General features: G+C 46.8%; 2 protein-coding genes across 2 annotated transcripts; both read left to right on the plus strand.

Annotated features, from left to right (window-relative positions):
• The first annotated feature begins 5,214 nt into the window (after window positions 1–5,214).
• On the plus strand, window positions 5,215–28,079 carry LOC126523646 (uncharacterized). Its single transcript, XM_050172248.2, has 5 exons — window positions 5,215–5,376; window positions 8,515–8,602; window positions 14,148–14,279; window positions 24,108–24,218; window positions 27,780–28,079. The coding sequence occupies exons 2-5, from the start codon at window positions 8,600–8,602 to the stop codon at window positions 27,903–27,905; spliced, it is 372 nt and encodes a 123-aa protein (XP_050028205.2). The 5' UTR covers window positions 5,215–5,376; window positions 8,515–8,599; the 3' UTR covers window positions 27,906–28,079.
• A 19,592-nt stretch (window positions 28,080–47,671) lies between these two features.
• On the plus strand, window positions 47,672–313,667 carry LOC126523642 (uncharacterized). The gene is made up of 45 exons (XM_050172240.3): window positions 47,672–48,072; window positions 150,029–150,175; window positions 167,136–167,266; window positions 174,824–174,950; window positions 176,794–176,925; window positions 178,354–178,449; window positions 179,733–179,869; window positions 184,163–184,367; window positions 197,539–197,650; window positions 198,753–198,907; window positions 200,732–200,854; window positions 205,102–205,277; window positions 218,508–218,658; window positions 221,244–221,378; window positions 222,396–222,556; window positions 224,588–224,680; window positions 227,424–227,595; window positions 230,265–230,402; window positions 231,139–231,299; window positions 232,903–233,023; window positions 234,538–234,738; window positions 235,547–235,663; window positions 238,582–238,683; window positions 239,246–239,344; window positions 240,723–240,903; window positions 245,686–245,819; window positions 247,636–247,710; window positions 249,605–249,814; window positions 251,652–251,776; window positions 253,261–253,402; window positions 253,895–254,080; window positions 256,077–256,192; window positions 259,823–260,000; window positions 261,156–261,346; window positions 274,171–274,293; window positions 275,742–275,832; window positions 277,807–277,893; window positions 285,571–285,756; window positions 288,793–288,882; window positions 290,725–290,884; window positions 291,674–291,843; window positions 293,466–293,633; window positions 297,410–297,532; window positions 298,815–298,962; window positions 303,980–313,667. Exons 2-45 carry the CDS (start codon window positions 150,047–150,049, stop codon window positions 304,129–304,131), a joined length of 6,210 nt encoding a protein of 2,069 aa, XP_050028197.1. The 5' UTR covers window positions 47,672–48,072; window positions 150,029–150,046; the 3' UTR covers window positions 304,132–313,667.
• Window positions 313,668–576,716: the final 263,049 nt, after the last annotated feature.

Genomic DNA, 576,716 nt, shown 5'->3' on the forward strand with positions numbered 1-576,716 from the left:
GTTAGCAACAATCCTTACGGGAGCGACCACTTCCTAATACTGCAAAGAACACCTAAAGAAAACGAATATCCACCACAGGCTCCTAAGTGGAAGATTGATACAGCCAACTGGGAGAGATTCCGAACTCTCACTAGTATCTCATGGGATGACATGTCTTCTTTAGGAATTAATGCTGCTGTGCAGTATTTTACAGCCTTCATTATAGATGCCACATCTAAATGCATATCTGAAGTAAGTGGCTTGGCATGCAGACGGCGTGTCCCGTGGTGGAACGACAAATGTAGGATCGCTCGTAAGAAACAGAACAAAGCGTGGCGGTCGCTACGCACTTCTCCCACTGCAGAGAATCTTATTAACTTTAAAAAAGCAAAATCCCAAGGGAGGAGAACCCGCCAACAGGCCAGAAGAGAAAGTTGGCTGAAGTTTTTATCGAGTATCAACTCGTATACAGATGAGGCCAAAGTCTGGAACAGAGTTAATAACATAAGAGGGCGACAAACATATTCACTCCCTCTGGTAAATACACAGGGCGTTACTCTGCAAGATCAAGCAGACTCACTTGGGGAGCAATTTGAGAGCGTGTCAAGTTCAAACCATTATTCGCAATCCTTTCTCAAATATAAACAAATAAAAGAATGTAAGCCACTCATAAGAAAATGTCGACAGAATGAACCGTACAACTGTCATTTTAGTATTGCCGAGTTGAGAGCTGCCTTGAGCGCATGCAAGAGCTCTGCACCAGGATCTGACAGAATCATGTATGAAATGATCAAAAACTTAAACAATCGCACCCAAGTTACACTACTCACAATTTTCAACACCATTTGGGCTGCAGGATACCTTCCAACTGCATGGAAAGAAGCTATTGTGGTCCCTGTTTTGAAGCAAGGCAAAGACCCTTCCTCAGTGGCAAGTTACCGCCCGATAGGCCTCACAAGTTGCCTTTGTAAGGTATTTGAAAAAAAAATAATTAATCGGTGGCTCATTCATTTCCTTGAACTGAGCAAAATAATTGATTCCTATCAGTGTGGCTTCAGAGAAGGGTGCTCCACAACTGATCATCTTGTACGTATTGAAGGAAATATCTGTGACGCATTTGTACACAAACAGTTTTTCTTATCCATATTCCTCGATATGGATAATGCGTATGACACAACGTGGCGTTACGGAATCCTAAGAGACTTGTCAGAAATGTGCCTTTATGGCAATATGCTAAACCAAATAGAAAGCTATTTGTCCAATCGTACCTTGAGGGTAAAAGTCGGCAATGTACTGTCACGTCCTTTTACGCAAGAAACTGGTGTACCTCAAGGAGGCGTGCTCAGCTGCACGCTCTTTATCGTGAAGATGAACACGCTTCGTGCTTCATTACCACCGGCCATCTTTTATTCTGTCTACGTGGACCACATTCAAATAGCTTTCAAATCCTGTAACCTCGCAGTGTGCGAGAGACAGGTACAGCATGGCTTGAACGAAGTGGCAATGTGGGCAAAGAAAAGTGGATTTAAAATCAATCCTAACAAAAGCTCTTGTGTTATTTTTACAAGAGAGGCCTGGTCCCGGATCCTTGTTTCGAACCGTGTGGACAACAAATAGGTATCAACAAAGAACACAAATTCCTAGGTAATATACTTCACTACAGACTCACTTTCATTCCACACATCAAATATCTGAAATAAAAATATCTTAAAACAATAAACATAATGAAACTTTCATCCCATATTACATGGGGTAGCGACTGGAAGTGTCTAATGAATCTCTACAAGAGCCTAATTTGGTCACGATTGGATTATGGTGCCGTAGTATATAACTCTGCCGCCCCGAGCGCACTAAGGATGCTGGATCCTGTTCACCATCTAGGTATCCGCTTAACCACTGGCGCTTTCGGAACAAGCCCTATCGAATGAGTCGTCGCTCCACCTACAGAAATCAAACATCAGCTTTACATATTTCTTTATAGTGCACTCTAATGTTGAACATCCGTGTTTTAATACCCTTACCTATATGACGTGTGCTACACTTTTCCGCAATCGTCCCTCTATAAGACAGCCTTTCTCGCTGCGTGTGAAAGAGCTTAGCGTCAAAATGCATGTCCCACTCCTCGAGCATCGCTTAATGCGCCTAACCAAGCTATTACCTCCTTGGGACTGGCAGGTGACAGAATGTGACGTATCCTTTCTAAAAGTTTCGAAGCATGCTCTAGAGGTCGAAATCCGAATGCATTTCCTAGAACTTCAGTACAAGCACTCGTGCACAGAGTTCTACACAGACGCTTCCAAGTCACATGCCGGGATGTCCTATGCAGCCATCGGTCCATCCTTCTCGGAATCCGATGTAGAAACAAGTATCTTTACGGCAGATGCCTACGCATTATTGTCGGCTGTAAAGCATATAAGGAAATCAAAACTCCAAAAAGCCCTTATATATACGGAAGTGTGGTGAAGGCCTTAATGTCACTCTGCAAGCATAAAAATCCCGTACTTGCTGAGATCTATTCCGACCTGTGCAAAGCTTATCTAACCAGCATATCACTATATGCTGGGTACCTGGCCATAGAGGAATCGAAGGTAACGTTCTGGCAGACCAGATGGCCACGTCAATTGCATCCCCTGCTGTTAATACTACTGCTTCGGTGCCTCTCGCAGATCTGAAACCTTACATACGAAAGAAACTGCGAAACCACTGGCAACGCATGTGGGACGCAGAAATAAATAACAAACTGCACGTGATAAAGCCCCAGTTAGGTTCTTGGCCCTCCGCAACAAAATCGCGGCGAACAGATGTCCTATTCTGTTGTCTCAGAATAGGACACACATTTGCGACCCATCATTTTCTACTTACTGGAAGTGAACCTCCAACCTGTGGCAGATGTGGTGAGAGGCTGACCGTCCTCCACATGCTGCTGGAGTGTCGGGAAGCCGAAACGGAGAGAAATAAAAATTTTCCGCTTGCATACCGCTATTACATCCCTCTACATCCGGCTATGTTCCTTGGTAAGGAACCGCTTTTTAACACCGAGGCAGTCCTCCACTTCTTAAATGATGTCGTTCTGCATGTTATAAGCCCATTAACTTCGTAGAGCATTCTCGTTCCAGAGGATGCCACTGCGATAATTGTTTTGCGTCGCACATGCCTCCAGGCCCTTGTGTTTCAAGGGCTCTAAGGAGGCAGTAGTGCTCTAGCCAATCTTATAACCTGATATACACATCGTATCATGCTTTTGAAATGCATCTCACGTCACGTCATACACGTCACGTCATACGTCATCACCATAATCTTACTATACAGATTTCACGCACTTTAGAGCGACTATTTTTAAGGTCCCTTTACAGCCACGACACACCCAACTTCATAAAACTCATAATTACGCTGCGAACTCATTACCACGGACATGGCGCTCTTTGGCCATACTTGGCCCTTGCGCCATTAAACATCACACATTCATTCATTCATTCATTCATTCATTCATTCATTCATTCATTCATTCATTCATTCATTCATTCATTCATTCCATGCGCGTGGCTAGCCTGCCCGAGCGCCACCATCCGACTGGAACGGGAAGTCGTCTTCTGGATCTGCACATTTCCGATGTGTGTAGCCATCGTGGTCGAAGCTCGTTACGTTAGGAATCCTTTCAACGCGAGTCCGCAGTGCGGCATTCATTGATTACCCGCTGTGCACACTGCCGACGTTTCGTTCGACCCTCGGATGTTGTGTGATTCCCGTACAGATAAGTGCAAAAGGAAATGTGTTGCTCATGCCACTCAGTTCGAGAGAATACAGCCGCGCCCAGCTATCTAGTAGATTGTAGCACAGCAAAGGGATGAGACAGCGTGAACTAAAGCGTAAGTTGAGCGGTCGCATCGGAGCCTGGCGCATCGTAGGCGCCAAAATTGGAAGCAGTGGCGTCTACGTGAACATAAGAAACGTTTGAACGGCGAGCCACGGTGACGTTCATCAGGCGGAGTGCTGTGGGCACGCTATGCTCCTCCGTAGCTTTCTCAGTGCAAGGCATTCAAGAAGGAGCGGAAGCACCGCGTAGGGAATCACGGGCAATCTTTGATTGCCTATAACACCGCTTCTGCTGAGCACTTTGCAGTACTTTTCGCTGCAAAACACTTCTGAAATAGTCTATTTCAACTTGAAATGCATTTCTCGACATCGATAAAAAGTGTTTGGGGACCCCATAAAGAGCCATAGTATTGAACTTTTGCCCACGACCAAAATTGCTTTTAATAAATCATTTTTATCTGCTGCTGTTGGACTTTGCAACCGATTCCAGAGCTATGTCTATTAGAGTGATCTTGTTAAATTTAAGCACTTGCTGTCATGTTATTTCAACGTTTATTCCACCATCGCTGTGGTGTCACTTTGTTTAAAGTAACCTTATTGTAATGTTCCCTTCGCGCACTTAAGGAATTCTGCATTCGTTTTCACGTAAATGATTGTTGACAGATTGCCATATATAACTGCATTGGGATAACTCGATGTATAGTTTCCATTGTGTAAATTTGAGTTTTCGCTTCTCGTTTTGTTCGCACATTTAGAACATGTGTACCAAATTATTTTTCTGCTACTTATATCTTTGTACAGTTGTCGGCATAGTAATTACTGATCTCCTAGATCCTTCCTTGTGTAATACACCAAAAGCAGTCATTAAGGGTCAAGTTTTAATAATTGACAATAAACGGTGATTACATTTTCAGAATACATCGCGTTGTATTTTCACTGTAGCTTCCTGCTGTGGTGTAGGGATGACCTACCTTCGTGATCTTTTGCGGGATTATGAACGGCATGCAAGTGAAATTTACTGTTAGGATTATAATTATTTATTTTAATTCGTCTGTGCAATACTGTCGACCTAATTTGTATGCCCTTGCAGTAGTTGTGCATCAAAGAGTTCATACAACAGGCACCGGCGTAATACAGCAAAACAGTAACTGTGGATTACAAACAACGAACAATAATAAAAAATTACGCCTTGACACAACAATGAGCCCGTCGCTGACTTTGGAAACAAATTCTCCAAACAAATATTACAGCTCTTCCAAATTTGCAGTAGTACAACAACAAGGCAGGAAGAGGTAACGATGAACACCTTGCTAACCGCAGCAATGAATGCCGCAAACTAATTATAAAAGCTCTTACGGTATTGTGTGAAATGAATAACTGCTGCGAAGAACAACGTTGTCGTAGTCGACGTCGTCTTTTGCTGAACGCTGCCAACTGTCGAGCACTCCCGAGCCACTGCGCATTCTGTCTCCCACAGGCGGTGAAGACTGCCGTCAGCAAGGTGCAGCGGGTGATCGCCACGGTCGCCATACCTCTTTCCTGGAAGGCCCCCGGTGGGACGCTCGCCAAGTCCGCTAGCCTCACGTAAGGTCCTGTTTTCTCGCGTGAAGTTCGCAGAGACGTTGACAGAGACGAGAAAGGGAGAGAAAAAAGAAGTGCATACACTGGCGCTTCAGTGTGAGAGGGTATGCGGTACATATTAGACGGAAACGTATTGAATGCTAAGGCAACAACTAGGCTAATAGAAGTGTAAATTCTAACCTTACCGCCATATGTTTTAAATCGCGCTAGTCCATAACTATGCTTCGTGATGCACTCACTGGCGTTTCCGGTGAGGTAGTAGGAGGCTCTTTCGTTTTCTTTCTTTTCTTTCGAGATACGGCTTGTCATTTTACATGCGGAGATAAATAGGAGTGTTATATTTTAGCCACACTATAGATAGCATGCAAAGAACACGCCGCTTGGGGAGAACGAAGATGCTGGTGAGGAGTCAGCATCTTAGATTGCCTCCAGCATGAACTCAATTCGCGTGTTCAAGTAAGTATGCGTTGTTAACTATCTTGCAGGCCCTTTGTTTTGTTTGTTTGTTTTTTACTTCACTAATGGTCCCTTCGTGAGTTTTCGCCTTTTTCCAATGAAAATAAAGCGTCTGTCTCGCTGCTCTCCGGCATACAGCGCCTCCCCATTTTGATACAAGTGCATCACGACCAATTTATTTATTTTTTTCACTTGCTTACTTTGCTTTGATTTGCTTTGCTTGCTTGTTTTGCTTTGCTTTTGCAGCGTCAGAAGTTTGTGCACACTTTCTCGCACCCGTTCTCTGTCTTGAAGGAAAATTAGCCGGAAAATATTGGTTTAATTATTCAAAGAGTGTCAAGTGAACGTTATAAGCACTAGGGGGAGCAGAGGAGGCAGCGGGCAGGCTCCCTGTGTACATAAAATGAAGTCTTTCAAGATAACGCTAATATTTTATAGCCCGTAATCGGCAAAACCGTAAGATGCCTTGGATTGCATATGGATTCCATTAGGATTGCTGTGGGTCGTTTGATGGTCTTCTGTCGTATGACGTGTTCTTGATAAAGGTTTTCATACCGACGCTAATCTTTTTTTTTTTTTTTTGCCTACGTAGTTAGCCTGCAACGATCGTAGTATACAGGTTGTCCCACGTAACTAATGCCAAAATATCAAAATATGCGAGTGCCACGTAGCTGAACACAGCCCAAGTAATGTTGTTTGCCGTCGCTTCGAGCAAGTCAAACTATTGTTGTATTTCATCTGATTACAGAATTAACTATATTTATCAGAGCAAAAACGGCAGTCAGAGAATTGTAGGCGATCATGAAAAATTCCTGATCCACCTTTCTGTTGCTCAATACGTGCTACATAAAAGCTTTTTCTAGGCCTGAAAGAAACCCACCAATGCATTCAAAAAAGTGCCGCGACAAGTCGTGCGGTTTGGGTGGGAATCGAACGCGGGACTCCGGGACGCGAGACGAGCCCGTTTCTGGCTAACTAAAGGTGTGACTATACTCGCGGGCAACTTTGTGTGGAAGTGAAGGGGAAAGCTAAGGAGTGTTGGAATCTCAGCGCTGACACCCGTTGTTGCAACTGGGTCGCAAGCCCCAAGGGTAGCGTTGGCCTGGCGGCCTGGGGCACAACTGGAAGCATCCGAAGGTCCCGGCAAAGCATGAGTCGACTGCTAACAGAACAACTTGTTTATTCTAGCATCGCAAACGAGCGGCCGGTCATGTCGACCGAAGTGGAGAGACGGGAGAGCACGTTACTCGACGGAAGAAATCGGAGCCTCTCTCGGCGTCCGGGAGCAGCTGCTCTTATACTCTCGGAGTCGAGGGGAAGAAGGAACGTCTCTGGATGAGACCACGTGACGGCGGCGCTCGGGCACGTCGAGACTAGAAGGTGACGCATCCGCCGGGCCGGCGCCGGTCAGACCTCCTCGCTTCACACTTGGGGAGCTCCTCTCCCCGGCTGCCGCGCCTTGACAAGCGTGGGCACCAACATGCACACATACACACACGCACACACGAAGACACGTGGCATTGAAACACGCCTGGACGCGCTTGGCGGGGAGGCGTTGCGGCGGCGTCGAACGGGCCAAAATGTCCGCCGCTTTGAACGAAGCCCCGGCGTCCGTTGCATCCGCGCCGGCTATAGCGCGCGTCGTAGGCGAAACGTAACAGGAGGCAAAGTGCGCACAAGTGAGAGCGCTTCTGAAAAGTCCCGTGTTTTCATCGACGTTAGTTGAAGCCGGGTAAGATGAAACACCCTCTCATTAGCAACAGTTAAATAAGATATAACACACAACTGAATGTACAAGTTCACTTATTTAGCGGCTTTTCCCTTCCGCGTCTGGCCAAACGTGAAACTGTCGCACGTGGACGCTGCGTCGATTCGGCGTCTGTGCTGAGCAACGGAAAGCACTGTCAAGCGCTGGCGGGCTACTGCCGTAGCACACGTGCAGCAGCCACGTGACCGTGGCTTTCCCTTCATTGCCACAGAAAGTTGTCCGCGTGTGTAGTGCGTGCGTCATTGCACACGTCACGTGACAGCCATCTGGCTGACTAAAGGTGTGGCCTAGTTCGCGAGTCATTGGGCACGTGACGCTGCAGCCACTGGGGAGAAGGTGACTCCACGTCGTCAGTGTATAGACTGAGCGCGTTCGTGAGGTTCCGATGCCTACAAATGGTATTATACTTTCGCATTCCCACATGTAAGCAGTCTCGGCCGAATTTTGTCGGCCTGGGCATCCTTGACGCGCACCCAATGCACGGTACACGGACGGTGTTACATTTCACCCCCATCGTTATGCGAACACCGCGACGAGGATTTGACCCGGCGTCCTCTGGTTTAGGCGGCTCGTACCGGCAGATCTTGTAGGAAACTGAAATAGCTGCAACGCCGTCTGGCCGGTACCGGGTGCGTTTAGAAGCGCCACTTTGATAAACAAGTGCGCAAGGTCACCCGTGACGCACGCGCGTGCAGCTTTCCTGACATCACAATTTAGGTATGCGGCCGTACACTTAGCATGTTAAGGGTGCTAACTTCAGGCGTGTAATCTTCTTTTTCTTTTTTTTTCCTCAGGAACATTTGTGCAGTCGTTTTGGTCTTTGTTCCCGTTCCGGCTGTGTTTTATAGATGAGCCTGTGTAACCTCATCCCGTCCAACCCGATTTGGCCTGCAACCGCTTCCTTCTCTGTCTTTCAGGAACGCGGATACAACGGTCGCCCAGATCCACTACCTTCCGGGCTCTGGCAGTTGCAACGCCCTCCCCTCCAACAGCATCAGCCGCATGGTGTGTTCACTCGCTTCGCCGCATCCCTTCGCTCAACTTTCTGTGTGGTTGGCGTCTTGCTTTGAGCCTCTTTAGTCTCTGTGATGGCAGGTTCCTCGGGTGCGAGTTGTTAAACTGAGGCTCTGACGAAGCCATTTTCCCCCAGAACAAACTTAATATTAATTGCAAGAAAGAAAAATAACAAGAGAACACTAAACAGCAAACAGAAAGTACATAAAGAAGTACCACTAGCCACGGTAGTCCATGCGAGAAATTCAAACGACTCTCGATCTAGAACAAATAAAGAAAGAACTCGGTCGCCGAAAGTCTCATTTTCTCGGGCGGTACGTTGCCAGCACGCACTGGTACTTGCGTTGACGGCGGTAGGGGTGTAGCGGGCAGTGGCACACGATAGACGCGGGCGCACGGTAGAGCCAGCCCCGGGCGTCGGAGTCCAAGGCTGTCGGAGTCGAAAGTCGTCCAAGTGCGACCGCTACAGCTGAGCGGCGCACGTGCTGGTTCCTTGGCTCGCGGTTCCCCCGTGGCGCCTCTCACCAGCGTCGCTCCGGGCCTTCGGTCACCCCCAGGTGACCTCCGCTCTCCTCGCGGCGGCTGAAGATCAGCACCAGGAGCTCAGGATTAGTACCAGGAGCAGGAACGCCGACACCAGGAGGTGCAGCAGAAATAGCCGAGCCCTGTGCTCGACGGATCTCTCGGGTTCGGATCTGGACCCCGACGACCCCGACCTCGACACTAGCGATCTCCGAACCCCCGTACCCGAGCGATCTCTTCCCCGAGCGTTCCAGCCTGTCTCTCTCTCTGCTCCTTCCTCGTACCCGTGGTTTCGTGCCCATCACTGATTGGTTGATCATCTTTCTCCCTCGTCCGGCCGCTCGTGCTAGCGCCCGCCAACGTAGTCTTCCTTGTCGGCCACTCGATGGTGTTTGGAGCTGCCGCTCCTCCGCAGTTCTTTGTCCCTCTCCACTCACTCACTGTGTTGAACTAGCCCAAGTGTTGAACATTGGGCTAGTTGGTAACGGCGCATCTTGAATATGTTCACAGCGCACGCATACTAACGCAAAAGAGACAGGCAGAATGAAAGATCGCTCTTTCACTCTGCCTGTTCATTTTCCTTAGTATGTGGGGCGCTGAAAAAGATGCTCTTTACTCTGGCCGTCTAACAAATTCCTCGACAATCGTGCCTGCTCTTCGGTATCGAACATGAGACCTCGAGTACAAGAGCCCGACGCTGTAGCCGCACGGCCGGAATCACGGTCTGGGCAACGCGGGATCAATTCGCAGTGTTAGTTCGCACCGGCGCGCCACCGCTGCAGTCTCGGAGGCCACACGAAAGGAGAGAACGTCGCGCGCGCGCGCTGCTAGATCACGCAACATATCGACAAGGAGCACAAGACAGGAGCCCACCTGCAGTACATAGCTCCTGCATGGCGCGTTTCGGCGGTGGTTTCTTCTAGTGACGTATAAACCAGATCACGCGATAAGAAAGCAATGGCGCACTTTGTCAAGTCGAATTTCTGAACACCCTCCCGCACGCGAGTACTTCGTGATGCACATGCCGTATATATCTATCGTCAGATTTGTCAACTAATATGTAGCCCACGAATCTTACCCAATATGTTACCAATCTGAACAAATGTACAGGCGCCGACAAAAGTGGTATACCCCACGCAGCGGGAGCCGGAGCAACGGAAAACTGCATCTCGACGCCATCTACAGGCAGCATCTGGGATCGGGACAGCCAATGGGTGCCCTTTGTTATCTGCAGGCATGTCGCTTGACTCGTGTCAATGTAGATGGCGTCGCGATGCAGTGTGCCGCTGCCCCAGCTCCCGCTGCGTGGAATATATCACTTTTGTCGGCGCCTGTACATGAGGTACATAATTTACGAACACTACCAATATTACGAATTTTCTTCTTCCGTCGCAAAAACGTGTGTCCTCATCACTTGTATACATAGGTCGGCAAATTCACTCATGAGTTGACTAGACTCAGACTGACCCGTAAGTCTGAGTGAGCGCGGCTGAGTGGAATTTTGGTGTTTGAGCCCGAGTAAGCCCGGCTCAGTAGAATTTTAGTGTGACTAGGTCCGAGTGAGCCCTAGCCAAAAAAATACATTTGTGAGAGAGTCTGAGTGAGTTCTTCTTAATTTCCTACCTGTGCTTGCATACATATATAACAAATATTTACGCCTCTCACCAATCTTACAATGTACACATATTTCACAATAACAAAACCTTAAACGAATATTTACCAATCCTCTCAAAAAATGAATCTCCCACCACCAAATTACATATGCACCACCATTTAAATGCTATAATTGCGTTGCTGACGATAAACGTACCCGAAGGATGCGTTCTGCCTGAGTTTTCTTATAATGCGCTTAGCTGCCATCTTTTTGTTTGTGTACGAAGTGGTCAGCGTACCTCAAACTCTGTCAACGGCTTTCCTTTTCTTAGCTCATTCCGCAGCGAAGTTTGAAATAAGTTCTTGTTCAACTGATTGCAGTGCGATAACGTGGAGAGCTTGAACAAAGGGTGTTCACATCACACTGATTTATAGCGTTTATATCAACCTGCGAGACGACTTTTCCTTGATGGTGAAATGGACGTAGGCAGCTTGTTTTTGTTTCTTGTTTCTCGCGCGACGCTGTTTCGGAGTTGAGCGAGTTGTAGCGCGTCGTCACTCTTCGCTCATAGTCGCGTAAAAACCAATGAAGTCAAGTCGCCAGCGCCGCCGTATGGTCCCTTCATATCTTGTCCATAGTTTGCTGTTTTTCCTGCTGAAGTCCCAAGTCATTCACACTTTTCCAGAGATGGGCGCTCCAAAGATTGTTATCTTTCTCGACTTTTGTTTTTGATGCGAAAGCGTCAAGTGGTCCATTGAGCGAAAAATTCTCGCGTCTGTCGTCTGTAGCAAGGAAACGACACCTAAGCTCCCATTTCCATTGTCTGTGACGCCATATGGCATGAGCGAGCCTCCACGGAGCGGAGCCGTCGAAAGGCAACACGCGCTACTGCGGTTTAAGGGGCTTTAGGTATACCAACACCCGCTAGAGAGAGAGAGAGAGAGAGAGAGAGAGAGAAGGAGATTCTAGATGATGGGGAGGAAAGGTTGGGGTAAAGTGCAGCGCAGTAACTGTCTCTCAGCAGAGGACACCTCAACCGCGCTGCACAGGGGGTAGGGAATGAAAGTAGGGGGAGAGACACCCGCTAGAGAGGTGTTGGGTATACTGCGTGAAGGGGAGAGGGCATCGCCGTGATGGCACGTCACTCTCGCTAGCAAGCGCTCGCCTGCGTTTTCTCAGGCGAGAGTTTCGATCGCATGCTCTCGCCTGTGATCGAAATGCGTTCGCTTTCCCGCGAGGCGTTGAGTCCACAAGAAGCGCCAGGAACAGAACATCGAAAAAATTGTAACTCCATTCCAGCCTGTGAAAGTGTTTGACCAGCGGAGCTGTGTTGGGCGGCACGGCGGTACGACTGCACGTACAACACAGAGTTACACAGAAATGTTTTGGACCAGGAGACGCACATGTGCTACGAGAATAGTCGGGCCGCGCGTCGTTCCTCGGATCGTATTCCGTTGATTTGGGAGATATCGTTGTCAAGCCATAGTATGTCGCACACCTGGCAGTTCGATCCAAAGTGACGGTCCAGAAAGTCTCTCCGAAACCTCGCTCATCGGTTCGTGAAAGAAGCTTCAACATATCTTAGCGACTTGCAAGCACGCATTAACAGAGACCTGTATCTCCTCATTGCACAAACTGACGGCTACAGATTACAGCTTTTCACTCTGCGTCCTTTATATGTTGCATGCCGTCTGCCACAAGTACCAGACGACATGCGCCGCTGAGAACTGTAGTGGTGAGCGCAGCGCCACTTTCGCGTCATGATGCGGAGAAGGGGCGACCTACGTTCCAGAGGGGCCGGTCGGCACGCCTACTGCTCTAGCCACCACAATCATGTTGTAGTCATGCGGACGCGTCTCGTTAGGCGTATACGGGCGGCGGAATCGCAGATCGAGCTCAGAAATCGGACGCGCTATGCTCTCATAACTACCGTTTGAGGTGAGTTTAGAAAAAGCCAAAGCTCATTTCAATAGTTCTTGGCATGGAGGAAGGAAAAATATAGGTGGGAGCATTACGTCACGCAGCCAGCCTTGGCAAGCGAGCGTTCTCTGAAGCCACAGTGGTGGCCCAACACGTGACCTCTTGCGTCGAGATCACGGAGCAAGAATCGAGATTTACTGAGACGTTTGGTTCTCAGTAGCTATGCCATTAGTTTTTATTCGGTGCACGCTTGTTCAGCTGCCTTGCCGTGGCTCTGCCTGCAGAGCGGGCACACTAAAACCAATCGCGCACTTTGACGTGAGATCACGTGTTGGGCCACCAGATGTTGCTTCAATCGCGTTGCGGTATGCTCTCTCCTATCTTTTGCCTTCCTTCAGGTTTCCTGGCGATCAATGCGAGTGAGAACGTAGTACCCACGAGAATTCGCGCTGAAGCGGGAGCCATGGGTGCCGCCATGTTGGAAAACGCTCGCACATGTTGGAAAACGCTCGCACGATTTGTCCTGCACCATCTCTGCATGCGTGATGCGCGTGGTCGCGAGCTTTCGCGTTCAGGCACGCGTACGTGTAGTTCGGCCTTTAATAATGACAGACGCCACCTAGCTACTTTCGAACCTCCGTCTCCATGGTACTGATCTTGGCCAATGTCTGAATACATGTCCCCCATATATAGGTGTCAGATGTGCGAGCCACCGCTAGCGAACAATTTTCATTTCATCGCTTAGTGGCTGAAGTGGTAAGGGGACGGTCAGCTTTTTCGCATAATTTAGGCTTCGCCATTTCTAGCGTCCCACCACCTATGTTTCATAGCTGTAAAGCAAGCTACTTTCATCAGTGGTGCTACTTAGCGCATATAAAAGCAGCGGAAAGCACCGTAGCGCGGAAAGAAAAAGTTAAAGGTAAAAAAGAGCTATTGACGCCACAGTCTCACACGGGGCTCGACGCGCATTTACACCGACGCATAACTACCGTAAGGTGACACCTGACAAAGTGAGCACCAGTTCCCGGTATTGATCAAGCATTCGCCTCCACAGCGCAGGTGAAACTCTTGAGACCTCATCATCACAATCAGCGTAACTAGCTACACTAGAAATCAAGGCATCTACCAGAGGTGATTCAGGTTCACTTTGCCGCGTTATCCGAGCCCCGATACTGTACGCATGCAAATTTCTGGGTCATTGGTTCATCCATTCATTCCTGTCTATCGGGATAAGAAAGATTATCATTACGAGAAGCGGGAATTAGCGATGTTATGGCTCTGGGCATGATTAGCGGCTCGATATTAAGTCTAGCACGCATTCGGCACTGTGAACAGATTAGTGGCTATTTGAACATTGAACAAGAGAGTGAACTTGTAGGCCGAAGGCAGTTGTGAAACATTGCGTAGGGCCTTTGTTCCGCAGTGGTCGTAATTAGTGCTGGTGACGACGGCGGTGAATTTCGCAGTCTCGCGTGACCTTGCAGAGCTGGTTTTATGCAGGACGAGATCAAGTCTGTCATCAGCTCCTGGGACCAGCCGTGCATATCCATCATGCTGGGCGCCATCCTCTACACTGGCGCCAGCGGCAAGGGCGCGTCGGCGCAAAGTTGCGCCCTCTACCGATACTGCAAGGTAGCCCTGTGCAAACGCCTAATTACTGGTACTCCTAATTTCACCTAAGACCTAATTACCAGTATTCAAACTAACGTGACTCGGAACGTATATTCGTCGAAAACACTGTTTCGCATATGGTACGTTAGGCGGGCCTGTCCCGTTAAAGAAGTATCCCCGAATCTTTCTGTCAAAACCCCTCTGTAATTGTCTCCGTAATACTAATTTGACTAAACAATTTTTTCTTTTGGCTGCTACATGCGACATAGCGAAGGTAAGCACGCACACACACAAAGCGTCAATGTGTGTCCTTCAGTGTGTTCTTCGTTCTTCTCGTCTAGCTAGCGGCCGAAAACAAAAGTTAAGTACACACCATCAAATTGACCAAGAAGTTCTAGTAATGTAATTTCACATTTCCTATAAGAGGAAGCTTGTCTTCGCGAGCTACTCGTTAAATACCTAGAAACCGGGAAATCATCTTTATTGGCAACAGCTTCACCAATTTTGGCGAAGTGCCTTGGAGTTATGGGTAAGCGTCAAAGTATACCAATTGCCTGGAGCAAATCTTTAGAGCGCAGCTCTTGGGCGCCAGTTCCTGTGGCAAGCGTCAGCCTCGTCCCTCGGCGTCCTCGTAACCGAGCGAACGAGCACAGCAAAGGGATGAAGGAGCGATCGCGGGCCGAGGATGAAAGACGGCGATAGCGAAGAGAACGCGAGGAGGAAAGCGGGAGAGGAGGGTGCCGCGCAACCATGAGGCGGAAAGCGGAGGAGGGGTACGGCGAAAGCGTGAGAAGGAAAGCACAATGCCGCGAAATACGGGGTTTGCGGCGACGATGGCTAGGAGATGGCGCGAGAGTACCGCGCGTCGTCTGTATGGAAACGAAGCACTGCATGAGCGAACGTCTGTCTGCGGCTGCTACTGTGATTCGAGCCCACGCGTCACCCACGCGCTGCCCTCTCGCGATCTCCTGATTAGCGAGGCAGCCGAGCCACACTTCGCTCCGTTTGCAACGTGATTCACGAGACAGATTTTCCGCGCCAGCCAATTTATATCGCGAAATGAAAACACGTATACAACCGCGCTGAAATTTCGCATTAGGGAGTGTCGCAATCGTCGGTGAAATTTTTATTTCGTCACTGACCTTTCTTAGAAAAATTCTTGAAAGCATCTACATATCGATGAACTCACGTTTATATCGCAGAATTTACAACTATAACTCAATATTATATTATTATCAGTATTATTATCAGAATTCTGTAAACAGCAACACCTATTAGGAGGTGTATACCCGACGAAATTGATGTATTATGTACCATTCTGTAGTGCACCACTAATTTGTGAGTAAAGATATTACAAAACCCTAGCTTACATCGCAGCAATTTTACGTTAGAGGTTAACTCGGACGTCATATTTGTCCGCCTGAGATGATCTAACAGATGTAGTGAAGAGAAATTCAATGTGTCGTTTTGGTGATGCGTTGCATATTTGTAAACTTGGTGATTCAGTTTTATTTTTTACCTTACGAACCTTTTTCTAGATAATAAATCAAAATTTTAGGGCCTACGGTCAGCAGAATTCAATTTCCTACACTGAATCCAACAAATTTGTTCACCTCGTTGTAGCGGTTGTACATAAAGAGAAATAATGCATTTCATGTGTCTTAGAATTTGTATTTGTAGTGCATTTCACAAATGTTTAAAGTTGGCGCCCGAGCTAAAGCTTCCTGTTAACGGTTGGCCGCAGTGCCCATCAGCGTTAGTTGAAACTGTAAAGAGAGAACTCCTGTTCCGCGCCTGTTATTGAGCACTTGCTACATCACTCTTAAAACAGTTCCGCCCTTTGGGATCTATATTTGTTCTACACTCTTAAACAAAACTACACCCTGTGGGTCGTATCTTGCCACACAGCAACAATCGTCATCTGCCTTGCTTTTATTTCCTTTCATGAAACCTCTGCGCTCGATACTTTCCTGTCGAGAATGATGTGTCACGCTGATAACGCGCAAGCCGTTGGTGACTTGGAAATACCGGGCTCGCAGCGTTGAAGAAACGAAATGCGGGCATGAAAGATGACGAATATTGTTGTGGGGCAAGATAAGATCTATCTATCTATCTATCTATCTATCTATCTATCTATCTATCTATCTATCTATCTATCTATCTATCTATCTATCTATCTATCTATCTATCTATCTATCTATCTATCTATCTATCTATCTATCTATCTATCTATCTATCTGGAGCCCCGTACTAGCGCGTCCATCATAACCTGCTGTGGTTATGTGGTCATAACCCGTGGTTTCAATTTTGGTCTTAACCCACAGATGGACGGACGCACAGATAGATAGATCTGATACAGCCGTAGCTGTTATGTACGTGCCCTTACTTCGAATTTATGTCAATATCGTCCGCTGTGCGTCCGACGCTCCCTGTGCACCGTGAAAAGCTATGTCGCGCAGGTTGGTACGCAAATTCGGTGTTGCGACAATGTTCACCCAGATTAATCGCAACGTCGTAATGACGTTGTCACATGTACTCGTAGGAGAAATACGTTACATACATAACGGCCCAGTAAGGTGCTCCTGCTATCGCTGTGAGTGCGCGCTGGGAATTCCCGTAATACTGTCGGATTTTTTTTATGTTTAGGGGGGGGGGGGGGGGGGGGGGTCGTCCACATTGCGAAATCGCATTTCTCGTCGAGAACATGCTCTCCAGTGAAGTTGACAAAATATTTTCAAAATTCTGGTCCGGCAACCAGTCTGGTAGCTACGTGACCCAAAGACTGACTTATACTGTTCGTTTCCGCAACAAATGCCTTTGAATAATAAAAATAAAGGACTCGAGATCAAATGACAATGTATTCCAATCAGTTTTCAATGAGTTTCACGGCAGTGAGAACGTTAAATTTTGCACGAAAATTGGCTATATAGTATTACAAAACGTCTCTTATAAGCTTTTATTATCGTAGTTCCCGTGCAATTGCAGAATGAAAGTTAACCAGTGACGAAAATTGATCTACCTTATGCATAAGGCCAGTTTTGAGAAACGTGTATCTGAATTGTCTTTAAAGGCACCGCTGTTTCAGTTATCAATGTATGCAACTTCATTTTATGCTGATTAGCATTCTTTTTATATTTCGGGCACTTTTCGGGCTGCTGGCTGACAAACTCTTCGACGGCGCTCTGCAATCGTTGGGCGCGCACTGCAATAGTGCATGTCCGACTGATAAAAAGAAGAATGCCCGCTCTTGTAGCCGACAGAGAATAAAAGCTTTATGCCTGAAATAGACGCCGCGGCAATCGGCGGTAGTTCATTCGAAGACACATATGCTGAACTAAAATTCTACGGTTACAGCGGTACAAAACTTTCTTTGGTCGGGAGGCCGCGTTTAATGAAGATCTCTTTGTAATCTCCGAAGTGGCAGTGGCGTCGCTGTAGGACATACGTGTATTAATGCCATTGAACGTCGCTCTATTACAGATTGTAGATGAAGGTGTACGGTCTGTGGCTATATTTCTTGAATGCTAATCGCATTAATGTCAACAGTCATATTGAGATGGATTTCGCCTGAATTAGTTTCCACAGCGCGGAAACATACCACCTGTAGAAGCAATGCATTTCGCTGGGCATGTAGTAGTAGTGTCCGATAGTGGTGCAAGGCAAAGAGTTTCAAACAGGATGTTACCTTTTGAGTAACTACTGACTTCAGTTATGCAGTTATTAGATGCCCCCTGAAGTCACTAAATCAGAACGTGTGAGGAGGCTAGCTTTTCTAGTGACGTTAATCACTCCTGAAGAACAGGTGGCATCTTTCAGGGAACGACAAATGTGTCGCCAAATGTTTGCCGCTAATATTTCTTATGTTCCTTCAAACCAATCTTCGGAGAGCGCTAAAGTTAGGGCGACACACGCGAGCGCTCCTCCTTCGCAATAAAGACGATGAGCAAAGCGAGAACAAGGTGAAAGCAGGAGCCAACGTTTCGACAAGTGGACTTGTCTTCTTCAAGGCTTGACCAGGACTTGCCTTGAAGAAGACTAGTCCACTTGTCGAAACGTTGGCTCCTGCTTCCACCTTGTTCTCGTTTTGCTCATCGTCTTGAATTTCCATCTCCCGCCTTCCCCGTGTTTTCTCTCCTTCGTAATAATAAAGTGGCACAGTTGCCACAAGTAGCTTTCTCCGCACTGCACACAAATACTAAGGCGAAGTGTACTATGTGGGAATATTTAGGGCGATAGCATTATAGGCTAACTTCAGGCAGTTTTGGAGCTCATCTTCATCAGCCTTTTTTTAATGTACACTGCAGGACAAAGCCTTCGCCTAACGATTGCCCATTGCCCCTGTCTTGCTATAGCTGATTCCAACTTGCGCCTGCAAAGTTGCCAATTTCATCACCCCACCTAATTTTCTGCCCTTATCGATTGCGCTTGCCTTCCCTTGGCACCCGTTCTGTACCTCTAATGGGGCGCTGGTTATCTGCCCAACGCAATACATGGCCTGCGCATCTCCATTCCTTTCTCTTAATGTGAGCTAGAGTATCCGCTATCCCTGTTTGTTCTCTGATCCACACCGCTTTCTTCATGTCTATTAACGTTACACCTAGCATTCTTTTGTTTCTTTCCATCGTTCTTTGCGTGGTACTTAATTTAACCTACAAGTTTCAGCCCCTTACGGCAGCACCTGTAGAATGCAGTGACTTTGCTTTTAGTTTCAACGACAGTGGTAAGCCCCCATTTAGGATTTGGCATAATGCCTGCCGTATGCCGTATCTTTGGAGGCGTCCAACAGAAGATATCTTGAATGCAGTGCCGTTTGTTCTCTCAGAAAATGTGGTTCGATACCGAAGGTAGTGCAGTATAGCACGACGTCTCAAACCGTTCGCTGTCACGAGAGAAGAATGGGAGATAACTGGCAGGTGACGAAGGCGCAAGACATTTCAAGGAGCGACTGTCGCTCAAGAGACGCGCGCGCGCCATCGTGTTAATGGTTAAGAGCATTGGTCCGCTGTGCTGCAAGACGCGGGTTCGATCCCAACACCGGCCACGCTTTCTTTATAGCAATACAGGCGGGCTTCGTCCAGTTTTGAGCTATCTATCGGAAAGCTCAAGGAGTGTTGAGCGTACGGGAGCATGCCACAGTGTGCATGAAATCACAAGCTTCTAGGAGATGCCTCGAGACGTCACTTTGATAAATGAGAGGGTGCAAGAGCACTCGCGCTCTAAGCTGCTGTCAACTCACAAGCTGAATACGTCATCGCATGCTGAGAGAGTTAGCAGTTGAAAGTTCTGACTTATTTTTTTTTATTTTTTTACTGGCGCGCTGCATTTCTCTACCGCGCACTTAGTATGTGTTCTCGTCTACCGTAATCTGCCGTTCGATCTCTAATCGCAATTCTTTCTGCGTCAGCAGCTTTTGTTGGTATCGCACTATACTTGTCGCGTCCTTATCTATCCTGCGCGTGGCCATCACAATTTGCCCGAATGATTTGCAGTGATTGTTACGGGCTGAGGAAGCAAGCTAACTAGCTGAAATGCGCAGCCAGAGTCTAGTGTGTGGGTAAACGGAAGCTGTGAGTCTAGAAAGTTAGAAATAATTTGGGCTGATTATAACAATTGTGCAAAGGCTGACATCATGACATAACTGGCAGCCTCTCGCAGCACTGTAAACTACTGTGAACATCTGTAAACTATTGCTATTTGCAAACAATCGTCACATACAGAGAACTAAAGGCAATTAAATCAAATTGAGACAAAAAATTGTTCCAAGGGACGCACTGGTAGATCTGCGCGAAATTCCGTGCGTCTTTTCTTAAAAGTTGCCCACAAGTTTAAGCAAAGTATTACTCTCAAATTTCTCGGAATAGTTTACCCAACGGCACCAATTACTGAACGACTGTTCTAGTAGGCTGTTGGTGCGAATGAACACTAAAATCAGAGTCGAGTAATAAACGGGAATTCATTCATAATTCATTGTGCATAAAGGGCGACCAGTGTAGTTAAACGTTAGCAGCATAGTAGTCGCTATATCAAAACTAATTACGTATAATATTGTAAAATAGGCAAAGACATTGAACCGCAGTAATGCCCTTATAGGATACCCACTTCACCTATTTAATGAAATGTGTTGTCCAGAAAGAAAGTTAGATTCTTGAAACTACTTCAAGCAGAGTTCTGATTTAAGGCCTCACACTTATACAAGAGCTGACGAAGATTGGAATGGTTAAACAAAATGAAGCACTAAGTTTACGAATCTAGAACGCAGAACCAAAAGTTGATATCGCAGTTCTGTAAACTACGCCTGGTTACAGCGTCAAAAGTGGACAAATTTGATGTAAAAGTTCACAGTATGCCGTGAAATTTTTACAGCGCTCAGGAAGGTTCTGGAGAAGTGCTACTCACAAATTAGTGGTATACCTGAGAGCGGTGTGTAACGGATCAGTGTTAACCGCGTCAGATGTCTCAGCACGCGCAGCTTACGTAATTCTGATGTTGTTGTTTATTTATTTATTTAAGAATCCCTTTCTATATTCTCCCTATAAAGTGAAATGCATGCGTCTAGCCGTTTCTACCAAGCTTAGATGACACCCATTTCTACCAAGCCATCTTCTGACACCCATTTCAAAATCGCCCCTAATATCTTCACCGGTCTTTACTATACCTTGCTTCACGTCAAAGCAACGTTACTTTTTATTGTGAGGTACATAAAGATTTCCAAGAGGGCCGAATCCGGACTGTAAAACGTGTAAGTGGATTGTTGCGATTCTTCGAGAACGGAAAAAACTCGCACTGTTTTGACTACGAACAGTAAGACATGGAACCAGGTGTACAAACGCACTGTAGACAATCTTTAAGCAGATGGCTTGACTCATGTTCTAACTAGGCGTGGTAGAAGCGGTGGGACGCATGCATTTCGCTTACTGGGGAGAACACAGAAAGGAATCAGAGAGCAGAATGATAATGCTCAGAAATAAAGATTTCAGAGCACCAGTCTCAGCATATATATATATATATATATATATATATATATATATATATATATATCTGTGTGTGTGTGTGTGTGTGTGTGTGTGTGTGTGTGTGTGTGTGTGTGTGTGTGTGTGTGTGTGTGTGTGGCGCTCTGATGAAGACCAGGCCACCGGCAGAAACGTTACAATGGTATTTTTGTTGTTAAGCGCGTGAATATTGCTTTATTTATTTCATGTTCAAGAGGGGGGAACCTTGGGCCAGTTGGTCCGACATGTTTAAAGAGGAAAAGAACCGCGACGTAAGACGAAGCAATGGACAGGACGAACGGTACCGCTCGTCCTGTCCACTCCTTCGTCTGCAGTCGCGTCTGCAGTCGCGGTTCTTTTTCTTTCATGATGCATATATAATATAGTGAGTTTGCCGGGATCCGGTAGTTGACAGGCACTTGTAGATTGAGGACGCACGTACGAAAAGAAAAAAAGACCATGCTTTATTTTCTACGATTCGGCCGGGGTACGGCACCTGCCTGACGAAGGGCAGAAGGCCGGGCGCCGGCCGAAACGTAGCAAATGAATCGTCGTTTTTTCGTACGTGCGTCCTCAACCTACAAGTGTATTTATTCATTTATTTATTTATTTATTTATTTATTTATTTATTTATTTATTTACTACCCTCAGGACTCACAAGAAGCATTATAGATGGCAGGGGCTTTAGTATATCAGTACATATAAAATAAATACAAGGAGAAGTGAAGAACATAGCTATATCGCAAAAAAAAATACAGCAACTATAGGTAAATGAGTACAAAAGTAACACAGCAGGAAGAAACACTTAAAAATCAAGTAACAAGAATAGAAAAGGAAAACATGGAACAAAAGCAATGAAAGAAACTATAGCAATAGGTGACAACGCGGTAGTGACGCAGTTTTGAAGTAGGTTTATAATTCGTTTGTAAGTGCTCTGCGAAAACGGTCTGTATCTGTGATAGCGACTAGTGACGCAGGCAGGCGGTTCCACTCAAGACATGTTCTCGGCAAGAATGAGTATGAGTAGGTAACTGTGCGCTGCGCAGGTACATGAACTTTGAAGCGATGATCGACACGTGCAGAGATATAAGATGCTGGTGTAATGTACCGGGACTTGAGCTCGTGGTTATGATAGTCGACATTGTGAAAGAGGGAGAGACGAGATAATTTTCTTCGGGAAGAGAGAAGGGGAATGCCAAGAGCAAGTTTCATGTTAGTAACGCTAGTAGTACGATAATAATTGTTAAGAATGAATGGGACCGACCGATTTTGCACACTTTCAAGGATACTTATTGTAGTAGCATGCCCACGGTCCCATATTGAGCATGCGTATTCGAGGTTAGGTCGGACATAAGTGAGGTAGAGTTGTTGTTTTAGTTTCGGTAGAGCTAAATAAAAGTTACGGGGGGGGGGGGGGGGGGGGGGTCTGAGATAGCCAAGCATGTGGTTAGCGTTCGACGTAAAGTATTCAATGCGTCTATTCCATGAAAGATTGCTAGTAATATGCAGACCGGGATATTTGTAGAAACCTACTGGGTCAAGGAGAGTATTAAGCACGTAGTACATATATATATATATATATATATATATATATATATATATATATATATATATATATATATATATATATATATATATATTCCAAGGGAAGGGAAGCGTAGCAGGGGGCGGCAGAAAGTTAGGTGGGCGGATGAGATTAAGGAGTTTCATGGCCACAATTTGTACATGACCGGGGTAGTTGGAGAAGTATGGGAGAGGCCTTTGCCCTTCAGTGGGCTTAACCAGGCTGATGATGATGATGATGATGGCGATGATGATGATGATGATGTATACGCGCTGAACACGGCGACAGCTCGATACACTCCATTTTTTGGTTCCCTGCCCATGTCGGGGCGATTGAGGCGGTTGCTCTGAACTTCAGGGAGTCTGCCCACGAGGCTGCGCGTGGCTTTGCGACTCTCTCCCCGGACACAGAGATGCTCCTATCACGCACAATGAAATTACTAAATTCTTTTATTTAGAGAGAAGGGTTTTCCCACCGCCTCACCCCAAGCTAAGCAGGCCGCAGGCGGTAAAGCTCAGACTCTGTCAGGCTAACTCCTACCCGAATCCGGCGTCCCTTAACAGCGTATATCCCGAGATTTATCCGACTTGTTCATGCGTGGACTGTGGTGAGGCTGCTATTTTGTCTCACATGCTCTGAGAGAGCGGGTTGTTGGGCCCGGAGTTCACCAAGGAAGAGGGGGATGCGCTCCTGCGAAGTCCCGTCCTTGAGGACCAAATCCTTGCCGTCCAGCGCGCCCGCGATCGGGCCGGCAGGCTAGATCTGTCAGTCCCGTCTTGGGATTAGCCGGGTGCGCGTTTTATCGCGTTTTGCTGGACCCAATAAAAGCTTATTGACTCACTCATTCACTCTTGTGACAGCCTGAGACTTCCGTTCTGGGGGGTGGGAGGGGGGGGTCACATGCCAATATCGGAAACTCAGTGTTCAGTTTGCCCGTTCATGTTGAAGCTGCCCAAATTGTGTACCATGCTTGGACAGCAACCGGGGGCATGGGGTCTATCCAGTTCACATAACCTGTGGTCCATGCTGTCTTAGCAAGAGATTAGCTTAGTGCTTTAGTGCTTAGCAAGAAATATGCCTACCGGTCCAAGCTAGCAAACAACCTGGGTCACTGTGTATGTGCTAAATTGCCCAACAATCCAAAACGGGCGAAGTACAGATAATGAAAACTGTCGCTTTAAAAAAAAATATGCGGTCCCATCGGTGTTCTTCTCGCTCCCGCTTATTTATAGTCAGCTAATGCGTGATCGGCCTCGCGCTCATTATCCTGACCACTCCCGAACCCTTCTGTCGCAGGCCGAAACCCAGAAGGCGTCCTCGGAGGTCATCGCGGACGCCAAGTCGCGAGGCAAAAAGAAGGGGGGCGACTACATCATATACGACACCCCGGACCAAATACAGGAGAAGGTACGCCGCGGCGCGCAAAGGGAAACTTCTCCCGTCGATGAAAGGGGCTCCGAAGTGGACGAGTTTCTGACCGTTCCATTCATTCATTCATTCATTCATTCATTCATTCATTCATTCATTCATTCATTCATTCATTCATTCAGCTCAATGGCACAAGTGTACGGACCAAACGGCGTCTGCGCGACGCTGCCTGTACGACACCTGCCATTGAAATCGGCGCTAGGCCGGACATGTGCGCGTCCGTTGGTTGTTGTCCGGCGCATCGAGTTTCTTGAATGGCACGAGGCTTTCCTGTCTCCTTTCTCACGCAACGAGCTTTTCGGCAGCCGTGGTGACGCGCTTCTGTCTTGACAGCCGTGTAACTTGAAGTAACGTCTGCCGCGTGCCGTCCTGCTTACATGAGAGTGCGCTGTTGAGCTTAGTGCTTTGACGAAGAAGGGAGGAATCGCTGCGCGGCGCAAGAAAATTGACAGGACGGCGATTAACGAGAGGACACACTGCTCCATTAGGCGGCGCGGAGAGGTAGTTGGGCAAGCGCTCGCATGGTTCGTAAACTTTTGAAGCGGCCTGAATCGCAGTTGTCTCGAGTGGTGCACGTGGCCGGCTGCGAACTGTATACCTGCGTCCGCAGCTGCTACCTCGCGTTGGTTGCTAGGTTCCACTTAAGGGTGTGTGCTATCACGCACCCACCCTCGTATGCGTCCTGAGTCCCCACCATGCGTGGTCTTATTGCGGCGTCGGCCTGTGCTTTCTTTTTTCTGCTGCGATAGACTGCGGCCAGATCGGCCGATTCACCACTCTAGCCAAGCACTAAGACTGTACAAACTAGCTTTTTCTTGGCGGTTTTCGTAGCATGTTTGCTTGTTTATATTTGTATAACTATTTAATTTTGATGGTCTGTCTATATTCTTATTGATACTTCTACTTGATGTCCCTCCTGCAAGGGCCGTTTTCAGGCCTGCAGTGCTCTTGCAAATAAATAACTACAAAGTAAACGTAACCTGTGTAGTACACCTCCCGTGCATATTTATCTAGAAATATATTTTTTATAGTCTTAACCAAAGAAATAGTCTCGTCATTAGTTGTGCTCGAGCCAGATCTATAGCGACAACTGCGATACGGGCGTTCTTAACCCGTCGCTGCAAGCCTATTTCATTTCACCCCCCCCCCCAAAAAAAAAAAAAAGAAATATTTGTGCTGCTGGCTTATCTTCCTGGTGCAAGATGCGAAATCCTTTCTCTCGCATTGTAGGTTAAACTTCCTACACTTTAATACCCACTGCAATTATTCGGGGCGCAATCGACCACGTCTTCACGAGAGTTTTAAATACGTAAAAAGAATTTGCCGTGAATGGCCGTAAATAATTTATGCGGCACTAAAACCGTTTTAAACGCTGCATTTCTTATATTTAAGAGTATTTCCCACTCCAATTAAACCCGAATGCACGAAAACCTGTTTCGATAATATTGTATACGTAGCCTTTTACGTTTTGTACTTTTAGTATTATACGCTGTGTGTTTATGTAGTGCTTCTTTTTCTTACACTCGAAGAAACGAAATGAGCGCTACAAAGACGCGGACTGAAATAATAACATGTACGACGGACAGGCGCCTGTCCGTCGTAAATGTTCTTCTTTTAGTCCGCGTCTTTGTAGCGCACATTTCTTTTCTTCGAGTATGTTAAACCAACTCGCCCACATCAAGCTTCTGCTGCTTCAGATTTCTTTTTATTAATTCACCGCTCCTCTTTATGGTTTCGTAGCCCCTGAGGATGAAAAAATAATTTATGTAATTTTAGGGGGGGAAAAGCGAGCGCGCACGCCTCTAAAATGTGAAAACAGAATATAAGATTAATCTCATTTCCGAACGCCAAGTAATGTACATTTTCAAAGAGGTCACTGTGTTGATAGCGTAGCCTCAGACTTGTACACGTTACAGGATTACAGCTCAATTTACAGCGAAGTCGTTTGTTTCAAGAAGTCACATTAAGAATTCAGCTAGCCGTAAATTTAAAACCACTCAAGACCAGTTGAATTTTAAACCACTTTAAAAAGCTGCTCGCGTACAAGGCTTTCGAGCACTTGCGTAATACATATTTTTTTTTTTTGCGAAGGCCCTGCTCCATCCACTAATTTGACCTTTGCGTGTGCATCAGCCATAATGTTCTCCCCGTATTCATCAAATTTGATCTCGGGGGCTTTTACAGTTTTCCAGTACAGTAAACTAAATTCTAAGCCGTTTGATAAAAAGGCGCTTAAAACGTTCGAAAGCTCTTTAGGTTTTTTATTACAAAGGCCGTAAATAAGCCGTGATTTTCTAAAATTTTGCATTCGTACGACCCATAACCTTCCCCCTATTTTTTGTAAAGTGTAAACAAGGTGACTCGCTCAATTAGTTCATTGCGGACTCCCCGGACGCCCCGCGTAACGCATGTAAACGGGGAAAAAAGAAGCGCTCTGTTTATTCGTAGAGCTCATAATTAAGCCAGAAATGTCAGTTTTGCCTTAAATGCCCTCCATATTTTACCAAACGTAAACTCAGTAGGAAGTATAGAGCTCTCTTAGAACACTGGTAAACATATCAGATAGCCGGTTGTACATGACACTTTCCACCAACTGCTCAATTAGTCTTTTCTTTTTTTTTTAAAGGCTGCAACTTATTCACACACCAGTGAACTTGCTATGTCCGTCAGGCACACTACCCCTTTTATTCTGAATTTTATCTCAGTGACCTTTATACTTTGAGACAGAGGGTTATGTTCTGGGTCATTCCTAAGATGCACTTACAACGACCCGCAGTGCTCGGATCCCTAATTTACTGCAAACGCTGTAATAAACCCCCGCACACACCAGGAACGTTGCAGGCACACATCGCCTATATAACTTTACTATAACTCTACTTCCAGTTTCAAATAAATATGTACTTTACCAAGGATATCGCGGATGATTGGCATACGGGATGAAAATGGACAAAAAACGAGGGCTCAAGAAATAATTACTCAGTTGATAACTTAAGGGACACTAAAGAGAAAATAGCTTCGCGCTGTGTTAGTGAATTACCCTTCCAGACGCTTGGTACTCCTGGAAAAATGCAAGAGAAAAAGACGGATGACGACGGCACCGCCTTGAAATTCCCCCGCCAGCTCGACAATTTACCCGGTGGTGCGAGCTGCGTTTGGAATCGGTAGCTGACGCCCATCAATAACAGTTGAATAGCTGCTCGTTTAGTCGGTAGTGTCACTAATTGTACCGCTACCAACTGCGCACTTATATCAAGTTAGCGAATGAGGTGACGTAGGTACGAACTACAGAACGACTTTTTTTTATTTTTTTATTTTTTTTGAAAGCTGAATAGAGTGTTCCGGGTTCGATCCACATCCACAGCAGCCGCATGTCGACACGGACGGAAAGCGAAAAACGGTTGTCTGCTTATACAAACACACATGGGATCAAAATGCGCCCGGAGCCCTTCTGTTGTGTGCGACAGCGCAAACGACAGTTCATGCAGCTTCGCTATGTCGAACGCCGATTTAAAAATTATCAAATTATTCGTGTTAACGCAGGCGGGAAGAGCGAGGGACAGGGGCTGCCTCTACGTAGACCACATTGAGCTGGACGACGCCGAGTGCAAGTGCCAGCATAAGGAGCAGTTCCCACTGCTCAGCCGCGTCCGAAAGGGCCTCCAGTGATGACGAGGCGTGCCAGTGCCTTCCGCTGGCCAGGTCACGTGAACCGATAGACGTGACGTCACGAGATGCCTGCTGTGGCTTGAAGGCCGGCGGATCTTGCGCAGGCGAGGCGCGTTGCCTGTTATAGTAATTTTGTGTGCCATTACAACGTACAGTAAAGACAATTCGAATCGATGTGTTGATCTTTTTCTTTTTTTTTCTTCGCACGAGCGCGAGATCGCAGGTTCGATACCTGCCATGTGGAAACCGTTTTACTGCTACGTGAATTCTACATACCTGTACATTGAAAATTGTGTGCACGTTTAATAAACTGATTTTGTCGAAATTCTTTAGGAGCCCTCATCTACGGTGTCTCTCGTGTGCCAACTGCAGCTGTGTGAGGTAATTCCGCAATGCAGTTGTTGTTCTTTAAGACGCACAGCACGTACTTGAATATGCATTCGTTGATAAATTTGTGGAGGTGCGACCAAGTTCTTTAGGTATGTCCAATATCGTTTGGGGACCGAACCCAGAATCTCAGCATAAAGCACGGTGCCGGCTGCTCCCACGTCGACTTTATTGGGCATTTATGTTTGCAGGTTATACTGCGATCCCTGTGAATGTTAGTCAGCGCCACTCAGGGCCCACGGTGGTGAATGTGGAACATTCTTCCGACGGGTGACGTAACGTAGCACGTGAACATTTTCAGCACATGCAGCTGACCAATAAACCTCATGTGCTACCTGAAAGCATTAAATCTGCCGGAGTTGAGAGCCACGCTATGTAATGAAAGAGAGTAACTTAGTTCGATTTCTGTTGACCCCTGCCGTATAAAGCCAACGGATAATGAAGCCAAGGAGAACATAAAGGAAATTATTTGTAATTTTAGTTGCAACGTGAATTTTCGCGTACTACCTGACGCCATCCTGTATAAAGAATGTTCCACATTCGCCGCCGCGGCTTTCGGCGGCGCTGGCTAACATTCCCAGGTTCATATCTAGTAGGTAGTGCAACGCGCTCGTAATGCGGAGGTGTGGGTTCGGTCACCACCGGCGGCAAGTAGTTCTTTTCATCCACTTTCGTTTCCCTTTATCTCATCATTTTTGAGCTTCCATTAAAGGGTACAAATAATATTCCCTATGCATGGTTTCCTTGACTTCATCATATGTTGGCTTGATATGGTTGTGACTAACCAAAATCTGGGCCCCTCGATTCCTATTTTCATGTATTGCAACATGGGGCCTAAGAAAGTGTGTACAAACGTAATTGAACTCCGTTTATTTTCAAAACACAATTTTTAGTTTTAAAACACTACAATGCGGGAACATTTTACGACTTCTTGATGAAAATATGCATAAGAAAACTGCTGTTCTTCATTGATAACGGCATTAGCTAGATGCAAATGAAGATTAAAAGGGTTTACCGTTGCCATAATAAGTAAATTAAACCCATTTATTTCCGTTAAGCAAACTCGGAAGATCTCTCCAATCATTAAAAAAATGCAAGAGCAAACAAATTTATCTTGCGAGCGTTGTAGTGGGAGTGTTACGAATGTTAATTACCTCCGGGCATCCACGTATCTTAGAACAGCCTCACGCTTCATTTACGCGTTACGTTACGCTTACACAAACACAATTTGCTTCACACCTTAGAAAGCATACAAAGCATATAAACTTATGCTCCATTCTGGCAATACATCAGTCGCCGAGAGAATTCGAATGGTCACGACGACAGTACCGCGCTGCGTCGTGAGGTGCACAGAAAGACTGCAGGAAACACGCCATCACGTTGGGCATCGAGACAATGGTTCCGCAAAGTGGGTGAAGAAATGCATTGATGTCTCAGTTTGAGCTTCGATGCAGGAAAAGGCATTATCGTAAATAAAATATATAGGTGGAACAAAAGTGAATTTTTTACCGCAAGGACGGCTCTTATCAATTGAACGTATCGCTAATCGCTGCAAGCTTAGTATGCAAGCTTCAAAATGTTTTTTTTTTAAGTGCATGTGACCTGTGAAATCGCTAGCTTCAATTAATAAATTGCAATATTTGTTCTAAATTTAATTGTAAAAAAGTTGATTATAGTAAAATTTTGTGCATTAGATGTGTGCTTTAATTTTTTTCACAAGTAATATCGAGTATTCTAGATCATTTAGTTGATTTCTGCTACAAGAGGTGGCATCAAAAAGTTTAGTAATAGCTTCTCTTTTGAAGAAAGTAATTTGCTTATGTGCGTTCAGACACTCACCTTTCAAATAGTTCCTCCGCGCAGCAGTACAGCACTTCCAGCGTTCTTTCCACTTTGCGAATATGTCCTTGAAGTCTCTCTTCCAGAACGAGTTGAGCGCCATTCTGCCATTCGAGCTTCACTTAAGCGATTGCGTCAAAAGGACGACCTCTCGTTTTTAATTTTGGGAAGAAAGCAACAGAAGTGACGGAGAAACCGGACGAATGACCCATCTGTCAGTAGGAACGAATATATATATATATATATATATATATATATGCACACACGCCTTCGACGCTGAGGCGAAGCAACAGATGGAGAAGCTCAGTGTCTCCACGACCGTGAAAAGGCTACGCATGTTCGTAGCTCAACAAAGTGCATATTGATCTTTTTTTTTTTGTATTCGCGGTATTGTACATCGCCAATTCATGCCAAATGCTCAGACTATATCAACAGCGAGCTTTATTGCCAACTTTTAGGGCGTCTGAGGGAAGGCCGTTTGGAGAAAACGCTCCAACCTGGGTGCTGCGCTACGGCAATGCGCCGTGTCACAGATCACTACGCCCACGCGAGTGTCTAGCCGGAAACAAACTGGTTTCTATCCCTACTCGCTGGCTCCCGCTTATTTCACTTTCTTCCCAAAACTAAAGACCCAGCTGAAAGGTCGCAATTTTGACACGATTTCTTAAATCAAGCTCGAATCGCTAAAGGCTGCTCGACTCCTTCCGGAGAAGTGACTTCAAGGACATATTCGCAAAGCGGCAGCAACGCCGGAAGCTCCGTTCTGCCACTCAAGGGAACCATTTCAAAGGTGACAGTGGTTGAATGCACATAAGATTTACTTTCTTCGAAACAGAGCCAGTATCAACACTCTTGGACCCTACCTGTTATGTCACAGGATATTTCATCATTTCATAGCCCGCTGATCAGTTCCGTGCATTTGGCGCCGTCCACAACGAGGGACGTGAGCGAGAGGCGATAGAGGCGCCGGAAGGTGCTTCCATTGTGGAAGGAGTGTCCAGTGACATGACGCAAATCAGTCGAAGACGGCATGCCATGGTAGTTATATAGTAGTCGTCGTACAAAGCTACCGCCGTCGTACACACATCATAGCATTGTCCTTATACTGTCATCGTATATAACATTTTCATCATTTCAGGAGCGTCATTGCACCGTTGTCGTACAGTCGTCGTTATGCATTCGCCGTCATACGGTCGTCATGACGCCGTCTTTGTCGTTCCGAGTTCGTCATTCCGCCATTCCGTTCTCGTCACGTCATCGTGGTCATACAGTCGTCGTCATCCCTGTCCTGATGTTGTCGTCACGCTGTCGTCGTTATAACATCGTTCTTATTTTATAATCTTTTTTTTTCATTGCGTCATGCCGCCTTTGGCTGCGCCAGTGTATGCTTAGAAAGCCGACGATCAGACTGTCATCAGAGAGGAGCGTGCTATAGAGCGAAGCAGAAAGTCTCTGTCCCTATCTTTTATTAGCCGAAATAAGGTACATACAGGTAATTACAAACATAACTTACTATGCTAGGTACCTTACACTATTTTTCCACATAGTCCCCTCACCGGTTCAGACGTTTGTCCCATCGCAGCGCTAAATTTCAGATCCCTCTATCGTCTGTCATCAACCCACGCGGCCTCCCCGAACGCTCATTGTCATTCAAGTCTTCACGGCCAAGCCGCACTCAAGCCGCACTCACACCACCACCACCTCACACTTCTCAAAGCGAGACACCTTTCCCCATACGTGGGCTGCATTTCCCTGTGGATTTCGATGGGCGTTCGTCCCTTGCTCACTAGAAAACTAATCACACTTTGTTGCTCGTACGTCGTGGACGTGTGAAGCACAGCCGCCATCTTCAAGAACTGACAGCAGCGCCGTGCCGCGGAGCTACTATCAGATAAGGCCAGGCCAGTTCAAGAAAAATCCACCGCTGTGAACGGATATGTTGTCTTCTCATTTACAGCCTTAATTTCGCTTAAAACAAACAACAATCATTAGCGGAGCAGTGGGACGTACAGCTCGCCAGCTCGGACATGTGGTTGCCGAGGACATTCCTCCAGCAAGTCGAGCGGGAGGCCAAGGCCAGTGGAGCCCTGGACTAAGGGAGCCACCCATCGCTCTTGGACCCCTTTTCGCCCATTCCCTTTCTTAAAAGTTTTACTAGTACTTGGCTTAAAAAATAGGGGAAATACTTTGATTCGCCTTTAGTTTAAAGGAGAACGGTAGAACACGTCCTTCAATATATGACAGGCTGCGGCCCCCCGCCTCTCTCCATACGCGGGTAAGCCCTTTGCGGTTCAGGTTTCAGTCCACGTGTGTAAAAACAAACAGAAAAGCACCGTCCAAGCACTGCGTACAGATGGTTAACCAACGAAGCTGAGACGTGCAGCCCCGCTGTTTATCACTCGGTTAATCCCGACGGTTCATGAAACGACGGCTTGGTAGGCTGCCGTGTCCTCGATACGCAGTTGCTGCTTGCGCTCGGCTGCACGAGCCTGTTCTTGTGCCCGGGATACAGCGTCGGCACGGCGTAGGCGAGCTCGTTCCCGGTTCTTCTCGCGGTGTTGCTGATCGAATGCTGCCTGCTCCTCAGGAGTACGTATGACGCATGACTTTCCCATTTCGGAGCCGGAGAGAAACTGCTGCGCGCGCGCGCTCTGCTGTGACGGAGAGCAACGACGTCACTATTGGCGCAGCCAATCACGCTCCTCCCTTTCTTTTTTTTCGTGCATGCGCATAGGGTTGCGCCTGATGAGTTTTAGTCGTACAGGCGACAGACGGACGGACAGACGAATCGGCTAGCCATATAGAGCTTCGCTGTAAAAATCTTTATCTCTGTCATCATAACGGCATGCTGTCTGGCGTTTGTTAGCAGTTCTATTGCTGCCGGCTACCCGTTTCCTTGGCTCTTCGGCGTATGCAACATCTCCAGTTTAAACGGAGCATAGTTGCGTAATTAGGCGCTTTCTTTATATCGCAGGCAGTCGTGCTATTTATCGCAAATACAGCGCAACACGACGTAGATAGCTAAAAAAATGTGCGCAGCTATTAAAACCTAGCAGCTACACCGATTCCGAAGGTAACGGCGCCGTGTCCGAAACACCACCATTAATTTGCTAAACTTTTTTTAGTTTTGCCAAATTTGGGCTCCCAAGTCGGGGGGTGTGGCCCTTACACGAGTGCAGCCTTTACTCGAGCAAATACGGTATCTCAGCTTTGTAAACAGAATGTGCACGTTAGATCGTCTAGATCTAAATATTATGAGCACGTAGCTTACATGAAATTGGTGTTCTTTAGGCCAGTTCTGTGAAGTTCTAATCACAAATTATTGATTTAACTCGGAGTAATCCATCATACTATCTCGAAAACGTTGCATTGCATACCACAAGGACTAAAAGAAAAACACGAAAGGCATCAGTGTTTCGTGACATGTGCTTGTCTTAGACACTGGAGTGTTTTCAAAACACAAATATCAATACACCCAACACTCCTATGTTTTATCACATGTTCATTTTGTGAAATTTAGAGGTATACCAATAGATTGTTTGAGACCTTCTGATGTCGTTTATTAATTGCTGCCTTACACAGCTGTAAGGTGGGTGCTTGCATCCGCAAATAATAAAATTTGTGGCTTTCGGCAATTCTTTTCGTGATAAACAAATTTATGTGGCCTAACTAAAGACTCTCCCAGCAAGTCGATCTTAATTTCTTGCCCCTCCTGACAAATAAAGTTTCGAACACGGCGGCCGCATTTCGATGGGGGCGAAATGCGAAAACACCCGTGTGCTTAGATATAGGTGCACGTTAAAGAACCCCAGGTGGTCGAAATTTCCGGAGTCCTCCACTACGGCGTGCCTCATAAAGTGGTTTTGGCACGTAAAACCCCATAATTTAATTTTTTAAATATCTCGAAACTGGTGTCATCCTGAGAATTCGTTCCAAGTGAACTAGCCTTGCGAACTCCACGGCTAGAATTTGTAAATTGCAATATGGGCCATAAGGCAATTAGCAAAAAAAGAATTAATGATGTTTTGCTAATTCGTTGACTATGCATTTCCCGTTTTTGTGCAAGTAATGTCCGCCTCTTCTAGTAGACCAGCTCATGAACTAGAATTGTAGTTGTGCTATCCGCCACACGCAACCTTCACAAATTTTTGAAAGTGTTCGCTGAAACACTTGGTATATACAGGAAAACAACTGCAAGATACCTCAGAACACATTCGTACCGATTGTAGGGAGGTGCGGGCCAAAGTCATTCAATTTATACGCCTGCCGACAAGGTACTCCTACCCATTGTCCTTCACGGCTATGGACGGCGCAACACCTACACGGAATTGTGCATGACCGTGCCCGCTAATTAAGAGCGCCATGTCGATCAAAGGTATATGTCGATATATTATTCCGCATAAAGCCTATTTGTTTTTACAGCCAAGCTTATTGCGAACCCTCCCGGACTTTCTTCTTGACCGTGGCTGCTGGGTAATGATGCTGTCCTGTCGAATAGCTGGCAGTTGAAAAAAAAAAAAAAAAAAGGTTCGATAAGTTGCGGAGAAGTTTACGGTGAATGTTTAAGTTCTTCAGCGTTTATTGCAATACGAGAGTGGTGAGTTGATGTTACTCTTTGCCTTGCGTGGACCACTTGTGTTCGTCTGTGCTGTACACATGACGTGCAAAAATACGTGTTTAGCTGAGGCGTCGTTGTGCGTCATTTTTCGTGACCTGAGAGATAAGCACTGTCGTTGCCGCGCCCGACGCATCGCTTTGTGGCTCCAGAAGTGTCGAACTTTAATTGAGTTATGGGGCTTTATACGCCAAACCCACGATGTCATTATGAGGCACGTGGTAGTGTGAGGCCCCGGATTAATTTTAACCACCAGGGATTCTTTCACGTGTGCCTAAATTTAAGTAGTCGAGCGTTTTTGCATTTCACCCCCCGTCGAAATGCGGCTGCCGGGGTCGGGATCCTATTCGCGACCTCGAGCAACGCCATAGCCGCAGGACATATACTGCGGTGGGTGCAGAAGCGTTGACTTGAGGGGCGGCCTCTTCCGTAGTGTCGTCTAGACGCTGCGGTGCTTTAACGCGGCTTTGCGTCTGCGCGACGTACGTCAGTGACATGACGAATTTGAGCGGTGTTTAATTTTCAGAAATAAAAGAAACGCCACGGTGCTGTACCGTTATTTTAAATTTATCCACTTTGCCTGCAACTGCGGCCGCGGTGAGTAGCAGCGTTTTCTTGCCTTCTTATGTAACATTCTTCCCCTCTCCCGCCCGCATCCCGTGCGTGCGAGCTTCCACGTGCGAGGACTGCCCAGGCTGTAATGCGTACGAAACTTCACTCAGTAACCGTATTAGCGACAGCCATTCCTACATGACGTCACTGGCGAGCCTTGGGGGGTGCTGCGCGCTTTTCTCCGTGTTTCGCTCTTTGTTGGCGCATAAACGCGTTGCAAAATGTTTTTCTTTTTGTTCTTGCCAACGAGGTAATAATTCACGAGAGTATCTTTCCCTTTTTAAAGATGCTACACCGACACCAACATTGTGCAGACGGCCCGCCGACGGCCGTATCGGCGGGAGCTGTGTGTCACCGGCACGCAGGCACTCGGACGACTTTGTTGTAGCGCTGAAACGACACAGCGGCAGCATGTGGGAATTTTCGCTGCTGAATTCTACGCGTGTTGCTCGTCTATACATATATGCATAATCGAACCCGCGCCACGCGCGAACTTCGCGATGGCGCAGTGGAAAGTGCGCGAGAGAACCCCCAATATATATATATATATATATATATATATATATATATATATATATATATATATACATGACCAAGGATATTGACGTCAATGCGATTAGCACTGCAGCATTATAGTTTCGTTTAGCTCGTTTCGTCACTGCGTCGGTTCTACCAATTCTCTGCCACATTTCACTACCTCCTCTCTACCATTCAATCTGCCTCCCCTCTGGACTGTTGCGCTTTAGTACAAAGGTAAGCGCTTCAGTTTCTGTAATGCTTCTGCCGTGGTTATGGATAATCACAACGGTTGATATTGTGGCGAGCTTCTCGCGTCGCCTTTCCTCTCTGCCACGCTCCTCCCATGTATGCACGCGCTCTGAACAACCTGCCGGCGCGGTATGCCAGACAGTAACAGCAGCAGCGGAAAAGTCGAAGGCATAAGAAAAAAAAAGTTTCGGTTTGGAAATTCACCTAGTTGCCAGCCCTATGGTAGCTTCAAATCTCGATCCTCCAACGCGGCAGCGCGAAGACCGAATCATTAGGCCACAGTCACACGTATACGGTCATTAAGGGTTACGGACTGGATTCCGAGGGAAGGGAAGCGTAGCAGGGGGCGACAGAAAGTTAGGTGGGCAGATGAGATTAGGAAGTTTGGAGGGTCAACATGGCCACAATTAGTACATGACTGGGGTAGTTGGAGAAGTATGGGAGAGGCCTTTGCCCTGCAGTGGGCGTAACCAGGCTGATGATGATGATGACACGTATACTTCCATCGCGCCAACACCAATTAGCTCTTTGAGATGATATCCAGCGTGTGTGTCACATTTCTTAGCACGGGCGCGCAGCATCACATGTATGTGTGCCTGTTTATGTCATTGACGCAGGAATGTAACGGGCAAATTTATGGTAATTGGTTAACCGCTTCGCGAAAGCTGCACTTAAGTAGATTCCGAAAATGTCGTTTGAATCTGCAAATTTCTTCCTTCCTTCACTTCTTTCTTTGTCTTTCTTTCTTTTTTTTGGGGGGGGGGAAGGGGGGAGGCACTGCCCAGCGTTTATCTTTTCTGTGTGCTCAATGCGGTGAACTCTCGCCAATACACGTCGGCACCTATATATACCATCGCTTCGTCGCCCACGCACATGGAAATTATGTGGAGGTCAGTTTGCGCCAAGTGGCAGCTGCACGATAGTTTCACGTTGTCATTTTCTTTTCTTTTCTATTACTCTTGGCCTTTCGGAATAAATTTAGGACAATGTCATGCTTATCGGTCGAGCAAGACGAGAAAATGTATCACCTGTTTCAGGTTAATCCTAACGTGCATCTCCTGCGCCTATTTCACATTGGTTCCACATCGACACGTTCAGGTCGAGCGGTGGAAAGCACCGAAGGGGATGAACCAATGCGAGGTGCCTGAAACAGGCTAACTAACGTTTTTTTTTTTTTTTTTTGCAAGTGTAATGTCGATATCTCTATAGCTGACCACAAAGCGATTGTACAACGATATCATAAACATTGCGAGCAGTGGCGCGTGTCATTTGTTTTTGGGCATGTGAAAACTGCTACGGTACTTCAACTTGAAGCGTAATTTTGGTTGCTGTTATTGTTATTTCGCTGTTTCGTAAGCGTTTTTGTTCTCAGTTGCTGTATTGTCTTTCTTTTCAATCCGTTTATATTTTTTTCATACACGCTGGTGATTGTGTATATTGCATACTTGTTTTTGTACGAATGCTTTGTTTGACTTTGTATTTGCTGTCGTGACAGAAGTGCCGTTGCATGCCACTGCTCAGCTGCTGTACGGCGGGTGGGAACTTAGTCAAGCGTCAATCCAATTCCAATCCTTTTATTCCAATCCCCTCCAACAATGTAATGGTGATGGAAATAAATCGTTATTATTACAAGATATTAAGAATGCATCTTGAAGCAGCGCGAAGGGACGCGGCCATGGACAAGGAAACAACCACGACAGAACGAGCGCTGTTCTCTCGTGGATGTTTCAGTTTTCGTGTCCTCGTCCCTTCGCGCTGCTTCAAGTTACATTCAAGATGAACCAACTCTGTCAAGTGAAGTCGTTGCTACTACAGGTGACGTTCTAAGCCATTTTGGCAGTTATGATCTGCATCTTGCTTGATGCGCACGAAACTTCACTCGGTAACGCTATGAGCGACAGCCACTCCGACATGACGAGACTCGCGAGCCTTGGGGGGCTGTGCGTTTTCTGCGTGTTTCACTCTTTGTTAGCGCATAAACGTGTTGCAAAATATTGTTATCTTTTATTTTTGTTCTCGCCAACGATGTAATGATTCACGAGAGTATCAAGGTAAATGTGCCTGGTAGCGAAGCTTCCATAAAAGCCCGTACATTCAAATCATGGCGGTTCGTGGGGCTTAGCGCCATCTGTGTGAGAAAGGAACACTTCCGGCGGAAAAAAAAAAAACTATGTGGCGTTATGTCCGTTCAAAACAGAAGTGACGTCATTTTGTTCTCAAAGGCGCGAAATTTGTTTTGGTGGTCTGCCATTAGAGCTGTATATTCAAATGCTCCGCCATTCGACTTGATCGGTGTTTCGAGCTTTCAGCGTGGAAAGCGATGCAAGAAAACGTCAGCCGTACGGATGTCGAAATCGCACCCCTGAACAGAACATACTCTCTTTGGAGGCCGACGAAAGCTTTAGGCGTAGAGTGCGGGTTCTATCGTCGGACGCCAAGCCCGTTGGCCTGCGCAGTCGCACGAGAACAACTGAAGTAAACAATTATCTGGCAGTCGTAACTAAATACTTTTGACTGAACAGGTTGAGAAACGATGAAACTACTGGCGTCAAAAGCTCAGACAAACGTCGACAAGCAAAACAGCACAACGTTAGGGGGCGTATTGTAACAGGTGATCTTTACGAGTGCGCCTTTCTGAACACTTCAAGAGCTACATTGCTTTGCAAGCAACGTAGCGCTCTATATTCAGCGCCCTCTTGCGATGGGCGCTGAAAAAAGGTATTTATTGATAATGATAAAATAAAATTCAGCTTCTTTCGTTTACTCGTCACGCGTATATAACATTGATAAGGGATCTTACTTTCGTGAGATGAATCTAACTGTCTCGCTTTAATTAAAAACGCTTTTTCTTTCTTTCCCAACGTTTGTTCCCTCCAAACAAAGTTGCTCTTAATTCGCTGCTCCCATAACCACCCATGCGGATGTCGGTGATAATTTCTTCTGAAGCGCTTTTCGCCCGAAGCTTCGCGACCTATTTTGATCGACCTTGAGAGCGTCGTTCCCTTTTTAAAAATGCTGCACCGACACCAACAGTGCGCAGAAGGTCCGCTGATCGGCCGTATCGGCGACAGCTGTGTGTCGTCGGCACGCAGACACTCGGGCGACTTCTTTGTCGCACTGAAACGACACAGCGGCGGCATCCGGGAATTTTCGCTGCTGATTTCTACACGTGTTGCTCTTTTTTTTTATATGTATACATATACCTAACATTATGGGGTTTTTACGTGCCGAAACCACTTTCTGATTATGAGGCACGCCGTAGTGGAGGACTCCGGAAATTTAGACCACCTGGGGTTCTTTAACGTGCACCTAAATCTAACTACACGAGTGTTTTCGCATTTCGCCCCCATCGAAATGCGGCCGCCGTGGCCGGGATTCGATCCCGCGACCTCGTGCTCAACAGCCCAACACCATAGCCACTGAGCAACCACGGCGGGTATACATATATCTGTTCTACCCATTCTCAGAAAATTCTGCCAGAACCCATCTCACCAAGATTATCGGCGTTAATGCGATTACTGCGATAAACAATATAGTGACACACCATATTAACAATGCCGAAACGTGTACGCAACTGCGGGTCCTCTCTCGCACTTCCCACTGCACGCGCTACGCCATCTGGCGGTGCCGTCGCGAAGTTCGCGCGTGGCGCGGCTTCGATTCAGCCGAGCGCAGGAGACATTTCAAAGGATATTCTTTTTTGGCACGGAAGTACGCCACCTACGCAATGGCATATGCTCAGTTACCCTGGTCTCAAAAGGATTCACTGAAGAACGGCGCACACCTAGTGGCAAATAACCAGTGGCCAAAGCTGGCGTCAGGTTCACTGAAGAGCGGCGCAAGACCAAGTGCCACGTACCCAGGGCCTTAAGTTGGCATCAAAGAAGTTCGTGGAACAGCGGCACTTACCCAGTTCCACATACCCAGTGACCCGAGTTGGTCCAACGGTTGGTTTTCTAGCCCTGTTCCATCAACGCAGCAGCCCCATTAGAGCATGAACTAGAGCACCGCACGAACTAGGGCCGACTTGCACGAACATTTAATAACGAAAATAATAACGAATTTAAGAACGCGTTCTTGTTCGGAGTAGGCATTGTCTATGGACCATTTAAGAACGCGTTCGTAAATTCGTTATTATTTTCGCTATTAAATGTTCGTGCAAGCCGCCCCAGGACTGGACCGTAAGCCTGGGCCACGTGCTCGGTAAAGCGATATTTGACGGGCTCCGCGTCTGGTGCCGTCGCGAATGGGTCGGGTTCGGGCTTGAAGCCGCGGGCCTAGGCCGAGCGCGAGCCCGATCACTGGCGAGCATAGGTGAGGATCTTCGAGCACACGTGGGCGCTCTGCAAAGCATTTAATGTTGGGAAAGGTGGCTCTTAATTACCACAGCAAAGAAAATTAAGAAGGAGTTCTAATTGTTCGTTGTCTGACTTTCTTGTTTTGTAAAAAGTGTCTTTTCTGTTTGAAGAACAAGCTTTGTTCTCTCGAAAGAAAAGAAAATATACTCCAAACCACTCTTGATTCGATGTAACTATTACCGTTTTTATCATTGTACTGTTTCATCGCTCTCGACGCGATTATTTTATTGAAATTGCGTCACTTGACTACTTTATTTATTGTTCCACTTCGATCGTTGCTTTATGGGCACTGCAGTCAGCATAGATGACATACACGGTAACAGCATTCTCAATGTTATTCGCGGGACTGAAATTTATACATGAGAATTGCTTTCTTGTGGGCTCAGCAGGGTATTAGTACGTAGGGGCAACGCATATATCCCACCTTTGTCGTTTTCGTGCTCAAGTTAGAATGTGCACGTTTGAGAGAGAGAGAGAGAGAGAATAAACATTTATTTCGTAAAGCAAGTAGAAAATTTCCTCGATGAGTGGGGCCCTCATTCCAGGGCTCCATTGCCATGCGCGACTTCGCGAGCCCGCTGGATCAGCCCTTGCTGTTCCTGCTGGCTTGTGCTGAGCAGCGCAGACTCCTAAGAGGAAAGGGTAGGGTTGGGTATAGGAGGAACACCTGAATGGTTAGCGCATTCCCATATGGAGTGGGTTTGGCCCCACAGTGGGGACAATAGGAAGGGTACAGGGTGGGATGAAAGATATGTAGCATGTGGAGACAAGGAAATGAATTGGTCTGCAGTTGCCGCCAGACAGCGGCATCTGCCCTATTAAGCGACGGATGAGGAGGGGGATAGTTATGGCGACTTTGTCGGTAGTACTCGAGCGTCTCGGTGTACTGTAGGGGCTGCGGCGGTGCGTCGTTTAAGCCTATTTTTGCAGCAAGGACGCTTTACAAGAGCCAATTTTATTGCGATAGCAGTTAGGACACCGAAGGAGCGCTCGCGCCCCCTCCTTAATTCGCGCTGCCACGGTATCGATCCGCACATGCGTGGCTCCCGAGTGGATTGTTAGAAGGGGTACGTACAGACACGCGTAGTGCCTTCAGCACCTTTAGCTGCAAAAGCGTCGAAGCCAAGTCACCCTCACGCAGGGTATGAGCCATACCTGGTGTTATATTTCTTGTTGCGCGCTGTGCGTAGCAAGATGAGTCACCCTCGTGCTCCACTCGATGTCGGCTCTGCCGGAGCCAGGGCACCGTTCTGGCTCCCACTGTATGCCGACATGAGTATCGTGCGCGCATGCGTTAGCGCTCAGGGTTAGCAGCCGCGTGCTCACCACACCGTGGGGCATGCAGTCGTCTGGTCTGCAAGACCGGCACGGTCTCTGCTCGCGCACCGCGGTCTCTGCTCGTGCCCCGTCGAGGCGCGGTGCCGGTGTGGCACCGTTGCCGACAGTGACGTGTGACGTGTGAGTTGCGACGTGCGAGTTTTTCTATGTACACGGCTGTTTGAATGCAATAATCTTTTAGTCGCCAGTGAGCGCTCGTGTTTCGTCTCTCTTCTTTGTCCGTGTTTTCAGTGCGCGCTGTAAGTAACAGCAATGAAGACCTTCCCCACGCGCCAGCAAAGCCACACGACCGGTGTCTGCCCGGGCGCTGTTCCTATACTGTGCGTCAGCACTTGTCTCGATGCCCGTTTTCATCGCGCTCTGTGGCCTCGGTGTATTGCTGGAACGCCGGGTGAGGGCACAGAGCGCAACGCTGTAAACCTCGTTATCGATGATGACGATCGTTTACTGGCATCCCTTCCGAAACGGGTCGGAGACAAACAGTCAGTCACCTAGCCTGCGGTTACTGCTCGTCCCTACCACCATCTTGCGACATCTTGCGCCAGTCGAGAGATAAACCCAATGCCGGGCGAGTGCGCTTTCAGTGAAGCCGGCCTCACTCTCAATGAGCGAACGTATACGATGTACTGCTACAGAATGTTATCACTTAGCTCATTTGCCTCCGCGACTGCACCTGCGATTGCGTCAGAATGAGCTTCGCACGGTTGATATGTCCAGCTGCGCGAAGTGTCGCTGGCAGGAAATGGTTGATTGCAGTAGCATAGCTTGGTTGTTCTGCAAAGTTCATGCATAAATGCCCAGTTTTGTCTATTTGAGATGAAATGAAATTTCTTTCAGCCCACTTACGTCAATGCAGAAATGAGGAAAGTCGATCTTTCAGGTTACACTTTCTTGTCGATTCTTAGCCCTAGTTGGCACAGTTTCTTGAAGGAAGGCGTAACAGTGGGGAAATCTGCTGTCTATCAATAATATTACTGCTGGACGACTTCGTGAATCGGGCCGGCTGAAGACACCCATGCAGGCGCTGCCGTGCGACGCAAAAGCCCGCAGAGCTGAAACTTACGTCATACCCATAGATCACCGGGAACATTTTCTTTATAAGGTACAATGTACGCCCGCTGAGGGGAGTGGAATTTGAGGTTACTTCGTTCAACTGAATTTTTCGTTCTAGTGAAGTTGGTAAGTGAAATCTTACTCACGGATTTTCTCATATGCATGGATGGTTCTCTTCCCTCTTTCGTTTGCTTTCTTCCACATCATACTTTTGTCTTTCCTAATTTCACCTTTCGTGTCTCTTCGGCGCTGCTTAATGCGCTGAGGAAAAGTGCAAAAAACAAGATGCAATACCTTGGGTACTTGGGGATACCCTGTAGGGTGGTAAAGCGGGAGTGAAAAATTCGGCAGCGTCTCCGAAGAGAGGAGCCCGTCTCGATAAGTTATCGTTGTCAACGCTGTGGTTCTGTCAATCCGGACGGGTTAGTTTTGTGAGTTTATCCTATTGATTGTATTTCTCGCCGAAGCGCCAACGCGTGCAGGGGATATCTGTTTTCTCCTTACCGCTTGCCGTCACCGGGAGCAACACTACTGGTGTCACCAGACTAACGACACAAAATTATCGCGTCCACGATGACACGTTTGCTTTCATTGCGATAACGCATGGAAACGTTGGCTCAGCATGCGGGGACAGTTGGTTCAGTATGCGTGCGATGCATAGAGGGACGGACAACCGCACAGAACGTGTTGGTAGAGCTCGGTGGAAATAAAAAAAAAGGAAAAATAAAAATAAACTCATAACTTATACTGATAGAATCAGACCATGGTGTTCACTATTTAAGTAGGAATCCCAAGTTTAAATCCGCACCGAAAGTCTCGAAAAACGGCGCGTGGCGCGAAGTGCCGGTAGGACCTTGGTACTTGAGAGGTATTCAGTCAGATTGTTGTACGTAAGTCGGCTGTTGTTAAGTGCACCACACTCTGTGTTTTAAATCGCAGTCTTTATATTACTTGAAGGTTCGCGCTTTATTCTATGCGTGTTAGGATCTAAAAGTTTCTTTCTTTCTTTTTTTTTTCCGCGTGGACGAGCAATGCCGGCGTGCACTAGCTATCACGCTTACCTATTTCCAGCGTACGACTTCGATCACGATCGCGATTTTATGTAGAAAATGGTAATTGAAAAACGTTCCATGGTGCTTTCAGCGATACCATGCACTACAGGAATAGACACTCTGACCGGCAAGCTTTCCATTGCACTTAAAGAAATAAAGGGGCTGCCACAGAAAGTGGCTGTCGGTGCCTTCAATTTGTTGACGGTACATACGTCATGTTTGCAACCAAGAGATATAATGGAATATCCATGATTTCATGTCACACCTTAATATTGCCTCAGTGAAGCTAAACATCCCATGTAATTTTCATGTCGCTCGAACAACATTTTTTAAAATATTGCATGGAGCTAGCCAAATTTGACATGTTGACGTGGATGACACAAAGAAGCGGACGTTACTCGCACGACAAAGTGCAACGTCTAGGTAGGTTATTAAAAAAAAAAAGTTGCCCTGATTGAATTTCTGGCGAGACTGAAGCCGAGCAATAGAGACTTCTGAGACAAACAGCACTCTCGACCTATCCGTCCTTAAAATTCGTTACTAAATACATTGACGTTCCAGGCAACGCTTTCCGAAAAGCCTTCCTCCAGCCCTTCGGCAAGGCGGTAACTGAAATGTCAATAATGCCAATGCATATTTTAACATATTGTCGCAGCACTGCGCGACTGAGGCAGAGAAAGAAGAGTGTGCGCGCGTGATCTCGGGGTACTCTGCGCCGGCTGGGCCTGGCCTGTAGCTTCCCTCTCGGACCTCGTTTCACCCTGTAAATAAACATCATTCGTAACACCTTTGGCAATACTCTGGTAACATCATTCGTAACAATATTTCAGGGACGGATGTCTCGAAAGAGCTATTAGTGGGATTTTAACCATGTTTAACCATTTGTTTTGCGTGCACTATTGAGAGCTTGGCGAACGTAGACACTACGTGTACTTCCGCCATATTTTCCAAAGAAGCATTATTTTAGGGTTAGCACTTGGCGCGTATCCTTTCTCGTGCCCAGTTTTCAGACATCCTGGGCGACGTGCACTTCGACGCCTACCAGTGCGTGCGCCTTCGTTTCCTGAACGAGGTCAGACAATGCGCCAAATTTCTATGCAAACGCTGCGACACCGGTCTTTGCGCGTGATCCCAGCGTTATGAAAACATCGGGCACATGTGCAACGAGTAAATTTTGGCATCCGCAGTAGCCGATCAGCCGTGGTGCACCTTGACATAGACCTCAGACTCTGCCCAGGCGGCGCTGCGGAAAAACCCGTCACCAGCGCCCCCATCGGAGCCTTGGCGCGAACTGAGTAGTGCAAGGAGAGCTGTCCGCAAGCGAAGGTGCATAGGCCACAATGGACCCTTCTCTTTCGTTTGTGTTGAGGCACGGTTTCCTAAAAATCAAGGACCTGGAAAGTTTCTTCCGCCCATCCACGCTTCGGAAAGGAAGCTCAGCAGGGCGAAGTACGTGTACAATATAAAATAAAGTCTCAAGTGTTATTTCGGCGTGCTGCAACTCGCAAGTACAGAGAGCATCAGGTTTGTCTATAGGCATATCAGCATAAAAATCTAAGCATTTCAAATTGGTTCATATTGAATATGTCCTGAACACAAGACTTAACTATCTCCTATATCTTTATTATTTTATCGTAATGTTTTGTCTCGCAATTATTTACAGAGGGTAAATCCTTTCATAGCCTTTTCCAGGGCAGCAAACAGAAAACGTTTTCAAAGGCAGAAAACAGCGTGCGATCATAACGAAAGTAAGCTTCCTACAGTGCCTACGCGCTGCATCTTTCTTTCTCGCAGGAGCTACAGCATCGCTCAGCATCGCGCAGACGCTTCGAGCAACAAGCGGGCACAAATAAATGTAAATAAACGCGACAATTTTTTCTTTACACACGTGCGTTACTTCGTAATTACTCATCCAGTGCTCCTACAGCAACTTTCTTGCTCACATTTGAAAAACGAAGTCAAGCAGGCTCAGCACATTGCGAAGCGTGCTTGTTGTATCGGCGCAGGACATACAAAATACCGAAAGTAGAAATGAGCTCGCGATACAACGATGCTCTAGAACAGGATTTTGAATTCATAAACGAACCAAAATGTTTGGTTAAGCTGACCTGCCAAATCTCTCCGTTCCACTTGTTGAGTCAAGCGGAGGCGGACATCTGTTAAAAGGTGGAGATATCAATGGCACATAAGCAGGGTGGTTCGCAAGGTTGTTTTTTCTGTTACCAACGAAGTGGCGGCTGCAGATTCTTGAGTTCTCGCTTGGTCACCACGGTCCTCCATCAGGGCTACGCAACACAATTACAGAAGAACAATATTGTCGGACTTTCTCATGCGAGCCGCTGTGTTGTGGGGAATGCAAGTAATCCGATTACCCAACAGGTTGAACGGCCCGTATCCAGCGCTCTCGCCTTTTTCCTTCATACGATCGCGATGGAAATCGGCAAAGCTGAACGTTGTTATTCCGTCCTTCACGTTCATGGAAATTTACAACACAACAGTAGCGTCGATTGCGGCGTTTCTTCGTAGCGCGCGGAGCTATCGCAGTTGCCGTCGCTTCTACCATCAGTCTGACGAGTGAGCCAGCAAGCGCTTTATGGCAGTTCGGCGGCGCGTCCGACTAGCGTAGAAATTCATAGCTCTATGTCTGGGTGTTAAATGCGCAAAACACTCGCAATATGGACCAAAATCTAGTTAAATCGTTGTTTCGCAGTACATAGGCAACTTAGCAAGGGAGTCGGGCTTCGCACTACTCAATTACTGCCTCTTCGCACCGGCAGGTGGCGCTACGCGTCTTGCAACACTCCAGAGTGTGACGTCCATACTGCACTGAGCACGTTATGACGCGTTCGATTCTTCGGCCGCAAAGCCCAATTGGGTCAGGGTGAAAAGACGCTCGCGCATACACGCTCAAGAGCTCCGGCTCGTGACCATAACTCCGCAGCCCTCTACCTAGCAGTGTCTCACAGCCCATTTCCACGAAAAAGAAAGAAAGAAGCGGAGGCAAGGTTGCCCGCTCTTTTACTTTTATTTCATTTTTCCCGCACAGAAAAAATCGCAAAACGCTTTATTCTCTGTGGCTGTCTCTTTTGCAGTGCATATCAACGTGGCTGCCAAGCGACAAGTTCTCTTTTCAGCACATATATAGCCTCGGGCAAGCGGGTTTCAACACTCAAGACCGTCTTTAGAAGCGATGATCCTCGGAACAAGGCCGTGCGCGTCGTTGGCTCAGAAAACAAGGCGAACGTTAGTACTGTACCCCAAGTCGACAGGTCTCTGCGACCATTTATAGACTTGCTGCGTCCTCTCACTTGTGCGTATAGTGCTCTATTTCTTCCTTTCCTTTTCTCTGTATTCGCCACTTTATCCTCTTCCCCAAGCGCACGGTGGCAAACCAGTGTGTGGTTCACCTCCTCGCCTTTCATTTCTTCTCTCTCATTTGAACATTTCTCAGCCGAACATTACCTTTTGAACTTTATCTTTGAAGGGGACATTTCCTGCAGTCCTCCTCACCACCTATCTTATTTTGATCAGGAACTTGTGGCTTGTCTGTGAACCGCTGACACGCCGCCCGCGCGGCAGCTCCGATGACTTGGCGGTACGCAGGAGAGAAGCGTCGCCGATCTCTGAACCCGTCTTCGTGGTTTTTTTGCCGCGTGCGAACTTCGAGCCGACACCGCGGCTCGAAGCGGCGGCGCCGCGGTCGCTTACGATGCCGCCTGCAGCGTCGCGCCCTCTCCCTCCTTCCTTTGCGCGGCGGCGGGCTCTGAGCAGCGGAGCACGCGCCTCTGCGCTGGCGACCAATAATTCGAGCGGCGTGTCTAGTACGCGCCGTGTTGTGCGTGCGTGCGTGTGGGTCTGCTCCGCTGCTGCTTCTGTGCGGTCTCTCCCTGCCCGCATTTCGTGCGCGTCGGAGCAGTGCCAGCCTGCGACACAGACACACACCCTTCAACACCGGCGTAATCGGCCCCGTCGCCGTGCGAACCCCAACACCAACCAGTTCAGGCGAACAAGAACACCGCCGGATACGCAGTTTCCAACCAAGCGAGCACCGAGCGAGCCGGGGCTGTAGCCGCGGCCATCGCTGCCGCTGTACGCAGCAGCTGCGGAGCACCGGAGAACCGCCGCTGCGGCTAACCGTAAGCCAGGTGAGGCGAAGCGTCAAGCTTGTTTTGTTGACCGGCACTCACGTTGACGAACTCCTGGTTCGTTCGCTGCGATGCGCTCACGCTGTTCCGCTTTCGACGCATGCGTCGCTGCGAAGCATACAACGCGGTCGCTCTTCGACCGACGGGGCCTTCCATATCCGCTGCGGCGTTTGGGGCGAGGCTAAGTGGAGGCATTCACCGGTGTCATTCATTCAGTACGAGGCTCGACGGTGCGTGTCCTCACTTCCAGCGACTAGTACGAGCCACAGTCGGCGCTTACCGAGGTAACTGAAATGACCGGGCACGCGGATACCCGGCTAACGATTAGCGTCGAACGAGAATTTTTCTGCAGGGGACTGAGTCCTTTCTGTTAGCGTAGAAAAGCGTTACCTCAAACTTGCACAAAACGTTCAAGCGCTCGTCAAGAAACCGCGCAGAGATGCGAACGTACGTGGCTCTCCGTTTGGGCGACCTGTGCTGTGACGTCAGGCGAAGCCTTTGCGACCCTGGAATAGTACAGGCGGCACAGGAAGCTAAAACGGAACGCGGTGTCGCGGTCCACGCGAGCCTTACTGGACATTCGGGGGGAAAAGCTTTGCGCGTATGTTGCGAGTTGCGCAGCCCTACCAGTGGTAATCAGTCCAGTACGAATGCATCGCGATTTCGAGTGCCCTTACAGGCGATACGTAATGACGCCGAGAAAGCATTCTTCTGCACTGTTTTAGATTTTTCGTTGCCGTGCGGCTATTTCGCGCTGACCTTTCCATCCCGTGGATCTTGCTCGCATGGCGATAAGACGTAATGCGCGTAATAATGCACTTAAACTAATCGATGTCTCTCATTTCCGCGTGCCATTTGCTCAAACGGTGTTGTGTCTAAATACCGATCTAGCGGCGCGACCAAAATAGTTCCTTTTTTTCTGCCGCCGGCATCGCGAGCTAGCATGCAGGGTACGGTATTTTTAGGGACCACGTGTGCTCCCTTCGTGAAGCTCCACCCAGCTTCCTCTTGGCGTAGTTATATCGTCCTCGCCGTCACCAGCTATGTGCAGGTGGACCGCTGATCTCCGCCGTATACTGCACCCTTTTCGCAAAGGCGTCACCCATGCTCGGAAAGGTCACGGCACATCATCGATATACGAGACCCCACTCTATAGAGCACCCCACTCGGGAATCGATCGCTGCGGTGTTATCAATATTTTTTTTCCGCTTTGCTGGAAGAAGCTCATTCATCTTCCAAGCCGTGACGCAGACTGTGCAGTGTGCTGTCGACCATATACTCGCGTTACTTGAGTCGACGCTTATTAGCATAAAACGTCGTTATTGCGCGCATATTTCCCACCCGGCCTCTTCCGCTGTCGTCTTTAGGTTATTCGTCAAAGATGGGTCGTGCGCTCTTTGATTCTACCCGATCACACCAACACAGGGACGTGACGGCCTAGAGAAAAATTGGGAAAGGTGCCGCAATAGAGACAAGTAAGTACGAATAGTTAATTACGGCAAGTAGCTGCCGCAGGCAGCTTATGCAGACTGTACGAAGAAGAGCTGCGCGAATTCATTCTCAAAAAATAAAATAAGAGAACGCAGGGAGCCAGGAGAGACGACACAAAGGCATGAACTTGTAGAGAGGAACACATTATATATATATATGTATAGTGTACATCCCAACTGTACCGCAGAAGCCACCGGAACGGACCGTGCCTGCATATGTGTGCGCTGTGACCCAATGTATTCCTCTCTACAAGGTCATACCTTTGTGTCGTGTCTCCTGGCTCCCTGCGTTCTTTTATTTTATGCAGGCGAAGATGTATGCTATAAAGAACGGGCAAGCAGCCGTTTTAGAATGTTTACTGGGCATTTGACACTGCGTCAGCGCGCGTGGATTCCTGACCGGGCGCAATAAGTCGCTTAAAATGTATATATATATATATATATATATATATATATATATAATATATTATACTGACGTGTTAGCAACATTTAGTCAAGACATTTAAATATTATTCGGCGGGGGAACCATTTGTCACCCGCCGCGAGGGGTGTACTCTGAGGGAGAACTTGAGGGACTTCCGCGCTAGACCCAAAACAACTGCGACAGACAAAACGCATTCGAGACACCGGTAAACGGCCTTGAACGGTGTGCAAAAGCACGTCAACGTGAGACACTAAGACAACCTCTACTCATGATTTCGCCTTCGAAATCGGAGATATGCTCCTATCGGTGACGGTAGCAACGTTGTTTACGCGTTGCACTGCAGCATGCAACGACATTGTCCCTCGTGTTCTCTGGCGCCGTTTTGCCGCAGTATACCATTGGCCAGACGGAGACTTAAATTGGGCTGCGTCCTTGCTTCGCTACATCCCTCGTTCTCGAAACGTCCTCAGCAAGTTGTCATTTGACCGAACACGAGTCGTACACTGCTCCAGTCTGGCTTCCATTCACGCCGTGATCGAGAACAAAGGGAGTCGTACTAAACTTGCTGAATTTGGCACGTACGTCCGTGGAATCAATGCGACAGCGCGCACAGCTAATTCACGTGTTGGATCGGTTCGGCTAAAAAAGAAAAATATTTTAAATGACAGCCTATGCTCAGATTTCGTGATCAGTCATCGAGACAACTTTCACTGGCTCTAGAAATGGGCAGCGCGGGCCATACCGTGGGATGAAGGTGCACAGAGACCAAGCGCGAGCGGAACATCGTGTGCCGGAACCGTCACCTTTTCAAAAATAGTTTTTCCCTCCTACTCCTCCTCACCTGTTGAACAGGAAGCGCCGAGCAGACGACGCGTCCCATGAGCCTTTACGAGTTTGCGCCTCACCTGTTTCGTTAGGGTGTACGCAAAATATATATAGCTTACTCGTTTAATACGCCATATAAAGTATTGCAAAGCTAATTCAAGAATAACGAAATAACTAGCATTTTAGTTCATCAAAGGCAGCGCAAATATAATTGTAAATTTCCTTAGTGTGTATACAGGGTGTTTCAGCTAAGTCGGGCCATACCTTTTAAAAAAAAAAAAAGTACGTGTGAGCTCCTCAAGACCTCACGGAAGACTCCATCTGCCCCAACGTAACTCAGAATATCTTCATCATCTGCACCCCCAGCGAACGTAATGCAAGAGCATACGCCACGGTGCAACAGATTCGCATGAAAGATACCACGTATCGGGTCGCAGTATACCCGGCCCCACCCGATAACACCTGCAAAGGCGTAGTCCGAGGCATTGACCTCGAGCTCACCGACTCCCAACTCCGAGAACTGATCGTCACGAAACGCAACCCCAATGCCTTGGAGGTGAAGAGAATAAAGAACACCACAGCCGTGACAATCCTTTTCCAAGGAATGCAAGTACCCAGCTACATCTACTGCGGAGCAAGCATTGTTCGATGCACGCTCTTTCGCAGACACACGGAAGTTTGCTACAACTGTGGCAACATCGGTCACCGCGCGGATGTATGCCCTAACCCCAACACCACGTGGTGCCGGAAGTGTGGTCTCAAAACGCCACCAGAAGATCACCAGTGTACTCCTCACTGCACCCTGTGCGGTGGACCACACCCAACCGCGGACAAGGACTGTAAACGCAAGTTTCAAGTCCCTTACATCGTGCGACAGAGACGCCGCCGCAGACGCAACCAACGCGGCCGCAGCCACTCCCGAGGACCGAGCGGCGCCGGTCACAGCGAGTCGAGCACCACCTCGCGAATTTCCGTAGCGACCACAAGGAGTCGCTCGGTCACGCCGACACCCGAGCGCCGCAGCGCCCTCCGCAGCAGCCGCTCCCGCTCCAGTGGACGACGCAGCAGCCGCTCCCGCTCCAGGGGGCGCCCTACATCCGGCCACACAGAACTGACGTGGGCCGACCGAGTACGAGGAAACCAGCACCGGCAGCAGCAACGGGACGCTTCATCTACCAGACAGGTAACGCGGTCTTCATTGCCCGAGCATGAGAGCGAGATAGTAACAGCCCTACGACAGGAACTAGCTGGTCTCCGAGCCACCATACAAGTGCTTACAGAGCAGCTTAATGACGCGAAACAGCAGATTCAGAGCCTTAAAGCTCCCAAACAAGCACCACCCCAAGAGACAAACGTAAAAGTAAGCACAGCCAAACGCAAACCCCCTCCGCTCCCAGAGACGGAAGAAGAGAGTCACGCACCGCAAGACACCTTGGGCGAAATTCTGCGCCTCTCGCGAGAGAACCTAGAAAGTATTCGTACCCTAGCAAACCGTGTAGAGGTGGTCGAAAACAAAGTCGCCATAAAAATTAAAAACAAAGCTAGTCCGCCACAACAGATGGACACGACGACGCACTCTTCACCACCAATAAATCCAACGCAAGACCATCATGGCTAACACGACACGGGATACGTTAGAAATTTGGCAGTGGAATTGCGCTAGCTACGCGAAACGCAAATCCTCGCTGCAACAGTACCTCAAAATTCAACCCAGAAAGCCGCACGTAATACTATTACAAGAAACTCTATGCGAAACCCTCACGCTCGCAGGTTACAGCCCCGTCTCCCAAAGAGGAGGGGACGCCAGGAGAGGCATCGCCACGCTCGTTAATAGAAAATTCGCGCACATTGTTCATGACGTCCTACCGAAAAACAGTCGCATCGAGGCGATCCTAATCGAGCTTGTGCCTAACCGACTCTTAAAACAAAGCATTTTTGTACTAAACGTCTACAGCTCCCCCACACACTACAAACAATCCTTCCACGCGATCCTTACTAAAGTCACATCATTGGCACGAAACTCACCACTCATTATCGCAGGTGACTTCAACGCTCCCCACCCGTCGTGGGGCTACCCCACAATCAAGCCGAGCGGCAACAACCTCTCGCGCGCAATAGACGACCTGTCCCTCACCCTGGTGACGGACCACAGGTTTCCCACCAGATTGGGTACGTCGACGCGACGCGATACTACGCCGGACCTCACGTTACTCCGCAATGTAGAAAACTACACATGGACAAATACGCAAGAGAACCTGGGCAGCGATCACTTCGTCATACGCACAGTAATACCAAACACAACCGCCCCACCCCGATCTTTCACCCTCACAGACTGGGATACCTTCCGTAAGTTACGGAAGGAAGACACGAACACGTACGACTCCTTCGCGGAACTCCTCTCTGCGATAAAAGGAGACGTAACTAGAGCCACGAAAACCATACAAACGGAACTGGAGGTTCCAAGGGTTGACCCTCACCTCGCACACTTACTCGAGGCCAAAGCCTCGATACTTACGCGATGGAGAAAGCAACGTCTAAACAGACGACTGCGCAAACGCATCGCGATCCTCAACCAAGACATCGACCAATACTGTACGGAACTCACACGACTCCAATGGCACGAACTCTGTTCGGCGGTCGACGGCCGCATGCGGACCGGAGGTAAGTGGAACCTCCTGAAACGCATGTTACACGACAGCCAAACGAAGGAAAATCAAAGCCACGCGCTAGACCGACTTCTACACTCGCATAAAGAGAAAGGGGGAACGGAGGAGTCTTTCGTGGAAGAAATTGCCAAACGATACCTTCCATTAGGCGACGCTCACCCCAACGATTACCCGAGCATAAAGTGCGAATCCACTCCCGAGCTAGACGCTGCCTTCACGGAAGCAGAAGTCCGAGAGGCGCTACACAACCTAAACAGCAGGTCGGCCTCAGGACCCGACGGGGTAACCAACCGAATGTTACGTAACTTAGACGACCAATCCATTACATTGCTCACGAAAGACATCAACCACGTGTGGGAAACAGGAGAGGTACCAACGCAATGGCGCACTGCCACGGTTGTCCTCATTCCCAAACCCGGCAAACCCCTTAACCTGGACAACTTACGACCCATCTCTCTTACTTCATGCGTGGGTAAAGTAGCGGAGCACGTCATTCACAACCGAGTGTCACGCTACATTGAGGAACACGAACTCCTCCCATACAACATGGTAGGGTTTCGACCGCACCTATCCACTCAGGATGTTATGTTACTCCTAAAGAGACAGATCTTCGACGTTAAAACAAGAGACGTTCGAGGCATCCTCGCCCTCGATCTCACAAAAGCATTCGATACCGTCTCGCACCGCTTCGTACTGGAGTCTGTTGCAGGCCTCGGCCTCGGCCAGAGATTCCAGGAGTACGTACGCTCCTTCCTGAAAGACAGAGAAGCCCAACTGCGAGTCTTAGAACTTAAGTCGGACCCTTACACGCTGGGCTCCGTCGGAACACCTCAAGGCTCAGTCATCTCTCCATTACTATTTAATATAGTGATGAAGGGACTCGCAGACAGACTACGAGACATCCCGAACGTAAACTGCGCTTTATACGCAGATGACATCACCATTTGGAGCCCGGGAGGCTCCTTGGCAGACATGGAGCAGGCATTACAGTCTGCCCTAGATGCCACGGAAGACTACCTACTAGACACAGGCATGAAACTATCCTCCAAGAAATCGGAACTCTTACTATTTCGGAAGTCTTGCCAAGGAGTCCGCTACCTAACACCTCTAGACGAACTTCCGATCGCACTCCACACAAGAGACGGACAACAGATTCCGCGAGTCGACCACATACGCATTCTTGGGCTCCTAATCGAAGCCACCGGATGCCACGGACACACTATCAAACATTTAACCGCCAAAACTGAAAACATGATCAGACTCATCCACAGAGTCTCGGGGCGCAGAAAGGGTCTCTGCGAAGACAACCTTTTGCGTGTATACCACGCATTCCTTATGAGCCACATTAATTACGTCGCCTCTGCCCACAACTGGACGAAAACAGAAAAGACGAAACTAAACACACTCATTCGCAAGAGCATCAAACAGGTCTTGGGCATTCCACAAAGAGCAAGTACATCAAAGGTTGACCAGCTAGGCATGCACAACAACATCGACGAAGTGATCGAGGCTCAGACTATGGCGCAAATACTACGCCTATCCTCGTCCAAAGCCGGTAGACTAATCCTAAACGAAGCTAATATCTCCCCATCTCCCTATTTCGAGCATGCGATTACCCTACCGAGCGAAATTAGAGGCAACTACAAGGTCTCACCATTTCCTAGAAACGTCCACCCACAACACAACGTGGGCAGGCGCCGGGCCCGCGCCCGCGCGATTCTCGATCGCACCGACGCGGATCGCGAAGCCACCGCATTTGTGGACGCTGCCCAGTACGGCAACACATCCACTTTCGCAATAGCAGTCGTGGACGGTAACGGAACCTTACGATCATCCGCATCGGTTAAAACGACCACCAGCGCTAAAGCAGAACAGATAGCCGTAGCCATCGCCATGGCAGACCCCACATTTACTCATGTCCTCACGGACTCGCGTGCCGCAATTCGGGCCTACGAAAGCGGCAACGTATGTAAAGAAGTGGCGCACATACTACTAGCGAGCTCAAAGGAGAGCAAACGACGCTTCTCCTGGTTCCCCGCTCACATGGGGAAAGACATCCACCCGCGGAAACCAAACCTCAATGAGACGGCCCACGACCGTGCGCGAGAACTTGCCCGCCGCGACGGTCCCATGGCCTCCGAGGGGCTGGACCTTCAGTTTAATGACCCGCTACTCACTTATCACGAAATCACTTCATACTATCGAAAAGGCAGAATGAAATATCCGCTCCCGCACTCCAAACTCGAACGCGCGCAGGCGGCCGCGTTTCGAATGCTACAAACGGACTCGTATCCGTCACGAGGCCTACTAAGCCACTACAACTCAGAAATCCCGGCAAATTGCCCAGACTGCCCAGAACTCTATTGCTCACTTTCGCACATGCTTTGGCAATGTACCGCGTTACCAGAGGGCCCTCTCTCCAGTGAGCCCGAATGGGAAGAAGCCCTCAAAAGCCCGGACCTCACACTCCAGCTCAAGGCCGTCCAGAGGGCCCAAGAACTGGCGGAGCGTCACCACGTTCCCGTCCCGACTTGGGCGTCGCCTACGGTTTCGGCCCGAGGAGCTCCCCGTATGGGATCTCTAACGGCTTGAAACTCCTCAGGACCTCACTGAAGTTCTTGACTGACTGACTGACGTGTGAGTTACGATAATGCAAGCAACTTTCTTCGCTCTCCTCTTGAGCAAGCGAAAGTTTCTTTTTGTACTGCGATCTTAAGTAATTAAGAAAATTAGTTAACCTACTTTTAAAATATTCATTTGAGTGTAATATCTTCAATGCACAAGTTATAGAGTCTATTGAGAAATGTTTTTTGTTGTTTTTGTGATAGCTGCTGTGGTTTTAATTTTTCCGCGGCTGTAAAGAAAGCGTGAGAGAAAAAAAAAAATCCTGTAATACGCGCTGTGACGAGTTTTAGTCGGCAAAACAGCAACTAGACATCCACTCCCTCTGTTCACGCGGATGGCGTTGGCTGGTGTCTTCATTCTACGCTGATTCCCGGAAAACCGAGAGGCAAATGTTTTACCGTCGCAACGAGCACCAACCGCGTACGAAGCAATCGGTCGCGCAGAGATGGGATCGCACGGTTACCGACGAGCTATATAAAAATATTGGGTGTGGGTGGAGTGGTCTTCGTTTTGCTGCGCGCAGAATTGGTGCGGTAACGCCCGCCGTTCGATTGACATGACGGCCAGCCTCGGCGCGCACCGTTCGTAGAGTCGACTCACCGTGATGCTGTGCTTGGCGCAGTACTGACAGCGTGAACAAAAAAGAAAAACAGAGAGAAGTCAGCAGAGACATTTAAGACTGCTGACGTGCGACAATGCGAATGCATTATAATCGCTTAGGGGAAATGTTTTCGATTCATGTTTTCTACGTGCTATAAAGTTCTTTCTGCTGAATCGGTGTGTGTGTGTGTGTGTGTGTGTGTGAGAGAGAGAGAGAGAGAGTACGTTGGCCACAGGCTGGAAGCATTCGAACTGTTTCGCTGCAGAACGATGAATTTTGTTTTTATGCGTAATGGTAGGTCTGTCGTGAGTACGTCGTCTTGTTTCATGTTCCCTCGCTTCGTCGTCTGAAGCGTGCTTCCTTCGGCGACCGCGTTTCACAGCTGCCGCCGAGGTAGACTCTTCGGAGCGCATCGCAGCAGACACAGCACCGATGAAGAGCAAGTGAGGCGCGGGGAGCCGCGACGGAGGCAGTGACGTGACGCGTCCCATGAAGCGCGCACAAGGCACAACTTTAGTCAACCGTAACCATGAAGCCACCGCGGCGTCGGGAAAGGGTGCTATAGTTTCACACCGTGAAGGCCCGGACTCGATTCCCACCCAGGCCGAAATTTATCTGATTTTCTTTTCGAAGGCATTAATTCAGTCTGTTTGCAGGAACCTACGCGACAGATTTGACGTCATTCCGAGCATATTTCATGTGTTCTTCGCGCCGTCGGCCATTTTTGGTACCATCTTTTGGTAACGCCGCCGCCGACAACGCTGCATTTTTCGCGTAATGGGGCAGGTAATGATGTCACATCTAAAAGCACGGAAATGGACGCCGCGCCTAGTATTACGACGCCCCGTCATATTACATGTGGGCTGGGTATAGAGTTTCCTGCAAAAATTACCAGCGGGAACTCTGGCGTTAGTGCCAACGTGAGCCGTGGCCACGGCGTTGCGCCGCGGTGCTCGATATCGCGGCTTCGATCCCGGCCGCGGCGGCCACATATAGACGGCGGCGAAATGTGGAAACGCTCGTACATTTAGATTCAGACTCAAGTTAAAGAAGAACCCCAGTTGCTGAAAATCAATCCGGAGTCCCACACTATATAGCGTGCCTCTTAATCATACCGTGGTTTTGACGCGTAAAAGCGGCCATGTATACGGGAGCTGCAATCGTGGCGGTTCAACCAGCGCGGTTATCATGGTGAATTTATAGATTTTTCTTAATCTTCGTCCTTGCGGTTTCATACGTGGTTTGCGACTTTGCGAAGTTATCATTTTCAACAAAGCAGTGTATACGTTATAAATGCAGCAGTTCGCCATGGTTCTGCATATATGCAGAGTCTTGATGTCTCCTACGTTCAGCAAAGTAGGATTGCTTCGAGATTCAGTACAATAAAGGCAGATACGGTATAATAAACTTAGCCACGAGAAAATCTGATGCCACAAGCACGAAGAGTACAGACAAATTCATATAGTAACCTTCATTGCCGTGGTGGCAGAACGATCGCAGCGCCAAAGTTCCCCCTAGCGTTGCGCCCCTTGCGGCAACCTGCAGAAACGGAATGGGACGCTTGCCTCCTTTTGACGTCCGCGGACGGAGCTTCGCGATGACTCAGAAACGAACACGCCGCGGTTACGCAGGGGCTCTCGAAGAGCGCCTTCCGCTCGAAGTGCTTTTTCCGAGCTTACGTAACGGCCCGGTACACTTGAAGACGAGACAGTGAGTTATGGGAACTGCCTGTCTTCGGTGAGGTCGTCCATGCTCAAGCGCCGACGTGAAATCGCAGTCTCGTCGCTACCGGTGCGCAGCCCCGGGGAAGTCGGCGGCTCTGCTCCTTTCCCTTCGCTCGATCTCCTTGTAGGCGTGCGCGAGAGTGCGCAGATAAGTGCGAGCCCCCCCCCCCCCCCCCCCCCATATAAGGTCGCGACGGAGCCGTGCAAAGGCCACGCGTCGAAGGTGAAGGCCCGTTTTGCTACGACGACGGATCCTTTTATTTGCCAGCTGTACGAGAACAAACAGGGCGAAAAAAACGGGACTGAACAAGAAGAGACAGGCTGGCATCGTGCCTTCTTGTTTAGTCATTTTTTTTAAGCCCTCTTTTTTTTTTTCACTCATTTATGTCAACTATATCGTTAAAAGCTTGACATTGCGTCTACAGAATGTTTGCCTATACACTTCGTCTCCCTCGTTGATGTTACCTTTTTTTGTCGCTACATAAGCCGTAGGTATTCTGTAGGAAAGGGTCGTTAGTATGCTGTTGCAAGTCCGTGGACTGTGTGCGAGAACCGCCGGACGCATGGACTTATACGTAGAACTGGTTTAAGAACATCGTTCTGTTATGAAGCACGGCCTGCTCTTCGGGCATCAGCGCTACCTAGGACGCATGCGAATCGTTGCGGAGTGCTGTGCGAGCTTGTCGTCAAACCAAAAATAATTGTTGAGGTCCTTTCTGCACGTGGATGCCTTGCGGATTAATTTTACTGCTTTCTGATTTTTTGTGTGCTCTGCGTAGATATCTCCAGGCATTCTTACGGACAATAGTTAAGTGTGTGTCCGCTTTTTTATAGGCATATAGTGCTCTGGTTTATGTTCTCCTACGACAAGTGACTTTCTATGCGAGTCTATATGCGTTGCAGACAATTCTAAAAAAAAAAAAAATCATTGTGCACGTTTTGCATTTAAAAAAAGAAACGTATGTGATTTCGATATAAACTGCCAAAAAATGTTTAAAGAGCCAGACAACACCTAAAACTCACGGGTTAAGTTTGCTAACGCAAAGTTTAGCTCGGTTTTCAAGATATCACATAAACCCAGCAGAAGCCTAGTCGTTCGTGGCGTGCAAGATCGCGTTGGTGGCACGTATGACGAAGAGACGTTCCATATCCGCGATTTCCGGGAAGATGTGACGTATTAGTAACGAGGGGAAACGGAAGAGGAAACGCCTCTCCCGCCTGTTTTTACGAATGTTTCTTCCTCCCGTTGTTAGACCGCGAGAATGGTGTATCTTTCGACTAACGTTCCATATCTGATATTACAAAAGTTGTTCCTCATGCAGCAAACCTCGCCAGTATAAAAAAAAAAAATACTACAGGAGCAACTGCCATCCAATCGTGAATTCGGACATATTGTAGCTTCGTGAAGCATATTTACGTGGCGCTTTGTGACAGACCAACCACCTTGGGGCGTCGTCGTCGCAGGCGACATTTGTCATCTGCGCTGCAAATTTAGTGCGTGGTGTTGAATCGAAAGTCGAGCACATTAGGAGGAGCTCCTATAGAATTGGGAAGATCAGATTCGAGATGTTTTTCTGAATGCTGCGCGAGGAGAAGATACCATGTTACCGACCAAGTTAGGAAACAAGGGGCGGTGTTAGGACCGGCGACGTTGTATGTATATATAGTGGAAGCGATCACTGCGAAAGGTATGAAGTTGAGAGGGTGCAAAATGTCTTGGTTGGAGTACGCGAAGGTGCGTGTCCAGTGACAGGGTGTGTACAGAGCTTGAAACAGCAACGACCTAGGAGCGGGGAAGTCACGGATATTGTTGGACAGACATTTTAGACAGAAAAACTCGCGAAAAGAAAAAAAAAAGACATATATTAAACGTTGAGGAGGTTAGATCTCGCTACGAGATGTACCAGCTAGTTAAAAAAACGATGCACCATTTTTTTAACGCAACTAACATGAGTGAACCTCGGGTGACTTCGTGTATGATTGATTCTTCCTTTCTCTCTTTCTTCCGCTCCTCCTTTCCTTCTTTTTTTTTTTTCTTTGCGTGCTTATCATGACTGCATCGAGGCGGATTACAGCGTATACTGCTAAACTGCGCGCAACATTGCTGCTGACGGGGGCGTTTCCCGCTACTCCTCGCACGAGGCGGCGCGTCCGTGAGGTCACAATATGCTGTAAGGAACACTGGTCACAACGATAGTCACGCACACGTCGCCTTATTTACACGTCGTTCTTATGGGTAGTCCGCTTGAGATTTGCCCGGCAGCGAACGTGGCAGGAAACCGTTGTACTGAGCTTCTTCGTAGATACCTTCACCATGCATACGCGAAGCGTTGTCGCTGCGCTGGGCTGCTTCTACCTATAAGTAAGGAATTTTGATGCAACATTGCCCAGTGTCTAGGTATTTATTATTAAATATTTATTTATTCTTTCTTTTTTTGAAGCAGCCCAGAAATCCTCTTATGCAGAGGAATTTCGCGCTGTTATAATGCGCGCTTTTTTATTAGCCCTCGCTGCGCGATGGACTGTGCAAAAAGAGCGAAAGCAGAAAAAGTCGATTCAATGGAATATATGCATCTAAATGAGACGAAGCTCGTTTGAGATAGCGAGGTAGCAGCATTAGTGGACTACGCGAGCACATCCTTGTCGCGTGCAGCTATTTGCTGTCCTCGTCAGAAGCACGAATGCGATGTTAGATGCCTTGTCGAGAGAAGGTACGTGTAGATGGGACGTGTATGCACGGAGGAGTACGACACACATCTAAATGCAGTTCAGGCTTCACGTACACTCTTGTGTCACAGTGGCCCATTTATTCTTGGGCAGTGGGCCAAGAATGGGTAAATACCGATTGGTACCTACCCAGTTACACGTACCCAGCGCCGAGGTTGCCTATTCGCGCACATACGGAATGACCCAAGTTGTCTACATATATTCACGAATATATCCAGCGAGAAAATGACGACGAATGTTAAACCTATGGTGAAAGGCAAATAAGGCTTCGCTTTAAAAGAACATTAATGGCGCAGCATCTTCGGCATTTGAAAGCAAACCGCCCAAGTCAGCTTGACCTCCATTTTTGTGCTTCTTTGGGCGTTCCCATATGTGTTTTTGTTTTCTTACTCTGGGAGAGTGACTTTCGTTCATCGGGTGGCACGCCCACCCCTGCCTTCCCTGCAGTTTACCTTCGCAGAGCAGTTTGAATCCAACAGAGAGAAACGAAAGCTGCGGCACAGGCCCAGAAATGGCCTGCCCGAATGACGTCATGGGGCGTCAGCTACATCCTTCCCGACGCGGGGGAGCGGGGGGGGGGGAGGGACGCGCCTACGCGGAGTCAATCGATGGAACGGAGGGATACGTTGCGCGCCCGTGAAAAGGGTGGCCGAGAGGGGGAACGTAGTCAGCGCCCGCTGCGTGACAGTTTTCTTCTTTGTTTTGTTTCTCGCTCTTTTCTCGGTCGCCCGATCTACGTCGCCACCGGTGTTGACCTACATTGTCCGGACCGTATAGGTCCGCGGGCGAAAGCTTTTTTAACCCATTACGTGCTTCTGTCCCGTAATCGATTATTAGATGAACGTTGTCCGCGGGGTGCCTATATTAAGACGCACCGATTGCGCGAGAAAAACGGGTGAGTGATGCCAAGTTGAATGACGCGGCTTTTGCAGCCTCAGCAGTTGAAGAGGTCGAATCTGGGTTTCCTCGTAGCCCTGCATCGTGTCGTCGTTGACGTCAGATGAATTCCTCATGGTCAGCTTCACTCTTACGAGAGTAGACAAAACAACCCCTCCCCCCCCCACCTTCTATACCATTGCGTGTCCCTTTACAACCGCGAAAAAGCAATAGAAATCTCTCGCTGACATTGAAGGATCTCTGATCGCAGTAGCCATGCCGCTAAAGGTAATCGTGCGACACATATGATTTGCGTTGTTCTTTTCCTGTTTTGTTTTGTTTTGTGTACTTTGGTACGCACTGCGCGACGCCAACGGGATTCAGTTGGAGCGTCATGCGGGCTCCCCGAGCGTCAAGGAACGTAATGCTGTTTAGAGTTATAATTACCTTGCGCCTTCCACGGTTACCTTTATTCAATTCTTTGGTACACACGCAATGTGAAATGTATCATGCACTCTGACGAATAAAAAAAGAATGGAGACGGGGGCTCAGCGTCACGTCTTCGTTTTGCCCGAGCAGATAGCCACGCGTAACGGGATCACGATAAAGCGAACTAGCCGGCCAATTTTCCTTTCCACGTTAGCCGCTGCATACGACGGACACCGTGGTGATTAATTTACGGAGGCTCGGTTTTGCGGCTCATCATGAACAGCAGGTTGCCATTATCCCTCAAGAGAAAAGTGTATAACAGCTGTGTCCTACCAGGACTCACGTACGGGGCAGAAACCTGGTGGCTTACGAAAAGGGTTCTACTTAAATTGAGGACGACGCAACGAGCTATGGAAAGAAGAATGATAGGTGTAACGTTAAGGGATCAGAAAAGAGCAGATTGGGTGAGAGAACAAACGCGAGTTAATGACATCTTAGTTGGAATCAAGAAAAGGAAATGTAATGAGGAGGGAAGATAACCGATGGTCATTAAGGGTTGCGGACTGGATTCCAAGGGAAGGGAAGCGTAGCAGGGGGCGGCAGAAAGTTAGGTGGGCGGATGAGATTAAGAAGTTTGCAGGGACAACATGGCCACAATTAGTACATGACCGGGGTAGTTGGAGAAATATGGGAGAGGCCTTTGCCCTGCAGTGGGCGTAACTAGGATGATGATGATGATGGTGGTTTTGCGGCCAGAACCGCCGCGGGAGCTCAAGTGGCTATGGCGTTTCACTGTGGAGCTCGAGGTCACGGGATCCGCGGCGGCCGCTTTTCGAAAGGGGGGCGAAATGCAATTGAAAGCTTGTGCACTTAAGGGCACGACCAAGAACTCCAGGTGGTGAAATTTAAGCCAGACTCCCCCCTCCTCCCTCCCCCCCCCCCCCATTGCAGGGTGTCTTATAATAACAGCGTGGTGTTGGCACCTAACAGCCCATTTATTTCTTTTTTCAAATATATTCTAAAGGTGGAGGAGGATGCGCGAGGCTGAGTGCACTTAGCGTCTGGCTGCGGCCCGATAACGTATTTCGCTCGGAAGTAATGAAGCGTATTGCGTGTCCTCCTTTAATGCGTTCGTGTTTGGAGTGTCAAAGTGAAAAAAGAAGTGTATTTAGTGCAAAGTGCCATTAAAAAGTGTGTTTATGTACACACTATATATATATATATATATATATATATATATATATATATATATATATATATATATATATATATATATATATATATATATATATATATATATATATATATATATATATATAGTAGTGCAACTGAAGGTGGTCCGAAGCGGGAAGAGATGAAGAGGCAGGCGGCGTGTCGACTGAGCTCCTGAAAAACACTTGGCAGTGCGGTAAACGCGGTTTAAATCATGGATCCGGGACCTAGGTTCGGCGTAATGCTCACGCATTTCTGGCGCATTTACCGCCTAGATCGCCGCTTTCAATTCTTGCCGTTCACGTTTTGTTCCGGCGAGATGGTGCAACGAAGTTACGTTTAACGTTTACGCGTCCGAGGCTGAAACCTGTTATGCGGCTTGCTCACAGACATTCTCTTTTCATTTCCAAGCGCGGCCAGCTAGTGTACTGCGGTGAAAATGACATTAGCGTGCGCGCACTAGGCCGACGACAGCGTTTGACCTTGAAGACGCGCAGACGGGCGCAGATGTGGTTATCGTTCGAGCCTTCGCTTGAGCCTCTATCGTTCGAGCCTCTGTTGTTATTGTCTTCCTCGCTGTCCTGTACATCGTGGTCTTTATTTTCTTCATCTGTTGTCTTCGATCGTTTGGTTCGGGAGTTGTGCTTTTTCTTTTTTTACGTTGACAGCGCGTTCGAAATAACAGTCGAACCGCATTGTGTTATGTTTCTTGGCTCGATGGAAGCACGAAGCTAGTTATTCGCGTAGAAAAGAATATTCCACGCGACACATTCGCTGCTGACGTAAGTTGTCATTATTGTCTTTCGTCTCGCTGATAACGCAATCGCGAATCGATTATGCCGAAGTGCCGATGCTGCGTGAAGTGTGCTCGCGCGCAACTTGTTCCTAACGGTCACGGGTCACGCAACATGGCGTGCCGACTGAAGGTCATCCAGCGTGGCTCTCACGTGGTGGTTTCTCTTCTCTGCCCTACACCGCCGCATTCCGACGAGAATCTGGATGGAAACGCTATCACGTGTTCGGAAATCACGGTACGTTAAATAATTGTGGGTATAACGAAAAATTCGGAGCCCCTTACACTACGGCGTGCGCATGCGTATAGCCCCCCCCCCCCCCCCCCCTATTTAGGACTTACTTCAGCCCTAGCAATCGTGACGAAGCAGAGCTAGAGACGAACACGAACAAAAGGAACAACGAGACGGTGGACGCGCCCTGTTGTTGTTGTTGTTTCTTCGTGCTTCTCGTTGGCGCGGTTTCATCATGATACCAAGCCAACTCGCCCAGCGGGCCCTATTACTTTTGCCCAGCGATCGGTAACCGTCGTACTAGCGCTACATTATGCTACAACTATAACGCTGTCGAGGGTCTCCCGAGTCATGCCAAGCGAGAGAACCGGATAACTCCGGGGAGGTTTAGGTTTTGTGCACCCAAAGTTAGGGGACGAACGCAAGCTGAGCTCGGGGATTTGGGTACGCGAAAACGCTTGGCTCCGCTATTTCTAAAGCTGTCTCTTTCCCTTAACGTCGGTCTTGATTTCAGAAGTTTGCCGCGAGTCATTTGCCGTTACAAAATGTATATCGCGTAAGTACGCGGTGCCACGTGAAACATAAACATATTTTATTAGGGAAGACGAGTGTGCTCTTAAGCAGTGAAGAATTAATTTGTTCTCCCCCGTGGGGCGATCAAGGATGCGTCCAGGTGGGAGGCTGCACTTCGCAGCCCGGACCTGGATGAACAATTCTGGGCTGTCCAGCAGGCTCACGACGTGGCCGTGAGGCTTGGCCTTCCGGTCCCGACGTGGGAGCGGCCCGCTTAGTGGTTAATTATCACTACTTGCAGGACCAAATAAAGTTTTCCATCCATCCATCCATCCCTCGGGGCGAAGCATACGTTTTTGCATCCAATCTGTGGAGCGCAGTAAACAGCAGAAGTCAAAGCGGCCTCGCTTCGTAATGAAAACTGATCATATTTCATGAACTTATTCTGAATTTACCGCTAGAGCATGTACTATACGAACTGAGGATATCTTGACAAAATTTATCTGCGACCGTACAACCATCAACTTGCACACGCGGTTTGTTTCTGTGCGGGGCTCTCTCTCTCTCTCTCTCTCTCTGCGTGCGTGTTCATCTGCCGACGCGAGCGTATTTTAATTTTTTGAGCTAACAGATATAACAAGAAAATCAGGGCACATATTGACAAAACGCTTTGTCCTAGGATTGGCCGTAAGAGCAAATTCTAGCCAATGCTGGCGATAGACATCCTTAGCGAAGGCGGCCAGCCGATGACAAGTATTACATACGATCGAGAAGCTTTGAGGATTCCGCCCACGTCCTTATGGCGGCAGTGATTCGATTCACGCTGATGAAGACTGTGTGTGACGCGTGGCGTAGCTGCTTGAGGGGGGGTGTACGTATGCATTTTCTCGGAAGTCTCTAGTTTCGTTTCGACAGCGACCGCAGAGCTAATCGAGTTACTTAGCAAGAAAGGCGGTCTGTCGCGACTACGTTCTTTTCCAAAAATACGCGAAGCCCTCTCACATGCAGTCTTGTCCTCCTTTGTGGGGAAAAAAAAAGAAAGGAAAGCATACTGGCTTCTGGAAAAAGAGATAGGGGCAGAAGGGCGACTGTAAAACGTACTGTTTGCGAAAATACGAACGAAGCGAAAACAGCACCGACTGGCGATACGCCCATTACAAAGATTGCGCGTCTTAAATTTATTGAAAAGCTTTATAATAAATTAGAACATTTTCTTAAAACCTTCGTGCCGTTGTTGCGGCAAATAATTTATTCGTAAGACAGAATAATGGCCTAGGAACAGAAGACCGATACGGGGATGTCTATATATCATCAAAAGACGCGTACGCGTGGCACTTTAAGGAATTAAGGAACGTTTCAGGAATGATAGGAATCAAGTTGTCGAGAATTTCGCGACACTTTATTTGTCTGCTATGTATGAACGCCCAGAAGAGCCCTTGCGACGCAGCTCATAATGTGGCAATTTAGGGAGAACTGAAAAACCGCCAAGTGGCGAAGCGGCATCCCGCACCGCCAAGCAAAAGTCGGTTGTGCCGGTACAAAACGAGCCAGGTGTCAACCCTATTTGAATCATATGCGACTAGCTCAAATTGCGTAGGACAGTGCAAGGTGGACTATAGGGAATTTTCTGTGCTTACGAATTCCCGTGGCAGCGGCGGACAACAGCAAGTGTGCAGTTTAATCATTCACCAGAAGAAAAAAAATATATTTGGTGTTTAAATTAGAAGATAAACCACGTGGAACGATAACAAAACGCAAGTCGGTCGCCGGCCTCACAGTATATATAGTCACATGCCTGCTCGGTACACCCAGCACAGTCATAGCGTAAGCTGGAGGAGCGGCTTCGTAGGAGCTCCGTTTTTCGACACCCCCGCACTACAGGGTCTTCTCGTGGTTTTCTCGAGACGGATCTGAGCCGTCCGCCCGGCGTCGACGGCGAGCTGCGGCTTGTCCTGCTCTATGCGCACAGCAGTCTGCTGAGCCCGCTGTTACCTGGTCGCCGCCGCGCGCGTAGATCAACGATTCACGTATTCCGACTGTCGTCATGCCATCTTCATCACGCCGCCGTTGTCCCACAGTTGTCGCGATGTCGTCGTCATGATGCTGTCCTTTTATGATATCACCTCGCTAACGTCATACGGTGGTCATTATGCAACCGTCGTCATACCGCCTGCGTTGTTCCTACGTCAATTTGTTTCCTCATTGTATTGTAAGCATACTGTCCTCTGTCGCTAAATTACTCTAATTGCTATTCGCGTCACCGCCGACAGTCATCGTGAGATGAGTTCTGCCGTAATTTTTGTTCTTGCACTGAGCGATGATAGCATCGTTTCTTCTCCTTCTCGCGCCGATTAGTCCAGTTACCGATTGAAGGAGGTATACGCTACGGAGCGCTTGATAACAGCACGGGTGCGAAGCGGCACGAAACGTACGCGGCGGCGCTGGTTACAAAAATAGGTTACACGTGATTGCCTCTTCATCGCCGCAGCAGCAAATACTTAGCTGCAGTGCACGTAACCGAACCCCATGCCTTGCTGTAAGGGGGAAGCGCACTCGCTATCGAGGGAGAGTGTGTGTTTCGGAATGTGTCCGCTTGGGCTAGTTGCTTACGTTCTGTGTCGACAACAGCGCACAAGACATGGACGAATTAGAGGATACCAAAGTAGTCGTCAGTGTCGCTGGTTATTTGGTATGTTTGTTTTGCTGCTTTATGTTGTTTTTATGTGTGTATGTGATTATATATACATATATATATATATATATATATATATATATATATATATATATATATATATATATATATATATATATATATATATATATATATATATATATATATATATATATATAGGGAGCGCTGGGGCACGCTAGCGCAGAGGAGTCGTCTCTCCACTACCGTGATGACATGCATGCTTTGTGCAGACACGCGTGCGGGCCGGCGCTGCTGCGGCAGGCCGGTCGAGGTCGCGCCAAGGACGGCCACGTGACCGCCGACGTAGCGGGCACGTGCTAGCGCGTGCTCCACTTCTTTATTGTCTTGGCATCACCTCTCCGACGACGCTGCTCGCTTATTTTTTTCGTTCTTTTCTGGCGTTGGCTCGCTGAACGAAACCGGTGGCCAACGAACGACTATAGCAGTTAACGACGCGACCTTACGAGTTAGCAAAGAAATGCTACTAAAAAAAAGTTTAATAATAGAACAAAGAAGGGGGAAGCTGCACTATTTCCGTTGAGGAAGCTTGGAAACGTGGAGCGCCGTGAGGCGCCAGACATGTACAACGTGGCTAGGGAGAGAGGGCTACACCTAACCACGTGTAATTGCAGCTGCGCAGCTCTCTGGACTTGGGTAAACGCCTTGGGACGCCTTCAATGTTCCGATCCCCCCGAGGAATGATTAGCCGCACGCTGCAGCGCCTCCTTGATGATGGGAAGCACAATTTCCTCGCGGTGCGCGACCTAGAGCGGAAGGCTGACCTCGGCCCCGCTTATCGTATTTATGAGACCTCTGGCAGCTGTTATTGCGTTCCTTGCCTTCCTCTGCGGCGTAGTTTATCAGGCAGACCTGCGTCGTGATGGTTACAGCGTGCTTGATTTGGAGCGGCCGCAAGGCGCGCCCTGGTCACATTGCGTGTCATTCACCTAATATGCTGTCGTAAGGAGGATAACTTAAATGCTATCGTTGTCTGTTTGCTTGACAAGTTTGCACGTTGTATTAAACGCGTAGGAAGGCTCTGCGCGGATGCCGTGACCTCATCGGCCAATTAATTAATGCGTAGGCATTCTTTGGCGTGCTCCCCAGCCCTGTCACGCGGAAAAGTGTAATGCCTTGTATTTGCCCAAAGATGTCTAATTTGCAAAGTTAAAACATTTAATCGTTATGATAGCGTGAAAAAACGGAAGACACTTGGGCGAGACTAAAGTGTGAAACGGCGGAAGCCTGACACCATTGCCAATGGTGATTTGTTGCGTCGGAAACACCATGGAGGCACACAACTCGTACGATGTTATTTGACTGTTTGTTTGTTTATGAAATGCCTGCAACGTCGTTTACGCCTATGGCTATCGTTTCGATGTCTTCTGAGTCCATCGTTTCAAAGCTGTCATCTGGGAGGATGTCGGCTTGCAACTCATGGCCCGTGAACTCCTTGTGCTTTAGTGGGTTCACATCCAGGATGGCTGCTTTGCAGCGCCGAACTGTTGCAGCGCCGTTTCTGGATGAGGACGAGACGCGTCTTCCATGGCGGTGTCGGGGTGTAGTTGGCCATCCTCATCATCCACTTCGCTCGATTGACTTGTACTTGCTCGGCTTGCCGCGGCAAGATCGCCGTCACGGCGCTTCCGAGCTTCATTTGCCTTCGTACCCGGAGATGCGGCGAGTCGTTTCGAACGCATTGCCTCTATTGCGTTGGCCCGTCGCGTCCCTGGACTCTGTGGTGTCGGACGCGCCTAGCCGCTCTGATGCATGCGACGTATACGCTCAGCCTCTCTTGAGCGCCGCTTGCGTTCAGCGGCTACCGCAGTGTTGGGAGACACTGGTTTGGCGAGACGAGGCATCCTTCCTACGCGATACCGCAAAGTAAACTGCCGCCACCGCCACACCACATCCAAGCACACGGTTTCCACGCGCACCTCGCGACAGTGACTTCAGGCCATACAGCGCCCAATCGGGAGGCCACCTCAAGCGCTCGACGATAGTGACGTCAGGGCGCACCGTCGAACACACGGCCGCCACGCGTGCCTATGTGATGAGTCATCCCGCGTGGCACCGAACCACCCCGACACCCGCACTTGACGACAGTGACGTCACGCACGCGAGCCAATCAGGAGACGCACACATGTGCCTAGCGACATTGACGTCACGACACAGAGGAGACCAATCAGGAGGCCGGAAGGCTGTGACAGTTTCTGCTAACGGCAGGTGACCTTGACAATGAGCCATTAAAGGCTTCCGCTTAAGAAATAAACAGCATTGTGAGCTTCGGGTGGTCAAAACCACGCGGTCACAGTGAATCGAGAGACCCCCACTAAAGCTTGCCTCATAGTCATATCATGGTAAAGGCCCAGAATGATATTTTTTATCATTTTGCAAAACTTCAGCGGACATCTAGAGTACGGCACGCATCTCGTCTACGTTACAGTTCGGATGAAGTTAATGGTTTCGGAAGCCCCAGGACAGCGATCGTTCGAGCCCGTCTCCGGCGGTTCTCTTCACTCTTTTCTTATATCATTTTGCCTTGTTTACGCTGCAGCGTGGTCTATATACAGTAAGACCAGTTGGCCAACGGCGAGCATCAGACAGTCAGAAACTAAGCGAGCACGAGCTCTAGCCTCGCGGCTAGCACCAACACAACCTCACGCGACTTTCTCTGCCCTGCCAACTTGCACATACCGCAGCGCCATGGACAAGGGTTGGCTGGTTGTAGGAGATGGAATGCACCACAGAAAGGAGAAAGAAAAAAATGAACAGAAGACAAATTACTTGCAGATCGGGCATCAACAAAGTAATACATGAAATGTAACGAGAAAAAAGAAAACGCTGATCAACATTCCTGGCTCGCAGATGCAGTTAAAAACACTTTTTAAAGAAAGTCAGACAATGTGCTCGGCAGTCGAGTTTCTACTGTACGGTCCATCTAACGATGGACGTGGACGCAGTTAGCGTGCTCCGAGGACGTTATAGAAACAGTATAGAGGAAATGTAAAAAGTGTCTGTATTGAAGACTGTACGTATGTAATCGGTGACAACTTACGAGATTTCCGCATAAGCTTCGCCCGCAAGAAGGACGGCGCCAGGAGCCGCCAGTCCACGTGCAACCTATTTGCATATTCAGTCACATCACGTCGCGATTTAGAACAAAACAGGTGGAGTGTATAGTTTCCTCGCTAACATGTCTTTCAAACCCGCCTTGGTTGTTTAGTGGTCATGGTGTTGGGCTGCTAAGCACGTGGTCGCGGGATCTAATCCCGGCCACGGCGGCCGCATTTCGAGTGGGGCATAATGAGAAAACACCCGTGTACTTAGATTTCGGTGCACTTTGAAGAACCCCAGGTGGTCCAAATTTCCGAAATCCTCCATGCACTACGGCGTGCCTCATAATCCGATGACGCTTTTGGCACGTATAAAACCCATAATTTAACTTTTTAGAATGTCTATCAATACAAATGGAGATATTGTGAATGATTAGTGCCTACAACGGAACTAGAATCACGACAATGTTGAAACCGCCTTTATGTTTAGAGAATGCACCAGAAGCGAAAAGAGAAGGATCTGCAACCGAGCTAGCTGTCAGGCATTATAAAGAGGAAAATCTAGTTCATTGATTATTCAGCAGGGAAAAAGAAGATGCTGGCTCCCCCATAATCGAGAGCAGATGTAAGCATGAAATGGCTGCCGGCAAGGGAGATTGGTTAGAGATGGTACTAGCCACGACATTAAAGTGGGTGTAGTGCATGTTCGCAACGACACACCGCACCACAACACAGCGCACCACGCCATACTGTGGAGTGGTTCATAATGACGCAGTAGTTTCCTGTCACAGAGAGAATCTCATTGCAAGACTCGTCTTGGGGAAACATCCATACGCGGCGCGCCGGATGCGCCGCGGGACTCGCGGACCGCTGGCGTTGAGAAGAGCACAGACAACCCTGTTTCAGTGCCGAAAGATCACAATCAAGTGTATACTGCCCCGTATCAGCCTTTTGAACGTTGCTGTCGGAAATGGCAAATAAATCTTCAGCTTAACAGAAGTTACAGCTTGAGTGATATTGTGAACGAACATTAGGAAGAACTCGGAAGCAGTATTTTTGTAACTTGTATGCGCAGTAACTAGCGTATGTACTGCGGTCCTGTACAAATTGTTAGGGGCCAAAGGCTGTATTTTCTTACGTTTTGACTGGTCCTTGGATGATCTCGTTTTGTTCTCGCAACGGTGCCCAGGTGTTCTTTCCATTCTCGGCTGGGGTTCTCGGATAACGGCTCAGGATTTTGGCTCAAGGTTTCTTGAAGGTCGCCGACAACGGGAGCTAAAGGCATTTCATGCTTAAAACGCAAAATTGGGGCGTTTGGCCGTCCCGCTGGGTCAAGTTAGAACATGTGGACTTTTCCTTGGAAGTCGGGATCGTCGGCGACCCTAATCGTATGTGAACGTTAGGAAAATTGGTGGTCACACAGGGGAAGTCAACTTTCCATTCCGAATTAATAGCCTACCTTAGATTAAGATTTCAAAAAGATTATTTCGAAATAATCGGCAAATTGAAATAGTACAAATGTTTTCGTACACTGTATGGCCCAATTGCCAGATGTTATGGGCTTGATACAGCAGCAAGATATAAAGAGCTCGGAGAAATGTTGCCGCTACTCCGTTTCAAATGAGACGCTCGTATCGTCATCGCCATGGTGGAGAGAGATGGGGATCAACGTTACTAGATTATTTTCAGTTGTCAAACTCCGCCGCGGCACCTGGCCCCTTTCTGTCGCGCCCGCGGGGCGTCGCGCGCGACACTGTCGGCCCGAAGGCGGGCGGTGCGAGCAACGTTTGTGCGGGCGGACAGAGACGCTGATGCGTGCAGCAGCATGGCACGTTTTGCTCGTGTTTCTTATTTGTGTGTCAGGAAAATGCTGCTTGTCTTGTGAGCAAACATACCTGCAATGAAACAATGAAACCAGAAAAACCACGAGAAACAAAGTGATAGCAAAAAAATGGAAGGACTCTGGTGATAGCTAGGGAGGGTGCAGCGCCCTTCCTAACTATCACTTTGTCAGTTTTTACTCCTGTTTTTTTGTTTGTGTTAATAAAACCTTGCAAGCATTCTACGACGAGATAGTGTACCAGACCACCGCCTTTCAACTTCGTGCGCATTTCCTGAGGGCTATAAACTTGTTAAACTAATCATTTCAGGTCATCAAAGATTTTTTGGAACTGCTAAACTTGACAGAACAGAACGCAGTTCAAAAGAACCTGAAGCTTTTTGCATCATAAGAAACGACAGAGTCGCTGCGAGTAACTCTGATGTCGAGTTTAAACATTGTCGATAATCTGCTGCGTCAAGGTTCGCTCTATGTTTTGACAGCCAAGTTAAATCAAGATCCATTGGAGGTACACTGTTCACATTTGTTGTGACTGCATTCACATTACACTGTTTGCTAGGAAATTCACCCACTCATGTTTTTTCAGTGACACTTTGGACTAGTGCGTTCCTTCGGTGGAGGTGAGTCCCATCCAACTATAAACAACTTCACGCAGATATTCCGCCTTCTAAGCCTGTATACACCTGTTAAAAGCTTGTATACACCTGGCGCTACGTGGGAGTGTGGAAGGTGTGCCAGGCTCTGTGCTCGTCGGCGTCAACGACACAATCAAGCAGACCAGAGAAGTCTGCAAGTCAGTCTTCGCAATGCCATTGAGGCGACGTTGATAAGTTGCGTGGAGCCAAGCAGCTCACCAGAACGTGATCGCAATGAGCACATTTATGCTCGAGGAAACAGAGGACAATGCTGGTTATTATCTGTGTGGATATGTCATTCATAAAGTCAGAAAGGGCACACCATGTGATCTATGCATAGCGGACATAAGCTCTGAAATCCCAGCAGTTGGGCTGCGACAGTTACTTAATTGAGTACAGAAGTCCCAAGCAAGGTTCCTTAAAGTACCCGACGCCGAAGATGCTGGGCTTTATGATGACAGCTAACAGAAGTGTGTCAGCTTCCCTGGATGAGGCAGGCCTTTACGGAGATATATTTTGGAAGGTTTTAGATGATCTAGAGGGGGATGCTACCTCCCTCTTCTTGGTTGTGCAGAGCATATGTCCGCGTTCACGTGCGAAGTACTGAATTTCTTCATTGTTATGCGGATCCATTTTTACTCCAGGGATACAAACTGTCAACTAGAAAGCAGTAGCTGTAGCAACCAAGAAAGCGCATCTTTTGTGAATATCGATGCAGCATGCTTAGATTCATCAATCCGGCGTTGTACCGGTCCTATTCTTTTTTTCATGCGTACATAAAACATCATGCCACAAACGAAAGGCTTCGCTCTCCTCTTCATTCACCTATTAGCTGCTTTTTATAGAGTGCACAATGTAAAAAGGCTATTCTTTGAATATTTAGCGCCACGAAAAGCAGCAAAAGAAAAAAAAAAAAACTGGCATTGAGTCGGCGGCGCGCTGCTGCCTTGGGAAGCTTCCGTAGCCAACCGGGCCAACCTTAGGCCAACCGTGGCGGCAGCGCCACCTCGCGAGAGGAGACGGCAGAGGGTCACGTTCTCGCGCCGCTCCCAGGCGGAGTTTTATAACTGAAAAGTATCTAGTAGCGGTGATGGGGATAGGAGAGGAGCGGCTTCGATCGAGGTGCGCATGCGCCATACGCATGTGAATACTGTAAATAAGTCAAAATACCGCGTATCAAATGCGCGGTGGCTGTTTTTTCTCGACCGTCAGCTAAAACGACGAAGCAGCAAAGAGAAGCGTGGCGCCCCGGAACTGTTGGCTCCGGGCCATATAAATGTCCTCTCCCCTCATCAACCGCGCGCGCATAGAGAGAGAGAGAGAGAGAGAGCGAGAGTAGAGATCTATGCCAAGCGGGGCAGAATAGAACGCCGGTGCAGCGGCCGTCGTCAATACGGCGATGAGAAATGACTCGTTGTTCCTTTCCCACTCTATTGACGTGGCTGTCGTCCTTTGTCCGCTGTCGCATTTGCTTTCGTCGACGACATTATGAAGACAATATTTGCGCTCTCTCCGCATGCTACGTGGCTCTGCGAACAAGGTCACTGGGGCGGCACTTCCTGCCGGTACGCCGAGCAGTCCTTTTTATTACTGCAGTCACTGCTTATACGCGCGGATTGCGCTATAAATTAGTCCTCTGGGGGAAGAGGAAAGAAAAAATAAAGACGAAAGCAATAGCAGTGTCATCAACAGCACTGACCGGAATAGGAACGTCTACGGGGATTAAAGCATGACGGAGGTAGCAAAAATTCTTCGGGCGTCTCATTACGAACTCGGTGCGTTGTTTCTGTTTCAACGTTGAAATTGGTCGTCATTCTAGACACACGATCCTTTCGTTTTTCTTTTTTTTCCTTAGAACTTTTGCGACGAGTGCGCGCTTAGAGAAAGCTCATATCGCGGGCCTCGGCTCGCTTCATTACGCAGTAAATTGGGGTTACGGGACTAAAGGCACGTCCCGCCTACTCATTTTGATCGACGCACCAGTGAGTCTGGGGGCCGGCAGAGGGAGCTTGCATCGGGCCCACTCGATCGCGATGCAACGTCGGTCTCCGACGGCCATGTGCATAGTTTCCTACGAAATTACGTTCCTTCAGCTACCATAGGACTCGTGCATGGTTAGTAAATAAAGTTGCCTAATCTGCATTCTCGTGTGTTCATACATGTTCTTGCGACGTTATTTTATTACGGTTCGTCTTCCTAAACTTTATGAGCGCGTGGAGGTAACACCTGTAGCAATACATTTTCGAGCACAAGCGTAATCATAGCGAATTGACCCAATTAAAACGCAATATTTTCTCGTAAATGATCAACTCGCCAAATCACAATGAAGCCGTTCGCAGCCAGAAGGCGGAAGTTCGCGCAAATCCACGTTAAAAGCGTGAATATTTTCTAATAATTACTTTCTTGTCCTATTTTACCTTTTGATAAGTCTTTGTATGCGTCACCTTGCTCTCACTGTCTTTGTATTGTATAACTTGCCATATTTTGCCATTGTTTTTCAATAAGCTGTAATCCATTCCCGTCTACAGTGCTTCTGCGTTTGAGAATGTACGGATTAAATAAATTGAAGAAATCAGACCGAGATGAACAGGACAAGTGAAGCCCGCGTTTTGATGTCTGATTTTTGCACATCCTTGTTAAGGCTACATAAATATTCCTAAATTAGTTTGACTTGGGATACCGGTCGTGCTGAAACGTGTAATAGAAATAGAGCTCCAAAAGATCGCATGGAGCAATGTTTATGTATTTTTTTTCTGCTACTGATTATGTGTTTGTGCAGGTAGTGTCTACAATACTGTCTGCCTGGTAAAGAAATACAGTTGAACATTTGCCAACAACTGGCAGATGGCCAAATCGGCAAATTTCCACTCCAGGTTGCGACTGCCGCTGAAAGAAACGTTACGGATTACAACGAGAGATGAGGTTAAACGCTACGCTTACACCACTCGCTAATGGGCTCTTTTATTGCTCTAATGTTAGTCAAGGTGGGTATTTGATGTCTTGTAAGCAATAGAGTAAAATTTAACCTCATTCAGCTCTTGTGCTGTCTTGAAATCATCAGAGTTGGGGTCACTGCTGATTGAGCAAATGCTTCAAATCTTAATTATACGCTATTCTTATTTGTGGTTTTCTAATGTGTGTTCCTTTTTCTTTTGTAGAATGCGCAGCGGAGGGCGACAGCGCTCTTTAGTAAGCGCGCTGAAACATCCGTATGCAATAATACAAGACAGAATAAAGTGTAATTCGAAGCTGGACATGACTGCAGCAAATACACCGATTTAATATTTAAAAAAAACACTAAAAATTTCATGAGCGCTTCCTGGCCGCTGCTGGTTCCCGGTATAGACCCTTCTATTCGCCCTGTGGCAGCAGTAGGTATCCTGACTCGAAAAACTTCCCATATCGTGTTTGGTGACACTTAAGCTTGACAGGAAAAAATAAAAAAAAATTGTGACCTGGAGGCAAATGTATGTACACAGCTTCAATGTAATTTTTGATATACGAAACACGCCTCGCCAGTGCGTTCTTCTGCATTTCTGAGTAAAATGCATTTATCAAGTTATCTTTTAACTGTGTAGCGAAAGTGATGCCACTAAGAGGATGCTGGGCATTTGCGGGTCATTGAAGGTTGACATTAATTCGGAACTACATTACCCGGGGCGAAATTCAGCGGGCTGTTGCACGGGGCAAAACTGGAATTGTTTTGGGCAAGGATGTCTAAAAGCTCCTTGGTTTTGGGGCGCCACTGTGTAAACATTAGAACGGCCTACAGAAATGGAAAGGACGCGCTCTGTTCGCGCACTCGGTTTTCTGGCCTCCATGCTACAGTTGATGTTCGGCGCGGCAGAAACGAGTTCATGCAGGCTCCGTCGGTATCTGGCACGCACACGTGCGTCAAAGAATGCGCAGCACAGTTCGAGGCACGCGCATGCGTCACCACAAAGCCGTCAGCCGCGGCGCATCTGCATTCGGCGTCGAGGTCGGACGATGACGGAAGGCAGCGCGCACCGTCCTGGCCGGGAAGGGCAACGCAGATACGCGCTACTGCATGCGCGAAATGAAAAAAAAAAAAGGTCATCCACCCGCGGCTGCGCCACGAAGCGCTACCAGGGAAACCCATGCATGTGTACTGGTTTCTCAGAAAAGGCAAGCTTCGCAGAGGAAGAAAACAATTGGTCGTGGTCCGGTGATCGAACCCGTGACCAACGCCGTAGCACGGGGCGGCCGCTCTACCGTCCGAGCTAACCAGGAGACTCGCATAGAGTCGAATAGCGAGGGTGAATGAATTCGACAGCTCGAAGGCACAAGGACGCTGAGCATTTGAAATCGGTTCTTCTCAAGCCGGCAAGGTTGGAGCAAGGTTCCCGAAACGGATACATTGTCGTGCTTCCGCCTTGTTGCGCGAAGCTACGAGCTGCGGTGATTTGCCGCCCTACTATGCGTCACGTGATCACTTTGCGGTCAACGCGTTGCTCTTCTATTCGTTGCTCCTCTCCATTGCGACCTGGCGCTGTTTTTCCTGTTCAAATCCACCGTGTAGACGTGACTCGCTTCACTCCAGGTGCGGCAAGAGAGAGAGGGAGAGAGGGCCTCTGCCGCTCCGTGCGCCGATGTACGTCGCCGCCTGCGCAGGCTCGCAGCGTCGCATACGCCGTGCCCTTCTACCTGCTGGCCAGTTTCAACCTGTCAACATTCCGCCAAAGCTATGCTTTCCGGTCGGTCTTGGTCTGCTGGAGCAGCCTTTCCCTTCATCCGCCTCCGGCGTTAGGTGGACTGCAGTGGCAACCGACAACGCCACCAGGTGGGCCTTCGCACGCGCCCCACCGAGCAGCCGCGCTACAGACGTTGCCGACTTTCTGCCGAACGATGTCGTTCATTCCAACCGCGCTCCGCGTCAGTTGCATACAGATCCGGCCTGTGGAAACGCCCGTGATTGGAACGCCTTCCCTGTTCCCTGTTACCTGTTCCTGTTTTCTCTCTCTCTCTTTTGCCCTCTTTCCAACCTCTGTATCCCTCACCGCAGTGCAGGGTAGCAAACAGGAAACTCGCCTCTGGTTAACCTCCACTGCCTTTCCTCTCTCCGTCTGCTTATAGATCGTACGTGGCCGTTCTGTTCTGGTGCGGCAAAGTCCACGTGTATCCTACAGTGTGAATCCCGCTCTGCATATATAGAGTGGTCAAGCGGTCGATGGGGTTGCCATCGCTCGACAGAGAAACAATGCAAGCCGAAGCCGCAATGAGGCCACGCATGGCATGCCGCACGCCTTCTCTATGAACTCGTAACCAATATACATATCTTTGAATGAATGAATGAATGCAACCAAAAGAGCAACGACACATGTAGGTCGGTCAGTATACCTTTCTAAAAATGGTAGCTATACTTATGCTCAATAGTACACATCTACTCATACAAGGCTGAGGGTAATTTCTATTGTAGCCGTTGTACGTGACTGCAATGCGTAATAATCTGTTGCTGTTCTTTTTGTCCCTTTTACGTCTACCTCTTTTTGAATTGCGTATATACTTACGCTCAAAGTATCATATCACATTGCGCGCGCGTTGCTCTTGAACCTGGACTCGGCGCTTAAATAAAAGCAATAGCATCAAATTACGTAGCCTCAAACTAGAGGTACAAAACTTGCGGCTCGTTTTTCTCGTTCCTCTGTGTTTTTTTCTTCTTTTTAACTGCACCTAGTCAGGTATTGGGCTTGCTTGCACTGTGATCTCATTTTACTTGACCGTCTGACTTGAATATTTAATTTTCTTCTTGATCGAAGCCAATTGCGTTGTCAATTTAGTTTTGTCTTGAGCAAACTAAATCAGTTCTACGTCGGTGCTCCCTCGAAAGACAATCTAATCTTCGCGTTTTCTGCCTTTGAGGAGCATGTTTGTTCGTTCTTTCTTTCACTCGAATTCGAGTCGAACAAAAAATACCATCGAGAGTTACAAGAATGGGGCGAAAGAAATTGGAAAAGAAAGTCTGTACGATAACATAAAGGGCAGTGCGTCGCTATTTGAGGCTCGAGTCGGTTGGTTAAGGACAAGAACATTTCCGGGAGCAAGTACTTGCAACAAGACGAGGCACGTGTCTGCTGCAACGAAAATCGGAAGAAACCCGTAGGTAGTGTGCACCTTGCAAAAGCGCTTTAATTTAAAGTGGACGGAAGCATCAACCGGTAAGCAGTCGAGATAAGCAAGTGGCGTTTAGACTATTAGTGAGAGAGAGAGAGAGAGAGAGAGAGAGAGAGAACAACTTTAGTGAAAATGCCTGCAGAGTCGGTTAGGCTCCCTCCACGTATTAGTGATAAAGAAAAAAAGCGGGAGAGAGATTGATACGACCGGATCCGTTACAGGCTTAGGTAGTGGTACAAGGTAGATTAGCTAGAGCTCTAAGTTCCGAGGAAGAGAAAGAGGATTAAGGAGATGTATAAGAAAACACTAGAATGAAAAGTATGTGTAGGGTTTGTCCGCAAAGTAGTAGGACTGAATTAAAAGAGATTATTCATAATTCCGACACATCGACCTAATAGTTTACAATATATGCCCCTTCTGCATCAACACAACGTTTTCAGCGACTCTTCCAGTCACTGAAGGCTCCCTGGAGCGCGGAAAACTGGAACGCCCTTCCGCTCCCTCGTCTTTACGGTCTCTTGAATGGCCTGCACCGAGCCGTGATGCCCTCCTTTCATGACCCTTTCCGGTCGGAGGAAGAGGAAGAAGTCTGAAGGAGCGACGTCACGGCTGTAGGGTGGGTGGGGAAGCTGTGTGATGCCGTGTTTGGCCAGGAAGTCCATGACAGTGAAGCCGGTGTGGGTCGGCGCATTGTCGTGATGGAGCCTCCATAATCCAGCGATTGCTGGACGGACTCGGGCGACTCGTTTTCTGAGCCTTTCAAGCACCTCCACGTAGAATGCAGTGTTCAGTCTGGCCAGGCGGTAGAAACTCTGAGAACCACGCCTTTGAAGTAAAAAAAAAAAAGAGAGGATTAACATGAATTTCATTTTCGACTTGCTCATGCGGGCTTTTTTTTTTCGGGCGAGGTGAGGCGGGGGTTTGCTATTCAGAGCTTAGGCGCTTTGTCGCGGGCTTGTACTAAAAAATCTACGACTCTTCTCTGGTTATAACATTGTCGAGAAAATATCGATCGTCACGAACACAATCAAGAAGTTCTTGACAAATCACAAAAGGTCTTTGTTTTTGTTCATCGGTTAACACCTTCGGCACCAATTCTGCACAAACTTTTCTCAATCTGAAGTTTTCGGCCACAATTTCGTGCAGGACAGTTTAATTGTTCTGATATCATCCGCACATTCAATCTGCGTTCAGAGCTCAAAAGATTTCGCACTTTCACAGAGTTTTCGTCACTTTTTGCCGCCGAAGGGCGTCCTCACCGTTGCTCGTCGTCAACTTGCTTTCTTCTCTCGCGAAACAATTTGTGCCACTCAAAAACACTTGATCGACCCATGATGCCATCCACTCCCATAAGCAGTCCTGATAATGTCATAGGTCTCACTCGCAGTATTACCCTGTTTGACGCAAAACTTCGCCGCGTAACGCTGTTCTAACAAACGATTCATTGTGCAGATGACAAGGCACTTCGAAAGGGGTTCACCTTAAACTCGATCTACACTCCGGGAAGGCTCGCAGACGACTGGCGACTAGTGCATGCTCGTAGCTAAGCCCCCCACCCAGCCAGCGCATTAGCATCCCCCTCCTTACGACATATTGGGAGGAAAAATTTACTCCTACAACTTCCCGGACAGACCCTGTATAGCATATCTGGTTTACTCAAGCAGGCTATATGTCCATTTGTCACCGCCTCATCTCAAAGGGGATATCAATAAATCATCAGACATCATCACCGCCGCGGTAGCTCAGTAATGGCCATGGCATTGCGCTGTTGAGTTCGAGGTCGTGGCTTCGATTCGGGCCGCATTTCGATAGGGACTACATGCGAAGTCGTTCGTGTGCTTAGTTGTAGGTTCAACTTAAAGAAACCCAGGTGTTCAAGCTTAATCTGGAGCCCTCCACTACGTATTCTCTCGTAGTCAAACCGTGGTTCTGGCACGTGAGCCACAGAATGTGACTAATTCAATTTAATTTCTTTTGCATCTGGTCTTGGCGCACATAAATGAGTCGGCCATTGCAATGCAACAACAGAACGCATTACCAAGATATCTGCTACAATTGGCCCACTTGTTCTAAAAGCCACATAATTAATGCAACTCAGACTCGGCGCACCGTACTGAAAAAATTCACGAACAAGTTAAAGGAGCACAACTTAGGGAAAATCATTAATAAGAACATTTCAAGAAATCTTGGCCGGTTAAAGAACAACGCACTCGTCTGTCATTGAGCGAACGGTGACCTTTCTTTCTATCGAGCGCATTCTCTTGCAACGGCTCCTTGTGTCTTGTCTGTCCTACAATAGACGTGCGCAGGGCGTTATTCCCGACGGAGCGAAGACGGGTTCGTTAACCCTTCTTCTCAGACGGCAACCTTTGCCTGTGTGCCCAGGTCTGAGAGCGAGTAAGCGCTCACGTAGGCGTATGCGCATCATGCAGTTGACAGGAGCTGAAGCGAGAGAGAGAAGGGGGAGAGCGTCGGCAGTGATCGCGCTTTTTCTCTTTTTTTTTTTTTTTTTTTTGGTGTGCGGTAAGCGAGGAGGAGTGGCAACGAATTTGAACGGCGGGCGCTTGGACGGGACCACCGTGGTCGGGACTGAGGCAGGAGTCGAGTGAAGCAACTTGCTGTAGGAGAGCGTAGGGGGTCTTCTAGGCCATTGCCTCGTGTCTGATTGCGAGCCTATGACTGAAGGGTCAGATAGTGAGACCACTACCAATGCGAACAGTCAGGACGATGGATTTCCGAGGCGTGTCTGACGCTCAAGAAAAGCGGTGTGTATGCGTGGTCAACGCTACCTGTCCGCGAGAGAAGCGTGCCAGTTGCTATGCAGATGTCATTTTCTCGCATCACCGAAGTGAGCGCTGATGTCGATAGTGACATGACTCACGCCATAGTGGGAAGTATAATGTCATAAAACTGTGGAATGGCTTACCCGTTAGCATTCAATCTTTATCCTTTCATACATTTAGTCATGCCCTTAAGCTGTTCTATATGTGTAACTAAGTTTACGTCATTCATTATACTACATTTGTCATTTGTAGGTATTGAGTTTTTTTTATGCACTGTAGGCGTATATACATAATACAATTTGTTTTCATTTATATTATTTTTCTATGTTGTATTTTCGCGATTGTGTTCGTTTGTTTTAGTTAGCTTGCTCTTCTTTAATAAATATCTGCATTGTTATTATTAACCGAGGGTCCCGTTGCAGTCTTTGACTTTGGGACCCTCGTCTGTTTATTGTATCTTACCAATGCATTGTATTTAAAGAATAATAAACTGAAACTGAATTTCATTATAGCGAGCACACACGCACACACACACAAAAAAAATCTATTGTTTTTGATGCCCTTTGGCGCTACCACGACGAAGATATGCCAACTTGTACACTCTTTTTCTGAAGGATTAGTTACGTAGCTTCGCGTGTGGTGTACTGCAATCTGCTACAGACGGCGCGATTGATTTTAGACCGTCACTTTGGCACTCGTACCTGCCGTCCTTCGTAGCGTGTAGTCTACTGTAGCCTTTTGTATCCTTTAATCCTTCGCCCCTCCACCTAACTGCGGTTCAGTACCTGCCTTATAGTGTGTTTCGTAACCAACGTACCGCTTATACGGCAAATTGCTCTCTGACGAACAGATCACTGACACAAGTATACTCTTGTATGCACAAGGCCGCCATAGTGGTATTCCGCTTCTCGAAGGCGACGGGGCTTACATTACCGCGGTTGTGTTCACACCGCCTCCCTTCGTATCTTTCTCCGTTCCCATCTTACAAAGGTAGCCAACCGGGCGCGACCACAGTTAAAACTTTTCTTGGCTCTTCTCTTCTTTCTCTCTCTCTCTCTCTCTCTCTTTCTAACCGTACCACGTGACTCGGCCGCTCCGTGCCCCCCACCCGCCCCGCTCTGGCGCAGTGCTCGATCACCATCGCCTCGGGCGTGTGGGCGCCGCGAACCCCGCATTTGTTGCTCGGCGAAAGTTCCGCAGAAGCGGCGAACACTTGGAAGCCGCCGTCGCAGCGGGGCGCACGGAAAAGGTGTGACCCGCTGTGAGGAGGAGGCGACGCGGTCGTTAATCTCCGCAGCCACGCCGGTCGTCGTCGTCGTCGCGCCTTCTTTCTAAAGCGCGCCGGTGTCGGGGCGCAGTGCGGGCAACCGTCTCGAGGACGTGCGGGCGGGCATGCACGCACACGTGTCCTTTCGCGCCCGTATGGTGCCGCATGTGCCCGTGCGTGCACCCATCTTTAGTACGCGGCTGCCGGCAACTGCTGCTGCAGTGGCTGCGCGCGCGTTACCGTGTAGTGCCACTGCTACGTGAGCAGTGCGGCGTACGCGTTGCGGTATCGTGTTCACCTCTCGCGTATAGGGATGAGGCCGCCCTGTGCGCCGCGTTCATGTGCGACGTATGCGTCTTGAAATGCACGTGAGAGAGAGCACGTACGCGGCTGCCTAGACTTCTGCTGCCGCTGCTGCTGCTGCTGCTACTGCTGCTACTGCTACTACTACTACTCACACTTAATGTGCTATTGATACTACTAATCATAATAACAATAAAACGCTTGGCCACGCAGCGCCGCGTATTAGAAAGTCCTAATATAGAGTATAAATGAAAACGAGTTCCGGTAGTACTGGGGCATTTCAGAAAGACACGTGCCAGTCAACCTTTGAAATTTACCGCAGCGTCTTCACTTGGGAGACGTAGCTCCGGTGAAACCTAGTTCACGTGATACTTGGCTTTTTCACCGCGCTTCCATTCATCCTTCTTAAGAGATGCAAAATAAAGTTGAAGCTCGTCGGCGAAACACACAACACCGCGCGGCAGGGGACTCCGTTACCTTTCTGTGATGGTGGCGCTTCTACTACTATCTGCTATTTTTAGCTCTCTTTGTTCTTTATTTCTTCTCTCGGCTTTCCTTTTTGGTCTGTACTAGCGAGGTGGTCGTCTGCAGTGACAATGCTGCTCGTTGGTTCTTGAAATGGAAGTGTATAGCATCGGTTTGGTAGGACAGTTACATCTTTGGAGACTGTCGCTAGACGACTAAATTCACATCCGTGGGGATCAGTTCGAGTGGGCAGTATGGGCTTACGACTTCGCATCAGGTCGCGGCAGAGTGACCGCGTGATCCTACGGGATGACGTTTGAAAGTCTTCCTGGCCGCTGACTTTTGCCGGATGACGAGGCCGCGCTACCATTCCGCTTAAATCATGATTCACATTGTCGCAACGCTAGCGGCGACCATCCGCTCGCGCCTTGGCTGGCGTGCGGCCTTCGAGATCGGGCAACGCTCAGTGGTGCGCGCAGTCTCGGAGGCCACGCTGGGCGGCAACTCCTGAAACCCTCTCGCACACACGTGAACATCTTGGCCTGCTCCGCAGCGATACTGTGGAGTCAGCTGAGACACGATAAAGTGAACTTGATTGAGATCTCTTGGAGTACCCGTTCCCGGAATGCACTTTTTTTTTCTACAAAAATTACTCGAGGGCACTCGGGGACTGCGATCGACTGACGGCAAGTATACACAAAGATTTGTTTAATGTTCGTGTGCTTCGGTTCAGACGATATTACGGCGGTAAATATTCCGGTGAAGTTTTGAAGCAGTTTTATATTTTTCTAAGCAGGTGGAGGCAATAAGGTTTTGCACAAGTGCACAGTGATGGCGAATCGTTGGACCCAAAAGCAATATTTTGTGGAACGTGATAAGTTCGTAAACTCACAAAACCGTGCGAAGCCACAAGGACAAAGTTTAAGCAAACAACGCACGTCCTATCCGTCCTTATAGTGGTGTAGTGGATTATACTGTAGCAGTGCGCAGTGTGCAATTTCACTATGCCATCGTTCGTACGCTGACTGAACCGCCACATTGCAGCTTCCGCATACGCGCGCTATAGCATCACATGCAGTTACCTCTGGTCATTCTTTTATGCGAAGCATACTAGCCGCACAACCACGCTCTTCCTTGCTGCGCCGCGCGCGGCCGCGTAGCTACCATATGACGTCACAACAGCTGCAAAAGCGGAGGCTCAACTCGTGCGCTCGCTTGCGGCCGCGTAGCTACATAGCCGGGTCTCAGCTCGTGCGCTCGCCTGCATGAGTTGTTTCTTCGTCTAGCCGAACCAAATATAGCCAAGCAACAGCAGTTCACCAGGCTAAACAGTGGTTCAACAACTAAAATAAATGCTAGTATGCTTCGCATCCTGGGCTTAACCTTAGCTAAGCCACAGCCATTTTTTTTTTTCTGGCAAGCTTCATGCTGCAGTGCATGTAAATTACGCTAATTACGATGCTACTTTGGAGCACGCGTAAGAGAAGGTGACGCGTCAACCACGTGCTTCGTATTCACGTGGCGTACATACGATCTTTCGACGCGTTTTCTTTTCTTCCGACTCGCGCTTCCGTCTCTTACAGCCACGGTCAGAACGCAGTGCTCGCGTTGCGGCGCTGCCGTGGTTTGGCCGGGGTTCTGAGCTTGCGTCCGAAACCGTCTCGCGCGATGAATCGTGCGCCCGCGATCTCGCATTCACAGCGGCGACGGCGTCTCCGGTTTCCATTTCGGCTCGCGCGTGCTCATTTCCTCTCTGATGCTGCCGTCTGCCGCGAGAACGAGAACGTACGTGGGTGGCTCCACCGCGCGTGTGTTGCCGTGCAAACCCTCCTCGTCTTCATTTTCCTCGCCATGCAGGCAGACAGTGACTTCTGCTTTTACGGTCTCGCGGAAATGAGATTACGCCGGAAATGCGGCGCGCTTTACGCGTGTAGTCTGGCACCGGAAGATTAAAGAAGGCTTGTCTGCGCGCCACTTCTGCGGTGTCGCCTTTACACGGTTCGATTCTGGTCGGCTCGCTGACGTGAGACTGCTGCGTGCGTCGACGAGAGATTTCCTTGCACCCAGAAAGGATCGAATGACGGCGTCTGAATGCGAGGCTGAAGGGAGAGACAAACGGGAGCGACCGACCAGAAGCACTTTATGGCGGCGTCGCGAACAGTAGAGAATTAACGCAAGACTTTCGCGTTGTGAGCCGTCTATTCGGGCCCGGCGGCAAGGACTTGGTGGCTATTGCGTTCTACCACTGAGATATTGAGTTCGATTCCTGGCCATCTTAGCCCTATTCGCGAGGTGGCTAAAACGCTCGTGTGACGTGGTCTATAGGTGTCCGTTAGAGGGACACTATAGGGGGGAGAAATGTGCAGGTTCAACTGGCATTTTGAAATGTGGAGCCAAGCGGTCGTGAAGCGGATACGTAAATGGTATTTTACTTAATTTGATGCGTACAATTGTACTTATCTTAGCCCAGTGCAACTCGTATTCTAAAGCATGATTTGTATTTACGCACCGAAGCAGATATTATTGATGTTTATGCAACGTAAACAGGCTTTGCCTAAAGGAAAAAAAGAAATTCATGCGGATGCACAATGTGAAGCCTAGACCGAGAAGTGTCTCGACAACGTAGGCGATCTTTGATACTTGTCGAGGGAAGATTGGCGAAGAGAGGTGTAAGCATAGAGAAACGAGACATGTGTGAATGCTTTTAACAAAAATTTTATAAACCGGCGCCGCTGTTTGCATCAAACGTCAAAGGGTAGTCCGCAACTGAGCTGGCGCACAGCCGACAGAGTGGTTAGTTTGCGTTAAAGCTTTGCTAAGTTGCGTTGACAAGACCAACGCAAAGAGTGCGCCTGTCGTAAACACGACCGATAGTTTTTGCGGATTTGTCGCCACAGGCACTGTTGATATGTGTGTCCGACAGGGATATAACTTTGGCTCGTGATGCTTGGCCACATTTCAGCTGTTCAAGCTCACGGCATCACAGGGCAGCGGCATTTTCTCTTGCTCGCAGCAGAAATGCGACGAAACTAGCTTTTGAATCCTGAACCAGTTTCTTACGTTCATAGTGATGCAGAGCCGGCCACAGAAAGGGCTCGTTCATGGGGTGCATTCCCTTACTGCGAAAAGCTACACGTTCGAAGGTGAGGCACTCTATAGCGTGTCGGCCGACGTAGAAGCCCGAAGCTGTGGTTTCAGTTCTTCGTTGATTGGTGGTGTCATCATTTGAACCCAGTGCATGATCACTGTTTCAGTACAATGTAGTCTTGAAAAAGAAACTACCAGTTGTGTCGCTTGCCTTTCTACATTCGGTTTCATCGTCCAAGTTTTATGCTAGAGCAGCTTACAACGAGAAAAATGTTCAGCAAATAAGTTACGCGTGGTACCGTTTGGTACTTATTTGGTATCACATGTGCCACGCACGCGCAGTGATTGTCATTTGGTCTTCCCACCGGTAATTGCGCTAATAGAATTCTATGCCACGCATGGATCGTCTGGCAAAAGCATCGCTATTGCGTAATTGAATATTATAGAACCGCACGTCTAGTGCGTGTATCCCCTCTGCAATGTACAACTATGTATCTTGAGGGTCTCACAAATAAATAAATAAATAAATAAATAAATAGTTCAATAATCATCGGACATTATCGCCAGCAAAAACAAAAACTGGAAATCGCTGATGGTCGTGATGGGGGCGAACCTTCTTTTTTGTTTCTGTCTGCAGGAACGCAAGTAAACAGCCGACGATCAAAACGCGTGCGAGTGGTGCACTGCGCTTGTAATAAAAATTCCAGACTCCGATGACGAGCCGTGAATACATTTTAAGCCTGCGATATCCAAGACTCGGGCTGCCGACGGTGGCTCCTCGGCCACGTACAGCTGAAGGTGCAAACGAGAAAGTGCTTCGCCACCATGTTGTGCACTTGCGCATCTGGGATGCCATGATAGCTGAGCGTAATTCCAGCATTGCGCTCGTCTTCAGCATTACTCTTTCACGAAGCGGCGCTCGTATGCGCCGTCAGCAGCCGGCGTTGCAAAATGCGCCTCCGTCTCCGCTCATATATATTCGACTATGTGGAGGACGGCGCGCGAGAGTGCGGCGGTGGTGATGGCACGCGGACTCGAAGTGCAGTGGCGGCGTTCCTGCATTACAGTCGCCACTGGCCGGCTGGCTAGTATATGCAGCCGTCTGGGATAAATCGCATAGAGGAAAGTAGCTTTCGCCGTTCCCAACTGCATGGACCGCATTGTCAGCGGTTCATTGTTCATTTCGGGCTCAGCACTGAGATGTTGTGCCCGCAATGCGCGCAGGGGTAATTTGGGAGATACTAAATGCTGTAGTACACATCGATCGGCGTGGCGGATCAGCCACTGCCGATTCGCGGACGGCGGCGGCAGGTATATGGATTGCTGACCGGTGATACGCCTGCAACTCTTTCTTTCATTGCGCGATTGTCGAGACGTATCGGAAACTACAAGAGGCGTCGTAAAATGACTACAAAACGAAGTGTGCACGTGCATAGCCCACATTTCGGAGTTCACTCACATATGCGCACAAAGCTGGTCTGGTGCCACCACAGCGCGGCTCACAACAAGTTTAATAAGGGCCGCGTGAATAGCATCGTAAAAAGAATTGTGAACAGACGTAAACTCGGATCACGTAGACACATATACATTCGCCAAGGAATGTGTGTGCCTGTGTTAGAGAGAGAGAGAGAGAGAGAGAGAGAGAGAGAGAGAGAGAGAGAGAGACGCGCTCATACGCTTTGCGCGGTGCGGCGAACGATTAGATGGAAAGAAACGTCATTTCGCTGAAGATGTTGAGTGCACCTGTTTCTCGAAACGGATGCACCACATAGTTCTAAGAAAATGTCATTTAACTGTCCTGAGCGACGTCAATTCTGCATCAGTGCTGCATCCCAACAAAATAAGTCAGTTATTATGTCTTGTACTTAATGACGACATTGGTGGTGTTCGTTGTGCAATTTCCGTTGTCCACCGCTGCCACGAAGCTTGTTGAGTAAGAGCTCGTTTCCTTTGGGATCTTATTTTTTTAGCATAGTCCGGGACACTCAGCGGGGCGTCCACATGGCTCGCTCGCGGCGTACCTTTGCGTCGGCGGCGTGTGATTGAGCGCTGGCGCGAGGACACCTCGTTCCGGGGCTTCCGGCATTTTCGTGGCTCTTCACGTGCACGCCTCGCTAGTTTTCGACAGTCATAAAAGAGAACTGAAAAACCAGAGAGAGAGAGAGAGAGAGTGTGTGTGTTAAACAGCACGACTGACTTGCCTCGTTTCCACATAGGATAACGGGATCTGTGCTGCGCAGAGATCCCGGACGGGCTGCGCGTTCGGAGCACCGAAAAAGCCGACGTGCTGTTCGCAGCGCGCACAGGTCGGCGGTCGCAGTCAATTCCGCCAGCCCTGCAACGGCTCGGCGCATACGCTCTGTCCCGAGGTCGTCTGAAACACGGAAGCTTCAAAAAAAAAAAAAAAGAAAGAAAGAAACAGCTCACCTTTTACGTGCCATAAAACCACAATCTGATTAGGAGCACGCTGTTGTGGGAGACTCCGGACTATTTTTGACCACCTGAGGTTCTTCGATGTGCACCTAAAATCCAAGTAGACCAGTGTTTTTTGCACTTCGCTGCCACCGAAGTAGGACCCGGATCGAACACGGCAAGCTCGGCAACGCAACGCCATATTGTCACTGCGCTACCGCAGCTGCTAAACTCGGACTCAATACTATAAGGGAGTTCATTTGTAAACAAAAATGTAAATCTTTGTAAATATAATGCGTAGGACAGTGTGGTCTGTTAGAGACAGACAAAGAGAGAGAGAGAGAGAGATAAAAGGAAGGCAGCGACCAGTCAATAGTCCCGTTGGCTGTTAGAAGTTACAGAAGGGGTGCCAACAAGAGAAGGGAATCGCGGTCGGGAACGGTAGACAACAAGCTGGTGCGACGAAGTTAGGAAATTCGCAAACGTAAAACTGCTTATTTAGCTTGCGCAAGACGAATGTAATTGGAGATCGCCGGGAGAGGCTTTCGTCCCGGAGTTGAGACAAAAAATGTGGTAACGGGGCGGGGGAGTTTTCGAACGGTCCTGTTCCCGCGGTCGATTTTATACCGCCAGACTATGCGAACAACAAACATAGCTGCGTAGGCGGATTTATCTTTCGACGCGCCCCCATTTAACGCGCCGCTAGGCGCGACAGTGGCGCAACGTGCGCGCGCGTTCGAACGCTTCCGGCGTTTCCCTCACGGCCGCACACCGAATCGATGCGCGTTAGCGCCGAATTGAGGGGGACACTGTACGCTGTCGTACAGCGTTTGGGGTGCCTCTCCGGCGGCTTCGCTCGCGGTGCATACGCGCAGTCAAGGCGAAGGCCGCTCCTTCGCTTTCCTACCGTCCACGCTATCGGCGCAACACGTTGCACAACCGCCGTTACTGCATCCAGCCGCGGCAACGAAAGCGCAGCAACGGCCCCCCACCGCACTGCAGTGCGCTCTCCACTACACTGCAGGCGCCCGACTGCGTGGACGCGGCGGTTGCGCAAGGGGACGGCGCATTGTTCGGCTGGCGCAGCGCCGCGCCCGTTCCACGCAGAGCGTCGTCGGCCCAGCCCTCCCCCATGGCTTTCTTGCGTGTGTGTGTGTGTGTAGCCACACGTCAGGCAGCGTAGCGTGCTCCAGTTTTGTTCGTTGCTGTTGCACCTTGCTCTCTTTAGGCTCCAGATAAGGGGGCGGGCCCCGCGTCGTTCGTGCGTGGACATAATGTAATGACATAATGGGATAAATGTTTAATGCTACGAATTGCGGAGAAGGTCGGCGCTGGGGAAAAGGGACGAGGAGTGTGATAAGTGGCGGTGACGACCGAGGGAAGATGCTAAGCATGTTACGAGCAATTAGGCCTAGTAGAAGCATTTCCTACACAAATTGCCAGAGGAAGCGCTGACGCTGTAGTGTCTATACGGGAGCTTCAAGTGTTTGGGGGTAGGCCAGCGTGAGAGTGACGACTAGTACACGGGTTTGCCCTAAGTTTGTCCTTGTGGCTTCAAACGCGGCTTCCTTGCGATTTTCCAAAGTTATTATTTCCAACAAAACGTTGCGTTGTGTATACGTGCGTGTAAGTGCAACAATTCGTAGTGATTACTCGTGTCCGCAGAATGTAATTGCATTCTCGGTTTACAACAATACGACTGCTTCGAAATGTGGGCCAATAAAGGGAGATAAAGTGCAGTAAATGAAGCCGCATGAATGTGTGAAGCTAAATGTATAGAAAGGTCAGACAAATTCATGCATGTACTAATACTTGCGTGCTTACTCGCACGAACGGTCGCACCAGCGGAGTATACCTGCAGTAACTTTTGTAGGAAACTCTATGGTCACACGTTCTTGTGGCCTTACTTACTCCACTTTATCTGCCTTTATTGGCCTACATTACGAAGTAGTGCTATTGTTCTAAACGCCATACCGCGTTTAGAAAAATAACTTGGCGCACATTCATATATAATAACTGTCACTTGTTGCATTTGTGACGTAAGGTCGTCGGAAATGATGGTTTGGAAGGTTACAAAGGTCTTTGAAGCATAAGAGCGAAATTTAGGCAAATCTATTTACCATATCGATCATTCCGGCATCGTAACTAGATTTTTTATGCATGTTCAACCGGTTCGAGAAGCCACGGGGAAAAAAAAATCGGGCATGAAAGAATCAAAACTAGTGGCAAGCGCGAATATTGGAATTTTCCAGTATACGAATCGAATAGTCTTTGCTATTTGATTCGTATTCGATTCAATGATTCGCGATCGGAAATTACTTAATATTCGTTTTAATCGAATAAGCGATACAAGCCTTATTGCAGGTTAAAGGAAAATATATTGGTGCAGGTGAGGACTGCTCCGAACGGTTCCGCTGTAGGAGAACCGCGGTTGTTGCGCTGAGGCGCCCAATTTCTGATCGAGCGCTGCCCAATAATGGCGGTCATTGGAAGATTGGACAGTTTCGCACGGAAGCGATAGCAATTAAGGTTTAGCGTCGCGCTTTAACTCCACATACGATGTTAATATATATATATCTATATATATATATAGGCGGGTGAGACATGTTGGCGCCACCCGGCACGCAGCGCGCAGCAGAAACAGCGCCCTGGAAGCTACCAGGCGTCTCACGACGCTTTCGCGATGAGCAGCGCCGCCAGCGGCGTTGCATGCGTGGTCTCGTCTCGTGCACTTCAATGGTGCACGAGATGAGACCGAAGGCACAGCAGTTCAGGAACAATGTAGAACGAAGGGACAGCACGTTGAATCGTTCAAGGATTCGTAACCAGATAGTAGAACTGTAATATAGGGTAGGTTGGAAAGTGATTCGTGAAAACGTATATCGACGAAACGGTGAAAATATCATCCCAAGCAGGAAGGAAGGAAGGAAAAAGTGGAGAAGGAAGGCAGGGAGGTTAACCAGTTTTGCCTAACCGGTTTGCTACCCTACACATGGGAGCGGGATGGGGGGGATGAAAGATGGGGAGAAGAGATAGAGGGCACATAACACGGCACACACATCGTTGGTTACAGTCTGTCCCTCTTGTGTGGTACGTGACATCACTGTCACAGTCGCTTGTCCAAGCCCGTATCCTTCATAAACCGAAGTAGTCCCTTCGTCGCCTTCAGCTGCGATGTCTTCAGTCGGCGATATGTGAAAATGGTTGCAACTGACAATGGTCTACTGTCAAGGTGCGCTAGAACGGACGCCATGGACTGTCTCTGAACATTATATTCAGGACAGTCGCACAGAATGTGTTCCAGCGTCTCCTCGCAAAGACAGGCATTGCAGAGAGCGTTGTCGGCCATTCCAATGCGAAACGAGTAAGATTTCGTGAAGGCCACCCCTAGCCATAAGCGATAAAGCAGGGTGGCCTCACTTCGGCGGAGTCCGGTTGGCATACAGAGATGCATCAAGGAGGGCAGGTCGTGTTGATGATCGCTGCGGTTGGTCTGGCTGCTTCGTGTGCACCATAGAGAGAGCGTGATCTCCTGTGCAAGCACTTGAAGTCTGCTGGCTGCGTCGGAACGTGAAAGTGGTATGGCCTCTTCCTGTGTGTCTTCAAGAGCTGTCCGAGCGGCTTTATCGGCGTCTTCATTTCCGATGACGCCGCAGTGACTTGGCAGCCACTGAAACGTCACGTGATGTCCTTTCTCATGTGATGTATGAAGTAGGCATCTAATATCGAATACGAGCTGTTCAGATGGCCCGCGACGCAGAGCTGATAGTACAGATTGTAGGGCTGCCTTTGAGTCGCTGAAAATTGACCATTGTCGAGGTGGTTCCCGATTGACAAAACAAAGTGCAGCTCGAAGAGCAGCTAGTTCCGCAGATGTAGATGTCGTTGGGTGGTCAGTCCTAAAGCTGATGGTAATACCTCTTTCTGGGACGACTGCAGCACCGGACGAACACTGGATGTTTGTGGAACCGTCAGTATAAATATGTGCACTGTCTGCGTACCTCTCGTGCAGAAGAAGCAGAGACAGTTGTTTCAGCACAGGCGACGACAGCTCAGACTTTTTCCCGATTCCTGGCACGTTGAGATGGACTGTGGGGCTGACAAGGCACCAAGGGGGCATCGATGGTTTAGATGCAGCGGTGAAGCCCGAGGGAAGTTTGTCGTTGTACTTGACAATAGTTTTTGAGAATGATGCTTGGTGCCTGTCTGAAGGTAGTGTTGCAAGGTGGTGATATGGGGCCCGTGCCAAATGTCTGATATGCGTTCTCAGGGTTTCCACCGTGATGTGAGTCTGCATTGGATGGTCCCGAGCAATCGCAATAGTTGCCTCAGTTGACGTGCATCTCGGCAAACCAAGACAAACTCTGAGGGCTTGAGCTTGCGCTGCTTGCAGAACACGAATATTTGTCTTGCAGGTGTTGTTCAGTACAGGTAGACTGTATCTTAAAAAACCGAGAAAGAGAGCTCTGTAGAGTCTCAGCATTGCGTCTACTGACATCCCCCACGTCTTTCCTGTCAGGTATTTAAACAACTGGGAGGTTGCTGTTAGGCGTCGTTTCATGTAAGCCACGTGCGGGCTCCAACAGAGGTCTCGGTCGATAATTACGCCTAGAAATCTGTAGGTTCTGACATAGGAAATGGTCCGCCCGTTGATTGAGATGACATAAGGCGTCATTGGTTTGCGAGTAAACGCCACTAGGGCGCATTTTTCTGGCGATATGCTGAGACCTTGTTCACACAAGTAGCTCGCTGTCAAAGTAGCCGCTCTCTGAAGACGTGCACGTATCTGAGGACGTGTGACTGCCGAAGTCCAGAGACAGATGTCGTCTGCGTATACTGAAATTTTGGTGGTAGTTGGCAAGTGTTCAGCAAGCCCAATAAGAGCGAGGTTGAATAGCGTCGGGCTGAGAGCACCGCCTTGAGGAACGCCCTTGCTGGTATAGCGTCGCGTAGTTGGGCCATCGTCAGTTAATACATAGAATGATCTTGCAGATAGGTAACTTGCAATCCATAAAAATACTCGGCCACCTAGGCCAACCGTCACAAGAGCGTCGAGAATAGCCTCATGCAATACGTTATCGTATGCCCCTTTCACATCTAAGAATAAAGCTGCAGATAAACGTTTACGGGACCTTTCGTGCTGGACATATGAAACGAGATCAACTACATTGTCGATGGAAGAGCGGTCACGTCGGAAACCAGCCATGGAACTCGGATAAATCTTGTAGTGTTCAAGGTACCATTCCAGGCGGCCAAGGATCATCCGTTCCATTATCTTTCCTACACAGCTGGCCAACGCTATCGGGCGGTAAGAGCTGAGCTCTAGTGGGGATTTGCCCTGCTTCAATATTGGCACCAGGCGGCTCACTTTCCATTCGTCAGGAACATTTCCCTCCTGCCATGAGGTGTTGTAGAGACTCAATAGTGCTGTCCGTGCGGATTCTCCGAGATAGCACAAGGCTCGGTATGATATACCATCTGGACCCGGAGATGATGAGCGCCTGCAGAGAGCTAGTGCCGCCTCGAGCTCCTCCATTGTAAAAGGAAGGTCCATGCGGCAATCTCGGGAATGGGGGACATCATCTCGGGCTGGAGGATCTGGGCGTGTCGCTTGGTCTGCCATTCGCACACAAAAGTCTTCTGCGACATCGATGTCTTGCCGCCCTTGGAAAAGCGCGAGTGCCTTGAATGGAAAACGCTGTTCCGGAAGGCAACGCAGACCTTGCACCGTTTTCCAAATGTGAGACAGCGGCTTGCGGGGGTCGAGTGTTTGGCAAAACGTTGCCCAACGTTCCGACGCTAATCTATTCATTCGACGCTGAATCTTCTTTTGTATCCTCCTGGCTGCCCTAAGGTCATGGATTGATCTTGTACGCCGATATCGACGTTCCGCCCGGCGACGAAGTGCGCGAAGTCGCTCTAATTCTATGTCGAAGTCGTTTCTCGTGTGAGAGATCGTCAGTATGCGAGTGGCGTTCCGCATCGTATTTTTAATTGTTTGTTCTAACCCAGAGGGCAGGCCCTCGCTGCAGGCATCTTCCATATCAGATTTGAAGTTGGCCCATTGAATCGTCCGAATGGAATTCCGTGGGTCAGATCTAGACATCAAGCCTTTGATGTTCAGATAGGTGGGAATGTGATCACTCCCATGGGTCTCAATATCTGGAAACCACTTCACATATCTGGCGAGAGAGTTGGAGACAAAAGCAAGGTCGAGGCAGCTGCCGTATGTCACGCTTCGAAGAAAGGTGGGGCTACCATCGTTCAAGAGAGTAAGGCCATAGTTGTATGCGATGCTTGATAATCTTCGTCCTCTTGCATTTGTCTTTGTACTTCCCCATGCTGGATGGTGTGCATTGAAATCTCCTATGATGACCCATGGAGCGGGGCAAACACTCAAGATATCCGCTAATCTTTTAGTGTCGAAATTGTTGGAAGGCGATATATACACGCCTATGAGAGTAAACAAGAGTTTGTTCTTTTTAACTGTGACGCATATATACTGATTGTCGTCGTGGGGCGCAATCGGTTGCAAAACATAGGTGAGTTCCCGACGAACAAAAATGATGATTTTGCTGCATGCACTATTTGTTGATGACATGAAACATTCGTACCCTGACAGTCTGATTGGTTTCGACAAGTTGGGCTCACAAATGACGATGAGTGGAAACACATTGGTGTACACATACTGACGGAAATCTGAAATTCGTGATTTTAGCCCTCTGGCGTTCCACTGCATGACGGACGCTGCCTTGACTTCTTTTCGGAAGGATGGGGTATGGGTAGCCATCTTTCTAGTTGAGGGATTCAAGCACTGGGCTTAAGGCGTCCAGCACTTTAAGTGCGCTTCGAGCAGACGGTGTCCCCATCTCAACTAAAATCGTTCGGATGGCCTCCATGAGGGAACGTAGCACCGAGATGACTTGATCTGTTTTAGGTGAATCATCAATGGCCGGAGAAGGCTCCGGTGGCGCCGTGACCTTCTGAGGTTCCTTAGCAAGGGAGCGGCTCGGTAGCGTAGGCCATTCCTCTAAAGAAAGAGTCTTATCTGATGCCCTCGTGGAAGTGGTGGGCCCTATCGCGTCGCGACTAAGTGGTACCGTAGTGGAGCGGGTACTATCGCTTCGCTCATGCGCCTTCTTTGAAGACTTACGACGGTGCCGACGTCGACGCCGACGCCGGACTACTTCGGCTGCCTCCCTGTGGGCCGAATTGTCTCTGGCCATTTGCTTCAGAACCGCGCGCTCCCTCTTGATGTGGGGGCAGTCTTTCGACGAGGCTGCGTGAGGGCCGCTACAGTTGGCGCACTTCAGAACTGTGGCACCGCAGGTCACTTCTGCATGAGGTTCAGCGCAACGGGGACACAGAAGCGAGTTCGGACACACGCCCTTTACGTGTCCTAGCCTGAAGCACTGATGGCATTGAAGCGGCTTCTGGATGAATGGTCGAACTGGATGTCGAAAATGTCCGACTTTAACGTGGGAGGGTATGCAATCCCCCTTGAAGATTACTTTTACGCAGCGCGTATTCCCAAGACGGCGCACTTGCGTAATGATCGTGCCCTCGTTTGCCGGCTTGATGAGGCTAGGTAAATCTTCATTGGGAATGGCAATGTCAATGTCGTAAATTACACCGGCTATCGATGTGTCGTCGATCGGGATGAAGGGGCGCATTTTGATTCCGCCAAGCTCCGTGATTTCTTGAAGTCTTCCAAGCGCACTCGCGTTGTACACGTCTATGGCGAGTATATTCTTGCGTGGGTTTATTCTGATGTCTTTAATTTGATCCGGCACCGCACGTTCCAGAAAAATGGATAGGGCTTGCCTGTTCAGCAACCGTAGGTTGCTTGACGGTTCTTCCGGCATAAAGATGATGACGTGTGGCCAGCGCGCAGGCCTTGACTTCATAGTCGTAGTGCTCGCAGGAGGTGACGGCGCTGTGTTGGCGATCTTTCTCTTCGCCCTCTTACTCCGGACGGGTATGAAGCCGTCGTCGGATGAGTCGTCTTCCGACATAGAGTACAGCTCGGTGTCCTCGGTGTCGCTGGGGGAGCCAACTCGCTTCCTTGCGGTTGACAGCCGTGATGACTTCTGGCCAGGAGGGCCTGTGGCATGCTCCGCGTCCATGGTCGCAAGACGGGGAGGTAAGGCACCCCGAAAGGCAAAGAGTTCACCAAAAATGCAGAGAGCACAGAAACCAAGCAGGGAACATAATAATTCTGTGCAAGTCTTTCTCTCGATGGGCCACAGGTCCTTCGCTACAGAGGGAACTTGACCGCGGGACCGCGGCTGTAGAACCAACCTTGGCACCGCGGAATCGCTATTTGTAATCTCGAATGGAGTTAATCGGTGTAACGCGCTTAAAGCGAATGTGTACTGGAGGCAATTTTGCTTTGTGCTGCGATTTAACGTAATTTCGTTCTCGCTCTTGCAAAGGAACGCCAGTTTTAAAGGTTCAGTAACACGCGCTCTCAAGAACAGCGTTGGTGCGAGTCTACCTCGTCCTGCCAATGTGGTGTCGGTTTATTTCATGCGCAGATGTTGGGTTTTGCAAGAAAACGATGTTGTTGGCGAAAGCGCATGGCCGGGGGTGGTCGACAGGGAACGAAAGAAGCACTCCTGATCAAAGAGCACTCGCGTGTGTTAGGAATGCGACGTATAAAGGTAGGCGCCATTCTTGGGTGGCATATCGCACGTCTCGTGGAAATTGCGCACTTTGTCTAATTTCCGCTGAGAAACAACAGAACAGATTTAACTATCAATCCGCGCTGTGCTTTGTGGCACTCTTTTGTGGGTTGTCGTTCTTTTCACCGCTTTTATGCACTCACACGTGCTCGCGTTTTCGTCGGCTGCCGCTGTCGAGGAACAAAAACAAAATTCGCGATTGCGCTATGCTGCGCGGTTTGGGCCGTCAGGTTAGACGAGAAACATACCTGAAGAAAGGCTCACATTGATTAAATAATAAGCTTTGCTGTTTAACATATCTAAACTGCAGATGGCTCCGGTATAACTTTAACTACCTGTTATTTCCTTAACTTGCAACCAAAAGCACGGTATGCGCGAACATCCCCCTTTCTTTTTTCATTCCGCTCCCATCGGAATACGACCGTTACGGCATGGAATATAACTCTCGGCGTTCACATTGATCACACAGAATGCTCACTGCCGTGAGGCACAAGGACAATGTTGCGACGGGGCGTTCAGCCATCCAGTTTAATTCGATTTGAGTTCCCGAGTTCAGTCTGCGGGGTGGGTTAACGAGACAGGAGCGCCCCCAGTCAGCAGCCGCGTAACTACGCATAACCGTAACGATAACCGCCGTCACCCTATATCCCCGATTAAACTAAGCGGGCCGTCTAACAAGGTCCCGGCTCGCAGCGCAACGTCGTTGCTTGATAAATTAAACCGTTGGCTGCCGCGAAGACCGCGAACTCTGCGCGCTCTGTTTCCAGGTTGCCTGCCAACCCGCAGCAACAACAGCGTTTACACGGAACGAAATAGCTGAGGAGAAGCGAGCTCATTACGTAACGTCGTAATATGGCCTCGCACGAACGCGTGCAATTTGCCGCAGCGTCACTTATGATGCGGGTGTTTGTGTGTGTGAAGAGGGGAAGGCAGTGTGTGGTTATTAAGCGAGCAACTACGCAGCGCGAACACGATACGTCGCCCAGTCGGGACGGAGAGAGAAGTCACCCGAGATGAGCTTGCGCAAGTCCGTCTCTCGAACGTACAGGTAGCCGAGTCTCCGTAATTTGGGTAGACGTTCACGGAAATGAAGGCCGCTCGTTCCGTATTCGTGCAGTCATCGCTTGCACCAGCGGTAATATCGTATGACATGTAAGAAGCTTCTCGCATCTCTGGAAATCTATGACAATCTATGGCATGGAAGGTGCGTTTTTGGGGAAGTAGAGCCAGGTGCTTGGAAATGGAACCATCATATTCCTCCTCGCTTTTCTAAAGGAAAACTGACTTGGCTTCCCGTTGGCAGTGTACTTTTTCTTTCTTGCTATGACGGGACCTAGGACCTTTTTTTTCTTTTAGTGATGTATATATAAACGGAGTGATAAAATGTCAAATTTTATGGACTCCGAGATAGCGTGTCGCTCCGGATCTCGGAAACAATGCGAATTCCGACACGCATAGTGCATTAGTTCACGTCGCGAGCTGCCTTCGGCGACGGTTGACGTCGTGACGCGAGAAAACGTTGAGCAAGCGCGTTCCTTCGGCGTTGGCGTGTGGCGGGGCCATCTGTCGCGCCCAAATTGACGGGCGTCACGCGCCCGCGTCGCCCGAAGCAAATGCGGCGGGTATGATCGATTCTCGTTCTCCCATGATGTCCGTCATACCGGGCTGCAGGCGTTGCAGACTCGCTAGCCCTCGCCTCGCATCGAACCCGCATCGAACTCATTTATTCCCCTCTCTCTCTTTCTCTCTCTCGGGTTTGTGGAGCTTTTTTTGCAGACGAGCTCCTTTTTCCCCCAGGACCGCATCGATGTCATTTATTTCCCCCCCTCTCTCTTTCTCTCTCTCAAGCTTGTGGAGCTTTTTCTTTTTCTTTCCTTTCTTTTTTTTTTCTCGGACGAGCTTTGTTCCCACAGGAAGTCGTGTCTTCTTAACCGGCCTCGCTGTATGCCGCGAACCTTTGGCATTCTGCAGCGTCCAACGTTGACAGCACAGTCGCGCGTTCTTCCTTCGGGATGCTCGTTACAGGCTGTCTTCGTCAAAGACCTGTCCGGTGTCTGCACGCTTTCGAAGCGTCGGTCAGGACGGGCTCGCCTGTCTGGGTGGACGACGATGCGTAACAGAGCGAGTGCCTCGGCGCGTGGCTAAGTGAATAAAAGGCGCCGAGGAGTGTATCACCCTCCCTCTCCCCTCTCTCTTTCCACATGCACACAGTTCCCGTTCGCACTAAAGCGTCTGGCTTTTTTTTATGTAAATGTTCTCCTTCCCATTACTGCTTCGGCTAATCGAATTAGGTGGCGAAATACGGTGGTGTCTTGGCACGTTTAATGTTATTCGTGTTGAAACCCGCATGCTTTCAGTAAATAACCGAGTAGGTGCGGGTTTATCAGCGCGTTCGACTTTCGCTCCGACGTTCCGCCATAAACAAATAGTGGCGCTCTAACGTCGTCGTGTGGCAGGGGAAACCCAGGAAGAACAAAATGACGTTTATGACTTTGCTGAACAGTCGACGCAAGGCTACACAGGTGCATTTTAATAAATTAATGGAGATGCTGGAGCCGTGGGCGCGAGAAAACTTCCGATAGGCGCTTTTTCTATGCGCTTAGCGCTTAGGTAAATAGAAAACAGGACTGGGCGCAACTTTGAAAGTGTTCATAGCGGACTTGCTTCTTTTTAGAGTTGCGATGTGACTGGTACTCATAGCGCGATGTACTTATGAACTTTATTGGCTGATGTATACTCGCAGTTAATACTCAACAGATGTGCCTGAATATGTTTTTGCATGCCTGTGTAGTGTACGATCCTGGAACTCTGTCCGCATTATCTTCGAAGAAAAAAGAAAGTTGATGTGAGCCTAAAAAATAAAGACCCAACTTCTTTACAGAATTTTGCCCGGAAACAGCGAAGCCGATAGGACCTTGGTATGACGGTTCATATTTCACTGTTCTTTTTTTTCGCGTAGCTTGGGCATTTTTTTGAGCGCAGCTCTTAAGGGCCAAATGTAGTTCGACGTAGCGTGAGCGCGCGCACACGTTCCGTCGCGTTGGCGAGAACAACGTCTGTAGTTCGACCGACGTTTAGACGCACTGGCGCAGCCAACGTAACTGGACGCGGCCAACGCCGTCCGACACGACTGGCGTCGAGCGACGCTCGGCGCGCGCCGATCACGTCGCACTATAAAATTAATGCGCTTTAAGCCGAGACCACACGTACGCTCGCGTCCGCGCGCCTAGCGCCTGCCGCGCCTCGCGAGTAATGACGGTTTGCATCCACAAATACGCGCGACAGCGCGCGCTCACTGGGCCACTCACAGACGCCTTGACTGGTGCCGCTTCGTACTTTGTTATGGACAGTGTTTCAAAATGCTTCGATATCTATAAACGTAATTGTTATATTTTTATAGTTGTTAGATCAGCGCAAAAAGGAAAGAAGAACCACTTTCTTGCATGATATAAATCTGGTTTAATGAGAGTTGAACGTTCCGCGCCGCAGCTGCGTAGCCAGGTGCGCCGACGCGAGGCAACCCAAGCGCGCGATAACAGCGAGCAGCTGTTCCCCGAGGTCACACCGCGTTTCAACGCGTACGAGCCATGACGCGCCGGGGGCGCGTGACCGCGAGCTTGCGCGCGTCCGCAAGCGTACGTGTGGTCTGGGCTTTAGGCGCCCGTTCCTGCGGCGAGCGTCGGCGTAACCGAGCGAACGAGCACATTGAATGGCGAGAGCCAACGCGGAGCGCAGCGGGGGATGAAAGACGCAAGGAGGAAAGCGCCGGAGGAGGCTGCAGCGAAACCATGAAGCGGGAAGCGGAGGAGGAGGGCATGGCGAAAGCGCAAAGAGAAAAGCGTAGTGCGGTGAAGGTGGCTACGAGATGGCGCCAAAGTGGCGCGCGCCGTCTGGGAGGTCTGTCTGCGGCGGCTGCTGTGAATCGCGCGGACGCGTCACCCACGCGCTGCCTCTCGCGATTTACAGATTAGCGAAGCAGTTGCGCCGCACTTCGCTTCGTTTGCAACGTGTCGCACGAGGCAGATTGTCCGCGCCATGTAATATATCGCGAAATGAATTAGCACATGACCGGGATAGTTGGAGAAGTATGGCAGAGGCATTTGCCCTGCAGTGGGCGTAGCCATGCTCATGATGATGATGATGAAATGAAAACGTATAGAGTTGCGCTCGAATTTCGCATTAGGGAGCATCGTATATAATCGTCGGTAAATTCAAGAAATGCTTTCGATGAGTTGACAGGTTGAATTTTTGCTGGGTTTCGAAAGTTGTGTAAGCTATCCAAACTCGACAACTGAGCTCCAAACAGCTTGTGTCAATATTCTTGACGTTATGAGGAGCTGTCGCGAAAATTTCAGAGGTGGCGTCGGCCACCTATCGTTCACGTTTATGCCCGGTCTCGGTGAAGAAGCCTCGTTCACGGTGAAGCCCGCTTTTTGGGATTGCGGAATTGCAAGCTACCGAGCTAGTCTTACCTATACCGCTTTCTCTGTAGCCACTTTACGCAAATAGGAATTCCTACAGCACATAATAAGGCGATTTTTGCTTCTTCTGGTCGATGCCGTCGATTGAACTACTAGGTGAACTGTTGTTTAGTGTTCGCAAGTTCCGATTGGAGCGGAATGAAAAAAAAGAAAGAAATAACGCGATAGTGTACCGTGCTTTGGGTGCATTTCAACGCACCCGACGTGCGCTGTGGGGTTTCTAAACTTTAATCCCCATAATGTAATTAATTTTATTTCTTCAGTGCTTTTCAGGCCCCATTTTGTGAAGTCCTCTCAATGCGCCCTTTATGTATTTTTGTTCGTTATGTCTTCGCTTTTCATTTTTTTTTCTTTAGTACTCGAAAGAACAGCCAAGGATGCGTGACAATCGCCAGAGGAACCGAGAAGGATAACAGGAACTTGAGGACCTCATTTTTCGTTAGTTACTGAAAATGCATCGGCTAAATCATTTACGTTTAATTCAAACGTTCGAAGTGTGGAAAACTGACACAGGGTTGCTTCCGAAACCTTCGTATTCTTCAGTCGCGCTCTCATCAGAGTCGTGCCCAAAGTGGCGAGGAACGCCGCAGGCTGACAGACGTTATCGTCCTCGTGTAAGGTACTCCTCGGCAGGATCTCCCCGGGAGACGACGTAGCCGTGTACGCGTGATTGCGTCACTCGTCTGTCTTGCGCCGCGCTCCAGGCTTTATCAGCCAGCGAGGCTCGCCGCGCTTTTATCTTCGCGAACTGCGGCGTCGTGCACACTCGTGTGCGCATACACTGAGAACGCAATTCGTGACGTAATACGCGTTACTGGCGGTCAACGTCGCGGGCTGGCACGCTTCCGCGCGTGCTCGTCTTCGTAAATCGGTCATCAACGATAAGCTATCTCGTCCCTGAGCGGCGTGACTCGGCGAGTTGCTCCGCAGACGGCGGGTCGTGATAACCGCGCCTTACGTCGCCTCGCTCCTCTTGAGACAACCGGTTGTCTGTCTCGCATGTAGGGGAGACACTTGGAGAGGCTTGTCCGCGGCATGTTCGCGGAAGCCCTCGGTGCCTGCGCCTGGGTCACTCTCGGTGCTGCTTTTCGAACACGACTTGAAAGGGCTCCGCTTTTGCACTAAACGGGGTAAAGCCCGCGCTTTGTGACGAGGATATTTTGTGACGATTCCCTTCGATTCCGTTCTTATCCGCCTCGCTGGTGTGGCTCGCCCGTGCCTTATGACGCACGAGGGACCGTCACGAGGGACGAATACGAGGGTCGAATTACCGTGTTACGAAATTTAGGTTCCGAGGAAGCACATGCCTAGAAGAACCTTATTTGCGCAGTATAGTCGTGTGCTTGTGCCGCTGTTATTGGTAAGCTGCTGGTGAGCTGCATTCCCAGCGTTGGCGTTGGGAAACCGTGTTCCCGAAACTTTTGTCACGTCCTTCCATAGTTTCAGCACGAGAAAAAAAATTGCATAAATGCATGTTGCAGCGTTTCTTGTGCTATATATCTGGCTAAAGGACACATACTAAAGAGTGACTATTTTATGCGCATGGTTCGCTGCCTACCACGGAATTGGAGAAGGAATTCCATTCGGCTCCATTTCTTTTTTCACTTAATGTCAACTAAAATATTGGCTAGCCTAGCCCCGTTTAATCTCTAATCCACACCGCTTTCTTCCAGTCTCTTACCGTTGCGCGTAACATTTTAGTGCGATGGCGTTAAGGGTCACGTGTCGCAGAAAGTCCGGCGTCGGCGTCCGGCGTCGGACATCGTCTCGGCAAGAATTTCGAACCACGCATACCCAACCACGCAGGCCCTCAACATGGCGCAAGGAAGTTACTGAACTAATTGAATTTCTCAAGGTAAAATACGTAGAAAAATTCTAAAGTACGACTTACACACAACCTACAGACATGATAGCGTCGGATTGTAATCTCAATATACGAGAAAACATAATACTGTTACGCGAAAACTAAAAAAAAAGACACCCCTTTTCCAGCGTTTCTACCATTCATAGAGCGGCCATGGCCTCGCAAATTTGCGCGCGCAAATCTCAAAGGCCATAAAACGCGCGCCCGGTTCCTTGCAACACCTCCAGATGGCGCTCGCCTTCGCTGCATCGTATGCTGCGGTAAAGCTAGGGAAACGACGGAGCATATTTTATTAGAATGTGAAGACGTCTACCCAGCGGTCGATTTAGGCACCACTGGCCACCTTGAAGCCCTTAGGTTCAGCGGGAGCAGTGGTAAAGCAAACAGGTCCGCAATAGACATTAGTAAGAGGCGATTGGAGGATTGGTGGAAGAAAAGTAGGGAAACGACAAAAGACGGAGACGTACAAAAACACAGCTCGCAATAGGGGATCAGAAAATTTGGACGTGTTAGTTCATAGTGTTTTTTTCTTTTCTTTTTTCATTGGTTAACCTAGGTAGGATATCAGGCAGCATAGTAGCAAGAGCTTGGTGGCGCAACCCACCGCCCCGTTCCAAAGGGGATGCTCATAACATCCATCCATCCATCGTAAGGTCATTTTATCTGGGGGCCTTGCCGCATCGCGGCCCACACAAGAGGCCGCGTTTCTACGAGAAATCTCGCCTTCGTGCACAGCATTCGCCGCTATCGTTTTCCGGTAAACATAACGGTTGCATGAGCTACAGTTGCCAGGAAGCGTGAGGAGCAGTCAGGGACCTTTGAATGCCATCGCGCGTTCCACTCTTAAAGGCGAAGCTGAACCGTCCTGCAATTTTTTTCTTTTGTTCCATCGCTCCTTGCGCGGCCCTTAACTGGATCTTGAGCTGCATTGTTAACCGCAAGTTTCTGCCCCATATGTTAGCACCGGCAGAATGCAGTGATCGTGCTCTTTTCAACCACAGTGGTAGGCTTCCAGTCAGGATTTGGCAGCGCCTGCCGTGTGCAAAAGACAACACTCTCTTATCGTAACCTTCTACATTCATCGTGATTACGACAACGGGCTGGCAAACAGTGGGCGTATGGAAAGGCACACAACCATGAAAGGACACGCATGCGCAATGCTATGTCTCGACAGAGGGCGCTCGCACAGAGTGCATTTTGGCAAGCGCTCGCCGATACCGTATTTTGTCCCCGCGTGTACGTCGTATTGCACGTTATATTTTGTACGCGTGATTTCGTTGGCCTGTTTAGTGCACCATTAGCTCAAGAGGAGTGAACGGTCTCTCACCGAAATTCTAGCACGGGCACGACTTCGCAGGTTTTTTGCAAACAAGGTCAGGAAAGCGACGAAAAAAAAAAAAAACTCACGGTGAGCTATGGCCAAGGTGACCTGCATTTGAAGAATTTTTCTTTTTCAATTGCGCGCTGAGCTCGCGCTTCATCTCCTTACCATCGTTGCAAAGTTGTTCTTGTGCCGAAGAAATTTTTTTTTTGAAATCCAAGTAAGCGCTGAAGAACACGCGTAACCGGTGCGGACGGGCGCTAACTACCAATGATTATTGTGGCGAAGGAAGGGAAGGAAAAACAAAGAACTTGTTGGAATGTACAGTCGCGGACAGAATAAAATGGACCACGGGATCTCCAAAAACGTTGAATTCCCGAGCAGCCTGTAGCAGTAACCAGTAAAACTGCCCACGACAACGTTGTTAGCATATTCTAGTCGAGGTCCAAAATGCAAATACCAGATTGCATTGTGAGGTTGCGGAGATATTCAGCTTTTTCTTAGATTTCATGGTCCGTAATATTCTGTCCGCGACTGTACGTTGAGCGAAGTCTGGTTCCTGAATCTTTTCAATTAAATGCAATGCAAAGAGGTGCATGATGCGAGAAATTTGTGCGTGCCATTGTATTTTACTCCTAACAGCGCGCAAGAAATTTTCTCTGATCGCCGACGTTTTGCTTTGCTTGGCTTCGGGATGACCGAGCTCTGCTGTAGAGCGTTAATACGCTCCCACCTGGCAAGCCGCTTCTTAGCTTCTGATTCATCCGCTATAATAATGCACTTCGGTCCCATGACGCACGTGCAAATCTCACGCGTTGCTAGGTCGGCTTTCTTCTCCATGCTCGACCTTCCTTATAACTGCTATTCGAAGTAAAAAAAAAAAGCAGTATTTATGCAATTGAAGAAGGAAGGAAGGAAAACAAGAGGTGAAAGGCAGAGGGTTTAACCAGGTTAAGTGTCCAGTTGGCTACTGGGCACAGGGGGATGGGATGAGGTATTTGTGCAAAAATGTAATAAAGATATGCATACTATACTGAAGCACCATGCTTTTAATGAAAGAGGTTGGTCGAAAGAGCAGACGTTGCGATGGTCTTTCAGCTCCAAGTAATTTGTCTTACAGTTGCGCAGCCTCGACGCCCTGTGTCTGCATGCGTGTAGCATTTCATTGTCCAAGAAAAGTGCCTCCGAAAGCGTGCCATTGTGCATGCGATCATGTATGCAAGAGAAGTTGGGAACAGTGAGTGTCGACAGTTAAAATTTGTCTACGTCAGAAAAGAAATCCAAAGCTAGCTTCATGTTAATTTTAGTTAAAGAAAATCAACTCATTGCTTTTAAGTGCTCTTATATAATTATGTTTATTTTGCAAAGCGCTTCAGTACATTTACAGGAGCGTTTCACAGTTCGTAGCTCACGCATGGAAAGGCTAAGACAACCTGATCATATGCGTTATGAACGGCCGCAGAATGAAATTGAGGTATTTCGCTCCCGTTCCTGGCAAGGACGTTTCGGCATGCTTCCGTTACTTTCATACATTTTAAGCAGATATTTGTGGTACACTTCGGGTTCTTCGGAGCTGTTGGGGCCGTTGATTCAGACTGGCACGCATAGAGAAGAGGCTCTACAGCATTTGACATCATAACGTCGTTCTCTACAACGCAGCGAGGTAGTTTCGCTCATGAAAAGGCATTACTCGGCATTCCATCTTGGATGTTTGAAGCAGTCTGGCGTTGCGCTGATGATGGCTGATGTTCTGAAACTACTCTGCGAGTTACGGATGTGGAGACAGTTTTGCAGTATAGGCGCCTCGTCTCTAAGCATCCACGTCTGTGCAGCCATATTTTTTACGCGGCCAACTGGTAAAAAGTGTCAGCATATACAAACAAGGTCATTCATTAGTTAGATTATCAACATGTTTTCTTTTTCTGCATATTTTATGCGCCTCATACGTTCATAATTCCATCGTCAGTATACGGTGTGCTCAATCACCTATTGTGAACCACACAAAGCAGGAAGAATCTGCCCTGCAATCGGTAGCGTTTTCTTTTGTTCAACACCTGCTGCAGCATTGTAATTCAACTTGGCTTCCGTTCCTGAAACTGTCATTGCGCGATAGTGTGACGTCACGTATTGTCTGGAGAATGTCTGCACGAACGATATAGCTGTGCCCTTATGACGTCTTCGCATCTGTCTCTGCTTCTTAAGCACTAACACGTCATACAGTTGCTACTTTGAGGGAGCCATATGGAAAGCGTTAATATTGACTTGTATGGTTTAACGCGTTCACGTTGTACAGTGGGCTCTGAGGGACCGGCGTAGTGCCGCCATTAATTTCACCACGCGGGCTTCTGTCATGTGTGCACAAGGCACTGTACGTGAGCCTTCTTGTGTAGACAGAAAGTGACGCGCCGAAAAATCGTTTGTTGAAAGAAAATTTGTCTCGAATTGCCAAATTAAAACACGTAATGCTTTATTACAAGAAATTCAGTCCGGCTATGTATTCGAAGCTGGAAAACAGACCATCGTGCTGATTCTTGCCTGGATGTCTGTGGCACTTCCATTAATCGTTTGCAAGTGCAGACGTAGGTTAGCCTAAAGCTTTTGCGTGACCGCTGTTCTAGCCTTTGTTCAGTGAACTCAGGGGTGCGATCGGAGATCGTTCGGCTCGTTCGTTCGGTTACCGGCGCGTACGATTGGCCGACTCCGCGCCGACGTAACCAGCCACAGGGCGCGGCCACGTCATTGGTGACGTCTAAATGACGACACGCTCCTGTCAATCGTCTTGCAGTCGAGCACGTCGTCTGCTAGGCGTCGAACGCGGCGGGAGTTGGGAAGTTTCGCGCGATCATACGCTCGTTACGAGAGCGGCTTCGCATGGCGCGTCTGGTGGATTGGATTGGATCTAAACGGCGGCGTCGGCTTCGGAATGGCTTTTCCCGGATCCAATCCATAGTTTAATTCGAGAAAATGGTGCTTGCAATGGGAACTTCGGTTGTTGCATAGGCGTTGCTTGAGGGAAAACGAGAGCAGTGGCGATGCGAAACGCGTTTGAAGAAAGAGCAGAACGCGAATTCCGGCATCGCTATCGTTTGTCGAAACAAATGGTGCGTTGGTCGTGCGGCGAACTCGAGCCCATCGCCAGGTGCCAGCAAGCCACTGGAATGTTGTTGTCGCCTCTTGAAAAGTGCGCCACTGTTCCCGTTGTTTCTTCTTTCTTTTTTTTCGTCTCTGTGCGCGACACCACCTAGGGACGACGCAGAGAAACTAATAGCTATAAATTGTAGTAGTCACACGTATTACTATTTGAAAATGTGTTTAAGCTTGAGAATAAAAAAAATACATTTTTTACATAAAGACTTCATTTATTGGAAGACGAGAAAAATGTCATCTTTAGTTTACTGTCTGCAAGCAGACGACAAACGAGGGAAGTAAACTTCGGGAGAGTTCATCGCTTGCCGATTGGCTGCTCTCTGCGCCCTGTCCTCACAAATGTTGCATTCTGCCACTTGGTGACGTTGCAGCAACCGAACAGAACGCGTATCGAACAAAGATCTCCGATCGCCCCCCAGGACTGTATTCAGGGAACGTTTTAACTGCAGGCACTCGGCGTCCTTTTACGTTCTTCTGTTTGCTAATTCACGAATGAATTCAACGCAGTTGAGTCCCTCGAAATACTCTCCTTTGTTTTTCTTGTAACGCGCACTGTAGGCGATGAGACGAGGGATGAGCAAGGCGTCACGTTCCTTGCCCGTGGAATAAGAAAAAAGAAAGCGATAAGTGCGGTACAATCGCTTACCAGCAAAATCGATTTGTATAACTTTCTCCTTTCCTTTCTTTTAATCACGGTACCAGATCTTTGCTGATGCCGCACCTCTTTCACCCCGTGTCAATGAAAAAAAAAAAAAAAAAAACCTGCAATATCTCGTAGAACGGAGACGACAGGGCATATCCAGCGAAGAGCGTCGTGACGCCTTTTCTGTGGAGGCGCGTCAAGTGGCTCTCTTCTCGTATCTCCAGATAACGGCATATCGCACGGCCTCGTTGATAGCGTTGATATCGCACGGCCTCGGTGACTGCGCGGTCACGTGTTGGCTCGAGATGTGCGCAAAATTGTCAGTCTGTTCCATTTAGCGGACGACGCCGTGAAAGGCTGCCGGTGTATACAGGTTGCTACAGGCCAGGACTGAAAAGGCAAAAAAAAAAAAAAAATGCGCTAGACTTCACAAAGTCAAACGTGTAAATTTATAGACCGAGTTTAATACCTCAAAATTTATATTTAAGAGGAAGCTTTAGCTCGGGCCCAACTCCGGAGCGGCCTATTCAAATACATGTAAAACGCAAAAACGTTTTTTTTTTAGATAACCCCTGAACCAATTTTAATGCAAATTGTTGCATTTGAGAGAGAAAGTTAAATTCTAGTGACTGTTGGAAGCAAAATTTAGATTTAGGGGCTGAAACTGTCTTTAAAAAAAATTCAAAAATTCGAAAGTTCGAAAAAAAGAAATAGAATCACGAAGTTTACAACTTAATAGGTCTGCATCAAAGACAGTAATCGCGGTTCTATAAACGGCATTCACTAAATCATTCAAAGCGGACAAATTCGATGTGTCAATTTATATCTTACGTGAATTTGTTACGTTGTTTACAAGGGTTCTGCAAAAGCTGTATTTCCACATTACTCTATTTTTGTTAGACTCATGTGTAACGTATCAATTTTGTCCACTTTAGATGTACTATCATATACGATTCACAGAATTGTGATATCGTTATTTCTTGCTGAGTTACAGCGTTGTAAACTTGATAGTTTCGTTTTTTGAAAATTTTCCTATTTTGCCACTTTTGAATAAATACATTGACGTCTAAATCAAAAATTCGAAACCAACAGTCACTAGATCTTAAGCTTTTGTTTCAAATGCAACAAGTCTCGCCACATTTGGTACAGTGGTTGCCGAGAAAAACGAATTCTCCTTTTACATGTATTTAGATAGGAGCACCCGAGCTAAAGCTTCCTCTTAAGCTGGATAAGCTTAATGCAAAGCATGCAGTAGCGTTTTTATTGCGCTAGGGCGAGATTCCGTTTGCGGATACGTCAGTAAACTAATTGCGATATAATTATCGTAGTAATAATGCGTTTACCCGAAAAGACTTATTTCCTTTTTCGTACAAATGTAGTCTTCGGTGCCAGAAATAGCTATTAACAAACTTAGGTTGATTCAACACACATTGAGTGACGGTATCAGTAGGCCGTGATTAGTTGCAGTTTTACATAAACTCGATTTTATAAAACTTTCGGCACGTATCCATAGAGCCTGATGCGTTCAAAGTCTCCGAGCAAAGAAGTTTAATCAATGTCTCGCCTGGTTTAGCGAAAATAGAGTTAAACTTCTAGTTAAGCATAGAGGTAAACAAAAACACAGCTAAACTTTGAGTGCGTTCGTATTTACCGTTGTGACTTTATTTTGTTTATTTCTACTGCATGTTTTCCGGAAAGCTAAGATTATGCGTACGATTCTGTCCATTTTGCTCAAACTGATTTTGTGACATCCTGTGTATTCTTCACTGGGAGCACGGAATTATACGGTAAAGTAGAGATTATTATTATTATTATTATCATTATTATTATTATTATTATTATTATTATTATTATTATTATTATTATTATTATTATTATTATTATTATTATTATTAACGAAATTATTCTCGGGTCCCACCGATTTCTTGTAATCGAGGTTTAGCCTTTATCGAGATTCGACGTATGAAGAGAATGTAGAGTGCCTGGATGAGAGGACCGGGGAAAGGAGGGTCATTGTAATTCGATGATGATGATTATAATTTACTGGCATCCCCTCCGAACGGAGCCGGGACAAATGGTCACCTATAGCCTGCTTGATTTAGTCAGGTATGCTGTACATGTTTTTCATTCTAGCGTTTTCGTATACATCTCCATAATCTTTTTCTCTTTTCTTCAAAACTGCTCTATCTACCTTGTATCGCTACATATGGCTGTGACGGGTACGGTCGTATCAATCTCTTCCCTGCTTTTTTTTCCACCAATACTTTAAACCTCTCTTACTTCCCTCGACTGCTGACCGCGGATGATGCTTCCGCCCACTTTAAATCCAAGGACTTCTGGAACGACTATTTTACTTACAGTTATAACTGGGTGAATCCCTCCGCATCCCATTTGGATGTGATGAGTGTTCTCCGGATTTTTGCTGCATGTCTTTGTCATTAAGCAACCAGCTCGAGCATGAAACAGCAAAGCAATGCCCTTTGTGTTATCGTACAGATTCTCGCTTCTAATTTCTTTCTTCTCATTCTTGTAAATCCCCATGGTCTCTTTTTTTTTGTTTCCATTCTTTACATCCTACTCGCTCTCTCTGTTTCTCTTACTTTCTTTCTGACGACTCCTGGTCGTCTGTTTACACTTCAAATCAGACTGTACTTGGTTGCCAACTTTCTTGACCTCTTCCTCTATTGTGTGTACGCTTTTTAAGTGCAGATGCTTGTGCACTTTAGCCGCCAATTAATTTTGATCCGTGTTCCTGAGTATTTCTTAAAACCTTAAATGTTGCCCTCTGCTTCTCTGACTTCAAACGAGGCCCAATCCATGTCTCCTTACACTGCCTCATTCGTGGTTTTGCTGTGAGCTCCCAAATCCAACTGGCCACTGATCTTGGCGCAAGTTCCAACCCCGACAGTATATCTGATTTTAGGCAGCAAATGATATTTCCGAACGTCAGCGCTGGCACCATGACTCCTTCGCAGATTCCACGCTCTACCGCATATTTATTGCTGCCCCAAAGTTCTGTGTTTCATTCTTGCTGTATTGCGCTTGCCCTTTAATTTAAGCTTATCTTCGTGGGTCTTTCCTTCGTTTAATATATACGCCGAGGTATTTATATTGCTTGACTATGGGGATGTTGAATCGACACCACGTAGTTACTCGTCTCTTCATTAAATATAATTCCCGATTTCTATGTGCTAAATTTAAGGCTGTTGGAATCGCACCGCTGGCCCGAGTTGTTGGGGTCTCGGTGCTGACGCCCGTTATTGCCAATGGGTCGCAAGCCCCAAGGGTAGCGTTGGCCTGGCGGCCTGGGGCACTGGAAGCATCCGAAGGTCCCGGCAAAGCATGAGAAGACTGGTAACAGAACAACTTGTTTATTCTAACATAGCAAAAGAGCGGCCGGTCAGGTCGACCGGAGTGGAGAGACGGGAGAGCACGTAACTCAACAGTACAAATCGGAGCCTCTCTCTTGGCGTCCGGGGGCAGCTGCTCTTATACTCTCGGCGTCGCGGTCCAAAAGGGAAGGAGGGAAGGTCACGGGATGAAGGTCACGGGACGGCGCAGCAGGGGCCCACGACGGCGCGAGCGGTTGAGCCGAGAGACCTCCAGGCCCCTCATTCGGGGAACTCCGCTCCCCGGCTGCCGCGCTTTGACAAGCGAGGGCACACACACACACACGCACACACGAAGACACGTGGCACTGAAACACGCCTGGACACGCTTGGCGGGTAGGCGTTGCGGCGTCGTTGAACGGGCCAAAATGTCCGCCGCTTTGAACAAAGCCCCGGCGTCCGTTGCATCCGCGCCGGCATTACCGCGCGTTGTAGGCGAAACGTAACAGACCGCCCCGCCGGGGGAAGGAGATCCCGATGGTCAGGGGACTGCATCCGCTGTCCGGAGGGATGTCGCTCGATGATGCTCATAACCGAAGTTGGGCGTCCTTGGCGTTTCTTGAGCGCAGCGCACAGAGAAGGCCTCGTTCTCACGTTCAGGTGCACACAGGACACTGCAAAGTGACTTCGGGAGAGTTGACATTTTTGTTCTCGTTTCCGGCAAGCGTTAGAACCACGCCTGAAAGTCAACCGCTCAGTCAGCAAGCACGGCACAACCCTCACTAAGCCCTGCCAGGCTCTTTCCCCTTTTATACTGCTGCCTAGTTCCTTACAGTAGTTTAGCAGCACTCAGAACGCGTCCACAAATCGGAAAAATTGCACTAAAAAGCACATCATCACTTTGAAACACTACACAAAAGCAATAGGTTAAAAATCCTGCCTCAGGAAGAAAAACATCAGTAACAAGCAATTTTGAGGCTGATTCCCACGTTAGGGGCTTCGACTTAAGCCATCGGCGTTACCGTTGAGACTCCCCTTTTTGTAACGCACCTCAAAGGAATATTGTTGCAAAGCGAGGCTCCAGCGCAGGAGGCGGCCATTTTTGGGAGAGATGGTCTGCAGCCATTGGAGAGGGCAGTGATCCGTTTCAATGATAAACCTCGAGCCAGCTAGGTAACATGACAATTTCTGAACGGCCCACACGATACACGCACACTCTTTCTCGGTGGCGCTATACGCCTGCTCACGACTCGTCAGCTTACGACTAGCATACAGGACGGGGTGTTCTACTTCTCCATTTTCCCGTTGGCACAGTACAACGCCCATGCCTCGCTCACTAGCATCACACTGAACAACGAACCCTTTTGTGTAGTCGGGCGATCGTAGCACCGGCTGGCTTGTTAGGGCGCTCTTTAGGGCGCTAAAAGCCCTTTCCTTCGTCTCCTCCCAGACGACTGTTTGCGGCTCTGTCTTTCTTAGAGCATCCGTCAAGGGAGCCGCGATATCAGAGTACCTGGGGATGTACCTCTGATAGTAGCCGGCGACACCTAAGAACGACCGAATATCGGTCTTCGTGCGCGGTTGCGGGAAGTCTCGCACAGCGGCCACCTTTATTTCAGAGGGGCGGCGTCGACCCCGACCAATCACGTGTCCGAGGTAGACAACCTCGGCCTGTGCTAACTGGCACTTGGGAGCCTTGACTGTCAAGCCCGCATCGCGCAGGCGGGTTAGCACTGCCCGCAAGTGCGCCATATGTTCCGGCCAGGATGCGGAGAATATCGCTACGTCGTCTAGATACGGTAAAGCGAATTCTTGCTGTCCCCGCAACACTTTATCCATGAGGCTTGAAAAGCAGTATGGCGCGTTCTTCAAACCAAAACTCAAAACTTTAGGACGGAATGTCCCCATTGGTGAAATGAACGCCGCATACCTACCAGCCTCTTCTGTAAGTGGAACCTGCCAATAACCCCTGACAAGATCTAGGGTGGAAATAAACTGAGCGCTACTCACTCTCTCAAGGCGCTCCTCGATGTTAGGGATCGGATAAATTTGATCCTTAGTGATGGAATTAAGCCTGCGGTAGTCGACGCAAGGACGAGGTTCCTTGCCCGGTACCTCAACTAAAATCAAAGGGGAAGTATAATCACTCTCACCCGCTTCAATAACACCGAGCTGTAGCATTTTCTTTACCTCAGCCTCCATAATATCGCTCTGGCGGGGTGACACCCGGTACGCCTTGGATCGTACTGGCTCTGGGGAGGTAAGTTCTATGTCATGAGTAAGGACAGAAGTCCTACCAGGCCTCTCAGAGAACAGACCTTGAAACTCTTGTAAGAGCTGGTGTAGTTCTGTTTTCTGCTCAGGCGACAGCGATGCTTTACTTATTAAGTCACTAATGACTTGATCGGCGTCTTTCCTGTTTGTCACTGAGCCTAGTCCCGGAAGCTCGACCGGAAGCTCTTCTAACTTTCCCGCATCGGGAATTTCCTCTCCAGTATCTGGTGCCTTTAACGCTACAGGCTCAATTTTATCCCGTTCGGGCGTGCTCTGAATACTAGCTTGCTGCGCCTCTGACCCTTTCTCATCGTTCATCAACGTTGGCCCCGCAACTACCGCCTTTGCAGCGAGCTCCCGAACCTTCGATCTGGTTAAGGCCTGAACGCTAGCCTCACCAAACAAAAGCCCCTTCTCGCGCAGGAGGTGATCGGACCTGTTCGAAAATAGGTACGGGTACTGGGGGGGCAGCATAGATGACACTGCGGCCTCCGTCTCAAGTGCTCCGAAAGGTCCTTCAATAAGCACTTTTGCTACCGGCAGACACACGCTATGAGCTTCCACTGCTTGCTTGATCCATGCGCACTCGCCCGTGAACATATCGGGTTCTACGTAAGAGGGGTGAACTACATCCATTGTAGCTGCGGAATCGCGAAGCACTCGGCACTCTTTCCCGTTCACGAGGAGGTCTCGCATGTAAGGCTCGAGAAGCTTCATGTTCTCGTCAGTGCTGCCTAATGAAAAAAACACGACTTTTGGTTTTGTTTCTGGGCACTGCGCCGAAAAGTGACCCGGCTTCTGGCACGTATAACACAGGCGCGCTTGCCTCGCCTCGAACCGCTTTCTGCGTTCGGCTTCGGCTGCCGCCGTCTCCTTACGTTCGGTCGGACACTGCGCCGAAAAGTGACCCGGCTTCTGGCACGTATAACAAACGCGCGCTTGCCTCATCTCGAACCGCTTTCTGCGTTCGGCTTCGGTTGCCGCCGTCTCCTTACGTTCGGTCGGACTGCTTTCACTCGCATCCGAACTACGTGTGTCCCCCTTTGCTCTCATGGGCGTGAACTTTGGCCTCTCAAACTTGGAGCCAAATTCACCCTTTTGACCGTCCTTAGCTCCACGAGCCCGACGCGTCACAAACTCCTCGGCTAACTCAGCGGCTCTAGCCACCGTACTAACGTCTGGCCTATCCAAGACCCAGTACCGCACGTTCTCAGGTAACCGACTATAAAACTGTTCTAGCCCGAAACACTGCAGAACTTTCTCGTGGTCACCAAACGCTTTCTCTTCTTTGAGCCACTCCTGCATGTTTGACATAAGCCTGTACGCAAACTCTGTATATGACTCACTTCTGCCTTTCTCATTTTCCCGAAACTTCCGACGGAACGCCTCCGCTGACAGCCGGTACTTTTTTAGCAGACTCGATTTCACTTTGTCGAAATCCTCTGCCTCCTCTCTCTCCAAGCGAGCGACTACGTCGGCCGCCTCGCCGGGTAGCAAAGTGAGCAAGCGCTGTGGCCACGTTTCCCGAGAGAACCCCTGCTTCTCGCACGTTCGCTCAAAGTTAACCAGGAACAAACCAATGTCCTCTCCAAGCTTAAACGGCCGCATCAGGTCAGTCATTTTGAACAATACTCGTTCTCCTGCACCGTGTGCCTGACTTCCATTACGAGCGCGTTCCATCTCTAACTCGAGACGCTTCATTTCCAAAGCGTGTTGACGGTCGCGCTCTCTTTCTTTCTCTTGTTGCTCTCGTTCTATCTGTTCTTTACGTTCCAGCTCCTGTCTTTTTGCCGTCTCCCTCTCCTCAATGGTCTCAAGGCATTCCGACAGCTCGTCATCCTCAGCTTCTAACTCAAGAATAGCCCTTAGCAGTTCTGGTTTTCTGAGTTTGTCTGAGACATCCAGACCCAACTCTCTCGCAAGCTCCAGCAATTTCGGTTTGCGCAACGACTTCAAATCCATGGCTGCTCTGAATGCTGCTTTCTCTACTGCCTACTATTGTCTTGCCGCAAACTAACCCGGTAGCAACGACAACCACAATTACCAGCTCTGTTTCTAACACTAACAAAAGCCTGGCAAAACTCAGAAGAAGAAAGTCCCGCACTCACCAAACCTCGCAGCCAAGACTTCAGCGCAGTCGTTCCGCTGCAGGCAACCAGTCGTCACACAGGGCTCGTTGCGCTGCTCCCGGATGGTCGTTGAGCTGCTCAGCATACAGTCAACCGCATCTCTTCGCTGCTGGCCTCCGTTGTCGCGATCTCACCGCTGGCAACCAGATGTTGTAATCGCACCGCTGGCCCGAGTTGTTGGGGTCTCGGTGCTGACGCCCGTTATTGCCAATGGGTCGCAAGCCCCAAGGGTAGCGTTGGCCTGGCGGCCTGGGGCACTGGAAGCATCCGAAGGTCCCGGCAAAGCATGAGAAGACTGGTAACAGAACAACTTGTTTATTCTAACATAGCAAAAGAGCGGCCGGTCAGGTCGACCGGAGTGGAGAGACGGGAGAGCACGTAACTCAACAGTACAAATCGGAGCCTCTCTCTTGGCGTCCGGGGGCAGCTGCTCTTATACTCTCGGCGTCGCGGTCCAAAAGGGAAGGAGGGAAGGTCACGGGATGAAGGTCACGGGACGGCGCAGCAGGGGCCCACGACGGCGCGAGCGGTTGAGCCGAGAGACCTCCAGGCCCCTCATTCGGGGAACTCCGCTCCCCGGCTGCCGCGCTTTGACAAGCGAGGGCACACACACACACACGCACACACGAAGACACGTGGCACTGAAACACGCCTGGACACGCTTGGCGGGTAGGCGTTGCGGCGTCGTTGAACGGGCCAAAATGTCCGCCGCTTTGAACAAAGCCCCGGCGTCCGTTGCATCCGCGCCGGCATTACCGCGCGTTGTAGGCGAAACGTAACAAGGCCTATAGATTTATCGTTGCGTTGCCAGTCATATCGTCCAGTGTCTGTAAATCTCTTGCACTGTCCGCTAGTCGCGCCGTGTCGTCCGCAAACATCGGTACGGGGGCCCTCTGTCGCACCATTTGTCCAATACGCGTGTAGGATAAATCAAACCCTAGTTCGCTGCTTTGCAGTTGTCTTTCTATGCCCTTAACATAAAGCGTGAACAACAATGGGGGCAGAGGACATCGTCGCTTCAGTCCTTGGTGAACTTACACCGCTTCTTTACATTTTCGGCCTTCCCATACAATTCTTACTCGGTTCTCTCTCTGTCTCTCTCTCTATATATATATAATCACTCAGCAGCTCCACGAAATCGTCATCGATGCCTTTGTTCTTGAGAATATCCTAGAACAATTCCCAGCCTACGTTGTCGCAGGCGCCCTTAATATCTAGAAATGCTGCTCATAAAGGTCTATTCCGAGGCATACTGATATATCCATGCACCGACTACAAACATATCCTCTAAGCGTCTTATGCCTAGCTCTGTCACACTGGAAATTTTTATGTCATTAGGTTCGAATGAGATTCGATGCAACGAATGCCGTTCCACACGTGGTGTTGCTACACACGAACACCTTGTCATTCGGACACGATATAAATGGCGATTATTGTGCGAAAGGTTGGTGAGAAACGTAGAACAAAGTGTGTGTGGAGAGTCTCAAAAGTCAATCTCTTTATTTTAATGTAAGTATGGGGCGTCGCTTCGCTGAAATAACACGCGTGTAAAGCTATTTCCAGAATGTGTGGCCACCATAAGGCAAAACAACGCTTAGCCAGCTTAGTAGCTGTAGTCGATAAATCGAAGACAAACAAGATTACTGACGTGGCACCGCTGAACGGCGACGCTCATTTGCAGCGGGTGAAGCGGTTACTTAATGTGTGCTTTGCATTGCGAACGAAGCATCCTAATCAGCGGAAGAGCCTCAACTGCCAAATAGACGCAGGCGCCATTCGAGACGCCGAAAACACACGTGCACACAGGCGCCCGCTTGCTTACAGTATGGCCGAGTAAAGCCATGGTGGCCAGACGCGACTGTGTTGGAGAGTAAAAAAACATTTTGTGACAGCCGGCCGTAGAGCTTTTCTCTAGCTTTAAATGGCATATGGCTTAAACCACTGAAAATTAATTACCTTTTTTACGTGAATGTTCCTCAAGTTAAGTGCGCTCAATGTCACATTTTTTTTTTCCTTGTTTCTGGAGTAGAGAGTATACATTCGGCTTCGAGTGCGGAGCTGAATGAGTTTCTTGAACTCATTCGATTGCGGGAGTCATTGGATTCTAATGGCGTTAAATATCGCTGTGTAGGAGCCGAATATTGTCATTCGATTCGAATGACATTGAAACGTCCAGTCTGACAGCGGTATTACTGATCTAAAACCATGCTGTAGGTTCCCCCTGTACATTTTTCTTTTCCACCCACTTCGACACTTCTAATTTTGACTTGCGTTGCCATTTTATATATCACCGACGTTACCGTAACTGGCCTGTACGAGCTCGAATGATCCTTACCAGCTCTGCCTTTGTATTTTATGTTCATCTTGCTTTCATGTCATGCAAACGGAATTTTCCTCGCTCTGTATATCACTAGCTTTGTGGCATTAGTCAGCAGTGCCTCGCTCTTTGGACCGAGATTTTTGATTAACTGTATGGGGATTTCATCGGCTCCTGCGGCCGTTCTTCTGCTCTTCTCTAGCAAAAGCTTTGTATGCTCCATTTTGATCTCTCAGGTTTCTCAGGTCTGTTCGAGTGTGAACTACGCTTTCTTTTTTTTCCGAAGTTATGCCTACTAACGTCTCTGATGCACCGCAGCGCATCGTCTCCTTCGAAAATGTTACGATCTTCATAGGCGTTTGCGAATTTTCGGTTGGAGCTCCGAGCGCTCTCACATGGTTAGGAAACTCAGGCTTGCTTACCTAGCGGAAACGGGCATCGTCGTGCGCAGCAACAATATTTCTCTCCGGAGCCTCGTGCTATCCGTGAACATAGTTTATCGCGAGCCACGTCGCTCCTGTAAGAGGGAACGCGCTTGCAAGCGCTGCGAGACAAGAACGCGTTTCGCTGCTGTAGAAAACAATTTATTTATTCATTTCTTCCTTTCTTTCTCTTCTTTTAGATCTTTTCTTTTTTCTTTCTTCTCAAAAGAAGGCCGAGAGTGCAAGTGCAGTCGTACCATGCGAGGAGATGCAAAAACGTGAAGAAGTGCCCGGAGTGCGCCTTGTTTTCTTTGGCACGGGCCGTCGCCGGGGCGGCTTGCTCTCTGTGGGCACCCCTCCACCCTCCGATTTATTTATCACGACCTCTGCGTAATAGCGACGTTTTGGTGGGGCGCCCTACCCGGAAGACCCCGGCACGCAACCCGTGCCAGGCAGCGTTGCAGAACTAAGGAGCCAGAACCGAGCCGCGGGCCCGGGGGCCGCGGTTTTTCTTTCGTTATTATTATTTTTCTCTTTTTTTTTTTTGTAGGGAGCGGGCTCGCGCGAACTCTCGCTTTCCTCGTATCCGGCTCGGTCTCGTGCCTGGTTGATGCCCGAGAGCACGATCTGCTCCCCTGCCTTGCTTTAAAGCGCGGTGTTCTATTTCCCCGTCATTCCCGGCCGACTTCGTTTGAAGAAAGCGTCACTCGGAGCAGCGCTAAAACAGTTTGTCCTGGGAACGTACCAATTTGAAGAAATTATTTGTATTCGATTCGGGAGGGAAGGTTGATTCCTAGTGCAGAAAATCAATGTCGAACTACGGACGTGGGCAAAGACTACATACGCAGCAGGGCAGCACCCGTCATATTACATCTATATATATATATATATATATATATATATATATATATATATATATCGTAGCAAAGAACACGTAACGTTTCTTCGCCGTAGCAAAAGGAACCAGCTGAATACATCTGTTTAAACTAGTACAGTTCATGATACAGCACGTCGCGAAAAGTGCGCGAAATTCAAAATTAGGAAGGCATATGTATCGTTCTTTAGTAGACACAGTTCCATACTCGCTTTCATGTTTAGTAAACCATCTATGCAGCTGTAGCGCATCAAAAAAAATTTTTTTTTCGTGTTGTTTCTGATGGAGCGATGACACGCTAATCGCTACGCCTATGGCTGTGGGAGCGCGATCACGCCGGCGTACAACGTATACACACAAGTAGTGGCCTAGCCACAAGTGGTGATTCTCGGCGCATCTGCTCTCCCCCGCTTTTGCTGATAAGCAGAAAGTACTCGGTCGTCAACACGAGCAGGCATGTGATATCCTTCGCCGGATTACGTTCAGGGTCGTGCAACCCTCGTGGCTTGTGTACGCCATACGCAATCTGTACGAAAACGAGGGCCGGGGCGTAAACTGGCGTTGGCTATAGTTTGGCATCGAGGTGCTGCTGATGCAAGCGGTAATGACAGCGCTAACGTTTCGAAGTTGGTAACCGGTGATTTGGCAGTAGCGAATTGGCCACTCTTGACTCGAGAGATAGCTTAGTCATCCAGAAAAAGAGGCCACAACGAAAGGGGCTGGGGACGCTACCGTTAAGTTCTCGAGTTAACTGGCCTTGACGTCACGCAGCTTGAGATCGCGCCCATATATAGTTGGCTGTTTCCCATTAAAGAAGGCTATACACTTCATTCTAAAGCAATCAGACGCTTATGATGGCAAATTGTGTGAGCTTTATCTGCGCCAAAATGGTCCAAACACAAGAAACAAACATTGACATTAATGACGTCACCGTGACGTAGTGGCGCTGTCGTTCAGTGACGCGAAATTAAAAAATAAAGAACGAACAGAAGGAAATGTAAACAAGTCAGTGAAAGTACACTTTTGAAAGAACACCAATAGGAGCTTATTTAGCGTGGCTTTTTAGTATCCTTGTGATCAAGAGAAAAATTGTGGATTTTGGGAAAGGAAGTTTAACACGGTGTGTATCAAAGTAATGTGTATAACGCCTTCGCGTTATAGGCAATATATATAACGCCTTCGCGTTTTTTTTTATCGCGATAGCAATTATATGGACACCCCACGCGCATTTTTGCCGTCGGCGTCGATGTCACCGTCGCCGTGAGGTTCCGTATAAAGTCCAAGGGCGATAAAATCGTCGCCGCGCGCCGAATGCTCTACGTGCGAGTGAAAGCTTGCGAGGGTGAGCCAGCGATCGCGGCTCACATCTCGCGCACACAACGGCGGAAAACGGGGAGGAAGCGCGCCGCCTTCCGTCGCGCCCAAGGCATCGGGGGGAGGGGAGGGAGAGAGGGCGCGTTCTACTGCGGGCGACCTGGGAGGGCGCGCGCGCCCGGCTGGGCCGCGCTCTATCTTGAAAGTCATCTGCGACGAGTACAGCTGCGTTGTTTTTCAAGGCGTGTAGTTTGCGTTGAGGCGAGCGGCTGCACGAACTCGTCAGTTCGCTCCCTGCTGCTGCCGCGCGTTTCTTCAATGCAGTGTTTGAAAGCGAGTTCACGCGGTCATCGAGTGAGATCTTTATATGTTCGCTCGTGCGCGCGTGACCCCTTGTTTGACAGTTTGGTTAGTATGCGTACGTTTACAAGTTTATACGGGCGATAAGACTACTATCCTTACTTTGGATAGCTGTACACTAATTTGCTATCGTAATCGATGCTTCGCCTTTCGGGCGAAGCCGTGACTCGTTTTTTGTTTTTTTGTACACCCGGCCTTTAGTCTCCTAACTTTGGCTCTATTCTAAAACTCCTTGAACTAGACTATCCATAGTTCACTGAGGGACCTCTCTCTGCTAGGTCTCGGATACCTGCTTTCCTGTGCCCAAACCTGGCCGTCTCCCCTCCATTTTTGCACTAAATAATGAAGCTTGCAGAAACAGCGGTCTCTTTTCCTGGCCTTTCAATCAGCCGGAAAAGAGCGTTAAACGACAGCTAATTGCGCAAGCGTTACAAGTGCACAAGCTGGCTGTTCCAAGCCCTCCCGTCGCACAGCTACCTCGCGTCGTCGCCCCGAATCGCGCGTTTGCTGTTGCGTGTGTAGCTGCGTGTGTAAAGGTACACGAAAATAAACGGTTCGCCACGGCGTCAAATAAATGCCTTCCGTCTGTCTGTCTCTCCCGGTCACGAGTGCTTTGCGTCGTCAGTTGCCGCCGGCGCACTTGGCGGCGGCCTTCCCGCGGCTGTGTCGGCCTTGGCCATGAGAGATCCGCGCGTGCTGTCGCGGCCGGTCTATTTTCGGAGCCGCATTTTCGACGTCCCACGGGGGCTCTCTCTCCTTCTCCCTCTCTCCATCGCCCCCCCTTCGCTCTTGCGCCGCTTGATTTTTGCGTTGCACTGCTGAGCACGTGCTTGAGGAAGGAGACGCGCTTTGCTGTCACGTGCTTCCCACCATTCGTCTGCGTGGTGCTGCTGGGGGGAGTGCCAGATAGGTGTAGAGTAGTGGTAGGAAAAAGAAAGAAAGCAGGGAAGAGATTGATAGGACTGGATCCGTTCGAGGCATAGGTAACTGTATAAGGTAGATATAGAAGTTTTAACGGAAGCGAAAAAAGATTAAGGCGCTGTAGGCGAAATGGCGACGGAAAATCAGGTATAGCATACCTACTTAGCTTAAGCAGGCTAGGTGAGTATTGGTCACCGCCCGGTTCAAAGGGGATATAAATGAATACTCATCATCATGCCGTGAAGGCCCTTATACCAGCGGAATATAAACAGGACACCCAGACAATATGCGGACGATATAAACGAGTCACAAATAGAAGCTGGGGACAGCACAAACGTCGCATTAACCGTCCAGCGCTTGTGCTGTCCGCATAATCTCTTTGATGGCGTTTCTAATGTGCTGGTATAATATGAATGAATAGACTTCACTCCACCAATACCCAGAAACATGCACCCGACCTTCCACATCGGACGGCGACATGCCCGAGCGCAGGCGCTCGCGAGGAAGTATGAGAATCACCGTGACGTCTTATACGTAGACGCGGCCAGCACCACAAGAAGCACTGCATTTGTCTTCGGCGTAGTCGACAATCACGGGACCGAAATAAATGCGTCGTTGGTTTTCAGAACGAGCGCTGCAGAGGCAGAGGAACTAGCTATAGCGTTAGCCATCACGACGAGACCGCACTGGGTGTGCGTCATAATTCTGACGTACTCTCAGATGGCATGCAGAAATTTTTCCAGGGACAGGATTTCCAGGGCCGCACATCGCATTCTGATTGGGGCGTGCCATCTCCCGCCATGCATACAAGTCGTGTAGATTCCGGGGCATGAGAGTCCTTACGCGGCAATAAGCAGGCACAACGCCTATACGCCCGAGCGCACGCACACCGGGAGCTGCGAGAGGGTCACGCCGAGCAGTTCCACCCCGAGCCCATACCATTAACCTACGCGCACATCCTACAACACTGTCGCCTTTCACGAAGGACACTACCGCCGCCACATAATGCTTTGACGCGAGAGGAAGCCGTAATATGGCGAAAACTCCGAACAAACACACATCCTCACTTGAGTCTCTACCACGTCATACACGCTGCGCTGTATTCCTATAAATACCCGCACTACAGTCAATGCACAATGCTTTACCAATGGCATGGGCTTGCGCAACCGCGTCACAGCTCGCACCCATAACGCACCCCACCAAACGGCAATGAGAGGCAGCGCTGTCCAGCTCAAACTCGACGGACCAGCTCAACCTGGTCAACCGAGCGAGAAGGGCTGCTAAGGCCGCTGGACTCCTGGATTGAGGGGACCCCCCACTGCTGAGCGGAGGACGTATAAGCTACGCTCGTGTGCTTTCTATACACTTTACTCTCTCTCTCTCTCTCTCCTTCAATCACGGATTGGGATGCACTGTCAATGATGATGATGATGATGATATGTGTTAAGGGATGGCTCGAAGCCCTGTTACGTCGAAGGCGCATTCACTGCCGTCCTATAGGAACTGCGCGTCCTTGGCGAAACCCAAGAGCGAGTCCAGATTGACCCCGTCGGAATCTGCTCATCCGAGTGACCGGCTTGATGCACTCCTCGTGGGACGACACTCGCACCACCCTCGGGGGGCTGTGCTGAGCGTGGCGCTGGCACTCGCTAAACAGATAGATGGGCTGCGGATGGTCGCGTGGCTACGCCTATACAGCGAACTGGAATGCACTGTAGACACGCCGCAGTCGGGGCACGTGTGCGACTCCTGGGGTGCTTCTCGGTCCGCAGAGGCTGTCGAAGGGCACGTTCCCGCGGCGAGCGGAGTCAGGCCTGAGATGGGAAAGGATCGGGCGTCCCTCTCGGCGGGGCCGGTACCTCCGCCTGCGCTACGTACAGCACGTACGGTGTGAGGGCGAAGCCTGTGCAGCGGCACTTCCTGCCCCGACCTGTCGATAGAATGTGTCAGAGTTGCATATATGCCAAAGCTCCGCAGATTCCACAGGAAAAGCAGAAAGCAAACTCAAGGTGATAGCTTTATGGTTTCATTATCCTAATAATTACTAAGCAATTAATTATTGGTGTGTTGCACAGGTAGCCACGTAGCGTTGTTTTTCGTAAGAAGCATTAAATCATCCGCTCACTGGACGTGTGCACAAGTTAATTATTGGCCCCAGGCATAGCGAGAAAGAGAGAGAAACACTTCTTTTGCCATTACTGGCAAAACGCTGAACGTTGACCACCGCGTCAAAGATGCCTTCAGCAAGCTTGCTGTGCAGCAATATTCAGCACGTTGAAGGGAAATTCAGCCGTGCTGACTACGCAGATAGTTCACTTATAAGTTAAGCTTTGTGCGAGTGGATTGAGCATCTGTGATACGCATACACCATTCTTATCTCGAGAAGAGACTCGGTGGACCAGAAAATAGACAGCTATAAAAGGCGGGTGGCGGCGCCGTGTTGAAGCTCCAACACCAGCTATCCGTGACGTCATGAACTTCAACAGCGTCTACTTGAGCCCTGTTGCTTACCGGCAGAGATCGACGTGCATTTGCAGTCTTCCGAATTAGCCAAGTATCGACGTGGCTAGTTTCGAGAAGTTTTCCTGTGCTACGACAGTGCAAATACGGACAAAAATAAATTGAAAGCAAGTATGTCGAACTTACGTACCGGCGCTATAGGATTACAACGTGACACTATAATATATGGAAGTTTGACTTTTGTATTGTAATCTTGCACTCAACTTCTTACCGTGATAATACCGAAAGTAGAGTTTCGACAGAATGCTTTATCGACCTAAACTGATGTGGAGACGTAATGAACGAGACGGACACACGTCTTGTCTTTAACAAGATTTCGTTTCTTTTCTGTAAAAAAAAAAAAAAAAATGGAGAACCGTACAAGCGCACTCGATCAGCAGGATGTGGCGGCAGTTTTAAGCGGAGTGGGAAAAGGAGAGAAGTGTGGTGGCGAAAAGGAAAGCTCAAGAAAAAGTCGTGAAGAAAAGGGAGCTAAACGACATTCGGCACCGCGGGTGTGATCACGTGTCTGTGTTGCCTGGTCGGTGGTCCTTCGCGGCTGGCTCGCCTGCGGGACGCCCCGCAGAGTTGTTTATGATTTTGGGGGGCCTGCAGTACTCGGTCGCCGCGCCGCTACTCTGATGTCGCGCTTCTCTTTTGTGGTCCTTCGATGCCGGTGGATTTTTTATTTTTTCTTGTCACCATTCGGCACAGCTGACGAAAAGTCGAGCACACGAATGCGTACGTGGCAACGCAGTGACCACGACCGCCCGCAATCACATTCTCAGTGAAATGCTCGGCATGCTTGTGGCATGTAACTCCAAATGTTCACGACCTCGTGCGGTAAATCCAAGGACTTGAAGCATTCCGCAAAATGTATACAGACCTAGGGAAGTGACGCCGTTTGAGCACTGTGCCCGCTCACAGACTGAAGGCCCTCGTCGTCCCTCCCACGTCGCTGTATGTGTTAATTCGCGCCTCTTTTCTGATAGCTATGCATCAGCAACTAGCCCAGCAAGAAGTACTCGGAGAGACACTCAAGTCACGCTGTGGAGCTTCGCGTGCGAAGCCAATCCAGTGAGCCACATTTGATTCCGCGCTGCCCTTTGCGCACTTCCCCAAGTAGCCCTATAGAGCCGTCGTTTAAATATTATGCTCTCTATCTCTCTCTTTCTACTTCGTCACTGAAGGGCTCGGCACCGGGCCCACGACGCAATCCCCGATGCGGTGGCGAGCGTGAAAAACGAGGAGGGTGCAAACGAAATACGAGGTCAGCATTGCGTAACGTCCCACTTCAATTTTCAATTCTCATTTTCTTATGCGTCGCTCTGAATGACCGGCCCCAATGTCGGAACCACGTCCGGGCCATTGAGGAAGGGCGGGAACAGTAAAAAAAAAAGATCGATAGAAAAATACGGCGCCTGAAATCCGCATTTTAGTACGTTTTCTTGCGGTCCACGTTTCCCTTTTTTTATGCGACAGCAGTCACTGCGATCCGAGAGGGAATACGTGGGCGCCATGTGCAGACACCGGAGCGTTTCCGTTCTCGGTCTACTCCAAGGTATATGCGACGGCGGATCATTGTGTGGCGCTTCCGCTAGATGAGAAAGGAGCGTCGTGGAAGGAAAAGTTGAGACGACGACGCGTGTTGCGTTCTGTGTAGTAAAGGCGCAGGAATTCCGGACAGCCTTTGTCGATGGGTGGCATCGCTGGCACGGAGCAGCAGCGCTAATGTGTTTTTCCTGTTTTCACGCACCGATCATTGGCGGCGTTGAAATATAATACCGTTCTACTCCAGCATCCACGGGTGACCCGCGGTGGTCGTACAGCCATTGCGATCGCTCTAGCGCTATTCTGCTCCGTGGAAGCTGACGTCAGCGAAAGGGAAGTATCGAATTCACGAGGCCTTTGGAACTAAAACAAAATGTTCATGATGCATGGTCGGCGCCACGTTCACTGACCGATCACTAGCTATGTGTATACCGACGGCGCCGTATGAAATCGCCAAGCGATCGTACACCGGCAGTTGCTGTTCAAACACTGGTTGGCCGATGAGTTATGGCGCTCTCAACGCAGCACGAGTGCAGTGGCACGGACTGCTGCGTAATCCACGATATTCACGGTTATCCGAACGACTCGTTTCTTTGAAAAAAAAAAAAAGGATGACGATATGTGCCTTCAAAGTGATGTGCGCACGCTCCGCGCGTAACAGCCACCATTTAGACTGCAGCCATGCTGAAATCTTATACACGCAGTGCCGGCACGGGTTTTTCTACACCGTTCTCTTCAGGAATTGCAACTTGTCTGTATATGTGCACGTGATGCACTTCCTTACGACGTCGCTCGTTATGTCGGAGCACCACTACGACATATATGTTCTATATATGTTATGGCGATGGCGCAAAAAAAAAAAAAAAAAAGCGTGGGGGCTCGAATTCGCTGAAGTTTTCGTTCATTGGCGGCCATCTTTGTAGTATTAATGCGTTCGCTGACACCTTTTCTTACGAACTACACTGGCGTAAAAGCTGCTTCCTGGATACGGGCCCATAATTTGCAATGTGTATATACCACGCTGGTAAAGTGTGGTGTTAGCAGAGGCCCTTGAATAGTCCTTCTGCTGTTTCGCTGGCTTATATGCATGAAGCTCGGCTTTAAAGCTCTACGCGCTCGATGTTGGCATCATTATGCGGAACGGCACAGCCTTCGCAGATCCACCCGGTCTCGTTTATTTCCGGGATATGTTCGCAACATGCATGTGATCCGAGGCACTATGCGCACCGGGTAATTTACACTGGCGGCGTTTGTTCAGCGGTGACCGGCCAACGAAGAACAGTTGCGTTCAGTCTCGTGCGCTTACTTTGTCGAACCTTTGTCGGGCCCGTCTGGAGCGCGAGTCTGGCGTCGTTTTCACACCGGCCGCGGTCTAACACGCAGCGCGGGCGTATGCCCAAGTCGCGCCATGCGAGTCGTTTCGCTGTTGTTGCCGCCACAGTATAAGATTTGGTTTACACTTTGCGAGATGCGGAACCGCGTTACCTTACACCCAGTGTAGGTTGCGTGATCCGAGCGCGCACCTCTCCGCAGACATGCCTGCATCGAATGACTAGTCTGGTCGCGTGATTGAACGCGGCTTCATCCCTGCGCCGTGGGTTGTCGAGACATTGTTCGCATGTCTGGCAGCTTAGTAATATATCCTAATACACTGCCCGCACTACGAAAGTAAAAAGAAAACAAATTCTGTTTTACAGATGCCGAACGTTCGTACATTCGGCCGTCTAACTTGAAGATGAGCCCCTTTGTTTCCCTGCGGCACGAGTCCACGCACTGTCAGCACGAACTGAAACGACAACAGGGGATTGTGAAACGCTGATCAGGGGACCTTTTACGTGTAAGTTACACGGAAGCGTGACTTACGTTGGCTCTGTAGCCAGTTTCTAGGCACGGCGTATTTCCAAATTTAGCACGTTTTGGAACGTGAATTAAGTCACCGTGAGGGGGTAATGCAAGCGAGCATGCAAAAGCAACAGCGCGTTCTAGCCGTTCTTGACTTGTTTGGGTTTGAATTGAGGCTGGTAGCGCACGCAAGCATCGTTTACGTTTCGCACCAACTTTAGGGAAATGCAACATTACAATGTGGCCTGTGTTCTCTCAGTTTACGGAACTTCTGTTTCGTGCTCGCTTTGAGTGTACGTAAGCCAGCACTGGGTGCATTATATTATACGGTATGTACATTGACGGCTGCTGAGCCAGCGAAAACCGAGATTACTTAGTTCTCAGAATGCGGGGTGGGAAACCACAGCACCCCGCAGCAAGTTTCCTTTTTTATGTACATTTTGTTGTCACACGTACTGCAACCTACATATGAGGAGTGGGTGCAAGAGGGAACTTACAAAGAATGGTACATACCGGGAACAACCATCGCCATGAACGTAAACATGAGAAAATCAACGCCGGTTATTATTACCAAGTGTATACAAAGAAAGAAAGCCACGGGAGGCAGCGCTTTAGTAAAGGGCGTTCGGAGGTGCCTTCTCTCGCAGTGCGCGTCGAGCGGAGTACAGTTAATCGCCAGGTACCATTTGGTCGAAGCCGTCGTATGTTGTGGCGCACTCGTCAGGAAGGCCGTCCGCACGCAATATACTGCGCATATCAGAACATGACGCCCTGCTCCTATAGCTGGGCTCTTCCTAAAACGGATGGCGGTAAAAAAATTGAAGTTGAAATTACCTAACGGAGAAGAATTCAGACCTGGGCGAGTTGTTAAATTTCGGTAAAACAGTAAGAAGTGCGTAAGGGACGGTTTAAGTGAACACGGAGGCTAAACTGATATTAAATTAAGCTTTGAGGTTTTTGAGACCTGGGTGAGTTGTTAAATTTCGGTAAAACAGTAAGAAGTGCGTAAGGGACGGTTTAAGTGAACACGGAGGCTAAACTGATATTAAATTAAGCTTTGAGGTTTTTGAGACCTGGGCGAGTTGTTAAATTTCGGTAAAACAGTAAGAAGTGCGTAAAGGACGGTTTAAGTGAACACGGAGGCTAAACTGATATTAAATTAAGCTTTGAGGTTTTTGAGACCTGGGCGAGTTGTTAAATTTCGGTAAAACAGTAAGAAGTGCGTAAGGGACGGTTTAAGTGAACACGGAGGCTAAACTGATATTAAATTAAGCTTTGAGGTTTTTGAGACCTGGGCGAGTTGTTAAATTTCGGTAAAACAGTAAGAAGTGCGTAAGGGACGGTTTAAGTGAACACGGAGGCTAAACTGATATTAAATTAAGCTTTGAGGTTTTTGAGACCTGGGTGAGTTGTTAAATTTCGGTAAAACAGTAAGAAGTGCGTAAGGGACGGTTTAAGTGAACAGGAAGGCTAAACTGATATTAAATTAAGCTTTGAGGTTTTTGAGACCTGGGCGAGTTGTTAAATTTCGGTAAAACAGTAAGAAGTGCGTAAAGGACGGTTTAAGTGAACACGGAGGCTAAACTGATATTAAATTAAGCTTTGAGGTTTTTGAGACCTGGGCGAGTTGTTAAATTTCGGTAAAACAGTAAGAAGTGCGTAAGGGACGGTTTAAGTGAACACGGAGGCTAAACTGATATTAAATTAAGCTTTGAGGTTTTTGAGACCTGGGCGAGTTGTTAAATTTCGGTAAAACAGTAAGAAGTGCGTAAGGGACGGTTTAAGTGAACACGGAGGCTAAACTGATATTAAATTAAGCTTTGAGGTTTTTGAGACCTGGGCGAGTTGTTAAATTTCGGTAAAACAGTAAGAAGTGCGTAAGGGACGGTTTAAGTGAACACGGAGGCTAAACTGATATTAAATTAAGCTTTGAGGTTTTTGAGAGCTGGGCGAGTTGTTAAATTTCGGTAAAACAGTAAGAAGTGCGTAAGGGACGGTTTAAGTGAACACGGAGGCTAAACTGATATTAAATTAAGCTTTGAGGTTTTTGAGACCTGGGCGAGTTGTTAAATTTCGGTAAAACAGTGAGAAGTGCGTAAAGGACGGTTTAAGTGAACACGGAGGCTAAACTGATATTAAATTAAGCTTTGAGGTTTTTGAGACCTGGGCGAGTTGTTAAATTTCGGTAAAACAGTAAGAAGTGCGTAAGGGACGGTTTAAGTGAACACGGAGGCTAAACTGATATTAAATTAAGCTTTGAGGTTTTTGAGACCTGGGCGAGTTGTTAAATTTCGGTAAAACAGTAAGAAGTGCGTAAGGGACGGTTTAAGTGAACACGGAGGCTAAACTGATATTAAATTAAGCTTTGAGGTTTTTGAGACATGGGCGAGTTGTTAAATTTCGGTAAAACAGTAAGAAGTGCGTAAGGGACGGTTTAAGTGAACACGGAGGCTAAACTGATATTAGATTAAGCTTTGAGGTTTTTGAGACCTGGGCGAGTTGTTAAATTTCGGTAAAACAGTAAGAAGTGCGTAAGGGACGGTTTAAGTGAACACGGAGGCTAAACTGATATTAAATTAAGCTTTGAGGTTTTTGAGACCTGGGCGAGTTGTTAAATTTCGGTAAAACAGTAAGAAGTGCGTAAGGGACGGTTTAAGTGAACACGGAGGCTAAACTGATATTAAATTAAGCTTTGAGGTTTTTGAGACCTGGGTGAGTTGTTAAATTTCGGTAAAACAGTGAGAAGTGCGTAAAGGACGGTTTAAGTGAACACGGAGGCTAAACTGATATTAAATTAAACTTTTAGGTTTTTGAGACCTGGGCGACTTGTTAAATTTCGATAAAACAGTAAGATGTGCGTAAAAATTAAATTATGTGGTTTTACGTGCCAAAACCACTTTCTGGTTATGAGGCACGCCGTAGTGGCGGACTCCGGAAATTTTGACCACCTGGGGTTCTTTAACGTGCAGATGTGCGTAAGGGACGGTTTAAGTGAACACGGAGGCTAAACTGATTTTAAATTAAACTTTGAGGTTTTCGTGACCTGGGCGAGTCGTTAAATTTCGGTAAAACAGTAAAAAGTGCGTAAGGGACGGTTTAAGTGAACACGGAGGCTAAACTGATTTTAAATTAAGCTTTTAGGTTTTTGAGACCTGGGCGAGTTGTTAAATTTCGGTCAAACAGTAAGAAGTGCGTAAAGGACGGTTTAAGTGAACACGGAGGCTAAACTGATTTTAAATTAAACTTTGAGGTTTTTGTGACCTGGGCGAGTTGTTAAATTTCGGTAAAACAGAAGTGAGTAAAGGACGGTTTAAGTGAACACAGAGGCTAAACTGATGTTAAACTAAACTTTGAGGGGTTTTACGTGCCCGAACCATGCGACCTTACTGTGAGGCACGCCGAAGTTATTGGGATTAATTTTGCCCACCTGGGGCTCTTTAACGGTCACCGAAACCTAAGCGTATGAGCCTTTTTTTTTTGCGTTTTGGCCCCATCGAAATGCGGCCGGCATCGAACCCGTGACCTCGAGCTAAGCTGCGCAACGCCATGGCCACTAGGTTTCTGCGGCGGGTGTGAGCATGGCAGTTCGTTGAGCGAAAAACCCGCCTTGGCGCTTCCTCGCTGAGTACACTGTAGCCAGTGTGGGTGCGTGTCTGTGTTCTGGGGGAATAAAGAAAAGAAAACGAAAACGAAAATTCGTACTGCAGCGGGAACAGACATGCGCGTCAAGCCATCGAGGTACATAAAATGGTAATAAAAAATGTATGCGCCAGTATATGAGCAGAACGGCAATCATTTCCCGTGATTGCTACTTTTTATGGGAGATTGACAAGCTGTGTGTATGCCTTTGCTCGTTCTCGCGCGCGCGTTTCGTTACCCGATGTGTACTGGAGGCTCTCCCGATAAAGAATTCACTCGGAGGCAGAGCCCGCGTTGTCTTTCACCGTCCTTCGAATCTTTTGTCACGCTGATGCTACATATACCTATGAATTACCTATTATACCTATTAATATACCCATTAAATACTACATATACATATAGGTTTCTAAAAAAAAAATCTAATGCGTCCACTCCGTTGCACATATCTGGAATACGCTTCGTATCCTCTAACCTTTCGTGTAACAGCTAGCCCCTCCCCTCCCCCCTTACTCACATAGATGGAAGGCCCAAACGCACAATCTCACTTCGAGCATCAGTTCACAGTACACAACGTGACATGCTTCGATCGTCTTGTTTGCACGTTGATTTGTCTGCACGCAAGGCGCGCACACAAATCAACGCGCATGTCGTGTGCGGTGCCACGGCGCAGCGTGCTCTGCGTGAACCAGCCGAGCCACGCCTTGAGATTGAATTCGGTGTCGAGCTACCGTTCGCTTAAAATGCTTAGGGACTGCATCCGCTGTCCGGAGGGATGTCGCTCGATGATGCTCATAACCGAAGTCGGGCGTCCTTCGGCGTTTCTTGAGCGCAGCGCACAGAGAAGGCCTCGTTCTCTCGTTCAAGTTCACACAGGACACTGCAAAGTGACTTCGGGAGAGTTGCCATTTTTCTCTCGTTCCCAGCAAGCGTTAGAACTACGCCGAAACTCAACCGCTCAGTCAGCAAGCACGACACAACCCTCACCAAGTCCTGCCAGGCTCTTTCCCCTTTTATACCACTGCCTAGTTCCTTACAGTAGTCTAGCAGCACTCAGAACGCGTCCACAAATTGGAAAATTGCACTAGAAAGCACGTCATCACTTTGAAACACTACACAAAAGCAATATGTTAAAAATCCTGCCTCAGGAAGAAAAACATCAGTAACGAATAACTTTGAGGCTGATTCTTACGTTAGGGGCTTCGACTTAAGCCATCGGCGTTACCGTTGAGACTCCCCTTTTTGTAACGCACCTTAAAGGAATATTGTTGCAAAGCGAGGCTCCAGCGCAGGAGGCGGCCATTTGTGGAAGAGATGGTCTGCAGCCATTGGAGAGGGCAGTGATCCGTCTCGAAGCATGCGAAGCGGAGATCGCAGCGAGCGACCGTACACTAGCTCAGCTGGCGAAAACCCCGTAGCCGCATGCGGCGCGGTCCTCAATGCAAACATCACCCCAGGCAGACACAGCTCCCAGTCAGTTTGTTGTGCAAAACACAATGCTCTCAACACGCGCTTCATGACGGAGTGGAGCTTCTCAACGGAATTCGACTGTGGGTGGTACACTGAGCTGTGTAACAGCTTTACCCCGCACCTTTCGAGAAAGGCTGTCGTCAAAGCGCTCGTAAACACCGTGCCCTGATCTGACTGGATTTCCGCAGGAAAACCAACTCGCGCAAATATGGACAGTAGTGCATTGACTATCTCAACTGAGCTGAGTTCCTTAAGCGGTACTGCTTCAGGGAACTTTGTCGCTGGGCAGATCACAGTCAAAATGTGTCTGTACCCCGTGGTTGTTACCGGCAGAGGTCCCACTGTATCAATAACGAGCCGTCTAAAAGGTTCCGTAATGATAGGTACCAACTTCAACGGCGCCCTCGATTTGTCCCCTGGTTTGCCCACCCGCTGACAGGTGTCACATGTCCTCACAAAGTGGTCTGCGTCCCGAAAACACCCTGGCCAATAGTACTCTTGCAAGAGACGGTCCTTAGTTTTCTTAACTCCTAGGTGTCCGGACCACGAACCCCCATGCGACAAGCGCAACAGATCCTGACGGTAGCACTGAGGCACGATCAGCTGATCGAACTCCACTCCCCTGCGGTCTAGATACTTCCGGTACAGGACTTTCCACAAAACGAGCATTTTTCTTGTCGATACCTTCCTTGACATTGTAGCGGATGTTTTCTAGGCTGGCATCCTTTTTTTGCTCGGCTATCAAAGCCGACCGGCTGACTTTTAGCAACCTATTGAGTCCATCTGACGTAGGCGCGATGAGCAAATCTGCAGATAGCTCTTCTAACTTTCCCGTGTCGGGCATTTCCTCTCCAGTATCTGGTGCCTTTAACGCTACAGGCTCAATTTTATTCAGTTCGGGCGTGCTCTGAATATCAGCTTGCTGCGCCTCTGACCCTTTCTCATCGTTCGACAACGTCGGCCCCGCAACTACCGCCTTTGCAGCGAGCTCCCGAACCTTCGATCTGGTTAAGGCCTGAACGCTAGCCTCACCAAACAAAAGCCCCTTCTCGCGCAGGAGGTGATCGGACCTGTTCGAAAATAGGTACGGGTACTGGGGGGGCAGCATAGATGACACTGCGGCCTCCGTCTCAAGCGCTCCGAAAGGTCCTTCAATAAGCACTTTTGCTACGGGCAGACACACGCTATGAGCTTCCACGGCTTGCTTGATCCATGCACACTCGCCCGTGAACATATCGGGTTCTACGTAAGAGGGGTGAACTACATCCATTGTATAGCTGCGGAATCGCGAAGCACTCGGCACTCTTTCCCGTTCACGAGGAGGTCTCGCATGTAAGGCTCGAGAAGCTTCATGTTCTCGTCAGTGCTGCATAATGACAAAAACACGACTTTTGTTTTTGTTTCCTGACACTGCGCCGAAAAGTGACCCGGCTTCTGACACATATAACACACGCGCGCTTGCCTCATCTCGAACCGTTTTCTGCGTTCGGCTGCCGCCGTCTCCTTAGGTTCGGTCGGACACTGCGCCGAAAAGTGACCCGGCTTCTGGCACGTATAACACACGCGCGCTTGCCTCGTCTCGAACCGCTTTCTCATGGGCGTGAACTTCGGCCTCTCAAACTTGGAGCCAAATTCACCCTTTTGACCGTCCTTAGCTCCGCGAGCACGACGCGTCACAAGCTCCTCGGCTAGCTCAGCGGCTTTAGCCACTGTACTAACGTCTGGCCTATCCAAGACCCAGTACCGCACGTTCTCAGGTAACCGACTATAAAACTGTTCCAGCCCGAAACACTGCAGAACTTTCTCGTGGTCACCAAACGCTTTCTCTTCTTTGAGCCACTTCTGCATGTTTGACATTAGCCTGTAGGCAAACTCTGTATATGACTCACTTTTGCCTTTCTCATTTTCCCGAAGCTTCCGACGGAACGCCTCCGCTGACAGCCTGTACTTTTTTAGCAGACTCGATTTCACTTTGTCGAAATCCTCTGCCTCCTCTCTCTTCAAGCGAGCGACTACGTCGGCCGCCTCGCCGGGTAACAAAGTGAGCAAGCGCTGTGGCCACGTTTCCCGAGAGAACCCCTGCTTCTCGCATGTTCGCTCAAAGTTAACCACGAACAAACCAATGTCCTCTCCAAGCTTAAACGGCCGCATCAGGTCAGTCATTTTGAACGATACTCGTTCTCCTGCACCGTGTGCCTGACTTCCATTACGAGCGCGTTCCATCTCTACCTCGAGACGCTTCATTTCCAAAGCGTGGTCGCGCTCTTCTTTTTCTTTCTCTTTCTGTTCTTTACGTTCGCGCTCCTGTCTTTTTGCCGTCTCTCTCTCCTCAATGGTCTCAAGGCATTCCGACAGCTCGTCATCCTCAGCTTCTAACTCAAGAATAGCCCTCAGCAGTTGTGGTTTTCTGAGTTTGTCTGAGACATCCAGACCCAACTCTCTTGCAAGCTCCAGCAATTTCGGTTTGCGCGACGACTTCAAATCCATGGCTGCTTTGAATGCTGCTTTCTCTACTGCCTACTATTGTCTTGCCGCAAACTAACCCGGCAGCAACGACAACCACAATTACCAGCTCTGTTTCTGACACTAACAAAAGCCTGGCAAAACTCAGTAGAAGAAAGTCCCGCACTCACCAAACCTCGCAGCCAAGAATTCAGCGCAGTCGTTCCGCTGCAGGCAACCAGTCATCACACAGGGCTCGTTGCACTGCTCCCGGATGGTCGTTGTGCTGCTCAGCATACAGTCAACCGCATATCTTCGCTGCTGGCCTCCGTTGTCGCGATCTGACCGCTGACAACCAGCTGTTGGAACCTCAGCGCTGACGCCCGTTGTTGCAATCGGACCGCTGGCACGAGTTGTTGCAACTGGGTCGCAAGCCCCAAGGGTAGCGTTGGCCTGGCGGCCTGGGGCACAACTGGAAGCATCCGAAGGTCCTGGCAAAGCATGAGTCGACTGCTAACAGAACAACTTGTTTATTCTAGCATCGCAAAAGAGCGGCCGGTGAGGTCGACTGAAGTGGACAGATGGGAGAGCACGTTACTCAACAGAAGAAATCGGAGCCTCTCTCTTGGCGTCCGGGGGCAGCTGCTTTTATACTCTCGCAGTTGAGGGGAAGGAGGAACGTCTCGGGATGAGGCCACGTGACTGCGGGGCACGGACACGCTGAGAGACACGTTGGGACGAGTGTAGTGACGCATCCGCCGGGCCGGCGCCGGTCAGACCTCCTCGCTTCACACTTGGGGAGCTCTCCTCCCCGGCTGCCGCGCTTTGACAAGCGTGGGCACCAACATGCACACACACACACACGCACACACGAAGACACGTGGCATTGAAACACACCTGGACGCGCTTGGCGGGGAGGCGTTGCGGCGGCATCGAACGGGCCAAAATGTCCGCCGCTTTGAACGAAGCCCCGGCGTCCGTTGCATCCGCGCCAGCTATACCGCGCGTCGTAGGCGAAACGTAACAGTGTGTGGGTGTGTGGGTGGGTGTCTCGTTCAAGAACCGGCATATGCTGTCGTTTCTTTACAGTGTTCGTTATAATTCATGTATGCTGACAATGAATTGTACATTCAGATTTTAACAAATATCTGCCGTATTTGATGAAATCAAATGTTTAAAACACCTTGCGACTTACCATTTCACTAATTTGCGTCCAATATGGCTGTACATTTACTCCTCGGTCAAGCGTCACACTAGCGGCTTGTTAATTACATGCCATTGAGTAAGAGCTGGTGAAAGTCTCCGTGCCCGGGTGGTATTATTTGCGGAAAAAAAGCTTTGTTCTGCCGCGTCTAAAATTGGGACTGTGTACAGTATTTTACAGCATTACGTGCAGTGTAATGGCCTGTAGACCGTTGGCGCCATCTTTGTTTTGTCAATCAAGGCTCTCTCTCTCTCTACCACACACGTCTTTTAATTCTGACGGTCGAGGAAAATATTATTCCGTCTATAGCCATTTAGGCATTCTCTGTGATCTCGGGCCGAGTTAAAAAAAGGGCTTGGATCATTAGCGCCATGCCGCCGACCTAATCGAGAAATCGAAACGCCCAGTTACTAAGCCGTCTGCCGCGATGGAAAAGGCGCACTGTGCGTCTGCTTATTTCGGCTTCTCGTATGGAGTTCAATCGCTGACATTCGCCGTTGTTTCTTTCTTTTTTTTTCTGTAAGAAAATTGCGCGTCTATGTATGTGCTCGAAAAGAGATTAGGGCAACAAGTTATACGTCGCAGCTCTCCCGTGCCGTTCCTCAACGAATTACGGGCATTTTCGGTCAACGCGGACGGCCTTAATTGCTCTCAATGCTGGGCTATCTATAGCACGGACTCTCATTCGCAAGCGGTGCAGAGTGAAGCTAGCGTGCTCTTTCGAATTATCCGTGCATGCAACCTCTAGAGGACCTATCTTCGGCCTGAAATTGCGCATTTGAATCTTGTCGTCCATTACTTACGAAGACTTCTGTATTAAAAGGTATCCGCGAACATTTGACATTCTCGAATATCGTCAAACCGAAGTGTTTAGAATCAAACTTGATAACTTGATATTAGATTAGTTTGGATATCGGGTTACAGCCTAAGGTATTCTTCTTCCGTTATTTTTTCATTAGTTCATTTAGACATGCACTTTCTCGGGATGACGGGGCTGAAGAAAGATCTGCCTGATAACCCGATGTATTCCAGAACGTTCCTCCACTCTGCCGTGGACCTCGGCTCGGGGAAACGGATAGCAGCGCCGGTCGTGGTCAGAAGTGGTAACTGCTCTCTCTTCGTTGACACTCAACGGCAATTCTTGAAGAATGGTAGCGTCTTTCTCAGTCGAGGGGCGGCGGTTTGCTGAACTTGGCCAAGTTGAGGAAATGCTTCGAGTGGGAGGATTCAGTCAGCGAATCGATCTGTATTATTAGTGACAGAACAGAAGTCATTCATAACGGAAATATACACAAGTAGATCATAAGGTTAGAAACCACAGCTTGGGCCTCCTGTCTTAATTATATATATATATATATATATATATATATATATATATATATATATATATATATATATATATATAATCATGTAAAGCAACCGAGGGACCCGATTTTTTTTAATCATATCCTAAGAAGCCCACAAACGAAGACACCAAGGACAACATATGGGAAATTATTTGTACTTGCTATCTGAATTAAAGAAATGATGAATTAATGGAAATGAAAGTGCGTGAAAACAACTGGCTGCAGGTGGGAAACGAACCCACGTCTTCGCATTACGTGTGCGATGCTCTTACCAAATGAGCTGCCCCGACGCCGTTTTCTCATTCACTTTCTGGGGTATTTATTTATGGATCACGTACTCGTGACGCCTGCGGCAGAAAGGATTGTCAGTGGTGGCCCTGGGTAACACTCCCAGGGTTAGCACCCCAGAAAGTGCATGCGAGAACGTCGCCGCCGTAGCTGAAACGGAAAAAGCATCGCACGTGTAATGGGAAGACGTGGGTTTGTAGACATACATACATACATACATACATACATACATACATACATACATACATACATACATACATACATACATACATACATACATACATACATACATACATACATACATACTGTATATGCAGGGTGTCCCAACTATAATGCACCAATATTTTAAAATATGCAAATGCGACGTAGCTGGGCAGAGGCATGGTAATTTTGTTCGCCGTCTATTGGAGATACGAAATTTTTGTATTCCGCCTAATTACATAATTAGCATTATGTACAACATACAGGGTGCTAATGCTAATTTTCTTGACCTCATCTCGGAATATATTTTTGCTTCTCTCTCTCTCTCCCTCTGTGTGTGTGTGTGAGAGAGAGAGAGAGAGAGCAATAGAGAGAGAGAGCAATAGAGAGAGAGAGCAATAGAGAGAGAGAGACAGACTAATCTTTTATGCTGCGAGGTGAGCATGACCAGCTCTTTTGCCGATCGTGACGGCAGCATCGCTCCTTGTTGGTGACGTCACGTATAGAAGTTGCACCGACGCATTGTCGCAGACAATCCTATAGATGCGCTCCGTCCTTGCAGGTCTCGCGACGCGCGACGGCGCGTTGAGACTCGTGACGCACTTGCGCGACACTGCACCGCGTCGCAACATTGCGTTCCAAGTGGCGCAGCGCCTGCGTGTGGTTTCGTGTGTCTCATCGAGGCAGCGCGTGGTTGCAGGCTGAGTCGAATGAACCTATATAACCCCCGGATATTCAGAAACGCGCCTTAACTTGGACGAGCCCAAGCCCGACTTGGTCGGCATAACGCTTGACGTGAACGCGCCGAACGAAACACAACGCGCGTCTTGGGCATGCTCACGCCACGCGTCATCTAAATCCAAGTCAAGCGCGGGCTTTATTTAGGCTAAGGTGCGTTTCCGAATATCCGGGGGTTAGTTTCACTTCCTTGTGAAATGTAAAGCGCACGCAAACGACAGGAGCGCATGAGGAAAAAAACGCGGACAGACAGGGGACAGAGTTTGCTCGCAAAAAAATTACTAAAGGCAATTGCTTCTGGCGATGGTGTTTAAGGCAGTTGCAGGCACGTCGGTTTGCTCCAGCATGGGAACGGTGCTTAGTAAGTACATGAATTTGCCGTAAAAGCTGCCCATCTGGCTTCAAACGACTTTTTCCTTCTTTTTGTTACTTTGCAAGTATATCATTTTCGACGATATATTGCATGAGAAATGCCACAATTCGCAATGATTCGGCATATGCGCAGAGACTACTTGCCTTGCGGTGTTTAGAAAACCGTTAGTGCCGGGAAATTTACCAAGATAAAAGGTAATAAATAACGTCGCAGGAACGTGTGAAGCCATATGCACGAAGATATTAGAGACATCCATGTATTCATCATGACTCCTGTGGTAGCTGAACGATCGCAGTGCATGAGATCTATCCAGTGTTCCTATAGCAACAAACTGTCATTGAGATTCTTCGTGCCTTGATACTGTGATAAACTTATTGTACTCTCCTAAATCAGGATGTAACAGTTAAGCGAGAGGAACTCCTTTAGCGCGTTGGTCGTATAGAAAAGAAAAAAAAAAAACCGTATCACTGCGTTGCCTGATTTCGTGCGAGAAACGAAGCCCATGCGGCAAGCACTACGATGAGCATAAAGGCTTCGAGAAACCCCGCGGCCTCATTTGTATTCTGATCCTGTGGAATAACATAAAACTCTACGCCTACGTCTGTATATTCAGATGAGCACTCTCGAACATATGTGGTCGAATTACATATGAAGCAGAGGCAACAAGAAACCTTCTTTTTGTCGCCCCCTCCCCCCCCCACACACACTTTAGCAGCTGAGGCCCTTCGATTTTCGCAACAATCCCAACACTTTCTCTCCGGTGCAGCAAATGGTCCCTCGAAGACGTTTATAGGCTTTCGGGTTACGCAAGCACTGAAGGTATTTTTCTTAAAATGAACAAACGAACAAGTAAACAACATTAAAAGAAACCAGTCATAGGAAATTTAAGTGCTTTTGGACTGGTACAAGGCGCGTGTCTTCTTTCACGCTTGTATAGATCGCTATAACATTGTCTGCGTTTACTCCTCTAGCGCGGCTTAGAGTGGGCGGTTTCTTAATTGCGCGCTCGCGCGATTGCTGGGCAACACGACACGCACACTTGATTACGCGTTTAAAAAATGCAACGTTTCTTTCGTTTTGAGCCGCGCCTCGTCTTCCGCCGCATGCAAACCCGCGCTACATGAGGGGGAGAGAGAGAGGAAAAACGTGGCGTGAGTTGAAGCAAGGGAGGGCCAGTTCGCTTCGCGTTAATCGATTAATTAATGGTGACTGCGCGCTTCGATCGGTTCATTCCGAAAGCAACGGCTGGGGCCGGGTTTCTCTATGCGTTATGTCTTCTCAGCGATACAGTATGCGTGATAACGCGCCTGTAAAGCTGCTTTTGAGGATAGCGTTTCCTGTGCTTTGCGCGCTTACGACGAAGGGACGAAAGAGTCGTATACCGCATAGAAGTACCGTGAAAGCGGGCCGCTCCTTCGACTGCTTGTGGGGAGATAAGAGACGCTGTAGTGTCTTGGCTGTATTCTAACGACATCTGTGCTGCTGTGAAGCGTCTGCTGGCCGAGGCATTTCCGCCGTCGTTTAAACAGCTGTGTTGAACACACATTACCTTTCGTTACGGAAACGGCAAGAGCGAGCGTTGCGGGGTAACGAACGTGATCGTCAGCGACATGCTGTCGCAGTCGCTTCCAATGGAGCCACGCCGTGTGCCCCGGATCTCGACCGATTATGGCCGCGCTGCAGGGACCGGCTGCACTTTTTTTTCTCTTTGAGTAAGTTTGAGTAATAGAAAGTACGAGCTGTTTGCGCATCTGTACGCGCTGCCGTGCGGTGTATGAACGGAGTGCCGTGGTATAACGTGCTTTTCTGTCTACGCTGAAGGCCTTAGTCGCATTATTAAGGGCCCTGCGGTCTACGGGGCTAAACGATAGACTTTTAATGACGCCGCCCGTTCTGTAGTATACGTGGTTTGTTCATGCTCGTCTCTCTTTCTTTCTCTCTCTCTCCCCTTCCACTCTCTTTTTATCACCCTTAACCCTTTCTCCTTTCTGCCTTTCTATGCATCCTTTTCTCTCTCTTTCGTCTGCGCGACAAAACCACGAGGAGGATGGGGGCCTGCTTGTTTCTGGATATTCTGGTATATAGCCTCTCTGCCCAGGCATGGTCGTGTTCTCGACACTAAACATGCATAGCATATTTTAACGAACTTTTAGATTTATTCGTAAGTCTTCCACGCATCGCATTCTAGCACTGCATTACAGAGGATTCTTTTCGTTGAGTTTCAACGGTGTCAACAAGGCAATTTCTTTTAACTGCGTACCGCGTTTACACCCAATATTTTTAGTGTAATCAGTCTTTCCTTTAACATGCGCTCGCTTTTTTGGACCTCGCGATTCGGATCATCATAGCGATGCAGGTCATTGACCGTAATGGATGGCCCTGCGCCACTAAAACCCAGCAATCAAATATCGCTCGAGATTTCAAATTTGTTCTCAGCGAGTCCATAGCATGACAGGCAAGGTCTCGACAGCGGTGCTGCCCTGGCGATCCAACGTGGTATGAGGCGCGCTACAAATTCAACGTCTGTCGAGGGAATACCGCGGCCAACCGCAATGAGGCTCTTCCCTGCAACGTATTCATTTCGTCGCTACTGCAGGGAGGTCGTTTGCCGCACAGCCGCGCGCTATACGACCACGATCCCTTAACAACCAGCTACAGTTGCAGGCGCTCAGCCTGTACTGTCATGTCGTGAATGCGAACGTTCCACGCTGCCCCGTCGGAATGAGTCGAGTCGCTGCACATGCACTGACCTTACCTCCCCGCTCTATAAATTTTATGTCACCGTCGTACCGTAGTAGTGTCGCTATCAAATGGTCATGGTTCTCTAACCTCTTATCTCGCGCATCTTTGTGTGTCTGGCACGTACGTTTAGCTCACTGGTTAGCCTCATTCCCTTTTCCAGCGGCGATCGTTCTATTTTTCGCGCTTGTATCTCTACGTGCTGCTGCGAAGCTCTCCTCGCTTACTTTTCTCTGTACTTATTTCTTTTCCCTAGCTCGTACGGCACATATGTAACTTGATACGTGTTAGGTCATAAATTTGTCTGCTTGAAGCCTACACCGAGGAGTTCAGCGGGGTCAAGCCAGCTGTGCCGCATTTCATAATGCAGTGTAACGCAGCGCTGTGAATTTTGATTCGCGACTCGTTTTCTCGAGCAGATATCGAGCTTAAAAAAATCAACAACAACATTCTGAAATGAGTGTGCCTGTCTGCGGCCGCGGACGGTTGCCGGCGCATGTCGTCATTTGCTTCGCCTATAGGGGGTGGAGCGCAATGTAATGGTTCATTTACGGCATTGTTGCTACGTCATCGTTTCCAGTGCTTAGCGCAGAAAGTTGGGACGGAAGTCGAGATGCACACAGAGGCGTCAATTTCAACAATGGTTACGGAAACGAGGAGGAGGAGGAATAAACTTTATTTGTGTACAGCAGATTTGAGACCTAGGCCTCTACCTAAATGACGGCCTCGAGCCCTTGGGCCCCGGCGGCATCTTCGGCCTGCTGGATTGCCTTGAGTTGGTCTTCCGGTGCACAGCTGAGCAACGCGGTCTCCCACTGCTCTCTGGTCTTAATTATTTTATTCTGTATGGGTGTACGAGGACAAGCCCAAACCATATGTTGTAGGTCCGCCCTTTCTTCACAGAATCTACATCTATCCGTGTAAAGGTCCGGATAGTAGCGGTGGTAGGCCACCGGGTTCGGATATGTACCTGTTTGTAAGAGGCGCCATGCCGTCGCTTGCCGTCTATTTAACGAGGAGTGTGCCGGGGGCAAATAGGCCTTCCCAATTTATAGTGTTTGGTGATCTCGTTAAAGCTGGTCATCCGGTCTCTCTCCGTTCCCAGTATTTGTTGCGTGTCACCTGCTCGGCCTGTCAGTTCTCGAGCCAGGTTGTGCGCTATTTCGTTCCCGGGAAGGGAGGAATGTGCGGGTGCCCATATAATGTGAATGTCGCGATCTTCACGAAAGTTGTTTAAAATTCTCAGTGCTTCCGGCGAGATTCTTTCTTTTGCATAGTTCTTGACGGCTGTCTTGCAGTCGCTTACTACGATGTTAGCTTCCGTGGAGGCTATTGCCAGTGCTAAGGCAGCTTCCTCCGCCACCTCTGCCTTCCATGTTTTTACCGTCCCACTAACTCTGCAGTCACCCTCTAGACTCGTAGCAACTATCGACATACTCTGTCCATTTGCGTACTCCGCCGCGTCCACATAGACCACGTCCCTGACACTACGGAATCTTTTGTGGAGAGCTCTCGCTCGTGCGTTTCTTCGATCTTGGTGAAACTCCGGGTGCATATTTCTGGGGATTGGGGGTATTGATAGATATTCCCTTATTGTCCTTGGGATGTCTCTCCGCACTCCGTGCTGTGCTTCGTAGGTTATTCCGATGTCATCTAAGATGTGTCTCCCCGTCAAACTCTGCGTAAGCCTTTCATACTGCGCTACTCTCTGGGCCTCAATAAGTTCGTCTAATGTGTTGTGCACGCCGAGCGCCAAGAATTTCTTTTTTGACGTATTTGCCGGAAGTCCCAAGGCTTGCTTATACGCCCTTCTAATAATGCAGTCTATCTTGGCTTTCTCCGCAGCGTAGAGCTTGAGGTAAGGAACCACATATACAATACGACTGATTACGAATGTTTCTATTAATCGGATGAGATTGTGCTCTTTCATGCCATAGTGCCTGTTGGATATCCGCTTTATTAGTCTGATTGTTTGTTGAACACTATTGTCAAGTAGTCTAATGGTTTCTCCGTTGTGGCCGTTTTCGGATATGCGGAGTCCCAGTATTCTCAGGCTCTCCACTATCGGTATCGTGGTGCCTTCTACTGTGACCACAATGCCCGGCCTTTCCCTAATGCTTTTTCGACCCCGGCATGTGGGCTTATAGAACAGAAGTTCGGATTTTTGGGAGGAGCATCTCAGTCCCTTGTCTTTGATGTAGTCTTCCACCGTGTTTACTGCCGTTTGAAGGATCTCTTCCACATGCCCATCGCTTCCATCCACCACCCAAAGGGTGATGTCGTCCGCGTAGAGGCTGTGTCCGAGTCCTTCTATCTTTTCGACTCTCGCAGGAAGACCGATCATTGCCACGTTGAATAGAAAGGGAGATAGGACTGAACCCTGCGGGGTACCCCTATTACCTAGCTTGAGCGCGTCCGATTTGGATTCTCGAATTGAAATCTTTGCGGTATGATCTGTCAAGAAGTCTTTGATGTACGCGTATGTTTTACGTCCTACATCCAGCTTTTGGAGATTTTGTAGTATGGCCTTGTGCGTGACGGTGTCAAAGGCCTTAGTTAGATCGAGACCTAGTATTGCCTTAGTGTCTAGACTTTTCTCTCCCGCATCTATGATCTGATGTTTTAGTTTGAGCATAATATCCTGCGTCGATAACTTTGGTCGAAATCCAACCATGGTATGTGGGTAAAGTCCTCCATCATCCATGTATCTCGTGAGACGTGTGAGAACCACATGTTCCATGAGTTTACCGACGCAGGATGTCAGTGATATGGGCCTTAAGTTCGTCAGTTGAAACGAGGGTCATATTTATATATTCTAGAAAAAATACCAAGCGTGCGCAAAGCAACAACCGGCGAGAAAATCAGTTCTTTGCTCGATAAGGAAACCCTTAAGGAGGGCTATAACAGACCCTTGGCCAAGCTTATCTATTGCTGCGCTTTCGATTAGCGATCTGTTGATTTTGCATTTATGCCTGTACGCAACGAAGCGATCTTGAAACAGGGGCGAACAACTTCTGTCCGTTTTGTCCACAACTTTGTGCGCTATGTACTAGAAAAGAATAACGCATCTTAGCTATCGTTTAGGGCTGCAGTCGGCCATAGTGTTTTTCTCTCGCGAAGTTCTGATGCAGTAAACAAGTGCTTAACAAGGTATTTTAGGGTCGAATGACGCTTAAGCTGACGCACTTTATTTCTACCATCCGCATCACAGCGCCTTCTCAAGCCAAACTGTCGTACACTCGCGCACACTGGATATATTTCTGTGCAGGGACCTGTTTACGCCTGACATGAATACATGACCTTTAATGGTAGCGATCGGTAGTCGTTTATTGCCAGCAATGCAATGTCGTTCTTGGTCTGTTTTCTTTTCTTTTTTGTCCAGAGGCTGTTTTCCAGATCGACCTGCCGTCCCATCGTTTGTGTGTCGCCTCGTCCATTAAAATATTATTTTTTGCCTTCTGGAAGGATCACCTAAGAGATTTTGCCTGACGGAACAGCGTGTTTACTGTCCGTACAACTCGCCATCGCGAGCAAATGTTCGGATGTATACGAAGTCGTAACAAACAGGCGCGCAGTATCGCGTGTGTATATAGAGTCGTTCGTCTTCCAAACACTGCGACGTGATGGCGTTTAGCCGCGGAACTACGCTCAGAGGCGGGACACTAATCGATACGCGTTAGGCGATTCGTCGGGACTCTTGTTGCCTTCTCTTCCCCTCTCCAGACGTCTTTTGCCGTCTGCGACATGTTGCGCACGCTTTGCAGAAGGCTGTTTGTGTGCGGGCCAATTCCGTTTGCGGGCGCTGCAGTTTCACTGAATGTCGGGGGCCGTATTAAATAGTCAGGCAGACGTCTGCCTTTAGCCGTGTCCTCCTATAAGACAATTTGAGTTTTGTCTTAAATAAATCAACGAAGAAAGAAAGAAGCGCTGTGCTCAGTTCGCCAGCGAGCGAAATGCCGTTTTACTATCCCGTCTATATAGACGACGCTGTTATCGTTGCCGAAAGCACCCTAAACTGCCAGTCAACATACGAAGCGTGTCTCGCCTTACGTATTCGCTGCACGCTTGCCACGTTCGCGACTGAAAGAGGCCTTCGTCTTCCGCACGTTCGACTGACTTCCATTTAAATGCGTTCCGACTTCGGACTTCCCTGCGCTCGTTGCATGATGATAGCATTTTGGTGTATATATACAAGAATATCACTAGAGGTATGCTGGTTGTTTGAAATACTCTGTTATTCGATTCGCACTCGGTTCGAGAATGCGCTATTTAAGATTGTTGAAGAACTCGTTTCTTGCCAATGTCTAAGGTATCAAAAGTGTCTCGAGAGAGAGTTGGAGAGGGCGACGGGTGTGAGGAGTTTCGATCGATTCTGCTGCATGATGTAGCTGCGGTTGTTACGCAGATCGAGGAACCAGTTCCTGAGCAAACTCGTTCCGGAACGTTGTCAGTAAACCGCGGATGGAGTAAATAAGAACTTTCGTGCAGTGTGTCGAAATGATTTTTTCTTTTTTTTTCTGTGGGAAGAAGGAAATTATTGAGCATGTGTTCTCCCTTGATCGCTGGGATGCTGTATTTCTCTGAGACGTGCTGCAAGGTACAATCGAGAAACATCTTACCCTTGATGCTCATGGTATCCGCTGCCTAGTGCCAATAGAAATCGAGTATTGTACTCTTTTTGACTTGATCACGCTTATCAGCCTGCACGTGGAAGGGAGGTTTGACATGTTGCAGTAGATGTACGGATATTAGGCCAGTATTTCAGAACAAACCATGCTTACGTAGAATAAATGTGGCAGAAACGTATTCCAGCGTGGCGTTTTATGAAAATGACGGGGTTCTAGCAGATGCATGTATGACATGTGTGGATTGCACTTAATAGTGCGAATGCTATGATTTGTGAAGTTTATTTATTTGCCATGCTATGTATATCAGATATGCACTGTCAACTGTAAAACAAATATTAAAAAAAAGTACTTCTGCAACATGCGTGTCTGTTCTTCGCACGGCTTCAGCCGGAGCTGGAAACATGAGACCCAGTTCGTTTTCGACACCCCGTGTCAATAACTTATTCGCTCCCCTCGGAATTGGTTAACAAAAGATGTTCTTTTGCAGCGTTTCGTTCTGTCCTCTTGTTCTCTTTAATCAACAGTGCACCCTCCGAGGTTGCTTAGCGGCAATGGTGTTGCGCTATTAAGCAAGAGGTCGCGGGATCAACTCTCGGCCGCGGCGGCCGCACTTCGGTGGGGGTCGAAATGCAAACTCGCCCGTATCCCGTGCATTGGGGGCACGTTAAAGATTCCACATTAATCCGGAGTCCCCCACTATGAGTCCCCCTCATAGTCAAATCGTCGTTTCGGCACGTAAAACCGCAGAACTTAATTCGATTCAATTTAAGCAACACTGCGAGAAAAGCTCTACACAGAAGACTTTATAGAGCATGTGTGCCCACTGCTAGTTCTGCGTGGAGAGCGCTATGCGGTGAATATCACTGCACATTTTTATGTGGAGAGTTTGGGGCAATAAAAACATTGTCCGACATGGTCATCTTGGGGCTTTCGCCAGCCGCTTGACGCGTTTGTCGGTTTATATAATACCAGCTGTCGCGAGATACCTGTACGAAGGTACACTTCACTGTCATGCATGCGACTTCGAAGACCCTTCGCACACTTCCGCGCGTGAAAGTGAGAGCGAGCACAAGAGACACGAATTGACGTCCGCGTTTTCTTCTCACGCAGGAGTAATCGGAGCAGGCCATGACGTCGTCGTCGGCGGCGGGCGGAGGAGGCCTGCCCCCGGCGCGGGGCCTGTACGACCCCCAGCTGGAGCGCGAGTCGTGCGGCGTCGGTTTCATCGTCAGCATCGAGGGCGTACCCTCGCACAAGGTGAGGAGCGCAGGCGGTGTGCACTCGTAGCCAGGCTACACGGTGTCCCTGTTAATTCTCAGCGTACTCCTCTTGTTGCGGGGAAAACGAAAAAAAAAAAGTTTTTACCTCGTGGCGCAAATGTCGGCCCTGTTAATATATCCGGCCTCGTATAATCAGGGAAAAACTATCAAAGAACTATGGTATTGTACCGTGTGTCCCAGCTAACGTAGAACCAAGTTGTTGCATGAAGAAAAAGAAATAGAGGTTATGGCACTATTCCCCGTCGTTTGTTTGTTTGCGTTGTACCCAAAGTTTGAAGTTAGGCCTAAGTAATACTTGAACTTTTCTCACGGGCTTTAGTATAATGTGTAAGTTCGTGGTTGTAGCCCGTGATGCTGGACCCGTGCTCACCGTCTGAACGCCTAGCGTGCGCCATCGGAGGCAGCCGTGGCTTCGCCGAGCACGAGTCGGCGGCAACGAAGATCCTTGCTCCGAGGGCGAAATCCCGTAGCGATTCCAGGTGCATACTAACTGCTTTGGTTTAGGACTTTCATATGGAGGGTGTCCTCAAGGCTTGCACGGTCAAGTCGGGGCGGTAACGCGCAATTGAAGCACTTGGATACCGTACAGTACAAAATGCCGGACTTACAGCACAGGCGCCTACTCTGTACCGCGAAACATACTACGCAGAACGACCACAGGTTTCGTTGTCTACCTCCTCTTCCTCCGCACCCCCTCACTCACTCACTCACTCACACGCTCACACACTCACTCACTCACTCACTCACGCACTCACACGCACTCACTCACTCACTCACTCACTCACTCACTCACACTCACTCACTCACACTCACTCACTCACTCACTCACTCACTCACTCACTCACTCACTCACTCGCACGCTCGGTCACGCTCACTCGGTCACGCTCACTCGGTCACACACGCACACGCTCACACACGCACACGCTCACACACGCACACGCAGACGCGCGCGCCGTTTTTCATGAACTTTCTCGGGTATTTAATTTCCTCTGTGTTGTCCTTCGTGATACAGCTTGTTGGCATCTCTTGATTTGGCTCGTATATGAGTCAAATCATGAGATAGAGGAAATTATTGTCATTGAGGAATTATTATTGAGGAAGTGAATGAGAAAACGGCGCCGCGGTATCAGTTGGTTAGAGCATCGCACGTGGTATTACGCGCGAAGCGTTTACTTAAAAAAAAGTACAAGGCTGATCAATCGGGACGTTTGGCGTTTTCCGGGGTTACTACAGAAGCAGCCTGCCGAACGTCGTCTTCCCTCTCTACTCTGTCTCAATGGTCATTCGCGCTATTTCTGCCCACTGTTGCGAGAGCTCGTGACATTTCTCCGTTGGCAGACGAAGCCCGCTGGGAAAGTCAGTCAGTTATTCCTGGATTGTAAGGCTTCAGGCAGGAAGCGTGCGTCACTTCAGTTCTTTGGCCGAGTGTCGTTCACTGCTTGTGAGGCGTGCAATCTGATACCTTACCTCGCTCAGGCAATCGAGTATAACGTAAGGTTCAACATAGTGGACCAAAAGCTTCCGACGCAAGCCGCGCTTCCGTAAAGGCGTCCAGAGCCACGCAAGGTCACCAGGATCGAAGTAAACATGAAGGCGACGGCCAACGTATATAGCGAGTATTAGAGCGGCCCTGCGAAGCCAAGATGCATAACCGAGCAAGGCGTCGCGCTTCTTCTGCTCGACAGGGGGTCATGGTAACAGAGTCATTGTCATGAGCGAAGTAAGGAAACATGGTGTGGAGCTTGGCGGTCGAGCGTAAAGAAGCAAGAACGGTGAGTTAATTGGTGGTCTCGCGTCTCGCGGTGCTGAATGCGTAGGTGACAAAAGGCAGGAGACTGTCCGAGTTCTTATGTGCGGCATCGACATGCATGGACAGCATCCCGCGACATCAACGTGGGTCACATTCTCTGCTACTTGCAGTTTGTGTGGGTTTCGCGGGCCAACAAAACCAGGTCGGCACTACGCGATAATCAAGCTACTGAAACAAGAGGCTGCAGGCGGCGCAGAGTCGAGCTACGACGTAACCTTTCGACCACCCGCGTCGTTGTAAAGGGTGACTTCAATCAAATATCTTTTTTCTTCAAAAGATCGAGTAGAACGTGACAAATAGGATTTTCTTCTTCCATGTTTTAATGCAATGAATCTTTATTTAGGAGTGATTGAGTGCTAATGACGGTATTATAATAAGGAGTACCTTCGTCATCGGTCTAGTAGAATGTCTCGTGTCCTACATTTTACCTCAATTTCTCGATGACTGGAGCTAGGATCTAGATAATGTTGACGCTTTAGACGTTGTCGAGCATTATTCTGTCACTTTATCTCTGCTGCGTAGATGTTGAAGAGCACGGCGAGTTTGATACCACACGCGGTTTAATTAACGCGAGGCGTTTTCTGTCTATGCTATGCGCAAAGCGATGTTTCATTTTCAAGCTCGGCAAGTTTTGTCCGAACGACGGAAAGAATATGCCTAACACGCGACAGTCGATCGCCGGCAAGCGAGAACGGGTCTACGCTCAGCCTATTATGTTGTTTCTCTCTCATCCTAAACGCCCTAGTCTACTTTAGTGGCGCTCCGGCACATGTATAGTAGAATCTGCTGACGCACTGTACCGAAAGAGTGCTTCTCTTAGAAAGGCAGGTTGCGCCAGAAATAATGCCGTCTGCGCTTTTTCGAGCCATTCAAACATGTGTTGTTGTGCAGCAGTTGTGCATTGCACAACATTTCCTCTTCTCCTTTTTTTTGTTGTTTTTGCTCTTGTGTCTCATTTATTGTCGAATTATATGAGTGTTCTTCAATAAATATTTCCCTCGACCCACTTCACTTTGGTGTGCATTAAAGAATTTTCACACTGTGCTATTGGCCTACATCTCTTTAGACCAGATAAAAAATATTCGGCTCTTTCCTAATCGCTATTCTTGTTTCGCCCGTCTGAAGACTGAGGAAGGCGGTAGCGGGAAGCTAGTGGTGTACAGGACAGCTAATAACATTCTTAATTTCACAGGCAATACACCCCGACAAATTTTCCAAGAAATAAAGAGTGTGTGCGAGACGGATGTTTCATCGTGTGACGTCGTTAAGCGATGCGCATCGGCAGTTCAGATGCGGGCAGAACTTGGTCTAAACGACACTCACTCCTAGTCGGCCTCATTCAGCCATTGATGGGGATACTCTTACAAAAGTGCAGACAGCCATTTGCAAGATCACCGCATAACGATTCAAGAGGGTACACAAAAAAAAAGTACTATTCAGGAACGTGTCAGCGCGTTGGGTTGCTCGCTTGCTTTCTGCTTTTCACGAGGACGACCCAGTGACCCAAAACCTGCACTTTTGGCTATGCGCCTTAGAAACCAAGGTGACAATCGGGGAACTTGGCGCTAAACAAACGGAGACAAAGAGCGATACGCAAGGACGAGCGCTTGTCCTTGTGTATCGTTCTTGGTCCTCGTTTCTTTAGCACAATTATTTCCAACGCGACCGACTTGCGGTGATTGATTTAGACTGGATGAAACATGGTATGAACTAGAAAATAAGTTCCACTCTGAAGAATGAAAGCACTATACGACTCACCACTCCCAAAACGGCACGCACGCAACCTCTAGCTAGCAAGGTGATGCTGACAGTTTTTTTTTTTTTAGTTAGCAGGAAGTTGTGCATACAGATTGCCAGCTGAAAGATGCCAAATGTAACGGAGACCTACGATGCTAACCTGCTGACAAGAATTAGGAGAATTCAACAAATTCATCAGGCGTACGTTGTCAAAAGGCGTCCTGCTCTTGCAAGATAACGCTCCTGCACACAACTCCCCATGTTGCGCAAATGTAAACACGTTCCTGTGGATATGCAATTCTCCGCCATCCCTCGTACTCTCCGACCTTGCGCCCTTGAATTTCCACTTCTTTCCCATAATGAAGTTAATTTTCCAAAAGCAGGCAGTTTCTCGATCATGACGCGCATATCGCCGAAGTCATGACTGACCACTTCTACAACAATAGTATCCGCAGCCGCGTAAAACGGTGGCAGAAGTGCGTGGCTCTCGGCGACAGCTCCGTGGAAGATAAATAAATATGCCAACTTTCGTGCTTTTCAGCCAAAAAGAAGTGGGTTGGAGGAAATCTTTATTGAACGCCCCTCGTATTTTGCCTTGTGAGGCGAAACGCCCCAAAAGTAACTTGGAAACACTACTGTGGGGCCTCTCTCGGGGGGATCTGTATAATGCTCGAAGGGATATTGTTCTTCAGTCAGCTACTGCGTGGTATCGCTGTTATTTCGCGAAATAAACGAAAAGTGTGTGTGTGTATATATATATATATATATATATATATATATATATATATATATATGGGTCATTCCATCTCAAGTGTACTCGGTGTTTTATCGACCATCTGCGATTCTGCTGAAAAAAATCATACTGTTTTACCTCAATGTGGGAAGTAATTATTTAAGCGATTTTTTTGAAAAAAAAATTTTGTAATGCCGTGAGGACGCTTTGAAGGTTGCGCACACAGGTGAAACTATGCCAGGCAGAAAAATTTCTACAAAGTTATTGCTTTGACCTATTACTGCGAATATTTTTTTAAATTGTCGCCAGACGATACTCTTTCGTGACTATTGTCGTTTATTACTTTTCATATTAATTCACATAATTTTTAGCCGTAAGAAAAAGTCGACAATTGCCCCTTTTTTAATATTTTTTATAAAAAAAAGTAACATTTACATGAGGAATATATTCACAATAGGTGCTTTTTATGTGTGTATACTAGATGATAAAAATATTCTGATAAGAAATAAAACCTCAACTTTCGCTTAATGTCATGCTAAAAATGAAAAAAATTACGTTCTGACTCAATTTCTGGCTTCATTTTCGCAATGTAGCGTTCCAAGTAAAAATATGGCATAGTCGGCATTGCATAGTATGCTTTGCTGTCTATCTATGTACAAAGATTTAAAAGATTAAATTTTGTTTTAAGCGAGAAAAAAATTTTTGAACTGCACAATCACAACGTTGCGCGGAGCATCTCTTTGCTTCGCCTTCACTGCATAGCACGTCGGTCGGCGTTTCAGTCTGGCTCATTTTACGTGTTTCTTCTTTTCCTATTTGAAGACGAGGTCTTCTTTGCGACTTCAGGTTGATTTGCGGTTCGTGGGGACTGAGTTTGTGGCCATTGTCATCTTGTAAAATTAGATAATTGCAGGCCTTCTAGTGCACGTAGGACAAAAAATAGGCGTCTGAGTTAAGCTTGGGACGAAAAAGATGCACAAAGTTAGCGTACTACTATATACGGAGAAGCTATAAGGCGTAATTCTTAAAAAATACGGTGAAATAAATTCGATCCACATGTCACCATTCACCAAAAACGCGCCAGAACAGGAACCAGAACTGTGGCTTTATTCAACGAACAGGCGATTTGTGGCGTTCTGCTAAACCTAAAACAACGAAAAAGGCCACTGGCCCGCTTGATACCCAGAATGTCTGCGAAGCGGCTTTAAATGTGTGGTTGAAACACGTATTCGTATCGTAAACGCGTCCCGCGACGCCACCCACCGAGGTTGGGAAAGCGACGTCAAGACGACGGCATTACGAGCAGACGATAGGTGTGTCGTCTGCTACTGCTCCTCTTTATCCCAGGCAAAGCTACAGCTGTCACAGAAGCAAACCGGCGTTCATGTTTACAGTTTCTTTCCGATGGTCCATGTGTGAATAAAATGTATCAAGTCGACGGTCTGGACGACAGTTTCGGTGCGTCTTCAGTTTCTGAGAATTCAGGTACATGGATTTGCGTAATAATTCGTGGCACGTTTAAACTACACGATGTCTCTAGTTCACGTATTTGCTCTCCAGGACAAGGGGTGGTTTTAGCACCACTGTATTGCCGGACGCACATAAAAATTCTAGCCTTACATTCGTAGGATGACGAAAAAACGTGGCCGTAAAGTTGAATTACGTTTCTTGCCTTTTTGCGTGGCACAGGTGGCTAATGTCAGTTAGACTTTCTGGCACATATGCGCCAACATATAATTCAATGGCACGTGTTCCTGGCAATAGAATTCTTACGATTTATTTTCAGGTGCTGAATTACCGCACTGTTCACTTGGACCGAATGGGTGCCACGGGACAATCTACGTGAAAAATCAGTACATCAGTAGTGTGAAAGAACTGAGCGAATTTGATCGCCGGCTCTTGATTCTGCGTTCAAAATGCACACTGGATGATACAGTATGTGCCCATCATCACCACCTCTACGTAAAGAAGTACACATCGCACATAGCATCCAAATGGTGCTCGAATCCTATTTCTTGTCGCCTATTTCTTGTCCTACGTGCACTAGAAGGCCTGCAATTATCTAATTTTACAAGATGACAATGGCCACAAACTCAGTCCCCACGAACCGCAAATCAACCTGAAGTCGCAAAGAAGACCTCGTCTTCAAATAGGAAAAGAAGAAACACGTAAAATGAGCCAGACTGAAACGCCGACCGACGTGCTATGCAGTGAAGGCGAAGCAAAGAGATGCTCCGCACAACGTTGTGATTGTGCAGTTCAAAAATTTTTTTCTCGCTTAAAACAAAATTTAATCTTTTAAATCTTTGTACATAGATAGACAGCAAAGCATACTATGCAATGCCGACTATGCCATATTTTTACTTGGAACGCTACATTGCGAAAATGAAGCCACAAATTGAGTCAGAACGTAATTTTTTTCATTTTTAGCATGACATTAAGCGAAAGTTGAGGTTTTATTTCTTATCAGAATATTTTTATCATCTAGTATACACACATAAAAAGCACCTATTGTGAATATATTCCTCATGTAAATGTTACTTTTTTTTATAAAAAACATTAAAAAAGGGGCAATTGTCGACTTTTCCTTACGGCAAAAAATTATGTGAATTAAAATGAAAAGTAATAAACGACTATAGTCACGAAAGAGTATCGTCTGGCGACAATTTAAAAAAAATATTCGCAGTAATAGGTCAAAGCAATAACTTTGTAGAAATTTTTCTGCCTGGCATAGTTTCACTTGTGCGCGCAACCTTCAAAGCGTCCTCACGGCATTACAAATTTTTTTTTTCAAAAAAATCGCTTGAATAATTACTTCCCACATTGAGGTAAAACAGTATGATTTTTTTCAGCAGAATCGCAGATGGTCGATAAAACACCGAGTACACTTGAGATGGAATGACCCATATATATATATATATATATATATATATATATATATATATATATATATATATATATGATGAATGAATGTTGATGAAATTCCCCACATTTGGTTATTCCTCAACCACACATTCCGCAGGTATTTATTTATTTACTTTGTTAAAGCCGTTGTGTATGCCGTTTTAGAGGCTTTTCTAAAAGCTGACCTTGTTTCGGTCTGCCACTGTCGTCAATCGTCATTGTCTTCTCGCCGATATAAATATAGAGGGTGTGTCGCGTAACTTGAACCAAGGATTAAAAAAAAAAGTGGTTAGCCGCAGCTGAATGAAACCAGCGGCATATGGTTTGCCGTCATGTGGTGCTACTTATATCATATCCCGCTTTATTAGGTAATTAACTACGATGAATTCTGCGAAAATTTTCATGTTTACTTCAGGGCCAAGTGCGTTTCGTTACGTTCTAGAGGAGGTTAAGAAACGACCGATCCATTTTTTTTTATGGCGACGTACATGCTGCGTGGTGATTTCTTTCGGCGTTTAAAGACAGCACGCGAAATATGAAATAAAACCACGTGACTGCGCTCGTGCCCTAGCGTATTGCAGCGCGCTCAACCGTGCTTCATTTGAAATAACCGTGTGCGCGGACCGTGGCGAAGTAAGCGGCCGCGGCTCTAGACATCGGCTTCGCAGTGCGTCAGCATCGTTGACGGTGGCACGCGGAAAGGAAGCGCCGTCGTCCCTGATAAGCGATAGCATCCACACACGGTTGAGAGCCCTGCAATGGGATATCGCACGATCGCAGTCAAGTGACGTCATTTATTATTTCATATTTGGCGGACTTTCTTTAAGCGCCGAAATAAAATAACCACGCAGCATGTACGCTGCAAAAAAAAAAAAAAAAAAATTAAAAAATGGGTATGTAGTTTCTGAACCCCCTCTAGACGTAACGAAACGCACCTGTCCCTAAAATGAATATTGATATTTTTGCACAATTCATCTTAGTTAACAAATTAACCGGAATATGAAAAGTGCTGTATGGAGCGCCTCATGAGGGCAAACCATGTGACATTGGTTTCATTCAGCTGCGATTAACTACTTAAAAAAAAAAAAAAAAAAAAAATAGACTTGGTTCAAGTTGCGTGAAACACCCTATATGATCGGAGAGAGACGACACTCAACGCACACTGGCAATAACAATTCCCTTTCACGTATGTGAACGCCTCTCAATTTTCACCTCTTTCATCCCCCCCCCCCCCCCCCTTTATTTCACTACACTTTATTTCCTCACAAGCTTACCGTAGTGAAGCGAAGCGCGCGAAGAACTGCAATGCGACGAGCATTCAGTGCTGTTTCGACACGAACGCAGAATTCTTATTGGCAGCATGCGGTTCTTCTCACTCGCTCGAAGTACGGACGCAGAGGCTCTTTTGACCGCGCGCTCCCGTAATAGACCGCCGGGAGACAAATAGCGCTAGAAATCACCGTCTCTTTTACGCCCCGCGTACCCGCATTGTTGGCTCTGTTCCTTTACGGTTTCTCACTCTTTGCGCCATTCCGACTCGACGCGCTCGATAACTGCGGCACAGCCGTCGGGGTCGATGGAGTTTTTCTTTCTCTTTTTTTTCTTCGGGTCTATCTGCGCGCGTGGGGCTTCTCCGCACAATGGGTCACAATGCGGAAAAGCAAGCTCTGCAGGCGGCTGCGCCAACAAAGAGCGGAGTAGGTGGGAAAGAGGAGAGGCCGTGGGCGGGGGGGGGGGAGGGGGGGGGGGAACTAGGCGCTACGTTCGGAAAGTAACAGTGTGGTTTCGACGACGCGTGAGGCCGTTGACCCTCTGGCACGATGCGCACTCTTTCGCGAATAGTTTAAAGTTTTGCGCGGATGCTCGTCAAGCGATCGAGCTGAATGGATCGCGCGTCCACCGATGGTGGACAGGACTAGTAACGAGTGGCCATTTTTTTGTTAATTCTAAACAAGGAGGCCCACTGAGCTTCTCTCTGGTTTTCGAACGTCCGTTCGCGAAGAAGAAAAACCTGAGAAGAAAAACCTTACGAATATAAGTGAGGCTTGTTTTCTTTGTCTCTTTTGTCTTTTGCTAGCGTGGAAACTCAAGAGAAGCTTTGGTGCTCCTACCGAAATATATGTAAAAGGACAATTCGTTTTTGCCGGCAACCACTGCACCAAACGTGACGAGGTTTGTTGCATTTAAAAGAAAAACTAAATCTAGCGAATGTTGGTTTGGAATTTGATTTAGGTCGTCAATTTTTTTACTCAAAATTGTCAAAAGTCGCACATTTTCAGAAAACGGAGCTATCAAATTTACAACTCCGTTACTCAGCAATGAAAAATGACACCACAATTCTGTGAATTGCATCTCATAGTACATCTAAAGCGGACAAAATTAATATGCCACACATGATTCTGAAAAAAATTTAATAATGTGTAAATGGAGTTCTTGCAGAACCCTTGCATCCAGCGTAACAAATTGACGTGATACATAAATTGACATATTGAATTTGTCCGATTTGAATTATCTAATGGATGCCGTTGACAGAACCGCGATATCTATTCTTGATGGAGAGCTATTAATTTGTAAACTTCGTGCTTCTATATGTTTAGAACTTTCAAACTTTTCAAAATTCGTTGAATAAAATTCACGTCCTAAGTAGAAATTCAGCTTCCAATAGTCGATAGAATTTAACTTTCTCTCTCAGATGCAGCAAATTTCATTAAGATTGGTGCAGCGGTTATCCCAGAAAAGCGTTTTTGCGTTTTACATGTATTTGAATAGGCCGCGCCGGAGTTGGGCCAGAGCTAAATCTTCCTCTTAAGTTTGGCTTGTTTTTTGTTGATTGTTGCTTGCTCGTGACCGTAGCTACAGCGCGAAGAAGACAAGACAGACAGGAGCGTGCTGTGTGCGTCTACTCCTATCCGTCTTGTCTTCCTCATGCTGCACCTTATCCTTCCTCCTCATGTAAATGAAGGTGAATGTCGCGAGATTCTACCTCTCACAAAGCTGACCGTGTCATGTTAGAGGCATACTATTTGCTAATTACATCTAATGACTCGTAAAAGGTTGTCAGATCTTCCAAGTGCTAGGTTGTAGAAAAATTCGATAAAGGTGGGATATTTGAAGTTGACGCGCTTTCTTTTGGTTGTAAGCTCGCTTACTTGGGGGACTGTGCTGCTCCTCTCACATCAGCTCGCGTTGGCTGTAGCATTTTTTTTTCCTGTAACAAAGAAGGCCCACATCTGCTAATTTACAACTTAGGAATCAGATGTCAAAGTCAGCGAGTGGTAAAGTGAAATGGACAGAATAGATGATGCTCATTTCAATTTTTTTTTTAATATGCACCTACCTTCGGTCGTTTCAGAGAAGTGCATCTTGTAGATGATGCAATTGTTCACGAGTGATGCGGGGTTCAGCTAAGAAACGAATGAAATTAGGACTTGTAAAGATTCTGCCTTGTGCGCTGCCTTTTGTACCTTAAGGCCAAACCACACGTGCACTGACCGTAGCGCTTAAGCTCGCGCCTGCGCGCCTACACGTGCGTGGGATAGACCGTGCGCGTCGAAGCTCGGAGCTCTATTCCAGACAGCTATGGCCGCTCGGGCTGGCAAGTCGCCACACGCCTGGTGGAGCCACGCATTGTGTATAGCGCTCCATTTTCTTTTCTTTTTGTTTTTTGTATGTGTGTGTCTGTGTGCGCGCGCGACTGGGCTAGAATACGCGCTCGTGCTCGTCTACTTGTTTGGCCTTTATGCGTGGTGCGGAGTGGCTTTGTCCTGCGGCAGCTTGACCGACGCGCGTGTCAGTAAATAATAGTGAATGAAAGGATATAAACCAAAAGCACCCATAGGCACCAGTAATAAAGGCAATCTTCAATATACACGCATATTCAGCGAAACTAATCGAAATACTCGCCTCCCTGCGGTTTGGCACTGAGATTAACCGCGATGGCGCGGTCAGAACACGTAGGCGTAATAAAGATATCAGTAATGTGCGGTGCGTTCACCAAAAAAACCGCGGCGGTTGCACTTGTTAAAGCGAAAATTTCGAACTCGGCTGTATCAAAGCAGTTATAAAAATTAATCGTTTATATATATATATATATATATATATATATATATATATATTAGAAAACAGCGCGTGTGGCTTAGAGCATATGTCTGTTATGTGTTTAAACGTCAGTGGACGCTATAGAAACCGCTGTACATTTATTGACGAAAATTCTATCCTGCATTCTCTACCGAGTGACGCCTGCAACTTGATGTTAAATGTCATTAGCTGTTAAGTTTGCGATAACACTCTGATGCATCATCAAAAGCGTATCAAGATTTAATCGGAAATTCACGAACCATCTTTTTCTAAGGCACGGTTAGTAGCCAAATCCACATTGCACATTTTCAAGCGCAATCAATAGCTCCATACGAAATTATGTCTACCAAGGTGTCTCGCCACCACACCAGGAGTGGGCGCATGTCTTCTGTATAGACCTGCGCGCGTCGGCAAGTGTGCATGTGGTCTGGGCTTTACGTAAGCTACTGGCGCGCATGTAGAAGCTTGCGTGCATGGCGAGTATTAAAGGACATGTTCGAAGCGTTCTGTGCTGTTCGCATAAAATATTTTAATGCGTAAGCATTCTTTGGCGAGTTCCCCGGCCCTGTCACGCGGAAATTGTAATACCTTGCATCTGCACAAAAATGTGTAGTTTGCAAAGTTAGGACACTTAATCGTTATGATAGTGTAAATAAACATGATTTTTTGGTAGCTATGCGATAAGGAGCTATTTAAACAAAAAAAAAAATGAAAGGAGCATACCCATAGAAATACGTATGGCTCCTTGGAGAATGCATTCGGAAGCTTGTAGTAGGGGTGGGGCAACTGAAATTTACAGGTGGGCCAGCTTGAAACATGAACGTGGGCCATCTGAAATTTGGGGGTGGGCCAAGTTGAAATCTGGGGATGGGCTAAGTTGAAACCTGGTGGTGGGCCAACTTAAATTAGGGGATGGACCAACGTGAAATTTGCACGTGGGCCAACTTTGCATTTCGGCACGGGCGAACTGCAGATTTTGGCGAGGCGCAATGTCTAATTGAACGCTGCTGAGCGTCCTTCGAGTTACGAACACCTCGCGGGCAAGCGAGCGCGTTGAGAAGCTTGGCTCGTTTTCATGGGGCCTTACCCGAGGCGCAGTCAGAACGAAGGCGAGAGTTTGCGTGGACAAGGAATGTGCGCATAACAGGCTTGCGAGAGTGATAGCGAGGATGTCGGGGCATTGCAGCGATGCATTCTCCCCTCACGCGCTAGGGCGCTACCTGGCGCTACCCTTTTCCCGCTCTGCTCCGTCGAGGGGCGCTCGTGCCCGGCGTTTCGGCCCACCGCCCCATTCCAAAGGGGACGCTCATAACATACATACATACATACATACATACATACATACATACATACATACATACATACATACATACATACATACATACATACATACATACATACATACATACATCAATGAATGAATGAATGAAGGAATGAATGAATGAATGAATGAATTCATTCATTCATTCATTCATTCATTCATTCATTCATGCATTCATTCATTAATTCATTCGGCTCAATTGGTACGGATTGGACGCGGCGAGAAAAATCTTGCAATTGTCTACTATAGCGTAAGCATTCTTTGCCACCGGAAACACCATGGGTAGACGCACATACGCTAGGAAAAGCAAGTGAGCAATACTAAGCAAAAACGAAGTCACAGGCGAGCCAAACTAGGCTTACGCATCAGTAGGACAATGCTCAGAATTTCTGTAGCCTTTATTAGCTTTAAATCGGTAAAGTTCCAACTTCCACAGCTTCCCAGAGCAGTCCTCCCTTCTGCTATAATTAACAGCGCTAAAAGGCAGAGGCAAGAAAAAGCTACAGAAATCTGGCCTCGGACTGCCAGATCTTCTACCCTCATAATCAAGCGCCGAGTTATGCACCTACTACATTTCGACGGAATACTGGGAATTCCGTATACTATTCGGCTCATATTCGATTCAGGAATTTCATATTATGATTTTTCTGTTGCCATAGTGAGTTCTGAAAAAAATCCACAATGTAGTTTCATGCTACGGTCGGGTGAATAACAATTTTTCCTTGTCTAAATTATCTAATCTTGGTTTTACTGGCCGAATAAGCAGAATAAATAGGGTCATTATCAAAGCTTACATCAAGGAAGACATCTGCAAAATCACTGAAAATGTCAGCTGTTACACTAATTCTGTCAGAAATACGTGGACTCTGGCAACCAATGTTTTCAAAGGACTGATACGCATCAGGATCTATTATTGTCTTGTGTAGATGCTGGTTTCTAAGCTGACGTGTGAAAGTTTGCGCACCTTGCAATCATATGCTCTAGGCTGTTTACTCCCTGCTTTCCGGTTTGTTCTTTCTGTTTATTTGTGTGCGTGTGTGTTTGCGTTGTTACGTTTCGCCTACGACGCGCGGTATAGCCGGCGCGGATGCAACGGACGCCGGGGCTTCGTTCAAAGCGGCGGACATTTTGGCCCGTTCGGAGCTCCCGCAAAGCCTCCCCGCCAAGCGCGTCCAGGCGTGTTTCAGTGCCACGTGTCTTCGTGTGTGTGTGTGTGTGTGTGTGTGTGCCCACGCTTGTCAAAGCGTGGCAGCCGGGGAGAGGAGCTCCCCAAGTGTGAAGCGAGGAGGTCTGACAGGCGCCAGCTCGGCGATGCGTCACTACACTCGTCTCAACATGTCTCTCAGCTCGTCCGTGCTCCGCCGTCACGTGGTCTCACCCGTGACCTTCCTTCTTGCCCGCGACGCCGAGAGTATAAGAGCAGCTGCCCTTGGACGCCAGGGGAGAGGCTCCGATTTCTTCTGTTGAGTAACGTGCTCTCCCGTCTCTCCACTTCGGTCGACCTGACCGCCCGCTCTTTTGCGATGCTAGAATAAAGAAGTTGTTCTGTTACCAGTCGACTCATGCTTTGCCGGGACCTTCGGATGCTTCCAGTTGTGCCCCAGGCCGCCAGGCCAACGCTACCCTTGGGGCTTGCGACCCATTTGCAACAACGGGTGTCAGCACTGAGGTTCCAACAACTCGTGCCAGCGGTGCGATTACAACAGCTGGTGGCAGCGGTGGGATTGTAACAGCTGGTTGCCAGCGTTGCGATCCCAACAACTGGCTGGTAGCGGTGAGATCGCGACAACGGAGGCCAGCAGCGAAGAGATGCGGTTGACTGTATGCTGAGCAGCACAACGACCATCCGGGAGCAGTGCAACGAGCCCTGTGTGATGACTGGTTGCCTGCAGCGGAACGACTGCGCTGAATTCTTGGCTGCGAGGTTTGGTGAGTGCGGGACTTTCTTCTTCTGAGTTTTGCCAGGCTTTTGTTAGTGTCAGAAACAGAGCTGGTAATTGTGGTTGTCGTTGCTGCCGGGTTAGTTTGCGGCAAGACAATAGTAGGCAGTAGAGAAAGCAGCATTCAGAGCAGCCATGGATTTGAAGTCGTTGCGCAAACCGAAATTGCTGGAGCTTGCAAGAGAGTTGGGTCTGGATGTCTCAGACAAACTCAGAAAACCGGAACTGCTAAGGGCTATTCTTGAGTTAGAAGCTGAGGATGACGAGCTGTCGGAATGCCTTGAGACCATTGAGGAGCGGGCAAAAAGACAGGAGCGCGAACTTAAAGAGCAAAAAGAAAGACATGAGCGCGAACTTCAAGAGCAAAAAGAGAAACAGGAGCGCGAACTTAAAGAACTCAGCTCTGTTGAGATAGTCAATGCACTACTGTCCATATTTGCGCGAGTTGGTTTTCCTGCGGAAATCCAATCAGATCAGGGCACAGTGTTTACTAGCGCTTTGACGACAGCCTTTCTCGAAAGGTGCGGGGTAAAGCTGTTACACAGCTCAGTGCACCACCCCCAGTCGAATTCCGTTGAGAAGCTCCACTCCGTCATGAAGCGCGTGTTGAGAGCATTGTGGTTTGAACAACAAACTGACTGGGAGCTGTGTCTGCCTGGGGTGATGTTTGCATTACGGACCGCGCCGCATGCGGCTACGGGGTTTTCGCCAGCTGAGCTGGTGTACGGTCGCTCGCTGCGATCTCCGCTTCGCATGCTTCGAGACGGATCACTGCCCTCTCCAATGGCTGCAGACTATCTCTTCCACAAATGGCCGCCTCCTGCGCTGGAGCCTCGCTTTGCAACAATATTCCTTTGAGGTGCGTTACAAAAAGGGGAGTCTCACCGGTAACGCCGATGGCTTAAGTCGAAGCCCCTAACGTGGGAATCAGCCTCAAAATTGCTTGTTACTGATGTTTTTCTTCCTGAGGCAGGATTTTTAACCTATTGCTTTTGTGTAGTGTTTCAAAGTGATGATGTGCTTTCTAGTGCAATTTTCCGATTTGTGGACGCGTTCTGAGTGCTGCTAAACTACTGTAAGGAACTAGGCAGTAGTATAAAAGGGGAAAGAGCCTGGCAGGGCTTAGTGAGGGTTGTGCCGTGCTTGCTGACTGAGCGGTTGACTTTCGGCGTAGTTCTAACGCTTGCCGGGAACGAGAACAAAAATGTCAACTCTCCCGAAGTCACATTGCAGTGTCCTGTGTGAACCTGAACGAGAGAACGAGGCCTTCTCTGCGCTGCGCTCAAGAAACGCCGAGGGACGACCGACTTCGGTTATGAGCATCATCAAGCGACATGCCTCCGGACAGCGGATGCAGTCCCCTGACCATCGGGATCTCCTTCCCCCGGCGGGGCGGTCTGTTACGTTTCGCCTACGACGCGCGGTATAGCCGGCGCGGATGCAACGGACGCCGGGGCTTCGTTCAAAGCGGCGGTCATTTTGGCCCGTTCGGAGCTCCCGCAAAGCCTCCCCGCCAAGTGCGTCCAGGCGTGTTTCAGTGCCACGTGTCTTCGTGTGTGTGTGTGTGTGTGTGTGTGTGTGTGCCCACGCTTGTCAAAGCGTGGCAGCCGGGGAGAGGAGCTCCCCAAGTGTGAAGCGAGGAGGTCTGACAGGCGCCAGCTCGGCGATGCGTCACTACACTCGTCTCAACATGTCTCTCAGCTCGTCCGTGCTCCGCCGTCACGTGGTCTCACCCGTGACCTTCCTTCTTGCCCGCGACGCCGAGAGTATAAGAGCAGCTGCCCCCGGACGCCAGGAGAGAGGCTCCGATTTCTTCTGTTGAGTAACGTGCTCTCCCGTCTCTCCACTTCGGTCGACCTGACCGCCCGCTCTTTTGCGATGCTAGAATAAACAAGTTGTTCTGTTACCAGTCGACTCATGCTTTGCCGGGACCTTCGGATGCTTCCAGTTGTGCCCCAGGCCGCCAGGCCAACGCTACCCTTGGGGCTTGCGACCCATTTGCAACAACGGGTGTCAGCACTGAGGTTCCAACAACTCGTGCCAGCGGTGCGATTACAACAGCGTGCGGTAACGAAATCTTTGTTTTCTTGGTGGATTTCACCTTGGTCGTCTTTCTCGCCTTTTCCTACATTTTTTTTTCTACAAACCGGGGGAACACTTCATGTTCAATCCGATATCCGAAATTATTTTTTGTTCTGATATTTATACTTGATTCGAAAACTTCAGTATTTGCACGCCCCATTGTGTGTACATATCGAGCACCTTGAAAAGCTTCTTTAGGGGCACAACAGTATCTAGAAAAAACGGCTGCTAACGATTAGTAATTGTAAGAGTTCCAACGGTTAGTATTTGTAATCAAAGCTCAAAAGCGATGACGAGTTAACTGACTTGTGTGCGCCACCCTCACTCTCGCAGATCATCCAAGATGCGGAGACTATGTCTCGGCGCATGGAGCATCGTGGAGCCTGTGCCTGCGACAACAACACGGGTGACGGAGCCGGCGTCATGATGGCCGTCCCCGACAAGTTCTACCGCAAGAGGCTCAGGTGAGGTGCAGGAAGGCTGCTCGCCATCCCGTCCCCGTTCGGTTACTCGCTGGCATTGATCTGGACCTGTTACGCTTCCGCATGGTGTCGCACATACTGCCACGCATACTGTCGCGTATACTGTCACGCATACTGTCACGCATACTGTCACGCATACTGTCACACATACTGTCACACATACTGTCACACATACTGTCACACATAACGTCACACATAATGGCACACATAACAGAGAGATATAGAATAGGGGCCCCAATAATTTGGGGCCCCAAAGAGCTTTGCGGGTGTTAGCGTTGGGGCGCGCAGGAGGGAAGAGCTTTAGAATAGGGTTTTGCGTTTGCGGATAGCGTCTTCCGCTGACAGCGCCACTACGACGTCAAAGAAACGCTATTAGAAATAATAAAATAAGATATACCATTTTATGATAAGAATAGTAATCTTTACTTTCGTGTTTTCGCGCTTAATTACAATTTAGAGGGTGTTCTGTAAGCAGCGAACAATTAGTTGCGCTTAGTTTTGAGTAACCAAATTTACGTGCCTTCACCAGCCAAGCTAAGCTGTGTTAGGCCTACGAGCCATAAAATCCACAATCTAATTCGGAATCAGCGGCGTCTAATGAATCAATCTTCATAACACATGCTAGTTGAGAGAAAGCGATAACCGCCTTCTCCTAGCTTGCGAACTTCACGTGTTACGAATCGAACCCAGTTTGTTGCTAGGTTAGAGCCGTCGCTTCGATGGGTGCCGCCATGTTTGTTTACGCGTACCAAACGCAAAGCCGAAACGCAGTTTGCGTCTCGCGTATGCACAGTGGCTTCGACGCTATTTCTTTGGGGCCCCTATATTCTAAAACTCTCTATTGTTACATAGACTGTCACCCATTCTGTCACACATACTGTCAGGCACGCTGTGACGCGTACGTGCGTAGCAGATGTCACACTGTAGTTAAGGGGAAAAACAAAACGCTGCCAAACGTGTGGGGCAAGAAACTGGCCATTTATCAGGGGAACTTGTGCGATCGAAAGACAAGCAACACTCGAATCGCGATGATAGCGGCGAGCACAGATTTGGGTAGTCTAATGGAAACTCGCAGGTCAAGTCTGCCCCTGCGTTTGTAGTGACTGCGTCCAAGGACATAGGACACAAGAGAGAGTTTCGAGGTGCTGGAATGCGGACAGAACAGTAGACAGACTATGAGAGAGAGAGAGGTCTTCAGTTTCAGCCGAGTGGTTAGCCTGCGTATGCTCCCGTGCATGCTACTTTGCGTGTAATCGGATGGAGTGAAAGAAAGGCGCTACAAGAAGCTGGACTACGAATTGTTAATTATGGTTGATAAATTCCACAGGAAACTCATGCAGCTTCTTCACGAAGAAGGCCTGCACGCATTTGTTTAGCCATAATAATCCGTATGGCAAACCGTGCCGTAATACAAAAAGTTTGCTGTTTTTATGTGTATCATTGTACATTCTAAAGTAATATGGCTAGCGCTCACGTACATTCTAGAGTGAAGAATGCCATTCGCGTATAGCTCCCGCAATCTGATTCGACAAAACTTTCACGCTATACAAAATTAACCACATTCAAGAAATTTCTTATGCAGCAGGTGCGCGCCTTGGGACGAGCGAAACTTAATTGATAACGGTGACAATCCCGTGGAAAACAGTCACCGGCGAAAAGAAAGCTGTATTAGTGTTAATACTCCGCACTAAGAGCTCATCAGCTCCAGCGTCGCTGATTGTGGAAGTTGGAAAGCCCGAGTGTTCCGCCTGGTCTCTACAAGCGCGTGCGTTGTTCTGTGTCGAACACTCATTAATTCGGAAGCATCCGACGGCGTGCCAGTAAATTGGAAGTTAAGGAGCAGCGCAGAACGCCCGCAGATGTGACGATTAATTGGGATGAGGCGCGAGTATCCAATCGGAGCGCAGCGAAGCTGAGGAGCTCCGTTATTTGCACTGCTTGTGTGCCGCATTGGACGAGATGCGGGATCGCGTATACATGCGTGTGTACATGCGTGCGTGCGCGTTTTCCTTTAGTGTGGGATGCAGTCTGAGACAGAAAGCGGCGAATATCCGCTTCGATTGCAGTCTGCTTACTGCTCGCTTAATATATTGGCGTTAGCTTTTCCAAACCACTGACGATAAAATAACAGGATGATATTTTCGGCTGCGAAAAGTAATGACCACCTTCAGCTGCATGTTGCGACGGCACCACTGTCGCGCCGTATCAGTACGAATTGATGTCGAGATAGCACTATCGAGCGATTAAAAAAGGAATTGTCCTGGGCTAACTCGAGTGATTTAAAAGCGAATTGTCCTGATAGTTTAGGAGCGCAATATAATATAATACTCACACCTGTTCAGGTCGTAGTTTCTGAGCACGTTTCTCGGAAAATACAATAAGAAAGATATGTGGTCCTCTGCTAAACAACATGGCTGGAACCAGATCGAGAGGTATAAATTCTGAGTTCCTTCGCTGTCGCGTGGACTTTGAGACTTCAAAACTCTGTGTTACTGAGGCGATATAGTAGGGCCACTCTAAAGGGGAGCGAGGCGGAGCGGCCGACCCCATAATAATTCCTCCTGTTCCCCGATCACCCTTGCTTCTAGCAACGAGAAGTGCGAATTGGAACGCCTTCCTGTGCACTTTACTAAAATCTAGAATCACTTCTTTTTGTATTTCGTGTTCCAGAATCTAAGAATTAAATCGCAAGGTATTTTGTACTGAGGGCATATCATACTCTTCGAAGCGCCGGTGTACTACGAAATGCTACGAAGTGATGCAAAATGTGGTCGTGGTTGGGAGGTTTCGAGCGCTCGCAGTGATTGTGCGACGCCGTTGCGTTGCGTTTCCGAGAACTCCACGTCCCTCGCCTCCCTGCATGGACGGGAAGGCAGCGGGTCATAAAATCTCGCCACCGGGTGGTCAACGGGCTTCCTCCCCCATTCCTTGGCCAAGTTCTGGCAAGAGATGGACAGTTGCTGACGCGCAAGACGAGGCCCGGGGAGAGAACATCTGAACGTCGGAAAATGTATGATACGTCTTGGTTGGATGGATGCTATGAACGAGCCCGCTGGAACGGAGCGCTGGGTTGCACCACCAAGCTCTTGTTACTAATTGCCTAAAGTCCTACCTATGTTAAGAAAAAAAAAAAAACACGAAGAATTCTGATCACCAAACATTTTGAACCCCTATAGGGTACTTTGCTTTTGTACGCCTCCGTTGTTTGCCGTTTCCCTACAGCTACCACCAATCTTCCAATCGCCTCTCACTACTATTGCGGATATGTTTACTTTTTCTCTGCTTTCGCCGAACTCAAAGGTTTCAAGGAGGCCAGAGGTGCTGTTGGATCTCGAGGACAATCTAACCGCTGCCCCCCAGATATTGGACCTTGCCGTTGAGTGCGGGAGTTGACCGACGTTGAGGAGGACTTTGAGATGAAAACTGGAGGTTTATTTACATTATTTACAGTGAGAATACATAGAAATTAACAGTAATAAAGTCATTGCTGGCCGGCAGCAACTCAGACGCTGCGGCCCATGGCAAGAAGCCCGAAGGAGATGAGTGAAGGAATGCTTGCTTGCTCTCTGCTCCCGGTCTCTGGCTTTTAACCCCTTCGGTGTCTCGAGGTCACGTCCTGTTCGGCCAATCGTCGAGCCCGCTCAGGTGTCGTCATTTTCGGCCAATGGTAGGTGCCCGTGCGAGTGCAGTCACATTCGGATCATGGAGTCGCTGCATGTGCTTCACTGTCCGAGGAATGGCTTGCCTCCAGTATTGCCCTTCTGGTCTGCAACTGCCGTCACAATAGGCGGATGGGGGGAGGGGTTGCTCCCAGGGCTTCACGGTGAATTACAGCCGTAGTTCCTCCGGGTTTGCAAGAGCTCAGCGGGGGGAGGCGGGTTGTTCTCGAGCGGCCTTTCAGAGCCGCAAAGCAGCTTTGCTCGGCACCCAGGTTACCTGGAATCGTGCCAGGCTCTCGCTACACTTTCGGGAAGAGTCAAGCGGTGAGACAATAGCTCCGCATGCGGCGCACTAGGTGGGTGTCTGGACGTGCTGCGCCTCGGGAACGTTGTAGATGCCCTTCTGCGCACCTTAATTAGGTGCGACGGCGAATCGATGAGGTCTGGTGAACTCGAAGGATGCCAGGAAAAGAGCCCGTATCTAGCAGTGCCTAAATCGACCGCTGGGCAGATATCTTCACATTCTTATAAAACGTGTTGCATCGTTTCCCTTGTAGCTTTAGCGCATCAAAAACCCTCTCTGGCGGCAGCGCCCCCTTTGCCCGCCGCCGGCATCTGGTTATTTCGGCTCGTTGGGGTCCCGGCGTCCGCGGGCTCGCGCACTCTTCCGTCGACTCAATGTCCTGAGTCGGCGCCTTCCGATCGTGCCCTCCTCTGTTCCTCTGTTTGCTACTCTTTCTATTTTCTCTGCTGCGGTGCGCGCAATGGCAGGAGCTGGCCGAAGGATAGGCGGCCTCTCCAGACTGGTTTTTTTGTTCTTAGTTTTTCTCCGTCGCGGTGCTTAGTTAGCGGGCACCGGCGACCATTCGGCCGTCTTGTTAACCTTTTGTTGTATTGAATTACAGCATAATAAATGACCCGTTTTCTGACCGGAGAGCTTCGCCTAGGTCCTCACTTACTGCGCGCGCGATCTCGCCTTCCCCCAGCTGGGACCGGCTGGTCGCGCGCGCGCAGCGGCGCTTCGGCACACGGAGCGGCCGGAGCAGGCGCTCACGTGGCCCCTGCCATCGGGGACCCCTTGTTCGGAGCGCCCGTTCGGGGGATTGGCCTCGGCCGCGCTGACTGCGTCAGCCGCGCGAAGTAGTCGCGGCCTTGGCCAATCGCGAGCGGCACAACTGAACACGCGCTCCAAACATGGGGTGCGATCGGAGATGGTTGTTCGGCGCGTTCGTTCGGTTACCGGCGCGCGCGATTGGCCTACTCCGCGCCGGCGTCGCCAGCCGCGGGGCGCGGCCACGTTTTTGGTGACGTCAAAATGACGACACGCTCCTGTCAATCATCCTCCCACCGAGCATGTCGTCTGCTAGGCGCCGAACCCGACGGGAGCTGGGAAGGAGCGATCATACGCCTTCGCATGGCGAGTCTGGTGGATTGGATTGGATCCAACCGGCGGCTGCGGCATGGCACATTTGGATCCAATCCATAGTTTAATTCAAGAAAATGGCGCTTCTGTTGGGAACTTAGGTTGTTGCGCTGGCGTTTCTAGAGGAAGGAGGAGAGCGGGTGGCGGTGCGAAACGCGTTTGAAGAAATGGCAGAAAGTGAATTCCGGTGTCGTTTTTGTTTCTCGAAACAAATGATTCATTGGTTCTACAGCGAAATCGACCCCATCAGCGGTGCCAGCGAGCCACTGGAATGTTGTCGCTGCCTCTTGAAAAGTGCGCCACTCTTCCCGTCGTTTCTTTTTTCTTCTCGCTGTGCACAACACCACCTAGGGACGACGCAAAGAAACTAATAGTTATAAATTGCAGTAGTCACACGTACGTACTACTATTCGAAAACGTGTTTGGGCTTGAGAGGAAAAAATACATTTTTTTAGATAAAGATTTCATTCATTTGGAAGACGAGAAACATTTCGTTTTGTAGTATACTGTCTGCAAGCAGACGACAAACGACGGAAGTAAACTTCCGGGGAGGTCACCGCTTCCTGATTGGCTGCTCTCTTCGCCCCGTTGTCACAAATTTTGCATACTGCCACTTTGTGAGGTTGCATCAACCGAACAGAACGCGTATCGAACAAAATATCTCCGATCGTGCCCATGATCCCCGATCGCCGCAATGCCATGCCATAGCCGCAATGCCATGTCATCCTTGCTGTTGCTCTCGCAAGCTTTTGCGCGCATTGCTTGTCCACGCAAGCTCTCACCTGCCTTCTGTTAGTGCCTCGGCAAGGCTCAATGAATATGCGCTCACTTGCCTGCGAGGCATCCATAACTCGAAGGAGTTCTTATATATCGCATTATGTGTTGTCATTACAAACATTTTGTCTTGCTCATTATAAATATAAACACAACTGGCCTGTAATCTCTTAACCGTTCGTCACACAACAGTTACATTGTTCATATATAACTGTAACCATTCTCTACAATTGAGTCATGAATGCTTCGCATTATGTAATAGGAGATATGGTGCTGCAGCATGCCACCCTCCCACCTCCCCCCTCGTGCCCCTTCACTACTCATAACCTTGTGGTTACACGGGATTGGCACTAACATTTCTTAATAGGGATCTGTAAACGTTGACATAGCCTTCATCATTACCGAGTTGGATGCTGCCTTCGCAAAGCAGTATTCTTGGACGTCTTTGTCAGAATTAAAACTCCACTTCACCATCTGCTTTGCTTCTATGGAACACAGCCAAAGTCTAACTGAGAGGAAAATGAGTGGCCCACACGCTGTATGTTGGTGGTCATATGTGATGTTATCTGCAGGCGCGAGGGCAAGCATGCAAGGGCGAGCCAAGAAGGTTGTTAGTGTTGGCTCGTATGTTCGATGTCATGCTCGTATGTTAGATGTCATGTGATTGAGCCCGTGCTGCCCCAAGACCATGTTAGAGGACGAGAGCATGCATCCCTTCCTCAGGCCTTGTGGTTGCATATAGCTGCCCATACAGACAAGGTACACCACATACGCGACCCGTGCATAGTGTTTGGGAAGGCTGCGTAATCCGTGTTTTGGAGAAACGGCACAGTTGAAATGAAGCAGCACAAAATATGCTTGGGGACAAGCATGCATGCTGCCAGCACTTCTTAACATGTGACTAGCTGTCATTCAATGAGATCTGTTGATATTTGTCTGTGTGCATGAGAACCCTATAGCCATGTCTTTTAGCCTGTAAGCCAAGGCTTACTTCAATTTATACGACCTAAGGACTGAGAACCTTACTGTCGTGTAATTTTCTAATACTTTGCTATTGCTATCAATATACTTATTTGTTGAATGAAACTGCAATTTCTTTGCCACCGGAATACCTAATTATTGGAGTTGCGAGCAAATTCAATATTGACGAATGCCCAGTAACCGATATTGTTTTGAATCTTGCACTTGATCAGTGCGGCCACGGCGGCCACATTTCGATGGGGGCGAAATGCGAAAACACCCGTGTACTTAGATTTAGGTGCACATTAAAGAACCCCAGGTGGTCTAAATTTCCGGAGTCCCCCACTACGGCGTGCCTCATAATCAGAAAGTGGTTTTGGCACGTAAAACACCATAATTCTTTTTTGCACTTGATCAGTTTCATTATCAGTAGAATACTCACTGAAGTAAAGCATGGCCAATAACTTTTTTATTTCATTATATCCGAGAATACATGATATCCGTGTTGGTTACAGCTCGGTTTTCCTTATGGTATGTATGTATGTGTGTGTGCGTGTGCGTGTTTTCATGTGTATGTGTGTGTGATATGGCACATATGCATCAACACCGAATAAAACTTATTGAGTATTGTAATCTCACAAACTCAGTTTAACATGTTCAATTACACTGTGTAAGTGTAACGCTTCCAAGGAGACTCACCATTGTTGCCATCTTGTCTTGCAGGGAGGAGCTGAACATAGTGCTGCCCCCGGCAGGGCACTATGCCACGGGCGTCTGCTTCCTGGAACAAATGACAGCTCCTGAAGCAGAGAGGAGGTTCGAGGAAGAGGCCCTGGCCAACAACCTTAAGGTGCTCTTCATTATGCAGGCAGCTCCTGCTTTTTGTTTCAAAGCTGATTCGAAGAATGGTGCTTATTGTACCCCTGCTTGACTATAGATGCAGGTTTTATGCTCTGTAGATCCACTGTGAAAGAAATACAGAATGGGAAGGTTCAGATCAAAGCCTAAATATTGATATAATCTTCGATGGGTTTGTGATGAAATGCTAGTGTAATCAATTTAAGCTCTGTCTTATGCATTCCGTGGAACTTGGTCAGGAAAAACTAAATGGTAACAGATGTTAACCTGCAGTACTCTTGCATGTTTTGTACTCATGAATGACTTTGTTAATGACAGTACAGTGCATATTTGTCAAAGGAGATGCAGCACTGTCAGAGACAGCTGTCGCTATAACAGTTTCTATAATAGTTATACTATTTTCAGTGCAAGGACCCTGCCTTCATAAATCATTTTGATAATGTTACACATAAAAAGAAATATATTGTTTAGTCAGGGCTTATTTACTTATAAGTGCTGTAGGCTTATGCAAGGTCATGTGTAGGTAAAGGATATGTGGTCTCCATAATATATGTTTATGTGATGTCTCTAATATATATTTAGCATACATCAGGAGAATCAGTGCAATTAAGTGATGCCAGGAAAGAACATAAGATAAACTGCTTTTCAGATAATGTCAGCGAATCTTTTGTGACAGCGTTGCCATTTGAAGGGTTATTCTGAATTGTGTTGCTCTACAAGAAACAAAAAAGAAATAATCAATTTAAACAAGTGTGCTATGTCTTGCTACTTCAATCTTGAGTGACATAACATGAGAAACTGTTGGGACAGTGTGTTAATTTTCGACATTGTGTTGTCTTGAAGGGCCCCTCACGAGGCCACAACAGATATTGGTTATATGCTGGAAGTTGTTACATGCCCTCTAAGCAGTGTTCTACCGCAATAATTTTTCAAGTTAGTCCATTAATAGCAGTGATAGAAATACTTCAAGTGCTGCGAACCCATGATTTCAGGAGGTGTGCGTCACCGTCAACATAGACACCCTCTCCAGTTGCCCCGTCTAGTTTTTGCAAGTGAAATTCCTTCCCTGCGTTTTCCCATACCGAAGCCGGAGGATCGCGTGACAAAAGCGTCACGGGCCCCGCCTTCATTTTTCTCTCCTCTCTCTCACATTTTTGCTGAGGGACGCAGTGCCACTGACGGTGTCGCACAGGAGCTGTTGCGTTTGTGTTTTGCACAGTGCACGATTTTGCGCGCTGTGCACAAGAACACCTGACTAGAGGTATAATTCAGGCTTCTGCTGGCTCCAGCTTTAACTGGTGGTGAAAAATAATTAGCTGATAATCAAGCTAAACTTTTGGGTTTTGTATCTTGCTTTTCATTTGTGTTTTCTGGAAAAAAACATGTATTTAGATTGTAAAGGAAGGCGGGAAAGTCAGGAGGAGGCTGTCAGATCCCAGTTGGTACCATAAATTTGCTCCTATACAATTGGTCAAGGTTCCAGTTGGAATCGAACTTTGATTTCAGTTGGTTTCACTTGAGTTTGGTTCAACTTGGAACCAAAGTGGAACCAATTTTTTTTTCAGTACAGCCGGTTAAGGTTCCACTTGGGTCCCAACTAGATCCAGTTGCTTCCAGTACAAGTGGTAAATGTACCAAACTGAAACCAGTTGCTACCCAGTCAATTTATAACTGGGGCCAGTTGATCCCAGTTAATACCAGTTAAATGCAGTTGGATTCCGAACTAAAAATGCAGACGGCTATGCTAATTAAAGCAAATAAAAGTTTTTTTTTGTGGATTGCCAAGATAGAACTTCTGTCAAGCGCTCTCTCTTGCTCGTACGTTGGACGTGCAGGTTCTCTGCTGGAGGACCCTGCCCACAGATGACGGAACCCTGGGCTCGGTGGCCCGTTCCACAGAGCCCTACATGCGCCAGGTATTTGTGGTGCCCACCGGTGGACAGGCAGGCAACGATTTCAAGCGAGACGTGAGTTTCATCCTTTTGTGTGACTCTCGTCTCGCGAGGGCACTTTGTATTCATCAGGGCAGTAGCTGTCGTATTTGCAAAAACCACTGCGCTTATCGAAATGTTAAGCAGTGGCACAGGCTTTCCTTATTCACTCACTAATAATCAATTCATCTCTACATTCCTTTGACCTATATTTGCCTTACACAGGGTGTTTCAGAGAACACTCAAAATTTTTTTAACGCTGCCTGTGGCCGACAGCACAATTCTAGTCCATGAGCTGGTCTACTCTAAGTGGCGTACATTACTTCCACAAAAACTTAGAATGTGTAATGAACAAATTAACAAAAATGCATTAATTATGCTTTAACTTATCATCTTATGGCACATATTGGAATTTACAAATTCTAGCAGGTGAGACTGGAAAGTATATTCACTTGAAAAGAATTGTGTGGATGACATCATATACGAGATACGTGCCATCAAAGTAAGAATGCACTGTCGTTTCACTTATTTTTTAAAATAAAACTGTTTTATGCATTTAAGCACAAAAGTATCTGGAATGCCATTGCATTTCCCCGCAAAGTTCAGGAATTAATATCTCGAAACTGTTGTCATCGTCAAAATTTTTTCCAAGTGGATCTGCCTTGCGAACAGCTAGAATTTGTAAATTAACTAATTACCTCATGGCACATATTGCAAACACTTAATTAGTGATTTATTGTTAATTAGTCAATTATGGATTCCAATTCTTTTTGCGTAAGTAATGTCTACCTCTTCGAATAGACCAGCCCATGAACTAGAATTGTGGTACCTGCCACAGCCAATTAAAAAAAATTAAGTGTACGCTGAAACACCCAGTACGGGGAACAGTATCACATAGGACAATCATTATATGAGCCACAAAATGTGCGTTGCATCAGCAGCTTCAGCTCAATGTGCTTATGCATCCTGGCTGCTTTTTTCTCTATGCACCAGCGATGTAGCATGCAAGTTTCGTGTGTTCTTAGCACAATGTGAACACATCCATTGCATACTGTATAATGCCCAAACTGTAATCATTGCTCAAGTGTAGGCTGACTTTTTGCTATGTAAATTGCTTCTTGTGTGAAAACTGCCTGAGTTTGTCATTAATGCAGGTCATTAAGGATCACTACAGAGGACTTGAGCTCCTGTGCTGATGACTGCATCGTCTTGGTGTAAAAAGCATGAGTTGTACATAAGGGCATTCCCAGCTTTTACAAAAAACCTGTTCATGCATTTTTGTAATGCATCTTTATATGTAATTTCTAGCAGATTTTGCTACGGATATATACTGTATTCATGCTCGTATAGTAGCTCTGCATAAAATTAGCAGTAATATTGTGGTGCTGTCATAATATAATTATGCACATAAGCGGTACAGATAACCATAAGGGATTGATTGATTGAGTGATGCTGTCTCTGCAGGTGTTTGTCCTCCGGAAAGTCACCTCCCACAAGATCCCCAGTGATAAGCTGCGCTACTATATCTGCAGCCTGTCACCGGACACTATCGTATACAAGGTGAGACAGTCAGCGGACAGGTCCATTTGAATACATTTTATTGCACCCTCATCTAGTCTGTCTGCTGTAATTTCAGTTTCTCCTGAAACTCTGTGACTTTGGCACAGTGTATGTCATTGCGAGGAAATCACAGAGAATTAACAGAGGCCATAATGATGCTCCAGTGTGGCTGTTGTTCATTTGAGTCTCTGGGTCTCCACCTTGTACAAGCAAGCCAGACACTGCAAATTCTGCCTGCTGGCACAACATGCAGACGTCAGACAAAAGGCACGTGCGAACCCAAAGAACACCCAGCAAGTCCGTACATAAGTATGGTTCTCACTGAGTGGCTAGTTAAAAATGTTAAGCACATACAGTGCTACGAAGTGTAGCCATTTCACCACTATCTTTTGCCTGAAGCTTGAGTTCGTATTTGATGGCACAAATCAAAGAAAGAGGCAAGTGATCTGGACACAGTTTCACACATTCAAAACTGTCCTGGTTGTTTATTGCGATGGCAATTATGCGGACACTGGTTCATCTAAAGTCGAGGGTGCATTCGTGGCTCACATGTGGAGGGTTAGCATGTCTTCAGAGATGCACAACACATTTTGCTGTTATAGCAAATGTGGCTGTGAAAATTGAGGGCAGCATTCTACCTTCCGTTGCTAGCATGATCATTGCAAACACAAACACTTGCTTTCCTGCTTTATAGTTGTATCCATGATATACTGTAGTGCATGGTAAATTTGAAGCTATGACTACAGACAATTTTTCATTGAATGCATCTCGTGCACCATCGACATGTGTTGCCTCCAACACTGCTGGCAGCACTCCTCATCAGGCCAGCGTTATAAAATGCCTGGTAGCTGTCAGGGTGCTGTTTCTGCTACACAGCAGCACTTACCAGGGGTGCTGCATCTGGCGAACATTCTGCACCATGTATCTTTAGAACATGGGCCAACGAGATCAAGTCCACCACTACACATTGCTATCACTCTCGATGCTTTGTGGAACTGTTAATTTTCAAATCTCGCATGTCTTTAGGCATTGCGTAGCAGCTAATCAAGACTTTGTGGACATGTTTGCCTGCTGTGGTCGCCCCATTCTAGTCGGATCAGAATGCAAAACCCTCTCATGTACTTAAATTTAGTTATCTTGTCAAGAACCTCCAGAGGGTCAGAATTAGTCTGCAGCCCTCCACACAGCTTTACCTCGCAACCCACTAAGCACCATCAGGGTGGCAAATAAATCTCTTCAGTTATTACGATCAAGACCCCGCCTTGGCCTTTCTTCTCTCGCAGGGTCAGCTGACAACCACCCAGTTGTGGCGTTACTTCTTGGACCTCCAGGACCCCCAGTGCGAGACGTACTTGGCCCTCGTCCACGCCCGCTTCTCGACAAACACCTTTCCCAGCTGGGAGAGGGCCCACCCTCTGCGGTAAGCCCGTGCTGTTGTATGACACTGCCACGAGTAGCATGATCATTGCTGTGGTACGCTCCATACGTACATCCCATCCAAATTGAGAATGCTCTTGCATAGATGGCAGCTATTTTGTAGCTTGGATACCTTCTTGCAGCTTGACTACCTTTCATTATGCAACCAGAGCAGTCTTCTTTTCCCGCTAAAAACGAACATATTACAACAATAAATACAGCCGAAACCCGCAATAACGAAATCCCGCAACAATGAAGTTCTCGTGACAACAAAACATTTTCGTATCCCCGGCGAACGCCCATAGGATTCAATGCATCTCACACCTCTTGGCAATGATATGTCGATGTGCTGCAATCCCGCATCAACGAAATTTGCCAGAACACAACTCCGCATATTACCTACTCGCGTAAGGCTAGCAGGCTCCAAAATTTGCTCAAATGCGTTTGTTTTGCGCTGAAATTGCGTAAAATACCACCTCATTACACTTGTGTAGGCATCGCCGCTTTTTTTCACAAAAAACAACCAAGCGTCGGAAGCGATCAGTCCACTGGAAACACGTCATGGCCGCCATCTTGTTTGTTGATCACCCGTTTGAAGCGGCACGCATGTTGCTACTGACATGTAACGACGGTTTTTGCATGCCTACTAGGCGAGATCATAGATCGTTGTCCGAAACATACATTCAATTTGTGTTCCCCGTGGCTGACGACTCATTGGGGCTTATAGGCCAATCGCATGAGGCGAAACTGAACGCAAACTGAACGCGCATTTTGAACAGCAATTGCCGATTGCGGCAGTGTACTGCGTAATGTGCACCTTGGTAGGAAAAATGTAGCAAAAACAAGAAAATCCATGTCTCACCGACATGGAATTGTTTATGGCGTTTGAGATGGCGGTCGCAGCATATGGAGTGTCGCGCATCGGGCCATGATTGAGCAATCGTCTGGGAATACCCATCCCTTGCTTCAAGAACGCTGGTTTTGGTACCACCTGACAGGCATTGCATGCAGATTCGGCGCCGGACGTAGATTTGCGCGAAAGGACCGTTATCACGATCGTTTGCCTTTGTGCACACGAGATACAATCACGTTTGCGCTCGGCACTGGATGGGTTGGCGCCTACAGACAACAGCGTGCGCTAGAGAAATGGTGCTGCATGCGCTGTTGCTCTGCGTCCAGTGCCGAGTTACAAAAGATCTCGCAAAAGTGATTGTACCTCTGAAAGCAATTAACTGAGAATACTGTGCTATGCCAGTACTGCCACTGCTGGTCGACGCAGGCGACACACTCAGTACTTTTGGCAATGCGGCTCTATACCCTCGAGCAAAACTTGCAAAGTAAGATAAGGGAATTTTGACAGTAAATTTTTGTTCTGCAATGCATTACCTATCTGTGCTGTCTCTTTTCAAATTCTCGCGAAAGCGAATCTTTTCGCATTCCCCACCGAATTCGTTATTACGAGGTTCAACTGTAGTATATCGTTAGATGGAACTGCTGCGGAAGCCATACCAAGCTATAAAACATTAGGATTAGTTTCAATGCGATTAGCATTGCTGGGGAACTTCACCCAGTTTGTGGTGTGTTTGTCGGTATCAGACCTTGTTCACATACCCAGTGGCCCAAGTTGTCTGCTAGCTTTGGCCACTAGGTATGGGCTGGCTGCTATGTTGCTGAGCAGGCATAGACCACTGGATATGGGCCCGAATAGATGATAGAAATGCCCTTTGGCATTGTCACCACCTTCCACACATTGGGGGCACGATAAAGATCCCCATGGTGGCCAAAATTAATTCGAAGTCCCTTGCTACTGCGTGCCTCATAATGAAAATATGGTTAAGGCACATAAAATCTCAGAATTCATTAATTCACCACCTTCCGCCGCTTGAAGTAGAACTTTGTTAGAACACACCAGCCCAAAATAGAAATTCATAACTTGAAGTATGCTAGAGTTGCATGAATTAAAGGAACAGCCAACAACCGGTGTCCAGTAATGTTTACAGGCTGTGCCTCCACATACTGAAATATTTATTCTTTTTAATGTGAATAGCATTCTTTGCCTACTTCAGCCATTTCGAGCCTGCCTATATATCTTTCTGTCTATCTATCCTCTTACACTGCCCCGAGTGGTCTAAGTTGTCTACCTGCTTGGGCCACTAGCTTTGTGCTCCTGGTCACGATGCCATCATACTCATTCCATTGTCGTCATTCTAGCTTCTTGATCTCACTCTCGTCACCCCATCGTGGTCACACTTCCTACACCGACTGAGTGTTTCAAGTTGTCTAAGCCACTAGCTATGGATTCATGGTTGTGATGCCATTGTGGTCATTGCATCGGCGTCATTGTAGTTTTGTCATCCTTCACTTGTCGTGTCGTCATCGTCATGCCTTTATCATCATACAGCCGCCATACATTCATTGTCACACCACCATAGTGATGCCACCATGGTCGTTCAGTCATCGCCATTCCAACCTGCCGTGGTTGCTTAGTCGCGCTATGGTGTTGGGCTGCTAAGCACGAGGTCGTGGGATAGAATCCTGGCCATGACGGCCGCATTTTGATGGGGGCGAAATGCGAAAACACCCACATACTTATATTTAGGTGCACCCCAGGTGGTCCAAATTTCCGGAGTCCCCCACTACGGCGTGCCTCAGAATCAGATCGTGGTTTTGGCACGTAAAACACCATAATTTAATTTTTAATCGCCCTTCCACCTTTGTGATCTGACTCTCGTCATGGTGTTTCATCACACCTTCTACTGCGACCCAGTGGTCCAAGTTGTCTGATAGCTTGGGCCACTAGGTATCTCTTCGGCGTCATGATGCCGTTGTCGCCATTGTTGTCACACAGTCGTTGTTACACCGTCATCATCATGCTGTTGTTTTATCATTGTCATCAATTTAGTAACGTCATCCCATCAACGTCATACCGCCTTCATCACTCCATCGATGTCACTCCTTCTTCGTCATTATATTGTAATCACACTGGTGTCATTCAATTGTGATTATGCCCCCCTTGTCATGCCGTCATCGTCAGACAGTCGCTATCGTGCCTACATTGTCAGACCGTCATCATAATGCCATCGTGGTCATGGCATAACCGACAGTCCAGCTTCATCATCCAACTCGTCATGCTGTCATCGTGCTATCGTCATCATACAGGTTTTATGATACAGTCATCATCATGCCATTGTCATCATACACTCGTGGTCATACCATTGTTCTCATGCCGTTGTCATGCCATAATAATAACTGCATCGTCATCATTGTAACTTTCGACACTCGGCTCTCATCATTCCATCATTGTCATGCTGTCATTTCACCATCGTCATCACTTCAGTATTGTCATCCCATTGTTGTGATGCCATCACTGTCAAACCACCTTCATCGAACCATCCACATCATTCCTTGTTCGTCATTCAATCATAATCATGCTGTCGTCATTTAATTGTGATTATGGTGCCATTTTTATGCTGTCGTCATTGTGTCGTCACTCAGGCACTATCATATATTTGTTGTCATACCGTCGTCGTCATGCCGTATTGATCATGCCATCGTTGTCATTCTTGCTTCTTAATCCAGTTATCGTCATACTGTCGTCATCATGCTGTTGTCGTCTCATGGTGATCCTGTTGTCATCACATTGTCATCGTTATATCACCATAATTTTAAAAATCTACATCTTATTGTCATTATGCCATCGCCGTTATACACTTTTGTTGTTTCATCAATATCATTCCTTCATCGATTTATCGCCATGCCTCTATGCTCATGGATGGCCTTGGCAAGCTCGTACCACAGCAAAATTGGATGATATTGGGGTATGTGGCATATAGCCAAGCAACAAAAGTCTCAATTACCAGTAAACACGTAAAATAAATGTGACTCCAGGAATATGGTCTGTTGCTACATTGCTTGATTGCTATTCAAATTACCGTTGATAGTCATTGTGAGATTAGATCTGCCGTAATTTTTCATACTTATGGCAATGCACTTGGTGACCTATATGTTAAACTGCTTCAGCCCTGTAATGGTAGTGTAAGAAAGGAAACGTTGTTGCATATATGTTGATATCTAAAAGGATATTGGTACACTTCTCGCAATTTGAGAAATATTAAGACTGGTGGCAGGGTGTCACACCAAGTTGAAAAAGAACTGCACTGTTAGCTTTGCCCAAAATATTATGTCAGTTTTCGTTGGCATAATTTTTAGCTGAAGAGTTAGCAATAGCTTCTTCATCTCTTTGAGGAACCACACAACAAAGCACTCGGCTGACACTGTTGTGTCTGGTTGTCCGCAGGCTTTTGGCTCACAATGGAGAGATCAACACGCTCCAGGGCAACGTGAACCTGATGCACGCCCGTGAGGGTGTTATGCACACGTCCATTTTTGGGGACCGGCTCCGAGAGCTGTACCCTGTGGTCGAGCCCAACCTGTCCGACTCTGGCAGTGTGGACACAGTGCTCGAGTTCCTTGTCATGGCTGGCCAACGCACTCTTCCTGAGGTCAGTGGCTTCTTTTTGCAGCAAGCGCTGTTAAGGGTACTTCAACCTACTTTCATGGCATAAATCACAGGTATAGTCTACTTGTAGATGCTTTGTCGACTGCCAAAGTGTGGGTGAAATGTGTTGCATTTGTGCAGTTTTCGTGGTAACCTACGACATCCAAACACTGCCAGGCAAACTGAATGTTTGTTGCAAAAGAGTTGTTGATTATACTGGCAGAACTGCAAAGCAGATCTTGCCAGGACACCTTTGTGTTGGTTGACCCACAAACTTTAATGCATCGAAAACTCTTATCAAGAATTCGTAGAATTATGCACTAATGAATGAGCTAACACATATCGAAATGAAGGATGGCTCACATGTCCTCCTGGGGGTCGGGATTCTTTAAAGCGATAGCTTTCTTTGGCTCTTCCCTTCGCTTTGTGGTTTTTATGTTTCTAGCCGTTCATGGGAGAAGAATCCGCTCAGGCCACTAGGTGTGGGGCCAGAGTTGCTGTCTTGCCGAGCAGACTACACGTGCGACTAGGCATAATCCTGGATATATATAGCACATCTTTCTGTTGGCTACTGTCTGGCCTAGCAGACAACTTGGGTTGCTGGGATGTGTGCTTCTGGGTATGTGCCTAAACAGGCAACTTTTGCACTGTATTTGGTATATTGGTGTGCGCCCATTCTTGGCCAATCCCCCCAGGATGAGTATGCCAAGATGACACAAGGGGCATGTAGCCTTAAATATATCAGAGTGATAGCACCCCATTCGCAACAGGCACATATGCATCGAGTACGGCCACTTGATAGGTAGCCATTTAAACAAAGTTGCAGCCAGGACACTAGGGACAGTGGGGGTTGCTAGGGAGTTTCAACTTGGGTGCTGTGACTGCAACAAGATATATTATCTCATGGTATCATTTGGCACCGTGGTTGGCAGTGAGATTGCCACTTAGTGTGTCTGTTTCGTGATGCACATTGTTTTGCATTCACATTGATTCACTTCATGCATGTTTCGTAATTCACGGATAGTGCGAGGATGCGTAGCAGGTCACACAAGAAAGCTGTTGCTGATGTTGACGTTTCTGCCGTGATTTGTTCTTTATTTTTTATTGTGAGGAAGAGGAGGAGGAGGAGGAGTGTTAGAAGAATGGGACAATACAGTTAAAACTCGATCTAACGAAACCCGATTTCAGGAACTTCCCAATCTAACAAAGAAATTTCCATTCCCCGGCAAGTCCCCATAAGGTTCAGTGTTGTCATCAACCTGTATTAACAAAACCAGCTTGCATTAAACTCGATTTAGTGAAGCTTTTCCAGAAATAAATGAACAAGAAAAGCTGTGATTTCTTTCTCATTTTGATGCAGATGGGTTTTTCTTCGAACTTGCCCTCTAACGTACGCTATCGCGGTAAAACATCTAGGCACCCTAGTCATGACCCTAGCTTTATTTTGATGAGGATGCGTGCTGCGCTCATGTACGAAACAATGGACTCGGCAGTAGCTAGCATTCTGACTTACCAGATGGCGCTAGGAGCTGTGGTAGCTGGGCCGCCCTCGTGGACTTTTTACACATGCAGGCATGGGTTCGCAGCAAATACAATGCCGCAGTACCTTTCGGGTCTCACTATGTCACAATTTTAGATTTCGCAGAACCGAAAAACCCTTGCTCGACTTATCGAATTTTCTGATTTAATGAAATCATTCAAACGTGGTCATCACTTTGTTAAATTGAGTTTCAACTGCATTTGCCCCATTAGCATAAACCAATAGAGCAGTGAAGTCTTCCTTGATGGGAATGTATGTCCTGGAAAACAGTGTATTGGGCTATATCTTATATTCTTCTCTGACTGTGATTAGAGCTGCACAAAACTAGTGCACTCATAGAAAGGAATACTAATTAACTAATCATAGTTGGCAATGCTAATGAGAGCCTGATACGCCGTCGCAGAGCAGCCTTAGCTCTGTTGATGATAATAACAAGGGCAACAATGGCAGCACAGTGAGGACGTGAATATGAAGATAACAGTGATGGTGACATGACAGTGAAGATATGACAATGCTAAGGAAACAACTTTGACAATGTGACGATAATTCCAAAGTTAGCATGGCAGTTTCCAAATGCAAGGACGGGAATCAAAATCTGGGTCGATACAAGTAGACCTTTGTTTTAATTCTCATGACTTCTGCTTAGGAAGCATGATAGTACCTGCAGCAGATGCCACAAAAAAGTGGATATCCTCACATTGCAGAAAAGTAGCCTGGAATTGAAGGGCTGCAGTTTGCTCGGTGCTGGATATTTCATAGTTTTCATATACCTAGCCTGTAAGGAAACTTATTTTCAGTGATCCAAAATGTCCTCCTTTTTCTTGATAACGCAAGTAATCATTCATTACATCAAATTAGACAGGCAAAACAATTCCTTACACTCCTGCGAAGCAATGGCTGCTGTATAGTCTTGTTTGATTTTTAGATACTATCCTGCGACAGAAGAAACAGCTTCACATTGCTCCAGATTTTGTCACGATGAAGCCAACTGTTGGGATAAAGCGAGTGAATCGTTGTACATGTGCAGCTGCTTTGCTTAAATACCTTTCATTGATTAAAGAATTGTGGCAAAGCTTTCCAAGGGATTTACATGTGGATGTAAATATGTGACATTGATTATGTTGATTATGTTGATTATGCATTGCCTAACGTTGAAACAGGAAGACAGCGGTGTACGTAGATCAGACATCAAACGAAGGTAACCAGCATTTGAGATGAAGAGGAACAAATGGAGCTACGATGGGTAACCCATGACAGATAACCACTGGTGTAATAGTGTTTTATAAAGGCTGCCATAGGAAGGGAGGCACAATAGAGGACATAGATAACTAGGTGATGTGATGAAGTTAGGAGATGGCAGGTATAAATAAGATTGTGTCGACGTGCGCAAGGCAGGGGTAATTGGAGATCACCGAGATAGGCCTTTGTCCTGCAGTGGACATGAAAATAGGCGATGATAATTATGCAGGGATTTATATCGGTGCAAGTTGATAACAGTAAAAACTCATTTGTGTTTTGAAACTGAAGAGAGAAGGAAGTGGGAAAGAAATGCTGCAATGCAGTACTGAACTCTCAGTACAGTCACCCAGATATCCAATGAAGTGCCACTGTAGACAGCGCCAGAGGCATTGTCCAGGAACGTTTGTTTCAAGTTGGAGTTGGCATGGGAAATGGTCAGGGCTAGAAACAGCAGCATGGACATTTGGCCTCAATGTTGTGTTCGTGCATTGCGCAGTCTGACAGTGGTATCGTCGTGCATCATTCAATGATCTAAATGTGAAAGGAAGTTTGTTTGGAGTTTTAATGACACTGAAAAAATTATTGTTAAATCTTCTTTGATTCATTGGCTGGTTCACGTAAGGTCAGTGCATTTTGTTGAGAACATTTTCCACTAGAAAGTTTTATGAACCTAGAACCTTTACTGGTTTGAAATGCAGAAGCCAGTGTAAATTTTTGTGATTCAGCGACCATTTCATTTAGGATCAGCGCCTTTTTAGAATGCAGCTCATGGGCGCCCTTTCCTTCGTCGATGGCGGAGTGTGGTGTTGACCGAAGGTGGAAGTCAGACTCCAGCCGTCCCGAAGTAAAAGCCCTTTATTTAACATATACAACCAATATATATAATGAAGAACAGAAGCGCCCCCTGGGGAATAAAGAACCGAAATGAATAACGAAACTGAATATAACATACTCCCTCCCTTATTTTTAATAGTTAGTTGTTAGTAAGTATTAGTAACGAAAACCCCAAAGCATGCACACTGTACTTATTTACACATATTTACAACCTATGTACACAATGACAGACCACGAACTAATTGGTCTGATAGTCTTTGAGCCAGGCCGGTGGCCGGCGCTCTCGGGTCGGCCGTGTTGGACGTCGCACTGGCGACGGGCTCGTTGACTGCTGCTGCGGTATGCCAGGACACAGTGCCTGCGTCCTGGGAGAAGGAGGCTGTAGCACGGCAGGCTGCTGCACATCGGGAGACAGCGGCTGCGGCGTGGCAGGTTGCAGCGCCTCAGGAGACCGCGGCTGCGGCGTGGCAGGTTGCAGTGCCTCAGGAGACCGCGGCTGCGGCGTGGCAGGTTGCAGCGCCTCAGGAGACCGCGGCTGCGGCGTGGCAGGTGGGCCTGGTCCCCAGGTGCCCCTCTCCGGAACCCTGGAAAGCTTGGAGGCATTCCACGTACGGCCGTCTCCAAGTCGGAAAGAGGCTGGTCCCCTCCTCTTGATCACCTCAGTGGGTGAAGAAAAGGCGCAGTCTCCCTTGAACCGAACGGACGGTTTTTTGACACGGACAAAATCGCCTACGGCTATCTTCGTCTTCTTGGCGGCTCTTCTTTTGTCCGTGTAGTGCTTGCTGCTTTGCTGCTGACGCCGAACCCTTTGACGAAGTCGCGCCAACTCCTTGGCTGGATCTTCCGCAAATGCTGGTGCCGAGAAACCCACGATATCCAGCCTGGTTCGGGGCATTCTACCATGCAGCAGAACTGCTGGGGCGACTCCGGTGGTGGCGTGCGGAGTACAGCGGTAAATGGCAAGGTATTCTGTGACAGCTTGCCGGAGTGGTCGTCTTTCGAGGAGTGAGACTTGAATGAAGTTTTTCAATGTGCGATTGAAACGTTCTATTTGCCCATTGGCTTGGGGGTAGTATACTGAAGAATGTGAAAGACTGATGCCTCTGTGTTGCAGGAAAGTTATGAACTCACGCGAAGTGAACTGAGGTCCATTGTCACAAACGATCTCTTCCGGGTAGCCTTCCCGGGCAAAAACACTTCTTAAAAAGTCTTTCACGGTGCTCGTGGACACTTCGCTGCAAAAATACACCTCTGGCCATTTCGAATGGTAGTCAACAAGCGTTACAGCAAATCTGCTGTTGTAGGCTGCATGCTCCAAGGGACCAACAATGTCTAGGCCAAGCTTTTGCCACGGTCGCTCAGGCCATGCAACAGGTTGCAACGGTGCTGGTGATGTTTTGGCGGACTTATCTGCCTCCAGGCAGATATGGCAGTTATTTACTGCCGTTTCCACTTGCTTATCCATTCGTGGCCACCAGAACCGCTCACGCAGTCGCGCCTTCGTGCGCGTGATACCCGGATGTGTCTCGTGCGCGATGCCGATGATCTGAGCCGTGAGGGAGGATGGAACAACGAGGCGCTCTCCACGCAGAAGCAGGTCATCGACAACAGAAAGTTCTTCCCGAATGGCGTAGAATGGTTTCGCCTCTTGTGGTATGGACTTCTTTGGCGGCCAGGAACTCAGCACGAATGACTTGACGGTATCCAGGCAACTGTCGTCGAGGGCGGCCTGCCTGAACTTCTCCTTAGTCACGCAGGCTGGCTCAATGAACGAGACAATTTCTTCCTCCTTAGCAATCTCTGCCTCCGAGGTAGGTGCTGGTAGCCGAGAAAGTGCATCTGCTACAGTGTTTGTGGACCCCTTGCGGTATTCAACAGTGAAATTGTAGCAAAGCAGTCGTGCACTCCAGCGTGCGATTCGAAGTGGGCGTCTTCCATGTCCTTGTGACGACAGCAAGGACACCAGTGCCTGGTGGTCTGTTCGAATTGTGAAATGGCGACCCCACAGGTACGTGTGCCATCGCTCACACGCCCAAATGCACACAAGTGCTTCTCGTTCACCGACTGAATATTTTCTCTCTGCAGGCGACAGTGTACGGGATGCGAAAGCGACTGTGCGGAGCTCGTGGCCACTTTGTTGCTGCAGGACTGCTCCCAGCCCACAGTCGGACGCGTCGGTCGACACAATTATTGGCAATGACGGATCGAACATCTGGAGGACTGTACTTGACGAAAGCATTTCCTTGACCCTCCGGAAACTGCTGTCTGCTTCGGCAGACCAGATGAATGGCTCATTTTTGCGAAGTAAGACTCTCATAGGCTCAACCACTTGTGCCAAGTGTGGAACAAACTTGGAGTAGTATTCTACGAGGCCCAGGAACGAACGAAGAGTGGCCACATCAGTTGGCACTGGTGTGTTAACTATGGAGTCTACTTTCTCTGGAAGTGGCGAGATACCACGTGCAGTGACCTTGTGCCCTAGAAAGGCAAGTTCTGGAACGTCGAAAAGGCATTTGTCGTTCAGTTTCAGACCTGCGTTCTGGATCTTTTGCAGCACGGTCTTCAAGTTTGAAAGGTGTTGTTCTGCGGTCTTGCCAAAAATGATGACAACATCAATGTAGAACAACACGCCAGGGCAGCGGTCAAGGATTTTCGCCATCATCTTCTGAAATGCCGCTGGGGCAGAAACCAACCCAAAGCAAACTCTTTTAAAACGGAAAAGGCCATCATGGGTGATGAAAGCTGTCAGATCCCTGCTGTCAGGGTGCAAGAGAACCTGATGGTAAGCAGAAGCCAAGTCAAGTTTGGAGAAGTGTGTAGCGCCTACCAAAGCGTGAAGCAGCTCCTCTGTATGGGGCAATGGGAAACTGTCTGGAACAATAGCTTTGTTCGGCTCTCGAAGATCTACACAGATCCTGATGCTGCCATCTTTCCTGTTAACAACAACAATGGGGGACACCCATTCAGAAGCATCGATCCGCTCGATGATGTCAAGGCTCAGCAACCTATGAAGCTCATTTGATACTGGTGAACGGAGTGAATACGGCAGACGGCGAAGCTTCGAAGTTACAGGCTGCACGCCTTGCCGTGTCTTGATGCGATGTGTGAACCCCTTAGCAAGACCCAACTCGGGACTGAAAAGTGAACTGAACTCATGTGCTAAGGCTGGCGGAAGAGCTTTGTTATGGGGCTGCGTGCTTGACGGTGTGGAAATAGAACAGGATAGCGGGTCAACAACAGTCGGCTGCGGAGTAACGGACGTGTATAGGCACTTGAGAGCAGAACCCTCAATGCGAAGATCCAAGGCTTTAATGCCGTCTAGACCGATCAGAGAAGTGCCTCGGTGAACAACATAAAAACGTAGCGACGCTGTGCGGCCTTTAAATCGAACGTCTGCCTGGAAACAACCTAGCACTGGAATCAGCCGTTGAGAGTAGTCAAACAGACTAACATGCGGAGCAGGCAGGAGCGGAACGCTCTGAAAATATCGACTGAATTCTTGTTCCGACAGGATTGAAACAGACGACCCTGAATCAACAAGGAATGTCAAAGTGACAGTCGCGACTTGCAATTGAATATGAATTCCGCTACGCGCGGAACGTTGCACAGTCAAAACTTCCTCAGCACTGCTGGATGATGAAACATCTTCATGAAATTCAACTTCACGGACTCGGCATTGCATTTGGGTTAGCTTGCGGTTGCATACCCTTTGAGAGTGGCCCTTGTGACCGCAAAACGAACAAGTCTTGCCATGCGCTGGGCACTGTGGCGCTGACGCGATGTGGTCCCGCGAACCGCATCGGAAACAATGTGGCGAGCCGGAGCGGCTACTCTGTTCTCGGTACCGCTGAGGGGGCGGTTCCGCTGCGGCGCACGTGAGCCGCTCGCGCTCCTCGTTAAATTCTGCTCTACGGTGGCTGCCGGTCGTGAATTCCTTTTTTTCGAAGAATGCGACGATGGTTTTCGACGCTGCCGCAATGAAATTGCTTCGACCGAAGCAGAAAGCTCTTTTAGCTCTTCAGCCGCCTGCTCAAACTGAAGTGCAATTCGAACAGAATTCTCGAATGAAAGTGTGGAACCCTCGAGCAGTAACCGCTCACGTACGCGAGGGGAAGCTACACCGGCAACGAATTGGTCCCGCAAAGCATCATCTTGCGAGGCAAACGAGCAATGTGACGCTAGCTCCCGTAGAGCGGCAACAAAGTCATGAACGGACTCGCCTGTGTGTTGGCTGCGGCGGTGAAAGCGATGACGCTCGATGATAACGTTGCGCGACGTCGAAAACTGTAGCCGTAATGCGGCGAGTGCAGAGTCGTATTCGTCAGGAGGGGCCACGGCAGACTTGTCATCGGCGCGTGCTGCGGCGCTCGTCCCTGCATGTAGCGTCTGATAAATACGCTGGCCCTCCGCCCCCAAACAATGCAAAAGAATAGCCTTGCGTTGCTCCGGCTTGAATGCGGCGGCTCCGGATGCCAGCAAGTACACGTTGAACATCTGCTCCCACTGCTCCCATGGCAATAAGGGACGGCCGGGCGTCGGAAGGAAAAACGGCGGCGGAGCAAGCCCGGTGAAGCTCATGGTGGCGGATATGGACGGCGCAGCGGGGCTGGGGGTACGTTCACGACATCCTCGTCGCCAATGTGGTGTTGACCGAAGGTGGAAGTCAGACTCCAGCCGTCCCGAAGTAAAAGCCCTTTATTTAACATATACAACCAATATATATAATGAAGAACAGAAGCGCCCCCTGGGGAATAAAGAACCGAAATGAATAACGAAACTGAATATAACACGGAGTCATCGGCGTAACCGAACAAACGAGCACAGCGAAAGATGAAAGTGAACTCGGAGAGCAGTGGAGCTTAAAAGACGTGACGAGGAAAGTGGAGAGGAGAATGCAGTGGAACCATCAGGAAGAAAATGGAGGAGGGTATGGCGAAAGCGTGAGAAGAAAAGCGTAACGTGGTGACAAAGGCTATGAGATGGCACCAGAGGTGCGTGCGTCGTCTGGGAGGTCATTCGGTAGCGGCTGCTGTGAATCGCTCCCACGCGTCACCCACGCACCAATTCTCGCAATCTCCAGGTTAGCGAGGTGGTTGTACCACACTTCGCTCCATCTGCAACGTGCCGCACGAGACATATAGTCTGTGCCAGCGAATAGTATATAGCGAAATGAAAACACGTGGAGAGCTGTGCTCAAATTTCGCATTAGAGAGTATCATAATCATTGGTGAATATTATTGCTCAGAATGTTTTCCACCAGTACGTTGTGTGAACTTGGAACACATTGCAAAGGTTTATTTAATTATGCATTTAATACGTAATGCAGCAAATATGTGCTCATTGACTGTTTTAGCAAGAGTCACTGTCAGAACCTTCGTCATTCAGTGGCTCTTTCATGCAAGAGCAACTGCCTTTTGCTCAGAGCACCTTCCACTGATTAATCCTATGAATTTCATCATCATCATCATCAGCCTAGTTACGCCCACTGCAGGGCAAAGGCCTCTCCCATACTTCTCCAACTACCCCGGTCATGTACTAATTGTGGCCATGTTGTCCCTGCAAACGTGTTAATGTCATCTGCCCACCTAACTTTCTGCCGCCCCCTGCTACGCTTCCCTTCTCTTGGAATCCAGTCCGTAGCTCTTAGTGACCATCGGTTATCTTCCCTCCTCATTACATGTCCGGCCCATGCCCATTTCTTTTTCTTGATTTCAACTAAGATGTCGTTTACCCGCGTTTGTTGCCTCACCCAATCTGCTCTTTTCTTATCCCTTAACGTTACACCCATCATTCTTCTTTCCATAGCTCGTTGCGTCGTTCTCAATTTCAGCAGAACCCTTTTCGTAAGCCTCCAGGTTTCTGCCCCATATGTGAGTACTGGTAACACACAGCTGTTGTACACTTTCCTTTTGAGGGATAGTGGCAACCTACTGTTCATGATTTGAGAATGCCTGCCAAACGCACCCCAACCCATTCTTATTCTTCTGGTTATTTCAGTCTCATGATCCGGATCCGTGGTCACTACCTGCCCTAAGTAGATGTATTCCCTTACCACTTCCAGTGTTTCGCTACCTATCGTAAACTGCTGTTCTCTTCCGAGACTGTTAAACAGTACTTTAGTTTTCTGCAGATTAATTTTCAGACCCACCCTTCTGCTTTGCCTCTCCAGGTCAGTGAGCATGCATTGCAATTGGTCTCCTGAGTTACTAAGCAAGGCAATATCATCAGCGAATCGCAAGTTGCTAAGGTATTCTCCATCAACTTTTATCCCCAATTCTTCCCACTCCAGGCCTCTGAATACCTCCTGTAAACATGCTGTGAATAGCATTGGAGATATCGTATCTCCCTGTCTGACGCCTTTCTTTATAGGTATTTTGTTGCTTTCTTTGTGGAGGACTACGGTGGCTGTGCAGCCGCTATAGATATCTTCCAGTATTTTTACATATGGCTCATCTACACCCTGATTCCGTAATGCCTCCATGACTGCTGAGGTTTCGACTGAATCAAACGCTTTCTCGTAATCAATGAAAGCTATATATAAGGGTTGGTTATATTCTGCACATTTCTCTATCACTTGATTGATAGTGTGAATATGGTCTATTGTTGAGTAGCCTTTACGGAATCCTGCCTGGTCCTTTGGTTGACAGAAGTCTAAGGTGTTCCTGATTCTATTTGCGATTACCTTAGTAAATACTTTGTAGGCAACGGACAGTAAGCTGATTGGTCTATAATTTTTCAAGTCTTTGGCGTCCCCTTTCTTATGGATTAGGATTATGTTAGCGTTCTTCCAAGATTCCGGTACGCTCGAGGTTATGAGGCATTGCGTATACAGGGTGGCCAGTTTCTCTAGAACAATCTGACCACCATCCTTCAACAAATCTGCTGTTACCTGATCCTCCCCAGCTGCCTTCCCCCTTTGCATAGCTCCTAAGGCTTTCTTTACTTCTTCTGGCGTTACCTGTGGGATTTCGAATTCCTCTAGGCTATTCTCTCTTCCACTATCGTCGTGGGTGCCACTGGTACTGTATAAATCTCTATAGAACTCCTCAGCCACTTGAACTATCTCGTCCATATTAGTAACGATATTGCCGGCTTTGTCTCTTAACGCACACATCTGATTCTTGCCTATTCCTAGTTTCTTCTTCACTGTTTTTAGGCTTCCTCCGTTCCTGAGAGCCTGTTCAATTCTATCCATATTATAGTTCCTGATGTCCGCTGTCTTACGCTTGTTGATTAACTTAGAAAGTTCTGCCAGTTCTATTCTAGTTGTAGGATTAGAGGCTTTCATACATTGGCGTTTCTTGATCAGATCTTTCGTCTCCTGCGATAGCTTACTGGTTTCCTGTCTAACGGCGTTACCACCGACTTCTATTGCGCACTCCTTAATGATGCCCATGAGATTGTCGTTCATTGCTTCAACACTAAGGTCCTCTTCCTGAGTTAAAGCCGAATACCTGTTCTGTAGTTTGATCCGGAATTCCTCTAGTTTCCCTCTTACCGCTAACTCATTGATTGGCTTCTTGTGTACCAGTTTCTTTCGTTCCCTCCTCAAGTCTAGGCTAATTCGAGTTCTTACCATCCTGTGGTCACTGCAGCGTACCTTGCCGAGCACGTCTACATCTTGAATGATGCCAGGGTTCGCGCAGAGTATGAAGTCGATTTCATTTCTAGTCTCACCATTCGGGCTCCTCCACGTCCACTTTCGGCTAACCCGCTTGCGGAAAAAGGTATTCATTATACGCATATTATTCTGTTCTGCAAACTCTACTAATAATTCTCCTCTGCTATTCCTAGAGCCTATGCCATATTCCCCCACTGACTTGTCTCCAGCCTGCATCTTGCCTACCCTGGCATTGAAGTCGCCCATCAGTATAGAGTATTTTGTTTTGACTTTACCCATCGCCGATTCTACGTCTTCATAAAAGCTTTCGACTTCCTGGTCATCATGACTAGATGTAGGAGCGTAGACCTGTACAACCTTCATTTTGTACCTCTTATTAAGTTTCACAACAAGACCTGCCACCCTCTCGTTAATGCTATAGAATTCCTGTATGTTACCAGCTATTTCCTTATTAATCAGGAATCCGACTCCTAGTTCTCGTCTCTCCGCTAAGCCCCGGTAACACAGTACATGCCCGCTTTTTAGCACTGTATATGCTTCTTTTGTCCTCCTACCCTCACTGAGCCCTATTATATCCCATTTACTACCCTCTAATTCCTCCAATAACACTGCTAGACTCGCCTCACTAGATAGCGTTCTAACGTTAAACGTTGCCAGGTTCAGATTCCTATGAATTTAGAACTTATCAAAGAGTTTTTTTTTGTAATTATAACAACAAAGCAAAGATGAGTAAAAATGAATGAGAAGCTCCTTGACTGTTCCACGATAAACACGGGGAAGGTGGAAGATGGAAATTCAAGACGATGAGCAAACGAGAACAAGGTCAAAGCAGGAGCCAACGTTTCGACAAGTGGACTTGTCTTCTTCAAGGGGACGTATGCTTTCCTCACCACAGCATATATAGATGGGGCTCTTCTGAAGGGGAGAGGTTGTAAGGCGGGCAGGTGCGGCAAGGAGGGAAAGTGTGTTAGCGTGTTGAATTGAGATAAAGGAATGCTGTGCACAAGGCCAGGGGCCCGGCCTTCTGTCAACCACATGTCAACATCTTAGTCAAATTTCCATTCTGAACGAGAAAGGAAATACAGAGAATCACACCTTATCCATAAGTTCAAGACATTGAAACCAATAGGCATAAACGTTTCAAAGGGAGCTTTAGAATCTATTCACGATGCTAAATTTCAAGCTATAGGCAACAACACTTAGTTTGGTTTCTTAGTGTATTTCTTTTTCCTTTTCTTTCTTTCTTTTTTTTCCCAGCCGGCGTGTCAGATGACATTGACACGCCGGCTAACACGCGTGCATTGACACGTGGTTGACAGACGGCCGGGCCCCTGTCCTTGTGCACAGCATTCCTTTATTCTCAATTCGACACGCTAACACACTTTCCCTCGTTGCCGCACCCACCTGCCTTAAATCCTCTACCCTTTAGAAGAACCACACCTATATATACTGTGGCGAGGAAAGCATATGTCGCCTTGAAGAAGACAAGTCCACTTGTCGAAACGTTGGCTCCTGCTTTCACCTTGTTCTCGTTTTGCTCATCGTCTTGACTGTTCCACGTATGATAAGGCATGGTTGAATCCTTTGAGATTCTGTGACTTTTTCATGTAAGATCAGTGCTGTTATGGCGCAGTATTTTCCGGTGAATGCTTTTGGAAATGCTTTCACTTTCGTGATATTTATTGTGACTAGTGCCTCACGTAGCGTCTATAAGCTACAGGGTTCCTGACATAATGCCAAGCACGCCAGTTTAAGTGCAGTTAGCACAGCCAGGAGTGCTGTTGCCAGTAGATGCCAATGCGTCTGGCGCAACTCGCACGAAATCATGCAGAAGTAAAAGTACATATGCTAAAGTGATCGCCCGACACCACCACCCCCGCTCAGAGTGCTTCGATAGTGGTTGCCGCCTCTCTATGGTTTCTGTTGTTGCGCTGTATGCAGGCGGTCATGACTATGGTGCCCGAGGCGTGGCAAAACAATGAGCAGATGAACGTTGAGAAGCGGCAGTTCTACCAATGGAGTGGCTGCGCTATGGAACCCTGGGATGGTCCAGGTGAGTTGAATCCTAAACGTTATCTCAACTGCACAACCATAACTTTTGAAGAGATGAAAACCACCGTCTTTTCTTGAAGCAAGCTATGAGCTGAGCGTATAGCCATGTTGAGTCTTAGCCATACATTCATACATTGGTGCGTTTCATGCTTGTTGGTATCATGTAGCTGTATAATATACAATACAACACCATTCCTTTGTTGAGTTGAATAAGTTAACCAGGCTTGGACAAAGGGAGAATCAATTACAACAGGCATTTTATTTTGCATAGATGAGCGGAAGTTTGAATGCAGATTGAAATATGGCATGGACTTTTGTGATGACCGTACCATTTTCTTTCAAGATTTTGCCCTAGAAGTTGGGACGCAGCTGTGTGCAGTGGAAGATGCAAAACTATATTTTTCTTATTGAGCCTAAGATTTCTTTGCTAGTGCTAGCCAGTGTGCCTCCACAAGGTGAAGCTGTCTTATATGTATGATATGTATCACCATAGCTACGAATTCACGCAGGTGTGAACTTGGCTTATAGCTTAGTTAAAAAAAAAAGTGCTTTTCATCTCCAAAAGTTACGAATTATGCTTGTGGATTTTCTGTTACGCAAGTCAGTGCTATATATAACAACAGTCTATGAAACTTGTTCTTTTGAAAGTGAAATCTGTAATGTGGTAATGTTGTGCTGAATAACTGTTTGTGCTTCACAGGTAATTATATATACACATAATTTGCATACTGTTTCTTTTTGTCTTTGTATTAGTATATTATTATTTATTAGGCAAAGGGAGTGGACAAAAATTGGCTGCACTTTGTCTTCTGAAGTGAGACTGTACAAATTATTTTTACATTCAGCTGCCATGTGCACTTAGAATATTTTCTTGTTTGCAGCTTTTTTAAAAATTTTTTAACATAAATAATGCCTAGAGCTTAAGGCATTACACTTGTGCATCTGAAGTGGGATGTCCTCAGCGCATAGTGTTCTTTTTATGACCACACATTGTATGGGCTACATTTAGCACCTGGCTCATACTAGTTTTTTGCAATTTATTGTCTACTGAGGCAGTTCTTTAGGGTTTTGTTTTCCTGCAAATTCATCTGTTTCCATTGCAGCATTGCTGACCTTCTCGGATGGCCGTTACATTGGGGCCATCCTTGACCGAAACGGACTGCGGCCATCGCGCTACTACATCACCAAGGACAACTACATGGTGATGGCAAGTGAAGTAGGTGTGCTCGACATTCCGTCTGAGATGATTGTGCAGAAGGTATGCATTCCACCCTTTTCCTTCTCTTTGCTGCTACAGTGTCTAGGTTGCATGCATTCTGGCGCTGACATTTGTGTTTCGTGATGCAAGAACCATCCGTAATATTGTCAGCAGCTGTTTGACATAACGACACTGTCAACTATGTAAGCGACTCAGGTGTACGAAGTATCTCTTGGGAGGCTTCAGGCTAGAGTAGCCTTTACACCATCCGTTACCTGGGCAGGGGCCGGTTAAGGGCCACCACATGTTAGCACTACACGAGTGTGCCTGGCCGTACGTCCACGCACCATACCCTATGCCGACAGTCGCCAGCAGTGAGATTATGCGCCACAGTTCTGGGCATGTTCCATCTGGGGTAAGATGGAACACGATGCAGTAGGGTGGCAGCAATAACAACATGGTGATTCTCGAGCATGTGCCATGCTGACAGTCGCACACGAACCATGCAGCGATGTCTTTTCAGAGCGTAAATAACGCATCTCAAGCTGCCGCACCCACTACACATAAGCTCGCTGACAATGCTGGCTGCAGTGGAGTGTGCAGTGAGCACTTATATAATTTGCATATCTGAGATCTGCATATGATGTGCCACTGCGCATTGTCACAAAACGTTGCAAAAACCTGAAGCATCCATGAATTTTATTACTTTCCTTGTGTTGTTCACTGACTTGCTGATCGATCTGGTGTTCCGGTATAGTTTTTTAAGCCAACCTGCCTTTCACTGGCAATATCACTTTTCAGTCCCTTAATTAAGATTGTTGCAATTAGGAAATATGCAGTGGGTGTAATTGTGATCTCTCGGTTCGTAGTCCCATGCAGATGGTGCTGGTTTGTGTAGTTTCTATTTATGCAGGCCGCTAGTCCTGTAGGCATTGGTGATAGGACTGGCACAGATTTGTAATCACAGCTGTTCAAGTGCCGTCGGTGACAAGCCTAATTTTTCACAGCTTCATGAATCACAAATGTTCACAATATTTTTGGCTTACAAATTCATTATCTTTAGGTGCTAGTGAAAAAAAGAAATCATAGAGGTTTGGTCACTATCCTGAAATCAATAATCGGTCGTTTGAAGTTCATGGTAATGGGATATTTCTACATTACATGATCACATTTTACACAACATGAAATATCTTACATTTTACATTACAGTCCATACCTTTTAGCTGGGGATTTTTCAAATTTTTGTTGATCTGAAATATTCGTTAATATGAAGTTCTTAGTAATGAAATTTCACTGTGTAGTGAAATGAGTGATGTTCTTGGTATGCTCGGTATGCATAAACATAGTCTCGAAGTCTAATTCAGTAAATGCATCTGCGTATGGTAATATCACTTACCCGATAGGAGGGGAATGTTACAAAGAAGCCTGTTTTAGTGTCTTTGAAGAGCAAACTTAGCAGATGAAGGAAAATAGTCATCGGTCAGGGTTCAAATCTCGAATCAAACCTGAGAGTTGCTCTATGGATTTAGGTAAAGGAGGCCTACAGATAGCTACTTGAGAAACAACTCAAGGCACTGGAAGCTTAAAACAAATGAAGTATGAGAACTTATGAGCCTAGTCTAGCTCCATTCAATGTGTAAAAGCTTTTTTTTTTTCTGTTTTGTCAGTTCTGCACAGGAAAATTTCTGCTTAACACTGTTTTTGTTGCTAGTGGACCACATAAGTTCTCTTATTCATGAAATTTACAGTCGGTACTTGAGCTGTCGGCAAACACTCATTTATGCGGGCTTGACACCAGCTGTGTACACAATATGAGCTTGCCTGAAAGCCTATATCTGTAGTTTGTAGAATAATTCTATGTTGACTTTTGTCTGCTGCATCCAGGGTCGTCTGCGGCCTGGACGCATGCTGCTCGTAGACACCCTGGAGAAGAATGTCACCAAGGATGAGGAACTGAAGTTGCAGATTGCCCGCCAGAGGCCTCTGGGTGATTGGCTTAAAGAAATGGTAAGCACATTTCTTGTGACAGCTGCACTCTTAAAACGGTTGCACCCTTTTGGGGTGTATATTTGTCCCATAACAGTAATCGTTATCTGCCTTGCTTGTGTTTCCTTTCTTCAAAACTCAATGTTGCTACTTTCCTGTCGAGAATGCTGCGTCACGCTGATAACGCACAAGCCGTTCATGACTTGGGAGTCCCGGGCTTCCAACGTTAAAGGAAATGCGGGCAAGACAGATAATTATTATATTTGTTGAACAAGATAAGCCCCGAAGGGTGTAAAATTTTTTAGTGTACCTTGGACTACCAGGGCTGCAGTGGTGCAACAACTGTGGCAATATAATGTAGTTGGTGCAGTAATGTACCATATATTGTTATGTATTAGTTGACTACAAATATAAGTCGAACCAACCAACTTTTGACCACCCAATCAGAAAAAAAGAGAAATTCATGGGGCACAACATTCATATGGGGATAGATTACCGGCAAAGCTGTGTAGGTTACATACATGGGCTGCGTACATTATGAAGTCGTAAATTTTTTTTTCATACGACACCACACTACATCGGCACAAGCGCCACTGTGGTCACCACACCTCCCACACATCTGCTGCAACCACTGCTGCAGCCGCGCTGGCACTTCCGATGCACGTGACGTTATAACCGCAGAAGCACAGGCCACATGCACACGCGCTGTCGTCACACTCTTTCCCCCTTTCCCCCAAATGGTCGGCTGCGCGTGCATTCCTGCCCACGATACGAATGCAAGCCACCCAGGGTACCCCCTCTGGGAATGCATGCGGGCGATGCAAACGGGGGCTAAAGGTAAGCAGCTTTGCCATAATATGCACAGTAATATTTAAAAAGAACTGGGCTGCATAGACGAAAAAAAACTGCATTTATTGGGCTTCTGCAAGCATCTTCGATGTTTGCACCGTTGCGCTGACAGTTTTCAAGTCGCCGTCACGATTGAGCACTTGACAAAAGCTTCGCGCACCATGTTGTCAGCCAGATCGTACCACACCTCGCACACCCACTGCACGACAGTGCTCAGAGACGCTTGCTTCACATGCCCCATCGGTGACTGGGGCTTATCATCCTGTTCCATGCACTCATTGTAGAGTGCCACCACCCGATCATTGAATGGTTTGTTCAATGCCACGTCAAGAAGCTGAAGAACGGCAGTCAAAACCGCCTGGGATGATTGCTAACTGACACTCCGCATTGGCCATGGTGCTCTTCACGCGTTCCGTGATGTAGTCACGGAATGAGTCCAGTACCAACATGCTTTTCAGCTTTAAGAGACTGCCTGGGCACCGGAACCAGAGAAGGCGGAACCAGCCTAGAACTGTCTCCTCAGTGAAAAACCCCTTTTTGTTCACGCAAACGATCACTTTTGGGGGAATTTCCCTTTGGCCATCGTTTTACATTTGAACACAATGAAAGGAGGAAGTTTGGGGCCATTGGCACTGCAGCACAGCTTTACCGTAGATTGGTTATGCTCATTGTCTGTCGTCATTAGACATACTTGCTGTTCACCTTTTACTGTGACAGACTGCTTGCTCGACATGTCGAACCAAGGAGGTGTCCGACTGGAGTTATTGACCTGGGCTAGTGTGAAGGTGTGCTGCATCTTCAGCTCACTGATGAACTCTAAGAAGGCTTCTTTCTTCTCGTCGTAAGCATCAGGTAGCTTCTGGCAAATGGTATGCCTCCTCAAACTCAGTCTGTTCCGCTTCATAAAGTTTGTCATGCACTTTTTTGAAACTTTGAACTTGCTGCGAGTGACTTTCAATACATTCTCGACATTGCAAGCCTTCACCTGAATGTCCTTGTAGGACACACTCGGGCCTTTGTCCCGCTGTTCTTTCACCTGCCTATCCACATCTTCTTCAGTGACAGGATGCTTGCCCTTCTTCGGGCCCCAGAAGGACATTTGCAATCCTGTGCACGCAAAAAGCTTGTTGCTTTGTCGCCGCCAACTTCGTACGCATTTTTCCGAAACGCTGTGTTGACACTCTGCTGCTAAGTTGTTGGCTGATTCAGCGTGAAGAATAACTTGCCGATTAAATGCCACACTGTAATTGCATCGTTGAGTTGGCCCCATTTCGGTGTTGTCCGGCCAGACACTTCAGAATACGATTCGGGCAAAGCTGCCGAGTGCTTGCAGAGGTACGGCACTTGCAGTTAGAGCGAGTTTCGTGAGCGAGCAAAGCTCGCACAGCAGTACGCGATCACGAAACTACTGCTATTGAGACGAGACCACACGACTGTGCTAGTGAAGCAGAGCCCTTTGAAAGCGAAACCTTTCAACCACTCGCATTGTCCTCAAGGGTAACGTCAAAAAATTCTTTTTCCATAAATCGAACAGAAACGCACAAGTAGTATCTTACTGAATGCAAAAAAAAAAAAGCAACTTTTTATTATTGCTGCTGTAGTGCAAATATAGAATAGGTATATATGTATGGGAAACGCCGTTTGCCAAGACTTGTCTCAACTCTCTCTTTCCCACCCCATCAGGTCTCCGTGGTCGGGCTCCGCTCCGAGTTTAAGGGGCTCCCTATCCCCCCTAAACTTGGCATTCCTATTATTGAGGGGAAAAAAAATTTTACTTATATGTGGCAATATACAGTAGTTATTGCAGTAATGCCACAACAGTAACGTAGCAGCTGCAAGCAATTTCATCGGATTTCTATTCTTTTTTATGCTTCATCATTGGCCCGAGCTGTGCCTTGATCCCTTATGAAATAGTGTTGCGTACAGACAACACACAAGAAAGATAGCGTTCATTTTTTTTTTTTGCTGAATTTCAGTTTTGAGCACAGTTTCTAGCTACTTGCATTTGGCTAACACTGAATGATAGGCAGCCAATGTTAAATTCTATTAAACCAGGAACAGAGGACAAGGAGGAAGGAGTTTGGTGTGCAACTCGCTTAATTTCTTTTGAAGGCACAGGTAGAGGAGAAAGGCCGATGCAAAACCCTCGACTACAGTGCTCTCACTTAGCTAATGTAGAAAACATAAGAGGTACACCTTTGTTTCACATCCGATGAGAACTCTCCTTACAAGTTGTACATGAAGCCATAGGTTGCTTGGTGCGAAGCTTGCTTCCAGTGTTATTGTCTGGTGTTGCCCACAGGCACTTAACAAACATACTGCTGGAAAAGTTTCTGAAATCATTTTTTTCCTTTGAATATGCTAATTCTCGGTGTATTATGCAGACATAAATTCAACATAGACATTTCTTTCATATGTTTTTGTCTTGTCCTTAAAAGGTTCGTGTAGTCCTTGTAATACTGCAACAATGTGGTTACTACTTACAGTAATGCCAGTACAGTAATGTAGCAACTTCAGAACTGCAACTGATTCTAACTTATGTATGTTCTTTTCATGCTCTGCCATGGGCCTAAGTCATTCCTTGATGACGTTATCACCAAAGTCAACGTGTCTGGCGCAGTGGATAAAAAGAGCTGAATAAAATTAGTCAGAGTTATTGCAGTATAGTTGGTCATAAAGTGATAAGGTTCCAGAGCTTAGAGTGATCTGCACTGCTATAGATGCAGAAACATCTCTTTCCAAGACTTTCAGTGACTTCCTGTGAGGCAAATGTAATGGAAATGACATTGTCACTGGCACACACTTGCATCATTGTTCCGCATAACTTGCTAGGCTTGCATCGTGTCCGTGTGTTTAAAGAAAGCTCCTAAGCTTCTGCATTCACCTGCGCTCAGCTCAAGAATGAAATGGTCATAAATCTTGCTCTATTTTGCTTTGCACTCATTACAGCTCAAGTCAAGAGTGTGAATGTCATCTACGTGTGCAGATGTCATAGCGCTTACACATTGTAGGATTGAGGCATAAAAAGTGCAAGAAGGGAACAGCTTAGCACTTGCAACTTGCATGGCGGAGACCTGGTGCAAACTTTCGCTGTGTGATGAATCTGTGCGGTTACACGGCCCCTTTCTCTAATCTAAAATAATATTGGTATATCAGTCGCATTTCGCTAATTACAGCAAAAAGTGACGACACTGAAGAAAGCTAGGAAGGACACGAGATATATGAGCACCGTTTCACAACTATGTTGTGTGTGTGTGCATGTATGTGTGTGTGTGTAGACCATATGTGCAGAACTGCATCTTCTGTTTAAGTTCTGAAAGCTTCTTCAGGCCTAGCTGTTTATTGAAAGCCTCGCATAACCTTGGGAAGGCAGAGTATATGCAATTCTTTGTAGTGAAATTTTTGGTGCTGTTTTGCAGTTCACTTTGGCGGACTTGCATGAAGCAGCGGGTCCCGTTCACGTGCCGGGATTGCGTCGCCAGGACACGAGCACCTTTGCCAAGAGCAGCAAGGTGTTCCAAGACTTGAGACTGCCCCTGTTTGGCTACTCTCCGGAGACCATCAACCTCCTGCTGCTTCCCATGGTCCAGACTGAGTGAGTTACCTTTTGGGCCATGTTTCCATCCTTTCAGTTAATGTTATGCGCGAGAATAGTAGTTGACATTGTAAACACAGCAACAGACTGGCTGTTTTGCGCAAGAAACATCCAGAGCAAACAATATGAATTTGAGAACCACGCATGGACAGCAGCAAGAATTTGGCATTGTTGTGGTTTGACATAATGGAAAGTTGTGCAAGCATTGCCAGATGGCCAGAATTGATGCACAGGGCAGTAATGGCACAGTTATGGGACGTAGCTTTGGTGCATCATCCAATGCGAGTCTTCTGTAGACTGCAGGAGAAGTGTCTTTCGTGTGCATCACGTCTCCCTGCCTCCTGACACCCAGTTTCCGAGTACGTACGTCACTCTGTGGGACCACATTTTCATGAATATAAGGCGAGCTTCTTTCCCTTTTCTTTTTTTTTTTTTTTTGAGGTACCAGCTTAGGCAAGCACCTCGTCTTATATTTGAAACCACACCTAGTTTGTGAATCTTCCTATGTTCCCCATTGGAAGATTCTAGCATGGCTCGCCTTGACTAGACAATTTGGGTCGTGTAGGTCATGGTGATGGTTTACACAGCAAAAGGTGCATTGCCTGTCTTTTCACTGTGGTAACAATGACTAGTACGATGGAGGGCATTGCCGGCCGACACATTTTCTTTCAATTTTTTTCTGTTCTTCCCGTACCATTGCCACGGCACTGTTTACTATTTTGTATGTGGTGGCTGTTTTTTTGTTTTTTCACGGAGTACACATTGTTTAAGAGTTTAGGTATGCACAGTCTGTCTTGTATATTTCTGGCGATCATGACTCATGTGCCAGGAAAAGATACTTACAACACAGAATAGTCACAACATTGTTTTTTCGCTACCTTTGCTCACATAATACAGTCAACTTTCTCTGACTCTACCATGATGGGAATGATGAATTCATTGAATGATCCGGCGGGTCGCATTAAAGAAGAGATGGAAGAAGTGCCCAAGAACACTGCTGCTTCACTTGGCAGCATTTTCCCATTCTAACGTGCACTTAGCTTTTATTGCACCCAGCATAAGGTGAATACTTTGCGTAAAAATGACATGGCAGGTCCTAGTGACATCAATGTATAAACAATATTAGAGCTCCGAAGCAAAGAAGAAAGCTAACATAGAACTGATATTTCAAAATAACAATATAGCATGCCTTCAATTCTGGCAATTGGAAAAAAGACAGCAAGGTTTTTCTTCACAGAATAAAAATGTATTTGCACCTATCACTCATCATTGTCACTCTCAGGCAGTACTTTATTCCTGCATATGGATCACAACGTGTTGTTTTCCATACCATCTACTGCATGTCTGAGTACCCGCATTTATCAAACACCGCAGTAATCACAAACGGAGTGGTGTTTAATCAAAGACTGAAAATGACAAATTGTTGTCAATATCCTGCACAGGAAATTGTTCTGCTGCAATCTTTTGATGATAATGACGCTAGCTCTGAAGGCAGGCTGTTGCGAACACCGAGAAAATTGTTTCATACGTGATTGCACCGTGTAGGAAATTTTGGCGAGTTAAAAATGGGTAAATATGGCATTGATTCATTGTAAGTTGTTTCGCTTGAAAGTATTGCTAGGGAAAGTAAGAAATAGTTGTTTTAAGTGGGAGATATAACATGTCTTCGATGCAGTCACTGTACCTTAGCACCACCAGGACAGACGTTACAGATATTAGTCACAATTCTGGTGCCTGAACGGCCTGCCGCAGGACCTTCACTTGGGATAGAACTTACTGAAACATTTATCTGGAGTCGAATAAACTAAAGCCTACTACACAACATTTTTTAGCGTAATATGCTTATTACTCATGTTTACCGCAGCTACTCTCGTGTACTAAAAAGAAACCACAGAAGTGGATGAAGTGCATGACATGTTCATGTAAATAGTGGACACATATTCGATTTGCACAACTAAATGAATGAAAAACACACTGTAATTTTAAAATAACCAAAATTAACTTCTGCTAAAAATAAAGAAGGGAGCACCAAAGAATGCACAGTTACATTAATTTCGAACTTGGTCACATTCATAGTACAGATGGTAATGTGAAGGCTTTTGCAGCAGCATGTACAACCTAAGCAAATGCAAAAGATATATTTACAGGCTGCCCCCCCCCCCCCCCCCCAAAAAAAAAGCAGTATCTGTTCAAAATATTGTGAGATCACAGAATGGTGTTGAGGTTCAAATGTTCCAGCGATGGACCATGGGTCACCATGGGAAAGAAACATTGATTGATGCCTCCCTTGCTCGACCACTATTAATAACCTAATGTTGCCATCTTTTTGTGAACCTTTTGTCTCATTTAGAGCTTTTGGAAGCTTGGTACAAAATCGCTAAACAGCAGCGTGGTATTATACAGTTAACGATTTAGAATTTTTAGAAGTGCCTTACAACAGCGAGGTATATACAGTCAATGACCAATTTTTAGGACATGCCCTTTAAACCAGATGATTTCATGGCACCGCCATATACATCAGAGAGCCTATGCATGAGAACGTCTGAAATTTCAGGTGCTGAAACCCTTTGCCATCAGATTTTTCTGACTTTTTTACCATGACCAGAGGCCCAAAACAGCAGGTTTGAAACGGTATTAATTGAAGCCACCTCCGCCACCATTTTGATTGTCTTGCAGCCTCAAACCAGGGCTTTCGCTCACAGATCTGCTGGCAGCCGCAGCCAACACTACAGCAACTCTAGGCCTAGTTGCTTCGACGTTCGCTGCAAAGCTTCTTGTTCAGTTCTGCGTTATTTATTGAAGGAATTCGCCGCTGTCAGCAGTTGTGCCAACAATGGCAATAGTGCCTCATTTGTTATCCTCGCCGATAGCTCTGAAGAGCGGAAGGCACGGCAAGAGTCCAAAGTTGTCTAATGCCGGTTCCCAAAAGTCAGCTTTGCCGCAATGCAGCCGTGTTACGTGAGGAAGCATACGTCATGTATAGTGGTGAAGCATATCAAGAGTGAAAAGAGGCCACTGTCGTGAGACACAGTACGCGTGCCTTAATTATACACCCATGCACGTGCCATCTCCTGTCACGGTACGAGCACCAATATGCTTACTAAGTGTGCTTGTAGGCCTTCGGAGCTACTTCGGACTTGCCTACTGTGATTTAAGTCCTCGTGGGTAGTAAAAAAGGCATGCATTCATTTTTTCGGACTGCCAGACTTTTCGGACATTTTTGTGGCCTCTGTAGAGTTTGAAAAGTCAGACGTTCACTATACATCCCTTACCCTAACTTTAACTACACAACATACTTTGATGTTAGACTACTTAAAGTTGCAAGCACACATATACGGCAATGCTGAACAGCACCACAATTATGCATTTCACAAAAAGCATTAATCGAAGCCTCTTCCTTAGCCACGGTGCTTCTCACTGCTACAGCTAATGCATGGCAGCATGAAGAACATGTGAGCGAAAGATTAGGTCAACACATGCAGTCTGTCATCTTTCATGTACTAAGTGATGCTTTGCTCTGCTTAAACCTGATGACAGAACATATTTTCAAATTAGCCCCTCTCAAATTGTAGCTATACATAAAATGCAGACTTGTGCCTCATGCATGATAATTCTCAACATTGCTCTGCAGCCATACTTCGAACGGTAATCACAATCATATTACGTTGTTGTTTATGTTGTTGTTAAAAATCCTTCCCACATGTTTTATTTATATGTGCCAACACGTGCAAGGATAATAGAGTGAGCAAACTGCACAGGACAGAAAACATGTTATAGAATGAACGTGCGTTGTCCACACTAGCACTCGTGCCAGGAGTTACTGCCACATTCACTAGTGGTGTGCGAATATCCGAAACTTCGAATATTCGATTCGAAAGACAGTTTTACCATTGGAAACTTTGAAACCCCCAAAAATTGCGGTTGTTGAGTTTTTAAGTCAGCTTCGCCGCAGTGCAGTTAGGCTGTGAGGCATACAAAGTGTATTGCAAATGTTTTGCATACAAGCAAAATGCCTCGAGTGGGCAATCGTGCGGCAATTTTTCGTGCATTTGCAGGTTTCTTCCATGCTCTGAAAAACAGATTTATGTAGCATGTATTGAGGAACAGAAAGCTGCATCGAGAGTTTTCCATGTCCCTCTGAAATTTTCTCATTGACAAATTTCCTTTAATTATAATATTCAAGTTGATTAATTAATTAAGACTTATTATCTAATTAGCTGGAATGAACAAAATAATTCGAGTATCTCCAACCGATGGCAAACAACATTACCTTGGTTCTGTCCAGCAACGTGGCATTCGCATATTTTTAAACTGTGGCTAAAGTTAGCTGGGACACCCTGTATATAACATGCATACTACAGCAATGCATACCCACATGGCCTCAATGCCCACGCACAGCTGCTCCATCATGCGTGCATCTGTACTCTTGTAGTAGCACATTGTGCTTCACTTTGAATGTCTGACCGTTGTGTAGAAGGCACTTAGATAATTTGACCTTACAGACCCTGGCACATGGGCATGACACAGGTGGCCCTACTTGGGCACATATCAAGATGACAAGTCATACATCATGCTTTGCTAATGGACCACATTCTATCCTCATGGATGCAGCTGTATTACAAATACATAGTGCATGCTGTAGTTACAATTATATTCATAATTTTTTTCATACCATCAAAAGTCGAAGCCGCCCGTGTCATACTTTTAGTTGCCTTATATTCATGCAAATATGGCACACTCAGATACGCATAAGGTTTGGTCTAGCTGTCCGAAATTTGTCATCTTAATGTTGCACAGAGCAAAAATTGTTGCTTTGTTTTCAAACACAAACCTCAACTGGTAACAGTAACAACGCTATGGCTGTCACAAAATTAGAACAATTTGCCCGCTGCTGCAACAATGCATTGGTCGTAAATATGTGTCCCACTTCACAAGTGCACAAAGGTACATGATAGAGGGGTCATTTCAGGGCAGTATTCCGGCATTATACACTATGCCTGACATGTCAGCCAACGGGGTAATATGAAAGTAGATATTCTTCTTTTTGATATTCTTGTTTGTTTGTTTTATTATTTTTAATTTTGTTTCTCTTTCATTTCAATGTTAGCTTGCCACTACTTTACTAGTTTTATTTTTATATGGCACTTTGCCACCTAAATGATGCCACAGTGCCTTAGGCATAGTACATGAATAAAATTTATGATCTTGTGCTGCAAAGACCAGTGAAACAGTGCGAAAAACAGTGTGAGTGAGAGAGACCTATAGACACAGGCACCAGGCTGTCTATCACATCATATTGTTCAAGCCAGCGAGGAGCAGTGAATCCTCTTACTCCATCAAAACACTTCTATACTTTATTGTTATGTGCAGTTGAATGGTGAGCACCTGTCTCTCAATGACTAATTTGTCTTTCTTGAGCAATCAACTATGCAACTACACCATTGTTCTCTAAGAGATTGACTGACTGTTAAAGCGTAAGATGGCTTCTGTCAAGAGATTAGTCATACCACTTTGCCTGTTGCTCACACAGATAAAAATGACAGTTCCTTAGCAGAGTAGAAATCTAATAGGAAGCTAAGGAATAGGAATTTTCACATACATCCTTGGTTTGGCTGTTATGCTTCAGCCAACCTTTAATGTCTGTCGCAGGTGTCATCAGCATCATCATGTTTCATTGGTAAGAGTCGCCACAAAACAAATCTCCTGGGTAGAAGCTTGTTGCCACTTGTAATTTGATACCATGTTAATTGCTTGTAGGCTGTTGTGCCATCTTTGAAGTTGTCATCATCGTTCCACCATTGTTGTCAGTGTTGTCATCAACATGCCATCCTAGGCTGTTGTGTTGTTTGGCTGTCAACAGTGCTGAGCTATTTTCATTGTCATTGCCCTGCCATTGGTGTAATCATGTTACTGTTGGCATTGTAATAACTAAAGAAGATGGAGATTTAGTACGGAGATTAACTTGGATACGACATATATGTAGGAAATCTCAGTGGTTGCCAACATTTGGCTGCTGCCAGTCTGCATCAGTCCTGGCATGCCTCAGATCATGATGCATGTGGCAATCAATGGGTTAACCATACTGCTGAGACTAACAGAAACAGGGTACTACAGTAACCACAGCTGTGATGTCATTATCAGCCATTGTTAATGGTCATTATCCTCACAGCCATTATTATCATCTTGCAATTTTGATTGTCCTTATCATCATACTAGCTACCATTATTCTAGGCAGCATATAAGCCCTCACTTTGAAATTTGTTCACTATATTTCTTTTATTTATTTGCACCATCATACACACGTCTGCAAACAAAGTGAAGTTCTTTGTGCCTGTGTTTGTGCCCATATGCCTCCCTCTCTGTCTGTACTTTTCGTGCTGCTTCAGTGGTCATTGTGTCCAGCTTCTATCCTGGTCAAGTTAATTGCAGTCATCTATCTCATGGCAACCTTACAAAGAAACAAATAAATAAATATAAAAGGAATGTTTTCATTACGCTGTGTTCCCCACATACGGCAGGTCAGGTGTGCTGAAAGTCATCGGAAAGTAGCGCTTTAACTCGTTCAGAAATGCAGCTCTGTCCTGCCAAGTGTGCGACTTGCCCACTGGCATTGCTGAAACCTAGGGACCGATTTGTGCTTCGCAGTGGGGAGCGTGTGTGTGTGCTCTCACAGCCTCCACCCCCTCTCCTCCGGCCTCTGCGAATTCGTCGACGACAAAGTGGCGTGAGAAGCGTGGCACGACTGCAGCTGCCGCTGCTGGCAGTCGGATGAAGCCATAGGAAACCGTGAGCACTTGTTCCGAGACGCTTTGTCGGCGCAGTATTTAGTAACTGACAAGAAGTCTGCCAAGTCTGTGACAAACGGCTGTAGCTTACAAGAGTAGGGTCAAACATTATGCATTTTGGGTATTTGTGGCCGTATTAAGAAATAAGGGAACAAAACAAGAGGTACAGTTTTTCCCGTGCACTGTCCCCTTCTTTCTTAAAAAGCGCCAGAGTTGTACTCGAATGATCAGGTTTCAGCTAGCCTAACTTTCTGCAAGTAGTACCCAACGCATATGTTCTCGTGCTTGTCAGCGTAACTTTCAGGTGTCAGCTTAGACAAGTGTTGGGTGTGATAAGAGAGACAAATGAGACAAATTACACAATTTATCCTCATTAGAGCGTAAATCCATGTAACACAATTTCTGAAACGTTCACGTAGCTAATGTGCACCCTAGTGACAAAGAAATTTCACATCAGTAAAAAAATGCTGGACATTCACCATTCTCCTCACAGCCGCTCATTGTTGTTTCTGACCAAGGCGCATCACTTGAGATTTGAGATTGAGGTTTCTTTATTTCACCATATTGACACATCAGTACATAACAAAAATGTACCTAAATATGAATAGTGGGGAAAAAAGCTGCATTTTAAGCAGCTTGACTAGCCCCGCCACCCCCTGATTATAAAGGCAGCAATGGAAACAAGCGGAAACGATTCAAAACAATTTTTCACGTTTCAAAGTACAAGAACATCCATGATTCATAGCTAAAATAGCATTTTTCGATAACATGCATAAACTTTCATCTGTTTGTTCAAACTTGTTTAATGTGCTTGGAAGACAATACTGTAATAGTTGCAGTTCAAAATTAGTTTGCAGCCGAGGGGTATACCAATGGTTGGTATGTATTAAGCGGGAGGAAGGATTAGGAGTTAAATTTGCTAAAGGGAGGGTGTGGTGGCTTTTTAAAATTAATTCAGACCTAAAAACTGTCATATTGATATTCATATAGGGTTGTAACCTGTAAAACATTAAATTTGGCAAATAATTCGGACGTGTGCGCATTGTACGACAAACCTGCAATGCAGTGCAAGGCATTTTTTTGCAATATGATTAAGTTCTGCAATGATTTCTTGGTATTAGTAGCCCAGACTAGATGACAGTAATGCAGACAAGAAGAAAGCATTATATAATGTAAGCTTTTGCTGCTCTGGCAATATGCAGTGACATTTTTGCGGGATACCTACTGTTTTGCTAAGTTTATTTCTTATGTAATCTGTGTGGCGTTCCCAGGACATGTACTCGTGAAACACAACGGCCAGTGTCTTTGCAGACGACGGAATTACTATTCTAACATTATTTAAACTTAGATAATTAAGTCTTTTGCATGATGTAGATTTGGACCGGAAAAGAACAGCTTTTGTTTTAGCAGAGCTGGTGCATAGTGACTTCTTTACTGTCCAAGTGAGTAGTCTGTTTAATGTGTCATTTGCAGATGCTATGATGGTATCAGCATTCGTTCCTGAAAAAAAAATAAAAAAAATTGCCTATTGCTAAAAATTACCTATTGTGCTGAGGTGTATATACTTACAATATCATTTATGAAAATAATAAACAGAAGTGAACTGATTACGCTGCCCTGAGGTATACCATAGTCTTTAAATTTTTCTAGCGCCGACAGTTCTTTCTTTACGGACACACTTTGGTTTCGATCGGTCAAGTAGCTTTTAATTAATTTTAGGATAACACCATGAATTCTGTAACAGTTTAATTTTTTTGATAACATTGCATGATTTATGGTATCGAAAGCCTTGGAAAAATCTATGTAAATTCCCAAAGTTATTTTTTTCATCTCTATATTGTTTAGAATTAGTTCTTTTTGATAAAGTAATGCACTTTGTTCTGAAAGAACAAGTCTAAAACTGTATTGTGATGACATTTTAACTGAGTGTTCGCCAAAATATTTTCATAATCTTGTGAATAAAATTTCCTCTAGTCCCTTTGAGAATATTGGCAATATTGAAATCGGCTTATACTTACTCAAATTATTTTTCTCACCTTCTTTGTATATTACTGTTATCTTCGCAGTCTCCATATGCTGTGGAATGGTACCGGTACATAAGGAAAGGTTATATATGTGTCTTAATGGTGGACTGAGAATGTCGATAACAAAAATAATAGACTCTAGTTTCAAACCATTTATGTCCTCACTCTTGCTCACTTTAAAGCATCTAAACATATTTATTACCTTATAGTCATTCATTGGCACAACAAATAGGGAATTCTGTTTGGAAGGGGGTAGGTAGTTGGGAGCGTTCTCATCATTTGTGCTCTCAAATAGTGTAGTAAAGTGCTTATTCAATTTCTTAGCCAATTCTTTGCCTTTGTACACTTCATTGCCTATTATGAGTTCATCAATATTGTTTGCTGGTTGCCTTACGAATATTACAGCATTAAGCTTGTTCCACATTTCTTTCTCATTTATCGCACTATCAAATATAGGGAAATAATTAGGTTTGGCTTGCCTCTGCATTTTGTTCAAATTATTTTGAAACTTCTTGAAAGTCTTGAGGGCAACTGAGTCGCATACTCTAAGAAAGACTATACAAAGCCTATTTTTCTCCCTTCTCATTTTGAGTATCGATGCATTCATCCATGGCTTATGGGCCTGCTTAGGTTCCTTCAGATTTTTATAAGGAATGTGTTTCAGATATGCTGAGCACACAATTGCTGTAACATGGTTGTATGCTAGATCAGGCGACAATAAGGACAATACATCCTCCCAATTCACTCTTCAGTCATTGTTTCAAAAAAATTAGTCTTATGCGTGTTTGCGTCCTGTGACAGCTGAACAATTTAATCTCCTAACTGTCAGTCCTGTTTGCTCGGCATCGCCGGAACTTTGAAGCCTACTGTGTATACTGACATGAATGCTTGTTCAGTTTATGTCATTGTTTAACCCGTTCTCTGTTTTGGACAACCATGACTCGTCTACAGTTTTATGCACCACTGTCTTGAACAACTACAGTTTGTCCGCTGGGATTATACCATCTTTGGAGCAGTTCAGATATGTTCAGAGTTTGACATAGCTAGATGTTCAATCCATTGATCACGGAGAGCCACACCGTATTGTGCTGGTAGAATAATAAATTCTTAGTGGGTCACATTTTTTTAGGTTGAGGTTCATCCACACTGTATTGTGCTGGTAGAATAATAAATTTTTAGGGGTCACATGTTTTTTAAGTTGAGGGTCGCAACATTCTGTTTAATGTACGTGTTATGTGGGAATCCAATGTTTAAAACATCCTAAAGATTCATTTGAATTCAACAAAACAGGCAGCTGCTCAGTCTTGCTTCTCTTACTTTGTTACCTGTTTAAGATTGACTCTGCACTGTGGCATGGCATGGCAATGAATGAGAGATGTACTTCACTTCTTTATCTTCACTTAAAAAAATATGAGTGTAAGTGAGGGGGCTAACAGGTAAGAATGGAGGAATGTTTAGACATGAACAGAAATTGTACAGGATTGTTAAAGTGTGCAGAGTATATAGACAGCGGTTCGGCTGCAGAATGAACGCTATATGTGCCACTGCACATATAGCTTTCATTCTATACACTTATAACTTTCACTCTAAATTGGATCACCACTTTCCGAAAGATATCCAGATTAGGTCCGAATGTCCAAATCCAGCATGGAACGTTAACTGTTATCTGATGGATGTCTGGGTAACATCCAAACATTCAAATTCACGGTAGAAAGTTTTGTAGACTAATAAGGGACGTCGCATTTTGGATCATTAAGAACAGCCGATTACTAGGATATCCAGCAGCAGACATTGCAAGGAGGTATACTTTCATTGGTCTCACTGATATATGTTGATATGCAATGATATGTAGTGTTACTTGTCTGTTTACAGCTGTGTGCTGTGCGGTAACTCTTGCATATCCAACTTGCAAGTCAATGACTGTAGTGACGGTGTGTGCCTTTCCAATGCCCGAATCATGATGTTTCTAGAAATTTCTTCACCTCAAGCAAACAGTTCAGAAAGCTTTAGCAAGTTATGTTTGAAGTTTCAACTTAATTAGTGCTAACGAATGCAAGAAAGATTTAGGCCCTCTGACGACTTCTGTCCTGTGAACATGGCTCGACAAAAGCGCTTTGCTGCCAGTGTCTCTGCAATTTACTTTCCATGCTGAACCAGCAATAACATGTCACATGGAGGATAATAATATCACACTCGACTTCTGTTGCAAGAAATATAGCAGTTTTTATATACACACTGTTTTGGTGGCTTTGCCTATATGCAACCAAATTTGAAGAAATAATTGAGACTAAAATTTCGACAACAGGAAGTAACAAATTAACTGCTGATATTGCAATAATGAAAACTGCTCACATAAATCAATCAATAAAAATTATTTGAGAAATTTTCATGGTCTATTGAAAAAAAAAATGTAGCACGTCCAACGAGTTGGATCTATATACAGTGAAGCCTTGTATGCGAGCATTAAGAGTTGAAACATGAGTTTAGGCTTATTGAATGCCCACACAAAGTGACAGGGAAGGCTTTATTTAGTCGTTGTAGAGAGGCTAATGCAATGCCACTACTGCTGCTGCTGGTGCATGAAGGCAAGCTTCCTGGTTCTCTTTTTTTGCTTTCCCCGAATGGCAAGCACCGCTGCTGCCACGGATGCGTGGAGGCAAGCGCCATCTGGTGGTGGTGCAAGGAACCCAGCGACATGTGCAGCGCCTGCCCTTCACTGTGATTGGTCGGCCTATTCGGCTAAAGAACAGCCACGCTGCAGCACCTATGTTCACGAAAACCCAGTGAGGCTTGCAAAGGAAAGCTGTGCTTAATAAAGTTGACCCATAACGGGTTAATGTGGGCCTCTGTGCACTATATGACAAATATTGTTAACTAAAAATAGAAATTAGCCAATGGAAAACTTCACCATTTATTGAAGAAAAAATACTTGTCAAAGGATCTGATAAAACAGTGTCAGTGTGTTTCATCTGAGATTATGAGCTAAGGCTGAGATACTTATATTGTGCATATTTCATTGGAAATAAATCTTTTGTATTAATGAAGCTTGCAGGACATTTTCTGCAAGTAATGTACATGAACACATTATTTTTCTTCAGAATTGATACAGATATGCCATCACTTATAGATTTGTGGTCTTACCTGGCTGCAGTGAACCCTACTGATAACAAGTATAACAAGTGATAGATAACAAGTGATAGCGTGCTGCGACCACACCTACTGGTCAGATAGGCTGCAGTGGGATTCTTTATAGCTACAGCTTCTGTCACATGGAACGACATCACAGAAAGATGAGATCATCGTTCCATTGGTAATCAAACATCGGCCACCTCACACTCGTTGTTTTTGTGAATTTTCTGCTAGATTTGGTGAAATTTAGGCTGCTTTAAGGGCCAAGATTTGCCATTAGTGGAGAGTTTCTTTACTTTTAATTGTAGACATTTTTCTCAGGGGATCTTTGGCAACTTCACAAGAATAGTTAGAAAATCCTCACTGATTTTCAAAGGTGTTTTAGGGGAACTTTTGCAAAACCTGACAACACTTTCCACATGTTACTGCTTGAGGCGGTGGCCTGCCCATCAGGTTCACGCATGCTGTGCTGGTGCATCATACCAGGTGCATAAGCAGTGGCAATATATAGCACAAAACAGTAATCAAAATTTAAACTTGCTTAAGCAAGGACAATTAAAAACATTAGAAATAGACACACACATGAGTAGTGTGTCTATTTGCAAGTCCATCAGTTCCAAATAGACCAAACTTGTGCAACGTGCACTAATGGAAAAAAAAAAAAAATGGTGCCCACTAAATGAACTTAAGTTCTGAAAAAGAATCAACATCAGGTATGCATCCTTATAGATTTGCCTAAATCTGCAGGCACACACCATGACTAGTACTGTCATATGTGCCGCAATGAGGGCCAGAGGAGTTATGCTGGTGGTGGTGGTGGTAGCAACTTTATTTTAGCAGGAAGGGTAGGAAGGAGGCCAGGCCGCAGGGTTATTGTCTCATTAAAAGAAATAGGGCATCATCTGTCATTTTTAGCATGGAACATGGCATGCATCTTGTCTTATTCTATAATGTGGCAGTTCATTAGAGAGAAAAATCGACATTTTATATGGCTGATATTACCGCAGATAAGTGGTTTAAAATTATATTTATATACAGACAAGTGCTGCACCATATTTGAGGTGGTTCAAAATTTAATATGTGGCAACGAGCTCTTTGAAAGCAAAGTTTGAGTGCCATTGAGACATAGTGGTTTAGCCATAGAAGCTGCTTGTACTGTGTGCTGTCTTACGCATTTATGCGATATTATCTGCAGGTGTTTTGGGTGCAAAATGACTTGATTTGTAGCAGTTTGTGCTTTCAAAGCAGTTCATACCAACTACTCGCACGATTGCTTTTTCTTTGGGTGGCAGGAAGGAAGCCCTTGGCTCCATGGGTAATGATGCTGCACTGGCATGCTTGTCACTGTGCCAGCCACTCATTTACGACTACTTCAAGCAGCTATTTGCCCAAGTCACCAACCCACCAATTGATCCATTCCGAGAGAAGATCGTCATGTCTCTGGCAAGTAGCCTTTTCTGTCATGTCTCAAAAACTTGTGGCTGTCATTCTTGAAAACTTGTAGGTTACTTTGCACACACCGGAAGGCAGAAGTTGTTTATCGCTATGCTTTCGTTGAGGTCTGTTAGAAAGAAGGGAAACAGAAAATTATGAACTCATAAATAAGCATTAGTAGTCCTTACAGGTCAAGAGATTTTGGAGGTACCACATCCTTTGAAAAATGTACAAACATATGAACATGCACTGATCTGTCTTACAACTCGTAGTACACTCACTTTGTTCGAAACGTAAGAGAAGCACTCAGGTCTGCTAGTTTCACTGATGTATCAACTTAGCAGATATGCATTGAACCTGTGGGAAGCTGAATAAAGGTCCAATCTCTGCTTGGTTTATCATCACAACGGAGTTCATTCATCTTGAAGGGAGTGCACAGTTGAGAAATTACATGTCAGGATGAGTTGGCAATCAATGAAGCAAAAATGTAAAACAAAAAAAAGTCAACAAAGGTAGGACCTACATCTTGTCTCTATCTTTCTTTGGTGCTGCAAGTTGTTTCAGTCATGGAGACTGCTTTGTTAGGAAATGATTGCACTTTGCTCTGCTCAGATTTCAGGTGCTCAGGTGGCTGCAGAGAAGTGCCCTAATTTCGCTTTCTCTAGCAAGCCCCAAAGATGCGAGTGACATGCATTCAGCTTGGCTTCAAAACGTCAAAGAAGCAAGTGGTTACATCCTCATGCTCCACTTCTGTAGCGGAGCGAGGGCAGCATTCTATGTTTTGCTGCCAGCACGAGCAGTGTGTGTTTGTACACTGTCGTTCCCGCTGGGTAACTGTGTGCAAGTTGTTGGGACACCCTTCTTAGGAGCATAAACACCCTGCTAAAGCAGTCTGATATCTTCATGAATTTATGCCTGGTAAGAAGAGGAATGAAGTTGGTTAGCTCCTTCTCTTACCTTATCATCAAATTATATCTGCAGACACAGAATATAGCAAAAATTGCAGAGCAAAGATTAGGATGGAAAAATGAGGGAAAGGTGTAAATGGTTCAGTGCTGTACGGTGTGAGCTGTCGACCAGCCAGCTAAGAGAAAAGTAAATCTCATTTTATTAATTGATCAATCCTGCCAGACTTGGAGCACATGCCAACCTGCTCTGCTGGTGCCATGATGCTGGTAGTACTTTCCATTGTTTTTATGTTATGCAGGATGGTACACTGTCAGGTGGAACAACTTATTGATATTTGTGCACTCATTAATAACTTCGATTTTGCATAAAAACCTCTGGATCAACATTAATTAATGAACACCAGTGCAATATGTCACCACTTTTTTCGGTGAGGCAGAAGAAATCGTGAAGGTATCTCAGATTGAATGTAATGAAGTCTTTTCCCTAAGTGTTGATAACACTGTACTTGTAGTCCCAGCAACCCTGACTGGAATGCTGAGGGTATATGTGCATATGGTACCAGTCTGCTGGTCCCTGTCATGCTCTGATTTGGATTGCAACGGCATGGAGCTTGCTCTTGATCTGAGCCAGAGAAAGTGTGCCCGAGCCGAGTGTGCTGCCGCTCGCCAGAGCAATCCGAGGCCTGGAGAGTAAAAATGTCAGCACTTCTTTTGCTGTAAACAAACAAGGCAGGCAGGTGCCAAGGCACCTGTGTGCCTTCGCACCAAAGCAAGCAATCCAAGCAAAGCCTGTAGCGGGCATGACCACATGGCACATGATGGAGAAGGCGCACACATGTCCCAGTTTCTGTGAAGCCTTGTCTTCGAATTGTCTTGATGCTCAGCTTGGAGCACACCTTTGACTTCTGCTTGTCATGAAATGATCAACAAAGCTTTCTTGTGCATCTAATCAAGTCTGCCTTAGTAGAGTATGTGTAATGTGTCTATTATTAACCGAAGAATTTGTGTATCCTTATTATGAACCATTATCTTTTGTTTGTGTACCCTTCGGCTCCCTTCCCTAGGAATGTTGCATTTTGGTCGATGAAACGAGAATGATTTTTGACAATCTCCAGGTCATGGCTTAAAACAACCCATTTTTAGTAAAAGAATTGTCAACTGATTAATGGAGTTTGATCTCTTAAGGTTTTAAATGTTCCTTGATGCTTTGCTTACAATTTCTGAAACTATATATATAAATTGCTTCCTTCAACGTTGTGTCAGCAGTGGGTCAGTGGTTGGAATGCAAAAAGGGAAAACAATCTCCAATTTCTAAAACTGTATCAGATCTCAAGATCGTGCTTTGCCTAGAAAAGCCGCTTTGATGCACTCAGATGGGTAACTAACAAGCACTTTGGCATCCCTACAGAAGTATAGTGACAAATAAAGGCCCTTGGTATAAAATGGAGGCAAGGGATTAAAATCTATCAGCAAAAGTAATTTGACGAATTCTGTCTGGGCAATTGACTGGTTATTCATGTCACTAAGAAATTCACTGAAAAGTTCTTGTGACTTCAAGAAGGCCAGGTTGACATTATAGTGACTAAAAGTTTGCTAAAGTTTAGGAACTTTCCTGCAAAGTTACCAACACTGGTTTTGATTGTGCTTGATTGCGCGTGCAATTGTGTGGACTGCATCGATGTGCAGGCCTGCCCAATTGGACCAGAGGCCAACATTCTGGAGCCGAGCCCAGCCCAGTGCCGGCGCTTGTGGCTTGAGCAGCCCATCCTCTCCCTGCGTGACATGGAGGTCATCAAGGAGACCACATACAAAGGGTGGAGGGTGAGCTCTTGACATACTTTATTCTCATATAGCTTGCGGGAATGGGAGGACATCAATTCTGTTTGCAGGTGTGTAGTCTGTTCAGAGAAAGCATTCAATGTGCTATTGTTGTAAGTGGAGTGCACTGTATAGTGCTTTTGAAATTTTGCAAACCTGTCTGGCATGTGCTTGTCTGTCTCATCAGACTGGTGATAAGCAGAAACTTGTTTGCATGTTTATACTCTAGCACATTTATTTTACATCTGGGTGCATACTCCAAGGCCAGTCACAAACTCGCACGTGTTGTCCGAGTTCACTCACTAGGGGTCACCAGCTATTAGCCAACTGTAGTAGTATAACACGGTCTTGAATGAGAATAGCTAGCTGCTGTAAAGGCAAAGCTTTTCTGTAAGAGTGAGGTGTTGTGAATCAACAAAGAACAAATGTTAGATGAGAATGCTGTTTAATATGGGCAGTGTCCTTAGATGATGTTAATTGTTATGTTTTCTTCTCCGAAATATCTTTCCGATATATTTGGAGACTTGGGATCAAGAATTGCCCAGTTTACTTTTACACTGAAATAATTTCATTTGAATTGTGCAATTTTGAGGTATTTTCAATATTGAGCCAGAAAGAATGTCCCTTGGAAGATACTTTTGGATAAGTGCAGGTGCCTTATACCTAGGCTTATCTTGAACTTTTGCCACTTACCACATTCAGTGTTTTGAACAACAATGCAGCATACCACACCACATTAAGGTGTGCTTTCTGAGTGTTGTGTTGTACTTGCTGTGTCTATTTACAATAGAACCTCAATAACTTTCAATAAAGCAAGCTCAGAAAAAATGTATTATTCAGGAAAGCTTGTGGCTAAATTGAGTGATCCGAATGGGCTGTTAGCAGTATTTTTCATTGTAAACCTATAAACCTTTCAGTGAGGTTCTTGTTTACATTGATCTCACTGTTGAGGCTGAAGTGTGTCATGCACTAGCTAGCTGGGACGAGCCACAAAAGGACACATTCTGGGTTTTTGTGCAGACGAAGCAGATTGACATTGTGTTCTCTGCGAGCGAAGGAGGCGCAGGCCTCCTGAATGCCATCCGGCGCATCTGCGATGAGGCCTGCACAGCTGCAAAGTACGGCTACACACTCATCGTCCTCTCAGACCGCAAGGCTGGCAAGGACTTCATACCTGTCAGGTGTGGTCTTCATGCACATTGAGCATGATATTATAAATGAGCTAACCGCATGCATTGTGTGTGTTTTGTCAAGATTGGAGTCGGGCATGAATTAGAAGGTAGCTGGCCCATGCCGACGTCCAACTTATCCACGCTGAGGACGTTGATGAAGGGAAGGACTGCTTCTCATCGAGAACGAAGAATATGGGTTTATTTACAGTATTTATATCAGTCTAACATGACTGTTTGAGAAAGTACATCAGTCTAACATGACTGCTTGAGAGAGAATGTCAGTCCAACATGACTGCTTAAGAAAACGTGTGTCCAGCATCCGCACAACAGCAGTTTTTAAACACTCGGTCCTCCCGCGATACAAGGCGATGCGAACGTTCGTTTGGTGATCGCAAACTAGCCGCCTCTCCGCAGGACGGTCTACACGCACAAAAGCACACACGTTCGAAGGTCCGGAACCGACGTCAGAGGGGCCCCGTAGAACCCGGAGCCGTTCCGGGTAGCGCATTGGGGAGTTTGGGAACAATAGTTGGCCCGCTGAACTCATTCCGTCACAAAGTCGATTTAGTCACGCTGTGGCTAGAAGTTGGCGGCGACGCTACTGGAATGCTGCCGTCACAGTCGCAAGTGGGTGGCAATCTTGCACTGCAGCTTGCCGCTCTTAACAGCGCCGGGATGCTGCCACCACAGTCGCAAGTGGGTGGCAATGTTGTACTGCAGCTCGCCGTTCCTAACAGCGCCGGGATGCTGCCGCCATAGTCGCAAGCGGGTGGCAAACTTGTACTGCAGCTGGCCGTTCTTAACAGTTCACAGCCTTTTGCCATACAGTATTCAAACTTGAACCTCTAGCAACTAGGGAATTCACAGTGCACCTTTTGGGCAAGTTTGTCTTCTATGTGAAGTCATTTGCATGGAGATTTATGCTTGAATACAACAGCAGCTGTTTAATTAGGGCCTAAAATAGAATAGCTACTGTTCTAAATTTCAAATAGATTTTTTTGGATAGCTCTCCCATTATTTGCCACAAATAGATGATTCCTTCCTGCCAAAGCTAGGTTGGAAATATAAAGCTAGCTAGCATAAATAAAGTGTTTGAAATGTGTGCATTTAGTACTTGGAAGCTATCGCATTACTTTTTGATGACTGTTTGATTTGTATTTGAACTGGTCCCATCAATAATGAATTCATATTTGATGATTTGTATTTGAGTTGGTGCCATCAGTATGCTGTGCCCATTCTATTCAGTTTCAAGATATGCTATTTGCATGCCTCTATACATATAGAAGGCTAACTGTACTGCTAAAGAGCACATGATAATGTAACTGAACTGCAGGTTGACGATGTGTCATGCCGATTATGTAATAGTAGTCTTAAATTGCAGCTTTTGTACTAGTCAATTGAAATTTTCACCTCATGCTTTGCTTAACTGTCAACTTATCGATCTCAGTCACACAGCACCATTTTCAGACTTTTGCTTAGAAAAAACAAAACTAAGTGTATTGCATCTGAAGACCGGAAAATGAGATCAGGGAATCTAGCGAGCATAGGAGCTTGCTGCTGATTTAATGTCTTCACAATGTTAAGGGTGTGCGAGAGAAGATTTATGTCGCAAGACTCGGAGGGTGGCATGGATGCATATTTTACTCCATGCTTCTATGCCGTGACTGGTTGATTCCTTGCAAGAAATCATTTAACATTTATTCATAAGGTGTTTTTGTGCTGCTTGAAAGGCAATACGCACTGTGGTAGTATTTGTGGTCTGCTTGTCTTTTCAACAGAAGCAACATTGCAGATGATAATATAGTTAGGTATACACTGTGCTTGCAGTTACTGGAACGTTTTAATGCAGTTTTAATGCTCCTCTCCTGGGAGGTTGTATGTGCATGTGTGTGATGCAGATCAGCTAGCTCTAGTAGGTAATGGCCATTAGCACTATAGTTATGTTAAAACCTTCTATTGCATTGATCCCCACAGTGCTTTCACTGAAATAATTTCTGGTATTGGCTTCTAAGTGGGCGGGTTGACCTGTGTGTGTTTCAGTGCGGCTATGGCACTGGGCGCTGTCCACCATCACCTCATCACCATGCGGCAGCGCATGAAGTGTGGCCTCATTGTGGAGACTGGGGAGGCCAGGTGAGTGATGGCTGGCTTCCGTATGTCCTGGCCATCTTTCCTGAACTCTTCTACACCGACAACCACTGAAAATACCGTATTTACTCTCATAATGATCGCACTCGCGCAATGATCACACCCGTGAATTTTGTCGTCAAAATTATATTTATTTCTTTCCCGTGTAATGATCGCACCCTGAGCTTGTTGCAGCGATATGTCGTGTGACAAGTCTAGCGAATGATGATCGCACTTACCATCTGTCGAATGCTACGTGAACGACTCTTGAAGGCATACCAAGCGGTCTGCACGAACCCAACATTCTTAAGCAGATGCCCCTTTTCATTCCTTTCATCACTTTCCGTACATCCATGAAAAAAAAAAAGCCGCAACCAAACTTGCCTCGGCTTTATTATTTGTAGGCTTCATAATGGTTTTGGTCAACAACAACAACATAGACTGCACCTTTCGATTCTTCTCGCTCATCTGCACTCGTGGGCACGCAACAAATCGCGAGCGGCAACGATAGTGGTCATGTTTACACTGATACGTTAGAAATTCGTACGCCAACGCTTGTAACGCAGCTAAGATATTCGCCCACCCTTAGCGGAAACGTGCCCTGTTAGGATAGCAGTGAAGACAAATGCTGCAGTTTCCGCAGCATGCCCGTCATGTGTTTCTATGTCACTGGCAGCTAAGCGTGCCCATCTCTGTTTCCTTCCCCTCAAAGTGGACCTGGCTACGTTATTGTCACAAACTTGCCGATATTAACAATATTATTTATTACTGATACGAAAGAAACTGTTTCAATGTGCGTAATGTACTCACGAGAAGAAAAATAACAGCGTTCGGCGCGTTCGGCTTGCTCCGCCAGCCGCCATCTTTGTTTTGGTGTCCCGCACTTACAGCGGCAGCCACCTGCTTGTTGGCCCGTTGTCATCCCGCAGCAAATGCGGGATGAAAAAAGAAAATGTTTCTTTTGATGGGAAATTTAACTCGCGTAATGATTGCACCCCTGAATTTGCGTCAATTTTTTTAACAAAAATGTGCGATCATTATGCGAGTAAATACGGTATGAGAATGTCACTCTGCAAGACTCACCTTTTCCTTGAGATGATTATTCACTATGCCACAAGCCTTGTAATGTTACTGCGTGAACACTAGCACAGTACACGTTGTCAAGGTTTACCTCGCCATTTATGGTGGAGGCAAGCTTGGGGTAGGCTGGGCACAGTCTTCATTATATGAAAACCGTGCATCATGCATATCTGAGTGGCTGGCTGGTTGAATAAAGTGAACTTGATTAGACCAGAATTTCTGTAAGAAAGGTCTACAAAGTTCAAGTGTCACTTGATTTCACATGGTAGAATCCAGACAGATTCGTGATATTGACAATTTTTTGAGTTTTTGATGTCAAATTTATGGCGCATCCAGCACGATGACGCTTGCTGATGGCTGAAATTTCTGCGACTCTTCTCAGGGCAAGGATGCACCGTCTGCAAATCGCTTACTTTCAGAGATGTTGGTATTGACACATGCTAATTGGCTTAAAGTATCTGCAGCAGATTGGGCTATAGGGATTGGGCTATAGGAGCTCATGTGAAGGTTAATTTGTTATCACATTCTCAGCCATGTAGTTGCCAAGTGCATTGACCTAGTTGACAGTGAAGATATTATAGTGTCAGTGACAGCGAGTGGTACAGTGAGATCTCGCACTGGGTGTTATGCTGTGATAGGGCATTCCTTGATGTGGTCACTCCAGACTGCATGCCTCACATGCAAACAACTCTCAGTGTTTGTAGGTTTTAAGATTATTTATTCATTATGTGTGGGGCATTACAGCAGGGGGGATTGTAACAGTAGCAACATTATGCTAAGCTGAGGTGCATGCTACAGTTAAGCGCATCAAAATGATACTGATAATGGTGTGTAATACCACTTTTTACATATAACTTATAAAGAATATCTTAAATAAGAGAATCGCTTTGAAGATTGCAAAAATTAATCTAAACAGCAGAATACATGAAAAGAGAATAACCTATTGCTGAAGTTTGCTATAGCTAGTGACTTGCAGTAATGCCAAAATGTGAATGCAGTAGGTAGAAGAGCGTCAAGAATAGTAACTGCACATGGCAATTCTGACATTTTATGCTGACCTGTGTCCATCAGGGCAGAATGGTTGGCTCGCCTTGTGAAATAATTATGGGGGATCGGCCAAGAATGGGCGCATGCCAATATATCACATATGCTGCAACCCATGTTGTCTGCTCCACAAGACAGCAGCTAGCACATACTTAGTAGTCCACTTGGATGATGGGGTGTATGTGCCACTATCCATTGTGTAAATTGTCCAAACATCCAAGGTGGCCTAAGTAGCTAAAGAAAGCTATTGCTTCAATAAGGTACTGGGAAATGAAAGTGGATGACAAGATAACCTGCTGCAGGTAAGGGCCAATCCTACACTTTCTTCTTTAGGCATACATTGCTTTACCAGTTAAACTGCTGCGGTAGCTGTCCTGCCACCCACTTTCTTGGGTATTTATGCACTAGTACTAGATCTAGCCCTGGGTGGGTTAGGCAGTGCTGCTCACGGCCAAGGCAGCGAATGTGGAATGTCCTTTTAACCGCAGGTGCCGCCTAGTACGCGAGCTTAGGCACAGGAAACTAGCAACTGGATGAAGTGCCTTTCTCACTGTTTGTTCTCTCTCCTAGTTTGTTTTCTCTCTTGATCACACTGTGTTGGCATATCGCTGCACGTGCATTTCAGGGAAGTGCACCACATGTGCGTCCTGCTGGGCTACGGTGCCGATGCCATCTGCCCGTACCTCGTGTTCGAGATGGTCGCCACGCTGCGCTCGGATGGCCTCCTGAACCCACCCCTCTCAGACGAGCAGGTCTTCAAGAACTATGTGGCTGCTATGGAACGTGGAATTTCCAAGGTCTGTGTCGTTTCCATGTTTTTGTATGTGTTATCTTCAATTCAAGAAGCATTAGAATATTGAGGTTCAATATACGTGGTGTTCCATCGACAAGAAGTTATAAAAAGGTAAATACTTTGCTATATTGAGAATTTCATTATATTGAAGTTCGTTATATTGAGGTTAAACTGTACTAGTACAACATGGCTGGTGTTGTAGCTCTACATCTTCAGCTGGATGACTTGAAGAGGCGGACCTTATTTGTTGAACCAATCAACTGGTGGTAAACAGAATTCTACTATGTACGTATCTTTAAGTTATCAACTTTAGAGCATGTGTGGAATTGAAGCTAAATGAGCATAAGTCCTTAGACTAGCAGTGCTTTTGATATCTGCCCCCTGATTGGTGCAACAAAATTTGCAAGTTGCAGCTATATTCTTCCGGAAAGCCTCCCTCATTCATGTGTGGCAAGTGTTGTAGTTGGGAGCCCGAATGTTTGAACACTACAGAGAAAAATAATTTGGTGTTTATTAGTACATTTCCCTTCCACAATACCAGAAAAGCCACTCTTATCGCGAGAAGTGATGTGGCAAGTAACAAAAAAATTTTGAAGAAAGACTGGCGGTGACGTCGCCTTAACTTCCCGCACCAACTAGCCATGACATTGTAAATTTGACGGCATCTGCTGGGATCTAGTTAATTTTTTATCGGTAATGATGGACTACATTGTATTTTGAGTGAGTGAAAGATTGAGCTTGGCGAACTTGGAAAATTTTTGCTGTGCCAGGTCCCAAATGCAAAAATATACTTTAAAATCTGTGACGTCACAAGCACGTACTGGCACTGGGGTTTCAGCATGAAATTAAAAAATCGGAACTTTCAGCCTTCATTTTTTTCTTCTATTATTCAATCTCTTACAGTGAAGTCAACAAAATTAGTTTCTAAAGACTACTTTGCCAGTCTAGACTGATTTAGTGCTTCTCTCCTTGGTGTTCCCTTAAAGTCACAGGACAAAATTATTAATGCAAGAACATGCAGCTAACACCGTGCATGCAAGCATCTGGGCTTTGTTTCTTTGTGGCTTAGTCATTAAGCAACACATTCTGTCCTGTAATAGGAGCAGTCATTGTGCTGAAAAGTATTGCTGTTAATAAATTTTCTGCTCTACATAGCAAACTTGAGTCTTGGTAATTATTAATATTATTAGAAATGAAAATACATATATAAAATGTACAGAGAGGGAGATCGGTAGGGAGTATGCTGTTAACTGCCTCCTAGAGGGGCACAATGCCTGCCTACTCTTTAGGAAGAAGGGGACAGAAAATGAAGCTAAAGGTATTGATTTATTTTCTGCAATACTCTGGATAATGAGTCTGAGCAGGAGAGGGTGTACAAAAATACATTCAGTATATAACAGTACCGTACTATTCAGTGGTACCTAACAGTGATGAAGTTCGGGGTAATGAATTCCACTCTGTAATTGTTCTTGGCAAGAATGAATATTTCAGTAGGTTAGTTTTTGTATAGACAGGTTTGAGGCGATAGCCATGCGTGTGGCACGATGGTCGAACAAAATATTTGGCTGGCTAATGCTGTGACTGCAATTCAAGCTTTCAAGTTTTGAGTTTGGCCATCTGCAGCATGGCCATGGGGGAGTTGTCATCTGAACCATTTGAAAATGTGGGGTAGTGCTAATCATCGGATTTTTTCTCAAATTTTTCTATGTTTGCCATGAAGTAGACAAACATGTAAACTGGTACTTCTACTTTCTTGTCTTCTCCCAAATATACAAAGAAAGGAAGTAGAGGAAAGAAAAGAACAATTTTAAAGTGCTACAATGACAAAGAATGGAGTGCGGCAGTAGGAACAGGACAAACACAGAGGTTGCACTAAATACGAAACTTTTTGAGGGTCAAAATGCACTTTCAATGCAATAGCAGACCTAATTTGTCCCTGAATTTGCAGTTTAGTGATAGTAATTCATCCCTAGCAGTGTTCTAGTGGTTTTCGAAAGGCTCTTAGGTGATAGCACACCTACCAGCTGAATATAAATGCTCGTAGCAGATGTTAGATTAAGTCAAATAAGGGCTATGGATACTTTGATGCCACCACATGAAATTTGTAACCTTTCACCAGAGGACCCTCAAACAGAGATGGGTGAAGCAGCTGAAATCTGTGCCCTCTAGATAGTAACATACCATGAACCTTTCAGTAGTTAGTTAAAGTTTATTGGGCTACTAATATTTATATATTGCAAAATGACCCATGATGCAAGCACAATTACTGTAAGCATCATTGCTCATTGGCCATTGCCCTCATTGATATGCATGGACTTTTGTCGCATCTGTTTGTACTACAGAGCCCCAGCTGCGAGTTTCAAGGCTTTTTGCTATCTAGAGGGTATTTCTGAAATGCACCACAGACAAGGCACACTGTATGAGGTGAACGTAGCTGGTTAAGTGCAGCAGTTCCTCTGTTTTTCTTTCTGGAATTTGTTGCATCATAAACTAAACAATTGCAAATCGAACTTTCAAAATTTCACTTTATTCATACTTACTGTTTGTCGGATTGGCTTTTCCTTTTGTGAATTCTTGCAGATTTTAAATGTGGCTTTAGCAAAATTTATCATAAAAAAAAAAATATGGCAGCGCAGGTGATGTACATGGCTGGTGTGGTGTTTCTTTGCGCAGGTGATGGCCAAGATGGGCATCTCAACATTGCACAGCTACAAAGGGGCGCAGATCTTTGAGGCCGTGGGCCTTGCCCAGGAAGTGATCGATGTCTGCTTCCGCAACACCGCCTCCCGCATAGGGGGCGCCACATTTGATGTAAGAGCTGTGGTCCCTACGTTGCAAGTTGGTCTTTGTTTGTAATGTCCTTGTCTGTTGATTTGTCCTTCAAGACAAAAAGCAAGACTCGGGTTGCATGTCTAAAGGGAGTCAGCTTACCTAACAAAGGCTTTGACACTTAAAAGTTAATAACCAACAAACAATGCAAAACATCCGCTAATAGCACATGTGATACTAATCAATATAAATGGGAACATTCTAACATAATGCAAGAGAACATGTTAGAAGTTGGGGTATCTGAATTAAAATTAAATAGTGTGGTTTAGCATCCCAAAACTACAAAGTCTGTTTAGAGGGACGGTGTTCAGTGACAATAAAAGCACAATATCATGGTAATTAATGGGAAATGTGAGATCAAGCCTTATAGGTGTGATACATTATCTGTATTTATGTGGATATTCAACTTTCACTTTTTTGTGTATATTGACATCTGCCTTAAATTATGTGAGCTCATCCACTTTCTTTTTTTCTTCCTTAAAATTGAAGAATGTTATAGAAGAAGTTATATTAGCTTTGTTACCATCTAAATGTTCTTTCTAAAAGTGAACAGTACTTTACACTCAACAATACTAACTCTTGTCCAACAGCAGACTATTTTAACTTTCAGTTTGATTCACGGAGCACTGGCTTCAAAGGGTATGATTAGGGTGAGAGTAGGCATGTGGTCATTGAAAATGTGCGCATTCTGCACCACTTCTCCTGGACCTTCTCGCAGGTGCTGGCTCGGGAGTTGGTCCAGCGCCACGACTTGGCCTATTTGGGCCGCGAGTTCGACAACCTGATACTCCGCAATTCTGGCTTCTACCACTGGCGTAACGGCGGCGAGAGCCACGTCAACGACCCGCTCAGCGTAGCCACCCTGCAGGAAGCTGCCACGTCAGTGTCCTCTGCCACACATTTACAGACGTGCATGCATGCAGACACTGGCATTTCCAACATGAACTCATCCACAGCTAAAACAAGTAACACTTGTTTGCATTAGCTGAGATATTATTACACAGCTGCTCAGTGGGGAACGCTCATGCCAGAAGAGGGAGCCAGAACACTGCCCTTGCTTTGTTCTGCACATATGCTTGCATTACTAGGAATGTGCATAGTATGACAAGAATGTATGACGAACGTAAACGATAGGTCATGACATGAATGTCATTACATGCATGTCAGGTAGATCATGAAACAGCCGCCTACGTCTTGGTATGTACCAAAATTGGCACAGTATGACAAAAAGTGCAAGACGAATGTAAATGATAGGTCATGACACGTGTGTCGTGTCATGAAACAGCCGCTTATGTCTTGGTGCTCTTATGGTCGTTTCGTTAACTTGGTAGGCGAACACTGCTTCACATGACATAGATTCCCACAGTGTGTGGGATCTGCCAGCTCTTTACTGTTACTTCAAAACAATGTTCTACTTTCAGCTGTAAGCAGTATCGTCATAGTAAAAGTAATCCTGAGTAGACATGAATGGGCAACTATTGTAAAGCTGCCCAAGAGTGATTTTAATGGAATTGATCATATTACTCTTTCCTGTAAATAGCATTACTACGTGCTCCAGTAAGACCATAGTGATTATGCCATATACATAACATTGTTTAAAGCCGTTAAAGGAAAAATATCCAGGGGCCATTAAAGCAGAACCTTTATTTCAGTGTTAATAGTGAATGCTGTTTTTCTGCCTGGTGGCAAGTTTTGCACAAAGTTATAGATGTAAGGCATTTGTAATAAGTCATTGCTACAAGACGTGCCAAAGTAAACGTCGAGCACTGGTGTTAACATTGGCACCTAAGTTGCTCATGAATGATCCTGTAAAACACCTTGATCTTTCTATTTAAGCATTGACCCTCTGATTAAGGTATACAATTTTTTCTTTCTCTTTTTTTTTTTACTTGAAACAGGTTTTTAAAGAAGTGCCTATGGCAGATAGCATAGTTCTGCTTCTTTACTACATGGATTACTAAGAGGTCAACATTGGTTGTGCAACTAGCTGCAGCATTTATATTTGCTAATAGAAAAGTTTGACTACTCAAAATTTTTATGACAGGTGTTGGAATTAGAGATGTGCAGCTGAATAATAACGCAGACGCATACGGTTAGCAGAAAATGCTGCAATTTTCTTACCACAATGCAAGGGAAACTTCTGAAAAGCTGTTAACTGGAATGCCAATGTGTTCTGTGGCATATTCTGAAGGAAGATATCGCAAAATTTATGGCAGTCTTCAGATTTCTGCAAAGTGAATATCGCTTCATTTATACCTAGCTTCAGATCTGCACATGCATTAGCTGTGAAATAAAATTTAAAAAAAGATAATTAGCAAACCTTAGCATTTTGATTTTTCGTCCAGTTTATGCTCAGCCCTACGAATTAGCCACTGGAGGAGGCCAGACAATGCTATCTGCGTCAGGTTATATTCAGTAATACCTGTTCAAAAATGTAAAATAAAGTTATGGTATAATGTCGGCCATGGTTTGTGTTGTGCAGGTCCAACAGCAAGGATTCATGGAATCGCTACATTGAGAATGCTATGAAGAGCATTCGACAGTGCACGCTCCGTGGACAGTTTGAGTTTAACTATGCCAGTACTCCTCTCGACATTTCACAGGTAAGCATCCAATTTCATTACATGTTTACCAGTTGTTTCACTGGCTTCAGCACGTACGATCAATTACTGAGTACAGTTCAGCTCTCAGTGGTCCTCGACTTGCATTTGCAAAACTTCTCTGATAGAAATGTTGTCTGCAGTTAGTCATTACCCCAGCGTTTGCCCCAATATAATGTCAGTAACCATCTGAAGTGTCTGACACCTGGGCTGCCAGCCACTAGAAGACGAGCTTTGTAAGTAGGAAGCTTTAGCTCACATCACATATTACAGTTATTGGCATGTTAGGCATTCGTGATGTAGTTAGTGCAGCGCTCACAATTGGACTAAGCATGAGAAAGGTACCCACAGGATGTGTGCCGACTCTCAACTGACTTATTTTGGAAAATGTGAAGAACGAAAGCAATCCGTATATCTTATAACACATGAAGAACCCCTCAGAATGTTGCTGTCATCTGGGCGCTTTATCAAATGTGAAGTGCCTCAGCAGCACCTATCTTACGCTGCTGCATGTGCTGATCAGATATTCAAATTTTTTGTCCCATAGCCGAATTGACCATTGACTGACACACCCTTCCTGTTTTGAACGTCACTTATTACAGGTGACTTCTGTTAATTCGATTCCGGCTGACTTGATTTTTGGTTCATTCGATCCCTGCCTTTCTTTGAGCCCAAACTTTCGTGATTTCGATCCTGAAATTAACCTTCGCCGGATAATTCAAACTTCACCAGTCAGCACACGCATACCTGACCCCTCAGGTGACTCCGATAGCTACCCCTTTAGTGGTAGCGCCTGTCTCGGCGGAGCTTAGGGGACAGTGAATGCATTGAAACATGCGTCATTGCTCGTCCGAAAGGCCTATTTTTGTCCTGCCATAGGGAAATTTTCAGTCACTAACGATAGCTCACAATGTCTGGTTACGGTGTTTACCTGATGCAAACAAGTGCCTTTCTTTTTCTTATTTATTTTAAAAGAAAATTAGGCCGGAAATGTTCTATGCGGTCAACCTTCATATGTTTAACTGCATAACAAAGAAATATCGCGGCAAAGTTAACTTTATGAAATCATGTGGCAAAGCTGACTTGAGTAAACCGACCACTATTGTGCTACTCTATTTCTTGTTAAAAAATCAGGTGCGCATTAGATTTATGCTTTGTTTAGGAGATGTAATGTCGTTTCTACATTAGTGAGCTACTTTTGGCACATAGAAAGTGGGCACGCGTTTGATTCGGGGGCGTGTTACAATTGGGCAACTACTGCCAAATGAATTACCGGTGTGTTTGGGCATTTTTTTCCTGCACATTGTTTAATTCGACCCGCCGGATAATTCGGTTTTGTCGGTCCCGTCAGGGTCGAATTAACAGAAGTCTACTGTATATGCATGAAAGGGGTAACTCAAGCATGATCAGACAGTTCTTTGTTATACACTGGACTTGGAAGCCGATGGTGTGATGTAATACAATTGTAGCGCCATGGGCAAAAGTGATAGAAATGCTATCTTTTGTGTGTCGTCCAGGTTGAGCCTGCCAAGGAGATTGTCAAGCGCTTTGTGACAGGCGCCATGAGCTTTGGCAGCATCTCTATTGAGGCACACACTACGCTGGCCATCGCCATGAACCGTGCAGGTGGCAAGTCCAATACGGGTGAGGGCGGGGAGAACGCTGAGCGCTGGGCACTCCAGCACCCAGACAACAACAAGCGCTCTGCCATCAAGCAGGTGTGTGCAAGCCTGTGTCGTCGACGTGTCTCGCTAATGTGTCTTTTGTGATGTTTAATCTGCCTTCACATGAATGCTCATGACAATCTGTCGTTACCTGAATCCCTTGTGACACTAGAACGAGAATTGACAGAAAAGAAGAGACAGCACAAGTACTCTAGCATTACATTGTATTCAATATGTGACAGTAAATTTAAACCAAGCAGCATAATATTGTTTCATTAAACTGCGTTCAGCTCTTTACAGAGACACTAAAAAGAAACATGAATCAATTTAAACTCGCGAAATATTTTTTCCAGAGCTCTAGTTGCATCAATTAGACTGAAAAACGTTGACCATTAGCATAGAGAATGAAGGTAAAATTTTCATTTTTTAGTTATACACCCAAATAGAAGGGCTGGTGATGTCAGTGTCACAAATGTTACTATATTTTCACATATTACAGCCATATTGATGCAGGGATACCTGGTCGGGCTGAGTTGTTGTGTACCTTTCAAAATGCAGTGTAATTTATATAATTCTCACTAGCCATAAGCAGCTGCTAAGTTCATTACATCAAAAGAACTTAATGTGATAAATTCAGGACATTGGTGCTACTCGTCTTGAATTTTCGCGCTCATTCTGGCTTTCCAAGCCTCTGCTCGTATTAAGATTGACTTAGTTATGTACAATTGCAGGTCTGTAATTGACAGAACAATTAGGTTACTTATCTGAAAGTTTTCAAATGGCTCTTCAGAGTGCGTCAGTTGGGGGTCCCAAAGAGCCTTGGACGCAGTGTATGACATAGTGCACTTGCCCCCTCTACCAGGTTGCTTCGGGGAGGTTTGGCGTGACAGCTGCCTACCTGGCCAACAGCGATGAGCTTCAGATCAAGATGGCTCAGGGAGCCAAGCCAGGGGAGGGCGGTGAGCTGCCTGGATACAAGGTGACAGCATACTGAGTTCATTTCGATGTGGAACTATACAAGTCTCTCTTTGTCAGCAATGTTGACCCGGGCTATCTATAATAATGGAGATGCACCTATTGATTGGATGTCCTGTGGTAGATTCCGCAATTCTGTCTCATCAGCTGGATTAGTTGAAGAGGTGGATGCTACTTGCAAGACACATTGCGCACTGATGTCAGCTCATTAACCAAATTTTACAAAATAAACTTGTAATTATTAGAGCTGTGCAAATACTGAATATAGCAGATCTTGAATCGAATATCAAACTGAATGAAGAAAAAGAAAGCCGAATATTGAATATCGGAAAATGTTTCACAAAATTTATTGCTTGCAAATTTTGGGCAAGAAAACAAGGTGCTGCATGTGCCCGTGAGTCTCCTAGCACTGCATAACAAGAATGTAGTAAGCTATCAGTAACGTGGGTACACAGATATCAGTACGTACACTACAGTCTGCTCTAAGCGAACACGAAATTTGTATACCATTGCTGGTTACTGCCGAGTTCTGGTATATGAAGGCCCGCAAATTATTTTTTTATCAATAGAATATCTTTTGAATATAATAAGGTGCTCATATTTCTCTGATACTAATGAATTAGTGACATTCTGATGTACTGAATATCAATGAGGTTCTTTGTTTAATAGTGGACCTGTGTTTCACGGCAATATTTTTGTTTATTGTATAGAAAGTTATGCTTTCCTGTTCTTCTCCAAAGTGTAGAAGGGCTACCCCAACTTTACGGCAGATGGGTTATCGTAAGGTGAATATGCACGATGGACGCATGATCTGCGCATCACGTGACTCAATCACCGTTCCATTTGTAGCTGGTGCCGACGCTAAAGAGCAGGTGCCATACCAGCTGTTTCATTGTCAGTTTCATTGTCCATATGTGGCTGCTATCGGCCAATAGCTGACGTCAATTAAGAAGGGTGTTTGCGTAAGGGTGCTTCTTCCTTCTGTTACTGTGTGTTTATTGATGAAGCTTAGTGAACAGGCTGAAGTAAGCGAAAATATGCTTTCGAATTTCGATAATAATTACATACTTCCGGAAAAGGCTGACTATCAATCATCTGCTCACGCTCGGCTGTGGCCGCCCTCGCAGAAATTGAACTGTTGCCACCCTGCTTATCAGTGTCATAGCTGTCGGGTAACACTAATTTCGACTAGTTTTGAATGCTCAACTAGCCTCAAACCATGTGAAACTTAAGGACAGCCCATAAGACCATATGTACACTTTCCAGCGTGCGCTCGCTACTGGCCGCTCCTGGTTAGACACCTTGGAAGACTTATTGATAGCGCTTCAAAATGCGCAAGTTGAATGTGGCTACTATCCGTTGGTCAAGCTGGTGAAGGACAAAGCCAGCCTGCACCACGTAGCATGGTCAGACTGGAGTGTAGGAGCACGAGCACGCACTCAAGCCATGTCATGCACAAAGCAAACACTGTTCATATGCACTACAGTTGCATGTAGCTGTGGTCCCGCTACGTATCGTAGATACCGTGGTTGCCATGGGATGCCACGACGAGTCCACTGGCTAAGCGCACAGCAGATCGCTAAGGACAACTGCATTTAGCTTACGTTCGGCTAGGGTGCATCAATGTCCTCCTCCCCTGCGAGGAGCGGCGGGGGAGGAAGACATCGGGGCACCCTATGTTTGGTGTGTTGTAGGTGCCAAAATCTGAAGTAGTGGCGTGCACGTTAACACCCAAAATCAAATTTGAACCATGTGCCACGGTGACATTCAGTGGACGGAGCGTTGTGGGCATGCTCTGCCTAGTGCTTTGCGCTGCAAAGGCTCCATTGCAGCCTTTGCATTGCAAGGCATTAAAGAAGGAGCAGAAGCACCGTGAAGGGCATGTTTGATTGTCAGTAACTCTGCTTCTGCTGAACGTCAATTTTGCAGCAAAGATTTTCTGAAATAGCCTATTTTAACTTCAAATGCCTTTCTCCTCTTCGATAAAAAGTGGTTCAGAGCCCCTTTTAAGTAAGAAAATAAAAGTACATCTGAATGCAACGTGCTGCCAATTCATAAAAGATATATATACTATGCCCCCCATTCGTGATCAGAAAAAACAAGACGCACAGAATTTACCTTCAGACAGGAATTTTTTTTTTTTAGTTAGCTTTCATTATGAAAATCGCCCATTGTCATTGCCATTTGCACTTCACTGGCTAGATAAAAAGTACACCGGGACAGTATATTCTCGAGCGATTACTTTTACAGATACTGCTAATCACTTTCGCGATACTCTGTATTGCACTTTGCGAAGTATCCTCTGGGTTCCTGGCACTGTGCAAAGATAGCTAGCCTGGTACAGCGCAGGAAACGCTGGGTCCAGTTATGCCAACGCATTCGGGGCCAAGTTGTGCAACATATTGCGAAAGTGATGGTATCTCCAAAAGTTATTGGCTGGAAATACAACTCAAGGTTGTAGTGAAGCACAAAAATGACCCGACAGAAACAATAGTTAAATTGTGTTCTGTTGCCATTTTGTGACGGCGGTGATGCTGTGTCTGACAGCTCCGATGGTGGCTGTTGCCAGTGCTGCAAACGTCAGATTCGTATCGGACTGTAACATGCAGGCAATTTTCGAACCTATCTTCTCTGAAAAAATGTGCGTGTTAGAAGCGGTTAAATATGGTAAATACCACTGAACATAGCACCAGTGTATTTGGACATTTATTCTGCCTCTTTTCTTAATTCAAACCTCTAGATCCTTATCAGTTCCGTCAGTCCTGTCAAAGTTGAACTAACGGAATTCGACTGTAAAAATTTTTACAATACCAATACAGTACTAACAAGGCAAACAGTAGGGTACTAGCAATGTGTTGGACTAATATACAAATCTCCTTAAAAATTTTAGCTAAGGTGTGCTACTCTTTTGGTGCCTTTCAGGTGAGCAAGGACATCGCCAAGACCCGGCACTCCGTTCCCGGTGTGGGCCTCATCAGTCCTCCACCTCACCATGACATCTATTCCATTGAGGACCTGGCTGAGGTGAGGCTGGTGTCCTTGCTGTCATGTTTGTCTCTGTCAGGCACCGCTTCGTTCTGTTCATTGAAAATATCATTTTAATACCTTTCCTCTACTTTCATTATCTTTAAATATCAATGGCAGCAGGATAGCTTAGGGATCCATAAATTTTTAGTCAAGTCTTGTTACATCCAAGAAAGTTGAGTCCTACTTGCTGTGGTGGCTCAATGGCTAAGGTGTTCTGCTGCCGAGAATGAGGTCAAGGGTTTGATTCCCGGCCACAGTGAGAACATTCTGGTGGGTGCAAAATGCAGTAATGCTCACATACCTAAATTTAGCTGTACGTTAAAGAACCCCAGGTTGTCAGATAGCTTTAATATCTTAAGATCAATCAATCAATCAATCAATCAATCAATCAATCAATCAATCAATCAATCAATCAATCAATCAATCAATCAATCCAATAATTTGGTCGGTCGGTTGGTCACGTTGAGAGAGTGTATGCATATGTAGTTTCAGATTCTGTACTGCCCTGTTGTTTGAAGCAGTTCCATCCTGTATCTCTTCTTTCTTTATTTGCTACCAGCTGATCTACGACCTCAAGTGCTCAAACCCCAATGCTCGCGTCTCTGTCAAACTGGTGTCCGAAGTTGGCGTGGGAGTGGTCGCTTCTGGTGTGGCCAAGGTATGGTTGGCAGAATGTTGCTTCTTGTTGTCATTTTTTGGCTGTCTCTGCTACTTTCACAAGTGTGAAGGTGTGTTATGGTAATAATAAAGATGTGGAGATATAGCAAGCTCATTGAGTGAGGCAAGTTCTGGCTTATAGGAAAAAAAAATAATGAATCCTAACCATGTGAGCTGCCATGTCATTGCATCGTCATCTTTCAAGGTAATCATAATTAAAACATCACTTCGTGCAGCAACCTAGCACCTGATCAGTTTTACTCTGTTCAGTGCCAAGACTGGTCTTTATATTTGGTCTCCTTCAAAAATTAATAAAATAATCTGGGTTCATAAAATCATTGCTTAATTCTGTTCTAAACTGACATGTGCTGTCGATAAGCAGAAAACGTGAAGGGAAGACATTGTTCTGCAAAGGTTTTTATTATAGTTTCCTCAGAAGTGGACCTTGGTCACCTTCTCTTTTATAGTGTAGTCAGTGAACTTAACTGAAATGACCAGAGCACTGTGTTTCCAGGACTTTCTGTAGTAATAACTAAGCCAATACTTTGAGAAGCACGAAGAACTGTGGATTTGGGCTAGTTAGTGTGGGACTGCTATTAAAGTTAATACGTATGCAGGATTTGCTCTGATAGAGTTAAAATGATACTCTGTTGCACATTTCAGTTTAATTTGGAAAGAGCATGTGCATGTGTGTTACCTGTAGCCCATAACACATTAAAAAAAAAGAAAAGAAAAATTGATTCATCACTCTTGAGCAGTGCAATGACGTATGCCTGTTAGAAAGTAACAGGATGTGCATTAGCACATGGCATGGTAACATATGTACAAGTACCAGCCAGAACTTATTTCAGGTGCACATATGATAGTTGAAAAAAAGAAATAAATGCTCGTCATTGTTGCATCTGCATGGCATGGCAGTATACTAAATGCAGGAAACTATTGTAAATCATTGCAGATACATGGCAGCAAATGTGCCAAATAACCAAAACTCTTCACTGGTGCATGTGGCAGTAAATCTGCAAGTAATTATCTCTAACTGTCGAAACTGTACAACATGATAACGCATTATTAGAGAGCTGCCAGAAATATTGTCTCGTGTCTGCGGAGGTTTATGAGAGTTGCTAGTGTAAGTGCTTTCATGTCACGCACTTCCGAAAGACTATGATAATTTTCCCGCATGCATGAAAAGTAGTTTGACGTTAAGCTATCACCGCCAGGCTTTCCGTGACTGCTTTTTCAAGACTGATCTCGCTCTTGTCCAACACCATTCCAGGCATTGTGTTTACCTTCTACACGCATACACCTCGCTATAGTTCATCTCTTGTGCCTTGAAAGATGCCAGCGTTGTACACAAGGCCTTTCCCAACCGATGATGGCAGGGCAAGGCAGAGCACATCACCATCTCGGGCCACGACGGAGGCACGGGAGCGAGCAGTTGGACGGGCATCAAGGGTGCGGGCCTGCCCTGGGAGCTGGGCATTGCCGAGACCCACCAGACGTTGGTGCAGAACGACCTGCGCTCGCGCATTGTTCTGCAGGCTGACGGGCAGATACGCACAGGTATGCACTGCACGTTTCATCACAGACAGACAGGCAGCTCAAAACAAAAATCTACAGTTATCAAGAATGCTGATGAAAAGGCGATCGAGCACCTGATGGCATGCCACCAGCTCCCCTTATGGCTTCCTTTTTCATCATCATACTACAGTCAAACTTCAATATAATGAATACAAATGTACCGAATTATCGGATATGGCTAAATAAATATAGAAATTTTCTCGCCTAAATCGGCATGCAATGAATATATGTCTGAAGAGTATCAGATATAGTGAAGGTACTTTCATGCCAGATGTGACTTTGTTATAACAAGCTTCGACTGTATAGTATACATGCATGTTAAAGGCTTTTTCTGACTCCAGTTGTCTCTGTCTTGCGTCAGCCAATTTTTATCCTATTCTTGCTACTTCCTAATCTCATCACACCTCCTAATTGTTAGGGTTGGGCAAATACCGAATAGTAGATTTTGAATCAAATGTAGAATCGAATCAAGAAAAAGAAAGGCAAATATTGAATCGAATATTCAATATCGGAAAATTTAACACACACTTTTATGCTTCCAAATTTTGTGCAGAAACGGTGCTGCATGTTCTTAGAAGGCTAATCACATTGATCTTGCTAGCTATCGGTAATTTAAGTACATATTAATAGAGGTGCATAGTATTCTGTACTGTTATTTAAATGGAACACCAAATTAGTATTCCTGCACAGATAACAACTAAGCTTGTATACGTAGTTCTGGGAAATATTTTTTCTATATATGTAGAATGTTTGTCAAATAGAAGCAAGTGCTTTTTTCCCTCTGAAGCTTAACAAATAGCAAAAAAAAATAATAATACTAAGAAGCCTGGGCTTATTCACTGAAAACAATGGGGCCAACTTGTGCTGCACACAATTGCCGCCGGCAGCTTTTGTGTCTCATTCTGCCATCCACCACCTAAATACTAATGGGGTTTTCAGTTTATTAGTTGGCCATACTGTGCTTAATGGCAATCTTCTATTGCTTAGAAATTTTTGCTTTCCAGTTTTCTTCCAGGAAACAGGAAAGTTTTTTTTTCATATCTATGGCAGTTGGTTTCTGTAAGTTACTCTCAGCTCACTAAGGCCAATCTCTGCGAAGGACAAAAGCGGGAAATGCGCATCACGTGACAAGCGGCACCGCTTCGCGCCATCATTGGTGCTGCACAGGTCGACTGCGGCCAGAGCCCATGGTAGAGTTGTAAACTGTGGAGGCCCACAGCATGATCGTGTGATGCCTCCCTTCCTCCCTCCTTCCCTTTTTTTTCCTGTCCATGTCCGTCTGCCATCTGTATAAAGTCATCTGCAGCTGGGAGTGATCGCACTATAGTCACATATGCCCATTTTTGAGCCAGCCATGTAAATCTAAAGCTGGTCTTATGATGGGCCACTTGAAGCTACGATAAGGGACTGGTGTGCACCTATAATGGCGTTCGGAAAGAGTTCGGGGCCACTTCGTATAGTATTTTCGCAAAGATGGCAGCCATGAACAATGGTAATCCCTCATACACTCGCTTTCATTGGCAAGGCTGTTTGTCGGCTTTCTGAGGATCGTGCAACTGCTATTAATAGAGCTGTGTTGACTAGGTACGAAAAGGTACATTTAGTCATCGACACCCAACGACGTAGCTCCGATTAGGCCTAATGGGCTAACTGTGGCCAATGGTGTGGTCGCTGGCCAGTGTGAAAACGAGCCGCAATCCATCGTGGAAAGCCTGTCGCTAATATATTACTACAGGACGCTTATCAGTGATCGGTCGCGAGATCACGCGTTTGGGTTAGATTGACGTGTGTTGAAGCGGTGTTCTCGTCCGCAGGCCAGCAACTAAGGCGAGCACATGTGCCAAGTTCGTCGGTGTGCTCGCATGGGGGCAGAAAGCTCTGAACTGCACGAATCTGCATGTGTGAACACTGAGCATGTGTATCCGATACAATCAGGGTACCTTCCGGTGGCTAATTGACCCAATCTTCACACATGCTTCCCTGCTTTTCATACTCTACGAGCAAGACCGACACACACAGTAAACATGGAATACTGAGGTTTATTGCCCATGCACTGGAAGTGCTCGAGCTCGTTGCCAGACTGGCTGGCGTACATCGTCTTGCTTTAGCAGTTACCAATACATCCTCTTTTCTTTAACATTGAAAGCTGGCTATACAGGACGTCTTAGTCCTAGTAGCCAAATCGGTGGAGAGTCCTACTGAGCCTTGATGACCGTCGGTTTGGTTCTGCAACAACCACTCCAGTCGGCCCAGTAGATGTAGTATGACGGTGTTCTATAACAGTCTCTGCTGCTCCTCCTGGGGCCTGCACAGCTGGCTGCTCCTCTGCTTGTTTCCTGGACGACCCTCTAGGCTTATCTGCCCCATGCACTCCAGCTGGTCTAGGAGATGTGGGAGGAAGGCATTCTACAGCTGTCCTTGCTCCCACTACTGGCAAGGATGCTGTAGGTGTTTCCAGATGTCTCGGCGGTGTACACTGTTCCCTTGCTGCTGCTGTTGATTTTGAATTCATTAACGGAGTGTCAACACACCTGAAGGCCCTTTGAGCTTCGGTCGCTCCCTGCAGCCCTGGATGACTTCCCGCGCCTCCAGCGCTACATCCTGTAGGATGAAGCTGCTGTGGTATTGAGTTGTATGCTTCTTTCCTTTTCCATAAGTCTTGGTGGTTCCTTCTGAATTCACTTTCATCTTCTGTTAGCACTCTGTATGATCTGGGGGCTACCAAGTCCAAAACTTTAGCTTCCATGCCCCACTTGTTTCCAGACTGAATCTGGGCAGTGTTTCCGGGGTGGAGCAGTGGGAGCTGCTGTCCTCTGTTCATCTTCTGCTTGTGTTTTGGGGGGTTTGAGAGCTGCTGAGGTGAATCCAAACAAGGCTCTGGGAATGGCGTTCTGCTGTTGCGATCAATGAGATACTGGGATGGTGAGACACCATCTTCCAGCAGTGATGCACGGTAGTTGAGGAGGCTAAGCCAAAGCTCCTCCTTTGATAATCCTGTCTTCTTGAGCAGCCTCTTGATGATATGTACGCCTTTCTCCATTAGCCCATTCGATTTCGGATAGTAGGGACTGGAGATGACGGGCTCAAAGTAAAACATCACAGTAAAGTCTTTAAATTCTTTGGCTGTGAACTGGGAAGCGCCATCAGTGCAGAGTTCGTGGGGGATGCCATAACGGGTAAGTATTCGTGGCAGTTTGTTTATGACTCCCTTTGTCGTGGTTCTGTGCAACTCCTCAACCTCTGTATAGGTAGAGTATGCATTGTAGTACACGACTAGGTAATGCTTGCTAGCATGTTCGCACAAGTCCGCTCCCAGCCTGTACTAAGGGTGACTGGGCGTGTCATGTAACAGCAGGGGTTCAGCCAGTTGTTTGCATGCACGTATTTGGCAGGTTGGACACCGCTCAACCATTTCTCTTATGTCAGCTGCCATCCGAGACCAGAACATGAGACTGCGTGCTCGTGATTTGCACTTGGCTATGCCCAGATGCCCCCGATGCAACCGACAGAGCATTTTCTTTCTAAGCTCGGAGGAAATGACAACTTTGGCGCCTTTCATCAGTACCCGTTCCACCACTGACAATTCATTGGTGTATTGTTTCCACACCCCATTCATAGGCCCTGACACCTGCAGATTTTCCATGACTTGCTGTAGCTCTGGGTCCCTAGCTGTGGCATCTTTCAGTCTGTCCATTGTTCTCCTGCTCACTCAGTCGTCCAAGACACTTGTGGCATGTACTTCCAAGTCCTCTGTACAGTTCTCCAACATGCATTGTTCTTGCATTCTCGACAGGGTGTCAGCCACAACCACTTTCTTCCCAGGAACAAATCGCAACAGGTAGTCGTATTTCAGCAGTCGCATGAACAGTCTTTGAAGTTGAGGTGGTATGTCGCCAAGTCCAGTTGTCTACCACATTATCACCGAAACGTAACGGCTCTGGAGGCAGAAGCTCAGTCATACTTTAGCGTGGGAACTGGCCACTTCTGACACCGTGTAAGAATGAGACCAACACACACAGTAAAGATGAAAGAACTGAGGTTTATTGCCCATGCACTGGAAGTGCTCGAGCTCGTTTCCAGACTGGCTGGCGTACATCGTCTTGTTTTAGCGGTTACTGATACACATACACGCCGTTTTTGTAGTTCCCTCTTTCCATGTAGCGTTAATGGTTTCGATCAGTCTGGTCAACCTGGTCGGACCTTTTACCAATAGAGATCGCATGTCGTGGGAACGCTGCATGTGTCAAGGCACTGGCCGATCACGGCTGGGTCGTTCACTGAAGGTACTGAAATATGAAAAATGGAATATTCGAGAGATCGAGTATCAGTTATTCAATTCATGTATCAAACTATTTTAATGTTCACTATTTGATTAGAAATCGAATACAGTATTCAAGTATTCGCACATGCACCCCTAGTAGAAATAATCTTTTGCTCTACACTGATCAACATAGCATTTGAAGGTAACAGAGAATTATAATTAATGTGATGGCCATTCTTGGCTTCTGTTATGTTACTCTAACAGACCACCATTTATCCGCTCCGCGCATTACATAACTTGACCTAGTCCACGATGTCTACCTGCGAGTGACTAGGAGGTTTTAATGAAGAGGAATGAGGAGAGCGTTGTTAATGACTTGACTGCTGATGATTTGAACGTGTGCACAGCTGTTAAAAAAGCTACAGACAGAGTTGTTCGCACTTCTTTGATTTCCTAATCGCAACCCAAATAATGCGCTTGTGTTTCTGGCACCTTGTCTCCAGGCTTTGATGTGATGGTGGCTGCCATCTTGGGTGCGGACGAGTTCGGCTTCTCGACTGCACCGCTAATCGTCATGGGCTGCACCATGATGCGCAAGTGCCACCTGAACACCTGCCCTGTTGGCATAGCAACACAGGTGTCTGCTTCACTCCTACGTATTTCTCTGTTGGCTGCCTGAATTTGTGTGTGTGAATGCTGTTGCTGGTCTTTTTGTATTTTTTTTTGCCCGTCTTGTTCTTCTTTTTGTTTTGCTGCCACTAAGTTTTAGAGCTGAATTTTTTACTTCGAACAGCTGTTAATGCTGCATTCAAGGCCAACCCTATCTTTCATGTTGGCTTTCTTGAGCAGGGAGCTCTCCTATGCCACAGCCCTCTCCGCGCCTCACTGCTGCTATGTATAGAACAATACCATCAGATCATGTCACTCACCAGTGTCACTGTGGTAGAGGAGCAGAGGGTCAAGTTGCTGTTCTACTGTGAATTTTCATGCATTTCGGTCACATTTCTTTGTCACCGTGTTAGCACAGAACAAATAAGTGGCCTTTAAGGAACCTCAATCCCTAACTGTAAACCAACTTTTCTTTACTGATGCAAGATTTTGTGCAGATATGGAATAACTGCTGCATTTTTCTTTCTATCCTGCCAATAAGGCTTTGCAACGTCACATTTATTAACTTGCAGCAGTTTTGGCAAACTGAAGGAATAACAGACGTAAGGAATCTAGCAGAAAGAAGGCTGTCTAGTTTTGCATTTACACTGCGTGCCACCAGGTGTGTATACAAGAGTTTAACAATGCTGCATGAATAAAAGAGAAGGCAGTCCTTCTCTTTACTAACTTAGAATGACCAGAACTATGGTTTAGGACAGGCTTTGAGCATTGCGGCAGATAGTTCTACATGATATGCTGCGTGTCGGATGGTAATATTGTGAAAATGAGACTGGTTATTGTCAGGAGCCCCGAACTTAAAATCTAGTTATGTTAATAAACACGTGTTGGATTATATGTCAGTTTCACCCTGTGTAACAAAAGGCTGCAAGCACATTTATAAGATAGTCATCAACATATCAAAATGCTGCTTTATTGAGGCCGTTTAGCTCTGTTCAATAAATTAAGTAACTGTCTGGCTCAAATGATAGTTAAGCGTGTTAAAATTAATTTCGAACTACCATTCACTGGCGGACTGAATTCCTACAACTGACCGATCCTTTATATTGGGTAATTTCCGGGAAGACATTGTGTTTTCTAAGCACCGAGAAGCAGAAAGGGAGATAGTTATTTTGGCAACACATAATTCATTGCAGCAGATGTCAGGATCTGTTTGAAAATTACATACCGTATAGACTCGTGTAAGGGTCACACCCCCAACTTGGCAGGCCAAAATTTGTTTTCAAAAAATTTCCAACAGAGAAGCAATTGCATTCGGTGCCATAATGCCACACGCATGCATCAGCGAATACTATATGTGTGCTGCATTGTTCCCCGTGCCGCTATTAGATTGCGAGAGCTGTGCGTTGACCTGTGATGCAATGGTACGTCCAGGGATCCGGGCTGTGCACAAGTCTCTGGCTGCACTGACATTATTTTGACTAAAAGGTTTGGTCCCGTGTGAGGGTGGCACCTTGTCAATATGCTGAGAAAAAAAAAAAGTGCGGTACATTTGCCATGTATATTCAGTCAATCTGCAAGTAGTAGTTAGATGCCAAGCATGAAGTGCGAGAAATGAGTAATGACAGCCTTTTAGTACAGGCGTCGACCGGCATACTTGCTATTTATTTTTTTGGGCAAAGTCACACGATCAATCATGGGACCTATATGAGTTGTTGCTTTCTTTGTTGGAGTCAGCAAGGGGGTCAGTATGATTGTATTGCAGTGACGTCAGTTTCTGACATCAGAAACTGTTGCAGCTTGTTTTCTCACGTCTCATGTTTACGCTTGGATGATGCTTCTTCCAGGACCCTGAGCTGCGGAAGAAGTTTGAAGGGAAGCCAGAGCATGTGGTCAACTTCCTCTTCCTCCTAGCCGAGGAGGTATGTACCACACTATGATCAATATCACGATAGTTTTGCCAGCCTGCTCAAGCAGAAGTTGTTTTATGCAAGACTGGGTGGCTATTGTTTAAGTATGTAAGCATTGAACGTAAACAAGGAACAATAAATGTATATGTGATATATGTATGTACTATGCAATGCAAAACTCGGAACCATATTTTCTACATCAGTTTGAATCATATGCTATGTTTGAACGATATGCCATCTTGAATCATAGGCAAGTTATCCATAACCGTACCACAGTATGCATTACAAAACACACATGTGCTGTATTTTTCCTCGTATAACCCACATCCCCAATTACAACAGCCTGGAAAAAAAATATCCGCATGTATCTTTTTCAGATATAACAGCATAAGAAAACACTCAAATCTTTGCAAAAACAGTCTCCATTCGCAGTTGTGAGATTCGTCCAGATCAAGGATGAACCGGTCATGTGACATGTGACATGAATTGGATCACTTCGCAGCTAGCATTCGCATGACAGAGGATGACAGTGCGAGATGAAGCAGCCCTCGCATGGGCAACGATGATGGAGCAAATGCGACTTAGCTAAAAATCCCAACAGCAATTCAGGTTTCCTTCATATTGTAAAGCAGTTTTTGTGGAGTGAGAGAGCGCCACAAGAATGGGTAACGTATGAGTTTGCCGATGTTGCGTGCAGTGTTTGCCAAATACTAAACGCAAAATCGTGACTCGTAAAGAGTAGGAAAATGGGCGACCATGAAGGAGGGGAAAGGGAACTTTCAACACGCAGGGGTGGGGATAAGGTGGGGTTCCCTATAGTATAATGAAACTTTTAATGGGGGGAACCTTGTCTTGAGATCTGGCTTCAGGGCAGCGAGGCATGCGCTGAATTTGAAGCTACAGCTCAAGCTGGAATTTGCATATAACTTGCACCCCGACTTCACTGTTAAATTAAAAAAAATTTTGGTGCTGGTTACATGAGCAAAGGTACAGTACACTTGAATGCTCATGCTACTCCTGAAAAATGAAAATTATATATGAAATTGAAAAGAATTATGCATTGATAGTGATCTATATACATTAATACAGGAGAACCTCGATCATATGTTTCGGTAAAGAGTGCAAGAAAAGACTGGGAAGACGTATGATCCGAAGTCACTTAAAAATTTGCAGACTCAGTTGTGGTTGACGTCTATGTAATGCAAAGCTTTGTGTGTATCGCTGCAGCACAGTACGCACGCCAAGCTGGCGGAGCCCCAAACATGCATTGTCGTTTTTGTGGCTTCGGCAAGCTGACATTTGTGCTCCTCGAATTCGGCCTGACAGCAACTTTCGATTGGCATGCCCACTCTGCGCAAATCATTGTGACACAATGAGAAGCCAATGAGCGTAGAGCTGGTGGGACCCAAGTGACCCGAGACGCAAGTTGTCATTTTCCTATTGCGTAATGTTTCAAGACAGCCTGGAAACCTAAACGAAATCGAGCTGGTGGATAATGTCAATGTGCGATGCTGCCAGAGTGAAACAAGACTCTCACTTAGCACCGCGCCGCGTTTGGGTTGCCGCCTATTAAAAGTGTGCACTGCACTTCCAATGGCACTATGTCCCATGTGCTGTGAAACAGATAGGTGAAGATGCTTGGTGCAATAAGGTTGGCAGACGATAGTGTCTAATGAGCACTGTAAATGTTTCATTATTGTACATTGTTATTAATATTTCAATACGTAAATGAATAAGTCGATGAATTGCTCTGTCTGAGGACTGAATCAGCTATTCGGTTTGTTGTGTTAATCCACTTTAGTACACTTTCGAAATGCGTACAGCTCCTCTGCAGACTTTAGTTAAGCCTCCTACAATGTAATCGTAAATGATCTGATATCTCTACATTGAACTTGTACGCTTGCAGGTGCGAGGCTATCTGGCTAAGCTTGGCTTGCACAGCCTGCAGGAGGCTGTCGGCCGCACTGACCTCCTGCGTGCTGCCCCCTTCGAGGGCAACCCCAAGGCGAAGCTCCTCAACCTCGACACCATTCTCCTCAATGCATTGAGCCTCAGACCTGGAACCAACATTCGTGGGGGCAGCATTGCACAGGACTTTGAGCTTGGCAAGCGCATGGTAAGTGGTCAACCAATGCTGTTTCACGACCAGCAGGGAATTGTTTATCGTTCATTTTGTCCACCATCATGCTTGACTTGGATGCACCTTTGTTGCCTGTTTGTTTGAATTGTAGCAGGAGCATGAGTTCAAACAGTATCAGGCAGACCCAAACTTGGCTTGTCTTTTTCCCATATTCACTGTTCTTTGCTTATTGCAGCTTACAATTGATAAAGAAAAGTGCGAGTAGTATACTGTCCATGTTCGAGTTAAAATTTTTCCTGATGTATATTAGATTTTAGCCGAACATGATGACTGAATAGCATAAAATATGGAATCAATGTGGAATCTGGAAGTTTCACTGTTGGCACTGTTCAGTGAAGTTGTTCAGCAACATTGAAACTTCATTATAACAAATTTGCATCCAGCATGAAGTTAACTTTATTATAGCTGATATATTTACTGTAAGCATGCACACTGATTTCAGTGGAAAAAAAATTGCATTTTGATGTACTTCGTCATTTGATCATCCTTATGTCCGTGTCTGTTTTATCGGAGTTCTAGTGTATTACCAATTCAGCTTCCATAATATCCCAAGAGATAGCCTACATTAAATCTAGAGCAAACTGGGTAAAAAGAGGGAGTGATCTAACTTTCGGTGTACAATCAAGAAATATTGAACAGCAAAAAAGCATCGTAGCCAAAGGATGATAAAGTTTGTTTATACGCCCTTGTTCAGTCTTCCTGAATACCTTCCAAAGAACAGTCACTGTTGCTGTCAAACAAAATGTCGACAACTTCGTCAGACGTGGTCGGCAGGGCAGCAGAATGGGGAACCGTTGATGCCAGTCACTTGTGTAGCTCACTGTCTTTGGACTCATCAGTGGGCCGTAGATATTCAGAGCCACAGTGCTTAAACAATCGGGCCACAACTTTGTTAGACACGGATGCTCAAGGATGTAGATGCCCAATTGGGCTATCTTTCGGTGTTTTGGAAAAACTATCAAATAACACCAAAAACAGGGGTGGGTTTTCTTTAAGGGGTGAGGCAACACTCCGCATATTAGGGTGAATTTCATGCTACTGAAGTTAGTTGTTACGATGTCTGCAGATTTGAAATATATATTTCTTCTTGCTCTGAATCCATATAGTATAAATTCATTGTTCAAAAATGGTTATTTGTAATTAAAAAAAAAAAGATGTGCACTATACAAGCATGAATTTAAAACTGTTTCCTCATGCACACTGTCCAAGACTTTATAGCATACAGTAAAAACGAGAGCCAATGACTCCTTTAAAAGATGCCTGCCGTGTGAGTCGAGAAGCTGGTTCCGGCCAGTCTCCTCTTTCCTCCTCTCCATCACCATCAACTGCGATTGCTAGTTACGGCGGCTGCTCCAAATGGGAATTCCATTCCCCTGCCTTCAAGATTATAGCACCATCTGTTGCGATCCCGGAGGCAGTACCCATGGTCTCTCGCCAAGCCAATGGTTGAGTGCCTGCCGGCCTCGTGATCATCACTTCCTCCGCAGCAGGGAATAGGGTCTGCAGTGAGCTCTGTCTCTCCGCAACTACCCTGAACCAAGGCGACCTCTGCTCCAATAGGAAAATGAGCGACGCGGCAGGCATATAGTAAAGCAGGCATTGCACAAGCTTTAGAAGAATGACAAATTTGTGAGCTGGTGTATTGGTAGCCTCCCAACCATGTTGTCCCCATCACTGCCGCCATGTTGTGCTGTGTTTTAGCAGGCTTGAGTTCACCTAGAAGAGACCTTAAGTTTTCTCATTGTCACCTGTCTACCTATTTGCGTCTGTCGTGTACACGCGTCACAGTACTTTTTTGTGACCTTGCTCTCAGGACAACTTGCTCATCAAGCAGTCCAAGGCGGTGCTTGAGGGTCGATCCAAGGAGGTCACTCTGCACATGGACATCACCAATGAAGACCGAGCGTTCGCCACCACGCTGAGCTACCACATCGCCAAGTGAGTTACACGTGGAACTAAGATGGAATGCTGTGCAATTTGGTAGGTTCAGCCATAGCCTCCTGTATTTTTTTCAGTACCCGCCCAATGGCACAAAAAACGGGGTTTACGTAGAGGTTGCCACATTCCAAGTAGTCTCTCATAGTTCATAGGGCACGGTTAGAGTCGTGTGAACTTTCTTTCAGCACATGTCAGGCTGAAGCAAACAAGCAACACGGAGTGGCAGCAGTGCCCAGTGAAAGTTGCTCGTGCTCTAGCAACAACAATGTGTAAAACGTTTAGGAAGCTTACATTGCTGCAGTGAGCATTGTAAAAATACAAAAGGCTGTGGTTGACTGCAAAGCGCCAGCACCTTTGGTGTTTTTACCTGTTCTGCTTTTGGTGCCATTATTTTACTTTTGTCCTTATTCAAAGGATTTTCTGTAACCCATAATGAAAAGCAAATTTAAAAAAAAAGGCAATGAAAAGCACGTTGCTCTGCATCATGCAGGAATTGCAACGTGCCTAAAATTTATTAAACATGTCTCAATGGTTATAGTTCCCCTGCACATCTGCCTTCAACGTGGCCTTTCTTAGCACATAAAGCAAGCATCCCAGCTCGGGCACAGCCAGCACAGGCATTGAGCATCTGCCATAATCAAAGAATCCAAGCAGCTGGGAGATATTCTGTTTGCATATTTGTCTGCATGCACCGCAGTAACGGCCACACAAGAACACGTATTGATGTGCCGAGCCTACAGCTAGTTGGTGCAACTCTGTTGCACCATTTTTCTGCTCGCAACTAGCCACATTCCTTGCTCATTGGTTGTCATCTCCCCAGGCCCAGGTGGCGGATGGTGTCAGGGCCGCCTGTGTTCATGCTAAATCTAACAGTATGAGCGAGTACATGTGCTTCTTGCTGTAGGCATGAAAGGTGCTTGCTGGGTAGTTCGGTACACTGGTCAGTTGAGAGTACAGGATGGGAAGGAGAATGGCAGTGAATACCTGAAAATTGTTCTCACTTTCCTTGGCTTTGTCACATGTACATTATTTTACGTTTTGGTGGTGACAGTTATTCATCGTATTATCACTTTTATCATGTTGTCACTTGGTGCAGGACGTGCCTACTGTACCCGGAAAACCCTGAAAGTTATCGCTGATTCTATAACAAAAGAACAATCAGATTGCATGTTTGATGTGAATGCTGTTGTATATTCTCAAGTGCACACGAGAAGTGGAGATTACTACTCTGAAATGTACGGTGACACATGTAAATAGCTGACGGTCTTGACTCCCAAGCTGAAATTGCGACCGATGACTGTGCACTCTGCTGTCGTTGCGATTGGAACGTTGCTTGGCTTTCTGGGCACGAGTTCGCCTAAAAAAAGTTAAATTTCAACTGGTGCTTTCGGCAGTGTCTGATTCTTCACAGTCACTGCAGCGTGACAATTTGCTTGTTCTTAAAAGAATCATGCCCTCTGGTTTGCCTGGTCTTTCTTGCACAGAAAGTATGACGAGGAGGGCCTGCCTGAGGGATCTCGCATCAGCGTGTTTCTCAAGGGCTCTGCGGGGCAGAGCTTCTGTGCCTTCTTATCGCGGGGGGTCTACGTGACCTTGGAAGGCGATGCCAATGACTATGTTGGGAAGGTGAGCTGGGTTGGCTTGCGGAGCTGCCATCTTTGTAACAAAAGAATCATGCTTTGGGAAGATAAACGGACTGTTTTCAGTGGCTGACATCGGGCAAAATATTTTCTAAAAAGCTGCTGCATGTTCAAAGAGTAGAAACGAAACTGCACAATTCCGATTTCCGTTGACTTAAACCACCACACACGTTCCCCGTGTTTTGTTTGTTTAATAACAGCGGAGGGGATTTGAAGCAACAAAACAACTACAGATTAGGAACTTGCAGTTCACTTTTATCATATAGTAGCGGTTAAGACTTTAGAAATTAAGTTAGGTCAGTTTATCTAGTAAAATGCTCACTGAGTTTATGAATGTTCTCGTTGCATTCATTTTTATTTGTTTGATGGGGAGAGCCAGGCAAGTGAATTTTGGAAACGGAGATGAGCAAAAAGCATTGCTGTCATTTTTGACAATTGCCAAAGTGTCATAACACTGCCAGTGAATGTATGCTTGCAGGGGCTGTCAGGAGGGGAGCTGGTGATATTCCCACCCAAAGACCTGCCGCCCGAATTCAAGTCTGAAGAGAACGTGATCGTCGGCAACGTGTGCCTCTATGGTGCCACATCGGGCCGAGCGTTCTTCCGCGGCGTTGCGGCTGAACGCTTCTGCGTGCGCAACTCAGGCGCCACTGCAGTCATTGAGGTATGTTTGAGACTACTCGAGGAGTGTGCTGGGGATTGACTTCAGAATTGGGCTACGTTGAATTGGTGCCTGCCGTAAGATCTGACTGCGGGATGGCTCTGTGTGTTTCGGTCAGAAGCGTAAGGGGATCTGGAGCGATATTTCCTAACATTTTATTTCGTTTTCCATTCTTTCAGTCCTTCGTGATTTGCTTGAATGTGACTTGCATGCCGCCGCACTGCAATTATCACTGGGATTGGCCACTTTTCTTGCTGCAGAATGAGAAACCAACCTTTTTTTCTTTTTTTTTGGTTTCCTTCATAAGTGCGGCTACAATCACCCATGTGCATGGCACGTCGCCTTCATTATATGAACGCGTTTCATGTGCGTCTTTGGCAATGCATGGACATTTAACTTTTCAGGACTGCCTCATGCAATACTACTGGAATGATCTTCCTAATGACATCGCATCGATATCTCCTAAATGTTCTCATAATGAACTGCACACACATTATAGTATCGAGCTCTATATAATTTTGCCACAGCCATTATATGTGTGTGCCTTTGTATTATTTTGTGCCATCTGCACTTTTTGCCTCCTCTTTTGTATTCCACAGTGTTAATGTTATTGATATGTAATCTTGTGTATATATTGATGTTTCAATGTTGCTGTACATGTAGGCTTTTCGTTTGCCTTTTAGTTTTTTAGTCCTTCATTAGTTGCTTTGCGTTACTTACTATGTATCACTCCTTACTCAATGCTCTTTCATAGTCCTACAAGGTACATTTGACACTTCTTACAAAGGTCCATAATAATCTAACGAGAAAGGTCTGTTACATCCCAAGTCCGGTATGTTGTGAAACGGCAGAACATTGCATAAACCCTACCGTCAAGTGTTTGATTATAGTAAGCTGGAGACGATCACAAAAACAATGAAAAGGCTCAAAGTTAAAAGAAAGAAAGAAAAATATTTACAGCAATGATACAAATGTACTGTTGTGACGCAGAACCTTGCTATCCACTGTTTTCTAAATGCTGGCTCGGTAGGTGGCAGTTTCCCCGCACAGGTGCCAAATTTTCCTGTCTGTGAGAAAAATAGCCCCAGCGATATTTATGCTGCTGCAGCCACCTACCCGCTGTACCACTTCTGTTAATTGGTACAAAAATTGGCTCAAATTTGTTTTTAGCAAAACAATGGTCAGTGGAATACAGTGATGTCTTCATTTTATCTTCCGTGACAAGCGATGACCACTGTCAAAGCTCTGGCATGAGCAGGAGCTGCATTATGAGGCAAGTTCAAGTCTGTGCCCACGTCCATGGCCCACCACTGCATTACAAAGCAGCTAGTCCGCAACACATGCATCGCATCCTAGACACTGCGACTAGTAGCCCATATCCTCTTATGTGGGAATTGATGAGATGATAAGATAGTGTTCCCAAAACGATGCGTTTTTGAGTTTATCGGCAGTTGCTTTTGAGGTGCTGTCCACTCCAGATTATAAGCAGAGCGGGCTGGGCCATGCTAAGCCCAGCAGCACCCTCGGCATCTGCTCAGCATCAAGATGAACTTGCATAATTGTCCCAAAAAAAGTTGCTGTTAGCCAGCAGTGCATTGCATAGCATGCTATTGCATGAAGCTTCCCACTGGTGTGTTCATTCTTTTAGGGAAAGATGTCTTTCAGCATTTTTCACAAGTTGCTGGAAAAGATTGGGCAGAGTGAACTGCTGCGCATACTCACATTGCCACAGCAAAGTACAAAATTTGCCCCGAAGTTTGTCTATTAGAACCGATAGTTCGTTATAACCAGGTGTGTTAAGGACTGAATTTTTTTAGGAATGATATATATAGGGAGACCAAACAAAGTGAGCAGTATGGTTTTTTATACCTTAAGTATCTGGTATGTGGATCTGTCATAACGGGTGTGGACTGTATTGTAAATATATAATGCAGCCACCTGCAGAAATCTTCTAGAAAGTCACTCTGAAAACTAATCGTTGCCTCTCCTCTTGCTGCAGGGCGTGGGTGACCATGGTTGTGAGTACATGACTGGTGGCCTGACTGTCATCCTTGGGCCTACAGGCAGGAACTTTGCCGCTGGCATGTCTGGTGGCATCGCCTACGTTCTTGACGTGTGCGTACACTCATCTCGCTATAGGAAATGGTTTCAGAGCACTTGTTCTTGTATGGGCTTTGTGTTTTTTCGACGTGAGTATAAAAAATATTGTCATGCACGTAAATGCGTGGCTATGTGGAAGATTTATTTAGGAAAATATGGAGAACATGTACTATCCGTGATGACCATTTGTGGCGAACATCTTCTCTGTTCCCCACAAGAATGAGATCGTGTGCTACCACAGAGCAGATGTGCTTACAAAGGCTCTGCATCTAATTCCTCCCCAGTTTGGGGGAATTGTTAGTATAGTAAAACCTTGTTAATTTGGATTTCACAGGGCCGATAAAAACGGCTGTATTAACCAAATGTCAAATTATCAAGAAAGCAATAAGCAAATGCTTGCTTCGCCATTCCGTCTTTATTTACTCAATAAATGTGCAAGCATTGCTTCGGTTTGCACAAAATCTGTTCAGAAGTGTCAATTCTCGTCATCTCGTTGCTGATTAGTGCTCGCAGCTGTGAGGGCCTCGCAACTTCCTTCACAGTGCAGCCCGTCTGGCCGTGGTGCAAGACCCGCATCGTTATTCGAGTAGACATGCTTTTCACTACCATGCGCACATCCTGATTATTTTTTTGCCGGTGAGCGCATCTGCAACAGATCGTTTGTCCATTGTCATCTAGCCCCAGGTTTGATTCGAGCGTGCGGGGTGTGGCAGAATTGGTCTTCGTCTTCGATGGCTTCTGCTGTGTGCGCACCAAGTCAAAACAAAACTACTGCTTGCCACAAGCGATGCAGACGAAATTGCAGTCGTTACTGATGCAATCGGGGATGACGACTAAGCAGTTCAAAAGACAGGTGTTGCCAATGTGGTATCACGTGTGGTGGTAAACACATAAGCGCACAAATAGACCCAAAGTGTTTGGCATTTCTGTCTTTCCTGTACACTTTTGCTGATAACTACGGTGATGCGCACTCTGCCTCTTCGTTTCACTTGGCTGCCAGCACCACTTTTTCTATTTTGCGTTGCACATTTGTGGCACTCTGCGCTTCCCATGCTCCAAGGGTCGTCTGAATTAACGGCGTGCATCTAAACACGTCCAAGCTAACGAGAGTTCGATGCCATTAACTAATGCATATGTCTGCCAATGAACCCGAATGATCCGATTTTACGAAATATAGAGGGTCTCATTACGGAGGTTTTGATATAGTTCAGTGCTCCCCCCTCCCCGTTGCCACATCTCGACAGAAAGCTCAATATGCTCGAGCTACTGATGAAGGCATGGTGTCACCAGAACGTGGTGTGATGTGCTTGCATTACAATGAGGAAATTAATCTCTCTCACATGGATACCTCTTTACCTCTGTATAATTAGGTGGTTGACATGGCAACTAAATAGTGTCCATGCAAAAACAAGCGTAGGGCAGGTCAGGTCATCGGTCCTGCTTGCACACTCGTGAGTAAGGGTTCGTAAGCCACAGCATCAGCAAAAGAATAAAATTTCTTCTAGCATAGCTCTGCGATGTGAAATTGCATTGGTCGAATACGTGCGTTCAGACTGTACCACTTGATTTCAGCCAGCATAACCAGACTGCGAAGAAAAAATGTTTTTCCACAGTGTCATCTGTCTAAATTTTTTCTCATGAATGTACATTTATTTTCCACTCGTCTGTCCTGTTCACCATGTTGAATGAAAATCTGCAACAGCTCAGATTCGAGGTCTTGAATGTATATTGAATATAAATATTAGTGTTAAGTTAATAGCTGCTGTAATAGAAACAAAACTGTAGGCTTGAACATGAGCATTGTATTTACACAATCAGGCTTATTTGTGGCTGCAATGTTGCTTGCTCTAGCGAAACTAAACTAATAATTGGCACAAAAGCATGATGTTCAGGCTGTTGAAAAAAAACAAAAAAACAAGAATGCAAACAAGTTCTTTCTGCATGTAAGAAGAGTTTTCGAAAATCCTAGTCAGGTGGCAATAGATCGCACGGGACTGCAGCAGAAACCCTGTTCTGTATCCCCCTCTTATGCAATGACTAACATTTCACTAATGGACCACCTGTGGCTCAGTAAACACCCTATGGAACAATGTATGAAATGTTCTGGGCCATATTCTCAATACATATCACCTTTGGGGATTTCACTTGTTGCACGAAGTTGCAGTGTTTTGCATGAGTGCAGTATCATTGCAGTGTTAGGCATTGTGGCCACTGACATAGCCAATCAGCGTGCTTCGAATGTAATATTCCCATAATTCAAGGATCCAGAATATAACCGCTGGTTGTATGACACTGGTTCAACATGGGCGAGCTGAGCTGATACAACTGCACCTTTACCCAAAGTGCGAACAGAACAGATTGTACATGAAGGAAGGATGACGTGACACGAACGCTGACTCTCAAATGGAAGTTTATTGCTGACAAATCACATATAAATGGAGGCACTCGCTCATGCACAAACCAACATAACTGAAAGTGCTAAAAAAAAAAATGCACACACACACACACACACACACACACACACACACACACACACACGCACGCACACACACGCACGCACGCACGCGCACGCACACGCACGCACACGCGCACGCACACGCACGCACACGCACACGCACACGCACGCACACGCACACGCACACACAAGATAAAGTCCCACCAAAGACTTTGTATGTGTCCAGTCTGTTTGTTTGCGCTTTTGGTAATGATACAGGCTGACACTTGTCTGCACAGTACTTCCTGATGTAAACGAAAGTGCAAGGTGGATGGACACATGAGGAAAGGCAGCAGATGGCACTTATGTGAATAAGTGTACTGCAAGCCCTGCAGGTGGTAAAGTTGGCCTACGGCCAACCTTAAGAAGCAGGACAATGGTATCATGGATGAGAGCCACAGTGGATGTTTTATATTTTATCTGAGATTAAGAGGATGAACTGGAGTAGGGCAGAACATGCAGTCCATAGAGCAGATAACAAGTGATTTCCTAGAGAAAAAGAAATGTGTACCGTGGGCTGAAGAACACAACCAGGGATGGCAGAGGATGAAGTGGCGTGGCAATATCAGGAAATAGGCAGGTGTAGCAATGGGATTGTGTTAGTTGGTTATCTATGACTTAATGAATACATTGCCCAAGCAAACGAGGACAAAGAAGGTTGTAACAGAAATAAGGCTACACTCTTCTTTTAAAACTGACAGCTCCCTCATCCGACATCCATCTGCAAAACTCTTGCGCTTCTTCTGTTCTTGTTTGAATTGTCTCATTCATGCCTTATTTGCCCCCGACTGAATGCAGTTTGAAGGGGCAGGCAGCTTGAAAAATGCAACCTGGGGCTGTATTAATTCTCGGACGACTGCTTTTTAGGATACTCTCACCTTCACCAGATTTTGCTTAAACAGTGCCAGGCACGTCGGCGTAAACGAGTGACAGCGTTCTTCGCATAGTGCCAAGCACTCTGTCTCATCACAGTGACAGGAATGCTGTCACCCGTGGATGCCTATGCACTAGTCACGCGAAATCTTGCAAAAGTGAAAGTATCTCCAAAGGAGATAATCGACACAGAAGAAACAGCCTGTCATTTAGTGCACATCCATGCTGCGGATTAAGTGGAAAACTTGACAACGAAGTGGTATGCCACTGGTGCGCAGGGATGGCACGTTCCGGAACAAGTGCAACGCCATCATGGTTGACCTGTTACCACTGGAGCTGGCCGAGGACCTGGACCAGGTGGAGTCCCTGATCCGCGAGTTCTATGACCTGACGGGCTCTGCAGTCGCGGCCTCGCTCCTCTCCAAGTGGCCTGACTCGGCCAAACTTTTTATCAAGGTGCGCGCGCGTGTGTGTGTGTGTGTGCGGGCATGTAGAGATTGTTACGGCCTTTGGCGAGATTTTGGAATGTTCCACTTTTCAGGAGGCAGCAAGCGTTAATGTGAACAATTTCAATTACTTTTTCAATTATCAATTTCAATTTTTTCAATTGCTTGTTCGCTTTCGGACACTTTTGAGTTGCCATTAAGAGGAAAAACGTGGCTGTGCATAAGTTTTTTTTCTATCGCACGACTGTGCGCATATGCAGCCCGCGTGCCTTATTTTAGATGTAGCCTGCTGCGTGTGCAAAGAGGGGGTGCTGAGATGGCGTCGCATCACGTGCGCTGTCTTCCTGTTTAAACACGTAGGAAGCATTGTAGGCTTCACCTTTTGCCGCCGATGGGAAGGTGTTGTTGACGCGGCATGATACCTTATCTTTAGTTGCCAACTCTCAAATTAAACAAAATTTTTTTCAAATTCAAATTCGATTTTATTTTATTGCCATATAATCCTAAAAATTTCGCGGCCCCTTCCATGTAAGAGAAATCCATCGTTGACTGCATTTATTTGCATAAAAGGTCGACTTGCAATATAACTAAATTTCGATACAACGAAGCAAATTGCCAATTTTACAGACTTTATTATATTGAGGCTTAATTGTAGTTATTGTGCACTCTACTTCACACCTTGTATGCATAATATATATATATACAGGCTGAATTCTAGGAGTGCGAATGTAAGCTTGCCAAAGCCACAAAAATGGCAATGCGCATCTAAGGTGGCTCAGGCCCCACCACGTGTGCGCATGTCGACGTTTCGTCCTGCAACAATTCACGCAACTCTTTGCATTACGTAGATGTCGACTACAGTCGAGTCTGCCGAATTTTGTAGTGACTTCAGATAGTATGTTTTCCCAGTTAGTGCATTTCCTTCATTTTTTTTTCATTACATATTAACGAAGTTCTGTAATAGCCACTAGCAACTCAGTGTTATGACGTCCTGCACCTAGACTGCAATGTCACTCATGATCATCTTGTCGTACTGTATTTTCACTTCCCTTTTGTAGCAGAGAATCAAAGTGGCGAGAGGTTATTGTACGACTCCTTTGTCCTGTTGTTGACTTTAAATAGGCTGATTACAATGATGTTGACAACAAGAATGACAATGATACAGGTGTTCCCGAAGGAGTACCAGCGGGCGCTGAAGCAGATAGCAGAGGAGAAGGCGGCGCTCTCGATGCAGAACGACCGAGTTGCTCCGCCCGCACCCACCCCTGCGGTGACGGAGAAAGTGAGCGACATCGAGGAGGTGGTGGCGGATGGTGATGCCAAGAAGAAGCAGCTTGAGAACCTTGACAAAATCCGGTACGCCCTTTGCTGCCGTTGCTGTGTGATGGCCTTCGCTGCAGTCAAACCATCCTTGCCATTTGCCTCTGGTGCCTAGACTCTGGGAGGGAAAACGCTAAACAATTTACATCTACTGCGAACATGAATTTGAGTTCTGGCAGCTCTGTTTGCTGAACTGCAAGATGAGGGTGAAATTGTTCACGTACCTAGCACCAAGCAGCCGTAAGAAGGGAAATTTATATCAAAGCAAAGCGTTCCTTAGCTTCTTCCTCCCATTTTGCTGGTCGTGTCTTGCAACGCCGACAATTTGGACTATTCTGTTAGGGTCACTGGGTATGTCCATCTTGGGTGGCTGGATTTGTGCCAGTGAGTGTGTATGTCTGCGCATTTGCCACTGGGAATGCTTCAAATTGGAGAAGCGATGTGGCCGAGTTGGTTTAAGTGCATGGTGCAGAATTTCTGCAGCGCGAAGCACCGAAGTGTGGAAAGAAAGGTTAAGAAAAGGTGAAGGAAGAAGGATTGCAAGAGGACAAACATGAGCACTGCAATCCTTCTTTCATCCTTTCTTTACCTTTCTTTCCACACTTCAGCGCTTCGCGCTGCAGAAATATTGCACAATGGGCATGTGCCATTGTGTATATGCCCAATAACATCTCCGTTACGTATGTGAAGCATGGTTTAGCATGTAATTAGACTCGAACCTCGTTAAAACTGGATATAACAAAATAATGGATATAATGAAGTATATGAGATTCCTCATAAAATCTCCATAGAGATCTATATATTTAAAACCTCACTTTAACAAAATAAAATTATCCAGCCAATGAATATAACGAAGTAGGTTCATCTCTGAAACCAAAAAATACCCGACCATTGTGCACCGAGTACATCGCTTTCTGTGAGATTTGGCACTCGCGCGCCGTGGCAATTCATAACTCCCGTGTCAAATTCGTCGTTGAGCAACCCTGCTCCTTCTCGCCGCCGCGCGCACCTGCACACAAGCAGCAACTAACTATTGTACTTTACCACTGACCTTTCTTGTGCATGCCTGGCTCTGCGGCTACGCACGGTATGGTATGGTATGGTATGAAAAACTTTATTCAGGTCCTTCAGGTCGCACTAATTTCCTAGCCCGAAGTGGGCCGCTCCCACGTTGGGACCGAGAGGCCTAGCCTCTCGGCCGCATTGCGGGCCTGATGGTCTGCCCATGTCTGTTCTTTTAGTTCAGGACTACAAAGAGCCACATGCGAATGCTCTCTGGTGTTGTCCTTGTCGCTGCGTAACGTGGAGCACCACCAGAGCATATGTTCTAAGTCTGCTACGCTGCCACATTGTGTGCAAGTGCGAAATCAGGGCCTCAGGAAATATTTTGCTTATTAATAGGGATAGGGATAGGCCCCCGTCTGCAAGAGCCTCAGAGTGAGAGCTTGGGGTCTGTTTAGCTTTCTATGTGGAGGCGGATATGATCTGCGTGCCAGGTAAAAGTGTTTTGTGAGTTTGTTGCATGAGAGAAGATAGTCCCTGCAGTACGTAACCTCCAAACCTGGCTGCTTTGGCACCACTCTGTCTGTAAGCCCTCACGCAGCGTCGTGAGCCGACTTGTTGAGATTAGTTGGGGCTCCATCAATTTCGCCCATGTGTGTGGGGAACCGGATGATCGTGTGCGGGTTAACTTCCTTGCCGCAGAGGATCGCCAGGGCCTGCTGGCAACGGAGCCCTTAGCAAAGGCTCTCACGGCCGCCCTCGAGTCATTGTGTATTCTGGTTCTCTTGCCATACAGGAGTGCCAAGGCGATGGCTACCTGTTCAGCCGTCTATGCGCGATGGTGCGAAACATTAGTGCATTCACACCTCTATTTCTCTACGGGGCACTGGGCAGGCAGTACAGCTGGGCTGGCCTCAGAGTCCACCCTGGCACAATCTCAGTGGGCACGCCCAGTCCATGCATTCCCTTCTCCCCCTTTCCCTGTGGCACGCTGCTAGCTGGCAGCTGGGCATGGCCTCCGAGATCACGTTGGCGTTGGTATGATCTTGGGGGCCGTGTGCTGGTTGAGCCAAGCCTGCGCAGAAAAATTCGCTTACCTCCTCGATCACCTGCAGGAGAGCTGTGTTGTGTGCCACGTGCTGCTCGACCACGTCAAGCTAAATGGAAAGCGGATGCGGAAGGCCATCACAATGCAATAGAAGGCAGCTATCTAAAGGCTGTTGCACCAGTTGCTAAGAAGTCATGTGACATGCTGAAGATTTTTTTGTTATTTTATTCAAATGTCATTGCATGCATGGCCGTGTGGCTAGTGGCTCTGCGGGCTGCAAGGCTGTCTTCTTATTTAGTACATATCTACAATTGTGCACCCCATTGGAAGAAAAATTCCAGTAAATGTCAACAATGGATATGACAAAGTAACAGATATAACAAAGTACTAATTTCGGCAGTCCCTTTAACTTGGTCTGTAAATGCTAAGCATAATATTTGCGCAAACCTCAAAGGTAGCTTCGCCTAACACTGATTCCCGCGTAGACGAGGGATCTGCCAAACTTTTCTTTCTCCCGCGTATTTCCTCCCATGACTGTCCTTCATTTGGGTCACCTGATAGACCAGACCACTTGAAAGACTGAGCTACAATTTCTTCGTTAAAGTCTGTCTACACCACTTCCATAAATGGAAGCTAAGCAGCGGAGAAATGGGACGAGAGAAAGAAACAGACAGAAAATGGCACTGTGTTTCTGGTAAAGCTGAAGTTGCCTCATGAAAGAATTGAGGCATTTTATACTGGTAACTTGTTATGAGCGTAAACTGAGATGCGTGAAGTGGTTGAAATGCATGTTCAAAGCATTGTTACTAGAAAAAAGAATTGCAGTATCGCATTCTGTCGGAATGTAAGCAAGACTGTGCTGTAAACCTGCAAAAGTGCATTACAGGCAGGAAAGACTTGCAAAGACACAGGTAAAAGGAACACAATGCACTGCTTTTTACCTGTGTCAATGCTCCTGTCCTGTCAGTAACGCGCTTTTGCAAGTTTACTATGAATTACCTACTCGCACAGGTTAACGCGATGTTTTAACATCATTGTGCTGTCAAATAAAGGCATCACTGTGTCAGATATGCTCATACATGCTACAAACATTAGGTATGACCATTTGAAAGCAAACAACAGATTTTTCATATCAAACAGGAAATGTACAGTAGCATATCGTCTGGAGAAATATGTTCTGGTGAACAGGAGTTCTGTTTGCCAAGAAATATATGCAGAGGTGCAAGCACTTAATGTGTTACATTGCCTTAAAGGGAAGCTGAAACACTTTTCGAAAAAAATGAGTTCTCTGTGGCATTCTACAGTTTTGAGTCCCCTGAACACAAATATCTGGTTCAAAAGGGGCGGAAACAAATGCAAGCGGCTGTTTTTTCAAGAAAACGCGCACCAGCGCCTCAGGGCCTCGCGCGAACGCCGCTGTTGCCCGTGATTGGTTGGGGCCGCTGTGACGTCATTCGCGGCAGTCGCCGGTTGGCGCCCCCATTTCAGAGCGTAGCACGCTGTTCTGTTCTGGTTTCATAGCTGAGTTGTAAGCATTATGGAACGTTCTCGCTTTCTCGGACAGCTTGTATTTTCGCCGTACATGTTTGAACCGACAGCCGACACGAAAAACGATGGCGGCAACGGCGGCAACGACGATGTTGAGTGTGCCAACAGCGAGAGCGATGTGTGCACCTTCTTGCGTGTTGGAAATCTTAGCTGGTACGTATGTTTTTTTTTTCGTCTAGCTGCACGTTCCAATGACGGGTGAAAAAATGCGCTAAAGTGTCACTGGGAACTTGCTGCTGGAAGAATGCCGAAGCACTAACTTCTCATTAGATTGTAAACACGGGTGCAATTCCGCGATGTCATTTATTTATTTATTTATTTATTTATTCATTTCCTCAAAGGTCCCCACCCCTGCTACATCCCTATGTTAGGCTGCAGTATATGTATTTATTTATTTGTTAGTTATTTATTTCCGCAAAGGTCTCTGTTGAGACATTACGTGATGGAGTGGGGAGTTAGTGACAAAGATAGGTACTACAAATTACAAAGGGATATTTTCGATGAGTCGCTTGAATGCAAGTGGGTCGATGATAGTGGCAACTTCGGCAGGCAGGCCATTCCAGTCTCGCGTTGTGCGCAGAAAAAATGATTGCTGAAAAGTAACACCTTGAAAAGCACCTTGCCGCTGCTCTTCTAAAGTCCCGTGGTTTTCTGAGTGTTGATACACGATTGCGAACGTAAGTGCCGCGTTTCAAAGCGCGCACATGCAGTGCTGCGAGGTACAGTCATGGAAGTTGCTTATCATACACTTCTAGAGATGGCCAGAGGTATTATATGTGCAATATACATACTATGGTTCGACGGCTTTGCGATTGTGGCTCGATCAAGAATCGGTATACGTGCTGCATGATAGTGTTGACATAGAGATATTAGTAAGTTTTAGCACCGCTGTGTGGTAAACACGATAACTGCAACTGTACGTCGAATGTCACTAGGCAAGCCTATACTCCATCTCATACCTCAGGTGCAACGCTGTGGAAGCTACGCACGAAGTCCGGTCACCAAAATTTATTACTGCGCGCGTTTCCGTCTATGCTTCAAAGCGTGCCAGCGGCGTCTGCTCGCGCGAGCATGCACGTGAAGCTGCCGCGACGGGCCGCTTCACGAAAGAACAGTTTACGAAAATCGCAAAAGAAAACAAACGTGAGCGGCGGTGGCGGCAGATCTCTCGTAGCGTCGTTCAGTAAAGCGCAGGACGGAAAGAGGCATGCCAGCACATGCCAGCACGCCGGTCCGGCAGCTCGGTCCCTGCGAATGACGTCACTCTCGCCAGTTCTCTCCTCTGGCAACCACCTCACCCGGCGCTCCGGGAAGCGATGGGGGCGTGTCCGCGGGGGTGATTTAGAAAGCGATTTCGGCCCCTTATATTAACAAAACGAAGAAAAAAATTTCGGAACCGTAAATTATTAGGTCTGTTCTTCCCAATCCCAGCAATTCATAGAAATTGAAAACCGTTTCAGCTTTCCTTTAATAGTGAATGTAGCAGCTAGCTTTTCCCATTGTTTGGATGTGGTTGATGGCTACTGGATTAACTGCGCAATGCTAGTTTCAGTTTTGAGGAGGTGCCAGCGACGTTTAAACAACATAGCTCTTACTGCTCCTATTGGTGGCAAAATAATACACATTGATGTAGAAGGAGTGCGAATTATTGACCAACGAATTGTAGGGAGTCCAAAATTTCAGTTGTCCTTACGTTGGTCACCTACGAGGCGACCTATGTCATGGGCTACCTATGGCCTCCCCACTTGCCTATGAGGTGAGTGGTGAGGTCTCGGAGCTGTCCAGGTCTGTAAAATCAATAACATTTTTGCCTGCTTGAGCCTTTGCCACTGCTTTTTAAGGTTGGCTTTCTGGATAGAAGACAAACGTAGCAAAAATTATATTTCAGGTCCTGCCTCTTTCTGAAAATTTTCTTCATAGCTTGCTTCTGTGGTTCCATTTATAGACAGGTGCGAAAATTTTGGTTCTGATTAACAAAATTTTCTTTGCACTACCCAAATACAAGATAAACCAATTAGAGGCTGTTCTCTTTAACCCTTTCAGGGTCAATGATGTAAATATACGGCGCCGCGAACAAGTCCGAAATGGTTGATGCCCTATATTTACGGCACCGTCTGTATGTTTAAAAAGCGCGCCAATTTCCAAACTTTTTCTTTCCTGGCATGTGGTGCCGCGATGTAGGAATACAGGGAATTTTTTTTTCTCGCACCTCCCTCTCTCGGTTTTTGTTGCATGGTTTGTTTTAGAGCTAGTTTGCTCCGGCGTGTCTAATATTACCGCTCGCGCACTGGCGCGTGCGCGGGCGGGCAGCGGCTTGGGTTTTATTTCGCGGCCGGTTTCAGCTTCTTGCACTCGCAGAACTGATGGCTATCTCGTTACTAATCGCTCAAAGGGTGACCGCCTGTTTCTCGCTCGTTTAGTGCTTACAGAGGTGCGCATAGCAAGGATGCCGCCGTGCATGCATTTCCTTCTTCTTTTTCTTTTGGAGACTCGCGAAAACTAATTGCCTCTGGTGGACGATAATGTCACGTGGTGGTGACGTTGAATAACACAGTAGCAATACTGTGAACGACAAAACAAACTTTTATTGGGCGAACCTGTGCCCACAAAACAGGCTACACTTATAGCACAACGATAGCGGCGAACACGCTCGGCGATCGTCGAAAAATCTGATCAGCGGGTCAAGCGCGTGGGCTTTTATAGAGCAGTCGTCGAATGTTCCAGACTAATCATTCGGACCCGCGTGCCTTCCACAAAGTTCTACACCATTCGCGTTACGCGATGACATCAGATAACACAAGGTTCGGCGACAACAGAAAGCCGGGTAGAAGCATCGATAACTTTCCAGAAACTGCAGGCGCGTTCCGCGCTGCGCGGTTACAGTTGTTAAGCGGCGAAACCTGGTCGCCCGATAAAGATAAGTACACGTGTCAATACCCCCCTCTTAAAAAGCATCGACCCGATGCTGCAAACAAACGAAGGTAGTAAACAAAAGCACTCGTAGCAAAGAAAAGAACAAACATTACGAAGTTCGTCAGCGTCCGTAAAAGGGTTTAAGGCGCACCACGTGGACCACTTCAGATCGTGCGCGGCGCCGCTGTGAATGCGAAATGCCGTCTGGCACGACCTCATAGTCCAAAGCGCCAATGCGTCGGATGACCTTGTAGGGTCCGAAATAGCGTCGGAGTAGTTTTTCACTGAGTCCTCGTCGGCGTATCGGTGTCCAGACCCAAACACGGTCGCCAGGCTGGTACTCGACGAAGCGTCGTCGGAGGTTGTAGTGTCGGCTGTCGGTCCTCTGCTGGCTCTTGATTCGCAGGCGGGCGAGCTGTCGGGCTTCTTCGGCGCGCTGGAGATAGCTAGCGACGTCAACATTCTCTTCGGCAGTTACGTGCGGCAGCATGACGTCAAGCGTCGTCGTCGGGTTCCTGCCGTAAACCAGCTTAAACGGCGTGATCTGTGTTGTTTCTTGCACCGCCGTGTTGTAAGCGAAGGTTACATACGGCAGGACCGCGTCCCACGTCTTGTGCTCAACGTCGACGTACATCGCTAGCATGTCGGCGAGGGTCTTATTCAGGCGCTCCGTGAGACCATTAGTTTGCGGATGGTAGGCAGTTGTCCTCCTGTGGCTTGTCTGGCTATATTGCAGAATGGCTTGGGTGAGCTCTGCTGTAAAAGCCGTTCCTCTGTCGGTGATGAGGACCTCTGGGGCGCCATGTCGCAGCAGGATGTTCTCGACGAAAAATTTCGCCACCTCGGCTGCGCTGCCTTTCGGTAGAGCTTTTGTTTCAGCGAAGCGGGTCAGATAGTCCGTCGCCACGACGATCCACTTATTCCCGGATGTTGACGTCGGAAACGGCCCCAACAAATCCATCCCAATCTGCTCGAATGGTCGACGAGGAGGTTCGATCGGCTGTAGTAACCCTGCTGGCCTTGTCGGTGGTGTCTTGCGTCGTTGACAGTCTCGGCATGTCTTGACGTAACGGGCGACGTCGGCGGTAAGACGCGGCCAGTAATACCTTTCATGTATCCTCGACAGCGTCCGGGAGAATCCGAGGTGCCCAGCAGTTGGATCGTCGTGTAAGGCGTGCAGTACTTCTGGACGCAGCGCCGACGGAACAACAAGAAGGTAGTTGGCGCGGACTGGTGAAAAGTTTTTCTTCACGAGTAGGTTGTTTTGAAGCGTGAACGAAGATAATCCACGCTTAAATGCCCTAGGGACAACGTCGGTGTGCCCTTCCAAATACTCGACAAGGGCTTTTAGCTCCGGGTCCCCTCGTTGTTGGTCAGCGAAGTCTTCCGCGCTTATTATTCCAAGGAAGGCGTCGTCATCCTCATTATCTTGCGGCGGCGGGTCAATGGGGGCGCGTGATAGGCAATCGGCATCTGAGTGTTTTCGACCGGACTTGTATGTTACAGTGATGTCGTATTCTTGTAGTCTGAGGCTCCACCGTGCCAGCCGTCCTGAAGGGTCCTTTAAGTTAGCTAGCCAACACAACGCGTGATGGTCGCTGACCACTCTGAATGGCCTGCCATATAGGTAGGGGCGAAATTTCGCTGTAGCCCAAACGATGGTGAGGCATTCCTTTTCCGTTGTGGAATAATTGCCTTCCGCTTTTGACAACGACCGGCTAGCGTAAGCTATCACGTGTTCATGTCCATCTTTTCTCTGGACTAGGACGGCACCGAGGCCTAGGCTACTGGCGTCAGTGTGGATTTCGGTATCGGCGAGCTCGTCGAAGTGCGCAAGTACGGGCGGCGACTGCATGCGTCGTTTGAGTTCTTCAAATGCGTCGGCCTGCGGCGTTTCCCACTTGAACTCGATGTCACATTTAGTTAGCTGTGTCAGCGGCTCAGCGATGCGTGAAAAGTCCTTGACAAATCGCCTGTAGTAGGCACACATGCCAAGAAATCTACGCACTGCCTTCTTGTCGGTGGGCTGCGGGAACTTTGCGATGGCAGCTGTCTTCTGCGGGTCGGGGCGGACACCAGACTTGCTGATGACGTGGCCTAGGAACAGAAGCTCATCGTAAGCGAAGCGGCACTTTTCTGGCTTCAGAGTGAGCCCTGATGACTTGATGGCCTCGAGTACTGTTGCAAGCCGCCTAAGGTGATCGTCGAAATTTTCGGCGAAGACAACGACGTCATCCAAGTAAACGAGACAGGTCTGCCACTTCAATCCTGCTAAAACCGTGTCCATCACGCGCTGGAACGTTGCTGGCGCCGAGCACAGTCCAAATGGCATAACCTTGAACTCGTATAGGCCGTCTGGGGTGATGAAGGCGGTCTTTTCGCGATCTCTTTCGTCGACTTCAATTTGCCAATAGCCAGACTTGAGGTCCATCGACGAGAAGTATTTAGCGTTGCAGAGCCGATCTAATGCGTCGTCTATCCGTGGGAGGGGGTATACATCCTTCTTCGTGATCTTGTTCAGTCGACGATAATCGACACAGAAACGTAGGGTTCCGTCCTTTTTCTTTACCAGGACAACAGGGGATGCCCACGGGCTTTTCGACGGCTGGATGATGTCGTCGCGCAGCATTTCGTCGACTTGTTCTCTTATAGCTTCACGTTCCCGCGTCGAAACTCGGTAAGGGCTCTGGCGTAGTGGTCGAGCGCATTCTTCGGTTATTATGCGATGCTTTGCGACTGGTGTTTGTCGAATCCTCGATGACGTCGAAAAGCAGCCTTTGTATCGTCGAAGCAGACTTCTGAGCTGTTGTTGCTTAATCACGGGGAGACTTGGACTTATGTCGAAGTCTGGCTCGAGAACTACGGTCGTCGGGGTAGATGCGACAGAATCCGAGAGGACAAAGGCATCGCTGGTTTCCACAATTTCCTCGATGTATGCGATCGTCGTGCCCTTGTTGATGTGCTTGAACTCCTTGCTGAAGTTTGTCAGCAACACTTTCGTGTTTCCTCCGTGCAGTCGAGCGATCCCTCTTGCGACGCAAATTTCACGGTCGAGCAGTAGACGTTGGTCGCCTTCGATCACGCCTTCTACGTCAGCGGGTGTTTCGGTGCCGACCAAAATAACAATGCTGGAGCGAGGCGGGATGCTCACTTGATCTTCAAGCACACTCAAGGCGTGGTGACTATGAGGGCTTTCCGGCGGTATCGCTTTATCTTCCGACAGCGTTATTGACTGTGACTTCAGGTCGATGATTGCGCCGTGTTGGTTCAGGAAGTCCATACCGAGAATGACGTCTCGTGAACACTGTTGGAGGATAACGAAAGTGGCAGGGTAAGTCCGGTCATGAATGGTTATTCTTGCCGTGCAGATTCCAGTCGGCGTGATGAGGTGTCCTCCTGCGGTGCGAATTTGAGGGCCTTCCCATGCAGTCTTAACCTTCTTCAACTGGGCGGCGATGTGTCCACTCATGACGGAGTAATCAGCCCCTGTGTCCACTAAGGCGGTAACTGCGTGGCCGTCGAGAAGCACGTCGAGGTCGGTGGTTCTTTGTCTGGCGTTGCAGTTGGGTCTTGGCGTCGGATCACGGCTGCGTCGTGTTGAACTGAAGCTTGAACGTCGCGTCGTCAAGTCGTCTTTCGTCGGTGTAGTCTTGGCTTTCTGACTTCGTCGGGACAGCGGCGTGTCGTCATTAGGTCGTCGAGATGGTTGCTTCGTCGTCTTCGTCGGCGGCGGAGGATCTTCGTCAGTTCGACGAACAGCAACCGCACCTCCATCGGTTGCTGCTTTTAGTTTTCCGGATATGGGCTGACGGACCGGCCGCGGGCTGGGCCAGTGTATGGTCGGCGCTGCGGCGACAGGTAGCGGCCTGGTGACGGCGAACGGGAAGCTCGTCGAGGGCTCCACTGAGTGGCGGCGAGGTAGTCGGCGATATCGCGAGGTCGTTCGCCAATCTGTGGCCGCGGCGCGTTAACGGCGAAACCTCGCAGTCCCATCTCCCGGTATGGGCATCGGCGGTACACATGGCCGGCTTCCCCGCAGTGGTAGCAGAGCGGGCGGTGGTCAGGAGCGCGCCAAACGTCTGTCTTCCTCGGGTAGCTGCGCTGGGCGACGGGTGGTCGTGCTGGCGGCGGCGGCGGCGGCGGACGACGGAATTGCGGTGTGACAGGGCCCTGGCGCGGTCGCGGAGGGGGACCTTGACGGCGTGCGACGGCGGCGTAGGTCATCGCTTGCGGCTCAGGCTGCGGCGATTCAGGGGCTACTCCAAGTTGTTGTTGGAGTTCCTCACGCACGGCATCGGCAATCGAAGCCACTTGAGGCTGTGCTGATGGGAACAGCTTTTGTAGCTCCTCCCGCACGACAGCTCGGATAGTCTCGCGTAGGTCGTCGGTGGCCAGTGACTGAACTCCGGCGTAGTTTGTCGCGTTCGTGCGGCGGTCGAATTGCCGGTTTCGCATCTCGAGTGTCTTCTCGATGCTGGTGGCCTCGCGAAGAAACTCGTCGACGGTCTTCGGTGGGCTTCGTACCATCCCGGCAAAAAGTTCCTCCTTCACACCACGCATGAGTAGGCGGACTTTCTTTTCCTCGGACATTTCCGGATCGGCGTGGCGGAATAGGCGGCTCATTTCTTCTGTAAAAATCGCGGTGGTCTCATTTGGTAGTTGCACCCGGGTTTCTAATAGCGCTTGGGCTCGTTCTCGGCGTACGACGCTTGCGAATGTCTGCAGGAAGCCGCTTCGGAACAGCTCCCAGGTCGTCAAGGTGGCTTCTCGGTTCTCGAACCACGTCCTGGCAGCGTCTTCCAATGCGAAGAAGACATGTCGCAGTTTGTCGTCGCTGTTCCAGTTGTTAAAAGCAGCGACCCTCTCGTATGTCTCAAGCCAGCTTTCCGGGTCCTCGAACGTTGAACCGCGGAACGTCGGAGGCTCCCTAGGCTGCTGCAGCACGATGGGAGATGCTGGGGCTGCCATTGGGGTGGACTTGGTGGTGATCTTCCTGGTTTCAGGCAAAAGTCCGTGCTCCGGGGGCAGTTGTTGAAGACGGCGGCTTGCTCGATGATCCGGGACTACGTTGGTGCTGTCTTTGAGGTCCGGGCTTGGATCACGGTTTGTCGGGGGCGTCCGGTACATGAACGCACACGCACCTCCACCAGATGTCACGTGGTGGTGACGTTGAATAACACAGTAGCAATACTGTGAACGACAAAACAAACTTTTATTGGGCGAACCTGTGCCCACAAAACAGGCTACACTTATAGCACAACGATAGCGGCGAACACGCTCGGCGATCGTCGAAAAATCTTATCAGCGGGTCAAGCGCGTGGGCTTTTATAGAGCAGTCGTCGAATGTTCCAGACTAATCATTCGGACCCGCGTGCCTTCCACAAAGTTCTACACCATTCGCGTTACGCGATGACATCAGATAACACAAGGTTCGGCGACAACAGAAAGCCGGGTAGAAGCATCGATAACTTTCCAGAAACTGCAGGCGCGTTCCGCGCTGCGCGGTTACAGTTGTTAAGCGGCGAAACCTGGTCGCCCGATAAAGATAAGTACACGTGTCAATAAGATGAAGATCAGTGGAAGATTGTGACATGTTTTGCTTTTTCGACGGGCACACAACCACACAGTTTTCTTGAGTGCGCTCACCTACGCAGTTAGATTACTCTAGAGACGTAAATATTATTGTAAGAGCAGGAACATTTGACACTTGCGAAATATTCTCGTGTGCACATTTTCTAAGCCTTGAACTATGTGCACAACAATGCATCAAATTTTTAATTCTTCTAAGTTTATTTCCTTTTTTTATTGTTGTTATTCATAAATAAACAATATATATATATACCAACGCAAAATATTTTTTTCTCACTTTACGACCACCCTAGAAGAATTATGGTAATTTTTTTTCTAAATAGGTCCCTCGGAAGAATTGGAATCTGCAATAAAAAAAAATCGACCCTGGGTGGTTGCATATGGCGAAAAAAATCGACCCCGAAAGCGCTAAGTGGCAATTCCACTTCAAGCAATTTAAATTTACTGAGATTCTACTGCACTTGCTTCTTGCAGCGAAATAAACAACTGTTGTATTACACTTTCTTGATCAAGAGGAATAGTACTTAATACGCCATGAATTGTTCACCTTGCAAAAATTGTTACTACAGTTGCTGTTTTTGAAATATTTATGTCCCCCTTGACATCAGTGCCACATGTGGTACGTGGCACCAGTAAAGTGCTCGACAGAAGGCCCGTTCATCATGGCTAGCGACAGTTTCGTTCTGTCAGGACTGTAATTGCTCTATTTAGACAAGGATATCGTCGCCACAATACCCCTGCATGTTGCATTATGGTGCAGGGGCTTCATGAAGTACAAGCGTGAGACGGAGCCGTATCGGCCAGCAATGCAGCGTATGCAGGACTGGAAGGAGATCTACAATCGGCAAGGAGTCCGCAAGAACATCCGCGTACAGGCTGCCAGGTGGGAATCTTTGAACAAACAGACCTCGTTACCATCTTTTGTGCTCTTGGAATTCCTAGTGGTGGCTGTTATGGTTTCAGCTTTGTGCTTTGGCATCAGCCCACAAAAACTAGCTTTCTTACACGAACTGTGTAGTTGCCTTAGGTTTCTGCATATATTCTTTGTATAAATGTATCATCGACATTCGTAGCATTTGTGAAGCACTTAAAAAATTCAAATGCAAACATATTTTTTTAAACAAGCGTGTTTAATGTTTTGATTTGTAAGCAGTTCCGTAGTAAAATTAATCCCAAAGAGGCACCAACAGGTGACTCCAATGTAAAGGAAGTCCAAAGACTTTAACAAAAGCAAATATACACATTAACTTATAAGCAATGCTACTATGCTACAGTGAAGTTATAAGGGTAAACAAAACTACGCCAGATACATACATATTTCGATGCCAGTTCGTAAAACAAGTTAATAAAGCACAATCGCCCTTTAGGAGTAGGATCTCTGTGCCACACAATGGAACCAAATGCTTGTCTACAAAGTTTTGCGAATGCTAAACGAAACCGAAGGGCCAGCGTTCATCTGGAGCTCCCATCGTGGTGTGTTTTGTAGATTGACTGTGGCTTTGCAATGCAAAACTTCGTTATCATTTTTTTTAGAATGCAGGCTAGTTGATATTTTGATGCAATGATTCTGGATACAGTCGAACCTTGTTTTAGCAAAGTCAAATTCAATACGAAAGCACCTTCCTCATATTCTATATTTTTTATAAGCATGTGGTTATCACATGGCGATATTAATTGTAAATATTTTAGGATTACTTTGTTATAGGCTATATTTTGTTACATCCATGTTCATTATGTCAAGGTTTGACTGTAGTGAACAAAAATGAAATGTCACATGATTACCATACTCCCTAATACAAAATTTAATGCAGCTTTATGCGTGTTTTCATTTCACCATATATTGAGGCAAATAATTTGTGACCAAAATCACCGCACCGGCTGGCTATCAGCACCTTCATAGAGGGAGGGGCAGTGTGGGAACGCTGGCATGATGAGTGGCATTGGAGCCAGCTGTGCAAGATGACGATGACGAACATGCGAGCAGTGGCATGAGCTCGTTCGCGCAGTTACCCTGACGCTCAGTCAAGGAACGGCCGCCTAAGAGCTGTGCTCTGAAAGAACGAGGGCCGGACTAAGCACATATAGAGAGGCAGGTTCAAGTAAGCTGCTCTACACAGGTTACTGGAAAGCAAAACTAATGGTAGATGGAACAAGACATGTATTGGAAGCATCATTCCGTCTGCCGTTTTGTCTTGTTTTCCACTAACCTGTGTAGTGCAATTTACTCGGATATATATGAAAGATAGATTAGCTCTTCTACAAGCCTTAATATAAAGGCAGAGCTTTATAAATGTGGGGAAGTCAAGTATGCTACACAAATGACATCCACAGGTGCATGGAGTGTGGTGTTCCATTCTGCCAGTCATCTCATGGCTGCCCCCTGGGCAACATCATCCCCAAGTGGAATGACCTCGTCTTCCGGGTGAGAGGCACAATTCTGAGACGCTCTAGTGTTGTGCACATTCATTCCAGTGCTGTTCTGTGCACTCCACTGCCTCATATTAGCTATCTTATTATGCATTGTGATCATATCTTGTGGTCTATTTTGCCTAATGAAGAGCTGTGAAATTGATACATAGCTGTCTCATACAGCAGAAATTTAAGTGTCTGTCACCTCCAAACTTCGCTTTGGAGAAAGTAAGTTGGGCCACTCTAGGTGTACTCCAGTCAGTGAGAATCTGAAAATAAAGCATCAAATGCAGTACTTTCTTTCTTTCTCAGATAATTGGTACAGATGTGCTAGTCAATTGTGCTTCGATCCTAAAATTGGCTTTCTTCAGATAATTCGAACATGACCAGTCAGCATGGACGCACCTGACCCGCTAGGGTAACCCCATAAGCGTCCCCTTTACTGGCAGCATCTAGTGAATGCATTCATCACACGTCATCCCCTATCGAAAACACCTATTTTTGGCCTGCCCTAGTAGGATTTTAAAGTGATAACTGAGGCTCACAATGTCTGATTACAGTATTTATCTGATTCTAAGACATGTATTTTCTTCTTTCTTATTTTTTAACATGGGGCCAGAGGACTCAATTCCAAAACCGCCGTTGCGGGGGTTTGTGAGCTTTACCGCATAATACGGATGTACTGTGGCAAAGCAGACTAAAAAATGCGTATTGGACCACCGTCTATTTTTCTTGGAGAATAATCAGTTGTGCGTTAGACCTCTGCCTTGTTTAGGAGCCTTAATGTAATTTATATGTTAGTTTTTTACTTTGGACACATAGCAAGTGGGTGCGTGTTTGATTCTGGGGCATGTGAGAATTAGGAAAATATTGCCAAATGAATCAGCAGCATGTTCCGGCATTTTTTCTGCATCTTGTTAAATTGGATCCAATGAATAATTCGATCAAATTTGCTGGTCCCTTCATGCTCGAATCGATGAAAGTCAACTGTATAGAAGTGAAAGAACAGCTCCCCTGATGGACATACCCATCATTAGCTGAAATAGTGATTGCATAAGCACATGTCTCCTTGAATGCGTGCAGCAGTGCTGCCAATTTACTACCAATAAAATTATTGCTGCCAATAAAATTATTGCTGCCAATAAAATTATTGCTGCCAATAAAATTATTCCTGCCAATAAAATTATTGCTGCCAATAAAATTAGAGACCTACCATTGCATGAGTAGGGGTCCATGTCATTTACTTTTTCCTGTTGTTATCTCATGGAATCATGTGTTGGCACACACACACACGCCACTGTTGACTTCGGTTTCCCACATATAGGCTATTGCATGTTGTACGGGCTTCCGAAGAACTGGTTTGCAATAGGCTATTATAATCTGCAAAAAGAATTTGTTTCCAAAAGTAACTTTGATTCAGCGGCACTGTCCACTTTAAATAAAGGCCATATTGTCTATAAGATCGCTTTCACTGCTTCCAGTACTTAACTCTGCAGCTCCAGAAAGGCTTGGCCACTTAGTGGCAGGGTGAGGTTGTGAAGAGGGGGGTGGGAGGCAAAGGAAAGATCAACAAGGGAGCCTTACCCATCCTTGAGCTGCTTGGACAAGTATTTGTTAGTGGCAGAGTCAACACTCCCGCTTTCAGCGCAGTCATCATGTAGACCAGTTACAAGATTTTTGCTGATTTCAGAACTGTCCTAGACTTGACGGAACTTGCAGCACATTTGTTATTGCCTATTTAAACGCTTTAACTGTTTCCAGAAGTGCCGTGGCTCTTATGAACTTCCTATCTACTGGCTAGCTGTCATTTGCAAAAACACTTTACTAATATATTTCCAGAACCGTACTGGACTTAGGGCACTTTCCATGAGCAGGCTATATGTAAACAAGTCTTTTACCATTTGCAAGACCGTTCAAAGTTCAGTGGCTACTCCGTACAATGACTACACCTACTCTTCTCCACACTTCCTCTCCTTTCCCTGTGCAGCAAGACTGGAAGGAGGCCCTGGCCCAACTGCTGCAAACAAACAACTTCCCAGAGTTCACTGGCCGAGTATGTCCAGCTCCGTGCGAGGTGAGTATGGATGTTGATTTGAATTAAATTCTGCTTGAACCGAACATACAAGGAAGGAGTAATTGCAGTTGCTAGTGCCTAAGGTGGCCAGGTGTCCCAATTCAGGCGGTACTCGCGCTGCTTTTATGGATTCCACCTTGCTGTTACGGTGATGATTTGTCTCGTCTCAGTTTCCCGACTCTGCCAGCACCTAGGTAGAATTTAGATTTTGCAAGAGTGAGGTGATATCGTAGCAGTAGCAATTTAAAACATGAGCACTGACATGAGATGTAGCTCAGCTTTAGGCAGCATTGTCCTGCTAAATTGTGAGTGAGTGAAAAGGGAAAAGTAATTGGTACACATCTTGCTCATTCCAATTTCAAAGTGCGATGTCCTCAATTGTTGTGCAGCCAGATTCTAAACATGCCATAATTTTAAAAATTCAGCTTTGGGGTCTGCATTGCACTAATGCCACAAATGCTCAGGGATGCAGAAATGCAAGAAAGTGCACTGTTCAGCTTCACCTTGTCCACTTTCTTTTCTATTATGAGACCAAACTTTGTAGGATACAAAGTGCCAACTGAAGAGTGGGCAAACTCAGGGTTTGGGTGCTTAAACAACAATAGTACGAGTGCGTTTTTGATGTGAGCAGTGTGTGAGTGTTTATTATGCCAAGTTTACTTTTCGTCACCATTTTTGCTCACACTATTAAGTGGTTACAGTCAAAGTTTTGGTTTGACTCTTCATTTGACATGCTTCTGCATAAATTTTTGTGCTGTTCTACTATACTTGAACCTCGTTATGAGGTGGGCCATAATGAAGTAAATTAAATTTGCAATTCCCCTTTATATCCCCATAGAGATTCATGTATTTAAAGCTACATCTTGACAAAGTTAGATTACTCTTCCAATAGATATAACGAACTAGATTTGTCTCTGAAATAAAAAATACTGACTGTTGTGCACCAAACTAATTGCTTTCTGCTGGGTTTCGCATTCGTTCGGCATGGCAGTTCAATATTGCGGCGTTGAATACGCAGTCGCCGCCATACATGTGGTAGCCTTGCACAAACAGCACTTCTTGCTTGTTGCATCTGTCTAGCGGCGGCGCGTAGCTAGCGAAGCTAGGCGCAGCCTCCGCGATCACCATCTCAAAGGCCCTGCCTATCTGCACGGAACCACAAATCAATGATGCTTGCATGCAGTGTGCTAAAAACCAGTGCCTCCACTTACCTCCCTCACTGCGGTCCATCGTGCCATGCTGATGCAGCTAAGCATGACCTCCAAGATTGCGTGAAACAGGCATGAGCCAGCGAAGCCAAGCCGACACGCTCACACAGCGGAGCTGCATGGTGACGTGAAAGCGGCAGATCATGGTAGTTTCACTTTCAAGGGCTGAATGCATCAGCGTATACGTTCGTGCTTCTAGTGCTGTGCCGACCTCTGTCAGCCATGTACTTCGACGAGTTTTCGAAACTTCACGAAAGTGAAACTATCTCCGAAAATTATGGAGGTCGCCAGAGAATACCGCCCCAGCTGCGTACATAGTTGGTGCACCGTGTTGTGTGCCATGTACTGCTCCAACCTGACGGACTTCGTTCGCATAATGGCAAGCTAGCTGTTCCCTTCGACCAGGTTGCTGTTTTGCCAGTTTCATGACAATATCAGTGAGCAAAGTGGAAAGCGGAAGCAAAAACCCATCACACTGGAACATAAGGATGCTATTGTAATGGCTGTCGCGTCATGTACTAAAAGTCGCATGTTACACACGCCAGAAAGTCTTTCGCTGTATTTTTATTGAATTTTCATCACATATGCAGCAGCGTAGCAGTTCCACAGTACATGGAACCGTAGCCTCCTATGCATGTTCAAAGTCATGCACACCATTGGACATATACTGCAGTAAGGGCAGTAGTCAGTATAATGAAGTAATGGATATGACGAAGTAATTTCGGCTTATCGTTCAACTTCATTATAACAATTTTTGAGTGCACTTCATAAATTGCCATTGCTATTTCGGTTCCCTACAGTAAACTCAAGGTTGAACACATGCACACATGATCCTTTTGAACAAAGAAAGATGACTATAATGCTTACTGTATTTATTCGAATTTATGCCGGCCTCGATTCTAAGACTACCCCTGAAAATTGTAAGGTCGAAAAGAAAAGAAAAGTGTCCTCAATGTAAGTCGAACGAAAACCTCAATTCAAATGAGAAAAAAAAACATGCAGCATCGTCGAGATGTTGCCCTTTCCGAATGCTTGCATTATCAGATCGGTGGTCATTTCACCATATGCCGCTGCGACTCGGTTCACTGCCTGTGTAGACATGTTTCACATTGAAGTAGACATGTCTCATGCCGAAGTAGGTAGGTGCCTGAACTTGTTCTGAGCAACACCGAAAATATTTGCGGCTTCCCTCCTCCACCTACACCTGTATAATCTGTTATGAACATTTCTGCTTCTCTTTGTGCTCTGTTAAAACCAGGAACATCTTTTTCCACCTCTCGGCATCAATCTTCCTGCGGTCCGTAGTGTCTGGCAGTTGTGGTCAAATCGAATCCTTGAACCTAACCCAACCCCATACTTCCTTCCAGTATGTTTTAAAAAATCGCAGCAGAACTTGACTCACAATGATTTTCAACAGTAATTTGAATACCAATCGAGCAATGTAGCGACAAGACTGTATTACCGAAATCACATTATTAGACACACGTAGTGGTAATTGTGTAGTGGCTTATGCCCCATACTCCAATATCGTCCCACTTTGCTATAGCACTCACTTGCCAAGGTCACCAATGAGCAGGAAGGCATGACTACAACTCTATGACACTGATGCAGTGACAATAAATTAACAAAGAACAAACAATATTGATGGAACAACAAAGGCGTGATGACAATGAGATGTCGATTTTTAAGGTATGGTGATGATATAATGACAGCAACATGACACTGAAGACATGAGGACACTGAGATTACAACTGTAATCATGTTGGATGGTGACAGTAGGATAACGATAAAATGATGAACAAGGAATGACATTGATGAATTGACGAAGGTGGTATGACGACTACGGCATGACAATTGGTTGACAATGCTTAAGTGATAACGATGGTGAAATGACAGCGTGATGACAATGGCATGACGACAATGGTATGATGAGGAATGCACAAAGAGGACTGTATGACGACGATGCAATGACGACAATGGCAAGACAACGGCGTGAGGACAATGGGATGACGATGAGAGTGTGATGACAATGGTGTGATCCTGAAACCTCTATGAAGACGATGGCTTGACAACGACGGCATGTGGAGAGTCGGATGATGTAGCTGGAGTGATGATGCTGGCACGCCAGTGACTGCATCATGACGAGGTCTAACAATGGAGATGTGGTAGTGACTGTCCGATGATGACAGCATGGCAAGGGCAGCACAATCACGATTCAATGACGGCAGTATGATTATAATGCAATGGTGGATAAAGATTGACGTTGATAGAATGACAGAGGTGGTATGACAATGATGGGGTGGCAACAATGGGATGATGTTGCCGAATTGATGACAATGACAAGAAAAAAAATTCACCGGCAGTTACGATACTTTCTAATGCGAAATTTGAGTACAGCTCTATACGTGGGTTCATTTCATGATATGTTGGTAGGCACGGACAATCCGTCTTGTGTGGTATGTTGCAAATGCTGCCAAGTGTCGTGCGACTGGCTTGCTAATCGGGAGATCATGAAAGGCATTGCGTGGGTAACGTGTGGGCACGATTCACAGCAGCTGCCACAGACAGGCCTCCCAGACAACGTGCGATACTCTGGCACCATCTCATAGCCATCGTCGATGCAGTCTGTCTTGCGCAGGACTGCGCTTTTCTTCTCATGCTCTTACCATGCCCTCCTGCTCCACTTTCCTCTTTGCACTCTTTGCTATCGCCTTCTTTCATCCGCCGCTATGCTCCAGGTTCACTCTTTCATCCTTCGCTGTGCTCGTTCACTCAGTTATGCTGATACTCACCGCAGGAACGGTGCCTAGGAGCTATGCTCTAAAAAAAAATTGGGCTCCAACCCACGCTGTGAAGGTGGTTGGCCAGCGAAACTGTCGTATCACCTGAGCCGATTGACCAATGTGAGGTAGCCTTGAACTGTGTCCTGCCGAGCCTTAGCACGATGCCATTGGGCATATTGACGTTCCTGTTCCTGTCACTGCTCATCGTGTTCGTGCTGTTCTTTGGTAGTCCTAACTATGCGCAACCTTTCCAAAGCACTACCACAACATAAATGAAATCAGTTGCTAAGTGGGTGCTTCTTTTACACATGAAAGTGTACTGACATCACTCCCTGCTTCGTATGCTACGGTTGCCACTTCCTGGCAACTGCACTTTATGCAACCGTCATCTTTACTGGGAAACGCTTGCCGCGAACGCTATGTGCGAAGGCAAGTTTTCTTGTTAATTTTTTTTTTCTTTCACCTACATGGCCTGCGCTGCCAGTGCCGTGGATGGATGGATGAATGGATGGATGGATGGATGGATGGATGGATGGATGGATGGATGGATGGATGTTATGAGCGTCCCCTTTGGAACGGGGCAGTGGGTTGCGCCACCAAGCTCTAGCTATTATACTGCCTAATGTCCTACCTAGGTTAAACAATGAAAAAAGAACAAAAAAAAAAAAACACTATGAACTACCACGCCCAAATTTTCTGATCCCCTATTGCGAACTGTGCGTTTGTACGTCTCCGTGTTTTATCGTTTCCCTACTTTTCTTCCACCAATCCTCCAATCGCCTCTTACTAATGTCTATTGTGGACATGTTTGCTTTACCACTACTCCCGCTGAACCCAACGGCTTCAAGGAGGCCAGTGGTACCTAAATCAGAGGCGAGGATGCACAGAGACGAGCGTCATCTGGTGGCGCTGCAAGGAACCCAGCGGCTCACACAGTGCGCGCCTTCCGCTGGGATTGGTTGAAGCGTCTTTCGGTGGAGACAAGAAATCCTGGGGTCCTAGTCATATACAGCTTCGCTGTAAAATGACTGCATGAGGGTAGTCGGATGACAAAGCTGGAATGCAACAACCACGACGGCATCACGACCCGGGACATGTACAGTGCAGTCCACTTATAACGATACCACATACAACGATATATCGGTTATAACGATGGGTCGACATGAGAGTGTCATTTTATGCATTAGGTCTATGGGGAAAAAAAACATTTATAACGATAGGTTATTCACCGCATATCGGATGTAACGATCAAAGTTTTGCAGTCTGGACGGCGTTTTTCGTGCCAAATAATCGTAACGTTTGCATTGCTTAGTTCCCTGAAACGAACAACGTCGAGACAAGGCGATGTTTACCTCCGTAAGTTCGTATCTGCCACCATTACCGCGCAGCGCGTCTCGCCCCGCCCGCGCACGAGTAGGCGCAGCCAACGTTGGTGCAGCGCGCCACAAGATGCCGCTAGCTGCTTCATGCGCGTCGGCCACAGTCACTTCGAAAGAGAGAGAAAGAAAAAAAGAAGCGACAAGCAAAGCGGCGCGGTGGCGCCCGTCCCGCGTCTCTCTCGCGATAGCAGGCTGACGCCACCGAAGCAGCGTGCAACCAACGGTTCAACCCAGTTCGAAGATGGCGCCGACAAAGTGCAAAGCTGTGTCGCTTGACACGAAGATGGATATTTTGCAGGACTCTCGATGCGGCTTCAAGGTGAGCGCCCTCGTGAAGAAGTATGAGCTCGTCCAGTTAACGATATCAACCATCTTGAAAACCGGGAGCACCGCGATTGTGAAGGCAGGAGCTATCAGCGGCCATTCCGATCAGCGGAAAAGGGGTTAGAGACCCTTTGTACGCTGATGTTGAAGAGGTGCTTTACCAGTGGTTCATCACCAATTGCTTCAAGAAGGCGGGCTTTGTGCGTAAGGACGAACTTCCCCAACCCGCTGAGACCGACCCGGTGGAAGTCGCTGACATAACCGAGCTCTGGGAGCTCGTTCCTACTGGTGACACAGGTGGTGTGTCGAAGGAGGAGTTTTTGACTGCAGACAGTGCTGCCTCGTTCTGCGATGAGGTCACCGACGATGTGATCGCCGAAGATGTGCTGTCTCGACAGACGCAAAGTTGTGCGACGGTGGCGACGGCATCAGCGACAGTGACAACGAGATCGACAGTGGCTCCTTGACCCCGACCACGATGTCCACGCAAAGTGCACTGTCGTCGATCGACTCCTTAATTGATTTTATGCATGCTAAAGGATTGCCGCCAGTGTTTGCGCAGCAGCTGGAATCCATGCACACCGCGGTTGTGAAGCTGAAGCTGCCACAAAAGCAAGTGCAGATTTCGGACTATTTCGGCGCGCCTAATCCTTGACACGGTCATTGGCGCTAGAAATAAAGCTTGTTTTTCACGGCCTACTGTATACATCATCTATTCTTTAGAGCAAGTAGCGAATTCGAGTTCAGAGCTGCAAAGGTAAAGAGCGCAAACGCGTTTAAAAAATTTTTTTTTTTTTTGATAACTGCAGTCCAGATATAGCGATCATTGGTTATAACGATCATATTTTTCGTCTTTCTCGATATCGTTATAAGTGGACTGCACTGTACCTAGTTGCCCAGTTGCCCAAGCTATTAGAAAACTGGGACCACTGGGTCGGAGTTCAAGACGTGGCGATGACAGTATGACAAGAGTCAGATCACGAAGCTGAAAAGACGATGATTGAATGATCATCACACCATCACTTTGGTGGTGTAATACCAAAAGGATTCACATACTGGAAAAGTTTGAAAACCACTGGGTTAGAGCACTGGGTTGCTGGGCTGGTGGAAGACAGAAGTTCGATCCCACCATCGGTCATGCATTTATTTATAACACTTCACTTACTTTGGAGATATCCGACAGAAAGTTCGGGTGTGTTGAGCATACGCGAGCGTATCACAGTGTGCACAAAATTGCAAAAGAGATGCGTGGTATAGAAACATACAGTGTAGAAGATCACCTGTGACGTACTTGTTGGCAGCTGTCAAGATGTCGCGATCGTTGCACTCTAAGTGTGCTATATAGCATACTTATAATAGAGTTAGCAGTGCTGAGCTCTAGCCTAGTTTTTCCTTCTTTCCGTAATATAGGCCCCAAATTTCACCTTGAAGTAGGAACTGGTGCAAAACTAATTTTGAATCCTTTATGTTCATACACAAGATGGCAAATTATAATGGAGAAAAATGGATGGAGACAAGAAAAGAGATGTCAGATGAGTGCTGTCATTGTTAGTGCTTGTCCGTTGTCGCTTTTCTATGGTCTGTTCATGCTTTTTGTACTGCGATTCATCGTGGTATCGAGCCAACAAGCCTAAACAGCGACAGTTCTCACATACAAGCAAACCAGATTTATGGTGTTTAAAAGCTTATTTTTCCAGAGAACACTGCTTATTCCTAGCTGCAGTATTGAGAAACTAAAGAACTCTGAAAATGAGAGAAGAAGGTGACACAAACAAATGTTCACTCAGAACTGGATATTTACTGCACAGAAGAAAAAAAAGTATGCAGTACGGACAATATTTCGCATGTTACGCAGAATTGTATATTTCCTTGTATGCAGGAAGAATTCACTCGTGAGAGAGTGCTTGTTTGTCTAATCTTCTTCATCCCAGTGCTCTCTCCATTTTCTCAATAGTGAACTATCTATCGTACTCCTTGCTGCAGGGATCCTGTGTGCTTGGCATAAACGAGCCAGCAGTGACCATCAAGAACATTGAGTGTGCCATCATCGACCATGCCTTTGAGCAAGGCTGGATTCATGCTGATCCACCATCGCAGCGTACAGGCAAGAAAGTTGCCATTGTGGGTGGTGGACCAGCCGGTTTGGCTGCAGCTGCTCAACTTAACAAGGTGTGTTCAAACCTGACATGCTGCGAATTAAAATTGACTACTACAAAGAGGCAATTCCCAATCTAATTGAAAGCTGTTGCACAAATTCTAGTGTCCACCATCGCTATGAATGCTGGCCTGCGAGGTTGTCATATTGTCTACAATTCTATATTTAATAATGGGAGACAGCCATTGCTAGAAATAATCCATTGAATGTGTGCCTGTGAGTGAGAGTGATTTATTTGGGTGAAATTGAAAAAAGTTTGTAAGCATGTTACTCTCCTTGGAGATGAAAGCCTCCTGCACGCTTGGTAATGCATTAAGTTGTGTGAGCGGAGGGGTCAGACTGCTTGCAAGACATAACGAGCCGTAGTGTGAAGTAAACGTGTGGCAAGCCATTGTCTGCAAGCTTTGGCCTCCACTCTACATTGCCGCCTTGCATCATCGGGCTGCTGCTTTTGCAGTTCAGCTTTTTCGGCTCGTTTTCTATGCTTAGCTGTGGCTTTGTGCACTCGTATAGCGAGGTCAGACTCACGCCTACAACATTTCTCTTTGGCTTTATATTGCATCCTCTCACCAGGGAAAAGCGGCACTTGCGGTTGAATGCCTTGCTCCTGCCACTTCGCACGTCGCACCTCGTTTCTCACTTGGCACACATACTTGACCATGGTGTACTTCTGAAGGGGGTATGCAATGCTTCATTAGTGGCTCGGATGCTTGTTTTGAGCTTTTTCTTTATTGAAATGTATGCTGTTGTGTGTGTTGCATGGGTGATTCCAATGAATGTATGCACTGTTTGCTTCACTTTGCTTCTGCCTTAAGGGGGCGTGAGCCATTGCATATTTTGCTTGCTTACGGGGGTATGAGCCATTGCATCTTTGCTTGCTTATGTGGTATGAGCCACTGCTGATGATATTTTTTTTACTACCCGACTTCCTCTAGTTCCCCCACCGCACTGCGCGCATTCCAATAATGTGTCGTGGGATGCGATAACGGCGTCGTTTCTGCCTGGCCACCTATGCGACTTCATGTGGCATCTAGGGTGGAAAGTGCTTCCAACTCGTAACACGCTAGAGCAGTGGGGTGTAGTCCCATCTTTGCTGTGTCCCAATTGCTCCCTTCAAAATCCAACAAACATGTGCTGCTGCAATGCGTCGTTGCCAGGGTATATTGGAGGGCCATGCACACTGGTTTCCGTGGCCTTGGAGTTAACCAGATTTATTACATCTGGTCGCTGCTCATATGGCTGCTTTGAGAGGCTTTTAATTGCTGCGGGGGCCTTTTGTCTATGGCGTAACCGGTGCGAGGCAGTTGCTGCGGGCCATTATCACTGCGCTCTGTTTCCACTTCTGGGGAGGCTTTACTTTGAGCTACTGTCGTTTCTGTCAGAGAGGTTATTCTTCCTTATGGAAGAAGAGTTCCTTTGACATTGGTAATGCTGTTTCCTGTCAGTGGCTGATGGATACGCAAGGCTTCATTTTGAACCAGCCTGGTTCTTGTAGCCAGGCCATCAGAAGTATTCATTGAATGTGCATAGAATGTAGGGGCCCGTGATTTCTGTGTGTGTGTGCTCTCCTATACATGGTCATTTTTGTATATAGACATCTCATAGCATCACTTCAAAATTATGTAAAGTGTCCCTGTCACATCATTATTGTACAGAACCATTGTGTACACTGTATATATTGAACATCATTTTCTACATGTGACAATTAGTTTGTGTGACTATGCCTTTCCGTGGGTCTATGTGGTTATCAGTTAGTGAGTGAGGACTCTGACACTACTTTGAAAACGTGCTCTGTATACAGTGCTTCGTTTTTTGTGTATGTTATTGTCCCCGTGGAATTGTGCCGTGATTGTGACTCAGTGTTCGTATCACCTCTTGTTGAAATAAACTTTTTCTAAACTCAAGAAATTTGTGGGGATTGAGGTAAGCCCTGGCCCATTTGCACGGGCATTCACCTGTTCTGTTGACCCTATGCCTTTTTCCTTTCCCCTCACGACGGTTGTCGGTGGTGGCTCGCTGCTGTAAGACCAAGCGTGGGGGAGATCGCTCTGGGAGAGCACTGGGTACATACAGGTTTTCCTCTCGCACACCGGCCCCTTTGTGTCTCGTACTTGAGCTCCCCTATGGTGTCCTTGCACATACAGCGAGTGTGTACCTTGTGCTGATCCTTTCCAGGAGCTAAACTGAAGACTGGTACCTAGTGCTCATGCGTGGTCATACTGTGCCGAGCTGCGCCTATTGTAGGTTCAAGCCGATGGAGATTGCCCAAGCTCTCGCGAGTGGGCCCATTGGTTATCGCGGGAGCAAGGAGCATAGCCATGGGAACTTTTTCTAGTGGCGTGTCGCAGGGAGCCTTTGCTCTCGCAGCGACGTGCTAGTGGCGCCCCTGTCTGTACTTTCTCTCTTGGTGTGGGAGCCCTTTGGTTCCCGCACCGCCCTGGGACCAGGCGTTTGTGCAGTGTTGGGCACCGCTGGAGACATTAAAGGGCTCGGCTAACTCGGGGCAATACCGTGTATTCTTGCGTGCGTAGCGCTCAGTAACCCCATTTTGCGGCCTGGGCGCTTGCGCAGCGGCACGCTAGAGTACCAAAGCGATGGTTGATGCAGCCCTGTGGCTCGTTAAGCTAGAACCCGCGATGGTCAGTGCTCCTGTGAGATACTAGACCCCCACAAATTCCATAAAGCCGAATCCAAAAATAGCATGCTTACAAATCCCACAAAGTTCCCTGCATGCTGTATTCCACACTTGGACACGAAGGACCCACTATTTGATGATTGTTTGATTTGTACAGATTGTGAGAGAAGCTATACTGGGGAGCGCTATATATATTTGAAAGTGTGATCACGTGGACCACATGGACCCAAAGCATGTTACGCAAGCATTCTCGCATTCGGCCTTCATCAGAATGCTAGCAAAGGGACTTACTTGCTATTTGATATTTTGCACAAAGCCCTTAATTGCGCATATGCTGTACTAAAACTGTCTCTTTCCCTTTTCCTGCGGGGCCCGGTGACTGAAAAGATTGTGTTTTGCTTGTTTGCTCTTTCAGGCTGGTCACGAGATCACCGTCTTTGAGAGGAATGACCGCGTCGGCGGCCTGTTGCAGTACGGCATACCTACCATGAAACTGGGAAAAGACGTGAGTGGTCATGTAAAATTTATGGGTGTGCACATGTGGCGAACTGCCTTACGGGACCCCTGAAGTCATGCTTGTCAAGGGAAGTAGCAAAAGGCGTAGGGCATACAGTAAAACCTCAGTAATTTGGATTTCGCAGGACCGAGGAAAGGTTAGAAATAACCAAATGTCAAATTATCGAGGGTACCAGGAGAGCAATAAACAAATGCCCACTAGTCCATCAAAATTCTATCCTCAAAGGGCCCCTCACCAGGCCCCAGTGTAAATTTTGGTTATGCTCTGGAAGCTGTAAAATGCTGTTTATGGAATGTTTTACCGAAATAATTTTCCAAAACAGTTAATTATTGGAAGAGATAGAAGAAATCGACTGTCCTTTTACCATGTCGTCAGGAGGCAAGCATCACTGTGAATTGAGACACTCGCTCTGTCTACCTTGACATAGTTTTCCCAGGTGGTGTTCCTTCCCTGCCTTCTCCCATACCGAAGCCAAGGCAGTTGAGCCCCGTCTCTCACTTTTTTTTTTGTTCTCCTTTTTTGTACTGCCGCACGTTCCACATTGGTGATTAGTCTTGGTGAGTGACAGAACACACACGACAAAGAGGCACTTTGACTGTGTGTGTGACTCTCTGGCTGGGGGTGGGGCTCTCTCGAAAAGAAGGCGCACAGCATTTGGTTTAATATTTCAGCAGTTTTCATGGGTTCACAGCACCGTAATACTTTGCAGACACAATCCTCAGCGCACCATGTATATGCTACACTTGTTTCTTTAAAATGACAAAACCTGGTGAGAGTCCCTTTAAGCGATAATGTGAGAGAATTTTTCAAAAATATGTGCAAGTGATAAACAGATTGCCTTGCCTGTCGTGCTTTGTTCACTTTCTTTTTTCTCTTTTTCTTGTTCCACATGCACATTTCTCTTTGGTATTCACACTTTGGGCAGTAAGTATTCACTTGAGAGCCAGCGTTGTCCGTGTGTTTTTTTGTCGTCCTTGTCATTCCTTGCACTAGAAAAATGCATTGAGGATGAAAGTTCTAGACAGACTTCTGAGAAATTTTGGATTTTGGCGACAAATATGGCCTGGAACCATTAGTCCAAGCGGTGGAGAAACGTAGCACAACGCTACCATCGACCACAGCATATGTGTGCTGTCATGTGTTGAGCCATGTCAGGTGATGATATAGTTTCTGTAAAGTGGAAGTATGTGGAACACCTAGAGAAAAAAATGCTTTGGTGGGTAAAACTGATTTGACAGGTCTGCGTGTTGATCCATGAGCAAGGAGAACATATATGCTGGCATATGCTGCCTGAAGCAATGCCAATCAAAGACAATGACTAGTGCATATTGGCTCAAAAGATAGCGATTTCTGTGTAATAGGAGGGTGGTGCTATCTGTTACCATGCGATGTGTTTCCCCATGCTTTTTTTTTTTTTCGTAGCGGTGGCAAATGACGCCACCTTTCTATTGCAGTGACGTTATGAGCTGATTGTGCGGAACCATAGGCTAGGCCTTCATCCCTCCATACTGAGAACCAATCTCAAGAAGACCGCCAAGATTATGCCTGAACTTTGCTCGTGAGCTGAGATAAAGCATAGCAAACGTCTACAGCACCATTCATTTCCAGGCAAAGGGGCAAACAGATTAGAAACAGCTATGTTTTCAACCTGAAGTGAGCCAGTTGCCGACTTGTCAGGCATTGATGCATTTTCTGTTGCATCTGAAAGTCTGCAGCAAACCTTGAGAAAAACTGCTTCGGCAGTAAAAAGGGTTGCATTAAAGCTGTTCATGTAATATGTGCACATTTATGCATTCACTAAGCTTCGCATTAAGTTGGTTCATTTTGTAGGTCGTGAAGAGGCGCGTTGACCTGATGGCCGAGGAAGGCATCACATTCAAAACCTCGACAGACGTGGGCAAAGACGTGGCCAGCGGAGACCTGATGTCCCAGTTCGATGCCCTGCTCCTAACCACAGGATCAACATGGCCACGTGATCTCCCCATCCCTGGTAAGTGCTTGCCTGGTTTTTCATTTTGTTTTCCATGGTCCTGTCGCTGAGGAAACCAGTGCAGGAATCAGATGAGAACAGCAGTTAAGGCACCGAAAAAACACTAACAGCACCATGTGTGGCTTTTTCGTGCCTCAGCTGTCATCCTAGCTCATCTGATTCCTCTGCTGGTTTCCTTAGTAGTTTCCTTTGTGATGAACAATTAAGAAGCCCAACTCGCAGCCTTGCTCGTCATCATGGTCCTAATTAAAGACATTACCCTCAGTTAGTACCTGTCAGACCACACTTACATTATTGGCCAGTTGCAAGAAAACTTCGCTTTGGCTAAATTGGTTCTAAATTTTAATGAAATTATGGGGTTTGCGGACCAAAAGCAAGATCTCATTAAAGTGCACCTCGTAGTGGAGGGCTCCAGAATAATTTTGTCCACCTGCAGTGCCTTAACATGTGCCTAAATCAAAGTACACAGGCGTTTTTGCATTTCACTCTTATCGAAATATGGCTGCCACAGCAGGGGTTGAACGTTAAGTTAGTTATAAATGAGTAGCATGTGAGGAGGCAATGTACAGTATGTGTTTACTTCTAGGTGCATAGTATTCTATAGCACCTTTGTTGCAACTGCAGTCACATTTGTTATGAGAATTTATTAGTTGTCCCTTGGATATTAGGTTCTTCACACACTTCATTCCGCAAGTTTAACTTGATTCCGCACTTTAACTAGATGTATGGTTAATTAATGTAAACAAGCTGTTTGTTTTTTGTAGCTTTATATGTGTTGTGCGTACACAGGCCGTCACCTGGAGGGCATCCACTTTGCCATGAGCTTCCTGGAGACTTGGCAGAAGAAGCAGATGGGCAACGACATCGACCACCTGCCGCTGTCGGCCCGCAACAAGGATGTCATTGTCATCGGTGGTGGGGACACCGGTGTAGACTGCATCGCCACCTCACTGCGACAGGTGAGGCTTACTGCTGTCTTGGTTGCATGATTGTAGCATAGAAGAGACACCAAAAGAAAAGTGTTACTGCTTGCTTTAAAGCTAAAGGTACCTAGCAATGCCAAGCCAACTAGAATGCAATGGCCAACTAGAAATTCCCAAAGCAGCTTTGTGCCATGCAGGTTTCAAAAGGGTTCATGCTGGTTTGTGGTCATGTGGTTCAATATGGTTGAAGAAGAAACTACAGCATACTGTATATGTATATGCAAAGTGGAACACATCAAGAACCATGTAAGCAGAGAGCAAGCCGCCAAGTTTTATAAGCGTACACAATGTTTAGCCGATAGAAGTCTGTACAGAGATTGCTCAAGTCTGCAGAAGTTTAAATCAAGACTGTTGAACACTTTTACTAAATCTCAAAGTCTGCTACTATGGTGCCTACCTTTATGAAGGTTCCTGGCAATTTTGGTGAATAATAATGAACTTTAGGATTTTGCCATATATTTCTCATGGCTTTCATGTACACACGCAATGTCTGCTCACTTTTTACAAAGGTTTGTCTTGATGTATCTCTCCTCTTTTCTGAGGCAATATTGTGAGAATCACTTGCAGGCTCTTGTTCTACAGGCATGGATGAGCTCCCTATAGCCGGCACTGTTACTGGTATGCAAAATGTGCACATTCCCTGAGTGCCATGTGCTACATTCTCATGTGCCACATTCCATGTGTACATACCATGTGCACATTCCCATTGCCATGTGCTACACAAACATGTGGCTACATTCTGATAAAGACAGAATAAAAAAAATAAGATAAAAAATAAGAGCACGCACATGCTAAACCTCAGGCGTACTGTCACACTCAGTGTAAGCTACAATGTGCGACCACTCTGCCATGCACTCGCACATTGTAGCTCATACTCAGCACAATAGTACAATAAAGAAGCACCATAGGGCAAGAAAGGGCAAAGCATTGAAAGTGATTGCAAGGTATGGAGTTGCAGAAAGGTCCTTCAGATAGTGTTCTAATAATTCACACGGGTGACATGTTGATGTGATGCAGCTTGTCAGGTAACTGCTTCTGTGCAGCAGAAACAGCACCCTGACAGCTACCGAACATCTCGGCATGCTGGTGTGATGAGGAGCACCGCCTGCAGTGTTGCAGGCGTTGCGCCTCGATGATTCGCAAGATGAGGTTGAAGCTGTCCTTTGCACTCACACCACTGTACGCTCGCCTTAGCACAGTAGGAATGCCAGTGTTTGTGCATAACAATGATCGTGCGATCAGCACAAGGCAGAATGCTGCCCTGGCTCCGCTGCAGGGTAGTTTGAGCTGACCGTGACTGTTCATTCACTTGGTTTCATTTTCTCAGCCAAACACACCGTGCGTCTGCCATGTCTCTGGAGACCTAAGACACCGCATGCTGTCGATACCGTGACAGTACAACGGCAGTGGCACAAGTACACCCCGAGTCTCTGTGTAATTGTCATAGCTCTTTAGTTGCTTTGTGATGTTGAAAATTAGGCAGTCAACAGTTTTTACACAGAAATAAAAAGATGATGTTGTGGGTCTGGTCCTTGAGGAACAGGCAAAAATTGTGGAACTGCTTGCTCATGATGACACTTCATTTTTTATCTCTGCAGGGTGCGCGGAGCATTGTGACCTTCGAGATCCTGCCGCAGCCCCCTCCACAGCGTGCAGAGGGCAACCCGTGGCCCCAGTGGCCTCGCATCATGCGCGTGGACTATGGTCATGAGGAGGTCCGCCTCAAGTATGGCCAGGATCCACGACACTACAGCATCCTCAGCAAGGTTACACATACCTCTGTCTGTTAGCCAGTATTATTGCTGCGACGCAAAAAATGAGGGTCGCTGTTTGGGAAAGAAAAGCTGTAGGTGAAGTTGATTAGGATGGAAGCTCAAAATAGTCAGTGGGACATTTGGAGCCATAAAAATAAATTCCAGCAGTACCCATCTCGCGATGAATGTTGACATTAATGCGATTAGGTTGAAGCAATGTCGCAGTGCTGGTATGGACAGGCGGCACCATCTAGCAGTGGCACTGCAAGGTCTGTGTGCGGCACATGTCCGACTGTACTATATTAAAAAGCCTGCCTAATTATAAGTGACGCAAATTTGGTTTTGCCCGCCACTGGATAAATTTTAAAAAATTCTTTTTTGTCATTGAAAAACGACACATACCCAGTGACCCAAGTTAATGTGAAAGGAAAATGATTAGATAGCCACAAAGATGCCGGAAAGTGCTTGAAGTATCCTAAGAATGCGAATCACGTTAAAACGTATGTAAAAAAAGTGGACCGAGAGAAAGAGATACGTACCCTATATTCCACAGTGCTCATAAATGTTAACCGGGCACACCGCTGTGTTGCCAACTGCAACTGCACATATATTTCTGTGTATAGGTGCGTCGTGTGTGTGGGTGCGAATGTGTGCATATGCATGTCATGATTGTGGGAGGGTTGTTTGCATGATAAATTGTGCTTGTTCTTTTAGTTTTTATGGTTATGCAGCCTTTTTACTTGTGTCCTCCTACTACCTTTGTTTCATTTATTCTGACTTTCCTCTCCCCTACGTATATTCTTTTGCCTTGTAACTTTCCCACGGCCACAGGAGAGTCCCTGCGTCCTCTGGAAATTGAGACAGTTATGGTGTCTGTGGTGCTTTATTTCCATCCTACTTTGTTTCCCTTTTTAGTAAAATAGGCTATTACTACTGCTACCATAACATTCTGAGCAAGCAGCCCTAACCGTGCAAGGGCCTTCCTCCACTTTTCCAATGATTTGAAATCTTCCTTTCACTACCCTGTTCACCCTTTCAGGCTCCCTTTTATTGTAATCCTTTTATGAAATTGCATAGAAAGGTGTAATTTTGATGAGGACGAGAAATTCATTGTTTAGCTGGCACTTCTGCTGTGGCCCCGGTAGTGGTGCCATCGGAGCAAAGTATCTTTTTAAATAGCTTTTGTCAGTCGGTATTTTTGTCAGACGTGTCACTTGTGAGAGGTGTCAGACGCCGACGTGGATTTGGTGTGCGGTGCTTTGGTGTTACCGGTGCGTATGCGATGCGACAGCCATGTAGCATGCATTCCTATAAAGTGAAAAAAAAAATAAAATGTGAAACATGGAGGTTGTGGAGCGACATTGGCAAACGAGGAGAATTGCGTGCTGCTGTTGGTCCTGTATATCCAGAAGATTGCGGGCCGCTTCAGACCAAGTACATGGACCTAACTTTTGCGTCGATTTCAGAGGAGTGATTTGATTGATTTGAGAGTGATGATGCAGGATAAAGGCAGTAAATTCACGTTATATAAAGCTTTTTGAGTCAAAGGAAGGCTGTGATATTTTTTTTTCTGCAACAACTGTTCCGCCAGCATCTTGAATGTTGTCTGCGACTGGGCAAGGGCCCTCCCCCAACGATTCTTTATGTTTGACCCTAAAGGGGGTGCTTGCTTGAAATTTTATAATACCACTACTACAGCAGAATCTCGTTGATTCGAACCTGCCTAATTCAAACTTCTGGTTTATTCAAACTGACACTGTGGTCCTGTCAAAATTATGCGTATTTTAATGGGCAAGAACACCCGGTAATTCGAATGTGTAAGCGTTCATTATGATTAGGTTCTCATAACTATGTGATTTGGGTGGATAAAACTCGCACCAAAAGTGTTAAAAGATTAATGGTTAAGTCGGGGTGTGGATTAGTTACAAATTTTGCCTTGAGGTGCAGCTTCACAGCAGTAATTCTGCCTGGAAGTGTGGCTTCACGACAGCATGTGCTGCGCTGCCGTGAAGGTACACTTTTGGAACTCCTCATTCGTGTGTTAGCTCAGTGCAAAATGTGCCACCTAACAGGTGCCAAACTGCGTGTAAGTCCTCCAGTCAATAAGGTTACTTTAATTCAAAATCCATTTATTTCAAAAAAACTTTTTTCACTCCTTCGAGTTTTGAATTATCGAGATTCGACAGTACTACACATCAGCGTATATTAGAAATAAGAACCAACATCTTACCACACATTTCGAAGACATTTCTTGAAGCTGTAGCAGAGCACAGGACTTCTGCTGAATGAATATCACTTCGTTAGTGCTCGGCTTCGATTACGCTAGGGACTTGTACTCTAAAGTGAACTACAAAGTTAATTGGTGGAATTTTGTTAATTAGCTAACATCACTCTGCAATTGTTTTGCAAGTAGAGTCTGCCCCTTTATGCAATTCAGCCGGTCTGATGGAATTATAATATCTTTCGCAGGAGATCTTTAACTACTCAGTTTTTATTAAAATAGATTAACCTATTATACATAGCGTCATGCTCACTTTATTACTTGCCTTTCCAGTGCATGAGCTGCAGCTTTTTGAAGTCGCATTTTCCACCTGCACCGTATAAATAGGTTACTAAAGAAAATGTTAGTATTGGATATGTATAACATAAAACTATTCTAATCTGTTTTTATTCCAAATCTGCTGTTAGCCCTCCCCGATAGGTCAAGATGGCTCGGGCTCAGCCCATTTTGGCATGACGCCCGCTCATGTGGGCTGGACTCAAACCATTCTGGCATATCACGGAGGGCTAATGGCCAATTTGGAATAAAAACAGATTGGAATAGTTTTACATTATACCGGCCTTGGTTTTATTTATTTAAGGTCATTTTAGATGCACTGAAGGTCTTGGATGGTAAGGCTAAAGGCATATAGTATTCCTTCTGACGTAGGCCCTGTCACTCGTACATTGCTCAATAGTGACTTCGTGTATATACAGGCGAAATTATATATTTTCTAAACAATTAAGTGTAGGTCCAACAGAGTAATATATGGAAGAAATAGGGCAAGGTTATACAAGCACATGATGAATTTGACCCAACAAAAGATAATTATAAGAAAACAAGCCAAAGACTGCAGAAGTGTAATAACAGAACTTATTGACATAATCTCACTCTGAAAAAGTAATTAAATAGGCCTTCATAACATATTCAAAGCAAATAAATGGTCTGAAGTTCTGTGGAAGAGTGATCGTGTTTGTATGTGCAATTATGAAGGTTGAGATAAATACATTGGCTGTTGTGTGCCATAGCTGTTTTCAACAGATTTATATTATTAAATAGATTGGCATAGTGCCATGTGACAGTGTTACGCTGTTATTTTAGCATAGCGGGGTAGCATACCGAAACACCTTGTGATTTCGTTACATTAAATTTTTTTTATGAAAACAGTTCTCCTGGTCACTGGTTTGACCACTCAGCGAAAAAAAAATATAACCATCACTCAGCACAAGCGCAAAGTAATAACTTTACTGTCTTTCAGTCAACTGTTGAAGGACTCGTGCAACATATCGCAGTGTCGTAAAACAAGTCCAAGTTGTGTAGTCCAGTTAGCTTGAGTACTTCCAGTGACAGTGTCGCAAATAAAGTTCTTGTCTGACTGGCATCCTACTGTACTTGTATTTTAGCCAAGCACAATCTTCAATTTAATTGCAATTGAATCGCGTTAGTGTAACGTAGCTGCATGAAAGGCGTGCAATGCAAGCTAGTATGGCTGCAGCCGGTACTCAAGGACTGAGGACGTGCCTCGCAGGAATTCCTGGACAATGGTCAGGGCCACGTTTCGGGCATCCGGACAGTGCAGGTCAAGTGGACCAAGGATGCCACGGGCCGCTGGAACATGGAGGAGCTGCCAGACACTTCCAAAGTCTTTAAGGTCACTTTTTAATTGACTATGTCCAATTTTGCAAGGGCTGGGCGATTTCTGAAAGTGGCATTCCACTTGTCACCTGATCTGCCTCTTCCTTGCAACAATTACTTAGCTTAAGTGCCTTAACTTCCTTACCTTACAGTGCCAGAACTAACGTCTTCAGGTATTCTTTTTACCCTTATGCAATAACAGAGTGGAACAGTCTGCCCATTGAATAACTGGCCAGCATTGACTTGATAGAATGTATATCTAATTAAAATGGCTGAGTTCATGTTTAATTAACTGGTTGTTAAACATTCTGCTTAATGAACCTGTTATTGTTGTTCTTTCTAGTTCAATAATGACTTCTTCTTTTGCACTACTGAAGCTGTGTTGCATAAAACACCCCTACTTTTTTTCTTTCTACCTTGTCGCATCTGGGCTCCCACCTTTTGTCATCATCATCATCACAATCATCGTCATCATTTTGCCAGTGTTATCCTCACCCCTTCTGATTACATGGCTGCTAGTATACCACCTTTGTCTCACTTCCCCTTCTTGATTATGCTTATTCTAAACTGTACCTAAAGTTTGCTGAGCTGAGAATTACTGTTTTCATCTTTTCCAGATTTTGGTAGGTACTGCCTAGCTACCTACCTCTGTGAGGGGAGTATCCAAAAATAACGAACAGTCTTCTTGTGCAACAATGTATCATTGTTCAATACAATATCCACAGCTATAGTGCAAGGCCTTCTGCATCATTGTAACAAGTGCTATGGCTTAATGTAAAGTTGGCCACTTTTTGTTTCACAGTTAGTTTAGGCATATGTAGACTGTGTATGGCAGTATTCTGGTGACTCTTTGCCCGCGTATGACTCTTTGCCCGCGTAAATTGTGTTACTGTCAAGAGCAGACGTAAATGTGAGGCAGTTGATCTGCATTGACAAAGTCATAGAAAGGACACTGTATCCAATGCTAAATCCCGGGAATCGTTTTTTGAAGGCAACGTTTTGTCTCAAAACAAACAGAGATGTCATCAACAAATGACAAAGGGAAATGGTGCAGGCTTCAATATCAATTCTACATGAAATCGGGTGATCTTACTGAAAAGCCGTGTATTGCATTTTCGAAAGCATGACATTATACTGAAATGTGTCAGCCAGTCAGAGCCAGAAAGTCGGAAGCATACTTAATAAGAAATTCCAGTCGGTCTGTATCAGTGAAAAGCACGGCTGTGCAGTGTCTCACGGCCCAAGTGCAACTTTGGAATGTTAAAGAAATCAACCGGCTCCTCCGGATTTCCGCACAGGCTGACCTGGTGCTACTGGCCATGGGGTTCCTGGGTCCCGAGAAATACCTCATCGACGAGCTGAGCCTGGAGCAAGACCCGCGGTGCAACATTCGCACCCCAGCCAACTCGTACCGCACGTCGGTGCCACGGGTCTATGCCGCCGGGGGTGAGCTTCCAAACGTTTTTACCGTGGCATCTCATCACGCAGGTCTGCAGACGAAGTGTCAGTTAAACAAAGCGTCAGTCATCTTTAAAGGGAAGCTAAAGTCAAACATTGAAACACGAGGTTGTGGACTCAGTCCCTGGCCACCACATTTCCATTTCGATGGGGGCAGATTCCGAGAATGCTAGCTTACAGAGTTGTTTGTTCACATTAAGGAACCCCAGGTGGCCAAAGCTAAACAGCCCTCAACTATGGCATTGCACATAATCCGTCATGCAGTTTTGGGACATTACACACCACAATCAAATTTTTTTTTCAGTACAAACAATAAATTCGCCTGATATGGAAAAAAAACTAACTTTGCAGCATTTGTTTTACGCTCAGGGATGATATAGCTATAGACGAAAATCGCGATTGCGGGAGATGCACAATTCTTCAGCAATGCAAACCTCCTGCAAGAAATGGCTCCCCTGATGATATCTTTGCTAGCAGTCTTTGGGGCCATGTTCTGCCATGCTCTGAATCCAAGAACCTCACCGAGATAGACTCTCACAAAAGCTGCCAACAGAGTCTCGTGAAGATGTAGTACTGGCGAATTCTTTGGTAGAAAAATACACTAAAATTGTCTTAACAGCTTTTTTTTGTGATGTTGAAATGATCATCATCATCAGCCCATTTTATGTCCACTGCAAGACGAAGGCGATCTCCCTGCGATCTCCAATTACCCCTGTCCTGTGCCAACTGCTTCTAACTAGTGCCCGCTAATTTCCTAATTTCGTCGCACCACCTAGTCTTCTGCCGTCCTCTACTGCGCTTCCCTTCTCTTGGTACCCATTCTGTCACCCTAGTGGTCCAACGGTTATCTAGTCTGCGCATTACATGACCTGCCCAGCTCCATTTTTTTCTCTTAATGTCAATCAGAATATTGGCTATACACATTTGCTCTCTGATCCATACCACTCTCTTTCTCTCTCTTAACATCGTGCATAGCATTCTTCGTTCCATCGCTCTTTGCATGGTCCTCAACTTTTTCTCAAGCTTCTTTGTCAGTCTCAAAGTCTCTGCCCCATATGTCAGCAGCGGTAAAATGCACTGATTGTACACCTTCTTTTTCAATGATAATGGTAAGCTTCCAGTCAGGAGCTGACAATGTCTGCCGTATGCGATCCAACCCATTTTTATTCTTCTATGAATTTCCTTCTCATAATCAGGGTTCAATTCCCTATGATTAATTGACCTAGGTAAACATACTCCTTCACAGACTCTAGAGGCTGACTGGTGATCCTGAACTCTTCTTCCCTTGCCCGGCTGTTCATCGTTATCTTTGTCTTCTGCATATTAATCTTCAACCCCACTCTTGCACTCTCTCTGTTAAGGTCCTCAATCATTTGTTGTAACTCGTCTGCAGTATTGCTGAATAGAACAATGTCATCGGCAAACCAAAAGTTGCAGAGATATTTGCTGTCGATCCTTACTCCTAAGCCTTTCCAGTTTAATAGCTTGAATACTTCTTGCAAGCATGCATTGAATAACATTGGAGAGATTGTGTCTCTTTGTCTGACACCTTCCTTTATAGGTATCCTTCTACTTTTCTTGTAGAGAATTAACGTAGCTGTGGAATCTCTGCAGATATTTTTAAAGATATTTACGTAGGTGGTCTGTACTCCTTGATTACGTGATGCCTCTATGACTGCTGGTATCTCTACTGAATCAAATGCCTTTTCGTAATATATGAAAGCCATATAGAGATTGTACTCTGCAGATTTCTTGATTACCTGATTAATGACATGGATGTGATCCACTGTAAAGTATCCCTTCCTGAAGCCAGCCTGTTTCCTTGGTTGGCTAAAGTCCAGTGTTGCCCTTATTTTATTGCAAATTATCTTGGTGAATATTTTATATAATACTGGGAGTAAGCTAATGGGCCTATAGTTTTTCAATTCTGTAATGTCTCCCTTTTTGTGGATTAGTATAATGTCTGCATTCTTCCAGTTTTCTGGGACCCTTGAAGTCAATAGACACTTCATATGGAGAGCCGGCAGTTTTCCAAGCATTATGTCTTCTCCATCTTTGATTAAATTGACTGTCATTCCATCTTCTCCTGCTGTTCTTCCTCGTTTCATGTCTTGCAAGGCCCTTCTGACATCATCGCTAGTTAGAATTTCTGTATCCTGTTCATTACTGCTGCCGATTGAGGCATTCTGACTCCTCTAGGCACTGTACAGGTCAGTATAGAATTATTCCGCTGCTGTTACTATACCTTCGAAATTACTGATGATATTACCCTGCTTATCTTTCAGTGCATACATCTTGGTTTGTCCAATGCCAAGTTTCCTTCATATTGATTTCAGGCTGCATCCATATTTTACGACTTCTTCAGTCTTTCTCACCCTATAATTTCGAATATCCCTTATTCTATCCTACCTCTTGAGTTGGACGGTGTCATTCTTTGTCGTTTCTTTATTAGGTCCTTTGTTACTTGGGAGAGCTTGCCTACTGGTTGCCTTGGTGCCATGCCTCCTACTTAAATTGCTGCCTCTGAAGCCAGCCTAGTTATGGTTTCATTCATTACCTCTATGTCATCTTCATCTCTCTGTTCTAAGGCTGCATATTTGTTTGCAAGTACCAGCCTGAATTTGTCTGCTTTTACCCTTACTGCCTCTAGGTTGACCTGTTTCTTCTTGATCAATTTTACTCTTTTTCTCTTCAAATTGAGGTGAATCCTCACCCTCACTAACCTATAATCGCTGCACTTTAACCTACCTATCACTTCTACATCCTGCACTATGCTGGGATCGGCGAAAAGTAGCAAATCAATTTCATTTGTTTCAGCATTGGGGCTTTTCCAGGTTCACTTTCTGTTGCTACGCTTCCTGAAAAAGGTGTTCATTATTCGCAGGTTAATCTTTTCTGTGAATTCTACCAGTATCTCTCCTCTAGTATTCCTAGAATCGACGCCGTAGCTGCCAATTGCTTGTTCATCAGCCTGCTTTTTCCCCATTTTTGCATTGAAGTCGCCCGTTACTACAGTATACTGAGTTTGCACTTTTCTTATCACTAATTCAAGAACTTTATAAAACTGATCTATTTCGTCATCATCGTGACTGGATGTTGGAGCATTGGAGCGTAGGCTTGTATTACGTTTAATGTTTAAGTTTGATTACGACTACTGCTACCCTCTCATTAATGCTGTAGAATTTGTCAATGTTGCCCGCTATGTCCTTATGGATTAGAAATCCAACCCTGTATTGCTTCTTATCTGGGAGGCCTCTATAACAGAGGACATGGCTGTTAGTCAGCACTGCATAAGCGTCACCAGTTCGTCTAATTTCACTAAGGCCAATGATATCCCAAGCAATGCCTGATAGTTCCTCAAAGGGTTCTGCTAAGCTAGCCTCACTCGACAGAGTTCGGCTGTTAAAGGTTGACAGGGCCAGTTTCTATTGGCGGCCTGTCCGGACCCAGAGATTCTTAGCACCCTCTGCTGCGTTGCGGATCTGACTTCCACCTTGGTCAGGTGCTCCGCAGCTGGTAGGGACTGAGGGCCATGGGTTAATTGTAGGAATCATCGGGAAGGTAGTGGCCGAATACTGCACCAGGGAGGCTAATTCCTGTTCTGGTGAGGGAGTGTCTTTGTTGAAGCTTAGTGGGCCTTCCTAATTTGGCTGTACCTGGATTAGTATAGCCTCATTAGCTCTCGGCGTCTTTTGCCGGTGTCAGGCGTCACTCCAAGCCTGCAGATGTAGTGCACTGGAGGATGTGAAATTCAAGCTCACTCATTGGTTGGGAGATGGTACTGTCACAGTGTGGTGACGGCAAAGAACAATGCGGTGACAAAACTGTGAGTCGTGAATCTAACTGGGTGAACTGGGTGGGTGAACTTTTGCTCAGAAAAATAGTGGCGAGCAGAATTGTCCATCATCGAAATTTGATTTGCGGGTCACGTACGTCAGCTATTTACGCATCACTTATCGTACATTGCAGCGTAAGTGCTGGTGCTCGTATGCTTTCCAGAATCTACACCAGTACTCACGTTGTGCAAGCAATCTGATTAAACAATGTTCTTTCGCTATAGAATCGGCAACATTCAGAAAGTTCCAATAGTACATATAGGTGTGTCTTGGGCTGAGCAATGACTTTATAGCAGGGATTAGCCAGTGAAAAATGGTCACCGGAAAAAGATAAAAAATTTTAACATATCAATACTGTTCTTTTTCAGTTACAGTTCCAAGTCTTGAGTATATTTACATAGTTAATAGTCACTCACGAAAGTGCAGTTCTCAGTAACACTGATGTTTTGGGTACATTTAGACACACATCAGTGACTCGAGTGACTCAGTTTTGCCTTTATATGTTGTCCTTTGAATATCATATTCTCAGGCAGTCTAGCAAGAACTTCTAGTTGTGCTATTTTGGCAAAACATGCTTGCTCATGCAACCATTTGTTGAGCTATCCTTGCTTGATTAAAATGCCTATTCTTGGCAACAGTATGTGAGCTTCAGAGGTATAAAAAGAATGCAGTATTTATAGACAGTTAAAAAGGGGCCTAATTGTATTCTTGCAGCTAGTTTAGAGCTGGCCTGGTTATTTTAGCTAATAAGAATTTTTGCTGTGGAACTGCAAAGCCTGCATGGATCACTGCCTTACCTTTCTCATGCTTACACAGCAGGACCCCATGTTGATATGTTTCTCATTGCATTCTGAAATTTGCGTATGTCTGTGTAAAACTTGCAGCGTGACTATCAGAGAACACAATGTCCCAAAGGACTGTTTAATGGTTTGAAATGTTCATGTATTGAGCATTAAGCCCTTGAAACTAAAACAAAAAATTCATTCACCCAGTCAGTTATTCTTATATATGTTTGCTCACTGTTGACAAATACTTTGGTTCCTTGGCTTGACTTGTGTAGTCTAATAATCAAACATAATAGGATCTCAGGTTGTATTCTGCTGTCATCACTGATGTCCAAAAGAAAGTGACAAATGATGCAAAATTAAATCTTGTTGCCCTGTACGCAGACTGCCGCCGAGGCCAGTCTCTTGTGGTGCACGCCATCAACGAGGGCCGCCAAGCTGCCCGGCAAATTGACCTAGACCTCGCCGGGAAGAGCCTGCTTGCGGGTCCCGGAGGCATCATTCCTTTCACGTACGAGCTCGCCTTCGGCTCGTAAACAGCCACGTCCGGGGCTGCAGTAGTTGCTCGGACTGTCGTACGTTTTCGTTCCGCGGTTTACCTGCCCGGGTTTTCTGCCAAGAGTAGGTAGTGTGTGCGCCCTCGAGCGCCCTCAACAGACCCACGCTGCGTGCGCGGATGCTGACTGAGGCCAAGATTCCCTTCTCGTGCAAGCTCTTGGCATCGGCAGCTAAGCAGCGACCTCCGCTGTGTCTCCAGCTGTGGCTCTTACTGTCGTACGTTTTCGTTCTGCAGTTTGCATTGGGAATGCCACTGAAGCGTAAGTAGTGCTTGCGGTCAAAGGTTTGTGAGCACTCTATTAATTTACGATGTCTCAAGAGTGCCAACAAGGGTTGAGAGACGGCTTTGGGCGGGCTGCAGCCTCTTCAGTCCCAGAAAGAGCCTTTGTTTGAGGTGCTGGTGTTGCGGGTTCGGTGAAGGCAGTCCAGGCACGTGAGTGCACACGCACACCACTCCTGCTGGAACGAGCTGGGGCTTCTGGCACTAAAACTGGGGTGCCTACATAGTGTCATCGCTCTGGTTGCATCTCGGCAGCGGAAGCAAAGCGATTCAAAAGCAAAGCGAAAAAAAAAATTAACTTGTAGAGAACAAATATAAAAAATGTAGCACCCAGTTTTAAGTTCTCAACACAGTGATTACAAACATTGTGGCAAGTTGTATTTTTTACTTTGGTTCTGTTCTCAGTTACACCAAGCTTATTGGCTGATTCTAGAGATAAAGATGGCGCAAAGGTGATGTTCAAGCCAGCAACAGATTGTGTGACAAAGAGGCTAGAAGAATGTCGCATCGTCGGGCTCAAGCTACGGGCTGCTTAAATGAACAGAATGTCCATTGTGCCAAGCAGGATATTCTGGAACATCTCGGGAACGCAATTAACGATCTTGCATAGGATGATGCATGGTAGAGTAAAAAGCTCTGATGCTGATGCTGGCTGTAGGTGGATCCAGCCTTGCAGGAATTGATGGCAGTGGCTTTCTTCCAGTGCTGCTTTTTGAAGGCAACGGCTAAGCACACCCGACAACTATGCTACGCTGGCAGAATAAATGACGTTAGTGTCTAATGTCTTACATTAAGTGCCACGAGCTCTTGTTCTAACTGCTTTGGAAGAAAGGAAGCCCTTGTGTTAGCAGCTTCAACAATGGTGCATCTGTCACTGTCTGCAGTTCGTGTATCTTGCGCATGCGTGCCTGGACTTAATTTCCCGTGATGTCGCAGCTCTAAACGTGGCATTGCAGCTGCTGGTATTATTTTATATTCGTTTTTGTTACTGTTGATGTCTACCGTTGCCGTGTTTTACTTGTGTTTCTGCACAAACACGAATTGAGATGTAATGAAAATAAAAGAAAAAAGCGCACCGAAAAACTCTTGTGGACATTTTGACAGCCTGAATCCAATTCACTTCTAACAAAACAATGGCATGCACTCTCGGAAGGTGCAGTGAAAGCGGTTGTGTTGTTTTTATTTGAATGTGCACCCAGTGAGCGTGTTGTGCCACTGACCTGCCCTGTACTTTTTTCTCGTGCTACAAGAAAAGCTTCTAAACTTTTAAAGCGGAAAATTTCAGTACTGGGCTTTTGTATGGCAAGGATTAATTGCTTTTGTCTGTGTACAGCTATGCCATTGCTATTAAGTTTTATCTTTACCCAAGATCTCTTTCTGTTCTCTTATCTGGGTGCATACCCGAAAGTTCGGCATCAGCTTAGATTGGGAGGTGGTGTATTGTCTTAATTCACAAAGCTACAAAGTGGGGCATTACTATAGCTGTTTATTTTATCTAGAATGATGCCTTTAATGGCCACCAGTTGGCACAGATAAAATTTGTTCCTGTCTACAATGATTTGCAAACAATATTAGTCGAGAGCATGATTTTAAACAGTGTCCTGGGAGTTGCGTGTTATGTATTTAGAATAATAATGAAGCCCTTTCCACAAGTAGTGCATATTGTTATTTTGTTTCGAGAGCTTGTATCTAGAAAGTTAGTCTGGTCACTCGGAAGTAACACACCAATCTTGATGAGGTAACTTGCGTCGTGGTGGTTTCATATAACCACTTGAGCTCTAGACCCTCTAGTTTAGCTATTGGCACCTGATAAGAAGCCAAACAGTGAAGATTGTCAGAAAGTAGGTACCAAACAAAAAAAAAGAAAGTAAGCCAAAGAAACGTGTGGCACACCAGTGGCAACTAATGCTCATTTAATTTCTTATCACTCCTCTAAAGAAATAATGACTGAATATATTGTTAAGCACTATGGCTTAACCTGCTGTAGTTGTCTAAAGCCTAGCCTCAAGCACATATAAACATTGTCACCAAATTTATCAGAAGAGCTCCTGCTGAGTTTGCATCCAAGCTACCAGGAGCCTAAAGGCATTAGGAGTTCTGTGTCCTTGTATGTGTCATCTTTAGCATGACTCACACATTGGCTTAACTGTTTTTAATAGATGCTGACAAGTGCTGCGAATAGCAATTGGTTGGGCAATAAACATGGCACTCATTTTTGTAGTGGTTGTAACAAGCATAACTTGTTGCGTTCATAACAAACGTAACACAAAACATGCGGTTAGAGGTCTGCGTAACAAAATTTATGCAATTTCCGTAGCGTAGCTCGTATGCATACGTACATACAGCGACTAAATTAAGATTTCTTGTTCTCAAAATCATTTGAATGTTGGAGAAAAAAAAGTCTATGACCATTTATCGAGCTGGCATGAGCTTTTCTCTTCAGCTGTTTCAGGCAGCACGGTAAAGGGACAAACACACGGTGCTAGTACCGGTGCAGTGTCTGCAATACATATGCACATGAACACGATGCATGTGTAAAAAGCATCTTTCTTTTTTTCCCACATGCTTGTGTCCTCATCTATGTCACAGCACTAACTTCTGTGTACACTCTGCGCCGTTGAGTAGCAGCAACCTTTCTCTTTTTGCTTACTTTTTCAACCACTGGGCCTAAAACAATGTGAAGCAAATTCTATCACCAGCTTTGCACAAAGACACTGTGATTGAAAGCACGTTGTAATAGCCATGACTGGAGTGCCAGCCTATTAGCAGAACGTTTCGCAAGGTTTCTCATTTCATAAGGTTTCCCAAGGTGGCTCGGGAGACTTTTGCTTGTGTGTGCCTGACTGGTTTGAGTTAGTGGGACTGCCCGAAAAAGTTTGAGGAATTTGCTCAGCCTAACAATCATTCAGCAGTCTATTGTCATATTAGCGAGCTTTCATATTCTTATGCACGTGCACTTTCGAACCAACAAGCTGTAGTGATGTCGGAAGCTGGCACTATAAAGGTGCACTGGTGGAAGGTCCTGTTCGGGCACACTGCTGCTCGCACTTCGGCTATAGTTTGCTGAAGCCGTGGAGTTTGCCAGTCATCTGCAGCGCAAGATAGCGGGTCTGACGAGTGAGACACAAAAGTACGCAAGGTGCACTCGTGTCCTCTTTCATTTGTCAGGTGGTCTTGCACCGTAGATTTGAATATAGTGCTCGCGCTTTAATCGAGTGCATTAAACCCCATATATATATATCTGTGCCTGCCAGATCACCCAAGCTACCCCGTTATCACTAGGGGTACTACTCGTGCGGGGTACAGTAACTCTAGTTTTGCATAATAATGGCCTTTGTCCCTGCTACTGTTAAAGAATTGGACATGGAAAATGACAAGGAACAGTTGGTGCTCTAGTAACAGATCGTACGAGTGGTAGCAGCAGGTAACAACGTGCAAAAAAAAAAAACGCAGTATACAGTGAAACCCTGTTACAACAAAGTTGCATGTCACGTGAAAATACATTATATTCAATATTCGTTATAAGCACGTATTTCTTGCATGCCGATATTAGCAATAAGCGTTTTATATTTACTTCTCTATATCCGTATTTGTTAAATTGGAGGTTCAACTAGTATGTCACTTAAAATGTGGATGCAGCTTTTTTGTTTCTTGCTTTCCCTGTGCATTTGTTGCTGTCAGTGAGGTTAACACAAGGTGTAATGTGGAAGTTGAAGCTTCCAGCGAGCAACCATGCGCCAGTGGCGCCCCCAGTGGTAATGTAGTGCAGCGCGAGCAACAGTGCTTCTCCGCTGTGTCAGAGATATAGCTTGGCAGGCACAGGGCTGTTTAAACAGGGCCATGTCAAGTGTAACCATATTACATATCGTTTGTTGTCATTGTTGCTGTTATACCGTCGTTAAGAGGCTGTCGGCCACCCCCTGTGATGCTATAGCTGTGGCACCACATAGTTTCGCCGTCTGGCTTGTACCGTGTTGTGACCTGTGCCCACTTGTTAGCCGCTTGCCAGCAATACTACTCGCAGCAGCAGCAGCAACGCATGTCGCGTGGCCGGTACGTTTTGAGTCTTTCATAGTGTGGTGCTCCTTGGGCTTCCGCTTTGTCTCTTCTGTATTTTTTTTTTCTCTGTCTCCTCGATGTTGGGAGAACTGTTGTACTTTCCTCGTACAGTTTCGGGCCAGATTCGTGAGCTCGAAGTCATTTCTCCTATGATCTATGGCCCAGGTGGTCGTTCATTGCGGTAAAACTGCCAGGAATAGTGGAAGAAAAAAAAAAAGTCACAGTAAGTCGAGAACAATCTTTAGTGTGAGACCGCTTCACAGGGCAGTGGTAAGGGCTGATGATACATATGTGTTGTTTTTGTGTGTTTGAACGTTTATGATGGCTATTGATTCTTGGTCACTCATGCTGTTCGTAAGAGGCAGTCTCTCTGGGGAGAGCATGTGGCGAAGCATCTGTTCTTGCTGGCAACCTGGCATCCAGCCTGCCCAGGCAGCCTGAGCTTCATTGCATTATTTTGTTATACTCGGCAACAGTGGACCCACAAACCAGTGGGCCCACTGTTGCCGAGTGTTCACTGCATTGGCATTGCTCTGTGAAACACTGCATAATTAAGACAGACATGCGTGGACAGTCCTTCCTGTTGAGCCGGTGCCTCAATCACATTGGTAGCTCGCACAGAGGCAGCATGTTGCAGTGCATTTTGTTTAATCCAGTGCTTTGGGGCAGCACTAGCCTGTTTTGTTTAGAATAAATCATAAGGACTTGTTGTCCGGGCAGATGCTGTGTTTTGTCCAAACAGTGGCAGATGGCACCACCACTGCTTTAACTGAGGTAATTTTTCGGTCGTCCTGCATCACCACAGAGATATATGTGTAGCTGCAATTCATTCTAGATGAAGCAAGTATTGCCTTCAAACAAGGTATTGAACAAAAGAACGCAACAAAATTCTACTTCCGTGTTGAAATTGGATGCATATGAGCCAGTTATTTAGCTGACAAGGGTGACTTATATGTGTATCTCTTATTTACGCAGCCGTCTGTGTGTAGGTGCAAAGATGTGCCAGACATTGTGTGGCCTTCCAGTTTGGTTCGTCGGCCAATCAAAACAGACAAAAATAACAGGCTCGTGTTGAAATGGAATACAAAAGAGTGATCTTGCACCACGTAGCACATGAGGATGCAGTATGTTGCCCAGTGACACCAACAGCACTTATTAACACTTTATATTACACAGCTCCGAACTGCCACTGAGCTCTCCCCAAAGGGGTCCAGGATGGGTTACGCGGCACTGTTGTGCAGGTGCATGCTTGTCATCATTTTGGGTGATCCGTTGAACGTGTACTTAACGACGCATGTACTTCGTGATATATAGTGAATGTTGTTCCTTGTCCTGAACATCACATCACTGAATGTTACTGTCTCAGCCTGAGTACTTAAGTTTCTTCATTCGGGGTTCGAGCATAGCCTTTGAACCTTGGTGCTGATCTCCCTGGTTTTCCCTAAAGTGTCGTCCTTGACAAAATTTGAAGTGGGCTTAGCGATTGCTTTAAATAACCAATCATACGCTTCTGGGTTGTATGTACACCTTGTCTTGTGCAGATGTGTTGCGTTTCCTTCGTAAATGAGTCATATGTGTATACTGAATGTTGCGTTGTTCAGTCGACATGACAAGAGCAAGGATGCGCGCTGATGCTGTACACACAATCAGCTCATGCCTTTCATTTGCAAGAAGTGTCACTTTGGTTAACCTTGTGAAATGCATGGTTCGTCAAAGATAGTGAACCACTGACATATGAATGTACTTACATAACTTCCCTGCTTTGGGATATTAAATCCTGTGAATCAATTATATATAACTCCCTAGAGCCTTTGATTTCTTAAAATAGCAAAGCAGCAAAAGAAATTCATTGCAGTACTTGTAAAATTTTGCTTTAGTCAAAAATTCTTGTGGCTTCTCTGTGGCACCACAAAAAAAAAGGGGGGGGGGGCAGGTGATGGCATTGGTAAGATACATAAAGACACACAAGCATTTCAGTACATTTCAGTAGCGTGCTTCTTTTTTTGTTATAACTTTCGGGAAGTAGCACATGGTGGTACTTGGCATGATGGTGTGAAGCATTCAGCCATCAAGCAGAACTTGTGTGGTTTGAAAGGACCATTTCACACCACGGAAAAGAGAGACAAACAACAGAAAACACAGTGTAGGGATCAGCTAAACTGTAAGTTTTAAACGAGGTGTGCATTCTAGGAAAACAGTATGCGTTTTCTGAGAACCTTGTGTGGCGTGTAGCTCCACCCAGAACCATTGCCTCTGCATGGACGCTCGGAATGACTTTGCAAATAAAGTGAAAATAAACGTGTCAGCACAGCTCTCGTTTTAAACAAAAGATGTCAGTATAAACACGACTATGCGAGCAGCGTAGACGTGTTACTGTAAGGCCACATCTGCAGTGTCAACTCTGTTGACAGCCACCGATGACTAGAGGCCGCAGACCTAGTTCACTGGTTGGTTCTTGTGACACGACTGCGTGCAGCTCATAATAAAGCACCTATGTTGGTCAGAACAATGTGTATGGAATTATGTCGCACTTAAATTGCAATACATTTGATTTTATCGATGCCGATGAAAGCGAACGAGCAAGCCAGGTGAGCTTGCGATCGCTGAGAGACGGTATAGGCCTAACTCACTGGCTGCCGGATCTGGGGCCAACAGCCCATGAATTTCGGTCCGCGACTGAGCAAAGGCGCCCCCACAAACTTTCTTAGGTTATCTTTCACTTTAGGGGGGAGGGAGGAGGGCTTGCATGGAATTTCGCGGTATATTTGTTACATGCTGATGTCGGCAACTAACATTCCAGCTTAACTTTCGTTGTGTTCGGTAATTTGTTATGTGCGATAATTTATTGCATTGGTGTTCGTTATATTCAGGTTCGATTTCTCTTTGGTGAAATTACACTTCAGGCTTTTCAGTCGAGCAGTGTAGTGACTAGTTTTATGTGTAATGAACAAAGCATATTATAAAAGTATTGGCAGTCTGTTTTATACCTTAAAGAAAGTGATGTTTGGACTTCTCACAAGGTAAAATAATCTACCCTGTATAGCTTACTTCGTGTCAGATATGGACTCTTTTAACTGAAACTGCCAGTGTGTCATGAAGTCTCATCTTTCCTTTGACAGTTTGAAGTTAATGTGTTATCTGGTTTTTCTGTGTGTGCAAATATTTAGAAGCTAAAAGTCATTTCAGAGAATTGTAAGGAAAGTCAGCACTACCAAAAAAGCTGGTCATTACGTGTCATTACAATGGACTAGCAATTTGCATTTGCGACACTTTTCTTGGTCATGACTGATTAAAAGCAGTCATTAGTCAGTTACCCATGTTATAGTTCTGTTTTGTTATTGGCATATAAAAGGGAAATTGAGTGTCGGTTAGAAAAGCTGCCTTACTCAATATCATTTGGATTGGTAACCCCTGTTTAATGTGCATTTTCTAAAGTATTAAGACTTTCTTGTGACCATTATTTGGACATGCACACCTGAAGAAGTGCCATTTTCGAGAAAGCTATTCTGATTTGCGGGTTTTATATCTGGCAAATCTTCAAGAGCAAGGCAAAAATAATTTTGTATGCCTCTGCCTGATAACCACAGCCATGTGAGGGACACCATTCACAACACCTCGCCATAGTTTTATCTGCCACTAGCAATGAAATTTGCAGCTAAAAACTTGCAGAAGTTGTCTGACTACTTATGTGACTGCATGTTTTTGCAATGTGCACTGCAATTTTGTGAAATTACGTGACATGTCTCATCGCAGGAACATAATTTTCAAGATTGATAGGTTTCAAGACTTTTGCTTAATGTCACTGGTAGATCCCACTCCCATCACTGTGTTTATAAAGGAGGACAAGAGGGTATTCTTTCTTCTGGCTTAAGCTGCATTTGTAGATCAACTCTTAAGAGAGCAACTGAAACAATTTAGCTTTGACTAAAGTTAGTCTATGCACATTTAGTTTAACAAAAATAAGTCGCTTCAATTGCCTTAGCTTAGTAAGCTTAGTTAGTAAGTACCACAGTTTTGTAGCTGCAACACAGCAACATCATTTTTCAAGCTTAATTGGCTGCAGTACAGAATATGCAGAAGCTTGGCAAAAATGCAGATTACTGGCTGTAGTCAGGTGGAACATGCTGTGTAATATGTTCTCACTTACTCAGGTTTGATGTGCATAAGGCAAATTAGCAAGTCCATTTCATGATCCATGGCACATTTATTTACTGCAAACCATCACACATTTACAACATATAAGTCTGTACAAAAGATTTATGTAAAGAAGCACTAACATTCAATGGTTTGTTAAGCTTAAACAGCTATGTCGTGGCATGGCCTGTTCTAGTATGCACACCTTGTGACATGTAAATTCAGCTGCGTCTTTTCTGGGTGCCTTTTAAATGAAACATTAATCCTAAACATTTTGAGCTGCTGCTGTCTACTGGAAACTAATGAAAAAAAAAAGACTGACTTAGTTCTGCACCTAAAATGGGAGAGATATCTTTAAGGTCATCAGCCCTGTAAAAGTAGTTGAGGAATGTTCTGTTACAGCCAACTTCATATGTTGAGGTTTATCAGCATATGAGTGTCTGGTCTTATACTGATATGTACACACTTGAATATGTACTTGATACATTGGTTCTGGCAGCTGTGTGAACCTAGTCCGGGCAGAAAACTAACTTCTGCTAGTCCATGTGTAAGAACCTTGCATATACTATACGTAGTACTTTATGATCACCTAGTGCTGTTCAAATGTCAGCTTTATATGCACGGTTCTGCACCTTACTATCTTCGTGTGGTTTTTCTGCTGCAGTGGGCTTTAATGCACTGTTCTGAACCACCAGTCTTTCAGTCGATGCGTGTCAAATGAAAAAAAAGAATTGTGCTCTCTTAGGATGGCATACAGGTCCATTTACATCTGAGGCAAGGGGGACGCTGTTGTCCTTTGCCTGTTCTTTGCTGCTGAGTTCGCCTACTTGATGCTTAGGCAAGAACAAATATTCCTCTATAGAAGGAACGACATGTGCCGCTTGGCACAAGTATCTCTGAACACTCCAGGTGCCGTAGACAGTTGCTGTGTGTCAATTTTGGTGGGCGTATACACTGGCAAAGAGAATTGCGTATCAGTGTCCGTGTAAATAGTCGTGTAAGTAGTTGTATGGTCAGTGTAATAAAAGCATGAAACAGAAACGTTTGGTCTATGTGTGTGGTCTGTCCTAACTTCTGCAGTGCAGAATGATGTAGAAGGGAAAGGGGAACATAGTGGGTGCACTGCAGCTGAAGGTGGAAAAGGATTGAGGTAATTTTTTTTTCTTTTTCAGTTTTTTGCTGGGGGGGGGAGCACGGTGAGGGGGACGCATGCACTCAGACTGATGCCCTGCTTTTTTTTTTTACTTTACTGCAATAAGATGCTGCCGTGCAAGAAAAAGTCGCTCACCGCACATATGCAGGGTCGTTCAAGTTGCCAGATTTTGAAGATTTGCACAACAGTGTTAATGATATTTATCTATTCGTTTTATTTGTTTGTGCATACTGTCAATGCCAATTAGGATCATAACAGGAGGGCTTATACTAATTCATAAAACGTAGGGGGTACAGTATTCACGGAATGTGTTGTATATATGTAATAGGTATGGTATACGATATATAGTACATATGTATAATCTGAGTGATGGGACTTTCACTTACTTCAGGGGACTCCATTTTTTTAGTGAGGGAAATTTCACTGTGGTTTTACCTGTTGATGTTGTATATATATCCACGCATGAGCACAGAACTGAAATCGTATGATTCTGGCCAGCACTGGAAATGCTATCTTGCAGACGATATCGTTACATTCGCAATTGGTGAAGATTTGTAATGCGTGCAACCAACAACACAATAACAAAAACATGCTTACAGCTGTATACAATTAAGCTACTTACCACACGAGATTAATATTCAGCGTACCACTGACATGAAGCTTTGAGCTTTGGCACAGGCATGTGTGCTCTCTCCACTGCCTGCCAGCACTCTTCAATCAGGCTAGCGTTGTGGCGGTGACTGTATCACCTGGTTATCAAGTGAATTCTGTTTGTGAGTGTCTTTGAGTGTGTGACACCACGTGCTTATTCACTTAGTATTAACCCGGTCAGTATTGGGTATTTTCTTCGATATTATAAAGTTAATGTCACAACGGTTTATTTTTGGTTATGCTGTGTAGGGAAAAAAATGACAGGGATAATGCACTCTTAGCATGGTCCCCGCATTACTATCTTCGTTTTGTTTCTCCTACCTAGTTGCAGTCTGATGCACACGCTTCAGCGATAGCGCTGGCCTGAAGAGGCGTAGCAAGCTTGCGCTGCGGCAAGATATTAAGGCAAATAGCATTCTTTGCCTACTTCAGCCATTTTGTGCCTACTATCTTTCTAGCCTCTTATGCCAACCCAGTGGCCCATATTGTCTACCTGCTTGAACAGCAAGGCATGTGCTCTTGGTCGGGATACTGTTGTGGTAGTTCCATAACCTCAATGAAGGTTCGTCATATCTCACTGTCATAGTGCCATCGTCATCGAGTCTCCTACCCCGACCCAGGGGCCTAAGCAGTCTAACAGCTTGGGCCACTAGGTATGGGCTCACGGTCGTGATGCCATCGTGGTCAATGCATCACTGTTGTTCCAGCTTTGTTCTTCATTCAACGTGCCATCGTCATCATACAGTCATTATGCATTCACTGACACACTACCATATGATGCTGTCATGGTTGTTCAATCATTGTCATTCAAGCTTTGTGATCAGACTCTCGTCATACTGTTGTCTTGCTTTTTATTCCGATGCCGTGGTTCACGTCTAATTGCTTGGGTCACCACGTCATCACGCCATTGTCATACATTCATCGTCATCCCAGTGTTCTCATGCCGTTGTCATACTATTGTGGTCATACAGTTGTTGTCATGTGTTAGTTGTCATACCGTTGTCGGGAGGTTGTTGCTGTCATTCCATGATGATCATCGTTAATTTGATATCTGACTCTCATCACATTGTCATCCCATTGTCATCATGCCACTGTCACCATGCCACTTTCGTCGTTCCATCGACGTCATTCCTTGTTCGTCATTTTATCGTAATTGTGCATTTGTCATTCAATCGCGATTATGCTGCAGTTGTCATACCACGATTGTCATTGCGTTGTCATTACACAGATGTTATCATGCATCCATTGTCATACTGTTGTCCTCGTGTCATCTTGGTCATGCCATCATCACCATTATAGCTTCATCTGGTTGTCGTCATACCATCATCATCACGCCATTGTCATCATACAGTCGCCGTCATCTCCTCATGTCGCCTTTTCCTCATGTCGTCATTAAACCATCCTCATAGTTTAAGAATCAACATCTCATCATGGTCATGTCATCGTCCTTGTATGCCTTTGTATAGTTTGATCGATGTGGTCATAATGCCTCTATGCTCATGGCCGACCTTGTCAAACGAGTGCCATAGCAAAGTGGGACTATATCGGTGTATGTGGCACATAGGCAAAGCAACTAACTAAAGTGACAGACTTACCACAATACACGTGTTAAATAAATGTGACTTGAGGAATATGCTCTGGAGTTACACTGCTCTATTGCTATTCATATTACCGGCAACAGTCTTCGTGAGATGAATTCTGCCGTAATTTTTTTTAGCGAATAATCGCACGATGTCCCGCAGCCAACTCTCCCATCTGCGGATACATGCCCGTGCAGCGCAACCATGCCCACGAAAGTGTAGCGTGCTAAAAACCTAGACTGAGCTCTAGCTGATCCAGAGAGATGAGAAAATATGCTTCTAGAAATATACAGCAGAGGGCAGAACTACTTTGGGGGTTGCCAACTTCATCTTGCTGCACACAACTGACTGGAAGGAGCGGAGAATGTGAGAGTACATCAGTAACCGGACGGAAACGTGGAAACATACAGAGCCTGCCCTGTGCCCCAGGCAGTCAGAAAGTAGCATAGTATTGAATATATAGTGACACACAAAATGAGCAGAAGTAAAACACAAGGAGTTAAGAAAGATGCAGAAAGAAGAATAGAGACCACACAATTTGCTACACACAATTGAGTTTTGTTGGTCTCAAGCAAGATAAATGGCTGGAAATTCCAACGCAGCTGAACTATGAAGTTAGCGTGTATGCCTTGACTGAAACTCGTCTAAGAGAATTGGAGCAGCCGCTTGTTATGGAAAATTTTGTATGGGATGAATGTTATGGAATGACTTAGTCGAGGAAAGGTGGAGACATGCTCATTATGCGAAGTATACGAAGTGGCAATGGGTATAAGAACGAGAAGAAAGTGGGTTAACCATGGGGCCCCCAATTTTTATTAATCATATCATAAGAAGCCAACAAACAGACACCAATTAAGGACAACACAGGGGAAATTACTAATACTTAATAATTGAAATAAAGGGATTGTTAATTAATGGAATTGAAAGTAGATGAAAAAACTTGTCGCAGGTGGGGAACAATCGATGCAAAGGATGTGGGATCATTCCTCACTTGTGGCAAGTTGTTTTTGCATTCACTTTCAATTCCATTAATTTATAATTTCTTTATTTCAATTAGTAAGTACAAGTAATTTTCCCTTTGTTATCCGTGGTGTTTTTGTTTGTTGGCTTTTTATGAAATGGGTATGAGAGACGTATGTAAGGAGCTTTTATCGATTAGCAGCACATGAAAAGGTAAGAAGACATTGCTGGGGAGTAGCTTATACATATGTTTTTTTATCATATTTCCACCCAGTTTGTGGCCTATTTCTCACAGTGGGTTTGTGCCATTAAATAAGGCATTATTGTCAACATCATCATCATATGGACAGTACAGTGATAGCAGAGCAAAATAAAGAATTGAATGAGTGCTGCATCAGAGGTAATATCAATGAGCAGAATATCAGGGTGGGTGATATTAGTACTATAGGAGATATGAATGCACTCATGATGAATCCAGATCGATATACCGTTTTCAATGGTTGTCTATGCCAAATCTCTGTGACGCACAACGTTTTAATAGTAACCAGGAAGGCTAAGTGTCCTGGATAGGTAATGTGCCAATGCGGAAATAGGCACTCGATCATGTCTCTAGTACGCTGTAGTCTGAGAAATGGTTTAGGAAGATCTGACCAAATGATGTTAGACGAAGAATGAAAAGATACAAGTAGTGATTATGAACTTATAACCTGAAACTTTGGGAAAAATACTGGAGCAAGACAGGAAGCAACGGCAACGTAATATTTAAGAATAAATGACCAGCAAATAGTAGATATTGCAAAAAGCATGTACAGAGGAAAATGTATAGGCTCTTCCTGAAGTGGTCTGTGATCAGAAATAGCTCGTCGATGTCATGTATCAGGAGATAAGAGAAACAAGGCTAAAAAGTTATTAAAGTGAGCCGATGAAAAACTGAAAATTCTTCGTTGCATGAGAATGGAAATAAAAGTCCATGGACAGTTACAAAGGCGGCAAAAAATAGATCTGTAGAGAAAATCTGTATGGATAACGCAAAAATTTTCCCTACTATTTGAAGCCCTAAACAGCTGCCTGATCCCCAACTAATATGAAACATAATGTTCTGGTTTTGCCCTCCTCCCAGGAGAAAAAATTGTAGTGCCATTTGTCACCGCGCCTTGTGTCGCCGCACGGCAAAACAAGCCACGCGGCGACAGATGGCGCCATCGTTTCATTGCAGAGAAATCGGCTTCTCTTGGGCCGTGTCACCGCAAACAACATACATGTCGGCTGCAAATGGCGTATGCTGCCCGAAGCAACCTCTTGGATAGGCGTTGCTTCGGGCAGCATACGTCAGCATGTCGGCCGCGAGATGGAGCGAAGTCACCATCTTGCGGACACTGGCTGAAGCACAATAGTGTGGATGGCGCGTCACGTAGTCTGCTAGCCGCTACTTGCTTAAATGCGCGCGTACGGCACACACAAATCGTTTAGTCAGTTTGTTCCGTGGTTGTAGCGCAGTCGTAGATGGTGGTATGCACATTTTTGATGATGTAGCGACTCATTGGCTTTGCGATATAGTCTTTGCGCTGCAATAAAATCGGTGACTGCACGTGTCGAGCGCGCAATGCGTCATCGACGCGCGGCCCCTCCATTAGCCACAATCATCCAAATTTTATGGTATCATTATGATTCAAGCACATTCAAGCACCATGAAACATCAGCGAGGGGGCGTGATATCACTAAGCAGTAGGAATGGAAACCGTTAAAAGGGCTTTGAACCGGGCTTGGTGAAAAGACAGTCCGCGGATAGCATACGCTGCTGTGAACATCTCAGCTGAATTTTCCAGTCGTTCGCAGTGTGTAGAGCTCGCAAGCGGAGCTCAGTCACCTTTCTCTCAAACGCTCTCTTTTCAACAGAAGCCTGCTCCTCACTCTTTTGTCGCGTAATGTAGCAGAACACCGTACGCGGACATTGACCAATAGGTGGCATCAATCAAGAAGGGGGTTTGGATCAGTGCGCTTCTTCCCTACTGTCATTGTGTAGGCTGAAGTAAGCGAAAATCTGCTTTCGAATTTCGATAATAATTTCGTGCTTCCGGGAGAAGCCGACAATCGTCTGCTCACATACGCTCGGCCGAGGCCGCCCGCGTAGGAATTAAACCCTGGCCACCTTGCATATCGGTGTTGTCGGGTATCGCTAATTTCGACTAGTTTGGAACGCCTAACTTGCCTCGAACCACGCGAAAATTAGGTTCAGACCACACGCACGCTTGCCAGCGCGCGCTCACTCCTGGCCGCTCCTGTTAAGACGCCATGGCAGATTTCGCTTCGTAATGAACTTCAGAATGCGGAAGTTGGATGTGGCCACTATCCGTCGGTCGAGCTGCTGCAGGACAAAGCCGCTCCGCACCAGGTAGCCTAGTTCGACAGGTGCATATGTGCGCGAGAGCGCACTCTATCCCTGTCAGGTTTTTCAGGAGCTTGACTGTAATATTGTCCCGTCCGGGTGCAGTGCCACAATTGATTTTGGCCAGGGCCTGGTCGTGGAGCTAGAAAGGTTGATCCATCTCGACATTCTCAGAGCCTGCATATGAGAATGCGGGCCCTCTGGCATCCTGGGTAGTGCAAGGTATTGGCCCCTGAGCGTGTGCGCTAGCTGATTTGTGTTACCAGCAAAGCCGAGGATGGCGCACTGCAAGTGTTTTTGCGTTTCAGTGTGGGTGGGTGCGGAGTCAATGAGGGAGCGAAAGAAGCGTCATTTGTTTCGGCTGAACATTTGTCGCGCAGTCGTATTGCAGCGGCTAACCCAGTTAGAGTCGATGAGCTGGGTCGCATACTCTGCCGCCGTCTGAGTAAGCTCTGCTATGCGAGATTTTAGCTTCCTATTGTGTTTCTGATGGTACCAACGACGGATGAGGCTGTGCCGAGCTTCCCAAAGGTGGAGGAGGTGGTTATCTATATCCTAGACCGTCTCTTAGAGTTGGATCTGTATTTCCGTGGAAGACAAGCTAGCAACCAATTGCTGGGACGAGGTAGCCTTGCGTGTGTATGGGAACAGTGCCCTGCCAATTTTGCCTGGATTCCATCCAGTCTGGGATGCGGGCTTGTTTGATGGGTCGTGCCATGGGGCGTGTGCGAATGATTGTGTTGATGAGGTGATGATCGCTACCGAAGGTTTCTTCAGTATTGACCCAGTCGGCGAACTGAACGTTGCATGTAAAGGTCAAATTCGGACACGTGTCCCTGGTCACGGAGTAGCAAATCCGAGTTAGGTGGACAGGGTCAGTGTAAAGAGTGAGGCCCAGCGTGGACATGAGCTCCACCAACTTGCGGCCATGCTTCTCTTCATGGCGGTATCCTCAGACCCGACTGGGGGCATTGAAGTCGCCTACAATCAGGAGAGGGTCCCGGCTCGCAACTCTCAGCGCTCTACTGAAGAGGTCCGCGAATGAGACGCTTTGGAGTTTGGGGAAACAGTATACGTTGAGGATGTGAATGGGTGGATCCTGTTTGCGGAGCGGGAGGAGAGTCACCATCAAGTAGGAATAGTCAGCTTGTAGGTCAAGATCGACCTGTTAACTGTATAATTTCGATCGACGTAGAGGCAAGACGAGGGGTCCTGTTGGAACGTCGAATGATGTGTAAGGGTGGCGCCCTTCCCTGGTTCTTGGAGGACAACCATCGCGGGCAGATGCTCAAAGATTGAGAGGAAAAGTCGGAGGTCCGCTCTCTTGGTGCGAGAGCAGAGGCCCCGGCGACAGTTCCACTGGGTCATGGTGATGGGGAGGCCGATTTGGAGGGGGGAAAACGCCTAATTTTACGGGTTCCCATCATGATTAGGTTGGGCGTTAAGAGTGAGTGAAGTTGCCCCAGAGTCAGCAGGCATGACCAGTTTCGACATCTAGGCCTTCAGGGTGCAGTTTTCATCATGGCCAATGTTGACAATGCGACTCCACAATTTGGAGGGCCGGCCAGCAGGGGCGTAGCCAGGGGGGGGGGGGGCTTATGGGGCTTCAGCCCCCCCCCCCCCCGAAATTTTTTATGCTGTCCGTGCACCGCCCACCCAAGCAATCCCTGGTGCCGGAAATCATTCTGAATTTTCTCTAGAATGTCTTTTTCACGGTCGAAAAGACATTTCAGCGCGAAGCTTGCGAACTCGGGCTGGATTTCGCGGCAGCGCTCATGCACCGGGAGTCACATAACGCAAGCAGCCCCATCCGAGCACAAACTTTCAAGGGCGTTTTGATGGCGAACGGGCTCGCCACGGCATCTTGCGGAGGCCGCGGAATCTACGCAGCGCATGGATGTCAATTCCGAAATTTATGGGTATAAAATTCTCATAAACTTCTGATGTGAAAGGAGCATTGACATTTCCAAAGTTGCGCTTTAGATTTTCGATTGCGGAACTTTGTGAGTTTGATGTTACTATAAATATATGACGCCAAAGATGCATTGACTTTTCTAAAGTCTTACATCGGACCATACAACGAGACTAGCCAAATCAACACACTATCAGACAAGTTGACAAAGCGAGCAGCGAGGTCTATCAGATGAAGCGTTCTGGTGGTTCGTTCGTGCCGTCATGACACATAAAAAGATATCAAAAATTTTTTTTCACCTACGCCAAAGCATCCATGTCATGACACTAAAGTCAGCCAAGGTTCTCTTTTATTTTTTCTACTTCGACTTTTATTCGCGAGGACACATTCAGCCTCTTCAATTTTTTTGTCCTCGCTACCCTACCCGCGGGCTGCCAGAGGCAGCCAGAGCGCATGCGTTTTTCTCGTGTTGCTCCGACCACCGCGTGGCGCACTTCGGTGCGCGTTCGCTTTTCGCTGGCCGAGTGGATTTTCGCCTGGTAGAGTTTTGGGCACTTTCTGGCTAGCAGACGAGAAAGAGAAACTATCATCGCTCGCCGCCATCACTGTGCGGACTCGACGAATTGCACCGCGTTCGCTTGAGCGCCACCTCTCCGGAAAGTCTTGTCTCGCCAATGTAGGATACCGAGCAGTATGCGTATGGTTCTCGGTGGACCAAGCGTCTCATGTTTTGTTCGATATTCTTTCGGTAGCTACATTAGGCGCCCAAAGTAGGCATTCGATTGTGGCCAGCATACTTTGCGCTTTTTCATTTCGGTGCCCCGGCCCCACAAAGGAAATAAAGAAGACATTGCTGTAGCGCAGTGAATTGTCGTATGGTGAAAGTTCCATTTTGTTACTTCTTTTGCGGACAGTAATGGGCCACGGGACGCTTCAGTTGCCGGATTGTCTTGTTATATAGTATTGCGATAGCAATTATATGGACACTCCAGGCGCGTTCCTGCCGTCGCCGTCGCCCTCATGTTTCGTATAAAGTGCAAGGGCGATAACATTGTGACGGCGCGCCGCATGCTGTATGTGCAAGTGAAAGCGTAGGGAGGGGGATGGGGGGCTGGAATGGGTGCATGAATGGGTGAAACGACGATGGTGGCTCAGTATTGTGTGCGCAGAAGAGAAAAGCAGGGAGCAAGCGCGCCGCCTTCCGTCGCGCGCGATACATTGGGGGGAGTGGATGGAATGGGGATGGGATCTAGGATTCTGTGAATCTCTGATTGCGCAACATGTTTGTTTGCCTTGTTTTACGCATTGTATACACAGACTTTTTTTAGATACGTAGATTTATTGGAGACTTACACGTGTATTTAAATATCTTGTTGCGGGGTTTTGTGTATACGCGCAGTGAACTTTGTTTCCAGTGACACTTTTTTGCCTTTTATCAACAAGCTGTATCTTCGCATTTGTATATTCCATTGCATCTTCGCATTTCTAATGTACGAAGGCGAGTAACATGAAAGTGAGCCAACCCACCCCGCGCAATAATTGTTCGGTCCATTATCTGCGAGGCATGCAGGTTACACAGAGGCATCTCTCTATTACAAAAGTGACACCCAGGTGTGAGTGTCAAGGCTGTTTAATGCTCTCATACGTTGGGTTGAACATGGTTGCGCGACATAATGGACGCTCTAGAAGTTGAGCAGCGTGGTGCCCTGAGGTTTTTGACAGCTGAAGGTATTTCCGAAAAAGAAATTAGTTGCCGTACGGCTGCCGTGTACGTTAACATTGCATTTCATTGGCCACTGTGAAGCGTTCGAGCAAACGGTTCAAAGAATGACGTGAAAGTTGCAAAGACGATCCAAGACCGGGCTAAAGCCTTCGTGCAATCACCTCTAACAAAATTGCAAAGGTTGATGAGCTGATGAGACAAGAACGGAGGATAAGCATCGACGAACTGGCAGAGCGTGTGAACATCAGTCACGGTTCAGTTCACGCCATTATTCATAAACATCTAGGTTATCCGCTCTTGCGTGCGCAATGGTTGCCCAAGATTTTGAACTACCGCTAGAAGACGGAGAAGTTCAGCGCTGCCTTGACTCATCTGATCCGGTATCACAATAAGGGTGACGACTTCTTGTCTCCACTTGTGATTGGGGACGAACCATGGTGCCACTTCTACGAGCCTGAAACACCACAGCAAAGCTTACAGTGGAAACATTCGAATTCATCACCCCCAAGAAAGGAAAGGCCGTCATTTCCGCCGGAAAGGTGTTGTTGACTTTTTTTTTTCGATCGTCAGGGGCCATTACTGATTGAATTTGCTAAATCTTGAGAGACTATCAATTTGTTTCGTTATTGTAAAACGCCAGATCGGCTGCGTGTCACAATCAAGAACAAACTACGTGGAAAACTAACGAATGGGGTCATCTTGTTCGACGACAATGCCGTCCCCACGTCGCTGATGTGGTTATTACAAAACAGGCAATGTTCAAGTGGGAAACGCTGCAGCATCCGCCATACTGCCCAGACCTGTCGCCTCGCGACTTCCACTTTTTGAAGCATTTGAAAAAACAGCTCAAGCAAACCAGATTCGTGTCGGACGATGACGTGAAAGAGCCAGTTGCAGACTTTTTGAAGAAGCAACCCAAGGAATTTAATGAGACGGGAATCACTCGACTCGTTAGACAACGGGACACATATCTAAATGATCATGGAGACTACTTTGAAATAAGGTACCCCGTTTGTCATGTATTCGCATTGGCTGACTTTCATTTGACTCGCCCTCGTTTATTTTGCAGAACTCCTGCTTTTTAGACGTGCTCTCTGTTGCGACTATAATTTCGGTGCAATTACTCACGACACACGACCGGTGACAGCTGCTCCCGCGTAATCCATTGGAACAAATGACAGCGTCATTGAGATCTTTCACTGGCCGTTGCACATGTACAAGAATCTAAACAAGGTTCTTGAACGACGAAGTTTCATTACAATATTTGTCCTCAGCTTGTAATTTCATGGCCTTTACATTTTTCATATCAGCGGCATGCACTGCCTTGCTGGTTTCGCACTGATATAGTTCTAAAGTTCGTGTGATATTTTATTTACTTAATAAATAGAGAAAAAAAAAACATGGAAGCATTGATATCGGTTATATTGGGCACAATTTTTGGCGCATATAAGTATATTATTTTATGAAAAAATACATATTTTACTTGTTTTGACAGTGCGTAGCGTTCAAGAATTGGTTTGCAGCATCTTTAGCAATGACAATGCAGTTATTATCCATGTATTTGATCCCCAGACAAATTATTTGAGATGAAACTTTAGTTCGCGCCCAACTCCGACGCGGCCTATTCAAATACATGTAAAACACAGAAACGCTTTTCTGTGATAACCCCCGGATCGACTTTAATGAAATTTGTTGCATTTGAGAGAGAAAGTTAAATTCCAGTGACGAAGTCGTCTGGGTGTGGTCGAGGCGGATCCTTAGGCTTCCACTTCGTTGTAGGCTTGCTGCACTTCGCGCCGGTCCTTGTGCCGCGCGCATGGCAGTTCCTGTCTGGATTAAAAGTGCCTTGCCGGCGGGCGAGGCCGCTGGAGCCGCCATAATAGCTTTGTGCTGGGATCGGCGCTGAAACAAGCGAAATAGTTTTTCATTGCGGATAGAGTCTGCAGCCGCAGATTGCTGTTCCTCGGGGACCGGGATCGTAGCTCACGCCATGGCGTCGTGATCGTAGCCGCGTTGAGCACAGAGACACGCCACTTTGCAAGCTGAACGGTCTGCCCTCTCCGGCGCGCCGGCCTAGCCGTTAGGTTTAGCGTCAGTGCCGCAAGGCCGGAACGTAAAATCGCTCTTGTTTGCCAAAAATGGGCCCAGCTGGATGAGATTGGTGTCCTCGGGTGCCGGGCAGCTTTAGGAGGCAGATGGAAGCAAAATTGGTGGGGTTCCACAAAATTGGCCGTTTCTCTCGTCAATAATTGACGAAGCGACGCACCGCACCACGCACATACCTTATCTTGTCGCGAATATTTGCTCCGGTGTGTATTTGTCCTTAGGCAACCAGCTGGAGCCTTGAATGTTACCTCAGAAGAGAGAAGTAAATGCCACAACTGCGGAGAAGCGCTCCCAAACGGCGCTGCAGACCTACACAACTGCACCCCGAAATGCAAGCTCTGCGAGGGCAATCACCCCACGGGCGACCGTTCGTGCAGACAAAGATTTCACATCCCATACGTCGTGAGAAGACGCTGGACAAGAAGACGAAACCGCTCCGACAGAGATGCCAACCCGTACGAGGTCAATGACCCAGCGGCCATGCAGCAGGATCCGGCAGGTGGCTCCATCCCCAAGCAGCGCTCCCACTCCAGAGGGCGCTCTCAATCCAAAGGACGCTCCCGATCCAGAGGGCGCTCCCAATATAGAGGGCGCTCCCGCTCCAGGGGCCGATCCCGGTCGAGATCCAGCTCCAGGCGGCCCGGCAAGAAAATGACATGGGCCGACATGGTCGGCAACAACGGTTCTGCACCGCCAACTTCAAAGCCAGGTAAGGCACAGTCAGAGCACGTGGCAGACCCACGAATACACACACTAGAGAGGGAAAACAAAGCACTCAAACAGGAACTAGCTGAACTCAGGGCAACCCTAGCCAGGCTGGAAGGCCGTATCTTAACAAACAACACACCGACACACATCCCTCAATCTTCAGGGACCATGGTCGCATCGTGTAGCACACACAAGCGCAGGGCCGTCGTCATCCAAACCGATGACACATCCGACGTGGACGCGTCTATGTCTGATGTCAGCGAGGCTCCTTCTAACGCCTCCGTCAGTGACAACAAAGCTAAGAAGCGCAGCAAGAAGAAGTGCAAGTACAACGTATTTCAATCGGCAATTACTGAAATTAAGGAGGTACTTAGTCAACTCTGCGGCCGACTCGACCGCCTAGAAAGACCAATCGCTCATCCCAAAACCACGAAAATAATCTCCACGCCGGACCCAGGGCCCATGCCTGCCCTGGGACCCACACCTGCGCCGCCCGCACCCTCTAAGTCGCCAGGCTCAACGAGTGTGCCCAGCATAAGTGGGGCCATGCCAAACCAGTACAATGGATAACGCACCAGAGTATTTCAAGATCTGGCAATGGAACTGTAACTCATTCAACAAAAAGAAATCTAACCTAACGCAATTCGTCAGATCATGTAAAGAAAAGCCACACGTCATCATCCTACAAGAATGCGGGGCGGAAAAGAACATTCAAAACATGTCCTTCTCGGGGTACAGGGTTTCCAGGCTGACCCTGGACCCCGAGTTCAAACAATCCAGGGGCGTTGCCATTCTCATCCGCAGAGATGTCAGCTTTGTTGACAGGGGCACCCCGATGTACAAAAAAGGCCTGGAATCCATGCTCACAGAAATCATTCCCAGTCGGGCCCTAAAGACCAACCTTTACATATTAAACGTCTACAGTTTCCCGACTGACAGACTGAGAAACTTTAACAAACTTCTCACATCGGTCGCGTCGCAAGCCAAGGACAGGCCACTGATCGTTGCCGGGGACTTCAACGCGCACAACACCGTCTGGGGCTACTCCACCAATGACAGGAAAGGAATTAACCTTGCAGAGTGTGCGGACACCCTAGGCATGCAACTCATCACGGACTCAAGGTTTCCGTCGCGCAGAGGCAACTCGGATCAGAGGGACACCACGCCGGACTTGACGTTCCTCAGAAAGGCTGACGGGTCGTGGGACAACCTGCAAGAGGACCTTGGTAGTTATCATTACATCCTATAAATCAACGTCCGCGTCACACCCACTTCTCCCAAGAATTACACCTACGTCGACTGGGACCTCTTCAGAAGTATGAGGGGTAATGCGGACAAACAAGGAGCAAAGGAGAAACCTTCGAAGAGCTCCTGGAAAATCAGAAAATTACGGTGGCCAATGTCACTAAAGAAATAAGCGTGGATCTGGAGGTGCCAGCCATGGACTCCAGACTCGCACACCTCCTGGAGGCCAAGAATGCGCTAAGAGAAAGATGGAAACAGCAGAAGATAAACAGGAGGCTGAGGTCTAAAGTAACGAAAATCAACAAAGAGATCGAAGAACACTCCAGAAAGTTGAATGCGCAGCAATGGGACGAAGTGTTTAATGAGGCAGACGGTAAAATGAGAAGGGGCAGGAAGTGGAGCCTTCTTAAGAACCTATTCGCCGACAACAACAAACGGACCAAGAGTTATGCCCGACTAACGATCGAAAGGCTCGTTCATCTTCACACGAAAGAAGGCACGAGTCCGCGGGACTTTGCTGACGCCCTGGCAGACATCTACCTACCAGTAGAGCGCAAATCTGTCCCGTGGGACGACCCGACACGCGAGTATAAGGGGACACCTCAGCTATCGCTGGATCGTCCTTTCGAAGTTTCGGAGATTGTGCACGCCCTTCATAAACTAAACGGACGCTCGGGCCCGGGCCCAGACGGACTAACAAACAAACTACTCAGAAATCTAGATGACAAAGCCATACAAATCATTACGAGCAAAATTAACGAGGTATGGGCTGAAGGCTGGCTGCCGGACGAATGGCCTCTTTAGGTAAAATAAATTGAATAAGAAAGTGCGAAATATTTTATTTTATATGAATAGACAAATATCGCCGCGAAACAACGCGTGTAAGACGCCACCAAAAAGGCTGCTATACACTACCACCTATCTTATTTCTACTACACTCCACCACCAACCGAACGCCAAGAGACGCCAAAAGACACGTTCATTTATTCAATATATGTCGAGAGCACCTATCGACAGCATGACGTTAGAATTACGTTGGCCGGAACTACTAGATGGCGCTGTAGTTCCGGTTTTGCTAAAATCGCCAATCAGCGCGCGCCATTGGCGGAGGCGTGGCCAGGGTGATAGCATAGAGAAAGTTGAAATTTCTTTCTCTATGGCGATAGTTTCGCGGAAGGCGAACGTTCCAGAATACGGGCCTTGGTCTAGTCCTTCGTAGACCGTTTTCGAGGCTAAGGCGCAGTCGATACATGACTGTTTTCGCATTGCCACATTACCTGTCCATGACACTTATTCTCCCTGCTTACTGTAAGGTTCTGTTGATCGCACAGATCCAGCACTAGAGAACCGTTGTAATCCGTATATTCGTCTAAATTCTCCCTGTGCGCATTCATATCTCCTACTAAAACTATCTGACCCAATTTTTCGAAGTTATTATTATCACTTCTAATGCAATCTAACAATTTTTATTTTTGTCTCAGCTATCACTACCAGCCCACACACAAGTAAGCTTTTCCAAGCCACGTCTTTTTGCCTTCCCATAAGCTGATAATCAAGAAATGTTCCTTACATGTCTTTTTTGCTCTTGGCCCCTTCATACCTCGCCCAATTAGCATGCCCACGCCTCTGTTTTTCCTTGAGCTAGTCGTTCTCTTGCACCCCTCCCATACAAAATTGTCAGTAACAGACGGCTGCTCCAAATCTCGTTGATGCGTTTCGGTCTAGGCGTACAGAATAATGGTTTCGTCATTGAACTGCCTTTCGATTTCCTGCTATTATTTCTGCTTACGACCACCTTGCATGTTTATGTAACAAATTTTACCGTCTCTATTCTTATCCTTTGTGCGTCTAATTCTGCTCCTTGCTGGTGTGCGGCTACATTCAATACTTAATCTTACTTGCTGATTGCCTGGGGCCCGCCTAAAAAAGCCACTGCCCGTGCCGCAAATCGACGTCCAACCGGTGTTGCTGCACTATCGCTAAAATGTACCCCGTCGCGCAGAAAGGCTCCTTCGCGGCATGCTCGGTGCAATTCTCGGTTGACATCAGTGACAGTAAAATTAATTGCCTGAGCTAGCGTGCAAATTTCCCTGTTTACTGCAAGCACTGCCCTTTGAATTGCATACCACTGCCTATCAACCTCTGGCACCGTGTATACTGCAATTTGCACTTCATTTGAAACATTCAGCAGATGGGTAGCCTCTTTGGCTATTTGATTCTCGTTCCCTGTTCACTGTCCTTGCAGTACGTCAATCACTTCGCCCATTATCCCCACTAGGTGCCTCCCTTCCTACATGTGTTCCCTGGCTTTCGCTGTCACTTCCCTAATCGGTTCTCCCGGAAGCGCGGTAATCTAGACTCGCTCGCTTGAACTGACCCTCTCTATAATCACCGGTTCTACATTACGAATGTTTCAATCAACGACAAAGGCAACTCGACGCCTTTTCTCCTCCTCCCCCCCCCCCCCCTCGAAATTTGCACCTGAGGCCGCGATGTCCTCCCCTTCTGTTTTATCGTCACCCTTCGCTTTGTTGTCTTCTTGCGCGGGTGGCCCCTTTATGACCGTCACTGACGTGCCCGCCACTCATTCCCGGCGTGGTGGTTCCGGCGTCTTTTCCTGTTCTCGCTTCGGTGCCAGCCCTGTTCGTAGTTCTCGCATCGAAGCATTTGCCATTGCTTGACAGAAGGTGGACCTGAGCGTCGGCTTGCTCTTGAGCTCCTTTTCTAGTTTCCCAACCCTATCTAGCTTGTCCTTCTGCTCTATATCATATTGCCGCGACCCCAGAACACAATCCTACATATAAAAACTGCTCTGCTTGCATTGCTTATTGACACAAACCGCGTTTCTTCCAACCCGTAAGAATGCTCGCACTAAGAACAACGCAAAGTTGGGTTCCTCCTAGTACCGATCATTATCTTGTACTAACAAGGCATCGTACAAAAGTGCCCCTACTTGTAAAAAAAAAAAAAAAAAATTTTTCTGCTTTACCTATTTGTAATCACCAAAAAGACCAAGAAACTGAAAAGCATGAAAACTAATATGCATAGTTTGCTGCTTTAACCTAACATTTCTAACAACTAAATCAGCGAAAAATAAAATAAATAAACTTATCGCTTTGACGTATGGCTCCTGCGCTGAGAAGGCACTTTCAACCGGCGCGTGGCCTTCTTAGTGACAGATGGATGGATGAATGCATGGATTTATGTTATGAGCATCCCCTTTGGAACGGAGCGGTGGGTTGCGCCACAAAGCTCTTGTTATTTGGTTGCCTAATGTCCTGCCTATGTTAAAAAAAAATAGAAAAGAAAAAAACCATTATGAATTCACATAACCAATGTTTCTGAACCCCTATTGTGAACTTTGTTCTTGTGCGCCTCTGTTGTTCGTCGTTTCCCTACTTGCACCAATCTTCCAATCGCCTCTTACTAATCTCTAATGGGGACATGTTTACTTTCCCCGTGACGCCGAAGTGACGCCGAAGGAGGAAAGCGCCATCTGCAGGTGGTGCAAGCAAGCTAGCGGCGCACGCGGCGCGCGTACTCCGCTGTGATTGGTTGGCCTATTCAGCAAGGGAACAACCAGGCAGCAGCCATGGTCACGTAACTCGGCTTGTTTCGCAAAGAAAAGCTGAACCTCAAAAACGGGCACTCGGGAATACCTGATCATACTAGAGGCGAATGATGTCGAAGCATGGTTTCAAAGCACTCGTCTTTCACACTTGTGATATATTCCCATGCATGCACCGACATGGACGCCTCAAAGTTGCAAGTGATCGAGCGCCGTTGGCGCCACCTGATGGCCTTGCTATTTATTCATACGAGAATGTGACACGGAGTACTTCATCTTTCTACTTTGTTTCCTCCATGTCGCTGGCGGCCGGACTGCGGTGCGTTCGCCCTCGTTTTAGAACGGCGTCACCACAGCCACCCTGGCCACCTTCGACGATATCACAACGACCTTGGGCGAAATCTTATAACAGTTCAGAAAGCGAACGGTTCATTAGGCCGTTTCTGATTGGTCAAAACTGTGCTTGCGTCAACGGCTGTTGGAAACAGCGGGGCGGGCCCGCAAATTATGAACACAGCGTCGGTTAATAGTGGAACCGGCGAAGAAGTAGTTCGCTTTGGGTTCTGTTGCTGTGGCTTGGCTGTTGACTTGCGACCCTGTCTGCGCGCGCCAACCGCGCTGTCCCTGAGACCCGCGGACGTCGCGCGCGTGTGCTCTAGCCAGCATACGTGTGCAATATGGTTGCTTCGGAGGCTACGTCTAACCCTTGTCGTCTGCTTGGCGTTGCTCTTTCGGTGCCGACGATTGCTGAAAGTGTGATACGCCTTACAAGAAATAACGGAAAGCATTTTGCACCGTCACTGTCTAATTTCTAAGTAGACCTATTGCTGGCTAACCTACGAAGTGGAGGAGACTCCGGTGCGAGCGTGCCAGTGCCCATTTCATGGAGAGGAACGAATTTCACGCTGCGGTTCCGCGCTACCGGCCTGCAGCTTCCAGAGGTCTGTCGGAAGGGAAACATATTCTTCGGGATGGACTGATCTCTGTTGCCGACACTGTCCACGAAGTTGTTCTCCCAATTACTGTCGTTTGCCGGTGACAGGGCTGAGTAAACTTTCCTGTGGCCCCGGCTGCCAAAGCCAATGTCAACGAGAAATTTGCACGGAGAGATCGAATTATCCGTGCCATTGCCAGCGACTATAGCACGCAGATCGCCACTAAGCAGCCAGAAGGGTTCAACCCCGGCAGCTCAAGCGCTTCCCTTGTTCGATTGATGAGACTGCAGAGTAAGGGCGGGGAGAGTGCATACAGGTCCCTGATGTGGCTGCCCTTTCTTGCTGTGGTTCGTTAGCGCCGCACTTTCATTCTCGTTTTCACATTTCAGCGCGCGCCATCAGCACCGCGCTCTTCGATTTTACTTCGCGCAGACCAATACAGGACCCGTATATTGCAATGTGCGAATTCATGTTACATTGTTTTTATCCCGCGACGCGCTGTGAGTCAGATCGCAATGATAATGGCAGCGTGGCGGCGTGCCAGTCACGTCCAAGCCGACCGATGACAAAGGGGAAAAAAAGGAAAATTAATATTGTAACGCCTTGGTTGAGTACCCAGCACCTCCACCATAAAACTATTACGGACGAGGCGTGTTTATTTACAAGTGATGGATGAAATGGATGAGTCCAGGAAAAGCAGTCCAGCATCGGTTTCGTTCTGCGTTCACAACCAAAAAGATACGTTGTCCTATTCCTTTCGCCTCAACCAAGGTATTACAATATGTTACGTTAGTTAAGGTTCCCTACAAGAGCCAGTTCAGCGTTCTGCGCTCGCTGCTTTGAAAGTGTGCGCAGTGCATGCCTGGTGCGTGATCGTGCAAGCTGCTGGTAGCAGACGACATAGCACTGGGTTCTGGCAACCCAGTTACGCTTGCAACACCACCTGTTGGTTTATAATGAATATAATTATATAAATAATTACTTCAAACATTGCGTATACGCCCGGCACCTCACGATTATACTTTAAAACTTGCAAGATAATATTTAATTTATGCTTCATATTTAATAAGCAAGCAGCAACATTGTGCAGTTCTCCGACTAGCGCGCAATATGATGCCGAGCCGGTCAGAGAGGGCGTCACCCTCCAGTTTATTGGCCGCGTCCTCCCCTTCTTGCAACTTCGGCTTGAGAGCGGCCCATTCCATGACGCAAGCGGTAAAGTAAACCCTTCGCTTTCCGAACCGTTATAAGAATCCGCCCCTGCATGTTTTACGGAATACTAAATAATAAAGGCCAAATAAACGTCATTCCTCCTGCTGCTTTTCTGAAGAATAGGGGGACCAGATGGCGCCCTCTTGCTTCCGCTGTCCCTGTGGGCAATGTCACGAGCAGTTATTACCTGTGTTATTACGATCGAGGAGCGCCCGTGAAAAGGCCACAGGAGGGGAGGAAGAAGAGGAAGCGTGAAAGCGGAATAGACCATGTCCAAAAAGTCATCGTCGGAAAGCCGACGGAACTCCGACGCGACGGTAGCTGTGGCTTCCACTGACGCGGCAACGGTGCCACCGGAGACACCGGTACCTGGCGCGACGCACCGGTCACGCTCCAGCCGCGGCCATCAGGGGCCCCCCGGGTGGGGTGCAATACCTCGTCGCCGCTCTGTGCCGGGGGTGGTGGCCACTGACGCCACGGCGCCTAGACGAGGACGTAGAGGCTCCGGCACGATGGTATCCTCGTCTGCCACTGGGTAAGCCTCCTTGCGGTTGATGCGATAGCCCGACGCGATACGTCAGGCGTGCACTAGTACCAAAGTCACTGAACCATAAAAGCATGGGCGCGCACACACACACACACACACACACACACACACACACACACACACACACACACACACACACACACACACACACACACACACACACACACACACACACACACACACACACACACACACACACACACACACACACACACACACACACACACACACACACACACACACACACACACACACACACACACACACACACACACACACACACACACACACGCACGCGCACGCACGCACGCACACGCACGCACACGCACGCACACGCACGCACACACACGCACACACACGCACACACGCGCGCGCGATGGTAGGTGTTTGTGGTACTGGATAGCATGGCACTTGTTACATTTTTATTACCTGTACAAAAAGTGAGCATGAACGGCGCCAGCAGAAACGACATCACTGCGCTCGCGGCTGTACTCTTCTACGAGTTTTTACCTACGCTGTTTGCCCGTTTCAGAATAATTGCATTAACGATAATTAAAAGAGCATAACAAAAATGTATTTTAAGTAATACGTGGCCGTTCTATAGAAGAGGGTAGGTGCAATTAGAGATGTGCCGTTTGACCCGGAAAGCGAAGCATAGGTCGCAATAACAAATTATTAGACAGCTATACAAAGTATGTGTAGTAGTATTATCGGTCGTATAAACTTGTAAACATGCGCGTACTAACTAAAGTAACAAGCATGGATTCACGCACATACAGACAAACGAACACATCTCCCTCGATGACCGTGGATCCTCGCTTTCAAAACGCTGGCTGATGAAGCGTGGCAGCAACAGCGTGCGTATTGTTCTTCGTGCTGCCTCTCACATCAACGTAACTAAGAGACGAGAGCACATTGCACACGAAGCTATCAGCCCTCGACGCACTTAGACTCTGTCCCCATCGTAGATCGCTTTCAAGATAAGGCCCACGCAGCCGCACCATACTCAGCCTTCGCTAGCGTAGAACGTCCGCCCCCCTCCCCCCTTATTTCCCACCACGCGATGGAAGACGATGTGCTTCCGCCCCGTTTTCCGCCGATGTATGCACGAGATAGAGCCGCGATCCCCGGCTCACCCTCGCACGCTTGCACTAGCACACGCAGCATACAGCGCGCGGCGACGATCTTATCGCCCTTGGACTTTATACGGAACATCACGGCGACAGCGGAAATGTGCCTGGAGTGTCCGTATGATTGCTATCGCAATAGTAGGAGAGTAGACGATGGGGACCTGGGAGATGGCGGAAGGAAACAAGATAGCGTTCGCTGTAGCCTAGCACCATTGTGTATTATTACGAATTGACCCAGTCGACAGTTCTTTCTCTGTGTTCGCGGCGGTGTCTGAGACAACACCTCGAGACGAAGTGAAGCAATCACTCATGAAGTGGTGAGGACCCATGCATTCGTTTGCTACCAGAAACGCGCTGTGCTCCTACGATAAGATCGCGAAAGCCAAAGTGAAGCTCAAACAAAGTCTTACGTAAAAAATTAACTAAAATAACTAAAATACCTCGACCAGAACGGCCGTTAACACAGATACATCAATGAGATGCCCTGGCGACAGTGGCCGCGGATGTGCTGCGAACGACCAGGCGCATCCGACTCCTTTGAAAGAGTATACATACATTGTTCGTCCCTAGCAGTCACTGCACGAAGGCACCTCACACAGTCAGGAGAGCAAAGAAACGCACAACGGCTCTCGGCAACAGCGCTTTAGTTTTTTGGCGTAATAGGCTTCTGTAACTGGCCACGCTGCGCGTCGGAGCAATAATTGATGATTTGAAAGTACCGCCACTCTATGAACTCAGTCGCCGCCGCGCGACCTCGTCGCCTCCTCCTCGCCCCTTGCTCGTCCCCTCCGCGGGAACCAGTTTTGCGCCCATTTTCCTGCACGGCTATTGGTCTTTGCCGCTGCCCTTGGAAATGCGCGGATCTTGCCTTTTGCTTGTGTTTTTTCTTGGCGCCATTTTTCTCCTTAGCTCGGCTGGCTCGGTGCAGCGAACGTTGCACGCTGTGTTTCCTGTGGTCGTGTGTTAGCGCTATGCCGTATAGCGGCATAGCGCTAACTGTAGCGCACATAACTGCAGCAAGAAGCCTGAATATGGTTATGCAGTTTTTATCATGCCGCAACGAAAGCGTGACGGCTTGCACAAGAAGCAGTGACTGCACAACATTGGCCGAAAGAACTTTGTTCTGACAAAGAAGTGTTGTTTGCGAGGTAAGGCGCCTTTCTTATTGCTCGTGTCAAAGCATCTCCTAATGCTTCATTTTAAAGCATTCTTCCGGCCTGCTCACCAGCGTTTTTGCGGCGACAATTTGTACGTTGCATAAAAATGGGGGGGTCCCCTCAGTATGCTGAATATTCTGTTGGGACTCATCACCTCGCACGTCTTCAACTGTTATTCAGTCAGAAATGCAGCTCTATAGGTTTTACTTTCCACTGTGAACAATTACGTGCGAAGATACAGCCTCTCGATCGCGCTTTTCGTGATCCTTAGGATTCGTGGCCCATTTCATTGAAAATCGAAATAGTGGCATGTAGAGGAGCTTTCTTTCCAGCTTACTTCGATGTGTGCGTCAGTCAATTAGACGTATCGTCCCGTAGCAGTGACGGTGAAGAAGGCAGCAAAACTGTGAATAACGAAACTAGCGTTTTATTGGGCGAACTTGTGCCCTCAAAAGCAGGCTACACTCAAAGAACGATAGCGGCGAACACACTCGGCGATCGTCGAAAACCCGCTCAGCGGGTCAAGCACATCGGCTTTTATACATCAGTCGTCGAACGTTCCAGAGTAATCGCTGGGACCCGTGTGCCTTCCACAAGGTTTTGCATTATTCGAGTTGCGCACACATGTAATCAGATTACACAAGGTTCGGTCACAGACAGCAGATGGAACCATCGATAACATTACAGAATCTTCCGATACATGCAGGCGCGTCTTGCGCTGTGCGATAACATTTGTTAGGCGGTGAACCGTGTCGCCCGATAAGGACAAACAAGTACACGTGTCAGTATACAATGAATGCAGGCTGTGAAAAAAATTATGCAAATATATCCGCGGTATAGCGGGTGATGAGCGCTAGCTAGTCTACACTGCGTTTTTAATGCGTAAGCCTTCTTTGGCGAGTACCCCAGCCCCGTCACGCGAAAAGTGTAATGCCTTGTATTTGTACAAAAATGCATAATTTGCGAACTCAAGATATTTATTCGTTATAATAGTGTAAATGATTGGTAGCTTTATAAATGACATGGAACAATTTAAACCTCCCCAAAACAGATATGAAAAGAGAATACCTATAGTGATACATAAGAATCCTTAGAAAATGCATGGGGAAGCTCATAGCAGGGATGGGCCAACTTAAATTTGTGGGTGGGCGAACATGAGTTTCGAGGCTGGCCAACTTAAATTTGGGGGTTGGCCAACTTAACCGTGGGGATAAGTCAAGCTGAAATGTGAGGGCCAACTTAAATTTGAGGATAAGCCAACTTGAAATCTTGGGGTGGGCCAACTGAAGTTTGGGAGTGGGCCAGCTTTAAATCAGGGGGTGGGTCAACTGAAATATGAGAGTGTGCTTACGCATACTTGGAGAACTGCAATAGGGATTTTGCATTTCTTTTCAGTTCTTGAATTTGCGTTGAATTGGGCTGCCACTTGCGCATCAGTGGATGCTGATTATTTGGTTTTATCACGGATACAGGCAATGTGCCCCCGCAGGGGCGTCTGCGTCAGCAAGCGTTTGGTGTGTTGCGACACCACGTACCCGAGCACATGAGGAATGGACCCTCCCGCGTGTAGCCGTGCGCGGCTTAGTCGTGTCTGGGCAATGGAGGATCCTGGGGGTTTTAAGGCCCCTCGGCGGAGGCAACACACCTCTTTGGCCTCTGCCTCACATAGACGGCGCCTACAGCCTGACCCACCGGGGGAAATCGGCAGTCACCTTTTCTTGTCCTCCTCTCCATCTTTCACTTTTATCTTTCTCTCTACACTCCTGTCTCCTTCTCCCTTCTTGTTTTTTTCTTTCCTTGCGGCTAGGGTTAACCTTGTGTGGCTAACTACCCTGAGTTATGCCATATTGGGTTATAGCTGCAGTATACAGCTGGCGTGGGCAGGTCTTGCTTGCAAGCTCCTGTCCCGTCCTCTCGTTGGGCTCCGCGGTGGGCGGCTGGTACCGTGGCCGAAAAAGGCATAATTTATATGGTTAGTTCTTTTGTTTCAACCGATCGCCCTCCTAACAAAAGGGCGCGCTGATGTCACTGCTCAGTTCTCCTTGAAGAACAAAAGCAACTTTCCTAGATTCCATTTGATGCATAGTGAGCACTCACAAATTGCTGCACGACATGTCCCTCTTTTTAATGTTACGAGGACATTAACCGACGCGATTGGACAAATATATAAAATAAAGGAACTAGCAAACGGGGACCTTCTTTTGGAATTGCTGTACCAACGTCAGTACGAGAAACTTTCAAGAGCAACAGCCTTTGGGGACATTGACATAGCTATCAGCCCTCACCGATCACTGAATAGCGTTCGTGGCGTCATTTCTGACGATGACCTAAAGTATGTAACTGAAGAACTCCTAAATAGACTTAAAGAAGAAAAGGTCACAAATATGCACAGAACAAAAATCAGACGGGAAAACAAGTAAATCGCAACAAAGCACTTCGTCCTAACGTTCGCATTGAACATACTACCTGACTCTGTGGAGGTAGGCTACACTAAACTGAAACTCCGACCGTACATACCCAACCCGCGAGGCTGCTTCAAATGCCAAATGTACGGCCGCGGCTCACAGAACTGCCGGGGCCAAACCACGTGTGCTAAGTGTGCTTTCCATGACCACCCTTCAGACAACTTCGAAGTTGAATTGCACCTCTCTATAAACTGCGGGGGAGTCATCCTGCTTACTCGCATGCCAGCCCAACATGGAAACAAGAAAAAGACATTATCATATTCAAAGCAAAATAAAATATCGCTTTCAGGGAAGCGCGGAAGCGACTTTCATTGGTGCAAAACAAAAACTGTTCCGTTGTGCTGCAATAGGACCCAGCAATACAGCGGCCTTCAGAGCCTGCCCAGGTCTCAAACAGTGAGGCTGGGGCAGAGCATTCCGCTCCCACAGTGGACGTTGCGCCACTCCCTCGAAAACAGGCCGTACGGACCCCCAGGTCAGCAGGCAACAAGGCCTCTCCCCGCACGGCGAGGCCCAACTTGAACGCACCCGCGCATCCATCGCGGACGTCCACTGTATCTGAGGATACATTGGACACAAGTCAAAGCAACCCTGTACCGTCGACGTCGGGTGAACGGCGGGGCCCCTTGGATTGCCAAAAAAAAAGGAGCGGCCTCGGTTCAGGGGGCCTGAAAACACAACCTAGACCTTCTCTGGCTCCATACACAATACAAAATGGCTTTCATACGCTGGAATTGCAGGGGACTTTTACATAACTTAAATAACATAAAAACAAACTAGCCACACTCTCACCTGTGGTCCTGTGTTTACAAGAAACAAACTTAGGTTCTAAACGTGAAAGCATACTAAAGAAGTATATAGTCTACAAAGTAAGAGTAGCGAGCAGGCTCTCAGGTGGAGTTGCTATTATAGTTAAAAATAGGGTCGCAGCTAAAGAATATCACCTTAAAACTAAACTGGAAGCTGTAGCAGCCGTCCTGCACATATTTAAAACAATTACACCATGCTGCGTATACCTTGAGCCACATCTTGGAATAACTATACATGAATTGCAAGACCTTATAGAACAGTTACCAGAGCCGTGTATGATAGTCGGAGATTTTAACGCGCACTTCAGCATTTGGGGTAGTGACATAACCGATACAAGAGGCCAAGTTATTGACGATCTTATACTGAGTAATAACCTCTGTCTACTAAACACCGGAAAACTAACCTATTGTTAACCTAGCTCAAAGAAAATGAGCTGTTGTGATTTATCGTTTAGTTCACCCTCTATTTTACAGACCTAAAAAGGGATGTCCTAGACAACCCATATGGAAGCGATCACCTACATGTGCTGATCAGCTTAACATCCTCACCGGAAGTAATCCCAACAAAACCACGACGGTAGAAGCTCCATTCAGCCGACTAGGCGCTGTTTCAAGGAAAGCCGAGCATAGAAAAAATAGTATCAAATAATCTCAGCATAGACGAACTTAATGAAGCTTTCACAAACTATTATTGACGCTGCACACCTAGATATACCTCAGTCCTCCGGAATAGTAAAACAACATCACAAAACTTGGTATACACAAGAATGTAGAGAAGCAAAAAAAGAACAGAATGAAAGCCGGGGGAACTTTTCACAGATGAACAACAGCAAAAAATTTGGTAAAAAAAAGCGAGAGCGAAAGCCATATATATTCGCCGTAGTGACGAAAAGTCTTCGTTGCAAAGGCACGCTCCCTCTAAAAACAGCTGAAGCACATCAAAAGAAATATGGGAGAACGTACGAAAGCTAAGTAAAAGCTACTCCCCATTCACAGTTATGCTTCTCACAGCCCCCGATATACAGACAAGTACTGAAGAACGGGCCGACATATTGGGTGAATATTTCTCGGTATCTTCCAGTACATCGAACTATACAGAATCATTTCTAAAATGCAAAAATACAGCTTGGAAAGAAGGACTACCGATAAATGGCAGTAGAAATGAACCTTACAATACTTTAAGTACAGTTCAAGAAATACACAGAGTACTGTCCGCTGGTGAACAGACTGCGCCTGGCCCCGATAAAATACATTCCCCGCAGGGGCGTCTGCGTCAGCAGGCGTTTGGTGTGTTGCGACAACACGTACCCGAGCACACGAGGGTTGGACCCTCCCGCGTCTAACCGCGCGCGGCTTAGCTGTGTCCGGGAAAAAGGGGATCCTGGGGGTTGAGTCAATGCCGGGTGTTTGGACCTAATGCCGGGTGTTTGGACCTTTACAGCCCCTGGGCGCCGGCAACACACCCCTTTGGCCTCGGCTTCACGTAGACGGCACCCTCAGACTGACCCACCCAGGGGAAATCGGTAGTTGCCTTTTCCTGTCTCTCTCCCTCCAGCCTTCGTCTTTCTCTTACTTTTCATCTTTCCTGTCTTCTCCTAGCTTCTGATTACTTCCACTTTTACCAGGCAGCAAGGGTTAACCTTGTGTGAATAGCCAACCTAGGTTATCTCATATTTGGTTATAGTGATAACGTACAGCTGGCGTTTGCGGGACCTGTTTTTTACAGTCCCTGTAGCGTCCCCTTGTAGGGCTCCACGGTGGGTGGCTGGCGTTATTGCCGAAAATTAAATTCTCCTATGGCAAACTCCTTCCCACCCCTCCTTGATCGCCCTCAGAAAATAGGGCGCACCGAAGATGTATTCAAATTCTTTGGTCGTGAAAGACCCAACTTCCCACGATTTCACGTCATTCACTCAGAAAAGTCAGAAACACAAGTACGCACAATCTCCCCATTTCTAGTTTCAAAGTCTTTAACTGAGGCTCTTGGTCTAGGTTACAAGGCAACAAGAATGGCAAGTGGAGGTCTTCTCTTGGAGCTCCAGGATCTGAAACAATTCGAAAAGTTACCCCGGCTCGTGTTATTTGGGGACGTTCAAGTGACAGTGACTCCACACCACACTATGAACACTACCCGCGGCGTTATCTCAGAAGATGATTTGCTTCAGCTGACAGACGCAGAGCTCTTGGAGGGCTTTAGTGAGCAAAATGTGATCAATGTCAGCAGAATTAAGATGAGGCGGGATGGCAAAGAGATTCAGACGAAGCACCTAATAATTACCTTTGGTTCAAGTGTCTTGCCCGAGTCAATCGAGGCCGGGTACATCAAGCTCCGTGTTAGGCCGTACGCGCCAAACCGACTCCGTTGTTTCAAATGCCAGCGCTTCGGCCGCAGTTCGCAGAGATGCCGGGGCCGCCAAACTTGTGCTAAATGCAGTGCTCAAGAACACGCCATTGAAGCTTGTGAGAACGCTCTGCACTGTGTAAATTGTGATGTGGAGCACGCCGCGTACGCACGGTCGTGCCCATCCTGGAAAAAAGAAAAAGAAATTGTAACGATCAAAGTAAAAGAGAATATATCATTCAATGAGACACGCAGGCGGGTTTCATACCTGCCCAAGAAACCTTTGCCAATGTGACGCGTCAGGGGGCAGCGACACAACGGCTTCCGGCGGCTGGCCAACCCACAAGCAGTGAGTTGGCAGTTACACCATCTGCCCCCGCGGCGGTTGCAGCTAACGCTGCTCCGTCAACCCAGCAGAAGGGACCATCGACCCCGCAGGTTGGCGCAGCCGAGGCTGCCCCAACCTCCCCGGCCCCTTCCAGCGCTGGCAACAGCCGGCCCAGCCAAATCCCTCAGGGAGCCCCATCGACCTCCGGGCTGGTGGGCGCAGGGGTCTCGCCTTCCGAGGCAGGACTCTCTCGGAAAACTTCTTGCTCGCAAGAGCGCGTGTCTGGCGCCTTACAAGAGGCAGTGGACACTACACCTATCATCAACGGCGCGCCAAGCGCCTAAGGAGCGGCGAGGCTCCCTCGAACGCTTCAGAAAGGGCAAAACCCCGGTTACAGGGCCTCGAAAGAGCTCTGTAATCTAAGTCATCATTTCTGTTTCTGTATACACAGCACCAATTTACTTTAAATACGGATACACAAATCATTCAATGGAACGTCAGAGGTCTTCTTGGAAACCTTGATGATGTACAAGAACTTATCCACCAGGACAATCCAAAAGTGCTGTGTTTACAGGAAACACACTTAAAATCCAAAAACACAAACTTCCTCCAACAGTATGTTACGTTTCGCAAAGGTCGCGATGATGCTGTCGCATCATCGGGCGGCGTTGCCATTGTTATTCATAAAAGCATAGCGGGTCAACGTTTGCAGCTACAAACGCCCCTTGAAACAGTGGCGGTTCGAGTTGTTCTCCTAAACAAACTCATCACCATTTGCTCACTTTACATACCCTCACACTTCCGATTAAACAAACATGAATTTCAGTCCTTTGTAGATCAAGTGCCAGAACCTTATGTTGTTCTTGGCGATTTCAATGCACACAGCTGCCAGTGGGCCGACTCTCGTATAGATGTGCGAGGTCGTCTCATTGAACCGTTCCTTTTTTCATCCGGTGCGTGTCTGCTGAATAAGAAGGAACCCATATATTACTGTTTTGCAAACAGAACCTTTTCCTCAATAGATCTTAGTATAGTTTCCCCGTCTATACTGCCCGAATTCGAATGTGAAGTTACGAACAATCTTTACGGGAGTGACCACTTCCCCATACTGCTAAGAACAACTAATGAAAACGAATATCCACCACAGGCTCCTAGGTAGAAGGTTGAGACAGCTGATTGGGAGAAATTTCGAACTATTATAAGTATCTCATGGGCCGACGTGCCTTCGTTAGGAATTGATGCTGCAGTGGAGTTTTTTACAGCCTTCATAATAGATGCCGCATCTAAATGCATATCAGAAGTAAATGTCTTGGCGTACAAACGGCGTGTCCCGTGGTCTAACGACGAATGCAGGATCTCTCGTAAAAAACAGAACAAAGCGTGGGGGTTGCTACGCGGCTCTCCCACTGCGGAGAATCTTGCCGAAAGCCGAAACGGAGAGAAAGAAACATTTCCCGCTTGCATACCATCATTACATCCCTCTACACCCGGCTATGTTTCTTGGTAAGGAACAGCTTTTTAATACCAAGGCAATCCTCAACTACTTAAATGATGTTGTCCTACATGCTATAAGCCCATTAAATTCGTAGAGCATCCTCGTTCCAGAGGATGCCGCTGCGATAACTGTTTTGCATAGCACATGCCTCCAGGCCCTTGTGTTTCAAGCGCTCTAAGGAGCCAGTAGTGCTCTAGCAAATTTTAGAATCAGACATATTCTATACCTTGTATAACTCTTTTCAAATGCATCCTAATCTTCATAGTACACGTCACATGTCACAGCCATAATCTTATTATACAGATTTTACGCAGTTTAGAGCAACTATTTTTAAGGCCCCTTTACAGCCACGTCACACTTATTTCATAGAACTCATAATTACACTGCGAACTCATTACCAACGGCATGGCGCTCTTTGGCCATACATGGCCCTTGCGCCATTAAACATCAAACATTCAATCATGAGATACATTATCAAAATACATCTTTCTCAACTTGCCGTAAAAGCCATTTAAGATTGTTTGAGAAAGTTTTGGTATCAGGGAAAATGCCCGAAGCCTGGAAGAAAGCTATTATCGTTCCATTTTTGAAACCCAGAAAAACACCAACCTCCCTCAGTAGCTATAGGCCTATAGCCCTCATCAGTTGTTTTGCGAAATCCTTTGAAATTGTCTTGAATATTAGATTAACCTTTGTGCTAGAAGCCCGTGAGCTTCTTGATATGCATCAATTTGGTGTTAAAGAGGGATCCTCCACTAATGACCATCTAGTTCGTCCTGAAAATACGGTCAGAGAAGCTTTTATACACAAACAACACTGTCTTGCTGTCTTTTTCGATTTAGAGAAGGCATATGATGACAGCCTGAAGGTTAGGGATTCTTAGAGGCCTGGTCGAGCTTGGCATCCACGGCAGGATGCTGAACTGCATAAAAGACTTTTTGTTTAACCGTTCGTTCTATGTGCGCCTAGGCTCAACCCTGTCGAAAAATTTCGTTCAGGAAAATGGAATACCTCAGGGGTGTATTTTAAGCACAACAGTTTTTATTATAAAAATGAATTCTATTAGCAAAATAATCCCAAAATTAATTATGTATTCTGTCTACGTCGACGATCTTCAGATAGCCTGCACGTCATCCAACATATCCACGTGCGAAAGAGAAGTACAGCTAACAATAAATAAGCTAGCAACATGGACAGACAGAAATGGTTTCCGCTTTTCTCCACAGAAAACAGTGGTTATTCTTTTCTCACTCAAACGAGGCGTACAGACATACCCCACCCTACACCTGAACGAAACCGAATTTGAAGTAGTAGCTTAGCGCGAATAAAACCACGGACACAAGAAAGATGGACAAGGACAAGAGCTCTAGCGTTCTATTCGCGCTAAGCTACTACTTCAAATATGGACGACCGACTAGCCCAACAGTCAACTCTTCTAGAATTCATTTCTCGTACACTGGGCAATTCCTTTAAGCGCTTGTCCTTGTCCATCTTTCTTGTGTCCGTGGTTTTATTCGCGTTAAGCTACTACTTCAAATATGGACGACCAACTAGCCCAACAGTCAACTCTTCTAGAAACCGAATTACCGGTCCAAAACGAGCACAAATTTCTAAGTATAACTTTTGACAAGAAACTCCCCTTCCTTCCGCACATCAACGCGCTGAAAAAAGAAAAAGCATCTTGATCTCTGAACATACTTAAAGTCGTTTCACGCTAACACTGGGGTTCTGATAGCTTATGCCTGCTACAATTTTATCATTATGTTATACGCTCCAGCTTAGACTATGGGCCTAGAGTGTATGGTTCAGCAAGGAAGTCATACTTGAACCACCTGGACCCAGTACACAATTTAGGCTTACTTCTTTCAACTGGTGCATACAGTACGTCACCTATAAACAGTCTGTGTGCAGAAACCAATGAACCACCACTTTCAGACAGAAGAACCATGCTTACATGCTCATACACCCTAAAAATTCGTTCACTGCCGAAACATATCTGTTACCCAATAGTTACAAGGTGCCCGTCACGAACGCTGTTTACCAGCAAACTCCAAGCAATAAGACCACTCCTTCCCCGCTTTGAAGAGAGATGCAAATAATTAGACATAACGGCCCCATTGCCTCAGATAGCCTGGAAACACGGTCCACTCCCCCCTTAGTATTGCCAGCCTTCCGTGTGCGATTTCATATTAACACATATTCAGAAAAAACAAACACCCCATAAACATAATTACAAGAATAGCCCTTGACTATTTTTATAGTTATTACGTCTGCTGTGGCATCAAACAAAATCTGTTGGTATGCTTACGTTAAATCAAGCTTGAAAGAATGGGACCCTTGCCTAACTTTGCGACTATTTCTTGACTTGTGCACGAAGGGTAAATGTTGCCTGTTACTGCTTGATTGATTGTGCATCGGTAGACTCCACAGATTCTAAGCCATCCATTCTTACTACGCGCTGCAATAATAGGGGTAGCCAACCCTGAGTATTGCGCTTGTTCCACAATTGGCTGAAGTTACAGCTTTGCCAGCTCCGTAATTACATCGTCTTTCAGTGCGTAGGGACCGCTGTGACACTTCCAAGAATTTAGGCTGGGCATCTGGCTTGAATTCAATGTGAATGTAGTGGCAATAGAAAAAATATCCCTTTGAACTTGGCTGACACCATAGCTTTCCCGGTGTTATCACGTCCTTCCATTATTAATTTATAATGCCATTATAATATCTCCTTCTAATCGCTTAGCTACAGCTTCTATTGCTTCTGTTTCAACACTTGGGGATAACTGCCACTGCAGATGCACTCGGCGACCCAGCTATGTGAGTGGCCAGTGTGCTACTTGCATAATTAAATTTCCCTGAGGCAGATATCGTTATTGTTATTATAAATGTTGGTTGTGTGCCAGTACGACCAACGTTTAAAACAGTGTTGAATTTTGAGTGTGCTGACGACACTGCTATTTTTGCAAAACTTGCGTCATGGTTTGACGATTTCGTCTCTTGTAGGGAGCATTGTTGATACGTTGACTAAGCAATTTTACAGTGTAGTTATTGAGTGGATAGCGCAGTTTGTTCCTCAAAAGTGTATAAAACGTCATGCTACATAGCCATGGTGTACCAGGCCAATTATACAGCTCAAACATCGCATTAAGCGCCTGCGGAAACGACGGAATACACACAGTAATCACAGGGAGTCCCTAAATAATTTACTCAAATCTGAATTAAAAGCCAAAATGAGTGAAGATAGAAAGTGTTACTTTTAACACCACATTAATTTCTTCTATTAAAAATAATCAAATTAAGTTTTGCAAAACCATCAATCCTACTAAAACCTGCCCGTCATCTTTCGTAATAGATGATGCGTCCTGTTCCAACTCTTCGACAATCTCGCAAGTGTTTAATAGTCATTTCAAATCTGTATTTTAAGATGACAATGGTACCACCCCTGACATTGATATTGACCAGGAAATGGCTTCGCTTCCAGGAATTGAGATTAGTTATACCAGCATTTATAACGCCCTCTTGAGCATCGGCACTACTAAAGGTGCCAGAGCGGACGGCATACCAAACAAGTTTTTGAAGCGTTATGCTTAATGGAACGCTTGTTATCTAACCATAATTTTTCGTAAATTGTTAGAGCTGTGCTGGCCATTTGGAAAATCGCCAATGTAATTCCTGTGTTTAAATCGGGTAATAAGCAACTCATTTCCAACTACAGGCCTATTTCATTAACGTGTACCTGTTGTAAGCTCTTAGAGTACATAATTCATAAACATATCCTTCGCTGCATCACTGACAATAACATATTGTCGCAGAATCAGCACGGTTTCCGCTCTGGTTTTCTACAACTACTCAACTCATTGAATTCCCTCACGACGTCCCTTTGGCTCTGAATAATCGAGGTCAGGTTGACGCCGTTTTCATAGATCATAGCAGAGCATCTGAAGTGGTGTGCCACAGAAAAATTCTTATTAGGCTCAGCGAAATTATTAGCGAACACAAAATACTCGGCTGGATAGCTGATTGGCTTCGTTTAACATCTCAATTTGTTAGTTCTAATCACGCACGGTCATCGTCGGCCACAGTCACTTCCGGCGTACCGCAGGGCTCGGTCATTGGGTCCCTGTTGTTCATTATTTACATTAATGATCTCACGCTGGTCATTGGGGACACACCAGTGAAACTGCGATTGCACGCTGATGACTGCGTGCTTTATAGCAGTGTTAATAACAGACGTGATCAAGAGGTTCTTAACAATGTATTTTCGTCCTTTTGTGGTTGGAGCACGACGTGGCAAATGTGTATTAATTACCAAGAAACTGTACAAATGACCTTTACTAATAAAAAGCAGCCGCTAAGTTTCAGTTACAGTTACAAAGCCCACTACTTGAATTCTGCGCTACCTTCAAATATCTAGGAGTTACCTTCACTCAAAATATAAAGTGGCACCAATTTGCGCTAGGGCACTTAGGAAACTGGAATACCTAGAACGAACCCTCAAAGAGTGCAAATTAACCGCTTAGAAAGCCCTCGTCAGACCATTACTAGAGTACGCCTCAATGGTATAGTCACCCTATACTGCATGTGACAAAAAGCTCGAGGCCATACAGAAGAAATCAATATAGTTCATTTTCCGCCGACATTACCGCAATGTTTCTTCCTCATCTCACGCGTGCGCGTTATCGAGAGAACCCCTGGCCCATTGACACACGCTTGAGCGCATCACTTTGCTACATAAAATTGTACGCGGCAACAGTTGCATTCAAGCACCGATTCCATTCAGTCATTCTACTGGGCGTGCCAGGCGCCGATACCACCCACTTTATATTGTTTTCCTTTCCAGCCATTGAAGTATTATATTTTATTGCGAAAGCAATACTGCCGGCACTTTCGGCCCATCGGTGGTCGTGGCGCCTCCTTACACAGCTGCGCGTCACGTGACCGTGTGACGTCACGCCAGACCGAGAGACGGGGCCCAAGCTCGCGGCATCGATGGTGGAGGCGAAGCCTTGCGCGTCGCTGCTGCGGCGCTACCGAGAGAGGGCGCTCGCTGGAGTGACGTCACGCTAGGAGGATAAATGGGGCTACAGCTCGGCTCTTCGCAATGGTCGGCGCGCTGCTTTGCACTGTCGGATGATATATAGCCATAAGTTTAACAAAGGGCAACCATGTCCACACCATCAGCCGAACCAAGGCGCAGCCAAGGGTATTGCTTTCGCAATCTTCCAGGCTTAACCAAGCTAAGCCTTCAGCCAATTTTTTCCAAACGCTGTCGACATTTGGAAAAACGTAGATGGTTCCTTGCGGGAAAAACCAAGTTAATGGTTTGTGAACCTAACCAAATTTTGTAATTCATTTCAAATGCATTGTATGTTTGTTGTTTGATTTACTGTCTGATGTACCCACTCTTGCTATGTCTCGTGTATTTAGAGAGCGGTATCTGTAAATAAATAAATAAACAAACAAATAAATGTCGGGCGCGTAGCTTTTGTGTTCATCTGTTTCTGGTTCTCAGATCACAGAGTCCCCAACCTTTCTTCCCAGGCAAGTTAATTTGGTCGCAACGGAACAGCAACAGGAAGAGGCGACGACCACGACGGACACCGACACATCGTCACCACTCTTCTGCCAAAGCAAGTCGTCGCGCGGCTGGCAAGGCCGCAAGAGGTCGTCGGGGCTAAAGAAAGCCAAGTCAGCGGAAGCGCAAGGGTCGTCGCTGGCAGCGACCGACTTTGTGGTACCCGCGGAGGAAGCCATCGTGGCCAAACCATCGAAGCACCACTCAAGCACAGCCAAGCCGAGCTCGGTGCCAGACCCTCCTCCGATGCAGCCGCCACCGCCAGACGCGCCGCCGCCAGAGTCAAAGGTCGTTACGAGCGACCGCTCCAGCGGAGTTAAGCGACATCAGCACGTTCCGTCCGCCCCTGTCCAGTCACCAGAGACGGATGGTGACGGCTTCCTACCACGCAGCATGACGCCGGCCGTCGTAGCCCCCGAACTGCCGTCTACCACTCCGTACAAGAAGGTACCGAACCACATTGCGGCTGAGTCAACAGAAGCCCCGCCATCCGAAGCAAAGGGTGCCGCTAACGATCGCCCGAAAGCAACCAAATCGCAACGTCATGTTCCCGCCGCCCCTGCTCAGTCACCCGAGACTCCCAACCTCGCAACCGGTAAGCCGCCGTCGGACGCCGTGCCATCCCAAGAGCCGCCTACCGCACCGAAGATGGCCGAGCAGCCCGCACCGGCTGCGAGTGAACGAGTGCCGGAGACGCAGCCTCAGCACAGCGCTCTCAATCCGATAAAAGTCCCTGTATCTGAACCGGCGCAGCTCTCCACATGTAAGATAATTGTCGGCGTGCTCGTGGTAGCCGATTCTCGAAAAATATGAAAGTTCACGCAAGATTTGCGATTGTATACACAGCGCGGCGCGAATGAAATAATTTGCTATAATTTAGGAGGTAGCTTGGCGCTTACGGGGCTCCGCTACCGAGCACCCGCTCATTTGACCCGTCTTTTCTCCAGGTACGGACACGTTCTTACATGACAGGAACGCAAGAACACCCGCGTGTTCTTTCCGCACATGCTTAAAAAATCCTCGGTCAACGTTCTTCGGGAGGCACCTTGTACTATCTCGTGTAGTGATTTGAATTTAGAACGGTACCTTTCTGTTTGTCAAGAGTTTGCTGGCAGTGCGGCTGTAAGTGCTAGTAGAACATAATGACGCTCACTGTACTCATTGACAGGTCAAGAATGCGGCGGCAAGTGTTCCTTGTACGCGTATGCAGGGTGTCCTGGGTAACTTTAGCCAAGCAGTTCAACGAAAAGAAATGCTAAAAAAAAGAAGAACCCGATGCAAAATACAATTTTAAGACCTACGTTGCTCGGTAGTCAGACCTCTCAAGACTGTACACCATGTGTCTTAAAGTGGTGTCTTGCACCGTGTTTGCTCAGTCTCTTTTTTTTTTTCTTTCTTGAACAGCTTGGCTAAAGTTAGCTGGGACACCCTATATACAAGGTGTCCCACGGAACTTGAGCCAAATTAGAAAAATATGCAAATGCCGCGTAGCTGGACAGACCCAAGGTAATGTTGTTTGCGGTGGCTTGGAGATATTCAGATTACTTTTTGCATTCCACCTAATTGCATATTTAGTCTTAATTAACTAATCAACTTGTCAAATATTGCAATTGGATTAAAAGTGTCAATGAGGAAATTGTTAATTTCAGACTTTCGGACTGAAAATAACGAACCGTTGAGCCTGAAAATCAAGTTTTCCAAGGTTTATTTTTTTTTTATGTTCCCTATTTTTGCGTCACCAATACTTCAGTCGTCGTTCGCTATCCTTCTTCGCTGATTCGTTAAGCTTTCTTTTGTTTTGCCTGACACTCGCTGCGTTGGGCAGCGCCGCTATGTCCTCAATGACCTCTAGATGAATACTGCGAGACGCTAGAAAAGTATTATCTATGGTTTCCGCGCTATCTCCACACACTACGAAAGGATTGTCGTCGTCCGTCAAGTTTTCTCCTATAACAACTTGTTCTCCCTCCGAGCAGTAGTGCGCGACCATTTAAATTATATATCGTACAGTTTTTCTGTTTTGATTTGGCTCTTCGATGTTTGATATGTTCTATTCGCTCGCTTCTTCCATATTGCGCCTATCTAATACACTGTTTCTGCCCCTCTAACTAGGCCCCCTTTTCTTTGTCGCTGTCTTCGCCGTTAACATAGTAGTTGCTGGTCATTTTCCTTGTTTTCCTCCACTGTGAGTCAGCAATTTTCCTATATAGGGACCTAAGAACATTAGCCACCCATGTATTTCCCGGCCTTTTCCTCAGTCGTTTACTGCTGATTTTGTTTTGTGCCTCCCGCATTTCGAAGTGAGCTCAGCCAATGCCCCCCCCCCTCCCCTTTCACTTCCCGATTTCTTGTTTTCCCGCGTGCCCCTAAAGCTAACCTTCCAAGAGGCCGTTGATTAATCTTTAGTACAGGTGGTACCGCTTCGGATTTTAAACACACCATTCAGTTTCCATATGCAAGTCATAGAACCGTAACTCCTTTCCAACCGCCTGGTGCTACCTATTTATCGTGCCCCCATCGCTCTCTGCGTTTCGTCAGAGTCCTTTTAATTTTCGCTTCTCCCGTGGATAATGGTGCAGATTTCTGGCTCGGGTTCCGTCAAACTGCTACTTTAATGCGTCTACTTGCCAAGACGTTCGACGGTTGTTGCTTCTTACAGCCTGGTTTTAATAGAATTAAGCCGTTCGTATCGCCGATTTTAACACGACATATGTGCGGCTATTCTGAGTGCGATCCAACGTACGGCTATGGTCATACGAGCCATACTCATTATCATACCAAGCCAGTCGCATCCAAGAAATTTCCAGTAGGTCCTGTCAGGCAGTCGCAGCAGCAATCGTACAGGAGCGTCACAAGTTGTGTCAGACGCTGCATGATAATGTTCATTTCTTGCTTTAATATTACCAATCAATCAAGCAATCAATTAATAAGTAAATCAATCAGACAGTCGATTAATACATACATCAAGCAGTCAGTCAGTCAGCCAATCAATCAATCAATCAATCAATCAATCAATCAATCAATCAATCAATCAATCAATCAATCAATCAATCAATCAATCAATCAAAACTTACTCAGTCAACCAAAACCTAATGTGGTTTTCCAATGAAACGGGAGAGTGAGAGAAAAAAGCAGACAAAGTGACCGCTTGCCAAAGACCTCGAAACGACAAAATCCAGTGAAAATTGAGACATAAATATGAGGCAAAATATAACACAATGAGCCCAATGTAATTAAATACTTATACAATAAATTACATTCGATAAATAATTCAATCCATTCGAATACATGATTGTACAACAGTAACAAACATTACAACGCTGTGACTGTAGAGACAAGCACTCCAAAAAAAAAAAAAGTAGGTTTAATGCAATATCGGTTACACACCTGTTGTATTGTGCTATTTTCGATAAAACGTTCATATAAAAAAGCAAAGTACAACATTGTACATGTGTAGGGGTTTTGAGCACTAAATCACCAAGAAATGTACGATGGCAGAAGAATACATCATGTTTAGGTTTTGGTATATTCCAGTATTCAAGCATTTTGGTGAAATGTTTAATAATAAAAAATCGAGGTATACATAAAAAAATGTTCACTTTTCGAGTTCCGTCAGGCGTTTCATCTAGGGTCTGTTTTCCTATGCAAAGAAGAAAATGAACATTTTTTGTTTATTGTACTTAAAATACCTTGCATAATCAAAGTGTGGCATAGAGTACGGCGGGCAATACATGAAAGATTTATGTAGTCAGCAACGAGAAACAAAAATGTTTGTAAACAGTGTAAATAAGCGCAGTATTAGCAACGTAAAACCACATGGCTTAAATACGCTAATGGAAACAGAGTTAGCATTATCAGTGTGAATGTACAATGAAGATTGGGTTAACGCTAAAACCGGGTGCATCATTTGAATACAACCATTCAAACAAACACACAAGTGTCGGTTGATTTCGTGCCAGTGCCTTCTTGCTCATGTCGCTCTGTTATTTGCTACTGCTTGAAGGCGTCTTTCTTTTTTTTTCCCTAGCCACTATCCCTTTCGCAGCCACAGATGTGTCCACTGATCTTTGGCTCGTGCCATTTACGGGTTCACTTCCCGCGATCGGCGAGTCCCCAGGTGCCTCGGGGGCGGGGTCTGCGAGCGTGCCACTCGAGGCGGGCGTCGCGCCTCCTCCGCACCGTGCTGCCCCACAGGAACCACAGAAGGCGAGTTGTGCCGACGCGTAAAGGGCGCGTTCACACTGGCGAATCGCGCGAACAGATCGGTTGCTTGGGTCGCAAGGCGAATGTTTTGTGCCGGTCACTCGGAAGGAGGGGCTGGGGGGTAGGGGGATTCACCTGATTTGTTTAACTTTGCGGCAGTAGACGAATGGCTCTGCAGAAAAACATTACAGGGTCGTCGGAGCAGTATCTCAGAATATTTGGTTGCTTTTTTCACGCGTGATTTTACACGAACGGATCTGCTATAGTGCGTACGATATCCTGGGCACTATGCAGGGCGTTTTCTTTTACAGCGAACCGAGTTTTGAAAAGATAACCTGCGACATGAAGCACAGTTCATTCGTTGAGCTGGATTACTCTAAGAAGCGGGCATTACTCCCACGTGAAATCTAAATGCGTATTTGACGAATTACTAAAATTCGCGAACTAGATATAAACTCTAGAAGAGTTAACTGCTGGGCTAGTTGGTAATCTTGCATACTGAAAAAATATTGCGCCAAAAGACAACACACACAAGAAAGACGACGACACCACGGGCGCTACTTCAACTGTTTAATGAGGGTGAAAGCACTCGGCATATATAGCCCTCCAAAACACCGCGCATGCGTACAAGGCAACATGGAGTACAAAGTTTTATCAGAGTAGGCGCGATAGAAACTTCAGCTCAGTTTCGTAAAGAAAAACCGATGTATCACTAACACAGCTCGGACCCGCTTTCTTGATGTAGAAGGTTTCCAATGTTTCACGCGATGTCTGATGCCTGCCTCTATACCCAAAATCCTCGCATCGCGGAACCGTGGAAAACAATCGGTGCAAGCCCTGCAGTGATCCACAAGTCGCTCACGTTCATTATTTTTTATACCTTTTGCATGTTCCCTAAGCCGGTCGCTCACACAACACCCCGTCTGTCCAATGTAGGATTTGCCGCAGGCCAGAGGAATTTCATATACGACGTTTGTGGCACACTTTGCGAAACGCTGGCCATGCTTCTTCTGACAGCCAGGCGTTTGGCTTTCGCAAGTGATGCGACGGCTTAGCTGGGCAAGCTTTTGGGGAGCGGAGAACACAACCGGTATACATTATACCGGTTAGCCACTTTTTTCAGGCTGTGCGCGGTGTTTTGGAGCGCTATATATGTCGAGTGTTTTCACCCTCATTAAACAGTTGAAGTAGTGCCCGTGGTGTCGTCGTCTTTCTTGTGGGTGTTGTTTTTTGGCGCAATATTTTTTCAGTGTGCTAGATATAAACTCACCGGTTAAAGGCCCATAATGCAATTTACGAATATAAGCCGGCGAGTTCGCGAGACATATCCACGTAGAACAAATTCCGGGGCTGGTAGCTGTTTGTGTATTTCAGTTTCAGTGAAAAAAAAAATAGGCGGGGAGCCCGAGCATAAACAATAGTGAACATCAGCGAGAGGCACTGCGTGCACGTGGCTGCACGAAATACGGCGTGCTAGCGGGTGCCGATTCGCGTGTGGGTTGGAGGACTTGAGATTTATATTATCGAAGAACGCTGTGCGGAAAGCTGACATAGTTCTTATTGGTGTCTTTCATTTATCTTGCTTTTTTAATCACGAAGACGCAAACTCGTTAGATGCGGAAAGCCGGCTCGAGTTCGCGAACAGCGCGAATCCTTAGAACTGGTGTCGCACTCACCGCAGCTGGCGCTTGCCGGCGGAAATATCTGTCGCAGCATGTCACAGCTGGGAAAAGTCACCGAAAAAAGTCGCAATTTTACACGGAAGCGATAGTATTGAAAGCGATAGCAAAGTGTTCGACTATTACACGAAATGAGGTTCGTAGTTTTATCAGCCGTATATATAGTAAACATTCCATTGCTAATAGACAAGCAGGCATGATCTCAAGCGCGCACTAACAAAAATGAACACATCTCACTCGATGACTACCAGCAGTCGCTTCTCACAAATGCTGGTGTCGTGATGAGCACCGGCAGTGGGGAGCGCCGGGTGCTCGAAGGAAACCGAAGGCGTCGTGCTGCCGCTCGCTTGACCGCTTCAACCGTGCCAGGCCTCGAGAACACAGATTACGCGACCTCAAACACTTGGCGTGGTGGAAGGCAGCGCGCATGAATCAACCGGCTGAGTAGTCATCTCGGAAATGAACTCGAACATGCGGCGCGCGGGCCGCGCATTCGCTCAGACGTGCGGACGAGAACATAAATTAACGACGTCATGCACCATGCCAAGCTGGAAAGGCTGCGACCATCCTGAAACGGCACGTCCCGTAGTATATCAAGCGAGGCTATACACATTATTTCTCCCTATAAACCTGACAAAGCAGAACTCTCGGTCCTGAGCTTTGGTCTAAACTTTAGCACAGGACCTCACGAGATAAGTAGCTGATTTGTGCTGTTGAAAAGGCTGTAGGCCAAGTAGACGCGAGTAGACGTGACGAAGGTCGCGCGCGTGTGATTAACGTGCTTTCTATAGGCTCCAAAACCCTTCTTCAAGCTCCGCGCTGTTGCTAGAGGAACATAAGGCTATCGACCGGCTTTGAAGCAATCCAGACATCATCATTCTTCCGGCTGACGAAGGAAACGCTGCTGTTTTGCTTGATAGTGGTGACTACACCAAAAAAGATACTGGCATTGGTTAGTGACGCCAATACCTATACTCGCCTGACGCGTGATCCCACAGGAAAACTGCAAAGGAACTTCCAAAACCTTCTAGCTGACGACTTCCATTTGGTTCCTCCCCAGCATAAATCACTCTATTACCGGCTACTTTGTCACAACGGATCAGCTACTGCACTTTATGGCCTACCAAAGATACACAAGCAAGGTGTTCATATGCGGCCCATTGTCAACTACGCTCGTTCACCTCTGTAAAAGCTTTCTGGTTTCTTACACCGGATCATTTCGCCACTCGTTGGAAAGAACGGCACTCACGTACGCAATTCTGGCGACTTTATATTGAAAACATACGGCACGTTGTTCCTGCTCATAATGACGTCATGGTCTCATTTGATGTTAAGTCACTATTCATAAGCGCTCAAGTAGAACTGGCTGTAAAGCTTTGCACCGCTACCCTCGAAGCTGAGGGGTCGCTGCCCTATAGGTCTCCGATTTGCGTTTCAGACCTGTCCCGTCTCCTTAGGTTCTGTTTTTCGAATACATAATTCGTCTTCCAACATAAATTTTACTTGCAAACGCATGCTACGGTTATGGGTGCATCTATACCAGTTTCTGCTGCGAATCTGGTCATAGAGGACGTCGAACATCGGGTGTTTGAGTCTTTTACCCCTTCTCCAAAGGTTTTCCTAGGATATGTAGATGATTGCTTCTGCATAATTCACAAGGATGCTCTCGCTGCCTTCACTGCTCGTCTTAATAGCGTGGAACAGGCGATTCAGTTTACTGTCAAGCAAGAAGAATACGGTTGTCTATACCGTTTCTTGATGTTTATGTCAAGTACCCTCATGGCCCTGCGGGCATTATTGAGGGGAGTGGAACAAGACATACAACAACACAGATAACAAGAAATGTAAATACATTCATGGGTTATTATGTTCTTGTCAAGCGTGGTGACTCTGGCCTTTCTTTAAACGTCTACAGGAAGTCCACACACACCTGCATTTTAACTCGGTACATCCGCTTTTACACAAAAGGTCTGTACCTGCTACGCTGTTCCAGCGAGCAAAGACCGTTTGCACAAGACAGGAGGACTGCACGCGTGATACTGAAAGCATCTGTAAAGATTTAAGAACCTGTAGCTACCCTCCGTCCTCTTTGTCCTCGGTAAGAAAAGAAGTGTCACTCTCAGAAAGAAAGCGTTCTACGTCGTCTCCGAAGAAGTGAGCTGCCATTCCATATGTCCCTGGCACAAATGAGGCCATCGCTCATATCATGCGCAGGTACGACGCCAAATCGCGCATGTGCCAACCCGCAAACTAAGAAACGTTTTAGTAAACGTAAAAGACAAATTGCCACAGGAAGATTTCCCCGGTGTAGTCTACGCCATGACGTGCGAGAACTGTGATTACAAGTATATCGGCGAGATAGGTGACTTCAAGAAACGTGTGAAACAGCATGAGTATGACGTCAAGAAACGTCACGTGGCCTCGAGTGCCCTTGCTGAACATGTGGAATCTACAGGCCACGATATTGACTGGGCAAGTGCACGTGTCCTGGCTAAGGAAAAGAAGCTTGCGTCACGCCTGCATCTAGAATACTTGCACATACAGACTACAGCGCATACGCTGAATAGGCATGACGGAACACTTCCGACGATGTGCACTCGCTGATTGCATCACGTACTCAAACCTACTTAAATACGTTGTATCTCTGTTATTGGTTTTATTGTGAACAAAGCTCTCGTATGGGGAGCCGAAACGTCATTAAAGGGACACTAAAGTGAAAAGTGATTTCTTCTGCATCAGTAAATTACCGTTCTAGAACACCAAAAACACCACTCTTACAACGATAAGACGTTTGGTAAGCCAGAAAAAGCGCAAGAACGAAATACGGGTGGCCACGCCTACTTCTGTTCCCGCACCTGGGGGCTGTGACGTCTTGGATTTTGATGACATCTTCTAGGGCCTACTAATTATATATAGCGGTACAGATTGACTACATTGCGTTCTAAAGGAACCAAATATTAAACATGGCAAGTTTCGGGAACCTTTATTCAGCCAACGCGGCCCAAATGCGAAAATCTACTTTGGAATCTCTGACGTCACGCTGACGTACCAACGCTGGAGTTTCGTCGCGGAATTCAAATACTGATACTTGGACCTTCATTTTCTCATCTAATAATCAAACTATTTTTTTTGAAATGACTGCCTGCAGGGTTCTCAAACAATGCTTCATTAGTCTAAGCTGATTTATTGTTTCGCTTTAGTGTCCCTTTAAATTTTCGGTTATTTGGTGCATCTTTTCGCGCTTATTCATCAAACTTCAAGGGCGATAGCATCGTCACCGCGCGCCGCATCTTGTACTTGCGAGTGAAAGCGTAGGGGGAGGGGGATAGGTGAGCCGACGATGGTGGATCAGCCTTGTGTGCGCAAGGGAGAAAAGCGGGGAGGAAGCGCGCCGCCTTCCGTCGCGCGCAATGCATCGGGGAGAGTGGAGTATGGGAGAGGGGGTGGGCCTTAGGGATTCTGTGATCTGTGAATCTGTGGTTGCGCAACATGTTTATTTGCCTTGTTTGATGCATTTTATACAGTGACTTTTGTTTAGATACGTAGATTTATTGGAGACTTGTATGCATATTTAAATATCTTGTTCCGAGCTTTTGTGTATACATGCAGTTAACTTTGTTACCAGTGACACTTTTTTGCCCTTTATCAAGCTGTATCTTCGCATTTCTAATGCATATTTTGCAAAACTCCTGCTTTTTATATGTGCTCTCTGTTGCGACTATAATTTTGGTGCAATTACTCACAATGCACGACCGGTGACAGCTGCTCCGGCGCAATACATTGGAACGAAGGACAACGTCATTGAGATTTTTCCCTGGCCATTGTATATGTACGAAAATCTAAGGAAGGTTCTTCAATTACAAAGTTTCATTAAAGTATTTGTTCTCAACTTGTTCATTTCACGGCCTTCACGTTTTTCATATGAGCGGCACGCACTCCTTTGCTGGTTTCGAACTGTTATAGTTCTAAAGTTCGTGTTATATTTTCTTTTAAATAGACAAAAAGGTGGAATCATTGATATGAGTTATTTCTGGCACAGTTTTTTGGTACATGCGAATATATTTTTTAATGAAAAAATACATATTTTACATGTCTTGACAGTGCGTAGCGCTCAAGAATTTGTTTGCAGCATCTTTGGCAATGGCAATGCAGTTATCGTTGATGTATTTGATCCCTCGACAAATTCATAAAGAGCAGGCTGTGCTGGAACGTGAGACCCTCCCTGATCGAAATTTTTGGCTACGCCACTGTCGACATGCCGTCTCATATGGAAGAATATCTGCTGTTATATGGTGTACTGATTCTTAGTCTGACGGTTTGAAGTGAAATGGAATACGAATTTTGCAAAGCCATCATCAGCTGGACATAATACTCCACTTTCAACTTCAACCTTCGCATAAAGTTATGCACACATTGAATATTGGCGCAAGCCAATGATGATGATGATGATGATGATGAGAGGATGACAGTGATGGTGATGCGAGCATCCATCTCTAAACGGGGGCATGACATGTACTAAGCTTTTATTTTTAACTTTATGATGTGTCAAGTGGTAACGTATTGACGCCTAGAAAGAAAAAAAATTAACTACAGAAATATTGTTCTGTCCATAGAACACGTGCAACATATTCGGTGCGTAATATGCAGATTACATACGAAGCCTTCATGTGAAACAATTACGAAATGTCACTAACGAACACAGCACAATATAACACACTGATCCGCATAATGAGTGTACTTCATAGCAGTGCACTGTACCGATGACTAATACACTAAGAAAATTGACGAATACACAAAGTATTTGCGATGATCTGCTTCAAGTACGGTCGATCCCACGTGAAATCAGCCGCTGATTACGTCGAAAATCCTTCGTTGTTCAGACCACTGAGTTGAGGAGGCGTGTACAATGCGTAAGAAAGAAAGGAATTTCACCGAGACCTTATGAACCATACGTTGTACACGTCATATTGTTCTAAAGGCGTTCGATGTAGGGGCGTTCGACCGCACATATAACATCTGGATCCATACGTTGTACACGTCATATTGTTCTAAAGGCGTTCGATGTAGGGGCGTTCGACCGCACATATAACATCTGGATGGGCTGAAACTTGCTCTTGCAACCAGTTCTCGCATAAGAACTCCATCGCGAATATGGTCCGAGATTGTCAGAGTTAAATGATGTCTCATTGAAGTGACTTGTTGCGCTCTTACATTTTCCAATCTTTACAAAATTTTTGTGGGCTTAGACTGCCATTAATTTATGTATGCAGGCAGCTTCTGGAGGTTTCCACTCGATGGAGGCTGCTACTCGATGCCGCTCCTGGAGGCTGCTACTCGGTGGCCACGACTCGATGCTATCTCCCAAAAGTGGTCCCGGAAGCAGCACCATGGAGGCGACGGGATTCCGGCGTGGCCTAATGTTCGGGATAATCATTGGCTTTTTGATTCTGCTCCTGCTATTCGTGCTGCCGCTGGGACCTCCACGGCCCAAGATTTCCTCGACCGCACCGGTAGGGCCGCCTTCGTCGTCGCCGCTGCCATGACACCCCAGGGCGTCGTTAGAGGGCGCGCTGTGAGCTGCGCACCAGTATGACCTGGTTCGTGGTGATGCGACTCAGGCCCACGCGCCGTCTCACTGGCAGCAGCATGACCTGGCTAGGAGATGTGCGGTGGCACCAGCCACGTTGAATCAGCAGCTAACCTGATGGCGGAAGAGCAGCGGCGTCGTGTCGGGAGAGTGGCCTTCCAGCACGAGCTTTAAATGTGGCGCGAAGGATGCTTTGACAGGTACGTCGCCGCAGTAGCTAGGATGCTCGGACGGTGGTCTAAGGCTCTGCACGGAGCCAGCACGCCGTGCAGTGAACGCGCAGGGTTGTTCTCGCATCCACCGAAAGTTTCGCTGCTCCAGCGGACGAACGTGGAAACGAGGCGATGTTTGAAGTAGGCAGCATACTAGCGTGAGGATTGGGGACAGAATCTCGATATTTTATTTAAAGCATTAAATGTCTTTTACAGCCGTAGGCGCACAACGTGTACGAATACAGGCGTTAACACGGGACCTTTTCGCTTTGCCTGTAGCCCCCAAACAACTAAGCCTGTGACAGCAGCTGTGGCTGTGTCTCGCGGTGGGTGTCTTGTAGTCTTGCTAATGCTCCAAACTACGAGCACACTAGTTCACATTTCTTACCATAGTTTCGGAGCGACGGGAATATACCCCATGTCCAACTGTGCGTCTTGAAATTGTTGTAGTCAAGAGATAGGGCCCTCGACTATTTTTACAAACGACAGTGCCCATTAAATGTTTTGCCTGCCTTACAATTGTCCGCCCACTCTAGAATGTACATGCCACGTTCGATTATCAGATGAGTACCTCAGACACAACAAAGACACATCATTGCAACAAAAGCAGTATTTTTTTCTATTGCCGGCAAAACAGGCTCATTGGAGGGATTTTAAACACAATAGTCTCAGAGTTCTTGGTGGACTTGAAAACATTTGGCCAAACATAATATAAAGAGTCTGGGAGAAGTATGGGAGAGGCCTTTGCCCTGCAGTGGGCGTAGCCAGGCTGCTGTTGCTGCTGCTGATGATGATGATAACGACGAATATAAAAAGCCTTTGGACAAGTATCGGTGTTTTGTCGGTGTTCAGAAAGTGTTAAGAGGTCGTGACACGCGTATAACGCTATGTGCATTGCACACTCAAGGCGAAATTCTCACATCATACGCTTTGCAGATCCGTGCAGAAGAGATTTAAGCCCAGTGAGCGGCAGGAAACTGGAGCTAAAGCTTGGTTTGAAAAGCACCTACCTGTGCCGCACGCCGCCACATTACGATGGGCGCTGCAAAGTGCGCTCGATAGTGCGGCTTCTGGCTTCCAACTGTGAGCCTGACTTAGTTCTTGTGTTATAGCGCACTTTCTGCACTATGTGAGCGGCGAACTCGCCCAAGAAGCGCCAGTCTTAGCCTCCCTGTCTCCATGTTTTGAGTCTCATGTCGCTGTTCTCGCCGAGTGGACGCATCGGGGGTTATCGCACGGCTGTCGCGGTTGCTTCGAAGTGATGTGGAGAGGAACAGCTGCGTCCAGGTCCGGAGAGTCCTGGGGAGAAGCAAGAACGTTTGCCGTTGCGTTTTTTTTTGCACGACTAACGGCTGTGGTGTTAGCGCAGAGGAGAGTAAGCACTTGGGTAGTGGAGCTAGTTCGAACATCAGAAATGGTGTTCGTATACACAGTCGGTTTAATCCAGTGCGCCGCCATTGTGGGCGCTCAGTGACATCATCTGTGGGCGTGATTTTTCCACCATGCTGGCTTGGGCGGATGCTGTATTTTGGATGCTCTGCAGCTGCTGCTGCTTGCTCTCGGAGTTCCGTGGCCTGCTTAGTTTGAGGTGGCGTCTTCGAAGTTAGTTGATGACTCAACGTGACATCGCCGTTTCTGCTGCTGGTGAGGGGGAGGACGCAGCACCCAGTGTGACATGTGTGCAAGTGTTTTAGCCCGAGTTCAGCGTTACAGCAAAGTAGCGCTGTCACAAATTTCAACGTTCCAGTAACACACAGGAAAACCATGTAAACATGTTAAAAAAACCTACATCTCAAGAAACGATTCTAACTAAGATAAAGGGACAACAAAGTAATCTCACACACCAGAAATATTATACGCACACACAAAAAGCTCCCGAAATTAGCTGTATACATAAAAAACAAACCCGACTTCAACTATATACTGTTCTTCACTTCGACTTAACAAGTGACAGGTAGCCACTATGACTCAAACGTGCCGACAGTCACCAGTAGTGGCGGACGTTGGCCCGAGGTCGCGTTAGACACGGCCTCCGTGGTTCTGACGCGGCATAGGCATCGACCTCTGTAGCCAGGGACGGGGTTGTGGCTCTCTGCCGACACCAGCGTGGCACAGAACACGGTATTGGCCAGTCGGGTGTCGTGCCGCTGACGTGGCCAGGCGAGTGCGTCCGTGGCACTGCACAGTGGGTGGTGAGGCAAGCGGGGTTCTGGACCGGGCCCGTGTAGCAATACCACGGGGACATAGCCGGAGCTCAGAATCTGGATCTGTTGCCGGCCATCTCAAGGTTGTCCCCTCTGAGATCCGGCTCTCCGAAGCAGCTTCTTCCCGTCTCGAAAGCATAGTTGGAGATACGTGTGCCCTGTTCAGCAACCTTCGCCTTCTTTTTCTTCCTTTTCTCTCGCGCTTCACACACCAAGTGCCCCAGTCGCTTTCTTCCTTCTCTTCGTTTATTAAATGCTTCCAACTTAGTTTCGCCAACCGGCGTTGTAAACTTCTTCACATGCTTCCTTCACACTTTCTTCGCCGCAGGCGTTTAGTCCTGTCATTCGTGACAAAGATCAGCTTTGCTTTTGTAAAGATTCTTTAATTTGCCCTTATTGCAACATTAGCCCTTTATTTTAGGGCCCTGTAATGGTCGCCAAATTTCAGCTGACCAGTGCTGCCCTCTGTGCAGGAGCTATGGAGCGTGTGAAGAATAAAACACTTGTCGTTTGGTTCTCAAAGGGTGTGCTTGTCGTCTCGCATGCTCCGCTCCTTCGTGGCCTGCCAGCGCGGCCTGATAGGAACGCCACGCGACAGTCTAGGTTATGGTTTAGCAGCATAGACTAGTTCAAGAAATATACAAGCGGAATTTAACTGCGTGGGTGCTGTTTAATTTGACGAGAGTTGGAACTGTTACTTATAAATACAAACAAAATGCAGGATAAGAAAGAAGGAAGAAGAAACTGTGTACCTCCACATCTCCGCCACTGGGGAGCACCATCCCCAAAAGTCGATAATGAAAGTGTTCTCGAAAGCAGATGTTGCTCACGTGTAGCTGCAAATGTTTACCCTAAGCGATACCAAAGGAAAAACTGCAAAGCTTGCTGCGTAGTATAATGTGCCAGCTATCACATCATTGCTTAGCAGTATGGACGAAGACGCAACCTTTTCTGTTTGGTGTTGTTCGGCGCGTCCTCTTCGACACACTCACCTTCTTAGTAGAATTTGTGTCCTCAGAAAAAGTTGTTGCATTATTGTTATGCAGTGTCCATTAGATGGGACACTGCATATCAATCTGTTGGAAATATATATATATTCAATTCAATTCAATATTCAATGTTACCGCTTTATAGGGCAAATAGCTAGCTGGTACCGAAGCACAAACCTACGGCGGTTTGTCAACCTTTGTAATGGCTGTCTTGACCCATGACGACATTCACCTCACATAGAAGCCCCAATGCAGATTTAGCACCGCAGATTCCAAATGCGTGGGAACGGTACCGGTGGCTAACGCAAGTATGCTCACGAGTGGAGCTTAGCTGTTTGAAGCAGTTGCATTTCGTCGGCCGTACATGAGCGATGTTAGGTGGTGACAAGCTTTTTTTCTATTCTCGCTGTCAATCCACATACGTCGCTGCTCTTCCTCGAATGAGAACCGATGCAAGCGAAGTAGTTCACAACCACCACAAATGCGCAGTTTTTAGAGATGCACGTGGCAACTTTGTTCGGCCAATAGTTTTCGCTTCCTGTCGTTATTGCTGCTGCCAAAGAGTACGCGGTGGTTTTTCCGCGACCTTGCATGAGCAGGCATCACTGAGCGACTTCGTGGAACGACCTAACGCATCTCCACATCGTTCTATACCACCCGATAGCAACGCATTCAAACAGCACCGCGCCGCTTCGCACAAAGCAGAAAGAAGGAAAGGCTTCCAGGCTTGTGGTTGCCGGGCCTGTTTAGGTTCAATCAAAGCCCGAGAGACATTTACAAACGTCTCATAGGGAGGTGCATTTCGTGATGCCTTTTCAAAAGGTGTATACACGTTAAGCGTCAATCGTTAGGTTTCGTACAACAGTTATACATAGTCTTACTTGCAATACCGCCTGCACCTCAGACCAGTAGAGTCTCGTTAACGAGAGTGTGATTGAAGCCAATATGGTTGTGGCTATGTTCCAACGCGAAGCAGTGACGATCATTAACTTTGTTGAAGGAATAATGAAGTCAATTAATTTTGAACTGAAGCAGAGTAGCTCCTTGGGCTGATTGACGAAGCATTCTTTGCATTGGCCTACGAAAAAAAAAAATTCGGTTCAACGAAGCATTCTTTGCATTCGCCTACGAAAAAAAAAAAAATTCGGTTCAACGCAAGAACGGTCGTCACCTGCGTGGTTTAGCATATCATTTACCTACCGTCAAGATGGCATACGCATAACGCCACTAAACAACACATTCAGAATTACCACGGGCATGTTTATCATTAAAGCACATATCTTCCACCGATTCCCACAGTGCGTGGTATGCTCGTAATTTAACCTTTGCTTTTGCCATGTACTCCTACCTTTGCGCAACCACTAAAAGATGATGACTATGTTTTTGGTCTGTTGTCTGTATAATCTAACTCGCTATCTAATGAACAAGATACTATGCGAGTGTGGCAAATATTGTTGATTCACAATAAATCAATATGTATGTTCAGTAGCAGATGTCATATGGTAATGCTGAGAAATAGTAGGTTAAACAAAGCCACAGGAAAGGAAGATGGCCTTTAATGGAAATGAACACGTTAGGTGCTTGCTTATGGGCGTGAAATATTTATCTCGGGAACTTACTAGGGAATTACGTAATGATTGAAAGAATGAATGTGCCACGTTCAAGAAGCGTTTGCGGGCTTCTTGGAGCATATATACCAATCCACGTTACTGATACTAAGGCTGTAATAATGTTGCGAATAATGGCGTCCATGTATTTTGAACCGATGTGCTGTACCGTGATGATACATACTTTCTGCACATCTCATCATCACCTCATTATTAGGTCCACTGCTGGACGAAGGCCCCTCCCAGCGATTTCCAATTACACTTGTCTTGCGCTAGCAATTTACAGGTTATACCTGCCAATTTTCAAATTTTATCCCACGATGTAATTTTCTGTCTGCCTTATCAGCGATTCCTTTCTCTTGGAATTCATTTTTTAAATGTAAGAAACCGCCGGCTATCTGGTACACGCGTTACGTTACCTGCCATACGCAATGGACTTTGCCCAGCTCCATTTTTTCCCTTTAATTTTATCTTTTCCCTCTTAATATACTTATATAGGTGTGCCAGTCTAAATCGCGGATTTATTTATGCTGACATGCGAGCGAAATGTATTATTCAACTCATAAGCCGTCTTCCTGACTTTGGTATACTACCAATAAGTAGCATACGAGTGTTTTTTAGCCGGGTGCCTGCTCTCCTAAGTTCAAGGTTTACGTGACGCCATGGGGGGGGGGGGGGAGGGGGGCAAAAAAGGGTGTTCCACATCCGCCCGCCATGGCTCTGCGTGGCGCTGGCTAACACTACCAGGGCTAGACCTATTGCACATAAATACCCAAGTTAGTGGACGGATTGATGGCCGTCGCTGTAGCACAGTTAGTAGTGTGTCGAACACGTAATGCAACTATGGTGGGCGCGATCACCACCAGTGACAAGATATATGTTCTACCACTTTCATTTTCTCTCCTTCATTATTCTCTACATTTCAATTTCAACCACAGCTAATTACCCCTATGTTTTCCATAGCTTCACTGTCTGCTGGCTTTATGGGGACCAGCCCCAGTGCTTCTTTTTTTATGGCTTGTTCATTCGCATTTATTGAACGCAAGCATGCATGGTGATGGCCCTACACAGCCATTGGAGACATTTATTGTGCTCGACATATCAGCGAAATCCGATGTAACAAACTGCATGGAAATATTTTAACCCATTCCTCCATTTTATTTTAGTCCTATTTTTCCTCCTGTTTGCCCCTGTAGTGGAGTTTCGCTCGCTGTTGTCTTCTCGGTACATCACAACTGGGTCCGCACTCATACTCGCAACCTGTTACGCTAGAATTGTTCGTAACAAAATTCAGCCGATCCTGATGCTTATCGAAGCTGGCTGGCCAATGGTAAAGTGCACTTACGAGCGAAAAGTTTTGTGCCCCTGATTTGCCTCATAAGGCTAGATTTATAAATGAGCTAAAACTGATATCTAAGTAGGATCATGAAACTAAATTCACAAGACGTCATTGTATTTTTTTTACACGCAGGTGCCACTGGAGCCGCTGGCACTATAACCGTTTTCAGTTCACGGTCAAAGCCGTCCTGGTCGTGCTATCCACGTTGACCCCCATGTCAACATTTCTCTCCCCGATTGCTTTACTGCCGACATCGGAAATCTATTGCTAGCTCTCGACAGTGGAAGACATTCATGACGTCCTTGGCAATAATCTCTGTAAAAGCGATTCAAGTGGCGCGTTTTGCTAACATCGCGGGTGCACGTATACTTGGCATCTGTGGCTGCGATATCAATGCACTGAGGCTTCAGTTTTGATCGTTTCGTATAGTTGGCCGAGCATTCGGACGTGATAACTGAATAGACATTTCTCTATCAACAACACGATGGGCGCTGGCTCTGAAGAGCCATGACGTCATGCTAACGAGTAGTAGCCGTTGCAAGGGCCACGGCTTTGGAATCTCCAAGACACGAACACCGCCTCGCACGCGGGTCATTAGTGCCATCGGATCGACGGGCCCGTTGCAATTACCCTTGCAAAAACCAACCACCAAGGAACACTCCCATTGCCCGAAGACATCGCCGCTGAGGGCTACAGTAAAAGTGCTGACAGTTGCTTAAAGACTGCTTGCTTTCCAAATTCACGCAATTATCAAGTGAAATTATTCGCATTGCCTTCGCGTCATCTACGTGTATTGCAGTGCTATACGACCAAGAAAGTAAGCCGTCAGCGTGTCGAGAGCTGTCTGTACAGTGCGCCTCAGTGATTGCTTACGCTGTACAACAGGCAGAAAATTCGATAGCACATTACTGTGTTGACACTGTTTTGATTGGAATATCGCCACTTTCTTCTTTTTTCAGCCCCGTGGCTTGGCTTGTGCCGACAGCGACCTTATTTCAAGTGCAAACAATTAACGTCATATTTGTGTACAATGAATTTCGCGGTGATGCTATTGCAATGGCGACGCATTTAGAGGATACCCTGACCGACTACCGTGTCTGGTAACCGTGTCGGCTGCTGAATACGTTTGCGTCACTTTCTTGACGCCTTTTCACTGATTTTCATCGGTAGCTCTCAAGAAAGCAGATCTTAAAGGAATGTCCTCGTTGGTGGCATACTTGGAAAAATAATGCAGCGATAAAAGAAACGCTTGTCTCGGACGGACAAAATCATTAAACATATACACACTGAGGTGTCGCTAGCCACCACAGGTACCTGAAATTTAAAGCTGGTACTCCCATTGACTTAAAATATTGAGTGCACTGAAAAAAAGCGTCACGCAATTCCCGCTTAAGTTGTGGATTACGAAAACAATTGTACATCTGATGCAGCGAGAATTGTTGGAAGACTTCTCTGATTTTGTTGCAATGTGTGGCTCACGTAGAGCGGCGACTGTTGACTACGCGGTTGTAACAGTATTTCAGGGCGTTTCTAGTACAATGCGACAAAGAATGCCGATGTATAATAGGAATAGCACAAATAGCAGTCATTTTGTTGTTTAGAGTATGCTTGTTCAGTTGAAATCAAAGTGAAGCGTGATTTAACGTGGTTTCGTGTGTAATAGCACACTAACAATTCACGATTGTTGCGTTGACGCCCACAACTCAGTTTCGTTGGCGCTGGTGAGGATCACGTTATCGCTACAGCAAAAACACTGGCCGCAATAAGTTCTGCTGTAAGGCGACGCTTGCTTAGTGTTTTCCTGCGCACGCACACACACACACACACACACACACACACACACACACACACACACACACACACACACACACACACACACACACACACACACACACACACACACACACACACATATATATATATATATATATATATATATATATATGTATATATATATATATATATATACCGTAAAGTAGACGCGCGTATGAAGCGATTTATTGACGCTGCGGCCGGGGTCCGGCCTTCAGGTGATGAAGACCGGACCCCGGCCGAAACGTCAATAAATCGCTTCATACGCGCGTCTACTTCACTGTATACATTTTCCCGGATGCAGAAACGTTTCTGTCTGATATATATATATATATATATATATATATATATATATATAATGTGTGTGTGTTCCCGTCGGATGACGGCGGAAATGTATGCTGCTGGCCGAGCGCTGCCGATGAGATATCGCCCTGCCGGTTCCTCGTCGCCAGTCACGATGCAGCCGACCTTGTTCACTGAACGCACGCTTGAGAGAAGCAACCCGGAAGAAAGGAACACGTGAGACGTATCGTAAAGGAAACAAATCGATCGGCGGTTTCTGAAGGTGTTCTACAAATCTGCGTGTACTACTTATATATATTCAGATACCAGCGTATCCGAAGGAAACAAGGTTCTTCGGCGCAACCGGCAACATTTACTACCCACAGGCGAACCTTTCAACCCGGAGGTGTTTGGAAACGATGTCGCCGACGAGGCTAATCAGCAGACCACTCCGCCTACATAAATTCCTGACACTCCGAGCGTCTCTGTTCCTGCTACAACGCAAGCGTCCACTCCTCCCACGAGACGATCCAGCAGGCAGAGCCGACCTCCCCAGCGCCTGCAGTACGACAGCCACTTTAACCAAATCACTTAAAGCGATTCGTTTTGTTTTTTTCAAGAGGAAAAAGATGTGTCGCGCTGCGATAAGACATGCGCTGGCATAAGCCGCGTTACGCTTGGCACTCGGCACAAGGCCTGCCCTTTGTCTTCTTTCCCTCGCCAGTCTGGCTGGTCTGGGCTATATAATCGAGCACGGAATAAAGGCATTTTCGCCTTGCTGATGTCGGCCTGTCATTTCGTCGTCCACGGAACGACGATACAACGATCTTACTTTCGCATCTCGCCAACGGGCTGCCCCATATTGTCGGCGTATGATAAACTACCTCTCTGACGCGTCTGGCCCACCTAACGCGTGGCTTCGACGCCAAGTCGCGCAATTCAAGCTGGACAATCGTGTGCTGTATCGGCGCATTACGTACGCTCGTACGTGTGTATGTATACGTGCGTGTATATATGTACATACGAACAACATTTCGGGGTGTTAGAACCCTACCTCTTTCCGGCTACGCCAATGGTTCAAGCTTAGCCTGTATTAAAAAGTGCCATCGCGACTAGCAGACAAAAAAGCAAATGGAACAGCGCGCGGCATTTGCCTCCTGCGCGCGCAAGGAGTCGCTTCACTGCATAGCAGGAACACACTGGCGGACTTACGCGCAATTCTGCTCCCTGAGGGAGCATATAGAGGGACACAACGTGAGAGAGGTATAAAGAAGAGATGCCTCGACCTGCACTCTAGCGCGCTCAGCCCGCTCCTTCGTACTTCGTACGCTCCCCCTCGACGTCCCGCAGTGCGCCCAGTCGTTTACGCTTGCGCGTAAGAAACCTTCGTAAAAGTATGCCGTTAAAGACAGTGAATCTGTATAAGCGACTTTTCGCACCCTCTGTCGGAAGTAAGTACTAGGGGCCTGTTTAGTGGCTGTTCTTAGTTGCGATTCCGCACCGTCCAAGCTTGCGAGGATGTGGGCCGACAGCGCGAGATGCAGGCCGCCGATCTAGGAGAACACAAGCTGCACATAAAAAAGGAACCTTGATGAGCACATTGTCCGGTTGGTGCCACAATGCCAACTTATGCGGCCTGCAGCGAGTACGGCTTTGTACGCTCTGCCAGCGCCCTCCCCCTCGACGACAGCGCCGTAGACCCAAGCGACTGCCTCACTTAGAGGCAACTCTGGGCTATGGCGTCGCCGACGTTGGTACCAGGCGGCGTAGTCGATCAAACTGCTACCGAGCGGCAGCTGGTTAAGCCGTTGTCACGAGGACAGTGGCAGTGCCCGTTCAAGCTCGGAGCACTGTGGGTGATCAGCTCGGGATGCAAGCCGCGAACATGTTTGCGTAAGCTGCCAAGACAAAGAGGGAGCGTCCATGAACGCATTGTCAGGTTGGTGCCACATCTGGTTGGGGCCATATTCGGTTGTTGACATATCGTGTCACCAACTAGCTCTTGGAGATGATCGCCGCGTGTTGATGATGAATACGATTTCCATATTATGGCACGTTCCACAACGGGATGGATGGATGGAAAACTTTATTTGGTCCTGCAAGTAGCGAAAATGCACCACTAAGCGGGCCGCTCCCACGTCGGGACCGGAAGGTCAGGCCTCACGACCACGTCGTGAGCCTGCTGGACAGCCCAGAATTGTTCATCCAGGTCCGGGCTGCGAAGTGCAGCCTGCCACCTGGACGCGTTCTTGATCGCCGAGTCTTCAATTCTTTCGCAAGACCAGAGCATGTGTTCGAGCGTGGCTAAAACACCACAATCCTGGAAATAAGGCTCTGTATACGTCTCAGGATAAAACATGTTCAGCCTCCGTGGGCAAATATAAGTACCAGTCTGTAGTAAGCGTAATGTAAGTGCCTGAGCCCTGTTTAGTTTAGGATGCGGCAAACCGTAACGGGAGATCCGCCAGAAACATGCCTGCGTGTTGATTGTGATGATCATGATTTCTATACTATGGCACTTTCTTACAGCGCGGTATTGGCCATAAAGCGGACAGTACATAGCGTGCCAACGCCAACTAGCTCTTTGAGATTATTGCGTTGTGGTAGCTAATTCAAGTTTAATGGCGCAAAAGCGACTACGGCCATGCTGCCCCAGTATTTGCCTTGTGTTGGTGATGATTATCAGTTCTTAGTATTATCAGGCTATGGGTCGTACTAACAACAGGGGATCGGAAAAGAAGCTGCTTATACAATTAAAATAAATAATAAATGCTAGCCAATATATGATTTCTCTCACTGCGTTTCATGGTTGAGCTAGATCATATGCGCGATCGAGTCAGTTTCATTTACGTCAAACACGCAAGAATGAAAAGGTTTAATTCATACATTTCTATAACCGCTCCACGAAAGCTTTCTTTCACATAGATTCCAACATTTGCGTTGGATGTAGATAATTTTTTTTTTGTAGGTTGTTGTCTGGCACCTTTGTTCCACCGTTCTCGAACATCTCCTTAAATCTCCAACAGCTGGGAAACTCGGTGTTTGCTGCACCAGTGACCACTTTCCGCTGCGGTTATTAGGGCCTGGCATCCATCATATCTTCGCATATATACGCTTCCCACTGCGCGCTCGGCAAGCGCGACTAGCGCGCCAAACGCCTTGCTCTTCCACCCACTGGCCAATTAAACCTCTCTACATTCTACCAGAACCATTTTTCCCATGTCGACGTTGATCTGCTGGGCCCCAATCTCACCTCGGTCTCCGGCAATAAGTGGATTGCCGTCGTGACCGACTAGACTAAGCGACCAGATTGGCCATCGCACGAGAGCAAAGCTAAGAACCTGCGCTAGCGACGTCAACTTTCTGCATATCGACGTCGTTCTTAACAAAGGCGCTCCACGACCACTGCTTTTGTTTTGTGGCCGCTCCTTTCTGGCCAAATTCCTAGAAGCCGTCCTTCGTAATTACTCTACAGAACATCAGCTGGCTACCTCTTACCATCCGCAGAAAAATGTTCCTACCTAGCGGCTTAACAGAACACTGACAGATATGCTATACACGTACGTTCCTGTCAATCAGTGTGATAGGGATGGCAGCCTACCCTACGTTGACTTCCCGTACAATTCTTCCTAGCATAACACCGCCGAATAATCCTCGTTTTTCGTTGTGTATGGCCATCATCTTACATTGCCATTCGAAACAGTGCTCTATTCTGCTCCGTGCGCCTCCACAGCCTATGCCTGGGACGCCATGTCTATAGAGCCCGATGGCTCCTCTGCTCACTGACAATAGGCTTCGTGCGTAGCATAAGAGGAGGGAGAAGGTGCTGCGCGAGCGGTTAGTCAGCCCCGCTGTTTTGACAGCCTATTAGACTATGGAAATGCACAATCACATCTTTTCTGCTTACATGTCATCTCCGTGACAATGAGATATGACCACCGTGAGCTCGCAATTCTATACACATGGTGTCCTAGCTAACTTTAGCCAGTTCAAAAATATGCAAATGCCACGTAGTGGAACAGAACAAAGGTAATGTTGTTTGCCGTCGCTTGGAGGCGCTCAAAGTATATTTCATTCCGCACAATTAAATATTTAGTCTTAATTAAATATTGAACTTCTCAAACATTACAAGTAGATGAAAAGTGTCAATGAGAAAATTGTAGAACGACATTAAATGCTCCCGATACAACTTTTGTTCCTCAATATGTGCTACATAATAGCGTTCTTCCGAGCATTCAGAAAGCCCGCGAATACACGCAAAGTGGCTCGAGTGATCACTCGCGCGGCAATTTTGCGTGCATTTGCGGGCTTATTTCACGCTCAGAAAAACACTTTAAGTAGCACGTATTGAGCAACAGAAAGCTGTTACGGGAGTTTTTCACGTCATTCTATAAGTTTCTCATTCACACTTCTAATCTAATTATAATATTTTACAAGTTGAATAATTATTGAGGACTAATTAGGCGAAATGAAAAAAAAATTGATTACCTCCAAGTGACGGCAGAACACATTACCTTTTTTTCTGTCCAGCTACGTGGCATTAGCATATTTTTAAACTCTGGATAAAGTTAGCTGGGACACCCTGTGTACTTTCTGTGCATGTCTTTGCGCGTCGTTGTAATCACTACCGTGCACTTATTGTAGGTGGCCAGTTTGCGCGTCTTGGTCTTGAGCACCCTTCTTTGAGAAATTTCACAGGCTGCTTTTTCTTTATTGAAGAGGCAGCGAATGAAGGAGGTCAGGAAAATAATCACATGCCGGAAAGTTCTCGCTGTTGCGTAAGGATAGTTACGCAATACCAGCGAGAACACCATTTACGACACGTTATTTTAGATGCAACGCATCAGCAGGTTGCAGCAGCCTTTCTAGTACGAGTAGTACCGGCGTCTGCGTTGGCACATATCTATCATCAAAAGGCTTGGATTTTTTTCAGCAAATCTTTCATTTGTGGTAACGTGGTAGCCAGTGCTTCATCGGACGAAGATAGGAGGCAAGTAAATATTTTAGCGTAGCAGAAGAGGTTGGTCTGAAAGAGAGTCTGAAGAGAGCCTGAAAGCATATGCGCACATCGTAAATTATGTACTAATGACAGTTATTCGCGTTCTACATCAGCATTAACTCCACACTTTTTGTGGTCGATACCATCCACTTAAATAACCGCTCCTGCGACGCGCGAGCTTCAATCTCAATTTTTGCGGAGCTGGCTCTCAAGAGCGACACAACAACTCGGGCTGATGGACCGTACTGTCAGCTCAATACTTCCCGCTACCAGAAACTTCCGGCTAACGCTCACGTCGTTGAGTAGCGGTGCGCATTTCTTGGGATTTCTCATCAAATATTCGACAGAATAGTTAGGCGTATGCAAGATGTAAGTCACGAAACAAACACATCAGTCTCAGCAGTCGCTTGGCACACCAGCCTCATTCCTTCGGCTAACCAGGATCGCTTATGGCGTGGAGAAGTCGCGCATTCATTAACGATTGCCAGTAGCTGCCACGCCGATGCTTGTATACCCGAGGGGAAACAGCATGAGTGGCAGATGTCGTTACCAAGGGGCAGGCAGATGAGTGCACTGCAGTCCAATCGCAGCTCAGTAGCCTTCGTGCGCTTTTATTTTTTTTCGAGGTGGGCAACGCCTGGAAATAGCGCTGCAGTGACTCACTGCAACCTGTATTGAGAAACATGTTTCACCCGGTGGGGTAATGGTAAGAGTGCCGACCGGTGTGATAGATGCCAGTTGGTAATGTGCGAAATCTAAGCTAGGTGTGCTGCGTATGCGCTGGAAGCTTTGCTGTATATGGTGAATGGAGCTTAGTTCAATACGCCACATACGTATCGCAGCGATATTTTCCTGCAAGGCTATTCTGTCGCGTAATATTTACTCAATATAAAGTAGCTGTCATAAAAGGTAATACCATCGAAAGCATAGTGTCTAAATAATAACGCAGGAGGAAACAGTCTTTATAAGATGTAGACACGTGGAAAACTGAAGTTTCTGAATATTCTGAAGTGGGCAGCATAATACAAGGTGTGAATTGAGGCCTTATTTGTGAAAAAAATGAAGCATGTGGCCCTCTTATCTAGCTATGTCGTGTAAAACCGTAAATGATTGATTGCCTACGCTGAATGATACGCACTTCTGAACTCTCGCAGACGCTGCAAGCTCTGCCCGAGAAATGAGTGCGCCAGAAATGATGGCTGGACAAGTTATTTTTATTGTTTTGTTTCCAGTAGTCCATTCATTGACCGAAAGTCAACTATGGTCTAAAAATAGCAGAGGAAATGTCTTGAGTGTTCTTCAGTCTCACATTGCAAGGCATGATGCTATAACAATTGTGACTTGTAAAAAGTACTGGGACTCTCTTGATCACTTCTGGTTGGAAGAGATGCCATGGCCGCTTACACTGTGGAAATTGCCCACAGAGAATTTTTACACATACATTTGGGCAAACGCAGCTTTGGGAATCAAGTCAAATGTAGTTGCAATAAGCCTAGGACGGGATTTGTCGAGCTGTCTGAATGTAACGTTTAACTTCCTGAAATCCTACTACTTAGTTGATTGGATATTGATAAACAGTACCTCTGAAGCAAGCGACGCGTTGAGCTTTTACGTAAGCGACTGTGGAGGCATAAATTTCGCATGCAGGTTTGCAAATAGCCATGGCATGACTGGAACTGGAAATAAAACGCCAAATCATGCTGAAGCCGGCTCCCCCACACTTTGTACGAGGGGTTGCGATGTGAATACCCTGCTACGAAAGACTCCGTCAAAGCGCAGCGAGTTGAGGAACACAGTTATGAATGTTGCATGCGTATTGTCCCCTCCAAGCGCAACCCGTGCACCACGTTGCATTGGCACCTCGTCAAAGGTAATATTGCATGGCCTGTCTGCGTACAACGTGACTCTGAAACGGAGGCCTTACGCCACGACCCGCGTTCTCGCAAAGGATCTTTTCAGAGGGTACGTTGATTTGTGCGATTGCGTGGTAGCTGTACACGAGTCGTTTTCCATGCAATATGCCACAACAGTGGTTATTGATTTCACGTACGAAACATTCTACATGAAAAGGGGCCGAAGTACGATGGTGTCCGGTTTCCTTATTCTTGTGGAGTCGAAGACCGGATTTCTCGTTCTCGTTTTGATGGTGGCTTTCGCTTTACTCGCTTTGGTTGCAGCGGATATTATTGTGAGTAATTACGCTAGTCTGAGTTCTATCACGGATTATTTCTTGTTCCTCTTAGCCTCTTTTTATGGCACCTCAGTCCCTATACCACGGCGAAGGCAACAGGTGCTTGCACGCGGGATCGTGTACGGTGTTTGGGTTGTAGCTATATTTCCACTGTCCAGCTATTTTCGAGGCGAGCTTGTTTCCAGGATCAGTCTTCGCACTCCGGAGGACATCATCGACACGGTCAGTGAGCTTGAGCAAGCGCTTGACAAACAGAAGGTGGGTCCCTGCCTCTTGAGAAATACACTAACACATAACATTGTGAGAAGCAACTACGCTATGGGTAGTATTTTTCGTAAGCTGAGGAAAATGCTTAGAAAAGTCGCACAGACATGCTGATTCATGATGATGCTGAACGTTGCCTGTCTTGCGTGCAGAACAAAGGTTACGTGTGCTTTCTGCCCAAGGATGTAGGTTCCTCTTTGAAGCGCTCGTCGCCTACGCTTTCGGAATCGAAGGACCGGCTGAATTTAGTTTTTTTTTATCTTTTCCTGTTCGCAAGAACTACCCGCATTTACACGCATTTCGGACTTATATGCGGACGTTATTTGAAGCAGGCGTGCTTAAGAAAACAAACTGGGCATTTCTGAACAGTGATGATGAATACTCTCACGTAGAGCCACATGTTGACGCAAGTCATGACCAGTTGAAGGAGCTCCGCTTCTTCTTTCTTGTTTTCATTGTGCTACTGGTCATCTGTGTCGGAACGCTTGTTATTGAGGTTATCTTTGCAAAAACAAAACTGCTGGGCTAACACACACATCTTTAAACCACATTTTTCTTTGCTGGAGGACTGTAGCGCGGAAGTAATTATAAAATAAATTTAGATTTATTCGAGTAACGCCTTCAAAACGCTTCCTCTGACTGCCGTTAGTGAGCTTGCATGACATAAGCAAAAGCAGGCAGATGGTTCCAGCGACGCCCCAGTTTCGCTATCTGAATAGCACGTGATCAAATATGAGTTGCAGTGTTAGCAACAGTCAGCGCGTGCGTGATATTCTCTCTAAAGCTGCTTGCAAAGTCAACGTTGCGCGGCGCACTTCAAAGCCACAGAGTTATTGCGTCCGCGCGCGTTTGATACGCGTCATACGTTCACAAATCAAGCAGGCTTTCGCTTTCATTAATTAAGGGCAACTGGGCATAATAGCATGGTTTGTTCATCGAATACTTTGTGCTATATCCGTCATTCATACTGTTGAACTCGCGCAAGTAAATCTTCAATGATATTCATCATCACCAGCCTGGCTACGCCCACTGCAGGGCAAAGGTCTCTCCCATTCTTCTCCAACTACCCCAGTCATGTGCTGATTGTGGCCATGTTGCTCCTGCAAACTTCATAATTTCATCCGCCCATCTAACTTTCTGCCGCCCCCTGCTACGCTGCCCTTCTCTTGGAATCCAGTCCGTAACCCTTAATGATCTTCCCTCCTAATTACATGCCCTGCCAATGCCCATTTATTTTTCTTGGTTTCAACTAAGCTGTCATTTACTCGCGTTTGTTACCTCACCCAATCTGCTCTCTTTTTATCTCTTAACGTTACAACCACCATTCTTCTTTCCATAGCTCGTTGTGTTGTCCTCAATTTAAGTAGAACCATTTCCGTAAGCCTCCAGGTTTCTGCCCTGTCGGTGAATACTGGTAAGACACAGCTGTTATACACTTTTTTCTTGCGGGATAATGGCAACCTGTTGTTCATGATCTGAGAATGCCAGCCAAACACACCCCTGCCCATTCTTATTCTTCTGATTATTTAAGCCTCATGATCCGGATCCGCGTTCACTATCTGCCCTAATTAGATGTCTTCCCTTACCACTATAGTGCCTCGCTACCTATCGTAAACTGCTGTTCTCCTCCGAGACTGTCAAACATTACTTTTCTGCAGATTAATTTTTAGACCGACCCTTCTGCTTTGTATGTCCAGGTCAGTGATCATGCATTGTAATTGGTCCCCTGAGTTACTAGGCAAGGCAATATCGTCAGCGAATCGCAAGTTACTATGTTACTCTGCTTTAACTATTATCCCCAATTCTTTCCAATCCAGGGCTGTAAATACTTCCTGTGAACACGTTGTGAATAGCATTGGGGAGATCGTATCTCCCTGCCTGACGCCCTTCTTTATTGGGATTTTGTTGCTTCTGTTATGGAGGACTACGGTGGCAGTGGAGCCGCTATAGATATCTTTTAGTACTTTTACATACGGCTCGTCTACACCCTGATTACATAATGCCTGCATGATTGCTGAGGTTTCGACTGAATCAAACGCTTTCTCGTAATAAATGAAAGCTATATATAAGGGTTGGTTATAATCCGCACATTTCCCTATCACCTGATTGATAGTGTGAACAAGGTTTATTGTTGAGTAGCCTTTAAGAAATCCTACCTGGTACTTTGGTTGACAGACGTCTAAGGTGTTCCTGATTCCATTTGCGATTACGTTAGTAAATACTTTGTACCCTTTTTTATGGATTAAGATTATGTTGCCGTTCTTCCAAGATTCCGGTACGCTTTAGGTCATGAGCCATTGCGTATACAGCGTGATCAGTTTTTCTAGAACAATCTGCCCACCATCCTTCAACAAATCTGCTGTTACCTGATCGTCCTCAGATGCCATCCACCTTTGCATAGCTCCCAAGGCTTTCTTTTCTTCTTCCGGTGTTACTTGTGGGTTGCACAATTCCTCTAGACTATTCCCTCTTCCATTATAGTTGTGGGTGCCACTGGTACTGTATAAATCTCTATAGAACTCCTCAGCCACTTGAACTATCCTATCTATATTGGTAATGATAATGCCAGCTTTTGCTCTGAACGCATACGTCTGATTCTCGCCTATTCCTAGTTTCTTCTTCACTGCTTCTAGGCTTCCTCCATTTCTCAGAGCCTGCTCAATTCTGTCAGCAATGTCAGCTATATTACGCTTGTTTATTAACTTGGAAAGTTCTGCCAGTTCTATTCTAGCTGTAGGGTTAGAGGCTTTCATACATTGGCGTTCCGCAATCAGATCTGACGTCTTCTGCGATAGCCTACTGGTATCCTGTCTAAAGAAGTTACCACCGACTTCTATTGCACGCTCCTAAATGATGCCCATAAGATTGTCGTTCATTGCTTCAACACTAAGGCCCTCTTCCTGAGTTAAAGCCGAATTCTGTAGCTGAATCCGGAATTCCCCCATTTTCCCTCTTACCGCTAACTCATTCATCGGCTTCTTATGTAGCAGTTTCTTCCGTTTCGTCCTCAAGTCTAAGCTAATTCGAGATCTTACCATCCTATGGTCACTGCAGCACACCTTGCCGAGCACGTCCACATCTTGTATGATGCTAGGGTTAGCGGAGAGTTTGAGGTCTATTTCATTTCTAGTCTCGCCATTCGGGCTCCTCCACGTCCACTTTCGGTTATCCCGCTTGCGGAAGAAGGTATTCATTATCCGCAAATTATTCCGTTCTGCAAACTACTAATAACTCTCCCCTGCTATTCCTAGAACGTATGCCATATTCCCCCACTTACTGGTCTCCAGCCTGCTTCTTGCCTACACTGGCATTGAAGTCGCCTATCAGTATAGTATATTTTGTTTTGAGTTTACTGATCGCCGATTCCACGTCTTCATAGGAGCTTTCGACTTGCTCGTCATCATAACTGGATGTAGGCGCGTACACCTTTACGACCTTGAATTTGTGCGTATTATTAACTTTCACAACAAGACCTGCCACACTCTCGTTAATGCTACAGAATTTCTGTATCTTACCAGCTATATCCTTATTAATCAGGAATCCGTATCCTCGTTCTCGTCTCTCCGCTAAGCCCCGGTAGCACAGGACGTGCCCGATTTTTAGCACTGTATATGCTTCATTTGTCCTCCTAGCCTCAATGAGCGCCATTATATCCCATTTAATGCCTGGTAATTCCTGCAATAGCACTGCTAGACTCGCCTCACTAGATAATGTTCTAGTGCAAAACGTTGCCAGGTTCAGATTCCAATGGCGGCCTGTCTGGATCCAGAGATTCTTAGCACCCTCTGCTGCGGCACAGGTCTGACCGCCGCCGTTGTCAGTTGCTTCGCAGCTGCTTGGGACTGAGGACTGGGGTTTGATTGTTGTATTCATATAGGAGGTTGGGGCCAAGTACTGCACCAGGGTGGCTAATCCTGCTCTGGTGAGGGAGTGCGGTACCGGTTCTTATCACCGGTGTCAGGCCACACTCTAGGCCAGTTTGTACAATTTTATCAAGACGCGGATTTCATTTTAATCCGGTGGAAAATTGCGCGGCGTGCGCGGCATCGGGATCGTAACCACGGTCATTTTGCACGCGAGGCGGATGCTCTTCCTCTACGCCATTGTTGCATCCTCAATGAGATTACTAGTGGAATTATTGACGTGAATAGCTCGCAATAATCGGGTTAAAATGCTTAATCCATGGCAAGCGGCCGTTTGGTAGAACGGCTTTTACTTTTTTGTGGCATACAGGCGTGCTTATACCGCGCAACGTGGCTCCTCGAAACCCTTGGTTACCTAACAAACAAAGAAGGCAAGAGAATCGAAGAAACAGTTGTGTAACAAGCATGTGACGTCCCCTCTGGCACAATCTTCGTTGAAGAACGGCAACGACGTAACAATGCCAAAAGTGTAGCCTTATTTAGAGCCGTATTATGTGCAATGCTTCCTTGTAATACAACGGTGTTGCTACCAAGGCGCACGGTGAATCTTGTAAATTGGTGTGGGCAATTCTCTACTTTATGACTGCGAAAATGTTAGCAGTATGTTTTTGTTTGAGGAAAGTAATCTTTCTCATTGCGGCGGAGAGAAGAAAAAAAAAACACGCATGTGCTGATCCCTAGGACAATTTGGAATCTCTTTGAAGCGAATAATTCGAGCAGCGGCTAAGGAAGGGCTTTAAATTTGCCCCTTTTATGCCGTCGTTCTTGGTGAAAAGTAATTTTGCGCAGGCGCGCATGTGCTCTGTTGCCTCCCTGCTGCGCCATGTAGAAATGATTATATTGCGGGGTGTTTATACATACTTTCTTATGTGTTTTTAATGTAACGTCCTATTCTTGGCCAATCCCCCGTTCTGGGACTGTGCCATATAGTACGTAAATAACCACCTTAGCAAGCGGCGATCATATAAAAGACGAATATAGCTTGCCTTGACAGGATAGAGACATACGCGTAGGTGTGCCGTAATGGTTTGGAAAGTAAGCACACAAATGTTGGAAAGATTTGCTTCGTAAATGGCTTGTACTCTCGCTGACATCTATATGTCGGAATGAGAATAATTGGGTATCAAATGTTCTGTCACGAAATAATTCCGTGGAAAATTAGGCCAGCAACCTGTGAGGGCCGTAAAGATATCGCTGCTGTCATGCGTGTAGGTTATTGGGCAAGATATGAACAGCAGCGCCCATCTAGCAAGCAGCCACGGCCAGGAATGTCCGGAAGGGCCCGCAAACCAAGGCCTGCTCTAAAATGCTGTGCATTAGAAAAAGAAAAGATGGCGGAGACGTTTGGTCTATGGTGGAATTCGGTGGCTCCGCTGAACGAGCTTTTGATGAATCAACCAAAGTGAAGTGGATGTGTCAGTAATACTATCAGAAAGCTTGAAAAAAAAAAAAAGGAAATCAGCTGCTTCGTGGATGAATTTGTCTTGAGAGTCATAGCAAGGGACTGTAACCACTTTGAGTAGTCCTAAAAATGCAATGGCTTTTGTTGACATTTAGTGGCTTCCTTTGCACACAGCCGAGCCTCATTATTATGGAAAGTTTAGTTACCAGCTAATATTATCCGAAAAGCAGGTCGTCCCTGAACACGAGTATTGATGAAAAACTAAAAACAAATCGCTCAAAGATTTATTTTTAGAAACAAATGGGGCATTGTAGAGGTCCCAGTGTTCGCTACACAAAGCGCGAACGCTTCAGTAAGCACGAGGCTAGTGAAGATGTCACGTGGCTGCGTCGTCGTAAGAAACCCTGACCCGCATGCGCTCTTGCTGTCAGCAGCGATTGTAATCGCCGCCGCCGAGGCACGGGCGTTTCGCCGCCATTGCGAGCGGTGGTTTCGTCTCCCTGCATTCAGAGGAAGCCCCGTCTATGTCGTGTCTGTCCGCATTAGCGAGACTAAAGTACATTGGGTTCAACGGGCTCGGCGCTTTTCCTCCCAAACCAGTGTCCCCCAGACAGTTTCTATTATAACGAGGTGCAAATACAATTGGAAACCTTGGTGTCCGCTAAAGGCTGTTTTTCTCCCTTTCACGTACTTTCCTCCGCCTTGCGGGCTTCGGCAAAACTGATTTGCCAAACGCCGTCCGTGAATACAATCATCCATATGAACGAGCGTCGTGATGCCGAGGCGCGAATGTGCATCCGTTGCGGTTCACTAGACAGCAGTCGGTGGCGGTCGCACCGGCTGCGGTAGCTCAATGGCTGCATGGCGTACGGGGTTTCAGGTTCCGGGTTCGATACCGGCAGTGTTGGCCGAATTCTGATGGGGCTTGAGAGGAACGTCGCACGTTAGTCTAACAGAAGAACACGCAGAAGAACACGGGGTAATCAAATCGGAATTCTCCATTTGCAGTTCCTGGCTTACAATTACGGCATACACAGGGATCGACATCAACACAAGAACATACGCCGCCATAGACACACACAAGTGGAGTTTTCTCGTCGTTCGTGTATTTAACTCAAAAATACCCGCCCAGCTATCGAAGCGATAGAACACAGCGACTATGTCTTGTGTTGACATATAACGTGAAAACAATAATAATCCAGTGAAACGCGATTTCCGGCAAAAACAATAAAAACAGTCGAAAGGAAAGCGTGAATACTGAGAAGCTAGTATAGTGTCTGACACTCTAGGAAATTGGTTCTGTTCCCTACATGCGCGTTCTGCGTGCCAGGGCGACAATGCTTTGTGCATCCTTGATTTTCCTTCATCATAACTGGCTTGCATTTCATTGGTTAGCCTCCTCGTACGCGGTTGATATGCGACGTGCTGCCGCGATTATTTGCACGAGTTATTCTCCCTCTGCGTTCCCTACCTGTTCAACTCTCTGTTATTTAATAGCGTGTAAGCGTGTTTTTTTATGCTGTGGCGCCAACAATAGTAGTGTGAACAAATACGAAGGATTACGCGGCATTACTGTGAAGAGAGGGAAGAGCAAGTATTGTTTTCGGTTTTTCGCATTTCAGAAGAAAATGGAAGTGGATTTGTCCAAATATATTTGATACCACAACATATTTGACAAACACGATAAATTTCCTTCTGTCGTGACACGCGCTCTCACAATGGGCTTTCAAGTATGTTGTACAGCATGTGTCATACCGCCTTTTATCGGTTCCCTAAGAGTCGCTGTGTGTGATGAATATATATATATATATATCTCGCTATTGCCATCAGTATGTTTGGTTCCTTTTCGCCATCTCTGTGAAGAACTGTTCATTTTGTACGTTGTCATTTAGAGTACCTTGCCGCACTGGGCAATAGTGCAATGAGTGGATGTTTGTTTAAGTTTTCATGCGCGCTATTGTGAAGCTACCGCCTCCTTAGGAATAAAATGCTATTGTTGTGGGACAGCTGCATTCCAAGTGTATTGCAGATGAATGAATAAATAAAAACTATGATACATGAAGACGAAAAAAGGAATGGTATATTGCTGGCACCGCCTACGCAGCAGCGTTTCTTGACAGAAGAGACCTATCCAAAACAACCTCGCAGATTAACCTACAGGAGCCCTACGCTACGAGACCACACGACGGAGAACATCTCTTCGTGGGACGAGGTGAAGCGCCCCACTACGCCACGCCTTCGCAAGACCCTCATCGCTACAATGGCTGTGATTGAGGTACTTAGATGGTTTTGTGGACGTCCTTTTATGCACGATGTAGCGATGGACTCAATATGATTGCGCAGATTATTGTCAATTACGTATCACCAAGAAACTGAGTGTCTGTGTTAGGTTGTCCGTGTTACCTCCTTTGTTTTCATGTGATTTAAAATTCGTTTTATTGATATTTCAAATGAAGTTTATTGATCACGTTTGAAATAAATTTTCAAGAAAAAAAAAACGAGTTGGATTTCTTGCGTATTGCCTAAAAGATATCACGCCCTAGGTTACGTGTATCAGTAGTGTGGTGCTCTGCATTGTAGCGGGTGCGCGCATCGGACCGTCACAGAGGCTTCTCTCCGAAGCAGTATCTAAGCGGTTGTTCTTTCAAATTGCGCATGTACCACTGGCCGAGGTTCGCCGTGGAAACAGACTGAAATTGGTTGGTAATAAATAACACTTGAAGGTGAAAAAAAATTGTGCGGAACACACGCATGTGAAGTGAAGTTCTATGCTTTTTGCTTTGATAAATGATGACTAGCGGTGATGTGTAATTAGTAAATGTGCAATTTATACAGCGTTTAGTCCGATACGAGAGTGGTGAGTTGGTGCTGAACGTTATCTTGCGTGCATCGCTGCTCTTTGTCTGCGAAGGACATAAAACAAACAGGGAAACGTGCTTGCTTGAGGCGTTGTCCGCGCCATTGTTCATCTCTGCGAGGGTTGAGCTTCATCATTACCTCACATCCACTTGGCATAGCGGAAGAAGCATAAAACATTAATTGCAGTATGTGGGGTCTGCACCTGCGAAAACCATGATCGGATTATGAGGCACGCCATAATGGCGGACTGCTGATTAATTTTGACATACTGGTCTCCTTTAACGTACACCTAAATCTGTTAGCACTTCCGTTTTTTATTTCACTCCCGTCGAAATGTGGCTGCCGCGGTCTCGACTGAACCTGCAACATCGAGCAATGCCATAGCCGTCAAGCTACCGCGGTGGGCACAGAAGTATTGATTTGACGTGCGACCGCTTCCGTAGTGTCACCTAGATGATACGGTGTCTTAATGCGGCTTTGCGTCCGCACGCCCTGCGTCAGACGCAAAACGCGCAACGGCACGGAAACAGCAGAATCCAATGTCCGGGCAATCCAAAAGGCCAGCTTCAAAGACAACGGTGGTGCCAATTTCGTACAGAGGCACAACATGAGTCAGCAGAAATCTCGACAAGGGCATGGATCCATGACCGTGTCTACTCAATGCGGGAGTTTCGGCTCGAATCACAAGAAGACACAGGACACAACAAAGCGACGTGCCACAAGTGCGGAAGGAAGGGAAACCCGACAGGGATTTGTTTCGGTGGTCGCGTTAACCCCTCGGGGACGTACTTGGTGAAAGGGCCAGACGGCAGTGACGGATGTGAAGAAATGCTTGGCACCTTGGAGGCTCGCGGCTAAACCAGCAACGACTCCGTATGGCCGCGCGAAAATGATTTTGTCTGGAAAGGCCGGAGACTATGCATGCTAGTGGATACAGGGTCGACTATCAGCGTCATTTCGAAAACAGTTTTCAAGAACCTTCGTCAGTGGTGGACAGCGCTGTGGAAGACCGATGCGCCTGTCGTGCTTCCTGGGGACACTGCCTGTCCTTAACCATGAAATTCGAATGCGATAACACGCAAGTGGACAGCTCACTAGTTGTTATAGTTTGCGAAGACCCTCTGTTGTGCTACCGTAACACTATCCAAGCCTTCTGGAATACCGGCATAGCGCTACTGAATGAATGTGCATAGCAGAACGTAAATGTGCTTCCCTGCGATGCAGTGATAGCGAAGCTTTTAGCCGAATTCTCGGAAATTTTTGAAGAGCGGTCCGGTTGTTGCATGGGGCCCCCTGTGATGCTGCACAGAGTTGATGCCGCAAAACCACGCGTTCTCTAGGCTCGAAGAGTACCGTACGCACTTCGCGAAAATGTGTATGCAGAAATCGACCACCAAGTGTAGGAAGAAGTGCTCTCAGCAGTGAGAGTTTCTGAGTGGGCTACGCCCGTCGTGTCAGTAGTGAAACAAAACGGGGATATCAGGCTGTGCGGTGACTTTAACGTTACCGTGAGTCAGGCAAAACAGGTAGAACAATACCCGTTGCCAATGATTGAAGACATATTCGCATCTCTGTAAAGGCGTGAGGTGTTCACCACTTTGGATTTACGTCACCAAGATATTCAACTTCCACTGGTTGACGAGGCGCGAGATAAAACGGTGTTGAACACACACAAACGTTCATTCGCATGCAGCCACATCTCCTTCGGCATCGTGTCAGCTTGAGCCTTGTTCCAGCGCCGCACCGAGTCGCTTCTACAAGGCCTGCTCCGGCAAGTCTGCGAACGGCTGCGCGAAGATCGAATCAAATTGAACCAGGACAGGTGCAGGCACAGGGAGAATAAAGTTTGCTTCTTGGTCCATAAGATCGATACTACTGGCCGGCACCCTCCCAGCAACATGGGAGCCATCACCACAGCACGCTGTCCGGAGATGGTAAGCCGGTTGAAATCATTTTTGGGATTGATCGCATAGTATGCCAAGTTTTTGCCTAACCTTGCAACTACGTTGGATCGATTCTACAGGCTGCTGGTTAAAGGAGCACAGTGGCAATGGAAAGCCGAACATGACAGCTTTCTAGGCAGCCAAGCCCGCCATGGTGGAAGCGAAGCTTCTCGTACACTGTGACCCCCAAAAGCAGTTAAGGCTTAAGTGCGACGTTCGCCCGGTTGGGGTCGGCGCGGTGCTTTAAGGCCAAATTGGGAACACAGACTACCATATATCTGTCCGTTCATGAGTACTGGCACCCGCTGAGTGGAATTATTAACAGTTGGAAAAAGAAGTGTTTGCCTTAGTGTTCTGTGTTAGCAGGTTCCAAGATTACTTGTTGACGAATCGTTCCATTCTGGTTTCCACAAGCCGTTGACGGCACTGTCACCCGTAGAAGCCGATTTGACAGATGGCAGCCGCGAGAATTCAATGGTGCGCATTACTACACTCGGCCGAAAGGTGCGTGAAGGACTCTAAAGACACTAACCACATTATTAAAACGCTAACATTCTTAGGGTTCTTCACACAGATTCCGGAGCTACGTCTCTATGCGCCTATGTATGTTTGTATGTAACCGTTCCCCCCTAACTGCGTCACACCTCTTTGATGACAACATGAGCGCACTGCAGTGTGCATGTGCCAGTAGGTTTGTGCCAGTCTTGAAGGAACGTCCTTGACTCCAACTTTGGTAACTATGTATGTGCCTTAAATTTATGCGATGGTCAGTGGAGTCAAACACACGTCAGAAGCTTTCCTAATGAACAGCTACCCGATGGTTTAGCAGGTTGTGCCACAAATGTACTGGTTATAGACCGCTTTTAAATGAGCACTCTTCGCACCAATGCATTATTGAGCTGCCCTATGAATGCACGGCGTATGTGCTGCTCTTCACGGAACCTCTCGCCATTATGAGCCACTGAGTATGTGCGACCCACTGCGCGGTAAGTGAGGCAACAACTTGCAGCGATCGCTGGCACCGGCACGCCACATTCCTCGTCTCGGAGGCCATGTGCGGACTTTTTAGCTGCTCCGCTAGATGGTGCCTTGTGTCTAGAATAGAGCGCCTGGTGGAGCCTGCATTCCGCATGGCGTGTTTCTCAGTGTTCGCACGCAGCAACGCGTCATAGATTTCTGCGGCCATGCACATACTTCATGGCGGCGCTGCTAGATGGCTCCGAGTCTTAGCGAAGCGCGAAGGAGGAGTTCCGGTGCAGAACACGCCTGATGTACAGGGCGATTTTTAAAACAGCCTGTGGCAGATAGTACAATTCTAGGCCGTTAGCTGGATTATTCGAAGAGGCGGACATTACTAGCACAATAGATCGATACACATATTGACGTAATTAACAGTTCTCTAAATAATTGCTTAAAGTATTAGTCGACGCCACATATTGAACTTTATGAATTTTAGCTGGTGAGCTTGCAAGACGTATCCACTGGAAATAAATTTGTAGAATGACACCAGTTTCGAGATATTATTTCTCAATGTGTGGGACGGAATACACGGATATTCCATTAATTTTGCTGCTTCTTTGTAGAAAAGAGGTTTTCTTAAAAGAAGTAGTGCAACAACAGTGCACTTTTACGCCAAGTTTGATGCGGCATATCCCCAAACTGGCGTCATTCTAGAAATTCATTCCAAGTGGATACGCCTTGGAACCTCGGATCCCTGGGTCACTGGATATGTGCCACTAATTATGTGCGTTAACAATAAGCTTTGGCCCTTCGTATGTGATATTGTTGTCCACCCAATATATAATTCCTCATGTATGGATAAATCAATGTGACGTAATGGGTATGTGTCCCTAAATAGGTTAAAGCGATAGCGCCTCATGCACCTCCACGTTGAGCGCGGCCACTTGAGGGACAGTCATTGCACCGAATTTGAAGCCAGGATAGCAGGTATACTACGGAGTTCCAACTAGGGTGCAGTGATTAGAACATGATATACTGTGTGATGATACCTTCGGAATTGTCCTAGGCAGTGAATATAGAATAGAATTTTTTGACAGAAAAGATAGAGAGGTCGACCTGAGCTGGTGCGGTCTGGTCTGCTACTCTGCACTGGGGTAGAGGGAAGGGGAGTGCAAGTAGTGGGATGGATGATGATTATAAGAGAAGTGGTGAGTGCTTATGTATATGAGACAGTTGCCTTGCTAGAGCCGCTCGTCGAGTTCGATGTCCTGCAGAAACTTCAACACTTTAGTTGCACGCATTAACGCTGCAGTGTCAGGCCATGGGCCGAGGATAGCTTCCTCCGACAGTGGTTGCCTGCCAGCGCTGGCTAGGAAACTTTCTAACGTACTTCGGTCCAGCATATATGCTGGGCAATCGCACAGTATGTGTTCCAGTGTTTCAGGCATCTGCTAGTGTTCACAATCAGGGCTGTTCGATTGGCCGATGAGGTGCGCGTAGCGACAGGTGAAAGCAACGCCCAGCCGAATCCTGTGTAGCAATGACGTTTTGCTCCGCGTAAACTTCGGGGGTAAACAGAATTTACCGTCTAGGTCGATCATATGTAGGCGTGTGTGAGTGTTGTCATCCTGGGCTCTGTATGCCTTTGTAAGGTCCTGCATGAGTGCATCGATCATGGAGTTGGTGTCTGGTCGCGAGTAGGCAATCCGCACTTCATCAGAGGAAGAGAAGGCCGATCTTGCCTCACTGCCAGCGAGTTCATTGCCAATCACACCAGAGTGACTCGGCACCCATTAAAGAGTGGCCACTTGGCACTGTGATGAAGTTCGGCGACTTCCAGCACGAGCAGGAAGTTTGGTCCTTTCTTCAAAAAGCATGTTAGCGCATGTAGTGCTGATTTGGCATGGCAGAATACCGTCCATTTATTAGGTTTCTGCGTTCTCATAAAACGGAAAGCCTCCCGTATTCCCGCAAGTTCCGCAGTCGTAGATGTCGATTTGTAGTTTAATTGAAATCGCCGAGTAATTCGAAGTTGTGGGATGACGAATGCGGCCGTTGTGGCAGATGGCGTGACCGAACCATAGGTATATACTTGTACAGTCCCACTATATTATGTAAGTATATGGGACAGGGTGAGCTGTTTCAAGCCAATGGAGGAAACGTGGGATTTATTCATAATTGCGGGTATCTGAAGCCTCACTAGTGGTCTTGGCAATGCCTATGGAGATCTCTCTGGGATGTTGGTGGCCTGAAACCTTGCAGGTGTAATGCTTGCGTGACATGCAATTGCTTTAGAAAAACCACAGTCAAGGTTGGTTCTTGGAACTGTTCACAGAGGATGGCGTGAGTCTGGTCAGCAGGCGAAGATAGGTTCGCACAGGTTCACAGGACCTGTATATATCGATTGGACAAATCCGTTCTTCCGCTATTGTGCCCTTAGTTTACGTGCAGCGTGGCAAGCCATGGCATATCCGCAGTGCTTGTGCCTGAAGGCTCTCCGGCGTGCGTATACAAGATGATCCACGTTAGATAGCACATGCATGCTGTAGCGTATGTAGCCCACAAAAAGTACCTGGTAAACTTGGCGCAAACTTCGCTCAGAGCTGCCCCATCTCTGTCCAGATATTAAACGAAGAACGTGTATGAAGTTTGTCAGTTTAGCCCTAAGCACAGTAACATGTTTGGTACAAGAAAAATTGCAGTCGTTTATCACGCCAAGAAATCTGTGGTGGATGACTAAAGGTATCGCCGTTCCGTCGACAACGATTGCATATTGTGATATTGATTTATGCGTGACGGCCAACACTGCACACTTAGTTCCTGAGAGTTGCAGGCCCGTACGGCGCAAGTACTTCGCCGTGATGGTAGCCGCACGTTGAAGCCTTGCACGCACTTGTGGACGTGTTACCCCAGATGACCAGATACAGATATCATCCGAGTACGTGCTGATATGCATTGTTTCAAGTAGCTCCTTTGCAAGGCCCACGAGTATGACATTGAACAATAGTGGACTAAGGACGCCATTTCCACATCATATCCACATCGTCCGCCTGTGGGGGCAATACGGTGTTTCAAACACTATTTTAATGCTAATCGCATTAATGTCAGGAATAATGGCAAGATGTGTTCTATTAAGATGTTGTGACAATCAAAGTGTGATTTTTTCAATCAGTGTATCAATCTTAGTATCGTTAGAGGGTAATAAGCTGCCGCGCTCGCAGGACTCATGTCAATTGTCCTTGGAACGGTGGCAACCATATGCCAGTGATGGCGATGACGATGGACTGATAATGATGTGATTACAACGACCGTGCCGAGTATAGCGTTGATCTTGGTTTCACGATGGCGACGATGATGACACGACAAGGACGGTGAAGACGCCATATAATGACGATGCTGTCCGAAGGCTACAAGGTGATAACAACCACAAGACCAGTGCGACAACGCAGTAAGGGTGGCCTATCGCGAACGTGGTGCATTGATAGCGGAGGCAAGATATGCGTCTGCCCGTAAATTGAAGAATTGTGGTAAAGAATGATTTGCGTTACAGTAGATGAGTTGTCCATAATAGCCAGTTCAGGACGCTGTCTGTTACAGTAAAACAAATGGTCTCCCAATTTCTGATTTTGCTCATCCTGCGCGACGTTGCACATGATATGTAGCCTATTAACAACAATGTAGTCGGCTGGTTTATTTTATTCCCACGGCGAAGCATAGCGACCAGTTCCAATATCAGCTGCGCCGATCAAAAAGGCTGGGCAAAGCCAGGTATCTGCCAGAAAATGCATATTTGTGGAAACAAAGACCGCATCAACAAATTTCCTGATTCTGTGATCCTTTAATTATGTCTTGCGGCCGTTGAGTCTGTGACTCGCCGATATGTTTAGAGATGTTATCGTCGTCGTAGATGTAACTGAACGAAAGGTTGCAATCCTGATGCTGTCTTCATGACACTGCCGTCTTCTTTTCGCTGTGTCGTGGTGGTTGTGCCGTTATCTACTTTGTCAGTGTGTGTTCCTTTTTACGTACCATGCCTGAATTAAAGCATGGCGAATAAACGAACCGACACGATATGCCGACTTCCTCGCCTATAACTGCTTTTGAAATATAATTCAACACTATCTTTGTGGGGATAAATAGCTCAGCAGAGGTGAACCTTACGTCCTTACACAGTCATTAAAGCACATCGTGTGGGTTAGTGTTTAACTAAAAACTAGCTTTGTGCTACAAGGAATGAACGCATCATGTTTTTTATCGTAGTGAAGTGGGAAATATGCCCTCTAGTTCAAGCTGGGCCGTTTATTTTTCTATATAAACAAGAATTTGCATGTTCGGCCCATTGTAGAGGCTGTTGTAAGAAGCCCTGCAAGGTTTTGAGTCTGCGTCTTTGTGGAGCAGTTGCCCCATGATGTACCTTAAGGCAAAGTGTCTTACAAAATAAAGTAATGCAGAGGAATATTTTGTGCCAAAAATAACTGTGGAAGATCACGTAATATGTCTCTTAAAATCATAAGTGCCTGGAGACAACTCGGTCGTAATGCTGATGATGTAAAGTCAGAGCGGTATGAAGTTCATCAGTGAATTCTGTGAACAATACTGAGAGCAATAAAGGTACTGTAAGCACTATTAACGTACTTCGTCGTTTTCATTTGTACATAGCCATCATCATCTTCACTGTTCTTCGACTTCTTCGCGCGTGAGCTCGGGGCGTTGCCTTTGGTGGAATAAACAGCGCTGGACAACTTGATCGGTCTCGGTATTATAAAGTGGTGGAGGTACGTCAAGATCCCGACGTCCTCTCGCGTTCCCGTCCTCCCTGGAGCTCCGTTCCGGTCGCCGCCTGCACCCAGCTACCCCTACAACAATGGACACTTCCGACCCCGGCCCTTCCGGCGCCTCAAACCCTACCACACAGACGACCCCACCTGCGGCGCCCTCTTGGACTGTGACGAGCCCTCAGCGCGATCCCCCTGTCTTTGCGGGACTCCGCGGTGATGACGTAGACGATTGGATCGACCACTACGACCGCGTGAGTTCTTGTAACAAGTGGAACGACACCCAGAAATTGAGGCACGTCGCCTTCTACTTGACCGGTGTTGCAAAGACGTGGTATTTCAACCACGAATCCGACATCGCGGATTGGTCCACGTTTACTTCGAAGCTGCGGCAAATCTTCGCTTCCTCGTCTGGCCGTGCAGAAGTCGCCAAACAGAAGCTGGGAACGCGCCGCCAACTTCCCCAAGAGTCTTACACCTCATACATAGAGGATGTCTTGGCTCTGTGCCGCCGTGCGAATCCTAGCATGACGGAAGCCGAACGCGTTCGCCACATCTTAAAAGGCATTGGGCCTGTCGCGTTCAACGCCTTAATCGTGCAAAATCCGGCTTCTGTCCAAGACATCACTTCAACGTGTCAACGCCTCGACGAGCTGCAGTCTATTCGTCTTCCACATGACAGCAGCGATCCTCAGGTTGCTCATTCTCCAGATCTACGTGCTCTTATCCGCACCATCATCCGCGAGGAGCTTCAACTACAAGACCTAAAGCGTCCCCCTGCTGCCTGCGCACCAACCCCCACCTTCGACTTGCGCGAGGTCGTAAAGCAGGAGTTGACAGCGATGACTACACCCACGACGCATCTTGCTCCGGTAGCGCGCTCCACCCCTACCTACGCGGATGTTGTTTCGCTACCCACCCCTACCGTGACTTCCGTGCCTACTGGCGTTTCCTATGACCATTTGGCTTCGATGGGAACCAGAGCACTTGCTGCGCCATCGTACCCTCAGTGGCGTCCACCTCGTCCGGTTTGTTTTTACTGTGGCATACGCGGCCATATATCTCGCTTCTGCCGCCGGCGCCAGCAGGATGAAAGGCGAGGCTATGCTGAGCACGAAAGAGACCGCACTCGCCGATCAGACGACTACTATCCCGGACCGCACTCATTCCCTCAACAGCGTTCTCCGTCTCCACCAGCTGCTTCCAATCTGCCTCATAGTTCCCGTTCGGCCAGACGTCGTTCTCCATCCCCTTACCGGCGCTCTACATCACCACTTCGTCCCACTTCCCATTTTGTCGACCAGCACTCGGAAAACTAACTGTTGCAGTTTTTGGAGGGGAAACTGCTTCTTATCGGTCTTCAAAAATTCCTCCTGTTCGCCCGGCCAACATGCTTTCTGTGACTGTCGAAGGTGTTCCCGCATCAGCTCTCATCGATACCGGTGCCGCCGTTTCTGTTCTTCGGAGTGATCTGTGTTCCCGGCTCCGTAAAGTAAAAACGCCTTATCTTGGACCTATTTTGCGTGGCGCTAATAATGCATTCATTCACCCTGACGGACAGTGTACTGCTCGTGTTCTCATCGACGGCATACGCCACCACATCGAGTTTATCATCCTTCCAACGTGTATCCATGAACTTATACTTGGTTGGGACTTCCTACATTCTGCTTCAGCCGTCATTTCATGTAGAGAAGAAGTTGTCCACATCACAGATACAGAGCTTGAACCTGTTGCGGACTCTTCACTTTCATGCGTGAACTTGGTCCTCGCTTCAGACTACGTCCTGCGTCCTGGTCACGAAGACATTGTAGCCGTAACGTCCAGTCAGATCGCCGACGGAGACGCCCTAGTCGCCCCTTCTTCCCGCTGTACTTCTCGCGGAATTCTCATTGCCATCTGTCTCGTCCGGTTTTCACGCGGCCGCGCCCTTCTGTCTGCTTCCAACACGACCCTAGATCCTGTGATGCTGCCCAAAGGGATGACTGTGGCAACCCTCGCCGACACTCAACCAATCTCTCTAGTCACGCTTTGCCCTTCTTCATCGCCAGCACCAACCTCAGGTTTGGATGATTCTTTCCCTCCTCCAGCCGTTCTTGGTTCTGACCTAACAGCCGCGCAGTCCGAAGCCTTAATGGTGGTCTTGGCAAAACACAAAGCCTGTTTCGATAGCTGTTCCTCTGTGTTGAGCCAAACTCCTGCGGCTACACACCGTATCGAAACCGAAGGTTCCGCTATAATACGACGACGCCCCTATCGTGTATCGCCGTCCGAACGAAAGGTCATTGAACAACAGGTCGCTGACATGCTTGCGCGGAAGATAATACGACCTTCATCTAGCCCATGGGCGTCTCCCGTGGTCCTGGTAAAGAAGAAAGATGGCTCAGTTCGCTTTTGCGTGGATTATCGAGCGCTCAATAAGATCACACGCAAGGACGTATATCCAATACCTCGAATCGACGACGCTTTGGACACACTACAAGGGGCGGAGTATTTCTCCAGCATTGATCTTCGATCAGGATATTGGCAAATTCCGATGAACGAGACTGACAAAGAAAAGACCGCATTCGCTACACCGGATGGCCTTTATGAATTTAACGTGATGCCTTTTGGCCTTTGCAATGCTCCTGCCACATTTGAGCGCATGATAGACAACGTACTTCGTGGTCTAAAATGGAAGACATGCCTCTGTTATCTGGACGATATTGTCATCTTTTCGTCTGACTTCAGCCAACATCTTCAACGATTAGACGAAGTTCTCAAGTGCCTTGCGAATGCTGGTCTCCAGATCAATACAAAAAAATGCAAATTTGCAACCAAAACAATAAAAGTATTGGGTCACGTCGTCTCAAAAGATGGCATCCAGCCTGACCCCGACAAGATTAGTGCCGTTCTTCAGTTTCCTCGCCCCCAGCAACAGAAAGATCTACGTAGTTTCCTCGGCTTGGCGTCATATTTTCGTAGGTTTATACGCAACTTTGCAGCAATAGCAGCTCCTCTACACAAGCTACTGGTTACCGGTGCCTCTTTCACGTGGACTAGCGACTGCGAGTCGGCTTTTCAAGCTCTTAAGCGGCATCTTACTTCCGGACCAGTGCTTCGCCACTTCGATAATCGTGCCCCCACCATACTCCATACTGACGCAAGCGCACAAGGTATTGGCGCAGTACTTCTGCAACGTAATACAGCATCTAAAGAGCAAGTCATAGCATATGCCAGCCGAACACTTTCTCCAGCTGAGCGGAACTACACCATTACAGAGCAAGAGTGCCTGGCTATCGTTTGGTCGATTCAGAAATTTCGCCCATACCTTTACGGCCGCCACTTCACCATCGTCACCGACCATCATGCTCTGTGTTGGCTGTCATCAATGAAAAACATGTCAGGACGCTTAGGACGCTGGATACTCCGCTTGCAGGAATATGACTTCACTATAACGTACAAGTCTGGAAAACACCATCATGATGCAGACGCATTGTCTCGCTGCCCACTCTCACTCTCTCCAGGTAACGCGCCGTCGTCTTCCCAACCACGTCGTTCCGATGCTACGCCTGCCTCTCACCAACTCTCGATAACATCCCTGGACCAAGTTACGCTTTCATCACGCTCTGATTTCGTCTCGCTTCAGCGGGCCGACTCCTACTGTCGAGCTCTCATGGATCGCCTTAGTGGGTTCGCCGAACCGCCCAACAGCCGCTTGCGACGCCAACTTCGACAATTCCGCCTTCAAGATGGCGTGCTACATCGCTACATTTACCACCCAACAGGTCACCGGTGGGTCCCAGTTCTACCTCGCTGCCTTCGTTTGCGGGTATTAGAGGCACTTCACGACGATGTATCGGCTGGCCACTTAGGCTTCCACAAGACTTACGACCGCATAAAGACCCGCTGCTTCTGGCCTGGCCTATCCTCAACGGTGGCCAAATACATTGCCTCTTGTGCGTCATGTCAGCACCGCAAACGCTCGACATCCCCTCCTGCCGGTTTACTACAACCTCTCCCTTGCCCGGACGCACCTTTTGAATTTGTTGGCATTGATTTATATGGTCCCTTGCCGTTGACACCCTCCGGTCACCGTTGGATTGTCACTTCGGTCGACCATTTAACAAGATATGCCGAGACTGCCCCTCTGCGATCCGGCACCGCTTCTGAGGTCGCCGACTTTTTCTTGCGCGCCATCGTCTTGCGCCATGGGGCTCCTCGCGTTCTTCTCAGTGACCGTGGCAAGGCGTTCATTTCACAAGTCCTCGAGGAAGTTCTTCGAGCCACTAATACCGTCCACAAATCTACGTCCACTTATCATCCGCAAACCAATGGCCTTACTGAGCGCTTCCACCGTACGCTGTCTGACATGATTTCCATGTACATCCGTCCTGACCACACTGACTGGGATAAAATTCTTCCTTTTGTGACATTCGCATATAACACTGCTATTCAACGAACTACCGGCTACAGCCCTTTCTTCCTTGTGTATGGACGATCTCCTTCCACCATATTCGACAGAGAACTATTTTTCGCACCTTCTTCGCCTAACGCGTCGCTTCCGGAAGATTTCGCTGCCCGAGTTGCACATTGCCGTCAAATCGCCCGGCAAAGCACAGAAGCTACCCAAGCTGAGCGCAAGCGTTACTGCGACAACAAACGCCGTGACCTACGTTTTCACCCTGGAGACCAAGTCCTGCTTTGGACTCCAGTCCGCACCCCAGGCCTCTGTGAGAAGTTCCTTCCACGCTACATTGGCCCATACACCGTTGTGCAGCAAACATCTGCAGTGAACTATCTCGTTCGCCCAGTACACTCCGTCACTGACCGGCGCCGCCGGAATGCTGAAATTGTTCACGTCTCGCGGATGAAGCCCTTCACTCCCCGTTTAGATAATCTCTAATCTGCGGCCAGGCTGGCCGCTTCCATGACGGGGGGAAGTTAGTGTAAGCACTATTAACGTACTTCGTCGTTTTCATTTGTACATAGCCATCATCATCTTCACTGTTCTTCGACTTCTTCGCGCGTGAGCTGGGGGCGTTGCCTTTGGTGGAATAAACAGCGCTGGACAACTTGATCGGTCTCGGTATTATAGTACTTTTTAAATCTTCGAGCTTTTTATAGAAGTTCGGTTCATCTCACTATATTCCAGGTTAGAAAACTTACAAAAGACGTACAGGCTACACCTCCCCTCTGAAAACGTACACAGTCTGCACAGAGAACCATATAATCGCTAAAGGCACTGAAGCCTATACCAGCTCTAGTAACACTCCCACCGCACCACTGTCCAAACTAGTGCATTTTGAATATCCCCAAAGAACACTGTGAAGTACAACTGGAAATCTTTAACCGCAAACATCACAACATAGTTCTGACACCGTATGAGAATAAAGATTTACTGTATTACCACAAAAAACAGACTCGAGAATCGGTCCAAAAACAAAGCAAAAAGCAAACTTTAATAAAAAAAAATAGACTTCGAGGCAAACAGCCACCTCACGCCAAGAAGAGAAACCTCGAATCTAAAAATACCAAACGTAGCGGAAGCCTCCACAAAATTAAACCAGTATAATGTTGCAGAGATTTCAAAAAACATGAAGTAAAGAAGAAATAGACGTGCTCAGCAACACAATACATAAATTGAGCTTCACAAGGACCTGTCAAAATTTTCCCGACGAATGCGTATCAGACACTTTTTCGCAGACAACAACGCACCAGACACCGGCACGACACCACTTAGAGCCCAATCCACTTGGACTCCTGGACAAGAACAAGCCATAGAACTTGACCTATATCTGAAAGCTGCCAGTAAAGAAATTATAAGCGAATCTGATACATCTAAGCGATCTAAGGACTTAACTGCGGCGGAAAGTCGTATTATTTCAAATTTTAGTTGCCGGAATGACATTGTTATTAAGGACACAGATAAGGGTGGAAGTATAGTTATTTGGCCAGTAGAAAAGTATAAGCACGGGGCTTGCAGACAACTAAACAACCCAGAACATGACCGTAAGCTAGATAACGATCCAAAATTATCCTACAAACTGACAATTACCAACAGGCTGAAATCACTTTTGGCTGATGAGTTAATAACACCGTAAAAATACAACTTTTGTACACCAAGCAACAAAACTGCTGGGCGCTTCCACCTCCTTCCGAAAATTCATAAAGTTTTGTCTACTGAACTATACACCATTAATATCCCAGGGCACCCAATCGTATCAAACAACACCCTGACAGAGAAGATCTCCACATTCCACAACCACTTCCTTGGTGACTTTCCCAAATCACTTCTGTCATTTGTACAAGAAACTGACATAAACTAGAGGCACACTACCCAAAAACATCATTCTCGCAACACTAGACGTCACGGCCCGGCACATCAACATTCCACTCCCCGATGGTTCATCTCCCATTAAAGAAACGCTGTCTAAACACAATGTGCAACACTCTACTGAAGTCCACTTGTCTCTTCTTGAATGAATTGTAACACATAACTACTTTGAAGTTGAGGATAGTTTCTACCTGCACATACGTGGGAAAAGTATGGGCACGCGTTTGTCACCAACTAATGCGAACATATTTATGTGGATTCTAGAAACAGATTTCCTATCGCGCTGCAGAGACAAGCCCTACCCATACCTATGAGGTATAGGCGACATATTCATAATATGGGGACATGGTCAAGACAGCGTAGATAAATGTGTAGCCTTTCTAAATTCTTTTCACCCAACTTTAAAATTCACAAGCAGAACCTTCAACGGAGCGAATAAAATTTCTGGACACAACAATATACATTGACAATGGCACACTAGAGACAACGCTGTATAGGCAACCTTTGGATAAACAACAGCACCTAGACTACATGAGCCACCATCCCAGACATTGCCAACCAGGCCTACTTAAAGGCCAAGCCAAACGACCACGTTGTATTTGCGTTGAAAACCAAGACTACATAGATAAACCGGATCACCTTAAAGAAACCCTATCAAATAGGAAGCGCAAACAGTGCCCTTGAAAAGCCTACACCGACGCAACCAAACTTGATCGAGCCGAGGTCCTGAAGCCCTGCCCTAGGATCACAAGAATCCTAGGGCACAAGATCACAAGTTCTTACTACTAAATTCTCACGCGAACTCCCAAACGTGAACAACATTCTCAGTAAATAGTACCCAATTCTCACCAGCAACCACAAACTAAATAAGATTTCACCGACCCGCCCAGAGTAGCCTGCAAACGCAACACTAACTTTCAGGATATGCTTCTACATGTCAAATTAAGGACAAGGACGAAGTTAGCGTCCGGTCCCTGTGGCATTCCATGGTGTTCTACATGCATACATGTTCGATCTTCTACTACAGTAAAAAATATAGCGACACAAGGTAACTTTGAGTTTCACCTGCACATCATGCAACGTAGTCTACTATCTAGAATGTGTAGTTTGTAGCAAACAATTCACAGGTGAGATTAGACAACAAATTCGTACAAGACTCAACGGTCATCGCGCAGATACAAAACAATTTATCTAAAGTAGTAGCCAGCCACTTCAATGAATGAGGTCATATATTTCACAAAGCAAGGCTCAATATACTACAAACAAATTTCCGTTCACCTCCAGAAAGGAAGTATACGGAATCATGCCGCACACACAAGTTTAAGTGCCTACACCCGACGGGAATTAATTTGGTACGTGACAACTTAGAATCGCTGAAAGCTGTATCTTAAATCTGAAATTCTCACATCATCAACCAAGGCACGAAACATATTATGCCACCAGCTAACCTTAATTCTTAACATTACCTATTCCTCCGTTTCCAATTTACCCCTGCCTACTACTCAATTTAACTTACTCGTGCACGTTTTTACGCTTATATCAACGGCACGACCCCTTTTCCCATATACACCTGCCCCTCCCGCTTTTGCTCATGTCACCTTTCTATTTCTTATTCAGGTTTCGCTCCCCCCTTTTCTGTCTGTTCTTTCTTGTTTAAATTAAATCTTAATTTGAGCAACACCCTCACCAACACATTCCAAATTCCCAGACGCCAGGATACCTTTTTCGGCGCCTCAGCCACACAATGTATCCACACTTCTGTATACCGCCATGGCGATGCCTACGTTGAGCTACTGAGGCTAACGTCCCTTGCTTTGCACCCCAGACTCCTTGTCGCCATCTTGACTACTTCAAGATTACCCGACGCATTGCTGCTAGGCTACTAAAATCATTCTTTCACGTGATGTCTTTATTGGTCTTTTTTTATTACTCGGGCACTCACAGGCTCTTCTAAAGTCACAAAAGCATGCCGCCAACGACACCCCTGAATGCTCCCTAACCTCTCGCTCCTCCAACACCCTCCTGTGCCCTTCTTTTTCTTTTCATGTTTCTTTTTTTACTTTTCCGCCTCTTGGTCTCTTTTTGGTCCGTGCCCTTTCTTCTTCTTTTTTCTCCCCGCCTCCCACTCTCCCGCTTACAGACGTCAGAAGACAGCGCTCATTTTCTTTGCAGTCTTTCCCTTTACAACCAAGCGCCACCGGCAACAACTGCCACCACGACGTCCCTCTACTAACCCCTTGAAACTAACATGTCGAGGATGACGAGGCCGCCTTTGACGAAGATAAGTCCTTCTATCGAAAAGTTGGCCAACGTTTCTCAGTCACCTTATCACTTTTTATAACATTTATACCGCAGTATTCCATAATAGGACACCTTCTCGGGAGGTGTAGTTCCGCAGAGAACGTAGAAGGTGTGACAAACTACAAGCATATCCTCCTTAACATAGTGGATTTATAAATGCATAAACCCTATATACAAAACGGATATATGAATGACAATTGACATGCTTCTTGATACATATCTTAGGGCGTAAATTGCACATGATAGTACAATTTTGACAACATTTTATCAATATGCACATCCACGAAATGGCAGTTTAGGAAACATCTTTAAATATTGACAAGATTTCAATGACCTTTAACTAACGGTGTTAGAGAGGGTTTGAGGAAACTGACTAATTTTCTTATATCGGACATGGTCCTGAGCCGAAAAGAAAATTTCGAACTCGCACCGAAGAGAGAATGTTCGATGAGATGCCCCACACACCGGAATCCCTTTTCTAGCAATGAACGCCTTTGCTAAATAAATCTGGTAATCGTTTCCGCCACATGCCATTCTAAATTTGCAGCACGAGTTACATTAAGTCGGGCTCCACACGTTTACTTCAGCTTCGCTGCAATGATTATAGTGGGGTCACAGCGAAGCGGCTGGCGCTGATGGGGGCAAAGCGAATAGCCCCGCGCTGTCTGTATCGGTAAGCGAACAAGATTGAGGACGAGTGGTGGTGCATGAGCAGAGCTCGTGGTTACCGCCAGGGGCAACGCGCCATTTCATTCTTTTCGTCGATCGAGCTAGCTCGCAGTCTGAAAGCTGTCGTTGATCTGTGAATAATGCATGGAAGCCTCTAAAAGCAGCATTGCTTATTAAGCTCTTTTACATTCTTTTGCTTCATGCAGACATGCAGTCGGGGCTGTTATTTCTTTGCCCGTGAATCGATATTTCTCTTTTCTTGCTACATCAAAAGAGCCATCTCTAGAGATATTCGAGGAGATGGCCTTGCAGGTGCGGGAGTCCGATGTGAAGAAATTCATTAACTAAGCAATGTCATAGCGGGGAGATCGCACTTAGTGGGGCTGTCACGTATAATCAATGCCCATTTCGTTCCCGTGACACCGTTAAGGCCCTGAAGTACCCAGCGCCAGCAGCACAAGCTTGCTCCTGGTACTGCAGTCATGTACTAGTCATAGTGAGAGCCTGGCATAACACCTTCTATGCTATACAAGCCTTTCGCAATTTACATGACAGTATGGCAGCCAACACACACAATTTTTATCCCCCTTCACCCCTCCCCCCCTGCAGGGTAGCCAACCGGAACTGCCTCTGGTTAACCTCCCTGCCTTTCTATGCATCCTTTTCTCTCTCTCTCTTGTCCGATTTTTGGCGAATGCGTGCAGCGCGACAGAGACGCGGAACAAAGAATGAATGATACGTCTGTGCTGCACTGCGTATGTACGTCAAGAATGTTGACTTACCAACTAACGGAGGGGACCGATTTTTTAAATAATCATATCATAAGAAGCACCCAGCAGCTGCGAAGCAACTGATCACGGCGGCGGTCAGACCTGTGACGCAGCAGAGGGGACTAACAATCTTTGAATCCGGCCACCATTGGAATCTGAACCTGGCAACGTTTAACGCTAGGACGTTATTAGTGAGGCGAGTCTAGCAGTGATATTGGAGGAATTAGCGGGCAATAAATGGGATATAATAGGGCGCAGTGAGGTTACGAGGACAAATGAAGCAATACAGTGCTAAAAAGCGGTCACGTCCTGTGCTACCGGGGCTTAGCGCAGAGACGAGAACTAAGAATCGGTTTCCTGATTAGTAAGGATATAGCTGGTAAAATAAAGGAATTGTATAGCTATAACGAGAGGGTGGCAGGCCTTGTCGTGAAGGTAATAAGAGGTACAAATTGAAGGTCGTACAGGTCTATGCGCCTACATCCAGTCATGATGACCAGCGAGTCGAAAGCTTCTATGAAGAGGTAAGGGTAAAGTCAAAACAAAATACACTATACTCAAGGGCGACTTCAATGCCAGGGTAGGCAAGAAGCAGGCTGAAGAGAAGTCAGTCGGGGAATATGGCATAGGCTCTAGGAGTAGCAGGGGAGAGTTGTTGGTAAAGTTTGCAGAACAGAATAATATGCGGATAATGAATACCTTCTTCCACAAGCGGGATATCCGAAAGTGGACGTGGAGGAGCCCGAATGGCGAGACTAGAAATGAAATAGACTTTATACCCTGCGCTAACCATGGCATCATACAAGATGTGGACGTGCTAGGCAAGGTGCGCTGCAGAGACCATAGGATGGTAAGATCTCGAATTAGCCTAGACTTGAGGAAGGAACGGAATAAATTGATACATAAGAAACCAGTCAATGAGATGGCGCTAAGAGGGAAAAGAGAGGAATTCCGATTCAAACTACAGAACAGGTATACGGCTTTAACTCAGGAAGAGTACCTTAGTGTTGAAGCAATGAACGACAATCTTATGGACATTATTAAAGAGTCTGCTATAGAAGTCGATGGTAACTTCGTTAGACAGGATACCGGTAATCTATCGCAGGAGACGAAAGATCTGATTAAGATTAAGATCGCCAATGTATGAAAGCCTCTAACCCTACAGGTAGAACTGAACTGGCAGAACTATCCAAGTTATTCAATGAGCGTAAGATAGGTGACATAAGGAAGTATAATATGAATTTAATCGAGCATGCTCTCAGGCTCGGAGGAAGCCTGAAAGCAGTGAAGAAGAAACTAGAAATAGGCAAGAATAAGATGTAGGCGTTAAGAGACATAGCCGGCAATATTATTACTAATATGGATGAGATAGTTCAAATTGCTGAGGAGTTCTATATAGATTTATACAGTACCAGTGGCACCCACGACAATAATGGGAGAGGGAATAGTCTAGAGGAATTCGACAACCCACAAATAACGCCAGAAGAAGAAAAGAAAGCCTTGGGAGCTATGCAAAGGGGGAAGGCAGCTGGGGAGGATCAGGTAACAGCAGATTTGTTGAAGGATGGTGGACAGATTGTTCTAGAAAAACCTGGAACTCCTACAAAGAATTTACTAAGGTACACGCAAATAGAATCAGAAACACCTTAGACATCTGTCAACCAAAGGACCAGGCAGACTTTAGTAAAGGCTACTCGACAATAGACCATAATCACACTATCAATCAGGTGATAAAAAATGTGCCGAATATAACCAGCCTTTATATATAGCTTTCATTCATTACGAGAAAGCATTTGATTCAATCGAAACCTCAGAAGTCATGCAGGCGTTACGGAATGAGGGCGTTGGCGAGCCGTATGTAAAAATACCGAAAGATATCAATAGCGGCTCCACAGCCACCGTAGACCTCCATAAAGAAAGCAACAAAATCCCAATAAAGACGGGCGTCAGGCAGGGAGATACGATATCTCCAATGCTATTCACAGCGTGTTTACAGGAGGTATTCAGAGACCTGGATTGGGAAGAATTGGGGATGAGTTATTGGAGATTACCTTAGGAACTTGAGATTCGCTGATGATATTGCCTTGCTTAGTAACTCAGGGGACCAATTGCAATGCATGCTCACTGGCCTGGAGAGGCAAAGCAGAAGGGTGGGTCTAAAAATATGCTGAAAACTAATGTTTAACAGTCTCGGAAGAGAACAGCAGTTTACGATACGTAGCGAGGCGTTGAAAGTGTTAAGGGAATACATCTACTTAGGGCAGGGAATGACCGCGGATTCGGATCATGAGACTGAAATAATCAGAAGAATAAGAATGGAATGGGGTGCTTTCAGCAGGTATTCTCAGATAATGATTATCCCTCTAGAGGAAAGTGTATAAGAGCTATGTCTTACAAGTACTCACCTACGAGGCCGAAACCTGGAGGCTTACGAAAAGGGTTCTACTTAAATTGAGGACGACACAACGAGCTATGGAAAGAAGGATGATGGGTGTAACGTTAAGGGATAAGAAAGCAGATTGGGTGAGAGAACAAACGGGAGTTAATGAAATCTTTGTTGAAATCAAGAAAAAGAAATAGGCATGGGCAGGGCATATGATGAGGAGGGAAGGTAATCGATGGTCATTAAGCGTTAAGGACTGGATTCCAAGAGATAGGAAGCGTAACAGGGGGCGGCAGCAAGTTAGGTGGGCGGGTGAAATTAAGAAGTTTGCAGGGACAACATGGCCACAATGAGCACATGACCGGGGTTGCTGGAGACTAATGGGAGAGGCCTTTGCCATGCAGTGGGCGTAGCCAGGCTGACGATGATGATTGTGAATAGAAATTACCTTGGGAGTGTTAGCTAGCGCCACCGATCACAAACCTTGGCGGCGGATGTAGAACATCGTTTGAGTCGCAGGCGTCACGTGTACGTGATCCGTTCGGGTGAATGCAACTAGTCAACAAACCCGCACATGCTACCGGAAGGCATCAATGTTACCGGATTCGACACCCTCGGTATGAAGAACAAAAAGAAATGGGGTTAACCGAAGGGACCGATTTATATTATTCATATCATAAGAAGCCAACAAACGAAGACACCAAGTACAACACAGGGGAAATTACTTGTGCTTACTGATTGAAGAATCGATAAATTAATTCCAATGAAAGGGGATCAAGAAACTGGCCGCAGGTGGGGAACAATGCCATGTATTCGCATTACACTCTGAAAAAAGTTTGCACCCTTTGGGTTGTATTTTGTCCCGAAACAATAATCGACATCTGTCTTGCCCGCATTTCCTTTCTTTAATGCTGCGGGCCCGGTACTTCCTACTCACGAAGGACTTGCGCATTATCAGCTTGACCAAACATTCTCGACCGGATAGTAGGAAAGTAATTTTCAAGTAAGGAATTGCAAGCAAGGGAGATGATGATTATTATTTTGCGACAAGATAAGCTTCAAAAGGTGTAAACTCCTTCGAGAGGGTACGCGTGCGATACTCTAACGAATTGAGCTACCGCGGCGCCGTTTCCATATCGAGTTTCTTGAGTATTTACGTTTAACTACTAGAACTAACTTTGGGAGTGTTAGGCAGCGCCACCGCTCACAAACCTTGGCGGCAGATGTGGAATATCCTTTGTGCCAAAGGTGTCAGGAGTACGTGATCCTTTTGGGTGAAGACAACTGGTCAACAAACCCACACGTGCTACCTGAAAGCATCAATTTTGCCGGATTAGAGACCCTCGTTATGTAATGAAGGAGAAGAAAGGGGGTTAACCGAGCGGTCCGATTTTTATTAATCAGTTCATAAGAAGCTAACAAAGACAGTTAGGACAACACAGGGGAAATCACTTGTACTTAATAATTCAATCAAAAAATGATAAATTAATGCGAATGAAAGCGGATGAGAACTTCCCGCAGGTTGGGAGCGATCCCGCGTGTTCGCATTACGCCTCCGATGCTCCAACCCTCGGTTAACCTCGGTTAACGCCGTCACATACATTAACTTAAACCTCCGCTCTTGCGACGCGCGAGCTTGAATGTCAATTTTTGATGCTCTGGCTCTCAAGAGCGACACAACCACTCGGGCTAATGGACCGTACTGTCACCTGAATACTTCCCGCTACTAGAAACTTGCGGGAAACGCTCAACGTCGTAGAGTAACGGTGCGCATTGCTTGGGATTTCGCATCAAATATTCAACACAATAGTTACGCGTATGCAAGATATAAGCGACGAAACAAATACATCAGTCTCAGCAGACGCTTGGCAATCCACCGTCATTCCTTCGATTAACCAGGCTGGCTCATGGCGTGGAGAAGTCGCGCATTCATTAAAGATTGCCAGTAGCCGCGGCGCAGATCCCTGTATACCCGAGGGCAAGCAGCACGAGTGGCAGATGTCGTTGCCAAGGGGCAGGTAGCTGAGTGCACTGAGTCCAATCGCAGCTCAGTTGCATTCGTGCGTTTTTATTTTTTTCGAGCTGGGCAACGCCTGGAAATAGCGCTGCAGTCACGCACTGCGACCTGTATTGTGAAGCATGTTTCACCAGGTGGGGTAATGGTAAGAGTGCCTACCAGTGTGATAGATTTCAGTTGGTAAATTGTGAAATCTAAGCTAGATGTGCTGCGTGTGCGCTAGAAGTTTTCCTACGTACGTTGAATGGAGCTTAGCTCAATAGGCTATATAAGTATCGCAGCAATACTTCCTTGCAAAATTAGCCTATCGCGTAATATTTACTCAATAGGAATTAGCTGTCAGGAAGGTCATACCTTCGAAAGCACAGCGTTTAAGTCAGAACGTAGGGGCAAACAGTATTTTATTAGATGTAAACACATGGAAAACTCAAGTTGCTGAATTTTATGAAGTGTGCAGCATAACAAAAGATCTGAATTCAGCCTTAATTTGTGAAAAACCAAGGCATGCTACCCACGGACTCTTATCTTCTTATGTCGTGTAAAACCGCAAATTATTGATTGCCTACGCTGAATGATACGCACTTTTCACTCCTCGCAGACGCTGAAAGCTCCGCCCGAGAAATGAGTGTGCCAAAAATGATGGCTGGACAAGTTATTATTTTTATTGTTTTGTTTGCAGTAGTCCATTCATTGACGGAAAGTCAACTATGGGCTAAAAATAGCAGAGAAAATGTTTTGAGTGCTCTGCAGTCTCATGTTGCAAGGCATGATGCTATAACAATTGTGACTTGTAAAAAGTACTGGGACTCTCTTGATCACTTCTGGTTGGAAGAGATGCCATGGCCGCTTACACTGTGGAAATTGCCCACAGAGAATTTTTACACATACATTTGGGCAAACGCAGCTTTGGGAATCAAGTCAAATGTAGTTGCAATAAGTCTAGGCTGGGAGTTGTCGAACTGCCTGAATGTAACGTTTAACTTCCTGAAATCGTACTACTTAGTTGAATGGATATTGATAAACAGTGCCTCTGAAGCAAGCGACGCGTTGAGCTTTTATGTAAGAGACTCGGGAGGCAGAAATTTCGCATGGAGGTTTGCAAATAGCCATGGCATGCTTGGAACTGGAAAGAATACGCCAAATCATGCTGAAGCCGGCTCGCCCGCACTTTATACGAGGGGTTGCGAGGTGAATACCCGGGTACAAAAGAGTCCGTCAAAGCGCACCGAGTTGAGGAACACAGTTATGAATGTTGCATGCGTATTGTCACCTCCAAGCGCAACCCGTGCACCACGTTGCATTGGCACCTCGTCAAAGGTAATATTGCATGGCCTGTCTGCGTACAACGTGACTCTGAAACGGAGGCCTTACGCCACGACCCGCGTTCTCGCAAAGGATCTTTTCAGAGGGTACGTTGATTTGTGCGATTGTCTGATCGCTGTAGACATTTGGTTTTCCATGCAATACGCTATAACGGTGGTTATTGATTTCAAATACGAAACATTCTACGTGAAAAGGGGCCTAAGTGCGATGGTGTCCGGTTTCCTTATTCTCGTGGAGTCAAAGACCGCATTTTTTGTTCTCGTTTTGGTGCTGGCTTTCGGTTTACTCGTTTTGGTTGCAGCGGATATTATTGTTAGTAATTACACTAGTCTGAGTTCTATCATGGATTATTTTTTGTTCCTCTTAGCCTCTTTTTATGGCACCTCAATGCCTATACCACGGCGAAGGCAAAAAGTGCTTGCACGTGGGATCGTCTACGGTGTTTGGGTTGTAGCTATATTTCCACTGTCCAGCTATTTCCGAGGCGAGCTTGTTTCGAGGATCAGTCTTCGCACTCCGGAGGACATCATCGACACGGTCAGTGAGCTTGAGCAAGCGCTTGACAAACAGAAGGTCTCTCCCTGCCTCTTGAGAAATACACTAACACATTTGATTGTAGTAAGAAACTACACTGCCGATAGTCTTTTTCGTAAGATGAAGAAAACGCTTAGAAAACGCCGCACAGACACGCTGATTCATGATGATGCTGAACGTTGCCTGTCATGCGTGCAGAACAAAGGTTACGTCTGCTTTCTGCCCAAGGATGTAGGTTCCTCTTTGAAGCGCTCGTCGTCTACGCTTTCGGAATCGAAGGAACGGCTGAATTTAGTTTTTTTATCTTTTCCTGTTCGCAAGAACTACCCGCATTTACGCGCATTTCGGACGTACATGCGGACGTTAATTGAAGCAGGCCTCCTTAAGAAAACCAACTGGGCATTCCTGAACAGCCATGAGGAATACTCTCCCGTAGAGCCACATGTTGACGCAAGTCATGACCAGTTGACGGAGCTCCGCTTCTTCTTTCTTGTTTTCATTGTGCTACTGGCCATCTGCGTCGGAACGCTTGTTAGTGAGATTATTCTTGCAAAAAAAAAAAAAGAAAACTGCTGAGCTAACGCACATACCTTTAAAACAGGTTCTGCTTTGCCGGGGGATTATAGCGTGGAAGGAATTATGGGATAACTTTTCATTTAGTCGAGTAACGCCTTGAGAACGCTTCCTCTGGCTGCCGTTAGTGAGCTTGCATGACAAAAGCAAAAGCAGGCACACGGTTCCAGCCACGCTCCAGTTCGCTCTCTAAATAGCACGTGATGAAACATGAGCTGCAGTGTTAGCAACAGTCAGCACCTGCGCGATATGGTCTCCGGAGCGGGTTGGAAAAGCAACCTTGCGCGATTCACGTCAAAACCAGGGGAGTTATTGCGTACGTAATGTCGCTACAGGCTTACCATTAAAACTTAATAATTCTATTATTCCAAGTGTGCCTATACTTAAATGTCTTGGGGTCGTATTCGAACAACATATGTCGTGGAACTTGCATGTGCATTTAGTCGCTGCGAAAATATCCCGTGTGAGTGGAATTTTGTGCAGGTTAAGATATTTTCTCCCTAAAAGCATCAAGCTTCTCCTGTACAAGTCCTTGCTTCTCAGCCAAATTCACTATTGCTATCTTGTTTGGGGTACTACGACGCTTTCTAATATCACCACATTACACAGAATACAAAAAAGGCCGTCCGTAGTATTCTGGGTGTTTCCCACGACACACATACGCGCCCACTTTTCAAAAAACTGAATTTACTGCCTATGCGTGATATTTATGAGCAAACACTAATTCACCGGTATAAGAGAGGTATTAACAAAAATAATAGCACGTTAAATACTATATCTAACTTAAAACGCAGAGATGGGAAGCTAAATAGGCGTAGGTGCGAACTCTGGGAGATGCCACGGGCAAGGACTAACTACACATACCAAATGTTGCGCTTTACATTACCATCTTGTCTAAACAAAATCCCCACTGTGTAACTTTAATTTTGTGCTTTTTTCTTGTCTTTTCTTTGTTTCCACAAAAAAGGAAGAAATTGTGTTTTTTGTAGCAGTGTATTTGCCGAATTGTGCATAGCAGTATGTATTGTGTGACACATTTGTCGATTTAATATATGTATAATGTGCATTAGTAATTAGCGTTAATTCTTTCGGTTTCAATTGTATGTGAGTGCTATATGTACTGCATATACATTCTGTTACATTTGAATTCATTTTACACATATATGTATATGTATGTATGTATTTATATATGCATTATGTCTGTCACTCGTGTTATTGGGACTTAGGTAATTCTAGTTTAATATGTCACACTTAACCCTATGCTCTGTCACTGCTTGTTAAAAGGGGCTGCGGACCTTGTCAATCCATAAAAAGACTTTTTGTTCGCGGTCCTCAACATTGTGGTGTTGAAATAAAGTGAATTGAATTGAATTGAATAGAAACGTGCGAGTCTGGGATGCGTCATACGTTCACAAACCGAGCAGGGTTTCGCTGATAGTAATTAAGGACAACTGGGCATAATAGCATGGTTTCTTCATCTAATACTTTATACTAAATCCGTCATTCATACTGTTGAACTCACGCACATAAATCTTCTATACAATTACTCGTGCAATTATTGACGTGAAAAGCTCGCAATAAACGGGTTAAAATTCTTCATCCAAGCAAGCGGCAGTATGTTAGAACGGCTTATACTGTTTGATGGCATGTTGGCGTGCTTAGATAGCGAAACGTGGTTCTTAAAAATACTTGGTCAGTTAACAAACAAAAAAAGGCAAGAGAAAAGAAAAAAAAAGAACAGTTGCGGCCACTGTCATAGCTAAGACGGAAACCCATTGGTTGAAGGACGGCAACAACGTTACACAGCCAGAAGTTCAGCGTTGTTTCGAGCCGTATCGTTTGCAATGCTCCCTTTTAATACAAATGTGTTGCTGCTAAGGCTCAAGGTGAACCTTCTAAATTGGTCTGAGCAGTATGCTACTTTATGAGTGAGAGAATGTTCGCAACATTTCTTGTTTGAGGAAAGCAACCCCTCCGATTACGGCGTGAGAGGAGAAAAAATGAGCATGTGCAGATTCTTATGACAACTTGGAAATTATGTGAAGCGAATAGTTCGAGAAGCAGGTAAAGAAAGGCTTTAAATTTGCCCCTCTTATGCCCTCGTTTTTGGTGAAAATTAATGTTGCGCGCAAGCGCATGTGCCCTGTCGCACGCCTGCTTCGCCATGTGAAAATGCTTATATTGATTTGTGTTTATTCATCTTTTCCTATTTGTTTTAAATGTAACGTCCTATTGTTGGCCTATGCCCCGTTGTGGGACTGTGCCTTAGTATGGAAATAATCACCTTAACAAGCGGCGATCATATAAAAGACGAATATAGCTTGCCTTGACAGGGTAGAGACATACGCGCGGGTGTGCCGTAATGGCTGGCAAAGTAAGCAGACAAATGTTGGAAAGATTTGCTTCATAAATGACTTGTACTCTCGATGACGTCTACATATTGGAATGAGAATGATTGGTGTCAAATGTTCTGCCATGAAAGAATTCCGTAGAGAATTAGGCCAGCAACCTGTGAAGGCCGTAAGGATGGCACTGATGTCATGCGTGCCAGCTATTCGGCAAGATATGAACAGAAGAGCCCATCCAGTATGCAGTAATGGTCAGGAATGTCCGGGAGGGCCCCCAAACCAAGATTGGCTCTAAAATGTTGTGCATCAGGAAAAAAAAAGAAAAAAAGGCGGAAACCTTTGGTATATGGTGGAATGTGGTGGCTCCGCTGAACGAGCTTTTGATGAATCACGTGTGAAGCCAATTTTTTTTTGCAAAACAAGTTAAAATAGGCTGATGTTTTAATACTACCGAAGTGACATAGATGTGTCGGCAATATTATCAGAAAACTTGAGAAAAGAAATCAGCTCTTTGGTGGATGAATTTGTCCTTAGATTCATAGCAGACGATTGTACCCACTTTGAGCAGTCCTAAAAAACGCAATAACTTTTGTTGCCTTTACTGGCTTCCTTTGTACACAGCCGAGCCTCATTAATATGGTCAATTTAGTTAAAAATTTAATAATTGGGCTTTACGTGCCAAAACCACTTTCTGATTATGAGGCGCGCTGTAGTGGAGGACTCCGGAAATTTCAACCATCTGGGGTTCTTTAACGTGCACCTATATCTAAGTACATTGGTGTTGTCGCATTTCGCCCCCATCGAAATGCGGCCGCCGTGGCCGGGATGACAATTTAGTTGCCAGCTAATATTATCCGAAAGGCGGGTCGTCCCTAAAAATGAGTTTTGATGAAAAACTAAAAGGAAATTGCTCAAAGATTTATTTTTACAAACAAATGGGCATTGTAGAGGTCCCAGTGTTCGGTATACAATGTGCGAACGCTTCAATAAGCACACGGCTACTGAAGATGTCAGGTGGCCGCGGCGTCGTAAGAAACCCTGACCTGTGGTCTCTTGCTGACAGCAGCGCGTGTAGTCGCTGCCATTGCGAGCGGTGGTCTCGTCTTCCTGTATTCAGAGGAAGCCCCGTCTATGTCTTCTCTGTCTACATTAGCGAGACTACAGCACAATGGGTTCAACGGGCTCGATGCTTTTCCTCCCAAACTACTGTCCCCCAGATAGTTTCTATTATAACGAGGTGCAAATACAATGGGAAAACTTGGTGTCCGCTAAAGGCTGTTTTCCTCCCTTTCACGTACTTTCCTCCGCCTTGCGGGCTTCCGCAAAACTGATTTACCAAAGGCTGTCCGTGAATATAATCATCCATATGAACGAGCGCCGTGATGTCGAGGCACGACTGTACTTCCGTTGCGGTTCACTTGACAGCAGTCGGCGGCGGTCGCACCGGCTGCGGTAGCTCAGTGGATGCATGGCGTACGGGGTTCCAGGTTCCAGGTTCCAGGTTCGATTCCGGCCGCATTGGCCGAATTCTGATGGGGGCGGAGAGGAACGTCGCATGTTAGCCTAATGATGGGCGCACGCGGAAGAACGCGGGGTAATCAAATCGAAATCCTCCATTTGCAGTTCCTGGCTGACAATTGCGGCATACACAGGGATCACATCAACACACTAATAACATATGCAGCCATACACACACACAAGTGCAGTTTTCGCGTCGTGCGTGTATTTAATTCAAACATTCCCGTGCAGCAATCGAAGCAATGAGAACACAGCCACTGTGTCTTGTGTTGAGATAAATCGTGACAACAATGGTAAACCGATGAAACGCGATTTCCGGCATAAAAAAACACAATAGAAAGGAAAGCGTGGATACTGATAAGCTAGTGTAGTGTCTGACACTCCACGAAATTGATTCTGTTCCCTAAATGCGCGTTCTGCGTGCCAGGGTGACAATGCTTTGGTGATTCTTGATTTTTCTTCATCTTAACTGGCACAGATTTTACGGGGGGCCACTTTGTAGGCCGATGATATCCGACGTGTTGCGGCGAAGATTTGCACGCGTTATCCTCCCTCTGCATTCGCTACCCGTTCAACTCTGTTTGTTAATTTATAATGTGCAAGCTTGTTTTCTTATGCTGTGCCGCCAGCAAAATTAGTGTGAACAAATACGAAGGATTATGCCGCATTACTGTGATGAGGGTGGAAGAACGAATGTTGTTTTCCGTTTTTCCCATTCCAGAAGCAAATGGAAGTGGGTTTGTGCAAAGGTATATTTCACAAACACGATAACTTTCCTTTTGACGTGACACGGGGTCTCATAATGGTCTTTCAAGTGCGTTGTGAAGCATGTGTAACGCCGCCTTTTATCGTGCCCTAATAGCCGCTGTGGTTGAAGAATGTATTTATCTCGGGATTGCCATCAGTATGTTTCGTTCATTTACTCCATCTCTCTTGTCAATTTGTCAAGCGAAGAACTGTTCATGTTGTACATCGTTATTTAGGGCACCTTGCCGCACTGTGCAATCGTACAATGAGTGGATGTTTGTTCAAGTTTTCATGCACGCTATTGTGAAGCTACTGCCTCCTTGGGGTTAAAATATAGTTGTTGTTGGACGGCTGCATTCGAAGTGTATTGGAGACCAATGAATAAATAAAAAAGATACATGAAGACGAAAAAAGGAGTGGTATATTGCTGGCACCGCTTACGCAGCAGCTTTTGTTGACAGAAGAGACCTATCCAAAACAACCTCGCAGATTATCCTAAAGGAGCCCTATGCTACGAGACCACACGACGGAGAATATCTCTTCGTGGGATGAGGTGAAGTATCCAACCAGGGCACGCCTTCGTAAGACCCTTATTGCTGCAATGGCTGTGATTGAGGTACTTCGATGGTTTCCTGGACATGATTATGCACGATGTAGCGATTGACTCAATATGAGTGCGCCGATCATTGTCAATTACGTATCACCAAGAAATTGAGCGTCTGTGTTAGGTTGTCCTTGTTACCTCCTTTGCTTGCATGTGATTTAGAATGCGTTATTTTGATATTTCAAATGAAGTGTGTTTGTAAGTGTTCGTGAGAACGTTCGAAATAAATATTCAAGAAGAAAGCAAGTGAGTTGCCTTTATTGCGTATTGCCTAAAGGATATCGCGCTCTATGTTACGCGTGTCAGAAGTGTGGTGGTCTGTATTGTAGCGGGTGCGCGCCTCCTGGCCTTCACAGAGGCTTCTTTCTGAAGCAATATCTAAACGCTTCTTGCTAGTTGAAATAACGCATGTACCACTGGCGGAGGTTCGCTGTGGAAACAAACCGAAATTAGTTGTGTACCGGTTAATGTGATGGTAGGAAATAACAATTTGAAGGTAAAAAAAAAAAATGTGCAGAACCCACGCACTGTGGCAATCGTTGCAAGTGAAGGTTTTATGCTCTTTGCTTTCATAGACGATTAGCGGTGATGCGTAATCTGTAAATATGCAATTTATTCAGCGCTTAGTCCAATATGAGAATGGTCAGTTGGTGTTAAACGTTACCTGCATGGCTGCTGTTTTTCTAGGTAGGACATCGAACAGAGAGGGAGACGTACCTGCTGGCTTGAGGCGTTGTTCATCGGCATTGTTCATCTCTGAGGGTTGAGCATTATCATTACCTCACATAGCCCATCGCATCGTGGAAGAAGAATTAAACATTAATTGCAGTACGGGTCTGTACCTGCCAAAACCACGATCGGATTATGAGGCACGTCATAACGGCGCACTGTTGATTAATTTTGACATACTGGTATTCTTTAACGTGCACATCTATTAGCAATTACGTTTGTGTATTTCACTCCCATCGAAACGCTGCGACTTGGAGCAATGCCATAGCCGTCAAGCTACCCCGGTGGGCACAGAAGTGTTGATTTGACGTGCGACCGCTTCCATAGTGTCGCCTAGACTCTGCGGTGACTTAATGCGGCTTTGCGTCTGCACGCCCTGCGTGGGTTGTCTGCTCGACAAGTTTGCGTGGCTGTTAGTTTCCAGAAATTGCAGAAGCGTACCGTACCGTACCTTCAGTTTGCCCGCAACTTGTTTTCTTGCCTTCTCACGTCATCGTCTGCCTTCACCGCCATCACCCCCTGCATGGGAACTGCAAGAGTCGCAAGGCTCTCATGCCCTCGTTTTGCGAGTGCATCGATTCTACCGATTGTCTTCCTCCTCTCCCCTCTCTTATCTATGATTATTACCTACCTCCCCTCTGACTTGCACGTTAGTAGAAAGGTAAGCGGTGTAGTTACTGCATTGCCTTTGAGGATAATTACAGCTGTCAAGAGGCTAACGTGGCGACAGCCCTGGAGTTCCAGAGGGTATTGTGCACATGCGATGGGATGGAAAGGTCCAAACGAGTTTCTCGCGGCGACTTTCCTCCCTGTTACGATTGCTTGCTGTTACGATTGCGCTTGCTCGAACAGTGGCACGAGTCAAGTACAAATATTATTCTCAATACATTCTGAGCGACAAGTCATTAGGACAGCACAGACATACAGTACTATTAGGACTGTAATGAGGTGAGCGCGCATTACGATTCTCAAAAGTCCCTGTACTTTTGAGACGAGAGCGAAATGTTGGACCTCCTACTGTTCGCAAAAAGGGATAGTACCGCAAGTTTCTAGCCACTTATACGGTAACATTCGTTATACTCAGTCGCTTTAGTGATGTGAACTATGCCGTAGCCAAAGTGACGGTAAGTAATAGGCGTTCACGTGCGACGCAAGTTTTTCGTGTGGCCAGACTCAAGCAGTACCATCACAGGTCCCTTTAACCCGCTCAGCTAGCTTTGTCTGCGTCCGAGGAGAATGTCGCAGTACTGCGAGACTGAGGCAGAGAAAGAAACAGAGTGCGCGCACTCTACTGCTTTCTCTGCCTCAGTCGCACAGTGCAGCGACCATATATGATTTCTAAATGCTTTTACGAGGTTATGAAAAAGCTAGTCTAGAAGTAGTCTTGAAAGGTTTATGATAATCTGAAGCTCGTGTCCATGGTTTCCAAATGAGTGGAAGCGTCGGTGTATAGTGCTACTGAGCTTCTGGTGCAGGGCCAAGTACTGCTGCCATAGATGCCGACGCATCCTGGACCAAGTCACCTGAAATGGAACATGTCCACGAAAATGAATCTGCAGTTCCACTTTTTGTGTACAGCAATGATGCTTACAACCAAAATAGGAATGAAATCCCGCTAAAAAATGGGCACGTCTTGACAATCAGCCAGGCCAGGGCTTCTGTGCCTAGAGCGCATGAAATGTGCATATCACAAAAGAACACTTTATTGCAAAAATAATAGGCACTTATGCCAGGCTTGAGCAAAATATATTAGAAACGCAAAGTAAATCAAATTAAAAGCACATCAAGAATGACTAGAGCTCCCAGAAACAATTCTTAATGAACTAGAAGTTGATCAACAATGACTTGAACATGCATAAACGAAATTCGTAAGTACACTTACAATGACGAACAGCAAGAACGCGAAGTGTGCAAAAGTTTCTTTTTTGCACAGTAAGATCAGAGCACATGCTATCCGATGAAACCGACTAGAGTTATTCAGAAATTGATACCACAGCAACTGCAAGAAGCAGAATGAAAATGCGAGATTGAATGGCATGGTAGCTGCCTACAAGCAATGTTACTAATAATGTATAAGATAGAAAGAATACAAAAAGGAATAACGACACATACTAAAACAATCCTGTGATAAAAACCAAACGGAAACATGTCAAAATTGAAAATATTGCCTGTGCAGTAAGTACGTCAAATAAAGTAATGATGAGAAAATTAAAAGAACCATAGAACTAAAACAACAACAATCAAGCTAAAGACAGCATAGAATACTGAAACAAGGAATTCTGTCTAACAAGGGAGAATCACTGTAATGCAGAGTACGATGAGACTAAGTAACGCTACACAACTAAAACAACCTTAGTACTCTAGTACATGAGAAATGAATATGCAAGCGTCAGTATTAAAAACTAGTATAAACCCGGAAATAACTGAAATGCACAGGAAGCTGCGTTTCAGTAACCAAGGGAGCAACGGTCATAACAAGTACGAATCGGTCTATAAGAACAGCATTGTACATAAGGCACATATGTACTACTCTCGCATAAACAGGCATAAGGTCGCACTAAATCAGTTGCATACCCATGAATACATTAGTACACATTGCACACATCTACAGTCTCCCAAAGTAAAAAAAAAGAAGAATTTGGCTCGGGATGGCGGCCCTGCGAACGTTGATGTCCAGCGAAGCTGTTTAATACCACCACTACAACTGATGTGTGGGTAACAATGCTTTACTGCTTTAGAGTTATAGTAATTTTGACAGCACCTTGCCGCCTGTAGCGGTGCTGCAGCAACACTGAAATCAGGTGCTAGACTGGTTATTCCATATACGAAAGGCTAGGCACGTCACTTCCCACGTTGCAAGCTAGCATTGCAGCTTGCACAGCAGTAATCGCTACCGGGAAAGTATGCGGGTAGCGCTACGTGCTTCGCTTTGTTACCAGGCACACCTTACCATCAATTATGTGGCTTGAATGCTCGCTTTGCGCTTGTTCTTTATTGAAAGGTATGCTGATCTGTATGCTGTATCCATGACTCCAAAGAACGCATGCACTGTGCACTTAATTTTGCCAAAGCCTCTGCCTTACGGGGGTACAAGCCATTGCTTCTGGCCCTGCGCTGCCGCCGAGATCGACCCACGTTTTTAATAACGGACACGGACAGAAAAACGCCGACCAACTAGGGGCGAACCGCTTTGCTTTAAAAGGCACTCTGAATGACAAAACGCTTTCAGATGTAGCCCCGAGCAAATGCTTTACCACTTCACGCTCACTTTCACATCCAAAAATATTGCGCAGATAGTCCAGGCAGATTTCCATTGATGAACAGCTTGGGAGCACACCAATTTCTATTCTACAGTTCCCCTGGCAATGGCACTGCCGTACACGCAGGTACTTGAAATGTTTTCAGTGCAGACACACTTGCTGCCCTGTACAGGTTTGCCAAGATATTTGCAGTGGTGCTCCATTTCGTCGAAGTGTACGAAAAATTTTGCAGTACGCTGGTAGCTTAAATGTTTTGAATGCAGATGCACTGGCTGCACCAGCGCGACTTACCCACATACCATCTATGACACATGCATGCGCTCACTCTTCACTTGGTAGCACTCAACTTTGTGTTCCCTCTCGGGGAGCTCGCCATATAAGTGGGCAGGCCTTACACTCAAATTTTTGCAGCTTCTTTTGAAACATATAGCAGCAGCTTTATATACCCCCCCCCCCCCCCCCCCATTACAAATTAACCAAACATGAATATCAGTCCTTCATAGATAAATTGCCAGAACCTTATGTTGTTCTTGGCGATTTCAATGCGCACAGCTCCCTGTGGGAGACTCTCGTATAGATGCGCGAGGTCGTCTTGTTGAACAGTTCCTTTTTTCTTCTGGTGCGTGCCTTCTGAATAAGAGGAAATCCACATATTACTGTCTTGCAAACAAAACCTTTTCTTCAATTGATCTCAGCATAGTCTCCCTGTCTATACTGCCTGAACTCGAATGGGAAGTTACGAACAATCCTTACGGAAGCGACCACTTCCCCATACTATTAGGAACACTTAATGAAAACGAATATCCACCACAGGCTCCTAGGTGGAAGATTGAGACAGCTGACTGGGAGAAATTCCGAACTCTTACTAGTATCTCGTGGGCTGATATGTCTTTAGAAATCGATGCAGCTGTGAAGTACTTTACAGCATTCATTATAGATGCTGCATCTAAATGCATATCTGAAGTACCACAAGATTGGATTTATTGATAGGAAAGACAGAGAGGTCGACCTGAGCTAGTGCGCTCTAGTCTGCTACTCTGCACTGGGGAAGAGGGAAGGGGAGTGAAAGTACTGGGATGGATGATGATGATAAGAGAAGTGGTGAGTGCTTATGTACATAAGACAGCTGTCTTGCTAGAGCCGCTCGTCAAGCTTGGTGTCCTGCAGAAGCTTCAACAATACTTTTGTTGCACGTATTGAAGTTGCAGTGTCAGGCCATGGGCCGAGGATAGCTTCCTCCGACAGTGGTTGCCTGCCAACGCTGGCTAAGAAACTTTCTAGCGTCCTTCGCTCCAGCATATATGCTGGGCAGTCCCACAGTAGGTGTTGCAGTGTTTCAGGCGTCTGGCAGTGATCACAATCAGGGCTGTTCGATTGGCCGATAAGGTGTGCGTAGCGACGGGTGAAAGCAACGCCGAGCCGAATCCTGTGTAACAGTGATGTTTTGCTCCGTGTAAGCTTCGGGGGCAAACAGAATTTACCGTCTGGGTCAACCATGTGTAGACGTCTGTGAATGTTGTTATAGTGGGCTCTGTAAGCTTTTGTAAGGTCCTGCATGAGTGCCTTAATCATGGAGTTGGTGTCAGGTCGCGAGTAGGCAATCCGTACTTCATCAGAGGAAGAGGACGCCGATCTTGCCTCACTGTCAGCGAGTTCATTGCCAAAAACACCACAATGACTAGGCACCCATTGAAAGGTGATCACGTGGCCACTTAACTCGGCACTGTGATAAAGTTCGACGATTTTCAGCACGAGCAGGTAGTATGGTCCTTTCTTTAAAAAACATTTTAGCGCCTGTAGCGCTGATTTGGTATCGCACAATATCGTCCGTTTATGAGGTGTCTGCGTTCTCATAAAACGGACAGCCTCCCGTATTCCCACAAGTTCCGCAGCCGTGGATGTCGATTTGTGGTCTAATCTAAATCGTTGAGTAATTCCAAGTTGTGGGATGACAAATGTGGCCGTTGTGGCAGATGGCGTGACCGAACCATCGGTATATACTTGTACAGTCCCACTATGTAATGTAAATATATGGGACAGGGTGAGCTGTTTCAAGCCAATGGAGGAAACGTGAGATTTCTTCACGATTCCGGGTATCTGAAGCCTCACTAGTGGTCTTGGCAATGTCCATGGAGGTGTTGCGGGAATATTGGTGGCCTGGAATCTTGCAGGTATAACACTTGCGTGACATGCAATAGCTTTAGAAAAACTACAGTCAAGGTTTGTGCTTGGAAGTGTTGACAGTGGATGGTGTGGGTGTCTGGTTAGCAGGTGAAGATAGGTTCGGACAGGTTCACAAGACCTGTATATGTCGATTGGACAAGCCCGTGCTTCCGTTATTGTGCCCTTGGTTGACGTGTAGCGTGGCAAGCCAAGACATATCCGTAGTGCTTGTGCCTGAAGGCTATCCAGCGTGCGTATACAAGATGACCCCATGTTAGATAACACAGGCATGCTGTAGCGTATTTAGCCCACAAAAAGTGCGTGGTACACTTGGAGCAAACTTCGCTCAGAGGGGCCCCATCTCAGTCCTGATATTACACGAATAACGTGTATGAAGTTGGTCAGTTTAGCGCTAAGCGCAGTAACATCTTTGGTCCAAGAAAGACTGCGATCTATTATCACGCCAAGAAATCTGTGGTGGGTGACTAAAGGGAGCACCGTTCCGTCGACAACGATTGGATAATTTGACATTGATTTGCGCGTGAATGCCATGACTGCACACTTAGTTGCTGAGAGTTGCAGGCCTCTACGGCGCAAGTACTTCGCCGTTATGGTAACCGCACGTTGAAGCCTCGCATGCACTTGTGGGCGTGTGACCCCAGATGACCAAATACAGATATCATCCGCGTACGTACTGATATGCACTGTTTCAGGTAGCTAGTCTGCAAGGCCCACCAGTATGATATTGAATATTATTGGGCTAAGGACACCACCCTGCGGAACACCCCTGCGAGCGTCATGTCTATCAGTCTCGCCATCCGAAGTACACATGAAGATGGTGCGGCCACTGAGGTAACTCTGCAGCCATGCATACATCCGGCCACCAACTCCGATATCCTCAAGCGCCCGAAGAATCGAATGGTGGAAAACGTTGTCGTAGGCACCTTTGATATCCAGAAATATTGCGCATACCAGACGACGGCGTCTCTTTTCCTGTTGAACAGAAGATACTAGGTCGATCACACCGTCAATGGACGATCGGCCTCTTCTGAATCCATTGCTAAAATCAGGAAGTCCGCCACTTTTCTCGAGTAGCCATTCCAGTCTGCTCAGTACCATCCGCTCCATCACTTTACCGACACAGCTTGCCAAGGCTATTGGCCGATAATGTGAGAGATCATGTGGGCATTTCCCAGGTGTTAGCAAAGCCACAAGACGACTGCACTTCCAGCGATTAGGCACAGTTGCTGTGTCCCACGTAGAGTTGTAGAGCGTCAGGAGAATTTCTCGAGCTTCTACTCCAAGATGACAAATCGCGGAGTATGTAATTCCGTCTGGTCCTGGACAAGTTGACCGGCGGGAAGTAGATATCGCAGCGTCGAGCTCGTGCATAGTAAAAGGCGCGTCTAGACGGTGATCACTAGATGGTGGGAAAGTCAGTCGTGATTGCGTTGGTATATCGTTGGAGGAGCTCACAAGTAATTTGCAGAAGTCATCGGCGACCTCAACTTCACGCCGGCCTTGCCGTATGGCCACAGCGCTGAACGGGTGAAGCTGTTGTGGAGGCGAGCGAAGGCTTCGTACAATTTTCCACATTCTAGAGAGAGGTTTTCTCGGATCCAGAGAGCCACAGAATGATCTCTAGCGTTGTTTGTCAAGTTTGTCAAGGTGGCGCAGGACATGACGCTGCGCCCGGCGTGATGCAGTGACGTCTAATGGTGATTTGGTCCTTCTGTATTTCTGTTCTGCTCGACGCCGTATCGCGCGAAGTCGCTCGTACTGGTCATCTATAAGTGATCTAGGTGAAGGTGCGCTGATGTGCTTTGTAGTGTCGCGTAATGTTGCCGCGATGACATCTTCAACATTGGATGGTGCTTGGATAGCTTGACATGCGGTGTTCACAGATTCTCGAAATGTTGGCCAATCGATAGAACGCACAGTGTGCGGAGCTGGGGGATGTAACCATTTCAACTGTATATATGTTGGTAGATGGTCACTTCCATGGGTGTCGAGATCAGTGCACCATCGTGTAGCAGACAACAGGCTTTTTGAAACAAACGCAATGTCAAGGCAACTGCTGTAGTAAGAGCCTCGAAGGTATGTTGGCGAGCCATCATTGATCACCATCAAGCCTTGACTAAGCATGAAGTCAGCCAAGTCTCTTCCGCGGGCGTTCGTCGAAGCGGAGCCCCACATGGGATGGTGGGCATTAAAGTCGCCGATGACTATGTGGGGACCCGGACAAGTTTTCAGTATGGACAGCAAATATGAACAGTCTATGCTCGATGTTGGGGGTATATATCCGCCAATTACTGAGAATGTGCGCGCTTGTACTTCAGAGTTATGCAAACGTACTCGTTGGAAGCGTGTGCAGGAATGTCTTTACGAAGGCACGTTAGATTCCGACGAACAAAAGTGAGCACTTTGCTTAAATTGTGGTCATTCCTTGACCACAGTGGCACATATCCAGATACTCGTAGTAAAGACGTCATGTTTGGTTCACATATTACAGCCACGGGAAACTGATATTTGAACATCCATTGCCGAAAGTCTGCGAGGCGGCCCCGTAGGCCTCTGGCATTCCACTGCATTATTGCAGATCTTCGTAATTGGTTTTCAAAAGATAGCGCCATGATGTCTTATTGTAGAGCCGCGAGGAGCGGTTCCAAAGCATCTAGAACATGTAGCGCAGTCTTAGCAACCGGCGTCTGTAGTCCGCAGAAAAGTGAACGAACTGTAGTTATCAGGTGTTTCAGCATACTTCGTACGTTTTCATTTTCTGTTTTATCCTTCTCAGCCACCTTTGCAGACGCATCTCCCGATGCATTCAAGCCTGTTTGTTTGGATGGGAATGACGGCCAGTCAATGTCAGAGTCGGTCGGCGGAATCGTCGTTTTATGCTGCGAATGTGTTCCACGTGCTGCTGCCGAAGAAGGTACGTCGGGCCCGAATCTTGATCGCAGGAGCAAACTTGGCAAGCGAGGAGTTTGCCATGTGGACGATGGTCCATCTGTACGGGACGTACTCTTGTCTTGCTGTCGTCTGTGTCGCGATCGGTGACTGCGGCGGCGTATCGATGTAGCAGCCTGTCTGTGAGTGGAGTTGTCCCGCACCATCTTTCGAAGCACTGACATTTCGTCCTTGATTTTCTGGCACTCTTTTGATGTCGCTTCATGTGGACCGGCGCAATTAGGACATTTTAAGGCAGTAGCATCACAGCTGTCATTTTGATGGGCCCCTCCACACCGTTGGCATGTTACGCCGCCCTTGCAAGCTGCGCTTACGTGTCCTATTTTGAAACACTTCCGACACTGCACCAGTTTTGGCACGTAAGGGCGTACACGGTGTCTTACGTATCCTACTTTTACGTAGTCAGGTAATGTTTCTGAGTCAAAAACTATTTTAATACACCGTGATTCACCGAAGCGGTGAATCTGCACTATTGGTGCGGTGGAATTCAAAAGCCTCTTGAGGTCAGTGTCAGCGATTTCTTTGTCCACGTCAGAGATAACGCCAGTCGAGGTTTCTTTTCCATACGCAAAGAAGGAGCGCACTGGGATGTTTCCTAGCATCGTGGCAGCCTTTAGCGTATCCAGAATTGACTTGTTGTTCACGTCCACTGAAAGGATGTTCCTCCGTGCGTTAATTCTGATCCCGCTGACTTGGCCTGGCGCAATTCGCTCAAAGTACTCCGTTAAGCTCTGCCTGTTCAAGGTATTCAGATCGTCGGTAGCTGTGGTAGGGATGTAAGCAACAGTGAATGATTGCTTATCAGTGTCCTGCCTGGGCAACGATTCACTGTCTGTTGATGTCCTCCTGAGTTTTCTCTTCAAACGGCGACCCACGGCAAGTGTGAAATCGTTGTCCGATTCCATTTCTTCAACCGTTGAGCTGTCGGAAGATTCAAGGGCGATAGTGGAAGGGCTAGTACGGTCCCTTGTCTTAGATGCAGTCAGTGGTGGACGACCAGGGTCAAACGCTTGGTTGGGATTCCTATTCCCCATCCCGGAGGATGACGTTGTGCCCCTTGCACAGCCTCTGATGTCGAAAAACGTCCGAGACACAGGAAAGTGTCTGAAGTATCTGAAATATCTGAATTAAGTGGCTTGGCACGCAAACGGCGCGTCCCGTGGTGGAACGAAGAATGCAGGATCGCCCGTAAGAAATAGAACAAAGCGTGGGGGTTGCTACGCGCTTCTTCCACTGCGGAGAATCTTATCAACTTTAAGAAAGTAAAATCCCAAGGCAGGCGAACCCACCGACAGGCCAGAACAGAAAGTTGGCAGAAGTTTCTATCGAGTATCAACTCGTTTACAGATGAGGCCAAAGCCTGGAACAGGGTTAATAGGATAAGAGGGCGACAAGCATATTCACTTCCTTTGGTAAACACACAGGGCGATACACTGCAAGATCAGGCAGACTCACTTGGGGAGCACTTTGAGAGCGTATCAAGTTCAACCAATTATTCACAATCTTTTCTTAAATATAAACAATTAGAAGAACGTAAGCCATTCACAAGAAAAAGTCGAGAGAATGAGCCTTACAACCGTCCTTTTAGTATTGCCGAGTTCAGAGCTGCCTTGAGTGCATGCAAGAGCTCTGCACCGGGATCTGACAGAATAATGTACGAAATGGTCAAAAACCTACACAATGGCACGCAAGTCACACTACTCGCACTTTTTAACACTATTTGGGCTGTGGGATACCTTCCAACCGCATGGAAAGAAGCCATTGTGGTGCCGGTTTTGAAACAAGGCAAAGACCCTTCCTCAGTGGCAAGTTACCACCCGATGGCCCTCACAAGTTGCCTTTGTAAGGTATTTGAAAAAATGATTAATCAGCGACTCATTCATTTCCTTGAATAGAACAGAATGCTTGATGCCTATCCGTGTGGCTTCAGAGAGGGGCACTCCACAACCGTGATGGAGGAAACATCCGTGATGCATTTGCACACAAACAGTTTTTCCTATCCATATTCTTCGACATGGAGAATGCGTACGACACAACGTGGCGCTAACGGAATCTTGAGAGACTTGTCAGAAATGTGCCTTTATGGCAATATGCTAAACCTAATAGAAAGCTATTTGTCGAATCGTATCTTTCGAGTAAAAGTCGGTAATGTACTGTCACGTCCTTTTATACAGGAAACTGGTGTACCCCAGGGAGGCGTGCTTAGCTGCACGCTCTTTATCGTGAAGATGAACACGCTTCGTGCTTCATTACCGCCGGCCATTTTCTATTCTGTCTATGTGGACGACATTCAAACAGCTTTTAAGTCCTGTAACCTCGCCGTGTGCGAGAGACAGGTATAGCATGACTTGAACAAAGTATCAATATGGGCAGAGAAAAATGGATTTAAAATCAATCCTAACAAAAGTTCTTGTGTTCTTTTCACACGAAAGAGAGGCCTGATCCCGGATCCTTGCTTAGAACTGTGTGGACAACAAATACCTATCAAAAAAGAGCACAAATTTCTAGGTATTATACTTGACGATAGACTCACTTTCATTCCACACATTAAATAGCTGAAATGAAAATGTCTAAAAACAATGAACTTAATGAAACTTCTATCTCAGACTACGTGGGGTAGTGACAGAAAGTGTCTAATGAATCTCTACAAGAACCTAATTCGGTCACGATTGGATTATGGTGCCGTAGTGTATAACTCTGCCGCCCCGAGCGCGCTAAGGATGCTGGATCCTGTCCACCATCTAGGCATCCGCTTAGCAACTGGCGCTTTCAGAACAAGCCCGATTGAAAGCTTATTTGCCGAATCGAATGAATGGCCGTTCCACTTGCAGAGATCATACATCAGCTTTACATATTTCCTTAAAGTGCACTCTAATCCTGAACATCTATGTTTTAATACCATTACTGATATGACGTGTGCTACACTTTTCCGCAACCGTCTGTCTATAAGACAGCCTTTCTCGCTGGGTGTCAAGGAGCTTAGCGATGAAATGCATGTCTCACTCCTGGAGCACCGCTTAATTCGCCCAACCAAGCTATTACCTCCTTCTAGAACTTAAGTACAAGCACTCATGCACAGAGTTCTACACAGACGCTTCCAAGTCACATGCCGGAGTATCCTATGCAGCCGTCGGTCCATCTTTTTCAGAATCCGATGTACTACATCCAGAAACAAGTATCTTCACGGCAGAGGCCTACGCTGTATGGTCGGCTGTAAAGCATATAAGGAAATCAAAACTCCAAAAAGCCGTTATGTATACAGACTCCCTAAGTGTGTTGAAGGCCTTAATGTCACCCTACAAACATAATAATCCTGTACTTACTGAGGTCTATTCCGACCTGTGCAAAGCTTATCTATCTAACCAGCATATCATCATATGCTGGGTACCTGGCCACAGGGGAATCGAAGGTAACGTTCTGGCAGACCAGATGGCTACTTCAATTGCACCCCCTGCTGTTAATAATACTGCTTTGGTGCCTCTCACAGATCTGAAACCTTAAATACAAAAGGAACTGCGAAACCACTGGCAACGCATGAGGGACGCAGAAATAAATAATAAACTGCACGTTATAAAGTCACAGTTAGGTTTTTGGCCCTCCCCAGCAAGATCTCGGCGAACAGATGTCCTATTCTGTCGCCTCAGAACAGGACACACATTTGGCACCCATAATTATCTGCTTACTGGAAGTGAACCTCCAACCTGTGGTAGATGAGGTGAGAGGCTTACCGTCTTCCACGTGCTCCTGGAGTGTCGGGAAACCGAAACGGAGAGAAAGAAACATTTTCCGCTGCTTTCTTACCATTATTACATCCCTCTACATCCGGCTATGTTTCTTGGTAAGGAACCGCTTTTTGACACCAAGGCAGTCATCAACTTCTTAAACGATGTCGTACTACACGTTATATGCCCATTAAATTCGTAGAGCATCCTCGCTCCAGAGGATGCCTCTGCGATAACAGTTTTGCATAGCACATGCCTCCAGGCCCTTGTTTTTCAAGGGCTCTAAGGAGGCAGTAGTGCTATAGCATATCTTATAACCTTATATATTTTTACACATCGTATCATTCTTTTTAAATGCATCTTAATGTTCATAGCACACGTCATAAGTCATCGCCATAATCTCATACAGATTTTACGCACTTTAGCGCGACCATGTTTAAGGCCCCTCTACAGCCACGTCACACCAACTTCATCGAACTCATGATTACACTGCGAAGTCATTACCATGGACATGGCGCTCTTTGGCTATACTTGGCCCTTGCGCCATAAAACATCAAATATTCATTTATTTACCCATCAACTTAACGAACTGGCATGTCTAAACGCCTAAATAGAGGTTCCTCTATTTGACATTACGCTTGGAATATTAGTTGCACGAGGACCACGAACACCGGATACCCTGCTGAGCGAACTACACGAAGAGCGCACAAATCGAAAAACACTACGCGAGCGCTTCCGAACTCCGTGCGTATACATGGCACACACACGAACTCGGCAGGCGGCCGACTAAGTGCCGCAAAGGCCAAGCAGCGTAGAGACCAGCACCAGTCACAAACAGCAAAATATAGTGACTGCCTGGAGTAACAGAATATTGTACGCCAATGCGATTCACGACTCACGCATGCAGTATCCACTAGTGAGTTAGACAGAGTATATGTGGTATCCGATCGCGAACTACAAGAACTATAACACGAACAAAGCTAGAAGCAGCGCAATATATTGCTACCAGTCCGAGGCCCCGAAGAAAATTGAATTCAGCTGTCTCATATTGGACACAAAGTTCCTCTTAAGACCATTAAATACCAGTCACGTAGAATAAAAGGGGCCAAAACACAATCGAAGAAGCAGAATCGCAAGCGATAACACCATGGTGCGGTTCATGCAATATTCTACAAGTGCGCTGGAGCCCCAGGCAAGGAAATAGGGCGTGCACTTTACCTAGTCTCCTGCTACCGTACTCGTAATGAACATCAACAAAAAGCCAATTTAGCAGTTCCTTTGTCTGCAACATTGTCGCTAAACGGGAGACTGAAATACCTCAGTGACGGCTGTCTAGGGGATGTAGGCAATGTGCGCAGACACGGCAATTCCCACCTTTCTTCGCATCCTGCAAAACTTGCTAGTTTCACACATGACAGCAGTTCCCGATGCCAGGCATCCAAAAGCAACATTATGTCTCTAACTTTCATCGAATAATGCTCGTAACGCCTTAATTACAACGTCACTGAAAAGGCGCCTCACATAGCCATAGACGTCCGCACGCCAAGTTTCATCCTAGACGCCAGCGCTCGTTTCTCCCCTGACTGAATGATTTCACCTCCAAGGGGGGACGTTTACGCCGCTTCCATTCAATGTCCCACCCACTGCTCTTGCTTGCGACGGCGCCTCTTCGGATGACTTGAAATTATTATTCTGTTGTTAATTGTCACGACAGCAATGTAAACACGGAAGGGTTGATGCCACCAGTGAAATTCTGCCGATTCACAAGGAAATGGTACGAAAAAAGCAGACGACAGACATGGATTACTGCGATGCGCAGAACGAAGTAAACAACTGAGAAACGAAGCGATCTCGTTCATTGATCACTCGTGAGTGTATGACGGTTCTTATGTTTAATCCACATGAATTTCATGATGACTGGGTATATAATCCTTTTATTCAAATAAAAACTTCCAGTTGTTCGCCCAGCGCTTGTCCTGTCTTCTGTCCCGTGCTTCGTTTCTGTGTGCTCTGCCCAAGAATAGAAACCACTTCTGTTGCATGCGCTAGCAGTGGCCGCAGTTCACGTGTGGCGAGAAATTGCATATGTGCACGATGCATTGAACATGACCGGAGTATATTCCTGCATCACCACTGCACCGATCGATCGAGTTACTGGACGATACACGCCCGCGTCTAGATAGCGCCGGCATTGCTGAAGCAGGAATGATTACTAACACTTTCACGTTCCGTCTCTTGAGCATTGTTAAAAAATGACCAAGCTATTTACATTGCTGCCTACATTCTATATTGTAGCGGACATACAAGTTAAAGTTGTGTGCGCAAGTCGTTCTTGTTCTATGCGGCGATACATTTTGTTTATTTCCGCATAGTGTCGATGGAAGTCGGTTGTCGCCATCAGATACAACACGAATTAGTAGCAAACATTTTGTGGGAAACTACAAAGATGACTTTAGCTGACAGGCGTCGTATGTGCCGACGATGTTTCCGGCGGCACATACGATGTCGTTTTCAATTACCCGCTCAGTGTCACTTACATAGCTAAGCAGACGCTGCCCTTTCGCCGTATTGCAGCCATGAAAATAACCGTCAAGCGTACCGATCTTCTTAAAGGCAAATAGAAGCGTGTATATCGTCCTTCGAATAAAACGTCCCCACGCACTCACGCAGGCACACACCGCGCGCGGTGCCCAAACACGCACAGTGCAAGAGGCAATCAAGGCGGTGTGAACGAGAGGTGGAACAGGTGTACACCCGCTAGTTGAATTTTGCCCCGCATGCGGCGCTCTCACGCTTGCGTGGCAGCGCCGTTCTTGTCCATAGCGACATGACAATGCGCTTGAAGAGCAAATTAGTGCCCTCCACTGGGCACTCTGGAATGAAAACCTCAGCTGCTCTCCAAATTAAAATCATACAAACAAATCGCTACACACGCGGGGCCAAGTAAGACAACAAAGCACAATGCTTCCTTGACAAAGGACAGCGCGAGCGAAAACAGTGAGAAACACACGAGTGCCCAAACAAGCGCAATTGCGGAACTATGCACAGCCCGGTTTCACACGGCACTTACAGTGCCGAAGCCTTGAACACACGCTTGGTCATGTGACCGATGTAATGACAGTATCGTATTGCCACCTCGCGTAAGGTTGGATTGTGTTGGATAAAGTTATTTAGAGGCCTTAGTTGATAGGCTGGTAAAGCGCAGTGGTGTGAGCACTTGGTGGGCACATTGTGCGTGTTGTGCACGTTGCGCGTTTCTTTAATCGACTGTGAATCAAGTCTCGCAAAGGCAAACGCTGCTCTTTCTCTTCCGTTGATCTTTTGCGCGCTGGCTCGCTTGCTCGATATCCCACCCCGTCTCAAACAAGAGCAGTGAGCTGGTAGTTCCCACTGTGCATTTTGCAAGCCCTTGAATTTCCGCTTTCATTTTGGACGCCTTCAGTGCCGCATCGTGTGGTTGACGAAAACGTTTTATTTAAAGAAGAAAAAAAAGGAGAGGGGAGTTAGGAGAAGGGTGGTCGGATTCTTATTCCGGAATTCCGTTGGCTAAGGCCACCGCCCTAGCTCTTTCCACGAGGGCTCGCTGGTCCTTGAGGGTTGAGCTGGACAGGACTGCCTCCCATCCTTCCCACGTTGGCTGTTTTATAGCTTCTAAGGCACTATTAGCCTGGCAGGCCCATACCATATGGTACAAAGCTGCTTTCTGCCCGCAGAATTTACACTCGGCCGAAAAAGATTGTGGCTCAATAGCGTGTAGCTTGACTGGGTTATTAAATGATAGGGTTTGTAACCTTCGTAAATGACATTCTTCTGATTTGTTTAATCCCTTAGTTGGGCCCGGGTATTTTCGTCCCGATAAGCGCAAGTGTTGTAATACGTCTGCATAAGTTATCAATGGCACTGGGAAGTCCGAGTCTTCGGGGAGGGAGGAGGAGGGACCCCGGGGGAGAAAAGCTCGGGCGGCAGCGTGTGCACGCTCATTTCCCTCTATACCCTCGTGACCTGGCACCCAAATCAGCTCTTTGCGCGAAGCGAAGACCCCAGATTGTTTGAGGATTCTGCAAGCTAGCGGTGCAATTCGGCCCCGCGTGTAATTTCTATATGCAGTTTGCGAGTCTGTAATAATGTATTCTGAACTAGGATGCGAAGCCGCCATGGCGATTGCCGCCTCTTCCAATTCTGCAATTTCCCCGTGCCGAACAGAAAGTCCATTGACCGTCTGCCCTTGATGCACTACCGATGTTGTGGAGACTCCTCCCACCGGACCTGCAGCATCCACAAAGAAGGCTCCCTCTAATTTAGAATAGATCTGGTCCATCTTCTTGGCTCTTGCCCTCCTCCTTGCTTGATGATATTCTGGGTGCATGTTTTTAGGAAGGGGCAGTGTCGCGAATCTGCCCCTTCACTCTTTCGGAATGTCTTGTCTTGTTGCCGTATAGTAAGGACAACTGATATTTAGGTCCTCTAGTACCTTGCGTCCCGTTTTCGTTCCTGCCAATCTGGCATATTGACTTAATAGGTGGGCCTCAATCATCTCATCTGTTGTATTGTGCACCCCCAACTGCAATAAGCGTTCTGTAGATGTTTTGACCGACAGTCCTAGTGCCTTCTTATATGCTGTTCTGATCATGACATCGAAATGTTTTAAATCGCACATCCTCATCCGAAGGTACGGAGCTACGTACACAATTCTGCTGAGTATAAAGGCCTTGACCAACCGAAGAGTGTCGTTCTCCATCATCCCTCTCGTTTTATTGGTGATACGTGTGATCATTCGCATTACTTGTTCGCAGGATGTACGGAGTTGAGTAATCATTGCATCGTGTGGTTAAACGATCGGCGCGTCTGAGCAAGCGCGATTACACCAAGCTGTGCGCCCCTGTGTGCCGAGCCCATACCGTTGAATCCCATGAATAATAAAGCGACTAGCTTACTGTCTCCGGCTGCTTTTATGTTTGCTAAAAGGTCAGTGCTAAGTCGTCAGTACTGTTGATGTGCAAGGAACAGGTTCTTTCGTTCATTGGCCGCCAATGCTGCGACCCAGTCGATGAAGTGGAAACAGGGGTAAGCGTTATTTTGCCCTAGTCGTTGTAGTGCTTAGGGCCCGAAAGCGCTACGTTCGCCCAAATAGACGGTAAATAATGATTTGACTTGGCTTCGTGTAATATTTTTAACTATGTGGCGCTAAAGTGATGAACGCGACGAGAGCCCTGAATCGGTGCTTCCGTTCTGCCCGTGCGGACTTCGCCTGTGCCCGTGACTGTAGAGAAGTGATGGCGGCTGTTTGATGTCGGTAAATGTGAGAGCTTGTTAAATGAACGAGTGTGGCCGTAGTAGTTCTGCCCGTGTAGTGTTTAGCGGACTTCACCTGTGCCCGTGGCGGATCGTGTTGCCCAAGAGCTTTGTGGAAAGTGACGTGGTTTGTGTGGATGTCGTCGCTGCGTTTGCCAGTTTCTGGGTGGCGCCTGTGCCAGTTCTTAATATCTTTGCCCAGTAGCTTTTGTTGATGTTGATGTACCTTGTGTGGATTTCGTCGCCGCTTATCACAGTTCCTTAATTATAGGTGGTCACACTGCCTTTAGAAGCGCGTACGAGCGCGAGAAACTTCACTGGTTTTTGTGGAAACAACGTTTACGTCTCGAAGTGTTAGCTAAAAAATCAACCAGCAGCAAGTCAACTCTGTGTTTTGTCATTTTGCGACCTAATGCTCGTGCGAACAGCAGAATGACAAAACATCCGTTACATGTCAGTTCCATAAAATTAGCTTTGCCGCAATGCGATGTTATGCGGTGAAATATGCGTAATGTATTGCGAAAAAGTATATGGAAAAGTGTATAGGGACCAATGCGTTACTGGGGCGATTGTCGTGTTTTATGGTCATGGCCGGGCGCTTTTAAAAGACGCGAACAAGGAAGAATCATGGTCGAAGCGCATGGCACAAACCTTGCCGATGCTTCAATTGAAAAAAAAAAGCAGACGAATTGGAATGGGTGATGCCAAAAAGAAAGCCTTGACTTTTGTATCATCAAAGTAGTTCTTGATATTCAATCATACTCCAAGCTCCTGGCTTATTTATGATTGTTTGAAGTATATGCATATATTGTGAACCAGCCTCAGCACCAATTCTGATGTGCTTTAATGATGTAAGTTTAGGAACACGTGGCAAATATTGATTAGGGATTTGCAGCCGACTGTTCGCAGCTCACGTATTTTTGTTTCATGTATCATAGGCTCTCACACTTTCGAGAAGCAAGCGACGACACGAAGATTGTGGCCCTCCAAACTGATAGCTGGTCATCGGGCCACCTGGCGAGCTGCCTCGTGGCTACAGCCTTATCGCCTTCCATCGCGCAGGCGATCTGCGCCCCGACCCACCCAGAAGCGGCTGACATCGTACGCAGCGCCCTCCACTTGGTCACCTACAAAAGGGTTCGTCCACAAGCACCGAACGGGATTTGCAGCCGACTGTTCGCAGCTCACGCATTCTTGTTTCATGTGTCATAGGTGAGCGGGTTGTGACGATAGCTTCTTCAACTTCGGTACTGTTTAGGCTGCAAATCCCGAGTGTCGTTTGATTCACCATGAGCTATGATCTGTGTACCTACCGTGCACGGATAGGCCGCTTTGTGGCGCATGGCCATTTTGCCAGCGGTTGTTAGCCAGTATGGCTTAGGGCTGCGTTGGTTACTAGTTACTGGCGCATGGGGGGACGGTGTTCCTTGGTTTTGTTTTGTATTGCCCATTTGATACTGTGCGCTGGCGACGTAGAGACCAACCCCAGCCCGGATAAGATGGACCAAGTTCTCACGCTTGTTAAAAATTACATTATGGGGTTTTACGTGCCAAAACCACTTTCTGATTATTAGGCACGCCGTAGTGGAGGACTCCAAAAATTTCGATCACCTGGGGTTCTTTAACGTGTACCTAAATCTAAGTACACGGGTGTTTTCGCATTTCGCCCCCATCGAAATGCGGCCGCCGTGGCCGGGATTCGATCCCGCGACCTCGTGCTCAGCAGCCTAACACCATATCCACTGAGCAACCACGGCGGGTAGCAGCTGAAGACCATAGAAACTAAGCAGTTGGAGCAGGCCAATCTATTTGTTGGTGACCCAAATAACCGTATCCACAGAAATAACCTAAACTTAAGGGAATTCCGGAAGAACCAAAAGAAAGATGGGTTGATACTGAACGCATCATCAACCAGTTTGTGTTAACTAAGCTAGGCTTCAATGCAGCTGAAATAGAGCGAGCCCGCAGAATAGGTCGACTTAAAGCAAGTCACATCCGACCAATTGTCGTGCAACTTCTGAATTTTAAAGGCAAGAGCATTATTTTAAAAAATGCTTCCAAACTAAAGGACGTGCAAAAGCCACGCGTGTAGATTGAAAATTTCTTGGCCCGAATGCAGCTCATCAGGAAAAATCTCGGAGATTTCGCACGCAAAAAACACAATCCTAACGAAAAATATACTGTGGTCTACGATAAACTTCTCGGAAGCAAATGTTACACCTTTGATTCATCAAAAAACAAAGTAACCTGTCTTTCAACGCGCAATGAACACAAAGTATGTCGGCTGAGTGAGCAACCTACTGTTGGTGCATGAGGGGATGAAACTAACCAGAATGATTGACACAGCAATGCTAATTAAGGCGATTCATTGTCACTCCTGGTGTGTAACTTTCGAAGCATGTTTAACAAACAAGACCAGCTATTTATTGAGGCTTGTTCTGTAGATATTGTTCTTGGGACAGAAACTTGGTTTACACTATATTTATAAATGATAGGGTGGGCGCACGGGGAGGCGGTGTTGTAGCTGCAGTGAAATCTAATCTATGGGCTCGCGTTGTTGACACGCAGTCAAATATTGAAATTTTGTGGATTTCACTTCAGTTCTGTCCCTCTGTGACTTGTGCAGTCGGAGTCTGTTACCGTCCACCTGATTCTACCGCTGAATTCATCGAGAGACTTAATCATTCCCTAACCTAAACCAAGACAAGAATCCAACTTCACCTATAATCCTTGCTGGCGATTTCAACTACCCCGCAACAAATTGGCAGACGTGTACGCCCCTAGGTTTCGCAAGGAAGAGCGGAGGGAATTTGTCGATGTTTGTTCATCTGATCTGCGCATCAAATAGTTTGCAAGCCAACACGTGGAAACTCCATTCTAGATCTGGCCCTCACAACCGAACTGGAAAATATGCTTGTTCACGTCCTTGAATGTATTAGCCACCACAACGTAGTACACTGTGAATATCCTTTACAAAGTAGTAAACCAGAAAAAGCAACGAAATCTATTCACAATTACTCCCGTGCAAATATCGACGCGATTCTTACAGAGCTGTCACCTTTTCTATGTGGTTCTTGGAAACCATGGCTTATCGCAATGCAAATGATAACTGGCTCGCTATCCGAAGAAAGCTTACTGAACTGAAACAAAAGCACGTTCCCAAAATTGAAATCACCTCAGCAACACAGAGCACATGGTTCACGTCCCAAGTGAAGAGTGCAATCGATAAAAAGAAACGTCTTTACTCTAAAGCTAAGTCGTCCGACTCGGATGGTGATTGGCAGCGATACCGTGAACAATCAAATAAATGCAAAGCGGAAATTGAAGCATCTAAAGACAAGATTTTTAACGCTGACATCGTCAGCATGTTAACAATCCAAAAAAGTTTTGAAAAGTAATTAACCCTAAACACTCTTCTCAATCCACTATAACAATCGTTAATAACAGCGTGCTACTCTCACCATCTGAAGCTGCGACTGAACTAAACTCGTTTTTCAACTCTCTATTCACAAACGAAAATCCAATACCACCTGATCTTACGTTCCCTTCAATTAACTCATCTATGAATGGCCTTATAATTACACCGGAGGGAATAGAATCGACCATCGATCGACTTTCGAATAACTCAGCGCCAGGTTCAGACGGCATCTGCACAAAGATGCCTAAAATGATTAAACCTATATCTCCCGTGTTAGCCGCCCTTTTCCAGCAATTTATAGATAGAGCGATTGCACCAGATGACTGGAAGATCGTTCGCATCACTCCCATTTACAAATCAGGTGACCGATCAGTGCCCTCAAACTATAGACCTATATCCTTGACTAGTATTCCAGGTAAATTACTTGAACATATCATATCTTCCTCAGTTATGAAATATTTATCTGAACATAACTTTTTTCTAATAATCAGCATGGATTTCAGCAAGGACGCTCTTGTGAAACACAATTATTTGACCTTGTAACTGATCTTCATCAAGCTGTTCACGATTCCATAAAAATCGATGCCATATTTTTTTACTTTAAGAAAGCATTCAATAAAGTTCCCCATTCTCGCCTAATGATGAAATTTAGCCGGCTTAACATACATGGTAAAATTGTTAATTGAATCTCAAGTTTTTTAACCAATCGCTACCAATTTGTTTCCGTAAGTGATCAGTCTTCCGCTTTAGCAGAAGTTAAATTTGGTATTCCTCAGGGCTCCATACTTGGACCACTCATATTCTTAATTTACATTTATGACATCAGTAACAACCTGACCTCCACAGTTCGGTTCTTTGCAGATCACTGCGTTCTTTAGAGAAACATTATCACCTCTGAAGATTCTAATGTTTTACAGGCCGACCTAAACAAAATTTCACTTTGGTGCGAGCAATGGCTAATGGAAATAAATGTTTCTAAAACAAAAACAACGACATTTAACAGAGGCAGTAACGTTCACTTGAGTTCATATTTTATGAACAACATGTGTATAAGAATGTGTCTACATTAAAATACTTGGGCATCCATTTAACTTCAAACCTTACATGGAATAATGACATTCATAAAATAATTTCGAAAGAAAATGAAACACTTGTATTCATCGGGCGAAATTTATCTTTAGCAAATCAGTCAACTAAATTGTTAGCTTACACAGCTCTAGTTCTGTCAAAGATTGAATACGCTTCCATAATATGCAATCCAAATCAGACTTACCTAATAAACAAGCTTGAATCTTTACAAAATAGAGCAGCGCGTTTCATCACTAAAACCTACTCTAGAACATCCAGCATCACGGCTATCAAAGAGTCCCTCCAATGACCCTCTCCGGAAACACAACGACTGTTAGCACTGCTTTCCCACTTCCACAGATTGTATCATATCCCGTCATCCTTAGGTGTTCATTTAGGTGTTCCCTCGCAGACCTTTCACCTACACGGGCATTCCAGACATCCATACGCGTTTTCCACACGCTACTCACACACAAAAGCATTATCAAGTCAGCCGGCACTCCTCCTGTGTCTGCACATGGTAAAAGCTGAATACCGAAAAGACTTAACGGCAGTTCTTTCTTCAGAGTTCGTTTGAGAACATCCCACAAAAAAACGGAGTCATGGCAATCCAACAAGATGTGCTCAATAGTTTCAGGTTTCTTACATATGATGCAGTTAACAGACCATGGAACAATGAAGTCCTTGCTTTGCAGCCATGGCTTCACAAGGAGAGTGCCCGAATGCAATTGAAAAAAGGTTTTCGCTGAAGATCTAACCGGCATTTTTTTAACGCGTTTCAGCACATTGCGTTCATGTCCTAAGTTATACATCGTACGGTAAACAGGATGTGGCAAGAAAACATCAACTAGATCACTATAAAGTTCCTTACGCGTCACAGAAGTCAAAAATTCATTCGAAAAATGAGCTTTCAGTAAAAAAAAGGACATAACTTGCCTCAGAAAGCCACTTGGTGTTCGAGTTTGTTCATTTGTTGATGAGCCAAGCCACTCAGGCAAGGAAGCATTCAATCTCACTTGAATAACAGTACGCAAACATATATCACTTTGGTCCCTTAAGAAAACGAACGTACTAACAATCTGTTTCAAAAACAAATGTGTTAATCCTAGTCCTCCATTCTTCACCGAATGAAACAAGTTACACCGGCTAGTTCTTCTGCAAGTGAATCCTCATATATATACCGCAAACACTCTGTAAAGTTTCTGCACCGAAATTATTGCCAAGCATAACGTTTGTAGTACGTAATACACCTTTGTAACTGAAAACAAATTGCGAACACTAGCTCTTGAAAACATCGAGAAATTATGCCCGTCCCACTTTTCTGTCTATCTTTAACTCTTTTTACTTCTTCGATCCAATAGGCGGCACTGTCACAATAATGTTGCAACGGCACCCCAAGATATTTTCCAGGGATAACGCTCCAGTTCATATTGCAAAAATACTCCGGTGCTTGTGGCCAACTGCCGTGCCATAAACGTAGGCACTTAGTCCAGCTGACAACACTTCCAGTTGCGGCGCAAAAAGAAACAACCTCTTTCATAGTGTTACTAACGCTTTCTGGATCACGGCACAAAATTGCCACGTCACCTGCATAAGCCAGAACTCCATTCTCAATTCCTGCGTAGATAAACCCACGAATAGATTGGCTTTTAATTATTTTCAAACAAAAAGGCTCTAAATACAGCAAAGAAAAGAGGCAACAAACAGCATCCTTGTTTTTACTGATGATTCCACTTCTATACTGGCACCTAATTTCCTATTAATTACTAACTTTGCAGTGCAATCTTTGTGCACCATTCTTACTCTATCTGTTATCACTGCACCGGCTTTAAGATTTCCTAAGAGCAAAAATATGACATCATGAACGACTCTGTCAAATGCCTTTTCAATATCAATTTGTATCATAGCGACTCTGTCCTCACTTTCATCGCAACATTCCAGTATGGCCCTTGCAGTATGTATATTCGAAAAGATCCATCTGCCTTTGATACCGCATGTGTGATGGGGGCCCACAAGTTCTTTTATAACTGACTGCAACCGTCGCACCAGTACTTTAGTGTACACTTTATAGTCCGTATTTGTCAATCTTATTGGTCTGTAGGATTCAACCACCAAACGTCGCGCAGGATCTTTCACTTTAGACTCAGCCATGTGTTCGATCATGGCCTTTAGACTCAGCCATGAGTTCGAAAAGACTAAGTAGATTTTTAACAGCGAATTCTGCACCATGGATTACTACAGGTTATTTCAATGCACATGATCCGCTATGGAGATGATTAAACATGGTTTGTCGAGGAAGATGGGTACTGTCCTTCGTGTCGGACCATGAACTCTGTTGCCTAAACGATGGCAGTCCCACTTTTCTGCGGGGATAGACATATGCGGCTAGCTGGATTTCAAGATGCCTCAGTGCCAGTGCGAAATGGTTTCCGGACAACGAAACGCATGATAGTGACCATATTCTAACATATGTGAAAATCGACGGCATACGCAAGTCACACCCAGCCATCATTCTTCAACGCATCGACTGGCCTAAATACATGTTGTTCATGGAGAGGAATTGCCGAAAGATCCAGTACTGCCTACCTGGCAACATCGAGGAGATACTTAACATTGCTGATCAAAAAGCCGCAAGAGTCTTTAGGCCTATCCCTAAGGTTTCTAAATTCGAAGCAGAATTGGAGCCGCTTCGAGCGATTCGCCGTCACGCGGACAAAGATACAGGCACACCAAGTCCATTTACGACTTAAGGGAGGCGAGACGCATACAGGAGAAGATCCAGCGTCGGATCAACTCCCTGCCGACTCCAAGACAGAAGTTTTTCTGTGATTCCGTTGATCTACGTAAACTCATGTCACATATAAGGAGATCGGTGCGACGTCTTCGAACATCGCCGCACCGCCACCCATTCAACTGTCTGGCTCTCTGCCAAGGTCGTCGAGGGATCGACTTAGCGGAGGACTTCTGTTTGAAGGTTGCTGGTCAATCACCCTCGTTCACCGCACATGATTCCCATGTCGTTCCAATCTCGCGGGATTCTCTTATGGACGATCTGTTATACATCGAGCAGTTGCAAGCGGCGTTGGCAGCGAGCAAACGTTCATCATCGCCTGGGCCTGACGGGGCGACACACGCAGCTTTTGATAACCTCGGTCAATCAGCCCGGCATGCTCTTCTAGACGTGTACAACAATTTATGGCGTGAAGGAGTGGTTCCTGCTGCATGGAAGTCCAGCCGCCTTGCGCCTCTGTTCAAGCCAGGTAAATCACCCCTAGACTTATTGTCTCATCGTCCCACTGCTCTGACCAGTTGTCTAGGAAAGGTGATGGAGAGGATGGTGCTTACACGTATAGAGTGGTATCTAGAACACCGCAAGATATACGCTGCCACTATGGCAGGCTTCTGATGCGGACACTCTTCTATAGACAACGTCATAGATCTAGCCTCGTCTGTTCAGCACGAAAGAAGCCTAAGGAAAATGTCAGCGGTGATGTTCATGGACGTTAAAGGTGCTTATGACAACGTAAGCCACCGAGCCATTGTGGACGCTTTGGCGATGTCGGCCTAGGTGGCCTTGTTTTTCGATGGATATCCACCTACTTAAATGCATTCTTTGTGCAAGCAGAGGATGTTGCGTCATCACAACACAACGCCTGCCGTGGGGTACTACAAGGCGGAGTCTTGAGCCCCACTCTATTTAAGCTCGTGCTCATCGACTTGGTTCATTCCCTTCCGCAATCCGTCCATGTGTTGATCTATGGAGACGATATGTGCATTTGTTCATCAAGAGTGACGCGTCCCAAGGTGCGCGCCAGATTCCAAAAAGCGGCCACAGTAACATCAGGTTATCTTCGACCACGAGGTCTGGAGGTGTCCTCCGAGAAGTGCTCTGTGGTCGATTTCACCCGCAAAGCAGTGAAACCGTACGTTGTCAGAATAATGGATAGCCTATTGCCTACGAGAAGACGCACCGCCTTCTGGCTGTGATAATAGATCGAGAACTCTCCTGGAGTGTTCATATCTCCTACCTAAAAAGGAAACTAGTCATGATAGCCCACGTGCTCAGATTTCTTGCAGGAAAGTCATAGGGTGCGTCTGTGAGTGCGATGCTCTAACTCTATAACACACTGTTCCTGGGCCTCCTACGCTATAGCTTACCTGTACTGGGTGGGACCGGTAAGACCAACCTCCGAGCCCTCCAGTCTGTGCAAGCTCAAGCTCTGCGTTATTGTCTTGGCCTTTCCATATGTGCATCCACGGCGGCAACAGTGCCATTGCGCATGACCACCCCATCAATACGTATATCCATGCCGACACTTTAAGGATGCACATCAGGCACTTCGTCCGAATTCCATCGCATCATCTCGCTTCCCTTCCTGCCGCTCTACCTCGTTGAGCGTTTAGCAGGATTATTGTCGGCAACCATGGAACTTTACCATCAAAGTTGACGTCTGCATCACGACCATCTCTACCGCTGTGGTGCCTCCATCCGCTCCAGGCCCTTCTTGTCATTCCCGGTATCAAAAAGAAAATGGAGATGTCATCTTTCGTCCTCAAACAAACCGTGTTTTGATTCCTACATGAGAAGCACGGAGAACGCAACCACGTTTACACGGACGGTTCTGTCTCCTCCAAAACTGTAGGTGGAGCAGAAGTAATTACCGCAAGATCTGTCACCATCAAATTCAAGACGCCTCACATTACATCATTGACGGCTGCAGAACTCCCAGCTATCCGTGCTATTCTGGAGTGTATTTGTCACAAAACATCACATCCATTGTCCATCTTTTGTGACACGAAGGCAGCTCTCCAGTATCTGCTGTCCCCTTTCAACTACGGACCTAGCGTACAATTATTCGCAGACATCCGACTGCTCCACCATCACGCAATCAACAAAGGGCCCTACGTCATCTACCAGTGGATACTGGGTCACTGCGGAATTTCGGGAAATCACAGTGCGGATGACGCTGCGCGATCGGCCCACAATGGTGCCGTACCTATACCACGGTCAAGAACAGATGCAGCCACAAGTATTCTATCCCTCGCATACCAGCTTACGCACACTGCAACACCAGTGAAATCACGAACGTACGTCTCGATAGATTGGATCCACGTTTGCAACTCCGCCTTCCACCAAGGTTACCACGAGCGGAAGGAACACTTCTGTGCCGCCTGTGGTTCGTTTCGGCGTGGCATTCACAAACGTCTTTTCATTCCGCATTGGAATGGCGGAAAGCCATACTTGCGACACCTGCGGCTACGGGGAGACGATCGAGCACCTCCTCTGCGCCTGTCCCCGTGACAATGTGTCAAGTTCTCGCGACCTGCTCGGAAAACCGGAATCGGAACCGTTCAGAGAACGAAAAGTTCTTGGAGACTGGTCCAGACGGGTTTCGGCACCCAAGGCCTTAAGGGCTCTGCTCAAGTTTTTAAGGGCTTGTTAATTGTGCGACTGTCTTTGAATCTTGTAGCCCGTAGCATCGAGTTATTGTGTGAATTTTTCTCAAATATATTTTCTTCTTTCACCTTTTATTCCCTTTAGCCCTTTCCCCAGCACAAGGTAACCCAGCCGGTACTTACACTGGCTAACCTCCCTATCTTTCCTTCCCTTTTGCCTCTCTCTCTCAGCAGCTGACTCTCGCTGGACAAATTAATCTGGTAAATGCCAGAATTGGCGTCTAGCTTTGAAAATATTGTTGCATTGTTTAACAAGCTTAGCGTCTCATCCACAGTGTGCATAACACAATGTTACCTAAGTACATTTTGGTTTAGGTGCGTCAAATCAACACAAGTTCGTAGTGTTCCTGATGGTTTCCGCAGAGCAACCATTACAACGCACCATTCTTAAGGTCCCCCTACTTTTCATATTATGTCAAGTCTTTCCATGTGATTGAACTCATGCTTATCATTCATGGGAAGAGGAACGCGGCGTGCGACATGAACCCCATAGGGAAAAGAGGGGGAAAGCGGAAGATGGAAATTCAAGACGATGAGCAAAACGCGAACAAGGTGAAAGTGGGAGCGAATGTACTGACAAGTGGACTTGTCTTTTTAAAGGCGACTTCCCTTGAAAAAGACAAGTCCACTTGTCGGAACGTCGGCTCCCGCTTTCTCCTTGTTCTCGTTTTGCTCATCGTCATGAACCCCATAGGGCACATAGCTTGGCTTCAAGTCGATGGTATATTGTCCCGATAGTTTACCTAATCCTTGAAACAGCTGAGGGTAGCGATACTCCCGAGGTCCGGAAGACGCTACGCGGTCTACAAAATTAACCATCCGGTGCCGTTCTGGGGCTTATTTACCAAGAAGAATGCACCGCTATAAAACAATGACATACACTGTCTGATAGTTGCCTGCTTCCAACTAATAATGACAGTGAGCTTTCCCGAAACCTTTAATCGATTCCTACTTGGTCCCATTAGAACTATGCCTGTTATAACTCTGATCGGATCCTAGGGAATGCTGAAGGAACCACAGATACCTCAGCGCCTGCGTATACATTCGCGGAATGTGGCGTTCCGTTAATAGACGCTGCAATAAAATCGGCACTTGCGGAGTAATTTTCCATAGTACCGAGAAAGTACAGTCCATTATTTTTCTCAAGTGAGGACAGTCCTAGCTTGCTGGATGTGAATCCCTTCTGGCGACAGACCACACTGAAGTGTTCCTTCACGTTGCAGTGGTAACACTTTGCTGCTTTCGCCGGGCACGTGAGCCTTGGATGCGACACTTGCCCGTGGAAAGGACACCGCTGAGCTTCTGCCCTGAGGTGCTGCGCCCCATACGCGATGCGTGAGATGCTTCTTTCGGAGAAGTTGCGAAGACGCGCTTTTCCTTTTGATAGTATCCACGTCTGTTTGCTTAGTCGTAACGGCCGTCGTTGTTTCGCGACTGCTGCCATTGCTCGTGTACTGTTTCCTTGAGACGATGCGTTCATTTGAAGTGTTTCGGAGAGCTTCGCGTCCCTGAAGTCAACGACAAAGCGGTGGCGAATAATTCTCTCTTTGAAGGTGCGGAAATCCCACCAGTCTGCAAGACTGCGCAGAGCTGTGACGACGATGCAGACGGTCTCGCCTGGATTCTGGGTTCTGCAGTGAAAACAAGCCCTTTCGTAAACGACGTAGCGAACAGCCGCGAACTGCTTGTCAAAACTGCCTTTGATCACCTCATATTTATTGGCGTCGTCTTCCGACAAGCCGAAGTTTTGAAATATCGGCCTCGCTTGTCTTCCATTGTGTAAAGCTGAGTCCGGACTTCAGCTTGTTCACTGCACTCGTTCAATCTCTATGCAAGCCGGTGGTCGTCGAATTCTTGCAACAAGGCTGGTCATTCGGACGTTTTTTCGAAGCTGATGTTTGATGGCGGCTGGATGGCGAAGATTTCAGAGGAAGCCGGACTTGACTCGTCACCAGGAATGCTGGTGTTGTTGTGGCTCTTCGTAGAAAGATCCATTGAGCCTATGGCACCATGTAGCGTTGTTCCCACCGTGTCGGGGCAGACGCACTGAAGGAAGAACACAAGAGACAGCCGTCCATGCCCCAAACCAAGAAGCCGCGGTTTATTGTCAGCGAACCTTTTATATATCTTTGCGGGCGATTGGTTGAAAGCCTTTATTGAAAACAAAAACAGAGGTGGAGCCCTTAAGGGGCTCCGCAATGAGTGGAGTCCCTATTCCGGGGCCCCATTGGTACGAGCCGCCAGCTTAGCCCTCCGGACCAATGCCTTTTAGGCCTGTAGGTCCAAGCAACCGAGCAGCCTCGCCTCCCACTCCTTCCGGGTTGGGTTAGGGTTGAGGGAAAGTGCTGAATTGAGCTGACAAGGCCGAACCATGTGGTAGGTGTCAGCCACCTCCCCGCAGTATTGGCACTTGCCAGTGAAGGAACAATCGAAATATTTCAAGATTGCCGGGCGCGCCGTGTTCGCGGCTTCATTCCCTGCTAGGCCCTGGTGACTTGGAGTCCAGACCAGGCAATGGGGGGAAGGATCAATTCTCCCGTTGCTATAGTTCTCCAATATTCGTTCCGCTAGCGGGGTCACCCAACCAGCTTCATAATTTCGACAGGCCCCGCGCGAGTCGGTTATGATATATTGAGACCGGGGGTCAGACACAGCTAGGCCTATAGCAACTTCTTCTGCATGTGTTGAGCCCGAGGCTTTCAATGTGAACCCATCTACTTGCTTTTCCTCGTGGATGACCGCTGCTGTATACCACCCTCCGCGCCATGGACCGGCCACATCAACGTAGAAGTGTCCGCGTTTGTTGCCATAGCGGCGTTGCAAGGCGTCCGCCCTCGCCTGGCGACGACCACTGTGGCCTTCCCTATCCATCTATGTGGGGAGGGGTCGAACTCTGATGGCGCGTCTCCAGAGTTGGGGCACTCGGACCCGCTCCTGAATGTGAAAGCTGTATTTCAAGTGGAGCCGGTCCAGCAAATGCCGTCCCGACTTTGTCTGAGCTAGACGTGTGTATTGGCTGGTAACGTTGGCTTCCTTGAGCTTCTGAAAAGTGTTCACTACTCCAAAAGCGAGAAGTCTCACGTTCGAAGTAGCGACAGGAAGGTCAAGGGCCCTCTTCATCACTTTACGGAGAATGACCTCGAGGTTGGTTTCACCATGTTTCCGCTAGATGGAGATAGGGGACCGAATATAGAATTCGGCTTGTTACGAAAGCATGAGCTAGCCGCACAGCGTACCTGCTTCGTAATACCCCCATAGAGAAAGAAATTCAACACGAGGGGACACTCGGCAAAAACTGGCAACAGGAAACACGTCACGCCTAGTGTCAACTTCATTCGTTAGTTGACACGAGCATCGAAAAAAAAAAGAATGTGAAATGAACTTACAGACAACGTTCTATTTTTTTTTATTCTTTCCCGCTAAAACTAATAAAAGTGTTGTGTATAAATGAAGTTATACTTAGCTACTTATTTTACGTGCGTCAACTAGCAACCAGCTAGCGGCACGCCAGACGCGCCACGTGCAAGCGTCATTCGCCAGACATGCCAACGAAGCGAGCGAGGTCGGCTGCGCATGTGAAGCTCTCCTGCTCGGCGACCTGTCTCTTTTGGATCTAGGCCGTTTGGCGGGCTCCCGGCGTTTTCTTGCTTTCCATCTGCATTTCGACACGGCACCGCCAGGTTAGGAATTTCGTTTGACAGTCTGCGACGCACTTCAAGCACATTTAGGTTTACTGCATAAAACTGAACCTATATAGTGACGCAGTTATCGAAAAACAGCTACGCCGTCCAGGCCTAATTAATTAGAGGTAATTACGTGTACTGGGAGATGTTTACGACGGTTTCTATGAGCCCAAGCATTATTATAACTTATTTCGGTAGTTTTTGGGCACGCTCGCCGCATCTGGCTTTGTGACGAAAAGCACCTTGGCCGTCTGACGCAGTTTCGCGTGTACTGAATCTTACCGGGAGAAGTTTTGGCGGTTTCTCTGACTCCAGACCTTATCCTTACTAATTTAGCAACTTTTTGGGGTGCTTTTCAAGCACAGTGGCCGCGCTCGGCTGTGTGCCGCAGTTAGTTTCGCGTGTACTGTATCTTGCTGGGAGAAGATCGTGACGCATTCTCTGACCCCAAAAATTATTATACTTCCATTTAGTAACTTTTTTGGGTACTTTTGAGGCATGCTCGCGGCTCGTGGGGTTGTGAAGCTGTAAGCAAAAAAGCAAGCTGGTCGTGGTGAGTTAGTTTCGCGTGTATTGAATTTTAGTGGGACAAGTTCGTGGTGTTCTTTATGGCCCTGCAACTACGTACACCTTATTTCGATACTCACGCTTGTTGAAAACGCGACTAGCGATTGCCCAGAGTGATAACACGACAGTGTTATCACTCTCGCCGGCAGGACGCGTAAGAGATAACGCCGAGAAGCTCAAGAACTTGATATTTCTGTCTTTTGAGTGACTGAAAACAGGCTTTCCACCCCCGAATCTGTCTTGAGTGCGCCTAGAGAGAGAGAGAGAACAACTTTATTGAAAATGCCTGCAGAATCGGTTAGGTTCCCTCCACGCAGGGAGGACAAGCTTTTACCGCGACGCGGCCACTACGTCAGTCTCGTGCGTTGTGCTCCTCGAGGTCTTGGTTCCTTGCTACTTCCGCGGGTCGAAGAGGGCTGCCGCCCCCTTCCTGGGGGTGCTGCCCTCCTTCTCCTCGGTTTCGCGCGGTCGCTGCCTCTCTAGAGCTGCCGAGAGCTGCTGGACGGCCTTGAGTTGTGTCTCTTGATCATAGCTCCTCGTTGCAGCCTCTAGCTGCGGCGGGATCGTCGTCTTCTCGCTGGCTTCTCGCGGATTTACGCTACAGTCCCAAAGGATGTGAACCGCGGTGGCTCTCTCCTTCGCGCACAGTCTACACACGTCACTCACGTACACGCTCGGACACACGTGCTTAGCTAGCACCGGGGTGAGCAGGGACCCCGTCTGTAACTGTCTGTATAACATTGCCTCCTTCCGGGTCCCCGCAGGGGCGTCTGCGTAAGCAGGCGTTTGGTGTGTTGCGACACCACGTACCCGAGCACACGAGGGTTGGACCCTCCTGCGTGTAGCCGTGCGCGGCTTAGCCGTGTCTGGGGAAAGGGGGATCCTGGAGGTTGAGCCGATGCCGGGTGTTTGGACCTCTAAGGCCCCCCGGCGGAGGCAAGACACCTCTTTGGCCTCTGCTTCACATAGACGGCACCCCCGGACTGACCCACCCGGGGGAAATCGGCAGTCGTCTCTTCCTCTCTCTTTCTCTCCTCAAACCTTCGTCTTTATCTCTCACTGTTTTATCTTTCCTGTCTTCATCTCTCTTCTAGTTACTTCCTTTCTCCACGGCGGCAAGGGTTAACCTTGTGTGGCTATCCTAGCTTGGGTACACCATATTTGGTTATAGTGACAGCGTACGACTGGCGTCGTGCAGACTTGTACACAAGCTCTGCCGCGTCCCCGCGTTGGGCTCCGTGGTGGGCGGTCGGCGCTTTTGCCGAACATACACATTTTTGTCATGGCAGCGCAAGCCTCTATTTTCTATGATCGGTGTCTGAAAAGATGCCGCATCGAAGCAACATTCCAGTTCTCTTTTCGGAGCAACGCTCCATCATTTCCCAAGTTCTATGTACTGCACAGTGAAAACAACGTACCTGTGAGAAAGCTCTCTCCATTCCTTGTGGCCAAGTGCCTAAAAGAAAAAATCGGACCTTCATACAAAGCCTCAAAAATGTCTAGCGGGGACCTCCTCCTAGAACTAAATGACAAAGAACAAGCGCAAAAGCTCACAGAACTTACCAGTATTGGTAACACAACACTGACAATTTCACCACATAGAACACTTAATACAAGCAGGGGTGTGATATCAGAGGAAGACTTTATTGGTTTGAGCGACGAAGAACTACTGGAAGGTTTCCAGGAACAAAATGTTACTAAAATCCAAACAATTGTCATCCGTAGGAACGACCAAGAAATCCCCACAAAACATGTCATACTCACCTTCGGAACAAGTGTAATGCCTACCTCGCTGGATGCAGGTTATGTAAAGGTAAATGTTAGTCCATATATCCCGAACCCCAGACGATGTTTTAAATGCCAAAGGTTTGGACATGCTTCGCATACATGTCGAGGACGAACAACCTGTGCTAAATGCAGTTCGAACGATCACCAAACTGACAATTGCACCTCTTCGCCACTTTGTGTCAACTGCAAGGGAGATCATCCCGCTTATTCGCGGTCCTGCACTTGCTGGAAAAAAGAAAACGAAGTAATTGCTCTAATAGTCAAAGAAAAAATCTCGTTCTATGAAGCAAGAAAGCGGCTATCGTACCTTCCGCGAAGAAGTTACGCCGATGTGACGCAGATGGGGGAAGCGTCACAGAGGTTTCAGGAGTCCTCCGAGCCCACGCGCAGGGGTCCCGCAGTGACCCCTCCCGCCCCCGTGATGGAAGCAGCTGACCCTGCTCCATCATCTTCAAACGCCCTGCAGACACCAGTCCCGCAGGGCCCTAAGATCAAGCGAACCCCAAGGCCCGAGACACGTGTCTCGGCGCCTAACTCTCGATCCTCCAGCGCCTCAGAGAGAGCGATGGAGGTCGACGCAAAAACCCCGGTGTCATTGACACCAAAGGACAAGCGCTCCCTCGAGCGCGGTAAGAGGGACAAAATCCCAATAACCACTCAGAATAAGAAAGCGATAACCTAAAGGTTATCGCTCATTTGTATAAGCCTTTTAAAATTCATGTCACCTAACATCTCACCTCTCATTCTTTCCGTAGTGCCATTTCTTACCTTTCAATTTCAAAATGGCTTTTATTATCCATTGGAATTGTAGAGGTCTCATACACAAACTCGGTGACATCAAAGACATCATCAACATCTTTTCACCAGTTGCTGTATGTCTTCAGGAAACAAATCTCGGTCCGAAAAATAGTCAATTTCTCAAAGGTTTCACCGTTGTCCGAAGGGACCGCGAATGTTCCAGCCGTTTATCAGGCGGAGTAGCTATAATCGTGCAGGGCGGCACTCCTGCCCGAAACGTCCAATTGAATACATCCTTAGAAGCCGTAGCTGTCACCATTCTATCTTACAAAACCATCACCATTTGCTCACTGTATATCCCACCGCACACCCACTTCACTACTAAACAATTAGAAAATTTAACAGATCAATTACCGGAACCATTTCGTTTAGTAGGGGATTTTAATGCTCATTGTACTCTTTGGGGCAGCGTCAAAACTGACCAAAGAGGACAGCTGGTTGAAGATTTTATCTTATCCAATGATATCTGCCTTTTAAATTCAGGTGCCCCAACGTATTTTTCACCAACTGCCCGCAGTTTTAGCTGTTTAGATTTAGCTTTTTGCTCACCATCTCTTTTTAATGATCTTAGGTGGGATGCCCTCGACACCTCATATGGTAGTGATCACTTACCAGCAGTCATTAAACTCCTATCATCACCACCAACCTTAACCATTAGGCCACGTCGATGGAAACTAAACCTAATGAGAGCAGCATTCCGCGCAAGTTGGTAATCCATTGCTTAAATGATATTGCGCGACATAAAAATGACACGGACGTGAAAGAAGACGACACAAAAGTTTGCGCTTGGTGTGTCGTCTTTTTTCATGTCCGTGTCGTTTTTATGTCGCACAATATCATTTAAGCAAACTAAACCTCGCTAATTGGCCGCTCTTTACGGAAAATTCCAAACTGGAAGATGTCTTTTCGCCAGACCTAAGCGCTCATGAACTTCACGAAAAATTCACTGAGGTAATAATCTCAGCGGCAGAAAACGCGATACCCCAGTCATCGGGAATTGTGAGCAAAAGGCTAAACCCCTGGTGGACGGAGGAGTGTACCAACGCTAAAAAAGAACTAAATAAGGCCTGGGGAATCCTACGGAGGTACCCCACCTATTGCAACCACTTAAACTTCAAACAAGCCAAAACCAAAGCACGATTCATTAGAAGACAGGCTGAAAAATCATCATGGCAAAAATACATATCTTCAATCAACAGTACAGTAACATCAAAACGAATGTGGGACCACGTCAGGAAATTTAGAGGAGAGTACTCATCGTACACAATTCCACTACTTACATGTCCAGGCACACAAACAACAATACAAGAACAAGCAGATATACTTGGCGAACATTTCCGTGATGTATCCAGTTCAGGGAATTATTAGGGGAATTTTTACAATACAAACAGTCCGCTGAAAAACAGAAGCTGCCCACTACTGGCGCGTCAAATGAACCGTACAATTCCCCTCTGACACAACAAGAAATAAACAGAGTCCTTTCTGCCGGGAAAACAACAGCGCCAGGTCACGACCGTATTCACTACGCCATGCTGGCCCATCTATCTCAGGCATCTGTAGACGCTCTCCTTAAATTTTTCAACATAATCTGGGAATCTGGTATAATGCCCGAACAGTGGAAAAAAGTAATAGTAGTTCCATTTCTAAAAGCCTGTAAATCCCCAACATCCGCAAGCAGTTACAGACCCATTGCCCTCACAAGCCGTTTGGCAAAATCATATGAAAGCATTATCAATATAAGACTCTCATTTATTTTAGAATCAAGAAACCTCATAGACCCCCATCAGTGTGGATATAAAAAGGGTTGTTCAACCACTGACCATCTTGTCCGTCTTGAACATGAAATTCGACATGCATTTTTACACAAACAACACTGTCTTGCAGTTTTCTTCGATTTAGAAAAAGCCTATGATACCACATGGAGATATGGAATTTTAAGTGACCTGGCTGACCTCGGCATCCGTGGTAAAATGCTGAATTGCCTAGCTGATATTATGTCTAATAGAACATTTCAGGTACGTCTGGGTACAGTTCATTCTAATACATTTACGCAGGAAAATGGAGTTCCGCAAGGCTGTGTTCTCAGCACGACGCTGTTTATAGTAAAGATGAATTCAATTAATAAGATTATACCGTCGTCTCTTATGTACTCTGTTTACGTAGACGATCTCCAAGTGGCTTGCCGCGCCTCAAGTTTGCCAACCTGTGAAAGGCAGCTTCAAATGACAATAAATAAACTTACACAATGGGCTAACAAAAATGGTTTCCGTTTCTCCACACAGAAAGCAGTTACTGTTTTGTTCTCTCAGAAACGAGGGCTACACAGCGATGCAGTCCTAAAATTGAACGACACCATATTGCCGGTGAAACAAGATCATAAGTTTTTAGTAGTAACCTTTGACACCAAACTTAATTTTCTAACTCACATAAAAGCACTAAAGATTAAAGCAAATCAAGCTCTAAATATCCTTAAAATTTTGTCCCATAAGCACTGGGGTTCCGACCGAACGTGCCTTTTACGTGTTTACCGGTCTCTTGTGCGTAGCCTTTTAGACTACGGCTCCGTTGTTTACGGCTCAGCCAGACAGTCCTACATCCAACGACTTGATCCAGTACATAACCTTGGACTGCGACTGGCAAGTGCTGCCTACAGAACGTCACCTGTACAAAGTTTATATGTTGAGTGTAATGAACCCTCATTACATCAGCGCAGAGCATTACTCACTTTTTCCTACGTACTAAGAATTCAGTCATCACCACAACACATATGGTACAATATCCTCACACAATGCAACTCACGCCTACACTATACAAATAAACCGAACATGATTAAACCGCTTGTCCTGCGATATGAGGAATATGTTCGAGATTACAACATTCCTTGCGAAGTCCTACAGGTTGCCAGAAAGCCACAGCGTTTGCCCCCGTGGTACGATCTTGAACCGCTATGTGACTGGACGTTGACACATTTAAAGAAGAAAGACAGCCCACGCGAACACATCACACAAGAATTCCGTACACTTCAGGACAAATATCAAAATAACATGCAATATTATACTGACGGCTCTAAAACGAAAGAGCACGTGGGTGTGGGGGTTGTAACGGAAAATTGGGAAAAAGTATTCGATTGCCACAACAAGCCTCTGTCTTCACGGCCGAAGTTTTCGCTATATGGGTTGTTGAAAAAAGATTATCACTGATAAACACAAAAATGCAGTCATATACACAGATTCTTTAAGCACACTAAAGGCTCTACATTTTAAATCTGAGTGTGAACCCCTGATTGGAGACATATTAAACATGGTGGTGCTTAATGAATACGGGAGGTCAATTCGTTTCTGCTGGGTCCCAAGCCATGTTGGGATACCGGGTAACGAAGCAGCTGATAGATATGCATTGATGGCAGCGCACAAAGACATTACAAACACAACACTCCCATATAAAGATAGCATCCGTGCAATTAGAAAAGCCTTAAAGGTAAAATTGCAACGCCAATGGGACCGTTGTGCCGACAACAAGCTACATCTCACGAAACCCATAGTTGGCGAGTGGAAGTCATGCTATCATCAGGAGCGGTTCATCGAAGTAGTTTTATGCCGACTACGCATTGGGCACACACACCTCACACACAATTACTTACTTACGAAAGAGGACACACCAACATGCGAGAAATGTCAACAGCCACTAACAGTTATGCACATACTACTCACATGTACGGAGACTGAAACACACAGACGAACACTTTTGCACAAATTATATCAACTACACATACCTTTACACCCTGCTATAATCTTAGGTGATGACCCACTAGTACCATTATGTGACGTCCATAAATTTCTAGATGACACTGGCTTTTTACATAAAATATAGATTAACAAAGCCTTTTCCTTCATAAACTGGATTTTAAAACACCTCGTGTTTGGCGCAGCATAGCCTCAGCCGCTTTTGCGCCATTAAACCCCATTTAACTAACTAACTCCTTCCGGGTAAGCCCCGGGTGAGGTGGCGGCATAGTCTGTCTGTTCAGTCTGTACCACTTCACTATTTCGTTGAAGGTGGTCATCTTGTCCTTGGCACTGCAACGCGACCAACACTCCGAGTCGGCCGTGCTTGCAGCTGCGCGGTTGGTTAGTCCTCGCGCGGCCGAGTTGGCCGTCTCGTTGTGGTTCACGTTCCCGCGTTCCGACACGTCACTGCCCATGTGGACCGGAAACCACTTGATCACCACAGTGCTTTTGCGTCCGATGTCTTCGACCTTGCGCAGTATGCGCGCAGCCTCACTACATACCCTACCGTTGGTGTAGTTCTTCACTGCCGTTCTACAGTCACACAGCACTGTAGTACATCCGGGGTCGGAGACGGCCAAGGCGATGGCCACCTCCTCCGCCCGGTGCGCTTTCCGAGTACGGACGCCCGCCGCGGTCTTCGTTGCCCCCGTCGATGCCCCGACAGCCACCGCCGCGTATGCGTCGCTGCTCCCTCGATACTCCGCGGCGTCCACGTAGACGGCGCCTTCTTCTCTGGCGTGGAGGTCCACGAGAGCCCCGGCCCTCGCCAACCTCCGCTCCTTGTTGTGCTCGGGGTTCACGTTCCTCGGGATCGGGCAGACCCTGAGCTTTCTGTTAATGCTATCCTGTATAGGTACGTCTTTCTGCTGCTTGCCTTCGCTCGGTTCGAGGCCAAGGTCTCGCAGTATCGGTCTTCCGGTTCTCGTTTCAGAGAAACGCTCAAGTTGGGCCGTTCTCGGTGCTTCGGCTATTTCGTCCAGCGTGTTGTGGACTCCCAGCGCCATGAATTTTTCGGTGCTCGTGCTCCCAAGGAGAGTGCGCTTATAAGGCATTCTGCGAGCGTGCAACATGGTCTGGCTGAGAGCCTGTGTTGTAGCTACCTCTGTTTATTTGGCGTACCATCGCGTCGACTGAGGCCAAGTTGTTTTGGAAACGCGCAGCCACCCTTGTATTTGTGTTCTTAAGGTGCAGGAAATAATGCCCGGCAAGGCAGGGATGCTTGAAAATCGGATGTTTTCTTCAGATTTTGTGGCATTGTTTGGGAGGAGTCTATTTGCCATGAAAGGTATGTAAAAGTGAATTTATCTGTAATGCCGCTCATTCACCACTTACGCAAGTTTCAACTCTACACGCAATGTTCTTGTTAGGTCAATATACCAAAATAATACATGCTTGTAATTTACTTTTTTTTCCAGCTGATGGCATCCGGTGGAGTTTCGTACGGCAACGACTGCTGCTTATCTGCTACCCCAACTTTGGATGAATGCGGAAGATGCCCGGAACGAGCAACTATATAGAGCAAAATAAACATTTCGTCATTTCAGAAGACGTCTAGTGTTTTCTTTATGAAATTGCACACGACACAGATTCGGTGGAGGCTTGTAAAGATCGTTCGCAATCATTTTTCCTAAATAATAAAACGATTCCGCGCCAAGGCTGCGCGTGCACATGGTTCAGCAGTAGAAGTGAAAAAGAAAAATACTAAATGCCGCGCCGATCAGCAGAGTCAGCGTGGCATAAAGCAACTGGCGTTCAAAACGCGCGCGCCCAAAACCAAAACCGGGAGGTGTTAATACCATCCGCTTGGTGCGCTACAGTCAATTCTATGGGAGTGTCCACTCTTTTTGAAATTTCTTTCTCTATGATCCCCCTCTCTTGTTGGAGACACGTCGGATCACTCAGACCAACTGGTCCCCAACCTAGCGGAGCTTTTCTAGTGTTGCGTCGACTCTTCTTTGATTGTGGATAAAGAGTCCGAGAATTCGGAGCTCCTTGGCCTCATGTAAGGGACCACTAGCCAAAGAGAGACGTATTTGTGTAGTGTCCTTAGGTGTTGGTCTAAGGTGCACAAATTCTGATTTGTTTGGTGCACAATGGAGTCCACAGCGCTCTGCGTAGCGATCCACTACGTGGGCGGCTGCTTGCAGGTTTTCCTCCATATGCCCTATGTTTCCCTCTGTGGTGCAGGTGGCGATATCGTCGGCGTACAGCGCGTACCGCACGCCTTCAATACCGTTTAGCTGGGCCGGGAGAGGCACCACAGCAAGGTTAAATAGCAGGCTGGGAAAGCACAGCGCGTTGTGGTGTCCCCCTAGTACCCATTTCGTAAGGTCCATATTCAGTTCGCGGGCGGAGACATCACCGGCGAGCTCCGATGCCACAAACGCCTTGATGCGTTCCGGTGCGTGTTCATCAGAGCGCTGGTTGCGTTCAGTGTAACGCCGCATGCTGGTTCCATCATCGTTATCCCGGATTCATGATATGTACTGTCGTCATAGGTTGCCGTCATGCCTTCTGCACTGATCCAGTGTCCCAAGCTGCCTAACAGTATGGGCCACTAGGTGCGGGCTCGTGCACGTGATGGCGTCGTGGGCGTTCCATCATCGTCATTCCATCTTTGTCGTTGGACACTCATCATACCGTCGTCGTCACGCCATCGTCGTCATACAATACTCATGCGTTTGTTGTCACACTGAAACAGTGATTCCGTTATGGACTGCTTCGTGATCTGGCTATCGTCAAGTTGAGGTCGTCACGTCTTCTACTCGGACCCAGTGGTCTAAGTTGGGCAATAGCTTGGGTAGCTAAATATGTATTCAGGGCCGTGATGCTCTCTTGGTGGTAGCATTGTAGTCATTCCAGCTTTCTCATCCTACTCTCATCATGTCATTGTCATCTTGCCATTGTGGTCACACAGTTGTCATGCTCTCCTCGTCTTGCTGTCGTTTTGTAATTGTCATTACTTCAGTAACATTATCCTATTGTTCTGATGTCATCTTCGTCTTAGAATCGACGTCAATCTTCTTTCGTAATTGAATTGTAATCATACTGGCGTCATTCAATTGTGAATACGCCACCCTTTTCGTTTGACAATGGAGGCACGATAGCTCATGCCTCCATTGTCAGACCGTGTTCGCAATGCCGTCGTGGTCGGGACATCATCGTTATACAGGTTTTGTGACAGTCTTCGTCACGCCATTGTCAGCGTACGCTCGTCGTCATTCTATTGTTGTCATACCGTTGTCATAACATTGTTGTCACACAGTCATCGCCATGCATTCGCTCTCGTAGTGTTGTGGTGGTTCTATCATCATGATTGCCACTTGGACATCCAACTCTCGTCATGCTGTCGTCGTCATATAGTTGTCGCCATGCCATTGTCGTCACGCTATTTTTTCATCGTCACTACTTCGGTACCTTCATCCCCATGTCGTTATGCGGCAGTCCTCATATCACTTTCGTCAAGCCATCAACGTCATTCCATATTCTTCATTCTATCGTAATCACACGCTTATCATGCAGTCGTGATAATGCCGCCTGCATCATGTCATCGTCGTGATTGCGTCGTCGTCACCCAGGCACTATCATGCATCCTGTATTATCTCAGCGTAGTCATGCCATCTTGGCCGTGATGTCGTCGTCATTCCCGCTTATTCATTCTGTCTTCTTCATGCAATCGTGGCCGTGCCATCATTGTCACCCCAGTTTCGTCACCCGGCTCTCATCGTGCCGTTGTCGTCAGGCTATCGTCGGAATATCACTTTCGTCTATATATCGACGTCGTGCCTAGCTCGTCATTCTATCGTAATCTTGCTGTCATCATTCAATCAAGATAATGCCGTCCTTGTCATGACATAGTGGTCATTGCATTGTCGTCAGTAAAAACTATCATGCATAATTTGTCGTACCATCGTCGTCATGCCGTCTTGGTAGTGCCATCATCGTCCTTATTGCTCATTCATCCGGTTGTCTTCCTACTGTAATGGTCATACCCTTATCGTCTCTTCAGATTCGTCACGCGGCTCTCGTCATACCATTGTCGTCATAAATGTTTCGTGATACAGCATCGTCACGCCGTTGTCGTCACATATTCGTGGTCACAATAATATTGTTCGCATTCCGTTGTCGTAGCATTGTCATAAGTCGTCGGCAGTCATTCGTAGGCCATACTATTGTCGGGATGCCATCGCAGTCGTCGTATTGTCACCATTGTAACCTCGACGTCCGACTGTGGTCATGCCGCTGTGTTCGCGCTGTGATTTTAATGCCGTGATCACATCTGTTTCGTCACCCCATTGTCGTCGCGCCGTCGTCGTTATACCACCTCATTCCTTGTTTTTCATTCTACCGTAGTCCTGCTGTCGTCATTCAGTGGTGATTATGCCGGCGTTGTCATGCCATCGCCGTCATTGCGTCGTCTTCACATATGCGGTATCATACATTCTTTGTCATACCATCGCCGTGATGCCATGCTGATCGTGCCTACGTTGTCATACTCGCTTCTTCATCCGGTTGCCGTCATGCCGTCGTCATCAGGCCATCTTCGTCGTACAGTTGTCGTCATCTCTTGTGTTGATGTCACCGACGTCACATTGTCTTTGTTATTCTATTGTCATAAATTCAGAATCCACATCTCACCGTCGTCATGCCGCCGTCGTTATGTCAATATCAATATCTTTCCTTTTATATTCCATTGTCGCTGCATCGGCGTCATAATGTCATCGTCATGCCTCCATGGGCATGGGCAACCTTGACAAGAGAGTGCAATAGCAAAGTAAGACGCTATCGGAGTATGTGGCATATGGCCGAAGCAATGAGTCACAGAATTACCAGTACACGTGGTAAATAAACGTGAGTTCAAGGATGTGGTGCGTTGCTACATTGCTCCGTTACTATTGGCGTTACCGTCCACAGTCATCATGAGATGAGTCCTGCCGTAACTTTCCTTTTTTTCAATTTGCGCCCGTCGAAATGCAGCACAGCATTCGGGATCGAGCCCGCCATTTCGAGCAATGACGTGGCCACTAAATTACCACATCGGGTACAGAAGTGTTGATATGAGGTCGGCCGCTTGCGTAATATCATATTTACGGTACAGCGCTTTATTAAGGATTTGTGTTTGTGCTCCCGGCGTCAGCTATCCGCGGGACAAATTTGTAGACGTTTTATTTTCTGGAGCTGCCGCGGGCGAATAGTGGTAAAGCCACTGAACTAATGTTCACTCCTTTCGTGACTGCTTCGGTGACTGAATCAGTAGGGCCTCCTGTCGTACCCATTTTCTGTTTCCTCTTTCTACTCCCTCTCCGGACCGTGGCTTGTGAGCACAAACGCAAGCGCTACATGTGCTTGAATGATTTTTCTGGGAAAGAGCATTGTGGCGACTCCCAGGGAGCTCCAGATGCCATTGTGGCCACACTCATTCCCAAAGAGGCATGCCTGTGACATAGTCTATCTATTCTACTCACTCTTACCGTGTGTGCACCAGCACTTCGACCCGGTGTGAAAGACAGTGACAGCAGCAGGAGCAGCTGTAGAAAAGTCGAAGTGAAAGAAAGCTTCACTCCGAATCTACCGTCTCTGCCGTGTAAACAACATTAAGATGAAGGGATCAAGAGTTATTATGACAACGTCTGAATAATCAAGCGTGCCATTAGGGACCATTTATTGCAGCCAATAGCAGTCTCTGTCTCTTTCGCATTTTTTTCGCGGTTGGCGGTGTTTAGTGATCATTGGTTGGTCGTTGATGGTCGTTGGTCGAACTTGTGATACAATGGTGCCGAGGAAGAGGGCGCATTCTCACGCGCCAGCGAGTTGCCGGGAAGGGCGGTGAAGGGGAGTTGCAGAGGGGTTGGGGGTACTGGTGCGTGGGAGTTCTCACGCTGGCGAATTGAGGATTGAGGCGTAATCGAGTGGGACGGGGGAATGAAGAGCAAAGGGTCGCAGAAAATAGTGCCTCTTTTCATACTCACTCACTCTCTCTCTTTCCCGGCAAGTAAAACGTTCACTGGTACACTCGATTGTTTTTCGTTTGTTCGTTCGCTCGTTCGTTCGTTCGTTCGTTCGTTCGTTCGTTCGTTCGTTCTGTACTGAAGGCACTGGGCAGTGGGCATGGTGCTGGTGTGCTGGTGCAAGAGAAGACGACGAGAAGTGCTTGCTTCCCCGTTACGATATAGCGCCGACCTGCTTACGCCTAGTGCTACAACCTATATCTAGTTACCCTTCTGCTAGGCGAACACCCCCATTGCATTTGGTGGAGGTGCTGGGTTTCTCTTCGACATCCTGGAACTCCGCAGCCGAACGCTACCACCAGCTGTTGCAATGGATGAACCGGGACCGTCCCAGGCTGCCGCTCCCGTGCCCCCCGCCATCGTCTGTTCTGGCGTCATCCGGCAGCGCGATCCGGCTATATTTAGCGGCACAGATGACCACGACGTGGAAGACTGGCTCGCCGAATATGACCGTGTAAGCGCCTATAATAAGTGGGACGACCGCGCCAAGCTCACAAATGTCATCTTTTACTTGACTGACGTGGCAAACCTATGGTTCCGCAATCATGAAGCCGATTTTACCACCTGGTCGGCTTTCACGGCAACTTTGGCGGAGGTCTTCGGCCGTCCCGCCGTTCGCCGGCTTCGCGCTGAGCAGCGCTTGCGTGGTCGAGTTCAACGCCAGGAAGAGACCTTCACTAGTTATATTGAAGACGTGCTCTCGCTATGCAAGCGCGTCAACTCATCTATGGACGAAGCTGACAAGATTAAGCACGTCATGAAAGGCATCGATGACCAAGCCTTCCAGATGCTCGTCGCGAAGAGTCCGCGGACGATTGCCGAGGTCGTACAGCTCTGTCAGCACTACGACGAGCTGCGCAAGCAGCGTGCATCAACGCGCGCTGCTCAGCAGGACACCACGGATCTATCTCCGTTGGATTTCGGCCGCGACGCTGCCGATATCTCTGCCTTAATGCCGGAGATAAAGCAGTTCATCCGTCAGGAAGTGGCACGCCAACTCTCTCTGGCGAACAGCACACCCGAGCCGTCGACAACCTTGGCTCCCTCGCTTCGCCACGTCATTCAGACCCAAGTTGCCGCGGCGCTGCCATCTGCCCCTCCTCCGCAGCCTGCAGCTGGACCGCTCACTTACGCTGACGTTGTTGCCCGGCCTTACGCTCCTCCGGCTCCTGATGCCTACCGGGCCACTGGCACCTTCCATGTGCCGCCGCCACCTTCACGCCCGATGGTCGTCCCTTACTCGGCCGCTGGAGCCCCTGTCGTCAACCCGTGGCGTACATCTGACAACCGGCCAATATGCTATTTCTGCCATTTTCCGGGCCACGTAGCACGATTCTGCCGCCGTCGCAGCCCCCGTTTACCTGCCAGTGGGGGCGCCTCAAGCTACAGGCCTGCTCGACTTCCGCGTCAGGACCCATCTAGCCTTCCTCCGGACTCATCTTACAGTCGCCTCCCTTTCGATGCACGCCGGTCACCTTCCCCACGTCGCCGATCCATTTCCCCGATGGTTCGCCGACCCAGCCCGGCCCGTGAGGAAAACTAACAGTCGCAGTTCCAGAGGCAAGAACTGCGTTTACGTCGAACATTTCAAGGCCTCATTCTAACCCGGTGAACGAAATTGAACTGTCCGTAGACGGCGTCACCGTACACGCACTTATCGACACCGGAGCCGCCGTTTCTATTATTAGTGAGAAGCTTTGCCGCAATTTGAACAAAGTGACCATTCCCCTTACCTCTCTTTCTCTGCGTACGGCAACCTCGCATCGCATTCAGCCTTCAGCGTCGTGCACAGCCCGGGTTGTCATTCAAAGCGTTATGTATGTTATAGAATTTGTCGTCCTACCTCGTTCCTCACACGACGTTATTCTTGGATGGAATTTCTTATCTGTCAATCAAGCTCTTATCGACTGCGCTCGTGCCGAACTTACGTTATCCGTGCCGTGCTGCGACCATGACGACCATTCTTCTCCTAAAGTTGTTGCCGCCTCTGACATCGATATCGCACCTTTCTCCGCCGCTCTGGTTCCTGTGTCATGTAACTCTGCTGCGAACTCATCTGTTCTGTTTACACCGTCGGCCACTTGTGCGCGCCGCCGGAACTTTCTAGTTCCGTTTGCTGTCGTCACTTTTTGCGACGGTTCTGCTGCCCTTTACGTGTGCAATCCGTCCGCCTGCCCATCATCCCTACTCCGCGGCGAGTGCCTGGGTACCGCTGAAGCTTTCGATAGCGTTCTCCCGGCCACCATGTTTGGCGACACGGCATCACTTCCGATTTGTTCCGTCACTAATCCTGCCGCGACTGATGCCCCTGTAGACGTCTTCGCTCGCGCCGTCGACGCAGAACTCACACCTGCGCAGCAAACAGAAACCATCAAACTCCTCCAACGTTTTCGTTCCTCATTTGACATTGACCAACCATCCTTGGGTCGAGCGTCCGCAGTCGTTCACCGTATCTACACCGGTCAGCAAACACCATTGCGCCAGCGTCCCTATCGTGTGTCGGCTGCTGAACGCCGTATCATCGACCAGCACGTTGACGACATGCTGGAGCGTGGCATCATCCAGCCCTCTAACAGTCCCTGGGCATCTCCGGTTGTCCTCGTTAAAAAAAAAGATGGCTCCATTCGGTTCTGCGTCGACTATCGCCGCCTTAACCGAATAACGCGCAAAGATGTCTATCCTCTGCCGCGCATCGACGATGCTTTGGACTGTCTGCAGGGAGCGGAATTCTTTTCGTCGCTCGATTTGCGCTCCGGGTACTGGCAAGTGCCAATGGCAGAGGCCGATCGTCAAAAGACAGCCTTCGTAACGCCTGATGGGCTATATGAATTCACTGTCATGCCGTTCGGCCTCTGCAACGCGCCTGCCACTTTCGAGCGAATGATGGACACCATTCTTCGAGGGCTGAAGTGGAAAACGTGCCTCTGTTATTTAGATGATATTGTGGTTTTTTCCACCGACTTTGGGTCGCACCTCAACCGCCTCGAGCAGGTACTTGCGTGCCTCTCCACTGCAGGACTGCAACTAAATTTGAAGAAATGCCACTTCGGCGCTCGTACACTTACTATTCTCGGCCATGTAGTTTCAAAAGACGGTATCCTTCCGGACCCCACAAAACTTAGCGCCGTATCCGAGTTCCCTAAACCAACCACCATGAAAGAGCTTCGCAGCTTCATCGGCCTGTGCTCCTATTTCCGACGCTTTGTCCGTAACTTTGCCTCTGTCATTGCCCCCTTGACGCAGCTTCTCACCGGCCGTTCTGACCTATCAGCCTGGTCCTCGGCGTGCGACGACGCATTCCAAGAACTACGACGCGTTCTCACCTCGCCTCCAGTACTGCGACACTTCGATCCCTCTGCTCCAACTGAGATCCATACGGACGCTAGTGGTGTCGGGCTCGGCGCTGTTCTTGCACAACGCAAGGATGGCTTCGAAGAGTACGTCGTCGCGTATGCCAGCCGCACCCTTACCAAAGCCGAGGCGAACTACTCAGTTACTGAGAAGGAATGTCTGGCCATCATTTGGGCTATCGGCAAATTTCGTCCTTATGTGTACGGGCGTCCATTTGACATCGTGACCGACCATCATGCCCTATGCTGGTTATCTTCACTAAAAGATCCAACTGGTCGGCTTGCCCGTTGGGCATTGCGCCTACAAGAATACGACATCCGCGTTGTTTATCGCTCAGGCCGAAAGCATTCAGACGCAGACGCTCTATCCCGGTCACCCCTGCCCTCTGGCCCTGTCCACTCGTCTATTTCTACCTGCGGTGCCTTCGCCCTCAACATTTCCGACATGCCATCAGAGCAGCGCAAGGACCCGTGGATCTCTTCGCTTATTGACTTCCTGTCCAGCCAGTCGCCAGCACCGATCTCTCGGACGCTTCGTCGCCAAGCCACGCACTTCATCATTCGGGATGACCTGCTGTACCGCCGCAACTACAATTCCAGCGGCCGTAAGTGGTTGCTTGTTATACCCCGACACCTCCGCTCCGACATCTGCGCCACGTTCCACGACGACCCACAATGCGGCCACGCTGGTGTATTAAAGACATACTCTCGCCTGCAGCTTCGGTACTACTGGCGCGGTATGTACCGCTTCGTTCGCCAGTATGTCCGGTCATGCCACATATGCCAACGACGCAAGACGCCACCTCAACATGCCACCGGCCCCTTGCAACCTTTACCATGCCCCGCGCGCGCGTTCGACCGCGTCGGCATTGACCTATACGGTCCGCTTCCCAACACTCCAAGCGGCAACCGCTGGGTTATTGTTGCTATCGACCACCTCACGCGGTACGCTGAAACTTCAGCCCTAGCATCTGCCACAGCAAAAGACGTCGCCAGTTTTATCCTTCAAAATCTGATTTTACGCCATGGAGCACCTCGAGAATTACTGAGCGACCGCGGTCGCGTTTTCCTCTCTGACGTCCTTTCAGCATTGCTAAAGGAGTGTCGCATCATTCACCGCACTACCACAGCATATCATCCTCAAACTAATGGGATGACCGAACGTTTCAACCGCACCCTTGGTGACATGATGGCCATGTATGCTTCATCTGACCACTCGAATTGGGATCGCATTCTACCTTTCGTCACCTACGCTTACAATACCGCCACGCAAAGCACCACTGGGTTCTCCCCTTTCTTTCTCCTTTACGGACACGAGCCTTCATGCACTATGGACACGATTCTACCTTACCGGCCAGATGCTTCGGAGTGTACGACTGTTTCTAGAGCGGCTGCTTACGCCGAAGAATGTCGCCAGCTCGCTCGTTCGTTCACATCCCAGGACCAGTGGCGCCAAAAGCTTCGCCACGATTCATCCACTACGGCTCCGTGCTTTGCGCCTGGCTCGCTGGTCTGGTTGTGGGTGCCCTCTACTCCTCCAGGCCTTTCCTCCAAGCTGCTCTCCAAGTACCACGGTCCTTATCGGGTACTGAAACAAACATCCGCGGTCAACTACCTCATCGAGCCACTGGAAACGCCTTCCGACCAGCGTCGTCGGGGCCAGGAAATTGTCCACGTCTCCCGGCTCAAGCAGTGCCATGACCCCCCTGTGTTCTCCTGTCCTTAAGTCGCCAGGATGGCTACTCTTTCGGTGGGGAGTGATTGTACTGAAGGCACTGGGCAGTGGGCATGGTGCTGGTGTGCTGGTGCAAGAGAAGACGACGAGAAGTGCTTGCTTCCCCGTTACGATATAGCGCCGACCTGTTTACGCCTAGTGCTACAACCTATATCTAGTTACCCTTCTGCTAGGCGAACACCCCCATTGCAGTTCGTTCGTTCGTTCGTTCGTTCGTTGGTTCGTTCGTTCTCACGTTTTGTCTAGTCGCTTACATTGAGAGTCATCGTCGACTGCTTCTGCTCAGAATTTTTGAAATTTCGTAGAGCTGAAAAACACCGAAGGAATAGGCAACCACAAATTAAGCTTTCCTATTTTTCATAGATTCGTTTACAAGGACGGTTATGGTTAAAGCAGCTAAAAAAGACGCTGGTAGTGTTATTGGTCTCCTCAAGACTGAGTACTTTAAGCACAGACAGAGTTCGTCTGCGGTAAGGTGACAAAATTATGGAGTGTCAAGTGAGCCCGACGGGCCCCCCTATAGCACTTCAATATAACAATAAACATTCTTCGCCATATCATCCAGAAAGAAAGTGCCTAGCACCACGTGCCATGCAAGACGTTGCTCAGTACCTGATTGGTATCCTGATTGTTCAAGCGCATAGAAGTGCTGCAAGGAGCTCATTATGGAAAGTAACAAGTTCACATCTCATTCGGCGTGCAGTTGGAGTCCTGAATTTGTCACTATCGGTGTATGAGTAGACGATGTCTTTAAAGAGGCATGCCATGAACCTACCAACGAAAATTAGTTTCATGTCTGAGACAAACAATTTCTCGTTAACAAGTTGAAAATCTTTTTACTAAAAAATGCTTTCCCACGACAAGCACATATCTTGATTGCGGCGGAGTCAGCTTCATGCCGACTACTACAACGGGCTTCATTCGGGCGTATCTGTTAGAATGATGTACTTCGACAAAGATATCACTTCGCGATAGCAAGAAAGCCATGCTTGATGAGAGAGCGCCCAAGTGGCCTTCTGAGGGTCAAGGAAATTCATAAGGTCATAAAAGGGGGACGTCAGAGTTATTTTGTTTCTCTTGTGGAGGTTCCTTACACTTTTCAATCTAGGTGAGAGTCTGAAAGATGATGTTGCTGCGTGAATTATGTATGAATGCCGTTTCTTCAAGCTCCACTTCACATTACGCTTCACTTTTTTTAGCCTACAACATATTCTCCAAAATAAGTAGTCGCACTGTAGCTGTGCTCGAATATCATTTTGCACTGGAACTCAAAACCACTCCTACAGTGCGAGCTAGTGGATTGTACTATTATATTAATTGTGTATTAGTGAATGATGCTAAAAGTTGAACACTGTTCGTTACCAGATACTTTAAGGGGAGACACTTACTAGATACTTCAAGGAGATACTATTGCTGTTGATGAATCACTTCTTGGGACTCTGCATGAACACTCTACATAAAATTGAGTCCTCTACAATATATAAGTTGCAAAACAAGCCACCGAGGCACTCGACCACTCGCGTGGCACTGCAGTGTCCTTTCTGTTATAGGCAGCGCATTTTATGCCGTGGAAATTTGACGAGCTTAGTGAAGGTGGTCGGAGACGGCAGTCACAGCGTCATTTATCCAAGGAGAACCTTCAGGGGGTAGAAAATTGGTAGGCGAGCCAGCTTCTGGACAGAGAGCTGACAATAGTGTATTCAATATCAGGCGAATTCCCTTTCGTGCGGGCTATCGGTGAGTTCTACAAGCGTACATTTTCTTGAACTGACACACCAGTGAGCGACAACAACGTCCACTGGGAAAGAAGCCCAGAAGAGAGCGACGACAGGCGTGGCATCCATATGACTGACGACACTTAGGGACATGTAATGTGGTGCTAGGTGTGCTCTATAATCTTTCCTAATCTTTCGAGAAGGCATCTCCGCACTATGATATAACAGTATAGCAGAGAGATGCGGCGTGGAAGTTATAATACTACACTTGTTTTTACTTTTCCACTGTCAGCCACACCCATGATAAGTTATTTGAAAAGACAACCTTTGAATAGGATAGTACACGCAAAAGAATATTAACAGCTGTACTTGGTTGTGAAAAGTACACTCCATACAAATTACCTTATAAGGCCTGTGACGAAAATGTAAGTTCACACGAATTTGCATGATAAAGAACATTGCGTAGAAGCACAGCTACTAAACATAAAGTATCACGACTATAGACTTCAACAATCAGGGTTTGCTTGAAGTTACATGCTTGGTGTTTAGATAAGCAAACATACGCTGGCTAAGCACCGATAGTGTCCTTTCTTGCATATCAAGCTCCTAGGTATATTTACCCCAATTATATGATATATTGCGATCCCAAGGCATTATTTCTCCCGGTCATGCAAAGCCTTTGCGAAATGGTCCTATCCCAAGCTAGGACATGTAAATTTATGAATCACTTGTTGCCTGCGGAGAATTCCTCCCACTGTTAACGTGCCGCGGACATAGAATTCTTGCTACGAGACTTGAATATGTTTACCAAGATGTGTCGACAAGGTGTAGTGGTCTTTTTGTGTGCATTAGGCGTTGGCTTGATGCAAAGTCACCCAATGTCGAAACATGACAGAAAAATCGCCCTAACTGTTCTACTATCTCACAATACGAGGCACGACCGTATCGCGTTTGCAACATGCAAAAAGAACTGGGACTATCACGATCTTTTCTGGTTGAAAGAAATGCCGCGGCCATTCACACTGTGGCAACTGCCCAGAAAGATGTTTATAGAATATATCCAGCAAAATGCATACGATGGTGTGAAGACAAACACTGTTGTAATTAGTCTAGGTAGAATTTTTTCAAAGTGTTTAGATGCGACATTTCGTTGGTACAGCGCGTACTACTTGGTCGATTGGATATTGATCGACAGCAACTCGGAGGCTAGGAATGCGTTCAGCTCTTACGTGAGCCATTCGAGCGGCAGAAATTTCACGTGCAGTTGGTCGAATAGCTGTAGCACTCCTCCAACAAGAAGCAGCATGCTACACCATACCGAATTCCGCTTTCCGTCACTATACTCGAGGGGTTGCGACATGACGCCGCAAGTAACAAGCTGTCATGCAAAATACAGTCAACTGAGGAACACTGTAATATACGTCGGACGTCTTTTATTGCCAGGAGATGAAAACAGTGCTCCAGAATGGGGAGGCATGGAATCGCAGGTAATGTCTGATATTCTTTCGTTCTACAACGTCACTGTCAAGCAGACTTCTTTCGGCACGAGAAGAGTTCCATTTGTATATTTGATGAAAGGCCACATTGATTTATACGAAGCTGGGGTAGCTCTAACCGAGTGGTCTCCGCGTGATTTTGCCACGACAGCGTTTACTCGGGTATTGTACGAAACATTCTACGTGGGGAGGAGACAAAGTGGGCTGCTTTCCTTCTTCGATATCCTTGTTGAATCTAAGCTTGGCTTCTTTCTTGTCGCTTCCACGCTGTTTTGTGCTTTACTTGTTTTAGTCATAGCTGACCATGTATTGCGTAAGAAAGCTTGCCTGAATTCTACAGCTCATTATTTCATGTTCCTTGTAGCATCATTTTATGGCACCTCAGCACCTTTTCTATGGCGAAGGCGCCGGACTTTAACTTATGGAATCGTCTACGGTGTTTGGGTATTGGCCATTTTCCCATTTTCCATCTATTATCGAAGTGAGCTCGTCTCCCGGATAAGTCTTCGGTCTCCGGCAGATGTGATCGACACAATCAGCAAGCTTGAGGAAGCTCTTGAGAGGCAGAGGATCTTTCCCTGCACCTTGAAAGGCACGATTATCCATCACATCGTTTCAGGAAACTTGAGCACAAGTAGTTTTTACCAGAAGCTTCGCAAAGCGTTCCATAATGCTGGCCGTAGAAGACTGGAATACGAGGACGCGGCAAGTTGCCTTTCATGCACACGGAAAGCAGATCAAGCGTGCTTTTTAAACGGGATTGCAGGCTCCTCATTAGAACTCCGGTGGCCTATGGCAGTGGAATCGAAAGAACGGTTGAATCCTGTTTTCGTATCGTTCCCTGTTCGCAAAAATTATCCGTATTTACGCGGATATCGGGAATTTGCTAGGAGAGTAATGGAAGGAGCACTGGTAGAGAAACCGCGCGTAGAATTTGTCAGGTATCGTGCGAAATACTTTAAAGGTCATGAGCACGATGATGTTCGCCAGGACCAGTGGAAAGAGCTGCGTTCGTTCTTTATTGTTTTCGCGGCGCTATTGGCCATCGCAACAGGAACGTGTGTTCTGGAAATAGTCGTAGGAAAACTGCAGTACGGTTGCCTGCGTCCTTAAAAGGGGCAATGTTTTGCACGGAAGGCTATATGAAGCAAACTTGCATTGACTGCCGGCTTCATCAGAAGAAAGTACCTGTGTTCATCTGTTATTTATGAATGCGAAGGCATTATATGCACCATTACGTGAAAATTCGTCGGTGTGGCTGAAAGATAGTACCAAAAATGGCCGATGGCATAAAGAGTAGAAGCATGTCACAAATTGTTCGGATTGACGTCGAGTTTCTCAGGAAGGTTTGTGTAAACGAAGTAAATTAATCCCATTGCAAAAAAAATCTGGCACATTTAGGTCTGGGTGGTTGCCGCCATGGCATCGGGGAGCCGTGCTCGCCTCGTACTTCGGAAGCGCGGGTTCGATTCCCACCCATACCGAAAAGTACCAAGTTTTATTTTCAAAGGCATTGATTTACCTTGTTGCGGGAACCTCCCTGATAAATCTGACGTCACGACAAGCTTCATTTGACATTTTTTTACTCTCTGCGTCGTCGGCGATTTTTTGGCACCATCTTTCGCTCACACCGACGCCGACGGATTTTCGCGTAATGGGGCACACATTGCTTTCGCATTAAAGAATGATAGCATTCATTGCTTTGAGGACCGAATGGTCTTCCGCGTCAATGGGGGTAATGTATGCGAGAATGAAATTGTTGGTCCTAAATTGACAAACACTGCTCGAAGAATTTCAGCGCTCGCTTGAAGTGCTTGTTGAAATGCTTGAAGGTTACTTCATGGGCGTTCTACAGAGGCTGGACTGGTGTGTATGCATAATCTTTGAATGCAACGAAAACTTTCACAATAATAAATCTTGCTAGAGAACAAGGTAACTGTTTCGTCACTAGTGTGTTGGTGACAGGAAGCACGCGTTCATCTCCTGCAGTAGCCTAGATGTATATCTCTGACTGTGCTCGGCGGCATTAATCGTAGAGCATGATTGATTCTATTGCGTTGAGTTAAGGTTAACTTTACTCAGCATGGTTCACTGCCTTCCACTCTAAAACAATTATCTTCTCCAGTCTCACTTCCTAGGTTTCAGGGTACGAATATTCTGTCGAGTTTAGACTTCGTTTAACTACGTTCGGCATGGTGCATGGTTAATTCTCACACTGCTTGGCTGTTCCAAAATATTATTCTCTTTCGTCCATCTTTAAAAATTCACGTTAATTACTTCCTCTTTTAAAGAGCTATAGGCTATTATAATGGCTCGCTCCTTTAACCTTGCTTTATTCTGTACTGTCTTTTTCAAGTAAAATCGTGCTTTGCGACCGCATGCAGTGAAGAAAGTTTGTACTTGGGAATGTCATGTCATTAACACAGTGCCGACTGTGAAAATGATCGCACCCGAATGAAAAGGTCCGTTAGTAGCACACATCGCGAAGGCAGGGAAACCACAGACTATCTTTCAGCCCTTCCGTCCCATTTCTCAGACGCCGAGAACTAGTAAGATTTTAGAGCGAATGCTAGCCACCCGACTTTAATCGTGACTCGAGCATTACGAGAACTTTTACTGAGCTGAAATTGGGTTCAGGGCATAATTTTACACGGAAGTTGGCCTTTCAATTCTTGCGTATGAAGTGCTACCAGTCTCCACTCCCCGCCACCTGTTATATATGCTAGTGGCCGTATGTAATGTCTAAGGTCTGTAACAATGTCGAGCACTAGACAGCACTTCAATACATGGACGACCTCGGACTACCACTTGGAGTAAGAAACTTAGTGCACTCAATTTTGCGCCCCAGGGCGTTTTCTGTACTCGTAGGCGCACATCAAGTGCGATTGTTCACGTCCAACAGCGGAGTCCCACAAGGTTGTGTGCTTGCGCCAATGCTATTTAACGTCGCTTTCATGCCTCACTTCCACTAGCGCGGAGGCTGGAAACCTCTCGGCAACATCAGATTCGTGATTTATGCAGACAATATAGCGCACTTGTCAGCACGCAGCGACCTCGATACTCAAAGCCAACAGCTACAAGAAGCTCTTGTTGGGCTTCACGTGTACACAGAGGACGCTGGCCTCGAGATATCGACACAAAAGTCCAGCTCCGCGCATGGGGCGAACAAGCTGTGAGGGAACTCGGTCACTGACACGACGTTTCAACTAGAGATTAGCCCATCAAATACTCCACCAATGGAAGAGTTGCGAGTCCTGAAGCTTGAAATGCACTTGTTCCAGTTCAGGTGGCAAATGGCTCCAGAATGTCCGCAGGACGTCAGCCGAAACTTTGCATTGGTATGTTTCACGCCGTTTTCACTGTTACAGCCCAGGCAATCGATGCACATGGACACGTTTGTGTCTTTTCTACTGCAGCCTTCTTGTGCATTTCGCACTGAGTCTCCGGATAATATCACCGCCTCTAACGATATCACCTGCTTCCAACTTGTCTCTCTCGCGCGAATTCTCCTTGGTTGCTCCGAAAACCGTCCATGTGTTTTGATTATATCACTTACTCTGGCTTGTTCTTCTCGCACCTTATCGGCGGGAATTTACTTCTGGAAGACCGTCATGTGGTCGTTACTCTCAGGAGCGCAGAAAATGATAACGAGCGGACAACGCACAGGTTGTATTTACACGGTGAAGTGAGTGGAAGCGGGATGCTGTGTAAATATTATGTGGTATCAAGGAAGAAAGGGCTGCGTGAATCCATATTTCTTTAAAAAAATTTGATTATATACACAAGCATAATCATTGAAGATTGCCCAAGCTTCGAAGCGTCTGTCCATTGTATATGTATTTTTCCCTTAAAGCTTTGTACCTCCTTTTGAACTCTATAAATAGCTGTTTCCATCTTTTTGCCTTGTAAGTTTCACTTTTTAACTTTTCTAGACGTTTGAGAGAGTCCTGTTAATGATGTATATATGTCTTCTGTTGGTTTTGCCGTATCGTACACTTGTAGAATGTCTGCACGTTTGGTAAGTTCCTAAAACGATATCGCCTGTCACGAGAAGAAAATATTTCAACGTTATAATGCGTGCATGCTTCTACCGCGGAGTAGGGTTGACGAGAGTCCAGAGGCATGTCTCGCACGAGTGTGCAGGCGACCGTGTCGGCAGGACGAAGCACTGCAAAGCCACGTGCCATCTTGGCCTACAGAAATCCGACGGCCTCATTCGACTCTACTTTGCAACTCTGAGGGCGACCCGAACTCCAACGCTGTACAGTGCCGTTCTTTGCTATGAACTCTGGTGGCTGCCCCGGCTGTGTGCGAATTTCTTCGTGGCCATGTTGCTTTAGACACAGACAGATTGCGATGGCTGTGTGAACGTGCGTGCATACTAATGGAACGTGTGTGGTGCCAGGAAGCTCTGATATTTAACTAGTCTAGTTTCTTGCCTCTCCTCCATCTTGATAGTATAACAGTGTGTGTTTCCATTCTTGTGTGATCTATTAGAAAAAAAAAAGAGGATGTTCTTTCTTCACTCTCACAGTTTTGTGCACGGGTGACAGGCCTGAGGTCAAGTTTTGTTTACACTATAAAAAATGTCTTTAAAGTTTTCTCGCGCCCTAAGAACACACGAAATTGTGACCGCTCAATGCGCAGCCTTTGTCTAAAGTTCGTGGTCTACTGCGGGCCTCGACAATACATGTCGTTCGGCTGTGTTGCGTGGCAGATGTGGCGCGCCTCACATTCCATAACTCTGGATGATAAGGAATATATATATTTTCATCCCCCAGGCTCATTCCCTAGATGTTTATGACATACCGCACGAACTTCAATAAATAGACTGTAGACTGCCTGACAGTCGAAAACAACGTAGCCCACGTACTTTTGTTTAAGGTTGCGCATACGCATTTTTCTTGTTCGTTCTGAAAAATAAGACTCAAAAGCGAAGGCTGTTCTTTTTATTTGATTATGTTTCAAGCATGTCTGCTTTCTTACAAGCTGTAATTTATCCTGAAGATCTGTAGACACGTTTGAAATAAATGTTGATGGAGAAACAATAAACAGCGAGTAATGTTTACTGCTTAAGTCTCAATTTTGGTGAATTTCAGAAATAGTGCGAGCTGGCTCATATGATGGTCGCTGCTCAGCGCGATTCGAAGCTATCGGGTATGAAGGTTCTCACTGATGTTCTCCAAAGCCAGCGGAACCCTTTGTTTAAAAGTGGTGGTTTTCCAACTAGGACGTATCGAAAGTATCACTGCCAATTTTCTGCTCATTCACCGCATTGTGCCTGGTTGATCTTCATGTTGATGAAGCCTCATTTTTGGAAGTAATATTCCAGTATGCCTTTTTTAAAGAATGTTCACAAAGAATCAGGAAAATGTATTTTCGTACTGGGAAACAATTATTCTTAAATAAGCAACATACACTGCCGCATACAATATGCGTTAGTTACAGGAACTCTTAATTTGATTTCACCAGGAACAACAGGAAATAATGTTTCTCGATATCAAAAATAGAATGAAAAACGAATAAGTTGTTGGACTAGAGAAACTTTATTCTTCGTTATAATCAAACTTTAGGCACTCATCGACAAGAATATGCGGCCCTTTGCAAATAAATATGTTTTGGTTAGCACGCCTTCTGAAAGACTGAATCTTATTGTGGTAGGAAATCACTCACGCTCACAACTGAACATCTTTACCACAAGTCTACTGCGACTGCAACTAATTTCATAGGCGACCTTCGCTTTGCTGGAACAGGAACTGTCGCTTGACCTGCAGAAAGTAAAGCTTTTTAATAGTGGGCCTTCTTTCATCAGTCATCGACTCTATGGGCCTCGCACGCTCCAAAGCGTCTAAGCTACATATTGCGGTATCCTCTGAAGCCTTCAATCACTTCGCCCTACGTGGAAGCCTCCCTTGAGATTTTGAAATTCGTTAACGTTCTTCCGCATAGTCTAACAAATTGTCTTCGCGAACTACAAACTTCGCGTATTTTGTTCCTTTAACACTACTTTTTATGTGCAATGACGAATACCCCAAAAAGAAGAGCTTTCATATTTCCAAGTGGTGAACAAGCCATTGTAGAACCAGTTGCTGAATAGGAGAATAAAATTATGTCAGCCTTTTTTTTTTCGAGAAATGATATGGGGTTCAGCCGTAGCAGTATAGAGTTTTGTGGAACAGCTGTGAGACTCGTCCCAAACCAAGCTGGCGTGAATATATATATATATATATATATATATATATATATATATATATATATATATATATATATATATATATGTAGAGAGAGAGAGAGAGAGAGAGAGAGAAAGAGAGAGAGAGAGAGAGGCCAAGAGTATTTGCAGTGCTTAATTGAATTAAAGAAACGACAAGTAAGTGGAAGTGAAAGTGCATGGAAAGACGGTGCCGCGATTGCTCAAAAGGCAGATCATCGCACGCGTACTGCGAAGACATGGGTTCGTATCGCACTTGCGGTCAATTGCTTTTTCATCTACTTTCATTTTCGTTTATGTATCGTTTCTTGAATTCTATTAACAACTGCAAACATTTTCGCCTATGAAGTCCTTGGAGTCATTATCTCTTGGCTTCTTACGATATGAGCATATATACATATATATATATATATATTATAGAGAGAGAGAGAGAAAGAGAGAGAGAGAGCTAGTTAGCAATGCAGGCCGGTAACTTGTAGCAGAAGCTTAATTATTACCCTGTTTCAAGATAGGGACTACTGTAGCCCCTTTCCACGTCCACGGAATGTATCCTGTTGGCGAGATAGTGTTGCAAGGGACAACGCAAGAATCTGTGTATCTAGGTGAAGGTGTTTGATTATCACATAAAAAATCCAAACCAGTTCACGGAGCAGACTTCTGACAAGTATTCAAAGCCGCTCTGAGCTTGTCTATAACAAAAGGACGGTTGTATTGTTCATTTCCGCTGCACTTTTGATTCCGTGCTTTACTTCCCGCTATATTCTTGTGCTTCACGAAAGCTTAGAAATAATGTTCTGAGCTGAAAACACGCTCAAAGTGATCTCCAAGGGGATTGGCCTGGACTTCCTGGCTCTGGTCTTGATCATCAACAAAGGGCAAAACGCTCATAGCCGACCTATTGATTTTGTTATACGATTCTATACTTTTGTTTCTTGTGTATATTGCCACGACCTCGACGCAGCTGACAACCACTCAGTGCAATTCGGTGCCACATGCTAGGCATGTTGGGTGGTTCCCAGAAGAAGACAACGACGAAGGTGCCAGGAAAGCGATATATAAAAGATCTATAGCGTCGACCGAAGTCTTGTGTGGCTTTGTCTGTGACAAACTGGTGGAGGTGCTGGGTACGCGTCTATGTACTCTGACCCCCAGGAACTGGAAGCGGTCAACCTGCGCAAAAGCCGACGGCTAAAAAAAGTGCCTCCGGAATACGGCCTGCAAGATCTGCCGAGAATGTCCACCACAACCGCAAGCCAGAAACAGGATAGGTACGGTACGGGACAGCCTCCTGCGCCGCTGGTTCTCCCCACCCCACGCTGGCCGCGGCCGTTCCATGGTGAGCCTTTAGAGGACGTGGAAGACTTGCTCGATGACTTCAATCGTGTGGCTGACGTCAATTATAGGGATGAGCAGAAAAAGCTAAAGAATGTGTACTTCGCCCTAGAGGACTCTGCCCGAACATGGTTCGCTAACCACGAGCCATCGATCACCACCTGGCAAGAATTTCAACGGCAGATACGCGATACGTACAGCAGTTTCACAAGAAAAGAGCGAGCAGAGCAAGCCCTTCAGAATAGGGTTGAAAGGCCGAACGAAAGCGTATCCATGTTCATAGAGGACATGTCACGGCTTTTCAAGCGTGCTGACCCTGGCATGACAGAAGCGAAGAAAGCACGCCTGCTGATCCGTGCAGTGAAAGAGCAGCTGTTTGCTTGACTGATGCGAAGGCCTTCAGCTACAGAAGCTGAGTTTTTCAGTGAGGCGACAACAATGGAGCGAGCCCTTCAGCAACGCTCCTCGGTCTACGATCGCGAAATCAGCCTGGGATCAGCATCTTCTCTCTCGTTACCCTATGACACCGATGTGCTTCGAGAGCTTGTGCGTAGTGTCGTGCGTGAGGAGCTCGATCGACTACAGGGAGTGCTATTTCAACCGACCGTAACGTCCCTCACAGATATCGTGCGCGAAGAAGTCCGTCAGGCAGCACAGCCATTTGTGCAAACCAGCCCTGAAGTCGCTCCCGTACTGACTTATGCGCAAGCAGTGAGGCGACTTGCGCAACCCGGGAACCACCGTAACCCGCCTTCTTCTGAAGAACCGCTGTGCCACTTCCAGGGCCAAGCTTCACGTACAAATATGTACGACTCCACGAGCCCCCGAATGAATACGCGAAAGTCAGTCGTGTGGCGCACACCTGTCTATCAGCTACTCTGCTTCCACTGTGGCGAAGCGGGCCACTTGTACCGTGCCTGCTACTACCGAAGAATAGGACTCCAGGGCTATCACGCCGGCGCTCATCGCCCACATGGGGGAGAGCGCCCGAGAGAAATCCAGCAATATCTGGCCAGTCAACCTTCGTAGCCGTACGCGCAGTTCCCACCGGTTGAACAATCCCTGCCAACGACCCGATCTCCGTCTCCGCAGAGGCGCCAGTCACGATCACCACCTCCTCGACGATCGGCGTCACCTAGCCACTACACTACGTTCTCCGCTTCCGTGGGCAACCGGCCCACGAGCCCAAGTCGGGAAACTAAGAACAGCGACCTCCGGGGGTGGGGCCGCTGTCCACTGCACTTCGAAAGATCCTCCGCTCCGACACCCCGACGACGGCGTCGACGACGACGACGATAACGACGACAACGACGACTGCGTACCTTCGACACCTTCCTTCGAAAACCGTGAACCTGTTTCAGCCGACGTACTCGTTTCTGTAGATAACCCCCCGGTAACCACTCTTGTCGATACTGGTGCCGATAATTCTGTCATGAGCGGACACCTGGTTACTGCACTTCGCAAGGTGACGCACCGTGGCTCCGTACAGCCGGCGGTCATGTTCTCACGCCGATCGGCACATGCACTGCGAGGGTACAAATTTGTGAGGTCACATTTGTCGGTTCATTTATTATACTGGCAGAGTGCTCTAGACAGGTCATACTCGGCATGGACTTTCTTCTGGAGTACGGCGCAATCATAAACCTTCGCGAGTTACTTGTCAATTTATCCAGCTCCATGCGCAACTCATTTGGTCGACTACCACCCACAGTCCACGGTGTTACGCGCTTCGGGTGACTGTACTACTTTACCACCCCGGAGTACTGCGTTGATCACCGTAGAAACAGATGATGATCCTCCCTATCTCGAAATCCCTGAAGGCGATCTGTCAGTTTTGTTGGCTCGACAGGTTTGCGTAGCCCGCGGCATCTTGCAGCTGTCGTCACAGACTGCTCAGATTTTAGTGACCAATTTCAATCGTGAATACCAGCACTTCGCCCCACGAACTGCCATCGCCTATTTGGAGCCAGTCAGTGTCTTTCCCGCTTGTTTAACTGTAGGACACAATGATGGAGATTCCAACTGTGATGTACCAGCCAACAGCAATATTGATGTCAATTCTAAATTATCAGGTGAACAACAAGCTAGCATTCGAAGCCTTTTACAGTCTTTTGCGGACTGTTTCGCTTCAACATCGAAGGCCAACCAAACACCTATTGCGAAACACAGAATTATTACAAATCCCAATGAAAGACCCGTGCGCCAACGTGCCTACCGTGTTTCTCGTAAAGAGCAAGACGCCATCCGAAATCAGGTCCAACAAATGCTTATCGACGATATCATACAGCCCTCCACCAGTCCATGGGCGTCACTTGTGGTTCTGGTGAAAAAGAAAGACGGCACACTGCGTTCTTGCGTTGACTATCGCAAGCTTAACAACGTTACGAAGAAGGACGTTTATCCCCTTCCCCGCATCGACGACTCTTTGGACCGCCTTCGACATGCTCGATACTTCTCACCGATGGACCTTCGCAGCGGCTACTGGCAAATAGAGGTTGATGAGCGTGACCGCGAGAAAACCGCCTTTATTACGCCTGACGGACTCTACGAATTCAAGGTCCTTCCATTCGGATTGTGCTCTGCGCCTGCTTCTTTTCAGCGCATGATGGACACGGTTCTATCAGGTCTCAAAGTGGCAATCATGCCTTGTCTATTTAGATGATATCGTTGTGTTTTCAGAAATTTTTGAGCAGCACCTCCAGCGCTTACAAGCAGTTCTTGACGCAATTCGTACTGCTGGCCTGTTTTTAAAGCCTCAAAAATGCCATTTCGGGTATGACGAACTCAAATTTTTAGGCCATGTCGTCAGTTACGAGGGCATTCGACGAGACCCCGACAAAACCATTGCTGTTGCTTCGTTTCCAACCCCTTCGAACAAACACGAACTCCGCCGTTTTCTAGGGCTTTGCGCATATTATCGACGCTTCGTGGCTAACTTTTCACAGATAGCCGAACCTTTGCAACGGTTGACTAAGGATAATGTTCCGTTTGTCTGGGAGCAGTACCAACAAGGGGCCTTCTGTGAACTCCAGAAACGTCTACACACACCTCCTGTTCTAGGAAACTTTGACGAAGACAGTGACACCGAGTTGCACACGGATGCCAGCAACGTTGGCCTTGGTGCCGTTCTCTTACAGTGGCAAGATGGAGCAGAGAGCATCATTGCTTACGCAAGCCGCACTTTGTCTCCAGCTGAAAGAAACTATTCCATTACGGAGAAGGAATGCTTGGCGGTTGTGTGGGCAATTGCTAAGTTGCGACCATATTTGTACGGCCGATCATTTCGAGTTGTGACAGATCACCATTCATTGTGCTGGCTCGCCACTCAGAAGGATCCATCTGGCCTTTTTGCACGCTGGAGTCTTTGCTTGCAAGAATACGATATGACGATAGTGTTCAATTCCGGGCGTAAACACACCGACGACGACTGCCTGTTACGTGCTCCACTTCAACCTTCGACATACGACTTTGATGCAGAGGTCGCATTTCTGTCCATTATCACAGTATCAGACATCAGCAAGCAACAGCGCGATGATTCAGAACTCCGGCCTCTCATCGACTACCTTGAGAACCGTCTACCAGAGCCCTCTCGTATGTTCATCCGCAAGTTATCCTCGTTTTTTCTCCGCGATGGCGTTCTCTGCAAATTGGGTTTTCCCTCGACCGCAACCGTCTGCCTCCTTGTAGTGCCGTCTTCAATACGTGACGACATCTTGCGGGCTTCTACCGAAGAGCCATCTTCGGGCCACTTGGAAGTCGCACGGACGTTTTCACGCATGCGCCAAAAGTACTTCTGGCCTAACCTTCGCCGTGACAATAAAACATTACGTGAAGACATGCCGCGACTGCCGCAGACGCAAGACACCACCCTTGCGTCCCGCTGGACTTCTCCATCCTGTGGATCCTCCGCAGATTCCTTTTCAGCAGGTTGGCATAGATTTGCTTGGACCTTTCCCCACGTCGTGGGCTGGTAACCGTTGGATTGCTGTTGCCACAGACTACCTTACACGTTACATTGAAACCCGAGCTCTTTCACGAGGCACTGCTAATGATATTGCGGCCTTCTTTGTACATGGTATCGTACTCCGCCACGGTGCTCCAACAGTGGTTATAACCGACCGGGGCACAGCATTTACAGCGCAGCTCACAGAAGATATCATGCTTCTCAGTGGTACAGTTCATCGCAAAGCCACTGCTTACCATCCTCAGACGAATGGGCTCACAGAAAGGCTAAACAAAACGATTGCTGATATTATTTCCATGTATGTTAACGTCGACCACAAAAACTGGGACGACGTTCTCCCATATGTTACGTTTGCCTATAATACTGCCGTTCAAGAAACTACCGGCTTTATCCCTTTTCGCTTGGTGCACGGCCGGGAAGCTGTTACAACGTTGGACGCAATGCTTTTACCCACCTACTGTTCTAATGTTGTCACTGGTGCTGCCGAATTCGCTCGATGCGCCTAAGAGGCGCGCCAGCTCGCACGGATGCGTATCCGCTACCAACAACGCAACGACGCCGACCGGTACAAGCTTCGTCACCGCGACGTCACTTATCAACCCGGTGACAAAGTATGGGTGTGGACACCAATCCGCCAGTGTGGTCGGTCGGAGAAACTTTTGCGCCGCTACTTTGGACCTTATAGGATCGTTCAACGACTCGGCGATGTCACATACGAAGTGATTCCTGAAGGAGAAGGCACCACTCGCCGTCCCCGACGCCCACGTCTGTCCGATGTCGTTCACGTCTCTCGATTGAAGTTATATCACTACCGGTGAAGGCAAAGCTCCACACCTCTCCCACAATCTACATCTCAACAGTATCACCATGGCAATCTCCAGTGCATCAATGTTCCGCATCGAGGTGATGCTTCTAGGGAGGGGGGGTAATTCCGCGACCTCGACACAGCTGACAGCCACTCGGTGCAATTCGGTGCCACATGCTAGACATGTTGGGTGGCTCCCAGAAGAAGACAAAGATGAAGGGGCCAGCACAGCGATTTATAAAAGATCTATAGCGTCGACCGAAGTCTTTTGTTGCTTTGTCTGTGACAATATGAATTAATTCGTAGGATGTACTTTTGCCAGCTATCCCGTTTTGCAATCCCTCGTGTTCGACTGCCTTGTGATTTAATGTGTTTAATTCCTATAAGGTTTTCTGCTGTAGGAGAGTCACGTGGGAGAAACCACGCTTTGTTCTGCCCTCCCTCGTGCTTCTTTACACTCTCTGTTCTACCAGGGATGTGTCTCTTAGGAGGTGGACCTCTGGTTTGAAGAATACGTGGTTATGTGGCATCAGTTAAAAAACACTGCTAAGTTTGCCAGTGCGTCATCAATACTGAGGGCACGAACATCATTCCACGTCAGCTGCGCAAGTTCGTGTAACCGCGTCCAATCACCTGAATCATCTTTCCGTCTGGGAGCTGGTGGATTGCGGTCATCTGGTTTTGTTAGCTGTAAAACAATAGGAAAATGATAACTTCCGTAGGGGTCCTTGATGACGTTCGACTCTAGGAATGATATAAGTGGACCTCAAGTTATGCTTATGTCCATTGAAGAAAATGTTTTATGTGCAACGCTGTGAAATGTTGGCTCTTTCTTATTCAGGATGCATGCGCCTGAGGAAAAAAGATATATTTTTTTACGTGGTCTCTTGCATCCCAAAGCGAGTGTCCCCACAAGGTGCTATCTGCATTTAGATCTACGAGTATATAGGGCTCTGGGAGTTCATCAATAAGGCTTTCGAAATCTGTTCTGTGAATGTGATAGTTGGGAGGGAATGTAACCGGAAGCAAGAGTCATCATGGTATTGAACAGGAGTGCCCGGACGGCAATTCTTTCATAGGACGTTCCGAGTTGTAGTTGCTTACAGGCGACACTCGTAACAACTATTAAAGCCACACCGCGTGACGAGGCGTGAGCGTCATTGCGGTCTTTACAAAAAATGGCATATAATTGTGTAAGATAGTTTGTGTGTCTGGATTTTAAGTGTGTTTCCGGGACACAGAGCATATTTGGACTCAGTTTATAAAAATGTTCTTTGACATCATCTTAATTGCGTAGAGGTCCCCTGACATTCCACTGCAATATCCGTGTGTCTGTGTTGCAGAAGAGGATGGTGCTGCGTGTCTAATGGGTGAAAGCGCACTTAACCGGCAAGGCCTTCATCGGGTCCTGTGATGCGGGGGTTCTCATTCAAGAGAAGCTTGCATTGGTTCACAAGTGGTATTGTCGGTGTCACGCAAAAACCGAATTGCTCCCAGAGCACAGCAGCTGCGGGAAAGGGCGGTTTGATGAGTTGGCAGCTGCGGTGGCGCCGCAGCGTGAGTCATCAGCAAGGATTCCAGCGCAACCAATCCGAGCCGTTTCACTTTAGCCTGTGAATGAAAGGGCAGGAAAGCGTTTCGCGCGCATCGCGCTGGCTTCGTTCCGTTCAGCTCAGTCTCGGATAACGGATGGGACGGCCACACGTTGTGCGTCCCCCGAGAACACGCCCGTGGAAGCGCTCACCGTCGGCGCACCGATACAGCCGTTAGTGCCGCCCGAGCCCAGGTAATCCGACACCAGTGAGAAGAAGATTCCGAGCTGAGGGAGCGGGAGGCGGAAGCAATCCGGCGCTTACCTTTGGGTTGCTTAACCGTGACAAAGGTCCGGTGCCCGCAGGACAAGCTTCGCTTACTCCCAATTTCCGGTAGGGGAAGGGTTGGTTCTTTTTTTGAGCGCTCGAGGGATCCTCGCTGCTGCTTAGGCGCTTGCTGCGCCATCTCGCTAGATGTGTCCATCGCCTCTTCAAGCCCGGTGGACACGCGCTTTTTCGAGTCGTTTGTTCGCCTCGACAGGCAAGACCCTGGGAGCCATGCACCCGAACGAAAGTCGATGGCCGCTTCTTTTGGGACAGTGGACCAGCGCTGGCTGAAGCCGCCGAGAGGGCGGATGGCGTCACCGCCGGCTCACTGCGTGTGCGCCGGACAGCCGCCGGAAGCCGTTGTGTCGCTGCCCCCTGACGCGCCACATCGGCAAAGGTATTTCGGGGCAGGTAGGGCACCCACCTGTGTGCCTCCTTGAAAGTTATATTTTCTTTTAGTGTAATTGTCACTATTTCTTTTTCTTTTTTTCCATAAAGGGTGGGTATGCGGCTTGCTCCCCATCACAGTTCAAATAGTGTAACTAGTATTCACGAGGCTTAGGCGAGTGTTCATGAGGATTGCATTTCGCACAAATTCGGCGGCCTCGCTTCCATCTCGTAAAATTCAATACTGCTCCGGTTAACAGTTTTCGGTGCTTTTTGTGTTCCATAGTGCAGGATCGTATTAACTTGAAGAACAATAGATGTCGCTGTAGATTTGAGTACTGTGAATTGTACCAACGCGCTGCAATAACTGCTAAATACTTGCAGAGACTCCGATAATGAAACTCGAATACAAGCAATTAGGCTCTAAACCAGAGCCAGCTTTTATTGCTTTTCTGCTTACCGAGATCATGCGGTTGCAGCTGTCGCATCTATATAGAGACTACGATATTTTAATGCAGACCACACTATGAGTTCCGCATAAAACACAATGACCAAGAGAAGGACAAAACGACATGAGCGCCAACTCACAAGTGGCAGTTTTATTTGAAGAACAATATTTATGCCAACCTCACAAGCGCTATCTAATAGGAAATCTATCAGCTTGAGAAACAAGGAATAACCTAAACATTACAGACATACTCGTAGATCGACTGGCCTTTTCTCTCAGTCGATCCGGTGAAATGTACTGCAAAGATATGCGAATTCTTTTTCTGTAAACAAAATAGATGGCAGACTGACCTAAGCGTCTCCCACCTTTCTGATGTGGAAGGGCTCTATAATTTGTAGATTTATTTGCGAAGTGTCTCATGGCAAAATGCGAGTTTCCGGAAGCACAGGCCTGCGACAACAACTACGGCAGCGGTATGTATACAGTGGGAGCGTGCCGAGTTGTAGACGCACAAATCTTGTTCCCTGAGCATGATGTCGATGCACCTGCTCCTCTGGCCAACGTAGACGTACCGCAGCTGCATAGCATCTGGCACCCTGCGCGTGTCTCGCGCGATGTCTAGCGATCCTTGTGTTTTACTGACAACTGTTTGCGCAGTGCGCACCAGATGTTTATTTTTTTTCTCAACCATCAAGACAACTGCGAAATCACATAAAGCGCGATGAACGCTGTCATTATACCGCAGCTTGCTGCGACATTTTTCAAATGGTACGAATGCTTATACACGTATGGGAAGGTGGCAGCCTTTTTCGCACCACCGTCCTCTCTGCGACAGCCCTTGACCGTTCGTTTTACAACAGGGGCGAGTCTGGTACAAGCAACGCCTATTATCTGGAGTGTCTGGTCGATTCTAGACGGGCTATCTCATGGTAAAACCTGGTTTAAAGTTTGTAGGTGCAAGAGCTCAGCAACAAGGTGCCTAAAATGAAAAAAAAAAAGAAACAGTGGCGCTCCTTATTACTTTGGAAGCTTATTAGTTAAGAAGCCCTCCTTGAATTTTTCATCGAATCATTCCAAAGTAATGAAAAATGGCACTGCTTTTTTTTCTTGTTAGGGCCTGCGACTTCGCATAAGCAGGAGGACCCCGTTAGCGATGAGCCACTACGACGGGTAACACCCGGAGACACGTGCCTCAAAAATGTGACTCAGCGGCTTCTCTCTAAGCGATCTATAGCTTCGTGAGAACGCGACGGTTGTCACTGATTGCGGCGATTGGAGAAAAATAGGCGCGTGTAATTTCAAACAACAATTGCAAAAAGCTGCAAGCAAGGGGCAGTGCATGAGCACGACACGGGCCTGTCGCCGGGATGCTCGCAGTTTCTATTCTTCGCGTCTTTCATCAAGGTAGGAGAACTTATGGAGGTGGCGTCACACCATGAATTATGCATGAATGCAGTCTGCTTGCGCTCTAGTTCAACAGCATTCAACCATTTCATTCTTCTTCGGAGATGCACGGCACGGTGTAATCTCGTCGTCCGTGAATCCTAATCTCACTTGTGGCTTCAAAAGAGCCACCGTAACAAAGGTCAGGAGGCGGCACCACCGGTGTATGGTGTCCGGTGTGAAACAGTTAAAAAAAAGCAGTTTCGTCAGAAATATAGCGCTCTTAGTGGGAGTGCGTCGCATATAAACTGAAATTGCGAAATCGTCAATATTCACAATGCGAACGAAAGGCCGACGGCGTCGGTCGGTTGCCTCGTGGCGTGGAAGAGGAGGGAAGTTTGTGATGTCACAAGTGTAGATGAGGAACGAAGGAAGGAGAGACGGTGATAGAGAGTGCGCGAAAGACGGAGAGGGCTTCCTGACGTCGCACCTTAGTAGCAAATAGAAACACATGTTGCGCTTGCTCAGAGCGAAGCGAGGGGAGGGAATAAAGCTGCGTGCGCGCTGCAGAGGATTTGTCTGATTGCCTGCAGCGTTTAACAGTTTCAAACAACTCTCGTGAAGGCACGTGCTTGAATGCAGTTTAATATTATTGCAGTGGTGTTTGCAAAAGGTTAATTTGAACACATTTCTATCGGATCAACCAACTGACCGACCATTAGGTTGTTTATATGCATTAAAGGATTACAAGCCAACATACATTACCAGAAGATCCATTTTGCCACTGCACGTCTACTGCGGTATAATCAGTGGCACGCTTTGGGTGGTGCAAAAGATGTCTTAAATTTTATGAAAGCATGAACAAACCCCCTCCCCACCCCCCACCCCGAGCTTGGAAACACAGAAAAAAGAATGACGCGCTTGCTTGTGGCATTGCACATGCCTTGGTGTATGGTGAAGAGTGGCAGATAATAGTACTCCGAATACGTATTGCAACCTGCTGCATTTCCTCATTCCATCCATGAATCACGACGACATGAGTACACGCTAGACACATTAAGTGGTGATCTCGCTACCACCCATGTTGCTTAATGTTTCCACGGCACAATGTACCAGCTTCCAATCACTGCGCCCTTGTCTGAACTCCGCACTTTCAACTGGCTGATATTTCCAGGATACTGGAAAGACCAACCTTCGCTATCGCTCGTACCGGGACTGCACCTTCGTTGCAATAGCTGTCCATCCAGCAGACACGGACGCCAAGGAGTCCGCTATGGATGGGGCGCTATCCCTCGTCACCTTTCGTGCGTCATATAGCTGGTGGATTGAGCAAGAATGGGTACACACCGATGTCACATGCACAGTGTCGAATATGTCTCTTCGGCACGCGCCCAGTGGCACATATCTAGGGACCCAAGTTGTCTCCTAGGCCGCATTGCATGCGGCGCTATAGTACGCAAAGGGAGGTCTTGTGCATTAGAGGCACTGCACAATCGCCCACTGTTAGGCAACCACCCACTGTCAGAGCAAGTGGTCATAACGGACCGGTTCGCTAAAGGCAGCTGCAGTGCTTGTTTGCTTCCTGCGGTCTCCGGGCCCGCGAGACAGGCTGCGATGGTGAGTGGTCCAACGTCGGCGATTTGTGTGAGATCTTGCGTTTCGCAACTCATCTTTCTCCTTTCCTTTCTCCTAAAATCCGCTTTCCCAGGAGCAGGGTCTTAAACGAATTATTTTCTCCTTAACATTCCTGCCTCTCCGTCCCTCCCTCCTCTCTCTCTCTCTCCTTGTCTATGTTCCTACTTTTCCAAAATTATTCTACTTTCAGCCACATTCGTTAGCCGTGTGGTACTACGATTGGTAAAATGTGCCGTAACTATGACGTGCCGAGGACTGCGTCCACAGGTTTCGACTTCGATGTGATTACAGTCACCTTGTTGAATCTTTTTGTAAAGAAACGTTTACAAATGAGAAAACGCTGTTTTAAAGTTAGGCTATGAAATTGTCAGAACCCCAGACGCGAATCTAGTATCCGGCGTTCTTCAGCGCTGCTACATGGAAATACGTCATCTGCCGTTAGTCTGCGAACTGTGTTGGTCAGAAGTATCGTTGGGGATTGGGGAAAATGGGAGAAGTTAGCATTTTCCTAGCACAGGTGCTGTATTCTTAGAGTAAGGAGAAGGGCTTCCATTCAGTAGGCCATGAAGTAGATATATTTGGGTTTTAGTTATTATGATTTCCTCACACCAAAAACCACATTCATACGCTTGAGCAAAAACAAAGAAAAGCTGCCCGATTTATCTATAATGGTTTAGACGCACATATTCACCAACCGAACTTCTTTCTGGCGCAGGCCTCGCTACCCCCGAAATTTGAGCTATGGTTCTACGCTTAAAGTTCGTATACTTAGTATTACATAGTGCGCTGAAGTTGCATCCAGCCACTTTCGTAAAGTACAAACACACCAGACCAACACCACATAAGCACACTTTCACGCTAGAATAATTTTTTTTTGAGAACGTTACTTTTCTGTTTTCATTCTTTGCTAATTTCTTCTTTGTTCGTTGCTATGTTACTCTCATTGTACGTTTTTGATGATCATGTGCCCACTCCTGTAATAATGCCTATCGGGATGGACAGTATCGCGAAATAAAAAAAAAATTAGAAAATATATGCCGGTCTTGTCTTACCTTTAACGTGGTATGTTTAGAGGTGGTCGGGAAAATTCTTACGAGCTTCTTGGCATTATTCAGCACTCACCTTTTGGCATGTTTTAGAAGACGTACCGTGCAGTTTTACACCTGGTGTGCGAGCTTATTCGTTTCTATTATTCCCGCTCATTACTCCGGCATTTAAAAAATGCCCAGCCACAGCTTCCTTCGACAATTGTCAATGCGCCGCCAGTTCTAGCCTTCCGACAGCACTGTAATTATTACCTGCATGCAGTTCAGATTTCAAGCAGACTACCGAGTTAGCAAACCTAAGCCCAATAAGGCCGTTTCCTACGTTTCGTACGGCTTCATATTTGATGAAGCCCTTTAGGCTCTACGTTCCATTGGTTTCGTTATGACCGCGTTTTTTTTTTCACTTTTCGCTTTGATTACATCTTCCTGTTTTTCCTATGCACCTACTCCCCCCTTGGTCCATACGACTGACATTAATCCTTACACTTCCACTCTAGTGGGAATAGTGCCCGACCCTGGTCACGTGGGAATGTCGGGGAAAGAATGGGCTAATGTGCTCGCCTGTGATGCCCTACGCCAGGCTCCTAATACCCGGGCCCAACCCCTCACATCCCACGCTATACAAGGCTCTTCCTTGAACCCTTCCGTCTCGTCCGGTGGGTTTTCCCTCCCCCACATCGATTCCTACCATGCAACCGCGGCGGCCGCTTCCACCAGGCCCAAACACATAGCTTACTTTTTTTCCACGTGACTTAGCCTTCTCCGCGCATGTGCCGTTGAAACCGTGTCGCAGTGCTCATCTTGTGGTTGGCACTCTAATTCCTCAATTATTTTCTTTCACTGACCTCCACGTTGTCCCACTATCACCTTGTTCGCTGATCTATTCCTGATTCCTCCGTTGTTTGGCTAACTCAAGCTACCACCTCACCAGTGCAGCAGTACCTGGTGGATTCCTTTAGCGCAGCAGTGAAGAATTACACCAGCATATCTGTAGACTCAGGGTTGCTCCAGCTGCCTTATTATGGGAAATAATGCCTTCGTTTCTTTCAACGGTTTGTGCTTCGTTATCCTTGGCGTACTATTCTTGCTTATTGCGACTCTATCACGTTACACACCAGCAACACTCATGTTTCTAGAGAGGCTTCCTCTGATCGGACAAGGACTGTAGATGTTTTGTATATACGCAGTGTGCCATATGAACAGAAATTGGGCTTCACTGACTTTCGTCCAGCAGGACCTGCGGTAGCTTGAGATTGAGTCCCTGAATTTCAGAACATGCTTATTACGCGTTGGTTTTCGCTCTAAGACAATTTCCTCACTTGCATGAAGTTAACGATTACCGCGGTAAAGTGAATATCTCTCACATGCGTCATCGTTTGCTTTTGCCTACTTCTTACAGTTGCTACTTCGACGTTTTCTTCTTATCTAACTGGTAACGCCGGAATTATTAAAGGCACGGCAGAAAAAAAAAAAACTGTTGCCAGAGATTTTAACTTCTTTCAGCTTTCGCAATCAAAGGCCCCCAATATTTTCGGTGAAGGCTGAATTTTCTATGAACTTCTGGGTATAGCGCGAATTCCCAGAATCCGGCACATAGGCCAAACAAATTGCACGCATATCACACACACAGAAAAAAAAATTGAGGCCGCTGCTGGCTTAACTTGCGTAAGACAGTTTCTTTTCCACTAAAGATGAACGCATACTTAATAGATGCGCGACACGACTTCTACTGGTAACCTAAGGCTGATGAAATTAAGCAATACAATGAATACTTTTGTTCAGGCAGAGGTGTACATTGCACTTTTCTCACATAAAGAAGTGTCTGTCCCTTGCAGGCTGGTCGCATGCATGGTTGGCTTGTGCTGTTGAGGGCTGGTCAGTTTCCGATTCTATCAGCGCCTACGCTGGCTACAGGAAGCGATTGTAGCCAGGGGGAGGGGGTGTGCACACCAGGCACGTGCCCTGCCCCTTCCCTCAGCCTGAAATTCTTGTCTTTTGCATAAAACTATGTGCGACAACACCCGCATCCCCGAACCCCCCACGCCCCATATCCCCCCCCCCCCCGTATCCCCGTCATGTTCCTTCCCCTAACCCGCTTTGCCCCTAACAAAGCTTGACAACGCCACTGGCTACAGGCACGAACTTCGCACAACTTTTCTTCCTATTAGGAAGCTGTCGTCGCTTATATTTCACCGTGTAACGCGTGCTTGAAGCTCCTTTCTACCGCTAAAGAGATTTAACATCCATATACTGCCGTAAAACATGGTCCTTTCGAGGTCTTCCCATAACATGTTTATGCAGTCATTGAGTGCTGCAATTGGCGAATATGCCGAATATCGCGAATTTGCGAAATACCGTGGCCAAAGCGGAAATGCATAAGTTAATGTGCAATTATTGTGCATTACCTTGCACATTAATTCCACATGTCTCTCGTAATATCTGCGAAGTCAATAATACGAACCAAAATTTGAAAGCATGAACTGACTTTCGTTATGTTCACAATACCTCTAGAAAATTTAGTAAAGCTCTAGAAAATTGTTGGTGCTGCGCGGGGCAGCATCTCGTCGATGGCGAATCCAAACAACGTTTGCCAGCCACGCGCTATCACTCCTAGATGACACGATATTTCAGCGCTGGAGAACACTGCTTGCCGCCAATGCGTGACAACCGGCACTTAAGCCAGAAAACTGATTCCGAGGGCTTAGGCTGCATTTATATGGTGTGTCGCCTATGCACTACAATTGCCGTTAAAAGTGTCATGTGTCTAATGAATTTAGAAACAGCTGCTAGGCAATTAGTGATTTATAGCATAGATATATAGCATAGATAATTAGTGATATAGCATAGATACATAGTTGCTATAACTAATTGTTTTCCACTTATTTTGGATCTTCGTAAAGAAGCTTCTTTTTATGGCCATAATCAAAGTTAAAAAACTTCAAACTATTGACGACTCTAAGCAACAAATCTACACAGACTCACGAGCCGCAGTCAGTGCCTTAGCGTCCAGATCAGTATCAGCTCAAGCAACTCACATTTTAGGTCATAGAGACATTTGTCCTCACACTATCATCCGGTCTCCGGCTCACCTCGGATCACATCAGGCCTCCATGGCCAACCGTAACGAGATCGCTCACGCCCGAGCGCGTGAACTAACTTACCACGCCGGGCAGCCCGGGGAATTTTCGGACTCCAGTCTAGCGGTCGTTAGGTGCGTTATCCTCACTTTCAAACAATGAAACATCGTCTCAGGGCCATCCAGAGGGCCCTGAGTCGATGTAGAAGGCCTGAACTCCTGAGCATGCTTCATACCACAACGCTGATATTCGGTGTGATCTAGAAGCGATAGTGGGAGGTTGGCACACGTTTTTTGGCTTCACGATCGACGAGATGCTGCCCCGCGCAGAACCTACATCGTCTCAGGGCCGTCCAGAGGGCCCGCGACGCGGCGATGAGGCTCGGCCTACCCGTCCCGACGTGGGAGCAGCCTGCTGCTCTGCCGCCTTGAGCGGTAGCGTACCTCAGGACCTAAATAATTTCTGTCTGTGTCTGTCTGTGCATACGCTTTTTTCGTAAGATGTTGTCTTAGCCAAATTTCGTTCGTAAGGTCGTTTAGTGAAATCCGTCGCTGGTGAATTACTCAAGCATCCAACAAGGACTTCTGAAAGACTACGATTCTATATGGGCATCCGGTGGTGTCACAACGGAAGGCAAATGCGCGTCCTTGTCCTTCTGTTTTTAACACTGGCAAGACAGCACGGTAGTCCTTCGGCAGAGCGCAGGGCACCCCGGCAAACATCAGTCACAATCGCGGCTTTCGAAAAGCCCACCATACTGCGTCAGCACCTAACTTTGTGCTGAAGTACAGTGACTAATAAGGTCGCAAATGCAGGTATACTTATAGTGTTCAAACGCCAACCAGCTGTTTGAGATGATCGCCTCTTGCGGATTGTGATGCTGATTTTCATAATGTGGCTCATTTGAGTTTGGAACTTTCCCTTATGAAGAAGCTTTTGCTCGGGGCCAATTCCGATGTCTCCTTTCGAATACATGTAAAAGGCAAACACTATTTTATGCGCCAACCGATGGATCAATTTGAGTGACGTTTTTATTATTTGAGCGAGAACATAAAATATTTAACGACTGCAGCAGGCAGAATTTCAATTTATGGCGTGACTTCTCTGTACAATATTCCCGATAATAGGAAAGTTTCAAAAATGTTGAAGCATGAAGTTTACAAATCCGCAATTCTGCACCAAAAACACATACAGAAGTTACGTAAATTGCACCTGTTAGAGCATCTAAAGTGGACAAACTGAATACATGAATTTATGGCTTACATGAAATTATTATAATGTCTACGAGGGTTTCGAAAAAGTACTACTCATATATTTGTGCATATTTCATAGCGTTTTATATTAGATGAACTTTTTCCGCTTTAGATATTTGGACATCATGTTTCATTGCCGAATTACAGGGCTGCAGAGATGATAGGTTTCTTTATCGACATGTTCAACAATATTCATTAAAAACTTGAGGTCTTAAAAGTCTCCCTCCTGCAGTGAGTATATTCCACGCTGTTCTTTTAGATCCAACAAATATCATCAAATTAGGTGTACTGGGTTTCGTAAAAAATAGTTTCTCCAAAGTATCGCGACATATAAATGTGTCCTCTTCCGTTCCGTTCACTTGTATTCAGACAGGAATTCCGAGCGAAAGCTTATTAGACATGGCGATGCAGGCGACGCCTACTGAGAGTAGACGCAACGGCCGATGGCCTCAGAAATGCCAGGCTATAAACTGCTGCAGCTCGAACGCGCCAGCCTGAAAAATTTTCCTTGTTGTCGCTAGATGTCGCGCGATGGATCACACTGCCATGACTGCTCAAAAATCAATTCTGAGCGGCGGTGGCAGGACTGTTTGAAAACCAAGGCAACATTTGGCGGGTGTAGGCGTCTTGGCCCTATTTTTCATTAGCCAAAATAAGGTGCATGCAGGTAATTACAAATATACGTTAGTGGCGGTGTTCATCCACTAACGCCACCTCGTACAGCGGCATGGCGCCCTACGTTGAATTATTACAAAACACGACATGTAGCCATTATTTCGGGCGTCATTCGCCTCAGAATGAGAAAGGCAGGGGAGTTGCTGAGTTGCTACGTTGAGGGGAATGTCGAGTGCAGGATATTTGTTGCAGAATACACATTTGATTCCTACCGCTGGATACCATACCAACCGCAAAGTTTTCTGTGGAGCTTTCAGGGAGCAGGAAAAAGAAAGTGTCCACATTTGATGTCATACTGTCTCGTTATATTATTCGTCATCTGCATTACTAACGTTTCTTTTATTGAAAACTCTGCGCTGGCACTTTTCTGTCACGAATGCTATGTCACGTTGATAGAGAGAGAGGGAGAGAGAGAGAAAGAGAGAGAGAGAAAGAGAAGATAGGATAGGCAGGGAGGTTAACCAGACGCACATCCGATGTCAAGCTGATAATACGCCTGATGTTTGGGACCTGGAAGAACCGCGCAAGCAGCGTTGAAGAAAGGAAGGGCATGCATGGTAGGCAACATACTATTGCTTTTGTTAGAAGGTAATCCCGCAAGGGGTGCAAACTTATGTTTAAATGTGCACGCAAATAGCGCAACTGCTGACGTGGACGTCCAACGACACCTGACGGTGAAGACAAGTGCAAACAACTAATAGCGACCGTCGCAACAGGTCTGCTCTAAGTCCGCCAGTTTTAATTGGTCAGTAAAACGTTTTTCCAAGCGTGAAAGGAACCCGCGAAGCACAAAACAGTACCCCACGACAGTCACGCGGCGCCTTTCGTGGGCTGCCTTTCATGCTTGGAAAAAGAAAGATAGAAAAACTCGTACCACGTATAAAGCAACAAAAACAAATGGATCGGGAATATTTTATTATCGCTGGCATGTTTATAAATCACATACTTCTGCTTCGATTAAAATATTTGAGAAGTTATTTATTAATAGCTAAATGTGCAGTCAGGTGAAATACAAAAGATGGTCTTAATTGCTGCTAGTCACAGCGAACATTATCTTGGTCCCGTACAGGTACATGGCACTCGCAAATTTGAAATTTTGCCATAAGTTATGTAGAATACTCTTTCTCTCTCTCTCTCTCTCTCTCTCTCTCTATATATATATATATATATATATATATATATATATATATATATATATATATATATATACTTCCTAAATTTACGTGTTATGTGACGGTTCTTCCAAAGGATGTTCCACATGCGCCCACCATGGCTCTGAGTGGCACTGTCTAACGAGTTTATCTAGTAAACATAAACACCTAAGTTAGTGGAGGGATGATAGGCGTCGCCGTAGCCCAAGTGGTAGTGCAGCGCACGCGTAACGCGGAGGTTCTTTCGCTCCCAGCTGCGACAGGTTACCTTTTCGTACACTTTACCTATCCTTTATTAATTTCTCCATTTAAATTTCAACCGCATCTAATTTTCCCAATGCTTTACTTGGCTTCATTGTCCGTTGGTTTTATTTGGTCGGGATTAACAAAATCGAACCCCTCGGTTTTCCTTTTTCTCTCGTTCATACATATATAATATACAATCTTTGCAAAGAGATCTTAAGCCCGCTATATCCCATGCGGCCTATCAGAATCACTGCCAAGTCTCCAGCGAAGCTGTTTCAAGTTGTTGCATTAGATATTTATGTTGCCTGTAATTTGACCAGACACGTTGAAGTGTTGCGCGCATATGAGTCACAAAATTGAGGACACTTCTTGAAAACCTACGTTAGGTGCCCAATTCCACTAAGCATGTCAGAAAGCTTGTTACATAACGCCGTTGACATTCCACGTATGCACGTTAGCCTTTCACGCACACCAGACATAATGTGCCACCTCCCTTCCATATTACACCAAATATGAATTAACCTCTTCGAGGGCAATGGACAAAAGTTGGGTGTGCTGTGTTTAATGCCTGAAAACTGGGGAAAAGAAGAGTTGAGTGATTATCTAGAAATAAATTTCCGAGAAATATTGCTAAAATATTTATTTTAGCTTCCGAGGAAAAAAACAAACTTCGCAAGCGTTTTAAATAACGGCTTAATCTGGCAGCGGTCATTCTGGCAGTGGCAGCAGCAGGGTGGGAATCCCGCCCATCCGTTGCAACCTACGTTTCACTTCGCAAGGACCTGTGCTGCAACTATACAGCCATATTGACTGTCTGGCTGCCACGGCTGTCTGGCTGCATCCTGCCGTGGCATCGTCCATGCTGCTAGCTGCTTTTTGCGGGAAGACAGCGTTATATGCTGTGAATTTCCATCAACATCTGCGTCGGGACATCACCCTTGGAATTCACGCAACGAACATGACCAGCTGGACATTTTCTTTAATTACTTACACTTTTGCTTTGACTTCGTTGTGCTATCCGAAACGTGGTATAGTGGAAATTGAGCGCCATGGCAACTACCCCATTGTCAAGTGTTGGCAATAAGTTGTTACGTGCTGACGTGCGTTCCGAAGCCCCAGAATAATGTTTCCCGATACCATGCCAGGCCATGGCGTCTTCGCGTGGTGGGAGTGTTAGTCTGTTTCGACAAAACTAAATTGCCGCGGCACAAATGGAAGGTGTTTTCTTACGTAGAAGCTGATTCTGAGATTTTGTTGGATTAAGCTCGAGCGCAATTTGTTCAGTATTGTACAGTCTACCAGGCGGTAATAAAGAGTAGTTCTTTAAATTTCTTGAGTTCTTCTTTCAATATGCTACAGACAACACATACAATGTCATCATGGGTGGCGATATTAATGTAAATATTTTAGGAACTGGTGCTTTAACAAAGGATTTAACGCTTTAGTAACTACATCCCGAGCAACTATCACCACAACTACGTGTATTGACCTCTTCATTGCCAAGTGAAACAATTGCAAGCTTAAAGCCGGCGTGATGACTTATAAGTTGAGTGACGACAGGCCCACATTTCTGAATATGAATCGAAAACTTTAAAGAAAATTCCCGAGCTTGTTAAGTCACCAGGCAGCTTATAACTCGGCATGACTTGAATAATTTCATAGTGGTCTGGTTCTTGTACCATCGTAAGCAATATGGGCGGGAACACAAGATCGCGTGTCAGATAGCCTCGAACCCTGCTTTGGGCGATACGTGGTGACCGCCGTCTTAAACAAAGTGGAAAGGAGAACGCTGTTTTACTAACTGTTGGAGCTCCCACCATGCTTCTCTTTATCTTTATACATTTTTAAACTTCGCGTCCCCAGCGCACATTGATTAAGCTGTTGGATATTGCGTTTACTGATAAATTTGTGCACCGAAGCGCGGCCAATAACAGCACTGTTTTGAAGCGTAAACATTAGAGAACTACTTCTTTGGGAAATATGTCCGTCTGTCTGGAATTTGTGACACGATGTACTCCATAAGATATACATCAGGTCCAATGGGGGTACATCTGAAAATGCTTTACGCTAAACGTAGGAACGGGTGCCTAAGAGCGGCGCTGTAAGTTACTGACTCGTAATTTAATGACTCGCTGTAAGTTACTATGCACCTAACCGTCTTATCGGCTATTGGCGGCCAATGAAATGCTATAAAGTGCTGTTCTCCACAAGCGCAGGCGCGGTGGGAGTGCCAATAGTTAGGGGAACAGAGTTACCCTTTCCCCTCTGTTTTCGACCGCACCATCCACCTATCGTTGTGATTCGGTTTCGAGGCTATTTGCCACGCGTTCGCGTGTTTCCGCTCGTATTGCTCAAGATAGTACATTGCAAAAGGTGTTTACCCCAGACAGTGTAGATAAGGTATTAATATCGTTCCTGCGGATCTTGTGTGATAGTTATCAGCGTCACTTTCCTATTTGTATTCACAACAGACTGTTTGCTAAGGTTCGTAAGCCCGGGATCACGACGGAATTATGTAAAAAAAATTTTGAAAATAAAAGAAATGCGCTATAACACAAGTCCGTCGCTTCACGTGATCTAGCATATTTAAAGGCTTCTAAAGCATTGCGTAATCATCTGAATAATGAACTCTCCCGTGCGATGGTACACTGCGCTGCTAATCTAATTGAAAAAGGCGCAAATGATAGCAGGAAAATGTGGCAATACCTAAACTTTTTGTTAGATCGTCTACGCCATTCATTCTTCTAACCTCTACTAAAAAAAAGCGGAGTTGTTATACCGGAAGAAGCATTGGTGGATGAATTTAACGGTCATTTCGTTAACGTATACACTTTACTTACAAAAAATACTGCCTGCCAATACGTTACTGCCAATTTTCCTAAAACCATATTACTTCCGCCTACATTTGCTGCTGAAATAGTATGAACTTATCCTGTTTAAAAAAGAAACAGCACCAAGACTGACAATAAAAGCCTGTAGATAAAACCAATGAAGTATGAATTAAGTATATTAGCTGCAACGATGAGCTAATTTACAATATCACTCTGAGCTTTCCTAGTAAAATGCAAACCGCTAAAGTTATAGCTCTATTTAAAAAAATGCTGCATTATTTAAGTATACACCAATATATACTCTGCAACTTGTTTCTGGAGGAATTAATAAAGTGATGTTTCAGCGCATACTAGGCTTACTTGAACACACCTAATGGCGAAATCTAAGTATGCCTCGTGTAAGCATTTGTCCACAAATCCTGCTTTGATAGATCAGGGGAATTCCTTCTTTTCAACTTATAGGGCCCCTTACTTGCTTTCGTTGTTCTAATTGACTTTAGCAAGGCCTTCGATTCCATTACTCATGATTTACTAAACCCAATCTACCAAAAATAAAACATGGCTTTGAATCTTTTTCTCGTTCTTATTTGAATAGAGAAATCACGCATAACTTGCGCACAATTTCTTTGATTGGTTCTAGGACTCGCACTAATTACAGATCAGACTACAGATCACCAAATAACAATTTTATGCAACACATATCCAACATTAATTGCTTGTGCCCAGGAGAGTGTTAACATTCATCAATTCAAGAAGAAAATGAGCCATCTTTTGAACACCCCCGTGTGAAATTTTGTTATGAATACCTGCTGTATTTCATTGTTATTCCGACTGCTCTGTGCGAATGTTTCTTTCCCCCTTTCCACACCACTTACTATCGCTCATTGTTGAGGACTTCTTCAGTATTATTTTCTGCCTGACTAGTGCTTGTATAATTGCTTATGTTGAATTCTTATCTCACTGTGTTAAATTTACCACTGTTCTCACTGATATGTTACTCCGCACCATCTGCACCGACGTGTAATGCGGGTGTTAGGCCTCGTCAGGAGACATCCTAGTCTCCTTTAGCCTCTCCACGCGGACACCATGTATTGTTGTCCGAAATAAAATACATTAGAAAAATTAGGTTATCACGGAATTCGGGGCATGACACCACATCTTTTAGGATCATATCTGGAGCACATATATCTATACGTTCTTATTCAATGCAAATAATCCGAAATCATTCCAACTGTGGCAGGCGTCCCTCAAGGCAGCAAACTGAGACCACTTCTGTTCAGTGTCTTTATCAATGATTTATTGAGGTTGGACCTGACGCTTAATTCACAACGTATGCCGATGACACGGCGGTCATGTTTTCCTCTCACAGAGCAAATATTCTTGTAGGTACACGGAAATCCAGTGCTCAAGAAAATCCACCTATAATCTTTGGAAAAATGGCGTAAGAATAAACATGGAAAAAACAAAGCGTTGCTGCTTCTTTCAAAAAAAAAAAAAAAGATGTCCCTGCCTATTGGCAAATCAATAGGCGCTTCTGTTATTGAATTGCCACGTCGTCCAAAGCATTAGGCGCGTTTTTGGATCACGGCATTTCATGGAACGCACATACCAATTTAATAGCTGGCAAGCTGTCGAACTTTACTGGTAGCATGCACCATCCTAAACAACTTTCGCTCAGCACCATGATGCTCATCTATAGCACCTGCTTTGTCACTCACCTCATTCATGTTTTGGGCACTACTCTGCCACTAATACTAAACGTCTCTCTGTTTTACAGAAAAGAACTGTGGGCCTTATTTTTGAAGTGCGCTTCGATTGCCCCTCACAACGACTATTCAAAACTAGGTGTTCGGAAATTGACAAATCCTTTTAAATTATCGGTTTACTCTCGCGTGTATCAAGAAATAAAAGAAAACACAAATTTTCTATCTACTTTTTGAGACCTTGAGCGATGCCTTAAAACATATAGCACCCGCCACCGGGAGCAATGGTTTGTGCCACATATACGAACACATTACGGATGACAAATAATCCGTCACTCACTCACCACCTTGATGAAGACTACTGATGCACACAAATTCAGCCTTAAGTAATGTACTCCATCAGTTCCGCGTAGCAATTGCAGGTTTCAAGTGATAAACAGAGCTTCCTGTCTCACCTTCTACTTTAGGTGAACCTGATAGTGCTAAAGTTTTATTGTGCTAATTGATATTTTCTGTGTCTCATCTCTGCGCACGCTGTCCTAAAAATATTGTTTCGTTGATAATTTTAATTCGCTTTTATGGATAACTGACTCATACTTCTTTTTTCTATAGCTAGGACACATGTCTCAATATGTTTCTTGTTTTTTCCTCTTTCTTTTCTCTTTTTATTATCTGCAGCCTGCTTCCAATCTGATCTGTCTTTACCATTAGGACAAGTCAGGTCGACGTTCCTGGCTACCTTTATTCTAGCGCCATAGAGTCATGTATACTGTTATGCATTACTGTTATACATTTGCGATTGATTTGCCTTGTAGCGTAACGCGCTTGTCGTCGTAATAACAAAATTGCTTCAGAACTTTAACGAATTTATTTCAAATATCACTTTTAGCGAACTTCTGATGTCATTCTTGCCGTAAAACAGGAAATCAATGTCTGTCACAGAGCTGACAACGAGCTGTGTTCAATGACTCTGTTTTCGTAGAAAAGATACTACGGAAGCGCTACTCAATTTGTGAAAAAAAAGATTTTCAATAATAGAAGCCTTAGTAACACACACGCACGTAAACGTTAATGTGCATTCTCTAGAAGAAGTGAATAACATCATAAAATGAGATAACGAGCAGAATGCTTAGTAAATGTGCATCGATATGCCTAAGGAATGAGAATGCCAAACTCTCGGCACAGGACGTTTAAGTTAGGCATTCAAATAATATAGGCTGCTAAGCCTCTGGCGCGACGGATGACTGCGTAAATCCCCTGCAACAAATTGCATAACACGTGCTGTCCTTAACTATTAGCCGCCATTGCTGGGTATACATTTTCGCAAGAAAAGAATTAGAGCTTCTGCGAAAAACGGCTAGGTGGTGCCCGCGGCAGCTTGACAGCGACAAAAAAGAGAAGAAAGAAACAAGTAAGCGAAAGCAGAGGCTGCGCAAGCACATGGCCAAACGGTGATCATTGAAGTGGTCGCGGTGGGCTTTCCTAATACATCCGTCCCAGCTGGGCAATCATCCGTGAGTTATTTTACAGGCGATCCTATGCTGGCCGTTTCAGTCTGCCTTAAGTGTTGCGCTACCAGAGGGCGCCACATACCTGCAAATTGCGCCAACAGAGTGCTGTAAAAAAAAGCAGCACCAGTCGCTTCGTATGGCGCGTAATAGATGAAAGTCCCAGAATACTATTTCTCTCTGAAATCGAACGGCGTTATTGTTTTATATGAGTGCTATTTGAAGGTGAAAATAAATATATCCTATTTTTACAGCGGTGGTTCCTGTCTTGTTGCGTACTATAAGTCACAAAAGATGTGTTCTTATTCAGAGCATTTCCTACCCCCCCCCCCCAATTTTCTGTGACAAAAGTATGCAGCAAGGTTATATACAGTAGAATCTCGATAATGCACATCTCTCGGGAAGGTGCAAGAAGTCGTACGACTTGAAGTTTGTATCGCCCAAGAACGCGAAGGAACCGGCAAACTAAGAGGGAACGCTGCAATATCATGGCCGACTTGCTAAAGATTTCCGGTTGGCTCATTTAATTTGTTTCTGCGATTTTCAGGCATTCCTTTATCCCATGCCGAGCTATCTGAAAGAAATTCACAGCTGAAGCTTGGAAAATTGCACTGTTTCAGCGTGTTGTCTTCAAAATCGGGCTTCCGGGGGTCACCGGTAGTCGCGCTAGCACGGCTATAGCGTACAAGAAATATTTTGGGACATTGACCAATACGACGGGCTCCGCGTCAGGCAATTGTGGTGACGAGCCGCACCGTGGCGCTGCCGGTGAGAGCCTGATTAACTTTCATGCTGGGAATTACCAAAGAAAAATATGGAGGGCGCGTAAGCTTCGCCTTTAAGAGTGGGATGCGACAGCACTCAAAGATCCCTGCTTCTCACGCTTCCCGGCAACCGGAGCGTATGTAACCGTACTGTTTACCGGGAAACGCTGGCCGCGAGCGCTACGCACGAAGGCGGGCTTTTTGGTAGAAACGCGGCCTCTTGCGTGGGCCGCGAAGCGGCCGAGGCGAGCGCCACCTGCAGGTACGTATTGCAAGTATTTGCAAGGAACCAGGCGCACCGCTCCGTGGCCTCGAGCCGGCGCCTGGGAATGGCGGACGCCGTGGCTCACGAGCCGGCGCCTGGGAATGGCGGACGCCGTGGCCGCTCTATAAATGGTAGAAACGCTGCAAAAGGGGTTTCTTTGAGTTTTCCCGTAACAGAGTTATATTTTCTCGAGTAGTCAAATTACAACCCGACGCTATCATGTCCGTAGGTTGTGCGCAAGTCGTACTTTACTGTTTTTCTACGTACTTTAGCTTGAGAAATTCAATTAGTTCAGTAGCTTCCTTGCGCCACATGGAGGACCTGGTTGGGGGGGTTCGAAAATCTTGCTACCGAAACGACGACCGCCGCCGGACGTGGTCGCCGACACCGGATTTTCTGCGACACTGGGTGCTTAATGAAGAAGCTCTTTGTTGTTTCAAGCCAAGGCGGGAATTTTTCGAACTAATATACACCGAGTCAAATACCAAGGGATAGGCAGGTGTTACACTGCGTGTGGGCAGCAGAAGAAAACGGCTGAACACCTGGTACTCTTCTGTAAGGAGCTTTGCCCTACACCATAGAGAAAGAAAAAAAGGCCTTTTTCTTTCTCTATGCCTACACTTCAAAGCAACGAGGCAGATTTTTTTCAAGGCATTTCGGTTTATGGAGAGTGGAGACAAAATATACATTAAACGGGTAGAAATAGCCAAACGGAGGGTATCTGACTGGTGGCTAAAATCAAGGTAAGAGTGAAATTTCACCCTCCATAAATTACAATATATATCGCTAGCCGCGGCTAGGTGGCGCGAGCCGCAGCCCGATTTAAAGTATTACGCCCCGTCTATCCGCCTATCGAGTAGAACCAAAGCCACCTAGTAGAACCCGCGCGCCTGGGCTCAATTAGCGTGCAGAACGAGGCGGGCGTCTGCCAGGCGCTGTAAGTTTTGGCTGTTATTTGGTATACAAGGCACTTGGAGGCAGTTTATCCTAAATGGTGCAGCGGGACATCTTGCTTACACATTTCTTTTTTCGATGACGTGTTAGTGCCGTGGCAGCAAGCTAGATCAAGAACGATGTGCCAAACGCCCGCGTGCGCGGCCTTGCTCTATACGCTAAAAGCACGGCAACGTCTAAATTAGAGTTGAACACGCAGGGAAGCGAGCGAAAAAAGTCGCCAGTGCAAGAAGTGAAAGAAAAGAAAATTATTCGAGCGCGAGAACGTGCGAAAAAATTATGCGCGCAAGATGAGTAGCAAAGAAATTTTTTTTTTGTTTTTTGCGCAGCCTCATAACTGCACACCTTATGCGCAGTGGTGGTTCCACTCAGCGCCGGTAAATTTTCGGTCGCGCTCGTCAGTGCTTCGGTGCTGTACACGCGGAGCGTGATTTTATACGAAACTTGCTAGCTACGGCTAGCTTATCAAGCAAAAAGGATAAAAGGTGTGCATATGAGGGAGACGGGAGACAGAGACACCATCGCGCAGTAAGCAATATTTTTCGCTTGATTTCGCGTCTCAAAGGGCGCATAAAAAGAGCTGGTCGTTCCGAGACGAAGCTCGTAATAAATGCGGACATTATGTAGAAAGGAAACAACTCTCAGGCAAACAACGCTTACTTCAACGCAATTTTGTTAACACTGAGGGTGCCCTATATGTTACCACGCGTTTGTCGTACTTGTTATTGTATTCTTTCATGCGCGCTGCTGGCTTGAAAAGGGTGCACTGTGGACACGTTAGGGATCGCCTCGTGGTCAAAATGAATCCGGAGTCGCCCACTACGGCATGCCTCAGAATCAAATCGTTGTTTTGGCACGTAAAACCCCGGAATTAAATTTTCGTTTGAAAATAATGAAGCCCTAAGCTGGACGCAGGATCTGAGCCGTGTCTTGCGCCGATTTAAGGTGCATCGTTATGCCTTCTTTGCCCCGGAAGTAATAGCGAACAGGAAGGCTGCCCTCTTCGGTTGTACTAAAAAGAAAAGGCAGTTTTTCCTTAAAGATACCAAAAGCGCATAAAGCATTTTTCATTTGTGTGGAATATCTAGCTTCCTAGTAACTGTTTGGAGATCAACAGCCTTGCTGGACTCTGCTTTGTTTTCGTTGGCGCTCCTGTCTTGTAGACACGTATCCTCTGAAGAATACGACTCTTCAGTGTACTGACGGGACAGGCGAGTTTTCTTTTTCTTCTTTTTATACAGCTGTGGCTCTACTATTGCAGGTACAAACCCAGAAAACACCTGGTTGCGTAAATCTCACGTTCGAGCTCAGCCAAGGTCAAACTGGGTCTTAGCCTGCTACTACCGGCGGCTGCTGCATACGACGCGTGGTCGCCCATATCTTGAAAGCGATGTGCGATCTGGACAAAGTGCGCCGAGGGCTGGTAGCTTCGTATGCAGTGTGCTTTCGGCGCGTAGTTAGCGTTGAAGCGAGACGCAGCATAAAGGTAAATTCGCTCGCTCCTGCTGCTGCGCCGTGCAGCGTCTGTGTGTTGTGGTGCGGTAGTTGTAGATGCGGTAGTTGCTGACGGCGCCGAGCAGCGTCTGTGTCCTTTCCCAAAACAAACGAAACCATGCTTGGTTTCGTGACAAACTTGGTTTTACTGCGTTCAACCACGGCGATTATGATGGGGGAGACTTCACAGCTTTGATAGGAACTGTACTGTGTTCTTCTTATCTACCTATCGTTAACACTTTAATTTCGGTGGGACCATTGATGCTGAAACAGCACTCTTTTCCCCAGACCTCCTGGGGCGGGCTTTGTTTGAAAGGTAGGTCGGCAAATTGAGAGACAACGTCGGAACAGCGCATGGGGCTTGTAACGGTTTGCCTTGTGGAGTTCGTGTTTCCTACCTATTAATTACGCCCACAAAGTCGCGTAAGATAAGGTGCGGGTCGAAATGGGTCTCGCACACCACCGGAGCCTGTGAGAGTGGCTTGTCCTTAGCTGCATGTTCTAATCCCATGGTTGGTTTCTCAAATTGTCGCCCTTCGGGATTCCAATGAGCGATAACGTGCGCCCGTCATCGTCTCTATAGCCGGAGACAAGCCGATCTTGCACCCTGGCGCGCTGCAATGCGTGCCCGTCTTCCTGTTCCCCACAGAAGAGCAAACACCTTTAGCTGAGTTCCGACAAAGCAGCTAAGCCCAAACTACACGTACGCGTGCCGGCGCGCGAAAGCTCGCGCCCACGCGCCTCACGCATGCGCAGATGGTGCCTGACAGATCGTACGCATCGAAGCGCGGCACGAGCACAGATAGCTAATGTTTACGCACGCTAAGAAATGGCGTTGCCCAGCATTGCGGCACCCATTGCTACGACTTCAGGCTTCAGCGAGAATTCTTGCGATAGGTACGTTGTAAAAAAAACTATGGGGCTTTAAGTGCCAAAACCACCATCTCATTATGAGGCACGCTGTAGTGTGAGACTCCGGAAATTTTGACCACCTTGGATTCTTTAACGCGCACTTAAATATATGCTCACGGGTACTTCTGCATTTCACCGTTATCGAAATGCGGCTGCCGGGAGCGAGATTTGATGCCCTGACATTGTGCTTAACAGCTCAGACAAGGTGTTTAAAATGGCCGGCAAGTTGCCTAATGCTGCTCAACGCGAAAGCCTTTATATGTCTTCCTCCACCTCTTTTTACAGCAAAGCTGTTTATCTATCACCTCCGCATGCATACTCGGCGTGCGTACCCCTGGGGGGTTGGAGGGAGGGTTACCCTGGCCGGCTTACGTCCGTATCACGACGCGGACAGAAATGCTTGGGCCGGTCCCGGAGATAGCGCAATACCGGGTCAACCCGCAGTGGAGGTGAACTAGACTTCAAACACTCCGCCAACTTCCAAAATTAAGGGGATGCGCTGTGATCGCCATAGAAAGCGGAAGTGTTTTGCATGGGCTTTGCACTTGCACCTCGTTGCGTCGCCATAACTTCCGTTTTTCTTTTTGAAATACGACCCATTGCTCCAAGGAGACGCTCGGCACCGTTCAGTATGCCCACCCCATGATGGCGAGTCGTTGGTTTCCTTCTGCGAGCTCCAAAAGCCAGACTTCGCTGCGTCGCTTTGCTTAACCTAGCTTCGGCGTTGTTGGGGCAAGAATACGCTTTTTCGTGCCGGCGTTCACGCCCAGAGCGCATCCCAGACAGGGAAACGGAAGTTGTCGTAGAACGAACACCGATAACGGAAGAAGAGCTTAATGCAGGATCATGATCACACACTGCGTTGGCCATGCAACACATATCGCAGCGCTGAGACGCTGCCGAGAACGCGGCCGCTGACGCACAACGCGGCAAGGTCATTGCTCGCCGTGCACGGCCGCCGTCCGCTCCTAAGCGACGCCCGCTCCCGCGGTTACCGCCGACAGACTTCAACATTGTCCTGCGACCGCTGGGTACGTTATGCCTGGCCGACATGAGGCCGGCCCGCCTTGATGAAGCCTTGTGTGCCGCTGGTGATTTCGACACGCAATCAGTATTACGCGTCGACCAGGTGCGTAATACTGTCACCTAGTAGTGACGGTGAAGAAAGCAGCACAACTGTGAATGACGGAAATAGCGTTTTAACGCGACAGCGTTAAAGAGCTCGTGTCGCAGAAAAGCCGGTGTCGTCGGCGTCGGTGTCGGCGTCCGCGGCGTTGGCCGTGAGCGATAAATCCCGGCAGGCACTTCATGAATAAAAAACAACTTGCAAGATGGGCTGGGTGGAAATCGAACCAGGGTCTCCGGAGTGTGAGACGGAGACGTTACCACTCAGCCACGAGTTTTTTTTTCTTTATTGCCGGCTTTGACATACACAAACAATACAGAAAAAGGAAAAACATGTCAACAAGGATTTTGCTGGCACGACATATCAAAATTTTTTCAATGCTGCAAGTTTATCTAGCATGTCAATCCATGTTGGTTGTTCAGGGAGTGCCCGATGGACATCCCTGAACCGTACTACAGATTCAATGAAGTGATCACGTGTAGGTCGCGAATTGACATCAGCATTGTTGAACTGCGTTCTAGGTTTCCACAAACTGTGGAGGCCCAGGAGCATTATAGCGTCATACGGAAAAGCCTCCGTTTCTACCGGTAAGAATCTTATTCCATGTGGATCTAAAGGTAACTCTTTCTTTAAAGTCCTTTGTAGCACATCCCAGAAAAAGATGGGATCCCAGCAATCTAGAAAAGCATGCTCTATCGTTTCAGGTTTCTTGCATAAGAAGCAGTTAATGGACCACGGGACAAAAATACCCCTGTTATGCATCCATGTTTTAACTGATAATGTGTTAGTGTGTAGTTTAAAGAAAAAAGTTTTTACCGAAGGGTGTACTGACATTCTTTTAACCCTTTTGAGAACATCTCCTGGGCCTCCACGGTTTGACATACGGTAAATCGGTACAGGGAGCATAGTGTCAATTAGGTCCTTATACAGTTTTTTTCTAGTAATATTGGCGAGATACTGCACAGAAAACCGCACATGCAACATTCTGTACGCAAGCACGACTTCTCGCAGGTAACCTTTAACGGAACCATGCATTGCTTCACACGAGCAAACAACAAATCCTGGAAGGTAACGACATAAAAGAACTTGCATGACTGTGCGAAGGAACACATCATTCTGATCGCGAAGGTACATAAAGCGCGACACAACTTGTCGTACAAATAAATGTGCCAACCCAAGGCCGCCTTTCTTTACTGGCAAGAACAAGTTTGTGCGGCTGGTCCTTTCCCAAGTCGATGCCCATATGAAAACGGCGAAGATACGGTGGAGTTTTTGGATGTTGATCCGCGAAGCACGCAGCACATTCATAACATACCATATCTTGGACGTAAGCAATAGGTTACAGACCGTGGCGCGCGAGAACATTGACAGCTGTCGCCCCTGCCACGCGTTAGTCTTTTCCATTGCTCTCGCCACTTGTTCATTCCAGTACGGCTCATGGTCGCGATAAGAGTCGAGAGGCACGCCTAGGTAGGTTGTTGCAGTGGTTGACCACCGAAGTCGAGTGAAGCAGTCTGGCGTTTCTTCCCATTCACCATGCCAAAACCCATAACTCTTCTCCCAGTTTATTTGCGCCCCGGTGCACTTGCAGAAGGATTCAACTACCGCCACGGCCTCACAAATACTGTTTCTATTTGAACAGAATATGGCGATGTCATCGGCATACGCCAATATTTTCACCTGTGTGGACTGTAACCTGAAGCCAGTTATCCGTTCATTGTTTTGGATGGCCTTGCACAAAGGCTCAAGGTAAGCCGCGAATAGCAGGGGCGACAGCGGACATCCCTGCCTCACAGAAGACAGCACTTGCACGCTGTCTGTCAGGTTCCCGTTTACAATCACTCGAGTTGAGCAGTTACCATACGCCATCCTGACACCGTCTGTTATTACGCTTCCCACGTTGGAATGCTCTAATATGGCGAAGAGAACATCGTGGGAAACACGGTCGAAGGCTTTAGCGAGATCTAGTTGCATCATAGCCACTCGATCGCCAAATACATCGCAACATTCTAGCACACTTCGAGCTACGTGTATGTTCGTGGCGATGCTTCTACCTTTTATACCACAGGTCTGATGCGTGCCAACCAGCCTCGTTATCACACCCTGCAATCTTTTGGCCAATACCTTCTTAAATATCTTGTAGTCGACGTTGGTAAGGCTTATCGGGCAATAAGACCCCACCAACTGACGTTTTTCAGGCGTCTCAGTTTTTGGGGTGAGAACGATGTGCGAAGTTGTGAAGGACAGTGGTATATGTTTTTGCTGATACGATTCGGCGATAACTTTGAGTAGAATCTGGGCTATAATTGTTTTGAATGTTTTATAAAATGCTACTCCTAGGCCATCAGGGCCGGGTGCCTTGCCGACAGGTAGTGCATCTATTGCATCCTCTATTTCTTTCATGGAAATTGGCTGTTCCAAACGCGTTCTTTCTTCTTCTTCCAGCTTTGGCAGTAACGACAGAAATTCCGCTTTAAAGCCCCCTATAATGGTGCGCGGTTGACCGAGCAATTCAGCCACGAGTTCGATGCTTCAAAGCGGTGCAAAAGCGCCTCTAGTGAATGCGGTGTTGCCTTAGAAACGAGCCGTAGAAAGTTATACTGCGGTGTATATCGGTAATTATGAACATGTAACTTACAGAAGTCGCAGTTACACGAGTAGCGAAGTGCGTTTCCGCTACATTTCTTCAGCGCTTTCCGCACACGCAGAGCCATCTTGCGGCAAACACAGAAGACGCGAGGCGCGTCGCGTCCCGGACTCCGTCTCCCCTGACGACGTTTCTCCTTGCTCCCTCACGGGTTGCAGAATGAAGCGTCCTTCCATTCTTTAGATCGCTATCTGTCTATCTCTCTGCCCGTGCCGATCACGACGTTTGGCTGGCGTGCATCGTTTCCCCGGGGCTCCGAGACACCGAGTTCTTTGGTTCGTTCCGCTTGCTCAGGCGCACGTTTCGTTGCCGCGCCGAACGCTCCGTTGCTCGACGCTCACCGCGTCCGATGCGGGGCGCCTCGTAAGTGATCGCTGCGCCGTAGCCCATTGTCTTACACCCCTTGGCGGGTCGACGGGAACGCTGTCGCGTTCCACTCTTGAAGGCGAAGCTTAAGCGCCCTCCAATTTTTATTGGGCGAACCTGTACCCTCAAATGCAGGCTACACTCAAAGAACAACGATAGCGGCGAACACAGTCTGCAGTCGTCGAAAGTTTGATCAGCGGGTCAAGTGCGTCGGCTTCTATGCATGCGTCATCGAAGGTTCCAGAGTAATCCGTTCGTGCCCGCGTATCTTCTAGAAAGTACTACACAATTCGCGTCGCGTATAGAATCAGGTTACACGAGGTTCGGTGACAACAGCCAATGAATAGAACCATCCATAACTATCGAGAAATTTCCGATACATGCGGGAGCGTCCTGCGCTGAGTGATAACATTTGTTAGACGGTGAAACGCGGTCGCCCGATAAAGATAATTAAGCAGACGTGTCAATACCCCCTTCTTAAATTGCATCGTCCCGACGCTACAAACACGAAAGCGAAACAAAACCAGGCATAATAAAGGAATATAACGATAACAAAACAGCAAAGAAACTAATCCCCGTATTCATAAAGGTATCTTCAAGCCCTTGCTTGACTTGATTTAAATGACGCCTGTCGTGAACATGCCGATGGAAATACCATGAGCGTCTCGGGCACGTTCATACGAGGCGCAATATAAATGAAGTCATGTATGGGGTACAACTTAAAATGCATTTCTGCATACGGGGTTAAGTCTCTGAGTTCGTCAGCGGGCGTCCAAAGGCTTAAAGGGACCCTGAAACGATTTTGACAATTTTCTACAAACGTACTGAGCCGTAAAAGTAGGTCCTTCTGATCATTAATTGACGCATCTAAGTGCTTCGCGTAAAGCGTGTAATTTATTATAAGGTTTAAAAAGCACATCGTTGCCGATCGCAGCACACGGCGCGGCGGAATTTTAAGCCGCCCCTACCCATATGACGCAAATCACCCATATGACGTCAGTGGGGCGAGCTATACGATTGGCTGATCAAGGCGCGTGATCGATAATTTTTCTAACTTTATGTTAAACAAATGATGCTCGTAATAGTTGGAATGGTAGGTAATTTGTTTTTATAAAAAGAAAGTAACATAAAGAAAATGCACAATAAAAATTTTTCAGTACACTTAAGCACTTCCGGCACACAGCAAGTGTCGTCTGCTTGTGTTACAACGTGCTCCGTTTTTGACGAGAGCTCCGCCGTCAGTGTCGGTTTGTCTTTTCGCGAGCGCTATGATTCGACTTTGTTGCGTTGTGGACTGCAAACGTAGCGACCTGCAATATGTCAAGCTGCGACATCGTGTCCCTCTGCAAGCCAGTAGACGAGTGGACTGGCTGCAGCGCATCGGACTGCCGCTATCCGATCGGCGCCAGGATTTGTGCGATTGCGGCCGTCACTTTACACCGGAAGATTACTAACGCAATAGCGCTTCGCGACTCCGGTATTAGGGTAAGCGCAAGCGCAAGGGGACAGGGCGTCTCACGGTGCAGCCACCTGGTGGCATAGAGTTCAACCAGACACAGTAGCAGTAAAAAAATGTATTCTTCTTTGCTGCTGGTGTAAATTTTTCGCAGGAGTGTAATCGTTAACACGTTGTTTTTGTAAATGTTTCAAATGTTTTACAGTTGATTAGAGCAATATTAGCTCTTTCTTTGGCTGGTTAAGCTCTGCGCCAACGGGTGGCTGGACCGTGGAGACCGATCAGGAAGCTCACGTACGTCTACGCTAAAGTTCCTTCATCAGCTTGAGTAAGGTAGTGTGTGATTACTGGAATATCAGACACGTTCGGCGATACGACAGAATGCTCGCAACGCACGCTGCTTCGATAGCTCTCGCTTGGGGTCGACGGCCAAGCGGGTAGCGGAGACGTTTCTCGCGGGTGGGGGCGGGCTCCAGAACAACCGGAAGTGGACGATGTGACGTCGCATCGTGACGCAGAACCAGTGAAGGCGGAGCTTAGCCCCGATCGCTCGGCGAACGAGTTGAGGAGGAAAAGCATGGATAGGGAGGAGGGTAACTTGTAATCGCTTGTAACTCCATTAATACGTAACGCTTCACTTAAATTGTGGTGCGAATGTTCTACTTAAGCTGTACCCTACGTGTCTACAAAATTTGTCCGAACCGTTTCAGGGGCCCTTTGAGACGCACAACATGGGCAACTTCAGGTCGTGCGAGGCGCGGCTGTGATTGTGAGATGCCGTCTGGCACGACCTCGAAAGTCCAGTGCGCCAATGCGTCGGATGATCTTGTAGACTCCGAAATAGTGGGGTAACAGTTTCTCGCTATGTCCTCGTCGGTGTATCGGTGTACAGGCCCAAACACGGTTGCCGGGCTGGTACTCGACGTCGCCTCGTCTAAAATTGTATGTCGGATGTCGGTCCTCTGATGGCTCTTGATGCGCAGGCGGGCGAGTTGTTGGGGTTCTTTGGCGCGCTGGAGATAGGAGGCGACATCGATATTCTCTTCGGCGGTGACGTGTGGTAACACGGCGTCGAAGTCGTCGTCTGGTTTCTGCAGTAAACCAACTTGAACGGCGTGATCAGAGTTGTTTCTTGCACCGCCGTGTTGTAAGGGAAGTTTACATACGGCGAGACGGCCTCCCACGCTTTGTGTTCGATATCGAGGTACATTGTAAGCATATCGGCGAGCGTCTTGTTCAGCCGCTCCCTACGACCATTCGTCTGCAGTTGGTAGGCGGTTGTCCTTCTGTGGATTGTTTCGCTGTATTGCAATATGGTTTAGGTGAGCTCTGCAGTGAAAGCCGCCCCTCTGTCGGTGATGAGGATTTCTGGGGCACCATGTCACCGCAGGATGTTATCGACGAAGAATTTAGCGACTTCGGCCGCACTACCTTTATTCAGAGCTTTCGTTTCCGTGTAGCGGGTAAGGCTGTCGGTAGCCACGACGGTTCACTTGTTTCCAGATGTTGACGTCGGAAAGGGCTTCAACAAATCCATCCCGATCTGGTGAAACGGTCGGCAAGTAGGCTCGATCGGTTGTAGTAATCCCGTCGGCGTTGTTCGTGGTGTCTTGCGTCTCTGACAGTCTCGACATATCTTAGCGTAACGGGCGACGTCGGCAATCACGCGCGGCCAATAGTACTTCTTTTGTATCATTGCGAGTGTACGGGGAAAGCCCGAGGTATCCGGCTGTCTTATCATCGTGCAGGGCGTGTGAGACTTTTGACCGGAGCGCTGCGGGCACAACGAGAAGGTAGTTTGCGCGGGCTGGCGAATTGGCGAAACGTTTTTCACCAGGACGTCGTTTCTTAAGAAAAACGAAGACAGTCCTCACCTAAACATCCTCGGGACAAAGTCGGTCTTGCCTTGCAACTACTCAGCACGGCTTATGAGCTCCAGTTCCGCTCGCTGCTGTTCGGCAAAGTTGTCTGGACTTGTACCTAATAAGGCATCCTCGTCTTGGTCATCTTGGGGAGACGTGTCCACGGGAACGCGAGACATACAGTCAGCATCAGAGTAATTTCGTCTGGACTTGTACATTACAGTGATGTCATATACTCTTGCAGTATGAGGCTCCAACACGCCAGGCGTCTTGAAAGGTCCTTTAAATTCGCTAGCCAAAACAACGCGTGGTGGTCGCTGATGACTTTGAACGGCTTGCCATATAAGTAAGGACGGAAATTTGCTGTAGCCTAAATAATGGTGGGGCGTTCCTTTTCGGTCGTAGAATTATTGCCTTTACGCTATTGACAGCTACCTTCTAGCGTAAGCTATGACCCGCTGAAGCCCGTCTTTCCTCTGGACTAGGATGGCACCGAGGCCTAGGCAACTGATGTTGGTGCGCATTTCTGTATCGGCGTCCTCGTCGCAAGTGAGCAAGTACCGAAGGCGTAATCATGCGTGGGTTTAGTTCTTGAAATGCGTCGGCCTGCGGCGTTTCCCAATTGAACTCGACATCACATTTAGTTTGATGTGGCAGCGGCCGAGCGATGCGTGAAGAGTCCTTGACAAAACGCCTGTAGTAGGCACACATTTCAAGGAATCGACGCACTGCCTTCTTGTCGATGGGCTGCGGGTACTTTGCGATGGCAGCTGTCTTCTGCCGGTCGGGGCGGTCTCCAGATTTGCTGATGACGTGGCCTAGCAACAGCAGCTGATCTTTTCCGGCTTCACAGTGAGCCTTGATGACTTCATGGCGTCTAGTACTGTCGCAAACCGCCTAAGGGAAGCGTCGAAATTTTCGGCGAAGACGACGACATCATCCAAGTAAACGAGACAGGTCTGCCACTTCAATCCTGCTAACACCATGCCCATTGCGCGCTGGTACGCTGCAGGCGCCGAGCACAGTCCGAATAGCATGACGTCGAACTCACAGAGGCCGTCTGGCGTGATGAAGGCGGTCTTTTCGCGATCCACCTCGCCGAGTCCTATTTGCCAGTAGCCACTCTTGAGGTCCATCGACGAGAAGCACTCAGTGTTGCAGAGTGGATCCAATGCGTCGTCTATTCGTGGGAGGTGGTATACGTCCCTCTCCGTGGTGATGTTTGTCGACTATAATCGACGCAGACACGCAGCGTTCGGTTCTTTTTCTTCACCAAAACTACTGGAGATGGCCACGGGCTTTCCGATGGTGCATGGTGTCGCCGCGCATTATGTCGACTTGTTTTCTTATAGCTTCACATTCTGGCGTCAAAACGCCGTAAATGCTCTGGCGGAGTGGTCGATCGCGCTATTCGGTTATTATGCGGCGCCTTGCAACTGGTGTTTGTAGAATCCTCGTTGACGCTGAAAAGGCGTTTTTGTATCGTTGGAGAGGACTTCTGAGCTGTTGCTGCTTACCCTTGGGGAGACTTGGATTTATGCCGAAGTCTGGTCGAAGAACTATGGTTGTCGAGGTGGATGCGGCAGAATCAGAGAAGACAAACGCATTACCGGTTTCCACAATTTCCTCGATCTATGCTACCATCGTACCCTTGTTGATGTGCTTGTTGATATAAGTTAGGTCATGAACTATAATTCTTGGCGTGCAGATTCCTGTCACCATTAGGCGGTGTCATCCCGCTGTCCGAATTTGAGGGCCATCGCATGCAGTCTTGACTTTCTTTAACTTGGCGACGAACATTCCACTGATGACGGAGTAGTCGGCTCTACTTTCTGCTAAAGTGGTGACTGCGTGACCATTGAGAAGCACGTCGAGGTCGGAGTTTCCTTGTTTTGCGTTGCAGTTAGGTCTTGGTGTAGGACCACGGCTGCATCGTGTTGGCGTGTGGCTGGTACGCTGCGTCGTCAGGTCTTTGGCTAGTGTATTCTTTGCTTCCATGCTTCGTGGCGGCATGTCGATATGTCGTCGAAATAATCTCTTCGGCGTCATCGTCGGCAGCGGAGGATCTTCGGCAGCAAAAACACCTACATCGGTCTCTGTATTTATCTTTCCGGATATGGGCTGACGGTCCGACCCCAGGTAGGGCCAATGTATAGCTGGCGCTGTGGCGACAGGGCTGGTGATGGCGAACGGGACGGTCATCGATGGCTCTACTGAGTGGTGGCGAGGTAGTCGGCGATATCGCGGAGGCGCTCACCTTGCTGCGGGAGCGGAGCATTGACGGTGAACGCTCGCAGTTCCATTACCCGGGATGGGCACCGGCGGTAAACGTGGCCCATTTCTCGGCAGTGATAGCAGAGTGGACGGTGGTCCGGGGCATGCCAAACGTCAGCCTTCGTTGGCATGCTGCGCGGGGCAACGGGTTGTCGTGCTGACGAGGGCAGCGGTGGACGACGGAAGTGCGGCGTTAGAGGGCCCTTGCGCGGGCGTGGAGGGGGAGCCAGACGGCGGGCGACGGCGGTGTAGGTCGTCGCTTCAGGTTGAGGCTTTACTTTAGGAACAGCCAATGACACCTGAATTTCATCCTGAGCAACGTTAGCAGTCGAATTAACTTGGTGCTGCGTCGCTGGGAACATCTTCCGGAGTTCTTCGTACACAACTTGTCTGAGTGTCTCTTGCCAGTCGTTGGAGCAGAGGGCCTGAAGTTCTGTAGAGTCTGGCATTGAGCGGTAATTGAATTGTCCTGTGCGCAATTCTAACGTCTTCTCAATCGTTGTTGCTTCTGACAGAAATTCTGCTGCGCTCGTGAAAAAGTTGCGCCTCATTTCATGGCGTTCGGTGCAAGAACGTACCCTGCACCTCCACTAGATGTCACGTAGCAGCCCACTTGAAAAACACAACAGGGGTCGTATTTTGGGACGTTGTTTCTGTAGTTTTGTCGTTTGTAGTTCTGTCGTCTGTAGTTCTGTCGTCTGTAGTTCTGTTGTCTGACGTTCTGTTGTCTGTAGTGTGACGTGCTGTAGTCGAAAGTTCTGTAGTTCCTGATCAGTATTTAAAGAAATATTGACAGAGACCTCTTAAGGATATGTAAATTTATTAGTACAAAAAAAGAAAAAAAAGACCTTCCCGCCCGGGATTCGAACTTGTCACCTGAGGAACCCGTGCCCAGCACCTTACCACTGCACTAGGCCGCCTTTTTTTCTTTATTTCCAGCTCGGCTACAAGCCTCAAAAGAGTTTGTGATCATAGATCACACTCGTCTTATATGTGTCAAAGTGTCAAAAATTAACATCACAGCTTCATCACAGTCATTCGTCTTGTACACTGCACCACGCCGCACATGTCTGTCAGAGTACATTTCGGCAATGTCAACAGTAAAAATCGCTGTCTGCGTTATTGTTTCCATTTGTATTTTAAAAGCCAAGATGTGCTTTCACTCCACCGCGTCAACTGCCGCATCTCTAGAAGAGCAAAAGTCTTCTTACCATCGACAGGCACATCGCGGAGTGGGAGAACATTGATTTTGCTGTACGATATCCATATTGAATAAGAAATTCAGAAATAGACAACGATGACCAGGGACACTGTTAGGGTTGTTACTGCTAATTTTGACAGTTGTCTTTCGCATTTTACACTTTTGAGCGCGCATATAATTCCTGTGTTCAATGCAAAATAGCTACATAAACACTCGTGGATGAGTCTTCATTCTGACAGCATACTGGCTTCTCACGGCAGCGCTGTGCCAGATTAATGAGACCCGAGCGAGACAGCTTTTCACGCAACTTTGTGGAACAACCGAAAACTTCTTTTCCCCTTCGCATAAGCTTGTGAAATATTTCTGGGAAAATAACTAATGTGTCAGTGTAACCGCACATGTAAGTCCACAGGCCTGTGTGCCACATCTTACCAAATAAAACAAAACGGATACGCAGCCATTCCCGCAGATGGTATGATTTTCATCAGCGGCCGTTTTTGAGGAGGCCGGTAGGGCATTCCTGGTGCCGCGTCGTCACGGCACAATTCTAACAATTGGCCACGTCAACTTTAATACCGGTGTTGGTGCTATCAGCATTGCCGACTTCAGAGAAGCAGGATTGAATACCGCGCATGAGAAAAGTACAGTGTACGCCACCGATGCGACACTGACATATAATTTTAAAGGGCCACGACGGAAAGCGCTTCTGTTGCGACTTCAGAACTCTTGGCCGTCGCGACCGAATGTTTCTGTTGCGACGTCAGAATTGCTGTCGTAACGTCAGAGTCGCTGTCATGATAGAAAGCTGTTGTTCCGACTTCAGAACTCCTGTTGTCGCGACAGAGCGTTTCTGTTGCGACGTCAGAACTCTTGGTCTTCGCGACAGAATGGTTCTGTTGCGACATCAGAATTTCTGTCGTAACGTCAGAAATGTCTATCAATTACAGAAACGTCAGGAACATCTGTCGTACAACAGAAATTTCTGTAGTTGCGACAGGAATTCCTGTTGTCTTTTTCAACTGGGCACTACAGAAGCTTGTCGCATCGCATAATTTCATTGCACTTATGTTGTGCACTTATGTTGTCAACAGAAATTTCTGTAGTACTGAAGGCAACTTCTGTTGTCATTTTAAACTGCGAGTGACGGTAAAGAAAGCAGTAAAACTGTGAATGACGGAACTAGCGTTTTATTGGGTGAACCTGTGAGCTCGAAAACAGGCTATACCCCAAAAAACAACGATCGTGGCGAACACAGTTGGTGATCGTCGAAAATCTGATTAGCGGGTCAAGCGCGTCGGTTTTTATACACGACTCATCGAAGGTTCAGAGCAATCGCTGTTGCCTACTTATGTTCTAGAAAGTAGTCCCCAATTCGTGTCACGCATAGACTTTCGCTGTTTAAAAACATAGGCCCTGGATGGCTTCTGGTTTTGCTCACTGACGTAGTCCGCTAAATCTAGCGAGCAAGAGAAGGATTCGCGGCTACACCGAGTAGCCGGAGTACGTTAAAATCTAAGCCCGCAGATTTTCAACACATTTCCTCTGTACATAACGAGATTTACAAGTCAATGTTGCCGTAAGTTATACGAGAAATCTTGTGTATTAATTTTGAGACGTAATGCCTGTCTTTTATCTCAAAATTCAAAAACAGACTTTTGGCACAGTGGAGGAATTTAAAAAAAACACTTTGTGTACCGGCGCAGCAGACTGGTAAGGCCCATCACCGGAAGTTTCTTGGGGCCGCTCTCTCATTGCTGTTATCACGCGAGTGAAACCGTCTATTAAATGGAATTACACGAGGCTCGATGACAAGAGACAACGGACAGAACCATCGATAACATTCGAGAAGGAAGGAAGGAAGGAAAAAGTAGAGAAGGAAAGGCAGGGAGGTTAACCAGTTTAGCGTAACCGGCTTGCTACCCTACACATGGGAGAGGGATGGGGGCGATGAAAGATGGGGAAGGGGGAGAGAGAGAGAGAGAGCACATATCACAGCACACAAACATCGTCCGGTAGAGTCCATCAATCTGGCATTGTACGTGATAACACTGTCAGAGCCGCTTGTCCAATCCCGTCTCTTTCAAAAACTGAAGTAGTCCCTTCGTCGCCTTCACCTGCGATGTCTTCTGTCGGCGGCATGTGAAAATCGTGTCGAGGGACAATGGTCTAGTGTCAAGGTGCGCGAGAACGGATGCCAGGGACTGTCGCTGAACATTATATTCAGGACAGTCGCACAGAATGTGTTGCAGCGTCTCCTCGCAAAGACAGGCATTGCAGAGAGCGTTGTCGGCCATTCCAATGCGGAATGAGTAAGATTTCGTGAAAGCCACCCCTAACCATAAGCGATAAAGCAGAGTCGCCTCGCTTCGGCGGAGTCCAGTTGGCATATAGAGATGCATCAAAGAGGGCAGGTGGTATTGACGGTTGCTCTGGTTGGTCTGGCTGTTTGGTGTGCACCATGAAGAGAGCGTCATCTCCTGTGCAAGCACTCGAAGTCTGCTAGCTGCGTCGGATCGTGAAAGCGGTATGGCCTCTTCTTGTGCGTCTTCAAGAGCTGCCCGAGCGGCATTATCGGCGTCTTCGTTTCCAGTGACGCCGCAGTGACTTGGCAGCCACTGAAACGTCACGTGGTGTCCTTTCTCCTGTGATGTATGGAGTAGGCATCTAATATCGAATACGAGCTGTTCGAATGGCCCGCGACGCAGAGCTGATAGTACAGATTGTAGGGCTGCCTTTGAGTCGCTGAAGATGGACCATTGTCGAGGTGGCTCCCGACTGACGAAACGGAGTGCAGCGCGAAGAGCAGCTAGTTCAGCAGATGTCGACGTTGTCGGGTGGTCAGTCCTGAAGCTGATGGTAATAGCTTTTGCTGGGACAACCACAGCACCGGACGAACACTGGGTGTTTGTGGAACCATCAGTATAAATGTGTTCACTGTCCGCGTACCTCTCGTGCAGAAGAAGCAGAGACAGTTGTTTGAGGACAGGCGACGACAGTTCAGACTTTTTTCTGATTCCTGGTACACTGAGATGTACTGTGGGGCTGATAAGACACCAAGGGGGTATCGATGGTTTAGATGCAGCGGTGAAGCCCGAGGGAAGTTTGTCGTTGTACTTGTTGATAGTTTTAGAGAATGATGATTGGTGCCTGTCTGAAGGTAGTGCTGCAAGGTGGTGATAGGGGGCACGTGCAAAATGTCTGATGTGCGTTCTCAGGGCTTCCACCGTAATGTGAGTTCGCATTGGATGGTCCCGAGCAATCGCAAGAGTCGCCTCTGTTGACGTACATCTGGGCAAACCAAGGCAGACTCTGAGTGCTTGAGCTTGTACTGCCTGCAGAACACGAATATTTGTCTTGCAGGTGTTGTTCAGTACAGGTAGACTGTATCTTAAAAAACCGAGAAAGAGAGCTCTGTAGAGTTTAAGCATTGCGTCTACTGACATCCCCCACGTCTTCCCTGTCAAGTATTTGAACAGCTGGGAAGTAGCTGTCAGGCGCCGTTTCATGTAGGCCACGTGTGGGCTCCAACAGAGGTCTCGGTCAATAATGACGCCAAGAAATCTGTGGTTTCGGACATAGGAAATGGTCCGCCCATTGATTGAGATGACATAAGGCGTCATCGGTTTCCGAGTAAATGCGACTAGTGCGCATTTTTCAGGTGAAATGCTGAGACCCTGTTTACACAAGTAGTTCGCTGTCAAAGTGGCCGCTCTTTCAAGTCGCGCACGTATCTGAGGACGTGTGACTGCCGAAGTCCAGACACAGATGTCGTCAGCGTATGTTGAAATCTTGATGGTAGTTGGCAAGCATTCAGCAAGTCCAACAAGAGCGAGGTTGAATAGCGTCGGGCTGAGAGCACCGCCTTGAGGAACGCCCCTGCTGGTATAGCGTCGCGTAGTTGGGCCATCGTCAGTTAACACATAGAATGATCTTGCAGACAGGTAACTTGCAATCCACAAGAAAACTCGACCACCTAGGCCAACCGTCGCAAGAGCGTCGAGAATGGCCTCATGTAATACGTTATCATATGCCCCTTTCACATCTAAGAATAAAGCTGCAGATAAACGCTTACGGGACCTTTCGTGCTGGACATATGAAACGAGATCAACTACACTGTCGATGGAAGAGCGGTCACGTCGGAAACCAGCCATGGAAAGCGGATAAATCTTGTAAAATTCAAGGTACCATTCCAGGCGGCCAAGGATCATCCGTTCCATTATCTTTCCTACACAGCTGGCCAGTGCTATTGGGCGGTAAGAGGTGAGTTCTAATGGGGATTTGCCCTGCTTTAAGAGTGGCACCAGGCGGCTTACTTTCCATTCGTCAGGAACATTTCCCTCCTGCCATGAGGAGTTGTAAAGGCTCAACAATTCTATCCGTGCGGACTCTCCGAGATAGCACAAGGCCCGGTATGATATACCATCTGGACCCGGAGATGATGAGCGCCTGCAGAGAGCTAGTGCCGCTTCGAGCTCCTCCATTGTAAAAGGAAGGTCCATGCGGCAATCACGGGAATGGGGGACGTCAGCTCGGGCTGGAGGATCTGGACGAGTCGCTTGGTCTGCGATCCGCGCACAAAAGTCTTCTGCGACATCGATGTCTTGCCGCCCTTGGAAAAGCGCTAGCGCCTTGAATGGAAAACGCCGTTCCGGAAGGCAACGCAGACCTTGCACCGTTTTCCAAATGTGAGACAGTGGCTTGCGAGGGTCGAGTGTCTGGCAAAACGTTGCCCACCGTTCCGACGCTAATCTATCCATACGACGCTGAATCTTCTTTTGCATCCTCCTGGCTGCCCTAAGGTCATGGATTGATTTTGTACGTCGATATCGACGTTCCGCCCGGCGACGAAGCGCTCGAAGTCGCTCTAATTCTATGTCGAAGTCATTTCGCGTGGAAGAGATCGTCATCATGCGAGTGGCGTTTTGCATCGTCATTTTAATCGTTTGCTCTAACCCAGAGGGTAGGCCCTCGCGGCAGGCATCTTCCATCTCAGATTTGAAGTTGGCCCATTGAATCGTCCGAATGGTATTCCGTGAGCCTGATGTAGACGACAAGCCTTTGATGTTCAGATAGGTGGGAATGTGGTCACTCCCATGTGTCTCAATGTCTGGAAACCACTTCACACATCTGGCGAGAGAGTTGGAGACGAAAGCAAGGTCGAGGCAGCTGCCGTATGTCACGCCTCGAAGAAAGGTGGGGCTACCATCGTTCAGGAGAGTAAGGCCATAGTTGTGGGCGATACTTGCCAATCTTCGTCCTCTTGCATTTGTCCTTGTACTTCCCCATGCTGGATGGTGCGCATTGAAATCTCCTATGATGACCCATGGGGCGGGACAAACACTCAAGATATCCTCAAATCTTTTGGTATCGAAATTGCTGGAAGGCGATATATACACGCCTATGAGAGTAAACAAGAGTTTGTTCTTTTTAACTGTGATGCATATATATTGATTGTCGTCGTGGGGCGCAATTGGTTGCAAAACATAGGTGAGTTCACGACGAACAAAAACGACGATTTTGCTGCATGCACCGTTTGTTGATGACATGATAAACTCGTATCCTGACAGTCTTATTGGTTTCGACAAGTTGGGCTCACAAATGACGATGAGTGGAAACCCATTGGTGTAGACAAACTGACGAAAATCTGAAATTCGTGATTTTAGCCCTCTGGCGTTCCACTGGATGACGGACGCTGCTTTGACTTCTTTCCGGAAGGATGGGGTATGAGTAGCCATCTTTCTAGTTGAGGGATGCAAGCACTGGGCTTAAGGCGTCCAACACTTTAAGTGCGCTTCGAGCAGATGGTGTCCTCATGTCCACTAAAAGCGCTCGAATGGCCTCCATGAGAGAACGTAGCACCGAGATGACTTGACGGTCTGTTTTGGGTGGATCATCCATGGCCGGAGAAGGATCAGGTGGGGCCCCGACCTTCTGAGGTTCTTTCGCAAGGGAGCGGCTCGGTAGCGTAGGCCATTCCTCTAAAGATAGAGTCTTTTCTGCTTCCTCCGTGGAAGTTGTGGGCCCTTTCGCGGCGCGGCTAACTGGCACCGCAGAGGAGTGGGTACTGTCACTTCGCGCATGCGTCTTCTTCGAAGACGTACGATGGTGCCGACGTCGACGCCGACGCCGGACTACTTTGGCTGCCTCCCTGTGGGCCGAATTGTCTCTGGCCATTTGCTTGAGAACCGCGCGTTCCCTCTTGATGCGGGGACAGTCTTTCGACGAGGCCGCGTGAGGGCCGCTACAGTTGGCACACTTCAGGACCGTGGCACCGCAGGTCTGTTCTGCATGAGGTTCAGCGCAACGGGGACACAGTAGCGAGTTGGGACACACGCCCTTGACGTGTCCTAGCCTGAAACACTGATGGCATTGAAGCGGCTTCTGGATGAATGGTCGAACCGGATGTCGAAAATGTCCGACTTTAACGTGGGATGGGATACAATCCCCCTTGAATATTACTTTTACGCAGCGCGTATTCCCAAGGCGGCGCACTTGCGTAATGATCGTGCCTTCGTATGCCGGCTTGATGAGGCTAGGTAAGTCATCATTAGGAATGGCTATGTCGATGTCGTAAATCACACCGGCTATGGATGTGTCGTCGATCGGGATAAAGGGGCGCATTTTGATTCCGCCTAGCTCCGTGATCGCTTGAAGTTTTCCAAGTGCAGTCGCGTTGTACACATCTATGGCGAGTATATTCTTGCGTGGATTTATTCTTATATCTTTAATTTGATCCGGCACCGCACGTTCCAGAAAAATGGATAGGGCTTGCCTGTTCAGCAATCGTAGGTTGCTTGATGGCTCTTCCGGCATATAGATGATGACGTGTGGCCAGCGAGCAGGCCTTGACTTCATAGTCGTTGTGCTCGCAGGAGTTGACGGCGCTGTGTTGACGATTTTTCTTCTCGCCCTCTTACTCCGGACGGGTATGAAGCCGTCGTCGGATGAGTCGTCCGACATGGAGTACAGCTCGGTGTCTTCGGTGTCACTGGGGGAGCCAACTCGCTTCCTTGCGGTTGACGGCTGTGATGACGTCTGGCCAGGCGGGCCTCTAGCATGCTCCGCGTCCATGGCTGCAAGACGGGGAGGCGAGGCACCTCGAAAGCCGGAGATTTTACCAAAAATTCACAGAGCACAGAAACAAGTGTTCTGCCAAGAAGACACTTCGTCTGACACATCTGACAACTTCTGACACATCCAGGCGCGTCCTGCGCTGAGTGATAAGATTCGTTAAACGGTAAAACTCGGTCACCCGATAAAAAGAAACAAGTACAAGTGTCATTACCGTTACAATCAGCACGCCAGACGACAATCGGACAATGACTTACCTGAGTATCCCCGAGATGAAACTTGCCGAGTCATCCTGTACGATGGCTGCGTATGCCTCAGCACCCGACAATTCGGTTCGGGGCACAATATTCAATGCTCACAGCTCCGACAGCGGCGTCCACATCTTCAACTAGCTTCGATCCCGTAGCCCAACTCTCGTCGTCATAGGAGCCAGGCGAATGGGAAAGACCAGGTTTCTCGTCATAACCCTCGCTGACAATACCCTTCCCAAGCATTTCCGCTACCTCGTTTTCACACTCTGGGTATATTCCGCCAGGGAATGGGCCGAGGCGGGTTTCCATTGCCGACAAACTGGACACAGGACCGACGTGTGTCTAAAGCCGAAACAAAACACGTGCCGTTGCTGTGGCGAAAGCCATCCCTCCACCTGATGACGGAGATATACTGATATGCGCAGCACAACGCTTCGTTCTTAAAGGTAGCCATGCAACTGGTAACCGGAATTGTAAATAGAGATTCAGGAAACGGAAGTCTAACAACCGGAAAGCATCTCCAAACTGCAAATTATCGCAATTCTCACTCCCCAACCGAGGAAACCACCACCAACACCACGGACCGGCAAGAATCCTTCCCATCGCCTCATGGGAGGAGTGCCAATGCCAACAGTGCTGAACCCGAAGCGCACACCCGTTCCCGATCCGGGTCAAGGACCCGAGATAACCAACAAAGAGAACCGGCCGATCAGTAAGAAAAGAAAGTTGCCTGGTGGACGGACAAGCAGCAACAGCCGACGAAACAGCCTGGCGAAAACCAACAAGCGAGTGAGTTGGCAGAACATGTTAAGCTGTTACAACAATTAGCTGCCGCTATCGATAAAATTAAATTATGACGTTTTACTTGCCAGAACTATGATCTGATTATGAGACACGCCATAGTGGGGGACTCCGGAAATTTGGACCACCTGGGGTTCTTTGACGCGCGCCCAAATCTAAGTACACGGGTGTTTTCGCATTTCGCCCCCTTCGAAATGCGGCCGCCGTGGCCAGGATTCGATCCAGCGACCTCGTGCTTAGCAGCTAACGATAAAATTAAACAATTCGAAAGCAAGAAAGTTCCCGTAAACGGGAATACCACAAACACAACAGAACACATCGTGGCCCGTGTCACCCAAGATGCAAACACTGCGGCGATGGAGGCAGACGAGATCAGCAGAACGAAACGTAAGGCTTCCTAACCTGCAGCTGTAACTCCCATGATAGACTCTACCTTCTCAAAAATAAATGAACGAACTAAAAAGATAGAAAGCCTATTCGACAAAATGTCTAGAAAACAAAGAGCTCAAAACAAACAGCTTACAGAGAGTATCACTGCCCCCTTGGTATGGCTCTCACTCAACTTACGGCTCGCTTAGGTTTACTTCCCGCCCTGACAAAGGCGGCTGCGGCCAACCTGAGCATATCATAAACACCAATCGTTTTATCCTCAGCTCACACACAGCCCATAGCTAGCAAGGGTGAAAAAATGCCCTTGACCCAATTGGTCAGGGCAGCGCCATATTCAGGAAGGATAGCCAATGCAACTAATACAATGCTATTGCAGTGAAATTCTAGGAGCTGCCGCTACAAATGGGCGGTCTTGCGATTTCACCTCAAGAACGCCGACCAGTCGCCTGACATAATCGCATTACAATTAAGAGACAGGATACCCAGTGAAATTGACTAGATATACCGCCTTCAGACAATTTACCATTTTCAATGAGCGACTGGCCACCGCCACACTGGTACAGCAAAACCTCGCGGTGATTCAGCGTGACTTGGATTAACCAGAGATAGCTCGCACTCTCGAGAGTCTGCATTTTAAACTTTTATAGCCCGCCAGAAGACACTACTACACAACATTATGAGCAAAGCGGGAACAAGGTAAAAGCGGGAGCCAACGTTTCGACAAGTAGACTTGTCTTTTTCATTGAAAAATTCAAGTCCACTGGTCGAAACGTTGGCTCCCGCTTTTACCTTGTTCGCGTTTTGCACATAGTCTTGAATTTCCATCTCTTGCCTTCCCCGTGTTTTCCCTAGTACACTCACTGCCACTGTCCTAAGAAAGGTCAGCACACTAGCGGGTCATTTTCAGCTGATAATAATGGGAGACCCTAAAGCAAAACACACCGAACGGGGCTACACCAAATGTGACGGTAAGGGTACTAAAATCTGGGACACGATTAGAGACTAGGGCCTTACCTTACATACACTCCAGGAACGCCCGATCAGAATTGAGAACAACGTCAGTCGGAACACATTTCCCGACTTAACTCTCGTTAAAAATGCTTACTCAGTTAGTTGGGAAAACAGTAAGCGATACCTATACAGCGACCACTATCTACTTTCTATCACGGTATCCACTAAAGCCTGCTAAAGGAGAAACACACAACTGAGCACACAGAATGGGATGTCGTCAGATTCCTAAGAAACACTCAACTTCCACCATGTAGGATCTCGATGAGTGGACTGCCAGCCTTACTAAAAATGCCAAGCAGGCCACTTACGAAACCCCAGTGGAGCATGAAGGGCCGGTACTAGACTCGAAGCTAGCGCAGCTGTGGGAGGCACAAGCTAGCTTACATCGTAGATGGCTTCGCAAGAAGCACAACAGGAACTTAAAACGCCATCTAGCTAAAGTGGACAGGGATGTCGAGGAGTATTCCAAGAAACAGCCAAACACAACGGCATGAACTATGTGACAGGCTCAACGGACAGCTAGGAAATGAAAACACCTCGCATCTCCTCAGATACTTATTAGATCCTGAGCAGACCAAAAGCGCCACGCGTAACAAAATGCATCAACTCGTTCATAAATATCCGGGTAACAACCGGAAAATCTTTAAAGAAATGAAAGACCGGTAACTAAACATACAAATAGACTCGTCACAGACACCCGATACCCCGGAAATACTGACCCGCAACTAGACAAAGACATCAGCGAGGCGGAAGTACGTGCCGTTTTAAATAACATTCGTCCGACGGTCGCCTCAGGAAAGGATGAAATTTCCAACAAGTGCTCGGTAACCTAGAGGACAAACTCATTATAGCAATTACTGAGCTTACGAACAGTGGGCCTCTGGGATAGTATTACGATGTTGGAAGCATGCTAAGGTAACCTATATTTCTAAGCCAGGCAAGACACTAAACCTGGAAAATCTTCGACCTATTTCCCTTACCTCCTGCCTAGGCAAGGTGGAGCACGCAATTCTAAGCCCTAACAACTTATGCGGAGTCAAATAACCTCCTACCCCCACGGTGGTGGCATTTAGGCAGCAAATATTGCCGTAGGCTGCAATGCTGCAAATCCAACACAACTTAAATTCGGGACACATAAAGACTACCAGGAGCATCTTGGGCCTCCATGTGTCGATGTGTCCACAATGTGTTTCATGTCGCCGTACTCGGCAACCTGGCCCAAATGAGCTTCGGCAATCGCACATACAATTACATCAGAAGTTTTCTGTATGAACGTACAGCTGAGCTGAACCTCGGCGACGTCTAAAGTGACAACGTATTAACCCTATTCCTCTTTAACATCACAACGCGTGGCCTACCCGCGCTATTAGATCAGATCGCACACATCAGGCACTCACTGTATGCGGATGATATTACCATATTACCAAAATTGCCTACCCATTTAAGTTCAAAGTAACAGACGACTGTTTAGGTGCACTGTGTAAAAATTCAATTCAAGTATGGTGTCCTTGAATGCGTTTTCTTTCTGATGTAATTATAACATCTCGAGCATTTATATGTTTTGGTTTTGAATTGTTATTTCAAATTTGGCGTACGACTCACTTTAGTGTACCGCATGTTGCTGCCTTTGCACCAAGGAGGTAGCAGGGCTAGTCAAGCTGCACATATGCAGCTTTTACCCTGCTATCCTCGCCATAAATGGCACATTCTGTTGTGGTACGAATGTACTGATGTGGTGAAATATACGAACTCTCAAATCTCAGATATGGACATGCACAGCCTCAGATGGGCATTGCAAACACAAGCTGACACTGTACAGGAATATGTACCGAAAATGGGCCTTGGTTGTTCACCTAAAAATCCTAGCTCCTAGTAATCAGAAACAAGCTAAAGAAAGATGAATGCTCGTACAAGGAAGTGCATTGTACAATAAATATCACAGTACACGGAAACGTCGTCCTTAGTGTCCGCTCAATTAGAGTCTTAGGAATGCTCCTCCAGGATAACACCCACAACACAGAAGCTTCAATGAAACTACATGCACCCATACAGCAAACAAGACTTCTCAGGAGACTGCCAACTAAAAACAAAGCGATGAAGGAACGAGACTTACGCAGACTAATCCAGGCCTTCTGAATCAGTCGAATCTTCTACTCATTCCCCAGTGCCACCTAAGAAAGGCGGATGCAGAAAAACTAAGCTCCCTCATTAGGCAAACATACAAGCGTACCCTAGGACTCCCCAAGCACGCACGATTAGACCCCTGCAAAAAAATATGCTGGCAGGGATACACGACGAAAGAAGAAAGGCCAGGGCAGAAAAACTCTTACAACCCTTTCGGGATCGCCCTAACGTAGTGTATGTTGACACTGATAGACAGGCGAGAGTCTGTTACACCATATGCGCGGTGACCAGCCACGGTGAACTAATTACCGTGGCCACAGTAAAGACAGCCTCTACCTTAGAGGCAGAAGAAGCCACCATCGCGTTGGCCATATCAGCCCAAGCAACTAATTACATCTTGAGCGACTCTAAAAGGGCACTCACGAACTTCATTATAGGCTGCACTGGGCCGATCGCGGCCGACATCCTAAAAGTACCAAATCTAACAATAAGATACAACTTGTATGGGTACCCGCTCAAGCGGGGAATCCGGGGAACGAAGCTGTCCACCTGGTAGCCTGAGGTTTAATCAACCCGGAGGTGAACTCCTCAACCCTGTACTTCCCGCAGGAAGGGATTACCAAATATAACGAAATTACCGCTCCTTATAGAGAGAATCGCAAAACGTACGAACCCGCATACAGAACAAGCGAACAGGCGGCGATCTGGGGTGCGATCGGAGATCTTTGTTCGATACGCGTTCAGTTCGGTTGCTGCAACGTCACAAAGTTGCAGTATCCAAAATTTACGAGAACGGGGCCGAGAGTGCAGCCAATCGGTAAGCGGTGAACTCTCGAGAAGTTGACTTCCCTCGTTTGTCGTCTGCTTGCAGACAGTATACTACAAAACGAAATGTTTCTCGTCTTCCAATGAATGAAATCTTTATCTAAAAATTATTTTTTTTCTTCTCAAGCTTAAACATGTTTTCAAATTGTAGTAGGTGTGACTACTACAATTTCTAACTATTAGCTTCTCCGCGTCGTCCCTAGGTGGTGTCGCGCACAGCGACAAAAGAAAAAAAAAAGGAAGAAGTTACGACGGAAACAGTGGTGCACTTTTCAAGAGGCAGCAAAGACAGTCCACTGGCTCGCTGGCACCCGATGAGGGGGGGTTGATTTCGCTGTAAAACCAACGCACTATTTGTTTCGAGAAACGAAAGCGACGCCGGAATTCGCTTTCTGCCATTTCTTCAAACGCGCTTCGCAGCTCCACTTGCTCTTCTTCCTGTTCGAGCAACGCCAGAACAACTACCGTAGTTTGAAAGAAAGAAATGTTTTTTTACAGATTATATACACAAGTAACAATCACTTGTCGGACCTGTAGCCAAAGGCTAGTTGAAAGTCCGATAAAAAAAATATAAAGGAAATCCTAGAAAAGCAGGAATAAAAAAAGAGCAACAGTAATTGCATATAGAAAGTTGTTAATTGTTAATTCACAAGTAAACCAAAAGAAAGTGAATACATCAGAGTACCAAAGAACAGTGTAAAGGCACAGTTAAAACACAGGAGAATACATATCTCAACGTAAATATGTGTACTATGATGTCAATTTCTTTTACGTATCCCACAAATAACTGCAAACAATATCGATTAGAACTGAACTGGTTGATAAAGCATACAATTTATGAAATTCAATACGTACATAATGAGCAAAAACGAAAGCATTATGACATTTCAATGCATAACAAAACAACACAATCGCTTTATAATAATAATATAGAATAAGCAGGAAATAGCCTAAAAAATATAATTCTTCTTGCTTTATATATATCTATCAAGAAATTGATGATTTACTCTGTCTTTAACAAAGAAAGAAAATATTGTTTCAGAGCACTAGGGAAGTTCGAGGAATTAATGACTCCCGCTGGGAGTTCGTTCCAGGTTTTAATGCCTGTGAACTGTAGCATACGCTCTCCGTATATATTGCTACACGGTGCGAGATTAAAATGACCTGTAGTTACATTTCTTGTACATCGCGAAGACGAGTAAAATATGGATGAGCTGAATCGGTGGTTGAATCTAACAACCCTATAAACACACAACGAAATGCTCTGCTGACGTAAATGGTCAAATGGTAATATGCGATACTGGTGCAATAATGGGGCCGTGTTATCGTAATTCTTAGAATGAGACATAATTCTAATTGCGCGTTTTTGGAGCCTAAAAACCGCATTTAATATGGTTTTATACGCCCATCCCCACGAGTTGATGCGGTACCTTAAGTGACTTTCAATAAAAGCAAAATACGTAAGTCGTAAAACTGAGGTGTCAAAGTACTCGCGGGCTAGAATTAAGCCGTAGGAACCAGATGCCAATCTAGAGCAGACTCTGTTTATGTGATCTTCCCATTGCAGGTGCTTATAAAAAATTACCGCAAGGTATTTGTAAGAACTTGTCTGATCCAATGGGATGTTATTTATATGTGGGTGTAAAGGTGTAGTATCTACTATTTTGAAACGTGACTGAAAAACAATATATTTTTGTTTTCTTTGTGTTAATTGTTAATTTGTTAGCCAAGAACCAGTCGGAAATTCTGTTTAACTCTAGATTTACCTGATGACTAAGTTCTGCAATATTATCCGCAGTTACTATAATACATGTGTCATCTGCGTACATCAATATTTATGTAGAGTCTATAATTTGTTGCACGTCATTTATATACAAAGAGAAAAGAAGCGGACCTAATACGGTGCCCTGAGGGACTCCAGTAGCAATATTTAGTTTTGAAGAAATAATGTTATTGACTTTCACGACCTGAGATCGATCGTGCATATAACTTGATAAAAAGCCAAATACTTTCCCTCCAAACCCGCAATGTTTAAGTTTGTCCAATAAGATGCAATGTTGAATCCAAACGTGTCATTCCGCAGCTGCCGCCGCCGGTCGGATCCAATACAATCCACCAGACACCGCATACGAAGCCGGTCTCGTAACGAGCGTATGATCGCTCCAAACTTCCCAACTCCCGTCGGGATCGGCGCCTAGCAGACGACGTGCTCGGTTGCACAATGATTGACAGGAGCGTGTCGTCATTTGGACGTCACCATAAACGTGGCCGTGCTCCTCGGCTGCAGCGACATCGGCGCGGAGTAGGCCAATCACGCGCGCCGGTAACCGAACGAACTCACCGAACAACCATCTCCGATTGCACCGATCCAAACCGATTCTAAACCGATTCGTTGCCAAAAGCAACTATGACTTAGTTGCCTTGTATATATCATTCGGAAAAGAATGCTATGGACACTCCGGGCGAATTTCCGCCGTCGTCGTTGCCGTCTGCGTCACCATGACGTACCGCATGCAGTCTAAAAAAGATGCGCGCGCGCTAGAAAGTGGGAAAGGGTAGGTGGGCATGTCTTCTGCGGCGGCTGAGCGCGACCCTTCGTTACTGTGGTGGAGGCGATCTGCGCTGGGCTCGAAGGCTAGGCGGCCTGATGGAGCTGATGGGCTCGTGTGCACTGTATTTTCGTGGTGCCTTGCTCGCGCTGAAGCGACAGGCAGCACGAAAGGGTATTCGCCCACCGTTCCTGTTACTCATCACGGCAGCGTTCTCACAGCGAGTGTCCGCGGTCATCGAGGAAGATGTGTTCGTGTTTGCCTATGCACGCGTGAAAGCGTGCTTGCTAATTTATTTAGTAATTGAATGCTCACAGAGCTTAGGCAGCTAAAGGAACGACTAACCTTACTTCGTATAGCTGCGTAATATTTTCCTATCGTAATCAATGCTTCGCGTGTCGGTCAAAACTGACTTTGTTGAATAAGTAAAAGCACCTCTTGTCTCGTAATTATCGTGCCTAATGCTTATCGCGGTGCTGGAAACAACACATGGAAAATGCGTAAGCAGGCATCCGCCAGCATGTGCCAAGCCCGAGACACAGTTTTCGTACGACCTGCTGCTGGGAGTATGTTGCACTGACGGCGCTATATTCCGGCGTATAGCGCTCTCCGTAACGGTGCTACGTAAAGCTAGGACAAACTTAGAAAAAAAAACGTGCTGGAGGCATGCACCTTTGTTGGGCGAAACACCAAAGACAGCGAACTCAAGAAAGCGCTTCTAGCAAAACAACGCCGTAAGCCATGGCGAGAAGCCCATGCTCCGTCGCTGACAGCAACCGCAATAACCTCATCTGAGCCGTGATAAATGATTGCGCCTCAAATTTCGTTCATCTGCAAACACTCGGGCATCGAATTTTCTCTCGCGTTTTATATCGGTACTTATCTTTATGCGCATTGATCGATGTGTTCCTATACCTACGTGTAACATAACCTGTCCCTTTTTTTTACAAGCAGGGGGCTTGTTTTTATTTTTATACAGCACTCAAAAAAAAAACGAAAGGAGCCGTCGCGAAAAGGTATCCCGCAACTTGCAGCACTGCTGGCTTTTAGCGCGCCGTGTTCTTCATACGCGAAAATATTGCGTATCGGTGCAAGCCTTTCCGTAGTGACATTGAGTAACTTCTCGTATAGTGGGAGGAAAACTTTGGCCAGATAATTGAGTGAGTGAGTGGCTTGCTCTGACGTCCTAAATTCTAGCTTAGGCTGAGGAAGACGGCGTTGGGGAGGAAGGCGGTTTATTGACATCGTCCGCGTGGTGCCTTAATATACGCTGAAATCCAAGGACAGCGCATCGCCAGCGCCATGTTCTCGTCAACACCGCGCTGGCATGGCCGGGAATCGATGCGATGGATTTATGTTCAGCAGGTGCTCGTCATATTTTCCGATTGTCCGCGAACTTTCACAAAAGTAGTCATATTGAAGCTTGTGGAATGACTGTTTTAAACGCAGAAGTGCAATAGTGTAGATACATAATTGCGACGGCGACATTTTGGCAGGAAGTTTGCTGCTGCTAACCTGTGTTTGAGACGAACGCCCCATTTAAGCTTCGTTACAATTCTTGAAATGAGACTGCAGTAAATGTTGTTGCTAGGTCCAAGTCTCCAACTAAATCAAGAAAAAAAAAATACCGCTCTACGTACTCGTAGATTATGTGCCCACTGTTGTGATTCTCAGCACCGTCCCAAGTTCCGTGAGGTCAATCTCAGTGCTGACTACCACTCTGGCGAGGTCGGGGGTCCATGCGGCCAACGAAGTTTCCATCGTTGGTGCCGTGCGAGGTGCCGGGAGAAAGGGTTAAAAAGAAATATATTCAAAAAGGTACATGGTTGAGATTACAATACGGCTCCAATTATCGGAACACACTATGGTAGCGTCGTAGCATGACCGAGTCGCACTGTTTCCGAGCGTCCTCCTCTTCAGCCGTCCGGATCCGCTTTTTATGCCTGCGTCGTCATTGTTCCTGGTTTTCACCAATCCGGCGTCAGGAGACAGATGACGTCAGGAGACCAATCCCGGCGTCGGTGAGCTGTTTGCCCCTTTCGGTGCGCCGGGTCCGAAGCGCGCGCACATTACAGGCACAAACAGGGAAAGTAGGGGGAACGCACGCTGACTCCGATCCCCGCGTGGTCATGCCAGTTTATGCGGCTGACAGGTGACAAGAAGCGTAGCCTTGTACGGACCTTCACTAACAACGTGGACCGGCTAGTTTGGGCTGCTGACAGGTGTGAAGAATCGTAGCGTGAAGCGTGACAACTGCATGTCGCAGGGGAGACATCCCCCCTCTGAACGGCCGCCGGGCCAACACCACACTGTAAACTCCACACAAAAATGACAAACCAATTTATAACAGGAGAAGACCAGATATTATCGCCTATTTTGCTTTGGAGTAGTTTTCACCAGGAATTAGATTAGCATCAATCCTTAAGTGGCTCTTCTTCACATTAATAATACGAAAGAATTATGTGCCCTATGAAGCGCAATATCCGGCGAGCGTCCGGCGTTAACATCCGATGGTACGAAATCCCACAAACCAAGTGGTGACGTCACCTTCCCGGCGCTGGACCTGTTGCGGCTCACACTACGATATCCCACGGTGAATTAAAGCAAAGTGAATTAAAGTTGGAGCAAGTCAGAGTAAGGAGTCGAATGTTGAATTCCAATGGCGGAGTCGGAGCAAGTTTTTCTGCTCGTTAAATTTCGGAGGAAGTTTGTTCCAATGACAGAGTGAGGGCGGGAGTAAGGTGTTCCAATGAGAGAGTCAGAGGGGATTCAGAGCGGGAGTCACTCCGTGGAGCAGGAAAAGATGCTCCGCCAAAATCGGCGGAGTGGACCGGAACTCTGCGTGACATATTTCCTTTACCACGTTTGTCTGCTGGGAGGCGCCACTGGTCACGACTCGCGAGGCAGCAAAAGCTGCTGCACGCTTGGCGAGATATCCATTCCGCACTTTTAAAGAAACGACAGGTGAACGGCGCTGAAGAGACAAGTGTCTGGTGCGGCGGTGCTGGGAACAAACAGCGGAAGGAAATGACAACACGCAAGGCATCCTGGGTAACTCGGAGGTAGAAGTTCCGCTTCCGCCTCGCTCCGGCGGCGCAGGTTGTGTTCCACTCGCGGATTTGGAGGCGTTGCTCTACGCCAGAGTCGAGTGCTCGCTCGCGGAGTCCGTCGGCTGCTCCGACTCCGCCATTGGAATTCCACATTAAAGGGCCCCTCACCAGGCCCCATAGCAAATGTCGGTTATACGCTGGAAGTTGTTACGTGTCCTCTAGGGAGCGTTCTGCCGCAAACAATTTTCAGGTCGGCTCAATAATAGCCGAGACAGAAATATTTCAGTGCCGCGAGCCCATGATTTCAGTAGGCGCGGGCTACACTTCATAGCCAGACTTTCGCTCCACTCACCCTGTCTAGACCTTCACAAGCGAAATTCCTTCCCTGCTTTCTCCCATGCCAGACCTCGAAGATCGCGTGACACATAGGTCACGTGGCCCTGCCTTCACTTTGTTTTTTCTCCTCGCTCTGTTTTTTTCCGGCGCTACGCATTTCCGCTGACGGCATCGCGCGCGAGCTGTTGTGTCGTACGCGCAGCGCAAGGTTTTGCGTGATGTGCACTGGGAAACACGACTAGCGGTATAATTCAGTGCTGCACGAATACTGAGGCAAAACAAGCGGATCGCAGAGCATGATCACGTGCTAGAGCACGGTATAAAATGGCATAGTTTCGGTACCTACGCACGTGACCGCACGACCATAGGAACAAACAGACCAAACGGAAGTACATTCCTCTTGCTTCGGTGCGAAGTAAACCAAAAAACCCGCAAAGATTCCGTTTGTGTGTTTTATTATTTCTCAAAACTTCAATCCGTCAATTCAAGCAACAGATCACACAAATAGCACATGGTGCCTTGAATAATTCTCGAAGTCAGCTGTCACCACGAGCGACATCGCGCTACGGACTCGACTGCATAAGCGCAGGGACGCGATTACGTCATCCTCCGGCGTGGAGCGCGGCGGCCGCGACGAGCGAAAACGGCGTTTGGTTTGAAATTTCATATTTTTCCGTGGCGCGTAACGATGCAGTACTTAGCACACACAATCATTATCACGCAATGTATGCTCTGCGCTTGTCAGCTCAAAATGGCGAGACCTGGTGAGGGGCCCTTTAAGGGGGAGTAAAGTGCATTAATGAGAAGTAAAATGAATAATAAGGAGGAAAAGAACGAAGGAAGAGTAGGGAGGTCAACGAGACGCACGTCCGGTTTGTTACCCTACACGCGAAAGAGGTTTAAGGGCAGAAAAAAAGAAAGGAGAGAGAGGGAAGAAGGTATTATCAGTGTGAATACATGCATTTGTCCATCACTTCACGCCTACAATCGGTCACTGAGGACAATCGACTTCATGAACTGTAGCAGTGCCCGCGTCGCTTTGTAAGTCTGTGACGCGTGCGGACGTGGACCGAGAATCTTAGTCTCTGAAAACGATGCGCTGGCTAACCGGTTTAACATCCTCCTAAGAACGTCGCGTTCGATGTCATAGAGATTACAAAAACAGAACCCGTGCTGGAACGTCTCTTCCCAGTTGCATGAGTCACAAATGGGTCTGTCAGACATTCCATTAAGGAATGAGTAGGCTTTCGTAAAAGCTACCTCTAGCCAGACGCGGCGCATTAAAGTTGCATCGCGGCGCCAGAAGTTTGATGGAATCTGCAGCTTCAATGTACAAGCATAGAGCCGGCGGAGACGGCATTTGAAGAAATCGGGGTGTTCAGGAAAGTTTCAGTCTTGGTTAATAAATAAAAAGTAAGCGAAGACACTCGCAGCGTCTGTTCTTGATAAGGGTTTAGAAAGTGTTAGGGTTTCTTCATGGGCTGACTGGGCTGCATCATCAGCAAGGTCATTTGCGACGGTGCCACAGTGCCCTGGAAGCCATTGGAAGATGATGTCATATCAGTTTATGATGGATTGATGGAGAACGCCTCTGATCTCAACACCAGTTGTTCACGGGTATTGCGTCGTAAGGCTGACTACAGACTCCAAAGGGCTGCCTTGGAGTCGCCAAAAAAGACCCACTTTCGAGGTTTTCTTTGTGCGACGAGATTAACAGTGGCACGTAGAGTGGCAAGCTCTGTACCCATAGTGGTCGTAGTATGGGACACCTTGAACGCAACTGTGAGTTGTAATTCCAGGATGATAACAGCGTCTGTGGAGCTGGTGGCTGAGACAGATCCAGCCGTGTAAATGTGCGTTCTTTGTTGATATGTTTCGTTCATTTATGACAGTGTGAACTAACGTAGAGCCACTGCTGAATGACGGGTCTTTGTACTTCCTGGAATTGTGATGTGTACTTGTGACTGTTGTAGGCACCACAGGGGTAACAGTGGTCTTACTGTTGGCGTAAAGCCCGAGGAAGGTAGCCTTGATGTGTCCCAACAATTTTGGAAAATGTGACTTCAGGTCTTTGTGCTGGCAAAACAGCAATATAGTGACTGGGTACGCGACACAGATATCGAATGTGTACTCTGAAATTATCAATCGTTATATATGTTGGAATCAAGTAGTTCCTAGCAATCACGAGGCGCATCGTGGTAGTCTAAGATATGTCCGCAGAGCCTGGCTTAGTAAATTTTCGAGGGTACAAATATCTGTTTTACATGTGTTCGCCAAAACCGGCAAGCAGCACTGTAAAAAGCCCAGAAGCACTACACTTTACACCTGCATCAGGGACCGTACCAACGTGCGCCAGGTTTTTCCACACAGGAACTTATTTTATGGAGAATTGAAATTACTATCCTATTCAGGTAGATGCAGTGGGGGCTACATGAAAGGTCCCTGTCAGTAATCACACCTAAGAAGCAGTGAGACTTCGTGTATGTGATAGCCTGGCCATTGAAAGAAACAGGGTACGGTGCCATTGGTTTGCGCATGAATGCGATTAACGCGCATTTTTTGAAGGACACACTAAGGCCTTGTATGCGGAGATACGAGCAAGTTAGGATGGCTGCCCACTGAATTCTTGCGCGCTCTTGAAGACGATTCACCGCAGAAGACCAAAGACAAATATTCATCAGCGTACATTGATAGGTGAATTGGGTAATATTTCAGCAAGGCCAACCATAGTTAGGTTAAAGAGAATAAGGCTCAATACCCCACCCCGTGGGATGACACCGCATGTATGATAGTTGGCTGCCGGGCCATCTTCCATCTACACAAAGAAATGTGTTCTGGTCAAATAGTCGCGGATCCACTGAAACATTTGGTCACTGATTGCAACAGCCTCAAAGGCTCGAGGTTCGCTTCATGTGTAACGTTAACGTAACTATAATAATAGACAGTTTTAGTTACACGTACGTAGAGGCTTCACGTACGCAAACGTGAAAAGCCTACGTACCTTACGTGCACGCCATCTGAAACGCTTTTAGCTACACGTACGCGACGCACGCCAAGAGGGACCCCGTAGCTACGTCTATCGGGAAATGTGGACACGGCGGTAGCCAATTGAATCCTGTCGCCGTGTTTCGATGCAAGCCGTCTGCGCGCGCGCGGCCCGCTATCGCTTGTTTGTGATCTCGCGGAACTCCCGCGCGAAGCTGTCTACGTACGCAAGAAACGCACGCAAAGAACTGAATCTCACGTACGTCCGTGAGACGCGCGCGCGCCCGCTACGTTCTACGCATGCGCACTGCTGACACGTAGAAGCTCTACGTACGCAAAGCCTCTACGTATGTGTAACTAAAACTGTCTAATTTGACATCAAGAGCGCCACCTATAAGTACTTGGGCCATTTTTGTTGTATGAACGTTGTGAGGTCAGTAACATTGTCTAATAACGACCTGCTTCGGCGAAAAGGAATCATGGAGTCAGGGTAGACATTGTGCCGTTTAAGATACCATTCTACGCGTGTAGGAACCATCTTTTTCGTTACTTTCCCTATGCAGTTGCCAGGGCAGTAGGGGGATATGGCGTCAGGCCAGCAGGCGACTTTCCTTGACTGAGTAGCGGTACGAGCCTACTAATCTTCCATTGTTGAGGAACAATGGCTTCATGCCATGAGCGGGTGTAATAATTTAACAGCTCTTGCCTGGCCTCTTGTCCAAGATGGGCAAGAGCTGCATAGGTGACGGCGTAGGGCCCTGGTGAAGATGAACGCCGAGAAGCAGCCAAGGAGGCGTCCAGTTCTCCTATAGAAAATAAATTTCTATTTCTGGGAGGCGAGACAAAGGGACGACACTCACGTCTTCGACATTGGGGTGACACACACGCCAGCGATCTGCACACAAGATCATTCGCCACCTCGAGTTGCGTCTGGCAGTGACGTAGGGCTAAGGCCATGAAAAAATGTCGCTGTTGCGGAGACTAGCGTAGGCCACGAACAGTCCTCTAGGTGTGTGAAAGTGGTTTGCGAAGGTCCAGTCATTCACAAAAGGACTTCCAACGTTGTTCCTGCAATTTGTCCAAACGGCGCTGCATTTTCTTCTGTGTTCTCATTGCCGCTTTCAGGTCACAAACTGCATTCGTACGCCTGTATCTCTTTTCAGCTCGTCGTCGAAGTGCATTCAGCCTCCCCAGTTCTACATAGAATTGGAAACGGTTCGCTGTCGACGTTAGGAGTCATGAAGCCCCTCTCATTGTCTCTGTGACGGTGCACTCCAGGCTGCGGCCAAAGTCTTTTCTGCATGCATTTTCCATCTGTAGCCTAAATTTTGTCCAGTGGAATCTCCATACTGCATTCGACCAGGACCCTGATCCGCAACCATGTAGAAATATGATCACCTCCGTATGTTTCTATGTCTGAAAACCACTGAACTTTCGAACTCAAGCATTCTGATACCAAAGTCAAATCCAGGCAGCTGCTGTACTTGACGCCTCGCCGGTATGTAGGACTGCCATCGTTCATGACACAAAGATCATTGTCAGATGTGAACGGCACCATATTCCTGCCTCTGGAATTGGTTCCGGAACTACCCCACAGTAAGTGATGAGCGTTGAAATCTCCCGTTACATTCAAAGACCACTCTTCTGTAACAATTTGTCCCTAAGTCTGTCCCGTTCAAATCATCCTGACGTGGATATGTACACAGCAATGCGGGTGAATGATACTTGCTTTTTTCTTATATGTACGCAGAAATGTTGATTATTATCATAGGATTTTAACTGCATGGTTGGCATATGTAAACTCTTTGCCGATGTACACTACAACCTTTCTGCGCTCTTCGCACGTCGACGAAAGGAAATGGTTCGTTCCCTGACAATTTGATGGCGGTAAGTATGTTCGGTTGGCAAATAACGATCATAGGAATCTTAGTTGTGAAAATGTGTTGACGGAAGGATGATATGCGGGGCCTCAATCTTCTGGGGTTCCACTGTAAAATCGAAGCTTGTCTGACCTCATTGCGAACTGACAGTATTGGACGAGCCATCTTGTCTGCTCCAGGCTTGCAGTACTGACTTAGAGCATCCAGTTCCTGAAGTGCACTCTGAGCTGACAGCATTTTAACTTGTTGAGGAGCACGGGAATGGCGTTCATCAGTGACCAAAGCATTACAATCACTTGTTTGTCCTCTTCAGGTACTATATCAGCGGCGGGAGGTTCCGAATCCAAGGTTGCCGATATGCACTGTGAATTCGAAGAGGGCTTCGACAATCTTGGCGAAGCTGCATGAGCCAGATTTATTTTTTTCTGATTTCTGGTTCATATAAGCCGCGAGCGGTCTGTGCGGCAAGGGAGGTGGACTAGCAGTGCATGTGATGGGACGTGGTAGAGGCACCAACCTTAACGAAAGTCGGCGACGATATCGCCGCTTTCTGATGGTTTTGGCATCCTCGTGATGAGACGAATAGTCTGTCGCCATTTGTTTTAAGACAACCAGCTCCTTTTTAATGTTTGGGCAATAATTTCTGAAGCTTCATGGGACCCATGACAATTGGAACATTTAAGAACAGTTGCCCTGCAATCATCCGCAGGGTGGGTTTCAGTGCAGCGAGAATACACTGCTGTATTCTTGCATACACTTCTCACGTGACCCATATTGATGCAGTTCAGGCATTGTAGTGGCTACAGTACGAAAGGTCGTACAGGATGCCGAAAATGGCGCACCTTTAAATACTAAAGTAGAGTTTCCCTTGAATACTCAGTCTTCAGTTCACCTGAGCTGCCCAGGCGGGTACCACTCGCGATGACAACAGCTTCACTAGCTAATTTTAGAAGAACTTCAAAGACGGAAATGGGAATGGCGGCATCTGCGTCGTAGATGACACCGGTTATGACGTCAGAGTCCAGCGTGATGTGGGAACGGCCTTTCATTTCGCCCAGGTCGGTGACGTTGAGTAAGGTATTCAGCGGGGCCGCCTGCATGGCATCAATTTCCAGTAAGTTCTGACGTGTAGTCACTCAGATGCCAGTAATTTCATTTGGCACCAATCCTTGCACCACCGAAACAATTAGCCTATTCAGGCGTTTCATGTTCCTGTCGGGCAGCAGGAACGAAAAGGAGGGTGCTGATCAAAGGCTTCCATAGTTGAGTTTCATTCAATGTGCTCGAGGAAAAAGAGGTCCTGGTGTTACGTCTCTTCGCCTTACGGCTCACAAGTTCGAAGTCGCCGTCGGAGGGCTCCTCGCTGCTGAGTGCGTAGATACGGGTGTCCTCGATGTCAGATTCCCTGTGAGGGCCAGTCCACTTTCTTGACGTGGCCACCGCTGGCGTCGCCGAATCTGGCAGACGTCTCGTGTGGCCCACGTTCGTCGCCGACGGACAAAGAAGCGACGCCTCAGAGGTGCAAGTATAAGTTCAGAATAAAGGCACGACGCGCGTAGTCGAACAATGTTCTGTCAAGCACACACTTCGTCGTCGTCCTCAAAAACGAAGGTGAATGAGGTGCATTAAGGTGTGAAAAAAATAGTGCAACATAGATTAAGGGTGATGAAACTAGATTAAGGTGAATTAGGGTTGCTACAAATTAGAGCACGTTGGATTAAGGTGGATTAAGATAGAGTTGTAAAGGAAATCTGTCATTGACGTAACATGTCATGAACGTAACCAATTAGAGAAATCACTATGCTTTAACATTCAACACACGTGAAGATACTTAAGTGACTCAACGTTTCTTTTTTTACTTTCAACACATTTATTGACGGGATTTCGTCTGAGCGCCAAACGACAGATCACCATCAAGGCTCTAACACCACCCGCTGAGAAACGCCGCATCCCTGCTTGGTAATTTTGTTTGGTGCCGTCTCAAGTAAGTTCAAGTGTAGATGGCGAACATGTATATTTGCAAACGGTAACAATGGTTAGCATAAAAAGTACATCGGCTTCCCTCTGCGTGTGTGCTGCTACAACGTGAGCAAACATTGCAAATATGGCTTTTTTAAACACTTGCCATTTTCAGTGCCAAGGTGATTTTCCTTATACTGCGAAATTACAATACCTTACAAGGAAGTATACCATTTTATTGTATTTAAGTAAATGCACAGATGTTTATATTTGCGGAATTCTGGCGCGCAATTTACCACTTATTTCACAAAAATTTTCACAGGAAAGGTGAGGCACAAAGTGCTCAGTATTGTGTCACGGGCAGAATGTGATGGGGCTGAATAATTGTAGAGCTTCATGCGAGGAATGGCCGTCAAGCCGCTTCCTGTCTAATAAGCCTGGGGCGAGGAAACGGAAATGACCATGCCCATCAGAAGGCGCTCAACATTTCTGCCGAGTGTACCATGATTTCAAATGGTTCAATCATAGTAACCTAAGAAAAACAGAAAAACAAAGGGACTGACAGCCTCAGGCGAAATGTTCTACGACGCATAAACTGCGTAGTGCTTCGGTGCGCCTTCATCCGTATGTATGCAAATAGAGTGTGCTGCATTTCACTTAGGTGCGCCCGAAATCATTTCACAGCACAGCGAGCACCGTCGCGCGGGCGTCGCACAATCTCGTTGTTTAGAGAGCATAAGCAAGAAGCGAGCTGACACGGATCGATAATTGACACGCGAGGCCTAAATAGTGTGCTGCGGAATTCTACTGCTGTTTTCAGCACTTTCATGAAAAAGGCTTCATGAAAGAATCAAGCAGGCAGTTATGTTCGTATACGCTGAGTGAGCAAGTGCACAATATAGTTTCGATTTAGGCTTCGACAGGAACGCTCCTAATATGTTCGTACGATGCTTCAAGCGGACGTTTTTCGTGCGGAAGCTATTTCACATTTCTTTAGTCGATTTGATGAAGTCGTTAGGCGCTAGCGAAAAAGATCAGGAGCCTTTCTGGCACCTCCTTGTTTAGTTTTAGCCATAAGATTACATTGCCGCAAGAGCCGCACTCCCGGCGTCGCTGCATTCCCCACCCACCATGGGAAAGCCCACAATTCGGTTCAGCGTGAGCGACAGTTATGTAGGCAATATCGAAGGGAACAGCAACGCTCACACGTCGCCACTTATTTTCCAAGCAATAACCCCCATAAGATGGAAACGTGGGTATTCAGGAAACGGTCACACTGAGGAATCTACACGCACGCGGCCTTGTTTTTCGAACAACAAATGAAACTCAGTGACGTGCCTGAACTCAAGCTGTCATGTGAAGGCCTAAAAACTATTGTTAGGATATCAATATATGCGCTTGCGTGATTTTTGTTTTGTTTTGCACTGCGTGTGTTCGAGACCACATGGTATGTCTAGTGAAATACTGTAAAGGTAAAGAAAGTTTCATCCCGTTACACAGTGAGGTTGTTTCCACAAGTGTTTCGGACTCAGAATGCCTGAAAAGGAGAATAATTCGATTTGTCATGGGTTTTCCTATTCAATTAACTGACGCCAAGGTAAAATTAACAAGGAATACTTTAACTTGTTTACGGGTATCGAATGCCTTTCTGCCGAAGAAACTACCCCGGGATAGAACCGTCGTACCCCTTCAGATATATAGCGCTTCAGATATTTGAAATCCACTAGTGCTTTACGTAAAATTTATATTTATAGCCGTAAAGAAGCACGAAGATCTGTACTTGCGAAATGGCAAAGGTGATTTCTTTTGTTTGCGAGAAACCAGCTCTTAATAATTGAATAACTGCGGCTTCTGTCATAATATCTGCATTTGCTGCGGCGCAAAAATAAAAAAAACGTAATTTACGTCAAACTTGTTCTGCGACCCATTAGCGCAAGATCTGTTTTTTTTTCTTACATGGTTACAAAAATAGCTAATTTATTTCCACAAATCCTTAACAATCACATCGTAATACTGCAGGCGTAAACCCACATTCTTTACCAAAGGCAAATGGTAAGATAGTTACCAAATCCGTAGCTAAAATTTGAAATAGCAAATCTCGGCATCGAGACCCAGGGTTTCGGAGAGCGACAAAAAAAAAGTTTTTTTTGCACAAAATTCTCTGAGCATCCTGATCGAAATACTGTCTCGAAAAGTTTCGGACAACCGCAAGTGAGGTCACCACTGGTGAGGTCACCAGCCCGTTGCACGTTAATGGGAGTTCCGGTTTTGTCCGTCATTAATCATGTCCGCGCACTTCCGCCTTTTTGTTCTACACAGCGACGGCCACCGACGCTCCGGCGTTTCCTGATGGAAATATTTTGGGGTCAATTTAGCGCGACTGTGCCATCTCTTCTGTACGACTGTTCTTACTTGTCCTGGGCCTCAAAGCAAAACGCCCCGACTCCTAATCTGGTTTGCGTCGATAACGACGTCTGCGGAATGAAGACCTTCGAAAGGCGGTCAGATGAGGAATGATTCGGATGTTTTGTCCCTGGAGGCATTCACCAAATAGCGTTTACGTCAAGATCGATGCGCCAGTTCGTTATTCCTATATCAGAGCTTTGAACTCGCCTTTTATAACTTCTCTTCAAATGATTTGCAATGCGCAGACCATTGCATGCTGATTTACAAGTATTCGTGCGCACTTATAGGAAGCAGTTATATGTCGCTTCTTTCAGGGACTAGGATTTCGCTGAACTTGAGCGAGTATAACAAAAGTTTCGCCGAAAAGGGTACTAGCATGGGATAACAATATGCGTATCTTAAAGTTACACTACACGCTCCCTGCACTGAATCGGGCAGTGTACCAGCATCTGGGCTTGAATAACGTCTTGGTATGGACGGATAAAATCTTCGCACCACAATACTTGTCATCATCATTCATCATGTTTCATTCCTTTATTTATATTGTTTTAATATGATTAGCTTTTTTCACCTGCTTGAGCCCTTTTGAGCCTACTGATCCACCATTTGGGCCTCTAGGCATGTGCTCGTGGTCTTGATACCGTCGTGGTCATTCCATCGTCGTCATTGTAGCTTCGTGAAATCCGCCGTAGTTTCTCAGTGGCTATGGTGTTGGGCTGCTGAGCACGAGATCGCGGGATCAAATCTCGGCCACGGCGGCCGCATTTAGATGGGGGCGAATGCAAAAACACCCGTGTACTTGATTTAGGGGCACGTTAAAGAACCCCAGGTGGTCGAAATTTTTGGAGTCCTTCACTACGGCGTGCTTCATAATCAGAAAGTGGTTCTGGCACGTAAAACCTCATAATTTAATTTACTTTTTTTAGCCTCATGATCGGACTCTCGCCATGGCGTCATCGTAATGTATTCCACACCGACGGAGTGGTCTAAGTTGTCAAATAGCTTGACCCACTGGATATGTGTCGAAGCCGTCGTGGTCATTTTGTCGTAGTCCTTCCTCCTTTGTCATTCGAGTCGCGTCAGGAGGTCGTAGTCAGGCCATCGTCGTCATACAGTCGTCATGCATTTGCTGTCACACTCTCGTCATGATGCCGTCGTGGTTATTTGAATGTTGTCACACCCGCTTCATCGTGCGACTCTCGTCGTGCAATCGTCGCGAAACAATCACCGTCACGCAACCTTCGGGATATAGTGGCCGTCACGCTATTCTCGTCATACGCCCGTCGCCCCTCAAGTGACCTCAAACCGTTGTCAAGCCACCGTCGTGATTGTGTCGTCATCACACAAACGGCGTGACACATTCGTTGTCATACGATTGTGGTATGGCGTCGTGGTCGTTCGGTAACGTAATGCTTTGGGCCTGCAGGTATGGCATGGGGAAGTTTATAGCGCACGAAAAGACGAGGACCCAGAAAGACGTGGTATTCTAACAAAACATGTCAATATACGTTTACACGCGACGACTGTGTGCGTTATCAAACTATAAACTCGCCTAAAGATCATATTGTTCTTAACGATTATTTTGGTAATTTCGGACAATGATGTAAAACCGGGCAAATGACTATATATCTTAAGAAAATCATGAACATGTCCTTTTGTAGGCGTATGTTTCTATCCACGTTTTCTTATGCATTTAATGATTGCGCACTGGAAGAAGTGTATGAATATAAATACCTCGATCTTCATTTTACCAATAACGTGTCATTGTTTCATCATATCAATTACATTTGCAATGAAGTGGTTAAAAAGCTTGGCTACTAACGGCGTACTTTGCGCACAGCAGCTTTAAATACTACAGCAGTCACTTAGAAATCAGTTATCCGGCCACTTCTGCAATATGGTTGTGTAGTATGGAATCCACGTACTAAAAGAGACACCGCAAAGTTGGAAATGACCCAGAAAAATGCTATTAGGTTCATCCACCGCCGTTATGATAGCAACGTTTCTGTCTTCTAAGCTTTCATAGATAAATCTAACTACTCTCAACATTCGTCAAAACATATAATCCCTAAAGCTATTACCCTCATTAACTCATTGAACACTTCTTCCCTTAGTGCGCAGATAACAGTTGCGGAACCTTGCTCATCGAGGAGCTACCACCATCTTAATATTGTAATCTGTCGGGGAAGAAGTGATATGTTTAAATATATTTTTTCCACTTTAACCATTGAATATTGGAACTCGGTGCCTGGTGTCTTTCGTTCTCTTCGGCTGGAAGGCTTCTTGCTTAAACTTGAATGGTATTGATTTACTTTTGTTGTTGTTGTTGCTTATGCTTGTTGCTCTAGTGCTGCTTATATTTGCACTTTTTGTATGCTACAAAACTATAGTTTTCAACACCTTCCATGGCCCTAAAAGGGCTGCACTAAGTAAACATAAATAAATAAATAAATAAATAAATAAATAAATAAATAAATAAATAAATAAACAAATAAATAAATAAATAACAAAGTCAAGTAACGTTTCACTTCGTGAACGCGGGTGAGGCGCAAGCGTATGGATGCGATAGCGCACACGAAGCTGTCGGTCCTTGGTGCACCTAGAGGCCTACACTGTCCGAATCGGAGATCCTATTCAAGAGACTCGTGCGGTCGCGCCATGCGCAGCAGCCGCCGGAGTAGAATGCGCCTTTGTAAACATTCGCTTACTAATTAATTACATTCAGAAAGAAATTCTTCAGGGTAGCGCGCGAGCTCTCATACCTCCGTGTGGTTCTGACCTCCCGGGTGGCCTCACCGGTCAAGAGGAGGTATCGCTCCGAAGAGTTCGCGTGAGTGCGGCTGTCACACCGTCCATATGCGCGCAGTGGGGATATATCGACGCCTCCACTAATACCAGCACTGTCCGGTGCCAGTACAGGAGGCAGACCTACAGCACTTGTTCTGGACATGCCCTGGTCGGCAGTCGGCTCGTCGACGCCATCTGAGCCCTGTGGTTCTCAACCCAAATCAGCCGCCCGACTTACACAAGTGGAACTTTGGCCCTCGTCACCACTCCTTCTTGGACTTTATTCAAGAGAGAGCTTCACAATTATGTGCAACACTTCCTTTTGATGCCGTAAGGCCAACTAACGCAATAAAAGAATACTGAATTAACAAACATGCAGTCAGCGCGCGCAGGCAAGCATGGACACATCCCACTGGATGACCGCGGACGGGAGCTGCCAAAATGCTGGCGTGAGTAATTGCGGCAGCAGCAACGAGCGAAGCGACCTTCGTGCTGTCTATTGATGCAACGCAAGCTGAACGGCGAGAACACAGCGCACGCAAAGGTACGAGCCATTGGCCCACCTAGAATATGCCCTCAAAACAGATCGCTTTCAAGATAAAGCTCGCGCGACCGCGCACGGCCTTAGTACAACACCTCCTCTCGCCCGGTGCCGTGCGTGCGACGGAAGACGGCGCGCTTCCTAGCACTGGTGGGCCGTTGTACGCCACTATCGGTGCGCTTGCGAACAGCGCCACTGTAGCAAAGCTCCGAAGTGTGGTGTGACGCGTAGCAGACGACGAGATGGTCATGGTATTGCCGGCGCTTCTCTGCTGCGGTTTTCAGGGCGTCGTGAAATGGAAAACGTTCTTTAGGACCGCTAACTTGGGGAAAAAAGCCATCTATATGCGGCAGGGCATGCCTAGGATCTTCGTGTGGGGAAGAAAGAAAACATCGTTACCATTTTCGGGAAGCTGTGCCGAGCTACGATGTACTTCTGGAAGCGACTGTACATCACCAGCGCTATGCGTTTATTTGCATTTGCCGACGTTTAGAGTATATATGTAAATATTCTTGCAGCACGAGAAAGCAAGAAGCATGAAATCAGTAAAATGTTCCTGCAAAGCCGGCGTCGAAGGCCGCAGCAAACACGCCGCTGCTTTGGCCTTCCCGATTCATGAAGAGAGAACGAAGTCATGCACTACCAGAAATCAGAGCTGGAAGCCGAAAATAAAATGTTTAACCAATAGGAATAGCACTATACTGACTGGATAACGGTATGCTGGAGCAGTAATCCACAGCAACCTGCTTACGACTAGTCACTGCTGCGCAGTTTAAATCTCGCGCTAAATTTTATTTCTAAAGAAGGGTGTGAAGGTATTAAAACGCGAAGATTGGCCCGTCAGTATATGGTTTTGCCATTACGTCCGATGGACCTATGTAGCTGATCTTTAATTACTTCAGATAAATTAGGAGAAAGCTTTCCGCAAAGTCGCATTACACGATCTAGAGTGTTACTTTCGCAACAAAAGTCCACCAGAATTACTCTGTGGGCGTGCACAGGATTGGCTGTTGAACAAGACGCCCTAGAGGAAGCCATCGACCGGATCGAATGTTATCTATACCGCTGCGGTCTCTTATGCGCCCCGGAAAAGTTCTTTATCATGAAAAGAGGGTGAGAGGGCGACCTCCCCAGGAGACACCGGACGCAACATTGGGCCTGTATAGAGTCACAAAAGCCAAAGTTAACTTACTCCATATCAAGGATCAAGGGCTTCACTTACCAGAAGGACGGGGCCAGTTTCACCACTATTGAAAAAGCTCCAAGACACAGTTATCCAAGTCGCGCACCTGGTGCGAAGAGTCACCAACAAAAAGCACGGTCTGAAGGAGCAGGAGGCGCTATACCTCCCTCAAGCCCAGAACACAGTAGAGTCACGTACGGCACCCAAGCACTCAAGCCCTGAACACAGTAGAGTCACGTACCGCACCCCGTACCTAGGTATCAAGGACAACGCGAGGGAGCGAGGGACAAGCTGAAAACACATACGAAAGACCTAAAAGCTGGCACTGGCACTTCTCCCAACGACGCCGACGGAGAAGTCACTCAGTCTGGGCATCTGCAATACTTGGGTGGAACCAGCACAGGCCAACAAGACGAGTCAGATAGAGCGACTCAAACTCAGCAACATGGGTACGGACATGCTAAGGAGACTGGGCTGCCCAGTCGAAAACGAATCCCGGAGGGACCAGCCGGTCGCACTACTCCTAGGAAGAATATCACGGTGGCCAACGTCGCGAGAAACAAGCATCCGGAATGAAACATCGAAAGGAGGCAAGCGAGAGTGCAAGCTCTGCGCAAGGTCAACGAAGGACTAAGAGGAGGAGAAGTCAGATACGCCGACGCGGCAAAATACAAGAACAGACCGGCGCACACTGTCAGTGTGATAAACGGCCATGAAGATGAGGTAGCAGTCACCTCGGTGAACTCTCGAGACATCGACTGCGCGAGAGAAACGGTGACAGCCCTGGCGGTCACGACGGACAAGCGAGAGGTAGAACACAACACAATGATTACGGAGTCGCAAACAGCATGCAGAAATTACTAATAAGGCCGCAGTTCTAAACAAGCGCTGAGCATCCTCAGGGATTGTTTATACAATTTCGGGCCCTCGGGACACAAATGACTAGCGGGTAATCTAGTGGCTCACGCCGCTGCCGAGATCGCATTGTTTGTGCTTTTTCTCTCTGCTTTTCTTTCTTTTATTTTCTCCCCGCCTTCCCACTCTCCCACTCTTGTCCCCTCGGCTTGGGAACGAAGCTCAAAGACGTCGGACGACAGCGCTCATTAGAGAGCTTTAGAATAGGGGCCCCAATAGATGCGGCCCCAAAGAGCTTTGAGGGTGTTAGCGTTGGGGCACGCAGGAGTGAAGAGTTTTAGAATAGGGGTTTCCGTTTGCAGGTGGCCTCTTGCGCTGACAGCGCCACTATGGCGTCAAAGAAAAGCTATTAGAAATAATTAAATAAAATATACCATTTTTATAGCTACAGTAATTTTGACTTGCGTGTATTCGCGTTCAATTTCAAGTTAGAAATTATTCTGTAAGCAGTAACAATTAGTTGCGCTTAGTTGTGAGCAAACCAACTTTACGTGCCTTCACCAGCCAAGCTTAGCCGTGTTAGGTCTAGGAGCCATAACATCCACAATCGAATTCAGAATCAGCGGTGTCTAACGAATCAATCTTTATAACACATGCTAGTTAAGAAAAAGTGATAACCACAGTCACTTTTCCTAGCTTGCGATTTTCCCGCGTTACCACGAATCGAACCAAGTTTGGTGCTAGGTTAGAGCCGTCGCTTCGATGGGTGCGGCCATGTTTGCTGACGCAAAGCTTTTGGGGCCGCTATTTGGGCTCCCTCTAAATCGGTGAAACAGCGTTCCCAACGCAAAGCCCGAACGCAGTTCGCGTCTCACGCATGCGCATTGGCTTCGACGCTATTTCTTTGGGGCCCCAAAACGTTGGGGCCCCTACTCTAAAACTCTGCATTACCTCTGAAGTCTCTCCCTTTATAACCAGCCGCCAGCGACCACACCCGCAGGTGACGTCACTGCACTAACGCTTTAAAATTAACATGCCGAAGATGACGAGGCCGCCTTTGACGAAGATAGGTCCTCTTATCGGAACGTTGCCCAGCCTTTCTGAGGCACCTTATCCCTGTTTACAAACTTTATACCACAGTGTGCTATTCCATCTGTCAGCCCCTTTCTCAATTTTGGATTTAATGGTGTCTTTGACAGTCGTACAGCTCTTGAATAGAAGTATATGTGAGGAATTTCAGTAAAACTTCATTTGGGCCTAGTTGGTACATAATTCTGAACTTAAACTTACAGCGCAAAGACCTAAGGCGGACCACAAAAGGAAGATACGACACACACTGGCGCTGACTGACAATTACTTTATTTCTTCCTCGTCGGTGCATATATAAACGCTAGGCCACACAACCGCGCAGGCGCACAGATTACAGAGATCTGCCAAATTATCACATGAAGACGCCGATAAAGCCGCTCGGACAGCTCTTGAAGACACACAGGAAGAGGCCATACCACTTTCACGTTCCGACGCAGCCAGCAGACTTCAAGTGCTTGCACAGGAGATCACGCTCTCTCTGTGGTGCACACCAAGCAGCCAGACCAACCGCAGCGATCATCAACACGACCTGCCCTCCTTGATGCATCTCTGTATGCCAACCGGACTCCGCCGAAGTGAGGCCACCCTGCTTTATCGCTTATGGCTAGGGGTGGCCTTCACGAAATCTTACTCGTTTCGCATTGGAATGGCCGACAACGCTCTCTGCAATGCCTGTCTTTGCGAGGAGACGCTGGAACACATTCTGTGCGACTGTCCTGAATATAATGTTCAGAGACAGTCCATGGCGTCCGTTATAGCGCACCTTGACAGTAGACCGTTGTCAGTTGCAACCATTTTCACATATCGCCGACTGAAGACATCGCAGCTGAAGGCGACGAAGGGACTACTTCGGTTTATGAAGGATACGGGCTTGGACAAGCGACTGTGACAGTGATGTCACGTACCACACAAGAGTGACAGACTGTAACCAACGATGTGTGTGCCGTGTTATGTGCCCTCTATCTCTTCTCCCCATCTTTCATCCCCCCCATCCCGCTCCCATGTGTAGGGTAGCAAACCGGTTAGGCAAAACTGGTTAACCTCCCTGCCTTCCTTCTCCACTTTTTCCTTCCTTCCTTCATCACATACGCAAACGCAGGAAGTCAAATTCAGATGGGTGCAGGGACAAAGATGCGTCACTGATGCAATTATCACCTTGTCTTTTTATGTGGTAGGCCTCTAAGGCAAGCCGCTCATGCTCATTCTTGCTTTTGCCAAGAATCGACGTCCCATCAAGTCGCGCCTCACAATTGTTGCAAGAGTTTATATGCGCAACAAGGTGCGCTCCTCTGTCTACATTTTTGTTTACTTTTTGCGCATGTTCCCCGAGTCGCTCAGTAACGCAACGCCCTGTGTGGACAATGTACAGGCGCGGCCACTGTTGGAGGTAACACCACGCGCGTGGCCGCGCTCCTCGGACCACTAAGCGGGCGCCGCGAGGAGTATTGCGGCGCAAGCGCAAATCAGCGCCAGAGGTAGAGTTAGCTGCGCGTCGTCTGCTACGGTTCCTCCCACTTCGCCACACGCGCTCCGATACAAAAGACTGTAGCCATGGTGCTCAAAAGGAAGGAGACCTTCATCTAGGCTTCATTTGCAGCCGTGGTCTGGGCTTCTTCGTATTTACCATATAATAAATATGAAGCATAGATTTATATATATGCATTGTTTGATGTGTGATTTTTTACTTCCTTAGCAAGCGAATTCCGAAATCCACCCTCTGTGACAAAATGGACCTTTTAGAAGTAAAACGCGCAGTTAAAATTTTAGGTGTACAACATGCCTGCGTGCTTTATTAACTGATTTGGAATGCCACCTGTTGACGCACCATTGCTACAGGGTTTGTGTACTCTAAAGCGCGCACGCAATCTAGGTTCTAGGAACCGTGGCAGACGACGCGCAGCTAACTCCGCCTCTGGCACTGATTGCGCTTGCGCCGCAATACTTCCCACGGCGCCCGTCATGGCGCTGCGCGGAGCACGGCCACCCGCTCCGTGTTACCTCTAACAGTGGCCGCGACTGTACGTCTTGCCACATGACAGTGGAATGCCATAAATCACGCCGACAGCGCCCGACACGTACGAAGCACCATGCCGAATTTCGCATCCTCCTCTGCTCTCTCCGCAGGTGCTGGAGCATAGCTTTGAAAGCTTGTTCGGCGCAGAAAACGCCAAAGGAACACCATGCCTGCAACTAACTTTCTGGAGTTGATGGGTGACCTTATGTATATAAGGGACCACTGCAGGCCTTCGTGTTTCACGTTCGGCGGCCGGCCTTTTTGTGTTTTTTTCTTCTCTGAATCAGAGCTTCAGCCACGGCAGTCAAAAGCGACATAGGAAACCCAGCTGCCAGAAGTCGGCTGATCTGATTATCAAAACTTTCTTGCATCTTGTGCAACTGCGCCCCACTATTTCTGCAACACCCGTCAGAACTTTGCCCTCTCATCGCCCTCCTGGGAATGGAACCATGAGCAGTCTGCCACGAAGGTCGGAATACTTTAGTAATGCCGACCAGCAGTCAGACGATTCGCAGCGTGATTGTAGCTCTACCGAATGCGCAGTACAGAGTCAAAATAAAACAGGTGTGTCGCCCGCAACGAGCACAATACAAGTTGAAACGAAACACGTCGCCGTGGCATCAAGCGTGCAAATTAGCGCGAACACCAAAGCGAATTACATTCAAGGTGGGAATGTTTTCGAACGGCGCTGCCGTGCCACCCAGATACTGATGTATAATAAACACGCCAAACAAATTATATCGGCTACACGAGTTTGCCTGATCGCGTACGTGATAGTAAATGCGCGAATAGCGGGCCAGTAGAAGCGCAAGCAACGCAGTTCTATGTCGCCAAACCAGCGACACTGGTTGAATAAATAGTTTCGGGATGCGTGCAGCACCCGCTGTGAAATGCCGGCCATGAATAATTAACTCTCCCTATTGTCTCTGCATATACAGGGGTACTAACTCTCCTGTACGTATTCCACGGACGTAAATGGCTGCAATTAGGAATCAAAAGTTTGTTAGCAGTACATCTTGCAAGCGTGTCAGGATCACGGAGAAAAACATGAAAACGCGAGAAATAGTCGCGCATAATGTGAAAAAAAACACACACTTATTTATCTGTGAAATTACACACAACGGTAAGTTCACGGTATACCTTTTGAGCGCGTCGCGCAAACGTGAAATGTCCATACAAAGGACATTTCGCGGTAGCAATTATGAGAAATAAGGCGCTTTCATGTGGCACTCACTTCTTTTGTCGGCGAAACGCAGGCATCGTCGAGGTTGGATCCGCTTTCCGAGTCAAAAAAGCGACGCCGCGCACCCAAGGGTCATCAAGGGTCGTTGGTTAACGCATCGAAACCACTACATGAAGAGCTAAATTTAAACAAAGAAGTGCGCCCACCTACACAGGCGCCAACCCGAACCATCGAACTCCACCGGGCAACCGGCTCCGCGTCACGGCGGAAAGATGTGAAAGGGTGAAAGATTGGAAGGGCCGGTTGGGAGAGATAACAGTGAGGGCGAGCTTTAGCAACGCCCTCTCTCAAGGGTTTCGGTCACGTGATAGTTCGAGGCGGCGACACGCCGGCCGGGCCGCGTTTTTACAATTGCTAGTAGGTACATAGAATAAAGAACCAACTTTAGAGAAGGGAAAGTGTACCTTCTGCAGTGCTTAGAAAATAAGCAGCGGCAGCGCATGGAACTTACTTAGGTGGACGCCAGATGGCGCTGCTCAACCCGAAAGCGGAAGGCTGTTTTTTTAGAGCAAAATCCAATATGGCCGCTTTTTGCCGGTAGCCTACGCTGGTACGCGCCGTGCTTGCCCTGCCGGCTATGTGGCATGCCAGAATGCCATGGCTGCCGCGTAGCTGGTGCGTTCTAATTGCCAGGAGAGCAAAGAGCCTCTACTGATGCCCATACAAACAAGCCACTAGTGAGTGAACCGAACGTGCGACTTTATTGGCAGAAGAGAAGCAGTGTACATTCTCATGCAATAGCAGAAATAAAATTTGCATGTCGAGATACGCTGGAATTATTGACGCGAGCTCGTAAACGGCTCACCGTCGTCGTCCCAGTTGGCGGTCTGGTAACGAGCGACAACCAGCGGCGCAAGCAGATAGGACAGAGTGCCCCACCTGTTTGCAGCCGCAGTCGCCGTTAAAGATGAGCAACTTGCATAGCGATGCTATCGGGTGATGCAGGCATCTGCTGCCGCAGCCAACACAGCGACATGGACTACCCGGCTTTTTAGCGTTAACTCCTTCCCAACCTGCACGTTTCTTTTCTTTCGGGGGCCGCTAATGTGTGGCTCACACTTGGTGCCCCACTTTGTCTCAATATGGACAAATCGGTTCCGTGGGCATCACCTTCGGCAACACTTTTGCGGGCCTTTTCACCTATGTGGCTATCAACTTCACACACGTCGGACCATGTAAGCACGTATGCTGGTCTCCGTTTTGAGCAAATCATGACCGAGGTAGGCCACAAGCACAATTCGCCCTTGGCTGCAGCAGGAAAGAACGAACGGGGAGCACCAGTTACGGTGCGTGTATACTGGGAGTCTACGTCGCTGTGCGGACCGCAGGAGCAAATGCTTACTTCGAGAGACTGCTTACCGATGCAACTGACCAGGCCCGCCATCCCATAAACGTAACACGGCTACCACAACCAAGTGGGGCAGCAAAACCAGATTCTGCAATCAATCACTTCAGTGTAGCTTGCGCAAAGACCCAGGCTATCGAGGAAGAGCAATCATCAACGAGACTAGGAATATGGCAAATGAGAAAGCTTGCATTCAAGAGAGAAGCCACTCTGCTCTGCTAGCATTGAAGGCTAAAAACATCAAGAAAAGTAAAATGGTGCATAGCACACGGTGCGTAGGTTACTGCAAGACACATGCCGATGCTGCATCAGCTATTTCAGGAGAGGAATTGTGCATGACAACATACACTAGAATATGCTGCTACATATATGTTAGGCTACGAGACAGTGACTGGTATTAAGTATCAACAAAGAATCGGTTGACCTTTATGTTTGGATAAGGATGAATGATCTCTAACGAGAATCGGCAAGGAAAAACCTTGCATTTATAGCAGAAAAATTACACTTGGCACAAATGGAATTGACATGGCCAGGAAGCTGATTAAGGGCAAACTGACGGAACTCTTGGCCAGCATCGTCCGTGCTTGGTCAGAAGTTGCAGGTGCATCTGAAGACGAGGAATGTCTAGAAAGTCCTTTTTGAGTTACCTGGATGACTGAGCCAAATGACTGTGCTGGTGGAATGGCGGCTGAAGCTCTTTTCAGTCTTGACACAGTGCTCTGCAGACTTGATATCTCATCCAAATTCTTCTGCATGCGCTTCTTCGTTCGTGGTGTAAAAGCCTTGCAAATTCGGCTCCAGCCTCTTTCTGTTGGTGTAGATAGGAGCTCCTGTGATGACCAAGATGTGCTTGGCATAGACTCTGTTGGGGCAGAACGGTGACACATGAGATACAGCACAGATTAGTATGTATGTTTTCTTTTATGTTCGAACCAATTATACTAAACCATAAATATGAACAAACATTCATATCTGCTGCAAACAAATGATATGTATCTCAAGACTAGCAAGCCAATACAGCATATATGAGACATATTTATTTCTCAACCACGTGTTGTTTGCCTTGTAGTAGCAGCCAAGGTCCACACAATGACCTTGTTGTAGCAGGCAGCAGCTTCTGTTTAGTGCGTGGAGTGTGTTGCTTTATTCTGGTGCCGTCCTCATTACTGCATTTCTGGAACAGAAATTTTGACTGAATGAGAAATTGAAAGAAGCACAATTTTGAAACATGAAATGCAAAAAGGCGTGACATATATACTGTGATTATTTGCAACTACAAAACACATGCAACTGTACACTGTGTGTTCTAGGGTGCTTAAGCAGCATGGTAAATAAGAATTGCTATTGTCCATAAAATTGATGTCTGCCTAACTACAATGCATGTCAACAGCTTAAGTATTATTAAGATCACAAATGAGAACATTTGTGCGTTCATTTATACATTAGAAGAGATCACACTGCTGGTTCCACAAGGAAATGCATGAAAATCATGAAGCTATTAGAACTGATGCATTATTTTTCTGCACGAACGTGATAATAAATGCCCTACGGTAAACCAAACTGAACAGCAAGAACATTTGGAACCAACAAGTACAAAATATGCGTGAATTATCATGCTTGCAACTGTTTAATACATTAAATTCTGTACTTTCACTTTATATTACCAAAGGGTAATTCGGTTTTGTGGCCGAGAGAAGTTGCCGGCGGTTTCGAAAAAAACGTTTTATAAGTATATCGATAATCAGTCACCTATGACCACGGCTACAATAAGATGAAAAATGAGACGCGCGTTCCGATATCGCTTTCTTTCCTGATTGTGTGTGCATAACGATAGCCTCGCAAGTAAAGGTTTATTTAGGAAACAGCAACGGAGGATCTTGACTGCTCGTATGTAATGCAGGATCTAGTTCGTTAACTTCTCTCCACCAGTAAGTTAATGAGACGGATATTATATAACGATTCAAGCAGCAGTGTTAAACGACTCACCGTTATTGCCGTTCTCAACCGCAGCCGAATCCAGCTCCCGTTTCGATAAAGACGTGTTCTGAATGGCTCACGGCCGAAACCCAACTTTCGGGCTTTCATGTCCGCTTGAAAACACGTCACTTCACCCTATGTTAAATAACGCGAGACATCGAAGCGCGATAAACTACTTTTAGCAACAAAGAAGCAACCAGTCTGTGTGTACGAACGAATGAACAGCGAAGTGTGGCTTGTGGTGCTGTCTGCACAGCAGCGCGCTGAGACCGCCGTTGCCTGGTTGCAGCCGTTGCGCGTAGCTGTATTATTCGCTTCTCCAGCAGCGGTTCGTGCCTTGCGAGGAGGCGCCGTAACGTGAACGGAAGAGTAACTACGGGCATTCAGAATACGAAAGCGCACATGTCACATCCGTTGATCCGTGGCAAAATACGATGCTGGTAATGATGATGATCATTTATTGGCATCCGCTTTGCAATGGCGCGGTGACAAATAGTCGCCGTGTTTGCTTGAGTTAACCAAGTCCAGGTACATACAGCATGCAACTGCTACATGCAACTGGTACATGTGTGGACACCTACTGAAATACAACTCCACTGCCATGCAAAGTTTGCACGTATTGACGCTACGCGACGCGCACGTCCCATCGCGTGAGAAACGGCACAATACGATTCTAATGATGATCATGATTTATTGACATTCCCTTTAAGACGGCATTGTGATAGTCACCTAGCCTGGTTGATTTATTCAGCTATCCAACACGTTTTTCATTCTAACGTCACTGTATACATCTCCTCAATCTTGCTTTTCTTCTTCAAACCTTCTTTATCTACCATGCACCACTACTTATGCAACTGCTACATGGCCTGTCACCTGGTGTTATAGTATGCAACTGGAATACAAAGTGTGCACGCATCGACGCTACGAGGTACGAATCTCACATCGCGGGACAAGTGGAACGATACGATGCTAATGAAGATGATGGTGATTACAATGGTGATGAGGATTTACTGGTGTAGCCTTTAAAACAGGGCGGTGACAAACAGTCACCAAGTCTGCTTTATTTAATCAGGTATGTCATACATGTTTTTCATTAGAGCAATTTTTATACATCTCCATAAGCTTCTTTTTCTTCCTCAAGACATTTCTATCTACCCTGTACTGCTACCTATGCAACTGCAATGCAACGGGCACACGTATCGACGCTACGCGGCGCGCATCTCACATCGCAAGTGACACAATACGACGGTAATGATGATGATGATTTAAAGCATCCCCTTTGAAACGGGGTGGTGACAGTCACGTAGCCAGCTTGATTTAATCAGGTGTACCAGGAATGTGCTTTTCAAGCTAGCATTTTTGTACAGATCTATTTAATCGTCTTTTTCTTCCTTAAAGCTTCTCTATCTATGTCGTAGCGCTACCTATGCTGCTGCAGCTGATGATGATTTATTGGCATGCCCTTGTAAACGGGGCGGGGACAAATTGTCACCTAGACTGCTTGAGTTACTCAGGTATGCTATCAATTCTCTTCCTTCTAGAATCCTTGTATACATCTCTTGATTATTATTACTTACAGAGCGCAGTAAAAATACGGATGAAGAAGTGAGACGAAGCACGAGCGCTCGTGCTTCGTCTCTTTTCTTCGTCTGGGTTTTTAGTGCGCATTGTAATAATAATGCAAATGTACCGACTTGCCCAGCTAGCCACCGTACTACATGTCTTTAATCTTTACTGTTTACCTTGTACCGCTGCCTATACAAAAGGTGCGATAAAGAGAGCGGCTGCCATCGTGTGACCGCGCGATTCCATCTCCAGCAGCCGGTCGATACTAACCCCCGTATTCTTAAATACGCCTTCATTTGAAGCTTCTCCTCGACTCAGCCAAGTCGAGGCGACGGGGCTTCCTTCACTCAAGGCGCCGTTGCGTTTCATGAACACTACTCCACCTTTCCTCTGCCAAGGAACGCCTTCAAAATGCGCCCTTGACTCGAGTGACGTGCACCGACTGAGAAAATCGCCTGATATCGAGACTATTCCTAAATGTGCTTATCGAAACTACAATTATTTAAGACAAATATGTGTTTCCGTTAATCTGTCTTCCTAATCAAACGACTACATGGCGTAATGCACAACTTTAGCTCGGCAACGCTGCCACTGTGAGCATTCGACTGATAGATCAAGCGGGAGCTGTGTTTGAGGTCTGGCAACAATCGCACCCCAACAGCTGAGAGCATGGCGCATGGCTGAAAACCAAGAATATTTGCGCCGTCATTTGTCCGCAGCTCTTTGTTTCCTAGTGCTTCATTGGCGGTTCACATAGCGGTTTTTAATCGCGGTTATTATGGGTGATTTTTTCCGTCTGTGTATGGTGCCCGAGCAAGATTGACTTCGAAGGAGGCCACAGATGGAACGGCCGATGGGCAGCTTTGTTTACCTTCAAGATTCAACACCGATTGGTGCTGAAAGTTTGCTGAAAGCAACAAGAGGACAGAAAATACGGGTGACTGAACCATGTTTGCATAGCATATTATGTTGATGCGGTCTTCGCGAGCTTGCTGCGGCGCTGTCAATAAAACGTTTCCAATGTGCTCAAGCATGACTTGCTCTGGCCGTGTGGTCTGACCCACGCAAACAAGGATCAAGATTCCGCCAGGCTACAAGAAGCATTACGCAGCACGGACCTGGCAGAGCAGCTCTGGGCCGTCCAGCGAGCCCACGATGCGGCCAGGGAGTTACAACTACCGGTCCCAACGTGGGAGTAGCCCGCTCTATGGGACCTTGCGCCCCGTAGCTCGCAGGACCTTTCATTAAAGTTATTCCATCCATTCAAGCATGACTGTTGTTCATGTTACGGGCATTAGCACCTGAAGCATACTTGAGGCAGCATAAGCTTGCGCAAAATATTTTTTTTACTAATCGGTTCTTGTGGAAGATTTAGCATGAAAGTCTGTTATTAGTTCCGCTTTTTTTAAACAAAAAGGCAGAATGTACCGATCGGCACCTATGTCCAACGATCATTCCAGTATCGCGTAAGAAATCTTTCAGTATTGAGGAGAAGCCGTTATAGTATACGTGAGGCAGAATTCATATGGTTGTGTGCGTAGCACCAGCAGGTTGAAGAAAGGCGTTTTTGAGTCCTGTACTTTGTTTTAGAAACCATGGTGGTTAGTCGGTTTGTTCAAATTGTAGCACACACAGTGAATGAACCAGCACTGGTGCCTGCATTTATAGTGATTCCTTATTTCACATGCATGCTACGCAATGTTTTAATCTTCTGAAAATTCACTTGTCAGTAGTTCATCACCAGCATTAGCGTTTTTACCCCTTACCTTTTTGAATGTGCTATGTGGTAGCATCTGATGCATGTTCTATAAACTGTGCTTTAAGTTCACGCTGTGGCCACATTTTTTTTAGTTGTGCTATGTCTTTTCATTTCAGTTACTTAGGTACACTGATTTTACTTCGCGCGAACGCCAAGTGTACATAAAATTTTTGGCATTCTGGTGCAGGATGTGGGCTTTGGAGGGACCAGTCGATGGAAAAATCAATGTCTGTGCTGCACAAGGCTTGTGGCAGACCTGAAAGCATCGATAGATACGGTGCCTGCATGCCCCGTTGTAATTGCACTAGCCCGCTTCTCTGAAAGAACCTAGGTGCTCCAGAAGAACTTGACTAAACCACCCGGTAATTAGTTTGTGCTTATTTTCATCAACTTTGTAATAATATTGATGTTACGTCTCCTTACATTGACAAAATGGCGAAATGGACACTGTGTTATTTCCAACACAGTGTCCATGAACAGCTATGCTAATTTTAATAATTTAATTATGGGGTTTTACGTGCCAAAACCACTTTCTGATTATGAGGCACGCCGTAGTGGAGGACTCCGGAAATTTCGACCACCTGGGGTTCTTTAACGTGCACCTAAATCTAAGTACACGGGTGTTTTCGCATTTCGCCCCCATCGAAATGCGGCCGCCGTGGCCGGGATTCGATCCCGCGACCTCGTGCTCAGCAGCCCAACACCATAGCCACTGAGCAACCACGGCGGGTGAACAGCTATGCTATAACATGAACAGCTATGCTATAATGAAATGGAATGCATATTCTATTCCTGTTCAACTGTCATATAAACTTGTTTTGGAGACCATATGCTCATGATTATGATGTGTGAAGTCATCAGTTGCCCATGATGCGTTGCGAATGAGATCTGAGGTTCTTACTGCCCACAATTTGTGGTGCAGAAGTTTCGTAGCATTGGTAGCCAGCACTTTAGTATGCTGAAGCTACTTTAGCATCAGCTAGTGTACACTAATAAATGTTCCATAATTTTATGGTTAATTGCAGCTTGTCTGAATTAACGGCAGTGATGCACTCTGATACTGTATTTTTCAGGATCGTCATAGTGACAGTCTGCATCATCATTTGGCCTAACTTGGGATCCTGCAAGACACGCTACTAGCCTGCGTTTTGTTCCTCGGTCAATTGGTGAAGTTCTACAAGCCCCATGGAAGCCAGCTGTCATCCCTATCCTATGGAAGAAATTCATTGTTGTGACCCTCCTAATTCATCTTAAGCTGAAGCTAGAACGAGAGCAGAAACAGGATATATTCTGCAAGGTTTTACCATTACACACCATCGGGTGCCTACACCCGACAGGCTACTGTCTAGAATACAGGTGGAGTTTTATTCTAGAATATATTTATAATCAATACTTCTGCTTCTGTTTGCAAGATCAGAGTTCACGCTGTATTTGCCTACTATCAAAGTACAAAAAGACGAGCCTAATGTTAAGTTGTTTTAGAAAAAATAATGGCACTTGGATTGACCAGAAATTATTAAGGGGTACATACTATTTTAATGAATATGACTGAAGGAAAAAAAAACCTGGATAAAAAATACAATCACTTCAGCAACAACGTGTCTATGAAGGCAAATGCATGCAGTCAAACATCCTTTAGTGGTGATGTTTGAGCTGATGGGGTGTCAGATGCGGTAGGATAGATGTCTTTGCCGGAACAGTCCGACAACTATTGTAGTGCAGCAGGGCACATTAACTGGAGCTCTTCACTTGCACACCAATGCAAGCTCATCACACACAGCACAAATGGAAAGGCAGTTGCTCTGCGTGCTTGTGTTGGCAGCCTGGTTCCTGCATAAGGCAAGGGGTTGGTGATAAATATACAATAATGTTAAGGCGCATGAAAAGAAGCTTAGGTACTGTATTCTTTTTCTTTATTTTTCTTTTCGTACTAATTAAATTTGTTTCAGACCTTTATGTTCTAGAGGGCGATTTATTTTACTGTAGTAAGCTCATACTCTTTTTTATTTATATTTGCAAAGAAACATTTTTCAGCTGGTTTGGCGCTTGCGCAGCCAGACCGACAAACAGCGATCCAACACTTACATAGTGAACTGTCTACAGAGCTGAAACGTTCACAACAAAGTTATGCGAGATATATGTGCTACCACTTCCTAGCAATGTCTTTACTAGGAGCTGTCACTGCACTGCTACAGCTTTCGTTATCACAATAAAAAGTAACGTGATGTGCAAAGAGTATGATCTGTTGTATTGTTATTGCATTTTTTTTACTCAAATAAAACATTTCATTGTGTATACATACAGTTATAATTCTGAAGGCCGTTTCATAACTGGCCACTTTCTCGTTGGGCAAGGCAAGGCTCACGTTATTATTGGTTACGACTCTAAATTCTACCAACTGCACTGTCCACGCAAAATTACAGTACATTATTTTGTTTTCCCTAGCGCAACTAGCTGCACAGAATTAAAGAAAATTGAAAAAGAAATAAACCGAACACACCTGCTCGTTTATAGAGATGATCGCTTTGCAGCGGTTTACTTCGCCGTCCTTGGATTGGAGTAGCCAGTGACGATCCATCCTAGTGCAAACCGCGCGAACGCACGCGACTGCCGGCGCTTGCACAAGCAATACACGCACGCAGGCAATACACGCACTAATCGCAGGAATCTTGGTCGTTGTTTTCATAGGTTTGAAGTCCGCCGCAGTTATGTATCGTGCCGTGCTTGAGCTGATGCAGCCTTGTACGATCTGCCTCGAGAAACACGTAAATGTTCTGGTGCCAATAGTAGTTTAGGAGCACTCGCGCGAACAATACCTGTATGCAGGTCAACCACTGGCTCATGCCAGGAGTAATACGATAGTAACTGCACTAGCTCGCAGTCTTCTTGACAGGACGGCCAATCTGTCTCGGCGCCTCAGTGGAATAATTCCGTTGCCGAAGCGCTCCAGAGGATTGCACCGGTCCCAAAAACGAAGCCTCTGAATATGCGGAGCCCAACGTTAACTAAAGAAAAGCTACGGAGGCAACTGGCGTCCACCCGAAAAAGCTTACGAGGTGAGCGAAAGATAACGAGGCCGCCATGTTTACGCACTAACTTCACTCAAGGAGACATTCAAGGTAGCTCCGAGGCTACCTTGACATTCTCGAGTAAAACGCTCGAGCTTTCCTTCACTCAAGGCGCGTTTCGAGTTGAGGGCGATTTGTGAAACGAAAAACCGCACTCAAGGAGCCTTTCGAGTGGAGGGTCCAGTCGAGGTGCGTTTGTGAATACGGGGGTAAGGCAATATCTGATTGCCGCTCTCGCACTCTCTGCATGGGCACGAACTTATTCGAGAGCCAATATCCGGCGCTGCCTGAGTGTACGACAAGAGAATGTCATTTGCGTCACGGCCCACACAGTTTCGGAACAAATGCCAGCCTGTTCGGTACCATCCAACCCGACTTAAGATGTACTGTGAGGCGAGGGCTGCATTCGCGCCTCTTGTGATGGTTTATGGAACTGGTAACATAATTTGTTCGGAAACAAGCAGATAGGTTTGTCGGAGATTTTGCGCTCTAACTGTTACTCTGCACCTGCACAGAAGGCAAAAGGGCAACGAAAGATGATGAAGGACGATGATGACAAGAGTTATGCTGCGAGGATGTTATCCGTCCATACCATGGAATATTTGAAGTATAGACATTGGTACATGGCCTATCTGCTGCAGAGAAGGGCATAGAATAATTTTAGGGTGCGCATGTTCCTAACACTTGCCAACACCCTTTTTGACGAAACATCAATTATAGTTGCTGAAGTTGAGCAAAATTCTAGTCCTGAAAGAAGCGACATATAACGGTTTTGTATACTTGCGCACGAACACTTGTAAATCAGCATGTAATGGCCTGTGCATTACAAACCACCTGCAGATAAACTATAAAAGGCAGGTTCAAAGTACTGATATAGGAATAATGAACGGGTGCTTAAGTGGTAGATCTTGACGAAAACACTATTTAGTGAATGCTTTCAGGGATATGAATAATATCTAAGCTCCTCGTTCCTGATCTTACTGCTCTTCGAAAGTTTTCATTACGCAGCCCTCCTTCTCGATGCAAACCAGATTAGGAGTCGGGGCGTTTTGCTTTTAGGCAAAACAAGTAAGAACAGCCACGCAGAAGAGATGGCACAGTCGCGCTAAATTGACCCCAAACGATTTCCATCAGGAAACGCCAGAACGTCGGCGGTCGTCGCTGTGTAGAACAAAAGGCGGAAGTGCGGACATGAATAATGACGGAGGAAACCGGAACTTCCATTAACGCGCAACGGGCTGGTGGCCTCAGCAGCGAACTACGTGCTACTTGCGGTTGTCCGAAACTTGCTGAGACAGCATTTCGCTCAGTATGCTCAGAGTAGTTTGTACAAAAAAATACTTTTTTTGTCGCTCTCTGAGACCGCGGGAGTCGATGCCGTGATTTGCCATTTGAAATTTCAGTTACGGCTTTGATCACCACCCTACCATTTGCGTTTGGCAAACAATGCTGGTGTATGCCTGCAGTATTACGATGTTATTATTATAGCTTTGTACAAACAAATTGGGTCTTTTTCTATCCATGTAAGACAGGAAAAAAGAAACGTTTCTTGCGCCCATGGGTCCCAGAATAAGTTCTGGTGTAAATAGAGAGTGTTATTTTTTATTTTTTGCGCGGCAGCAAACGTATAGACGTTCAAAGCAAATGTATGTTCTGTGCTCGCTTACACAGAAGCCCGAGTTATTTGATTATTACGAACTGCTCTCTCACAGATTTAGAAAAATAATGTTTGCCAATTGGTAAGTACAAGTTTTCGCGCTTGTTTACGGCGATAAATTTATATTTTACTTAGAACACAAATGGCTTTCAAATATCGGAAGAGCAGATTTAGTTGTACGAGGGTTTTATATAGCTTTAGTTGCCGGGCGGAGAGGTATTCGACACCCATCAACAAGGTAAAGTATTCTTCTCTGTGGATTTGATCTCGGGGGCAGCAGATTAAAAAAAAAAAAATGTATACCCGCGACAAATCCAATCATTCTTCATTGTAGGTATACTGCGCCCGAAATACTTGTGGAAACCAGCTCACTGTGTATCGGGATGAAACTTTCTTTACCTTTATACAGTATTTCACTAGACACACCATGTGGACTCGAACACACGCAGTGCAAGAAAAAAAAAGAAAAACACGCACGCGGACATATTGATATCCGAACAATAGTTTTCAGGTCTTCACACGACAGCTTGATGTAAGGCACGTCACAGCGTTTCCTTTGTTGTTCGAAAAACAAGGCCCGGGCATATTGATTCCTCCGTATGACCACTTCCTGTACGCCCGCGTTCCCATCCTATGGAGGTTATTGCGTGGAAAATAAATAGCGACGTGTGGGCGTCCCTGTTCCCTTCGATACTGCCTGCATAACGGTCGCGCACGTTGAACCGAATTGCGGGCTCCCCCGTGGTGGCTTTGGAATGCAGCGAGGCGGAGAGAGCGGCTCTTGTGGCAATATAACTTTATGGCTGAGACTAAACAAGGAAGTGCCGGAGAAGCTACTGATGTTTTTAGCTGGCGCCCAAGGATTTCCTCAAATCGAGTAAAGAAGCGTTGAAATAGTTTCCGCAAGAAAAAAAAGGTTCGCTTGAAGCGTCATACGAACATATTAGGAGCGTTCTTGTCAAAGGCTAAATCGAAATAATACTGAGCACTTGCTCATGCAACGTCCACGGACACAGCTGCCAGCTTAATTTTCCGGTTTCATAAAATTGCTGCACGTATGCAATACAAATCGACGGCGGGCTATATATTTATGCGCCCCGTTTCAACTATCGATCCGTTTTAGCTCGGATGTTGCTTCTGCTCTGTGAACGACGAGGCCGTGCGATATCCGTGACACGGTGCTCGCTGTGCTCTAATGTGATCGCGCACGCGCGCGGAGGAAATACGGCGCACTCTGTTTGCGTATGCGAACGGATGAAGGAGCACGCGAGCACCGAAGCATTGCGCACGTTTATATACCGTAGAACACACCGGCTTGGGCTGCGATTTTTTTTTTCAGTTTTTATTAGGCTACTACGACTTCAGTCTTTGCAATCATGGTACACTCGGCAGAAATGTTGAGCGTCTCTTGTGGAGCATCGTTATTTGCGTTTCCCAGCCCCAGGCTTATTAGACAGAGAGCGGCTTGACAGCGTTCCTCGCATGAAGCTCTACAATTATTCAGCCCCATCACATTCTGCCCCATGACGCCATATTGAGCACTGGGTGCCTTATAAGATGCGCATGTTTTCTGCGACAATTATCGCCGTAGCGAAAGAAGTGTTAAAATAAGCGCGAAACTTCCGCAGATATAGACATCTGACATCTCCAGTACACTAAAGTGCTGTGCATCCTTGAGCCTAATCGTAATTTAAAACTATAAGACACATCACTTTGGTGCTTAAAATGGCGAATAACTAAAGCAGCCAATACTGCTAGGTTTGCTCACGTCGTAGCAACCACACACGTACAGGGTAACCGACGTACATCTATGCTGACCATTGTTATCGTTTGCAAAAATACATCCTCACCTGCTACACTCGAGGTTAGATGAGACGGCACTAAACACATTTACCACACAGTGATGCGGCTTTATTCAGCAGGTGGTGTTAGAGCCTTGTGCACGTTTGCCGTTTGGCGCGCTGACGGGATCCCGTCAATAAGGAGGAGGAGGGAGAGCAAAACACTTTATTTTTCCCGTCAATAAGTAAGTGTACTTAAAGTAAAAAAAAAAAAAAAAAACGGGTAGGTTGTGTCTGGGGACGCCGCCTTAGAGGGGTACATGAAGCGCCTTGCGCGTGTTGTTGAAGGTGTGTGGGTACTACGGTACAGAAAAGAAGTCACCAAATACACAATTTACATTAGCATTCGCAATTTACATTTACAGCAAGCTCAGATGCTTCACTTATGCAGCAGCTGGTCCAGTGTAGCAATAATTCGTATAATTATCTCCTGCGCTTGCGTTACCTATCTAGGAGGGCAGGTTCAGCGGTGGTCAAGGGTGGTGAACGCGAATAGGCATCCCCTCGATCTTGCTAACTGACTCTTTACAAGCCATTTCTGAGCCCTATGTGTTAAACGCAGGGATGCCAAATCCGAGAAAATGTGACATTCGCGCATGAACTTGCACAATTGTAATACTTAGAAATTCTCATCTAATATCACTGAAGGCGCTATCTCATATGCAAACACTGTCGCTAAGATAGCAAATGTTCTGCTTAGCTACGCATCTCTGGTTGCCGAGGGAGAAGCTGAATTCAGCTCCGATTTCGTCGTGCGCGAGGTGACAACGGCGCCATCCATGGACGCGACACGTACATGATTGAGTAATGGTTTTCTCTACACAACGGAACAAAAAGCATGGCGCGTAGGTAATAAAGTTTCAAAGGTATAGACGATAATACTATAACGTTTTCGTTTGAAGTGGTTTTAGCAAGCAACACAGCTGACCAAATTTGAAGATGTCTCACGCAAAGAAAAGTACATGAGAGAGCATCTCATTGTCCTGATGAAGAATATCTGTAAATCTGAATGGAGTGCTATATTATGTCAGTCGTACGATGTGCAGTGCTAAGCTTTTTAGCAAAATTGGTGTCAATACGACTTCGGTGTGGATTGAAGCAAATTACTTAATCCTGGAAAACGTAACTCGATTTCCTCCAATTTTTTGTACTGTGGTTTGTGAACTATCAGAAGTAATCTGCAGCCAAACAAAAGTAAAGCGTTGCCATAAATAGTGAGGTTCCAAGGTACTGATACGATAATATTGCTCTAGAGGAGCGTCGATGAAGAAAACGCTTTTGATGTGGCGCGCGCATTCGACCATACCGGGTTCAGTGCTTGCTCTCCTTATATATTGTAAATATGCTTTTCTGTTTTGTCTGCCTCCACGTGTCATCTTCGTGGAAGTGCGGGGGGTCGGACGCAAGATGGAGCTCCGCAGCGGTCACCAAGTCGCTACTCTCTGCAAGTCTTCCGGCGGGCAAACTTCGTCAACGACGGCCGCCATGTCAGGCATCATTCTCGCTCCAACCCGTGATCTTGCGACCATTTCCGGCGCTGATGGCAATGAGGTCGACGACTGGATTCAACTCTATCAGTGCGTAAGCGCCCATTACAGGTGGGACACGACGTCGATGCTGGCGAACGTAATATTTTATCTAAAGGGAATTGCGAAGGCCTGGTTCGATAACATCGAGGATGAGCTCAAAAGCTGGAACGTATGGAAGCCAAACTTCGCGAGTTACCTGGGCAACCTTCAGGGTGCCAGCGTGCCGTCAAGAAAAAACTTACCTTGCGTGTGCAGACGTCTACCGAGTCATAACCGACGTACATTAAGGATGTGCTGGCTCTCTGCCGAAAAATTTACCCCGATATGACAGAAGCTGATGTGATCGCGCACGTACTGAAAGGAATCGCGGACGATGCGTTTAACCTGATAGTGTTTAAAGAATCTTCCACAGTCAGCGAGATTACTTCTGAATGCCGACGCTTTGAAGATGCTAAAAACCGACGCATCGCCCACAACTTCACCCGCCTTCCGAACGCCGCAGCACCGTCAAAGTGTGAGCACGTTCCTACAGTGCCACGGCCTTCAACGTCAGAGAATATCACCCGAATTCTTCGACTCGAAGTCGACGCACATCTCATGCGAGAGGAGCCCCGTGATCCCCGGACCGACCATATCGCTTATACATTCCGTCGTTCGTCAAAAACTGGCAAACTTGGGCATTCAAATCATCCGTTATATGAACCGCCCTGGCATTTACCCTTCGGCCACCTCCAGCCCTCTCCAACGCCATCCGCGATCCGAATGCGTGGAGGACGCCTGACGAGAAGCCAATTTGCTTCTTGTGTGGACGTGCCGGTATTGCCAAATTATTTGGCCCGCGCCTTCTCCAACAAGCTTCTCCAGCTTCCGCTATCCAGTCCGTAACGAGCACCAGATACCAACCCAAGTTGAAGCCGATACATCTGCCGCAAGCACTACTACCGCCACCCAGCACAGTCGCTCGCTCTCAGCACGACGCCGACCGTCTCGTTCATCTTCCCCACGCTGTTCACCGTCCCCGTCCTACCTCGGCGTTTTCCTTCGGGAAACTGATGGCTGCAGCTCCTGGAGGTGACGCTGCGATTACGACCTGCCCCCACATTTCTCTGTTGACGCACCCTTCCAATCAGAACCTGATCGACATTGAAATGGATGGCCTACTTGTTATAGCTTTGATCGACACCGGCGCCCATATTTCTGCTATGAGTTCTCACCTCCGCCAGCAGTTCAAGAAAGTGATGACCCCTGTCCCATGATGCGCTGTACGTGTGGCCGACGGTGGTACGTCTCCCGTATATAGCTGGCTTATGTACCGCACGTGTCAGTGTTGCCGGCCGCCAGACTTCTATTTTGTTCAGCGTCCTCGTCCGCTGTTCCAATGACTTCATCCTCAGTCTTGACTTTTTATCCGCCCACTGCGCCCTTATTGATTGTTCCGCTAGTACGGTACAGCTTGACCTACCACGTGTAATTGATTAACCCGGACCAGTTAAGAGTCGGCTGCGTTCTGTCGAGCACGTCCGTTTGCCGCCACAAGCCGTGACTTTTGTTTCTGTGGCACCCTCTTCATCAGTACCCAACGGTGACCATGTGCTCGCTCCCATAACTGCCGTTCTGCTGACGCACAGTGTTGGTATTCCGCACACTGTTGTAACTCAATGTGACAATCTTGCTTGCCTTCCTGCGCTGAATATCGGGATGTGCTCACAAGTCCTCTCACAGGGCTTTTTCCTTGCTGTGCTGACGCCTTCCTACGACTACATCATCTCGGCTTTGTCTCCGCCTAATGTTGCTCGCTATCACATTGCTGAAATCCCGTCTTCTTCCCCAGATCTGTCTTCTCCCGACCTGAACGAAATGATCGCTCCAGACCTTTCGCCTCATCAAACTGAAGATCCTCGCCTCCTCTTATGGGGACGTCTTCGATTTTTGTGACCGTCCTCTGGGTCAAACTTGCGCTGTCAAGCACTGCATAAACACTGGCGATGCCCATCCGATCCACCGACTGCCATACCGGTTATGTCCAGCTGAGCGCCATATCATACAAAAGGAGGTCGACAATGTGCTCGCCAAGGATATAATCGAGCCGTGCTGCAGCCCATGTGTTTCCGCTGTTGTTCTTGTTAAAAAGAAAGACGACAGCTGCAGATTTTGCGCGGACTATCGCCCACTTAACAAGATCACAAAAGTAAAAGACGTGTACCCGCTCCCACGGATGGACGACGCCCTGGATTGCCTTCACGGCTCCAAGTATTTTTCTTCATTCGACCTTAGGTCAGGATACTGGCAGACTGCCGTTAATGGCATAGATCGCGAGAAGACCGCTTTTGTTACCATCGACGGCCCTTATCCGTTTAAAGTCATGCTCTTCGGCTTATGCAACGGCCCGGCCACCTTCGAACTCATGATGGACACCCTCTTACACTGTTTTAAATGATCCATTTGCCCGCGTTATCTTGATGGCGTCATTGTATTTTCACCGACATTTGAAACGCTTCTCATCCGACTTTCCTCTCTCCTTTCTGTATTTTGCCACGCCGGCCTGCAACTTAATTCATCTAAGTGCCACTTTGGACGTCAGCACCTTACGATGCTCCGTCATACCGTCTACTCTACCGGTGTTCGCTCCGACCATGACAAAGCTTGAGCCGTGCAGAAGTTCCCCGCTCCGACTTGCACGAAGGAAGATCGTAGCTTTCTGTGACTGGGCTCCTACTTCCGTCGCTTTGTCAATAATTTCACTGATTTCGCAGTGAATAATTTCGCACATCCTCACACAATCTTACCGAGAAAACCGGGAATTCTCAGGGATTTTGCATAATCTGGAAATACTCAGGAACAACTCAAAGACTTTATGCTTATATCAGGGAAAATTATCTGCAAGTTTATCGAAAGGGAACGAAAGTTGCGCGAATGCTGGCTCTCGTAACAGAGGAATAGTAACGAATCCTCTTTGAAGCCGTGTCGTCAGCTGGAGGAGTTGTGAGTGTACAGTGAACGACCGATTTTCCGGACACCTGATTTTTGGGACATGCCAGATAATTAGAACGGCTTCGCGGTACTACCACGTACTCTATAGAGTCAATGCATAAGAACGTCTGAAATTTCTGATGCAAGAACCCTTCGGCGTGTGAGTTTCCGGACTGTTTGCCGTGACTGCAGGTCCGAATCGGCATTAATCAAAAACATTACCGCCGCCATTATGATTATCTCGCCGCCTAGAACCAGCGCTCTCGCACGCAGATCCAGCCGTAGCCACCTCCGCGGCAACGCTAGGCTGAGCCGCTTCGACGTTCGCTATTAATCTTCTTGCCGTTGGGTGCCGTGCTTTTCATTGAAAGAATTCGCCGCTGTCAGCAATGGCACCGACTCCACCTTTGTAATCCTCGCATTTGGCTTCAGAGCTCGGAAGGTACGGCGTGTTGCAAATGCCGGTTCCCGAGTGTCAATTTCGCCTCAGTACAGGGTTGTCACGCGGTGAAGCATACACAAAGTATTGCTGTGAAGCTTAACAAGCGTGGGAAGGGGTAATTGTCGCGGGACACAGTATGTATTCCTTAATTAGACACGCGCGCACCCACCGTCTCCTGTCACCTTCAGAGCCTTTTCGGACGTGCCTGTTTCGATCTGAACCTTTAAGGGCAGTAAAAGACATGTATTCTTTTTTTTTGGACTTCTCGATTTTTCGGACGTCGTACAACTGACCAAGATGATGCATCAAAAGGTCCATGAGGTGAACGCACGGCGGAAGGAGGACGATAACAGAAAAGACCGACGCATTGAGGAATGAATGGGAAAAGAAGTGTGCCGCCGCTTCTTTGAAGCAGCTTGAGCTCATAAAACAAAATGTTGGCTGATGCCGAGGTGCAGGTATCTATACCAAAACAAACTATTTAAAGCAGTGAAACGCAATACTGAGGCGTTCTGCACGGGCTCAGAGTATGCCAGGACACTTGAGGTTGACTCTCCAGCCGCGGGAAATGAATCTCACTTGTGAGAAAGTTTGGTCCTCGTACCAATGAACTTGCTGTCAGTTGATAGAAATAGCTCATATTCGAAAATATTTGCTTCTGTATACATCCATTTGTATTCGTATTTGAAAATGTTCGAATCGATTTGCAATGAGCTTTACCACTTTTTTTCATATTTGCAATGGGCTTTGCCACTTTTTTGAAGATATTTCATTCGCTCTGCGTGTTACTAACGCCTCCCATCTATCTTTTTTTTTCCTTTTTCAAAAGTGTTAGACAGTATCACGCTGCTGCTATTAGCTATGTTTTCAATGTCCCAACAAACTCTACGTTTCAGACATTTTATACTTTGAAGGAATAGGCAGAATTTTAAGTACAATATGTCCTGTAGTTTGAACGTTTCTGGCTTATAAAAAGCGTTAGCAAATAATTATTGAACCCTCATCTGTTCTTACTTGTTCAGGCACGATATATTAGTTTCACCTGGTGTCCTCACTAAACTAAAGGAGGTAGCTTCGTTATGTTTCGTGACTGTAAGGACAAATAAATGGGTGATGTGTAGGTGAAGTTCAGAATAGGTGGGGAAGTGGGGCTTTCGCAATAAATTATGCATGCAAGCACTCTAGATGTGTTTGAGCATGTCCAACGAGCGGGAAAGAATAGATCCCGTTGTCCTGGCTATAAAAGCCGCCAAAACCAAATTTAGCGAAAATCGATGGTATACTGTGGAAACTCTCTGGGCGAAGTTAAATGCGTTTGGGTCAAAGACACCTCTTGTAAAAAAAAATGTTATTCAAGGGCTATAGGGTGTGTTATGGCTACTATCAGCTATGTTTCACCGTGTCCTGACATAGGTATGTACAGTTTACAACACGTTTACATTTTGTGGAAAGTGGAGGCGGGACAAGGTAACTGCAATGCGCGATGAAATTTTTGCGTTCCTCGTCCAGTTGGCAGTGTTGCTAATAATTACTCAGCCGTCATCTTTCTTCCCCTATTTTCAGGCGTCATGGCACGTTCCAACTTTGTTTTGGCGATGTCCTCGGTGAACTGAACAAGAAATTTTATTTATATTTGGCGGGAATAAAGGACACGTTATGGCCAGACTTCATGACAAGGGACTGATTGTGACATTTGCAGTAAATTAAGCACGCAAGTGATCCGCAGCTTTATGAATGTGTTTTGCGAACAAAGAATTTATACCATCGTAGACGTTATGGTTAAGTACCATGTGTGTTGATAAATTACTGTTATTTTTTTTTATTCCTATCAAGAAGTGCTCCAATTCATTACACGCGGGCAAGTTTTCAAACGGAACAGTAATATATATATACGGGAACCTTTTAAAGTATGCAACATAATTACAAGAAACTGAAACTTACTGCAACTGTTCGAACGAAACAGCTTCGCTGGAAATCGGTTTGGAATTCTGCAGCGTCGCACACACCTGCGATCTTTTTTACAGCGAAGCTGTTAGCCGACCTAGTTGGTCGGCATTTTTCGTGCCATCATCCATGGGCATAAATGTGGGCCGATCCTCGAGGTAGTGCAATACCGGGCTTCTGCTGGGCCACCTCCTACACGGTCTACCTCCAGCCTACTCCCCCGGTCGAACCCACTGGGCCCTCCCGGCCGGGCTGCTCTGATGCTGCTAGGACGACCCTCTACCTTTCTCCCTCCTACCCTCTCTCTCTTTTAATCTCATCTCCGCAATCCTGCTGGCGCTGAGCCGTGCTCCCGCATGGGTTGCAGAAGATAGTGCTAGCCTTTCCTCCTTCCCCACAAGAACCACTTCTCACAAAGGGAAGCGAAAAGTGTATACTCTCTTTGGTATCACGCATAAAAGATACAGAACGGCATTCGTTTCAATAACGAACAAGCGCACAACAAGCATCAGTACCACATAATTGATAAGGCGCTCCTGATAACAATGCGAAGTACGTAGCGCCCCCCACATAGGTTTCACGGTAAAGATTACTGTTGCGCAAGCGGCCGCAGTGACAGCAGCTTGCGACATGGGGAGTGACGTCAATGGCCTTTCGTATATAAAAGAACCAGTCTAGCAACCGGTTTCATTGTTGTCGCAGCACCGTTATGGACAGGCAACGCATAGTTACGACTCCCGAGAATACGAGGACCGGCAGCGGGCAAAACGGCAATACGACCAACGGTGGCGTGCTGTCAAAATTACAATTACTCTAAATTACCGTTACTACCATTACTCTAAAGAAATAAAGCATTGCATTGTGGGAGTTGTGGCGATGGTTATCGACAACTTCGTTGGACATCCACTTTCGCAGTGCCGGGATGGCGACCCAACTATTTTCTTGTGAATATTGCAACTAATTTATGCTGATTGTACATAATTGCGTATAACCTCGACACATACCATTGCCTAATCTAGCGATACATTTACGCTGCAGACTTAACCACCAAGCACCATTATTCGTTTAATCATGAAAATTATTTGTACAAATGTGCGTTATTGATGTGCGCTGTACTGCTGCTACTGAACGGCATCAGGGACCTCTGTCAGGCACTCATCTCCTTTCGTTTCTGCATGATCTTGCCATTTTATGCAGTTGCAAGAAAGAAATGCGAACTCAAATAATCTTTCGGGCCCCGTGGTTCAGCCCGTGTGATAGATAAATAGGTCTATGTGTGCTCAATGTAAACATAACTGACTTAGCATTTCCAGGCGATTTCTCTTATTGCATTAGTCATTCACTATGTATATATATATATATATATATATATATATATATATATATATATATATATATATAGAGAGAGAGAGAGAGAGAGAGAGAGTGGGGACAGATGGTTTGCGGTTTGCCCCCCTCCTACTCGAGCAATAGTTCGTACGCCACTGAGGGCAGCCGCCAGAAATAATTTCAGTAAATGAATTAGTAGTAGTTGTGCAGGTTAACGTGCTCCGTTTGGCAGATTTTCGCAAGAATAAGGGACTCCTGACGAATTCTTTTTTCCGACCGAAGTTGCCAACAAGCTACACTGCATAACAAAGTAAACTTGTTTGCGGACTCAGCAGGCATAGTTGTACCTTTTTACTACTAAAATGAGTTTTATTTTCCCGCAGAACTGTGTTTCACTTAGTAGAGCGAACACTGAAAGCACGTCGCGTGACAGTATCTTTTCTTTTTTTCAAATGACTGCGAGCAATGCACTAAATAGCCCCGAACACTTAAAAGAACATTTGTGACAATCGGGCGACTCGTCCGGAAGGTATTCGCGTGGAATTGAACATTATATATAAGTAACTGGCCTCAGTCATATCGCAGTTCACAGAAATGTATCGTTTATGTCACAGAGGAGGTAAAGTCGACTGATCATCTGTCGTACTTGCAGATGCAGGAAACCGAGCCCGTCGTTATGGACTCCTTTCAGAACATTTGTAGGGTTCGTTTCTTCCTGGGCAGAGCCCCGAAATAACACCGCGAGAACTATGGCGTGGCGCTGGTAAGCACAAGGCCACGGGATCAAATGCCGGCCGCGGGAGCTGCATTGTGATAGGTGCGAAGTGCAAACGAAAAAAAAAAAAAAAAAAAACGCGCCCGTGTCTCGTGAATTGGGGGCGCGTTAAAGATTCTCTAGTGGTGAAAATTAATTCGGAGTAGCCCCCCCACTACGGCGTCCCTCATAATCAAATCGTGGTTATGGCACGTAAAACCACAGAACTCAATTCGACTTTGTGCATGTTCTTTTAATGTAAATAGTTTTTTTTTTTTGGCTCTCTCGTCCGTTCACGTGGTGCTTAGTGGTGCTCCGACTTTCAGGCCTGTACCAAGCGCCGATGGAAAGGATGCACACTTTCGCACGAACTACAGATGTCAAGCCCTTTGAGTCGCACGGGTTGGCCCGCAAGTGCTTCCGGGCGTCATCGTTTAGACACAGTGGTAGGGCGCCCGTGAAGGACACCTCTCCTCCTCCTCCTCTTCTGCCCTCGCCCTTTTTCTGTGCAGCGCCCGCGGAGGAGGAGGACGAGTGGCGCCTTCACGCCCTCGAGACAACCCACATATGCCGACGTGGCTCACATGTTTTACCACTGAAAGTGGGCTGGTGAACGACTCTTTCCGTTTCACAATAGTGCAATGAAACAACGAACGCTAACTAAATGTCCTCACTGCCTCAAATATAAGCCTGCGTGCGCATCGTTGCTTTAGTAAGGCGAATAGCTTTCTAGAAGCGTGCGGCTATTAGGTTATGTTAGCATTCATGGTGGACGGTTTCTGCCAGACTTGTGCACGTGACGGAAAAAAAAAATGTCACCGATTGCAATTACATCTATTCTGTACTAAAATGTCATTCCTTACAACACTAAGCTTAATTGTTTAGCGTAATTATTGACCAATTCATGTCTCACGAAATAAATTGAAGAGTTACTAAAAAAGTGATCGATTACTTCTACGTTACAGGAAACAGAACTAGTTGCTTTGGATATTTTAGAACTTTTTTACAGGCCATCACACATTGCTTATCTTCACTAACAATCGTTTTCAAAATTTTGGTCAGGTCCTGTTCCCTCGTTTTCTTGTGGAGACCCGAGCTTGTCCACCTTGTCGAATTTATAGTTCATGCAGGCGTATCTACTGGTGTATGTGTTCCGAGGCTACAACCATTTCGAACAGGTCGGAAATATACGAATATATTTTTTGATTTATTTATTTCATACCTTCTGGGCCGGAAGCATTAAAGTGGGGAGTGGTTAGACTTGAAAAAGAATATAACCGTTACTTAAACAAGCCTAATAATAGAGAGAAACAATTCATAATAATCATCAGCCTGTTTTATGTCCACTACCGGACGAAGGCTTCTCCCTGCGATCTACAATTACCCCAGTCCTGCGCCAAACGATTCCACCTAGTGCCCGCGAATTTCCTAATTTCATCGCTCCACCTAGTCTTTTGTTGTCCTCGATTGCGTTTTCCTTCTCTTGGTACCCATTCTGTAACCCTAATCGTCCAACAGTTATCTAGCCGGCGCACTACATGACCTGCCCTGCTCCATTTTTCCTCTTGATGTCAATTAGAATATCGTCTACAACCGTTTGCTCTCTGATCCAAACCGCTCTCTTTCTGTCTCTTAACGTTATGCCTAGCAATCATAGTTCCATCGCTTTTGCGCGGTCCTCAACTTCTTCTCAAGCTTCGCATTAAATTATATGAGGTGACCATATCTGGCTTTTATGGAATTTTTAAAACATCACTTCTTGCAAGTAACAAAATTCTAGTGATGATTGATCTGGCTTGTTCAGGGACGCACGCATTTCTTTCACAAAAAATTGAAAAAATTGCATAATCATTCTTTTAATGTACTAATTAACTTCCTAATTACTTTACGACCCATATTGCAATGTACGAACTGTAGCGGGTGGGCTTTTCAGGCGTATGCACTTGGATTGCGGCTTGAGAACCACACCAGTTTGGAGATATGCGCCATGAAACTATCCGTAAAAATGCACTGCTGCCACTTAAAAAAAAAAAAAAAACGCTCCTTATGCCCTGTATCACAAAAGTAACTTGAACGCCGATATATTTCTTCCCACACTTTGGGAAATAATATCTGGAAACTGGTGTCATCCTGGAAATTCATTTCAAGTGGATGCATTTTCGAAGCTCACCGGCTACAATTCGTAATCTGCAATATGGCCGGTAAGATAACTCATAAATTAATTAGTCAACTTTCGATAATTCATTGAATATCAGTTTCAGTTGTTCGCGCTAGCATAGTCCGCCTTTTCGAATAATACAGCTAAATGAGAACACTTATGATATTTGCCACAGGCGAATCCGGAAAACTTTAAAATATGGTCACCCTGTACAGTTCTATCGAAAGGAGAAAGTCGGGGTTAAAAGAAATCCAATTTTCTGGTCTTAGTTCACCCATAGGTGATTATCATATGCACTCATTAAACAACAACTGATGGTATATCATAACAGGATATAGTTGTCCTGGCTATGCAAGCCCTGTTTAATGCGAGAAAATAATAAGAATTAAAAAAAAACACGCACGCAAAACTGAAGTGGCTGTCTGGTAAAATGTAGCCAATAGGCGACCTTCGTATTAGAACATTTCTTCTGCTTTCCGAAAAAAAATTGATTTTGGTTTCTTACGTGCCAAAATTCTATTATTCTGAAGGATGCTCTTAGTGGAGAAGTGCGGAATAATTTTGGTGACCTGGTGTTCACGCAATTTGCGGTAAACAAGCGTTTTAGCATTTCACCTCCATTGAACGGCGGCCGCCCTGACCGGGTGCTGAACCTGCGTCCCGGGACGCAGGTTCAAGACGCTGCTTAGCACTGGCCAGTGCTAAGCAGCGCAACGCCATGCGTAGACGAAGATACGCTGTGGCGCGTTGCGTCGTGTCATCAAATATTTGAATGGCATTAGTGGTATGGGATGGGATTTATTTATTTATTGTCTGAAATAATAATAATAATAATAATAATAATAATAATAATAATAATAATAATAATGATGATGATGATGATGTTTATTGCCACAAAATATACAAGATAACACAAGCAGGCCGGTCTAAGCCTCAGTTGGCTTGTAAGACCGTATAAATTGATGAGAGATGAATAATAATAATAATAATAATAATAATAATAATAATAATAATAATAATAATTATAACTTTAATGGGTGATGTGACTTGGGGCCCTTTAACATAACGCCATTCCGATATGTTTTTATTCCGTTCTCCTGACGTCAAATTTGCGTAACCGCCGAAGCAAGCATCGGGCGGTCACCCGCAGAGTTGTCTGAACAGCCCAATCAAACGCTTTCTTCATTCATAGGGGATCACTTTTGTTTGTTCGAAAAACGAATAACATTGCCTACACTGAGCG

This window comes from Dermacentor andersoni, chromosome 6 (genome assembly GCF_023375885.2).
Source record: "Dermacentor andersoni chromosome 6, qqDerAnde1_hic_scaffold, whole genome shotgun sequence".
NCBI classification, from domain to species: domain Eukaryota; kingdom Metazoa; phylum Arthropoda; class Arachnida; order Ixodida; family Ixodidae; genus Dermacentor; species Dermacentor andersoni.

Excerpts from the sequence above, each read along its gene's own strand:
- LOC126523642 (XM_050172240.3), top strand. The coding sequence starts at position 150,047 with ATGACGTCGTCGTCGGCGGCGGGCGGAGGAGGCCTGCCCCCGGCGCGG. Across the intron at positions 247,711-249,604 it reads TCTTCCTCCTAGCCGAGGAG|GTGCGAGGCTATCTGGCTAA; the intron begins GTATGTACCACA and ends GTACGCTTGCAG. Across the intron at positions 298,963-303,979 it reads ACGGGTCTATGCCGCCGGGG|ACTGCCGCCGAGGCCAGTCT; the intron begins GTGAGCTTCCAA and ends CCCTGTACGCAG.
- LOC126523646 (XM_050172248.2), top strand. Across the intron at positions 14,280-24,107 it reads CCCTCTACCGATACTGCAAG|GCCGAAACCCAGAAGGCGTC; the intron begins GTAGCCCTGTGC and ends CTTCTGTCGCAG. Across the intron at positions 24,219-27,779 it reads CGGACCAAATACAGGAGAAG|GCGGGAAGAGCGAGGGACAG; the intron begins GTACGCCGCGGC and ends GTGTTAACGCAG.